This window comes from Aythya ferina, assembly GCF_964211825.1.
Source record: "Aythya ferina genome assembly, chromosome: 2".
Taxonomy (NCBI): domain Eukaryota; kingdom Metazoa; phylum Chordata; class Aves; order Anseriformes; family Anatidae; genus Aythya; species Aythya ferina.
The window spans coordinates 139,016,957-139,590,702 of NC_140297.1; the positions used below are offsets into that span (position 1 = coordinate 139,016,957).

At 44.7% G+C, this 573,746-nt stretch overlaps 10 protein-coding genes and 10 long non-coding RNA genes across 36 annotated transcripts; 7 read left to right on the top strand and 13 right to left on the bottom strand.

The window, feature by feature from the left end:
- The first annotated feature begins 1,425 nt into the window (after positions 1-1,425).
- SPAG1 (sperm associated antigen 1) lies at positions 1,426-41,808 on the top strand. Of its 2 annotated transcripts, none has more exons than XM_084510561.1 (19): positions 1,426-1,560; positions 2,541-2,682; positions 2,771-2,930; positions 6,026-6,151; positions 10,738-10,805; positions 11,941-12,059; positions 12,546-12,651; positions 13,312-13,442; positions 14,017-14,123; positions 16,503-16,665; positions 22,036-22,398; positions 22,776-22,875; positions 26,270-26,422; positions 30,571-30,746; positions 33,663-33,804; positions 34,736-34,862; positions 38,011-38,175; positions 40,105-40,482; positions 40,604-41,808. In XM_084510561.1, the coding sequence occupies exons 2-19, from the start codon at positions 2,543-2,545 to the stop codon at positions 40,730-40,732; spliced, it is 2,853 nt and encodes a 950-aa protein (XP_084366687.1). In that variant the 5' UTR covers positions 1,426-1,560; positions 2,541-2,542; the 3' UTR covers positions 40,733-41,808. The 2 variants fall into 2 exon arrangements, with proteins under 2 accessions (XP_084366687.1, XP_084366688.1); XM_084510562.1 differs by having other exon boundaries at positions 1,559-1,576.
- A 5,564-nt stretch (positions 41,809-47,372) lies between these two features.
- On the bottom strand, positions 47,373-104,328 carry RNF19A (ring finger protein 19A, RBR E3 ubiquitin protein ligase). 4 transcript variants are annotated; one of them, XM_084510565.1, is made up of 12 exons: positions 104,170-104,328; positions 101,524-101,684; positions 91,163-91,385; positions 65,602-66,365; positions 61,692-61,900; positions 59,582-59,726; positions 58,787-58,949; positions 54,897-55,011; positions 52,376-52,537; positions 51,221-51,434; positions 50,064-50,207; positions 47,373-49,677 (listed from the first exon to the last, which is right to left on the bottom strand). In XM_084510565.1, the coding sequence occupies exons 4-12, from the start codon at positions 66,195-66,197 to the stop codon at positions 48,987-48,989; spliced, it is 2,439 nt and encodes an 812-aa protein (XP_084366691.1). In that variant the 5' UTR covers positions 66,198-66,365; positions 91,163-91,385; positions 101,524-101,684; positions 104,170-104,328; the 3' UTR covers positions 47,373-48,986. The 4 variants fall into 4 exon arrangements, with proteins under 4 accessions (XP_084366691.1, XP_084366692.1, XP_084366689.1 ...); XM_084510566.1 differs by lacking the exon at positions 91,163-91,385 and having other exon boundaries at positions 101,597-101,684; XM_084510563.1 differs by lacking the exon at positions 91,163-91,385.
- Positions 104,329-107,264: 2,936 nt separating this feature from the next.
- Positions 107,265-145,464, top strand: LOC311432308. 3 transcript variants are annotated; one of them, XR_014689968.1, is made up of 7 exons: positions 107,265-107,300; positions 107,668-107,876; positions 122,572-122,677; positions 139,153-139,245; positions 140,459-140,554; positions 141,554-141,703; positions 142,839-145,464. It is a non-coding gene; the product is annotated as an uncharacterized lncRNA (long non-coding RNA). The 3 variants fall into 3 exon arrangements; XR_014689969.1 differs by lacking the exon at positions 122,572-122,677; XR_014689970.1 differs by lacking the exons at positions 107,265-107,300; positions 107,668-107,876; positions 122,572-122,677 and adding an exon at positions 137,759-138,825.
- A 15-nt stretch (positions 145,465-145,479) lies between these two features.
- LOC311432307 lies at positions 145,480-159,351 on the top strand. The gene is made up of 3 exons (XR_014689967.1): positions 145,480-147,613; positions 148,814-148,920; positions 152,739-159,351. It is a non-coding gene; the product is annotated as an uncharacterized lncRNA (long non-coding RNA).
- Positions 158,969-177,050, bottom strand: ANKRD46 (ankyrin repeat domain 46). Of its 2 annotated transcripts, XM_084510572.1 has the most exons (6): positions 176,990-177,050; positions 176,203-176,314; positions 168,050-168,193; positions 166,102-166,444; positions 164,658-164,816; positions 158,969-161,009 (listed from the first exon to the last, which is right to left on the bottom strand). In XM_084510572.1, exons 4-6 carry the CDS (start codon positions 166,410-166,412, stop codon positions 160,793-160,795), a joined length of 687 nt encoding a protein of 228 aa, XP_084366698.1. In that variant the 5' UTR covers positions 166,413-166,444; positions 168,050-168,193; positions 176,203-176,314; positions 176,990-177,050; the 3' UTR covers positions 158,969-160,792. The 2 variants fall into 2 exon arrangements, with proteins under 2 accessions (XP_084366698.1, XP_084366697.1); XM_084510571.1 differs by lacking the exon at positions 168,050-168,193 and having other exon boundaries at positions 176,207-176,314.
- LOC311432311 lies at positions 161,016-175,302 on the top strand. The gene is made up of 2 exons (XR_014689973.1): positions 161,016-162,089; positions 171,933-175,302. It is a non-coding gene; the product is annotated as an uncharacterized lncRNA (long non-coding RNA).
- Positions 177,051-177,694: 644 nt separating the features above from the next.
- SNX31 (sorting nexin 31) lies at positions 177,695-205,285 on the bottom strand. 2 transcript variants are annotated; one of them, XM_084510569.1, is made up of 14 exons: positions 205,118-205,285; positions 204,965-205,039; positions 200,327-200,441; positions 199,228-199,292; positions 191,691-191,801; positions 188,141-188,231; positions 186,475-186,562; positions 184,888-184,957; positions 184,253-184,345; positions 183,413-183,616; positions 182,812-182,892; positions 181,729-181,806; positions 180,674-180,733; positions 177,695-177,871 (listed from the first exon to the last, which is right to left on the bottom strand). In XM_084510569.1, the coding sequence occupies exons 1-14, from the start codon at positions 205,220-205,222 to the stop codon at positions 177,776-177,778; spliced, it is 1,332 nt and encodes a 443-aa protein (XP_084366695.1). In that variant the 5' UTR covers positions 205,223-205,285; the 3' UTR covers positions 177,695-177,775. The 2 variants fall into 2 exon arrangements, with proteins under 2 accessions (XP_084366695.1, XP_084366696.1); XM_084510570.1 differs by lacking the exon at positions 191,691-191,801 and having other exon boundaries at positions 205,118-205,281.
- Positions 205,286-205,361: 76 nt separating this feature from the next.
- Positions 205,362-214,144, top strand: LOC311432306 (uncharacterized protein; the record flags this gene model as incomplete). Of its 2 annotated transcripts, XM_084510573.1 has the most annotated exons (4): positions 205,362-205,398; positions 205,904-206,007; positions 211,409-211,568; positions 214,040-214,144. In XM_084510573.1, the coding sequence occupies 4 exons, from the start codon at positions 205,362-205,364 to the stop codon at positions 214,096-214,098; spliced, it is 360 nt and encodes a 119-aa protein (XP_084366699.1). In that variant the 3' UTR covers positions 214,099-214,144. The 2 variants fall into 2 exon arrangements, 1 of the variants encoding a protein (XP_084366699.1); XR_014689966.1 differs by lacking the exons at positions 211,409-211,568; positions 214,040-214,144 and adding an exon at positions 207,341-208,878 and having other exon boundaries at positions 205,396-205,554.
- PABPC1 (poly(A) binding protein cytoplasmic 1) lies at positions 211,824-227,325 on the bottom strand. Of its 2 annotated transcripts, none has more exons than XM_084510568.1 (15): positions 226,545-227,325; positions 221,695-221,888; positions 221,473-221,588; positions 219,602-219,732; positions 218,223-218,317; positions 217,117-217,254; positions 216,935-217,030; positions 216,194-216,466; positions 215,928-216,021; positions 215,642-215,752; positions 214,623-214,777; positions 214,095-214,179; positions 213,789-213,919; positions 213,393-213,488; positions 211,824-212,273 (listed from the first exon to the last, which is right to left on the bottom strand). In XM_084510568.1, exons 1-14 carry the CDS (start codon positions 226,735-226,737, stop codon positions 213,396-213,398), a joined length of 1,905 nt encoding a protein of 634 aa, XP_084366694.1. In that variant the 5' UTR covers positions 226,738-227,325; the 3' UTR covers positions 211,824-212,273; positions 213,393-213,395. The 2 variants fall into 2 exon arrangements, with proteins under 2 accessions (XP_084366694.1, XP_084366693.1); XM_084510567.1 differs by having other exon boundaries at positions 219,593-219,732.
- LOC311432310 lies at positions 223,667-226,225 on the bottom strand. The gene is made up of 2 exons (XR_014689972.1): positions 224,120-226,225; positions 223,667-223,869 (listed from the first exon to the last, which is right to left on the bottom strand). It is a non-coding gene; the product is annotated as an uncharacterized lncRNA (long non-coding RNA).
- A 14,752-nt stretch (positions 227,326-242,077) lies between the features above and the next one.
- YWHAZ (tyrosine 3-monooxygenase/tryptophan 5-monooxygenase activation protein zeta) lies at positions 242,078-266,496 on the bottom strand. The gene is made up of 6 exons (XM_084510574.1): positions 266,393-266,496; positions 264,457-264,762; positions 249,831-249,954; positions 246,511-246,674; positions 246,328-246,423; positions 242,078-243,121 (listed from the first exon to the last, which is right to left on the bottom strand). The coding sequence occupies exons 2-6, from the start codon at positions 264,748-264,750 to the stop codon at positions 243,062-243,064; spliced, it is 738 nt and encodes a 245-aa protein (XP_084366700.1). The 5' UTR covers positions 264,751-264,762; positions 266,393-266,496; the 3' UTR covers positions 242,078-243,061.
- A 266-nt stretch (positions 266,497-266,762) lies between these two features.
- On the top strand, positions 266,763-277,085 carry LOC311432313. 5 transcript variants are annotated; one of them, XR_014689975.1, is made up of 7 exons: positions 266,763-267,655; positions 268,370-268,510; positions 269,713-269,846; positions 272,238-272,265; positions 272,842-272,912; positions 273,779-276,062; positions 276,213-277,085. It is a non-coding gene; the product is annotated as an uncharacterized lncRNA (long non-coding RNA). The 5 variants fall into 5 exon arrangements; XR_014689976.1 differs by having other exon boundaries at positions 273,779-273,909; positions 274,490-277,085; XR_014689974.1 differs by having other exon boundaries at positions 273,779-277,085.
- Positions 277,086-284,040: 6,955 nt separating this feature from the next.
- LOC311432314 lies at positions 284,041-300,750 on the bottom strand. Its single transcript, XR_014689979.1, has 5 exons — positions 298,404-300,750; positions 292,389-294,343; positions 291,638-291,931; positions 291,110-291,311; positions 284,041-284,378 (listed from the first exon to the last, which is right to left on the bottom strand). It is a non-coding gene; the product is annotated as an uncharacterized lncRNA (long non-coding RNA).
- Positions 300,751-319,559: 18,809 nt separating this feature from the next.
- On the bottom strand, positions 319,560-324,193 carry ZNF706 (zinc finger protein 706). The gene is made up of 4 exons (XM_084510575.1): positions 324,018-324,193; positions 321,826-321,962; positions 320,550-320,657; positions 319,560-319,881 (listed from the first exon to the last, which is right to left on the bottom strand). Exons 1-3 carry the CDS (start codon positions 324,166-324,168, stop codon positions 320,562-320,564), a joined length of 384 nt encoding a protein of 127 aa, XP_084366701.1. The 5' UTR covers positions 324,169-324,193; the 3' UTR covers positions 319,560-319,881; positions 320,550-320,561.
- A 2,464-nt stretch (positions 324,194-326,657) lies between these two features.
- Positions 326,658-329,568, bottom strand: LOC311432317. Its single transcript, XR_014689981.1, has 2 exons — positions 328,932-329,568; positions 326,658-328,400 (listed from the first exon to the last, which is right to left on the bottom strand). It is a non-coding gene; the product is annotated as an uncharacterized lncRNA (long non-coding RNA).
- A 7,510-nt stretch (positions 329,569-337,078) lies between these two features.
- LOC311432318 lies at positions 337,079-340,870 on the bottom strand. The gene is made up of 3 exons (XR_014689982.1): positions 340,717-340,870; positions 340,190-340,611; positions 337,079-340,030 (listed from the first exon to the last, which is right to left on the bottom strand). It is a non-coding gene; the product is annotated as an uncharacterized lncRNA (long non-coding RNA).
- Positions 340,871-390,540: 49,670 nt separating this feature from the next.
- On the bottom strand, positions 390,541-395,642 carry LOC311432320. Its single transcript, XR_014689983.1, has 2 exons — positions 395,468-395,642; positions 390,541-391,680 (listed from the first exon to the last, which is right to left on the bottom strand). It is a non-coding gene; the product is annotated as an uncharacterized lncRNA (long non-coding RNA).
- GRHL2 (grainyhead like transcription factor 2) lies at positions 395,484-455,223 on the top strand. Of its 2 annotated transcripts, none has more exons than XM_084510576.1 (16): positions 395,484-395,618; positions 407,028-407,217; positions 410,114-410,181; positions 411,708-412,092; positions 415,595-415,647; positions 418,502-418,655; positions 421,062-421,173; positions 425,000-425,094; positions 433,230-433,388; positions 438,346-438,433; positions 438,520-438,659; positions 440,849-440,880; positions 442,075-442,169; positions 446,043-446,128; positions 450,837-450,901; positions 451,463-455,223. In XM_084510576.1, exons 1-16 carry the CDS (start codon positions 395,599-395,601, stop codon positions 451,575-451,577), a joined length of 1,857 nt encoding a protein of 618 aa, XP_084366702.1. In that variant the 5' UTR covers positions 395,484-395,598; the 3' UTR covers positions 451,578-455,223. The 2 variants fall into 2 exon arrangements, with proteins under 2 accessions (XP_084366702.1, XP_084366703.1); XM_084510577.1 differs by having other exon boundaries at positions 438,523-438,659.
- A 3,637-nt stretch (positions 455,224-458,860) lies between these two features.
- NCALD (neurocalcin delta) lies at positions 458,861-509,206 on the bottom strand. Of its 2 annotated transcripts, none has more exons than XM_084510578.1 (5): positions 508,832-509,206; positions 473,827-474,223; positions 468,392-468,497; positions 467,458-467,577; positions 458,861-459,986 (listed from the first exon to the last, which is right to left on the bottom strand). In XM_084510578.1, the coding sequence occupies exons 2-4, from the start codon at positions 474,202-474,204 to the stop codon at positions 467,480-467,482; spliced, it is 582 nt and encodes a 193-aa protein (XP_084366704.1). In that variant the 5' UTR covers positions 474,205-474,223; positions 508,832-509,206; the 3' UTR covers positions 458,861-459,986; positions 467,458-467,479. The 2 variants fall into 2 exon arrangements, with proteins under 2 accessions (XP_084366704.1, XP_084366705.1); XM_084510579.1 differs by having other exon boundaries at positions 508,804-509,173.
- Positions 509,207-540,084: 30,878 nt separating this feature from the next.
- Positions 540,085-552,449, bottom strand: LOC311432578. The gene is made up of 4 exons (XR_014690144.1): positions 552,145-552,449; positions 546,161-546,307; positions 545,687-545,748; positions 540,085-541,458 (listed from the first exon to the last, which is right to left on the bottom strand). It is a non-coding gene; the product is annotated as an uncharacterized lncRNA (long non-coding RNA).
- Between the last annotated feature and the right edge of the window lie 21,297 nt (positions 552,450-573,746).

Consider the following 573,746-nt stretch of genomic DNA (forward strand, 5'->3'; position numbering starts at 1 on the left):
GACTTAAATTTTAGTCATAGTATGTAGAAGTCTGTTAAATTCATTGGTATTGTATTTGGTTTTGAGTTCATCTTGTTTTCATGACTCTCGTCTAAACCTTACTTGCATCGTAACTTTATTAAATGCTCTTTGGACTCCTATGAACTGCATAAAATCTTGGTTTGAATAAATTCCCATGGGAATAAATCGAAAGACACACAAAGTTAGGTCTGAAACACAGATTTGGATTTCAAAAGAGCAAGTATCAAAGAACTTGAGAGCAAACAATTCGCGATAAATTACAAAGCATGTGTAAACAGAAATCTCCGAACTGTTTTGTGACTTGGTTGTACCCAAGAAAAGAAGGACTGTAGTTTAACGATACCCTGAGTAAGGGTCCCAAAGCTAAAATAATACTGTTCTGCTTTTCAGATGACTTTTTGTGAGTCTGTAATAAAAAGTGCTTGTTTTGTATTTATGAGCCAGAATTCTGCATCTGTTTGTTCAGAAAGTATTAATACTAAAATACCTTGAAAATAAAATACATTAATGTGTATTTTAAAATACTGCTGGATTGTGTCTGATACTAATTTACCCTACTTAAATGGTAGGGTAAATTATTATTTTGATAATAGTGCCAATGATGCCTTTAATAATGACATAACAACACGTTTAACTTTCTATCAGTGTAGTGAGATACCTTTGTCATGGAATATATGGTCATATACCGGTTCATAAATGAACTATAGTGGGTTGTTCTAGGAAATGGGATTTTTAAAAAATATTTTAGAGCTGTTTTGTTTCCTTGGCTATCTTACTGGATTGTACCTGCAAATGCAGCTGGGTCTGGGACAAGGCTAGGAAGGCAATGGTGCTGTAGATAACACAGCTTTGGAGAAACTGGCGGGGGGCTAGATCAAATTGTACACTTAGGCTAGATAGAATTGTACATGGGAAGCAAACCGGTGATGTTTTATTGAAGGCCAAATCCCCGAACTGCTGAGTTGAGTGGCTGAGGTGAATAAGCTCTCCAGAGTCAAATCACATATAAAAACGAAGAGCTTTTTAACTTATAACAAGGGACGTTTTATTTAATACGTCGTAACGCGGGGCATGTATTTTTAACAGCCACAGAGGGATTTCTCTGGTTCCCCGCTTTGCCACCTCAGGTGTGGCGCTGTGCCTCTCCGCCATAGCCCCGCTGTGCCTGCGCGGCTACACCCGGCCGGGCAGCGGCCGTGCTGGAGGCACCGCGGCACGGGGCAGGTGGGTGCCCGGGACCCTCAGGCGGCTCCGCCGAGACCCAGCGGGGCCCTGCGGGAGCCCTCGCGTGTGGGGCGGCCGCGGAGGGCGGCTCGGAGCCCGCCTCGTCCTTCCCCGTGCCCTGCGCGCCGCCCGCCGCCATCTTGTACATAGCAACGGTTGCCGGGGCCGGCCGCCATCTTGTATATAGCAACGGTTGCCACGGCCCGCCGCCATGCCGGGGGTCGGGCGCTGCCTTCAGGCAAAAAGCTCCGTCTGCAGGAGCAGGGAGCCCCCGTTCAGCCCCATCTCCTCCTTACCGCACTGCCCGGGAGCTGGGTGAGCGAGTCCGGGGGTGAGGGCTGGTTTGGTTTGGTTTGTTTTCTATACCAAAACTGTAGATTCTAGGGGCAAAATCCTGTCTTTATGCGCAGTACCTAATTACGACCGCTTATTATTTAAATGATGCTGTATTACAAACATTTCATGCTACTACAAACTAATATGTGTAATTATGCACTAATTTAAGTTAAAATTATTTTTATTAGATTTGCATCTGCACGTGGTTATCATCACATGCTGCCTGGCTGGCTACCCTCATAATACCTGTTAAAATAACATTTTTCGCGCAACGTAACATGCTCTGTGGAGCAGAGCTTGGAAATGAAGTAGAAAAAAAGTGCAATAAAGCAGTTCAAAGGTACAGAGAGACAGGAAATGTCTGCTTTGAACACCTTGCTTCATCTGTTACAGGCATACTGGAAAAGATCTGTATTAGTACGGTAATATAATCAGAGACCCAGAAAATGCAGTTAGTGAGGAAAGGCAATCAGATTAGTTTTGGCTACAGAGAAGACAAGGGCTATCACTCCTTAAGATGCAGTGAATCATCTTAATTCTGGGGAGGGGGAAAAAAAAAAAAAAAAAGAGAGAAGTCACTGCACCATCGTCTTCTTTATCCTGACCACCCTTAATTAAAATAAGTAATACTATACCACGTTTAAAGAAAAGCAGGTAATGGGGTAGGCATAAATATGGTAACTTTTCTGTAAGACTTTCTGATATGTTCTGCCGTGCAGAACCAGTAAAGTTGTGCACATTCTTCTCCCAAAATATATCTTGCATATAACCATATATTTGTCAGTAGGCCTCTGTCAATAACTGTTTGCATGATAAGGTCTTCAAATTGGAGGTTTTTACTTTTGTGACAATAGTTCTGCTTGCATAAAAAAGTAATAGCTGGGCTATTCCTTAAATTACCATTACTTTAAAAGATAACTAGATGTCCATAGATTTTTTTTTCCTCTTTTAAAATTTAGTTATGGGTGATGAATCAGTACCATATTTGCTGGACCAAGGAACCACAAAAACTTATCAAATACCTATTGGTCATCTGGACTACAAGTTCATTGAAAAATGCACAGATGTTAAACACCTGGAAAAGATTCTCAGGGTATTAAGGTATACATATTTTCTTAATTTCATTACTAATTTTATTCCCCTTCTGTAAAATTTTTCTTTTGTAACTTTATTATCTTCCATTTCAAAGGTCTGGTGAAGAGGGATGTTATCCCGACCTGACACTGTTCTGTGAAAAGCGTATTGAGCATTTAGACCCGGGGAGCAGAGCTCTCAGGAAAGACAGGCCTGCAGCTACAGCTTCTGATTTCACAGCTGAAGAATGGGAAACAATTAACGGTGAACTGATGGTACAGTATTACTCTAGTTTATAGTGGTTAGTAATGTAATCACTCTGATGTATCAATCTGGAGTGATTGTTCAGCTTCATCTTGTGCTTAAGTAGAGCATGATTATTTGATTAAATCAGGAAGTGATAGAAGAATTTTGTTTTTTTTTTTATTATTATTATTATTTAATTTATTAACGTTAATGAATTTTTAATGTCCATTATAACTCTAGAGAACTTCTTTATGTATTATTTTTCATTCAAAAAAGCACAAAATAATTGCAAACTACATTTATGAAATCCACTTTTCTCAATCTGTATATCTAAAAACAGGAGAATATTCTATACTGTTTCTATACTGTAAGAACGGAAGAGTACTTTATCCAGCTGAAAATATTGAAGAAATCTGGATGGGCATAAGCATTTTAGATTATGGTATTTTATATGAAAAACAGATTCTCTTATAGTGAAGAATGACACTAACATCTCTTACCTGTGATTAAAAAAAAAAACTAGATGTGTATATGAAGCAACTATTTTTCTGGCCTAGAAGCAAACATGCTATGAATTGAATTGTGCAGGAAAAAGTAAAGCAGCAAAATTAATTTTATGAGAAATTAAGCATAGTTGTTTATTTTTTAGTAGAGTCTATGAGAAGATATACAGATGCTTTTTGTTGCTTTCTGAATCTTTAGGGTAACTTAGAGGCAATTTTGTTTATAACATGTTCTAATCATATTATGCTATTTCTGTTTGAAATCAGTTATTTCCAGTCCTTTAAGGAAGCTTCTGCCAGTGCTTAATAACCTCTTCAGAAGAGATAGACAGGGAAGGAGGGGAAGTGGATGTTGCCCTCTGTATTAGGGAAAGGTTTGATTGTGAAGAGATGCTTCTGAGAAACAGCTATGAACAGGTTGAGAGCTTGTGGGTAAAAGTTAAGGACCACACCAGTATAAGTCACCTTTTGGTCGGGGTCTACGACAGGCCACCTGATCAAGAGGAGCCTGTGGACGAGGCATTCTTACTTCAGGTACAATAAGCATCATGGTCGCACACTCTCATCCTGATGGGGGGCTTCAACCACCCGGATGTCTGAGGGAAAAGCTACCCAGCAGGCTGTAAGCAATCCAGGAGATTCCTGGAGTGCACTGAGGATAACTTCCTGGTCCAGGTACTAGACAAACCAACCAGACAAGAAGATGAGATCCTCTGAAACACTGTTCTCAGGGACAAAGGTGTTGAACAGAGCTGGCAGCTCTTTAAGGATGTTTTCCTTAAAGCACAAGAACTCTCCATCCCCTTGTGTAAAAATGCGGGCAGGGAGGGTGGACGACTGGGATGGCTGAGCAAGGACCTGTTGGTCAAACTGAGGGACAAGAAAGGAATGCACAGGCAGTGAAAGCAGGGACACATGGCCTGGGAAAAGTATAGGGATGCAGCCCAGATGTGCAGGGATGGGATTGGGAAAGACAAAGCACAAATGGAACTGAGCTTGGCAAGGGATGCAAAGAATAACAAGAAGGGGCTCTATAGGTATGTTGGGCAAAGAAGAAAGGCCAATGAGAGCGTACCCCCTCTGATGGACAACAGATGTGGAGAAGTCTTAGGTACTCAACAACTTCTTTGCCTCAGTCTTCACTGACAGTCGGGCTTCCCATGTCCCGCGTTTCCCTGAACCCGTAGATGAGGATTGGGTACCATGCACTGTAAGCAAAGAGCAGGTTTGAGACCACCTGATGAAAAAGTCTATGGGGCCTGATGCCATGCATCCCAGGGTCCTGAAGGAACTGGCTGATGGAGTTGCCAGGCCTCTCTCCATCATATATGAAAAAGCCTGGCAGTCAGGAGAAGTCCCTGGTGACTGGAAAAGGGGAAACATCACTCTGTTTTTTAAAAAGGGTAGAAGGTGGACCCAGGAAACTACAGGCTGGTAAGCCTCACCTCTGTGCCTGGGAAAATCATGGAACAGATCCTCCTGGAAGCAACATCAAGGCACATGCAGGACAAAAAGGTGATCTGGGACAGCCCGGAGGTTCAACAAGTCTAAGTGCAAGGTGCTGCACCTGTGTTGGGGCAATTCCAGATGAGGACAGACTGGGAGAACAACTCAATCGGAGCAGCCCTGCAGAGAAAGACTTGGGCCAGCAGTGCGTGCTTGCAGCCCAGAAGGCCAACTGCATCCTGGGCTGCAGCCACAGAGGAGTGGGCAGCAGGAGGAGCAGATTGTGCCCCTCTGCTCTGCCCTGGTGAGGCCCCACTTGGAGTACCACATCCATGTCTGCAACCCCAAGCAAAAGAAGGATGTGGGGCTGTTAGAGAGGGTGCAGAGGGGTGCTGTGAAGATGACCAGAGGCCTTTCATGTGAAGAAAGAGATCCGGGGCTGTTCAGCCTGAAGAAGAAAAGGCTCCGGGGTGATCTTATTGCTGCTTTTCAGTAATTAAAGGAGGCTTATAAAAAGATGGAGAACAACTCTTTCTTGTTCAGATAATGACAGGACAAGGATGAATGGTTTTAAACTAAAAGAGAGGAAATTTAGATTAGAGGTTAGGAGGGAATTCTTCACTCAGAGAACAGTGAGGCGTTGGCACAAACTGCCCAGAGAAGCTGTGGATGCCCCATCCCTGGAGGTATTCAAGACCAGCTTGGATGAAGCCCTAAGCAGCTTGATCTAGTGGGTGGCATCCCTGCCCATGGCAGGGGAGTTGTAACAAGATGATCTTTAAGGTCCCTTCCAACCTGAGCCATTCTGTGATTCTGAATGATTAAAAGCACTTTTGCTTTTATTTTGCATATTTGGCTTTAAAATGGTTCCCCTTTCCTGACTCTAAACAACAATAAAGGTAGGTGTGGATGTAGCTCCTACTGCGTTCATCATTATCTGTGCTCAGTTTGGCAGTGTGACTTACAAAAATAACCCTTTTAACCAGAGTAAGGAACTTAAGTTTATGTTGTTTTGTTTTTTCATTTTAAGCTTGATTTTAAACTTTGTTTTTAATCTTCCTCATAATGGCTTTTCTCCATTAAGAGCAATGCATTATAATGATAATTGTTTGAGTCATTGTAGACTGTGTATCCGTTCTACTGCTTTAATGTACAGATGTATTACTTATTTTCAGAGCTGGGTGACAGAAATGCGTGAAGATGATCATAAACCACAGGTTTTGAGAACAGACATGCTGCTTGAAGGACAAGATAACTTGCCTCCTGTTCGTTGTTCCAGCAGCTGTCTTCCTGCTAATCAGGTATCTCCAGTTTTCTAAGGCTTTATTTTTACAAGTGTACGTTAGTTATGTCTTTCTAAAATCAGAAAATGTCACCTGTAAGAACTTCTATTCACTGGGCCCCTTTTAAATATTTTGTTAACCAGAAAATAAAAATCTTCAAGCAGTCTTGCAGGAGACCAATGCTTAAACAAAAGTGCTTCTTTCGTACTAGCATGCTTCTTGTAGTAAAGTTATAATTCTGATCAAGAACTCATTTCTGAAGCAAATCTCCGTAAACACCCTTGTATGTGTTTGTTTCACATGAAGTGTGGTGTTAAAGCAGATGAACTAGGTTCCTTTTGGAGGAAGCCATGCCAGGAGCTGTATTCTGCCATTCTACTGTATCTTACTATTACATATGTAATACACAATCTTATAATATCTTACTAATACTAAATACAGTGCTGCTGGAGGGATTGACAGAAACGTAGGTGTGGGAATGGGGTTTTTTTTTGAATTGTCAGATGTTACTATGAATGGTTTCAGTCTGATTCCCACTATTCCGTTTGTAATTCTGGGACACTGTCACAACAAATTCACTGAAGCATTTTTCTTTTTGGAAGTTAGAAATTTAAATTAGAACAGATCCTTATGGAGCATGTGATATTTTTTAATTGTTAAAATAACACATTCAAATTATTGGTTTGAATTCCTATGTTTTAGTAAATGCCTGATTTGTGTTCCTATATTGTCACAAACTACTTCTTACTGTCAGCCAGTATTTAAACACCAGACCAAGATAATGGAGAATGCAAGGTTATTGCCATATATAATATACAAAGAGAAACTGGCTGCTTGCACAGGTATATGCTTTGTTGGACTAAATACTGGATGGTGTCCCCAGGGCTTGGTATTGGGACCCATCCTGTTTAATATCTTTATTGATGATTTGGATGAGGGAGTTGAGTGCACCCTCAGTGAGTCTGCAGACTTACTTCAATGCTACAGGCTGGGGGAAGAGGAACTGGAAAGCTGCCCAGTGGAAAGGGACCTGGGGGTATTGGTCCATAGCTGGTTGAATATGAGCCAGCAGTGTGCTCGGGTGGTCAAGAAGGCCAACAGCATCCTGGCTTGTATCAGAAATAGTGTGGCCAGCAGGGCTAGGGCAGTGATTGTCCCTCTGTACTTGGCTCTGGTGAGGCTGCACCTCGAGTATTGTGTTCAGTTTTGGGCCCCTTGCTACAGGAAGGACATCGAGGTGCTGCAGCATGTCCAAAGGACAAGAAAGCTGGTGAAGGGTCTAGAAAGCAAGTCTTACAAGGAGCAGCTGAGGGAGCAGGGGTGGTTTAGCTTGGAGGCTCAGGGAGACCATATCGCACTCTACAATTACCTTAAAGGAGGTTATAGTGAGGTGGGTGTTGGTCTCTTCTCCCAAGCACCAGGTCATAAGACGAGGGAATGACCTCAAATTGTGCCAGGGAAGGTTCAGGTTGGATATTAGGAAAAATTTCTTCATTGAAAGAGTTGTGAAGTAGTGGAACAGACTGCCCAGGGAAACGGTTGAGTCACCATCCCTGGAGGTCTTCAAAAAAAACTTGTAAAGCTTTGTGACGTGGTTTAATGGTGGACTTGGCAGTGCTAGGTTAAAGGTTGAACTAGATGATCTTTTCCAACCTAAATGATTCAATGATTCTAAGTTTTTATTACTTTTATTCTCTATACAAGGTTTAGGTATTAGTGTTATTACCAAGGAAACATGGATACAGCTTTGTGTTATTTGTGGTATATGATTTCTTTTCCTTTTGACAGTGAAGGCTACCTCTGAAATAATTGTAACCTTTCCTGGAAGAGAAAAGAGGGGCCTGAAATTGTGTTCTAGAATTCAATCTTTTTATGTAGCAGTGCAGTTACACCACTACTAGATCAATACTGAATAAAAGGAGGCTTTTTCTATACCGCACACTAAGACATCTGTATAATGAAATTTCAAAAAAGCAGATTAATATTTTGAATCAGTTCTTATTTGTTGTTTTTGTTTGTTTTCTATTTGATAAAGCAATGGGCAAGGTGGTAATTTTTAAACATATTTTGTTAATCAATTAGGTCTGTAACTATCTTTTTCACTAGCATCATATAACTTTGTAATGTGATGTCAGGTATAAAGTTGGGATGATAAATTAATCCTCTCTGCTAGAAAGAAATCCACAAACCCTTCCATTTGATTAGAGACTGTGTGTCTGATGTGGTGCATAAAAACTCCAGGAACTTCAGTGAAGCAGAATCAATGAATAGATAGAAGAAGCTTATCAATGAATAGATAAATACTTCATGTAAAGCATCCCTTTTTTACACAATATGGAAGTTTCTTAATACCCTGGTTTTCATTTCACACTGCCTAGGATTTTGAGGTTACAACTATACTGTAGAATAAAAGAGGACTGGAGAGACAGAGTATTTCTGTTTCTAACTGTCCATATTGCTTAATCAATTTTACTGCCTCCCTTTTTCCAGGACAAAAGGAAAACATGTCCTGGAAGCGTGGGTTTAGAAATACTCAGTTCCAAAATATTGTACAGATGAGATTTCAGCAGACATAGGTTTCTTTGCCAGACACAGTGGGCTACAGTCCATGGCATACAACGCGTATTCCAAGTTCTATTTAATGAAACTGTCTGTGATGTTATCTATATAGCCCTCATTATTTTGGATGCTCCAAATTGAAAAAGAATACTGGTTAGTTGACACAGAATAATAATGTGTTAGTATGGGATCCAGAGGAGAACCAAGGCCAAATTGTTTGTCATCTGAACTAAATCCAGTCTGTACTTCGTTTTTAGATGCAGAAATAACTCACTTGGCTTCAAACACTTTGGGATCCATGCAATTTGGCAAGAAACATGACAAGGGCAGAGGGTTGTTCTTTTTTTTTTGTTTGTTTTGTTTTTGTTCTCTGCCTGTAATACCAAGTACCAATGAAAAGTTAATACAGCATGCAAATGAAGCTTTTTCATGAAAGCCTCTTGAATGAGATGCTCTGAAATATTACTGATTGAGAAATTCCTTACTCCATTGGAGCCACAATTTGGTTACAGTGGTCCCAAGAATATGAGACCTAGAATATTAAGGATTTTTGAAATTTTGAGTCAATGTTTCTGCCTTATTCCATGAAAGGATGTGTTCAAGTTTGTGTAGTTACTTTATAAATGTTCTTCTGAGAGTTTCATCTTTTTTTGTGCTCATTCAAATTAAGGGCTTCTGGTTTGAAAAGAGATTTGGTATTTTAAAAATTACAAAGTTTGTAATATACCCCAGGATACATATGCAATGATGTAATATTCCAAGAAGCCATATTTAGGAGTTGCCTCCTCCAAACATGCATTAATCACTAAATGTGTGTCATTTTGTCTAGCTTCTTGAATGACTGAGAGCATAAGTGTAATTCTCAAGTCGAATACTACAAAAGCTTATGTAACCTAACATTATGGATAGCTGTAGGTGTTTATAGGAAGGGTCACATTTACATTATGTAAATTGAGATGTTTATATTCAACTTCAGAAGTGTTTCCTTGCAACAGTGTCACCACTGGTAAAGCTAGTTTAAGAGGTTCCTGTTTGTTTCTTTGGTTCAGTTTATCACATGCTCACTTGCACTGATACAAATATTTAGGGGTTGCACTGTGGTATCTATTAAATTGTTTGTTCGAACCCAGATAATTGTAAGTGTGCAATCCTACAAGAAATTACCCTGGTCTAACTTGGTGAGAGATGGATTGCAAGGTAAGAGGAGGGCTGAACGGCCAGCGAAGAGTAAAAAAGAAATATTTTGAACTGGCTGTACAACTATGGAATACCTGTTTGGAACCACACCTTGCTGCTGAATATTGTTGAAGTAAACAAGCAGGGAGGGACATTATCGGAAACATAGTCTGATGACAGAGATGGAAGAGATGCCAGAGGTGGTGGCTATGGAAATACATCCCATATACATTAGGATAGGAGCTGGATTGTGATACAAATCAGTTAAGTCAGTTATTGGGACTGATTGTTGCAGTGTAAATTGTCTAAAACCTAGAATGAGAATAAATCGTCTTGGAAATTAGCTTGATTGGTGTGTCAAATAAGTACAGACACTATCTAGAAGAAGTCAAACCAAATTTTTATTTTAAGTTTGTTCAGAGGGCTTCAGGGGCTGTCAGAATCTGTGCATTGCATTCTCCTGGGAAGGACAAGGCTAAAATGAGGTTACTGATTCAATCTCGGTGTTAAACATCGCGTTACAAGGCTGGGGTTTTCCAAGAGTAAGTAGAGTTTGTTGCTGTATTGAAAGGGTGGTTCAAAGCAACACAAAATACTAATTAGGAAGAGCAGTCTCTTCTATCTGAAAGTTTTATCCAGCACCTCTGTGACACGTAACAGGGTAGTGGAGAGAAAGTGTGAGACTCATATTACAATGGTCCATCAAATACATAAAGATGTTCTTTAAAGCAAGATAAAATTTTCAAGACTATGCTGAAATTAGTCATGAACAGTGTTAATTAGTGCGGATATGTATTGCAGAAATAAAAAAAAGGCTGTGAATTTTCTCTTTTGAAAATTGTCTTACAGGCTGGTTGTTTCTCTTTCAGAATGAAAAATTACAAAATAAACAAAGAAGCAAGAAAAACATACCACGGGATTACAGCGAATGGGACAAGTATGTTAAGCCCTTTATTTTTTTTATTAACTCATTTATTTATTCTATAATGGAACACTACTGGGGGGGGAAGGCTGCTGTTGTTGTTTAAGTATTTTTGAGAAACATAGTAGTAACTTTTCAGGGAATTATAATAATTCAGTGAAACTTACGTTTTTCATAATAAACATTCTGTTAAACATCAAATGATGCATTGTGGTGCTGCTAACTGAAAACAAGTTACCTTGTATTTTTTTGCTCAAGTGTTGTGAAATATAACAAGTCAACAGAAAATATTTTTTTTTCCAGCATCTAAGATACAAGTCTATGGAGGTACATTTAAAAAAAAAAAAAGAATTAAAAATAGCTCAATTTATATATATATATATATTTATTTATTTATTTAAATAATGTAATGGTGGCATATTACCCTTCCCAGTTGGATGACAAATATTGACTGTGGAAGGGGCAAAATGCATTCTTCTGTTTTTTGTGCTAGTGGCTTCCCTCTAGCTCCTTAAACAATGCTGTGGAATCTGTTCTAGTGAGAATACTATTGTGAAAAGCAAAGGCTGTGTTTCATTGTCATAAACAGAAAAGTTTAGTGTAGGAATTGGTTATTACCCTATATTTTTAATAGGATTATAGCTGCAATATTTATTCAATGTAAATTCCTATACACTGTTTTCAAAAGCTGTTTCATAGTAATCTTGGAAGTGTCCTAGATTGTTTTTCAAATTTCTCTCAAATGACACTATTAATCAATTCAAAGACATTTCTTCAGTATTTCTAACAAAGGTTAATACCAGCATCTGATAGAAGTGGAATCGAACCTGAAGATACAATTCCATAAATTTCACCTGTCTTTTGTTGGAGATGGTTGAAGAGGGGAGGTAGACTCTTTTGTTTGTTTGTTTTTGAGCAGAAGGGATGAGAAAAGGAGCGGTAATATATATGCAGGAGAAATGGAAAAAATAACATGAGGAAAGGAGATAACGCTAAGCTTTATTTTTTCCTAACTAGTCATGGATAATTGAACACTGACTTTATGCCTGCTTACCTTTAGTTTAAAATGGAAATAGAAAGCATACCTTTCTACTAGTAGAGGACTTTTACTGTGCAACATTATTGTATTTGTCATTTTTATTAATTTAAGGTTTGACGTGGAAAAGGAGTGTTCTAAAATTGATGAAGAAGGTGAAGAAAATAACTCAAAATCAAGATTCTTTAATAGGCCAAGTCTACCTCTAATTGAAAAGAAAATAGATACAACTGGTAATGCCTTAGAAACATTTTTTTCTTTAACTGTAATACTGTGTTATAGAGTGTGAATCTAAATTGAAGAAGTAAATTATTGAGGTAAAATTGCCTATATTTTTTGGCACCTAGAGATTAAAAAAGTTCTTACAAGGTCAACTGAGAGTGAAGGCATATTTAAAAAAAAAATAAATCTGTTAATAAATCAGTTCAAATATTTGTTGCATTTAGGTTGAGAGAGCCAGGTAAAAATACAAAGCACACTTCCACTATTATAATTTAATGGTGGGGTAACCTCTTTCATCTTGTATTCTGAACTGTGTGCATATCAAAATAATTCAGTTTTTTATTATAGAAAATGTAATAAAAAATGTCTTTTAATAATACATGTTGTTTTAAAAGTAATTTAAATAATATGATATTCAAAGTATTTTAGCTGACAATGTTGTGATTGCATCTGTGCAAGTTATTAATTGTTGTGATGTATAATTATTTTTTTTCTAGGCATGACAAAGAAAGAGAAGATCTTTATTGCTACTCGTGAAAAAGAAAAGGGCAACGAAGCTTTTGCCAGTGGAGATTACGTGGAAGCGGTGACATATTACACTCGGTGAGTAAATACTATTGTATTCTTTTATTTTAATTATTGTTACTTGTGAACGTTATTTTTAGAGCAATAGGGATAATTAGATTATTGTCAACAGTGCAAAAAGGTTTTACAGGAGAATACTTAAAGCACTGTTGCATCCTGATACTAATTTTTATTTGTCAGGAAGAAGTGGATGAATAGTGATAGGACAATTTGCAGGTGTCACAAAGTTACTCAGATCTTTCAAAACCATTGAGATTCAAGGGCAGGTTGACAAAAATAAGAGGAGGCTCAGGGGAGACCTTATTGCTATCCACAATTATCTGAAAGGAGGTTGTGGTGTTGTGAGAGTTGGCCTCTTCTCCCAGGCACCAAGTGATAGGACAAGAGGGAATGGCCTCAAGTTGCTCCAGGGGAGGTTCAGGTTGGATATTAGGAAAAATTTCTTTGCTGAGAGTGCTTAGGCATTGGAACGGGTTGCTCAGGGAAATGGTGGAGTCATCATCCCTGAAGGTCTTTAAGGAAAGAGTAGATATGGTGCTTAGGGACGTGGTTTATTGGGCGTTATTGGTGGTAAGTGGACAGTTGGTCTAGATGATCTTAGAGGTCTTTTCCAGCCTTAATGATTCTATGATTCTACATTCAGGCTTTCTAACGATGCATCATGGTCATTTTTTTCAGGAGTATATCAGTACTACCCACTGCAGCTGCATACAATAACAAAGCTCAAGCAGAAATAAAACTTCAGGACTGGGACAGTGCTTTGCAGGATTGTGAGAAGGTGTTAGATATGGAACCTGGCAACGTAAAAGGTGAAGTTTAATATAAACGTGCCTTTATATATTAGTTTAGCAAATAAAATGGTTCATATTCATTCACGTTCTTGATTCCACTGAGCTTTAGATCAGTTCCAAGTATGAAGAAGGGGGAAATTAATGGCTATTCTTAAGCAGAAGCATGGAGCAACTCATTTTTTTTATATGATGACAATAAGTGCTCTCGTGTTTGTGCAACACGTTGTTTAGATAATGACAATACTGAAGTATTAATCACCTTACAAGCAACCTGTAAACAATGAAAGTTGCTGATTTAATCATTTCTGAAGACAAAGGCTTGAATACAGCCTGAATACAGTATTTGCATGTGAGGAGCAGACAAATTGGAAAAATATGAGGGGGTGCTTTTTATGAGTCATGATTGCTATCTCAGCAAGTGAAATTGCATCATTAAAAACAATCAAGAGAACAGTAATTAGTAATATAGAGTCATTATGAAGTAAACTCAGAATCTTAAAAAAAAAAATTTACACTTCATTATGTCTAGAAAAATAGCCTAGTTATCCACTTAATGCTTTTAAAGTGTATACAATACTCTGTTCCTTTGTAGCTCTGATGCGCCGTGCCACTGTTAACAACCAGCTGAAGAATTATGAGACTGCTATAGAGGATCTGAACAAAGTGTTGTGCATTGAACCAGAAAACGCTATAGCTAAGGTAAAGACACGTGACCCACAGATGACTAGAAGAAGGTTGTAAGCAGCTGTAGAATAAAGTGCATACCATTTATATTGTTTGATTTGAATATGAGTTCTGAGGACACGATTGATCTACTGTGCCAGTGATCAGTTTCCAAAGACCACTTAGTAGCTTGTGATGGAAATCAGGTACCTGAATGTGATCAAATATTCTATTTGCTACTGTATTGTTAGAACCTGTAGGCACTGAAGTCTTCTGTATTAAAGTAATTTAGGTGCCTAAAATTTAGCTGCTGAACGTGCTCACAGTATTAATTCATTGGTTAATCAAAGTTACTTGGAAATTTCTGTCAAAAAGATCCACTGGGATAAGAGTATTTGAAGTTTGACATGCAATTCACAAGAAAAAATCAAAGGAGATGCCAGATGGATGCCCCATCCCTGGAAGCGTTTGAGGTCAGGCTGGATGGAGCTCTGAGCAACCTGCTCTAGTGGGAGGTGTCCTCACCCATGGCTGGGATTTGAACTAGATGATCTTTAAGATCCCTCCAAGCCAAGCCATCCTATGATCCTGGGATTCTTTGAAAAACCTTGCGTACCCTCTTATGAATATGGACCCTTCTAGGTCAGTTCTGGACCTAAGAAATACGATGCTTTCTTTGAAAACTCAAGGTCAGGATGTGGTCCTTGTAGGAAAAGATTGGTTTGTATCATTTCATTGGTATTTTCTCAAGGGTGTTTTGTGGCTTAGAACCCAGTCCTTAAATTTGGACGCTACCTGTCCTGAGGATCTTCAGCACTAGGCAGTTTTGATACTAAACTGCTCTTCACCTGTTAATTAGGAGTCTATCATACTGCTACCCCCCAATTTTATAACATGTGATTCCTGGATGCTGTGCAATTGCCTCATCATGTGAATTCCATTTAGCTCTTATTGTTGGCACACTTTAAGCTGCTAGCACCTTACTGATTAGTACTTCTTTCTGTGGAATTACTTGATCCAATACTGCTATTGCTTGCACCAGAAAAGCTAGGGAGGTCCACATCAAGTCCACCACCTACTGCATTCATGCCCATTGGGGTGTTTTGCAGCTAAATTCCTGTCCAGAATAGTTCCGGAGTTCATGTCAACCAAGGAATCAACCTGCCTGCTTTTTTCTCTTTTTCTTTTCGAATGCATCTCTCTAGATTTGCCTTCTGAAAGGGCACTTTTGTTTCTTTTCACCTTTACAAGACTGATCCACTAGCTTCTGAGTCTGTACTGAGTCTGTCTCCACAAAAGTTTTTTTTTGTGGAAAAAAAACTCAGAGCTAAGCTGAGACTTCTTAGAATACCAGATATACGATACTCATTGTGAGTACACTCTTCTGGGAATCCAAATACATCAGTACGTTCGCTGAGTACAGTGCTGCTGTTGCTGAAAGCAAATGTCTGTCCTTATCCATGTCAGCTTTTTTGCCTTGGCTGAGACATCTATAGGTGACAGCGGGTTTTTTTGAGTTACTCTGCTTGAAGGATCCTCAAAACCCTCTTGAGCTACTTAAAAATACATGAAACACATGCAGAGTGAAGGTTTATATGCAGAGTCACTGATTTATTTGCTTGTCAGTAACTGGAGTTTTTCATTGTACTTTTCCACATGAATCTTTGCTTCTTCCTGTCTTTAACTTTTGCTTGTTGAAGTAAGTACTGAAATGGCACTTCCTCATACAGCACTGAATACAAAACAGAATAGAGCGTAATATTGGGTGTGTCTTACTCTGTTCTGAAAGCATGAATTGCAGGTGGAGCATTTCTTTGATTCATCCAAAAACGTTTATGGAAATGAAAGGCTGTCTGATTATCTAATTTGCAGTTCTTACACGAGGAGCAAAGCTTTTCATTATTCAACAGTGTCCTTCTGCTACACTGCTAAGAAATTGTTGTCTCTTTTGGTTCTAGTTCGATCATTTACATTAGTCCGTCAAATATCTATCAGATGCTGAGTTCTTGATAGCGTAAATTTTGATAAACTGTTTTTGGGCTTTTTCAGAGATTCTGGAAAGAGCCTGTTTGCCATGGGTCTCTTCTGACTAGACCATGCTGGATATCACAATAATACAATCTACTTCTGTTTATTTATCTATGCTTAAGCAAAGAAAGGAATGTATTTATTTGTGTGGTATCTTCTGATTAAGTTTCTAAGAGACAGAAATCGAGCGTTAATCTTGATTTACATACTGACTCTTGGAAAAGTCACGTTTATTTTCTCTTTTTTGTATTGGTAACATTTATCTGGATGATTATATATTCAGGACCTTATGTATTATTTAACAGAGTGTACTTTCTGGGTATAAATCACAATTTATATACATATAAAAAAAGGCTTCTGCTACCACTGTTTATTTCTCTATTGCAGAAAAATCTGCTAGAGATGGAAAAGAAACTGAAAGGTTTAAAACCTGTCTCTAAGACTGAAGTCAAAGGAAAAAGAATACTTATTGAAGAGATAGAGGACTCTGAAAGTAGTGAAGAAAGAGGAGAAAATGCAGAGGAATGTGGAAGAAGCAGTGGAGATAAAGGTAATGTCATGTCATTTCCTGTTTAATTTTAAGCTGAAGAAAAAATTGTTGCCTTTATTATAATCTTTATTCACAAAATTCATCTATACTTGCTTGCAAATAATTTCCCCTGTTTGAAGACTAAAAATACATAAAATCGTAGAATACCTGAGTTGGAAGGGAACCATAAGGATCATCGAGTCCAGCTCCTGGCACCACACAGGTCTACTCAAAAATTCAGACCATATGACTAAGAGCACAGTCCAAACGCTTCTTAAATTCAGACAGGCTTGGTGCTGTGACTGCATCCCTGGGGAGCCTGTTCCAGTGAATGACATCCCTCTTGGTGATGAACCTCTTCCTGATATCCAGCGTGAACCCTCCCTGTTGCAGCTTGACACTGTTCTCTTGGGTCCTATCGCTGGTCACTAAAGAGAATAGATAGTCAGCTGGCCCTCCACTCCCCCTCGTGAGGAAGCTGTAAACCGCGATGAGGTCTCCCCTCAGCCTCCTCTTTTCCAGGCTGAACAGGCCAAGTGTCCTCAGCCGCTCCTCACACATCTTCCCCTTTAGGCCCTTCACCATCTTAGTAGCCTTTCTCTGAACACTCTCCAATGGTTTCACATCCTTTTTGTACTGTGGTGCCCAGAACTGCACACAGTGCTTGAGGTGAGGCTGCGCCAGTGCAGAGTGGGACAGTCACTTCTCTCAACTGCCTAGCGATGCCATGTTTGATGCACCCCAGGATACGGTTGGCCCTCCTGACAACTGCCCAGCTCTCGAATCTGTCCAGATCTCTCTACATTCACTACTTAAAGTAGATGTGAATAGGAAGTCTAGAATCCAATTTTGTTAGACACTTTTTGAAATATTTCTAAGAAAGGTATAACAAATGCACATGGAAAAATATTGCTAAAAGTCACCTTCCTCCCTGTGTTCTGTATAATTTTATACCTTTCCTTTGATGAAGGACCCCATGAATATTCTGAGATTAGAGAACATCTTGTGTTCCTTAGATTTTCCCTTGTACAACTCTCCTTCCTTCCTACCATCATTTTTTTCTTCTGCATTTTTCCTCTTAATTGGATCAAAGGGCCTAAAACTGATCAAGTAGCACTTGATTTTTTGTTGTTGTTTTGTTGAAAACAGTTTTAAGTTTGTTTTTGTTTTGTTTTTTAATATGAGGTCATCTGCATGCACTGAAAGTATATATTAGAGATAAACAACCTGTAATTCTTGTACTGTTCACAACTCACAAGCAGTTGAAGTTCAGCTCCTGTTCCTGTATTAGTGTGTGATTAACTGCAAGACTGCTGAGATGAAACTGCTGGCTTAATCAGAATGCATGACTTCAGGAGGAAGTGGGGTAGCAGAAATTTCTGAGGCTTGCTTTTGGGTTCAGCTGCATGTCTAGACTCCAGCCTGCCATAGAACAACATCCCAGGGTTGATTTCCACCCTTTCCCCCTTTCTGTTGTTTGTTTTTTCTTAAAGTAATTTGGCCACAGACAGCTGTGGCTTTTGTGTTTTCCATGGTCTATGTAAAAGACCTTAGTTCTTTGTCTGGAAATTAAAATCAGTCTGGTTTTCCAGTAATCAAGATGTTCCACTTAATTGTGAATATTAGTCTCTAAATGTGTGATTTAGTAATGCATTGTTTGCACAAGAGTTTAGGCAAAATACATTTTTCAAAACCAGTAGGTTTCCACTAAGTCTCCTCAGCGAAAAGTCTTCTCAGCTAATACCCTGGAGGAAAGGATGGATCGTGTCCCTAACATTACATATAGGTAATGTGGGGGTTGCTTGCCATTGGGAGCATTCAGATGACTAAGTGCCTTTTAGCTCCACAGGAAGACTCCCATTCATGTGATGAAAGGTTAGGCTTTTAAACGTAGGGAAGATTGTCAACTGCGATCAGTGTAAGGTGTTCATGTGATATACGTAAGTATTTTTAAGATTTAGGAGGCAAGCATCTTCATAGATTACTGTGGGTTTTAAAGTATATCTGGAAACAAAGTAAATTCAGCTGTTAAATAAATGTAATATGCTCTGTGAACAGCAATAAGCAGACTAAGCATTGTAGTCTTCTAGTTTCACTTCCTGTGTGGTATTAAACTTACTTGATGCCACAAAAGTTGTTTACAGAGAATTATTTTGTGATTATTTTTTTATCAGTCTGTTTTCTACTTCATAGTACCAGATTCATTACCTCTGAAGATCATCTAGTCCACCCCCTCGCCAACCTAGGTCACCTGGAGCACATTGCACAGGATCACACTGAGGCAGGATTTGAATGTCTCCAAAGAAGGAGAGACTTCACAGCCTCTCTGGGCTAACTTATGCCAGTGCTCCATCACCCTCACAGTATAGAAGGGTTTTATCATAATCAGCTAGAACTTCTGTGTTTCAGTTTGTGCCAGTTGCCTCTCATCCTGTCACTGGGCACCACTGAAAAGACTCTGGCTGTATCTTCTTCACGCTCTCATCCTCTCCTCGTATGATGGATGCTCCAGACCCCTAGTCATCTTAGTATCCCTTCTCTGGACGTGCTCTAGTAGCTCCGTTTCCTTCTTGTACTGGAAGTCCCAGAGCTGGACACAATACTCCAGGTATGGCCTCACCAGGGCTGAGCAGAGGAGCAGGATCACCTCCCTTGACCTGCTGGCAATGCTCTCCCTAATGCAACCCAGGATCTCGTTGCCCTTCTTGGCCTCAAGGGCACGTGGCTGGCTCATGGACAACCTACTGTCCACCAGGACCCCCAGGTCTTTCTCCACAGAGCTGCTTTCCAGCAGCCTGTAATGGTGCACAGGGTTATTCCTCTCTAGGTGCAGGACCCTGCACTTGGCTTTGTTGAGTTTCATGAGGTTCCTCTCTGTCCAGCTTTCCAGCCTGTCCAGGTCAAAGGATGCCATCCAGAAGGACCTGGACAATTTTTATTTTTTTTTTTATGTAATGGACTGGGTTCTTATTTTCACTTCTTATTGAATTATTCCATGTGAAATAACAGATTTGATGCTACAGATAGTACTTCAACATACGTGTTAATGTCATGGCTTTTCTCAGGGAACAGTGAGTAAGGTCTTAGATTTGCATTTTGAAGTTTCTGATTTGTTTAGGAACAACACATATTGGGTAGGAGATGATTAGAGCTTTCTCCTACTCAAGTGATTAGTTGTGCTTGCTGATGTATTTTTGGCATAGCTTTATGCTCTCCTCTACCACTGAGCCTCTAATATAATGGAGATGTTCTCTGTTTCTTGATACTTAGTGGCAGCAGCTCTGTATACTCTCTCACTTGGCCTTTATGCCATATATGAATATGCATCTACCCAAATCTTAATTTGTAGTAATCTGTGACCAGACTTTTACTGTAATAGAAAGTTTCTTTGACGCTGTGGCCATGAATAAGTCACTCTCTCTGTTCTCCTTATGGTTACAAGCCTTATTGATGGGGTCTTGTAGGAGGACATTTGGCCACCTTGTTACCCATTGCCATACTTATTCTGTATTCCTTGATCCTCCTTCCAGTGTGCTTTTTCATTTTCTATTTTTAATTTTTTAGAATTGTAAATTCTGTGAAGAAGGAGCTCTCATTTATAATTGATTGGTATAATGTCTAGCACAACAGGGCCCAACCCACTGTAGCTTTTAGGCTCTATTGAAAGCTTGCAATATGAGAAATCAGATCATGTTAAAATAAACAGCATTGAAAATTAACTCTAGAATTTAATTTGTAATGAATTTCTTGAAGTTAAGAAAACCCCTCAGTTACCGTGTCAGCATTAATGTTGATCAGTAAGTCCTTTTTTCGTTCTTTACTACTGCACTGCAGCAGTCAGAGATTGGAATTATTTAAGAAATCTGTTCGTTATATATTCTGGTTTCAAAAAATTTGGGTACAAACCAAGAACTTGCAATCCAAATCAGATTTACTGGCCGTGTGTGATAGAAAAAAAAAAAGCAGAATTATTAAACATTAATCTCTGGAGATTTGGACTGTTCCAGTTGCCTTCACATATAGCTATGCCAGGGCAGTTAAAGCATTGGAACCTGACTTCATCATAGATGAATTCGTTGTGAACTGAACTTTGGGGCCAGGCTCTTCTCAGTGGTGTGCAGCTGTAGGACAAGAGGCACCAGCCAAAAACTGGAACGCAGGAGGTTCCACACGCACGTGTGTAAGAACTTCTTTACAGCGAGGGTGACAGAGCACTGGAACAGGCTGCCCTGAGAGGTTGTGGAGGCTCCTGCTCTGGAGATACTCAAGGCCCCCCAGACATCTTCCTGCTCAACCTGCTGTAGGGAACCTGCTTTTAGCAGGGGGTTGGACTTGATGAGCCCCAGATATTCCTTCCAACCCCTGTGATTCTGTGAGCTGGGAGAAGAGTGGTTAGAAAGCTGCTTGGCAGTGTGCTCAGGTGGCCAAGAAGGCCAACAGCATCCTGGCTTGTATAAGAAACAGTGTGGTCAGCAGGGCCAGGGAAGTGATCGTCCCCCTGTACTCAGCTCTGCTGAGGCTGTATCTCAAGTACTGTGTTCAGCTTTTGGCCCCTCACCATGTCCCTGTCACCAGAAGGACATGGAGGTGCTTGAGCAAGTCCAGAGAAGGGCGACGAAGCTGGTGAGGGGCCTGGAGAACAAGTCCTATGAGGAGCAGCTGAGGGAGCTGGGCTTGTTCAGCCTGGAGAAGAGGACGCTCAGGGGCGACCTTATTGCTCTCTATGGGTACCTCAAGGGAGGCTGTAGCGAGGTGGGGGTTGGCCTGTTCTCCCACGTGCCTGGTGACAGGACGAGGGGGAATGGGCTTAAGTTGCGCCAGGGGAGTTTTAGGTTAGATGTTAGGAAGAACTTCTTCACTGAAAGGGTTGTGAGGCACTGGAACAGGCTGCCCAGGGAAGTGGTGGAGTCACCATCCCTGGAAGTCTTCAAAAGACGTTTAGATGTAGAGCTTAGGGATATGGTTTAGTGGGGACTGGTTAGTGTTAGGTCAGAGGTTGGACTCGGTGATCTTGGAAATCTCTTCCAGCCTAGATGACTCTGTGCTTCTGTGCTATTTTGCTTTTCCTTGTGCCATCGTTATTTTTGTGCCATGCTTCTGAAGGAGAAATACCTCGAACATCTGAGAATTCATTTTCAGTGAAAGATGTCACCCATTCCACAAATCCGCTTCAAATATTCCTTTCAGAGTGCCCAAGATTATTGACAGCCCTTCCATTTTAACTCGGTTCCCTCATTACTAACGCGAATTAAACTTCTTTAAGTTCCCATGTGGTGGTTTTGCCCCAAATCCTCAACTTCTCTCCCCCCGCCTCCGTGAGGCGCGGCGTGAGGCGGGCGGGGCGGGGCGGGGCGGGGCGCCGCGCCTCAGCCGCCCCTTGGCTCCCCGCAGGGCGCCGGCAGGCAGCCGGCCCGGCCGCCATGGGCAGCGCGCAGAGGAAGGCGCAGGGCGCCAAGGCCGAGGGCAAGGAGCGGCGCAGGGACCCCGCCGACCCCAAGGGCACGGCCGAGGAAGGCGGGCAGAGGCCGGAGCAGCAGCAAGGTGAAGGTGAAGCCGATGGCTACTCGGATGGAGAAGGGGCGAGGGGGAGCCCCGCAGCGCGGCAGCCCCCTGGGGCGCACGGGGACGCGGCCACCTCGCTGCCGCCGGCTGCAGCGGAACTGAAGAGGGAAGGAAACGAGTTGTTCAAGGGGGGACAGTTCGCAGAAGCTGTGCTCAGGTACTCCGAAGCCATTGAACACGTCGTCGGTCTAGGTGAGTGCGACACCTTCTACTTAAAGCTTATGTAGGTGGTTTAAGGGAGCTAGAGGTGAAGTCACCGAGCCTATCCCTGGATTTTTGGCAGGAGTTACTGTGCCGTATTACTTCGTCATTGGCAGCAGGCGCCAATTCATGCAATACAAAATGTAGGAAGATGAGTGAAGTAATCTTTTAACTTCCTTGAGACAGAGATGTTTGCATTTCTTTATGTCTGAATAACTCCATATTCTCAGTGACATGATAAAGGAAAGCTCCTTACAACTTTGCATCAGCAAACTGCATCACTGCGGTACAACTTGCTCTATGCAGCTACTTTAATTCTCTAATGTTGTTTTAGAGTGGTCTTTGATTTTAATTGTAACTTCTTTTAGGGGAACAAATTCCAGATGATTTAAGTATCTTGTACTCGAACAGAGCAGCGTGTTACCTCAAAGAAGGCAACTGCAGTGACTGCATTCAGGATTGTAACAGGTAAATTGCAACCTCCTATGTAGAGCAACAACATTCCTGATGATGATTAAACACTGTAAGTGATATCTTGTTATTGCACTTGGAAGCCCTGCCTGCATGACAGATACTTTTATTTTTCATTTATGAAAACAATCACATGAAACCTAGGGAAAGAATAAGTTTTAGTTTGCTTTCTTACTGTGTGAAGGCAGTTGTTAGACTTATCATATTCACAAATATGCGTAGAAAGCTTAAAATCTTTATAATAAAAGCAGGCTTACTTCAGTAATGCTCTATGGTAACCTACATGTAAAAAATTTGTTAAACCAAGTGCTTATCATAGTGTTGGAAATTACTTTCAGGCATCTGTGTGGTGAATATATGTGTGTTCTGTGTGCTTGGTTTTTTAATATAAACTCAGCATAGTTAGAAACAGTGATTACAGTTGTTAAGGAATAGAGCTAAAATCCTTCTGCTTATAGTGGCTTTTAAGGACACAGGCGTGAAAGATCAGACACCTTCAGTAACTTCCTGACACTGCCTTCAACTAAATTACTGGTGTATTTCCAGATGTCTTTTGCTATATTTTCTTACATAGCAGTAGTAAGACTGAGGCTTAAAGGGCCAGAGGGGAGCCCAGATGGTCAGAAATCTGTTTTCTTTTTTTTATTTTATTAATATAGTCGAACCCAACTATTAAAAAAAAAAAACCTAAACTATGTATGTAACTTTATACTAACTGAATATTTGACTTACATTATAAATTCTGCCTGACAAAAGATTTCTGAAAATGTTGTCTGAGAAAATTGACTGGCAATCAGTATTTCGTTAAAGTAGATGCAGGATCATAGACAGCTTGCTGATGAGACAAGCTGGCATGCTTACGTGCCATGACATTCTTCAATTCAGGAGGTTTCTAGTATGTAAGACTTCAGCCAAAGTCATTAATACAAAGGTTTGTTGTTGTTTTTTTTTTCATTCTTAGTGATTAGAAGCTTAGTTTTCGTATTACTTCCATAGTATTCTTAATCTCATGCATGTTTTCTGGATCCGTGAGGACCCGTAATGCTTAGTGAGCACAACAGAGGTAGAAAGAATGTAGAGACTGGGAGGTAGAACTGCAAAACTTCAAATGCAGAAATTAGGCAATGTCAATTAGATTTACTCTAGACAACACAACAAAAGGGATAATCTATGAAGAGGTTACTTGATATCATCAAAGTAAAAAATGGCTTAGTGCTTACATTTGTGATACAGAAAGTATAAAAATTATTGAATGTTTATTAAGTTTTAGCTACTTAGGGCTTAGAAGTTTGTCAAAAAACCCTTTGTTGGACGTCTCTGACTCAAGACTGATTCAGGGTGCTTGTGTTTCTTGCTACAGAGAGTGAAATAGGGCTCCTATGTGCTAGATTTCTTTTCTCTGGTGTACTGGTATTGCTTGGTTCATGACTGAAGTATCATAGAATAGAATGATTTATGTTGGAAGAGACCTCGAAGATCATCTGGTCCAACCTTTAACCTAGCACTGCCAAGACCTGTATTAAACCTTGTCACTAAGCTCTCCAAGTTTTTTCAAAGACCTCCAGGGGTGGTGACTTGACCACTTCTCTGGGCAGTCTGTTCCAATGCTTCACAGTGAAGATATTTTCCCTAATATCCTACCTAAACCTCCCCTGGCACAACTTAAGGCTGTTTCCTATTGTCCTATTGCTTGGTGCTTGGGAGGAGAGACCAGTCCCACCTCGCTAGCGCCTCCTTTAAGCTAATTGTAGAGTGTATATAAGTTGTTTCTTCATAGTCTGCCATGGAAAGGGAGTTTTCCATTCCCACTGACGCTATTCTTCAAGCAGTGTCTTCAGTCCCTGAGTGTATTTGTGTGTTTGTTTTTTTTCTTCTTCCTCAGTTTTAGGAACCTGGAAATTGTGTTAATTTTTGTCTGTGTTACACAATGTGAAGCACTTTTGCAGAGGTTTTTTAACGGCCGTGATGTCATGCTGTTGTATTTTGCAAATGCATTCAGCAAAATAAGGAGAAATGGAGTGCTGGAAATGCTTGTGAAATGGAAATATTTGTTCTAGAAATCATTGTTTCTTTATTGTTAATGGAGGAGTGATGGCAAAAAAACTAAGAGCAAAAAAGGCCAACAGCATCTTGGGCCATATAAAGAGGAGTATAGCCAGTGGATTGAGGGAAGTGATTATCCCCCTGTACTCAGTCAGCATTTGATAGGTAACATCTATGATATTGTGTTGGTTTCTGGCTTTCCCAGTACAAGAAAGATACCGATCAGCTGGAGTGAGATCAGTGAAGTGGTGCTGAGGAGGCTATGGGCTCCGGAGCACTTCCCTGGAAAAACTAAGGAAACTGGGTTTGTTCAGCTTAAAGAATGGCCTCAAGAGGTCCTAGCAGCAGCCTGTGAGGAGATTGTCCAGAAGATGGAGCCTGGCTCGTTCTGGCAGGGCACTGTGGGTGGACAAGTGGCAACAGGTGAAAACAAAACCAAGAGGTTTTGACTGCATGTTAGGGGGAAAAACAAACAAACAACTTTTCCCCATGGGGACAGAGGGGCATTGTGACAGGCTGCCCAGAGAGGCTGTGCAGAAATTTCCTTGGAGGTTTTCAAGGCCTGACCGGATAAACCTGTGAGCTACTTTCTGATCTCAAAGGTGACCTTTAGCAGAAGGTTGGGCTAGGGAGCTCTGAACCTGAATTACCTCATGATTCTTTGAAATCTAATTGCCTAGACTCATCCTAATTTCAGTATTTCAGTTTCTTTTTGTCTGAATAGCAAGAAACATTGATTAATAAAAGGTAATCTTTAATCTATAAAGCCTTTGTGGGCTGCTTTGTCACTTTGCTGGAAAAGCACATGGTGTTCGGAAGTTCTGATTGCAGCGTATCGGGGACTGAGTTCACTGTTGAACAGGCACCAATCGACAAAACACAGGCACAAACCTAATAGCTGAAGACGGGGGTGCATTCACGTTTTATTAAATCCATTTTTTTACATGCATACTTCTGCATAAGGAAGAAGAACTGAAAATTGTGTAGGTAAAAGCACCATATACGTGAAATCCCCACAGATCTTTAAGATCCCTTCCAATCCAAGCCATTCTCTATGATCTAGACATGACCACATCACCAGGAAAACATTGGTTCTGCAGAAGGAAGATATGGATTTAAGCAGAGTAAGCTGTAGTAAAAACACTAACAACTACATAACTGCATCTCATTTATTAAAATTAACAGTATTAATAATAAACCACCCAAGTGTGTTTTCCAGGTTTATGTTACTGTATGACCCATCTGAAATCACAGAATTGTTCCATAGAGATGTCTATCTCATAAAATACTCTTACTGTTGTTATTTACATTATTCTGTTTCAATACCACATACTTCTGTTTTCTCCAGAGCTCTGGAGCTTCAGGCATTTTCCCTTAAGCCTCTCCTACGACGAGCAATGGCATACGAGTCCATGGAGCGGTATCGACAGGCATACGTTGATTATAAAACAGTTCTGCAAATAGACAGCAGCATACAAGCAGCAAATGATAGCGTTAATAGGTAAGTGCACTTCATACATTTTCTACACATCAGTCCAAATAGAAAAATAGAATTCAGTTTTATTTGGGGCCTACCCGCCCTCTGTTCTACATGCCTGAGACAGGGTCATCACAACTAGCATGTTCTAACTAGTGGACTGGTTATTTCATGTAGTTGTTTTCCCATTGCTTCACCATTGTCATCAGCAGTAGGTCATTTTTTATTTCAAAAAAAGTATTATTTAAAAGGCTTTCTTTTGCACTGGTTCTTCAAATTCTTTTCTTTCAGAATTTGTTTGATGCAATATAAAGTAATATTGTACGTCAGTACCTTCTTTCTTGATGTTCCTGTGCATATTAGCACTCTTCCTGTAGCAGTTGAAGATGTATGTTAAGTGGTAATCCTCTATTATGCTGCGGTTGTGCAGGCACTGAAGCAGCTTGATACATTGATTGACTGCAAAGCTTAGAGGTGTAAAAAATAAAACTGAGTCTTATTTTTGACTTGATTTCTGATGCTTCCAACATTAGCTCTTGCTGCCAAGAGAGGTGTTTCAATTTCTGAAACTATATTTTAATAGTTCACAATTGTGATAGTGTTCATAAAAATTATTCTCATTAACATATAGAAAGTACTTCTATCCCCTTTTATTTCTGACCTGGTATCTGAGTGAATTACAGTACTCTTTTTTCATTGGCTTATTTTAGCTGCAGATATTCTTTTAATATTTCTCCTGACAATGACTTGTAACTTGCTTAGTAATAAGCTTATTTCCTTCTTCTCCCTTAACAGTCTTCCTTTTCTCCCCTCTAGGCTTCCTTTTGTTTTTAGCTTCACTGCTCATTACTCTTTCCTCCCTGGCAACCCATCACCTTATTTCAGCTGCTTCTTCCTTCTCTTCTCTTCTGCTGGTAATTCATTTTTGCTTGCAAATTCTTAGTTTCTAGAGCCTAGACCTCCTGCATAATTGAACTTTTAATATGAATTATGAATAATTCAAAAGTAAGTTATAAATTAAATCGTTGACCAACATATCGATTTTAATTTCCAAAGTAACACACCTTCTTAAGATCAATTTTAACCAAAAAATTGTAGTTACTCTACTGCCTTTTTACTTAATGGGACAACCCCAAAACTGCTCCATGAATTTATTAGGAACGTCAGGTCATAACAGCATGCTTTTACTGGAGGATTTACTCAGTTTTAAGTTCCTGGAGGAAATTGGATGGTGATGTTGTAAGAAGCTGACAGATAAACTCATCTTACTACTTCTGTCTGAAGACAGGTTTACTAAATCTTGTTACAGCTTGTCTTTCTGTCCTTACCTAGCTAAGCAGGCTTTCCAGAAATCTTAGAATCCAAGGGGTTTGGTATTTCAGATAATCCTTATGTAAAAGATGAGCAGATTTTTTTTTAAGATCAGGCCTTTACCTGACCATTTTACAACCAAAAGAAAATAACAAAGAAAGGAATAACAAAGAAAGTACATATTTTTATGAAAAGGTAACTGAGGACAAATATAAACAATTATTTGAGTGTTTCTCGTGGTTAGATGATGATCAGTCTTTTATTGGTTATTCTGAGGTGACTTTTAGTTAAATTGGAAGGACTGTGTCTTTTAATAGTCTGTGCCAAGCCACAGGAAAATGCCTTTCAAGTACACTTTTAATTAGCGTCGTTTTACTAGCTCTGTAAACATCAGTGACTTTCTTTGTATTTTAATTTCCTCTTGAGTGATTGTTTTATTATTTGCTTTTCATTGTTAGAAATACACAAACTCTAATGGGGGGCAGTATGGTCATATGCATTTCCATTTACTAAATTGAAATTTCATTCCAAAATTCCCTCAACTTCTTTTATATCAGTTAGCAAATTACACTAGGCAACTTGAGAACTTTTATTAAAAGTCCTGTATGAGTATTCTAGTGTACCAGCTATGTCTTTGTGATAAATTCCAAAACTGCAAGGAGTTTGTTAGGTCAAGTTAGGGTGATGGTGTTGGGGAATGAGTATCTGTCACAGCCGTATTTGTGAGATACCTGTGCTTTGTGAAATTAGCCATGGTACACAAGTATGCATTTTGGCCATCCTAAGAAGAGCCTGCTCTATTACACTCTTACAATCAATTTCTTGTAGCATTCTTTATGTTGAGCTTGATGAATTAGATCAGGCTTTTTGTCCAACTTCTGAAAGCCATTACAATAAGTGGAGAACTGAACAGGAAGGAAGTGGGATGCTGGTTTACAGTTGAAACTTACTTTCTGTGAGAAGTACCAGAACAGAAGTAATTGGCTTTTTAACATAAAGCGTACAGTTTTGTTCTCTAATAATAATAATTAAAAAAAAAAATAAATAATGGAGTAAATCTTAGGACTGTTTAATTTATGATGGTATGCCACATTTTTCTTAACAATTGTGTTTGTACGATGGTTTAAAAACTTAAAGTTTTAGGAAAATTATAGCAAAACAGAACTTGGAGAAGCTTCTCAGTTGTTTTATAAAATACTACTTATTAATCATCCAGATAGAGGAATGCCCTGAAAGGGCATGTGCAGCTAATACATAGAAAAATAGTCTTGTTCTCTTAAAAAGAGGTGAAACAGATATATAATACTACAAAATGTGATATTCTGCATATGAAGAACTTAGTTTCAATTCAAAATGGTATGTTTCATTTTATGTAATACATAAAATCGCATGTTATATTGTTCCACAAACAGTGTTTTTAATATACATCACTGAAATACGTTGGTAATTTCTGTTTTACAATAAACGTCCACTTGGACATGGTTCTGGGCAATCTGTTCTAGTTGTCTCTGCTTGAGCAGGGGGTTGGACCAGATGACCTCCAGCGTTCCCTGCCAACTTGAACCATTTCACGAGTCTGAAGTAATATTAGAACAGATGCTGCTCCTTGTATTGGTTCTTCTCTCAGACCCAAATTGGAAATGAATTTAGTCCCAATTGCTTTGACTCTATTGCCATAATCTTACACTAAGGAACTTTTATTATTATTATTTTATAGCCATTATTCAAATACTGAAAGAACAAAATAAAGGAAGAAAACTTTATCTAGGTTATTAATACTCTTTTTATCTCATTCATGTCACATTCAAGGATACAATTTATTTTTTTGGAAGAGTATTCATGTAGTATGTTTTCAAACTTATGTTAAATGGAAACACACCTATTATGCAAATTTCAGTTTGTTGACTTCCATAATATCAATGCGACTTGCTTTACTACAGAATTGAGGATTTTTCTTTGTTAAAGCATATGTTAGACTTACCACCAGTTGAACTTAAGAGCTAAGTTAATTTTGATATCAGAAGACTTATATCATTGTTATTCTCATCACAGATTAATTTGTGTTTTTTTGATAGTCTTTTAAAACACTGCAAAAATTATAACAGAAATATTAAGTCATATATGGCTTTACTCATGTCTATTTAGGTTTTGCTCCAAAACATATCACAGCAAAGGGAAACTCCCACCTAACTGCATTTTGAATTCAACCTCTCACGTGTGGAAATAAATGCTGGTTAAAGAAAGATTGAAAAGATCAAATATATTTTTCTTTGCATTTTAAAATGGGGATGAAGAATGATCATTTGAAAAATTTCTGATTGTTGTATAAAATGCAATTTAATATATACTTTATGACCTGCACTGGTTATCTACAAAATTGTTATGTAAGAGGTAATTGTTGTATAAGAGGTTTTGCTTGACACTGGCAAATTTAGGTACTGCTTGTGTATCTGAGTGCATTGTATTTTACTTATGCTACAAATAACAACAATGAACACCTAAGAAAACTAAGCAAAAGAGATGTCTTTCCCCTATTTCTTTATTGCATGTTTCAGACAGCAGTTAGAGCTTAGATGCAAAATTAGCCATTTGCTTCAATATTTATAGATCTGGCTTATGTCAGTTTCTTGTCTCCTACATACTAGCTTAAGTATTTTAATTTTTAGTGGAAAAAAGTCAGAATCAAATAAATTAATTCAATGGAGTTGACCACTGTGACATTTTTTTTCATTAGACTTAAGGATAACTGTTCAGTTGTTTGGGGGAAAATTGGAATGTTGCATTATTTAATTTGGCTGTAGTTTATTAAAGCATTAAATAAATATATGAAAAGTCATGCTGAGAGGAGTTTTCTTTTTCAGAATAACAAAGACTTTAATTGACCAGGATGGCTCTAGTTGGAGGGAGAAACTGCCACCGATTCCAGTTGTCCCAGTTGCTGCTCAGCTACATAGGTGGGATGGAGGATGTTTTACTTCAGAGGTTAAGCCAAGCAGTACTACAGATACCAACAGAGAAGAACAGTTGCAGATGAATCGTACGTATAGCTAATACAAGTATATGTACATATAAGAAAATTTTAAATGAAAAATTAAATACAATTTAATAATGTCAAAGGAACATATTTAGAAAATATTTATCAGATAAGATGATGGTCTTTTGTATGATTAGGGTTAATGTGCTTTAAGGAACTACAGTGATGATAATTTTTTTAGTCCAGATGATTTAGTTTGTAGCAAATAATTTCTAAAGCTACATAAGATATAGCAGAAATACTCACTAGCAGTGTGTTGAGTCCTATCACAAATGGTAGTGGTTTCCATGACCTCATGCTACAGTTATAACATAGTTCCACCCCATGCTCACCCCTCCAAAACAAACAAACAAACAACCTCAGACCGACACCAGAAAACCATCCTCAGTAACATAATCCACTGCATAATCTGTAGCCATCGTTTAATTGTTCATGAAAGTATAATTCAACTCTTCAGGTAGACTGAACAGGCTACAGAATAACACTTCTGATGTTTTCTAGTACAGATTTCAACTTTGACAGTGACTGTTCAATAGTTGCCTTTCAAAACCGTTAGTTTAAGACTTTTTACACATATGCACCAAGTGCTTTATTCCTTAAGGAGACTTTGTTCCTCCTGATTTTTCCACTTTTTTTGGAGTTTCTATTTTTTTTCTACTCCAGTAATTCAAACAGTGGAACCCTTCTGATTCTGTTTTGTTGATACAGCTAAAGACTTCACAAGAAGAATCTTTAACATAATTTTTGATTCTTAGTTGACTGTTAATTGTTTCCCTTTTAAGTTTATTTCAATATAAGGCAAATTAGCACTGAAGATAATCTTCCTTTGATTAAGAGAGGGGAGCCTGCAATGAATAGCTGCATTGTTGGCCAAGTACATAGCATGTGGTTTTCTGTTAATAATCCATTATTGAAATCATGCATGTCCACAAATATTTTGCATTCATGGGCCCTACAAGTTTAAAGACTTCAACACTGTCTGAAGGATCGTCTTTAAATTTATTTGTACCTGATGTAGAACAACAAACAACTTACAAATGCATGCATTTTTGAGAATTGGACATTTTTCTCAAGAATAAAGCGTTGTTATAGAAACTTAGAATAGCATTGTGTGTGTGTGATCTATATAACAGTGCAAATTGAAGTATGGTAAACAGAAAACTTACTACAGAAAGCTGATTTTTCCCTTAAGGAATGTGAAAAATATCAATGTATAATTTAAGTTCAATTAAATTCATAACAATGTCACTTCTTAAAATTTCCAGTGACTTAAGTATTTTCATTACAGTTGTTGTCAGTGCATATCATTACTGATTTATCACTCTGTAGGATTGGGCAGTAATTGGATTTAGCATTTATTTTTGAAATACAGTAGAAAACTGATGTTTTGCACAAACGGGTTGCTATTAAACGTAAATTCTTAGGTTGAAAATTGTTTTTGTTGTAGTGATTGTACTCCAGACTTTCCCTGTTACTAAGGGTTGCAATTTGTTGGTTTTTTTATTTCATTGTATAACCAACCTATTTAATCTAAACCTTTTAACTAGTAAGGATTAAATTTACATCTATATAACCTTACGTAATGAATTTAGCTATCACTGTTTCCAGGGAGTGTGATCAGCAGGATTTTGATACAAAAAACTTGTATCAATTTATTTCAAATAGAGTGGTCTTTATTTAGGTTTTGTTTTTAGAAATGGAAGCTGTGTAACAGTTTACTGAAGGCTGACTCAAAGATCGTGGTTGCCTTCTAGGACTTGTATTAAATCAGTGAGACCTCCCAGTAATAGCTGGCACTGGAAGCGTGCCAGCAATAACATTCAGTAATTATTTAAACATTATGCGTGGCTGACATTTTTTTTTTGCAATGATTGTGTGTTTTTTGTTTTTTTTTTCTTTGTGTCCTAACAACTTCAGCTATAATTTAGTTATATTTCCTGCTTAAATCTGCTTTGCTTTCAAATTGTCATTTGTGGTTTTCCCCAAGTCCACATGTAGTTTTCTGGCATAGAAGACTGCCATATTTTATTTTTTTTTAAAGAGCTCACTGAGCTTAATTATTGGTTAAAATGGTCTTCTTTATATGTAGTGTTTAAAACCTGAAGCTTGGCAGGGGGCTCATTTTCTTTTAGCAAGGTACAGAAAATAGATTTTTCAAATATTATTTACTTGGAACTATGTTACTGATCTTTGTTTGCTCACACTTAAACATGAAACTGCTGTCAGGATTGGTTTTCCACTACAAACATAATGAAAAAATGCAGACTAACCCAGAAGCACATGTAATAAAGGATGTGAAGTTTAGAAGGAAAGAAAATTATTGAAGAGCAACACAACATTATATATTTATAACTGTTTTCAGGTTACTCTGAAAGCATCTTTTTTATAGAAATCATTAACAGACTATTATTGATGTATCACTAACCCCAACTGATGCAATTTGTTTGTCATTGTCAGTTTAACATAAAAATTATGATGGCTAAGTTGCTTGCAGAAAGAATATTAGGTGAAATGATGGTTTTTGGTATGATGGTGAAGATCTAGAAGGCTTATCCTGCTTATCAAATCTCCTCCACTGTAAATAAAGTTAGTATGTCAGTGGAGATGCATAATCCCTCTGCACCACACAGAACAGGTTGACAGGAAGAGGTAAAGGTGTGGAGCTGTCCATTTGCATTCACATGATTTTCAGCAAAATAGTTAACCTGGTGCATTGGAAGGTATATGTTGTGCCAAATGTGTGTATGTTAGTTCATGCCTTTCTTAGAGCAGCAGGGAGATCGGGAACACAAATTGTAATGTGCAGACTGGTAAAGATCCTCCAGATGCCAGGCATTTATTCTTAGTCTGGGTAGACTGCTCAGTTACCTTTAATGAACTGACCTTCTTAGGTAACACTGTGATCCTTTTGTAACATAGGTGAGAAAGCAGAGGAAGAGTTCAAGACATTAAAAAACGAAGGGAATGAATTTGTAAAGAATGGTAAATACGAAGAAGCTGTAAAGAAATACAGCGAATGCATGAAGTTAAATGACAAAGAATGTACAATCTACACTAACAGGTAAAGATTTAAAATTTAACCCCCCCCTTTGTGGGATAACAATACGCTACATTTTCTTACTGCAGATAGAGATTTCTCATCACTTCAATAGCTATTGTAAAGAAAGCTTGTTTTTTTTTTTTTTCTGCTTGATGAGTGTTTCTAAGAAAACGAATGATTTTTGGTTAAACGGCATTGCTTCCCAAGGGGAGCAAGTATTAATGTCACTGATATTTATATAAAGATTTTAAGGTATATGTAAAATAAGCTACAGTAGAAGCTATAATTAACATAGTGTATGCAGATTGTTTTTGAGAATGCTGGTATGATCTTAATTAAAAACTAATGTGCAGTAGCAGTATCTCAACCATGAAGAATAATAGTTCAGAGAATGGACATAGTGTGAAAGTAAACGTAGGAACCTGGTCACACAGCAGCATTATTTTAAAAGTTGACCTAATTCTGCAACATAATTCTTTATGCTGTAATCCTGTCGGCTTCCACGAACTAAGAAGGATTTGATTAGGCCAATACTTGAGTAGGAGACTTCCAAGTAATAACTAGGAACAGAAGGTAGTAGGGGTTATTTAATCTGGAGCACTTTTTTTTTTTTTTACCCAGAATGGCTGCATAGGATCCATACTGTATCCATTACTATACTATCATATTAACCTAAGATAGACTCTGCTTTTAAAACATGTATGTACCTGCTAAACTTCAAGCATTATTCATACATAAATTTTGACTTTTTATTACAGGAATTGGCTTTCTCTAAATCCATCAAGTGATGTCATTAACACTTAGTGGTTTTGATGTAGTCTGAAAAAAAAAAAAGAAATAGATATTAAGATTGTGTGAAATATTTTAATTAACATTATGAGTCGGATACTGTTGGCACTACAGTACACCAGAATTTACTTATATTGCAGTGTATTCTGTTTTTCTGTGTTAGAGCTCTCTGTTACTTGAAACTGTATAAATATGAAGAGGCTAAGCAAGATTGTGATCATGTTCTTCAAATAGAAGATTCTAATATTAAAGCTTTTTATAGAAGAGCACTAGCGTACAAAGGATTACAGGTGAGGAAAAAGAACATGACAGGTATTCTTAAGCACTTCTAAACTTGCTTATCCTCTTCAAAGGCAATCAGGTAGTTACAGTCAATGACTGAACACAAGCAACGTATGCAGTGCTGATAATTTATTACTTTGTAAAGCATTAGGCGTACATAAAACATACATATTTTTGGAATATAAAAATCTTCATGTTGACTTGCAGTAACTTGAGAAAAGACAAGAATACTGGAACAAATGAGCTTTGACTGGAGATTAGCTAAGCAAGTTTTGACTATGTTCTAATATACTTTCTATTCTAATATACTTCTGGGTGTCATGGTGTTTTTTTTCTGTCATGGTGTTCACTATATCTTTGCTAACGACACACAGATTCTTTTCAAGTCTGTCTTCATCTGTCCAAACTAAAATCTCAAGCTGTCTTTTGGCATCTGCTCTTATATAACTGCTTGTCAGTGTTGCACCAGGCCTTTAATTATCTTCATTCTCTTCCCTGTTCCTCCACTAAACACATTACAAACCTTTGTCAGTGAGTTCGTTTCTTACTCTGTGGGCAGTATGGGGACTGAACCTTTTCTTTTCCATCTTCATGTTGAAGTTGTCTGTGCCGTCCCTGTCTTATCACAGTTTCTTGAGTATCATTTTATCTGACCTTGATAAAACACAATCTTATATTGCTTGTATCCATCCTGAGTGTGACTGCAAATGTCATGTTACACCACTTGAACCGTCGTTTTGTCCATCACTGTTGGTTCCCCCTTCTTCACTGGGTGAGTTAACTGCTTTCTGTACTTCATAATTCCTTCATAGCAATCCTTACTCTACCTGTCAACTCTCGTATTGAACAATCAGCTTCTCATTTTTGTTGTCTCATGATTGCAGCTTTCATCATCTACTTTGTATTAAATTTTACAAGTGTCTTTTAAACAAAGATCTTAACTGCTTTCTCCTGTGTTTTCTGTAATTGGAGGTGATCACTCCAAATATCCACCAAGTTCTAACAGCGTTCTTCAAACGAATACTTAGATCAGAGCTCCCTTATGTTTGATGCCTTAACAAAAATTCATTGTCACTCAGCCTACAAATCACTTGAGAACAGTTTGTGCTTATCAGTATACCTGACTATTCACATTCTGTGTTACAACACCAAATGTAGGTCTTAGTAACCATGAGAACATTTTGATGATAAATGTGTTCCTCTGTTTCAGTAGCTACAAAATCTTTAAGGTTTCCTTTGATTAATTTTCAGAGAAGGTGAAAGTGTCTTCATTTTGTGCAAAGCCATTTTTGTAGCTGTACCAAGCTCCCAGGTATTAATCATCTGCAACCGTATGTTGTTGGAGTTAATAACAAAAATAAATAAATAGTACAAATAGAAGCAAAGACAAATAGTGAATCTGCTGGTCAAAAAAAAATTACACACGAGTGAAGAATGTCAAGAATTTGAGAAACAGTCCAGCATCTTTTTTTGTAGCATAACCCTCCCAAAAAAAAAGAAAAAATGCATTTTGGTTGGATTTAATGGCTTCATTACTTCAAGCTCAAGGGATGTGAGTGAGTGTTAATGCCAGAGGAAGCAACAAAAGTGATCTGGGGTTGACAAATGACTGTGTAACAAAAGTTATTACTAACTGGATGTGTCTGTTTTGGCAAAGATGTAACTAAGCTGGAAAGTGTTATTTGTTTATAAATATCTGGGCATTTATTTGGCAAAAAGCTGCAGTGTATTTTAATGTAGTAAATTATTTTTATAGATTTACTGAGATGTAAAGGAAGATCAGAATGGAAATCATGCTCATCTGGTAAATTAGGCATATAACATGGGATGTGGGACTGGCCTGCACCTCCTACAGCTGATAGTCAATTCTCTTGCTTTTGGTACAACCATATCAAAAGAGTTTGTTACGAAATCTGTAAGGCTGCAGTTTGAAACCCAGGAGGACTGGTTAATTTCTGACTCTTGTTCTGGAACCTCAGTTCTCTGTAGTCTTCACATCTGTAGTTCAAATGGTTTATCTTAAATAGTAGCTGGTTTTTGATGCAAGCAGTCTGTCTCCTTCGTGCTTTCATTTGCAGAGACTGAATAATTACAGCTTTCTTAACTCTTCATTTATAGTACAGCAAACTGTTTCATTTACAGCCTTACTGCAATGTCTCTGCACCTTGAATACAATTAATTGGTATTAAACAGAATATTCTGGATAGAAAAGAGAATGAGTGTCTTGTAGACTGATGCTTCAATTACAGTTAAGATGCTGAGGAAATACCTCAACTGATACATCAGAAGACTTCTTTTTAGGAGTAACATGAATGACTTATAAAACTTCATGATACTGCTCGGGAACAGAAGAAATACTGGGTCCCTCACTTGAAGCAATTGTGTTTCTGCATGTTTCATGTCCTTATTTTTGATACTCCAGTCCTCAAGGTATCTTTATTTTTTTCATGTGGTGTTTCAGCCTTCCTCAGAACTGATGCTGCTATTACCCTCATCTATCCAGAAAGTTTAATATAAAACTTCATAATACTTAATGCCAAAATTTGAAGTGAAAATAGTAAATAAATCACAAGACTGATCCTTGAGGAATTATTTGCTGATGTCATTCTGTCTCTTTATTTGTCCTTCTCTTGGTTATCCCAGAATTCATAATGTAATTTCAATCTTCTCAAGTATAACCAGAAATCTCCCATGTCAACCTGTAAGAGATTACCTATTGAAGCAATGCCCAGGAAGATTAGGCATATTTTTAACTTAAGTGACTCTCTTTTATTGTCAAAGCACGTATGCAAACTGTTGGTTGTCTAGCATTATATTAATCTTGAGGAGGTGTTCCAGCTTTAAGCAATTATGCTTAAAAGCAAAAGTCTTCAATAAGCTGTTCACTGATAAAAGGAAATGGTTTTCAGAGCATAAATTATTTCATAGTACATACTTAATAAGGAAGTCTTTAGTCAGAAAATATTCAAGTTCGTCTGTGGTTTCACTTTTTTCTTCCTTTAATGTAATTACACTGCATTTAGATTATTTTTGTCTACTTAATGTCAAGATTCTAGCACTTCTATTTCTCTTAATTGGAAAGAACAGTATGGTAATTATAATTTATATTTCTAGTGGTGTGTTTCTGGAAAAAAATATTTTCCCTTTTACTTACAGAACTATCAAGCCAGTGTTGACGATCTCAACAAAGTCCTTCTAATAGATCCAAATGTGCTTGAAGCAAAAAATGAACTAGAGCAGGTAACCCAACTGCTTCACCTTGGCAGCAGCACTGTAACTGGCAGCCTACAAAAGCAAAGGAAGAAAATAATCATACAAGAGGTACATCTCTTCATTTTTAAAAGCAAGCAGTACAGAAGCCACACATTTGAAAAAATACTGTTAAAGATTTTGTTTTGTAGTCCTTAGCTGTACCCTTTTTGAGGGTGGGGTTGTACTTTTAATGTTATTTTAAGGGCATGTTGGAAGATTCTTACATAAGATGTTTGGCATCCACTGTGTTCTTTAGTAAAGCTTGGCATGCTTTGAGGTACACTCATAACCACAGCAGAAATTTAAAAAGTACATTTAGATGGCATTAAGCTTGAGCATATGCTCCTTGTAAACAAAAACTGCTTACTTTGGAATACCTATTTTACAGAATGCAGCTGACAAATAGCAGATTTTCTTCTAAAGTCTGTGCTACTCAGGAAACCTCTGGCAAAGGTTCATTGTGAGCAGGCGTGCTGGCTGTTCTCGCCTTAGTAATATAATTACTGGTCCAAAGAATAAAATCCTGCCTTAAAGAACAATGGTATGGGTGAAACATCTGTGCAATCTTACAAAAGAAATGCACGATGTAACGTTACATCCAGGATCAAAACATTAGCTTTGTGGAGTTGTGTGTTGGATTAGGTGATGAAGGGATTTTCTCAGTCATCTGATGGTTTTGGATTGTAACTTTGCTAGTCCTTTAAGAATGTTTTTCTTTTCCCTTTTCTGTTTAAAAGATGCAAGCTGAACTCTACACAGCATGAAACTGAGACCGTAATTTGAATGTGTAATTTCACAATGGTGTTGTAACAGAAATTTTAATATGGAAACAACTTGTTTTATTGATACACTCACTTCGGATTGTCACAAATTAATGGGATTTTCACATAACTGGTGTAAGCTGGGAACAGTGTTAGTTAAGCTGTGAGTTGTGACAAACAAAGGGACTTGGAGAGTGTTCAGAGGAGGTCTGGGAAGTGAAGGCATTGTTCAGAGACCAGCTAACTGCATTACTGGCAGCGGTAATTTTTCCAGGGGTGGGGCAGGAAGCATTTATATTTGCTATCATAATTATAGCTGTCCCCTTAGAGAGCGCTCCCTGTCTTACCTACTGTAATACATGGGAATTCCGTGAAAACAGACTGCAAAGATAACTAAGGAAAATTTAATTAGAAATTGATTTATTATCATTGTTGCACTTTAATCAAGCTATAATTGTATATAAGACAGATACCTCTGTGGATACTAACGATTTATTGACGAACAGAGCAAAAGCTCTATAAGCCCAGTGCAGTGCTCTGTGGAAATGACTAAGCAGGCTCCCAGCACAGCACTGATACTGTACGAGGCAATATCTTCAGACTTCTGGAAAACCTTGGCATCAGCTAGAGAGATCCCCTGCAATGATTTGTTTTGGGTCAGTTTGTACTAATTCCATGACTCCTGACGGTTTTAAATGGATTTTAGCAAATGTAGTTGATCCCAAGGCAAACTTTCCTGCAACCGCTTCATGAAATTCAGTACAGGCTGCAAGCTCTGAAGACATTAAGTGGATATTCATGCAGTTACACCATGATGAGCTTTCTGCTTCCACAACAACTCAGAACAGCAGCCTGATGCTGCTGCCGTGTGCCTGTACTATTCTGAAGTCATGGAAGTAAGATGAAACACTGCTGTCTGGGGGCTAAACTTCAGTTCTGTCTGTGTTCTGCAACTTCACGTTTAATACATGCATACAGTCCTCCTTAGTGATCTCCTGCGGTGCCTCAGATGCCTTTCTGCAGTGAAAGGAAATGTAAAATACACACTTTTGACTAGAAGCCTGTAAAGATAAATTAGAAAGGTACCATTCTGGGAGGGGGGAAGTAGGATATAGAGAAAAACAGGAGCCTTTCTTTTACGAAAAGTAAAATGCTAACTATAATGAAGTGACATTACTATTGAATATATGCATGCAGCTTATGAAATCAATGAGTTGATGCTATTTCTTCTGTGAAGGTGACTGAATCTGATGAACAGGAGGAGAGGCAGCTTGCTACATCAGAAGATGTTGTGACTGATGATGATACTTCTAAAGAAGCGGTTCAAAAGAGCACGCTGTTGAAGACTTCTGAAAAACTGACAATTTCTGAACCATCTAATGCTTATGACTTCGGACAGGTTATAAATGTAGTGAATGCCAATAAGGATAAAGTTGCTTGTGCAGATCTTCTAACAATTACTGATCCCAAAAAATTACCAGTGCTGTTAAGTAACAAACTTGAAGTAGAGACCTTTGTGATTTTTATCCAGTCATTGGAACATTATGTACTTGGAAAAGATCCCGGTCTTGTATATCAGCATCTTTTCTACTTGAGCAAAGCAGAGAGATTTAAGGTAAGAACCTAGGTTGAATGAGTACTGAAGTTGAACAGAAACTTAGAGGAAATTTTCACATTTCAGTAGGAAACCATATAGTCATTGCTTGTGCTAATTATAAAATAATCTCTTTTCTCAGGTGGTGCTGGGCCTTCTTAGCAAAAATGAAAAAGAACAGGTTCAGCAACTGTTTGACTTGCTTGCAGAAAACCAGAATCAATACTCTTCAGAAGATCTTGAGAGCCTTAAAAAGGTTTATGAACTTTAAGAAGAACTTAAGTTAAAATTTATTTGTTGCATGGATATAGTTGATGTTTATGAAATAGCTGTATAAACACTGCAGTCTTGCACGGGTTGAAATGGGTCTTTATGTGGACTGTTTAGATCCTATTTTGTTTTGATAGTATATGCACATTTAAAACTTGCTGCTCTTTTGTAGTTGTATACACTTTTAATCTCTACAGTTTAATGCATGTCTTTACATTCAGTAACAGAGTTCAAGTTTGGCATATTGATTTTATTTAGACTTACATAAAACATATATTTTACATTTATATATAATGTGAAATATCACGATGGTACGATAGATAATGTACTTTTAGTCATCATTTTGTGGGTTGTATGTTCTTGTGATAAAGAAGTGTCTTCAAGGTAAACGGGTCAGTTAGCAAGAGCTTTGCTAAAAATGAGTTTACAAAAAGTATAAACATTTTTCAGATAAACTACTACAGACCATCTGTTTCTTCACCGTCTGATCTACACAAAACAGATTTCAATATTTTGGTGCAGTACTGCTTAGCAGCAAAGGTGAATGAATAATACATTAGCTTGTCATGGAACACTTCGAATCAAAATAGTTAATTATTAAATGAATGGATATGTTTTTTTAAATGATGAACAAACGAGTAATTTTTAGTGCACAGAGAATTATTTATTTTCTCTGTGTGTAGAAGGATTGCTGGTTTGCACAGCTTTTAGAGTGATAGTGGTGAAAAAGAGAACAAGTGGCTGCACTTAACATTAAAAAATATTTAACTACGAGTTTTGTAATCAGATTTAAAACTCCGGGTATTTCTGTTTGCAGACATACCCATAAAGCTAGAACTGCTTTGTGGACCAATGTGATTTTTGTTTAATTTCAGGCAGTACTTATGTTTTATGCATAATTTAGACAAAGCTGCATTTTTTCAAGACTAAGCTTAAAAGTTTTTCAAATACCCCAATGCCTTCTTTGCACATGTGATATAAATCTGTTGAACTCACAAGCACTGCAACAGTATCATTAGGGTTGTTGTTCTAATAATATTTATCTCAGGTGTATATTAAAGTTTTTTTTCTTGAAAAGTTCAGGTTATGGATTCTTCATTTCTGGTTCTACACTCTTCAGACTTGTAATTCTGACGTGGTTTATGAGTTTTGTCTTGAAGTAGAATACTAAGAATGTGGCTTTCAATTCCTAAAACACTGCCAGCACAACTGATGCTTCTTGTCCTTAAATGTCCTCTATTTGTGAGCTTGTCGTGTGTCCAAGAGAGCTCTCTGTGTAGGTGATCTAATCTGTGCATAACCAATTAATTGTACTTATCCAAGGAAGCACCAGGCAGTTTCTTCTTCAGCTGTAGTGGCAAAGATATTCGTGTTCACTGATTTCTATTACAATGATTTCAGTCGCTCCTGCTGTAGTTCAGTATGTCTGAGGAAACTTTGTATGCATGCAGCTTGCTGACATGGTTTGGGGTTGAGAGCATTTTGTTTCCATTCCATTTGTAGAAATGCAATACAATTTAAACTATCAGGTTTGTAGGGATTGGCGTGGAGACATAATTCTTTAATAAAATAAAATATTGCCTTCTGCAACAGAAATACAGCTTTAATATGTAGATTACCCACATTTTTCCATGAGTAACTTTTTTGTTTCTGCAGCTTTGTTTCAAGTGATTCAGCTTTGGGGCTTGCAGCTTTTGAATGAACAGAGCTGAAGGTGGTGGTAAATTACACATTTTAGGAATATTTTGTTGATCAATGCAGTATGTTCCTTGTAGTTTATTTGCCTGTCAGCATATTTTTCTCTCATAAAATCCTGCTGAAGTTTTTTTCCAGCGTTTATAGAACACTTTTTTTCTCACTAGAAACAGATTAAATTACTAAAATTACTGATTTTTAAAAGGTATATTTCAACATTTATGTTAGGGAGGGTGTTTTACTGAAGATTATTTACATAGCTAGTTGTAAGGTTCCTATAATATTGAGGAAAATTATCAGAATGCATCAGAGAAACCCTGTTAGGGGAAGGGAGGAAGAACCCAGCCTCTCTATGCAAAAAGATTTTGGTCACTGTGACCCATGAAGAGCAATGCTGGACTGTTGCCTCTATAGGTCTCACAGGAGACAGTGACCTAGCCTAGTTTTGGCTAAATTGAGGAGATATATTAGTAATGCATGGATTAGAAAAAAGTCATTTTACTGAAAGGAGCATGAAATTCAGTCAGGTAATTTTAAAATAGTTGTTTGGTAGCTGTAGTTGAGTAAAAGGTGATGTCAGAAGCCACAGCACAAAAGCTTTTGATGAAATTAAATCTTTCCCTGTGTCTTCAGAAAAAGTACTGAAGATTCAAGTACTAAGAGCTCTGGCTATCTTCTAAGATGTAATTTTGACTGAAAATTGACTGAAAGCCAAAATCACCTCTTGATAAGAAGTGTTAGATGAAGAACCACAGCAAGCGAACCCATTGCCCAGCTGGCAGGAGGGAGCCATCACCAGCTGCAGTCAGAGCTTTGTGTTTCAGGTGCAGTCAGCAAAAGATCAAATAACAAACATCCTGATCTGAATAACCAGCACCTTGCTCTGAAGCTTCCCATCCTCCAAAGTACGGAGCTGGTCGTTAGTTCAATAGACAGCGACAGGACAGGCCTCAGTAGAAAACTTAAACCCAGCACTAACTAGATATTCAGCAAGAAAGGGTTTTTGATTTCCCTTTTCAGTTTAAGGCAGGCTGTAACGTTAGCCCAGTTGGTTGCTTCTCTGTCCAAAAAGCTGATTCACTACAAGGACATCATCACTATGCTTTTTTTATTCTTCCTTCATACTGGCAAACCACGCTCCTTGCTCTTATGCATCCCATAATCCATGAGCATAAGAAAAGGGCTACTTACTCTTTGTGTCTGCCAGGCCTTGTTGAAGGGTGCAAGCTGATCTATTTAGACTTGGTTCTTAAAATACACAAACTACATATTCTGAGCAGCAGGAACAAAACTCCTTCCCCACTTGTAAATCAGGATTTATGACTTGAGTCAACAGAACTCAGAGGAACCAAAATAGCAGAGTGCTGCAGCAGCATGGGACGCGATGTGCACAGTTTTAGAAACACCAGTGCCCTTTAAAGTGCCTGATGCAAGAAAGCATAACAATACAAAACCAACAGATTGAAAATGAGCTGATGAGAATGGATTTTGTAATTGTCCGCCTCCAAAAAGAGGGGACTGTTAAACCCACACGAGGCAGGGAGGTGCAGCCCCATGGTCTAAATATTATGCATATTAAAAATGCATAATATGTACATCAATTCTCGGGAAAAACTATATATATGCATACATATATATAATATATACACACACAGAGATATATAGTTCTTAAACTATGAAATCCCTGACAACTCAGCAGTTTGGGTCTTGACTCTAAAATTTTCAAGTCTCACATACAGCTATACTGCTGCTCCTAGTAGTCAAGGGCACCTTGAGTGCCTCTGGTTTGATCTAATCAAGTGTGGCAGCTCAATTGCCAGGTTAAGTAAGCCATTTTAGCACTAAGGCCATCTGAATTCGATGGTGAGGAGGCCTAAAAGCAGCACCTCACAGAGGCTTCCTGCAGCACAGCCCCAGGGTTTGCATTCTCTTGGCAGGGGACCCTTTGCACAGCCCGAAGCAGGGACGTGGCTGTGCGCCGAACTCCAGCTCATGTTAAAAAAAAAAAAAAAAAAAAAAGGGACTACTGTGTCCTGGTCAGGACTCATCTCAGCACCTTTTCGTGACCACGGAAACATCAGCTCATTGTGCAGAAGATCATGTGCATGAAGCATCAGATCCACTAAGAACCTCTGCCATTCTGGAAATGTTTAAACTTGATTACAGCAACGTGAACGCTGTAATTACAACTTAACCAGCCCCCAGCCATGGCAGAGGTATCATGAAAAGCTGCTGCCTTAAGTATTGGTGTGCCATCGCTGCTCATCTGCAAGGAAACAAGGACAAAAACAGTTGAGCAGCTGCTCTCCTCCACTTCCCCATGCGTGTTCACCTCCCAGCTCTCTCCTGTCTTTGGCATCTTCTGATTTCTTGAGACCAGAGCGATGGAGGCAAGGATGCCCATGCCAAACACTACCAAGCTGTTATCAGAGCACGCCTACACACCCTTTCCAAGCACCTCCTCAGGAGTGTTCCTTATTTTCACCTCTTCTGTGTTCCTTATTTTCTGCTCAGTACCTTTTTCCCCCTTCCCAATATGATTTGGCTTAAATATTACTGTGTACATTTAAGAAGACAATTTCATAACATGCAACTTTTTCTTTTCTCCTACTGAGGCAACTAAAAATCAATCAATCCCCTAAACACCTAGAACAACGGAATTTTTATCCGGAAATTACTTTTAAGTTCATTAACTCCGCTTAATTTTTCAACCATCTCCTTGGTTATCCTCATAAAGCATCATTACCCATGGAAGCGATGGCGTTACTCAGTAGGCAACTATTTAAAAATTACTTCGGATTTGCACAATGAGAAATTACTGGGAGGGAAGAGACATAACGCCATAGTCAAAAAGTGTTTACCAATCAGTTAAAAAAATAAAAATAAAAATAAAAAAAAAGCTTGTCCTTTCACGCACACAATTTAGTGACACTGATTCAATGAAAGGAAACCATGTACAAGCCCAGCTGCTTTACTCCAGAAAAAAAAATAAAAATAAAAATAAATCTGCAGACTGGTCAGAAAGCTTACACAGCATTTCTTAGCTACTTAAAATTGCAGCACTATCTCAAGTACTCCCTGATATGGCAGAGGTTAAAAACAATTTCTGCGAGATTCATCATCTGTCATAGATCAGCCAAACTGTCCAGGAACCATGAGTCAGAACGGTTTGTGTTGGAAGGGACCTTAAAGATCATCCGATTCCACCCCCTGCCATGGGCAGAGACACCTCCCACCAGCCCAGGCTGCCCAAAGCCCCATCCAGCCTGGCCTTGAGCACCTCCAGGGATGGGGCATCCACAGCTTCTCTGGGCAGCCTGTGCCAGGGCCTCACCACCCTCTGGGTGAAAAATACTGAAAAACTGGGAGAGCAGGTGGCTATTTCAAGGGAATTGACTTCTCCTGTAGTTTATTTCAGTGCAAGAACAAACCCGTTGCTTAAGTGAATTTCTATTTCAGTAACTCTATAAATGAGAGGCATCTTCTCCTCGATGCACTTGCAGCACTTCCATCAATACACTGATATAGCTTTTATTTTTTTTTTAATAGATTCCAAACAATTCAATGCTGCATTAAATTTAAATTTATTAGACAGTGCTGTTTGGATTGCTTCACATATGAAATATTACCTCTGAATAACAGATGAGTCTGCACAACTGTGTTCTGCTAAAAAAAATACTTCACCTCTATTAACTACATTTTAATGTGACTATAAATTATCAAAGATGGTTTCAGAGTAACTGAAAACATCGCTATCATTTGATAAACCTTATTTACAAGAGCAAGCCATGTTTTCAATTTCCCGCACAGCAGAACAGAGGTACTCAGTGATTGCTAGGTTTAAGTTCACAGAACAAAATACATCCACCAGTTCCCTGCTGCGAGCTTTAGATTGCATTACTGTGAATTGATGTGCTCGTGTCGGTCCATAAACACACTGGACAAAGCCAGAGCAGACATCTTCAGAGCTGGAGACACCAGCGAGGACTCAGGTTAACAGCAAACGCTTTGGTTAATGCTGGACCTAATTCAACACCTTACTCTTCAGTAGCAATGTATTTTAAAAAGCAATCAGACTGGGGGAAAAATCAGTCCAAAATAAAGCACTAAAGAACGCTATCCTCCACATAAAAAGCACCTGATGCCATGGCAAAAACTGCCTTTATGCCTTGCTCCATTCCTAGGGCACGCTAGGTTTCACTCAGCCCAGTTTTTATTCTCTCCTGGAGTATCTGCTGTTGGAGACAGTATAAAAAACTCGATGCTATTTAATGATTTAGAGTTGACCCAGCCTAGTTATCTCATTATTCAGTCTGTTATCAACAGAGCTTACGCATGGCTTAGGGATCCGTGCGTCACAGCACCCCAATCAGATTTATTTATTTATTTATTTATTACTTCCTGAGCCTGTCGAAGTGCAGGTGAGAAAACAAACCTAATGAACACTTGAGCTCAACCAAGAAATACCATTTTTTAACCATAAATACCGGGCAATCTGCAGTGTTTCAGAACAAACATCTTACAGGCTGTGTGGATTGATGAACGCCCCTTTAGATAGAGGAGAAATCAGGGCTCAGTCTAGCCCAGCAATCCCACCACAGCATGTCCACTTGTACCAGATGGTGCATTTTTAAACAGAATGACTTGCTTGCCAGAGCCACATCCTCTCTGAAAAATCACTTACTGCCCGGACTGCCCTGCAGGCAGCTCAGACTGACCTTCTGTACGATGACAAGAAATGAGGCTGAAGTCTTGCACAAAAACGCAGCCATCTTCAGATCTTGTATCTCCAGGTATCAGAGCACAAACTCCAAAGCACGCCAAACAAAACGAAAACTGAAGGGAAAAGATGACAGCAGTCAGCACCTCACAGAAAAAAAAGCACCCTCTGGGAACAGAGAGATTTCTACAAAGCTCTCAGCACGCTAAACCAAGGACCACCAGAAGTCAGTATTTAGACATTTATTTCAGATATGCAGTTTACACGCATATTATTGAGCAAAACTGAATTGCAAATATACAAATACTGTAACAAGCATTATCAAATAACATAACTGGCACTAGTGTTATAAGCATATTCATGAAACTGGTGAGGGTAAGTCATGGAAGAGGACTGCAGCTCATGGCATTTTCTTTTTATCCAACCAAACTTCCAGTAGCACCATAATGGCAATACATGAAACACAAGACAGAACATCGTTAACTGTTATTCTGATATTCACAATTTCTTTTCCCATTTTTAGTGATTTACATAGCAAAAAAAAAACAAAAAAAACAAAAAAACAAAAAAAAAAAAAAAAAAAACATCAACAGTGCAGGCGCTTTGGCCAACTTCAGCTTGTGTTCAGCTGTACATCTTCCGTATGCAAAAGAAAGAAACAAACAAAAAAGCCAGCATATTTGGAACCCATCTTTGCACGTGGGCAGTCATTGCACTGCACTCTGATTCGGGGACTGCAGGAACGCACGCCTTGCAAGGAGATGTCACGTGAACGTCATTCACGAAAGCCTGAGTGAGTCTTTGGTAGGCTAATGCTTTATCATTATTATACATTTATCTACCACAGTCATTTTATTCACTAGGATTTTCTTTTGTGATTGAAGGTGGCCAAAGAGGACATTCTGGAAAACATTACAGTAAAATCCTCAAGCGACCAGGCACTTCAAACCCAGTCTTTTCCGAAGGCACCGAGAATTGATGGGGCACCATTTTTCCCCCCTCATGAAAGGTGACTGCATCTGCTTTTCTACAATGCTTATAAATCAATGGATTGTTACTCTACAGGTTTTACACGATATATAGTAGCCTTATCTGCCGCATGGTTGGTTGCATGAATAAACAAGTGACCCCACTGCTCTTCACAGGTGATGTCTCCATTCTGCCACGCATTAAGTACCAATTTCTTCTGTTTCAAAACCATATAAAATGCCGTAACCTTGCTCAAAGTGTACACGCAAACGCTTCTGACACAGGCTACATCCACCTGAAGACACGCGAGTCGTTCTACACGCATTCTAAATAGTGTGTCCAGTTATGAAACAAAATGATGCTCATGAATATTCACTGCTGAAAGGTGTTTGGACAGGTCTCTGCAAAACTTTTGCTTCCCTTAGAGTTCACACTAGAATGGTTTTAAGTCACTAATGCTCAGCTAACACCCATTTATCCCAAACCCCATATTTTTCAAGTGAACAGTGCAGGACATAGTATTCATTTTAGCATTTAACATTAACGATTACCCAATTTTTTAAATTTTTTTTTTTTTACCTAAGTACACCAAGCATATGCTTTCAAGCAAAGTCGTGGCAAAAATAAAAAAAACATGGATGTATTTGTACTGCTGTAATGCACTTGTTAAAGCCTTCGTGCCCCTTCACACAGGTCTAGGATCCATATGAAGTACTCTTCTTTATTAGACAGGTATATATAAAATACAGTTGTATCAAAACCTTGCTTCTGCTGGTCACCTGAAACTTAACGCAAGTCATCGCATTGTAATTCAACCAGCTTTCAGGCAGGGTTCGTCAGTGGTAAATACGTTTTTGCAGCACTTTTTGGCTTAAATTTCAGTCTGAATAGCAGTGCTCAACTCCGCAGCATGTTGTGAATGGTTGTTGTTGGTTTCTTTCAGCGTTTCCCCAGCACCTGGATCTCCATCCGTGGCAGAAGCGTTGCTCACGCCCTCCTCGGCGATGTAACTCAGCTGGGGAACGTCAGTGCTCGGGGCTGCGGGGACGGGCGCAGGGATCCCACTCGCCTGGGGGGAGTTTTCCAAGCGGTCGTTTTCCACCTCTGGGAGGACGCTGACCGTGGTAAAGCGCGTGTGATAGTCGCTGGAACCGTGGCTACAGGAAGTTTTCATACTCTCCATATCTGAGCAACTGAACTCAGAAAAGTGACTCGAGTGGGAATCTGCTACGGATGGAATACTATCGCTAAGAGAGGGAGAGTCAAATTCACTGGAGTTTGTGCTTTGTTGTTCCAACAGCTGGGCATCCATGTCCTCCCTTGTCTCGTTTATCTTCATGCTGCTCTTCTTTCGCAGCTTACCTTTACATTTTTTTCCTGCTGTTGTTTCTTTGGACCACTTGGTGGCACTCGATTTACTCTCTGGCACGCAGGCCGAGGAACAGCCAGCGTTACTACGACCCGCAGCACTGCCGTCGTCAACGCTGCTGCTTCCACTGTTGTGTCTGAATTTGGCTGGCTTTGATTCAATATCCACTTGTACTTCCATACTGTTGCCTTCCCTAGAACAAGAAAACCTGTCAGTATATCTGGGCATCTAAGACGAGCCAGCCAACGCAGCCAAACAAACTCCTGCTGCTTTCCAAAATACAGAGAGCAGAAGAAAGTTACAGCGATGGGACTGATTTTAGGAAAAGTGTTCGACCAAACAAACAGCCCAAACAGAAGCACACAGTCTGAAAGATCAAATGCTTTCCTGAGCTGCACTAATTGTGTGTTCCTCTTTGGAAATAACCTTGGCAAATACAAGCAATCATACATAATTCAATTTCTAACAAAAAAAAAAAATGTAGTTTCAAAGTTTTAAGTAGATCAGATGAGGCATGCTTAGAATATGCTTTAACAAGCAATGTTTATCAATCTTCTGTTCTCAGCACATTTCTCTTACCTGTCCAAAGGGATATAGGAGTTCAGAATGGATCCTGCCATCGCTTTGGTACTGGCATTATCACTAACTGTTCCCAAGCTCACTGTGCCAGATTCTCCACTCAGACTGTATCTTTCTTTCTGCACATCTGCTTGTACTTCCAGTCTTGGAGAGAAAGAAAGAATTATGTATACTGCTACTACAGTTAAAGCACCCTAGTTGAAAATTACTGTCACCTTGTAAAATTTCTCCCCCGTTCAGTAGTAAGCACAGTTTATTAGTTAAAACCCCGAAATAGATGAAATTCCCAGCTGAGCAGAACATTGCATTGTAAAAACAGCTTCTGGATGCTTTCCTCCCTGAGGTTTGCAATAACAACTTTCAGACTAATCTACAATTCTTTTGCAGATAACGTAAGGTCCTCTTAAAAAAAAATGGAGAAAACAATCAGAAACAATCAGAAGGGTACGCAAGTTCAAGACAGTTCCCATGTTTCCACAGCTGCAAATTATTACTGATGAAGTAACTGTCAGAGAACCGTGTTCTCCACTCTGCTTTATATTGCATTTTATTTATTGCAACAATTTCCTTTTTCTACGTAGCCTGCACTTCTGAGTTACTTAAACCAGGTGCTAAATACTACTCATTTTCTTAAGGAGCTAATTCCATCCTGATCCCTAAAAAGGAGTATCCTTTCCAGACACTTCCTGTCTCTGCAGCATACAGGACAGCCAAAACGTACAGTAAGAGCCCAATTAACAGAAGGCACCGAGCACCTAGGTGACAAAAGGCTGTCACCTGGGCAAGGCTGAGGTGCTCCGAAGGGACAATTTGGTATTTGATGATTTAGTGAACAAGCCAGAAGTTCTGACTTTGCCATGAGATGCACTGAGACAGCTCTCCTGTTAGAGGCCATGGTTGTGTTAAGTGTGAGGTGCCTCCTGGGCGGGGGCTGCCCTCCTGGGAAGCAGGAAAAAAATGCAGACTCTTTGAAGACGGTGATCTAGCAGGATCTTTTGGATACCAATAAGCTTGTCATAGACAAATTCTATCTCAGAGACTGTGCCTTTTAGCAGGAACCACATAAATTGAAAAAAAATATCAAGAAACCCGCTAATACAACATCCTCTGCTTACATTAAGAGCTGGATCCGATGTGTCAGGAAGGATGTCCCTTACCTGTTAAAGCAGTTAACCATTGCACTTCCTGAGAGGCTCCCTGTTATACTGGCTCCAGCCAGGGCCATGGTGCTAGCAGTTTCGCTGAGGTTGTCTCGGATGGCTCCTATTCTGTCCATGTGGCTACCGCTTGCACTCAAGCTGCCCGTCAGTCCCCCGACGCTCCCTTCACCTATACTGGGGTTGTGGCGCGCCTCTGCTACTGAAGTGGTGTCTAGACAGAAAGGAGGAAGGCTCGTTAGTCATGGAAGCACAACTTACTTGTTTCTAGGGCATGACCATGGAAACTGCCCCTGGAGTTATGCTGAGAACAAGGATTTATAAACTAAAGTAACTTGGTTAAAGAAAACTGGACCTTTCTTGGGGTTGCTATCGTGGTTATGCCTGGTATGACATAGTAAAGACACTGAAAAGTTAACCATAGGATATGAAATATGGAGTCAAACAAAACAGGGAGACCCAATGTCAAAGGGTATTGCTACACAATTAAAAAAAAGCACCAGAACAGCAGCTACAAGCATTTAGTTCTCTAATTAGGGACAAAAAGATGAAACTCAGCAAGCTTGCACAAAGCAGTATTCTGAAAAAGCAGGTTTGATTTTTGTCTTAATGCTTTTACCTACAAAATGGACATTACATGAGCCTGGCTTTGGTTCAAATGGTCAAGCAAAGCTTTAATGCATCGCTACTTTGAATTTGGATTCTGACAATTGACTTTAAAAAAAAAAAAAAAAGAAAATACGTTTCTGCTTGTTTTTAAAAAAAAGATCATTTAATCATTTTTAACATAAGATTAAGCTGTGGATGTGCTGTCCTCCATTTCTATACTTCTGAGATCTTGCTGACTATTAGAAAGGAAGTAAAATAGAAGTGGGATGCTCAGTTACCTTTCAGTCATACTAATGGAAGTGCAAGACTGGATTCTAGAAAATTAAAATTTCCTACTCTTACCTTACACTTAGTGCTGTATCAGAAGTAGGACAAAACCACAAGAAGACTGTGATTGCCTTGCTCTGTGTCCAAATGGGCAGGTGCTGCATTACAGCACAGCAGAACATGAATGCAGAGCAGCTACCCTCTGCATTCTGGGTACCTGAGGCCATCGCATACAAGTCACAAAGCCCCAGTTTACAGGAAATGAAACCTTTTTCTTACCTACAGCTGCATTTGTCCCACCAACGTTTATATCATTTTCATCGTCGAATTCTATCCTGACGCCTTTCCCGTTGCCTGCCGAAACGCCACAGCCTCCACTTCGGCAGAGGGAAATGGGAACGACTCCGTACACGTACGCCAGCATAATAGGAACACCAATACCTGCAGAGGAAAATGCCATCCTTTATTAAACACAGCTTATACTTTGCACTTACTCATACCACTGATCTCATAGTCCATGATTACTTAAGAAATTCACACCTGAAAGAAACCAGGAGGGGGCAAAATTAAGAGGCGTTGATAAATCACTAGGCTGAAATGACAGCAGAGTACTTTCAGCAGCCAGAAGAGTCCTCTCTCAGTATCCGTAGGTAGAGAAGCATAACTAATACTTCCAGTAGGTCTGGAACATCTTTTATAAACAAAATTAAAATATTTCATGTTTAAAGTTCATGCAAGTTCTATTGGATTTTGCATTCACTGGAGTCAGACAGGGCTTTGCTATTGATTTAATAGGGCTTAACGTCATTATTAGCATAGGATCTTTTATAATTTTCTGAATCACACTAATTCCATTTAAGAATTAGACAAACTTTCCTTCTGGAGGCCATGTGATAGCGGCAGTGGGGCAAGAGTAAAATAAAAAGAGCAGGTTTGAGACCACCCTGATGAAAATAAACACGTACAAGTCTATGGGGCCTGATGCCATGCATCCCAGGGTCCTGAGGGAACTGGCTGATGGAGTTGCCAGGCCTCTCTCCATCGTATTTGAGAAGTCCTGGCAGTCAGGTGAAGTCCCTGGTGGGGGTTTACCTGGACTAGCTAGGTAAGTGTGCCCATGTGAGCCTCATGAGGTTCAACAAGTCGAAGTGCAAGGTGCTGCACCTGGGTTGGGGCAACCCCAGACATGAGGACAGGCTGGGAGAAGAACCAAATCACTGAGAGCAGCCCTGTGGAGAAGGACCTGGGGGTTCTGGTGGATGAAAGGCTCAAAAAGAGCCAGCAGCGTGTGCTTGCAGCACAGAAGGCCAACTGCATCCTGGGCTGCATCAGCAGAGGAGTGGCCAGCAGGTGGAGGGAGGTGATTGTCCCCCTCTGCTCTGCCCTTGTGAGGCCCCACCTGGAGCCCTGCGTCCAGGTGTGGAGCCCCCAGCACAAGAAGGATGTGGGGCTGTTAGAGTGGGTCCAGAGGAAGGCCACAAAGATGATCAAGGAGCTGGAGCACCTCTCCTATAAAGAAAGGCTGACAGAGCTCTGGGGATGTTCAGCCTGGAGAAGAAAAGGCTCCAGGGAGATCTCAGTGCAGCTTTTCAGTACTTACGAGGACTTATTTAAAAAAAAAAAAAAAAAAAAAAAAAAAAAAAAAAGGAAAACAACTTTTTGTGTGGACAGATAATGACAGGACAAGGGGGAATGGTTTTAAACTAAAAGAGGGAATTCTTCAGTCAGAGGGTGGAGAGGCACTGGCACACGTTTCCCAGAGAAGCTGTGGATGCCCCATCCTTGGAGGTGTTCAAGACCAGCTTGGGTGAGGCCCTGAGCAACCTGATCTAGTGGGTGGCATCCCTGCCCATGGCAGGGGAGTGGAACTAGATGATCTTTAAGGTCCCTTCCAACCTGAGCCATTCCATGATTCTACGATCCTAAAAAGCTCCACAAAATAAACCCAACTTCTTTCCCTAAAAAGCCAAGTTTTATCTCTACTGAAGAATAAGGAATAAGCTTGAAATCGTGAGGCAAAGCAGACCTATAAAAATATCTGAGACAGGGAGCCCCACTGCCTGTTTAGCAGGAATCTGATGCCACAGCGACATGAAAATTCAATGCAACGTTGAAAGTCACCACAGACACTACGTTGGCTAGTGTATCTGCATTTGCATGGTGGCTCCCCATTGAACAAGTGATTTAAAACCCCAGCTTCACAGCCAATTTAGACCACCATTTACTAGAAATCAGCCTTTCTTCCCAAGGCCACTCATTTCTCTAAGCATTGTTTCTAGCACAAGGGGGAACACTGCATACACAAGGGCACGATGAAGCAGACCGGGGTCTCAAAATCAGGGTTTGTGTACAGTGATCTTGGAGCTACGTGGTGAGAAGATGAATATGCCATAATATAGAGCCAGGTCTTCCTCAAATGCCATCCTCCACATCCGTATGAAAAAAACATGGTAAAATTCAAATCGATTCTCATTGCACAGCAAGAGGTTTATCAACCACTGTGATGCTAAATCTAACAGGCTACTTTTCTTCTGTGTTGAGAAAAGCTTGATATGAAATTATTCAAATATGAACAGACTCCACAACAGGTGTTTTTTTGGTCAATCATTTAAGAAAAAGCTTTAAATATGTCAGTTTTATGAATACGTATGTATAACCTCAGACACTTCATGGATTTTCTACCTTGGTTTCTTCACCTGCAAAAGAAAGCTATCAGGCTTATCTGGGCTTTACTCACAAGTGTTTATACAACTCTGGTTGCAAGGTGCTACCAATATACAAAGCAGTAATATTTGCTTACCTACAGTTACTGCAGCTACAACTGGAGAAACAATGACAGATAGGGTTACACCACCTGCTATGGCCAAATTTCGCTTGTGCTTGGAAATGTCTTTGCCTTCGTATCGATTGTGAATCTTGAGAGAAGAAAAGAAGGGGAGAAGGGGTTTTTAGAGTATTATAATAATAATACATTGTTGCAACAACAGAACTGGCATGGTTGGGAACCTGTATCCCCCTCTCTTCCATACAGACCATGTTCTATGTTGTGATTTATTTCTTAGCCTATCTCAAAGAACAAGAAAATTCATACTTGTCTTAATTTTATGCAGCTGTCTTAAAAGTCCTCCAATGCAGCAACTAAACATTTACTTTCAGCCTCAAGCTAAGAGAGCTAAAACACTGAACAGCTTTTTTTGTTTATTTGTTGAATCATGACTCTACCTTACGTGGTTGGGAAAAGTCAACAATTTTCTGGATCAAAGAACTGCCGCCCCTGAGCCAACTGACCCTTCTTATTCCCTGTCACCTTTCCCTTGAACAACACAGAGTGAAATTTTCACAGATCAGATCTGTGGGAACACAGCTTGAAAGAACATCACGAAAATCTTGTAGTAAGGCAGCCTTCACCAAACATAACCTGGAGGGAAGAGCAGCAAGGACTCCATTGCTCTGGCACCTTCTCATGATGAGCTGTTGAGGTAGGGAATATTTTAGCAGAGCTGAGTCTTAGCAGTGCTATTATTTACTGTAGGACCTGCTAACCAAAACCCTTCCTGATGGTTCAAGTCTTCCCTTCTGAAGTGTGACCATCTCAAATTTACCTGCAGCAAATGTATCTGCAACCACACAAATCTGAAAGGCCTTCAAAGATCACTTTTACAGAGATTTCCTACTTTTTTTTTATTTTATTCAGCCCTCTAGAAACATGGCTTTTTAGCCATGTGTACTTCATTTGTCAACATTCTTGGTTAAGAGGTAATTAATTACAGAAGAACAACAGGTCACTATCTTAATGGCTGTCCTGAGGGCTACGTTAATCCTCAGTACATCTAAGGAAGAACACAGAAAAACAGTAAGAGGATAATCACAGTATTTTTGTACTGATATGCTACTGCAAGAAGAATGACAATGTAAGTTGAACTGGAAGTTTTATTACACGTGCTCTCTGTAATTTCCATTTGAGGTTTGGTAGGGTAGTTCTCATTCTAGAATAAAGTAAGAATTTGTTCAGGGAAGGCAGGCAAGGAAAAAGAGAAGACACTGCATTTCTATACAATGAGAAAGCGTGTGCTTGCTCTGAGAGAACAGCACGGAATGAATGGGGGGGGCACTCAAGTGTGGAACAAACCTGGAAAGCCTGCAGGTACAGATTAAAAGGAAAAATTGAACATGAAGACTCCCACAGTATGAGTGTGTAGGAATTAGAAGATCAGGTTTTATGGGTCTCTGTGAGAAGTTCAGCAGGATCAGCTCAGGCACTGAATTTTATTGGTATGGGCAACTTTAACTACCCAAAACAAAAGAAATATGAAAAAACCACCAATGGATTCTGGATTCCTTAAACACAAAGCAACAAAAAGGAACGGAAGGGATGGTTACAGAGGGGAAACTGATTAAAAACACGAAGACAGAGCGTTAATAATGACAATAACAGAATTCTGAATTCTCAGGAAAGAAGGAATACCTAAACAAGAACACCAGGCCAAAGAATGGATTTCTATCACAGCAGAAAACTGGTACATTACCAGATATTTATCTATGAAAACGAGTGAGAATAACGAGTGCTTCCTTAAGGAAACTATAGAAATACAAGCACGAACTCTCCCAGTGCAGAAGAAAATGTTGCAAAGGAACAAAGTAGACTCCTTTACTGAAGGAACAGCAGCGTTAAAAAAAAAAAAAAAGGAAAGTAGGTCAGATTACTTTCAACAAGTACAAAGGAACAGCATGAGGGTGTCAAGACAAAGTCAGAAAGGTTAAAACTGAGGAAATAAAAGAGCAAGGGCCAAAGCTAACAAGAAATTATTCTCAAAGTACACTGCTAGTAAGAGGAAGACCAAAATAGATCCCTTTGCTATTTAACAAAAACGAAGAGCTAGCAGACTAAATTGGAGGCCTTTTTTTTTTTTTCCCCTTCAGATGTCACCGAAGATTACCTGTGAGACAGGTGATTGGTGACAAGGAGTAAGATCTGTAGGAAAACAGCACATTAGAGCATACTTGCATGAGCTGCTCTGAAAAACATCTTATCAGGCCCAATTTCAAAGCCACTTATAATAGTTTTAGAAATTTATTATTCAGAAATGTTTGAGGAAAAGAAAAGGAAAACAAAAATGTTAAACTGCAGTGATGATCTTTAAAAAGGTGCAAAACAAGTACCCAAGGGCGTTAAAAACCAATGAACTGAACTTCAGTTTCCTGAAAACCAGCAACTTATAGACAAAGCAAAAGCAGAAAATAAAGAGGCCATGTTGATATGCCTAATAGAATACAAATCAGTTTTGTTTTCCTCAGCAAGAGGATGACTGGCCTTGAGGACAGGGCGAAGCAGATGCCACACACAGACTTGCAAATTTTAAAGTTTTCTTTCATGATGCTTTTTATAATGGGCCAGACTGAAAAAAAAACAAAAACAAAAAAAAAAACAGCCTGGAGAAAAGAACTATTAACTTCATGTAAAGCTGACAGAAAAATGTCTGATTTGTCATTAAGCTGTGGGTTTTTTGTTTTTAACTCCCCAAATTGAAACTCTTTCTCATGTTCTTCCTAACAAGAGATGTGCTCTGAATCCAAGAGTATTTTCATCATTTTCATTAACTTGAAGGATGGAAGGAGGGAAGCATTCCTATTGTCCTCTTTCAGGACTATACCAACCTATCAGGGTTACAAGACTGCCAGAAATCAGACTGGTCTTGAGAAATTGAAAAAATGCACTGAAACAGTTGGATGCAACACAATGGGAATAGGTGCGTGTCCCTTGGGAGGAGAACAATTGCTTGAAGTACCAGTACTGTGAAAAAGGGCACAGGTTTTAGAACACAGGAACTCAGAATAGCACCTTGCTGAGAAAGAGTCAACAGGTATTTGTATGAAGAGGGTCACCCTTTTGTTTAACTGAGCAGAAATAAAGCCCAGCTTCACTGCTGTACTCTGAGTGGACAACACCAAAGTAGGTGTGATGGCTAAGGTAAGGTACTGAACTACTTTTTTTGCCTCCAATCTGTACCAGCAAGTGCTCTAGTTGCACAGCACGAGCTGCAGAAGGCAAAGGAAGGGACTGGCAGAATGAAGAACTGCCCACTGTAGGTGATCAGGGTCAAGACCATCTAAGAAATTTGAAGGAATGTAAGTCCACGGGACCCGATGAGATGCATCTGCAGGTCCTAAGGGAACTGGCAGGTGTAGTTGCTAAGCCACTACCCATCGTGTTTGAGAAGTCATGGCAGTCTGGTGAAGTTCCCACTGACTGGAAGAAGGAAACCTAACCCCCATTTTTAAAAAGGGAAAAAGGAAAACCTGGGGAACTCCAGGCCAGTCTCACTTCTGTGCCTGGCCAGATCATATGGAGCAGATCCTCCTGGAAACTCTGCTAAGGCACATGGAAGACAAGATAAGTGACTGCTGACAGACTTTTTTCTACTTTTGCCTTCATTCTCTCTAAATATTGTTCAGTTCTAGTGAACACAATAGAAACCAGAGACTAAATACAGCAATTTTGAAAAGCATACAAGAACTCCCATGGCAAAACACAAAAATCCTTTTTCAGCATCTTTTTCTACCTGTTTTTAAGACTAACTACATCCCTAAAAACACCTTCTCCTGTGCAACTGACATCAACCTTTTCTTAAATAATTTGTCCTTCCCCAAAAAAAGGCTGGTGAAGACAACCAGCTGAACATAGCATTTTACCTTCCGTCCCACATACACGGGAATTCCGATAATCATAGCAGGAATAGCAATGCCAGCTATTAATGCAATTCCTACAGGAGCTCCAACAAGTGTCCCGAGTTGCCACAGTATTTTCTTCTTACGGCTCCATGGTTTCTTTCCCCAAAATGTGCAACCTGAGGGGCTAAGAGAAAAGTAGGAAAACTGTAAAGAAATTGCAAGTAAACTGACATAACTACACAGTCCTAAACTTTACAAAAGTTTAAGTTACAAAATTACCAAGTTTAAGGTTATTATTTTATAATAAAATAATTTTATAATAAAATTATTAAGTTTAAGTTACAAAATCATTGTTCTTAGGTTAAACTTACAGACACCAAATTATTAGCTATTTCTTCAGATTTCTAGCAGTGGCTTTAGAGAACATTTTGAAATGTAGAGAAGCACACTGCGTATTACCACGTGCTGATCTGTGGTTCACAGGTAACACAATATAATCAGAGTTCTTGTGTTACTTTATGTAAACACGGTTCAGCAGTATTAAGATGTCAGTAAAAACAGTGGTTATGTCTATCTAAAACACTTCATTTGTTGTACAAAGTACACATTGCATGCATGAAAAATATTTTATAATGAAACAACAATGTAATTTAAGTACTTGCATTGAAAACCAACTTAATTCTCAGACATAGATGCTTCAACTTTGATTCTCTACTCCAACAGGAAGAAAGTCAGACTTATAACACTCAGGAATCTACTTCTACGTACTTTAAAAAATAAGTTACCAACCATACAGATCTTTTTTCGTGGATGTACCTTAAATAGTGTAAATCTGAGATCTCTTTCATACACAGCCAGCAGAACTCACAGCCACAGACAGCACAAGTCATATGATTGCAGCTTCCATCATTCATTTTTATTATATAAGCAGCACAGCGTGGGCATGGCTTTATGTCATCAGCTGTTTAAAAACGAATATTAAGATTGCATCAGTTCTTTAGGCACACAGATTTAATCAAAATATAGACAGGTATTTGGGAAAGTTGACTGAACCATCATCTGAAAAATGGAAAAAGTTTATTATAAGTTTTCTTTACAAATCGTGATTTAGCAATTACTTCTCTGATAGCTTTTTGTAAACCCATGGACGAAGTGATACTGATCAAAACAAGGTGTATTAGATCACATTTGAGTAACTGAATAGTTAATCCACACACTGTTCAAGGATTTTTCTAAGCTTAATGCAATTTATATTGGAGTCAGACATTAAACTTGTATGTTAATACAGGACTGACAGCACACTCTCTCTAAATATTATTTATTTATTTTAACATTTCATGCTGTTATGAATATTTTCCTTGAATACTGTCTCCCCGTCTACACTTCTTTGGCATCACCACTCTCTTCTTGATTTCTCTTCACCGAAGAGAAATACTTATTGCCTAGGAAAAAAAAAAACCGTTGTAGAAATAAAAAAATTCCAGAGGCTCTCCTTGTTCCTAAGACAAATATTTAAAAATTGTAGCCAAGCAGCTAGCTCGATCACTAGCAAACAAGGGGGCATTGCGCAACAGTGAAATACTTGTGTGCTGACACCGTAACAGTTGTGATCTTCGTTCCTTTACATCACTGGTTAGCATGAGCACTCTGAGCCGAGCTATTTATACGCAGCAGCTGAAGTTAACTTGCAGCACCTCGTGCAGAAGTTCCGGTCTCCTACCTTTGTGCTACTGGTGGGGATAAAAGGAAAAGAGGGATGGAGCTTATACCTGGTGTAAGGAACATCCAAAGAGGTGAGGAACTGGCAGAAATCAACTCTACTAACTCCAGTGCAGCTGGAAGGATGCACTAGCTATTCCCAGATGGGAAGAGACACAACTAAACTGAGAGTGGATGTGGCACAGCTACTGGTGTTCAAGCTAGCAGGGACTGAAAAGGGAAAGGAAAGGAGATGGCACACTAATTTATTTCAAGTTTAGTGTTCAAATGAATTTTAAAATAGAGCAAGATGCCAATTTAAGGCAAAACGGTGTGCCTTGTTTAAAACAAGCCAGCACAAACAACAAATTAAAGACTCCCAAGGCTAAGGCTGGATCAGAGAATGACAGCTCTAACGACGTTCAAGTTGCAAGAGGCTCCTTCCCCAAAATATGTACTTGGTTGGTCAGCCAGACAAAAGCTGCCAAATAGATCAGAGTGTGTTGAAACGTGAAGCCAAATCTCATCCACAGCAAACTGGACTCTCACTCTGCAACATACTGCTCTAAAGAGCTTATCTCTCCCTCACCCCCCTTTTTTTCCCTCTAAGTTATGAAGAAGTCAAAATTTTCAGAAGCTGGAATTGCTTTGTTTCTGATAGCCAAGAAAAATGAGCGTTTTATTGAAAAACAGAAAGTAGGTAACTCCCTGTGAACAGGGAGTAGCCTTCTCACAAGAAAAAAAAACAAACAAATATAGATGTCAAACAGCAGAGCTGGCCTCAGCCTAACAGTCTCTTCTGGAAGCAGAAAAATAGCGTTGTGGGGTTTTATTTTAACAGCATTTATTAGTAGTAGCCTTGTGGAATTTCACCTACAGCATAGAAAATGCATGTTGCCAGAGGGCAAGGGATGGAGCTCATGGAGTCAGCCTGTCAGAGGCAGAGAATGCTTTGCACCAAGCTCCTTAGAGCTCCCATTTTTCAGCTACAAAGAATTTAAAATGCTGACGTGCCTCTAAGGTCAAAGTCTGGTGCTCTGGTCACAGAGCCCTTCAAATATTAACATCAAAAATTTGAATCCAAACCTAAAATGGTAGATTTTATGTTTCTGAAACACGAAGGAGGTAGTAGCTACCAAGCTACCATTCAGCTCTTTCCTTTTCCACGTTTATTGTGCAAACGTAGCAGGAAGGTGTTTTACAGGCCCAGTATCCTGACCATAAATACCTGCCGCTCCAGATTCCTGGCTGTAGCTGATAGACGAGGAACGAATTGTTCTCAGGCGCAGACTTTGAGCTCTCTCCTGGCGAGCGGCATCGCAGGTCTGGTTCGGGTGCCAAATCTGCTTACAGTGATAGCAGAACTCAGTCCCGCAGCCTTCTCGTCCGCATGTAAGTTTGGGACAGCTGGCGCATCCAAACGCGATCACGGCATATCTTGAATTATCAAGGGGGGCACAAGAGAAAATTTTGTTAATAAAATAAAGTTTTAGTTATAGACTAAAGCTAAAAAGAGCTACCAGAGCAGGTGAAGCAGCTACGAAGGCAGCAGGGATCAGGAGGTGACATTGTGTGGCCAGCACAAATTCTTTACCACCTTCATCTTCCATGTTAAAATATCAAAACAGAGAAATTATAACGTAAGGATTCGGCTTGCTAAATTAACTTCAATTCCTACCCACTGTTTTATTTTCAATTATTTTATGCAATAGCTTTATTTTAAATAGGTAACATTACTATGCCAACTGCTACGAACACTTAAAGCATGAATGCAGCTTTATTCATACGAACAGCCTCCCTGTACAGACTTCAGCAGATCTGTAAGTACAGCAGGGCTGAAGTTTGGGGCTGTTCAAATGAAAGTAGCTTTATTTTAAGGGTATATTGTTAATTTTCAACATACGTCGCCCCATTTATAGTAGCTGCATGAAATTCACGTAAAATATTCAGTAATGATGCTAAAATATTTCCACACAGATGTTTAGCTGAAACTTAGCTATTTTAATGTTAGAGTTGATGGATCTGAAGCTCCGTAAAGCTAATGTGGTATCATTTTGTTAATGTTTTAAACCAGCACGTTGGAGGTTGCTCCTCTTTAAGAGTTGTGCAAAACGAGCAGGAGTTTTCAACCTTTCAGTTCCAGATGACGTAGCTACACCCAATTACACCTGCTTGCCTGTTTTCAAACAATTTCCTTCCCGAGCAAAAACTCGTTTCGGCAACTGCTGGAATCTTTGATACGGTTGCCAAGTTAATCAGCTCAATTTGCCTCACTTAGAGCGACCGAAGAGCTAATTACCCTGCATGTACACAAAGTGGCTCCGGTCCAAACACTTCCTCAGCACAAAGGGACACATCCACGATTCCTTCGTGTTGTATCAAAGCAGCTCAGGCTCCGGCTGCCGAGTGAAGTCTCAATTTGTTTGCTGCCTCCCACAGCTAACAGGGGATGGGCATGGCCCTGAAATCACTCCCTGGGGCGGACTGATGTATTGGCAGACCTCCGGAAGTAAGCTTTTAGACCAAGGCAAGTGTTTGGTCAAACTGAACAAGATTACAGGTGTAGCCTCAACGCTCTGCATTGATTTTAGGCTGTGTGAATGCTCAAAGTTCTTGTTAGGCTGAGAGAAGGGACAAATAACTGAACTCAGGGTAACAGTGAGTTAAAAAAAAAAAAAAGGACAACTCATTGCAGAAATGATGTATGGTGGGAGCAGAACAGGAACAAAAAATGCGCACTCTTTTCCCCGATCTACGTTTTGCTTGACAGAGATAAAAATCTGAGAACTGCAGCTCTCTTCTAATAATGTCAGCAATAAAATCCCAGCGCAAAAACCCCTAAATAATTCAGGCAGAATAGAGGACGGACCACTTTCGGAATACTGATTCATCAAGGCTTATAAAAACGACATTTGACAACTCAAAATGTTGAAACCAAATCCTTGTAAAATTTGTCTAGAAGAAAGTCCAAGTGGTTTCCTCATCCCCAACTATTTGCCAATGTCCCCTACCAAGCTATTGCAGATAGGCTGCAGCTGGTCCAGAGATTTTTACCTAATCTAGCCTAATTTACCTTATTTTACCCTAATCTAGCTTCCATCCTTTCCCTCCCCACAGCCAGTATCGTGCCAGATGTTTCATCAGTGCACTGTCATATGGCATCCAATCGGTTTGTTCTCTTACCTCCATGGGCAGTAAATGATCCCTACTGAAATGCTCAACTTTAGCAAAGGATGCTACCTCATCCCCTGCACCTCTCCTGCTTTGGGATTAATCACAAATTTAGTAAACGCAAGCCACCCGGCTTCTTCAGGAGAATTTCTATGCATCCTAAACTCAGGTGAGCTACAACCTGCCAGTAATACACACCAAAAACTGATCAGAAAAGAGAGAAGCCCTCAATTTTCACTGGATATTGTGCAAGCCAAGTACAGCTGCCAAAGCCATTAGCAAAGTGTGGCTCCTGTTGCACCCCATCACTGGCAAAGCAGCCGTCTGCTGAAGTCTGTGCCTGCTGTATGGGGCACGGGGTCTTCAAACAACCTTTGCTAGCATAAACTACTCTCTTCTGCTCAAGTACTGTGTGCTTTTTCCACAAAACTTAGTGGATTAAAGTGGGTCTATGCACTAAAACCTGAATCCCACGTCAAGCATTTCCCTGCCGTGAGGGTTTCCAAAAGTACAGATAAGGATGAGAAAATTGAGGTGCACCAAAAAAAAAGTACAAATTGTCCATTAAACAAACCTGTGCCTTTCTTTTCCAGCACTTAGACTGAATCACTGCAACCTCGTTTAACAGAAAACGTGGCCACGTTCTCAGATACTCCTACACACCTTGAATAACATCAGTTTGTTCAAGAACACCAAAATTCAGGGAATCCCAAGCAAAGAGACCAAAGGCTTATCCAACAATGCTTTCCATGGATTGCTTTCACTAGTAGTGAAGCTCTGATTTCATCCACGTGACTTTGTTACAAACTCATGCAACCAATCCTTCTCCCAAGTCGTTCTTCCTCCTCTGCTCGAATAACACCACAGCAGTGCCATCCTTTTCGGACCAGAGGACCCAAGAAGCTGTCACCTTACCAGTCCCTTCTTTTGATCCACATTAGCAAATTATATTTCATTTAAAGTATGAAAGAAGAATTGTATTTCATCTAAAATGTTTCTTAATACACTGTTTAAATTTGAAAGCCTCTTAAATATTAAATATTCTGATAGTAATGTTCGGGTTGCTTAATCTACCTAATTGCCTGTTCTATTTAACTCGTACTCTTCAAACATTCCTCCTTTTTATCTCTCCTTACTGTTCATCTGTACCCAAAAATAGAGATATTCTCCAAGAGTTTTTACCGTGCGCTGCACATCTGGATTGCAGTCATGGCTACAACCTTTAGGCATTGTAGTAATGCAAAGTAAAACCCCTAAAAAAGCAGCTTGCTGAAAAAAATGGCATTATGAGCCACCAACGGGAGAAAAGCGTGATGAGCCGCGCTGTAGTATTCAGCCTACTCATGTCAGAGTGATTTCAGAGCTGTTTAAATATTAAAGCAACGTTAAAACACTACGTTCTTCAGATAATAAGCAGGAACAAACTGATTATTATCTTACATCAGAACTCTGTTGACAGGCAACCAGTGGTGTGTCAACCAGCCAGAAGATATCTGAAACTGGAGAGGGCTTTTTATAAGAAGAAAATCTTCAATCATATTTCATTGTTAAAAAAAAAAAAAAAAAAAAAAAAAAGAGAGAAGTCCATGAAAAGTCCAAATAAATGGACTAAGCTAAAAGTACAGTAAACTAATTTTCATTTTATTTCTTGCTTTAACAGTGCAACATTTGAAGCTTTTCCCTGCAGTAGATACTTAGCAACCACCTAGCAATAAATTTCATTAATTTACTGACATTCTCTCTGTGCAGAGTAAGAAAATCCTACTTGAAGAAAAATGAGGTGGAAAGGTTTTTGTGTTTGCTTTTAATGAGAATTCTCTTTGCTACCCACTCGTACAACACAGAACAAAATACTGAAGCATTCAAAATACTGAAGTAAAGTGATTAACTTCTCGAAACACGCAGTGCTAGGCACGTTATCTGTTTATGCTGTCACTCCTTTTGCAGATATGGAGAAGAAAACCTACCCGCAATCTGGAGCTGGGCACCACCTACAATCGGGATCCGCAACAAGCCATCGCCTAAGCATGAACTCCTCGTATTTTTCCATCAGGATGTCGTCATTTAGTATCAAACGGATATCGTGAGGGTTAAATCGTTCTGAGCACTCTGGGCAGCTAATATTAACTCTACTCTCAGAGATTTCTATCCGGAGATACTGCCGCAAGCAATCCACACAGGATCTATGGTGACAAGTCATGATCTCTGGGAACCTGTCCTTGGAGTGCCGCAGAAGGCACAAGGGGCATTCCATGAAGTCTCCGCTTGGTTTGCTGCTAGAGGTTGTTCCATTATCGGAAGAGGTACACGTGGAGAAAATAGAGTTCTTGTCCGTACACATTTCTGAATGAATGCTTTCGATGCTCGCAATTCCATCGACGCCCCCATTTAAATCCCTAGACTTGCGTTTTGTGTCTTTTTTCCTCCGAAAAAGAGAGCCCAAGGAGATTCTTCTTTTCTTTGGTGCCTTTTTAACCGACGGCAAACTCACAGAAGAAGCAGAAGACTGGAGGTCCCGATCAGAGCCCATTTGCCGATGTAAACTCATGTCTAGATCACTCATCAAAAATGGGTTAAATTTCACGTAGAATCCTACTCATTTTTAAGGATTAAAATAAGAGAGCCAGAGGACACATGCTTAAGTCATATTATTATGTAATCCAGTTTGAGAGTCTTCACACAGAAAATTCACACGTATCTTTGCCTGCAGCCAATTCTTCACAGGAATTCCCTGCATTAGGAGAAAAGAAGAAAAAATAGATTAGAATCACATCCATCACTTCAGGTACTGAAACACCACAGCGCTCTAATGACCTGTTATTCCTATTACTACCATCTTCTTCTCATCCTTTTAACCCAATATTTCTTTGTCTGCTTTTTTCTATCCATTACATCCTTCTCATCTTAACAAGTCCGAAACTGCCCCGGGGGCAAGGAACGTCTTCGTTGTGCTTAAGTGGCGCTGAGAACGGCGACCTCTCCCCCTGCTCCCTACGGATGTGTGCACAGGAACCACCGTAACCCAAGGTGACAAGTAAATGTATAACCAGCTCTTACACACAACACCCTCACAAGCTGAGAGCATTGGAAACTTTTGTTTCCTCTACGGTTTCCACACGTGATCAGATCATGGCCCAAACCTATGGGGTTATTTAAAAGGAACTAAGGAGTTCTCTGTGTGTTTTGAATTCCTTTAGACAACCAGCAGAAATCAAGTCACAGTGGCTAAACAACTCAGAGTATTCTCATATCCTAAGGGTTTGTAAAGCAGTAAACAGATGCATATTTTTATACGTAAAGCACCTGAATATTTCAGAAAGCAGAGCTGGAGAGCGAGTGACAGGCAACACTGCTTTGCCATTCCATCTCCGTACTGCAATCCAAGCAAAGACTAGAGTGAAGATGATGACATTTGAATTTTTCATGACATTTAAAGAAGTAAAGAGCAAAAACATCAACCAAAAAACAGATTCCCATCGCATACTAAGGCTGAATTATTCTCTTTAAGGCAGAGGGGTTCCCTGTTGCTTCAATGAGTGGCTCAAAGGAGAAAGGAAGCTGTTCTCCCATTCTCCTCTGACAGAGATCGCTACAAGCAGCACACCATCTCCAACCAAAAGCACCAGGTTGCCCCAAACACACAAATATTCCCATTTTTTGCCAGCTTAATTGTACAAGAGGAATTCGTAGTCAACCACTTCTGTAACAGAAGACATTTCTCATGAGACATCAGTGAAAACACCACCACAACCACCACCATCTCCTGGTTTTGTTTAAAAGACGTCTTATGTTTCATGTCAATAGGTTTTTTTTTTTGTTTTTTTTTTTTTTTTTTAAGGAAAAATTAAAAAGACACTATATTCTGTTTTTTCCAAGTGTTGAATTATTACTTTTTTTTTTTTTTTTCTTTTAAATGATGGAAAATCTTACCTCTGTGGAACACCATGCGAAAAGTCTTATTCCCAGGGTTTGTCTAAAATAAAAGCCAATTTCAGGAACATATTCTTCCCTGCTGAGGGAACACTCTCAGCCTCAAACCTAGCCAAGCAGAATCCCAGAGTGGCTGAGGCTGGCAGAGAAATCTGGAGGCCAGATTTTCACCCGGTGCCACCTGTGCCCAGGCAGGGACACCCAGAGCAGGGTGCCCAGCACCACGTCCAGGCGGCTGCTGAAGGGCTCCAAGGAGGAGACCCCACAGCCTCTCGGGGAGGCTCCCTCCCAGAGGGAACATCTTGGATGCTTCACCTGCTTCTGTTCCCCCACAACACAATGCAGTGGTTTTACTGCCACTGTTTCTCTTTCAGTGAGGTAAAACATTCCCTTATCTTTAAAAAATAAAATCAAATAAAATAAATTGCTCAATGATGCCAGAAGTGAATGTTCTTCTGTCTAGGATCTCGACATTGAATCATAAATATTGCTTGCAGTTGGTAGATAGTGTCTGAAATATACTACAGAAACAAATCCTATAGCCTCCAGCTGATTATAAATTCAGTTTGTAGGTCTAGAAGTGCAAGAATAACCTTAAAAGCATAATCAGAACTACATACTTCGTACTATTTGCATATTCACACAGATACTACCAGACTAGTGGAAAGCACCAGTCTTCTTCAGCCAGGAGAATCCACGAAGGAAGAGAAGTCAAAACATTTATTTCAAGTGTAAAGGTGTTTTTTTGTTTTAAATAAAACTAAATACGTGTAAAAAAAAGAGGAAGTAAACACAGAAACGCAGCCAGATCTATGACTATAAGCCTCCTCCTCCCTCTCTCTGGAGAGGAAAGAATGTGTATTACAACATTTCTGCCAGCTCCAGCAGATGCATGAAATCAAGAAATGGAAGCTGTGGTGATGATGAATCAGGCTTTTTTTTTTTTTTTTTTTTTGTTAATAAACAAAGATTCTCCCATGCTCTTCTCCAGAAGCAGACGGCTAGGTCCTATAGCTCTCTGCGTAACGCAGTCTAAGAAGCAGCCTCTCAGAAAGAGCAGGCTGTCTTGAAATAACTGGCAGCTTCGCGAAGTCCTGACTGAATTTCCATCGTTTTCTTTAAAAGAGCAATCATCAATTACCCTCCCTAGATTTAAGTGCACGATGCTGGTTTTAAAAGCCATTCCCTTCCTTATATAGCAATTCTGGATTGCCGTTTCACTGACGTTCAAAGATGACTTTGCTGAGAAGCCTTGGCGGATGATTTATGACAGACAGAAAGGAAGACAAACCTTATAATGCTAATTCCGAGCAGAGCCGTAGGGAACCACAAAAGCCTGACGAGCGCCGTGTGGAGCCCTGGCCGATTCTCCTCCCGTTGCCCAACCCAACGCAGCATCTGCATGCTCGTGCTGCCAGGAGAAGGGAAGGAGATTTCCTTCTGTACAGGGGGAGAACACAATGCCTGCATTATCCCAGAAACAATGAGCCCACACGAAGGAGACACGCTGCGCGAGAAGTGAAGTGGTGAAATCAAAGGGCTTGAAAGGAGCTGCGGTACACGGTGATGAGCATCAATGGTCTGAGTTTGAGCTGCCTTTATTCCACGCTCTGCACCACTCCTCCAGCCCAGCACAACCTCTGTCAACATACAGAAGCGACTAATGCAGGCAGCAGGGAAGGGATTAAAAAAAAAAAAAAAGCCACACACACAGCATCATTCCTAAAAATATAAGTTCACCGCTGTCCTCAACATTTCCTCAAAAGCACTTACAGACTACAGAAAAAAAAAACTTGGTTTTGGCTTCCTGCCATGCCTAAAACCCTACCACAAATCAGGATTCCTGCAGTTCCTCGCATTCTCCTCATGCCACAGACTACCACAAGACACAAGTCACCACAGCACAAAACACCTTATAATTTGAACTTTTCCAAAAGCACAAATGACATTTATAGACGTAGCTCCCAAAGCCCAGCACGTAATTGCTCCCTGTTCCTTCGGGAATGTCTCCTAAACAGTTTGATGGAAAAATCTAACATCACTTACATCCAGTTCATTCCCTTTTGTAATTCATTTTTATCACATTCCCTTAAGTAAATGCTATTGCCGACCACATAAAGCAGTGGCAGGGAAAGTAAATAAGGCTTTGGAAATCTTGGAAAGGGAAAAGTTTTCAACTTCGCGATAACAGGAAAATATCTTCTGGTATGGCTTTTTATAACATAACGTTACGATCTCACCAATTTCAAAATTTTTTAAGAAATGCTCTAGGACAGCCAAGTACAACCCTACCGGTTTTGCAAGAAAGAAGCAATGAAGTACTACTCCCATAAGCTGATTTCTACAGAAAACAAATGTGCTCGTGTTCCTAACTGTCCTTCCAACACAGAGGCACGAACGTAGCACATTGCCTGCTCTTGCACCACACATGCACTCACAGGAGCAATAAATACAAGATTCTCAGCTACCAGTACAAGTAGTTTCACACACCTTTGCAAAATGAGGGCAGGCTTAAATATTCACGTATGCAAAAAGAAAAAACAGCGTAAATGTAGATGCAACCACATCCTCACACTAGAACCCTTAATAGTCCCTTATGTCATTGATGCTTAAATTGCAAATTTTGACTTTTCCTGTTGCAAATGATCACCCTTTCATCACAGGCATTTGTTCCTCCCGGCAACTTAGTCAAGCGTCAACTCTGCATTGCTATACTGAAAGCAATTTCTTGATTAAAACTGATTAATAACAGCTCCCTTTGACACCTGTAATTCTAAACACCTATGCTCTGTAGTTGTTTTGTGAGATGCGCTACTTCAACTTGAAGACAGCTGTAGCAAAAAAGCCCAGAGCTTGAAATTCATCCACTGACAATGCATCTGCAGATCTGAAATCCACTTCTGCCTCCCCCTTCCAATGAGGATTTCCTGTTGTGATCATACAGTAGCCTGGAATTTCTACTTCATGATGTTCTTTATGCACAGATAACCATCTATAGGAGGCATCACAAAGGCATGCTGTTTTGTTTACTCCATAACGTAAGAACTGTAAAAATAAAATGGGATGATATAAAACATGCAAAAGCTTAAGATACTAAATTAAATGCCAATGAACAGGAATTTTAAACAACAATCACGTTTATGGCTCCAATAGGCATTCTTTAAGCGTCACTTTGTTCCATAACAGTCTTTAAATTGGGGAAAAAAGCTCTTTTGTCTGAGGATTTCTAAAGAATATACCTCTACTGCCTTTAAACTTGGTTCACCCAGAAGTCTGGTATCATGAAGAGTTAAAACAATGAAGAACAGTTCATTGTGTTTCCCCTCAAAAACTGCATTTAAAAATAGCAACATATTCACCATTTAATATTTACAAGACTAAAGGCATATTTAGGGGATCAGCCACCCTTGTCCTTATGGGTGACTTCCACACAGCTGACACAAACAGAGCCAGGAGATTCCTAAAACACCTTGATGATAACTTCTTAGTACAGGTACTAAGGGAAAGGCACCCTCCTGGTACCTTTGTTCCTTCTCAACAGAGAGGACCTCATGGGTGAAGTGGGGATCAGTGGGCATCTTGGCCCTAGTGACACAAAGAGTTTTAAGTCTTTGGTGGTAGGGGGAAAACTGCCACCAAAATTTCAACCCTGGATATGAGGAGAGCAGACTTCAGGCTGCTAGGGGAAATAGTTGGTAGAGCCCCCTGAAAAGCTGCTTTTAAAGACACTGGGGTCCATCAGTGCTGGTCACTTCTAAAGTACCACTTCTTAAGAGCACAGGAGAAGGCAATTCCAAAACGTCAAAGCACACAGGGCAGAAGGCCAACTTGGCTGAGCAGGGATTTTATTCTAGAGATTAGGTGGAAGAAGAAAAGTATATGGCCACTGGAAGCAAGGTTGGGTGACACTGGAGGACTACAGAGATGCTGTTTGCCACTGCAGAGAGAAAATTTGTATGGCAATTTGATGATTGTAGTAACGATGAACTCCCAGCCAACCCCAAGCTTGTGCAGGATTTGCTGCTCCAAGTGGCTGATAATTTATGGGCCTGATGGGACTCAACCCAGGGTACTGAAGGAGCTGGCTGATGTCATCATGAGACCTCTCTAAATTACTTTTCAATGGTCTTGGGAATCTGGAGAGGTCCCATCTGACTGGAAGCTGGCAAACACTGTTCCAATTTTCAAGAAGGAAAACCCTGGTAATTACAGGCCTGTCAGTCTCACTTCAGTGCCTGATAAAATTATGGAGAAGATTATTCTGGGAGTTAATGAGAAACACCTGAAGACAATGCAGTCATTGGTCACAGCTAACATGGGTTCACAAGGGGAAAAGTCCTGTTTAACAAACTTAATTTCCTTTTACAACCAGGTCACCCTCTTAGCTGACCGAGGGAAGCCAGTTGATGCAGCCTTTTAGGATTTCAGCAAAGCTTTCAATACTGCTTCCCACAGTATTCTTCTGGACAAAATGTCCAGCACACAGCTACATAAATACATAATATGACGAGTGAACAATTGGCTGATGGGTTGGGCTCAAAGGGTTATAGTAAACAGGGTTACATCGTCCTGGCAGCCAGTCACCATTCTACAGGGCTCCTTTTCACAGCCAGTTCTCTTTAATGTTTTCATGAATTACTTGGATATAGGACTTAAAGGTACACTAAGTTTGTAGATAACACTAAACTGGGAGGAGCTGCTGACTCCCTTGAAGGCAGAGAGACCTTGCAGAGAGATCTTAACAAATTAGAGAGCTGGGCAATCACCAGCAATATGAAATTTAATAAGAGCAAGTGCCAGATTCCACACCTGGGACAGGACAACCCTGGTTTTATGTACAGACCAGGGGATGAGAGGCTGAAAAACAGCCCCACGGAAAGGGATCTGGGGGTTCTGGTCCCAGCAAGGTGCACATGAGCCAGCAGCGTGCCCTGGCAGCCCACAGGGCCGACCCCACCCTGGGATGCCTCAGGGCCAGCACCGCCAGCCGGGAGAGGGAAGGGATTGTCCTGCTCTGCTCTTTGTTTTGGGCACCACAGTATAAGAAAGATATAAAACTGTTAGGGAGTGTCCAAAGGAGGGCTACAGAGATGGTGAAGGGTCTAGAGGGGAAGATGTATGAGGAGCAGCTGAGGTCCCTTGGTGTGCTCAGCCCCGAGCAGAGCAGGCTGAGGGGAGGCCTCATGGCGGCCTGCAGCTCCCTCACGAGGGGAGCGGAGGGGCAGGCGCTGAGCTCTGCTCTCTGGGGACAGCGACAGGACCCGAGGGAACGGCATGGAGCTGGGACAAGGGAGGGTCAGGCTGGGGGTTAGGGAAAGGATCTGCACAAAATGGGTGATCCGGCACTGGAACAGGCTCCTCAGGGAAGTGGTCACAGCACCGAGCCTGATGGAGTTCAAGAAGCAGTTGGACAATGCCCTCACACACAGGGTCTGATTTTGGGGTGGTCCTGTGTGGAGCCGGGAGATGGACACAGCGATCCTTATGGATCTTTCAACTCAGGATATTCTGTGATTCTACGAAATGCAGTTCGTGCATTTTTTTCATGCCTTCTATCTTTAATTTCCAATAAAAGGTGCACGTAATCCAAATAATATGATCTCTTTACACTAAAAAATTATAAAATTATTAACTTCTATTGAGTATCAGAAGCTTTCTCAAGCCTTGAAGAAGTACCCAGACCTTAAGAAACTTATGTTTATCATTCACAGTGATTCATTACAGTGTGCCAGGATGCAAAAACGTGAAGTCAAAGTGACCTAAATAATTGATTCACCTCAAACTGAGCTGTGTAAAACTACTTTAAGTATATACTAAGGTCAACTGTACTTCACTATGGCTTTCTACTTTTTAAAAAAGAGGGCACCAGTATGGTAGCTTACATTTTCCAAAACTGATCTAAGCAAAAAGTCGTTCTTATCTCTCAGACACTTGTGCAAGATACCTTTACGTTCGCATCCTAGGTCATTCTAACAGCCGCCACATACATGAATGCCTCACTTCAAGCATGCAGACCACTGGTACTCAAGTTACCAGAGTGTCCTATTACTAGCAGATCTTTTTCAAAGTGCAAATTACTTCTTCATTTGGTTAATTAGGCTCTCACTTCTCTGTATCTATGATGGACTTACTGATTGATGCACAGAAGCCATTATTTCAGAAACAGGACTCCCATATCCACATTTCAATGACAAATTCACCAAAACCTTTAGGAATGTCATGACAGGTCTTAAACTTTACCTATCAACTTTAAAGAAACAGAAGGACATTTCCAGTGAAATAATTTCACTTTTAACTTTTGTGTGTTCAAACAACTGGGAATTGAGCTGCACCAAACATTCACTAATTTCACACTGGAGTTTGCAGTAGACTCAATAGAGGTGCTGACATGATCACAAAAATGCCCGTATCGGCACAAAACCGATAAGCACAACAGAGTAGGGGCCTTATCCCAACACTGAAAGGTAGTCACAGCCTCTAGGAAGAACCAGCTTGACATGAGTAGGGCATTAAATCACTGACAAGTGAGAAAAAAAGGGATCTCCCAGGAGCAAAAGGATTTGTGGGATTCATCATACGGGATGAATTTCTGTAACAGCAGTTTTGAAGTCTTTTAATAATTAGGATTGGTTTAGAAATAAGTAATACTTTGTTAGAATTAAACAAAAGAATATTTGAGATACCAAAAGCTGAAAAAAATTTAGCAAGAGTCCCTGACCATGTGCAGCCTCTTTTTTCAGCTGAGAATCCAGACTAAAGCAAAAAGACAACTGCAATTTATCTGTAAAACATCTGTCAACATTAAAGAGAAATATTATGGTTTCTCTAATCAACTTTATGCCTACATTATTACTCCATATTCCAAGTGACGTTAGAAAAAAATTTGGTTTTCACAGCTTCAATTACGTACAAGGATTTAAGAAGAAGAACATTTGTTAAGGCAGAGATATTTTAATCCCTTAAAAGTCTAGGGGCTGCAAGGTTATGTCCCAGTTTGTTCTACTGAACTGCATTTTTCCTTGCAGTCCTCTTGTCAATTATCTGGAAATGTTATTTTCACTTACCGAACAAAACCATAATTGTTTGTAAGACAATGAAGCAAGCAGACAGACTATGGACCCGCTTGGGCTCAGAGCCTAAGACAGTCAGACTGACCGGCCATTAAAATCAAAAGATTGACAGTATTTAAAATATACAGAACCCTGCAGAGTAAACAACGCAGAAATGCCAGAAGTTAACTGATATACAATGTTCTGCTTCAAAATCTGCAATGGTATTTAGCACGACTAACCAATCCTGACAGCTAGAAAAATCTTCATCAGCTTATAAAAAAACAGTTATGCTTCTTCCTTAGAAATTTATGCGCAATACATCCTGTATCATGTGTCCATGACAGCTGCTATTGGGAAAGGAAGTCCTGCAAGCTGCTCAACTCATTCTGAAAGTCGCTGAGTGACTGCCTGCCAGCTCCAGCAAAACTGTTCCCCTTGCTCTTACAGAGCTGCAGGCTCTTATTTACAAGCACTCTCATGTACCTCCCAGCTCAGCTTAGTTGTGTGGTTTTTTTTTCTCCTTTTTTTCCTTTTTTTTTTTTTTTTTGGGACACACACACAAAGTCCTTTCAAATTCCAAAGGCACACTCCATCATCAAACACAAGCAGCTTAGGAGAGAAACCTCTATTCCTCTACAATTCAGATGTCCAGTAAAAGCTTTCCTCTGCACAGACATAGATTACGAGCGAGGCCAGCCACGGTAAACTGGAGGTTGACTGATATTCTTGTAAGGGCCCACACTGTATGCCCGCATTTTGCTGACAAACGGCAAATGGGCAACAATTCCTGAAACTCTAAAAACATTCATTTTCCAAACCAGCAGCATTAAATCTGGATACAGCGAGCGCAATGGTTGACCAAAACTAACAACTCAGTGGAGACAGACTTGTTCCTAGTCATAAATCTCCCAGCCTACATCTGTTGCAAACGAGACGAACAGGATCAATTTTCCCTTATCTAACTGAGCAGAGCCAGTCTTGGTTTAACCATGCATTCTCTCGCTGTACAAGAAAAAAAAAATGCTTATTCTAGGCACTGTGCAAACAAATGTACACCAAATTCTGCCAACACAAACCAGTCTTGGAAACCCTGGGAAGAAAAAAAAAAGGAAGAAAAACAAAACACCAGAACTATTTTTCCTTTAACCATTAAAAGCTTCACGTTGCCAGAGTTTTTTCTTGCAGAAGTGATGGCAATGTTTTCTTCTTGCAGCAGTATCAAAATAATCCCAAAGCACGTTTTCTTTGCTTAAAGCAAAATCTCAAAGCAGGATTTTTTCAGATCTGCATTTCCTTTAGTCAAGAGCAAGCATTTCTTACTTTTTTTTTTTTTTTTTTTTTTGCTCTTTAAAACAACTATTGGATGATGCCTTGGCATTTATTTCAGCTGCAATTTAATCTGAACTATACATTGCAAAATAACTGAATAAACACATACACAGGTGAAATAATGCCAGAAGGTTTTGTTTCCTGCAAGTGGCAGCAATACTGCAAGGGGAAAACATTGCAACACTTCTGAACACTTAGATCATTCCTTCAGGAAAAGCTGCTCCAAAATGAAAATAACCAAGACTTTCATAAATTTCAAGAATATGCAGATGTAATTTCAGGCCTGTAATCATGCCTGATCAAACAGTAATGGCTACACAATGAGTTCTGAGCAGCTTTTGTTTCCAAACAAGCTGCATAATTTACCCTACTATAAAAACAAAGCAAATAAAACGTACCACAATGTAAGATTGGACAAATATTGCAGCAGCGGGATATGAAACCGACAGCAGGAGTGCCAGAGACAGCACAGAGACTCTGAATAGCAGCACACCATGCTGTAGGGGCAGAAGTCTGGGGTAAAAAGAATACATAGGAGCTAACAGATCTCAGCTCCTGGCTCCTAGGAAGCTTGAAATTTAAGAGCTAGGAGTTTGTCTTGCACTGAGGCAAGATATTACTGACCAGCTGACTGTCAGCATCTTCCAGCTCCCTTCCAGTTTTCCTCTGGCATAACTAACCTCTATTTTCAGGGTGGGGAAGAAAAAGAAAAAAGCACACTGTTCTTGAAATATGTCTCAAAGAGTGCTGGAAACTATTCACGTATTAGTTTCTAATTCTCTGGTGCTATTTTTTCAGTTGTATTCAAAATATATGTATCCATTTTAATACAATTTGTGAAGTACTCAAAACTAACTTGAAAAGGGAGCGAGTAAATACAGGTTTTGACTTCTCTCAGTGAGAGTGAGTCAGGTTGCATTACCTTAGCCGGGCACGGGAGAGATGCTTGGTCACGGTTCCTGGAAGCCACCGTTTGACAACCCACAGCAGCCTCCCTACAGACGCTGCAAACTGAGAGTGCATCTCGGGCCTGGCAGCTTACCTATAACATGTCCAATCCCACTGCCACCTGGGCTATGAATGCGTTCTGCCAACATACAAACATTAGCTACAAAGTTCTGCATGGCTGAGTTTTTATTCGATGATTTTCCTCATTAAACTGGTGCAATTTTAAGGACAGAGCAAGATGAAAACAGAACGAACGAGCGAAAGAAAGAGACAAAAACAAAGACGGGGAAAGGTCTAGCCAGGGAAACAAAAATACGCCCTCCTGCCAGGAACACTGCCTCTAGCTTCCAGACAGGAAACGCTCGCTGCCTCCAGAAAAACCATTGGCGTCAGGAAACGGCAGAAGTACCACGGAACTTATCTCACGGCCCAACCTGCTGCAGAAAGAAATGGGAACAGTAAAAAAAAAAAAAAAAAAAAAAAAAAAAAAAAAGGCAACAAAGACATCAGATAGCCGTAAAGCACTCAATCTTCGCTTACCAATACACGAGGTGTGAAGTTTGATCTTCCTGATGCTTCTTTGGGGGCAAAGAGCAAGTGGAAAGGATTCTTCCAGCCCCATTGAGATTCAATAAATTAGAAAAGGCTGGGCTGAAGAGATAGAGCCCAGTCAGCATTGACAGGGCAAGAGAAGGGGAATGATCTAGCAGCCTTTACAGACAGATTCCACCAGCAGTATAAATGGTGTAAACGCTAGTTAAAAAGCACAAAAGGAGAAAATGCTGAATGTATGCCATTAAAAATACATCCGATGCTGTACCTATGCTGGAAATATATGCCAACAGGGGGAAGTTCCTCTGCCAGCAGTGTTTCACCACCTACAACATCATCCACTACGCCAAAAAATACGCTGTGTCAGCATGCAGCAGGGTTCAGCTTGGTTGATGCGACTTTTTCCAAGCATTTTTCACTGACAGCAACGCAGCGTAACAACACTAACTCACAACACAAACTCATACCCACATGCAAGCCCACACATTCCTTCTAGCAGCTCTTTAACTACGCTTTCTTGGACATTACATTTTTCTTCACCCAGCATCATCTCTAAGAGCTTTCTCTACACATTTATGGCAACATCCATCAGTTAGAGCACTCCGTGCAACGCTCACACATTATCCATTTCAAGCAGTTACAAGAGGGGGAAAAAAAGCAAAGCGAGCATAACAATTCCTAGAAAAGCTCCTGTGCTTATTTTCTCCATTACTGAAAACAGCTTCGACACTTTCTCATTATGACTTCCAAGCAAAGGGGGGTTATTTCAGGTTCTGAGGTAAAACCATACTTTGTGGTTTTTAAGCAGTAACACTGGGACATGCCTTCAACGACATCCTTTTTAGTAAACCTTAAAAAACAAAGAAAAAGTCAAATTTAAAAGCTTGCTAAGATCACAGAAACATCAGATCTGGTAAACTGAATTAGCACAGAAGACACTGCCTCAGGCCAAGACTACTTGTTAACCTGAACTTGAGATAAAGTCCTCAGATGTCAGGATGAATTTTTCTTTAAAAAGCAGAGTGAACAGTTTGTAGAAGCTACAAAAGCTTCTTGTTTATTTTTTAAATCGGCTGCAATCCCCCGGCTTGACTTTGAGCTCTGTCACAGTGACACCCACGGTTCTGCTCTGATCGCCTTAAATAGGGCTCTCCTGAACTGTTCGCATCCAAATAAATCTCGGATGAAACAAGCCTCTTAAATTCACTCCAACACACACAGGCTTTCACGTTTATTTCCAAGTAAAATATACTTGTTTCATCAGCAAAAGCAGAAGTCAATCCTCCGCTCATCTTTAAAAACACAGTACCGCTTTCTCTGGCAGATCCCAAGTTCACACAGCACCTTTAGCTCTCCGCTTCCTTTCTACTGCAAGCTAATCACTGGGAATTTCAAATTGCAGAATATGATCTTTTACTTTTTTTGCTTAAACAAACCTTGTATTAACATTGGAAAAAAAAAATCCTTGAGTGATTGTTGTTTCTGAAAAATATCTTCACTCCAAACACCAGCAAAGAACTGCTACTGCAGAGCTAAAAGCAATATCCTGCAAGCCACGCACGTCAAGCACAAACATTTAGAAAACAATCTGAAACGTCTGGAATACGTACATGTAGCTTGTCAGGTGCATTTTCTACCCAGAGAAGACAGCGTTCGCGATGGTTTCTTTCCCCTGCTAACCCTGCTGCGATCCCAACAAGGCATCACCCCCGACGAAGGAGGGGAGCGAACGCGCGCAAGGCAGCCCTCGCCCTGGCACTGCTGACGTCAGCTTTCCTTGCCTGCAGATGCTTTGGAAGCAGTTGCAGAGCACAACGGGGACTTCTCCCAACTCAGAGCTGCCTTCCCGACTCGGAAGATGAATGCAGAGCAGCAGGAAGAGGGGGAGGACGGATTTGGTTTTGCAGCTGGAGACGACGGCTCCATCAGGCACGCTCCCCACGCGGCCGGCTACAGGCTTCAGGTGAATTCTCTGCAGCAGCCAGAACCAGGAGGAGAACAAAGCAGTGGCAGCAAGAGCTGAAGAAGCTGACAGAGTGAAGCTTGCTGCCATGTCCCCATCCTCCCAGCGGCTCGGCAGGGAAGCAGCACGAGCCCCCCAGCCGCCTACCTCGCCCCTGCAGCCACGCAGCCTGACCCAGACGGAAGGAGGGCAGACGGCGGGGCATTTGTCTTCTTTCCCATCTTCAAAAACAAAGCAGATGCCTCAAGGAGGAAAAGAGTCATTTGAATTATTCTAAAAGCAGGAAACAGAGCCAAAGCTAACAGTTTGAAGGCACTGCGGATCACTTAAGACTCAGGGATTTCTCAAACAGCCGGCAGAGGCTGACCCCATGACAGTGGCAGAATACCTCACACGGGCTGCTTGGGGAACAGACAGCAATACTAAAAAGTCCTCAGAAATTAACCCCAAAGCATCCTCTATGCACTCAGCATTTTACAGCTTGCAGGGGTTCCCCTGTGCTGCAGCCCCACAGCAGTGACACCTCGCATTCCCACTCTAAAGCTGGGCGCTCGCTCCGAACAAGCACGAAGGCAGGTTCACAAACCTGACAGCGGCTGTGCCAGACCCCCGGAGCTGAGCTGCACGTGGAAGTGCCCTCTGTAAGGATGCTGAGAGCTATCCTAACACATTACTCCCAGCTAGACACGGGTGTTAATAACAAACTTCCACTTCTGTCAGTGCTTCTGGTTCATGTGGCACCACACGTCAGGTAGAAGGACCCTAACAAAAGGCTGCAGGAGCTGAAACAGATTTAAAACAGGAATTTTACAAACCTGCATGCAAACACTCAAGGATAACGCCATTCAGCTTCCACAGCTCCTGCCAACACGCCTTGGTTCTTGGAAAAGGGAAAAAAAAAAAAAAAAAAAGCAGCTCCTGGGAGAGAAACGAGTGTCTAACAAAGAAACCAGACAAACCAGAGAGGATGCGGGCATTCAAATGAAAACCAAAGCTGAAGAGCTTCGAGTTTCGGATTCACAAAGGGCCATGTCTCCTTCCAGATAAACCGTCAACTTTATCAAACATTACCCAGTTATCTGGAGTTCACCTAAAGTTCCAGCTCAGTGGACTGTGATCTGGACAAACCTGTGTTTGCGTTTGCCATCTCCCAGCAAGCCCGGATCAATGCAATGCACTCAGACACAATGCCAGGAGCTCTCAGCAAACTCTGGCAGCTATCACAACAAGAGCCCTTCCCCTCAGCTCTAAGGATTACTGCGCAGGTAGAAAACCTCGCCTCTAATCCCAACTCAGCCCTTTCCAGGGGCTGTTGAAACAAATTCAACAAATGCAGCGTGGGGCTGTGCTGGAGGATGGGAGGGTGGCGAAACAGCCAGCATAAACAACCTACAAAAATTAACTCAAATTTCAAGAATGGAGCATTACCATCAGCTCAGTTCTTCATACAGTGCAGAACTGCTGCCTACAGTGAAGGCAAAGCACATCTGTGCAAGAGATTCATTTTTTCCCAAGTCTACTTGGTACCACAGGACGCAGCTTCCACGGAATAAGTAAGTATCCTCGACGGCTGGTCCGCATGCAGTTGGAAATGTACTTCTCTAACCTTGGTAGGCTGCAATACGCATGTGGTTTCCTTGCAGCAGCTAGCATGAGACAAAAATGAATCATGTGCTCTAACAGCGCCAATACTGAGAGTAACGCGGCCCCGATCGCTGTTGCTGAAAAATGAAAGCTGCCTGTAAAAACTCCAGCTGCACATCTGGTTCCATCGTACAGAGAAAGGAGCAACTTCACCCTGCACTGACTCTGAAATTCTGCAGCTTCACCTGGAAAAAACAGGCAAATAAGATGTTGAAAAAGTTCTAACGCTCTAAAAGCGAGGCGTTTTAATCAGACCGTCTTAACTCAGGCTGTTACAATACACATTTTTATGGTTTAATACCTATTTAGAAGCTCCAGATCTGCTGACTGAAAGCATTCCAATGCCAGAGAGACAAACGATTCCTCCCTCTTTACAACTGCACACAGCTATGGGAGCACTCTGCCGCAAACTTTCCGCCAGTATTCCAGATGAATCCTCCTTGGAAGAGCCGAGCTGCAGTTATCCAGCAGAAGACCACCTCGTAGCTATCACCGCTGCATGACTGAGAGCAGAGCGATGGAATTCAGGCGTGCAGAAAGGCCAAGGCACATTCAAAAGGCTTTTACATCAAAGCCGGTGGAGAATATGAATAATAAACACCAATAAACTGGAATAATGATCTGCCAGCCCAGCTCGGATATCAGGCACGACGCTGTCCGAGAAGGAATTGTTCTGCCTCGCATCACAAGACTTTCATTATTTACTTACACCAGGCAAGCTTTAACTCAAAGCGAAACGTACACAGAGCGAAGCCTTTTTACATAACTGGTCAGGCTGACATTGTTCCGTACGAGGGAGATAAGAGCTACGTTCAGAAAGACAGCACTTTGCTTAAATTTAAATTTTCACCTAACTGGAGTAGTTTGTAGCTGCCCACACTTCCCCCTTAGAGCTCGCAGCCGCTCCGGCTGCATTTGTGGCTTTTCAATGGAACAGAAAAGTGTCTGTGCCCGTAAAAAAAACGGCAAGTTATTAGACTTTAATTAGAGCTTTCACTGCCCGGGTACAATCCCTCTCCTTTCCGTTTCATGCCCGAACGTCCACTCACGTACTCACCGCCGGAACCACAATCCTAGAGAGCTCTGCTGCTGAGACAGGGACGGGAGAGGAGGAGAAGACAGACGGAAGAAATGTGAAATGGGTGGAGTGAAAGATAAGCTAACAGAGAAGTCGTAAGTCTGCACAACCAGCACATTGATGCAATACTGTTTGCTCGCCCATTTCAGCTCACCAGCGATCCTGCAGCACACAAATGACAGGGCGGGGAAGAAACCTGGCAAGTTGCTCTCGGGTCAGCAAGAAGAAAGTGTAGAAGTTTTCAGAAGATGCCTTTTTTTCCATTAGGTACTCTCTCTGCCTGGTCTGAAATAATTGTCTAAGTGACATCTTCTGCTTCCTCCTTAAGTTTGGCTTGATAACGAAGAAGAAAATTAGCATACAAGTTTGGATTGAGTCCATTTTCCAGCAGTGCCAACAGCTTTTCTAATCCATTTACATTTCCTTAAAACATCAAGATTAGACCAGCAAGATGCACCAAGAAGGCAGAGCTGCCATGTCTTCTGCTAGCAACTAGAGCAGCAAAACTTTTCTATTAAATAAGGGAGATTTTTTGGAATAAATTATTTCCCATGAGGTGTTTAACCACATATTAGAGCCCCGTGCAGCCGTGCCATACGGGGCAGCACAGCAAGGCTGCCACAACCACATCACAAAATACGAGAGGATCTTACTGTTCGTCTGCCCTTCCCCAAAAAGCCCTCACTCATATTACCTGCTCCTGGCACATCACCATCAAATACCGTTTGGATGCAGTTTAGTGCTCCAGCAGCCATGTCCCAGATCCTGGGGACAAGGGCACCAAGCGAGGGAGGAGGATCCTAAAGGATCCTAAAGGCTGGGTCCGGCTTCTGACCTGCGGGGAGGATCACGCCCATACTGATCTTTCTGGAGCTGGCCTCATTCCACAGTGCCTATTCTCAGTTCCTTACTAGATGAGGCCCCATACCTTATTTATCCTACATTTTTTGGTTTACAACAACATTATACAACATAATGTTAAATAAATACCATACAAGCCTAAGATTTTTATTTTTTAAACAAGACTAATGGCTTCAAAGCCATTAACAAATCCATCTTTGGAGGACTCCTGTGAAGTCGTCATAGTAATTCTGCAATGGAAAATTATTTCTCCTAATTTACAGGATGGGAAACAGACACTAAGGCCAAGTCTGTCCCCTACAATAAGCTGACACAGGCTGCAAAGTTGTGAGGCTGTTTTGTGTCTTTATAGGCTTGTATAGGCTCAAAGCTTCTGTTAAGCACTGACAGTGCTGGCTACTTCTAAATCAACCCCTTAACATCTGGAGAAGGGCACAAAGGAGAAGAAGCACCCAACAAGTCCCTAATAAGGGCCTTGCCCAACACCACGCACACAACTCTACGAACGAGGCCACCACAGACCTCTCACTCCAGCATTTCCTAACCTAAGCTTACACCGCAGCACTCTCCAAAATATGTAGCTGGTTTCTATCATGATTTAAGCACTAACAATACTTTTTCCTCTGGTTCGGGCATAAATACATTCTTTTATATGAATTTTATGCCGTTCAGTAATGTGCAGACACCACGAGAGAAGACTTAGCTAGCATTAACTAGAATTAGTTTCTCTTTGAGACTTCCATCCCCACATCACATTTGATTAACGTTCACCGATGGGTTTCTAAAGAGGAAAACAAACCTGTAAGAACGCCTTCCCCTCAGACAGACTGAGGAAGTAGGGACCATGGAGAAGAAAACACAAGGAACCATGAGATAAATCCACGCTCCTGCTGCAGCAGACACAGGGTTTAAGGGGTTAGATGTGAAATACACAGAAACGTAGGTGCCACAGCAACCAGTCTTTAAAGCAAATGCTCTGAACAGTTTTCTAAAAAGCTGCCATCATTTGCAAGCTCTCACAGGCACCCAACAGAGATGGAGCAAGGCTTCTGGTTAAGAAAGCGCCAGCCACCTCTGCTCCAGAACAGACACCACAGCTCCATCAGGGCAGCTGCAAGGGATTAGATTCGTAATCACGAAGAAACCTTCCCTCTGTGTTCTCAGAGACAATGATTGGGTGGGGTTTTATGTTCGTTTTCATGTTTTGTGGCTCAACCTGGATATAAGTTTCAGATCATTTATATTTTGAATGAAATTGAATCAAAAGCCTGCCTTTACGGTGTCAAGTATTAAAGGATCTTAATCATAGCAGATGCTGATAGTCCCAAATATTGGGACATATACCCCTATAAAAATGAATTCCTTGTTGCTTACTTCACGCCAGCAGCCTCAATCAATTTGGAAGGCCTACCAAGGCCACTCCGAGCATCACACACGTGTGAGCGTGGCTATCCCCGGGCAGTTTAAATTCTAAAAATAAAGCACGGAGAGAAAAGGAAGCCTCGCTCTTGTTCCACAGATAGGGGGCTGAGGCAGACAGATACCGGGACTTGCCAAGCTCTCACACTGTCTATGGGGCAGGGGAGAACGTGACTTATCTCGCAGCCAGCTGGGGATCACATGAACCATCAGCCTCCTGCATCGGAGCCACCCAGCGCTAAGCATGAAGCCACAGAAACTTCACGATGTGCACTCAGCTGCCTGTAACTCTGGGCGTGTAGCACAGCGGTCTGGCCTCTCATCACCATGGCTATCTTCAACAACATTTATAAATCCCGTTGCCCTTTGGAGCAGAAATAAGGCATGTTTTTTTCCTTCCTCATACTTAGCCACACTGCCTCTCTCAACTATCCACAGTAGAAAGATTGTTTCTCCTTTTTTTTAATCAACTGCTAATTTTGCAGTATAACCTCTTCCATGTGATTGACATCACTGAAGAAAGAGCCCTGAAGTTTTTCTCTGCCCAGCAGATGATGTGGTCCATGCTGGTGGCCTGGAGGCATTTTGTGCCATTCAGGAGCACGCCTTCCCCATCCTTCAGGGATCCACACATCTAGAAAGGCAAATACTTGATGAAAAAGGGCAAAGCACTTAATGAAATTTCCGCTAACATCATCATACAGTGTAACAGAAAAAGGTGGATACTTCTAGATGAAATTACCTATAGCTAAGAACCTAATAAAACCTTACCAACACATAGAAATGCTCAACTGGAAGAAGAATTCACAAGCTTGAAGGCCTTCCTTTTGCTTCCCCAAAGAGAAGCATTCTTCAACCCAGAAATAAGAACATGTACAAGAAGACCACGCCTGCTATGCTATCAAACTAATTCTGAAATACAAGTTTGAAAAGGATTTAAATACTAGACGACTGTAATCCCAAATTTAATTTAAAAGGCCATTTAAACAATTACTTTATTTGATTACGTTTTCTAAAAGAAGCTGCAAACTTCCATCTGCCTCCTAATTCATAAATTCGTGAATTACAGGATGAGCTACAACATCATGAGAAATACCCTGCTGGAAGCGTTTATCTTTTCCAGGCATTTGCTTGAGAGAAATGGGATTTAGCTCTTGTGGAAGACATACTCTTTGGCTACCCCTTTAACATAAAAATTGCATTTAACAGAATCCATCTTTTATTCAAGCATTATTAATCTGATGAAAATGTGCCAACACCTTACAATTTTAATACATTTCAGGGTATCAGTAACCATGACAAAAGGTACACTGTTGGTTGAACATCCACCTGCATTCCTGCCCTCAGACTTGCCAGGGACACAAGCAGTTACCCTGAGCTCACATGGACAGGATCCTGCCTCCAGCGCACACAGGAAGGGCTCCACGGTGGAGATGAAAGGTGCAAGAAGTTTCCCACCGGGCCCATGTCCTAAATGTGAACTCTCATCAGGCTACTTTCAAATCCAAAACTCAGGCTTATCTCCCTGCCAGTAGGTTCTAGCATTTTCCATCATTACCTTGGTATATTGTTATCCGTTTAAATATCAAATCTCTCTCTTTGCTGCGAATCCTCAGCAAGTTCTATGGTAACGAGCTCAACAGTCTCATGAAACCTGGCTTAAAAAGAGATCACTCCTTTAAAACCAGGCCTTAATTTGCGTCTGATTTTACCGAGCATCTCCTTGCTCTCGTGTGAGAGAAGAGGAGGAGTTACAGACTCACAGAATCACAGAATTTCTAGGTTGGAAGAGACCTCAAGATCATCGAGTCCAACCTCTGACCTAACGCTAACAGTCCCCACTAAACCATATCCCTAAGCTCTACATCTAAACGTCTTTTGAAGACTTCCAGGGATGGTGACTCCACCACTTCCCTGGGCAGCCTGTTCCAGTGCCTAACAACCCTTTCAGTGAAGAAGTTCTTCCTAACATCTAACCTAAAACTCCCCTGGCTCAACTTAAACCCACTCCCCCTCGTCCTGTCACCAGGCACATGGGAGAACAGGCCAACCCCCACCTCGCTACAGCCTCCCTTGAGGTACCCATAGAGAGCGATAAGGTCGCCCCTGAGCCTCCTCTTCTCCAGGCTGAACAAGCCCAGCTCCCTCAGCCGCTCCTCGTAGGACTTGTTCTCCAGGCCCCTCACCAGCTTGGTCGCCCTTCTCTGGACTTGATCGAGCACCTCCATGTCCTTCTCGTAGTGAGGGGTCCAAAACTGAACACAGTACTCGAGGTGCGGCCTCACCAGAGCCGAGTACAGGGGGACGATCACCTCCCTAGCCCTGCTGGTCACACTGTTCCTGATACAAGCCAGGATGCCGTTGGCCTTCTTGGCCACCTGAGCACACTGCTGGCTCATATTCAGCCGACTAGCCACCATCACTCCCAGGTCCTTCTCTGCCTGGCAGCTCTCCAACCATTCCTCTCCCAGCCTGTAGCTCTGCTTGGGGTTATTGCGCCCCAGGTGCAGGACCCGGCACTTGGCCTTGTTGAACTTCATGCAGTTGACCTCAGCCCATCTGTGCAGCCTATCCAGATCCTCCTGCAGAGCTTTCCTACCCTCAAGCAGATCGACACACGCACCTAACTTGGTGTCATCTGCGAACTTACTGAGGGTGCACTCGATGCCCTCGTCCAGATCATCGATGAAGATATTAAAGAGGACCGGCCCCAGCACCGAGCCCTGGGGGACGCCACTAGTGACTGGCCTCCAACTGGACTTGGCTCCATTCACCACGACTCTTTGGGCCCTACCCTAACTTTGAGTTCTACCCTACCTTCATCTTTCCCCTGCCTGAGCAGGGTCACCACCTCCATTGCATCCAGATCCTTGGCGCAGCCGGGGAAGGAAACGCACGAGCAGGGAGTGAGGAAGACCTGCACCAACCTTTGCACCAGTTACAGCTAGGCACAGCCACTTGTGATAGAGTAAGTTACACATTTTCTCGATTTACAAACAAACAGTTGAAGGATACTTGTTTCTGCTTTTGTCAGTACATTAGCAGAAAAACAGGAAATGAATCAGACTGAAATAATAAACCTTGAGAAGAAATGCCATGAAATTTTTCGGTCTTGCATCTTTTTTTTTTTTTTCTCTTTAAAGTGACAGCAGCATATTGATCTGTACCACATCATGATTTCAATAGATAATATCAAACCTATACAGAGTTCAGTTAAAGAAAATAAATTAGGGTCGTTTCCTTTGCTATGGTGTATGACAGGTATTTTCCACAGTTTCAGGTGCTTTGCATTTTCAGGTGGACAGTGGATAAATGGAATTCAAGTGATCCACATCTAAGTGCACTGACTGATAAAACATTAGCCAAGATAAGAAAAAATGGTGTGCTGCCAAATAAACATCAGTGCCAAAGTACAGCGAACCCTCGGTTTCTTTCCAGCTTAGCCACACAGTAGGCTGATTTCTGGCTTCATTTGGAACAACTCTAGGCCTCTGTTTTATAGATACGCCATTGATACTGCATTTACACTCCACTAAAACTTCCTCCATTATTAAATATGCAGTCAGCTTTCCCTCGGTTAGAATCTCACCATTGTGCAACAGATTAAAACATTAAGAACCAGCTATTTAGGGAGTTACTGCTCTTAAAGCCTTCATATTCGTTTAATGTATTGGATTTAAATGAATTATTGCAACAAAAAGATGTTCGAGGTGTTCTTCCCCGCATCACGAGAGTAAACTTGATTAATCTGATGATACAGCAGTATCTAGGATCAAATCTAGTTATCAAACTGTTTTATTTAGTCAAAGAACATTTTACTTACTGCTACAAACGCTGTAAAGACAGCACCATCAAGGGATGCAAGCAGATTTTGATCCTCCCAAGGCAAACTGTTCTGTTTAAACTATAAAGCCACATCTGTACAGTGCAAAACAGAATTAAGACAAGTGTTGCAAAAGCAGAAGAAGTAGGAGATAATTTTGCCTGGAGAACTATTTATTACTGGCAATGCACCTGAAGGAAACCAACAGCTGAACTCTCAGGCATCAGCTGCCTTCTCAGGAGCTTCAATTAAAAAGGGGGCAGACTGCGTAATTGACGAGATAAATATTACTCCTTCTGTAATTAGAGTAATAATTGGAATATTAATTCTAATATTACTGTCTTCTGTAATTAGTTCCAAGGAAAACATGGCTTTTCACTTTTGCACAGGCAAAATGAGAAGTTTTTACTCTTGTTCCTTCCATGATTTCAATGTATGCAAGATTTCTTCTGGCAATTTTTTTTCTCACCGCCCTAAGCCTAAAAGGAAGCCAGCAGCTCCCAAACATCTTCTGGATGCTCTCTCTTACACGTGCAAGCCCCATTCCTATGGTTGCTTTTATTCCATGCTGTAATGACTATCCCCAGTAACTTCATTTCACAATTTATTTTTCTTAGGTAACGCCTGTATCTAATCCAGCTGCTCATTTCTGTTTCCAAACCACTAACCTGAATAGAGCAGCTTTGAAAATGACTAAACAAAATATTCAGGAATTAACGTAAGTGCCTTCAATGAACTTTAAGTGATAAATTACAATGACAACAACTGCGACAAAAGTTAACTTCAAGTTCTGAAATCACTTTTCCATGCAAGTGCAAAATCCTTTCAGCCTTGAGGGCCGTTTCTTCCCATTTCCCCATCTCTTGAACAAGAGCAGCAAAAATCAAGGAGATAACAAAAAAAAAAAAAAAAAAACAAACAGAGATGTTAAATGTTTTCTTAAAATGTCCTTCCACAAAATAAAAAAAATAAAATAAAATGATAGTCAAAAGCCAGACATTTTGACAGCTAACTGCATATACAGAGGAAGAACAGAGCCAGGCGAGAAGCCCAGCTAGATACCAGAGCAATCACTTGAATTTCAACTTCGGACTAAAGTACTTTTCTCCCCCAGTAATCATAACTAGTTGTCAAGGAAAAAAATGAACAAAATTGTCCTGACCAGGTATGGCTTTTGTCTTATTTATAAGACTTACAGCAATCTGACATTGTATTTTTTTCCTTCTTTTGTTGAAGCATTATTAAGCCTGTGGTAATATCCCCTCGGAGCACACTGGATACGTTTCAGTTGAAATTAATACTTCTTTTAGCAATTTAATCTCAGGCTGCAAGGTCTTTGCTGGCCACGTGCAGGGCTCAGAGATGAACCAAGCCCAATGCAGAACTTCTCTCTGCATGAGTGGATGGAGCAGATTCCTTTGGGTTTGTTTTAAAGGTGGAGGGGGAAATTGTCTTCTTGTCAAGCACCAGAGATTGGCTACACGAAGGAGCTGGGATACAGCAGAAGTATCCTGGTAGTCTGATTATTATTAATTATGAAGATTTACATGGCCAGCACACATTGCCCAGGTAAGCACAGGCATACCAGTCACCACACTTGGCTCAGAGGTGAATTCCCTTTGTTTTCCTTTACACCATGGGGTGAAGCAACTCCCTGCTATTTCCATATTCCCCTCTGATTACACATAACATGTAGAATAGCCCAAACTTTTTTTAAAAATCCAAGTAATTGAATTAAAGAAAAATATTTTAATAGCATCCCAATTGTTCAAAAGAATTGCTTTTAGCCTAAATCTGTTTTTTCCTCATTATTTTAAATGCCTCAGAAACATCTCAGTTAGCTATAAAGTACAGTTTGTTATCATAACTGGCAAGAAGTAAAGTTTTTATAAACCGATGCTTTGGTGCCAGATGCTCCAACAATTTAAAGTGTGGGCCTTTTCTGAAGAGGAGTATTTGCACACACAAATGTTTCTGTGAGGAATGCAAGCTCGCTCAGATCTAGCACAAGGTTGTTAACAACGTTCAACTAAATATATAACCTTGCAGTTACAGCTTTATGCCATATAAAGACATATTATTTCAGTTTTGTAACAGATTTTTTTTTTCTTTAAAAAAAATCCTGCCCCAAATACCAGATTTATAATACAGGATGCAAAGCAATCCTTTACTATGATGCAAGCACACTAACCTATTTGTAAACAAGCTCATGAAGAAAAGCTTCCTTCAGAAAAAGGCATTAAAGTGCCTTTATTGAAGTTGTGCTGTGTCCTCATTAAAGCAAGAGGAAGCCAGATCATCTACAGAGCTAGAGAGAGCATTTTGTACGTGAAACATAGCCCTTCTATTCATATGTAATTCATACCAGGTCTGGCTTGCCAAGAAGAATAAAATATATTGCTAATCATGAACTTGGAAAACATTTCTCTGAAGCGAACAAAAAACCGCTCTGAAGCACTGCTGAACTGGTAGAAATCTTAGAAATTGTGTTCTTTCCAGCAGGTTGGTGTAAGTGTTATATCGCATTAGAAGAGCACGCTCTTACAAATCTGGTAACAGACCAAAGCCAAAAAAATAAATAAATAAAACCCAAGCTTTTAAAAATGTTAAACATACACTTATAAACACCGCAAAAATATACATACTCCAGGTGAGAAGTAGTCCTTACAGGCTGGATTTGCTAAAGAAATGAACTAATGAAATCCTAAAACAGATTGAGGAGCATTGAGTATTTTAGCAATACGAGTAATGGAAACAAATGGGTGTCCAATACTTAAACTTTTGATCTGTGTGTATACAGAAGCTTATTTGAAGATTTGCTATCTGCACACATCCTAATTAAGCAGCCTCCACCAGTAAAATCTGTTATGTTTTAATTATATTCCTTAAATAACATCCTGGTCAAGAAGAGCACGAGAACAGATGTTACCTGGTCTATTTTTGGGACACTCCAGGTAAGCAGTCATTGAAGAAGAAAAGACGCTGTCCTACAGCATTACTGCAGAAATATTTAGCTGTAGACTCTTCCCAACAAGAGCCCATCTTCAAAGAGAACTTATCTTTTTACATCACCATAATAAAGATATGCAGCAGATGAGAATAAATCCAATCTTTTCCAGCACTCATTTAGACATCCCACACTACTTCTTTTCCTGCAAAAGACCCAAGATGAAAATCCCTGTAGACATGGGTAGAAAAAAAATACCAAGGTAAGGTATGTTTGGTTTTTATTCATTTAAGAAAGGAAAGTGAAGTTATTTCGCTTTTGAAGGAAGTTCTTTGAAGTCGGGAGCTTCACTGTTTATTTGAAACCATTTATTTCCTCCTGCAGTTCCAAAGAAAATAGTTACGCAAATACATTAGAGGAAGCAGGTGTATAATCTCATTTAAAAGCTATTTAAATCTGTTACAAAGGAACCTTATTTCAGCACAGGAGATCTTTCAAACATTTCCTTAAGTTACTTGCTAGGATGTAGAATTGAATACTTGCCTTACTACTTTACAAAAGGAAAGCAGCCATAGAGTATTCCACAGAACTAGCAAGCCCTGCTCTGTGACCCAGAACGGGAACTACAATGGCCAAATTGCCAGGAAAACGCCAGCGTCACCTCAGGTTGCGGATATACGAAGACAATTCTGAATATCACAATTCAATGGTAAAGTACCTAGAGACACGACAGTTAAAAAATCAATCAAACTTTACGCAAGGCTGCAGTAATTCAACAGAACTCTGGCTGATACTACGCCATTTGTTTTCATTGTTCCCTCAGTTTTGGTTCAGATTTAATTGTTTTCTTCTAAGTCAGTTACTTCAGGTTACAGTAATATCTGGAGTTATTAAAGACTAATTAAGAGCTGTGTAACTTTAAGAAAGGTATTTCTGCAGCAGGAAAAAAATACTTGAACAAAAAACTCTACTAACGTGCAGAGTTCAGCAGCTTGCAGATTTTTATATTTTAACAGGATTTCCTCCAAAAATTAAGTTTCTTTTAATAGAAGTTCCTCCAACAACTCAGTGTGTACAGACACAGGGCTGACAAGTGCTACAGGACTAGAGATGGGAAGTTTCTTCCATGCACTTTAATATATTGTGTCCTAAAGGGATCCACCTCTTCCTAGGTCCCTAGAAAGATGCTCTGGCATAGAGAGGCTGTAACCTCAGAAAGCTTCACCATATCATTCGTGACTCCTACAGACGAAGCCCCTACTGAAGTAGCTTAAAAACTGAATTAGGACAGGTAGTTGTCCACTCTGTCTCTGCTGTGCGTTAACCCAGCCCACAGCAGATACCCAGAACACTAAAGACACCTCGCCCCCTTCAGAGCAAAGCTCAATGTTCTGTATAAACTGCCTAAAAGACAGCTTTAAACTAAATTCCCAGATCTGAGCCAAAGCAGGGGTATGCATTTCATCATATTGATGGCCATAAGTAAGTAAATTCCAAGAGGAGGACAGCAATAAATAGGAGGTGGCAACAGGTTTAACATTTTAAACCACTGAGGCTGTTTGCTAAATTAATAGCGTCCTTATGACCAGCACCTAAGCTTCTAAATTATCAAGCTATGCTATTTTTTGGGATTAACTCCCCCTAATCAACAGTTTCTTAGACCTTACGTGGCAGGCCAGACGCGAGCAGCACATAAAAAAAGAGTAGAGCAGTCCTACATACACAGCAGCAGGCTTAAAGCAAGGATGGATATAGCACCTCCTGGTTAAACAGCAGATGTTCTGGGGGAGGAGAATGTAAGCAGACAGTCAGATTAAGGCAAAATGGAAAAATATAACTATGCTATTGAAAACACAAACCAAAGTAATACGCAGTTGAACGCATTGTGCCTCGCCTCGTTTTTACGGTTTAGTATGTCATTTATCTCAAAAAATGATGATTTCTTGTTAAAATAAAGGGCAGTTAGTCTATTATGACATCTGCCTGACATCTCCCATTGTTACATCCCATTTCCAAATCTGCTTGGAGTCTTCTCAAGCAAAATGGGCTGAAAAGTTACACACCAAGATCTTCAGTGGTTGTTTAACCAAGCTGCTTATGCCAACTCAAAAAATCCAAGACTGATGAAGAAAGTCATCCTAGGAATGAAAATAAATCCAAAACTTGAAGTATTTCCTCTGGAAAGGTTTAGCACCAGCTTGCTTTGAGACTGGGACGTGAATTCTGACCTGCGTATCTAGGACATACATTTTATCAGCCCTGTAGCAATGTCAATATTGTCATTCTTACAAGTTTTTGGGAACCAGAGAGGAATGCAGAATTTCCAACAAACAGCGTGTGTTTTGGCTGCAAAAAGATCTGTCCTGAACTTGATCCAGGCTTGAACCAGGCAGGATCTTCCTTTCATTTCCAGGTGCCCAATATATAAGCCAAAGTATCCCAAAATAAAGCTAAGAGGTTGCCTTACCCTTTCCAAGATCACACTACAAAGTAATGGCACTGCAAGACCCTATAACCGAATTTGGAGGGGACAGGATTAAATTTGTGAAAAAGGGAAGAAAAAGAGTAGATGAAAGCAAGAGTGGATGTAGTCCAAGCTTCCCTCGTCAGTCCTGAGGACTGAGAACCTGATTTAAGATTAGCCTTGCTTCGAGCAGGGGCTGGACTGGATGCGCTCCAAAGCTCCCTCTCAACCCAAATCAAGCTTGGACTTGGACACAGGGCTTGGGTGACGGAATATAAATGTCATCAGAGCCTGCTGCAGAAAAATAAAAGAAAAATGGGAATCACAGAGTGAGGAGTTGTTCAGAGGAGTAATCTGGGAACTTGTAGCACAAGTAATTGAGACAATGCATCTCCTGAAAAAAAACAGCGAGGCAGGGGAACTGACTGATCACAAACACTAGAGGAAAATGAGCTAACAAGGACAGGGCCCTGATAACAGAGACCCTACAAAGAGCAGCAGAACTGGGAGAGCTGACAGGGAGCGCTGCCAACCAGCAGGAAAGAAAGACATCAAATTAGGTATTGAAAGGGTATGAATTTAAATTGGCTAAGAATCGTCTTAACAAAGATCATAACTGACTAAGTAAGAATAGGATTTGGATACAACACTTAAGCAGGTAGAAAGCAAAAGGTACACTGCTGGTGACAAGAAAAAAAAGCAGCAGCAGAGGAGGCTTGTGCTGTCAAAGCATGCCTTCCTCCACAGCTTGTCCTCCAGAGCCTGAAGAGATCCATAAAACCCTCGGCATAAGCACATGGATCATACTGTCTCGGGCTGATCCCTGTAAAGCATGACAGAGTATTATTAGACACCACAAGCTCAAATAGCAGAGGTTTGCCTAGCGAGTAGGTTCCAAACCTGCTGGTAGGATTGCAATTATTATTTTTAACAGCTGGGAAACAGCACACAAACTGCACGAGAAATAATAGCAGGGATTAAATCCGCTTGCTCGGTGCAGTTTGGAAATGAATTATGAGGGCTTAAACGCGTGGCTTTTACCTCTTTCGTCCCTGTAGAAGAATCTTTGCCAGATTCATTATTGCCAGGTCACTATTCCATATTTTGTTTGTCCTTACTGACTGATCATGCCTCTTATCTTACAAAAAAGAGAAGAATACTGAATATAATGCTGCACTGCAAAAAGGAACTGATTTCCTGTTAGGGCACTGCAGCCCACCAATATGTTAATATTGCTGAAATAGTAAAATACCATATTCACCCCTCTGAAGCAGCATGGGTTTCCCTGTTAACAGATATGATATTAAAGCAGATGATTAAGGGTGGAACTGGGTGCCTGATCTGAGATATCCTAGAACGCAATTCCTTTCAGACTGTTAAACATCAAATTCTGTGTCCAAAGATCTCTGCAGTATCGAGGGGGCACACATGCAAAAAAAATCCACAAGAAATACCACTAAACATTGACCTATGAGAAAACAGATCACATCAACTGTAAAGTAGGGAAAGGATGGGATATAATATGCACAGCCAGTATTCACATGCCTTAACCGGGGAAGATGAAAATAATTTCAATCTTCTGGTTTATTCGCGTTACATCTCCCAACTCAAGGAAAACAACTGCCCAGGAGATGAGGTTTACTGCTTGCCCAACCTAGACTGACTATCCAGCAGACAGAAAGTGTCTCTGGGGGGAAAAGAGAAACCAAAAAGCCACAGCATAACTGAGAACTACAATTTAATACGGGTAGGCACAGAAGTTGATCAAGCTATGGCTGCTTCTTCAACCTTAGTTCTGGTATTTCTCAACTTTGGAGAATTCGCCCTGAAACCTTAACATGGCAAACTACATGCAATGGGCAGAACTGATTTCACTTTGCTGACATGTGCAATCCTTTACCATTACTAAAAGAGGGCAAAGAGGAGCAATCAAATCACTGCAGAAGCCGTACCCACCTGTTTCTAGTATTTCTAGTGCACTCATAATCATGGTTTCTGAGCAATGAAGTTAAACTACCTCATCCTGAAGGCACTCTCCCTGTCTTCATCACCCCAAAAATACTGGGTTTTTGCATTCTACACACTATTAAAAGCTGAGCCATCCTGCACCCACTAAATACACTATTTTGCAGAACACCCATTGAAGAACTTAAAACTACATTAGGAATATACATTTAGACAATACTTAAGGTTTTATTTCATCACCAAATATTCCAAAACCACTCACATACTGGTTACTACCTTGTCTGCAGTAATACTGTAGAACCAAGGCACACACTTCTGCAAGTTCAACTTTAAAGGTGCGTAGTTCTAAATTCAAAGGAGCTATTTATTTTATTTATTTATTTTTTACAGAGTGCTTGGAACCTATGTCACTTAAAAAAAAAAAAAAAAAGAGATAAAAGCATCAATCTACTTTCCATAAACTGTTGCATTTTTGTTCGCTATATTGCCAACTGGAAGCTCCCTCCTTTTCAAGTTCTGATTTGTCCCTCTTGTGAATGATTTCTAGCACAATAAAGCCAGTCATTCTCTGCCTGCTCCTACTGCAGTGCGTTTTCCTGGAGTTCAGAACAGCAATCATATCAAAATACATGTTCCCTGTTATTTACTTTCAACCACCAGAGGTGAACAAAAGCACATTTACATTAGGTTAAAGAGGATCTGCTCCACAAACACAGCATATTGTGGCTTCGTATTAATTGTGCACGTATCATTTTCAGTATTATGGCTTTGAAAAGACACAGTGCAAATATTCCCAGTTTGATAATTTCCAAGTCGCAGTTTCAATCTGAATTATTTATTACCCTTAAAAAAAAGAAAGGTAATATTGAGATAATATTGATACCTTTGAGATAACAAAAAGGATATGGATTAATTACACTGCCCTAAAAAAATAGATCACGCCTTAGAAACAAAACAGAGGGAAAAGCTACAACGAAAAGAAAACTGTGTCACTGCTCATGCTTCACCCAAACAACACTTCTTAGTCTAGATCTAGCCACAAGATTATGTTGATTAGGGCAGAGTGTAGGAGGTGGGAAGAAACCATTTTCACTGCTTACTGTTTGAGAGTCGCAATACTGCTGGGCAGGACTTCACCGGGTGCTTTTATTTCTTAAACTGTGCCCCCAGTAAGCAACACCTCCTCGTGAAGCTTCAATTCAACAGCAAGAGATAAGGTTATGATGTGCCAGATAAACTTAGCTACTAACTACATTAACACTGAAAACAGGGGAGCTTGTTCTTCCTTTTCCAAACATGCAGGCAGCATGTAATCCCAATCATCTGAATTCTTGCAAGGCAGGATCCTTCTCTTTGTTTATCCTTGTTCTCTTTTCTTTAGTTAGTTAATCCATTGCCTAATTTATCATGGAATCATCTTTAATTGTTAATAATGGAAAGACTCGGGACTCCTCTGCTGGGCTTACACAGCTCTCTTCTATTCTTACCCTAGCTGAATTTCTGCCTGGTGTCAGGTCACAGAAGGCAAAGCCTACTTTTCTGCAACTACCCACCACAGACAAAGTCCAAACAAAAGTGTACGGCCACTTAAAGGGGAAAAAAACACAGCAAACAGGAACGGGAAGAATGAAAGGGGAAAAGTAATTATTCAGGTAGAAACTGAAGGAGGAAAATACTTTTGATTACTAGACACAAAAACAAACTCCAAATGGAGGTGGTTTAAAACTATGGTGTTGCAAAATTAAGAGAACAGAGTAAGCATGATATCTTTGCAGATTTTTTTCTCTATGCTGTCCCACACAGACCACAGAATCTTACATAGCAGGAAAGCAATAGTCTGGCTTCACAGGCTACAAGCACTGAAGATCCCCTTGCTTAAAAAGGACCTCGAAGTTTGATACCTCCATCTCTGACCCTGAGTAAAAGGGCTCCTGGTCTCCCGAGATGTATTTTTAGCAGCATCATAGAAAAGCAAAGCTTGACACCTTTCTTTGAAGATACAGAATGAAATCAAACCAAACTATTAGATACAGCTTTACAGGTAAAATGAAACTGAAAAGGAAACTGCTTTTCTTGTGAAACTGCAGCAAGGTCTTCAATTCAGCAAAAAGAGTTTAAGTTTAAGACTTTAATCTGTTTATTTTTTTGACTTAAAATAGAAGAATGTAAAGTAAGAACACCATAAGGATGTACAACAAATCTTTGTGAGAAAAATTGTTTTTCTAGTAACACAGCCTAAGAAGAAGCCCTTAACCTTGACTACGCTTCATTTGGAAGACATTTCTTTGCATAAATCACCTTATTAGATTGCCCGCCATGGAAACTTGAAAGGTAGGCCCAAATTAAGATACTTCCCAACCGCTGCCCAGATGGAAAAGTTTCTCAGTAGGCTTCACTCCAACTCCCTTGCTAGTTGGGTGGTCTCACTACAGCCATTACTTATTCCCATCTGATTGTTCTTCCACTATTCAGTGTTTGAGGGACAGCTGGAAGCTCACAACATAAAGGATTTTGATGTGTAGGAGAAAACACAAGAAGTATGCTGCAGCCACCACCCTCTGTCAGCATCTTCACTTCATACACAGCCCCCTTACAGATTTTCACTTAATACTTCAACAAAACATTTACTGTCAAGGTACAATTAAATCTCAAGATGAGAAAAAGCTGCAGCACGGAATCTGGACTGAGCATATGGCGCCAATTTCCAGGTCATGAGAAGCCCAAAGCAATGGCATAAAAGCAGTCATCAGCTATCTAACCCAGACTAGAATAAAAGCCTTTTACTTCCTAAAAAAAATATATATATATATATATAAAAATATTACTTCCTGAGACTGATTTCTGAACGATGATACTGCAGAAATTCTGCCAAAATATCCCTCCCCTTGACCAGTTTCGCTGAAATATCCAGTCAGTTCTGCGTACTATGTGCTTCCAGCAAAGGAAATGGCCAGCTGACACATTCAGGCATATCATCACCAAGTCTTTTCCTCTGGAACACAGCCACTATGGTGCCAAGACTCTTACTTGCCCCTAAGAGCAGACAGCTAACAAACTGAATTTATGTATATGAACACATTTATATATGTATGTATAGACACACACGTATAAATACGTATAAAATGAAAACAAGGTGCAGCAGCACTGATGCTGTGATGCCCTCATGCCAAAAATGCCAGCCAGGTAGCACCAGAAAGCCCCCATGGCTCAGGCAGGATCTTCAGTCTCACCTCAGCCTCCACCACGCAGCAGATCCCTGAGGTGCAGGACCACAGAGCACTCCCTACAAACCCTTTCTGGAAAACATGCGAGGTAAATCTGTCTCAGCAGAAGCCTCTCTCCAAACAGTATAACTGGAACTCCTACAGATTAAGCGTGTTCAGATAAAAATAGAGCTTGATTAACTTGACGTGGCTTGCACAGTTTGATTTTCTGTGAGAAACCCGAACGTTAAGCGACAAACTTAAAATTGATATTTTTGTTTACTGAGAATATGCAGCATCGATGAATCTCAATGAGAACAAAGCAACGTAATTCTTATGGCAGACAGCGTGTCCAGAGCCATTCCTCTTGCTGAAGCAGCTCTTTATTCAATAAATGGAAAAACTGAAGGGGACAGCCAGGGGCTCCAATTTAGAATAAGAGCTCTAATCTGCCTTATGGGAGCAGCTACAGGACCTATGGAAAAATGTTTGTTTAACAGTAATTTATCTCAACTATAAATGGAAACAGAACTGACATAGTTCCACAACGACAGTTTGTGTTGAACAATAACAGGATACTTGCATTAGCAGAGCGGTGCTTCACTTAGGAAGCACACACACAAAAAAAAAAGAAAAACAAGTGACTATACCAAATTAAACTGGTACAAACATTTCTTTCAGCAAGATACCTTTCAAATGCCTTCACAGAATCATACAACAGCTTGGGTTGGAAGGGACCTTAAAGATCATCTAATTCCAGCCCCCTGCCATGGGCAGGGACACCTCCCACCAGCCCAGGCTGCCCAAAGCCCCATCCAGCCTGGCCTTGAGCACCTCCAGGGGTGGGGCAGCCACAGCTTCTCTGGGCAGCCTGTGCCAGGGCCTCACCACCCTCACAGTGAAGAATTTATTCCTAATACATAACTTAAATCTGCTTTATTCCTACCATTCCCCCTTGTCCTATCCCTACACCCCTGACACAGAGTCCCTCCCCAGCTGTCCTGCAGCCCCCTTTAGGCACTGGCAGGCCGCTGTAAGCTCTGCCCGGGGCCTTCTCTTCTCCAGGCCAAACACCCCCAGCTCCCTCAGCCTGTCTGCTGGAGAGGGGCTCCAGTGGTGCTCTACCACCTTGCTGAAGACATCATTAGAAGATATGCTGGCCTCTAAAGAAAGGAAGTTTTAATGCCTGAGGAAATACCTGTGTATATGTAACTTTTTTTTTTTTTTTTTTAAAGCTCATTTCATTAGATCTCTTTGCTTGGTTTCTTTAGGTTAAAGCAACCCTTAGGTCAGCTTTCCAGTCTGGTGTAATATACCTAAAAGTGCAAGGAACCTGCTAGAAACTCATCCTTCAGAAAAAAAATATTCTTCTCTAGCTATGCTCACCTCGTAAAGGCAATTGTGGCTGCAGTGCTTAGACTACCTGTTCAGCAAGATGCTAGGAGTCATCCAGCAGATGGCTGACTTCAATCCACAGGTTAAGAGTGGAAAGCCTATTGTAATTCTTCCACTGCAAGAGAGTAATATAAGGACTCCTACTTTTTTTTCATTCTGTGGATAAACCTCCAGGTAGGGTTAAATCTTCTTGTAGAAGAACTTCCACAAAAGTCAAGCAGAACAGAGTCAAAAGCCTTCCTTGCTTGTCTTAACGAGGAAAGAGCGAGTGATACCACAAATGACATCTCACTGCTCAGCTGTGGGGCTTTCTTCTTCTCTCAACTCCATCTTTCAAGAATTCAAACTAATGTAAGTCATACATACAATAAAAACCATGTTGTTAAGGCCTGTAATATCCAGTCCCACATAACATTTACAGTTCTTTTTAGATATCACTGCCATGTTTTGGATCCTTGAGTCAGTACACTGAGCCCACTGCACAAAGGGAAGCGAGCCACACATGCCAGGGAAGGCCCAGCAATCAAAACCAAGGTGAAACAGCTCTGCAGTGCCTGAAAACTGCCAGAAACATACATGAAACAACCAGAGATCACTGAAGGAAGAAGACTAAGCCTTCTTAGGACTCAGATGATGAAAGTCTCTTCCACTGATCTTATCAACTAAAGAAAATATCTTTACGAGGAAGCCTCGGATAAGAAGGTGAGAGTCAGTTTCTCAGAAGTTTGGAATGAATCTGTCAATTGATAAGTATCAGCAGTAGACCTGAGACCAAATAAGTTAGAAAACACTGAAAATAAATAAGAGTGACTGAAAGAATCTTCTGAAATAACCTTTTAATGAAAAGGTACGAGGAAGAGACTGAAATTCTGCTCTGAACAGAATGAAAACACATGGAAGTCTGGTTGGGGCTGGATTCCTTAGTTCAAGCTGAAGTCATTTATTTGGAGTTTTCTTTCTTCCTGAGGTAGAGCACAGAATATCTGAAATCTAACCTATCTACAACACAAAAAAGTTTCAGTTTTCTTTAAGATTATTTCACCAAAGATAAACTACTATGAATCAACTGACATTAGGGTAGATCATGGATAAAACTTCCACTTCAAAGAATCGAAAATGAAAGGAAGTCCCCTCTTTTGAAATCTCAGGAACATTTAAAAAAAAAACAAAAACAATTTCCTAGGAACTGACAGAGCCTCCTTCACATTCACGGGAAAAGAAAAAACAAAAAAACAAAACAAAAAGTACATTGCTGAAATCAAAGGCCAACACTATTAAAAACAACCGTTTCTCTAAGGCTCAACGTAACATTTTACCTTCTTGGTAGAAGTCTACGTCCAGGTGCAATTCAGACGCATCTAGCAACTTTAGATCCAACACCATTCTCACCGTATCTTGAAGCCGAGTTACGTGCACCACTTCTTTCAGCTACACTTCTTCCATCAGTTAATGCAGAGGTGACAACGGAAACTTAGGTCTAAGACAAATGCAAAAAGAGAGAGAGAAAAAAAAAGTGACATTAACTTTCTTGTGGATAAGCCAGTGTTAAAATGACTATTTTTATTAGTCCTTCCTAGAGCATTTGCTGACCCTACGAATCCGACTGACTCACAACTCAGCTACATGCCAGAAATCACACTAAGAAATGGAAAACCTACAACACGTATCCATCAATTTGTTCCAGTCAGGTATTAAAGTTTCTCCCACTAAGCTGGTATGCAGCGTTTAGGTACAATTCAGAAAACAAATCACAAAGCTAATTACGGATGTCTGACCATGGGCCAGAGTAAACTGACCCCATAATAGAGACCACAAGCTTGGCCACAAGCCATCAGACTGTGGCACAGCACAGCGTAGCTGCAGTTCAGAGTTCAAAGACCTTTCTTAGCACTTCCAGGATTCAGAAGTCCTTTGAAAAGATTCAGGCATCCCACTGGAAAGAAAGAAAAGGTATCCTTGTGAAGAATCTTTTTAATGAGACCGCGTGAAGATCAAAAAAGCCCAAGTAAACAGGGGAAAAAATAAAAAAGGGAAGGTTAGGAAGAATCACCTACCCACCTGACAAACTGAGAGCCTCAAGTTTTTGCCACGTTAAATAGTAAAATGCAGTTAATGAATAATTTAAAGAAGAGAAAAAGTTTGCCCATTTTCCATCAGAAGGCTCTGCCCAACTGACAAAAGAATTCAAGGATTTGTGCTCTTTCACAAGTTGAAAATATCCACACAAAACAAGTTGTCCCAACATGTATATTAATACTAACTTGGAATCCCAGGTCTAAGGGAGCTTTAATGATTCATTTACTAAGGCAGAGACAAGGATTTGTACACACTATGAAGGTAAACAAATACATCCATCAAGTGCCTTCCTTCCTCCTGAGCCTCAACAAGCGTAATTAAACACAATCTGATGACGGCTCTATGCAAGAACAGCATCGTTTGGCTGCTGGAACTAAGGGGAAGTGGATGGAAGAAAACCGCATATACACATTTCAATTCCCCCTCGTAGAAATTTATGATCTGATGTCCTCAAACTCAAAACGAGCTGACGGCGTGGAGACAAGAGGCAGAATTCAGCACCTGTAAAACGCTGAATTTCATAAAGCACTGCTGAAACTCTGGCACGGTTCAAAAAGCATGCATATGGGAGAGAGGTTTCCTGTAAACCTTTTAGTGAGCTGACCTGAAGAGCAGCATTATTGCCATTACGCCCAAAACTTTCATTTTCATTTTCTGGTCCAAACGGGTCTGGGCTCACGTGCAATTAAAACGAAGCGGTTTTGCAGCTTTCGGAAAGTTTCCAAGTGCAAGCAGAGCAACGTTTACAAGGGAAGTGATGCTAAAACTTCAGAAAGCAGTAAGTGCTGTTACACAACCAGTGCTTCTACGTAGGCAAGTGAATTCCCTGAAGCCGGCAGCTCCCCGTGCTCTGGACGTTGAACCGAAAGCCTCCTTTTTCCACCCAGCAACCCCACCACAGCATTTCAGCAGATAGGGGAATGCAGCCCTTGAGCTGACAAAAAACGAAACTCTTTTTCAACAGAAAAAAAAAAAAAAAAGTTTGGAAAAAAAAAAAAAAAAAACAGCTTTGAAGTAAAAATTACGAAAGCTGGTATTTGGAAGTGAGTTTCTGAGGCTGTTCTGCAGAAGTGAACGCTGCAAGCTCCATTTCCCAACCTGCCCTTTGCCTTTTCGAAAAAAAAATAAATAATAAAAAAAACCACTGCTGTCCTCGATGACAACCGAGATAAAGCCCTAATCGCTTCCAACGCCAGCTCCGGTATTTTATTTTTATTTTTTTGACTAGAACCGGGATTTGCTGTGCTCCTCGCAGGGAAACCCAGGCACGTTTCCAGCGAGCCTCCCCCGGGGGCAGGGAGGCCCCTTCCCCTGCTCTGTGCCCCCCTCCCCTCAGCCTTCCCGCTCACTGTGGGGCACCAGGAGCCCCCCCACACCCTCCTGCAGCCCTTCCCAGGCTCGTTCCCCATTTTTCCCCGTTTTTCGCCGTTTTTCCCCCATCCTCCCGCAGCACGCCGCGCTGCCGCAGGGGGACGGGGGCCAGGAAAGCGCCCCCGCCGCCACCTCCCGCCCCCTCCCCGCACCTCCAGGGGGGCTGAACCGAGGTCCTGACACCCCCAACCCCCCCCATCTTCCTCCTCCTCCTCCTCTTCCTCCTCCTCGGGGCGGGACAGGCCCCTCGCCCCGCCCGGGGGGGAGACAATGGGCGCGATGACTTCACCCTCCAGCAATGCGAGGGGCAGCGCCCCCCTCTTCCAACCCTCCCCGGACCCCCCCGGACCCCCCCAGACCCCTCTCCTCCTCCCAGAGGCGGCTCCGCTCCACCTCCCCCCCCCTTCCCTCATCGCCCCCCTCCGCCACGCTCAGGGCGGCGGCTGCCAGCCCCCGGCGGAGAACCGGGGGCGGAGGGGGGGGGGGGGGGGGGGCGCTTCCCCGCCGCCGTGTACCTGCGGGGCGGCGGCAGAAGAAGCCGGCCCGGCGCAGGGAGCCTCTCCCCGGGTCCGTGTCTCTGTGTGTGAGGGAGAGGAGGCGAGAGGAGAGAACGGGGCGGCGCTGCCGGGGCCGGCGCTGCCGGGGCCGGCCCTGCCCGCTGAGGGGAGGCGGCGCCGGGGCCGTCGGTTTCCGCGACGCGCTGAGCTCACGCGTATGGCGGCGGCGGCGCCGCCTCGGGGCGGGTCCCGCTCGCCACACAGTAGCCGCCCGCCTCTCGCTGGGGTGTTTATTCTCCCCCCCCTCTCCCTGCCATGCCTTTATTTAATAAATTATTATTTAACGCCGTGGGGATTTGGTACTCCGTAATGGGTGAAGGTGGCCGGGGAAGAGCGAGGTGTTGAGGCGTTGCGGTGGGGTCCGGCTGCTGAGGGGTGTGGGAATGAGCAAGCAGAGGTTTCGTGCCGTGGTGTGGCACTGAATCATAGGATCATTGGGGTTGGAAGAGACCTCCAAGATCACCTGGTCCAACCATCATGCTGCCACCAATGTCACCACTGAACCATCTCCCCAAGCACCACATCCAACCTCTCCTTGAGCACCCCCAGGGACGGTGACTCCACCACCTCCCTGGGCAACCCGTCCCAGTGCCTGGCTGCTCCTTCTGACAGAAATGTCTCCTCATTTCCAGCCTGAACCTCCCCTGGTACAACTTCAGGCCATTCCCTCTAGTCCTATCACTAGTTATCTGTGAGAAGAGGCTGACCCCCAGCTCCCCCCACCTTCCTTTCAGGCAGTTGCAGAGAGCAATGAGGTCTCCCCTGAGCCTCCTCTTCCCCAGACCAAACACCCCCAGCTCCCTCAGCCGCTCCTCACAGGCCTTGTGCTCCAGGCCCTTCACCAGATTCATAGCTCTGCTCTGGACATGCTCCAGGGCCTCGATGTCCTTCTTGTAATGAGGGGCCCAAAACTGAACACAGTACCTGAGGTGTGGCATCAGCAGAGCAGAGGGGAATGATCACCTCCCTGGTCCTGCTGGCTACGCTATTCCTGATACAAGCCAGGATGCCGCTGGCCTTCTTGGCCACCTGGGCACACTGCCACCCCATGATCAGGCCACTGGAAAGATAACCCGCCCCAAAATTTTGTCCAGGAGCCCCCCGGCTTTGATTGCATCACCCTGTTCTCCCTTTGCACAACTGCAGTCAGCCTCTGGCTTCAGGGTGCCAGGGCGAGAATAATCATAGATAATTATTATTATAAGGGTGCTTGCTGTGCTCGTCTGCCCCTCTCCTGGGTTCCTTTCTCCTCTTGCTGCTGACCTTCCCAACTTTTCTCACAGGACTCCCTATCTGCAATAATACCGTAGCTGTCTTTTTTGTTGACCTCCGTTTTGTTGACCTCCGCTTCAGGGCCAACTCCAAATCACTCTCCTCTGGCATGCTGTAAGAATTATTTGCATACGTAGTTATTACAGTGGTCTTAAATCTTGTGGCTTTTGTTTTCTCCAGTTAATCATTCATACTTTCTAATGTCAACTCTGATTTCTCCAGAACTGGAGTTTATCCCCTGGTCATAGATGAACAGTGGTGCTTCCATTATGCTGGTTTGAAACCTAAAAGCTTAACTCTGGAAATAGTTACCGATTATCCAACCTGCATTTAATGTGCAAATATTGTAAAATGAATAAAATGTGCCATGCTTTTCCTGTGGAATTCGCTGTGTGTGGTCTGCTAAAGGGTTGCACATATACTTAGCTTCATTTGTGTGCGTAGATCTATTTAAGTCAGGAGGACTGCTTCCAGCATGGATTAAAATTAAGTGTGGATACGAGTCTTTCCATGGTGAGATACTTAATCTGAAATAACAGAATAGGCAAGTACAACAAACGTGGAGGCCAAGTGGAAAATGAGGGTAACAGCAATAAAATTATGCTGGAATTTTGCTGTGTTGTGCACAAACAATGGCAGTTTCTTCTTTGCTTGTGAAAGCCAGTAGCAAGGTGAGTTACTTGGGCTCTGCTATTGCAAACACGTACATGTTGTTAAAGGCTTGTCACTAGTGCCACTGTGTTAGCTGGACAAGATAAGCAGAAAAATGTTATTTATAATTTTGCTGGGTAAAGTCTTGGACGCTTTTTATGTATTACATTTGGTACAGAGAAATGAAGTAGAGAAGTGACGTCCATAAAATGAGGGGAAAAAAAGGAAAGACAAGATGAATGAGGGGTAGAAAATGAGGGGAATCGACAGCATACAGAATAGTATGATAAGGCAAATTTTGACTGGGACAGGAACAGCAAACCATTTTACCAACTCAAATGTGCAATTGTCAATCACACTAAAAGGAAAAACAGCAACAACAAAAGCAAAGTAATGCAGTAATGTATTGGTTTCTAAATGTCCAGAGGGATTCAGCAATTCAGTAAAAATATTCTGAGGTCTCTTGGCTAATGCTGGAAAACAGGAGGGGAGCAGAGTCCAGGCCTTTTAAAATTCTGCACTGGGAGATAGAGTGGTCATTGTGGCGGTCAGATGGTTTCTCCTTGAAGCCGATGAGGGACAAAACAGAAACCTCCAGCCAGCTGCCCTCCTGAGAGCTATGCAGCAGAAAGCCTGCAGCTAAGTAGGTGCTTTTTGACAGAAGCATTCAAAATAGTCAATTAGCAAAATACAGAAAGCACAGGGAGCAAAGAGAATCTTTTCTGCACAAGCAATACACCCAAAAAACGACAGAGGTTTGTTTTGATTTATAGGGAGGATATATTTATGTGTTTGCTTGCTTGCTTCTTATTATTATAGAACAGGATGACAAAGAGGTACTACGGAAAAGTAGGGGCTGCCCAGATCTTTTAACAAAGAGGAAATACCTCATGCGCAGTGCATTTTGTAAAGTATACAAAATTTATGAAAACAAACACGACTGTCTTTCCAAATCACTTTCTGGAGAACATCTAGGATTGAAACATTCTGTCTAGATAGCTGGGTATTTAATACAGCTGCTGGCAGAAAAGTACAAAGTAGTATGTCAGAAGACAAAAATACTGCCCTCCAAACAAAGCAGCTGGTACGTCCTAAAAAGATATAAGCACACACAGCACACTGTCAAATGTGGAAGGGCAGAAATCATATCAGCATGCACAGAGGAGGTGAGTGGCCAGAACTGAGAAAAAAAAAGTGTTTTTTTTCCTTGGTGGTAGGGAATGGAGAATGGGTGTGACATGGATAACCTGTTAATGTAGTATATTCTCATAATCTATGCTAGTATGGACTGCTGATCTCAGCATAGTTTCATATCTCACCTGAAAGGGTACTGTATCCTGGGCCAGAACTTCAAGTGTTTATGTTCAGTTCTTTTAACTTATATTGGAAGAGTATCAAACATGATGGCTAAATGTTTCCATCCGTCTGATCCCACATCTGACTCTCTCTGAAATCTTTTAGTGAATATTCCAACATCTTAAACATAAAATCTCCAAAGCCAATCTTTTTTTTTTTTTTTCTTTTTTTTTGTAGGTAAGTTTATATTTCGTACAGCCTCTGCCATCATCTGGTTTCCAGTTCATTGTTTTGGGGGAGAAAGAGACATCTTCAGCCTTTCCTCTTCTGACAAACACATTTGTGTCTCTGATCTTTCATCGTGTTTGAAGACCCCCCCCTGTTTGAGGATCCACTACTTTTCTACATTTACCAGCTAATCTCTCTTGCCAAAAGTGTTCTTTCTGGTGAGTTTATTTTTAGCACCTCTCATTTTACCAATCTGTCTTGCTGTGTTGCCCCACAAATGGCTGTATTTGCACAAAAAGCATGGCAGAAGATTGATGTGGCAGCAGGAGCAAGCGTCATGGGAAACGCAGAGAATTTAGATCAATTTTGCCACTGGAGCAAATTTAGTGTAGAAACGTACTCTGACTTGCACCTGAAGAAGAAAGGACAAAAGCCTTTGAAAAAGTAAAATATCTGCCAAATTCATTGATAGCAAAATATATCTTTAGACCAGGCATGAAAAAAATATGCAGTACTAATAAATGTCAATATATAACTGATAAATATATCCTATATTAGTATGGCCAAGATACAAAGTGCACAGGAACTGGAATAGGTGTTGAATTCTGTCCGTTTTCTGTCGACTCTGAAAAATCTTTTGCCATTGTATTGAGTGGAACAGATAAAAAATATATACAACAGGAGAAATCCAAATTAGGATTTTCTCAAAAGGTATAATTAACCTGAAGATAAAATGAAAGGATATTTAAATACAGGAATACTATAATAAGAAGCACATTTAAAATGCCTAGGAGAACGGATTAGTATCAGATAGAACAAGATGAGGTAGATGCTCTCACTGATCCAAGCTACAAAGTGGCAAGATACCAGTAAATAATGTGCAGGCAGAGAATTTCCAAATTCTCAGCATGTCATAAAACATTAAAGATGAAGGCTTCCATAGCCATTTCAAACATCTCATATATCATGCAGTTACATCATCTGCTCAAATCAGTTACTGTAGTAGTCAATAAAGATAAAAAAAGGGTAGAAAATTTAAGATACCTTGGACTACAGGCCGCAGAACATGCCTGCCCCAAGAAAGAAAATCTCTTTAAAAGAATTAAGTACGTTAATTTCCAGCCCTTATGAAATTGAAAAAGAAGACTGTATTTTCCCAGGTCTTGATGCCGCATTGTCTGCTCTTCTACTGACTTCAGCAAGCTCTGCCTGAGTAACGGGCACAAGCTGGAGCCGTGTAAACAGAGAACTCAATTGAAGGAGGAAGCCCTTGATTTTTAAAGTTTCCCATCAGTAAATTTAATTATTGTCACATTTTGGGGGCACTTTATGCTTCTCTGATATAGTAACACTGACAACTGGTCATACAAACTTTTTTTTCATGGCACAACAGATTTGATTTAATCGACGCTGAAGAGACTAGACAAGTAGTTAACAAACAGTTGTGCTAGCCATGTGACAACTGAATTCGGGTGACAGGTTGTGTTTTATGCCAACTTCTGGGAACTCTTGGTGTCACAGTGTACATGGGGAAAGAAGTTAATCATCCAGTCCATCTCTCTGCACATACCAGATGTCTCTGCAAGGCACTTTCTATGATATTTAGAGAAAATTCCCATTAATTATTATTTTTTTCCCAGTACTGAAATCCCGTGGTGTATGAAATGTGCAGTGTTTGCTTGACATAAAATACTGGAAACAACATTATGTAAGGTATACCACATAGCAGGGAGCCATATTCTTCTGTGTACTAATGCCAGCTGGTAAATTATGATCGTAAGCAGGATGTAAGGTGGAAAGTGGAAATTACTCTTTGTTACCCTGCCAAAAAAAAAAAAAATCCAGAAATTCTAAAATACCACATATTTTCTAATTCTAAAATCTTAGAAATCCTTATATCATCCCAGTTCCTCCACAATCTGGGAGTCATTTTTAGAAAAGCACATTTGTTGCAGCATAACAAAGCCACCGTTAACATTTTTCAGTGTAGGTAAAATTATGTACTTGAGCTTTTTTTGTTCCTTTTTCTGTTTCAAAATTCCCTTTTTTTTAAAAGAAATCTTTTTATAATGCACTGATTCTCCTCGTTATTTAGAACCATGCTTCCCCCTAAAAAGACCTGAAATAGAACGATTCAGAGAAATCAGTGTGCCAAAAAGTTGTTCCTAGATACAGCTCAGATATCACTCAACTTGCAAGGCTCCAAAAGTCTGCAAAAGCATCATTAATTAGCTTAAAATTTTGTGAGCACCTAAAACTCCACCTCTGGACATAATGGTTAAGCTCTGGTGACTTCTGGAAGTCAGGTACCTATGGGTGAGGAGTGGCAAGGGGCTCATGTGATAACTACGTACTTTCTTGGAGCTAGCCCTTTTTAAAGGTCAGCTGCTATCATTCCCTGTATCACTGGGTAGCTTTAATTTGTTAAAAAAGAAAAAGAAAAAGAAAAAAAAATCCAGCACGAGTAATATTGTGAAAAGTAGCAGACTATCGTTTCTATTGCTCAATTCTGTTTCCATTCTAGTCCTCTGGGCTTTCCTCCTCTGTTACTTAGAACAGACTGAAACTTCTGTTTTTCTGGGTTGAGAAGTTATGTGCTTAGTCTCTGCCCAAAGGTGAAATTGTTTCTGGAAAGCTTGAGTAAGACTGTTTTTGCTGTTTCAAGTATGAGGACAGTGGGATAGGGGGAAAGAATTGTATAAAGGGAAAAGTGCTTGAGGTTTTTTTTAAATAGCTTTTTCATCAGCAACACTAGATGTGAAAAGATTAAAGTCATGGCAGAAATAACCCTGCTTAGGAAAGCTTTTTTTTTTTTTTTCATTTCTATTTGGTCTCAAATCAGCTAGAGGGCCCTTCAAGCAGCATGTACAGTCCATCCTCGGCAGAGCCAGAGATTATTTAGGTTTGCCCTTCCGAGTGGAGTTAATGTCTGTTCAGAATTAGCTGTCCTCAGAGTTACAAACAGAGCACCCATATTTTCACGGTGACACTTTAATTGCACCCCAAAGTCCTAGCCCACTAGTTGCCCTGTTGCTGCAGATCCCTTGACAGGGGGATCTGCATTTTTCATCATGTCTGATTTTTCATCTGGACATGAACCCCACGTCCGACAAAGACAGCGAGGGAGGTGTCCTCCTCAGCTGGACATGCAGTGTACAGCATGACGCTCCTGGGTCCCGGGGGGGCTGAAATGGGGTCTTAGGCCGTGAGTAGGGAGGGAGGACTGGGGAGGTCAGAGCTGTGGGTGCTCTCAGCGTCCTGACACATTGTCATGGAGAGACTCCACATGGCTTTCACCATCCCTGATACCAGGATATCAGAGCTCAGTGTGTGCTGCCAGGTGGAAAGGGACAGAGACAGGGGTTGTTGAGGAGTGGTTGCCTTGACCATCAGTATGTGTTACGATGACTATGGCTCTGAGAGCTGAGGCAAGCAGCAGCAGGACACGGGACCTCTGTACAGGGAGACCTTTCCAGAACTGCGTCAGCCCTCCTGGCCTCACCAGGGCAGACTCATTCTCACTCGGTGTGGGGAGGTGCATGCAGCTACACCAGGTTTTCCAGCAATTCCCACTCTCAATAAGACATCCTGCAGGCCCAGCTACTGCCTGAGGGCCGGGGACATGTGTAGGGCACTCTGAGGGAGTCTGGGCCTTCCCAGTGTCCGGGGATGAGTTCTGCTTGCCAGGCAGAGCTGCTCTCCTCTGTGTGCTCAGGCCACCACCAGGGTGGCAGTTTCACCACGAGCATTGCACTTGTGGCTGTGCTTGCCACCTTGCCAAGGCCTCCGGCGAGTTTGCCGTTCTTCAGCAGTTCCCATGACTTCAGGTCCCTTTTGGGACAGTCATTGCACAGAGGGATGGCAGCGGCTGCAATGCTGTGAAATTACCCAGGAACGGTACATAGCTACATCTTTGACAGAGAGCTCTAGTTTTGATTCATGGTGGGCATCATACCAGGACGTGCCTCGTTTGGCCATGATGGAGCATGACTGGAAGATGGTCTCAAATGTCCCTTCCATGTTCACGGAAAGTATCTGAAGCAGCCAAAGGTCTTCAGGCTACTCAACACCCTGACCAGGCTACAGAGAAGGGGAAATATCCGTGAAGATCAATCAAGTTACAGGTATCTTCAGGATCCATGCTGCACTAGAGCCCTCTAGGACATCATGGCAGAGGAGTGGCAATACAGCTACCTCCAGCAGTATTACCACCAGCTGCAGATCTACCTTTGGTGAGAATATGCTTTCATAGCTGTGCAAGAAAGGAAGCTGAGCTGGCAGATAGTCCATGAGACTTCAAAATTAGTCCCTGTGAGCTCCAGGCCTGCAGAGAGTTGAAGGGAGGATGTCCCTCAGGCTTCTTCCTTCTAGTCTGTGAACCCAGAGGGCTTGTGAGGGGTGAGAACAGCACAGGACTGTTATGGAGTCCTTTCTTTCAGTTCGCTTGAAGAGCAACTTCAAGGGTAAATGGGAATTTTCAATAGCTTTTTCAACCTATTAGTATTGTTTGGGAATTTGAAGTACTTCTGCCTGCTTGCTAGCTCCTCCCTGCACTCTTGAAGCCTTTGGCAGCTCAGTTTCTTGCCTGCATAGGGATGAACAGCCCCGTCTGCCTTTACTCAGTGAAACAACACATAGGTTGTGGGCCTGTGAAAGGCAAGAAGTGAATCCCACTGGGTTCACTGGGAAGGTCTGGATGTTTTATGTCATGCTGTCCATTAGCTCTTTAACTACATTGTTGGCCAAACATTCCTGTGAATTCCTCAGATTGGCTGCAGACCATGGTATCCGGCAGAGGATCAGCTGCGCGTGGTTGAGAATGGGCAGTGTCTGTGCATAAAGCTTTCCGTAGCAGGGCCAGCTACGGGATAATCCCCTGGAGCACATCTAGCAGAGTCTTGTCCAGTACCGTGCTCAAAACCACAGGACTAGAAAACATATTGCACAGTTTATTCACAGGGGAGTTTACATGCACTTGTATTGATGACAAAGCGAGGAAAATGCTGTTTTGTGTCTTCACAGAATCACAGAATTTCTAGGTTGGAAGAGACCTCAAGATCATCGAGTCCAACCTCTGACCTAACACTAGCAGTCCTCCACTAAACCATATCCCTAAGCTCTACATCTAAACGTCTTTTAAAGACCTCCAGGGATGGTGACTCCACCACTTCCCTGGGCAGCCTGTTCCAATGTATAACAACCCTTTTGGTAAAGAAGTTCTTCCTAACATCTAACCTAAAACTCCCCTGGCTCAACTTAAGCCCATTCCCCTTCGTCCTGTCACCAGGCACGTGGGAGAACAGACCAACCCCCACCTTGCTACAGCCTCCTTTAAGGTACCCGTAGAGAGCGATAAGGTCGCCCCTGAGCCTCCTCTTCTCCAGGCTGAACAAGCCCAGCTCCCTCAGCCGCTCCTCATAGGACTTGTTCTCCAGGCCCCTCACCAGCTTCGTCACCCTTCTCTGGACTCGCTCGAGCACCTCCATGTCCTTCTTCTTCCCCTCTGTCGTGCTGCAGATGGGGTGATGCAGCTCTTGGGTGGAGTGCCTGTTTTGCCCGTCCTCAGAAGGAAAACTGAATTGATTTGATGTGAAATATATTTAACATATGCTTTAGGCCACGGTTGTTAATTTCTACAGCCAGGTGTCTTGAGTTACCTTCTTACTTTCTTTCATGCTGGAATTTGCCTACTGTCCCAAAGTCATCAAGGCAGGAATGAGTGGATTTGGCTCCTCTGAGGACGGTGCCTGCAGAAAGTGCAGCGTGTGTTGGTGTTGCTTCCTTTTTTTTCCCTCTTGGCTTGTCTTCACAGGGTTTCTTTTCCCCTGATTCCTTTCTATTTTTGCATTAGATCAGGCGGACACATGACACCTAAGACTTCACTCGCTCTGCACCCTCCCCTCTGCCCCCCCCCCCCACTCAATTCTGACCAAGATATACAGACAGAGATTTCCTCTCACCCAAGGGTAATGACTCACAAAGTCTGGGTGATTAGAAGGAAGGGTTAGAGTTTCACCTGCTTTTTGGGAGATCACTTTCTCCCTCGGATACCATTCCTAATCCTGTGCTCGCTGCAGATGCAGTCTACCACGAGACCTGCAGAAGTGAGTCCTCTCTGGAGACTGCGGTGCTACTCATCCCTTTCTGGAAGCTGTTTCTGCACCACATTTATCCCTACAGGGTTGGAAATGACACTTAGCACTGAAACCTGTTCAATGTTTTGTTGTGTTTCTTTTCCTTTTTTTTTTTTTTTCCAAGTTTCGATAAAGTTTGACCACAGAAATAGCCCAGGTTTCTATCTGAGGCCCCAGAAGGGCAGTCACACTGCTCAGTAAGTAGGCTGGGACACTGTTGTGAGGTTTATCTATAACGCATAGTATGTAGATGCGTCTGGGCTAGCTCTACATGAGTTCAGCTGGCTGTGCAACCACAGAGCACAGGGAAGGACAACAGCTCGCCATCCTCCCAGGCTGAGAAATGCTCTGTGCTGTCGCAGCATGAATGTGCACGGGAACACAACTGGTTGTGATCTTGAGATTCTTAGCTTCAATAGGGAGTGTTGAGTAAGCAGAAAGCAAAGATTATTCTGGTCATCCACAGGTCTCTGCTCCTGTGGATGTCTCCTTGCGGTGGCAAGGAGTGTATGTTGTGAGCTTCAGGTCGCCCCTATTTAGCTGTCAGATCTGGGACCTGCAATACAGGGTCTGGTGTTCTTGGTGACTGACTTCAGAATTACACCCAGATACTGAGGGTATCTGCCTGGATAAGAGGTTGGGATCAATAAAGAGGCTGGATAAGTTTATGATCAATAACATACTCTCATAACTACAAGGATGAGGACAAGAAGCAGATGATGCAATGTGCTAACCACAGCCCAGGGAAGAGTTTACACTTCCACAAGTGCGTTCAGGCTTCATCGTAGAGCAATTCCCCTGCAGCCTCTGACGTTGCCCGTTGCTAGAGACAGGGCTCGGTGGGGTAATTACCTCAGTCATGACAGGTACTCCGGTGCCATCAGCTGAAATCCTTTTCATGGCTTGACAGCAGAGATCTCATGACACACTCCCGCTTCTGATTCCCTACCTGCCTCGTGACAACTGTATTGCTTGGTTACACGAACAAAACAACATCGCTGCCTAACAGGGTGACAAAATGACAATAAACTTATTTTTACGAATTCTTTGAGCTCTTCCCCATCTGTCATTTGCTTTCTATATTTTTATGTTTCTCCTTTTTGCAGGATTTTACACTTATGAGGACTGAATCTTTGCATTCCCTGCAATTCCCCACTGCTCTGATGCGATCACTTCGCAGTTTGCAGTTTCCTTCTGTGTTAGGATGCGGTGTCACCACTGGCATTTTACTAGGTTAACATTTACACGGGTGAAATGCCTCCCAGCCCCCAAGGCAAGTTTGAAGTAGTCGTCAAAGGTATGGCGGGATGTTTTGCTGACAAAAACAAAGGAAAAAGGAAAAAGTCTAGGAAATTTCCGGCTCACAAACTGAGTTCCTACCATCTAGTAATAGGAATGCATGGAGAATTATTTTTTATTTATTTTTATTTTTTTTACATACCACAGTGAGACAAAACACCTGGGGCCTGAGCACCTGGAGTTAGGATATGAAAGATGTCCCGTACTGCTCTGAAGAACGGAGACGCTGAAAACACTTCATATTTTGACACTGAAGTCATAGGTTAATGTAAATATTTTATCATATAGCCAATACGTGACATTTTCTCGTGGCATACTGTAGCCCCATGTCAACTGGTTGTCACTGAAGAAGTTGTACGAGTCCCTTTCTGCCTGTGTCTGTCTTTCAGTGCAGAGAAAGCACAGATTATGAGCTTAGACTCATGCATATGATTTGAACAGCTAAGGTTAGGTAACGTGAGCAGATTAGTCAAATATCAGAATTAGTTAAAATATCAGAAAATACATCAAATGCTCTTTCCTTTCTTCCTCCACAGCGTTACTAAAACCTAGACGGTGATTCCTGAAGAATTATTTGGTATAATAAATGCTCATACTTAAAAGCAAAGTGCTATAATTAGTCAGTGATGATAGCTTACATCATAGTTTAATTTGCAAATAAACTCTTATCCTATTTCTAAGATCCTTAAGCCAAATTTTCCGCAGCTGGAGGATTTTGTCAGCCAGAGCACAACAGCCAACTGGAGGGATGCACTGCACTGATGGCTCTTTGCAAGGATTTTTATTTTTATTTTTTTCTATGCAGAGATGTGACCTGGCCAGCTTGTTAGCTTTATTCCTCTTTATTGCACATGAAACCTTGATGAAGTGTTTGTGTGGTACCAGAGCTACGTGAGGGATGCTGCAGCCAAGCAAAAGGCATTGAGAGTGCCCCAGGTGGGATTAAAGCATGTCAGGACTAAATAACGAGGAGAAGGAGCAAATAGAGGATCACAGGAGCTATAAGGCTTACCGAGTGAGCGAGGGCTCCCCAAAAGGCCACTTGTGCCTCCTGCTTGGAGGCAGGGAGGGTCTGGGATTTGTGTGGGGTGCCAGTGGGGTGGGCACCCAGACCCCACAGCTCGTAGCCTCGCAGCACCAGGCCCATGGTGTCCTGCTTGCTTTTTGTCTTACTGCGAAGCAAACTGCAGGATGCATAAATAGCAGTGCTGAATATAGACTGCAGGAGGTTATTTTAGCACAGCACGAAGACGTGATGCCAGTAAACCTGTAATTTGAATATATATTTTTGTTGCGAGGCCTGGTGTTCTGTTTCACACGTGCACCCGCACGCATAACAGGAGCAGTGAGGCTGTCGGCGCTGGCCATCTCGGAGGTACTGCAGGAGTCCGAAGGTGACAAAACACTGCCTTCGGCTGAGAAATTAATTCAAGCAAGATGCTTGGAGAAAACAGATTTGTATCTCTAGAAAAAGGGAAATTGAGGGCAAGTGGCACTTCACTAATGTATGCACTGTTTTGGAGAAACCAGAAGTCCTGAAGCCACAAATGGAGTTGAGCTGAAACCAGTTGAGCAATTCAACTTGTTGAGCTAGCGCAATTGTGAGAAGAATAATCCATAATATGCAATATGATGTTTCTAGAAGCTGAAATTGGCACTAAAAGGATGTCAGGGACTCCTATACTGGCTACCAGTGAACTATTGGCAATAATTCACGTATGCAGTGAAGTAGCAGGGCAACAAGAAAAGCCACAGGTGGCATTTTGGACAGGACTTAGTCAAGTCCCTGGCCACTGTTCCCATTGCTAAAGAAAAGCACCTAAATGCACACTCTGAGCGTTTTCAGTTTCAGGGTTCCTTCATCACAGTTGCCCAAGGATCTCGTCACACCATAATGCACCAGGAAGCAATTTGAGGGTGCTGAAGGCATTTCCTTTGGCAAACACATGGAGCTATCCCAAGGGGCTCGGCCAGAGTCTGCCGGAGCACAGCACGGCCGTGCCCCCCAGATCTCTGCAGCTCGGCCATTCCCCAGTGTCTCCTCCAGTCTTGACGAGACTGACAAGAAATTTAATGAGGTTATTTCCCCTTGGTGTTCTGCAGGTTCTCCCTGTCCCTTCTTGTTTCTCACATGAACGATCATGCTTGCTAACATTTTAGCCAAAAGGCCAAGACTTTGGTACAGCTTTGGAAATACTGCCTGCACGGCATGCAATCTTTCAGTTGCCTATTTATTTATTTTTTCTCCTGCCTTTAGGTCATTACTAGAACAATTAAAAAAAAAAACACGACTTAACCCATATAATACTCGACTAAATATCCTTCCTGGCACAACTAAACACAGTGTCTCAGTGTCAGCGTGCAGAGAACGAGACCAACTCTTTTCCATCTGTCTCGAAATTTCCAACTGTGATCTATGGAGAGCTGCCTGGTGGTCCCCACAGACTTGCCCGATCACATGCTGCTGGCTCCTCATCTTTTCCAGCTGCTAGCTTCTAATAAAAGCAGGGGAAAACGGTGTTCCACAGAAATAATGAGCGTGCCTGCCCCAGGGGTATTGTGTGAATGTGTGCTGGAGAAGAGATGATCTCCACCAGCCTGAAAGGGGGGAGACAGAGTCTGCAATGCTCCCCCTTCGTTAAACTGTGATACACCATATGAAAATAGAAAAAAAATTGGACAACTGAGTGGCCTTTTAAGTCCTAGTTTGATTAACCACTTGAGGGCCATTCTTTACCCTCATCTTGCTCCTTTTGGTTGCAATACACCGTTAGACAACATGTTTCTTTCAAATCCAGGTTCCTGGAAACTACACAGAGCGTACGATCCTCAGGTCCCGTGGCAGGGCCATTTCTCTGCCAACGCAGGACTGTTTAATACCGTAGTAGTCTTAATCTAATTACTTGTCCAGTCTCGTTTAAAAATTTCCCAGTCAATACAGAATTCAAATGAAACTGTAGGCTGTGTGAATAAGCCTGGCCAAATGGGATTTTATTTTTTTTCTCTGCCTAAAGACCAGGTTTGGCCTCTAAAGAACAGTCTGCGTAGTAATGAGTGTTTGGCTCCCTTGGAAATTGCAATTGTATGGAAATGTCACAAGCGTACATGCATCTTTATTTAAAGAACTGTGATTTTTTATTTCTTTTTTTTTGCTCTGGCTTGCTTAAAACCACATGACTGAGGTATTTTACAGCACAGCTGTTGCAGATGACTTCGCAATAACCTCCCTTACAATCAAAGGGAGGCATGGAAAGCAACAGATCTCCAGATAAGAGAAAAAGCAGTTGTAGCTGCGCTTAGGCTTGTCACTTGCCTTTTTTTTTTTCTTTTTTTTTTTTTTTCCAGCAGAATGTGTGGGTCAAATCCTGCCCTCGCTCCCGTGGGACCACGCTGAGGGCTGCAGAGTCGAGGCACTCAGCCTGGCTCCATATGCAGCCCATCGAGGAGCTGACCTGGGGTCCAGCCCCCTGCCTCCCTTCTCGCCCACACATGCCATCTGCTGTGGCCACTGCTGGGGAAATCAGCTGGCCAGGGGGAGATGCTGGCCTCAGCTCGCATGGACAACTCCTGCAGCCCCTGTCAGGGCTGCTCAGTCAGTGCTCGGGACCAAATCCAAGGTCCTGTTAAAAATTCTCCCTTTCCTGTTTTGTGCTTTCCTCTCTAGAATAAATCCCAATCCTGGCATGTCCCTAGGACCACAAGAGATTTATTTTAGCTAAGCAGAGAAGAGGGAATCAAGTACCTACTGCTGATGAGCAAATAGCTTTTTATTCCAAAAGCAAACACAATGTGAAAAAGTATCCTTCAGACGGAGGATTGCAGCAACATATCAGTGAATGTTCACACTCAGCACGGCACTTACTGCTACCCTTTCGACAATTATCACCTCCTGGCGTAGCTGCAGTGCTGGTACGGAGCTGGATCTCCCGTGGCAGTGGGATACGTGCACCGCAGAATCCCCAGCATCATCCCAGGTGGCCCCATAGATCCACTCGCCCCAAAGCACAAGCCCCAGTTCTCTCTGATTTTGGGCACTGGATGATTGTGATGCTAACCTGAATGCTCACTGACAGCATGGGAAGGTCCTATAAAAGGATGCCAGTCCGGGACACTTGGGGCACCCTGCTGCAGTTATAGTTCCTCCTTGTGAAGGACTGCGTAAAGGCAGGGAACTTTTGGGGAAGGAAATGAGAGCAGCAAGGTGGGCGGCCAGGCAGAGATGCTGGGATCAGACAGCGAGAGGCAACATGGGGAAAACGCAGTCAAAACTGCTGGGTTTGACTTCTGGCATGTTGCACTCTTCCTCCAAAACATCTCGGTGTGGTGGCAGCGACCAGCGCACCGCTCTGTGTCTTGTGCCACCATTCGGATCTCCCAACGCTGTTACTTCAGGGGAGCAGTACCTAAATGCTCAATATTCAGGTCGTGTTTTGAAAGGCTCTTTTAATTCCCCATTCATCAACACCGGAGGTTTTACAGGTTTGGAAATGGCCGAGCGCCGTGCAATAACTTGCAGACACACGTAATGGGTTTTTACAGGAGGTAATAGAAAATGCTCAGACTACCGTAATGGAAGTTATACAACACGCACAGACACACAAAAAAAAGGGACGAAGAAAACCTATTTACTTTTAAAGGCCTGTTGGTAGCTAACATAAGATCAAAATGTTTTTAAAAACGGTAGATTTTTACCAGGCAAAATCTAATGAGGCTGATTTTTAAACAACTTAGCACAATTACATTGATTGCAAGAGTAATTTGAGTAATTACACGTGGAAATGACCATAATTAGCCAGAAACAAGCAAGAACCTTACAAATGTTCACACATACAAGATTTTCTTCATCTTTCCATGTCATGTTCAATGCTTATTACGAGCTCCTTTGAGCCAAAGAAAAGGTGCAGATCAAAGAATTTGTACTGTGTTCATAAATGATGTGTAATAATCCAGATCCCTAAAAAACCCCAAACTTTTGAGACAGTTCTGAACTGTTACACATGACCTTCAAGATCTTTTGGGGAAGACTGGACAGCCTTTGTTACAGCAGCAGTGGCCGGTGGCGCAAGGAGCGGCCTTTCGGCATGCAGATGTAGAGGGGGAGGAATTATGCATTTTGTATTGAAGTCCTGCCTGGCGTCGTGTCAAAAAGTTAATTTCAATATGGTAAGAAGAACAAAGAACAATTTTAGGAAGGGTTTGATATTTTATTCATATTTAGATTAGGTCCAGAGAGATGATGAGAATGTTAATTGGTCTCTCTGAAGAGACAGCCGCTCTCGCCACCAGGACAAATCAGCTCAAGCAACTGGGTCTTTTTTTCTTCACTTTTCTTTTGTCTCTTTTAATCTTTTCTATGCAAAGCTAAAGAGAAACTGAAGAAAACCAGGCCAAATGGCAAGAAAATGAGCACAGGAACAGAAGAGACTTTAACAGCAGTCAGCTGATGACGGGAATTGTGGATAGCAAGGACAATAGTCAAAGTCGGTCCTGTTTTTCTGGGTAGGAACGAGCCAGCTAGGACCTCTCATATTTTTTATGATCTGTTATAATTGTTGCTATCATTATAGATCTCTAAAGAGAGCGGAAAGTAGCTGATGGGAGTTTATGGTAACTTTAGAGACAAAATGGTGACCCTACAGAAACTTTCCCTATTGAAAAGCCACATTTGGTGGTTGTAAGCATCTTCTTTGTTTGAACAAGTGGTCCTGGTGATAAAGGCTTCCCAGCAAAATGCTCAAAATAACAGTTCGAAGTGACTATCACTACAAAACTCAACAAACCACCAGCAGAGTTGTGTTTTTGGCAAAACTCACCCTTGTGTTGATAGATGCAGTGAACTTCCTCTGTAAAATTCATCCGTAGCCCAGCTGGACGTGGTTCTTAAAATAAACACAGCGAAGTAGACCAGCTTTAAAGCTCTGACCAAGAGGTGGTAAAAGCAGGGGGACTGTGCTGCTGCCCTGTTGTTCAGCTCTGACAGACTATCTCCCAGATTAATATCAATTTTCCAATACTCAGTGTTATTTCAGTTGGCTACAGTGCTCTCATTTCCTGGTGTTGTTCCATCTGTGTTATCATTTCGTATCTCTTTTGACTGCTTTTTCCACTCAGCTCTCTTGCTTCCTTAGCACTGTTACTGCATCTGACGCAGGAATATGGTAGGTGTTCCTTCTGGTTTTGCTGGGACCCGAAGCCCAGCTCCATCCCAACACATCTGGCAGCCTAAGGAAGAGCAGCCTTGTCATAACCAAATGTGAAATGCATCCTTCTGTTGTGATAGCACGGGACAAACCAACCCCATGTGATTCGGGTGAGTAGTAGCAATATCTGCTGTTGTAGCTTCTCATCTTGAGGTAAAGAAATCATGGGCAAGGAGAAAGAGAGACTATTTAGCAAGCCTTCCTCCCACAGACAACACCGACCTGTTCTGTCCTTTCCTACCCTATCCTGCTTCTTTTGCTGTAGTTAACACTGCAGTTCCTGAAGAAGCAGAAAATGCAGCACTGTTGCTAGCGAGGTAGAGTAAATGCCCTAGGATGATCCACAGACCAGCATAAATTTGGGCTAAATCTGGTTTTGGCTTTTGCTGTCAGAGGCATGAGTGCAACTAAATTTTTCCACTTGGGAAGGATATACCTGATGAGCATTGTCTGTCAATTGATATCACCTAAATGTACGGACTATAACAATCTAATTTAAGTTTTAAAAAGTTAACTTAAAAGACATTGCTTGATTTGCCATTTCAGGGAGCGAGTGGATCAGAGCTTCAGCTGGCCCATGACCGTGTTACTCCATGGAAGAGCTGTTATGGCACATACCAAGGGGCTGGCTGTGGCACTGTGATTGCTTTTGGCCCATCTGTACTCACTTTGAAGTGCGTCAGCTCATGAGGTAAACACACGGCATGCCCCATGACAGACTTGGGAAGCAGCAATGCCTGCCAGAGAGATGCTCCCGTATTGCTCGGTTTCACGTGGAGGTGTTGAGGGCTCTTTTTGCTTGGGTTGCATGACATGTATATATATTTTTTCTTTTGTTAAAGTGTCACTGAGACTGGCCTGTCTGTTTAAAAGTCAGCCCTTCTGCAGGCTACAGTGATTGCTTGCACTGCTTGCGTTAGCAAACTTCCATAACCTGGAGAGGTTCAACTGCAGTTAGCTGCAGTGGGGTAAAACTAATTACTTTTGTATATTCCTGTGCTGTAAGCGCAGGGTGCAGCTATTGTGCTGTAATATTAGATTAAACGGAGTACATTATTAGCTTTATCAATGATTCATTACAATCTTAATGCCAACTGAAAGGACACAGAGTACCCATTTACCAGGGTGCCTCTAGCAAACACTGCAGCACGCACAGGTGCTTTTTTGGAAGTGCCTTTTTGGAGGGATATAAAATACTACAGGCTTCCTGGGTTGAGTACACGTGTTTCAAGTAGATCACATCAGAAAGAAGAAAAATATACTTGTGTGTTTAACTTCAGGCTGAAGGCGGGGTGCTCTGATGGTGTGACCGGTCCGCATGGTCCACGCAGCCTGAGAGCGAGACCATTTCCCTGCCTTGTCATACCGATGGGCAAGCGTGCTCAGGTGAGCCCTGTGTAGGCTGCAGCAGCTGAAAGCAGTTCTGAAATAAGGCTGAACATTAAAAAAAAAAGGATCTGCTGAGGTCTCTCAGAAGCTGTGGCATCTGACTGATTGCTTCCCCTCGGCCATTCCTTCCCTGCCTTCCCCCGGCCTTTTGGAAGGAGCTGTCTCCTCGATTCATCGCCCCATCAGTTTCCTCCCCTGAAAAGTCATTCCTCTTCCACACATCCCTTCGCTGCAGGTCCTGGAGGAAGGGTGGGAACTTGGAGTGCTATTAATATGTAGAGAAATGCTAACTAATACCAGCTAGGTCAAAGAGAAGAGGGGATTTTTTCTCTTCCTTTCTCTGTCAGATCAGTATCAGGAGGGGTATTCCAGAGGGCAGATTTCATCTCCTAACGATACAAGACACAGCTTCAGGGCTTCCCAGTCTCTTTGAAAGCCTAGACATCGGGCTTGTGGTATGCACACTTGTCAACAACTGTATATTCACCCCCGTGGGCTCGAATCATATCTTACTACACCCCAGTTTGTCACCGGTATAACCACTGATTTCAGTTAAATTATTCTTTATGTACGCTGCTGAGTATGAAGAAAGGCAGGTTTGCTAAGTACAGCAGATCACACAAAACCAGTCGTTTTCTTCAAGGGAGGTTACAGCATTAGTCACCACCAAAGGCACGTCGATTTGTTAGTCTGTACACAGCACAAGCAGGCTTTCGAGACGGCAAAAGAATGTTTGTGTGGGTTTCCCGGGTCCTTTGGCTCCATTGCAAAGCTGGGTTTTGGTGAGGCTGGTTTTAAAATAGGTAATTGTCTGCTCCAAAAACGAGTCAATAAAATCCCAGAAACAAATCACACTGGAGGTTAGAAGCAAGGGTTGCTGCGTGCAAGGCTGAGAAGGAAAATACGTGAGTCCCAGGAATAGCCCCCAGCTGTTTACAGGGCATCTCTGGTAGGACCTGAAGGACGGAAGTAATGCCATGTGTCTCAGTACGTACGTGTAATAAATGTTACTCACTGATAGCAATTTGATTGTGCCTTAAAGATCTCAAAGTCCTTCTAAGAAAATAAAAGTTATTTGTAACAAAAAATTACATATCTGGGGTCTTTGGGACCCTGGCTGGGGTGCTCTGACCCAGGACCAGGGGATTCAGTAAACCACGAGCGAAAAAACTAAATTTTTAACTGCAGATAGGTTTCGCTTCACTGGAGAGGAATCTGCAATTCTACTGGAAAACATTTAGGGTTTAATGACTCAAAAATAACCGAAAACTACTGACTATGGCTTTTGCCATTTGCAGATGAGAGCAAATGACTTCATATAAACGAGAAATCTAAGTAATCAGGGTTAGATATTTAGCCTAAATAAGCAGAATCCCAGAGTGGCTGAGGCCGGCAGGGCCCTCTGGAGCCAGCCGGTGCCACCCGTGCCCAAGCAGGGACACCCAGAGCAGGGTGCCCAGCACCACGTCCAGGCGGCTGCTGAAGGGCTCCAAGGAGGAGACCCCACAGCCTCTGGGCAGCCTGTGCCAGGGCTCCGTCACCCTCAAGGTAAAAGGTGTTTCCTGATGTTAAAACTTATGCACTGAGTCTTAATTTTCATTTAACAAAAAAAAAAAAAAAAAAAAAGGTTTTGCTCTCCCTTCTTCAAAATGCAGGTAAAATGGAAGTTTCTAAAGAAAAATAATCAAAATGAATAAAAAAAAAAATCACTTCTTCAAAGCATTTTCAGACAAATCTAATTAGAAGGGTAATTTCCTAGAAGCTTTCAGCAAATTTGCCCATTCCTTCCACTTATATTTTTGCAATATCTCTGCATTCCACCTTATGTGTGGAGCATCTCCCCGAAGAAATCTGGAGGGCCTTGGCTTTGATATGCCTCTCACAGCTCGCTGGTGCTATGACGCCAGCAGGAAAAGCAGCCACCGTATGTTAGCTAGGCTACGAGGCAGCTGGGGAAAGGCAGTGCCTCCATAAATACTCATATATATCTAATTCTGTATATATCTATGGATGTTTGTAGTTTAGATCCCGAGTTTTTAAATCAGTAGATGTGTAACATGTAGGTATATGTGAATGCATTTGGTGTGTGTGTGTGCACAGACACACTTACACAACCATACGCCTTTAAGCTTGTTTTATTTCTCCTCCATCCTTTTCCTTCTCTGTTAGACTCCTTGGGTTGTAAGCCTGCTGGATCAGATGCTGTGCCTGTGCTGCACTGCCTCGGTACATCTTGTCTTGAGGGGAAAACGAGGGTATTCCTGTACTATAAATACTAGCTTATAACCCAAAATCTCTGTTCAAAGAACAGGAAGGCTGCAAGGTCAAGCAGCCAAAGATAGGAAGTATCAGGATTTGGAAGTCCTGTACCATTTTAATTCAGCCTCCTCTGCATAATGATAATTGCCTGATGATGTATTTTGCTTTTTCCCTAGTCATTGCCTCGCTCACTGTATGAAATGCGTAGTACTAACCTACAGAGCAACGAGGCTGGATTGGCTTTCCCCTGACAGTCCCACATGTGAGTTTACATCCTATTTAACGTGTGCCATTGAAACTCCACCATAGAGGAGAAACATTTTTTTTTCTCACTGCTTTATTATCAGTAGTGCTCATCTCTGTCACCTGGGAGAGCCTCATGAGTTTCTGTTCATAACATCCTCTCTTTGGTGAGAGGGATGCCCATCGCTGATGGCAGACCGAGCTAGATTAAGGTAAAGTAGATTTAATCTGGTAAAACAGAGATAGATTAAGGGGAAAAGATCAAAAACTGGAGGTTTGCAGTTTGAGATACACCTCGTTTCTCACAACATCCATTACCAAACAGTATCATACTTTCAAAACTCAAAGACTTCAGTCTGGCGCTCAGCCCTCCTGATACAGGAGGCCAGGGAGAACCAAGACAGACCTTAAGCCCCAGAGCACAGCCCCGGGATGCTGAGTAGTGGGGTCCCAGATGTGCGTCTGTTGTTACGTTACATCTAAGACACCCAAGAGGCAGAAGAGGGCTCTCTGAGCTCTCTCTGTCCCGTGGCATCAGTCCCATAGGTCCTGTGGTAAGAAGCCTTGATCCTGCACTGCTCTGGCCCCGTGCACGTCGTAGGATCCACAAATGGAGTTTGGGAATAAATTAAATATGAAAATGAATAATGTACTTCGTGCATCACTCCGGGGGCGACCTAGCTGGAAACCACATTTAATTTCATGCTCCTCGTAAATGTTTAATTTTAGTTGCAGTGCAGGGTTTTAAACCAAAAACGCCGGGTTACGTCACAGGAGCTGTGGTGGAGGCCTCAAGGTTTGGGCTCTGCTGGTCCTTGGGGAGGGAGCAAGGGTGTCATGGGCTGAGGGACCTGTGAGCGGCCTCGTGAGGGTCATCCACATGGACACCGACCCTGCTGTGCAGGTTGGAGGTGCTGTCATTACATTTCAGAGTCAGTCTCGGGTGTATTTCTGCGGGGCTGTCTCTTCCTGTCAAGATTCTTGTGCCTTGCCCAGGCTCTTGCAGGCTCGCGCCCATTTGCACTGAGAAAAAAAAAAATAAATTGAGCAAGTTGGATGGATTTCTCTAAAAGAAGAGGTGGATTTTTGGAGCATGATTTGTTAGCACTGCAGGAAGCATGGCTTTAAGAAATTTGTCACCAGGTGCACACAGCAAACAGAGAGCGCCCTGCTGAGCCCAGAAACAGGGCTCTCTTTGCTAAAGCAGAGGAGTGTTTGAGGGAGGCAGTTTTCCTACACACATAGTTTCACTCATATGCTGAATCTCATGATAGGCATCTGCACTAGGGGTAGTTCCCTTACCAACTAGCAACAAAACCCCTGGTGTTTTAAGGAGAGTGGGAGTGGACCGAAGAATCTCTGAAATTCTAATTCCAGGTACAAAGGACTTCTATAGCTTACCACCAATTAGAAATTCAGCCTGAAAATTAAAATATAATCAAGAAAACAATAGAAGGTAAACAAGCGTCTTGAAATTGGATTTATTCTATACTTACAGAGGGCTTCGCTTGATTTTTCTCTGAATCAGAGTAAATAGCTCCTGATACGAGAATTATCTAACTCCATAGCTACTGCAGTAAGTCATTGCACGCATTTTTTTCTACCAAGTCTGGAAAGGAATTGGAAATCTGTTATCCGGGCTTCACAAACAAGCCAGCAGCATGACATTTAGCCACCTGGTTCTCCAATTTGTGTGCGTTGAATCAGTGGCGTGGACCACTGTGAATTAATGGCTATGGCCTTTTGTGTACTCTAGCTGGCTACAGCTGTTGGAGACACTTAAATATCCCAACAACTACAGCGTTGTTTGCTGACACGTTCTGAGCGCCCTGCTTGGCGTTTGGTTGTCCTGTTAGCGTCCACTGCTCCGTTTCACTTGGAGGCAGCCAGAGATTTGGTTAAGGACCTATCCAGGTGTTGTGGAAGTAATCAGGGGGCAATTCTAGCACCATCTAAAAGCCAGGCTGTTTGTTCTTCTGTGCACGTGGGCTGCTTATCGCGAACACGTGGAAAAATCCACAGATGCGGTTGCTCCAGAATGTGGCTTTGTGTCAGGGCAAGAAAAATGTCTTTTTCATCCGATTCACTTGCACTAGGTGAAAGCATGTTTGTTCTAGAGAAGAAAGGCAGAAAGATAAAAGAGAGGCTTGGATTAAAATGGAGGCTTTGTTGGCATAAGAGATTAACCTAAACATCTGCTGTTGAAGGCTGGTAACCTGCTTCCCTGCCATGACCAGCAAGTCAGCATTGATTTATACCTCTGTGGGGCAAAGCCGTGTGTAAATTGCAGCTACACGCATTTGTGCCAGCGTTGTGTGGCAGTACGACTCTGCTGACAGCTTAGCAGAAGCACTGATGGCTGCAAAGCACTTGCTTTCACCTCTGCTTTTTCCTCAGCTCAGCCAAGGCGGTGGCACTGGCAAAGGTCCCGGGGCGCAGGAGTGCTGGGGAGGAGGAGAGCATTGGTACAGGCTGAGATTGGGGTGAAGTGGCCTGAAGCATCGTGTGGGGCCACTTTCTCAGAAGCCTAAGCAAGAAAGCATGGGGCAGGAAAGGAAGAGCTCCTCTTTGTGCCTCGCTTTCTTCCAGCAACCTGCTCTTTACCCCTGCTGCATCACCCCACAGCTCTGCTGACAAGCGCTTTGGGGTGGCTGAAGGAGCACTGCAAAACCTGTCCTGCCCTTCATCTTGGTCTCTTTGATAGAGAAGTGCAGTGCTCTGTGCCCAGCCTTTCCCTTCCTCCTCCACCTCAGCCTCCAGCCTTTCCTTGTGCAAACATGTGCAGAGCTGGAAACTGTAATCTGAGTGACAGGAGCCGTATGGTCGCTCCTGGGTGACCCGGAACATGTACACCACAGCAGCTGATGATAATAAGGAGTGGGGAAGCAGTGGACCTTACGGTTGTCCTTGTAATCCTGCAAGTGGTCTGTGCACGAGGATTTCCTCTCCGTGCTCTATCCCTGGTCTGCTGCACAATGGCAAAGAGCTAAACTCTTCAACAATGCCTCCCACCACCGCTCGGAGACGATTTAGCCAGACAGATGTCCAGGCTGAAAATCAGGATAGCAGGGAAAGTGATGCAGCACATTAATTCAATGAAATCACAGGAGTGTCTGGAAGCCATCCGAAACCCATTTGCATGTTATAAAAGGACGACTTTCCTGAAGGTATTCCAAGCTTCCCCGGAGTGCTGAAAGCAAAGTTTTCTGCACCAGCACACAGTCTTGACACAGACTGCTGTGCAGTGCAAATGTCTTCATTCTGGCTTGGCTCTGTTGCCTCCTTTTAATATATTCTCCATTTATCCAACTGGTTTAGCAGTCTCCTCCCCATGACCTATCACATCGCTGTTATCTTCTTATTAATCACATCTGACATTCAATTGGCATGTTTTGACAACCTTATCAGCGAGATTTGTGTTCTCATTTGACCTCAGCCTGTAAGGGAGGGGAGAAAAGGAGTCCTTGAACAAGCCCCAGCCCTACTGATAAATACTGAACGGGAGAGACATCTTTATGACCTCTTGCCACGTCCCGTAAGAAATTATGGGGGAGGCTGTTATAAGGTGTCTGACTAGCGCTGGGTGCCACAGGACTCCCTGCTTTCACTGGGCGCAACAGGCACTGGCAGAACACACACAGAGCAGTGCCTAAGAGCTACTTGCCTGTTTTAATGCAAGGAATCACATTCCTGTTCTTTTCCCTGCTCTATCTCCAGCCTGCTGATAGGGTCTAGAAATGTACCTGCTGTCAACACCAGCCACCACTTCAGGAACAACATGCAATTATGGCACTTTCAGAGCTCCTCACAAGCAGTGTGGGCAGCAGGAATGATGAAATCTACTGGAGAGAAAATTTTGCCTAAAACAGCATGAATAAGGCCATGGTGTAGAGAACACTGAGCAGGGTCCAGACCTTCAAGGGGTCCAGAAGAGATGACAGAGAAAAGAGAGTTTGTAGATGTTATAGAGTGGTCTGCTACCTTAGGTTTCTAAAGGGATTCACAACAACATTGGACATTTTTTGTTTCAAAAAATTGAAACAAAATGTGAAAGGTCTAAAGATTAACGGAGAGTAACCCACTATGAGACTGAGACATCCTCATATTCATATTTCCTAGACTGTAAACTCCTCAGGACAGAGAATCCCCCTCTGTCCCATGTTTTGTAAAACGAGGCACATTTTTTGGTGATAGATGCCTGCTTAGGGAAAACAGGAAAGCTGGTCTCGAAGCATTTAGTCAGGCCAGGCTTCTACACAGCTTTCACAAGTGTTTTTCAATTTCAGAAAAAAAAAAAATATTGAGAAAGACCCTCAGGATGTAGCCCATGAATTGTAATTCTCACAGCACAGATGGATCTTGAGGTAATTCAAACTAAAATCCTGTCAGAAAGGTCTCTCCTTCTGCTTGTGTTCCTGTTGGAGCTACAGACATTAAGACTGTAATGTTTATAGCTGCCATGTGATTGCTACTTGCTGCACAGGAAGCAATTATGGATGAGGCCTGAGCTGCCTGGCCTCATGGCTGTCTTTTCGGGTCTCGTTAAGCACCTGTGGACAATTGGATGGATGGAATGTGCTAACCAACATGTTCCCTGCACCAGGCTTGTCCTACTGCTGACATCAGTCACATCGAAGTGCTAGGGCAAATCAGGTGAGTCAGATAAAGGTCTCAAGTGTGGGATTGTCTCAAAGTAGTGAACACAAAAGCAGGTCTGTACCTCACTCCTTCATAGGAGAACTTGGGAAAGGAAGGGTGAAATAGAAGAATCTTTCCTCTGACCATTCTTTGGAAGGCTGCTTTGCAAGGGAGACTCCTGGAAAGCTCATCTAAATCACTATGAAGACACTAGAGATGTGTGACCTGGCAGAATTGTCCAGGTACCCCTGTGGGGAAAGCAGGCTGAAGTATCCACGATGGGATGTAGCTTAAAAATTCACAGAGGATCTTCTCTTTGGTCTTGGGCACGCTGTACCTCTCTTTCTCAAGCCTATGGTCAATTTGCCAGGTTCACAGTCTTGGTTATACAGATCTAACACGTGGTGCCTACCCCAAGCTGGTTATCCCTTACCTTCTGTTAAACTTTCCTGAAGGAGGTTCCCCCCCTTTTTTTTTTCCCTTCCTTTGATGACACATTTTCTAAACCACAAAGCTGCTTTGATCTGGACAATGTCAATGCAGTCATGCTGGGCTGTGGGTTTTCTCTTTAAAACCTGAGGTGACTATGCACACAGGCAGCTATGCTTCCCTGGTGGCCACTGCTCAGAGGTCCTCCAAGTGGGCCTGGTGCTTTCTTACTGCTCTTTCTTACTTGTCCTTGAGGCCTGGCTGCCTTGGACGGTGATAGCATACTTGACTCAAAGCTTTCCATGTATGCAGAATTGCCTGCCACGAGACTTGCACCACTGACTGCCTCCTCACAGTCTTCCTCTGCAGCTAGGCTGACACATGGAGCTTTTGCAGATTTCGCTTCTATTTCATGACCCCTGTGTATCAGACACATTTGGACAGACCAATCCGTGATTCATTCATAGGTTGCCTCTGACTTCAGGTTCACGGCAGGAGAAAGGCTAGTTTCATCTTGTATGCGACGATCCTACGTGTGTCAGAGCAGCTATACTCAGAGGTCTGTTTACTTAAAAGGAGAATTTGGTTTCAGCTGACCTGGGGTTAGTCATACTGCTGACTGAAGGGCTGCTGCTTTGGGTTTTGATTGCCGTTTTTGTCGCAGAGGTTGTGTGTTAGCTTCCTGCTGATGACTGGATGCGGTCCTGGAATATTGTTTTGCTGATAATCAGGAGCAACAGAGAGCCCAGACCATCCTGCCTGAGCGTCTGCCTGGGAAGGCCATTCCAGCCATCCAGCAAGGACTTTGAAGCAGCTGAGTAAAGACAGCACAAATAACCTGTTCCAGGCTGCCTGTGGGATATCATAGCAGGAGCCAAAGTGGATTTCAGGCACAGAAAGCAGAGCTTTTAATGGTTTTGTCCTTGACCTTGCTGGGAAGGAGGGAAAGTGCCCAGCTGCCCCTGGCTGCCTGATGCTTTGCGGGAGCATAATTGGTGGTGTCCATCCACTTCCCCATGAGCCAGCACCCATGTAAAAGCCACCAGCCACCACCAAGCAGCCTACGTGACAGCAGGCCTGGGTCTCCTGGTGGCAGGAGGCTGCCACAGGGTGTGGTGTGCATCAGCACCTCCTTTGTGGGCACATCAGAGTCCTCTGTGCTTATTAGAGGTCTCCGTGCCAGCTCCCTGCCTTGGTCGGTGGCCAAGAAACGTGCAAGACCTTTAGCACAGGCCATCATGTGTCAAAGGACACTACTACCAAGGACTTGAGCAGAGCATGACGTTGCCTCATGTGTTGCTAATCCCGCAGGATTTTCCACCTGTGCTTCTCCGCTCTTCACCTGCTCTTTCCCTTTGTTTCGGCACAATGTAGAGGCAACGAAAGCGAGTTTTCCTTCTCTCACCCGCTGGATGCCTGCTCACAGTCCAAAACCTCTCCCCCTTCTCTCTCTCTCTTTTATTTTCCTGATGTTTAAGGTTTCCAAGCTCAGTTGCTCGCCCACCTCCTCCTCCTCACTGCCTTCATCTCGCAGCCAAGGGGCAGAGCTCCACCACCTCAGGTGCGAGCTGTGCCAAAGGCTCAGTGTCCCGTCAGGTACAGCAGATATTGCTGTCATTTCTGCCCAGCTCCTCTGCCAGTAATAAGGGCGTACATAATGCATGAGCTGGTGCTAGATGAGGATCAAATATGCACAGCTGTTGAGTTATTATGTGGTGCCGTGCTTTCAGGTGGGTGAAAAGAGCCACTTTGCAGCTACTTAGGATTTTTGTATTCTCTTCCCAGGAACCTCCATTTGAATCTGCTCACAAGATAGCATCTTAATTAGTCACAGTCCTTCATGGCAGTTCCTGCCTTGCTGGCCTTTGTTGGTTAAACAGCTGAGGGCTTCCTGGGCCAGGGGCAGAGCAAAGCCAGCGGGAGGTGGGTGATAACAGCCGTGGAGATTTCTCACTGCGGGAGGGCAAGCAAAAAAGGCTTCAGGTAAAAGGGGAGGATTTTTCCCTTCACTTTGTCTCTCCCTTCGCTCGGAAATACCTGCATAACACAGCCTAAAACATCTCCCCCCCCCTTGAGGCCTATGGTTATCCCCCTCGTTTAAGTGCGGAGGGAGGACAGTTCCTCGGAGGCGGGATGGCGGCGCTGAGGGGACGCAGCCGCCATTTTCCCCTCCAGGCCATTTGGGCTGTGCTTCATGTGCAAGTTGTCAAATTTTGTCAAATGGCAGGCACAACATGAAGCAAATCACCTCCAAAGCTCCATCCAAATTGTCACTTTAGTGCACTTTTGTGTTCAGCTGTTACAGGGAGGCTTTTAAAAATCCTTTTTTGTCTTTGTTGGTGTCGCTGTTCGAGACGCACCAAAAGGCTGGCGACCTGCCTTCCTCCTCTCGCTCCACACACCGGTCTGTCTCCAGCACAATTGGCACACACAGCTCAAAGACTTCAGATTCTGAGACTGGGCATCATGAACAAAACTCTATGCCCAGGAAGGGCTGGAAAACACTGAGCTCGGGCTGGGAAGGCTTTGCTTTGCTTTGCAAATCAACTCAGCAGGGCTGGCTCAACCTGAAGGCAGGCATGTGCTTAAGTGGAGGGCGCTGTCAGGAAATTTCCATCCTTCCCAGGCTGGAAACTCAACAGGTAGTCGGACAGAATGCCAAAGGCTCAGAGACCATGGAGACGCCAAGTTCCCAGACTCTTTAGAGAGAGCAGATATGGCAGATTTTCCTCTGCATCCCTGAGGGGACCCCTCTGTTACACCACCCCGGCATCAAGAAGTATTACCTAGATCCTATTTACCTGTGAAAATCCCTTTTTTAACTTTGCTGAGAAAAACAAAGGTCTGTCCAGCCTCCTGCAGTTAGGTCCCATTTAGTGGCATACTTCCTTTGACAGAAGGATTTTTAAAGGTGTTTAAAAGCATTAAATATCCCACACTCAGACAGCTTTCCAGAGTGATGTGCACCTGATTATTGCATTGAGAGTATTTGGAAATGCCAGCTGGGATTCCTTCCAGGTTTCCTCTGCTGTGCTGTGGAGTTATACTGTGCCATAATCCTTCCCATCCACACCCACAGACGTGGCCACATCCATCCCATGCTTACTGACGTACAGAATGAATAGCTATGAGTTTTATTGACATTTTTCTACAGGGTGCAACTCATAACAAAGAGATGTCCAGACATCCGATTTAGTTGCAAATTTACCACCGTCACACAGACCCTAGACCTGCAATTACGAAATGTACTGCCATAACAAATACCAAATTTCTCCAGTATGGATACTAAGAACAAGTATTCCTTTGTCATTTTAAATGGATCTTCCTTTTCTGTTAGAGCATTTTTTGAGCCCAAAGCAATAGAACTAGTCAGTAGCAAAACATTTGGATGGGAAACTGGGAATGAAGAAGAGGACAAAGGGAGGAGGCTTTTAATTTCATTTAATGAGGTCTACAAATACTTGCAGTGTCAGAAGATGAAGCAACATCATCTACATCTGGAGGAGAAAAGGAAATGGTTGTAGTTCCATTTTCAAATCCTAAAGCTTATGAAGTGACAAATGGTGTTTATCCTATCCGGAAAAAATGTTATTCTTAATTGTAATACTGTCACTGCTGCCAGTGCTCACAGCTTCAGTGTATGTCTCTTTTGTCTCTTGACAAATGGTGTCTTTTCAAGCCCTGATTTGATTATATAGGAATCTCAACAATGCTTTTTTTTTTTTTTTTTTTTTTCTTTTCCCTAAGTTTGAAAGTACATACTGGAGCAGAACCTGAAGGTTGAAAAAGTGGAAGACCAAGAATTCACTACATATTGGCTTTTTAAAATCTCATATTTTAAAGAAAGTGTGATCATTTATTGTTTCTCTTTGCCCAGTTAATAATACCACGCTCTGAAACAGGAAGGTACAATATACATGGACACAAACATACCTGTCGCTTCATTTGTCACCAGTTTCTTTCTGCAAAGAATATCACTTGGTTTTGCACTTATCATATTAGTGTGTGCAATCCTTGAATTTTTCATGTATCTGCCGGACCATTACATATACACAAGGTATAGGAATATGTAAGTGTGCTTTTGTTTGTTCATCTAGTTACATTTCCAGACTAGCCTGGGAAAATATGGGCCGTGATACCCCAAAGAGCTTTCATGCCATAAGATTACGAGGAGAAACTTCATAAGAGACATCTAATAACGTTTTTAAAAAAGCTGAAAGAAACTAAAAACAAACCAATAACAACAAAAATTATATCTTGTCAGACACTATGCTTTCATATCAAGATACAGAAAAACTAGAAATGAAGAGAGTTTCCAGGAGATATTTTTCCAATATTAAAGATTGATGGGAACATCCAGGTGAATCCAGTGCTTAGGTGGAAGCAGTTAGGGCAGGTATATTGTCGTGTATATTGTCACTAGACATCAGAGAGCACTAAAGTGAGCAGCTGCCCATCTCCCTAGTGTACTGAAGATGCTGGGCACTCAGTCACGTCCACAGCAGCAGTGCTTAGGTACAGAGGTTTTCCTTTTCAGAAGCAAGCGGACAGTGCATGAGCAGGAGCAGACCTTTCTGTCCCTGGGACAGCTGCAGCCAGCTTTGTCCTGCCACGGCTGGCTTGAGGGAAAGCTGTTGTAGGATGCAGGAGTGTCTGACTGTGGGGTTTTTGCTTGAAATAGACCTCGGTCCAGTCTGCATAAACACTTTAATGCTTAACCGCATAAAGGAGTTGTCAAAACAATGGTTTAACACGCTGGAATTGGAGTATTTCTTGTAAACATTAGGCTGACTTTGTTCCTTTGCATGTGGAGGAGCCTTGCCACGGAGGAATGCAGGGCTCATGGTCAAACTCTGGGAAAATAAGGGCAGGCAGCGAGGGGTATGCTATGGGAGCAGGTTAACACCACCTGAGCCCCTGCTAGGTGGGGTTAAGGGGGCTGACGGGTGTCTGCGGGTGCTGAGGTGTATCTGGGGGCTCCTCTGCGGGAATACAAAAACCCGTGGGATACTTTTGACAGGTTGACTGCATTTTCTGCCCTTTGTTTCCTCCCTGCTGGGCTGGGAACTATTGCTTGGTTTGAGGATGGATGGGACACCCCATGCCCTGCTTAAACAGCCATGCGCTGTGTAGGGGATGGGGCAGCCAGCTCCCTGCTGGGATTTCAGAAAAAGGCTTGGAGGTGGCTGTGCTTGACCAGCAGCTGCTCACTGTGAACTAGGTGAGGCCTCAGCCTTACAGCTACCACCAGAGCACAAGGGGTGTGGGACGCTGATGTGTGGGATTCAGACATCCAGTGGCGTTGGCAGACCCTCAGTGCACACCAAAAATACCGAGACCAGCCAGGTATCCCCTGTCAAGTCACCTAGCTCTTGTTAGCCCTCTTCCCTGCCAGTGCTGGCAAGTGTAGAAGTGTGTGGGGTCACCCAGGGCCTGTCCTGCAAGGGACGTTGTGCAAGGCATGGCCCCACTGCATGAGGCACCATGTTCCCATCAGCAGGGATTTTTCCCCACACATTTGGGATATCAGCGTGGAAGAAGCAGCAGTTTCGTACAAATCAGGTTTCCTTCACTTTTACACCAGAATAGCAAAGCAAAAGCTCCCAAGAAGCTCCTGTTCCCACAAGAGCTCTGTAGTTCAGCACAAAGCACACCCACCCTTCTCTCTGGCCTCTCTCTTTGGGATGACTCACGCAGATCTCTGCCTGCAGTCGCCTTCGATCCCTGCAGTGAGTCTGCTGTGATTCAGCCATTCTCGTTTTGAACTCCCTGAGAGCATTCAGTCAATCCCAGCTTACCAAGCTCAGAAACTAATGAAAATAACATCATGCAGTTTCCAGAGATGCTTGATACGCTTGATCCTCAGCCACCTCTCTGCTCTGAGCCGTGGTGCAGCTCCTCTGCAGGAACACCATTAACTCTCACGCTTGGTGGGACAGCAGGCGTGGGGCTGTCTGCCACTGTCTCCAGCGAATAGTTCACAGTCCAGCCGTGTGTGTTTTACCACATGCTGGGATGAAATAGGGGACAAAAACCTGAATACGACCTTGAAACGTGTGCTTGCAGCCCAGAAAGCCAGCCGTAGCCTGGGCTGCACCAAAAGCAGCGTGGGCAGCAGGGCAAGGGAGGTGATTGTCCCCCTCTGCTCTGCTCTCGTGAGACCCCACCTGGAGCCCTGCGTTCAGCTCTGGGGCCCCCAGCACAAGGAGGACATGGACAGGTTGGAGAGAGTCCAGAGGAGGCCACAAAGATGACCAAGGGGCTGGAGCCCCTCTCCTGTGCAGACAGGCTGAGGGAGCTGGGGGTGTTCGGCCTGGAGAAGAGAAGGCCCCGGGCAGAGCTTACAGCGGCCTGCCAGTGCCTAAAGGGGGCTGCAGGAAAGCTGGGGAGGGACTCTGTGTCAGGGGGTGTAGGGATAGGACAAGGGGAATGGCTTTAAACTAAAAGAAAGTAGATCTAGGTTACATATTAGGAATAAATTCTTTACTGTGAGGGTGGTGAGGCCCTGGCACAGGCTGCCCAGAGAAGCTGTGGATGCCCCATCCCTGGAGGTGCTCAAGGCCAGGCTGGATGGGGCTTTGGGCAACCTGGGCTGGTGAAAGACAGTGGGGTTGGAACTAGATGGTCCTAAAGGTCCCTTCCGCCCCAAACCATTCCATGGTTCTTTGATACTATGAAAATACATGACATGGTACCTACTTGTAGAAATAGTTGGGAATATGATTTTAGTAGTCAGATGGCGTGGGGCTGTCACAGTTGGCCCAGAGAATCGTGGCTTTGCACCAAAGCAGGGTGCTCTGTCTGAAGCAGGAAGCTACAAAATTAGGAAAGATAAAGGCTCAGCATTTCCAAAGATGCTCCGTGTGCGGAGCAGGTGTGGCAGAAAGTCCTCTGCTTAGACCTGGAAATTTGAGAGAGGGCCATGTCTAGGGGCTCAGGGACAAGTTTGAGTGGAGAAATGATACAAAGGAGATCCTGAGAAGGGCAATGGACTAAGGAATGACCAGGGAAATGTCTCTATAGATCAGCTGGCAGAAAAGGCCTGGTTCTTTGCAGCAAGCAACAAAACCAGAAACTTGAACAAGGCAATAAGCTGCTGTAAATGGGAAATGAAGGAAAAGGGAAAAAAAAAAACAACCACAGCAACACCACCGGCTTCTGTCGATTAGGAAGTTCCCCCGGGTTTAGCAAAAGGTTGGAGAAAATAGGGGATGAGGAAAGACTTGTTGTGGGGAAGCCTGCCAACTGAGCCGTGATGTTATGGTAAAAATCCTGTGCGGGGGCTTGCGCAAGTATCGGGAGGCAGTTTTAAAAATTCCAGGGAAAAGGGAAACCAAAGCAGCAAGATCCAGCGAAATCTCTCTTCTGTCTGCCTGTGTTAGCAGTAAGCTAACTCGAGTCACAAACGAAGGCTGTTTGTGTGCAGGATTCAGCAGGCTACCTTTTAATTTCCAGGGAGAGGCTTTCCAGCGCACATCTGTGAACCATCTCCGAAGCCCTACAGTGAAAACAGGAAAGATGAATGATGACACTAACCAGTGAAACAAAACAAAAGGCAAAAATACCCAAAGACGACCAAAAAAAAAAGCCCCGTTTGGAAGGAAACTCAACACAAAGGTTTCCCCCAACCTCCTTGTTGTTGTTTTTTCTCCTTAATACACTACGAAGAGCACAAAGGGCATACGTAGGATTTCTTTCCCTTTGGGACCCGACTGCAAACCACATAATGGCAAAAGACGCTCAAATAAGTTGGCCAGGAGGCTGGAGCAAATGCCTGGCCCTAATGGAAATGCCTCAGCCCTGTTGCTGATCCCAGGACCTCTGTTTCTTCTCAAGGAAAGCTCCAGCTCTCCAGCACACCCAGGGAACTGCTGCTTTAGATTGTACCAGCCTTTCCTTTCCACTTTCGAATTACAAAGGACACTTTCTGTGGTCCGTAGTGGTTTAGGATCCTCACAGCCTAAGGAAGCTTTCTGAAAATCCAAATCCAGTCTGTTCAACTTATCTCCATCCTTGTTACCGCCCTCAAGGAGCTGTGGCAGACTGATGAGGCAGGATTGCCCCTTGTGGATGTGGAGGTGACTCTTTTTCCTTTGTCCATGTGTCCTTACGGCTCTGCTGCCACCGGGGGGATGGAAATCAGGCTCACCAGCCTGGTGCCTGGTCCTGCTTCCTCTGTTTGCTATACAAAGAGCTATTTGCTATCAGTGTTTGCAAGGCTCAACACACCTTTTTTAATTCCTTTATAAAGGATTTATAAACTTTACCCAATATTTTAATACAGTATATATATATTTTTAAACAACATCTAGGTTGCCTTTTCCCTCTTGCTTTGTGGACTGCCCCTTCTAAGTTACCTATTTACTTATTTTAAATATCTCATGTTGATAAGACCATTGTGAAACTCCATATCCACGTGCGGGATTCACTTGGGGCGTTCTCTCCCATTGCAACACCGACCTAACGGTGCTGTGGTCCTTATCACAGATCTGCTGGCCCATTAACGCCTCCTGAGGTGGGTTCCCTGCACCGCTCCAGACCAAATGCGGGATAGCAGCTTTCTGTGGCTTCTGTGGGTAGGTTTGTGTTGGTGTCGGTGTTTGTTTTTGAAGAAGCAGTCATAAAATCATAGAATCACAGAATGGTTTGGGTTGGAAGGGACCTTAAAGATCATCCGATTCCACCCCCTGCCATGGGCAGGGACACCTCCCCCCAGCCCAGGCTGCCCAAAGCCCCATCCAGCCTGGCCTTGAGCACCTCCAGGGATGGGGCATCCACAGCTTCTCTGGGCAGCCTGTGCCAGGGCCTCACAGCCTCTCTGGTGAACTCTACCAGTGTTGGATCACCCTCGCATTAAGACTTTTTTTTTTCCTAATATTTAAATGGACTTTCCTGTATTTCAGATTGTGCCCATTGCCTCTCATCCTTTCACTAAATATCACTGAGAAGAATTTGGCTCTGGCTTCTTTCCCTTGGCTTGCTCAGGAGGCGTTCAGGTAAGGGATGGTTTTATAGATGCTAACTGCGGTGATGGAGTTTTTGGAGAGCTCAGCACAGCCTGATAGGTTTTTAATTCATGACAGTCCTGTTCCTTGTAAGAAACCCCTCTATTTAGCATAAATAAGACTGCGTTTGAACTAGTGTGCCCAGTCTGGGCTCCTAGTAAAAGAAAGACACTGACAAATTGGAGAGAGAGCAGAAGAAGGTCACCAAGATGGTCAAAGTGCTGCAGCACATGAGGCACAAGGAAGGGATGAGAGAACTGGGTTTGTTTAAGCCTGGAGAAGACTGAGGGAGCATCTTTTCTCCATCTACACCTACCCAATAGGGCTTTATGTGGTTGCTGCAAAAGGACAGTAGACGTGGTTACAAGTTGCAAGAGAAATTCCGTGTGGACGTAAGTAAAAGATCCAAGCAGGACATTTAATAGTGGCTCAGGTTGCCCACAAATCAGCTGGAGTTACTAAAAACCCAGCTGATCCAGGCCCTGAGAACATGAGGTAACTTTGAAATTAGTCATGCTTTGAGCAGTTCTTCCTCCACCCCTAGCTTCTGGCGTACCTTTCCCTGGAAGCTCACCCGTAACTCGTGGCAAGGTAATTGCCTTCTCTGGGCATCAGCATTTGTGAACGCCTCGTTTCATGACCGGCCAGTGCACAGAACACCTTTAATGATGCAGCTCTCTGCTAATTGAACGAGTTTGGGATCTCCTGGTGCCTTGCAGCATCTGGAAACAAAGCAGAGTGCCCTTCAGGGCAAGAGTATGTCCAGGACGAATAACTCCTCCACTACAAGGCAGGATGGAAAAGACTCCAGAACAAGCACCAAGACCTTGCTCCTTCGCAGGCGAGCTAATCCCTGCTTTTCCATCCTTTCATGTAATCCGCCCACCACAGAAAGTTGCTAACAAGGACTTGGAAAGTAAAATGTGCATTAAATGAATGGGCTTGGCAGAAGGAACATCTGTTTGTGAGTAACTTCTTGTTCCCTACATATGATAATGGTTATGGATTAGCGTACAGAGTGCTGAACTTGTTTACAACGCCTCGGAACTGTATGTTTTGAATCATTAATAAGGAATGTTTTTAAATGCAGGATTTCTCATCAATATGAGCGTTGCTGATTTTTTTTTTCCCCTCCCTAAATAGGTGCAATTCAGTTTGCAAATTAGATATCAGCCAGCTTTACATAATGTCGCTCTTTCCACAGCCAGAGAGATCAACGTTTTTATCATCATCACAGCCTGTTCTGGTTAACATGTTAATATTCGGGACAGCCAACAGGTGAAAGCAGAACCATTTTAAGGTGAGCTCTCAAAGACATTCCAGGTTTAATCCGACACGATCCCGAAGGGAGTCGGGAATGTTTGCTGGGAGGGGGTGGGTCTGTTTGCTTAAAACAATCCTGGGGAACAAAGGAATGAAATGAGATTATCAATAGCTCAGAAAATATGGATTTACACTTCTTTCTCCTTGCATTTTACCGTACTCTTCAGGCAGGCCAAACCTTTCTACTGTGGGGTTTTGCCTTTTAAAGAACTAAAGAGAACTTTTTTAGTGAAGCATGCCTGTGTAAATCCCGGCTAATCACTGCACTGACTTCAGCTCTGGCCAGCATTAAAGGCAGATTTGCAGCGGCGCGGATTTGCTGCGCTCCCTGCATGCTGCACATGGCATTTGCTCGTTTCCTTCTGTCAGCTCCGCGCGGCGTTGGCCCTGCCTTTGGGCTCGTTTTCTCTCGCTTGTAATGTGAGCCCCCCAAACGCAGCCACTCCTGCGTGTGGCTGGGAGGTCTGCATTCCAGCTCCCCGTTGGAAACCCGTCAGAGCTGGGAGCGAGAATAGTCCATGACATATTCCAGTCGGAATGCCTGTTTTAAAGAGCCTTTGGACACGCTCCAAACACAGCAAGTGCGGGACGGGGGAATCTGATTTCACCCCTAATGCAAGAAATATTCATGTGAAAACTTCCCTTCCACAGAGGAGATTGCAACAGCAGTTAAAAGGCGTAATTAGCTTTTTTTCTGCTGCTATCTGATTTTGATAAAGACACGCAGAACACCACACCCACCTCTAACCACGTTCACGCCCTGCCAGGGCTCGGCTAACCTGGAGGGAGCTGGTGGTGTGGGGCTGTGTGGCAGAGAAGATACTCGGAAAGGCTTGGGGATAGCCGGGCAGGTTTGTCAGACAAGACAAAACAAGACAAGGCAAGGAAAAAAATAAAAAAAAAAATCCACATGGCTGTGTTTTGGATTTCTTTTTGTTACTTTCCCCACTTGCAGACCTGGTGTGCATGACCCTAGCTGAGATCCCTGAGGAGGAGAGCCCCGGACAGCTGCCCGCCGGGACGGCCTCTCCAAAACAAGCCTTCGGCCACCTTCCCACGAGAGGACGTTGCTCACCAAGCAACCACCCCATCTCTACCTTCAGTTCTCAAGGAAGACCTACAGGAAGTAAGCCTGGGGGATAATATTCACCTCTGCTGGCTACTGAAGTTCAGCAGCTCAGCGGAGATGTTTGTCATCCTGCAACGTTTCACATTTCATTCACTTTCTAATCCCTCTCTGATGACCTCAGGTGCTCCCTACCTGGTGCTGTCCCCACCGAGGACATCGCCTCTCTCCTTGCACCACCCTCTGTGGTCCACAGGCATCCTTAGATTTCTTTTAAAGTGATTTTTATTAAAAGTAAGGTGAATCCAAAGCAATTGCTCCCCAGCTCGCTGTAGCGAGGTGGGGGTTGGCCTGTTCTGCTGTAGCGAGGTGGGGGTTGGCCTGTTCTCCCACGTGCCTGGTGACAGGACGAGGGGGAATGGGTTTAAGTTGAGCCAGGGGAGTTTTAGGCTAGATGTTAGGAAGAACTTCTTCACTGAAAGGGTTGTGAGGCACTGGAACAGGCTGCCCAGGGAAGTGGTGGAGTCACCATCCTTGGAAGTCTTCAAAAGACGTTTAGATGTAGAGCTTAGGGATATGGTTTAGTGGAGGGCTGTTAGCGTTAGGTTGGAGGTTGGACTCGATGACCTTGAGGTCTCTTCCAACCTAGAAAATTCTGTGTGATCTGTTGCTTCTACATTTGCTGCTTCTGTCTCAGACCTGTAAAAAACCTGTTTGGCCAGAGATTTACATGCAGCTTGTGAGTCTAATGAGAAATGAGAGCTGCAGTCCTCTCCTTGCCTGTGTCCTTAGAGCTATTACCACATAAATGAGTGGTTGGACATCGCCACTTCCCATCATTACAGAAGGGCTCAGGCTCCCTTCTGGAACCAAGCAACTCGCAACAAAGGCAGAGCGATTCCAGGGCTATCTCTGGTGGTTTGTGCGAATCGAAAAGACACGCAGACACAGCAGAGAGAGAGGAGATAGCAAGGAAGGACAGACAAACAGAGAGCTCTTCACAGCAGGAAAAATCCCCCCCCCCTCCTCCACCCTAGTGCAGACTTTTGGCTGAAAGATAATGCCTTTGTTCCCAGCTCCAAGATGCTGTCACTCCTATTTCATTTCTTCTGCTCTAAAAGAAACAGACTTCTCGCATACTTGGGAAATGAAAGGGATTGCATTAAAAACCTGTTTATTGTTATTTTTTTCGTAGCAGAAACTGCCTGCGGGGTCCCTCCCTTTGGCCAACACTTTGACAGAAAGCAGTAACAGTCCTGTGAACCAGGCTGATGTGTTACATGCAGCCTGCTCAGCCGTTATCCACCCAAGGGAAGGAGGAACAAGTTGCACTGGGTGGATGCTGGGGCGTTTGAGGAGAGGCTGTCAATATTGGAACTGAGCAGATGGTCGAGTTTCGGTGAGTTTGCAGATCAACGCCTCCAGGCACCTTCAAAGGGTGTCCCTATAGGTCAGAGCCTGCTTTGGTTATAAGCCTGAGAGGGCCTCTTGCAAAGATTAGATCTTGTCTAGGGGTATTTGCACAGTAAGAAAAATTGCAAACTGAAAGATAAAAACATTCCAGCCCGTCTTCCAAAAGCAGGGCTGCGTATCAAAACGTTACACGCTATCCATGAAGAACATTTTTAAAAGCTCAAGAAGATTTCCACGCAACAGCTCGAGAAGAATAGCCCATCCAGATGGACCTCAAGTTGTCCTGCATGTGTAACTACCCACAGGTACAAAACACAAAATAATAAGGCTGTTTTGCAGAAGACTGGGAGTTTGAAAGTTGAACACTTTGAGTACGACCATCTCTTCCAAGGCTGACTGCTCAATAATCTAGACGTGTGAGTAAGAAATTCAAATGTCTTCAGCTCTGCCTCACTGCAAGGCGTTGGCTTGTTCTCAGGTGAAGACCCCAGCGTTAGAGACGTGAAATTGGGCCACAGGAGAGAATAACTGCACTTAAACCAAGCCCGATGACAGCCGTCGCAGCGGCAGAGCTGGCTGTGCAAACGTTGGGTACTTTGTCTCTCTTGCTGGAGCTGCAGGCAGGTCTAAGTGTTGTTGTGGGACTTCCCGTGTCATCGCCACGGGTTTATCAGAAATGCTGCTCTTATCTCCGTGAGATAAAACCATTTATTAAGGCCTACAGTGTAATGACTAGCACCCCACAAACTGTGTAGGACCTCTCGTGTGCGATTCCTTTTGAAGCCTAATGATTTATTAAGAGGAAACGCCGAGGCTGGGGGGACGGAAAGCTGTGACTGAGCCAAGGAGACCCCTTTGTCTGCGTCCAGGCAGAGGCAGGAGCAGGCTCCTTCAGAGGCTGTGCACCTGGAATGCAAACACAGATAAGAGCAGCTCCAAAACCCGGTGAAGAATGGCAGCCTGCTGCTCGCCAGCACCACACGACCAGGACGGGCCAGTGGTGAACTCCAGGAGCCAAAAAGGCTTTCCTGTACACGGAGAGCATCTTAAAGGCTCCCTCTCATGGTCTGAGAGCTCGCAGGCTTTGCTAGAGCGATTTCCAAACTTCCCTTGCTTGGTTTGAGTACAGTGGCCCTGTTCAGGGAAGCAGTGCTGTTTTTTATTTCTGGAGCACTTTCTGAGGAAAGATGTTTTTAGCAGCCTGGCAGGGACATCCTCCCCTCTCTGCACCGAGAGGATGCCCTGGGGGCACTGATGGCTGGGGACAGGGCATGAGAAACCAGAGAGGGCAGTGGGATCCAGAGAGCACAGCAGGGATCCAGGCAGGGATCTCGAGCAGTGGGATTGTTACTGAGGACCTCCAGGAAGGCTTTTGTTCCCTTGGTTGAAGGCAGCTGTGCAGCAGGGTGTGTTTTTAACCCTGTGTTACTCCTAACCCTTTCTCTGTGGGTTTTGGTGGGGTTACATGGCTGCTCTGCCCTGTAACTCCACGGAGAGTAACAAAGGGCAGTGAAGAAATGCAATGGAGTCCCCAGGAGGGGCTGTAAGGAGCCACATCCTGAGAATTTGCAAGGTGGTTGTGGGAAGCCAAGTGCTCTGAGGCTCTCTGGAAACTCCCAAATGCCCCTGTGATGGCAAGGGGCAGCTTCAAGCCTTCTTGGGCCTCCCCCAAATGCCAACCAGCTAAAGTCAGCCCATTTCTCCTTCCAGTGGCGTTTTAACACCGGAGATTTTGTAGAAGGCACTTTGTCAGCTCTGTGCTAGATCTTCTTTCTGCAGCTGGTCACTAGAGAAAGCGATGGTTCCAACCCTCCGACCCACCCAGCATAACCTCTCTGGCATTCACCAAGCAATTTGGGAACTAGATGAAAAGTCTTAGCAATGTTCAAGACAACGTAGCCTAACAGTGAAAGCTAACACACAGCAGGGTGGCGTGGCTCTGGCTGTTCCACATCCTCTCCCTAAATACTCTGCAATTACTTGCAGCATAAGAATCCCTTTTCCCCTTGGTTCCCGTTTTGCTGTCACTGTTACTCGCAGCACAGCTGTGCCCACACCTGGATGTCTGGTGGCACGGGTTGCTCTCTGGCAGCAGTGGCCAAAACCTGCTGGGGCTGCTCACGACTGCAAGGAAAGATTAAAATGGGAAGATAAAATGTTAAATTCTCAGCTGAACGCAGTCTGGATTCAAATGAAGGAGAGGCAGTAAGAATGACAAGGGCCATTTTTTTTTTTAACCCATGTTCATCTCTTCAGACTTGGCTGACAGGGTGATGTCCTTGGCACCTTTATGCAGCTGAGAGCATTTTTTTAGCTGTAACTGGCAAAAGGGGTGGTGAAGAACCAGCCAACAAGGATTTCATGAGATACTTCAGACAGATTTACACCCCTTTGCACTCTTTGAATGATACAAATGTGTCTCTCCTGCCACACATTAAAACACCGCAGTCACAAGATGGACCACATGAGCTGAAAGCCTGAACTCTTCTTGCTTTTTAATGTGGGAAGTCACTGGTCAGCTCAAGGGCAATCATTACTGCATGAGACACAAAAGCTGATCTCCCTAGGGATGCATTTCACATTTCAGAGGTGTTAATCTCAAGATACCGCTCAGCTTCCAGCCTCAGTAACTCGCTGTGTCTTCACAACTTCCTTCTCTTTCAGAAATTCAGCAGCTGCAATTTGAGTGAGATTTTTCTTTTTGTTCTAAATGTGCTGTGTGGTTCCACACCGTGGGGACCACGTAGACCTGGTCAGACAATTCCAACTACGTTATTTTCCCCACAAAAAATGTCTCATTTTCCCTTTTTGGAGATACTTGTCTCCTGATAAATATACACTGTGCCAGGAAAAGTGGAGGGAGGTCAGCACCTTCTGGTCTGAAGATCAGGCCCCTCTTAGATGAAAGAATTCCAAGTTCAGGTTCAATTAATGGTTGATCACCAGACAAGCAGCTCATCTTTTCTCACGTCCTTTTAGAAAAAACAAAACCCAAACCAGACAAAACCCAGAAAGGCCTCGGTGTTGACCTACGAGAAGAATGCAAAAACTCTAAAATCTCAACTGTTTTCATGGGATGGCACGAAAAGCATTTATTTTAGGTCCCTCTCAATCAGCTGGTTTCATGTGAGAAGCGACAGCTTCCAGTGGGGCTGAGCCTCCCCCTAGCACCCCTTCCCCTTAGGATCGGGGTCTTTTCTTTCCCAACTGATCCATTCCTAGCAGAGCCGGACAGAGGGAGGGCGATGGAAAAATTGCACTCAAAGAGAGAATGCTTTTTGCAAAGAAACTGAGGAAAACTTACTGAGAAGGCTCCGCTGAGCTTAGTGACAGCTTTCCAACAACCCAACTCGGGGAACTACTTGAGGTCTGAGGAGGCAGGAAAAGGCCACAGCAAACAAGTTCACAGAAGAGCTATTTTGAGCCAAAAGAAGTCTGTATCTTCCCACACAGCAACTGCAAGTGTCAAAGCAACTGAGTAGCCTGCTAAGTTGCTTTGGCTATCTGAATGAAGACGGGCGTTATCTGAAGAAGGGAAGTTTGAGGAAAAATAGCAGGAAACACTGCCTAGAAAGCCTTCTTTTTTTTTTTTTTGAATAGCTCAATTGTAAAGCAACATGGCAACAGGGGGAGAACCAACCCTACTGGACAGACGCTAGACACAGCGCCCGAGGCGTTACTAGAATGCACTCGGGGATGATGGGGATGTGGCTGGTCATAAAAGCCCACACAGAATGAAAGCTTTGTAAAATACGGCTTTGCAGTATGCACCAGGGGGTGTATCTTAGGGTGGGAAAGAGTTCCTTGCTTTTGCCATTGGGACAGAAAGACCTGAGAGGGTCATGGCATACTGTGTGGTGACAACCCTCAGAGCAAACCTTGTACTTGAGGGCTGCATAGTGCAAGTGATGGCTGTTATTTAATACTATTGCTAACATTTTGGTGATGTTTTAAAAATATAAGCCAAAAATGAAGGGCATGCTTTGGAAGAAATCCCCAAGTTGGTTGTAAGTTAATGCCACAAACAGGCCGAAGTAACTTTTGGGGCAGAAAATGAAAATTGTCCATACAGCACAGTGCTGCATGTGCATGCTTTTAGAAGAATGAGGAATACTGAGGTCAGCTTTGTTGTCTGAGCTTTTCATTCTGTGTAGCATGAGGAGCGTCATGTCTCGTTAGGCCCAGTGCTCTCTACAGCAAATACCTTGCTGCCTTCTGCAAACTGTGGCTTGGGCACCTGGTGTCAGCTGGTATCTCTCCGGAAACAATTCACTTCCTGGTGCACCTCCTATCAAAGACACACAACGTTTATCACTGTTATTATTACCGAGCTTGGCCATCACCAATCTCATCTCTAGCGTCCTGCGGGGATTAACACTCGGGGATGTCTGAACGACACAAACTGGTCCAGCTCGTAGCTGGGGATCGCTGAGCTGCAGGTGATTTAACTTTGAGAAATGGTGAATCAGACACGTTACAGTGCTGGGAAGACGTTGTACAAAGGAAAGAACCAGGAGAACACAGAGAAGTGTGGAGTCACTGCTTTCAGTTAAACAGGTATTTAAATCCGGAGTAACCCCATCAACGCCGAGTCTGTTCGCTTCCTGTTTGCCTAATCTGACTTTGACAGAATTGGCCCAATTTTCCATGCTTTACTTCCTTTTTCCTGGCTTCCTTTCTCAGCACACACCAGCCAGGTTTAGTCTACTCACGTCCATGTTTACATCCTTTCTGTATCTGACTCGTATTTCTCTCGAACATACAGTCATGCACGTGAACACCACCTCCTCACAAAATCTTGTTTTCACACACCCCGCTGTCTCGGTGTTACAAAGCTCCCTTCATACCTGTTACATCTTTGTTTTCACAGTAACTATAAAGATCCCCGAAAAAGGGGGATGGGAAAAGTTCTTAAAGAAAAAAAAAGGTCAAACCTCAAGCTCTCTTGCCACTAGCTAGAATGGGAGCCATTTCCTCTCAAGAACCCAGTACTTGCAAGGCCTCTGGAAGACTGTTGTGATGATAATCTCATGCACATCAGCCTTTCTGAAACTACTCTGTGATTTACAGAGTCTGCGCTGGCCTTTGTGCTCGGTGGAGAAAAGATACCTGGCAGATAAATTAAGCAAACAGCTCAGAATTTATGTTTTCCCTGTTTAATACACATGAAGTACACTTTCAGGATAAGATCATTTTCTCACAGAAGGGCCTTCAGAGTAATATAAATGATCAATGAGCACAGAAAGTAGAGACAAAGTCACTGAAAACTCATGAGGCAGGGTGCCATTAGAGTGGGGTGAGGGAATTACAGAACTGAATTTTTATTTTATTTTTCAAAGAATCTGAATTCATTGTTCCCAGTGAGGCAGTTATTAATCCTTCCCTGAATTGTACGGCCTTCTACTTCATGTAAATACAGAAGGATGCATCTGGTCTAGTTCATTTAGACTTTCTGCTTTCTGCTCTGCGGAGATGGCTGACCCACCCTCCCAGCCCTAAGGAGAGCTGGCTGTACCTTCATTTGCTTTCCAACACACTACTCTGAAGAATTTTCCTCCTTCCAGGACTTGGTCCTCAAACCAGCCCATTATTAAACCTCCTGGACACCTTAATTTTTGCAATACAAAGGAAACACATGCAGTGTTTAAAGCTAAAGGTGTTGCACGCAGAGCATTTTAATCAATATTTAATTTAGCCATCCTCACCAAGCAGCCAAGCTCCATGCATTAAGAATGATTTTGCACTTTTTTTTTGCAGGCAGTTTTTAGGAACGCAAGCACTGCTGCTGAATTCCAGCACATCAGTACCTGTGCCTGCAAGGGCTGAGGGAACAGGCTGTAGACCTGCACCGTGCACTTGTTATGGTAATTTTTCTTAAAATTGCTTAGAAAAGAATAGAGATTATTAAACTTTAGATTCATCCCTTCCAAAACCTAAATTTATTTTGCAGTTGCAGAGCTGAGTGACCTAAACTGAAAGAGCTTCTGGAATGGCTCAGTCTGTTCATCACTATAGTTCAACCAAAGCAGTGTCTCTATCATCTAGGCTTGCAAAAGCAGGCAATTACCTCATTTTAGAACTGGCTCATTAAAAATAATAATAAAAAAAAATCAAACCCAGCAACCTAGTCTTGGCAGAGCGCAGGAGTTGGTCTTTGACACGGGCTGTGCAGCTGGGTGGCTCAGATAAAAATCTGCCGGAGCTTGTGATCTGTGACTGCACAGAAATTTGTTGGTTTACAGCTTGTACAAAGTCCTGGAAGAGAATTTGGTGATTAAAAAAAAAAATGTTAATCTTGTCTTTAGAAGAGGAATCTACACTTTTAATGGGTTTTAAGAAGCTATAGTCTGCCACGGACAGGATTTAAGCAATGTAAGGTTACCAATCTCTTCCCCATTCAGAGTAACTGTCATTCAGGATTCCCGGCCTTTTGTGTTTCTATCATTAATTACACCCAGATATTTATATTCATGGAAGAGGAAAGACAAAACCCCCTGAATAAGTTACTTGTTCTGAGTTAGCTGCCCAGCTAAAGCATGGAAATCTCTCCGATGAACTAATGAGCAGCTCATATCCCAAAATATTTTTCTGGACTGTGGATCGCTGGAGAATTGCCCGCAATTCATGCAGCTGGAAAGGGAAAGGAATGGGTTTGTTTATTGAACAGCACTGTCAATCTGTGCCGGATATCTGGGTGCACCATGGGCCTCGTGACGATGAGGAGTGGCAATTTCAGAGCCCAAAGCTGGAGTCATGTCAAAGCTTCAGTGGAGGTACTCTGGATTTACGGCGGGGAAAGTGAGGTTGGAATCTGGACAACTAATAAGGGGCCGGTAAGTCCTCTTCTCAGCCTTCTTCTCCTCCCAAGAAAGACAATGAAGCTAATTAAAAAGGATACTGGCCTGAAAGCAAAGTGAAGTGGCTGTTGCAGACAGTTACCATCGCACACAGCGTTCTCATAAAGAACAGGGAGTTTCCACCTGGGAAATTCCCTCAAACTCTATGTTTATCCTCATGAAAGACGAGCAGGCGGCCAAGTAAGGGAATGCAAAGGACTCAACTGCTCTAAATGAAGATGAGCCTTTGATTGGAGAGAGAAAAATTTCTCTATTTTTAAATTTAACAATCAAGAAGTGACATCACTGAGTGGTCCATGGGGCCAGTGGAGGCTAAGACATAAACACCCGACGAGAGATGTCCAGGTTGTTCACACTTGACCTTTCCCCAAGCCAGTGCAATAAAATCTGTGGTAAAGGACATTTTATGAAGCACAACACAAAAGAAAACAGAAACAACAAAGCTTACGCAGGAGCTCCAAGCCTGGCTGCTTACAGCTCTTGTAGCTCTGAGAACACTCTTCAGCCTGCTTCCATGCGAGACTCGTCTCTGATGTTGCATGAAAAGCTCCACCAAAATCAAGGCAATCTCCCTAACAATCACAGCATGTTTGCTTTTAGAGGGAAGGAATGTTCTTTTAGCTAGCATAAATTTCTTAGTCAGACATCCCGAATCATAAATATTAATAATTTTACCACCACACACAGAGGACTTGTCCAGCCAAAATAAAGCCTCATCAAGCACGACCTGCCATCAGGACCTTGTGTTCCCTTTTCTCTTTTGTGTTCCCTTTACTCTTCCTCCCTCTTGTTTTGGGAGTTGTTTCTTGATTGCTTTTGCTCCCCCTGCCTCCTGAATTTCCCCGATCTCTTCTTTCTGGATAACCACAAACTATTTCCCTCCTCCATGGCTGTGAGGATGTTTGGCACCAACCCGTATTGCACAGGACCTGGTGCAGGCAAGGGCCAGGTGAGAACTGAACGAGACCTTTGAGACACGATCCTGGGTGAGTGCCTGGACCGGCAATCCAGGGAGCAGAATAAGTAAGACTTGGAAATGCTGCAGTAAAGAAAGAAGCCCCCTTTTAAAAGTTAATCATCACCCTGGGGAGATTTGAATAGCTGTGGGATCGGAGCACTCTGAGCAAAGTAACTCCACAGCTCGTCCAAGACATGGCTGGAGAGCTCTCCCCTAGCTTCATGCACACACAGGTGCAACATCTGGCCTGACTTCTGCGACTGGGTGCTGGATTTAGGACCTGGCCATCAAGCGCTGTCGTTAAATGATGTGCTAGGGGTAGTGAAATGTCACTGAAGACTTTCCAAAGCTCTGAGGCTGTAGCTCTTACATCCTGTTGCTGCCAGACTTGTTTCCAGAATGAAAACTGATTCCCTGCTCAGCAGGGAAATGTGAGAGCCCCTACATCCACCAGAAAGAAGAAAGGGAAGTGCCGTGGTCATAATCCTTCCTACTCTGCTGACTCTGAAGCCAAGCCAGAGGCACTGACCTCAAGAATGTGTTTCTTAAAAACGTCAGGAAACTCCAGACACCTGGCTCGGCTTCTGTATTTTTGTCTTCTTCCATTTCCATTACATCTTGATGAAAACAGGGAGGTCTTCAGTACTTCACCACGATAACGAATCTCAATCATCTCTGGGCATCAGCTGCTCTTGCCCACAGCCACTGAACCCAATGGGACTTCATGCACGGGTGCAGGAGTCTCAGCTGGTGAGTGATGACAGATCAAAGCTTTTGTCTGCAATTCATGCGTGCCTGAGGGTGCCGAGGAAATAACAGGAAGCAACAATTAGGTTAATAAATGACATATCAAGGAATATACATGCCTTTGTCATTAGATTACGCGTAGCACATATTGGGTGCAATTAACACAATTCACGTAAAAAAGCCTGCAAGCGACCAGTTTCGGAGCTTTACACGTATTAATGACAACATCACTCAAAGATTTATAAGTTATGCTGATTTTATTGGTGGGGAAGGAGAGGTTAAGCAGGTTTTCTAAGGCCACACAGCAAGCAATTGCTTGGCTTTATAACTCCCCAATCTGCCTCCTGCTCCATCCAGCAGGCCATGCTGACTTACTGCGGAACGCATATTTCCAGCAAACTCTTCAGGGACAAGAGGAATCTAAGGAACAAAAGGTACAGATAAAGAAACAAACGTTTTCTGCCATTCAAAAACCGCGAGCCATCATCCGTTTAAGTTGTCACACTCACCAGCAGGTTAGCTAGGAGTTAGTCAGGAGTGCAAGAATAACACAAGGGAGATTTTGCTGACAGTGCTTCGAGCAAAACTGCAAGTCAGACATAACAGCTTTATGCCGTGAGATTGCCAGAAGAAAGAAAATGGAATATATCTGCGATTTCAAAGGAAGTTTATTGAGATTTATCGCAAGATAGCTTTAATATTCATAGAATCCAGGACTGTTCTCTTCCATAGAGATCCTGGCAACCACAAGACTGTAAGAAATCAGCAGTGATGCTGCTATCCCACCTTCTGGGAGACTATTTCTACGCTACTCTGCTATGTTACATATGGCTGCTCCTCAGTTTTGGAGCAATTTGTATGTACAAATCATCAATTTAAATGTTAACTTCTCCTAAGGTGACATATTTTCAGTAACCTGAGAAAATTAAATGGAACAACTGACCCCCAGTTTCAAAGACCTTTCGAGTCAGACAGTAACCAAGATGAGCGTGAAATAAAGTGCTGAGTACGTGACAATACTATAACCAGACTGCCTGGCATCCGGCTTTGTAGTGGGAATAGAGTTCATTTCCATTCTGTAAGGGGTTTCCAGCCATAAAAAGTCCGTTTCCTTTTCTAGGTGAAGAGAAGAGAGCTGTCCCACCTGACACAATGCTCTGCACAACCAGAATGGGATTGCAGAGGCCCTAACACACAGAGATTAAGCTGCGAACAGCCCGCTCCACATCCCCTCCCCTGGCTGTATCCAATTCACGCTTGCATAACTGAAGTCATGGAATAAATCCCGACCTGGGATTGCTGGCAGATTCTAATTTAAGTACTGACAACAATCCTTCTTGTGCATCGGGAGAGGCTGAGATTCAAGCGACAAAAAAGTATCAGCAAGCAAAAAAACAGAAAGCAGGGAATAAAGAATTGAACGGCCTTACTTGAACTTGGCTTTGGGTAAAGTCAAGCAGCTGAAAAAGCACCCAATCCAATACCCAAATATAAAAAATAGATGCAGAAATCACATATTCTGATGCTTAATTTAGAACCTGACATTCTAAACTTACTCCGTGCGTCAAGTCAGAACCAGACACTGCTTGTGCTACACAGCAGCATTGCAGAAATGCAGACTTCCAAGCCCCAGTACAAATAAACATCTTAAATGATGTTACAAATAATGTTCCCAATAAAAATCTTATCAGTTTTAGTCAAGAGGAAAAGCTCCAGCTCTGCATATGCTTCTTGTTACAAAACTGGGAATGTTTTTCTCATTTCAAGAGCTCTGGTAAAATGACACTTAGATATCTGTGTCTGGAAGAATGAAAACGAAAACATTTTCCCCGAAACTGTTCTTCTTGCCTGGAGTATGTCCACGTCTGCCCAGTTTTCCTCAGAAATATCTGCAGTTTCTAAGGAAGTTGCTAATCTCTCTCTCCGATTCTTTCCCCTTACTTTTTTTGATCCATTACTTTCAGCATTCTGCCTTCACGTGCCACAAAGCTGCATCGAACCTCAGATCCTGAGTTAGTAAACTTTTGGAGAATGCTTCTTAAATAGAACAGAACATCTCGAGTTGAAAGGAACAAGGATTACTGAGTACAACTCCCGGCTCCACACAAGATGACCTAAAAATTAAAGTAAATATCTAAGAGCACTGTCCAATGCTTCTAACTCTCATGGGCTTGGTGCTGTGACCACTACCCCGGGGAGCTTGTTCCAGTGTCCACACGACTTAGTTTGGTTTAGTGAAGGTACCAAAAGAATCAAATATATCACCAGAGAAAGGAAGTAAAACTGAAACCGAGGCTCATACAGCAAGGTTAGCTTCTTGCGGCATTATTACAGGAAAGTGTAAGTGAAAAACACGAGTGCTAGTGCCAGCTGTGAACTGGAGCTGACCGATAACCCGCTCTTCAAAATGGGAAATCTTCCCCGCCACAGCACAGACAAATGGGGACACCTGGTAGAGTAGCATGGTTCCAGTAGGATGGAAGAGAGTACCATAAGCAATGGGCACGGCGAGATGTTTTGGGGAGGAAATGTGTTTTACGAACAGAATTCCTGGCAAAAAAAAAGAAATGGGGTCATCTCCAGCCTCGGTGAAACACCACAGAAGCATGGAGTGGAGGGCAGGAGATGAAACAACGGGGAGGAGCAGAATTGGGAAGAATGCTGGGGGAGTGGGAGTAACTTTCTGGTAGGGCTGGCTGGCACAGCTCCTGAGCCAGGACCCTGGGGTCAGATGCGTGCTAGCACTAGTGCAGGGGCAGGAGAGCACACCAGGAACAAAGCTGGAGGTGGCTGGGTGTAGGCGAGAAACAAAGTCTGTGGCCTCGTACCTTGACTTGAGCTAAGCCTTAAATCTGACTAGTTGCTAGATTGCTTTTCTGGCTTAAAAATACATGTAAAGGATGGGCCTAACTTATTCCTAACTGTTCTCTTGAAGCACAGCTTGCTGCCTGGAGGAAGAAAAGAGCTTTCTAAACTTTTTACCTTTGAATTTCAAAACATACATAAAGGCCAAGATCTTCTACAAAGATACTGTCCTTCCGGCAGAGTGACTCCAAACGCTATTCCCAGGATCCTGGAAAGCCCAAAAATGTAAGGAATAGACACCCCTCCAGCATTATTGCCAGATCTCCTTTTAAACTTCAGGCTGTCTGCTCCACCCGCAGAGGTATTCTGGAGGACCAGTTAAACCCAACACCAACAGATCCCCAACCATTCTTGCATTTCACGTAAAATCTGGACAAGCAAACCGAGTCCTTAGCTAAACAAATTGTACCATACCAGCAAGAGTTGATCACTTTGTAAATCAGACAGCATAACTCTAAAAAAAAACAAGGAGAACTGACTCATGTTGTGAAACTGAAGGATTCACTTACTGTCAAACTAATGGAGCTTGGTCAGTGAAGCACCACTTTGTGAGGCAGGTAACAGGATCTACACTTCCCAAAACTGTATGTGGGGACCAAGAAAATAGGTTAGGAAGTCAGTGCAATGAATAAAAAGCAAGCTGATGTTTGATTAAACAGCAATCTGATGAAAGATGACAAAAACCAGAATTCCTTAAATTAGACTTATTCCAAGCTGATCTCACTGGAGGCCTCGCTCGCTGATCTGAAACCTCATTTTGGCACAGGAGCGCACAGAGCATGGACACACACATGCTCATTATCTGAGTACATTTGCAGGCTATAATTCTAGCAAACATTAGATTAAATAAAAGTTCCTTGAACTTTGAAACAAAGAAAAAAGCCCGGACTTCTACTGTAATTAAAAATTTTTGGAAACAGCCTTCAGTTCAAGCCCCACGTTAGCCACTGGTGTTCATCAGCTGCCACAAGGCCTCGAACCAGCACCATAAATGGGAAAACCTCCAGTTCTGTAACAAAACGTCTGGCAGGACGGAGTAGTCCCCACGCAGGCTGACGTGATTTTTAGTAAGATACTTCATTTTTATTTGTGCTCCCTACAGAAGCTGTTCTTGACGGCTTAGACCTATGGGTGTCTCCAGACCTCAGTGTCTCTACCAAACAGGCAAGGCCAGCACTCAGCCTGCAAGGAGACAACGATATGGGGAAGAGCACACAGCACTTCACACGGCCTCCCAGAAGCCAGCTATCTTTATTATTTAGTTCTGTTTCAATGCGTATGCTTCATTAAGCCGCTACAGCTGCCTTCATGCCTGTTTAAGCATTTTTAGCAACCTTTAGGCATTACTGCCTTCACACCGTGCCACTTTCAACGAGAAAACTTACCTGCCAGAGGTTATAATGTTACCTGAAAAAGTCCTCTTACTAGGGAAGGTGGCTTAATGAGAATTTCACCTTCTGCAGGTCATAACAAATTTACTACGATTTTCTTCTTGCTTTGCATTAAGAGAATGTTATCTATTCTTGTTTTTTTTTTTCTTTGCAATGGAAAATGAGATATTTTTACATGTACTTGATCCTTCATCAGCATTTCTGCCTTCTGATATTTAGATAATCATAATTTAACAGAGCAGAAATAGTGTTTTACAAGGAGCTTCTGCCCACAGTTGGTTAAACGGCTGATAACCTATGTGCAGAAGGATTCTTCTATAAGAGGAACCAGCACGGCTTCCCCGCGAGCAGCTGTTAATGCAGGCACACATTCAAACATGCAGTTGTCTGAAATAGCAGCGCTGCAGACACTGAAAGTCAAGAAGGGCCAGCTCGGGTTGCAGGACTATGAAACGGGGCAATCACAAGCCGGTGAAATCCTTCTCCCTGCTAAGAGGCTATTGCTGCTCCCTCCTTGCACTTCTTACAGGCACTGGGATTGGCTCCTAAGCCGTGATTCATAACGGCATCACCCTGCTCTGCCTCCCCTGCTGCTGTCCTGGCTCATTGCATTTCCCTCCTATTTTCTGCAAACCATGCCACACAACAAATTCTGCTCCAAACGTCTCCTCATTTTTACCCAGCAGGTAGCTTAAAATCGCAAACTGAAAGAACACGGCACTGGCAGACACAGGAGTGACGTGCTCACACTTTGATTTCAGCAGAAATTCTGATTTTTCCTTTTCAGTTCTGGCAATTTCCAATAGATTTCCGATACCCTTGGCACTAATGAAGAACAATAATTGTCTCATCACAGCCATTAGGTAATAATGGTTGTTTAATGCTTAGCTTAGTGGTTTACAAACTCTGAATACCTACAGTAGAGATTTTTCAGGGTTCTGCACACAAACTGCCTCAGCTGCAACATCAGAGCACCAGCTCTGCTTTGCGTAAGAGCACAGACTGCACCAGGTAATCTCACTGTCAATCTGAGACTTTGAGTTTTCATCTCGGATTTCACTGGCAGCATGACCCTGGGAACACTTCGCTCAGCAACAAACAGTAAAGAACTACCAATAAATTGCATTTGTTTCCCACTAATGTATATTTTAAGTGTCTGTCTTTGAAGTTTTTTTCATCTCTGCACAAAAGATGCCAGGAAGCACTAATTCAGCTGAAATACTCTAATACTTTTAAGACAATGCATGTATCATACCACCTGCAAGTGTTTGTACAGAATTATCTCTCCTGTCACCATAAACAATTTTTATAATATTAAGAGTTTTGAGATTTATGATGATTCAAGAGTATTTTGGCACTTACCATGTTTACAGAGAACTCGGGGTTATTATAATGTGCAGTGCTTGAATTCTTCTAGACAGTCCCAACGTAAGGAATAAGAAATGCAGTAACAACTGGCAACGATTTCTGCAAGATTATGGATCGCTTACTGAATTTCACGAAGTGTTTCCCAAGTAACCAATTAACAAAGATTAATGTTGAAATGGAAGAAAACAGAACGACGGAAAAGCTTTCTAACGTAAGAATTCTCAGATAATTTAAGACTTATTTTAATCACCAATTCAAATGCGAATCAAGTGACAATTTAACAAAGAGCTGGCTTCAGAAACAGGAACAATGTCAGAAACAACTGGCTTCAGAAATTACCTTGTGTGTCAGCTGAGGAAGAAATCAGTTCTGTTAAAAGGCAACTTTGGGTATCATGAGGCAATTGCATCTAAGCAGATCCAATCACAGCCTTTAAGATGCTTTATTTCCAGGTTAAGGTTAAAGTGCATGTTAATTTTAAGTATCTGCTAGACTTGGAAATTCTGAATATAAGAGACAGTATTACACAACAACGTTACTGAATTTCTGAGCAAATTACTTAATTTGCATTTCTCTGACATCTTATGACCAGAAATATTCTGGTTAGAAAAAGAGCTACCTAGCTAACGAGCCCCTCTACAATACACTGGTGAGTTGATCGTTTCTCCTTACTCAAGAAATGAAAACCAGGCTGAGAGATTAGCTGACCAACGCAAAACTCAATCTCCAGATCAGCTGCAGACCCAGGAACTTCGTAGGTCTTCTGTTTCGATACTTCAAAATGAAACCACGTTCCTCCTCTGAGCTTTTTGTGCTGATACACCTCATAGTGCCAGAGCATGTCTACTATGAAATACTGTGCAGTAGTCATACTGCTTCCACTTTGCACTCCAGTTGACTTTATCTTGCTCACCAACTTGTCTTGCAACACTGTAAAAAAATCACTTAATCACTCCGTGATTGATTTTTTTTTTCTTACTTCCTTCTGCTGTTTTAGTGTGAGAACACCCTGAGCGAAGAAACTGTTTTGTATCTGGAAAGTGCCCACCAAAACGGGCTTCCTTGATCGAGGTATCTGGATATAATAATAAACAATAAAGGAAATCTTACTGACCTGCAGACAATCTAAACTGATTCCTGTCGTTATGCAGAAACTGTGAAACTCCCTATGACAACTTCAGGAGGAAGTAAGTTAAGGTCCTCTTTCTGGTCCTGTGAGAAAGACAGATTGCATTCCTTGAAACCTAGTGTACAGGATTCATTCTTTACTATCAACCTGTGAAAAGGAAGCTGTTATAGACATATTAAAAGGTATGGCTGTCCTTTTTTTTCAGTAACAGAGGTATATACAGAACAAAATTCTCTTTTAGCCAGATGTTTATCACATCGGTATTTCAGAGTAGCAGTCATTACCATCAAGATTGCTTTTCTTGGTTTTATTTCGCACCCTCCCTCATAGGTAGTCTTAAATCTCAAGGGGCCTTTAGATGATATGTTCGATACTTGAAATCTTAGATGAGAGATAGAGTGGTGCAAAAACAACACTGAAAATAAAGCAGGCAAATCTGAAGAAACTGTGCTCTAAAACCTCATTCAGGCCAATAGTGTGCTTCCATTTCTCTGGGGCAGAACCTCCCTGCTTCTGAAATGCTTATTATCAGTGCAAACCATCAAAAAATCCTCAGTAAAATAGGATTACAACGTAATGTAATGATAAACCAAAACATATTTACTACATGTATTTATTTCTGGCATTCACCCATACTGAGAATACAATTACAAATTACACAGAGAATACATATTGAAAGACAGCAATTATTCAGGATACAGAGCATCATAAACAGAAGTGTACTTATCCAGAAAAGTAACTGTATTTTAGATATGAGTTTTTATTTCTGTTCACAAACATATGTACAATAATTGAAATATTCAGAAGAAGAGTAGGCTCTGTTTTGTTGTTGTTTATTTTAAGAGGCTTCCCAGCTGCTAGGGAAGTATTGTTTCATTAATGTCTCGCTAAAGAAATGAGATCAAGAATTATTCAGATGCAATTTAGAATGGGGCCCACGTTAGTGAAGCCCCTGTCACACAGCAAAGCAGACAACAATCCTCTTCACTCAAACCCATGCACAAGAAAGAAAAACGTACATGGTAGCAGAACAGAGAGATGTAATTAATTCTAGCAAAACTGATTGCAATTATAACTTTATAAATGTTTGATGCTATTTAGCAACAATTTTGGAGTGGTTAGGTTAAAAAAAAAAATCATTAGTTTTGCAGAATTCAAATCCAGGGGGATTTTCAATGCAATAGCAACTAAGGGAGTTAGATAGCTAATCAGCCTGGAAGGAGAGAATCTGCTTTCTTTGAAAAACCTGCAACTACTGTGTATTACCATCCATCCTAGCCTTCATGAAAGAGTGTTTCATGTCCCTAGGTTACTTATAAACACAGGATTTCACAGCTTAAGTACAGAATGGGATAGGATCTCATTTCATATAATATTCCTAAATATAAACGTTTTAAATATTTTTATTCTGCATACTCAAAGTACTTTATAAACGTGTAAGTGATGTCTGAAAACAACTGAAATAGAAAGTAATTCTAGAAAGGAATTCCAGTCAATCAGGTCCTTTCCACAAATGTGAAAATGATTCAATTTTATGGTGCAATGTGGTCCTTGTGGAGGAAAAAGGGTTATCCTTCATGACACATTTCACAAATACAGTGGTCTTACAGAATTAGTATATACAGAGCAGAACACCAACATCACTTTGTATCCACCCTTACAAATAAAGGTTTGCTTAGTAATATTCCAGCAAAAAGGCAAAATTTTCACCCTAGAGGCTGAAACAATTTTACTTCCAAAGCACTACAACCAGCTTTGTTCTACTAAAATTACTTCAGACAGATATTAACAACATCAATTTAATCTGGGGAAGAAACACTACGCTAACCTAATAAATAAAGGAGTGAGCTATACATTAAAGATGTAATAAGGTTTGAACTATTTCTCATTCTTTTTCTTATAAACGAGCAGATATGGAACTAGGGGAAGCGCTGAAAGAACTACAAACACAGGGCTTATTACTGTCTATATATCAGAATGCATTATTATTTTATTCCGATTTCTAGGGGACCTTTAAGAGCATTTTTCTTTCAACTCCAGCACACCCAAGATTACGCAAGAAGAGATTTACCTCTCTTCATACGGATTACAAATCAAACTTGGTTCTGTGCTAGGTTACATTTTTCATGCTCCGGAATTTAATATGCATTATGAAAGACCCTTTCTAATTGTAGTATTTTATCAACAGAGAGGATTACCTCTACATCTTGCTTGCAAGTTAAGTCAGAGGTAGGTTAGGAATGCTTTCGAATTTAGTGTTTTACTTGAAATGAATTAATTCCTCTTCCAAAGGGGTTAATGCTAAGTATAAAAGGAAAACCGTATGCACAGCTGCCACTGCCTGCACCGAGAGAAAGACTCCGAGATGTTCAAAATGAGACGACAACGGGGAAAAGAGCAGTGCGCTCCTTTTCATTTGCTTCAGTGCACCAGTTCAGGCTGATTTTCTACAAAAGGAAGCACCCCGCTAACGTAGTATGCTATTCCAAGAGACAGCAGGGCAATGACAATGATCAGGAGCAGCACCCTCCAGAAGCCCAGGTCTTCCACGAACTCTTGCCATGTCGTGCGGAAACTGGAAAGAACTCCTTCCCCTTGCTGTAGGTTTGGATTAAGGAGGGAATGGCTTTCCATCGCACTACAAAGGATTAAAGTTAAAAATACATCAGAGCAAAAGAATTCACCTTTAAGTATGACAGTAATCCTACTCAGAGCAACTGAAACACTCTAAATTAAAAACTAAACCCACCTGCAGATTTACCACATTGCCTCGGCTAAATCAAGACAAAAGCAGATCAGGAAAAGGCTCCTAACTCTAAACTGAAGTTAATTGAAAGGATGGTTTATTAACTGGCGTAAGGAGAGTGCTACTTGTATCTGTACAACTGCTCTGAGCTTGCAGCCTTGCCACCTAGGAGCCTTCAGAAGTCAGTCAGCGGAACTCCTGCTCAGCACGGCTTTGTAAAATTTAATGGAGCGTGAGCTAAAACCTCAAGGGGCACAGCTCTCGTTAATAAAAACAAATTGCAATTTAAAAGTAAACTCTGCCGAACAAAATGGAAACTACGACCGGTATAATTTAGATCCTGAACTACGTGGAGATCTTTATTGCTCTCCTGCATTTCTTTGTTAGAGGCCTCTTCTCTAGCTTAAAAATAGAGAAAACAATCCATTTACATAAAAAAATCAGAAACTTTCTGATTGTTGAGCTAAATCAGCATCGCTGTAGTTTTTCTGCCCCATGGCACTCAGCAGCTGCTCTGCTGCCTTAGCATGCCACTCTCAATCCTTCAGGCCCCTTAAATTGTCAGACTTTTTTTTTTATATTAAATTTTATATAAATTAGGGAGTGAAACTCTCACTTTCAAGTGAGAAAAATTAGAATGATAGATTGACCATGAAGCACCGTTAGAAAAAAAAATGCAAGTTGCCTCAAACACTGCGTGGCTCCTTCTATCCTCCTCTCTATCTCGCTGGTTTCACGAGGGGTTTATAGTAGGAAACTATCCCTCTGTTGGTGTATGAGAGACCTCAGTAAGAACAGGAAAGCGTTCTCATCACTTGATTTCAGTTATGCAGATTTTTAGCCATCTGCACAGCCCCACTACTTCTCGCTTGAGTGAGACTGCACACACCAGTGTTTACAGGATCATGCTCTGACAAGCACAGAGAGGAAATGGTGAAACTGCCTGCACACCCGGTGATGTCAAAGCAGAAGGTAAGCAGAAAAGAAAAACATTTTCCCCCCCTTCTAATTGCTTTCAGTTACCAGATTCCTAGGCATCTCCTCCAGCAATATGAGAAGAAAACATTGCAGGGAAAACCAATTTGCAAATCAAAACTAGTTGCATAAATGCTATTGGTTTTGGTGACAATTGACAAATGAGTTAGCAGAAAAAGGTCTCAGTTATGAATCTCTCTTTTAAGCTTGCACCACAGAAAAATGTCATGCCACGTCTTTTTTCTTCTTAAGAAGCATGGGCATAGATGAGTAATTAGCCTGAACTCCCCTAGCTTACTGAAGTATTGCAGCATCATGGGCAGAAAATTTCAGAAATTGCCTGTTAAACAGCTTGCCTTTTTTGCTTTTAAAATATTTACTTTGCTCTAAAGCTATTTTAGCTTGTCCATAGCTGCAGGACTTAGTCATCTTCCTTGCACATTCTGATTTCCCAAGCAAAACAAAGGGTTCAACAGAAGACAGCCACTGGTGAAAACAGCACTACTCACTCATTAAGCACTAACTAGTTAATACGTAACCACAGAAAGGTTAAATAAAGGTGCAATGTGATTTAAGTGAAAAGGTCACATGCTTGCTCATTAAATAGAAAAGGGTTGAGAGAAAACGCTTTGGTATTTTGTATAGCAGCCCAATTAAAAGCAATGATATTCAAGATATTTTCCTTATGACAAATTACATCTCCTTGAGAAATGGTGCCGCAGGGATGCGTCCTACAGAAGAGCTTGTGCCACGTAGTGCAGGTTGCTGCTCCTGTTCCCAACACAACGTGGAAATTCACCTTTGGCTGCACTTGTGGGCACGCTGGGCTGTGCAGAGGGACAGGTCACCTCTGCTGGGCCACAGGGGGAGAGCTCTGCCTCCTGGCAGAGAAAAGAAATCCCATTTGGGAACCTACTTTGGGCCCCTGCTTCCAGATCTGCAGCAACCGTGTGAGATAAGAAGCAGAAAGCTTAAATCAGACACCGCTCTTCAAAAGGAAAGCTGACGGTTTTCAGGAAGAGTATTTATTTTCTATGGGGTCATATACAATCCAAAGATTGGGGAGAGAGGTCAGAAGTCATTCATCTTAACGAAATTTAGCTAAAACGTGGAAGAAAAAAAAAATACAAAGGGGGAGGAGTGAAACTGTGGAGGTCTGAAAAGACAACTGCTCCAAAGGCATTATTTATTTACAGAGCAAACAGCCACAAGCTCACTTGCTTGTGCTGCTGTAGGCATCTGTTGTTTGTTATGCTAAATATAATATATTTCAGACATTTTAAACATGTTCACAAACAAGCTGGGTAGCGCACTGTTTATATGTCTGTGTGCCTCTCCCCAAGGAGCATTGCTGACTTCCTTGCCAAGCTAAACAATGTAACATTTATGAAGGTCAAATAACAGAAAGGAAGCTCCCTTCATTAAAGGGACACTATCAAAAAGGGTCATTTTCATGGGGCTGAGCTTCAGTCCGTGTGTATTGGGGTGGCAGCCCGTCTGACAAAGAGCTTTCAGCAAAATTTAGGAAGTTAGAAAGAATCTGCAGAACATCCAATACTTCACATAAACAGACTTTGGACACTATTAAGTTTTGTGTTTCAGGGCTCAAAGCAATCTCTCTGACGAGCGGGGTGACCTGATGAGTGGGAAAGATCTTCCACTCTGCTCTCAGGGAGTATTTTGCATGATTTCTGTAAATTTGTTGGTTTCAACTCTTCTGTTTGCTCCACTTAGATAACAACCCCGTCCAGATAGCTTTATTTTCCCCTGCAGTGAAGGCTACGCACGTTTTGACGCAAATGGAACAAACCCAATGAGACAGAACTCCGTGTTTTTTCTGATATAAAACCCCAGTGGTTGTAATTCATCACCATTACCAGACAGTATTAAAAACCATAAATTTAAATAAATTCAGCATGAGAGCAAGTATTCAAAACAACGTTGCTATCTTCTTTCAGATATATGAAAAAAGCAGTACTGGAGAGTACTGCTGCATGTTTAAGCTCAGTCCCACGTTCTGTCGTGTTCATCAGCAATTCAAGGGTTTTTGTGAGAGAATCAGTCTCTCTGAAACTAGCAAGTCTCATCCAAATCACAGAATGGGTTAGGTGGGAAGGGACCTTAAAATCCACCTGGTTCCACCCCCCTGCCATGGGCAGGGACACCTCGCACCAGACCATCTTACCGAAAGCATGTTAGGCCAGTGTGTGATACTGGCATTTCACATTTCACCCCATTTTCCCTTTGGCTTCATGATAAATGGCAGAATATAATATATTTGTGTCTGTAACAGAAAATGAGTTAATTTAAAAAAAAAAAATCCACCATAAAATGAGAATTTCGATTAGAAAAAGTCCTTTATTTCCCCTTACATTTGACCTATCTAAAGAGATTTTGCTAGATTCTAAGATTTGATCTGATAATACCAGGACAAATTTGGTATTACCTGTTCTCAGGAACAAGCAAGCAAGCTGAATCATAAAAATTTCAGAGCAATAAGCACATTAGTAAAAATATATTATACACATACATCATTTCCAATAATTCTCTTTGTTTTGTAAATACCTTTCACTTTCAGCAGTCTGCATCGTTTCCAGCTTTGAGTGAGCTCCTCTGTTGAATCCCTTCACCTCTTGCTCCTCTAAAGATTCCAGCAGTCTAATTACATCTTTATTTACACCCCTTCGTTTTGCAAGGACAAGCGGTGTTGCACCTTGGTGATTGCTAAAGTAATGCCACGAATGGGCACGAGAAGAAAAGAAAATCTTAAAACACGAATTTTGTAGCAAGATCACATAACACAAAGTGTAAAATTCACTACCCAGAACTATTTTCTGTCATTTCCATCTATAAAAGTGATACCATAATTGACTATAGAAGAGTATTGGTATATTTAGGTTTGAAATAGCACAACTCCTTTTCCTCCAAATAAAAGCAAAATTCCTAGTACTCTAATTTAATTGCAAACCCTGGGTATTGTAACAAAAAGCATGGATTTATGGCAATGCTGGAGATTAAGCTTGATTTCAAGAAGGAATTGTGCAATCTGTTTCTTCATAGCTCCTTTTTCCATGTGGGTATGAGGACATGAGGCAAAAATGAAATAAAATACAGATGGTCCCTCTGCTTCTTTTAAATACTGACTAGGACCAGAGCTGCATTCAGACTAGGGATTTTCACCAGAGTTGCTCGAAGCAAGAAAAAAAAAACAAACAAAACACAACCCATGAAGAATCTGGTCTGCCAATAACTAGCTGAAAGCACTAATGAGGGACAAGTGAAAAGGGAACAGATAAAAAAAAAAAAACTCAAAGGTTCTGAAGTTTCACAAACTTTTTTGCATGCCCTGTAAATATGCAGAAAGTTCCACAAACAAAATAATTCAGTTAGTGCAGTGAAACAGCTCGCTGTTTTGTAGCTGGAGAGCTTGCATCTGAGCACCGGCATCCGCCAGCTGCTGGAAGCCAGAAGGCAAGAAAATACAATATTTAAAAAGAACAATATTTAAAAGGAGGGTTGAGTCACACATTTTGAGGGTTTGAAACCACTGAAAGGAAGCATTGTCACCAGGGGGTATGGGAATGAACTGGTACACATCCACTGTATTTTCTTTGTCGTATACAGTGCAACAGTTGAAACAATAGAACTGCGGCGGAGAAAATTCTTTTCAAGCAGTCGATGCGATTTTCTTCTTTGGTGCCAACCACCCACACCTGGCTGTCTGGCCAAACCAGGATAGCAATGTCATCACTGAGTCAGAATTAGACACAGCAGCCCACACCAGCAGCTGCTATTTTTATTTGCTTCGCTTGGCCAGCAGGAATGGCCTCTCATTGTTTGCCTGCCTTTTTATTTTGTGTCTTCATTAAGTGATATCTTCCAAAAAAATTGAATTGCACTGCATAGAGCATCGCAGCCACAGCAGTTTTGTACACAGTGCTTTGGGAACAGAACACATATTATAAAATATATGCTGTTTAAAAAAAAAAAGAAGAGAAAAGCGACTTACCAAATATCAATTTTAAGTCCATTAGAAACCAGGAACTGGATGGTGTCCACGTGCCCACACAGGTGCAGGGCTGTGTTACCCTGATAATCGGTGGCTAGCAGGTCAGCCCCGAATTTGTGCAGGAGTTGACAGATGTCTACGTTTCCTCTGGCTGCAGCAAGGTGAAGGCCAGTCCGGCCCCGGCTGTCACGAATATTTGGGTCAAACCCACTCTCCAGCAGGCGTTTGGAATAGTTAAAATCTCCATCGATGCAAGCCTGCAGCAGCGGCACGTTTGTCTGGGATGAGTCGTTGACGAAAACGTAGGACATGGTTCTGATTCTCTCTGGAGCAGATAACAAACCTGCAAGAACAAGCGGGGAAAGTGTCGGGGAAGCCAGGCAAATAAATACATTTTAAAATTTAAAAATTCATTTGGAAGATTTCTCAGGTTTCTGAACAAGAACGCAAACTCGTTTTTGAACTGACTGAAATCTTCCTGTCCTACACATTAATTTCACGTGCTGCACTGCTGTCTGGTAATATGGGAAGAGCTCCTTTTACTCATCCTCCCACCTCTGGAAACAGTAGCACAGACTTATTACAGAGAAGTGATAAGATCACTACCACAAATGCAAGCCAGGTGAGTAACTTTCACCTAGGAAGAGATGGCAGGTGGTAGAATTGATATTAAAAGTATAAAACACTGGAGATATGAACTGAAAGAAGGGAGACGAACCAGCTTTCAAAAACCCCACCACAGAGAAGCACAAATGCAGTTTCTCTGGATTAATATTACATAAAAGATTAATTCCTTTTCTGTATCAGGAAGATGGATGTCATTTCAGAATGGATTTATTGACATTTTATGAAACATGACTTAGGTTTTGCAGAACACTATTTTAAGGATGATTCAAATAACGAGGGTATGACGACGCTGTGGATTTATGGGACACAGAAAAGATGACTTGAAAACAGTAAGGAAAACAAAAAGGAATGACTATGCAAGAGGATGGGAACATCGTGCACGAGGCAACAGTAAGAAAAAATGAAAACATCTAGGAGGCTGGGCAGCAAAGCTTCACGTTGCCTCTAAGAAAAAAAAAAAAAAAAATCACATATAAGCTAGTGAAAACCCTTCAAAGGAATCTCCATAAAGCCACCACACAGTTCAAGTGACAGGAAGGAAGAGCAATTTTACTAGATAACCTTTGAGCAGAAGATGAAATTTCGCATGAAAAACGATTTCCCACTTGACCAAGGCTGGCATTTTGGGTGAAGGGTGCAGCTGTGTTCTGGCTAGCAGTACGAGCCTCTTACAAGGCCGCTATATGCAGATTTACATTTTCTCATCTATATAAGGTCTCCTTCTACACCAGTGCACTCATTCAGCTACGAGAACGGAAACATGGCCAGCAGCCAGAGAATTCAATTTAAAACCTCTCTTTTATTTTCTTTTACAGTTTATAAAGCCTGGATTTTACAGCTCTTCCCCCACGTGTTAGATCAAACTCAAGATCAGAGCACCTACAGGAGTCATTTCACGTTTATACAACTGGCCTGATTAACAGCTTTGGGACTGGCAGGGGTTAATAATTTATATTTAAACTTTAATAGCTTGTATTTCCTATCTGGACAAACTCTGCTCCATGTATCAGCGCTGCCCAGTTTCCCTGTGCAGGAATGCACAACTTTTTTTTTCCTGTCTTGGACACAGAAGAGATGGGAATTAACTTCTACGTCCTGGTATCTGTATAAGGAATGATTTTAGACAGAGCACATTCCCCTAGGCTCTAAGGGTGTTTTTGAGCATGCGGTGGTGTATCGCTGGCCCAAGCACCCTTTCCCACAACCATCTCCAATACCAAAAGTTCACCAGCACAGCATAAAACGTTTCATGCAAGGAGAGTGTTATTTCAGACACACACAGATTTCTTACAATCCTGCAGAGAAAGAAGGGCCAACATACCTGTATCTTCAACGAGTATGTTACAAAACCTTGGCTGTTGCAAAGCTAGGCTTCCCACTTGGCAGCAATTTCAATTTTCTCGCCCACTTTCTACCCAAATCATAAATGACATGAGAGTGCTTCTTCAACTCCGATAGTCCACTCCTTGTTGAGGAAAAAATCAGGCCCAATTTTTGTATGATGTGACTGACACCTTTACATTCTGCAGTTAATCTCCCCTAAAGCAGCAAAACCATAAATAACTTCGAAACCTCCGACGCTCGAGCACAGTAACAGCATAAAGCCCTCCTTGTACTTGATAAAAAAGACCACGGCTTGCTTATGAAGTGGTATTTGAGTGCTTAATCCTGCTTAATAAAAAAAAAAAAAAAGGCCTAGCATAAATCAACAGCAGAATATTAGCCTGGAAGCAAAGCATGCTATTTGAGAAACTTGACGGGATGCTCTGGTAAATGTAAACTTCGGTTTATGTTTTCGTACCAGATGTGTGGGCCTGGTAAAGCCCTGCAGAATTTCCTGTCACTTCTCATACAAGGGTGACGAAACAGCAGCTAACGGCAGCAGAACAAACCTCCACCACCTTGTCTTCTCAGGAGAGGAAGCAGGAAGATTAGCAGGTATCATGAGGTTTAACTGAAAATATTTCCAATTTGGAATTTATCATCACCGAAATGTTCTAGAATTCATCACTGAAGTGCACAAGACTAAAACAAAACCTTAGTAAAGAATTATAAAGCAATAACAAATCCTCCTTCCTAATGCTTGAAGGCTGTGGACTAAACAAACGCATTCACAAGGAATCGGTTCCATCTGGGTCGATTCAGCTTTGTGATTAAAAAAGGTTTTTGCACACACACGATTCTGTTTTACACATGGCTGCCTAATACATGCCAGATAGGAACTGCACACGAAGATGAACTGCACCGTCTTTAAAATGCCAGTCCCCAAATAAATGTAGTCCTGCCTCAAATGTAATCTGATTTTGCAAAATTTCCTAACAAGGCTCAGAAAAAAAATTACAACAGTCGACTTAATTAGAAATTTCTGAATGAGCAAACTGATTACATTTAAATCCCCAGTATGAATAAAAACGTTCTTATTGCAATGAATACCTAATTAAGTGTATTTAGAAAAAAAAATCCAAAGCATTCCATCCGTTCTCTTCACATTGCTTCTGAAGGTGAGGCAGAAAGAAGCCTGCATGGCCCCAGGAGCTGGTGCACCTCCCATCAGGCACTAATGTCACGAAGGGCCTCAAATTACTCGGTAAGGAGACACTAAAGCATCGCAAAAGGAGTGTCCTGAATAGCCCTACAAATTACTGCTGCTGGAGTTCAATTAATTTGGCTCAGTAAAGGACTGCTCCTAAAACTGCAGTGCTATCTTCTGAGAACCTATCTTTTACATTGCACACTTAGGAAAAAAAAGTTTCACTGTTAATAACTTGTCACTGTGACAGCAAGTTAGCTTCAAGAAAAAATTCAAGTATGTTCTCCCAAGCAAGAGGAATTTCTGTTCGGAAAGTGTAATATAAGAATACATTTTCCCTTAATTTACCCAAAATGGATGTTGCCCAAGCACCGTATAATTTTATTAATGATTTTAGACATTTTGCAGTAAGCCAGTTCTTCAGTGATACATGCTGTTTGGTACAGCCTGAGAAAACCAAACTGTTCTGTTTTCAACAGGAATGCTTGTATTAAGTGATAATAATCCACTTTTATCTATTAGAAGTCAGCTGTCTACCCCCTAGAGCTGTGGTACACACATTGTCTAACGTGCTCAAACCTGTGGAAGCCAAAGCCAGGAGTCATCTTGAAGAATTCAAAACCTAGAGCGAGATGTGAGTTTTGTTACTGCTTAAGCTACCCCTCAATTTGCACTAACCGTGCATGGTTTTATTTTACACTGAATGCGTGGTTTTGCCTCTGCCTTCTCACCAAGTTCAACAGTCGCCAAAGAGCTCCTGGAAAAGGAGCCAGATTGCTTATGAGACAGATTCACTAATGGTACTGGAGTCTCTCCACCACAGAAATATTGGTGGGCTTGGTGAGCTGCAGTTCCTCACACAGGCACTGCTCCATGATTTACCAGCTCTGCAAAACGACAGAATTTCCAAGAACGTTCAGAAAAACTGACGCGAGGGTCGCTGTTCTTAATTAACGCCTCGGATCGATGGCACACCATCAGATCACACAACAGCTGAGACTTCCCCATATTGGGAGACACGTTGACATCTAGAACCCAAACATCAGCCAGATTTCCTCCAGAGGAACTGCCACCAACAATAAATGGAAACCTAAAACAAAATCAGGGACCAAACCCACCTCCCCCAGCAAAACACAGCACGCAACCTGCACTGCCAGCTCCCTGATGGCAGGCAGCTTCCTCTTTTTGTAATACATTACAAAGTGGCAGTGGCTCGCTGAGCTCTTCCTCTTGTTTTTATATGAATGAGAAAGGGCCCAGCTCGACTGCTTTGCTTCAACTGTCAGCCCCTACTCTCTGAGGGCAGTTTCCCCTCAAATAGAACAGTAACCTTAAAAATTACAGAAACTGTTTTTGGGGATACATGGTAATGTTTTTTAAAAGACGTAATTTAATTGTAACAACAACAAAACTGACTACCTTGCTGAGTATCCTCTGAACTGCTCATGTATCCTGGTGAACTGTAAGCTCAACAATATTGTTCTGACTCCTTTTCTGGGTAGGCTGGGGGAGAAAATCCTTGCTAAGCTTTCGTGCACACCTGTTTTACATGGAGGCTAAGACACAAGTCACTTAACTGAATAAATGTAAAAAAACATAAAAAGTAAAATAGTAAAAAAAATCATTTGATCAATCACCATCATTTTTTAGGAAAGGCCACCACTATCTACACAGAGCTCCACCAACAGCTCTGTATCTTCTCCTAAAAATCTTCAGCTGTTCAGTCCAAGTGGGTTAGAGTTTTATTTCTCCACTAACAGGGATCTGCTGCAAAAAGCAGCAGAGCAGATCAGTACAGCATGATGTGACATTTTCCCTTCTTTGGTTATTTTTTCAGTAGTTCCTACACTTCAGGTATCACAGCAGGCTCTTAAGACCTACCTCTCCTTTTTCTCTTTCTAGCCAGGGCACGTGGAGATGCAAGAGAAGAATGGAAAAAATTACAGAATTATCACTTTTGTACGGATCAGTAGATAATGGCATTAAAACCCGAGAACTTTGCTCGTCATTGTACAGTACGTCAACATTAAGAGATAAAAAATAAACAGGAGCTCAATTGCCAATTCAGGGCTGTAAAACGCCTCCCCCGATAACACAGAACAGTCATTGTGTATCGATGCACACGGAATAAGGGAGCGATAGGGAAGAGCTCGTTCTTTCCAAATACCTTTATCGACAAGCAGATTCACAGATGTCTTTTCCTTTCTGGACTCAACTGGCAGTTCAATTGCATTACACGTCTCAGTGCACTCCTATCAAATGCACAGTTAAGTATTTCTGAACCTTGCTCATTTTTTTCTTTTTATCTTCTGTGGAAGAACTATTCGGGTGGAAAGGAAATTCATAGTAGTTAGAAAGAGATGTGCTATAACTCTAACACCCCACAACCACCTCAGGTGAATCAATAAAGCAACTTCAGTATTTCCTTGATCCTCGTGGTCGGTGTGGATACACCTGCTTTTATAGGAAGTCACTGAATCCCTCACATTGGTCATAATTATCAACTTCTCCAAAAACCTTTATCCAAATCCCTTCTTTGGTTCTGCTGGGAACGTGGGGTGCTAATGTAGGTCAATCAAGAAAATCTTAAAATTCATCGCAGTTTTTTCTTAATTTCTTTAAACAAACTAGAGAGAATTTGTTCCACTCACACCGAAGTTTAAATTTGTTGCAGATCTTGAAAGAGTCTTCTGGAACAGAAAGCAGCTCTGAGTGAGCACCAAGACACCGTTAACAAGTGGACTGACTAGCTGCAAGCTGCAGATGTGCGAGCACCACTTTTATCTAGAAGAATACTGCCACCGTGTGGACCGACAGATTCCTCTTCGACTGAAGTAAACGAGATGGTAACTCTAGACCCACGCAGACTAGTTTTTCTAGATTTTATGGCGTTTTCTGATCACCTGAGAAGGAAAAACAGAATCACAGAGAAGTTGAGGCTGGCAGGGACCTCTGGAGGCCACCTGGTCAGTCCCTCTGCGCAACAAGGGACACCCAGAGCTGCTTGCCCAGGACCAAGTCCAGGTGGCTTCTGAAGAGAGAGACATTGAAGAGAAATGATGGAAGGCCTGAAAACTTGATAAAAATTAATTCTGAAATCCAAACTGTTGTTCCTGTGTCACACAGACAGCAAATCTTTGTTTAGCACTGATCTTATATTACCGAAATGAGGACTTCAGTATAAATCTTGATTTCTGAAGATATTTTTTTTTCCTGCATTTATGCCTGTTCCATGAAGAAGAAAAAAGTCCTTACAGAGACACACGATAACTCGTGTTAAAATGGCAGGTTTGACAAGTTCACTAAAATGGGAAACCTCCCGCCTCCAGCAGGAATTGCCAGAAGCCACAGCTTAATCAGCTTTATTCCAGCAACAAAGCAAATTGACAATCGAGAAGCTGCCACTAAACCACTTATTACTATATAGTCTATATTCTCTTATTTTATTTCTTATAAAATAAAATTATTTTATTTATCCTGTGTGTATTAGCAATATGTAACCTTGGAGGACATGACCTTTGTAACGCACACATCATCAAATCCATCTGAATGGCTAGTGAACAGAAGCAGGTCACGTTAAAGAGCAGAAGTCTCCTAACTTTGTACATCATTTATATATAACAGATTATTGGAATCTCCTTCTAAAATACTCTGTTGTGCTGCTTGTTCACTACAGCTTATACTTTTGTATCAACAACTAATACCAGTGACAAGCCAAGTTGCTGTCAGATACGTAACTCTTGCTATAACTCTGGATACAGATATTTCTGTTTCGAATTTTCATGTTCACAGTAAATAAAAAAAACAGTTCATCAAAGCTAAATTGTTAACTGATATATTTGTTTGTTCCACATATTCTACATCTCCATCAATGCAGTATGATTTTTTACTATGTACTTTCTGAGATGGGGGACAGAGGCTGTGGAACTGCACACAGTCTTTGAGGTTAATCTGAACCACAGATTAACACAATCACACAAAAAGATTTTTTTTGTTTTTATATTTTTCCCAATAACAGTTACTATTTGATTTACCTTTCTGTATGCATTATCTATGGGTACATCTTAATGGAACCATTTGCCATAATTACAAAACATTGCTCGTTACTGAAAGCCCACAATTTCACAGAGGGCTCAGGAATCTTTTTACCCTACCTATTTGAATCGCTCTGCATACCTTCACTGGATTTCCTGTGCATTGTCTGATATTGTCTGCTTACTGAGTTTTACAGGGTCAATCTGCAGTTTTTCACAGCTGACCTTATCTACTGCTCCTGTCATCAGCAAACACTATCACCTTGTTGCTCACTGCCTTTTCTACGCCAAGTTTAGAACCCAGAACAGAACCCCGCAGAACTAAACCCCTTCCACTGAAAAGACTGATCCTAAGTTCATAAAAATGCCCACTCAGCACTCTGATTTCAACAGCGGCAACCACAGAAGCCTCTTGGGAAGAGGCTTCTCCAAGAAGCTTTTTCTTGAGTGGCAGCTGCCACTTTGGTCTTGAGTTCAGCAACACGTAAACACAGTTCAGATTATTCTACTCAAGCCATCACCTTACCTTTATGCACACTGAAGCTCATGTGTCCCCCTTTTGCCCCCTTCCTTGCTTTGGGCATTTATTTTTGCCTCTTTTTAAATTTTCAACACAACCATTTCTGCACATAAAGAGACTTTTTTTTTTTGTGCTCTAAGTGACTACTGTCCTTAAAAGTTTCTGATAATTTTTTTAATGCTTCCTGAAAACCCCAGTAACATATAAAGCCCATCACCTGCATCTACAACACTCCTCAGTACTCCACAGCAGAAGCTGACTAGCCTTAAACAGATCAAACCTCTAAAAATGTGTCTGCTCTCAGGCAAAACCATCCCCTAACAAATGAGGGCACAGCAGGGATGGGTATACACCTCTCTCTGCACTTCTCTGGTGAAGAAGACAGACAAACATTCTAGACCACCCATGGGAAAACAAGAAACCAGAAGCCTTTCCTGAAGCCTGTGGCTGCCCTTTATCCCCACGCATTATGCTGATCTGATGCTGTAAGAGGTCTTGAGCACGCTGGGGAATATGATACCATCAACGCACATTAAAACATTTATTCCTTTATGTTGTAAAATTCTAGTGATGTAGCTGTGTTAACTGGATGGGAGAAATGTGTTGAGCTGGTGTTTCCACAGCTCTGTTCCACTTAAGATTCCGGTTTTAATTATACAGCTACGCTACTTTTCCAAGCGGCATTTCTGTCTTTTACTCTGCCGATAATATTTCAAATGACTAAGCCCTACAGTACACATATGGCTTCTATAAGGTACTGCATGAGATCAGAGTAAAACTTGTTCCCCACCTACTTAGAAAACATTACCTTTAAATGGTAAAACAAATGAAAACCTACCTGAAACGCTTAGTGAGCATCATCGTTAAACAGTAAAGCAAACCTGAGCATTTCAGCATTTGTGATATTTGACATAAATGGCAGCAGAATGTCAGTAAATGACAAATAATTACCAACAACTGCAGTTTGGTTGCACTCAAGGCATGCTTGTCAGCTGGTCACCTACACTGATGGCACACTATGAATGGTCTCACACAAAGCTGACTGCATCTGGGATCCTGTATTTCATAAAAAGTGTATAGAGAAACACCCTCTGAAATACTTTATGTCCACATGAACTGACACATCTGGCAGCGGAGCGCAAATGAGACCATGGGGGAGACAACCAACAGCTGGAATGCAGCAGCCAGCTTAAGGCATCACTTGGAATCCCTCTCTCTTGCTGATGAGGCAACTCTAAAATGTACGATACCAAAACCTGCTGAGAGAAAACCTATTGCTCCTCGGGAAGGAAGACAGCAGATGCAGACACCATGCTTCAGGCTTTGACTCATCCCAGCTTACTCTCCGATACCATCCTCAGAACTCAAAAAGAGGGCAATCGGCCCGTGTCATTTTCTGACTGTCACCAATTCTACTAGACAGAATGCAAACATTAGCAGAAATATTTCTTCTAAAAATCACATTTAACAAGTTCCTGTTAGTAAAATACTTTACAAACAAAACAAAGAAGAAAAACAGACCTAATGCCTACAGATAACACTAAGCTTAGCCCCCTCCTGCAGCAAGCAAAGCCAATTACTTTTACAAACCAGTCACTTTCCAGCTAAAATACTTGTTGGGTTCTTGCTCCTCCTTGATCTTTGGGAAGGATGCTCCTGAATATCAGTGCTCCGATAGCTAGAAATACTCACATATTATTCATCGTACAATCTATGTTAAATTATTCACGTATCAACACCATTCTTAAGCTCAATTTATTCCCTTTACCACGTTTACCTTGATGTTTCAACAGAAAGCAAAAAAGGCCTCTGTTCTGCAAAGATAAAGAGGCCAAATATTTCTTTCAATATAGACTCTTTATTTTCCTGCCTGCCTTAGGCTTATCTTTACCTGTTCCACTTCACCTGTTCACGTGAAAACATTTAGCAGTGTATGAAACATTCTAGCATTTTGTTCGCAGATAACAGTACCTTCTTTTTCCCCTTCACCACAGGTCTACATTCGCTTTTTTCCACAATCACATATTTTGAAACTACCCAATACATATTTTGGATTTGTGTTGCTTTAAAATGATAAGAATTTCTCTGTAAATTGTGTTTGCAACTGCAAAACCTTGTCCTTTAAATTACTGCATTTTATTTAAGTTATTATTATGCTTATTTCATCCTCTAGTCCCTAAGATCATCCATTTTTTCCTGTATAGCAGTTACCCTCTTCTATATTGCCAGTGCCTCCCAGCTTGTTCATCACTACCAAATTTAGGTTTTAATTGTTACATCAACGTCTTTATTAAGTATTTAACAAGACTAATCTCAAGATGGATCTTCAAATAACTAATTTTATAATCTCCTTTTATACCCAGACTCGATGGTTTTCTTCTCAATGTTACTCACCACGAGTTGTCTCTAGTTAGTTCCTCATCCTCTCTTTAATTCTGGAGTTATCCCTATCTTTTCAGCACAATTTCCTGTGTAGCTGCTGATCAAAAACTTTACTGCTGTCTAGAAAACAAACAAACAAAGACAACTACTTAATTTCCCTTAAAAAAAAAAAAAAAAAAAGTAATTACTTCATTGAAGGCAATCTGAGGCCGGCTAACAAAAAACACTTCTGGCAGAAATATGTTACCTTTTGATTTAATTTATCATAGGATCATTGGGGTTGGAAGAGACCTCCAAGATCATCTGGTCCAACCATCCCCCTACTAACACTGTCACCACTGAACCATGTCCCCAAGCACCACGTCCAACCTCTCCTTGAGCACCCCCAGGGACGGTGACTCCACCACCTCCCTGGGCACCTCGTCCCAGTGCCTGACTGCTCCTTCTGACAGAAATGTCTCCTCATTTCCAGCCTGAACCTCCCCTGGCACAACCTGAGGCCATTCCCTCTAGTCCTGTCACTGGTTACCTGTGAGAAGAGCCCGACCCCAGCTCCCCACCCCTTCCCTTCAGGTACCTGCAGGGAGCAGCGAGCTCTCCCCTCACACCCCCGGCTCCCTCACACCGCCCCTCCATTCCCCTGCCATCCCAGGGTCCCCTCCCCACCGCCCGGCGCCCACCCGGGCGGATCCCTCCCCGGACAGACCGACGGACACCGCCGGTCCCCCTCCAGCCCCCTGACCGACGGACACGGCCCCTTTCCCCCCCCAGGCCCCACCGCAGCCCCCTCGCTACCTGCCCTGCCGGCCGCCGGCCGCTCCTGGGCACGCAGCGGGGGCGGCGGAGGGGGCGCGGGCGGCCCCTGCCGGCCGGAGGCCGTCGCCGGGGCTGCGGCGGGAAATGGCGGCCGTGACGGGGCGGCCGGGGGGAGGCACCATGACTGCCTTCATCACGGTGCCTCAAGGCCACTCAGGCCTGTCACCAGGCGCGTGGGAGAACAGAGCAACCCCACCTCGCTACAGCCTCCTTTAATGTACCCATAAAGAGCGATAAGGTCGCCCCTGAGCCTCCTTTTCTCCAGGCTGAACAAGCCCAGCTCCCTCAGCCGCTCCTCGTAGGACTTGTTCTCCAGGCCCCTCACCAGCTTCGTCGCCCTTCTCTGCACCCGCTCAAGCACCTCGATGTCCTTCTTGTAGCGAGGGGCCCAAAACTGAACACAGTACCACTGCTCACAGAAACAAACCAATACAGTTAATACTTTTTCCTCCTCTACTATCTTAACGTTTTCTAGTAATTTTCTAATTAACAACTCCTTCCCTTTCTTCCCCACAGTCTGTCTGGAAAAAAAAAAGATAAATCAAAAAAAAAAAAAAAAAAAAAAAAAAAAAAAAAAGCACGTATGCAAAGATGTCTCCAGAGTGACAACACCCATCTAACTGTAAAGAATATTTCACTAGAGTTAAAAATTCTATAGAAAAGACAAAGAATGACACTGAAGACTTTTTCCATATTATTCAAGCTCTCAGCAATGGGTTTATTATACCCAGATATTTCATTTGAAAGAGTATTTAGAATAAGTTGTTACAGGTCCTCTTCTCTTATTTTCTCAAATACACAGTCCTCTTCGTTCGGCCTAACCAAAAATCTTTTCCTTGATATAAAACTCGAATGGACGACCTGCAGCAAAACAAATAAACAGTTAAAAGAATGTATGCGTTTCAGTAATTAGAGATAACTATGAACATTAGCTAGAAAAGCTGATATGATAATATCTGGGTACAATGAATGATCTCTATGTTGGTATTTTGGAGTGAACAGAATTTTTCTGCTGGAATAAGGCACAAGAACAGCTCTTAAGGTTTATTGCAATGTGGTGCAGATTGAAGGGCAGGCCCAAAAGTTCTAATATCAGTGTTATTTGGCATTAGTGTCCACTGGGACATTTGTGCAGGTACTTTCACTGTCTACTGGACCTTGTAAATTAGATAGACTACTGTTATCACATTCTTAACTTTAACCATAACACCTGCATAAGTGACACCTACACAAATTAAAAGTTTAGACAGGCAATCTGAATAGATGCATCATGTTCCATCCTCCTCAAAGCTGTCACTGAACTAAATTTTCAATTAAGAATTCCCTACATTTCCTACCATGAACCATCTCAAGCTTCCTACCACCACACCATCCTGCTTTTATAAGGTGCAAACAGGCTATCTATATCCTTACACTGCAGGTAACTGCAGTTTACTGTTGTACTAGGAGAATTTCTGACACAGATTTTTCTCTTCTGCCTCTTGCAACAAGGTACCTTGATATATGTGTAAAATAAATGTCCCTGAAGCACCCTGCTGAGAGTGTCTATCACAAAGCTATGGCAACTATGTTGTAATGAGTCCAGAGAATCTATGAAAATATGGGTTTGGTTTCCAAATGCTTTAAAGTTGATTACTTCATACCTCTCTTTTTCAAGACTTTCCGAAGACATAACAGTAAAGTTGCCTAGATATAGGCACATTCCATAGCACATCCTCACTATCTGTGAAGTCTGCCTGTTTCATGCTAGTTGAATCATTTTGATCTCGATTCAATGGATTGTTCTTAATTTTCCTGTTAAATCTTACAGCTGCACTAGATTATCTATTTGAACAAGAATTTACAGACTCTCACACTGATCTAGTAGCAACAGCATACTGCTATGGGATCGCAAAGAAAACCAAAGTTAATTTTTTTTTCCCATGAGTCAGCAGAAAATATTTGGCATGTTTTCACAGTCTTTGGAGAGCATTCAGTTAAACTTTCAGTCACCTCTGAGGAAAGATTTGTAAGACTCTTGGGAATACTAATGGGAAAATTATAAAGACACAACTCAAATGTTGTTATTTTTTTCCCAAATGAGAATGTACATAGATACAATTTTAATACATTTTCCAAGAACACTGTACAGACAGAGAGGAATAGGAAAGGGAAGCCCTAAGAACCTTAATATTGTGATCATGGAGAAGTTAACTAAGTATGGTTTAAGATTTTATATTAATTGTCTAATAGAACAACTTAGTTTGTTTAGACTTAACTGGTTTAAACTTACTGTATAAAACACTGCGTTAAACAGGGATAGCATGGCATGCTATGCCTCACCATACCTCGACTTTAACAAACAATTCATTCTCATTATCAGCTGTAATTTTCTTAATTTGCCAAGTTTCATGTCAATAGCTAGACACTACACAGGCAAGAGGGCCAATTAGCTCAGTGGCTTTACTTTGCCCTTTCCAAGACTACTCTCCTCACAAAAAAATTCAGCTGGAGCATTCACAGCCACCTTGCTCCAAAAGCTAGCAATCAAGGAGCTATTTTAAAATATGCCCAAGTCAGAACAACTGCCTCAAACCCAGAGAGCTGTGCAATTTAGTCGCTGCTTCACCTGCAGCATCTGAAATTGTACCAGTGAGGCCACTGAAGCACACCCTTCAGTCTTTCTCAGAGGTACAGCAAGTCTGCTCAGCAGACGTTGTCTCCCTTATTATCATTTGCAGCTTATTTATGAATAGAGGGCCACACCTAACCTAGAATCTAGTCTCCAGCAGTGAGTACAGAGCACTTCAGAGAAAAGGGCAAGAAAACCCACCACACAAGTTAGTTGATTTGCTTATCAAAGAGTTGTTGGTGATCAGCTTTGTGAAGTTAATGTACTTTTTCTAAATATATATCAACTTTTTTTTTTTAATGATTGTTTTTCCTGAATGCAGATTATTATGTTTTGTTTTGTTTTTCTGCTAGAATTAATTCCTCCTTGGCTAATTATACACTAGAAGAGACATCTATTTTCCATTTACTTTACATTATTCCCTTTCCATTTATTATTGTTTAATACTCAACAAATGACTTAGAAAAAAAATCAACTTTTTTTTTTTTTAAAGCCATTTAGATATTCAGAAACTATTAGCTACGAATATTGATTACAGCCAATGCAACTTGGAATTACATCTTTCATGTGACAGGAACGTACACACATAGATATGTAACATAAATTTTGCAAAAAAACAAAACAAAAACAAAAAAAAACCCTCCCAAATTAATGGAAAAAATGAATGCATAGGCAATTCCAGTGCTGAATCCAAGCACAGGGCCACAGGGCTGTAAACTGCAACAGCTGCACGTGGGTATACACACCTGATCTGTCCATACATTATGTCTTTCTGCAAACTGCAAATGTTTCTGAATGAGGCATTTGCAAAAATAAATAAATAAATAAAATGAACCAAATTGTCACTAAATCCATCAAAGATAGTTTTTTTTTATTCAGATGTTTCCTCCAAAATTCAGATTTAGCTCCTTTTCCCACCCAAAGACTTTACCATTAAATTAATTACAAGTCTCCCTGTCCATAAAAAAAATATATATAAAAAAAATCAGGCTAAATACCATTAGTTAGCAAGACACACTGCATTTACACTTTGGAAACAATTTCTCACTAACCTGTTTCTGTTGAATGCTGGATTTCTTACTGTTTTTCATGGATTCAAGCATTTCAGTCTCCTAAATAGATTAAGAAGTTCCACTTTTAGGATAAGTTTAAATGCTCCCCAAGCACCCAAAATACGTTGAGTAAATCAGCATTCAGTTTAACCCAGTGGAAACAGTGTAGGAAATGATCTGGCATATTTACCCTTTTCTCATAATTCTGTTCATAATCAAGGCTACCCAAGTATAATCAGCAGCTGAAGATTTTAATTATGAAGACGAACATTCATTATTTACTGAACCTCCAGTACAAATAATCTTAGAATGCAATAAATCATTTTTTTTCCAAAATTGATTGGTGTTTTCTTCAACTTCATTTGTGGTTAAAAGCTATGAAAAAACATGTTCATTACCTCACTGCTCACTAATCAGCATGGTTCTAGAAGATCAGTTTTCTTTCCTTTGTTTTCTCATAAGTTTTCAGAAAGCAAACATTAAAAGTCTTTAGGTGTCACAAGGTTAAAAAAGGCATTATTAACGCTAGAGATTTAATAAAATATCTAAATATGTTTTCACGCTTAAGGCCTACACAAAAGACAGAAGAGGTATTTTAGCTAGAAATCGTGCTTCTATTTTATTAACAGAGATACTTTTTTGGTTTAAAATAAAGCGTGTGAATGTCAGATCTCAAATTGGTCTAACATTGCAACAGATGGAGCAAGCAAATGAAGTGGTGAAGAAGTGAAACCCAGATATGGATAGAACAGGGTAGAGCAGAACATTAAAAAAATACCATAAATGTCTTTTATTGTATGCAGTAAGAATGAAAGTCAAAGAATGCAAAGCAGACTATTAAAACTGCAGTGACAAACCACCTTTAACATTCAGAGCAAATATTATTTTCAGTAAAACAGTGCAGAGATGTAGAGTCAAGTAATTCTGTACTGAAATGCTGGAACATGTAAGACCCTTTTCATCAATGGGACTTAGCACATTTAAAAGAATGATAGCAGTAGCAGTTTTGTTTAATTTAAATACAAATTCAGGCACCCACACACACACACGCTCACCATTTCTGGGACTTTGTTGGTTTCTTTTATCATCTGCTCTGATATCATTTTCTTCAAGCAGCTGCTGAGCAGAAAGGCCTGAAGAGGATAAACAGGAGAACATTTCAGTTTCTTCTGTTAAAAGATGTACTTGACTTACATTCCTCTTCCACCAGGAAATTATCATCCCTAACTGGAGAATGGTTACTTTCCTAATTCAGTTAGTTTTACTCTGCACTCAACATCCTTTCAGTGCACTATACGAGCTGCAGTTGGTTAAAGTCCAGCCTCAGCATAACTTTCAAGGCACTGTTCAGAGAGCAGAATAAGAGTTTCTGTGACTGGTTCTGTGAAGCAGGTTGTTTTCTCTAGCTGCCCGTGGTTGCTACCTTAAAGGCTGCCAGATCGCACCAAATCCTAAGCAAGTTTAATCAAATGTGGAGCATCAGCATCAAGAACACTTCAACAAATGAAGCAAGCTGGAGTTTACAGGCACTCAGCCCTATTTAAAAATCAAAGCTTTGGTGATTATACCAGATGGCTTTACCAATGGTTTGTAGACTAGATCATAGAGTCGCATCTTGCACAGCTAATATGACCTGACCTCTACGTGCTCATCCCACATAACATCAGGGAGGAATGGCACTCTATAAAATCCTAATTAAAGATTATTTATATGTAAAGAAACCACTATGATGTCACATATTCACACCCTCTATTAACCTGTGTTATTATGGCATATTTGAACAACAGGATTTATTGCGGAAGATGAGAGCTTTTGGCTTTAGGTGGGTCTGACTAACTAATGATTTTTGGATACTTACTGAGTTCAGTAGGTAAATAGCACCTCTGTGCTCCATCCAAGCCTTGCTGCTGAGTGCTAGACAACATTTCTCTCACCATGGAAAATATTTATATAAAATTTCTTCCCCATATAATAGAAAATCAAATGCTTTGCCTCAGATAACTCTGTACCAAGGCTAACCCTGCTTAAAAACATAGCTGCTGCACTTGTGTAGAAATGGACTAATCACTCCTGAAGATCCTCATGGCTTTAAGATTAGATTTTACTCTGATCCTTTCCTAAAAGGAAAGAGAACTCACCTGCTTTGTGTACAAAATTATCCACTCCCATGTGCCCGAATCATTGTACTCAAATCTGAACTCCAGAGTGTCTTCTTCACCCTGAAAAAACATTGAACAGGAGAAACAGCATGAAGGTGTTCAGCCTTACATCAGAACTAGTCAATCAGGTTCATTTTATTCAGTATATAAATAAAATGGCTGAAGATCCATACCAGAACAATTCTTCTGGTGGGGGGAAGCAAGTGGGAGGGAGGGAGGAAGGGGAAGCCTTTGCAAGTGTAAAGTTGGTTAGAACAGTTCTTCTGCTCCCACACAAAATGCTCTGCCAGCTCCCCCTTCAATGAGAATGGAGAAGGGTAGGAAAAGCACGAACAGAATGCCAGGGAAAGAAGACAACAGAGTAAGGCTAGATGGTTTTCAATTATTATTTATATATAAGTATATTTACTGCTGCGAAGATTGCCAAGGGAGTTTGTTCTAGGATAGGTTTGGAGAGGAATATGGACAGATGGGAGTGATTTAAAACAGAATCCCCCTCCCCAGACTCGCCATTGCCTGATAGCCTTAGTTTTCACACAGAAAAAGTAAATTTAGATACAAACTCAGCTTAAGTACTTACAAGGAAAGTGACCTGCCAGCTTCTCAACCTGTTGATTTTAAAGCTGACCTCTTTGGTTTGGTTAGTGGGTAATTTTATGCAACAATTTATCTCGTTATTTCCAGCATAGATTTCAGCCGAGCAGCCTACTTCTGGATAGTCACAAATGCAAGGATCAAGCCGTATGTATCCATAGAACTGCACTTCTCGAATCTTCTCCAGGAACTGCACCAGAAAGACAGAACTAAAATTATTTGCTGTAGAGGCACGTGAAATCTAGTGATTTGAAAAGAAGTGGGCTATGAAGCATATCATTTAGATTCCTAATCCTCTTTCTCCTGGGTGGACACAGATTTACCATAACATTTCCATGCTGGACTCAGAGAGTAGAATTCATAGTTCTGACTTAGCAACTCCCCCCACTCCACCGAGTATGAGTAGCTGTGCCTTTGGAATGCTTCTCAGCCATGCTGAGGGGAAGAAGTAAAACTAACCAGCAGGAAATACTGTGAACAGCTATCCCAGTAATCTTAATTTCCATTTCATTTCCTAAAATTATGCCGAACTTTAGTATCTCATCAGGAAGACTAGGATTCATGGTCAAGATTCCTACTAGCCCTTGGAATCCAAGTCATTCTTTTGGGATATTTTAAAATGCTTCCAGAGATAGGAACCTGCTTTTCTATTTGATAACTCAATATCTGGCCAGGAGACCTGGGTCTCTAGCTCAAACCAGTCCATAAAACCATGCTGTATTTTCAGAGTCGTAGCCTCTGACATCACTCCTTTGAAATCCATTCCTTAGATCTGTTTATATTGTTTATAAAATACCTTATTACCTTTTAAAAAATATCATTTTACCTTTGCTTTGTTTCTACATTTTTGTAGAAATTCAAGCTCTTGCATCTGTCCTTCTGTTGGTTTAATCCAATTCCTCTTAACTTCCTGGATTGCCTTAAAACATTTTTTTTTTAAATAGCAAAAATAGTCAGCAAAAATGTATTCAAAAATGTATTTCCTTTCACACACACAAGAAAAGACACACCAAAACACCTTCCCCCCCCAAAAAAAAAATAAAAAAAAAAATAAAAAAAGCATCAAGTTTACACTACACTGTTTTATATTTCTGATAGTTCTCAAAGCTAGTACAACTCAACACACCTACAGCTGAGAATTCAAGTCATATAATGGAAGACTGCCTATACACAGAGACTCAAAAATAAAGTGGACAGATCCCTACGTGTCTTTCTGTGCAATACTTTTCCCATGCAAAAAAAAGAGATGAGATAGTGCCTCAAGTACATGAGTCTGATAACAAAGATCAATAGCTATACCCATCACTTAGAAAAGCGTAGCAAGGTAATGTAGACCAGAAACCATTTAAAAACATACCTGATATTAATGTAATTATACCAGACATTTCAGGAACTTGTATAAAGGAAGAAAATAATTTGAAGAAGTTAGCTTTTAAAATTCAGAAGAGCTTTCAGTTTTACCTGCATATATAGCAAATTCATTGAAGCTTTACAATCTGTCAGCAGCGTATCAAGAGAAGGATCCATATACCTTTTCCATGCCAAGGGGGGGAAAAAAGTGAAATAAAATATGAAGTTAAGTTTCTTAATATAAACCTTTGATTTTTCAGCTAAAAATAATAATGGGATCACAACCCAGCAAGCTACCATTATCCACCAGATTATAAAATAAAAAAAAAAAGTCCTGGTTTTGAAGCGTTACTTCATTCATTCTTTATACGTTGTCATAAAATGGAAATGACGTTTAGTTTGGATATCCAACCTTTCCACTTTGATTTTAGTGGTACCAAACCTAACAATTACAACTTAAAACTAAAACTTTCCTCCTCCTTTTCTCCCTTTGCTCACACAGCCCATGCCTTACCTACATAAAAGTTGGTAAGGTTCCCATAGCATCTACCACCACTGGTAGTTTAAATATGTGCAATTTATAAGTGCACATATAGGGAAACAGAGAAAGCTTTGTAGAGGCCAAGCTCTAGCCTAGTAGATTTAAACCAGACAAGTTATAAGCATCAAAAACCAGATTTCTGCATAGCTTCAAGCCAAGCAACCTTGCTCACTGCCACCAAAAGACATGGTTTTCTTCCACCCCTGCTCCCAACCACACTCCTTGCTCTAAGCATTCACCTGCTGCAGACAATTCAATTCACTAACCCTGCTATTAGCATTTTTCTTTTTCACTGCGTGGAGAAGTAGACCAGACCACAAGCACCCCAATGAGCCATTAGACTGGTTCAGCTAAATTGCTTTGCTGCACCTTCAGGGCACTGTTTGACAAGCAGGACTTTGGCACCAGTCTCCCTGTCCCCAGGGTTTATCCTCACCCACAAGCCAGCACAGCTGTTTGCTGCACAGCAAGCGACGCTGTAGGTCTGACCCAGGCTGAAATATAAGCCAGCAAAAACAAACAAACAAACAACAAAAACAAAAACAAAAGTGTCCAGCAACTTGTTCTTAGCCTCAGTTAGTTCCCCAGTTGTCTGCCCACACGATTCTATCAGCACAACTGAGCTAAGTTGTGAGCAAATGAAGGGGGAAGAGTGCTCTGCTGCTCACAGGCCGCTTACCAAAATAAATACTGAAGCTATTGCTCCACATATTTTGTGTATTAGCATGTAGAAGTGAGCATGTTAGATAACAAGCAATCTATCTCTGCCCAAACTGAGTTGTGGCTTGCAACTCTAAACTCAGAGCTCTCTTTTATATTGTTTTTTTTTGTGTATATCCATTTGTGGTCACTGCATTATGCAGGTAGAAGAATTAGGAGTGGAGCAGCCACAAAACACCTCTCATCTATATTCCAAAAGTGAGAGAGTAAAGATCTTGCTGCAGCAAAAGATGGTTCAGGAATACTGCAGTGATAAAATTAAAAATATGCAGAGACATAGGAAGCAGTCAATCCCAATTACAAACCGGCCTCAGAATACAACACGTTGCTGAGACTTAAAGACTTTGTAAATAAGTTATTCAAAGGATTTCTTCCTTTGATGCTGTTTATAGCAGTTGCCACATATCTTGCTAGTTTCTCTTAAGCTTCTTGCTCACCACTTCCTGATCCCAAGCTTACAGTCCAACTCCTTCATGCTCTGAAGACTCACATAAGGAAGTTCAAAATCTGCCACTTTCTTCACCACTGGGAAAAGAAAAGGAAAAACAAAAAGAAGAGAAAAATATTTGGTGAAATCTAGTGAAATACCCCAGCTATTCTCACATTTCAGTTAGTGCTGATTAGCAGTGCTTTTGGAGAAGCACCTCACAAGCACAAATTCTGGGTTGAAATAAAGTGAGAGGTTAGTTATCCAAGTCTAAACTCATGTAGCTTTGTTACTTGCAGAGTATCTATGCTCCCTCAGATTATACTCTTACAGAATATCCTTCTCTCTGAACAAAGCTAAGCAGGATAGATGCTTCTGCATTTAAAATGTGTAGATGCAAGCTTCCAAGACTGGTATCTTTCTTTAATGGAAGACCAGAGAACAGCGCTTTAGCAAATGTAAAGGAAGAAAAGCATGCAGCTTTTCAGGGGTCACTGCTTTCCTGTAAATGCCACAATTCAGCAGAACATCTCAACGTGATTTTTAGCGTGTGAGCTTCGGTATTTCTTGGCAGTGGACTCTGGGTTACTTTTGGACTTAATGCGATTGTGAAAACGCATAAAAATGTAATCAATTAAAAATCTTTTCTGTTCTCCTGGGTATCTAATTATATCACAATACAAGGAAAAAAGAAATCCATCTGTGGCTGCACTAGAACAGCATGTAAAATGTGTTATATCTGGACACATTTGAGACTGTGACAGTCAGGGATTCTGTGCACTCAGCAAGTCGTTTCACAGGCTGAGAGAACAGGGGAACACGGGGGTGATAAATAAGATAGACAGACAATAAGCTGCCTACCCCACTGAGTAAGCCTGAGTTTACTACTGGACCTTTGCCTTGAAAAGGTTTAAAAGAGCATCAACATATTTATGCCAATGAGAAGACTGAAAAATCTGAGACTTGTCAAGGTCACTCAGAGGGGCTGCAATGCCCAGCTTCACTCCAGTCAACAGCAGAGACAGGGTTCACATCCCTGGTTTGGCCCCAGCCTTTCCAAATCCCAGGCCTGAACCCAGCCCCATCCACGTGGAGAAAAGGACATCAGCAGACCAATGAGAACATAAAAGACCCTTCACATTTTATGACTATAAAGAGACTCACAGCTCAGATTTACAGCTTGCTCAGTACTATCACATTTAAGCTTAGTTAAGAAATGAAGCACGTCAAGGTATAAAGGAAAGCAAGCCACAGGCATTGTTTATAAATATAACAAAAGAGTTTCCTGTCCTATTGTTAAACTCAGCATGTGATCTGTGAATTACAAGTGGTTTATGTAGGTATAGCATCTGATTCAATGCCTACCCAGAAGATACACCTAGTAGTTCCCATGTGGTAAAGTTGCTACATGTCTTGTAAACAGCAAGGGGCATGATAGTCACATGTGAAAGTCCCCTGCACCACACCTCTCTGCTGCCATGCTTTGTTCCCCACTACTGCTCCTTCCCAGAAAGCAGCAGCTGAGCCATCCAGGGAATGAGCCCGAGGGGGTTTGTCAGACAGGATGGGACTTTCTGCGTAAAGAGGCTCATGCAGGCTATTCAGAGGCTCCAGGATCAGTCACTGCAGCCAACAAAAAAATCGAAGGGCTCAGTTGAGCACTCTCAGCAGCTTACCAGACAGGGCTCCATCATCACGATCTTGAATGAAAAAGAAGCTGAAGTATTTTATTAATTCTCTTGCTATCCCCATCTTGCATGATGTAACCTTTAAAAACAAAAAAGACAGAACATTAGCAATCCACTGGCATGAATAACAAAGAGATGTTCAATCCCTATCAACGTAACTTAATTTTTAAACTTTTTCCTTATGTTCCATGTGGGAAAGAACCCTTCCCACATTGCAATATTCACATATGTGAGGAGTTTCATGAGTTTCAAAGTAATGTAAAAATGCAGTAAAACTGAAAATGTTTTATACTCTGACATACATTTAAGTGTACTCCAATGCAAGACATCTGCCATGTTACTCCCAGATCTTTACTATCAAATCCTCAAATCTCCTTGTACAGTAATCGCTGTGTTCTCTGAGCCAATAACATTATTCAAGAACATCACAGATAAGTATTTCTAAACAATTTGTGTATTTTCCAAGCTGTGGAGTTGCACTACAGTTGTAGTATTGCACTTCTAGGAAATATCTATGAGCCTTGCCCCCTTCACTGAAAGCAACAGGCATGCTTGTAGGTTTCTACACTTCTGTGCAAAGGCTTCTGTCAAGAGTAGACTTGAGCTCTGCTGACCTTTCATTATCGGCAGTGCATAAGAAGGAAAAATCTTACCCAGCCTGACATTTGGACATGTAATAGCTATATAACTTGATGTGGCCCCTCCACATCTTTTTTGAAAAAGGACAGAAGTGACACCAATGAAGAAAACCAGAAGTGATCTGCAGAACCAGCTGCACAATGGGATAACAGGGACAGAAAAGTCAGGCAGAGGTGAGCACAGTAAAAGCTGGATCAGACTGGGGCAGTCGTCTTGTTTTGCTTTAGGTCCTGAAAAAGCATCAAAGCATTAGTTAAAGCAGCCATAACCTCAAAGAGCAGAGTGCTATTACAGTGTTCCCAAGTTCTGCAGTATCCATAATCTTCTGAGCTCACTCAGGAAAGTGGTGTGAGAACAGCAAGAAAACTCTCCACCCCAGAGAACATTCCTCTCCTAGCTCATCTGGCAGATTGTGCAACTCGATAGGGGAGTCAGACATTGTTCAGAGAAGCTGGACTTCCTTTTGTCTGAACAGGAGGTGGAGGTACTGGTTTTCAGACTTCTTCCAGAAGGTGCCAATCCTGAAACATTGCCAGCTCCGTGTCACACTGAAAGCATTGTAAATTCACTTATCTCTGCAGTTCAGAAGGGGTTTTCCCCCAGGTGTAGCAGCTGGTTTGGAAAGTAGACATGTTTTTGTCCATGGAAAAGACAGACAAACTAAATATAGAAGAATTGTTCCAAGTTAAAATTAAGAAACACATATTTGAGGTTTTCCTTATCCTTGTTAATATTGGGGCTGTTACCGGAGAGGGCAGCAGAGCGTACAATGCGTTTGCCTCACACTCATCACCAGAATGTGAAGAAACTTCCAGAAGTTCAAACACAAGTACGAAGAAGTGAACAATCAGCAGCACCATCTTTCATTCTGTCTGCCTCTGTGCTAAAAAGTCCCCCCAAATTACTTGAAATTGGCCACAAAGCTTCAACATATGACCCCTGAGTTGTATAATTCTAACTGAACCGGATGGCATTTCCCAGGAACGTCAGGCAGACCAGATTCAGTGGGATTATTAATTACTTCATTTCTTGGATCGAGGCAGAGTCTGGTATTTGTTGGTCCAAACATGAGGATGCTGGGGAGCAACAGCTGTAAAATCAACTTCCACCACAAAAGGACAGTGAACGCAGAATCTCCAGTGAGGAAACCTAAATCCTTCCTAAAAGCCCTGTCTTGTCTTTAAGACCACCAGAGAAGAAATGGTGTCTGCAATAAATCAAATGTCATCATTTCTGTAAAATTCTACACAAATATTAAGCCTCTATGAATGCAGTACACAACGCAATGTACAATGGCACTGTCTGGCTTTGCAGTTACTTTGATCCACTGCAAAACTAACGAGGTAGTCAAGCCTAAATCATTAGCGTTTTTAAAGCATACTGGCAAATCCTTTCCTTACTCAAGGTCCTTATGCAAATTTCCTACCTGAAATATCTCCTTACTTCTTCCACCCTATTAGCACCAACTTCCCTCTTCCCCAATCAAAATTCCAATCTCCTTACTGCCTCCGACACATTTTGCCTTCAGCATCTCCCACCTCAGCCTCCGCAAGTCTCCTCTTGCAGGGTCTAAGGCCGGCTCTGACACTTCCCATCCCCTGGAAGAACCGGTCCCAGCATTGCCCTGGGAGATGCAAACCCCATGGCAGGAGGAATCCGGCTGCCTTCACACAGCTATGGATTACCCTACATTATCCAGCTCACCAGAACCGTGCGTGGGTGACAGGCTGATACATAGCAGCTTGGCGGAGGGCAGCAATTATTGCTGTTACCGTTAGGGAATGGGAGGAACTGAGGATGAGGCTTCAACCTTGCCCATGCACACACACACATATTTACAACGTGGAGAGCCACTGCTCCTCCTCTCCATGCATGGGGAGGGAACCCCAGCAGAAATTTTCAAGCACAAGCCAGCCAGTTGTGTCAACAATATTCAGTTGCTTCACAATTTGACTAGCAATTGTTTACTATATGGGTCACAACAGCTGTTACTGACATCCCAGAGCCACACTGCTAGAAGCATGCCAATAGTGCAGAGGAAGTCGCACAGTTTCACAAGTAAACGTCAGGGGGTGCAGAACAAGTAAAGGAGAAGCATGCAGAACAGCCAAGACTTTCTGGTTGCACGGTAACCTTTCACAACAGCATGCTACTTAAGACTTCAGCCAAGACTAGGACATCACTTTTTACTAGAGTTCAAGCTCTCTCACCTGAACTCTGCCAACATCAGAGAATCATTAAGGTTGGAAAAGACCTTCAAGATCACCTGGTCCAACCATCACCCTACCACCAATGCAGTGGTGGCCTCAGCAAGGCTCTGTGATGGAGTGGCCCATGCGTGGCCAAAGGCAGCTGTGTTGGGAGTAGCCTGGAAGATGCTCTCACGTGGAAGGAGGAGGAGGGCTAGGGGGGCTGTGGGCCCCTTTTCTGGGGCTGGCTTACACACTACTATTTTGAACCATCATAGAATCATTAAGGTTGGAAGAGACCTCCAAGATCATCTAGTCCAACCATCGCCCTACTACCAATATCACCCATTAAATCACATCCCAGAGCACCAGGTCCAACCTTTCCTTGAACACCCCGTGTCCCCCCAAAGCAAAAATAAAAATTATTTGCTGATTCTATCATCAGTGAAGGAAGCTTGAACACGACAGCCAAATGCCACAGGAGGAGAGGGAACATAACATTAGGGAGATATATTTATGAACAAGCTTAAGAACCAATGCTCATCTGCAAAATCAGGAACACCCCCGGCACAACAGAACCCTCAAAACCCACAGAATATATTATTATATGTTCTCAGATAGGGAGTTTTACTCTTTCTTGACAGAAATGATCTCCATTTTTGCCCACTTCTCACAAATGGAAAATTTCCATGATTCTAGAAACCCATTACCTGTAATATTCTTTCTGCAGTGTCCGATGTCTGGATATCAAGAGTAACATTACTGCCATCAGCAAGGTAAATGTCCAGAAAGGCTCTCTGGGTTTGGATCTTAAATGTGGCCTGTTAGGTAGAAACAGAACGTTGTTTTATTGCTTCCCATATCGGTAGAGTCCTTCTGAAGACGCTGAAGCTCCATTTCTCTATTTAGTCCAGCAAAATTAGCGATTAAAGTCACTGTTTACTAAACAATAAGTTACTGAAATTACTGCTAGAGCTTGCAGATGACAAACAATCATGAAGAATAGCCAGTGGGAAGATATAGCAGAATCCAGGGAGGGTCATTTTGGTGTTAAGCTGAGCATGGGTTACTTCATGTCAGTGTCTGTAGGAACAATATAGTCACTATCCTAGGAAGGAGAGAGACTAAGAAGGGGAGGTGGATAAACAGCTGCATGTGAATATTCAAAGCCGCAATCTTGCCAAAAGGAAAAATGCAGCCCTATACCTACAGATAGGAAAATCTGAAGTGAGATTAACGAGGCTGTGGTATCCTAATACAACAGAACCACTGTCACTGGAAAACTGTGCAGTACCAGAGCCCAGGGTTCAAGAACACCACAAATGGGGAGGGGATGTGAAGAAGAAACCTAGAAGCACTATGAGGCCTGTTTTCTCATGACCTAAATAAGTGACCTCAGAGGTCTTTCTTATGTCTAAATGTAAGAAGTGTGATCTCGAATCTGGAAAACCAACACACAGAAGCCAGATTCATTGGCTGTCAGCAGATGGTAGACAGTTGGACTGGAAGTAAGGCACGTATTTCTAACGGTGAGGTAGCACATGGGAATGATGTGTTCTCCACTCTCTAGATGGCTTTCCACAGCTCAAACTCAGAAAACCCCATGCCATGCTGTGCATGAGAGCTCAGACTTACTTGTTGCAAGAGGAGGGACACTAGTTTGAGAATTCCCTTGGGGATGCGTCTGGATGAGGTGGCAGAAACTCATTGCTGCAGCTCCTTTTCCTGTTGACTGCGCTGGATCAGAGGACAACAATGGCCCTTCGAGCATTTTTATTAAGTAGGGAGAAATACTTCCCTTGAGATTCAAAGTGGAGGAAAATACTGTAATCGCACATACTGCATGCAACATTAAATTTTATTTTCTCATATCCACCTCCGCTAGCTGATGGAGGATACCGAAAACTCCCTGGGAGCTATTAGGTGTCAAATACCCTTGGTATCTTGCTGCAGGCTTCATAGTGCCTGTACATAGGAGCCTCTCCTGACCCCGACATATCAGCAGGAGCTAGTGGCAGGACTGACATTTATGCTGTGTACTCCATTATCCACTCCCCTTTGGGTACCCTGGAGAATGTGCAGTCAACTCACTTCACAGATTCATCACTATTTTTGGGTCAGAAATACCATGTTCTTCAGTTACCTTGAAATAACTCTTAAGTAAGCCAAATGCAAACAAAAGTTACCGTGAAATAACTCTTAAATAAGATCAAATGCAAATAAAATGTATTGTCTTCCAGAACATCTATTAAGAATATGTGAGCAAAAGTTTGTAAAAAGATATACGTCAAGGGGAAGAAAAAAGTCTTGCAAAAATACAGATCATTCTTATTTAAACAGACTTTCCACAGATTTTTCTGACAGCCAGCATCTCGCCCAGCTGCATATCCAGCTGTTTGCATGCATGCATTAAAAAACAAGAGAACTTCTGAGGGCATTAGCCAATGCCCTATCGGAAGTCTTTCTGAGTAAATCCACTCAGATTTACTCTTTATTCCCAAACTAATTTCCTTCTTATCCAGGAAACAGGTCTGGTCATTCCTCTTAATTAAAAGAAGCAGTACTTGGCTTTTGTGGAGATATAATAGTCTTTGTGGAGATATAATAGTCTGCCACTCAGAAAGGGAGTCACACCTTGCACCACCCTGTTTGCCACCTCACTACTCCATGGTGATACAGGACAGGAGAAAAGCATGATCCAAACTTTCTGTTGCTTCCAAATAGTTTGAGTTCTTTAAGGACACCATGCAGCATATTGGTAAGCAGATTAATTTGAGGTTCTATAATAAATGACTTATTAAAGAAAATCTCAATTCCATCCAGAATGGTCTCATTAGGGATTTCTGCTTAATACTTAGGCAAGTGGTTTCCACAGTCTTCGTTTAAAACTGCTTTAATTTCTCATATTCGACTGCACACTGAACTACAGGCACAGTTTCATTTCATGGTCTAGGGGACAAATCCCCCACTTCCTTATCTCTGACTTTTGATAACATTCTGTTACCATGTCTATGGCACAGAAAATCAGAAGTAAGAATTATCTTAAACTATTGGGTTTAGGGATTTTTCCCCCCTTTAGCACATGCTTTTACCCCAGAAGGCAAAATTGCCCATGCCAGAAGTGCTATGCATTGTTCGGTGTTATAAATATTTGTGCTTAGCCCCTTATCAGTAAAGTATTGTTAAGACTGAAAAATTACTTACATAAAAACAAAAGGAGGAAACAGTGCAGTTTGTAAGGCAGAAGACGGTATGAAATCAAGAAAGACAAATACAGACACGTCCCTAAAACGACATAAAAGAATCCAGAATAAGTTTAAAACACATGTGAAGGGAAGAGTGCTTATCAGCATTAGTGGCGATCCATTTAGGGAGTGCACGTGGCAGTTACAACCACTTCCAAAATGATCCGAAAAATACTTTTGAAAGAAGTTTGCAGCAGTGAATCAGAAAGGTTCAGGTCTTCTCCCCAAATGCTGTTTTAGTTTTAGAAAAAGCATCAGCTGTCACTTCCATCTGCTTACATCAGGCTCCAACATCTAAGAAAAATTATTGTGTTTTGGCAGCTGTACATGTCCAGTAGTATTCTCCACATTTCCTATGCTTTTGGTCCTGAAATTCAGGAAACTTGCCACGTAATGAGAATTGCACACTTGCATTCCTAAATACTGCTTATTCGAATCTTCTCCTACTGCTGTCATTATTACCTGTGATAAAATCTCCTGAGACACCTGAACTGCTGCCTGCTCCCCACTTGCCTACCCCAGGAGGCTGAAGCACAGCTCCATCATTAATGTAACACAAGATCATGCAAGGGTGCTCAGGGATTTGGGATTTTCTCTGGGGTTTGGTTTTGATGGAAAGAAGAGTTTTGAAAAAAAAAAAAAAAAAAAAAAGCCTATTATATAGTTTCCCCGCAGGAAACAAAACCAAAAAAAAAAACAACTTTCCTCCTAGTTTACTCCCCAGAAAATAAAGTTAAATGATTCTCTTTTAACAGAAGTCAGCACTAAGCCGAACCCTCTTCAAGGTCTCAAGGGCTTTGCTCTCAGCTAAGAAGCATGGTCCATAGAAGGAGAAAGGGCATGAATGAAGGCTCTTAAGCACAACATCTTTGTAAATTGTAAAGAACAGCAGGATAGGGGACTGAATTGAATCTTAACATTGAAGCAAAAATAAATTGGACATCTTTGAACTGAAGTTCTTCAGAACTTTCTATGCTAGAGTCTTCCCACCACAGCATGCAGCAAAAGCTGGAAAGTACAGGGACTTCCCGCATGAAATTCAGATTTGGGGCCAGCTGCGCTTTTGAAATGGAAGTTCATAAGAAGCCCAGCCTGATTTGATAAGGAAAAACATTTTTAGAGCAGTACTGAGATTGAAGGTACTCAGCCTGACTTCTATTTGTACGCATATAAATCCAAATATATTTGTGAACTACTGAGAGTGAGTACAGAGAAATATGTTACACGTATTCCTCCACCGCCTGCACAAACAGTGAGCGTTGCAATTGCTCAAGGAAACAGCAGCTGCCTGGTCAGAGGCAGGGGCTCTGCCTAAGAAAACTCAGTCTGTGATCAGAACAGGTTTGACTCCTGGTAACTGCAGATTTCTGGGTTACATTTTACCTACATTCCCAACAGCACGCACACCACATCTCCCTCAAGTATTTAATCCCTGGCCTCGTGCTTGCTCCCAGGAAGGAGAACTGCCTCACGTCCTTTGATAAAGGACCACGTAGGAACACTGCTTTGCCTGTTATCAGGCTGTATTTGCTCAAGTACTCAGAAACTTTCCACCTGTGTTTTTGGCAGCACCTGAATACTTTTGTTCATGCTGAAGGCTGCTGCTTACCAGCAGCACAGGCTGGAAGAGGTGATCACCAGCTCCAAACCAAGGGAAGAGGTCTCAATGTTTTTCAGATGCACAATGACTGGCTGCACTCCCAGCCACATCCCGAATATATCGCATTAATCCACGGATGTCCAACACGGAGATAGATCGTGCTCTCGGATGACATTCAGGGATATAGATGGCCTGCACTAAAACTGACAGGGATGTACACACCTGCTCATACTTTCTCCTGATGAAAAAAGAGAAGGAAGCAGCACAGCCGCAAGGGTCTCACCTTGTTAACGTTAATGACTTCTTGCAAGAACTGTGCCTTTTGTCATTAGGGCTGGAGGCAGCGGGGTGCGTGCTGAATCCGTCTTCCTGGCTTGGTCATTGTCCAAGTTTGCAGAGCCAGGACGAGGAGAGGTGAAGGGTGCCACATTATGAGTCTGGTTATTCAACTGGACTACACAGTGGTGCTGGTTAATCTTTCGGTGATGCTTGCTTTAAGCAAAACATCCATTTATGCAAAGCTGCTTTCACGAGCACCAGGAGCCCCATGGTGCCCTGAGGGTTCCCCCTGGGAGATGAGGCTGCTGGCGAGACAGCCAGAACATGCCTGCTACCAGGAGCACGCTGTGACAACCTATGCAACAGGTGCTGAGCAAAAACAAGGGCCTAGAAGGCAGGGTTGAACTTGTCTCTGCTAGAAAAGTTTGCCCTGCTAGACATGGCCAGGGGAATGCAGCAGGTTGGCACGCAGTCCCCATGCAGCACTCCCACCCTGCAGTGCTGGTCTTGGCACACCCTTCACAACCCCATTCTGAAGTAAAACACAGGGCAAAAACCAAAAAGGCCTCAAGTTCAGCTTGATTTTTCTTTTTTCTCTTTGCATCTTCTATTTTAATCAGTGACTAAATATACGTACAACAAACAGCTTCAGCTAGAGGCTGAAACACTGCTAAGACGAGCCAAGAAAATGAAGCTTCTGCAAGCACTAACAGACTGAGAGGACAGCTCTAATGAAATAGAGAAGTGAAGGTGAAAAAAAGTCAGCAGTATGCTAGACTAGATCTTGCCGAAAAATCAATCTTCTTATTCTATTTAAACCGAAGCCTCGCATTATAAAAGCAGCAGTGTTTTTCCTTGCTCAATAAATAGCTGCGGGGACAGAGAAGTCACGGACCAAGTCCCACTCCTCATCACCTGCAGCGGGGTCTCTCTGCCACTTCTCCCACATCAGCTGGCAGGCTGATCGTAAAAGTCTGAATTAATTGCATTAACTTGCTCCAGGTAGAGCCAGAGCCAGCCCACGTCACTGATGGAAAGGCAGCCTGTTGTTTCATCACGTTCCTGATGTTTTATTGAATCATTGATTAATCATCCCTCTTGCAGCATAACAAACAGAGCGGGTTTGAGGGGACTGCCTAGTTTTAGCACTCGGTAGCAGCAGCACAAACTCTCACTGTGTTCACTCCTGAGGAATGCGTAGGGCACTAAGCGCTGCCTACACATCTTCAACAGCAGAGAAAGCACAGCACAGAGGTGCTTTCAAGACAAACTTCACTCCGTGTCTTTCAAAACTGTTACAGAAACTTTGTCACTCTGCCATAAAACATTTCACAAGTCCCTTAATAGACCGGTAGCTACGGGAACACGCACAACGAAGCCAGCCTGTTGAATGAGATTCCTTAATAGCCAAAATGAACACTTATTCAAACGTCTGCTGCACCAATTAAAGGCACTGCGCGCAGCTAATGACAGTGGATGCGCTCACGTCTTTCGCAAAGTTATTGGATCCTTTGATCTCTCTTAGCAGTTTGTTCTTTGCCATAATGAAAGAACACAAAGCGCTGCTGCTATTTGTATTATGAAGCGGTAATTTGTGTAAGCACGACAATTATAAGGTGAAATTGTAAACTGACAAAGCTGGAGAACCACTGTCCTTGCCAAGCAGGAAGCTCAGACGTTGTGTACGAAAATCCATTGTACTGTGCAACAGAAATTTGGGTTAATTTTACGTCTCGAGAATGCACTGACCTGGCACTAACTTTTAAGGTATAATTCAGCGCCTACCTTGAAATCTGCTAAAATAACCGACTGCTTTTGGCAGCACAACCACCACTTGCCTTAATAAGCATGCACATAACTGTACGTCAAGTAAGTCCTGCACACGGCCTGATCAAGAGTCGCCTCCCCTCACCAGAAGTGCCTGCAGTAGAGAAAGAAACCTGGACGTAGAGCATCATTTGTGCAGGTGTGTTAACAGAAATCCACAACAAAAAAAGCCATGACAAAAAAAAACTTCTTTAGACACTGCAAATGTGCACTTTCAAAACTTACTTCTTACCAGAACTTTGTTAGGAAGAAGTCAATTGGCATTGGTTGAGGGAAAATTGCAGGCATTCCTGACGGATCTAACTTTCTGTAGCAGGCCTGTTATCGGGCTAATCAAGACTAATTAAGACTCAACGGTAATGGCTTGGAGTTATCTTTCGGGCTGTAACAGGCACTGGATCAGAACTGAAGGGAGTGCTTCTCATGAAAGAAATTCTTAATGGGAAAGGGGCTTTTCATCCACTGTCCTGAGCACTTTGGTGCATCTGAATTTAAGAGACTGTAAACAAACTGCATCTTTTTATTTACAGAGTATATAGGGAAAATCTTTATAGAATTTGTTAAAAATGCTTCTTCACATTTGCAGAGCCAGGTGAACACACCTAAAAGTCCTTAAGCAATCATGACTGACTTCTGATTTCACATTTACAAGAGCGAGCATTACAGCAGAGAGTACATATGCTCGTAAAATTTGATGGTTATTCTCTCTTCTCCCCTCCTCCTACGCTTGTCCTCCAGCTCTCCATCCCTGCCAGAGAATCATACATGTCAGGGGCCAAATTAAAGCAGATTTCAAAAGCCATCCAGGCTGCAGCAACCCGAATACACGCCAGACTGTGCCCATCACTACAGTCACAAGATAAGAGAACCTGACATTTCCACAGCAGTCATCAATATACTTATCAGTACAAAGTACTGACACAACCAAAAAGCATTTACAGTTGCAAAATCCAAGAGAGGATGTAATCCCTCTATTGAGCTCTCACAAAGGCTCTTCTGGGAACTGTTTAGAGGCAAAAAAAGATCCATCAGATACGCCACAGGACATAACAAAGCAAACAGCTCTTTCCATGTGAGAAGCAAGTTTGTACATGGACAAAACAATAGCAATGCTACTATTATTGCCACCTAGGCTTCAGAGAGAGCACTGTCACCAGAACTCGTGGCTTTACAGGACCGATATGCTAAGAACACATGGAAAGGAAGCTAGCAAAGGAAGCCTTGAACTCAGGAGGTAGGATAACATTTCAACTCTTTCATCTAACAAATTATTAGACTGAAAAGCTCAAAACTTACCAGCTGTAGCTTCCGGAAAAAGTTTATGAAGACTTCACTCTTGGTAATGTTTGCATCCAAAGTAACTGGAAAACAAGAGTTAGAGGAGAAAAAGAGGACAAACTTAGCCAAAAGAGAATCAACATGGCCATTGTCTGAAAAAAATTAGATGTATATGACACGACTGCTGATTAAACTTTATCCATCCTTTGGTTTCTGCACAGCTGTCTTTGCTAGCCTGTTGTTAAATCCCTGTGCAGCCATGAACAGTGCAAGAGATGCATGGTGCTGTTCTCCCGAAGAGAGAGAACAGCAGTCAAGTCCTTGGCCACAACTCCATTGTCATTTATGGTCAGTAACTCTAAAAGGCACCATTGAATACAAAACAGAGGGAGACAGAGAGAGAATCACTTCTTCACTGAGTAAGGGTTTAAAGACTAATACTGAGCTTGCTTTGAAAGTCTTGACACAGAGTATTCGATGCCAGAGGCTATAAAACCACTTTAAACTCATCCCCTGCCACACACCCTTTTTGGGGGGAGTAGTCAAAATGTATATATATATTTTTTTATTTTTATTTTATTTTTTTTTTTAAATCTCTTGGCCTCTGTGAAACTCAGGAGATAATTCCAGTGATCCTGCAGGCCTGGTTTATAACTCAAACTCAATCTCAGGTGTAGGGAGCTATCTACAAACTCTATCTTGTTGTAATTATCATGTCTGCTTGGCAGCCCTTGAAGGGAAGAGGTTTACTCAGAGCCCAGTTCCACATTACACTCCCACCAGTCCAAGGGCCTCTCTTCTCTTTTGCCTTTCCCTTTTTCCTCCCAGGCACAAGTTCTCACACCTGACCCTGTGCCAGCTGTGTGTGAAGCTGCACCTTTGTATTTTGTGAAAGCTGAAGAAGAAATTAAGAGGAAAAACATAATATGCTGCTGTTTTGGAGCTGGTGAACCAACAAACAGGACCAGGCTGCAACACTCAGCCCCTGTCTTTTAGGCATGTCCCTGCTCAGCTCAGTGTAGGAGGTAAAGCACCCTGTGGACACATTTGTGGACACATCCTCAGAGGTCTAAGCCCCGTGTGTGGCAGCTGATCAGGTTGTTACATGCAGGCTTACCGTTCTGAAGGTACTGCTCCAGCTGAGACCGTCTCTCATCTGCCATCGACTGGGTCATTGCCAGGTAAAACTTTGGAGGGAAAGCAGGCACAGCACTCCCAAAAACCTGCCTCAGCTGCAAAACAGCCAAAGGAGAACTCTCCATCAGTGAAGAAGTGTTCATAGCTTCCAAGAAGCTTTTGATGCTCTGTTGTTTTGACAGGGGTTGATGCCAAGCTAGTGCAGGTACCTGCTCAGCACCTCCCCAGTGGCCCTCAGGGCCCATGGCAAGGGCAAAATGGGGACCTTTGCCTGAGCAGACAACTGAAGACAAGCCCAAGAGAGTGATGGATGTCTCATTTTTAGCCTTACCACTTCCTTCGGAGCTCCTGCTTGAAGTCAGAAAAGTAGCATTGTATGAACCTTATCGGCTAGGTCTGCTACACCTCATTGGCAAACACAATAAGGTTGCCGAGGTCTTCTGCAATAAGTCCATATGGGACTTATATAATAAGTCCATATAATAAGTCCATATGGGATTTCTTTAACCTATCACAGAACTACAGGTTAAAAACTCCATTAAAAAAAAAAAAAAAAGAAAAAAAAGTTGGTGACTTCTGCTACCTCAGAGGCTTTTATTATTTTGCTAGTGAGCAGTATCTTTCACCAGATCACATAATATTGTCAATGAAACAGGTAGTCTTTCAGAAACACAAACTATTTGAAAGATCAATTTTTCCTCCAGCTATATTAGCTGGCTAATAAGAGTATAATATCTGTACAAACCTACCTCATTTATAAGCAGACCTGAAAGGACTGCAAAACCACAATTACAGTATTGCAATTGGCAGCAAGTTCACATCAAGCATGCTTTTATTTATTTATTTATTGTATTTTCAAGCTAAATGATGCTAAACTGCTGGATGTTGAGTTTCACTCTGATAGTACCATCAAACCTCTAATATTTTGTTTAGGCAAATTACCTCAAGACACAAAGATGCTCTGCTTACTTTCCCAATATGCACATTACTAAACACAACAAGAATCAGTTAGCCTGTCTGGAAACCTTCCTTCGCCTAAATCAAAACCATCTGGCATCCGATCAGTAAGCTGACACTCCTATAGCATGCGGAGACATTACTACTAATTAAGTTTTCAGCACCAGTATTCAGCTCAGCGGTCAGTGTCACTAAATCCTGCGAGCTGGCTTCTTCCTCCGGGCCCAGATGCCCAAGTCTTTCACATGACTCCAGCAGCTGAAGCTTGGAAAAGAAAAAAAATGTTTGCTCGTGAAAAATTAGCAATACCTTCTCCCACTTCGCAGATAGAAAGAGGAGTCAGGCATACCCTCACAGTGCCACTTTCCCTACACTGGCAACACGTTGCTGTTTGAGTTTGTGATTACTAGATAGGCCTGAATTGCTCCAAGTTACACAGCACAAAAGAGTTAGATAGCACTACATGCTTTGGCTTTATGGGAAGCTAACAGTAATAGCTGCTATAGGGTGCTTTTCATCTTCAGAGTCCTTCACATATGTGATCTTCACCCAGGAGGGAAAAATATTATCTCTGTTCTACAGGCAGGCAAAGTGAGGAGACAGAGCAAGAAATTTGCCAGAAGCTGGAGCCACAGTCACTACCAGGAGGTCCCCTCTCCTCCCTCTGCGTGCAGGCCATGCCTCACCTGCAAAGCTGCACTGTCTGTTATCACCCGTCTGCACAAGCCAAGACTCTGACCTACTTTTTTTTTTTTAATAAAAAAAAAAAAATAATAAAATTCATCTCAGTGCTGGCTGCCTGGCAAATTTGTTGAAATACAGTTGTGAGTTGTGTGTCCTCAGGATCAGGGCTACAGAGAAGAGAAGCTTCTCCCTGCCAATTAGACCTTTTCATATGGCAAGGAGCTACAGAAACATGCCCCTGAATTCTAAAGTTTGCACAGACCCAACAGCCCAGGCTACATTTCACATGCAAGCCATCACCAACATAGAATCACAGGATCATTAAGGTTGGAAGAGACCTCCAAGATCACCTGGCCCAACCATCACCCTACCACCAGTGTCACCACTGAGCCGTGTCCCCAAGCACCACGTCCAACCTCTCCTTGAGCACCCCCAGGGACGGTGACTCCACCACCTCCCTGGGCAACCTGTCCCAGTGCCTGGCTGCTCTTTCTGAGCAGAAATGTCTCCTCATTTCCAACCTAAACCTCCCCTGGCACAACTTGGGGCAGAGAACATCACACCTGGTGGTTCCAGGCACCAACAGCCTGCATATTGCTGCCCTGCCAGAGTCAGATCCTCCTCCCCCAAATCTGCTTCCCACCATTCTTCCTTAAGGCTCTGGGTTTATTTCTCCAACCTAAAACCACCCAACACAAGACACGCGTTTCAGCCCCATGCCAGCTCCCCACCACAGGGTAAGAGCCAGGGCCAGGAAAGCCCACAGGACCACAACAAGCAGCTTGATTTTTGCTGTGCTGGGAGCCCAGGTAGGATGCTCCAGCCTAGTAGAGGAGGTATTTGTTCTTCCTTCACAACTTCCACATCAAAGAACCAGAGAGAGTAGCTTCCCTAAGTACGACATCTTTACTCCCCTTTTTGGAAAGATTATCTTTTAAAGATGTGCTATAGTTGGTGCTGTTTCTTTTTCATCTTTCTGCAATAAATTATTCCCTCCTCAGCAGGAGGCATCATCAGCTTTAAAGTGTAATTGAATTAATCACCTCTTACTTGGTCTAATCCCATCAGCTTGCTTTTGGGACAGGTTCTGCCCATGGTGTACAGATGAGTCCTTTCACCCAGGACCACGCTCCATCATCTGTGTGCTGATGCCCAAGCCAGACAGAGCTCCAGAAACAAAACTGCTAACCCAGGAAAACAGCAACACTGACTGTAAAGCTGTCACAGATGGATTATGTACAGAGCGAGCAGGGCTCTGGGCATTGCCTTCTCAATTATCTGATTAAATATAAAAAATAAAAAAATACACACTGTTCTAAGATTAAAAATGCTTAAAACATGTCTCAACCAAAGGTATACATGAAGATATTTAGAAGCTGTCAAGCTCTCAAAGGGACTTAGTGTCAGGTGTGCCCGATGCTGCCACTCCTGCTGAAGTCACTGGCAGAGAGCAGCTGCACAGGTCCTGGCTTAGCAAAAGCAAACAGGAGGGAAGGCTGCCTAACAGGTATGGCATTTGTCCTGGCACAGGGAGCCTGGCCCTCCTGTTTTCCTTCCTACTGCTAGCATATAACACCTAAGAGTTCAGACGGAATAGGGAACAACCCTGGGTTTCCCATACCCAAATGCCTGAGCTTTTAGGATATAGTTCCTGTTGTTCACACCTCCCTGTACGCCACTCACCTCAGGCACTGTGCTTAGGGCTGCAAATCCCCTCTGGTAATAAGGCACCTCACCTTGGGGGAAGGAAATGTGGCCCAGACTCTGCATAGCTGCACCTCCCCGTTGAGCAGTGCATCCAGGGCCTCACATGCCCTGTTATGCTGTACTACCAATTCCTCAACAATTGCTCCCTTCAGGCAGTCCTTCTGTAGAGAGCAACTACCCTGGGAGGCAGCAAGGAACAGGGTTTGGTAATGCCAAATACACACCCACAATATATAAAGGGATAGAAGGGAGGCAAAGGCACAGAAAGAGAAAAGGGACAGGTAAGGCACAGCATCAGGAAAAAAGAAATACATAGGTTTCTGATTTTGTACATCCAACAGAGGCCAGAGACAAACCCTTCAGAGAAGCGTTCAAGAAATATTATCAGGTATAATCATAAAGAAATCTGTCCACAAGAAAAGCTGATTTGTGTCCTGCATCCATCACAGAATTGAGGCTTTGTGTCCACTATGTGTGATCTGGTCAGGCAGCTGAATTACCCTGTCCTGGAGCTTAAGAAGTCCTGTATGCATGTATTGTTCTACCTTAACAAAGTATTTCAATTAAAATAAGGAGAAAAGGACATAAGAACTATAAACAAGCAACCTGACATAACTACAGGGAGGACAATTAAGGGACAGAAGTGCACTGCCAAGCTCCAAGACCAAGTGTGGCAGCTACCAACAGCAGGCTTGAACAAATTAAAAATAAAAGCTTGCTAATGAGTTGTAAAGTCCTTCATGAAGGTAATCGGTCAGTTACAGGGGACACAGAGAAGGGGAAGATTTTGCTGAAAGCATTAATGAAGCTCAAACCTTGAGCAAGAAGTGGTAAACCTTAAAGAAAAAAAAAAAAAAGAAAAAAGCTGGAGCGGGAGGCATCGCACTTGGAGGATTTTGCCAAGGGCTGGCAAAGGCTAGAGGGATCGGGTTAGCACGGGGATGTGCTCGATGTCATGTGCTCTTTGCTCCTCCTAACAATGCCAGAGGGAAAATGGAGGGGAAAGGGACTGAGGCCAAAGGGAGAAGAAACAAAACACCAGCACAGACATCATCACGTGGACTCCCCTGGAAATAACCCATGGGATCGTGCAGCATCCCCTGCTGCTCCTGGGGCTGCCCTTACACAGGACAGGGCCACCTCCAAGGGGTGTGTGGGAGCACTTTGGGTGGAAAGATCCCACCTTTGGGATTTCCCCAGCCATTTTTCTCAGTGGGAGCGGTGTCTGGGGAAGGAGGCTGAGGGGAAAAGGCTGAATCCCAGCCCTCACCTGCTCGTCCCAGCGGCGCAGCTGGCGGTACCGAGCCTTGCCGAGCAGGAAGCCCTCCAGGAACAGGGAGTAGAGCTGCAAGCACAGAGCTGTCAGAGCCATGACCGAGCCCCCCACCACCCATCCACGCACCCACCCTGACCCCAAGCCCACCACATAGCGGCCCCCATGCCCCTCCTGCAGCTCCTCAGCAGCGGGGATGCTGAAGTGCAGCTTCATGGCCGGGGCAGGCCCTGGCTCGGCTTCAGGAGGGAGCATGAGCTGAGGAGCAGGGCTGGTGCCACCCAGCAGGGCCTTGGGAGAGCCAGGGGTGAAGCTGGGGTGAAATTAAAGGTTAACGAGCGTGGATAATGAGCGTGGGGCAGTGCTCACCGGGAGAGCTGCGCCCACGCCCGTCATGGGGCCTGGAAACCTGAGGCCAAAGGCGTCACAGGGTGAGAAGCAGGCTCAGCTCTGCCCTGGGACGTTTTGTCTATCGCTAATTATATTAGGGATAAAGGCAAGCTTCACTCGCCCTATTTCCTAACTCCTCTTCTGCGAATTTCTGGTACTACTGAGGAAAAGGCACCGTCACAGCCAGGACTTTGTGCGTGAGTGGAAGCGCTCATTGCCTTACGCAAGCAGCGCTCCTGGAGACACAGAACGAGTTAATCAACACGGTGGTAACGCAGCTGAAACCCTGCTCCTGCTAATTGGCACACAGTGCTTTGGTTTCACCAAAAAGCTCTCTGCAAGAGGGAAAAAAATATGTTTTGGAAAGGCTATGATTCATCTGATGACCCGAGGAAAACCCCTTCCCAGTGGAACAAGTTTTTGTACATGTTTTTCATGAAGTAGAACGCACTGTGGAAATTGTAGGAAAAATGGAGAAGAGTAAGGCAAACAGCATTGTGTAACATGTTTGATAACTCGATTTGTTTTTCTCCTTCACCTGTGCAGCCAAATCTAACCAGTCTGACAGCTTCGGGAGCACCCACACAACGCCCTCTGACAGAGCCAGCCTCGTGGATCCCAGTGTCACAGCCGCCCCGTTGGACCTGGAGGTGAGGCACCTGCACCCTGAGGATTTCAGGCAGAGTTTTCCTTCCCCTCCCTGCATGCATCCTCATTCACATCCCAAATCACTCTGGAAATCCATAGCTCTACCTAGGAGGTAAGGTAGCTGTGTAAGGAGTTGGATGGGAGGATGTAAGGTGTAGGCAGACAGAGGAAAGATTTATGCACCAGGCCATAGGCTGGTGTTTTCCCCTTCTGCTTCTTAGAATGCTAGGTCAGTGATCTCTTCCCATCTGCATGAGTTTGGTCCCTCTCTGGAAAACAACAGGAGAGGAAACCAACTACGGTGGCAAATCTCTCTAACAGAGGCAAGAGCCAGGATGAAGCAAGCTTCTCCTTACAGGTGTGACAACACAATGTGTTCAGGCCCACTTTTGATATTGACTTCAGATTTAACCTAGACTGTGTGTAATCCTTATCAATGCAACGTGACACCACCAGCTAACCTGCCCAGGACATCTCTTTTGTTTTCTGAGTGTTCAGGCATGACATGGAGCACTTTAAACTATGCTCAGAGCTATCAAAAAGTGTGTATCCCTGGGCAGCTAGAGCCAGCTGGACTGTGACTTGATTAGGGATGTTTCTTTAGCAGGTTACCTGGGGAGCAGGAGACTATTTGGCACAGATACACTGCTCTTAGTACATAATGTGCAACAGGCCCATTAGGCTGGCCAAGCTTATCACTTCCTTTTTTTTCCTTAATAATTACATTCAATCCCAATTCAATAAGTGACAAATCTAAGAAATGTTTCAAATTATTTTATTTTTGGAAAATATTCTTTCCTTTGTTGTTGCCTAGCTCCTTGAAAGGGTGCTTTGACTGTACATGTACCTTGTGTTCTTAGTGTAGCCAAGAACATTTGTTTCAAAATTGTATTCACTGCTGCATCCTAAGGACTTGTAGCCCTGCCAGCTGCATTTTCATTTGGGTACAACTCACATCTGTCATTATCAGCCACATCCTACAGAAGGTAAGATGGACTAAAAGCTTTCCTTCATGTAGTTGTAGCACACGGACTCATTCCCAAGTGATGGTGGTCATGCTGCTGGTGTGCTGAAGCCTCTGCCTGCCTTGTTGAGGAATTGTATGTTTTTTTCGTGATTTTTTTTTTTTAATGTGTTCCTCCTTGTCATATCAAATGAGGAAAAAACTAAAAACTGTGAGGAAGGGAGGCAGTGAGAAACAGGGCTCAGAAGAGACAGGATCCCAGAAAATTGCCAGCCAGTGAGAGTAACATGTAGAAGGATTTCCTCAGTCTTGATGTGAAAATGGAGAGGTCCTGTATCTAGACCAACTCCCTTTGCTATCTTCTTTTTAAGTCAGCATGAACTTTGAGACTCCAGCAAAGACCTGAAGCAATTTCAGCAACTCCGGTGGAAAGATCGCTCACAGAAACGGAGCTTCCTGCTTAATCCCAAGTAGCATGGTTGGAACTGCTGGTGATGGAGAGCCTTGCCCCAGGCCTTCAACAGCTCAGTGAATCGTGGCCCTAAGGACAGAACTCTCTGCAGGCTCCCTTTAATGCATCAGTTTGGACAATAACTCTGCAATACACCACCCTCCTCACCCCACAAATTATCCAAGTTACTCAAAGCAGAAACATGTCTATTAGATGTAGAATTCAGAAAGCCCTTTTGATAGGAATCCTAGTCCAAAACACTAAGTGACCATCTTTCCATGTTATGTTGCCCACAGCAATGATTAACAATGCTGCTGAGAAGGATGTGCATAGAAGTAGAAGGACTGAAGATCTCACTTGTTTAGTTTTTCAAGAGCAAGCCCATAACCAATGCAATCAGGCAGCTCTAACACTGCCTGACACAGGAACATCTTGATTTCCACCACTTTGTCCTCTTAGGAGGACGTGTATCCCAGCACCCAATGAAATCCAAATTTCCTGGCCTTCTCCAGAGCAGCAAAGACAGTGTGTGCAATCCAAATCGCCTCTGTACCAAACCTTGGATTTAGCTGCACACAAAGACACGGCCTGCTTGGGAGGGCTGAGGCTGAATACAGCATTCATTCACTCAAATCACCATTCATTTCAAGAGCAGGCTTTTGGCCGCTGCTAAATTCTGAAGTGTTTGCTGTGGGCAGAGAATGGAAGAGGGAGAAGGAGCGAAGGAATGAAATACCAGAGGGTTCAGCAAAATCAGCTTAGGGCTGAGCAGTTGCAGGGCTGCGGAGCATCAGCATAAGCCTCTGAGACATGCTAGGAGGGAATGTGTGGCAGAAGGACGTGACTGCCTATTAGACTGCCTTTAACCCAAGGGAACAACAATGTTCTACCTCTGCCGAGTAAATTGACTTGTCTGTGGGGTGAATTGTTTAAATTTAACAGCAGTACTCCAATGAAACAGTGATAGGGACGCTAACAAAACATAGCTCACTATCTCTAAGACCAAAAAAAATGTAGATCAAATAGAAGACATCGATTAAATGTCTGTGATATACAGTGAGGAGTTGCCATGTAGAGTGGGATGAAAAACCTAACAGACACAGGGTTTCATTTCCTTAAGTCTTCATAACCTCAGCAGAATTGCCTCACTATTTCCTTCTGTTACAGAAACTACCTCGTATTTCAGGCTGGTACAGATGCTGGTGCTTGACACACCCACAGAAGACTGACGCAAAACTGAAGGAACTCCTCTTTTCCTCCTTTTTCCATTTCCCCACATGCACAAGGTTAAATAACTTGCACTTTCTTACAAACTACAAGAAATACTTTGGTTTTACTCCTGCAGACTCACTGAAATCACATTACCTCTTATCTGGGGAAACGAACTGAGGTGGGCTCTTAGCTTTCCTGCTAGGGCCCTTAAACTGCAAATAGTTTGGTCTCCAGGTCCACCTTTAACATCACGCAATTTTTCAACACTTCTATTATGGTGTTAAGGATTTTTGATTTTTCAAACTATCTCCAAAACTTTAATGGTTTTTATAGTTGATATCACATAAAGTTGTGCATTCAACCTCTTATCATATACGCACCTTGTTTGAACTGCTTCCCTTTGTGGGATTTCCCATCCAATTTCAAAAATTCTGAATTGCAGTCCCACACTGCAGCAAGACTGGAAACTAAAGGGTTACCCCATCTGCCTCCATCAGGACAGGAGTGAACATCAGAATTGTACAAGCTTACCTTAACACTCCTTTAGTGAAGTGGGAGGTAAAGGATCCATTTATGCCAGACCACCTCTCTGTGCTATGTTTATTTCTCAGATTCACTTAGCAGGAAAAAGAAATCCATTCTGAAGTTCTCTGAACTAGTGGAAAAATAAAGTCTAACTTTTCGATTTATTTTTTTCGGGGTGTGGGGTCCGGATGCACACAATGACATCAGAAAGCACGCTGTAGGGCTTTGAGATTACAGCAATAGGTCCAGAAAACACCTGCCTCCCTCCTCCTCCCCCATAAAGCGCAGCCTTCAGATAGCATTCTGCAATGAACTCACTATAACCCCTCCTGTGACTCTGCAGAAATCATATCCTAGGAACACAATCACTGGAACCCCGTGGGCTGCAGTGTTTAAGGACCATGCTTCTCCCCGAGTAGATCTTTTTAAAACAAAGATGCCAACTTTGCTACTTCCTTTCTCTCCCTGCTTTATCGCTTCTGCAGAACTGATAAAGGACACAACTGGGTAGAAAACGCCTCTCATTCTGCAAGTTCACAGAAACTACAGCCTTAAAGGTAGGGGAAAGAAAGCGGGCAGCAGCTGTAGGGTGACCCATCTGCAGACAGACAGCTTCAACTACCAGTTAACTTACACAGTGAAAAGTTTAGCAAAAGCTTTTGTTAGTCCCTCCCTAGGTGGCTGATCACAAAATCAACTTCTTGCAAAACTCTTGACCTCAGTAAGGTCCTATATCAGGTTAAAGGCAGCTCAAACTAGTATTTTTCTTCAGTTTCGCCATATTTGGTTACTTACTTGAACATTTTTGGTGTACAACACACAGGCTGAACTGTAGGTCCCATCAGGCCAAATGATCATAGAATAACTGAATCATTTGGGTTTGGAATCAGGTTGGGAAAGGTCTCTAAGATCTGGTCTAACCTTTAACCTAGCACTGCAGGTCCACCATTAAAACATGTGACAAAGCCCTAGAAGTTTTCTGAAGTCTTCCAGGGATGGTGACAACCACTTCCCTGGGCAGCCTGTTCCAATACTTCACAACCCTTTCAGTGAAGAAATTTCTCCTGACATCTACCCCAAACCTCCCCTGGCACAACTCGAGGCCATTTCCTCTTATCACCTGGTGCTTTGGAGAAGATACCAGCCCCCACCTCACTACAGCCTCCTTTAAGGTAATTGTAGAGTACAATAAGGTCTCACCTGAGCCTCCTTTTCTCCAAGCTAAACGACCCTGGCTCCCTCAACAGCTCCTCATTGTACTCGCTTTCTAGACCCTTCACCAACTTATGTGACCTCTGGACACGCTCGAGCACCTCAATGTCCTTCCTGTAGTGAGGGGCCCAAAACTGAACACAGTATTTGAGGTGTGGTCTCACCAGAGCTGACCACAGGGGGACGATCACTGCTCTACCCCTGCTGGCCACACTATTTCTGATACAAGCCAGGATGCTGTTGGCCTTCGTGGCCACCTGAGCACACTGCTGGCTCATATTTGGCTGTTATCGACCCCCAGCTCCCTTTCCAGCAGGCAGCTTTCCAACAGCTGCTCCCCCCATAGCACTGCATGGGGTCGCTGTGCCCCAGGTGCAGGATCTGGCTCTCAGCCTTGCTGGACCTCACACGGTTGGCCTCAGCCCACTGATCCAGAGCCCTCCTACCCTCAAGCAGATCAACACCTGCCCAATTTGGTATCATCTGCAAACTTGCTGAGGGCGCACTCAATGCCCTCATCCAGGTGATGGTACAGATATTGAAGAGAACTGGCTCCAGTGCTGAGTCCTGGGGGATACAATCAGCAACTGGCCTCCACCTGGAGACCCCTTTCTTTCTTTGCTATTATACAGCAGATCAGATTGAGACCAATATAAAGCCCCCCTTTCCATTCACTGTTTAAAATTATAAGGATGAGCCAAGAAGATAACCTTTTACAAGAAACATCAGATTCAAATTTTGTGTAGGCTCACTGTACCAAAAGTTAATGAAAAGATCTTTTGCTAGCTGTTGAAGTTGCCTTTGGCGAAGGATTTGTCCACCATATTCAAAAAAACCCACAAAAAACAAAATGCAGCAAAGCTAAAATTAACCAGTAGCCTTTCGCTTGTGTTAAGGAACACATTAGCAATTTCAAGGCAGGATTAAGCAGTTCTATCCACAGGACTTTTATGGTGTTTATCTTTTGGTTAATATGCACTTAATACATTGCCACTCGAACCTTGTTGTTCTAGGAAGCCTTGTGTTTGTACCTTCACAGGAACGTAATCTTACAACACCATTGCAGACAATCCTTGTTCATTCACCTGTATCCACACTGCTCTGCCTCCACCTCAGCCACAGTGACGTTATTGCCATGATCAGGGTTAATTCCAAAGAAACAGCAGGAAACCTGTATGAGGAGTCTTTCTTCCACCAAGGTACAGTATTTTAAATGGCTACTTCTGTTTATACACTGACATAGCCCAGACATCATGCTATGAAGGATTTTAAACCCAGATGTGGATCTAGCTGCTCTTTTTGTTTAAAGCCTAAGTTTTTATTACCAGTAACAGGTGGCTAAATGGAGGCTAATCTGCCAAACTGCTAAAACATACTCAAGGTGGATTCTAACTTGGTATTCTGAAACACTACCTTATCAGAAGGACACCGTACAAAAAACTATGACAAGTAAATCAGTGTTTAAGGAATTTTTATTAAACCAAGAATTTTATAATCCAAATTACGTTTCTTTGCTCAGCTATCAATTCTCACTGTCAACTAAAACAGTGGTGATACTCTGAGCTTTTCCACAGTAAAGAATTACAAAATTAAAGAAAGGAATGCTTTAAATTTTTTTTTTTTTTTACTGTGCTGAAAATTCTTTTTCCCCCGGGTTTATAAAACATTAATTTGTATTTTTTATTTTACTATTTTTTTTTAATTTTAAATCAATAAGTAATCTAGGACTAGCACTTGTTTTACTAGCCCCGGCATTGCTCTGTACATAAGCTTCGAAGTTTCCTTTCCTTTTTTTATTTATTTTATATTTTGCAATGTTTTTCTCAATATTTAATAGTTTTTCCATGTTTAGATTTTTTTTTCTTCGGTGAAGCGAAGTTCTAGATTGTAGTTCCCGGATCTTTCTGTAAACAAAAACAATGCTGTTAGGTATTCAACTCAAAGCAGCACCTTGCTTTCTGCAGCTGTAAGCTTGATAATACTTTGTACTTTCACAGTATTGATCATGCCAGAGTTCGTTACAAGCAGGGTATCATAGAGGCAGATAACCCACTTTTTAGAGATATTTAAGTTCCTCAAGGCTGCAATCATTTGCAAGGTAGAACGAAGTCTGGAACTAAACAGAACTCTGCACAGCCCAGCCTTGGACAAGGGCTGGGCACGAGACTTTGTTACTGTAACCTGATTGCAGAACAGAGACCTCTACTCTAAGGTCAGCTCAAACAATTAGAGCATTTTCAAATTCCAATTACTAAAGCATCATGGAACACAAGACGTAATGTTCTCTAAGTTTGGGCAGCTTAGTTTAGGCTAGACAACCGTTCAACACTTTTTAATCTCCAGTGTGAAAGTGTCACAAGCAAAAAAGAAAGGAAAAAAGCAGCATGACTCATTCTGCCTCCAAAAGACTATTTCCTGCCTGCAAGGAGACCAAGAAAGATGAAGATTTTAAGTGATCAAATTTAAAAGCAGGCCTTTTCAGCTGATAAGTGTGAGAAGTTCACATACAGGCAAAACCCAACTGAAAGGAATGGGGAATAGACACCTACATTATCCCCAACTCCACATTTTTCCACTTTTGAAATGGTAAATGTGGTACCTTTTGCCTCTTTCCATCATGCAAAATTAAGATATTAACCACTCAGAAAATGTAATCAGGATAATATTTTAACTGCCATTAAGGAAGATGTAAGGAACAGTAGGGCTTAGTATCATTTAAGCTTACTTCCCCCAAAATTTGCAAAAGTTCCTCTTGAGCAATATGAACAGCAACATTTGACAGAACTTCTCCCTTTTGCAGGCATGCCCAAAAGCAATACCAGCTAAATATGCTGTTCAAAACAATGCTTTAATTCCAGTTAAATATGCACGATGAAGTATAAAAATATCCTACCACCATGACCACAGCTCCTACTTTCTGCGGCTCCAAATGATACTGAGCCTGGAAACACTGCTTGTAAGGCCATGGACTAGGGACTGTTGCCCTACTCACCCTATAAAGCTGCATTCCTCAGAAAACTTACTTATTAAACACTTGGAACCCCAGTGGGGTTATTAACTGCCTTTTGAGCAGCCTCTTTAGCTTGGTGGGCTTGTAGTACGGCTACAGCTTCATCAACCTGGGAAGTAAAAAAAAAAAATAATAAATAATTAAGAGGGAAGCTTAATTATTTTTAAGTTTATGAAGTGGTTTAAATTATACATGCAAGCAATACCTGTATCATTAACAATAAATGGATAACATTAGTTCCAGTTCATGCTAACGTAAGTCTCTGCCACCCACCAGAACAGAATATTCTAACTTGTCACCCCAGGCCAATGTTGCATTGCCACTACTCCACCATGCCAGCACAAACACCCATTCAATCAGAGTAGATTTAATTGCTTACGAAATTAGCAGGAGGCAAAGGCTCACCCACCTTCGAACGAAGAGATTCAGGAGACTCGAGCATGTGAAGGAGTTCAGAGTTGTCAATCTCCAACAGCATACCAGTGATCTTACCCGCCAGAGTAGGGTGCATGCTTTGAATGAGAGGAAATAGACGTTCACCTAGAAAAAAGTTATCAGGAGTCACAGATCTCATCTGATGACCACAACTTAAGATTCAAGGGAAGAGGGCAACAACTTCCTTCTTGTTCTACTCCTAAAACCATTTATTCTGCATTTCAGAGTACTCTGAGTGTTCCTCCACCACAAGGCATCAGGAGAGAGACCATGTACATACCTAACATCTGCTTTTGTTCTTGCGGTGGGGCAGAAGCCAACATGGAAGCAGTCAATGGTTCCTGACCTTGCACATGGACAGCAGGCTGCAAAATTAATATTACACCATTTCAAAATTAAATTCTATTTTATAATTACACCCAGCTTCAAATATCTGTTACACAACTCAGCATAAGCAATGCCTACACTGTCAGAAACCTGAAAAAAATGACTCTCAAGTCAATTTAATCAAGTAGTGTTGGTTAGGGCTGAGTGATGCTGGAGATTAGCATCAAGCACTCCACTGGGGAGCAAACACAGAACACTCAGGCTAAGCTATCAGGCAAGGCATCAAGAAAATATGAAGTAACACAGGATCCCATCCCAGGTGAACTTGAAATACACTTAAAGCCCCAAGGCTGAAAACTGGTGCCATAATGCAGAGCCTCAATTCTACAATAACAAAGGAAACTCTTAATCATAAGCATCCCTGCCTTTCATCTGAAAAAAAGGAACAGCAAAAGCATGACCAGTTCCTAAAATTACGTACCTGCTGCATAGCAACCTGTGGCTGTGTGTTAAGATGCTGCTGAGGATTGCGGACACCTGCAGCATATTTGTATTGTGGTACTGTGCGTACAGCAGGAGTAGCTGCAGTAGCTGCTGCTGCAGGACGTGGACCCATTGTTTGTGTTGATGTATTAGCTGAAAAGACAACAATTCTGCTTATGAACAGTCCCATTTTTAATTTAGCATACACTGTATAAAAGTTGAAATAACCAAAACCAAATACATAATTTAAGTATTGCATTACAGATTCATCTCAGTCGTATTATCACATCACTGGTCCCATCTGAACATTCAAATCTAGAAATCTACTGGTTGTTACTCTCCAGTCACCTTACTTTTTTTTTTAAAAAACAAAACAAAACAAAACAAACATGTTTTAGAAAGATGTATGAGAAAACAATTCACTTTTGGTTGAGTATTGATGTAGTTTCATCCCAACCTCAAAGGCCATGATTTCCTGAGTGTACACACTGTCTCAACACTCATCTAAAAAAAAGATACTCTTGAAGTGGATAGCTAAAAACCACCAGCTAATATGTTCTCAGTTAAGACTCCATTACAATCAATTCTGGTTCATTCAGTGATGTGTAGATTCTGCACAATAGCAGCTCACAGTATTCTATTACAAATAGTTAAAAGCTAAATTGGATCATCTCAGTGTTCTTCCATGCAACTTATTAAATTGCCACATTGATATTTAGAAATGGTAGAAGCTCTCATACAACACTATGAAAACGGACAATAACGGAAGAACTGTTCAGTGCTAGAGACAGGACTACATCCGGAGTCTGATTTTCATTCTTTGATGGGACAATATTTTAAGAAGCTAGTAAAAGGTGATTATTGGCTTGCCAATTTAGAGCCAGAAAAGGAGAGAAGCAGTACCACATGTGACACTGATCCGATGCTTGAGAGATTCTGAACCAGCAAAATCAAAAAAAAAAAAAAAAAAAAAGAGGTTTTATATTTTAAGTGTAAGTTTTTATAACTGAAACTCACCAACACGCTGCGTTGACATGACTCGTGGAACTTGTGAAGAAGCCGGTCTCATGGTACTAAATGGTGGTCTGGGCGCTGCTGGGCGGATAGCACCAGGCATGTTTTGGAATGCTGTTTTAGGAAAGGTATCTCACATTACACACTGAAACACTGCATGGTGAGGAGAGCGTAGAAGGAATATGATAACATGGCAAAGACTGTAATACCATGAAAATGTCTGTAAAATTTCAAAGGTAAAGGCTATCGAGTTTACCACAATCACTGGAGAAGGAAACAAGTGACTTACGATGAGGTCTGGCACCCTGAGCAGTCCAGCGAGGACTAGGTCTAGCAAGTTGAGCAAGTTGATTAGCAGGATAGTATGCAGCACGGTTCTGAGTCTGTCAAATGCAAAAACATGTACTTTTGTTATCCTCTGAGGGCATACTGAACAGTCAATCCCCTTTTCTGCTATGCTGAAGTTATGGATACATTTTAATTGTTTTATTTACTCTTCAATCTAAACAAATTTGCTACATGGTACAAAATATTGTTACTCATCTCTATACATACCTGTGGGATAGCTGCCATGAAGTAACCTGAAGGAGGTGCTGGCTGGTAGGGGTTGATTACAGGATTAGGTACTGCTCTTACACTTGCCATTCTCTGCATATACTGGTTGGTGAGGTGAGCCTGGCGCTCTTCTTTACGCTGCGCTAGAGCTACATATAATGGTTTAGTAGCCACAATTCTACCATTCATCTCTGTGACAGCTTTGGTGGCTTCTTCTGGTGATGAAAAGCAAACAAACCCAAATCCTTTGCTGCGCCCACCTTCCATCATGACCTGCCAAGTACAAAGCACAGTTTTTAAACAAGAGAATTTTATGTCTTTCCCTACTCAACTTGCACAAATCTCCTTTTTCAGCTTACTATACATGTGACACCACAGGTTTGCTTTACTGAATGCATTTATGAAAAAAAAAGGAGTATCACTGCTGAATGAGTTAATTCTTTAGTGAATACAGATTAAAATCTCAGTGAAGTAACACTGAGCATACCATTGCAATGAGAAGATGCTATTTTTCTCAAACTCATGCAGTAATACACAGTTTAAGTCAAGGAAGGACAATAACATGATGCATTTAATCTGAGATGTACAAAAATCAGGAAAGCAGAAGCCCATGTATATATAACAGTAGCACTGATAGGTAATTGGGTCACATTTCTGTGAGTCAAGGAAACAAATTGCTCTTACTTAGTGATCATCATTCACCAACAAAAGGAGGAGTGCAATCTACAAACTTAACAGTACCTTTGCACTAGTGATTGTACCAAATGGGGAGAATTCTTTTCGAAGGCGTTCATCATCAATGCCATCATCAAGATTTTTCACGTAAAGGTTTACACCCTAAAAGAAAAGTAAAGTTATTTTAAAAAGCAAATGACTTGCTTAAATCTAAAAATAAAGGTAGTCTTCTTGAATTAAAAGCAAACCTGGTATCTGGTGATCCTGTCCTGCTTCATTTGCTCAAATTTACGCTTCAGCTCCGTCTGTCTTTCCACTTTTTTCTGAGCCCGGCCAACATAGATTTGTTTCCCATTGAGCTCCTTCCCATTCATCTCATCTACAGCCTTCATTAACGAACAAGAGGTTAGTAGTGGCTTATATTTCAGTGTTTTTCAGCCATAAGAAAAAGTAATTCAAATACAAAAATCACATTTACTGAGGTATTGGTATTCTAAGTTACTTGAAACACACTATGTGTGATCCTGACTCCTGTGAGAGAAGCAACTCATTGATGAATGAATGCAAGGCTGAGAAAAATGTACATTTAAGACAGGATTTGTTCCAGCTTTTTGCTCATGTGCTCACATTACTGAGAAATCACAGAAATGCCTTTTGAAAAGCAAACTTCATTTATTGCCCCTGATCTGCTCTGTGCTGCTTTTTTCTCCTGATGCTATGTCCTTCCTGCCACAGCAAACTGACACATCAAAGCAACAGCTGCCAACGAATTAAATTATACAGCACACTGGCATGTTACAGACATACACACAAATTAATGGGACCCTTGTTCCACAGTTACTTTTCAAGGTAAAAGCAAAATCACAAGGCTATTTTCTTACAGCTATGCCAAACGTACTCCATAAAACTAATAGCCTTCCTGCTGACTTAGCAGTCCTGAAGTTCAAAACCTCCATCCTTTCTGCTTTGCAGTTGCACAAATGCTTTGTGCAACCAAATTGGATCCAATGATTCATCTGGGTTTTGCAGGGATGTAATAATTTACTATGCTTGCGTGTTGCCCAGCATGAAGGAATCCAAATCTCATCAAAACCTTCAAGCCCAGCTACAACAGAGCCTTTTTCTCAGTATCTTAATTTAACAGGCTCTTCAAATCAACTGACATTTCCTCAAAGGAAAGCATTTTAAGTGATATCAACTATGTTCAGTCCCTTAGGAAGAAGATCCCTGCTTTTGCAGTGTTTTTGACCAATTAAAAGCCCTTAATGAACTCACAAGATTCCAAAGCATTCAATGAAACTTATTATTTGAGTCTCAGGTTACAGAATTCCTAACATGAAGTACAAAAGCTTACTTTTTGGGCATCTTCATGTCTTTCAAAACTAACGAAGCCGAAGCCTTTGGATTTTCCACTCTCATCAGTCATAACTTTCACACTTAAGGCAGGACCTAAAAGGAGAATGTAATACTTTATGTGGTGTATACAGAGCATATTCTCTTCACATCTTCAACACTGTTTAGAAGTTTTAATATTTAGTTTCTTCATTTATACTACAAAAGACTCTTGCACCAATGATAGTATCTAGTAAACAGCATCCATTAATATAAAATTGCTGATTTGCCCTTAGGCTGAACTACAGCTTTTATGGCCGATGTCTGCCACGCTGAATTTCTTTACTGTATTTTCAGCCAAAATGGAGTACAAATTTAACTTCAAAGTGAAGTAATTTTAATGGGGAAAACCCATGATGTTTAAGAAGTGTTGGTGCTTTTGTCCTTTGAAACAGGTATTGAAAGGTGGAGAGGAGAGCCTTCTATTAGCTATGGGCTTCACACCTCTTGTCCTGGTGAAAGGATCCCAGCTCAGCTGTTTCAAACCTTTGAAAAGCTGTGGTTCAGACTCAATTGTCAGAGACATGAGCTAAATTTGCTACCATTTCATCCACAAACACAATAGTGGAAAGGAATTTCCTGTGAATGCTGCTATACTGTTGCAATAGGGTATCTTACATACAAGGCTCTGCCTTGGTTTGCGCAATATCCACTGGAGAAGAGCAAAGCATAGGAAAAAAATATAATATAGAAAGCCACGAGGCTGAGGACAACAGATACAGCCTATAAACCAGTGTAAGATCTAACTGGATAAAGGAACTTTGCCACTTCCTAACTTGGTGACACATCACATATAGACATGCTTACCATAACTCTGCCCTGAGCATAAATGAGGGTCAAGACAGAACCAAATAGCTTGCCAATGGCAAAGTTCCTCATAATTTCAGAGTAAGGAAGCCACCACAATGTAACCAAGTAATGAAAACAGATACCTTGAATAAAGCTAAGTCTGCAAGGTGAAAAAGCTACAGGAAACTTTTTTGTCATGCTTCCTGTACAGAACTTGCAACATCAATCTGTACTAGAATAGAAAACGCTTCCATTTACAGCTTAAAGAGTTTGCAAAACCCATCAAAAAGACTAGACACTGTTTTCAAATTATCAAACAATTCTGATAGGAGGATTATATACTCTATTATGGCCATTTAAAATTCTTTAGCGGATATAATTACAGTTTCAAATTCACACTGATACAAACAAATACTAAGTTTTCCATACTTTTAAAATAAAAAGTTCAGCCAGCGATCTGATTCCTCCTATTATAAAGCACCATACAGCTGTAAGAGCTGAAGTTCACTGGTGTTTATATAAACTCAAAGCGTAAGACATTACCAAACTTGCCAAAGAGTTCCTTAAGTCTCTCATCATCCATGTCTTCTCCAAAATTCTTGATGTAAACATTGGTGAATTCCTTTGCTCTGGCTCCAAGCTCTGCCTCGCGTTCCTTACGGGATTTAAACCTTCCAACGAATCTAGTTTCATGAGAACAGAATAGAATAAAGTAAATTGTAGCACCTTGACAGGCTTGCTTTAATCATCTGGCATACTTTATTCTTTATCAGTCTCATTATTCATTACAGGCATGAAATTCTTCAAGTAAAATATTCAAAATAAAACTGTAAGAAAAACAATTTTACTATCCTTTTCTGTATCAGTGCGCTTATCACAACTACAAGCATAAGAACAATTCCAAACTACTGGCAATATTGTTTGCTCTTCTGCAGCCCTTGACATCAGGAGACACACAGGCAATGGGAAAGAGTACTAAGTAAACTGAAATTCTAGTTACCAGCATAATCTGTCATACAAAAAACTTGGCAACCATTCTGCACCCTAGCTTTTAAGCAAGGGCTATTTAACCAACTTTCTGCATGCCCTTAGACACCTTTCCAGCCTGTATCAAAGCAAACCCTTATTTTTCCCCCACCTCTCTCAGTAGGCATGGAGAAATAAATAGTGCAGCTTGCTCTGTAGTCAAATATCATTGCAAGTTGGCTGGGAACACTAAAGGTCAGCTCACACTGGCAGAGAAGGAACAGAGGCTGAACAGAACACCCTACAATCCAAGGAACTCCTCTAGTACAGAAGTTATGAGAGTACAAGAGGCACAGATTTCTGGTTACAGGCTTTTATTCTCTAATCATCACCTGAACTTCATAGTTCCAAACCTAACCAATTCAATAATGCAGCATACAGTAGCTCAACAGTTTCTTCAATACTGACAACTTCACCAGGTTTGTAATAACCAAGGATAAGAACAATATTGTTCAGCAGATTTTGACAGTGAGCAGAATATTTTAATTCACTTGCTTTTATGATGCGTTTTATTAAACAAAGTTTATGTAAGTAATGTGGTTTATGCCTGTATGCTGGCATTTTTACTGATTTAAAAAGGTTATATAAAGAGCAAACTGAGTGAAAACATACACAGTGTGCCAGCCAAGCACAGAACAAGAGGGAAAACTAAAGTTTCAAAAGATATGTTCTCCCTGCACATGGCTTGATCCACCCATTAAAAATAATCCAAGAGGGTAAGCTGATGCCAATTTGTTACCCTTTTTTTCCAAAGCCACTGAAGTATTTACAGAGCTATTCTTCTGCAACTACACCAAACACCATAATGATCCCTTAAGCACAGCTGTAGGCACACTCACTCCTCCCAGCCCAGCCTAGGTATCACTATACAATTGCCAAAAGATTATTTTTTTTTCCTATAGTAGAGAACAAGTATTTTTTAATCCATTGTGTTCATATGTTTTCTTTGCTACTCCTGCTCCCCAGGTATGTCTATTAACAGACATGAAGAACATTCAGCATAATCAGACCACTACTCAAGATTTAGTAGCTTCAGCACTCTTAAGATTCACTCAGAAAATGGCAACATTCCCATCACACAACTTTAGTAAGAGTTGTGCTTTACCTCAGACCAGTAAAACCAGAAAAGAGAAGTTCCCAAACTCTCATTACAGCACCGACTTTTAAGACAACTTTTTTCTTTCCTGAAGTGCATTAGCAGAGTTTTCCGAACATATTCTGCCTTTAGAGTAGGTAGGTAACACAGTTTGTAGTATTCCTAGCACAAAAATTCTAAGTCATTTTAGATGAGAAATGTTTAGAACAACCTGTCTCTTCTAGGTAAGCTCTAAAAGCCCACGTCTACTTTAAAGAGAGTTTCAGTCTGTTGATCTACAGCTCCGTATTTATGTACTTACACTTTGCGGTCATTAAGCAGCATACCATTCATTTTTTCAATAGCTCTTTCTGCAGCTTCTTGTGTCTCAAAATGTACGAATCCATAACCCTTGGATCCATTTTCGTCACATACCACCTATTAAAGAAAATCTTTGCTGTAACAGCCATGGAATGTTTCCCGCATGTATTTCCCCCCCCACCAAATGCCAAACCGGTAAATGCACCCAAAATTTTGCACTAACCTTACAAGAAAGGATGTTTCCAAAAGCAGAAAATGTGTCATACAACGCTTTGTTATCAATTGATTTGTCCAAGTTTTTGATGAAGATGTTTCCTACACCGCTTTTGCGTAGAGATGGATCGCGCTGAGACCACATGATGCGCACTGGTTTGCCTTTAATGACATCAAAGTTCATGGTATCCAAAGCTCGTTCAGCTGGAAAAAAACATCACGGAGTTAGTAGGAAACACTAAAGTTGCTTTAGGAAGTGCAAAACCAGCGTTTTGAGTACAGTTCTTCAAATAATTTTAGCTTAGTCTAGTATCATCACCACCAAGATGCAAATCCAAACTTCCAATGCAAATAACCCCCCCCTCTTCTCTGCAAGTAAAAACCAGCGAAAACTCCTCAGCAAAAGCTGTGCTGAAGAAACAGGAAGGAGCACGGGTGAGATGAATAAGCAGTAGAAACCCCAGTAGTCCCAGTGATTGTACCCCACCATGAAAAAATGGCACCCAGACAGGAAAAAGTCTATCAACTGACAGCAGTTATGACCCCATTCCCCAGGAGGAAAGGTTTTAACGTTTGGAGAAAGAGCAGCTGGCCATAGTGTATCAAAAAATGCTTCAGGGGTACAACTTGTGCCCACACTAGTCCTTCTGCAAATATTTACATACCAACTCCTAAGACAGCAGCAGCCCTAAACTGACAGAACTGCCTTGCAACTGAGCCAGGTGCAGTTCAAGCAGCTTTTCGACGCAACACTTTAGTGACAAAAAGAAAGATCTGTGATGGGCTTCTAGGCCGGGCACAGTTCAAAGAGAAGTAAAAATAGTGCTTTACTTTAAAAATCTCCCATAATATATATTTAAAGCTCATGATGAAATACACAGGTCAAAGGAGCAAGTATTAAAACAGCAAAAGGAACTAATGCAAGGTTTTGTGACTCCAGAGGAGCAGTTTTTCCAGTAGAGCTCCATAGCTGACTTTTCAAAGCCTGAATTTAAGACCTCAGTGTATTTAGACAGGGAAGTGTCAAGACGTCCTCAGTTTTCATGTCTCTTCAAAGCAACAAGATGTGCCTATGATGTTTTAAGTCAACAATACATTTAAGCAAGAAAGAGAGACAGCTCTAAATTATGGCAGACACCATCTCCTGCACTAGCTCCTTTCCAGTTTTGCTCCTGCCTGTCTGGAAGAACCCTGAAAATAGCCCCAATAAATACCTGAGGTCACAGCCATCGGTACCGATGCGACATGAACATGACTGAAATCATTCAGTGTTAGTTTAAAACCAGTAACCACCTGGCTTATTTGTCTTTCTCAGGAGAAGGACCGAAGGCCAACCACGTTGCCAAACTCAACCAAAATCCTTTTTTTTTTTTATTCTCCTTTTAGTGCTGCTCATGTATTTGGCTATGCTGCTGGATATTATGGCCAAAGAAAATGTGCAGTTGGCCTCCGTTCAGCTAATACACCACGGCATCTCCTTTAGTGCCGTGTTTTTAGATCACAAATGGATTTGAAGGCAGACATCTGTAGAGGTTAACTAGACAGACAGGTAAAAGTCATTTGCTTGTGAAAAATAATCTACAGAAACTACTGCTACAGTCACACAACAGCCAACAACCGATTCAGAGCTGAAGCCACAGAAATACAAGCACTGCCAATCTTTTGTGAAAGTTCACAAAGCTCTCACAAACTTCGGTATAAATCAAGCAGGAGAGAAGGAGCCAGCTTTGGTTACTGGTAATTAGAAACAAGGAGTACTAGAACAGCAAATTACTAAAAAAAAAAAAACCTGCTGGCCAAACAGAACAAGTTGTGGATATCAGGCTTGCTGTGGTAGAAACATCGAACACTTTGGGATTGCCCTGGAAGTCATTACAATTATTACTGCCAGCGCCAGCAGAAGTGCCAGTAATAAACACTTTGTGATTTCCAGCAGTAGCAACAGGGCCTGCTTTTACTCGAAAAGAGGCTTTCCTAATTCGTGCTAATTGCTTCTAGAATAATCCTGAAACTCCTCAGGAATGTGTGCTCATGGCCTTGCTTCCCAAACGTCTGATCCGAAGCGATTGCTGGTGGCTGATTCCACACCAGCCTTTGCAAACTGAATTAGCAGTGAGCACAAATCGTAGGCCGATACAATTTCTCCATGAGGACGAGGACAGCAGGGAAACCCTCCTCGTCTTTTCTGTGGAGTGGAAGTGCAAGAAATAGGAAGATTTCAGCTTCATATGCACCAAAGTCATACCACAATATACTTTAACAGATGACTAGAATACCTTACATACTTCACTAGGCATAAGCTGCTACTCAGAAAAAATTGGAAGCAGTAAAATTGGCTTTTATCACACTACAGCTTGCCACAGGAACCCTTGGACTAGTTTGCAGGGGGACAATTCAATCCAGTAGTTAACTTGTTACCCAGAGGACACACCTACCCAGGCTACCCTTTTGCTGATTCTGCTGGAGCTTTTATTGAATGAGTCACCAGTTCCCATTTTAGTCACGAGCAACTGGCCGCTCAACTTTCGCAGCAACTTCAGAATCGCACAGAACGCACACCGGGTGCTAAACCTCCACTGGGATAGCTACGAGATAATAAAGCCCTGGAAACAGAGCCACTGACAAAAAAAACAACTGATGGGAAAAGTGCAGTTTCCGATTACTCAAGGATAAGCCCAGTTCAGTGATTAAACAAGATTGCTGGGGCTTTACTCCGGACAGTGACTCAAATTCAGAGAAGTCACAGCTGTGAAATGTGAGCATACCTCATGAGTGTGTCACCCAGCCTAATTACTTTTCGGAAGAGCTTTGAGATCCCTGGTTTACAGGCAGCTGGTAATGTCAAGCACACCTTCAAAGACCTTTTCAAAAGCCCAGCTAGTTGTTACTGGCTGTTTAATGAGCGTAGTCTGAGATGTAGGTAAGAATTAGACTAAACCAAGGAAAGGCAGCCAGCTTGGAATTAAAAAGCAACCAACATGACTACAGGAATAACCATTCATCCTCAGAGCTGCTAGTGCAAGGTTCCAGAAAATGCTTCGAGGCTTCAGGAAAGTGCGATCTGTCAAAAAAGATCAGCAAACACTTTCTAGGTATTTGCCAAGAACATCAAATTCTTGCAGAAGTACAGTCACACGGTCGCATCGATGTGTTTTGTGCTTCCCGTGAGGTGCCCGTGCCTGTCTGATACAGAGGAGAAATGCTTGTAGCCGAACCGGACTGGGTGTCAAACACGGACACCTCCACCCCCCACGTCAGAAAAATACTTACAGGTTTGGAGTAATGGCATTTTCCTAAGAGGCACATTCTCAAACCCTGAATGCAAATGCTGCTGGGGTGAAGCAGCTCTATTTATCCCCCCCCCATTTGGCAAATTACTAAACTAAGTCACAAAGTGTAGGGTTGACGAGGCTGTTTAGGTAACCACAAAGGCGAGGCCGACCCTCGCGGAGTTGTCATTACTAGGGAGGAAAAGCATTTGAATCACCCTCAGCTTCTGCCTTGCCATTCTCATATCACAGTGCTGAACTGTGCTGACCACTTATTTTGCTTTTTAAGAGTAAACCGTATGGCAGTTTTTTTTTATCAACTGAAAGAATGTTAAGGCAAGCAGTTAAACTCTCTCCTCCTCAACGCTGTCTGAATAAATTAAAAGCTCTCTGAAGCGAGAGGGCTGATAACAAGTGAAATGTCTTATTAAAGAGACGAGACAGTAACTTTTACTACTCGGACACAGATAACGCTGGGGCACCAGAAGCCCGATCTGATATGGTTACATGCAAAAGCCAACTCTGAAAGCCAGTTAATCTAATTGCCTGAAAAGTTGGTAATTCAAATCTCTTTCACATGCTCGAAAATAAACCCATTCTAATGGAAAGCTGTTTACTTAACTGTACTTGAAATCAAATATGATCTAGCTGCCCAATTTTTTTTTTCCTTTTAACTGGTTTCCACGGAACTTAAAATCGGTTGGATTCGGTTCTTTTACCGAAATCCCCTCTGGAGGAGCGAGCCGGCTGGCCGAGCTTCGCAGAGACTTGGTGAGCGCTACACAGGAAGTTTCTCTGCTGATGTAACTTTGGAGAAATGGCAGCATTGCGCGTAAAACAAGTTTCAGAGAAAAAAGGCAACTTCGTCAGCGAGCCGTCAGGGTGTAGCGGGAAGACAACCAGAGCAGGACATGGCAGAGAGCAGCCAGAGGAGGCCCGTGTAACCCCCCCCCCTTCCCTACACGTGATGAATCTGCCCCAGCGCTTCGGCCTGGAGCGGACGGTGGGTGCGTGGAGTCCCCGACGATCTCGGGCCATCCTATTTCCTCCTGGTGCCTGTGAATCACGCTCACACACACACACCCAGCCCCTCACCACTTCTCACAGGGTGCTGATGACCACCGCGCTGCCTCCCAGCCAGCCTCCCCCCCCCTTTGGCCACAGCAACCCGAGTCACAGCTGCCCCCACGCCTCCACCCCAGGAGCCACCGAGCCGGGGGAACGTCCCCAGAGCTCTTTTTACCCTTTTTTTTTTGCTTTTTTCCACCAATTCCTTCCCTCCCCCCCGCTTCGCGGAAGCGCCTCCCCCCCCCCCTCTTAACCGCCACGAGGCAGGCCGCATGTCAGCCCTGTGGGTGCGCGTCCCCCCCCCCCAAAAAAAACATTTTTATTTTAATTTTTTATTTTTTTTTTCCCTCCCCACCTCTTCCAACCGGCCTCCGGCCCCACCCCGCGCCGCCGGAAAATGGATGCGGCGGCCGGGGCCGGCGGGAGGGGGCAAAATGGCTCCCCCGCACCCCCCCCCCCCCGAAAAAAGAAAGATGTGTAAAAATGGCTAAAAAATATATGTATTTGTGAAATCCGGGCTTACCGTCGGCCGGCTGCTGGAAGTTGACGTAGGCGTAGCCGAGCGAGCGGCGGGTGATCATGTCCCTGCAGACGCGGATGGAGAGGATGGGCCCGGCGGGGCTGAACTTCTCGTAGAGCATGGCCTCGGTCACATCGGGGTGCAGGTCCCCCACGTAGAGGGACGCCATGGGGTAGCTGGGGGCGCTGGGGTTCATCCTGCCGCCGTCTCCCGGCGCGGGGAGGGCTGGGGGGCAGCAGGCGGAGGCGCTGGCGACGCGAGGAGGCCGCGGCGGGCCCGGCGCTGCCTCAGGAGGCGGCGGGGGTCGGGGTCGGGGCCGAGGCGGCGGCGGCGGCGCTCAACGGCTGCGGGGCGCGGGCTCGCTCCGTGGCTCCTCGGGGCGGCGGCGGCGGCTCCGGGCTGAGGCGGTGGCGGTGGCTGTGGGGGGAGCTGCGCTGAGCTTCGCTTCGCTTCACCGGGCTTTATTTTTTTTTTTTATATATCAAAAACCGGCCGGTTGCAAGGAGGAAGGACGGGTTATTATTTTTTTTTTAAGTATTTTTTTTTTAGCGATTTTTTTTAAGGATTTTTCTAAATTTTTTTTTAAAGTATTTTTTTAAAGGATTTTTTAAAATCTTTTTTTCAAGGATCTTATTTTTTTTAGGATTTTTAAATTTTTAAATTTTTTTTTTTTTTTTTTTTTTTTTAGTAATAAAGGGGGTGCGGCGGCGGGGCCGGCGTGTCCCGGTGTCCGGAGCACACGCACTGCGCACGCAGCACCGACGGCGGCCGGGGGACAAGGGGGAGGCCGCCGCCCCGGCCGCGCTCTATATATACCCGCCCCGCCCCCCCCCGCCGACGCCGCACGCCACGCACCGACGGCGCGCGCCGCGCATGCGCCGCCGCGCTGAGGCGGAGGGAGCGGGGCGGGTACTGCGCCTGCGCCGCCGGCCCGCGCGGGAGGGCGCGTGCGCCGCGCGGCGTCAGCGGGGGGCGGTGGGAGGGGGGCCGGCGCGGCGCGCAGCGCGCATGCGCCGGGCTGGGGAGCACATGTGCGAGGCTGGGAGGGGGGTGGGGGGTGGAGGGGCGCATGCGCCGTGAAGGAGGGGAGGGGCTTTGAGGCGGCGCGCCGGCCGGGAAAAGGGAAGGGCCGCGCGCATGCGCAGAGGGGGGCTGGTTCCGGCGCCTCGCGCGGAGGGGTGGTGTGACGTAGGTGGGGGCGGGGCTTGGTAACGGCCGCGGAGGCCCCTCAGGGTGGGGGGGGAGGGGCGGCGCCTCAGGGCGCTGTGGGGGGGGCGGCGGGGTTGGGGGGGCTCCCGAAATAAAGTTATAACTGCGTGGATTTGGGTCCCTGGCTCTTTCTTACTTCTCTGTCATTATCACTCGAGCGTTTTCTTACACATTTCTTCTCCCCCAGCCGTGTTCTTGCCCCATCGTGTCAGTTGGCGCCCTTGGTGCTCCTGGGTGAGAGCGAGAAAGTGCCCAGAGCACAGCCGGGCACTGCTTCTCCCTGGCGCCACTTAAAACAAGCAAACAAACAAAAAACAAACAAAAAAAAAAAAAAACAACAGCAGGATGAGTTTTGATCAGCAAAGGTGCACTGTTCTCTGATCTGGCTCTTAGATTTCTAACAACATACAGCTTCAGAGTTTTCTGTCACCAATGCTCTCAGGGAAGTAAAGATGTGCTCTTACCCTTAGCTGGATATCCACCAAAGTTCAAATTATAACTTAAAACCTCTGGAGCTTGCTCATTAAACATTTCTAGCATTTATCCCTTCAGCAAAATAATGGGCTTCTTGGGTCTTGTCCTCGTGGGTTATGCTCCTTTTGCTTGGAGCAAGGATGTAACCACTAATAAAAAAATTGCTGTCTGCTTCCTCTGTTTCCCCATACTGTCATAAAGTGTTAAGCTGGCAGTTTGGCTGTTCTTTAGATGAAGAAAAAGATTCATTGTAGGAGGTAGGTGTAGTTAGCTGGTGGTGCCCAAAACAATTTTCCTGTCCTCCACCTCCAGCAAATACATTAAACTTACTTTTCGAGATGTGGCCTAAGTGCTTTTAGGCAAGCAGAAAGGATGGTTTTGTGGCCCAGGCACAAGATTCAAATTAAGCTTTAGATTCTGTTGGCAGAAATTGCTGGCAAATCCTCCCAGTCACTTAGGATTCAACCTCATGGAAAACTTGGGAGCTCGTAATGCTGATGGCCCCCCACAACTGCAGCCCAGAGCCCCAGGTGAGAGCCGGGGTCAGAAGGGGACCCTGGCAGGAGATCCCTGGATGGCACCACCCGATGTATTCACCTGGCTCTCTCCAGGACCCATTTTAGCTCTGCTTCTCTGAAGTCCCGTGTGATGGCGGGTGCCAGTTGCTGCTGCACGTTTGTCTCATCAGCTGGGCTTACTTCCCAGCCCCAGCGTACGCCCTGCCACCGCAGGTATTAAACACGCATAGCTGAGCCTAGAGCTGGCCTCCTTGTCAGAAACAGCTTCTTTTTTTTGGAAACCACAGGCTTGGGATGTAGCTGGAAGACATAATTCAGCGTTTCCTTTGTCAGCTTCAGAGAATCTAAGCCAAAGAGGAATTGAATGAGGAGTAATAATTTAATTATACATCTTTGAAGTATTTCACAATCCAGATAAAAATACTTGATGGGCACGTTGGCTCCTTTTGGCGGAGTATTACTAGAAAATAGAAAAATGAGCAATGTTTACACAGTATTTTTCACTAAGGGCAATTGATTAATATTTTAAATTACCCGGAAACGTGTTTTCTAAACAAAAGTGTTCTACCAAAGCTGCTAAAGACCCTTTGTAACTTAAAGCTCTAGGCAGATACAAGATTTTAATTTTTGTGTCAACGGTACTATGATTTGTGAATGCAATTATTTCTGATTCTAGGCTATCATGGAAGTGGGGAAGTTATTGAAATGTGCTCAGACTTCAACAAATTTCCTCTCTGTTGCCGAGGAATTATGACTTTTTGAAATATGATGGATTGGCTAAACTGTTGGAAATCATGCAAATCAGGTTTTGTAGGTAGCCACGGGAAGCATTTTTAAATTGTATCCGAAAACTGCTAATATTGAAGATCGATACTTTTCCAAATGAACACAGCTGATGCTTGATTTAGAAAAGAAAGTTTTATTGTCCAGAATAAGCGTGCTGTGTTGCCGAGTTCAGGAACTGCAGGATCTCTTCCACATCTCCGCTTTTTCCTTCTCAGCTTAGCTGCAGTACAGTGCCATATACTAAAAGTGCATTGTGAAAGCTAAAACCTTGATGATCTGTGTCAAAGAGATAAGGAGGAACATGTACCTTTTGAAGGGGAGTGCCGGCTTCTTTAAACTGAGTGCCTCACTGATAATGCTGTTTGCTTTTGGGAGCCTACTTAGACCCGATATGCTTTTCGGTGCTGGGTAACCTTCTGAGCAGAGCCAATCCCAAATTCTGAGTATTTTCTTTAATAGAAAATAAAAATAATACAAGACCTCACAGCTGGGCATTTTGGAGCTTCTTGGGTGTGAGCAAAACCAGTTTTGCGTTTTTATTTTAGGGGCCATTTAATAAACACTCTTCACAAATGAAGAACTGTGTGTCCATTTCCTTCACTGAGCTGGTGTAGGGGAAGTCATTTTCGCAATGAGCAGCAGGGAAAGAAGTGTCATTCTCAGGCAGTCATGATGGGGGGAAGGCCACAGTTAATTACTTTATATTGTGCCTGAAGCAAACAAAACAGCAGGTTTGTGTGCTGGGATTGTTTTCTCCAGTGCAAAGTGCAGCTGAGAGCATGGGAAGGTGCTGAGCTGGGTATGGTCAGGAATAGTGCTGCGTGTTTCCCCTCGTGTCTCGTTAGGAGTGTGCTCTGTCTCTGTGCCCTTTTCTAGTTAAAATCAGAATTGCTTAACTGTTGGGCACGTTCCCTTCATCAGATGCTACAGCATCTCTTCACCTAGAAACAAACACCTAGATTCTGACAGATTGTTAAAAGTATGGAATTGTAGGAAAAAAAAAATAGGAAGAAAGTTCTGTTAGTGCCCTAGTCCGTTCGCTCCCCCAGTAAGGACACTGTGTCACCTCTGACCAAGATTTCATAGGCATTTTCGTAGATATCCTCATAGATATCCTCATAGATATCCTCAGTGATATCCAAGGCAGACAGTTCAGGGGCTTTATTCTCCTTAACTTGAAAATGATTTTCCTAAGTTCCCATTCTTGCAGTTCCTTCTCACTCTATTCCCAGTGGCAGTGCAGTCATGTTTTTTTTTTTTTTTGCCTTTCAACTACTTTTCCCCTGACAAAGCCACGTCTCTCTTGCAGGGCCCGTGGTGGAAGTTGTTCATGCTGGCCTTGCAGAGCTAGATCAGGAAGTGGGTCAGGCTGGAACGAGTTCTGGCGTTGGCAGATAATGTTTTTCAGATGGGCATTGCTGAATTAGCACAGTAGTGACTTTGTGGCAGCATGTGCCAGTCTGTCTCTCCCTGTTCCAGAGCAAGCTGCAGTAGCTTGGCCATGTGCACGTCGTGTGGATGAGGGGATCCCATTTCTTATTCCATGGGGGCTGCTTTTCCCTAAACTTTTCTCACAGATCTCAGTCCAAGGCTCATCAATGTAGTCCTGCAGCTTTGAATCACCAGCCTGGCACCTTCCAACCCGCTGCCAAAACCCTGCTGGCTCCGAAATGTCCGCCTGCAGATCTCCAGCACAGCCCCTAACTAACGATCTCAGCCCGGTCGGTGGGACAAAGAGAAGTGCAAGGCCGGCCTGAAGATGAAGTACAAAGAGGAAAAAAAAAAAAAAAAAAAAGGAAAAATGAAACTGTATCCAGATTCAGACCTGGGTGACACTGAGCCGGGGAGAGGGCACTCTCCCACACATTTACAGCAGGACTTGGGCACAGGAGCCGAGGTCTGAGGTAGGAGGCCTGCATCCAGCGAGTGCCCTGAGGCAAGCATATAGTCCCCAAAGTCTCCCGGATCAAAAGTCTCTCAGTCTGAGGGAAGCTGGTGGAAGCTGGACCCTGTTCCCTTTCTACATCAATGTTACCACAGCAGAGTTTTTCTCTCAGTTCAGAGGGATCACACTGGCAATGAATAACTGCCTTAAAATAAAGCTCTTCCCCGTCGGAGGTGGGAAGTAGGCCGCTGCTGCTGTTATGTATAACTTCAGGTGCATTTTGTGGTGTCTGTAACTTACAGTGCAATTTGTGTTACGCAGCATGGCCAAACCTGGTGTTTCTGGAGACAAGTGGCCCTGCCCGGCCATCCTTTAGAGGGCACTGAGTGACCATTTGTGGTTCCACCAGCACTGGAATGTACCCAGGTGGCTTGCTGCCACCAAGAGAAGGACTATTCCTCTTTCCTGCTTTCTCTTGTCCTTGCTGCTTTCTCCCCTTCTTCAGGCCATGCAGTCCCGACCGCTTCCCTTTTAAGGGTTTTGGTTTTGTTTTTGCAATGAGTACATTTGGATGTTTTAGTGACCTAAATCTGCTCACAGAGCCAGTGCTGACACCGGATAAGCAGCAGGGTGCACAGCCCAGGGACAAAAGGAGGCTGCTCTGTACGATGCCAACTTCAGGTGCTCAGGTACTCCAGAGGAGTTGAGTGTGAGTCTCTGGAGACACGCACTTCCATTTGGATAGGGAGAAGTGTGGCACACTGGCAGATTCCCAAGGGATCTGCAGTAAACAGTGAGCACAGAGATCCAAAACCATCTCCTGTATCGTGTTAGCGAAGCACAAGGCCTGAGGGTGCTGATGTTAGCCTGGCTGAGCGGGGAGGACTCAGCCTCCTGGGAGTGAAAGGGAGGATAACAACAACCTCTGTGCCTGCAAACACCGCCGCTGCAGCCGCATCGCTCGCCTTCAAAACCAGCTTTAATTGTTTGGCATGAATGCAACTCGCTCCCCATCTTTACAGGGCCTAGCTTAGCTGCTCAGACTGAGCACAGGTGATGTCTCCAGGCACGAGTGTCCCAGCACAGGCTGACCCACGGGACCTTCTGCTGGCCTTATTTTCTGCCCAATTCTACGTGCTTGCCCCACCTTCACCTCTATGTGGCAGACACAGCCTCCTGCCACTGAAGGCAAGCAGGGGCTTCTCTCGGCAGCACCATTCCTGGAGAGCTGACCAGAGCGTTCATTCCAGCCGTGTGATGCCGTTTACAGGCTAGCCCAGGAGCTTTATAGCTAATTAACACTCCCTGCAGTCCCAGGGGCTTTACCACGGCAGTATGCTCTCGCAGGAGGCGCGTGGCCTAACTGGTGCTTAGGATTCGAAGCCTTAGGAGGGTGGCAGAGCACCTTGCACAACCCCCAGATCAAATGTTAACCTCCCCAGCACACGAGCTCCCGTTTCGGCAGGGTGACGTGGGCTCTGCGGGCTGAGGCCCTGAGGCAGCCGCCTCACTGGATTTCCCCCGCCGCTGACAGAAACCACCGCTTCCTTCCCCCACAACGTGCTCTGGCCACCTCCCCATGACACTGCCCCCCTGTCCCCATACCCTGGGACACGTGGGGACACGCTGGTCACTTTATTTTTAATTACGAGGTAGCGCTTGATTTCAGAGGGCAAAAATAACCCTGTCATTACCTTGTGAGACTACTCAGTGATTAGCAGGCTTGTGGTGCCACCCACGGGCTGCCCCGGGGTACCTGGCCTGCACGGGGCCCCTGGCACAGACCAAGAAGGTCCCAGCAGGAGGCTGGGAGCAGCCCTGAGCTGGTCCTGAGCCCCCTTATGGGGTCTGGGGTGCTTCCTGCAGAGCAGCACTGTGTTTTGGGGGGCCTTCCCCACCTCCATGCACACCTGAATCTTGGTGAAAAGTGTTCAACGCATCCCAAACCGTGTGGTTTTGAGACACTACCAGACAAATTCAGGTGATCCCACAATCTCTTTTTCAGTGGTTTAGGTTCTCGCTAGCACCCAACAGGCACTCTGGATTTAATTTCCCATAGGAAAATGGGGGGAGTTCAGTGCGTGTCTGCTTTGCTGCAGCTCTGCCACTGCTCCAAGGCACCAAGGCCCGGTAAATTATCGCAGATAAACACTGGCTGAGAACTTTCTAAAGAGCTTCTCTGAAATAACGAGGCTCCCCTGGGCCTCCTCTTCTCCAGGCTGAGCAGTCCCAGCTCTCTCAGCCTCTCCTCACAGGAGGGGTGCTCCAGGCCCTCCATCATCCTCATGGCCCTCTGCTGGACTCTCTCTGGTATGCCCATGTCCCTCTTGTTTCCCCAGGACAGACACAAGACTCGAGATGTGTCCCTAGCAGTGCTGAGCAGAGGGAAGGATCACCTCCCTCCACCTGCTGGCGATACTTTGCCTAAACCAAGGCTCTTCACCGAAGGACTTATTCAGATGCAAAACGAGTTAATTTTTTTTTTTTTTTTTTTTTTAAATCTTACTGCACGTGTACCTTGGCAGCCGCTGGCAGTGCCACAGGGTTTGGGGTGTCCTAAGAGAAAACACCTCAGGGCAATGGAAAGGGATTTAACTCCCTGCTCTCCCTGTCCCCATCCCCTCTCCTTGAAGCGAGGTGGCAGGATGCTGGAGTGAAGAACACTGAAAAGTGCTGTGCTCGGTGTTTATGATCTAAATGTGGCCTGATAAAACCTACTGGCATCTCCCTAGGAAACTCTCTTGGCTTGTCTCTTCAGCTCACATGCTGCTGAACCCATAACTGTGTGGCACATGGTAAGAGACCCCCTCAGCACGTTGTTTATCATCAAATAACAACACAGCACGAGGATGAGATAAATTCTTCAATGAAAGCACCTTTCACGTAGCTTCTTTTCAGATGCTGAAAAACTCACGAGCGTTTTTAGGCTCGGTAACTATTTCAATCTGGCACCAGAGCAGCCAGGGCTGGCCTGAGCCCGGTGTCACTTCAATTTCACACAGGAGTGGCTCGGTGATGGCTCGGTGGGCTCAGGTCCCCTGCAGCACCCCGCTGACCCCACGATGGAGAGGCCAAGCCCCGTGGTGGTCACGAGGCTGGTCCCTGGGGCTGGCACTGGTGTTTGTGTGGCATGGGTTTACCTACCCAAAAGGCAAGCGTAGAAGTGAGAGAACCCTGGAGGGTTTTGCAGGAGCTGCCAGCTGCGAAGTTGCATACGGTTTTAGTGTAAGGAGTTTGAGTCTGACACAGTTGGAAGTCTCAGCACATTCCAAAGGAAAGAAAGGGCATAATTAACGAGGATTTAATATCACAAAAGCCAATATTACAGCCCGTTCCGTGGGGTTAACAGCTAAAAGAAAAATGTATCATTAGAGTGGAACCGACATTTTAATCAAGAAAAGGTCATCTGGCTTATTCCTCCTGGATATCTTGTTTCCTCTTGCAAGATATTTAATTGATTCTTTAATTTGTCCCAGGAACCTTGTTAGGGAGCGTGATGGAGTTTTTGCTCAGTACGCTGTAAGTGCCATGAAGCCTGCTTCAATTTGGCTTGCATCACCTCAAAAGTATTTTCTCTAAGGTCTAAATTACATTTGGAAGTTCCTTGTTTGAACAGTGTTTTAATCAAATATTTCAATCGAAAGATCTCTTACGCTTTGGGGGATGAAGAAGCATTTGGGCTTCCTGATCATCGCTCCAAGAAAATGAAATGACCGTGTTGAGCTGTGAAAATGACGGGACATCCGTGTACCAGACTGCAGGGAGGAGGTCTCAGGGCTTTGGGAGGAGATTTCTGGGCTTTGGGAGGAGATCTCGTGGCTTTGACCCTGTTTGTTCAGTGTTTCAGGGAAGCGAATCGCAGGTGGGGATGCTTCCCTTAGAGCACGGCTGTGTTCAGCAAGAGTTGCTCAGCGTGCATATTGCCCCAGCATGGCTTGGAGATCAGGTACAGCACAGACACTGAGCTCTTCGACGTCTCTGGGGAAGGAGATCCCTCTTTATTTTGCAACAAAATACCCTGTGTACAGTATTACCCCCTAAAAAGTGAACAGACAATTTGGGAATTGGCTATCCTGATCCATCCATTTGATAAGGAAAAGGAAAAAAAAATCTTGACATCCTGAGACAGAAAACCCAGATTTATTATTATTATTATTATTATTATTATTATTATTTGTCTGAATAAAGTTTATTCTTTAGAAAACGTCTTGGCTGAAACCAGCACAGCAACTTCTTTTTCCTTCTTCTTGTTTTTGAATCTCAAGGTATTACCGGGATACAGAAGGAGCTGACTCAAAACTCACTGGGGATCTTCTGACGTACAAGGCGCAGTCTGATGAGGCTGCACTCACGTTATAGACTTCCTAACTATGATCATTAGGAAACACCAGCCCCCCACGCACATATTTTGTGTTTTCTGCCACCAACAAATGCTCCCACAGGCATAAATTTTAGCCTTTCACTTTAATTTCAGTTTGTATTGCTATCTAAACCCATTTTGACTGCAAGGCATCTTGGATCCATCCTTTACATTTCCTTGGCTTTGGAACATGAATTACCACCAACATATTAACAAAGGACTTCACTTTGGAGATTTTTTTCTGTCGTTACTTACGTTCATCCCTCCACAAGATGACTCCCCACTGCATCCCGACTATCAGAGCTGTTTCTTTTCCCTCCTTGAGAATTCATCAATCCTTTCACTCTCCCCTGGCCATCCCACACCTCTCTCCCCAGTGCATCTGGGATCCCTGAGGACCCCCGTAGGCAGTCTGTCTCTGGGCTCGAGACAGACACGCACTGCGACTGGAAACGCCAAGTCTGATTCCCATTTTACTTTCCAAGCATGCTCAAAATCTCGGGCCTTGTTTATGTCGCAGACTCGAGAGCAGGGAAGAATTCTTTCCTGTGTGTGTTACATCCTTGTTGCAGGCACTGAAGCAGAACCCTCCTTTGCTGACCGACCCCTGAGGATAATCGGTTTGAGTTGTGCAGTAATGGACAAGGAGGGACTCCTGAACCTATGCCGACATGCCCCAGCGCTCATCAGGCACAGGCAGGTTTTTTTAGTCAAGAAAAATCAAAATCAATTAGGCACTTCCTTTAAAACCCTCGTCTGTGCAGCCTTCTGTATCCTCACTCGGACGATGATGTCCTTTCACAGGTTCCCTTATGACCTCTATTAGGGCCTGAGTTTCCAATGGGGCTAGCAGTAAAACCAAAACCAAATTTTAACCAAAATCTCATCACAGTTTTGTAGGTAACATAGTCCTGATGTATGTTTTATGCAGCAATTCTTAATTTATCCCCCCTTCCCCAAAGAGACAAGTCTAGCTGCTTCCCTCTGAAGGTCACATTTCATCATTTAATGAACACGATGCCCTTTTGAACAACTCCAGCCCATTATCCTAGGTTGCATTCTTTCCAAAAATTCTCATTGAAGTCCACGTGTGGACAGTTTGTGAACACTTCTCAGCCCTACAGAATGGGAAATGCACAACTCTGATCGTCCTCACCAAAGTGCTGGGCTGGCTGGCTGGGTAGCTGGGTGGTGTAATCCTCTGCATGGTCAGCTTCTTGCTGCCTCACTTCCCTACCTCAGCGCCTCTTCTTACTTCCTTTTGTTGCAGTCTTCTTATTAGAATTTTCTTTGTTCACCTCGCCGATGTATCAGTTTGCATTCCTTGGAAAACAATTCTTGATATTGCAGAAATATAAGGAGCTAGAGACACACAGTACTTTTTCCTGAAACTGTTTTTTAATACGATAAATCAATCTTTCTACCACTGTCCTTTAAAAATGTGCTCATGGGCACATGGGAGGACGAGAACATGGGAGGAAAACGGTCTGGATTTGCTCTGAAATGCTTTCAATCTTCTAGTCTGGGCGAAATCTCAGCGACAAGCACTAACCTCAAAGGGTTCTCCAGCTCCTTTTGGCACTGGGAGTCGAAGTTAACCATGCTGATGCTAAATAGCTTAGCATTAACAGCAGAACAGCTCAGCTAACCTGTCCCAGAAGGTTAAACGACAATGAGCCTCTTAAAAATCGCTCAGAGCAATGGGCAGGCAGAGTATTCCGTGGCACTAGGCTGGGGATCAGCCCTCCTCCCTGCTGCGTGTGGCTCAGCAGAAAGCCTCAGTCCGGATCAGAACATTTCCAAACGTTACCTCTGCATGCAAAGAAATAATTCAGTGAAATTATGTTTGACTATCCATGTCAAAATTATGTTTGATTATGTTTGAAATTATGTTTGAAATTATGTTTGATTATCCATGAATGAGGATATTTTACCACGATAAGAATTTATATTTGAATAATTCTTTCCTCTTTAAGCGTCTTGCAGTCCCCAGCAGCCTGGGACTCGGCTCTGCACTTTTACACACATTGACAGTGTTACAGCTCCCCTGGGGTCGCAGCACGCTGGCCGCTCTGCCTGGAATGCTCTGTGATGGGAGTTAAGGCTACGAAACTTCAATTTCATGTAGGTGGCCCTCTAATCGACAGCTACAGTTGCACTGAGAACAAATGCTTCCAATACAGGGCTTTACTCACCGCAGCTATGTGGATTCCTGATGAGCTGCTCCAGCTTTCAGAGCCCTACCTCACAGCTTACGCCAGGGAGCAGGGTTAGAAGCAAGCAGAAGATCAGGGAGGAAACAGACAGGAAGGCAAGAAAATGCCTCCCACCACAACCAGTGTTCCCTGCCAGGCCAGAAGGGGTTGGTCAACACGGATCACCTACCAAGGTGCTTCAGGGAAGCACATCTCTTGTAAGAAAGAAGACAGAAAACACCTACTGTAAGAAAGAAACAAGGCAAAGAAAGAAAAAATGTAGACTCTGGTTAAAAATACACATTTTTTTTTAAACGTTTTCCAAGCTGTTTTAAGGACACACCTGGGAGAGCCTCTTGCCCCAGGCACGTACTCCAGGGCACGAGGTATTTAAAGTCCTGTCCTTGGAAACTATTATTTTTTGGTCCTCTTCCTCCAGGTCAGGAATGACAAAGCAATGGGTCTGCAATGCAGCCTGCCAGATCCACAGCTAGGAGCTCGGTTTGGGGCCCAGCTTCCTTGTTTCAGCTTCCTTGGGAGGCCACCTTCCATCTCTGCAACCTGGCGACATCTGGAGGATTTGCCAGGAGAGCTTAACTACCCACCTGAGCGGAACAATCTGAAATTGCCCTTTTCTCTCTTTTTTTTTTTTTTTTTTAAAAAAAAAAAAAAAAAAAAAAAAAAAGCCATACAAGTGACTTGACTCTACCCTGTAGCTGCTAGAGCCACTCCTGAGTGACTTCTCTGTCATTCACCTGTCAAAAGCAGAGCTTGGGGATGCTGGGGCACTGTGTAAAGGCCACAGAACCCAGCTTCATTTTCTGGCTTCCCATTGTCGTTGTCTTTTGTCACGAATGTTTCTGAATTTCTTAAAAAGCAGATAGCTTTCATAGCAATTAGCACTTGGCAGGCTTAAAATTATTCTTTTTTTGTGTGTGTTTTGTTTTGTTATTTCAGGCTAGGCTATGAGAGGATAGGAAAAGAATCCTGAAGGCAAATAACTTGGTTCCATTAAAGCAGAATAAAAAACGAATCAAACCTTTACTGTACAGTAATTGTGCAGGGTATTACTCACCACAACCAGCAGCTCCTCCTCCTCCAGCTGACAGGTAATGCTAATTACTCTCAGGGTGGGGTGGGCAGAAATTATGCTCAATTATAGGCACGAGATTAATGCACGGCCTTTGAATAGGGCTCAAAGGCTACACCTGTTTGGAAAAAGTTCTCGCTTTCAACAGGCTCCTTACGTGAATTTTGAGGCACTTCATCACGTCACTTTTTTAGAGAGAAACTCTAGTTTTTTTCTTTGAAAGGGTACCTTGAGTAAATGTTTTCAGAAATCTGGGACTTTGGATCTTCCAACAACTTTTACTGCATCGTTAAAGAAAGTAAAGTGACTTACCCCCAAAAAAATAATCTTAGGAGCTGAGAATAGAAGCTAAATCTCGATTTCCAGTATTTTCTTATCCACAGCGCCATCCTTGCCTCCTCCTCCGTTCAGGATCTGGAAATTTCAGCCTGCCAGGATCTTGCTCGCGTGTAAATTACTGGAAATAAGGAAGCAAACCCGGTCACACGCTGCCAGCCACGCGGAGCTCTTACCAGCAGAAGACGCAGCTGATTTAGCTACCTGCCATCCGAAAGGGCCAGGAGCAAGAGGCACGATGAGTAACAGCTAGGTGCGCTGCCTGGGCCATCAGAGATTGCTTCTGCGGTATCTTAACTTCCATCTCTTCTCCTCAGGTAAAGCTTCTGCGTGTCCGTGTTATCATCCTAGAAGTCCTTCCCTTCAGAAACAGGCTACAGGTGGCTGCGTGGCTGTCCTCTGTGCAACAGGCGGTTCTGTATGAACAGCTCCAACCTCCGGTGTTGTTTTACCTCTTCCACCCGCACTGGCTTGCAAGCACCTCTATACAGCTCCCGAATAAAGAGCTTGCAATGTTTTAAACGTGTGCAGCGCTAGCACTGCACTAAAGGCTTGAGGAATTCATGCTCTAAGCCTTTTCTGCTCAACAAAGACTATTTCAGAACAAGATACACACTGGGTTTGAGGCAGTGCCCCATGGTAGGAAGGTCTTCAGCTTCCAAACTAAAAGTATGTGAGAATATACTTGCCCTAAGAGGAGGCTGCTCGTTCACACAAAATTATTTTCATGATCAAAGACTGTGGATCCCTCTCTAGTGGGGTAATGGAGAAAATGAACGCTCGGGGTGAACCTTTTGTGATACCGAAGATCAGCTCAGATACTATAAGAAAAGGTTTTCTAAAAACCAAACAAAACCCCAATGACCTCCCATGTGAAGACATCTTCTTATTTAGCGATTAAAGGCACAAGAGTGAAACATTTTTTATGCTATATTCCATCGGTCCCTAACTGTGTGGGTTTTAATTTTCAGTATTACCTTGATTTCCCCAGATAGATGGAATAACATTACAGAACCCTATTAACTCAGAGCTGGATAAAGATTTAAGGAAAAAGATTTAAAGAAAAAAAAAAGCAGCAACTTCAACTCAAGTAATATTTTATACCTTAAAGTTAAATGTTTAGAGTATAATTAGTTTACCATAAAACTTGGTAAATGGGTTTAGTAAGGGAAGCAAGCAACATCTTCACTAAAGACTTCCCAAGAAACAAAACCCACATTTGCTGCGGTTCTTCCTTTCTAAAAGTGGATCCAACATCCCCAAAGGAATTTTGAGTCGTGGTGAACTTTTTAGTTGTGGTCTGCCAACTTGCCTTGCTCCCAGACTGGAATGCAGCCCTTTGTTTTGTCAGTGTACTTGATTACTGCTTTTTCCTTTTGACAAGTGCTTTCACATATTAAAGAAGCCATTGTTACTTTTTTTTCAGTGGTAATTGAGGAATATACTAATTTCACCCCTAGAAAACCTCATTAACCTTCACCCCCTGTATTCTTCCCTCCTTCCTGCTCTTCATGAGATTCTAATTTTTATTACCTATTATAACGGACAGATTATTAATTTACCATTGTGGGAATGGTTATTAGTGCCCCCAACTACCTTTTTAAAGCTTGAAATTATCCTACCCACCTTTTCCACCAATATAAATATTTAAGATCTGGGAGACGAAGCTCAGCTGTTTCTAGAAACAGAGCATCACATTCTGAATGTAATCATGTCTTAAATCCTCCCCCCCTAAAAAAAAAAAAAAAAAAAGAAAAAGGAAAAGCCTGTACAGAATTTCTAAAAAGTCAGACCTGTTACCTCGCTCAAGTCCAACCACACATGCAAAAGGATAAGGCAATGGAGATCACTTTCAGTGACTCGGTTTATCTTATTCTAGGTAAAAAGATTAAGCTGGCAACACTAAAATAACTTTCCACCCAAATAAAAGGTATCTAAAACTAGAAAATACTCATAACTGTGCTTACACATGCAGCTTGACCAAGAAAAAGACCACTCATGCTCCCTTTTATTAAATTTTTCTGTTGTAAAATATTTCTGCAATCAATATAAAGGTCAATTATTTTCCAATAATCTCAGCTCCTGGCAGAGATGTGACATGGCTTGAAAAGTAGTTTCTACTTCCCTGTTTTTTTTTTTTCCCCAGTTTCTAACTAAATATCCCCAAATGCCAGAGCTATTCTGTAAATACTGTCAGTTTAGACCTCAGCAGGAACAAAGAAAGGAAGAGTATCATTATTCCACAGAGTCTCTTTAAACTGAGTTTTAATATCTGAAACGCCTGAATCCTATGGAAGCTCCTGCTCTGCTCTCCTTTGAAGAGCTCAGAAAAGGAAGCTGTGGGCTTTCAGAGACTAGACTCGTTGCAGGGGTCGGCTCTTTAAGAGCTTCTTATGCATTTTGCCATAAATCTGGGGACCATATGTTTTATTAAAGCATCTCCAGAGTACCAGCAGAAGTCAGAAAGCTCTAGCCACCTAGAAGTTGTAAATTAATTAGTGCAATCTAAAAATCTGATATGAAGCACCCAATCTTGGCTTCCATGAAATTAGCTACATGCTTGAGTGTGTATTATTAAGACTCTCCTTAATAAAAAGGCTCCCAAATTGACTTCACGTCTAACACTGCTGTTATCCTAGGTGTGGAAAGAGATCACATGAAATCTACAAAGGTAGTTGAAAAGTCCATTCATAAAACTTTTATTCCACTTACATCAACTTAATACACATGTTCTGAACAGTTATGCTTGGATTGTTCATGAAAATTTCATAAGACATTAAACAAAGCTAGCCATCATCTCAAGTTATTTCCCTGTTAACTATTTTTACAGCACATGCATGTTAGGCAAGTATCAAAAAAAATCACAAAAGCAAAAAACCTAAAAAAGTTAAATACATGGGTTTTTGTTTTACTGCTGTGCTCGATATACAGTGTCATTATGGATATCAAGCAATTCATTTTTACTGCATCTTTACTTGTACATTTGTTCTTAGGTTGCTTAAACCATTTAAATACAAATAAAATGTGTAGCAAAAATAATGAAAGCAACAGCAGGTAACTTTACAAATAATGGAATGTGAACCGTTTCTCTGTCCTTCTCTAGAGAAAGCTGACTGGGTTTTCAAACTGCCTTAAGGAACACTTCAGCTGCAATCAGAGATGTACACTTGATTGGTATATTCCACAGGTTTCACATGTTTGCTTGACACGCAAGACCTGTGGGGCATCGCTTTGTTCACAGCCATGTGTGCTCCAGCTCGAGTACGCATGCTAACTACACCTGTGGCTGCAACCAATTATCCCTTTTTTCCACCGCAACAGACCAATATGCAAGCAGTCGTCTTTGCTTGACATAGAAAGCTGTTTTAACACTGGCCTTGTGGGAAGCCACAATGTACCAAAAGTACTATGCCAAACATGTAAAACTTGTATAAAAATTTCACAACCCTATATTGGCCACCTCAGATGAAAACAGATAAATTCCCCAAATGTTAACTGGCTCTATTCCCCTAATATTAAACAAAACCACATGGGAAATATAGAAATCCAAATAGAAGTAACATAAACCTGTCAAATCGTAAACAAAAACTATTCGTGGGACAGCATGGATGACAAATGGTCTACTGTGTAAATTTCAGAATGAGGCAGACGGAAGTTGGAAGGCTGGTTAATTCTCCCCTCCTTCTCCTGCTTCGGCTTCATCTCCTTGGGTATCCGATGTCCACAACTGGTTGGGGGAAAAATGGAGTAAAACAGGTAAGATAGTCGTATTTACAACCAACAATCGATGATTATTTGAGAAGCCCAGTTTCTAATAATATTGTGGGAGGCCATACTAAGCACCACAGGGGGATAAAAAGCACGTTTAATATATTTCTCTTTGCAGGAAAGCAGAAGTAAACGGCTATTGCTTCCACCCAAAACAAAATATAAAGCTAGTGCTAGGTGACCCAACCCTACGCTGCTTTTAATGAGGAAGTTCGTGAACAGTCAAAACCAAGACCTCGTATTCACAAGGCTCACCAGAACACGACTACAAGCAGGCCAGACTCACACCTACAGAACAGATGCTTGAGAACAAGGAACTAACAACACTTGGCTTCATGTGGATTGGTACTTTCTCCTCAAGCGAGCTTTATGCATCTTTCTGAAGGAAAAGCTTCAGTAAAGGTGTCTTTCCACAGCCAGTGGCAGAGCGAATGCTGCCTTTTCTTCAGAATAGGCATCTAAAGTTTTTTTTTAAACCAAGATATTTCATTAAAATTGTTATCCCTTGGCTCTATTCGGTTAATGGATCCAAAATTTGCTTAAGGGTAGGCACAGAGCTTCTAAACTTAGAGGGCAGTGGAAGGAGGGAAGAAAAGTCAGGCTAAGCGTGCTGTATGCACCAAATCCTATTTTCAGCTCCATAAAATCACATTAAGGAGCCATGTATCAAGATTAAGTACCACTAAAGCAACTAAGCACCAGTTCCAGGGCAACACCCAGGGCAAAGAAGTTATTTTGTGAACCCAGCCTTTCGCTACACTGACTGCTTCCAAACTACTCCCAGCCCAATATGATTTGTTATCTCTCACCATGGACTTAGAGCAGCCTTAACTGAATCCTTCATGCTCTATGGCATTAGGTGGTAAAACCTGAGAACAACTTAATTCTTTGTCCACCCACATTTTAGCATTGCTTTGGGATCTACCAATAATTGTAGGTCCTACAATAAATAAATAAATAAATAAATTCAACACCAGAACATTTCACCCTATCCAGAAATACAAAACAGGCTTCAACCATGTCCTTACTCTCAAGACACGTCTGCACTAAACATTCCTTGCTGAAGACATTAAGCAACAAGTTAATATACCGGAGACGACAACATACCAGTCTGTTTCCAGCCCCTGTACTACATTCAAATCCATTATTCTCAATTTCAGTGCTACTCCATGCATTTATAAGGAACAGTCAGTAAGAAGAGCTTTTAATCGGAACTTTATTGGGTGCTTCTACCCTAAATCCTCACCCCTAGAATATCTAGGGTAATGTACATACCTTTATTCACTCAATAAAAAAGAGCCTGGATGATATAAAAAGGATTACCAATTGAAAGCAGAGTTTAAATAATCTGTTGGGGGACCTTTACGGGAAAGGAAATGGGGAAAAATTCCACGCCCCCCACCTCCCAGCCCCGTAAAACAAGTTTTGACCTGCTATATTATATTAAACAGTCCTCTGAACACTTCTCTACCTTCAAATCCCCCCTGAGAATGAACACAGTCTCTTCTTCAGCCAGACGAGACAAAGAATCATCAGCTGAGGAAACTGCTACTGCATAAAATTGATCAGCATGCTGAATCCCTGTTAAACCTGTTAAAAGCCTACATCCAAAAGAGTGTGAGAGACTTGCATAACTAGCAGAACTTTTCACATTTATGATTTTAATTGCAGTCTTTATCAGTCACACATATATCAGAAGTTACTTCCCACCTCAAGAAGTTGTGGAAAAAACACAGAATCATTGTGAGAGCAATACTCACACGGGTCACACTAAATATTTAAGGCAAGACACATCCATCCATTCAGGGACATGGAGTCTTGCAGCTATCTACAATTTTCTCCCTTATAATGGAAACCTTACATCAACTATCAGGGCCCTTCTATCATAATAGAAGCAGCAGGGTATCTCAGTCCAACTTTTGCTCTTGCATGAAGCAAGCTGCTTTCCAACTGCTGTGACAAGCTTTACATTATTTTCACTGGAAAGCCAGCAATTAAAGTCAGCTTCTATTTTCTGTTTCGACAGATCTCTCATTCAGAGGACAGCTCTTGAGCAATCTCACCCAAGGGACAGCACGCGTGCACACGCACTGAAAGCGAGGCCAATCCTGTATCTGTCTCCGTTACACAAGTTGGGAAATCTCTGCCGTTTGTTTTGTAAGCAACAGCTGGAATCATCACATGTAATTTTCCAGTAGTATTAAATTGTTATTCTCATGGAAAAGGTCCCACGAAATAGGCAAATAACGTGTTAGAAACAGAAATAGAAGGTGTGGCAGCTCCAACTTTATGCAACTGTACGACTTTAGTTGTAGTTATGTTAAAAGAAGTCCAGCTATTTTGCTGTCTCCAATTCCAGATGAACATATGAACAAGGGGTTACGTCTGGCAACAAGAGAGGTGCTTCTTATTTTCCTGCTCTTGCTTCCAGTTCTCCCTTTCCCTCACAAGATGACCGTGAACTGTGTCATTAATTACAGTAATGCATGCTTGCTTACACTTACTATTTTTATCTTTGCCAGTTTTAAAGTTCAAAATAGGTTAAAAACCACACACACACGATGAAGATCATGATTACAGCAGAGTCCAAGTCAAAAGGAATTAATATGGCTGTTTTATGACTTCCCCAGAAATACCCTGGCTAGCACTGATTCCAATTTCAGCTTTACCAAAATTAAAACCAACGCCCTCCTCCCTCACCCCCCCCGCAGGTCCTTAAATGGATGTGCTGGCTTTGGGTTTGCATATAGGGTCTGCTCCTTCCACATGCAAATACACAGAGCAAGCTATGTGAGATTTGATGGAAGTTTTGAGGTGGCAAATGTGACTGTATTCTCTAAGGCTGTTACAATAAAAGAGAGCACCGTCAGTGGTCACAGTCCCCATACCACATCACTTAAACATGCTAAATTACTTGGATTAACAAAACAAAAACGTGGTCAATCTGTCTTTTGCTAGAAAAATGTGTTATGTTACTTCGCCTGGAGACACAAGAGATTAGGCAGGAGAAAAAGATGTAGCTCAGAAATATCACGTAAGCTTGCCTGTAAGTAAATAACAGCTAAGAATAACAATAAATAGAAGTTAAGAATGAAGAGGGCAACTCTAATTGTTGTAAAGACCAACCCCACTACCAATAAATACATAAGATTTAACGATACTCACTGTCAAGTTGTCTCTCAGTAACTGCATTATTAGTGTGCTGTCTTTGTATGACTCTTCACTTAATGTATCAAGTTCAGCAATTGCTTCATCAAAAGCCTACAGTTCAAAAACAAACTTCATTAGACACGTGACAAAAGGTTACATAAATAATAAAAGTGGGATTTTCCACCCCCACAGACCTACCGTTTTTGCAAGGGAACAGGCTTTCTCCGGGGAATTGAGAATCTCATAATAAAACACGGAGAAGTTTAGAGCCAGACCTAATCTGATGGGATGTGTTGGCTGCATCTCCTTTTTACTGATTTCAAAAGCCTCTTGATACGCCTGTTGTGATTGCTCCACTATCCCTTTAGGGAAAAAAACCACACACACAAAAACACAACAAGTAAATAATTCAAATAGCGTATTCAGAAATACAATGAGGACTGTGTTCATGGTTGCATCAACAAAGTATGTTAAGAGCCAACGCTCGTGAATAAGCACTTAAGTTGTTTTATAAAGATATTACTAAATCATATTTTTAAATGGGTAAAAAACCAGGAAGTTGCCACTAAATCATAGGTTAGAGCATCTCGCTGTCACATCGTGACTATCTGCAAATACAATCAAATGCTTACAGCACTTTTACAGTGCTTGATAAATATAAAACTCACTGCCTAAATGAAAAAGGTACAAAGTTGAAGGTTCAACTACACGCAGGTTTGATGTAATACCACAATTCCTGTAAGTACTGCAGAGATCCACATTTTAGTCCCAAAAAGCCCTGATTACCTTTGTCTATCTTGCTGGATCTTTTCTGTTACAGTCATCTGTGAATTCCCACTCAGTTACAGGAAAAAAGTAGGAAATAAATGGAACTCTACAGTGTTTACTAAGATGGAACCGTTCCAGACACCATTCTCACTGAGCACACTTGAGCTTATGAGCAGCCCGTGCCTGCACGAGTCAGAGGTCATGGTCCAACACCATTTACAAGCTGGACTATGCCCTTGATGACTGCAGGAGGTAAAGTGTAAGACACTGAGAACAAAGTCACCATTGTTACCCCCCACTCTCAAAGATGGTTAATAGCAGCTGAGAAAAAAGGTGTGCAGGAAGGAATTCAATTCAGATGCAAAAGGATTCACATCCTAACGTTTCTAGATCATGCCAGAAATGCATCCAGCGTGATCTCTGCAGGAGTGCCAGTCACATAGCCAAACAGGAAGAAAGCAATCTTAAGGTTAAGGACTCAAAAATATCAGTATTCATGTCAGAGCACTCAAAATCTGAGAATAATTGAACACCAATATCCAGGATGCCTATGTAATCTGAGTTGGTTCAGCTTTGAATGAATTCCCCCAAATTAAAGCATTATGTTGTCCTCTTCAGCGTGGAAGAGAAAGGACACTCACTGCACAATTATTCAGGGCTCTGTCCCCTCTTCACTTACTACCAATAATGGAGTGCTTCAGAAGTCAGACAACCACCACACCACCTTGAAAATCACCAGAAGTTAGCTCATTATGGTTGAGAAGAACTGGTTTTACAAGAAGTTAAATTTAGAAGTAGTGGGATGTGTTTTACTCCTTCCGTAATGGAAAAGAGCTAGAAAATGGTGCTGTTTATGAAAGCCAGAACAAGTACCTTGAAAAATAAACACCTTCTAGACATGAAGGTGCTTCATTTTAAACATTTTTTCTTTAAGATAAATAACTTCAAAAAAGTAATTTTTTTTCCTTATTTGACAAGAGTTATCTTTTGAGCATGGATTCATGGAACTGCAAGCAGAATTAGATATATATTCTATTTGTTTAAAAATCAGTCATCCAGCATAAAAAGGCTGCAAGATTTTCAGCCCTGTTCTGCTCAGACAGATAGTATTGCACAACCCCAAAGTTCAAGGCTAAAACAGCAGGGTAAGGTTACCTGCTTGACACTCCTGTCCACTGAACAGCTCAAAGAAACCCCTGTCAATACAATAACTTATGAAAACAGAAATCCAGTTTCTAGAATTGGGAGCTTTATCCTGATATTGTATTATTCTGCAAAAGGCTGAAAGAATCCTGTTCAGCTGAACAGCCATTATTTCCTAAAAACCACTTATCAGCTGCTCTTCTTCAATGTTACCCATCACAGCATGCAGGAAAAGCCTGCAAGATGAAACACCTACAAAAAAGATCTTCAGTTTAGGAGCCATAGCAACTAGAAGCCAGGGTGCTTTCAATTCGTTTTCTTTATTTGGTAAGTCAAAACCCACTAAAAACTGCTCAGGCAGGAGATCGGGTTGATTAAAAATGAACTTTAAAACCACATTAAGCAGAGATTTTAACAGTCTGATTTTATAGCCTGCAACTTAATCCTCACCATGAGCAGAACATCATACCTTCCAGGTCTGTAAATGAGAGATTACTAAATGGAACACGGTTCCTTCAGGGCTGTGACAGTACAGACCACTGGTTACAGTTCTGCAGTCACTAAGGATGGGTCAGTTTGCATGCGGTAAGCATCAGAAGTCAAATCAAGCCCTATTTAAGTTTCAGTAACTTTATTCAATTCCCCATTATCCAGCATACTGGGGAAACTGGGCTACCACAAGTAACGTGGATAAAACAGATACGCGGCAAAGCAACAGCAGTCCACGCATCTGGATTGTCCGCACGCTCCCAAATATCCCATACTTCCACAGACTGAGTAACAGATTAAACTGAGTCTGCAAGGAAACAGCTCAGGGCTGGCAGAACTTGTAGACTGGGCTCTGTTCTTCTGAGCACTGGTCGCAGCCCTAAACTGGCTCCAGGAAATGATTTAGGACTGCTCGCAAGCTCCACCTAACGTAACATATCCTCTTGAATTGAAGGTGGCTGCACAGAGTTAACTTGTTGTAATGCTACAATATATTAGGTGGCTTAACTGCTGTAGTTAAGTACCTTATTTTAACTTTACTAACCACACTTAGGTGAAGGCAACTTACCTGCAATTAGGACAAGCTGCTTAAGTGGAGATATAAGCAAGTTTAGGAAATTAAAAACCATTTGGAGATTAAACTATCATGGCTATCGAACAAGCTCACCTAACAGCACCATTTAGTTCATTAATCCCATTCTTCTCCAGGTGTACTGCAGTCTTTGATCACTGAACCTATGCAGATATGCTGTAAGAATGCAGAACTAGCATGAAAAGGACTTCAAAAAGCTAGATTGACTGACTCCCTGTGAAGATGCAAAAACAATACTCAGACAGCCAGGAAAGAGATGCACAAACTCATATTTCAGTGATAAGGTGCCCATGTACACAAAGTGGAGTTGATTTCCAGACTTAGTGACTGAACATCCATTCCCTGCCTCAAATTTTAATAACTCATTTGAAAGCCAGCGACCTATGACTTTTCTTTAGGAAACAGGAGGCTTATTACTAAAGAAATTTACAGCCCAAACAGAAGTATTCCACGACTACAGTGGTGTCAGTGTTCACCAAAAGCAACCCAACGTGACAACAGGCAGTGACAAGCTGCCATACAATACCTTTCTTGTCATCTCCAGCAGCAACCTCGGCCAAGTAACGGTAGTAGTCGCCTTTCATTTTCAAATAGAAAACTTTGCTTTCTGCTTGCGAAGCATTAGGGATCAAGAACTTTTCCAACAGAGACTGAAACAGAAACAAAGAACACAGTGTTGTGAACATGTGTGCTCATACAGCTTGTTGAAGCAACAGCTCAGTTACACCACCATCTATCTCACAGTCAAGAGAGTTTGATTTTTTTGCCTGTTTTCTTCACGTCTTACATAGCGTTGTCAGTTAAGGTGAACGTGTCCTGGATCACAATTCTAGGCACTAAAAAGGAATGCTCCATGGGGAGAACAGAAAAAGAGGCTGTGTTAGGTTCGCAGATGAATCTTTAAGAACCACAGGAAGGGTTTCTGTAGGCCTTGACAAAACTAAGGTAATCCAAAGAGTCTGGGCACAGCCACAGCATACACAATGGAAGAAAGTCTGGATCCACAGGTGATAAGTGATAAAAGGATTCAAAACATCAGCTGCCAAATCAGAGACCCAAATATCTTACATAAACGGGCACCAGGAACTAGGGCAGGCTAATGAGGCTTTTTTTAAGTTATGATTAACTAGAACTCAACACCGGAATCACCAAAAGAAACTGCAAGGTGAACCTGGATCCTTGAATTTCTCAACAGCTGAGCAGCACCGAGGAGGATCAGCTATTTGTGTGCTGCCCTAACAGGTCTTCCCATCCCTTCCCAAGCAAAGGGGAGCTCTCTGAAGTCACCCCACCAAATCCTCCCCGTAGGCTGCCAGTTAAGACCAGGTTTTTCTAGATTATTCTAGCTGCTTATTAAATTAACATAGCAAGTTCCCAGCTGAGGCAGTCATGTAATTTAGTAAGAATTCTATTATGATGAAAAGAAAGAAAAAAAGTCACTAGCTCCAACACATTTAGTCAAATTAAGGTACAAGCCTGTCAAACTTCTTGATAGTGAGTGCTCAAAGTCAGACTTTGAAAGAAAAGCCAGTTATTTAAAAGCCAGGAAAAAAAAAAAGTGCAGAAGTGCTCTTGAATACTGAAAATGCAATCAGAAGCTGTTACATAAACTTTGCTATGGCTACATAGCAAACAATTTTTTTTAAAAGAGGTCTCAGTATGAATTTTTGGGCGTCGCTTTTCACTTGAAATTAGAAGAATGACATTTCAGTTTTGCTTCACTGTTTTTAGCTCATCTTTCCAGAGCCACGGCTGCCTTACAGTGCTTTCCTCTAGACCTGCAGTTTTACTGAGTGTCTTACATGATGAGCTCTTGGGACAGGCTTAACTGGACTACAGTAAGCTGGGACCAGTGTGCTGCAACCCAACACAGGCACCTGTGGGCAGTAAACCAGTGGACAGAAGCAACAGAGAACTTTGTCATTGACAGAAAGAGCAGGAGAGAGCAAGACCATGCTGCCCCAGCACGGCTGGCACGAAGCAGAAGGCGGTCAGGTCTGTGGGCCACACACTTTGGCTCTGTCACTACTCATACATTCTGCTCTCAGCATCACACAGCTCCAGGATTCGCAGCTCTGGCGTTCTTCATCAGTGCCAAGCAGCTCTGACTCCAATGACAAGTGAAGGTTCCTCCTTGCTGCTGAGAAGGAGGCTCGTTAGGCTGTCTCTGCAGGGCTGCAATTAAGCCAGGCGTGTCAGTCTGCACCCACCCTCTGGCACCACGGGGAGCTGCCCTCCTTCTGTGCCCTCCATTAAGCGGCCAGACCAAAATATTTGCAGCAATTCCAGAACGAGAAGTTATTCGTCACCTCTATAGGAAGCTGACTGAGAAGTACAGCTCTGCTCACTCCCACAGCAGCAGCTGAACCCCCAGACCTGAACTTCACTTTGGTCCCAAAGGAGGTCAAGTTGTTGGCCAACATCTAACTGAAGGGGTCGATTGCACCAGCAGACACGGAGGAGGGAAGACTACCAATTAATGAAGTCTTCATAATTGGATAGAACCTAACAGGGCAACAGCAGCTTGGACAGTGGGTAAACAGTGAAATGAAAAGGGTTCTGAACCCAAGCTGACTTGGGAAGACAGAGGAACCAAGAAAATCCCACTGAATAGCTATTCCTACAGCATAACCTATACAACGAGTCTCCAACAACGTGGGTAGCTCGCTCCTGTTGGGGTGAAAGTCTTCTCTCCAACCACCACGCATCTCTGGGAGAATTTTATTTATGCTGAATACTTCATAAACGGTAACAGCAAGACCTGAGAGCCAGTCTGTAAGATTACTGAAAGGAGGAGCTCTCTCCCCTCTCCAGAAATCTATCAACAGTCCTACCGATGCTTCAACTGCTCTGTTCTAGTGTATCAACTGCTAAAGGAGAAAGAAGGTAGGTAGATGGCAGCGGGTGGTTATCAGCGTAGTGCTCATCACCACATGGGGCACTGAAGTGCTAGAAACTAGTCCAGGACAGGACCAACATGCTAACCCCTAATTAAGAAGTTCGTTAGGTAAGCCACAGCACTGCAATGCACGCAGTGTCCTGACAATGGAAGGATGTCCCATATAGCAATGTATTATACAGATGCTATGTACCCTTGCTAAGTTGTCCTGCTTATTCAAGATATCCTAGCTATCATGTAAATATCATGTAAAAATCTGCCTATTTTTGATTTTTTTTTTTTTTAATATATAAAAGTATTATATATAATATATATTGAAGTATGCACTAACTACACCTCCATGGGCAGTTAATTACAGTGCTGGAATGAGAATCCTGTAGAAACAACGTATCTCCCCAATCCACCCCTCTTCTACTCCCCCAGCTGTAATTGCCAGAGCTTTTAATTTGCCAGCAAGAGCCTTTAGCTGCTGTGAAACAAACCATGGCATTGTAGTCAAGCAGACAGGGATGCAGCAGCATCTCAGAGTGCTGTACAGCAGAAACCTGTAACAGCTTGTGCAAGTGCTTCAAATACTTCTCATAGCAGAGTCACAAGCAGCCTTTCCAAAGAGATTTTCAACTGAAACTCACTTTTTTGGGGTCCGTTTTTAAACATGCATGGATTAAGTTTGAATATCAGCTCTTACAAATACACTGGCAATGAAAAGCTCGGGCTCAACATGTCACAGCTGGCAGCAATCGCAGTCCAGACAACACGTCCGTCCTCTGGTCTGGTAGAGAAAGTGCATTCAGCCCCGAGAGATGCCAGCTATGCTGACGCATACCACAGATAAGCAATCTCACAAATTTGGTACATTCCCCCACCCCCAGCAAGTATGCCGCAGAGAAAGTCTTTGTCTCGAAGGATGTAACAGGCTGCATCAGCACAAATTTATTATTCGACCAGCGAGCTTTGGTTCTGGCTTGCATTAAAATAAAAACTAAATGAGAAAGATTTATTCTGTTCCTTTTTAATTATGTTCTTTAGCCAGAGCAGGACGCATTCAACAGATGGCAATGCTAACCACAGGCACAAGGCGTTTTGGATGAAAGGCCCCAAGGACACGTTCCTGTGGTTTTGCAAGATAGTCTTAAAGGTGAGCACTAGACTCAGGAGGAGCATGAAGGAAGCATCACAGCAGTAACTCAGTCAAAAAACCAACAAAAACAAATCCTCTACAAGAAGCCTGCCTTCTTCTACAAGCATACAGGCTTAAATTTGTCACGTTGTGGTGAGAACTTCAGTTGAAGACAGGAAGCCAACCCAAGACGACTTGAATAGCCTTTTCCTTTCACAAGAAGCCTCAAAATGCCTTTCTTTTGAAAGTACTTGCTTACATCTTTGGCAAATGACTTGTGCAGGCCAGAAGACCATTCCCAAATCCACCATAAGAGCGTTGAAATCCATGCCTCAGTTTTGCTCCATTGCTTGTAGCCCTGCATGCGTTTCCTTTTAATATGGGCTCAGTTTCAGTACGTGTGGTCTGGAATCTTTAGATAATTCCTAAAGCGCTTGAGGACTGCAGCAACAGCTCAGTTTTCTATTCAAGATATTCCTCTCCTGACAAACAGGTCATAAGAATAAAGTCACCTGATTCCACAGCAATATAATTGTAAATGAGCAGGTAATATATAAAAATGTTTAAATACCAGCAATTAGCTACTAGTAAGATAAATAGTTGAGTAAAAACCTTTTGAAATATCAAAGGGGGAGAAAAATCTCCTGCACAAAAGGACCGAGCTTAAGAGAGGCAAAACCTGAGAGGAACACGCTGAAAAATAGTAGCTAATTTAAACGCTATCAGTTCTGCTCAGAGCTAACGTGGCAGGCCTTTTGTTTTCAAGCAGTGTCGAAGCCATCTGACACAGCTGTGCCATTACTGCTGCTTTTGGGGAGAACTTACACAGGAGAATTTGCTGAATTTTAATACCACAAATTGATGATGAGTGAACATGGCATAGGGCTGAAGAACATATGGAAGGGCTTTCTCTTTTTATAAATCCGCCCAGAAGGCATGAAAGAAACAGCGTGTCTTCTTTAAGCTCAGCCTGAAAACCTATTTCTTTGCCATTTCTTATTAAGGGACAGTGGCCTAATTTCATGATGTAGGCAGCGTGCCATCACCTTTCTTCAGGAGCACAACACGAGCGCTGTGTTTTCTACGAGAACACAGGGGTGATTGCCCTGGAAGACAGGGCTGTTCTGTCCAACCCACCCACAACAATGCCCCAAAGAGGCTTCCGTTAGAAAAACATACAAAAAACCAAGAAAATACCATGCTTCCGTTGGCCTCCATCGATGCCTAGGGACTTCCTGAGCCAGATGTGGTTTCTAAGTGTGGTAACCTTCAGCAGGCTGCTTGGCCACGTTCTACACACTCGTCCAAGCTCCCTTTAAATCAACATTACCTTAAGAGCCACAGTGCTGTGTGTCAAGGAAGTTGCAGATATGTGACTACAAGGAATTGTTACTCTTGCCTTAAACTGCTTAAATTAAAAAAAAGCTTTTAAAAGCATCGGTGCTCAAGTCTGCCTTTCTTTCAGAAGGCCACCAGATAGCTTCAGATCATTTGAAGAGTTCACAGTTTCCAAATTAGAACCAAAAGCTCACGCTGCACTTTGACACCATCCAGGCAGCTCTTTATTTGTGGTCTATGAAGGAAGGTGAGGAGTGGAAGAGGGAGAGATGTGGAGGATGTTAGGAAGGCAGCATCGAGCTGAAGCCCTGTGGTTGAACAAGCATGAAATTGCAGTCAACTGAAGACCCCTGAATCTCCTGAATTAGCTTTTGGGGTGTATTTGGGATGTACTAATACAATTACCAAGTGCAAACCAGAGAGTACCCAGCTCCTCTCGTGTTCCAGAGCTCCCAGGGTAACAACCTCATTTCTACAGGTGTGGAAATACTTTACAGATGTAAAGCATCAGGTGCAGCCAGGCGAACATTTATCACATCGATTCTGATCAGGTACACACATGGCAGGAAGAACTACACACACTTAGTCCCACGCAGAGCCAACTAACCGGAGTAGTAACTGCAGAACATCCTGGTTGAACTACTCCCTACCTCTATTTTGATGCCAAAATTAAAGTCAGTCACATGTGTTGGGTAAGTTCACTAATTTTTTGTAGGACCAGTAGGTATCATGTTTGGTTTTCTGTGCGTGTGTGTTCTGTGTCAGCACCCAAGCCAGGCAAGTCACACAGGCTACGAAATGCTACCTACAAGCAGCCACCCCGCACAGATCTGTGTGCCCACTACAAAGGGTTCAACCGAGCCATCTGTGGCCAGCACAAGTTTTATTTCCAGACATCTATCTGAATTGCTGGAGGAAAATGGCAAATTTTGATTTTTAAGGGGATTTACAACTGCTGCCTCGTTGGTGACCTCCTGCTCTCTTGGGAAACAGAAAACCAACATGAAGGACGGTTCTGCTGCCAGCCTTCTCTGGCCAACAGCAAAGTCTCTTGTTTAAACTCAGCTTGAGATTTCTACCTACTCATTTCCCCAGCAGAACAGGCATACAAGAAGATCTGTCAAATACCACTGGCTGGTAAAACAGCTGCCGAAGAAGGAGAGAAGCCTGCTGCCTGCCCTCAGTACCAGTTATCCCCTCCTCCCATCAAAGTGGCTGCCCACACAGGCAGCAGCAGGTTGAAAAACGCGAGGCGAGGGAAGACAAGGTGAGAATAATGAACCTGAGCAGGGGAGGAATGCAGGATTTGGGACACGGGGAAGAGCAGGACTCCTGGAGCTTACCTAGGACTGGTAAGGACAGGAAAAATGTACATGGTTACAGCAAAGCAGCTGCTAATCTGGTGAAGATCTGGAAGGGGGAAAATGAAGGAGACAGTCCTGAGTAATAAGAGGGTAACTGACAGGGCTAGAAGACTGCTGGAGAAAAGGGAATCCTGTAGAGCAGGCGAGGAATGGCAAGAACTTTTAGCTTATGCAAAAGATGCTGTTAAAGATGGTCTAAATATATTTCTGTAGGAAAGAGAACAAAAGCAGTGTCACATGTGGGCAATCAGAGGAAGACACGAGAGAACTAAGTAGGACACCCAGAAAAAAATCACCCTCGTGCTCACACATATGCTGGGACGTGGCACTTCAGAGGGTGTTCAGAGGGAAGATCTGGCTCTTACAGCCACACAACCCCCAGTATGAGAAGAAAAGCAGGGGGACAAGGCAGTGGGGAGCGAGATCTTCCATACCACGCTTCCACAGGTGGATCCGTAGCTCTCCTTGCAGACCTGTTCCTTCCACCTCTCTGCTCTCCAGCGAGTGTTGGTGGCACAGGGAACAGGTACACTAAATATCAGGATATATTCTTGGAGAAAATTCACACAAAAGGCAGCAGCTAATAAGCCACTTTAATCCTAATTATTTTTCTCATTTTTCTTTTGTTGAGGCATTGCTATAGGCATTAATACACAAAAACAGCCTTTGCTGGGAACCAAGGCCAATATGCAACATTTCCCTGCTTTTTGGCATCACCTCAAGTTTATTTCTGGACTGTTGTGGACTCGCAACAAAATAGCACGGTGCCAAGAGATCATTATTCCCTAAAACAAACAAACAAAGAAAAAAAAAACAGAATACCTTCTGAGAAGCTTGTAATAATACAAAATTGAAACCAATTGGGTTGGATGAGAATTTCTGCTGGACAGGTAGGGCTACATGACAAGCTGTCCTGGCTGCACTCCAAACCAGAGCAGTTCTAGCCCTCTTGAGCTTTTCCAGTTTTCCTTTCTGAAGAGATACTATTAAGCCCCCCAGAAACATGATGTAACACTTCTTATCCTTGAGAAGAAACAAAAGACCAAGTTATCCCTAGCAATTTAGCAATCTCTGAGCAGATCTGCAATGTGAAGCGCACCACGTTACACAACGTGTCTATTAGCAGTTCATTACAGCACGGGATGCTAATATTAGCAAAAATGGCATTTTAGAGATGTAAACCCACTCTGCACTAGGAGGAGCTGATTGATTACAGCCTGAGTAGCTTAGATTCCTGTTGTTAAATATTTTGTTACCTGTATAACCACAAAGGGTACTAACAACCAGGAAAAAAAAACCTGCTCAATTATTTGATTTGGATTAAATCTCATCAAAAAATAATTTACTTTTTATCTTTGTCTCAACAGCAGCATGACTTATTATTACTCTTCATTAGATGGGGCCCAGCCACTCTTCTGTCCGATTTCAAGAAAAAATAAGCAGCTATGCAAGAGCTGGCATTCAGTAAAAAACAAGTTCAATAGGTAATCGTCTTAACGTTTTTCTATCATATTTAACAGCACAAAGCTTTCTCCCAAACTATTTCAAAATGGTAGCCAGCTACTGCCTGACGAGATGATCACATTCAGGTTAACAGCCAGGAGCTGCTTTGTCTACCTACAGGAAAAAAAAAAAAAAAAAAAAAACTAAAAAAAGACAAGAGTTTGAGAACTGGTTTCAAAAAAGTATTTCTGTCAGACGCATGGTAACAAGACAGAAGTTTCCAGATAAAACCAGAGATAGCTTGGCATCTGCTTATTACAGATGAGCAGAGATAATGCACCAACTCTGTGCATGTTTTAGATGTTGTATTTCTGCCACTCACATCTTCCTCAGGCCCAGCAGCAGCAGGCAGCTTCCCATAGCAGTGTTTCTGCTGGCAGCCTCCTGAGTATCAGTGAAATGAGCACACCTAGCAGCTAAAGAGTTCCAAGTGCTTGCGTCAAGTTCTTGCTTCTTCAACAGCAAGGAATAAGGGGGAGAACATTTGTTATAAGTGCCTAAAATTGAACAACTTGTTTTTATTTTGCTGCTTGAAACTGTGTATCACTTCCAAGGACATAAGGCAGGCAAACACTCAAGGTTGCTCTCAAATAAGAAAGTTACCTGGATGCTCCTGAGCAGCACAAATTCTATGTACAGTTCTTAATTCATTTTTTAATCGAAGTCAATTATTAAGCATTAATGTGACCTTAAATTAGTACAGCAGACCACTGCTTATAGTAAAGATCTGCTGTACAAATTCGAGAAGGCACAGATACCTGCATATATATACATGAAGCCGTGTGTGTAGAACGGGTAACTGCATATTTAAACACTTGTTTGCATTTGTGCAGAACACCACGACCAACTTTGTGATAAATGGGTGCTCCGAAAACATCAACATTGTTAATATTAGCAAGAATTCCATCTGTAAGTGCTGTCTCACCTTTACTCTTGCAGCCCAACCATCAGTAAATTACTTACAGATGCTGGAATCAGAAAAGTCCTCTCAAAAATGATCTGAAATTTCATGCATTTGCAAAGAATTACATGAACAATGTAGAAAAAAGGATTAATTTTGCACACCTGATAACTAATAATTGAAATTATCAAAGTAATAATATTTGAACTTGTCCATGTTTTAATTCTGTGATTCAAAAGCTTTTCACCACATTATTATTATTATTATTTTTTTTAAAAAAAGGAAATTGCTCAAGTTTAGGCAGTGCTTTCGCCACTGCAGGAAAACAAGGACAAAAACAAACACCTGAAGGGGCGTAGCTACAACTAGGGAAGTGATTAAAGGATTAGCAAAGTGAAATCACAAGGTTGATACAAGTAGTCTCAGCCTCCTCCCTTAAAGGTATTTGAACAACTATCCCAGCTGAAACTTCACTGAAAAAGCTAGACTTGGAGAGTAATTAAAAGGTTTAATTATAACCATCCTGGGAAGGCATAAACCCTGGCTGTTTTCTCCTCTGCAATAAACAAAAATTTATTCAAATGAATGATTTTTGAACTGACATATTTCATACACATCCACTAGCATGTTACCTGTTACCATCTTTCAGCACACAGGAGATGATAACCAGAGTTTTTTTGTCCAGGTTTGGGCTCCACAGCCCAACATATGGACATCCTAAAACGAGCCTGGGGAGGCCACCAGCATAATTATGGGGCAGGAGCACATGAAATGTGAGGCAAGGCTGAGAGCTGGGCTTGCTCAGCCTGGAGATAAGGGATCTTACTGCTTGTTACAGCTGACTAGAGAAGATGGAGCCAGACTATTCCAGAAGGACTACAGGGAAAGAAAGAGACACAGCAAAAGAGCTGGAGCATAAGTAGTTCTAACTGCATAGAAAGAGAAAAAAAATATATATATTTTATGGTTACACTTTCAGTGTAACAAGTATTACAAGAGGCTGTCCAGAGAGGCTGCACAATCTCCATCCTTGGAGATGTTCTAAATTTGACTGGACAAGACCCTGACTGATGTGATCAAGCAGCACCTGTTTTTGAGTGAAGTTGAACTAAAAGGCCTGCCTTCAAACCTCAATAATTACTCAACCAAAGCAGCTTAAAATGACACGGAACAAGTTTTTCAAGACAAAGACTTGGTGCACGCAACTCCTAGATTTCAAAGTTAACCATCCTCCTTCAAAGAGCTGCTTTCTGCAGACAGAAGTTTCTACCACCTCTTCCTTTTTTTTTTTTTCCTTCCTAAAAACATCTGATAAAGGGCACAGGTCTTAAAGGCAGAAAAAAGCGGAGTCAGAAATAAAAGATGAAGTCTGAAGGAATCAGAAAACTAAACATGGAAATGTTCAGCCAGAATATGTTTTTTTTTTTTTTTTTTTTTTGTTAGCATCTATACTATGAAAATATCTGAAGGCTGTACAGGATGATCAGCCACTGTGGCTCAAACAATCCACTTGTCTGCTCAATTATACCACTCTATAGGTCAGCTGTGTCCTGACACACTGAGCTTTACAAACACCCCACATGTACACACAGCTTCTTACGGGGGGCAGGTTAAGTTTCCTGATCCTATCGCTTAGGAGCTAGCGCACAAACAGGTTTTATAGATGTTGAAATAGTAACCTATTAGGTGTTTGCAGGCATCCAGAAAACAGTCGCAGAGGAATTTGTGAGTAGGACAGCAAGAGGCATTAATTCTGTGCTATGTTCTCTAAGAAGCCATTTAGATGCATTCTGAAGGGAATTACACTCAGCCCCCAGTGAACTGCAGCCCCACAACAGGTTACTAAACCTTTCAAACCTTCCCTGTTCACAATAGCCACTGTTATGGATGTTTTACTTTTTATAGAATGCAAAGAAATCCAGCTAGGTACACAAAGAGCACCATTTTATGCTTTTGAGCATCAAGTCAGGAAGAAATAAAACCTGGAAAAGCCAGCAAGCAATTCATCTTGTTCTTGAACAGCACCTTTATCCTTAACCTTTTCTGGCAGGGAGGGGAACGCGGCGCAGCACCTCTGTGCAACAGCAGCTCTCGAGGGCTGAATGGGAGCCAGGGCTTCAGGAAGCACTCTACACCTCAAGAGGAACAACCCAAAGGGAACAGAAGGAGGGAAGCAGAGCGCTTGTGCACTGCAGGGGAAGATTCTTTTAAGGTATAGCTGTGGGAGAATCTGGGGGAGAGAGGGCAGGTCACCCAGAAGACTGGGCATGGGGCAAATATAAGAAAATCACAAGGTGTTTTAGAAAAAATGCAAGGGACCGTGCTTCCATATGTGCCAGCATAGAGAGCAGACAGTAACTCTGCCTAGTAAGCTGCAGAAAGCTTGTCATGCTTCCAATTATTAGTCAAATTATTAAATTATCAGACTGCCTGAAAGCTAGCAGTAGTTTAGAGCTCCAGAGAACACATGAGCAGTAAGAAATATCAGATGCTAGCTGTGCAAAGACCTCTCCACATGTTCTTCTCTGTATTTCAGAATCCGTATTAGCTGGAAAATTCATCTTACTACATGTTTAATGGGACCTACTTCAGCTACAGTTCTGTTTCCCTTTAACTGAAAAAGGTTTTCTGAAGAAAATCCACACCTGTTCAAGTAACATCCATTTTTATTATGGAAACGACAAATAAAAGGTTATTATACTGCTATTTCAGACAGACCCTCCTTCTGCCCCAGAAAGTGAAACGGGATGTGAAGCACACACTTAGCTAACATGAGGAAAAGTACTTAAAAGCTTAATTTCCTGTATCAATATGAAATTTCTGAGGCTGGAAATTTTCTATAATACGTACATTTAGGATGCTTGAATATGGCAACACACTATCCATCCACGTCTTCCCCCCAAATTATATTATTCTTAAAGGGTTTGGAAAATCAGTCTTCACTGTTACAGTGCACATAGCTTGTAGTATGCATCACGTGTCACAATTACTTGCAGTTTACTGGTAGCTACCAAAGGAACCAAAAATCAGGGTTGATTATAATATGCCTGAATGTATCCGGACATATCTGAGAGAATTGGTGCTGGAACAAGAGATTTTGGGTCTCTCTCCACGCAGCAGCACGCCGAGGCTGCAGCAAGCAAAAGGATGAGTTCACCTGCTTAGAGCTGTACGAGTACTCGGTGGAAAGGTGAAGGAAGGGAAGATAAAGAGATGGGGAGGATGTAGATGCTGGCTTCTCTCTAGCGAGGTCAGTGCAAAGAAGAAAAACATCTGGATCTGCCCCACGTCACTGCTCATGTTGTTATCTCTCGATCACCAGCAGTTAGGAAGCAAGCAAAGCCCAGCATTGCTCTTATTCAGCCTGTAAATTAGCAGGGGAGCTGAGAACAGACCCCACTCGCAGTTTGGCACACTCCACACCTACTGGCTGTTCCTTCCAGCCGCTACTAATTTGATTCCAACAAGTGAGGGAAGAGAGCGAGAAGCTTCAGAGGAGCCGGCTTTGGCTACATTTCGCTTCAACACTCCCTTAATTTCCTCCCTTCAACACAGAAGTTAAGACTCCGGTCACAGCTGAGCGTGGAAGTGACGTAACACTCTGGGGCATTAAATGTTACTTAAGAGCCCAGTAGGCAACTGAAGACAACAGCTCAAATGGATTCACAGTCTTGATAAAAGATACAAACAAGTTGCCTTTTTTGTTTTTTAAGCCAAAATGGATAAGCTTCATGCCTGAGAACTCTGAAAATTTAACACTTTGGGCCCTGTTAAAGGCATTTTTCATACCAATCAAGGTTTGGTAAGCATTATTTTTCATTTCTGTGAGCAGTTCCAGGCTGTGCAAAAATTACAGAGGATCTAAGAAAAAAATCCTAGTTCTACCTTTGCACGTGGCATTGTGCAGACTCCTGTTCATAAAAAAAGAAAATTATGTTATTAGACCTTTTTCCTCTGGTAAAGCAAAGTGGATTTCAAGTAAAGCAATGGAATCAGTCATGTCACTAGGTGAGGAAGAATGTATGTGAACAAAGAATCAAAAATACATTTTAAGACACAAATCTAATCCTTCACTGTAATTATCAATGTCAAATTCGGTGTGTGCCACTTGAAAGCATTTTTAAATCTCGTCTCTTCAATACAAGAAGATTTTATTTTCCTTTTTAATCCCAAATCTCAAAAGTAGTTTTATTGCTGTTAATCACTGTCTAAGGCATTGTTCCATCTGGACAATACTTTTTCCTCAATCTATTAACAAAAACCAGACTGGCAACACTGAAAACGAGCGAGACATTAGCTGCCTAGAAGTAGTAACATGTCAGAGGATAATAATTTTTTGAATAATTTACGTATCTCTCATTAAGCACAGCAAAGAGAAGTTCAAGCCTATTTTGAGAATCAAAAGATTTAACAAGATTCCCCACCCATGTTTCCCCCTCCCTGATTCATTAGTTGCTGCAGCAGCCTCAAAAACTTTTTTTTTTGTTTTAGTTCTTGTATTTAGCATGCACAATAAAAGCAGGCTAGTTTTGCCTCAATCTGGTTTCCATTATCAGAATGAAACTTAATTGCAAACACTTTGTTAACTTCTACTAAAAAGGGGTTTCTAAGCCCAACGGCTTAATTAAAATTAATCCTTAAACCCACATGCAGTTTACAAAAAAGAACTTCAGATCGCTCTGAACTGAAAGCATCCACCCCCGAGGACTTTCCCCGTTAATAAAATCAGTTAATAATAATAATAAAAAAGAAATCACAAAATTAGAACGTCAGATTCGGATCCTTATTTTCCTGGCTTAAACTGATGAGCTGCCACTTAACGCACGGAACAGCAAGGCAGCTTTTTCCGATCACAACCTTGGCTTTTCCATTTTCACAGTGGAAGCTGAAGAGCCATCCCCGCACAGAGCAACAAAGCGCATGAAACTGGGTGTGTTACAATAACCGTGGAAGCCAGCCTGAGCTGGGAGCCAAGGCTCCGAGCTCTCCATGCCGACTTTTACACACCCTTGGAGAACCAGTCTGCTAGCAGCCATCACCGCCCATGCCGTTTCGCTCTCCGACACGGCGAGCCAGGTTTGTGCGACCCGGTGGCATTAATTTTAGTTTGGCAGCAGGTCTGGGAGCACACGCTTCGCTACAGACCGCTCGTGTGGCATGCTGTCACCGCCACGGATGTGATCCCCTGTCACACACAGGGTGACACACCAGCAGGGCCCACGGTCCAGGGTGAAATTCTTCAGCTGACAGCAACATCTGCCCTGGGTGGAGGCACGACAGGACGGCCACTGCTCGTGTGCTCGCTGAAGCATTACCAGCATATGCAGTTAAAAAAAAAAACGAGACAACGTGGAATAAGCATTTGGAGGAGGTTCAGGTTTTCCAAACCAGCCTCCTAATGGCAAATACAACGTTCCCTGGTAGGTACGTGCCCACTGTGACACAACTGCGAGTCCCAGAAAATGCCGAACTTGAACCCCTTTGCAGTTTGCTTCTAAAAATCTGAAGTTTGAGGAGGTATCACAGCGTCCCCACTGCCTCTTCCTGCAGTGAGTTTTCTGCATGGCTGAGTCATAACTAACATTACATCATCTTACCCAGGGAGGGGCACAATTTCCGTCGAGTAAGAACTACCTCTTACAACTAGTGCAGCGCCTTAAAGTTACAGGAATCAAAGCCATCCAGGACATGAGTACTGCAGGGGGGCGGGCTGGAGGAGAGGGCTCCAAACCAAGCCTGTATCTACTTCAGCCTCAGAGAAATATTAGATATAAAGTAACAGGTATGAAAAGCTACCGTAAGGTTTCAACACGTCTCCAAACACATTAGCATTGATAACTATGTTAATTTGTACATAAATAATCAATATATTAGAGGGAAAGAAGAGCAAGACAAATATTAAATCCCATCCTTCAGAAATGCCACAGCTTTAATGAAAGAACAGATAGAAGCAGCCTTACAAGACCCAGCACCATTTACCCTGCAAACGGTAAGTAAAAATGGATCAACAGTTTCATTATTTCTCACCAGCACATCATTGCAGATGTCTCTTAGCTCAGTCTCAATTTTCTCTCTGTATTCTCGAGCCATCTGCTGTTTTTTCTCAGCGCCTTCCGTCTTTTGTTCAATACTTGAGACGACTCTCCAAGATGACCTACGGGCTCCTACAACATTTTTATAGGCAACGGAGAGAAGGTTCCTCTCTTCGTTGGACAACTCAGCTCCTTGCTCAGTCACAGACTTCATGCAACTTGCCATGTCATCATATCTTTCAGCCTGCTCAGCCAGTTTGGCCTTCTGCACCAGCTCATTTTTATCCATGCTGATATGTTTCTAAAGAGGAAAAATAGTGAGGCATTATTCAGACACCGATTTCATGAAAAGAGATGTTTTAGCTTCACATGCAGAGCCGCCATCCTCTAATTAGCCTGGAATTGTGCAAGGTATAGCTGAAATCTAGACTGCGAGGCGTGCAAGTGCTCAGACACAGGGATTGAAAACTCACAGTCATTGATTCCTCCTAAAAAGCTGTTAACTTGGAGAAGTGATTACTCCAAAAAATGCAAACAAAAGCATCCAAAGGTGAACTGGAAGCAAATCCTTCCTATCTTATGCAAATACACGATCCCAGTTCTTTGCCACTCTCTCATAAGAGCGCATCCAACCTGCAGCATCAACTGCATCTAATCGTGAATACAACAGAACTGACAAAGGAAGCAGCCAGCAGTGCTTTTTTCCCCCACAAAAAAACAGACAAAATAAAGGTTAAGATGAACAGCACCACACAACGCTGTGCCTTAACAAAAATCTTATGGTTATGTGCAGAGAGAACTGGCAGATGGATCTGCAAATCCGATCCCACGTTGGATGCTGCAAAGTCAGAACCTAAAGCACCTAGATATTGAGCAGCCACGCTAATTTCAGCCATGCTAACCTCCTCTCCTGAAAGGCGGGATGCTAGACCTTCTGACCCCTCAGCCTGAGAGGTTTTTTGGAGACAAAAGGAAATTTTAGGGTTTAGTAAGGTATCGCTTCAGCATCTGTATTTCAGATGGCAGGAGGTGGTGGCGATGCTTCACGACCTGCACCCCGGGAGGGCTCCTCCAACCCAGCTCTGCTGCACGGGGATAACCACTACCTTTATTTTTTTTTGCTCCACAGTTCAGAACCATCCTTCCTCACCGCCAACCTTTCACACACCTCGGCTGGCTCCTTCCCGAAGCCCTGGTGGCCCGCTGGGCTCTACAAAACCCCTTTATCCACCCTGCTGCGGCGCACACCCCGCTCAAAGCCGGCTCCATCCGACCCATTTCGCTTCCCCAGGGTGCCAACAACAAAAATAAAAAACCCTGCGGGGCTCAGCCCAGGCAATAGAGGGCTGGGGGGGGGCACAACCCCTAGCGGGGAGCCCGGCGGCGGCTGCGGGAGCCATTTTACAGGCGGCTCCGGCCTGGGGGGGGGGTGTGGGGGGAGGCGGTGCCGCCCTCCTCAGGCTGTTATATGGGGGGGGGGGGCACAAGGAGGAGAAGGGGAGGAGGAGGAGGATGGGGGGGGGGGGGGCTCCGCGAGATGGCGGCCGGGGGCGGCCCCTCAGGATGGCCGCGGGGGCACCGAGCGCCTCGCCTCGCCTCGCCTTTGTCATGGCGGCTCGGCGCCGCAGCCCTGCCCACTGCGGGGCGCCTCCAGCCCCGAGGAGAAGAAGGAGGAGGAGGAGGAGGAGGAAGAAGCAGAGGGGGCGCCCCCCCCCTCACACACAACCCCCCCCCCCCCCCCCCCGCCTCAGCGTGAGGCGGGGAGCGGCCGTTAACGGATGCGGAGGGGGGGGGGGGACCCCCGTGGCCGGCCCCACCCGCCCCCTAAGGGCCCGCCGGGCTCCCCCCCACCCCGCTCAGCCCCGGAGGGGGCTCGGCAGGCTGCGAGGAGGGCGGTGGGCGCCGGGCCGGGCGCGGCGGGGCCCCGTTACCTGCGGGAGGCGGCGGCGGTGTGTCGGGGCGGGCGGCCGGCGCGGACTGTGCGGGGCTCGCGGCGCTGCAGCCTCTCCTCCCCTCCCCTCCCCAAGCTCGGCAGCCGCGCACGGGCGGCTCGGCCAATCAGCGCGCCGCCCCGCCGCCCGGCCCGTGACGTCAAGCGTCGCCATGGCAACGGGCAAGGCGCGGGCACGAGCCCCGCGCCCTTCCCAGGGCGGAGGCCCCGGCGGCGGGGGCGCGCGGCCGTTCCCCCCCCCCCCCTCCGCCCACCTCCCGATCTCCGCCGCCCTTTTGTGTTCCCCCCCCCCTTATGTAAAAAAAAAAAAACAACACAAATTTGTCACAAAAAGCACAGCACCCCTCATTTCTGCTCCCTCGTGGTGGTGGGGTGGGGGGGGGGTGCACAAAATGGCTCCCCCGTGGGGAGCTGCTGTGGGGGCTCCCCGAGCACCCCCGGTTCCCTCACAGGGAGCCCCGGGAGTGCTGAGGGGGTCCCGGGAGAGACCCCCGTGGGTGGGGTGCCTGGGGAAAGGGTCTGAGGGTCCTGAGGAGGTGCTGGGAAGGAGTGGGAGGCGTGTGGGAATGCTAAATATTGGGAACGCTTTTTGTGCGTGAAATAAAATAAAAATAAAATAAGATGTTGAAGCCTGCATCCACTTGGCTGCCTCGTTCTCTGCCTCAGCATGCTGCGTCCTGAGCTTGCTTCTGGGCTTTGGGATGAGCAGGATCGGAAATAAAACCCCGCTCCTGGCTGGGGCATCCCATGAGAAGCCGCTGAGGTGGTGCCTCGCCGGCCTGAGCGAGGCAGCGGCTGCAGGATGCTGAGGCTTGGGGTCTGCTGTCGGTGGAAGCTGGAGAAAGCGCCCCAATGTGTCCGCTGCCCATGGCCGGTGACAGCAGAGGGGCCGGGGAGGTTTTCTCCTCAGGCTTTGTACCGCAAGCTGGCGGTGTCACGGAGCAGGAGCACCTCCGCTGGGAGAGGGAGATTCCCTCTCGTGGACTCGCTCCAGGCGCTCGTATTTATGGAGATTGCAGCCAGCACTCCACCCTGTTCCTTTTTCCATGCGGGATCCAACAGAAAAACCTCGCGCGGCGGTCACGTGGCGGGTTCCTGTATCTCAGCGGTGGAGCAGCGGCTGGAAAACAAGCCGCAGCAGTGCTCCGAGCTGCTCCTGCTCGCCTCACGCACGCTTGCTGGGCAAATCCTTCAAAACAGCTCGTGCAGAAATAGCCAAAGCACGGGACGGAGGGGTATTTGTGTGGGTAGAGCCGTAAAAATCTCTTGGTAGGGCAGCGTGTGGGAAGAGCATAGGAAGGCTGAGGTACTCGCTTCTCGGAAAGCAGGAGGAAGTTGGGAGTGTGCTTGTGCTCTTGGCAAGTCACTGGTCAGGGCTAGGCTGGGACGGGACCGGAGAAAACAGCGTGAGCAGGTTCTCCTGCGAGCTCGCCGCCTCCCGTGTTGTGCCTCGCAGCCTTTCCCGCACGTCTCTGTCTTTTCCAGGCGCTTCTGGGGGAGCTGCTTGGCACACTCCTCGCCTTCCCTTCTCCCTGCCTTGGCAAAGGGGACGGAGACTGGGAGCGTGATGAAGTGGCCAGAATGGGGATTTTATTTCCAAATCTTCCAACCAACTGTCCCGTGTTTTGACTGAATATCAGGAAGACTCTATTTCAAGCTCCGCATGACAAAATTGGTTTCCTAAGAACAGGGCTTTGTTTCATCTACCTTTAAAATTGTATCACAAAAAGAACTGCTCCATTTTCAGCAGTGACATTTTACCTGTACTACTGGCTTATGGCTCTGTTACCACCCTTGCTCACGGCCTAAGATGTGTGTTGAGGTTTGTCATAACGTGCCTTTTCCTCCTTGTTTTCTCCAGCAGCTACTGATATCCTAGACATTGATTTAACACTGAGGAATATATATATATATATATATATATTACTTTTTTTTTTTTCTTTCTTAACATTTCTAGTGCCTTCCATAAGAATTTCACTCGCTTGCCCGTGGAATATTGCTGGGATGCCTGAGGAAGGAGCCAAGGACAGCAGAGCATGGAGGCTGGTGGACAACGCTGGGTCAAGCAAAGCTGGCCAGGCTTGGCTAGCTGTGTCAGGTGAGAAGATCTCTGCTGCTTAATTTAAACCTGATGAAGAACATAACCTTCCTTTTTTATTTCCCCAGTGACACCTTGTTGCAGGAGGCAGATACAGAGGAGTTTGTTTATTGTGACAAGCAGGGTAAGGCTCAGGTTCATAATGGATTCCAACACACAATGCTTCTTCATCTTATCTGTTTTTTATTTTTTTATCATTATTTTCCACTTTAGGAAGCTATAGGAGGAGAGCTCGAGAGCTGTACTTGAACACAGATGGTATGATGGCACAGCATTTGCTGCAACTTGCTTCAAGTTATGTTACAGAGTTCATTTTTAACATAAGCTTTAAACCTTTATTTTGTAGAAAAGTCTCATTGAAATGGCAGCTACCCAAATATAGACTATACATTTTCAGAGGTATTTGAATGTTTTGTGGTAACGTGGTGAAAAATGAACTGATACGAGAAAATAGAATAATCCTTACAGCCTTACAAGTGCACAAAAATCCATGCTGGAGTGTGTGTGTCAGCTGAAGCACAGGTATGCATCGTATCACTTCTTGGTACCTCCAGGAAACACAGGGCAATGGCTTGCGAAGTAGGCTGCAATACAGTAGGTAGTGTTAATAGGTTTGTGGAAGGAAAACATCAGCCTTTCCATTCACTTCTTTCCATTATTTCTGTTTTTGGAGTGAATGGAACGTCTCCTGCAGCAGCCCTAATTGCCACTAACCATAGTTTTTGTTTGCTAGCAGCCCCATATGTCAATAGACTCTGCACTCGTTCTCCTTTAAGTAAGCTATTTTTGCCAAACACCATTTCCACTTCTCTGGATTTTACAAACGCTGCCATTTGAAACAGATCCAAGGAATTAGACATTACTCACCTTTGCATATGCCGTCTCCTGAACAGATACTCTCCTGCTGTCTTCTATTCTTACATTTCCTGCACTTTTCCCCCAGCGTGGAATGTTATATTTTGTCTTGCTTGCTGCAGTTTTGACCAAGGAGCTCGGCCTCTTAAAAAGATAGGCTTTAAGCAGTTTCCCTTTCCTTCAAATGCATTTTCTGTGCTGCTTTCCACACGGCTTTTTGTTCGATGACTTGCACTTTCACTATCTCAGACTGTCAGGCATACTTGTCAACAGCTAGGAGCAAAAATTCATTTGTGGAGTTAGACACATTAGCATATAAAAGTATATCTATGTGTGTTTATTTACAGCGCTTCTCACTTCACTTGCTTCTTGAGAGAGGAAGAAACGGAGTGGGAAAAAAATGAAAACGGCCCCAGATGTCTTTTATTCTCCCTCGAGCACAGCATTTAGTTCTTTCTACTTCCCTCTCATCGTTTCTCCTGTAAGTGCTAGTTATTCTCCCCTGTGCTTAACCATACCCGACTGAAAGTGGACGGGTGGTTAAAGGAAGGTTATCCGCTTGCTGGAAGAGGACAGCAGGAATTTTGGGGGAGGTTATCCTCACACAGCCTAGGGAAAGCAGTCCAGGAAGTCAGTAGGAATAGCTCTTAAAGGTCGGTGAATGCTGTCCGGAACTGGGAGGCAGAGCGTTGCTCGATCCTGGAGCTAACCAGGAGGCGGCTGCTGCTGCTGCTAGAAAATGGACATGTTCTGATTGCCTTATTTTTTCCTGGGAACAGGAAAATGAGGAAAGGCAGCCTAGCAAAGGGCATTTCTCAGGAGACCAGGAGATGATTCGGCAAATCTATGGCCTATGTGGGGAGAAAGAAGAGATGGCAGCTCTGTCCTGTGGTGTCCAGCCATCAGGAGCCACTTTTCTGAAAGCTGCTTGCTCAAAACCCTAGCTGTTGTGAATTTGTTTCACACTTTTCTGCACCAATTCTCAGGTTATTATGTTGTATATAGGACTATGGATCCTTACATAGTCTTTTTGAGCTTCTGTAGGGCTTTGAGCTGCTTGCCCCCACTTAGCAAAAGCAAGATCTTCAGAGTATCACCACCTTTCTGGAGTAAAACTTTCATCAAAATTTAAAGGAATCCATCATAGCTGCCTTCAAGTCTTTCCTTGGCCACAACCTGTGATTTAAAAGTCAAACTTCAAGCTTTGCTGATAGCATTAGTGGATGAGATATTTCCTCTCTTGTGTAGTCTGATTGAGGTCTTGAGTCAGCTAACACACTTTGTTCTCAGGACATTCTTGTAGATTGATCAAGCAGAGACTTTACTGAAGGAAGGATGCATTTTAGACTTTGCATTTTGTTCCTTTTTTTTTTTTTTCTTTTCTTTTCTTTTCTTTTTTTTTTTTTTCCCCCAGTGGTCTAACATGAGTCAGATTCTGACTCCGTGTCAGGTGCCAGTGATAAAAAATATAAATTGTGGATAGGGCTGCTATTTTCTGCCACTGAATGGAAAGCAGTTGGAGCTGCTGGGTCTTAAATGCCCTTTCCCTCCATTTCCCTAGAGATTTGCTGAGAACCTTCTCCAAACTCCTCACCTTTCCATCCATAGTCCATTTTTATTAAAAATGGCACATCTAGCTGAAGAATCAGAGCAAGTCCTGCTTCAGTAAGCAGGTACACAGGAGTTAAATTCTCATGTTATTTTGGATATGGACTGGTTTAAATGCATATATTAGGGAGTTAGTGCCTGGTTGCAAGTGTCCTGAAGGATGATTCCTGAGATTCTGCTGTCAGGAAAATGCAAACATCATTTTCACAAAAATAAAATGTAGATTTTTTTTTAACATTAGTAAACATTTTGTCACAAAAGTGATGTGTATCCAAGAAGGATGTCAGAACACCACCAAATAAATGGCATAGAGCAGGTAGATTATGAGTTAGCACGTTCCTTGGTTCTGAAAATAAAAGTGATGTGAAATGGCAACTTCCTTCACAGAACTTGTCGCCAAATGACAAAGATAAATTGACGCTGCTCTTTACTTCCTACTGACCTTTCTGAGAAAGGAAGCTAAATGCAGTTCTTCCTTGTTTAGAAAAAGTTCCAGCAAGGTATGAAAGCCCGCAAGTTTGCACAGAGGTCACTAGAAGCTGAATTTAATCTAAAAAACTTTTATTTCTGACATTTAGTGTATGACATGGCAGAGAACACCAGAATGTATTTAAAGGGCTGCAACGAATTTCAGTACCAAGTTAGCTGCGAGTTAGTTTGAGAGGTTGGGATGTTGTGTATAAAATGTAGCTCCATGGATGGATCTTATTTGATTCCTTTCCTTTTAGTGTTCGAATGCATGTGCGACATTTGAGCACCTACATATTGAGGAGAAAATGAGCAAATTCTTGAACTGCTGAAAGCTCATTTTCAGAGCAGGCAACTTGCCACGGCTTTGGGTGTATTTACTTTCCCATGGAAAATTCATCCTATTTCTGTGTTGTACCTGATTTGATTTTGCAAAATTAAATGCAAACTGAAAAGCTATGCGGAAGAATAAAGTTCAGCACTTGAATAAGATTGATTAATCAGACTATTTTGAGAAGCAGCTAAGGAGCATTTTAGGGATGCTGCTGCAGTTATCAGAACTGTGAAGAAATCAAATGAAATATCCCCAACCATCAGCACAAGGAGACTTAACGTGAGTGTTTAAAGACACTTGGCTAGACAGAGGCCTGCGAGTGGAATATATATGGTTTATGTCTTGTGATTTTATTATATTCTCATTCTTAACCGATTGCCCAAATGCTGAGTTATTTGTGTCTTCCAAAGACGTATTGAATGAGTGGATCAGATATGTTTTCTTCTCAATTTCTCCCTACAGGAGACAAGATGGATGAGGCCACTGTCAGGTGAGATCACTGGCTGAACCCGGGTCCTCTGGGGCTGAAAGTATGAGTTGGAGTGAAGTTAATACCGTGCTGATAAAATCACCATGCATTGGTCTTATCCTGGTACTCTACATAGCCCTAAATTACACCCTGAATTACTAAATCCTGAGTAATTTGGTTGGTCTATAGCTGAAAGCAGTTCTTTTCTTTTTGCAAACAATAGCCACGGGGATTTGGGAACTTGGAACTCTCCTTAGCTTGTGTTCATTTCCTTTATGTGTAACTGTTCTTGAGCGAGCGAGATAATACATAAAAAGTGTTACCAGAAGAGACAGGATGTCTTGAAGCAGACTTGAGACTAACATCATTCTATTATACTTACTTTGATTTATTTTTGGACTTATTTTTTATTTATTTGAGCTTACGAGCTAATGTTATTTTAACGTTGATTGTCAGGAAAAAGGTTCTGTAATGTCTTGTTTCATATCTGTTCTGTCACTAAATTTCAGGCCTCCTTGCCTTGTATGCATTTATTCTGAATTAATTTGTCTGATATTTTTTAAACGATAAATTATTTACTGTGTTTACATTCTTTAGAAATATACAACGGCTGCTACAGTTGAAGGCATCAGAAGAAATGCTAAGGTGTGCTCGCAGTTCGTATACATGTAAGTTGCCAGTTTCATATAGCCTGAGGACTTCTAAAGGGCCTCAAAAACGAAGTAGCATAGCTAGTGTATAATAGATGAGAACTCTCACTAAAAACATGATCAGCAGGTAATTTGTTGAACCTATATTTTTAAAAGGAAATCCAAGGAATTACTAATACAGTGAATTGTGTATTTGTTTATCATTATTCTTTAAAATGGAATGATGCAGTAACTCAAAGATCATTTTCTGAGGTGGTCTTAGCAACCACAATTTCTAGAGTAGAAAAGTCCATCTCCATAAACTCTCACTGTTACCTGAATGGTTAAATAGAAGTATGGATAAAGGAGAATTTACTAAAATATTTTATTAAGATTTTTCATAAACCTTTGGTGAAACTAGCAAGCTACTAAGGAAATTCAAAATGTAGTTTTACAAGGGAAACTTGGGCCCTGAAATAAGTATTTAAGCAAATTCATTCAAGTTACAGGCATTAACAGCATTTTTAACCCCGACGGTTTGCTTAGTGCTGTGGGAACTTGCATTTTCCACTGGTAAAATCTCTTCGTTCCCTTGTTTTTGCTGCCGAGCATGTGCAAAACCATCTTGACAGCTCCAGGCTGCTAAGCCCCAAAGAAATACACAAAATAAGCATTTTCTTGCAAGTTTCCTCTCAACTGCCTGTCAACTTCGGTTTTGCATCCCAGCAACCAATTTCCACTCATTTTGTTTTATACTGACTACATTTATCACAATTTATTTTATATTCTTGATAGGATATTGAAAGAGGCTCTCAGGGCCACAGATTGCTGCTGAAATGTTAGACAACATTTGGCACGAACAGGATCAGAAATTAAAAGCTGTGTTTTTTTTTTTTTTTTTTTAGCCTGGTTGCCTTTGAAACGAAGTTTATAGGATTGTGTTGTTTATCTCTCTGTACATTCAGCAATTCCCCTTAAAAAACTTCGGGACCCAATTTCAACCGAATTTGAAAGATGAAATCTCAAGATAAATAAGGTTTGTGAGAAACTGCAGCTGTACAGAGGACAAGGAGCATAATTAAATGCCTGCACGGTGGAGAAGGCAGGTGGAAGCCAGCCTTTTATAGCAGTTGAGAGCAGCCAGCCAGCCAGAGTGTGCTCAAAGATTTTGATTGAGCATAGCATATGCCCTACATGGAGGGTGGGTTTTGAAAGATAACCTGAGGTTATTAGGGCAAAGGAGATTTTAGGAGACAACACAAGACTGTGAAAACAATCAGTCAAAGCCCACTTCACTTGTTTTATTTCTTGCAGAGCAACTCGACTCTCTTGTCCTGCCTCTTCTTCCTTCTTTCCACCCTGAACACCTGCTTTCCTCCCAGAATTTTGGGAGTCTGTTACTATCTTTGCATTCCCCCTGCTCTCCTGGCTCAGTATCAGTCCATGTAACTTAACAGGCGTACAAATTTTGTCTGATTTAGTAATGAGGTCTCAGAGGTACCCTGCTGGGAGCCAGTTACTGGCTCTTTCTTCATCCAAAAACTTCAGCCAGGCTGTTAGGATGTGGAGAAACCGGAGAAACAAATTACTTGCCTCCTTTTTGTCTTTTCTCTCAGGTTCTACCTCAGGATGGGTACCTTATCTAGAAGAGGAAGTTTTTCTAGATCTTCTCCGGTCAGTTGTCTGCACAGGATGACCCAACCATGCTGTGTCAAAACAAAGAACAGCTACGCACATAGCACTGTGCTGTGATAAAAGCTGCTCTTCTGCACAGTGTCCCAGCTTGTGAAACCTGTCTGGTTTTGCATAATAGATAAGCCTCAGGAAGTATAAAAGTAGTGGGAGTGCTTGCAGTGTGGCCAAGTTACAGTTTTACAGTCGTTTAAAGGTCAGCAGCAAATCGACATCTACACCCAGTCCTGCAGGATAAGGTTTTGTAGGGACAAAGCTCTCAGGCAAATACCTGCATCATTTGCCTATGGCCATACAGAAAATCCCAGGCTGAAGAAGGGACCGAGATCCCACCCTGTTGCTTGCAGGCCATGGCCAGAGTTACCAAGCCAATCTTTCTCATCATTTACCTAGCACAGACTTTGAAACCTAAGCCTTGAGGAGAAATTTTTGAGGAAAAAACTCCAGACCTGAGGTCTCACAGGGCAGCTACTCTTTTTCCTCCCTAATTTCTGGATTCTCTCTCTCTCTCTCTCTCTTTCTTTTAATTTATTTATTACTTGAAAATGAGTTTTGTATGAGAAGAAAGTTAAACTGCTGAAGGAGACTAACAAGTTTATGGATGCGATTATCTCCCAAATAGTTAATGTCTCACTTCTCAGTTAAACATTTATTTTTTCAAACTTGTTTTCAGCCATTCTAATGGGCTTCTGGCTAGGTTAATTAGGAGTGCAACTAGGCTGAAAACAAATGATCTCTGTGATAGGATAGGCAGCATGCAGGCAGCAATAACAGCAGTACACGAACTTCTGAATGCTGTGAATGCCTCTGGACTTCACCAACAGGTGTGTTGATCAGCTCTCGTTCTTCTCTCACTAGAAAAATATCACCGTAGCTGGTTACAGCTCATGCCTGCAAGTGCAAAAAGCTGCATAGAGACAACAGTGTACAAGGAAGACTTGTTAGGCCATGGATTGAGGTCCTTACCAATGCCAAATAAAAACTCAAAATCAGAGGTTGGGTGCTCTTCTAAGGAAAATTTGGATTTTTTTGCCAATGTGCAATGATAGTTGGAGGGATGAGATTTGGTGGAAAAAATCTAAACCCCCAAAACTTAGTGTAAAAAATGTTCCACCTGCTGTGAAGACAAACATCAAGGAGGTTAATAAGAGAAGCCTGAAGCATTTCTATGTTCAGAATTTGGCTGAATGAAGAGAAGCAGTAAAAAGCACAACTACAGGTGAAAGCCACAGATGGTCTTAAAGAATGGGAAGATCTGTGCTGCATCCTGCAACTGCTGGAAAGGAGAGGCACACAGGGGGATTAACAAGCAGATCACAAGACAAGGTGGAGATTTGGAAGAGCTATGGCTGATGGTCAGGCAAGAGGATCTTGAAGCATCATGGAGCACGCTTAAATCCACAAGTCAGTGCCGTGTGTGCTACAGCTACTCAGCACCAAACAAGGAGCTCTCCAGACCACTTATTTTCTCCATCTCCATCTGTATCTCTACAGATAGTAAGTAGGTGATGAAGCAAACCTGGTTAAGGGTTTGCTTTCTGCTGGAAGTTTCAAGCTATTGTGCACGTGTCCTTGATGTGCAATCCCAGGCCTGCCCCTGAACCAGGCAGGGATGACTCAGGGAAGGCTTTTCCTTCCGATTCTCAGGTAGAAGCCAGGCTGCCATACCCTTACCTCAGCTGTCAACTGAGAAGCCTTTACTGGCACTTGTGCAGCGTGCCACTCCCAGGGAGATTTGGGAGTTTGTTCTGCAGTGCCTGGCACCACTCCTACATTCACAGAGCAATTCACATCTCCAGCATATCACCTCTCCACCTAGGTAAGACACAGCAGCTCAAGGGGGACGTTCAGAGAGCTCTGCCAGGCTTTCCTCTGGATTTTCACAGCACTGAAGCACCCCTTGTCTATGCCATGCCAAAAAATCCCCCCTCCCCATCATGATCTTCCTCCCACAGAGCAGCCTTGCCGGTGATTTTGGCCTGCTCCTCCCTTCCCCAGCACTCCCCAGCGAGCTTCTTGCTCTGACAAATTCTCCCCTGGCAACAATAGCTGCCGCCGGGTCCCTCCCAGTCTGTGGTCATGGCTACTGGGGTGTGAAGCGCTCTGCCCACCTGAGTCAGAAATGCTCAGCAGCTCTGCTGACAGCACTAACAAAGAGCCAGGCAGCAGAGGAATGGTGCTCAGCCCTCAGGACCAGCCCGGATGTAAGGATTGCTGGCCCAAACGCTGCGATTTCTCAAATTATTATTGCTATTTTTCATTTCTAGCAGCCCTGCAAACCAGTTATGAATTTATGAATCCATCCCACACGTTATTTTCGAACTACCTTGTCTTCAGAGAAAAAAAAATACCAAAATAAAAACGTTTCTCCACCTAAAAAAATGAGCCAGCGTTATGTCTGGGGAGTCGAAAAGAATCCCCAAATTAGGCTACAAGCAGATGCTGTGTATTGTTTTGATTGCAGTTGTTCTAACTGACTATGTTTGCAGATCTGTAAATGTTCAAAGGGATTTAAAAATATAGAAGGCACTTTTTTTTTTTTTTTTTTCCTTCCAGAGCCTTAAAATTTAAATTCTATCTCCATGCTCGCTAGAAATCTTTTTTTTCTTTTTTTTTTTTTTTTTTTTTCCCTGCTTGTTTTTTACCGAGCTTCCTACGGAAGATCCCCTTTTTCTTTGCTTTTCGAAGGGAGAGCCTTCAATTCATCTCGGAAACGTTTTCAGAGCAGGCTGAAACAGAAGCTGCAGAAGCTCGGGAGAAGCTCAGGGCTGGTGGGTGCTCATTCTGCAGCCCACCCATTTCGCCTCTGCTCGAGGCATTTTGCCTGGATCGAGTGCCTGTGCTCCTCCAGCACTGCCCCTGCAGCATCTTCCTTTGGGCACACGTTCCTCAAAGTCAAGTGAGCAGCCTCGCACCTTTAGCTGGCTGCAGTGCTGATCCTCCTCCGAAAGGTAACTGAGCTTATTTATTTCACCCAGCAGCGATCACTGGATGAGGCACAGCAGCAGAACCAGGGCTCCTGGCTCTCCGTTGCAGCCCTGCCCAGCAGCTCAGGATCAATGCTCTGCTGTCCATTTTGGCACAAATATGACATTTCAGCAGGAGCTAAAGGTTTCCTGGTAGCAAGAGCGTTCCCTGAAGCAATGGGTTTATCTTCTTTAGGATGGATTGAATTGAATCTGGGTCCCCCCTGTCCCGGGTGAATGCTCTTTCCACTGGGATAAGGTGATGGGGAAGAGAAGATAGGAAACTTCGTTCACAGTCAGTGGCAAAAAATAGCACTGATCTTGGGGCTGAAAAGCCAGCGTGGGATCGACCCTTTTTGTCTCGTGCTTCCTGCAGCCTGCAGACGGGTGTGGATCCGCAGGGCTGAAGTGGGATCTGCTAGATCTAATTACCCCCTAATTATAATACATTAAACAATTAAAATAATGGAGATCGGGTGCAATCAGATCTCAAAACAAAGCGATTTAGCACGATGAGATGTTGAAAACTGTGCAGATGCTGCTGCTAATCCTGGAGGAGGTCCAACACAAACAATCCAATACCCAGCCAGCTGGGAAGACAGCGAGCTCGAGGTAATATCAGGTTCCCAGCATAAAGCGTGAGGGGGTAGGTGGATTTTCCCCCTCCGTTATCCAGCTATATGTTTAGACAAGAGCAAAATACTGTATATTTCAAAACGTGTGTATGTGTGCAGGTGAATGATGGAAATGTATGGGCTTCGAGGGGGCAGGGAACTCGCCGCTTTAAATGCTCAGTGCATTATACACGTAGCTGTATTTTATTTTTGATTTTAAGAGTTACGTGGTTAGTAATTTACTGTAACTTTAGCCCTGAAGAAGCTGGCTTTGGCGGACAACTCCGGGAGCAGAAGGTGTTCTTTGTCCATAAAACAGGTACGGCACTTCGGGAGATGAGAGGGGACCGTGGGCCCCACGCTCATTCCTCTCCTGGCCTCTCCAGGGACCTCATCACCACTTTTTAACAGCAGCAATGCATTTATGACACTTTGTCATTTGTGAGAAAAGCCGTGTTGTTTGTGTGAAGCCAGGCTTCCCCCCAAAAAAATCCTAAATTGGTGGAGCTGGGTACAAAGCCCCGGGGAGGGAGCGCTGCAAAATGCCCTGGAGCTGTTGGTTGGAGGCAGAGCGTGGGGAAGGGCGATGTGTGACAACTGCTGATGGAACAGCAGGTGAATGTGACCAAAGGCCTGGCCTGCAGTTCACAGGTAGAAGGACTTTACCAGAAAAAAAATAAAAATAAAAAAGGAATTCTCTTAAAAAAGCCAAAGAACAAAGACATCCGAGGCTTCCTCTGGGAAATAAGGATGAGCAATCCAAACTGTGGGTTTTCTTTGTATAATCGAACCCTGCATTCCTGGAGGGATCTTTTTATTTGGTTCTTTGCTCGCTCTGGTTTCTCTCGACAATGTACACAAGCTGCAGCACAGAAGAGAGAGAGGCAGAGAGAGATAACAGGGTACTGAGAGAATTTAATTAATAAGTCCTTGTGGGGCTGCGGGTGACTGTGGAGAGGATGGAGGACGATGAGCAAAAAAAGGTCCTCTTAATGTCTGGATGTATTGAACATTTCATTGAAGGAAAGCCAAAGAGGCACCAAAAGGAGTTGATAGCTTTTGGAAAACAACTCACAAAGAGCATTAGGCAATGCGCTCTCTTTTCTCTTTCAATTTTGCTGTAGCAAAACTTAGTGCTGCACCACTTTCAAGGAGGAGAATTTGGGCCAAGGATTTAGCAACAGACGTCTGAAGAGCGCAGAAAAAGCAAGGGATCAGGGAAAGAGGATAAAAGACTCTCTCTTTTACAGCCACCACCTTCTTTTACAGTTCTTCAGGAGACGCAAGTGAAGTCCTGCACGGGTGGGTGCCCCACACACTGAGACACAAATGCTGGAGCCTCTGCTCCACAGCAGGCAGCGGATGGACAGGAGCAAGGCTGCTTAACTCCAGGCTGACCCAGGAATGACAAATTTTTGGCATACTGGGCTTGACCTCTCCCTTCTGGCCTGTCAGCTGTTGTTTCCCAGTGCCCTTGGACGGGCTGGATTTGCTCTTGCTGATGCCCTTTGTGTAGTTCCCTCCCCGGGTACGCGTGTTGAAGCCAGGCTTTTAGGTCTTTGGGTGGGTCTTGAAATTGCCAATTAAAACCCCACATCTCGGCTGTTATGAGAAGCTTTGCTGAGGTCCAGAAGTTGCTGGAAGCCTGATACATGCCACAATTTACTGGCTGTGAATTATGTAGATACTCATATTTTTAATTTCCTTTCATTTAGTTGTGTGTGCAGGACCTCTGTCACGACCAGCGGGGAACTCTCCTGGGTACAAAGAGGCAATTCAGCATCTGTGCCAACCCTGGCTTGTAAAAGCCTGGCAGCCCTTGACAAACAAAGCCTAGAAATGTTGCTATTAAAAGCATTTATTGAATAAATCCATATGTGACAAAATGATAGCTGCAAAAAGCAGTGGAATTGTTTTTTTAATGGATAAATCTTATTTGAAAGGTAAAGCAGAGCTGCAAAAGCTCTGGGAACAGTCACCTGAGGATAGAGCTTTGAGCAACGTGGGAAAAATTAGACCCACTATGAACAATATAGAAGATAATAGATTTCAGAACATGCCTGCTTTGAGTGGGAGCTTTTATGTAAAGAGAAGAGAGGATAAGCCTGGTTTTAACTTCTGTATTTGAAGGATCTTGCAGAGATAAGAGAACAAATCCTTGTTCCCACCAGCAGCAGCTGGAAAGAAGAGGACCCCGGCTCTTCTTCAGGAGGGACGGAGGAGGGCTGCTGACCCAAGAGGGGGCTCTGTTGGGTTCCCCCCCGTCCCCACAGCAAAGCACCAGCCCTTTGCTCTGTGTGCAGCCTTTATGCTTGAGGGAGGCAGGGTGCTGAGCTCAGGTGGCTGAGATCTCCCTAGAGGGTGGAGCAGAGGAGCAGCGATTGTGTAAAGGCTGCTGTAACAACCGGAGAGCAGCTCTGCTGGAAATCCAGAAATTGTCATGGGAGAGGATCCTATTTCTGTGCCTCTCTGCTTAGAGCCTCTTTGCTTTGGCCTCGCTTGGCGATCAGAACTTGCTCTAGATACCAAAATAAAGAAAAAAAGAATGACATTTGTTGAAAAGAGGCATCTGGGCTGTATTTAGCCTTAAAAATAAACCAAGAGCAGCTATCTGCATTGATTGTCTCGTGGGATGCTGGAGATGATCTGTCATGATGGGCTTTCGGCAGGTGATAGCTGGGGGTGGCTGTTTTCATCGGAGGGGTGGAGAGCCCTTCGCTGGAACTGGCAGAGGCAGATGCAGTGACCTACAGGTGCAAAATAACCTCTCTGGGAGCGAGCAGTCTCCAGCGAGGACAGGCTGCCCCTCTGACGGCTGCTGACATACATGAATGCAGCATGGAAATGCTCAAACTCAGTCAGGAATTTCCTGGCACACGTTATGTCCACACTGGGGAAATGTTTCACATCACTTCGGGGATGGCTGAGCTTGTCCGGTCTCTTCAAAGAGATTGTTGGAGAAAGTATGAAAACAGCATATCAGGATTATAGAGGTTTCCTGGGGGGTCAGATAGAAATGAAAGGGAGGGCAGAAAAATTGTTATGGAACAATTAAAACAAATAACATCAGAAAACATAACAGCGGAACCGATCCTGCAGAAGTCCTGGATGAACATCACAAGCAAACCTGGATTGAAGAAGATATTTGGGAAGCAATGAGTTCAATCTTGTGAGGAACAGATTTTTAAAATCAGACATAGGAAAACAGTCAGAAGTGCCTACTATGTTTGGAATATTACACATGCAGGTGCGAGTGCCCGATTTAGAAATGAGCCTCTGACACTCCTGCGAGGAGCAAATGGGTGTTTGTGTGCACCTATTGCTGCAAGTCAGCCTTATCACCCAAGAATGTCCTGCTTTTGGAAATGTCAATATTGTCTGAAAAAATAATTGTCCTCTCCTCAGTTTCCCAGTCTGGGAGGACTAATGTTGGTGAAATTGTAGGCCTTTTATTTCATGATAGATCTATGCTGGCTTTTCTCTAATAGCAGTTTCCCCTTCTATCGCTTCCCGAAGTGGCTGTGGCAGAGCCGTGGTATATCATCAAAGAATGTCAGGTGCTTACTGCTCACAAACCACCTTCTTATTAGAAAACATCTTGGTGAAAAGGAGCCATTTTCCCACAATTGAGGCTATATAGGCTTTCAGAGATGTCTGAGACCCTTAATTTCTACCTTACTCTTCCAAAAAAGAGATGTGTAAAAGAAAAAAAAACAACCAACAGTTCAATGCCTTACACAGGGCAGAGCAGCTAGAAAACAGAGAATGGAAACACAATGCATTTAATTAAATGTGATTTAATTGAATTAATTGAATTTAATTCATGTGTTCAACCCCCCCTTGTGTTAAAACAAGTCAGGGTACCACTGCCATGCTCCAGTCCCAAACCACAGCAGCTGCCATCCCGTGTCAGTAACTCCCCTCTCTGCTGTCTCACTTTTTTCCCTGCTTTACCCACAGATTCCCCTGTTCTGGGGATGAACACCATGGGATCCCACCACTGGGAAGAAGAAGATGTCTCCTTTAGCCAAGCCAGGCAGGCCAACAAGCAGCTGCAGAAACATTTGTGGGTCCTGCCATGGCAGGAGCTGGCGGAGGCGTGCTGATAGCCCGGCAGCAGTTGCTGTGTGGGGTGAAGGGAGGGCCCCAGGGCCCCATCCCGCACCAGTACTTCTGTCTTCACCCTTCCTATCTCTGCGGCAGAGGCAGCAGCAAGCAACAAGCCCGGTTTTCCGTCGCAGTGCTGCCCTTCCTTCCCCTTTCCTGTGGCAGGAGCAACCCAGCCCCGGCCCCTCGTCCCCAAGACAGCAATACTCAGTGCTGCCAGGCCTCCTGAGGAGCCCCAAGGTGGCTCTGCCCCTGTCTCTCTTCTGAGTTTTGAGAGAAAAGTCAGATGTTTCTGCGGAATTAGGATGCCAGGCTTGCAATCAGGCTTCGCACACGTGGAAGATCCTCCTGGTTAAGGCAAAGTCGCTGAAATTGGAGTGCTCGGCCCAGCTGGGCCTGCAGGGATTTCAAGGCACACGTCCTCCATGAACCAGTGTCCAGCCACCAAAGCGTGCTGCCACCAGCCAGGCCTCCTCACCACATGAGCTGCTGAGGAGCTGCTGCCTCGTCCTCACTGCCCTTTGCTCAGGAAACTGCCGTTTTCTGGGGGAATTTTGGCAGGCTGCTCTGGCCTTGAACCTGCATTACAAATTAGGGAAAACACCGGAGTCCTGTGCCTTTGCAATCACTTTGAGCCTTGTGGTGCTGTTTCTCCCAACAATTCCGATTTGTGTGCTGTGATCATGTTCCCCCAGACACTCAAAGCGGAATATCTGGGCAATTATAAGCTGAATTTGTGGTTCAGCTTGTGCCCTCCTCCTGTGAGCTGAGCCCTGAGCTCCTGTGACCGGGCAGTGCCATTTATACATGATATAAATGATATACATAAAGCCCGGGATGCGGCTTTATGGCCAGCACAGAGAGATGGATGCAGGGCTCCTCCAGACACGACTCCAGCACTCGGTCTGAGCTCCAGATCCTTCCTTCAATATCCTTGCAAGCCACAAAAGGCTTTTAACAGCGAAGGCTGAGCTTGAATCTCCCATTCCAAAGTCCTGCGTGGATCTCAAAGGCACAGAGGTCCTCAGTAGCCACTGGGATCCCTGAACATCCCATGGGGTGGAGCAAAGACCTTTGTCACCTTGGTTCAGTCTTGCTCTGGGGCAGTGACTGCTGGCAGAGGGGGCAAAAAATGCCAACAGCCACCACAAAATCACCCGGCACTGTCTGGCAGAGACCTCAATGTGACCCAGAAGACACACTCCTGGCAGAGCCAATCTCTTTTCAACCACAGAGCCATCCTTCCTTCCCCATGTCTCTGTGTCACATGCTCCAATCGTGGCGGTATTTCTCCAACACAATGAAATAAACCCATGTAATAGAATTGTTATTTTTTTTCCTAGCTCTTGAGTTTATCTATCCAAAACATTTTTAGGAGCTGGATAGCAGAGCAGAATGCCAGTCTCAAAATCGTAACTTTTAAAGTCGGGTGAAAAATTAAAACAAATTAAAAATAGATATTAAATTTGAGAGAGGCTGAAAAAGTTCTGCTGGAACTTGGAGGAGTTTCAAATGTTATTTTTAACCATAGACATTTAGCTCTTATGGGAAACAAAACTTAGAAGGACAGATATAATTAGGTCAGATATTGAGAAACTTATTATGCTTTGCTACAGATGATCCCAGGAGAATGTAACTTAAGCCCTTTTTTTTGTATTAAGATTCAATCATGGTTCTTCACTTTTTTTATGTGGAGTGCTGTTCAAAGAATAAAATAAAGTAGGATAGAAATATGCTTTGTATTCCTAACTGTTTCAGCATGTGAAGCAATGAACGTTTGACAAGAAATCCGAGGACAGAAGGCAAGATTTTTATTTCATTTTGTACCAAAATACATAACATTATGCTAGCATCTGTGCCTGGTTTTGTTCCCTGCGTAGATACAATTGATACACGGCTGATACTGCTATCTCCTGGGATGATCTGATGCGTGGCACCTCCAAAGCACCGCTGTGCAGATATCGGCTACGCCTTGCAGCGTGATTGCAACACAGGCATCGTTCAAACGACAAGTGGGGAAACTGAGGCAAGGAGCCTGATGATCAACACCAAGCCTGTTTCACAGCTGCAGTCAGGACTCAGGAGCTTCTGCCTTCTGCTCCCGTTGCTTCTGCAGAGGCATCCACCTTCACAAAAGAAATATACATTTCATACAGAACCGGAGGAGAAAAGCCTCTTTCAAAAGAAGAAATGAGCCAGTAGGTGGCTGATAGAGGGTACTGCTAACACATGGATCTGTCATTACTCATAGCATTTATCGTGTCTGTTACTGAGGCACACTGTTCTTTAAAGTAGGTGTCTAATTTGAGGGATACTGGTTTTCTCAGCAGCTACAGCGATCTGGGGGGGAAGTCTTGGTAAGCTGCCTGAAGTGAGATATCGCACATCATTCATTGTAAAATGTGCTCAGAGGGAAGTGGAAGTGGACTGGAGTCATGGTAGGCAGGCCCTGAATACCACGTTTTCCTGGCAGAGCGCCAGTGGCTCAGGAGTAGGAAAAATAATCAATATTCTCACTGACATGGATTTGTCGGCACCTCTTCTGGAACCCACAGCCAAGTCAGACACCCCATATACAAGCAGAAGAGCCTTTTGGCTAGGTAGCTTCCATTTCTCAAAGATGGTTTAACTCTATCAGCAACAGGTCTCTGCTAGTATAAAATGTTTGTCCAGCCAGCAGGGAATTTGTGTGTATGGCTATTAGCACAAATTCTGTAGTTTGGATTCTCAACTACCATCAAAATGCATTTTTTTACAATGTCTGGATCTGGAGTTTGGGTCAGACCCTTCATTACAGGTGAATGAAAGCAAAGGAGTCTCTTTCTAGACCATGTCCAGGCCAGGAGTAGTGAGAAGCCACTTTTGAATCCATCTTGAACCTGAGGTGAAGATTAGCAAGATGAACATAATTTTCCAAGGTAAGTAAGAATCTCATGTGTGGCCTGTAAGAAATCTTCATCGAGACAAAGTGGTAGAAGGTGACTGACTCCTGTACTGCACTGTAAAGCATACATTTGTGGCAACATAAGAGTTTCATCCATCCCACTGTTGCCAATATTCAGGACTTTATTTGCTTTCTACACTTGTAAACAGTAGAGATTACAGACATAGTTTCCTTGTCTGCCACAGGAGGTATTAAGGTTGATGAGCTGTTCCTAATTATTGCTAATGACTACAAGGTAGTGATATTGCTCTTCACCTTCAAGGTAGTAAGTGGCATCAAGCTATGTCAATAATTTCCCAGAATAAACATTGTATTCTTACTTTCCAATGTAAATTGAACTCTTATTGATGCAATAGACTGTAACTGTTTCTTCAGGCTGTGGAAAACTTCCAGTAAGCAATAAAAGCCTCGGCCATGTAATTCTGTTGGGTGCTAGTTCCTCCCAGTGCTTTGCTTGCTGAGCTTACAATAGAGCCATACAAAAGAAACAAATTCCCTGTCTGCAACATATGAACTGTACAGCAAGCATCGTTTTTTTTTTTTTCCCCTTCCCAAGCAGAGCTGGCTTGATCTCTCTAAAATATACCACCTCCTACATGCCACCACAGAACCTCACTGCCCTTAGAAATTCACGTCTGCTGAGTTATATCTCAAAGCCCTGAAGTCACCTTTCCAAGACTGCCTGTTAGGGATAACACTTTTGCTGGTGTCCAAACTGACATAAATTAAGACTTGTTGAGATTAACATGGAGAATACATGTATTTTCCTATGCTGAGTAACTCTGTAGGCACACTTCTACAAGAGCTCTTTCTTTCCAGCTATTTCTCTTCTCTCAGACATCTGTCAAGTCTATCCCAAGCCTTGTCAACCTGCTCGTATTGCTTGGTACAGTTCTGCCAAGAGACTGAATTCCTTTACTCAAGGTACATTGGCTAAGGAAGGTATCATTGTTGTTTTTATTTATTTATTTATTTAATTTTATTTTGGCTGAGGCAGCTGGTCTAACTTTTCTCAGTCTAAAAACCTATCCCAGCAAAATCACTTTTTTTTTTGCTTCTATACCGACTCAACTTTTTCCAGCATACAAACACCATTTGTATGTGTAACACCACATGCAAATGACTGGTGTAGCAATAACAGCTCTCTCCTGACACAATGGCTGAGCTCTGAATTTGACATTTGAGTGTTCCCTGCTGTAGGCAATAGTGGCTCTGTCTCCAGAGTAGTGGCAGGGGAGCAGACTATGCAGAAAGCAAACTCTGCCGTAGGTTTTCAGGATGCTCAGCTAAAAGATGTTATCAGGAGAACATGGAGCTTCATCCTCCGGTTTTGACAGGTAAAATTGTCTTCCTTTTGATCCTTGAAACATCATATTTCTCTGTTAGTATTCAAGGCAAGCAGTAGGATAGCTACTCGCCTTTTCTATTTTTCAGAGAAAAGCAAAACCAAATTCTTCCTGGTTTGATACAAGAGAGACACTGTCTACTTGAAATAGAGCCAGCTTTTGAAAATGAGTTAAAAGTCATCTCCTTGCCAATTTTTGTGGGTGTTCATCCTGCCTGGGTAGCAAGAAAATTCCTGCAGGGAATGAATGTCAGAGCAAGCAGGTAATGAAGAGCTAAACCCCTGTGAAATTTCTTTCTTCCTTCCTGTGAGGAGGAGGAGGAGAGGGGAAGGCAGATGGTAACTCTTCACTGGAGCACTGTGCGTATGTCTGTTTTTGAAGCTTTACCTCTACTGAATTGATGCGTTTGACTAAAAAATTATATTTTTCCTGCAGAAAACAGGAGTAAGACATCAGCATATTCAATGGCTGCGTTCCTGTGAGCTGGGGGAAAGTACTTAGGAAAGCAGGGAGAGGAGAGAGTAGGAGCTGCTTGCTGCAGAGAGCACTCCCAGCAAGAAGAACATATCAGGACAACTGCCAGCACACTGAGTGAAAGGTGTTGGGGAGTGTTTGTTTTTCAGATTTACTAAATTGATGTGATTTATTGTGCTTTTCTTTCATCCCCCTCCAAGATGTTACATCTGTTTGAATACATTTTTTACTTTATTGCTCATTATTGGAGATATTTCACTCAGTGAGGCCCAAGTAATATAATGCAATTTCCCAGATTTCACCACGGAAGCTCAAAATGATGTTTAAGTGCTTCTCTGCAAAGGCCCTCTAAAAATTGAACCCAAGCCCTGCTTCATTAGTCAGTTTGTGGCAGAACAGCAGGAAAGCCTGTCTCAACTTGAATTTTATGTCTATATTAAATATATATATATATTTTCACAATAAAGCAATAACCTAGGCCTACATCTTCTCAGAAAAACAGAACGTGTCAAAAACGTTGTTAAAGCAGTATTTGTTCATTAGCCTCTGATCACATTTTAAGGAAGACAAAGCAGTACATCCTTTTAAATGCAAGGGGAATATTTCCTAAATTTCCTATTTCCTAAATTTGGGGGCATAAAATTTGTCTACTTGAGCCAACTGGGGAGTCTGAAGTCCATCATGCTGTGGGTGCCAGGGTGAGGGGGTGAGGATGATAAAAACCTATTTAAATCTACAATGAATGCACTGGATTGTATTAGTTTCACCTTTCTGAAAATACTGCATTCCAACACATTCAAAATGAAACCTTAGCTTTTTTTCACATCAAAAACCCCTTTCCTTTCAAGTTTTTCCTACATTTAATTTAGCGAAAGTCATTTTATCTCCCCAAGTAGAGCACAGTGCCTTCTGTCTTTGTGCCCAGGTCCCACATTTTGTTTCTTTACTGAATTTCCATTTCAGCAGGAGCAGTAAAAAAAAAGCTCTCAGTCCAGAGCAGCCGCAGACCTCATGGATCTTTATTCATCAGGTGAATGCCAAAAGTCAGTAATTTGTGAAGTTGGGCAAAACTGAGGGTTTTCACCCACACTGGCCTGGAAACATCACTGCCCTCACAGGGACACCCCCAGGAATGGAGAGCGTGCTATCAGGGGAGGGCTTGGGGAGCCCTAATTAGCACCTCAGGAGGGTGCTGATTAATTGGGTTAATTGGCAACCTGAGCTGTGAAGTACAATGCCAGGCTGGACGAGTGAGGCCTGGTGGGGTACAGTGGCCTCTGACTGCCATTGTGGTCTCCTCAGCTGCCAGAAGCTTCCCCCAGTCCTGAGGTGGGGAGGAGAGGGCCCTGCGGCCATCTTAGGGCAGCGTGAGGGGCTGGCATGGCCATGTTCCTCCTCCTTTCACTTGTCTCCTGAGGTATTACCAGTGTTGCCCTCTCCCTGTGGAAGCACGTGGAGTTTCCTAGCAATTTCTGGGCAGGAGGCAACTGGGGAAAAGCACAGCGCTAAAGGAGCAAATGGCAGCAGCAAATCCAAATGATGGTGGCCACCCGCCCGTACAACATCCATCACGTTACTGTGGGGAGGCTGGCTTTCCTCCAGACGGTCAAACTGCCACCAGTATTTTCCAAAAAGATCCAGTGCCCACTGCTGCAAACGGTGTATGTGGCACTGGAAAAAGGCAGGGAGACAATGACAGTGAGGTGGGGTTTGTATCAGCGCCGCTGCCCAGCCCATGCCCTGCAGCAGACAGCAGAGAGGGATGGGGGGAAGGAGTGAAAACAGCTATGTTTTTGGTGCAAGATCCAGGGAGGAACGAAATAGTTTGAAGTTGCCTTGTTTTTTTTTTTTCTCCTTTTTTGTCTCATCCTATTCTGAACCAAGGACAGGAAGCAAAGGAGTCCTGGAAACGTTTCATTGCTTTGGTTTTATGAAATCAGGAAAATAAGAAGTATTTAATTAATTCTGATTAGTCTGAAATAGTTTACTTCTGCTTTTGTGTCTATTATTCTCCATGAAAGTCCTCAAAATCCTTGCCTGTTTCTTTCTGTTGGACGTAGCTAAAGACGCAGGGCAGTCCCAATGAATCGGCATGCAGCTACCTTGACCCTTGGCTTCTGCTGAGATCTCAGCAACACGCAGCAGTTGTGGAATGCCTATCCTGCTTTACATTCAGCCCCTAGCTTATTCTGGAATAACTTTCATGTGTAGACAAGCCAGGACAAGGCTGCAGTGCTAACTACGCCGTCTTTCTGTCTTCAGAAATTCTCCCATGGGAAGGGAATACTTTATTTCCTCTTTAAAGCAGTGATTTGTCCCAGTATCTTCCACAGCTGCACAAAAAGGGGGAGACTAGACACCAGGATTTGTCTGAAGTGAGATGGGCTGGATCTCGAATAAGCAACTCAAACTCCCTTTAAGTTAATGTCTCAGCTACCATTTTAAGATGGATCCAAACCAGAACACCGAATGCAACTCCTCTAATGCCAGGGAAATTCAAATCCAGGTCCAACTTAGAAACCTAGGAATGAGAGGTGAGGTAATATGACACTTCCCTTGGGATGGCTGTGCAAAAGAATGCAGGAAGAAGGGAAAATTAACCCTGTCTGCATGCAAAGCAAGCCACGTCCCTCCTGCTCTCCAGTCCTGGGGGAAGACTCTGCTTGTTCAAGATTTGAGCATTACTCCTACCCCCCAGACAAGAAAGGGCATGATACAGTTCTAATGACTGGGATCTAGGGGAATGTGGAGTTCATGACGAATATTGCAGACTTAGCAATACTGATTTTGGTGGTGTGGAGGCGTCATAAAATTAAAAAAAAATAAATAAGATTTTAGAAACATTTGCTTTGATTTGATGCAAGAAAGATAGTTAGCAAATAAGCTGCACCTGATACTTATTACATTTTTACAGGTGAGCCTCACCTACCCTTGAATATTTATTCAGCTGTATAGCACTGGATTCAGAGTGAATGTCATATGATTGTGTGCAGTGAATAAAGATGACCCTAGAAATCAGTACCACAAGCACTTGCTGTACTGTCCCTTTTATCATGGTTTCACAGCATTTACACTATGATAAAAAAAATGGCAAAGTGATTTTGAAGGCAGATACATCAGTATAGCAGCCTCACTCAAAGCTTCTATTAGAATAATTTTTGGAGAGGGAAGAGAGAAATTTTGAAGGAGATGGAATCTGAAAAAGAGCCTGGGGCAATGGCTGATTTCCACTTCAGCAGACATCAGGGATGGGCAAGGGAATCTCAGCTGTGGTACCATCTGAAGGGTGACACTTTCAGTTGAGTAGCACCGAAGTGCCATGCATCATCAGCCAACGTTTTGTTCAATATTTATACAGAGCCAACACCTGTAATTTCCTGGTCTAGAAGCTACGGGAATACCAGCTAATGCAAGGAAGCAGTATCTACTAATGCAAACAAACTCACTACAGATATACTTATTTGTCTGTCAGTGTTGTGCTTGCTGATAAAATGCAGATATTTCGTCCTGAGTTTGTAGATGTACTTAGTCAAAGATGAAGAATCGAAAAAGATCAGGTGTGAAGGACTTATGACATTAAAAACAGGACTTGCATATTGCAGACGATAATCCAGTATGGAAGGTTTGAAACATACGGTGACTTTACTTACTCCTACCTTTTGGATCACAGACTATTGAAGTTAGCTGGAAAAAAAAAACAACAAGGCAATACACAGCCAAAACCATGGAGCTGCATATGGTTTTGACTCAAAACTGTACAAAAAGGCAGACTTTCAGTGGTGTTGGAGTCAAAACCGTAATTCCCTCCTTCCATTTTGAGTTTTCTCATTCCCCTGGGGAAGGATGCCCATCAGGAAACTCAGCCCTGCTGTAGCCAGGTTGGCCTTGGTTTGTCGTGAAGGGCTGCGGGGCAGTCAGGGAGCTCAGCTGAGGCTTGGTGCTGGAACAGTGAAGCCCACAGCCGAGCTCCGGAGAGGTCCCAGGTAGTTCTATTTAGAAGCTACAGCTTCCACCAAATTAGTTATGGCCCCCTGCGGGCTTAGATCTAGGCCAGTTTTAAAACGATCGCAGCCCATTATATTTAAATACTCACCCGCAGCTTGCATGGTAGCAGTGCAGCGTCTAAACCAGGTCGATGACTAATCAAGGGCAGTTTGTGCTAAAAAGGAGGAAAGAAACTGTGGCACATGCGTGACTTCGAGACGGGGCCCAGTGTCACACGCTCTGCCAACGTGGGGCTCTGCAGCACCGGGGTCAGCCTCCTCCCAGGCTGGTCTCAGGCATTATCTGGGTTCCTGTTGAAGGGAAATCTGATGTTTTCACCCAGATTTGAGTACTGAAAGGATATGGTGTCACAGCTATCTGATTGTAGGATGAAGGGCGCTGTTCGCATCATATTAAGGATGATACTTTCTCATGCGCACTGGTATAAAGCTACACCCACAAGTGTCTCACATATAATTGTCTCCACATGTAAGTGCCCTCTCAAGCCTCTGCGTGAAATTGCCCTGATCTCTGAAGATTCAACGGGATTAATTTCACCCTACTTCGGTGCTTACCGTGTCTCTTGCCTCAGTTAGTCCGCTGTGCTCCCTCTGTAGTCAGAGAGAAGCAGTTTTACCTGATCTCCTGGAGGCATCTGCACGAGGACAAGACGAATCAGGTTCTGGAAGTGCTGATTTTTCTCAGGTGACTACAGAGGCACCCAGCACTTTGCTTCGGAGCTGCTGTCCCCACACCCCGGCCTCCCGCTCCCCGTGTTACTGCCGGGTCTCTGCCTCCCTGCCTGCCCATAGTTTCCACAGGAAGCGTGTGTGGGTGGCAGATGTGATCAGCCCCACAGGATAATCCTGGCTGACACACAGCACTGCGACCAGAGATCCCATCTGGAGGTGGAGTAAGCTGCAAGGTGTATCTGTGGGAAGGGAAGAGGCTCAGGTGCTTGTCACGGCGATCCAAGAGACCAGAAACCCAACGAACCTGAATGTTTTTAGCCATAAACGCAGCACAGGAACCATCCAAGCCTCCAGTATATGTTGCTATGATTCCCCCCTGTTTTTACAGGCTTTCATTTTTACTTTGGCTTAGCTCTTTGGCGAGGGAGGTGTCTCCTTCCTCTTTCTCTCCAGGCCTTTTGAGCTCCGTACCTTCTGCACCCCGTGCAGCTGCAGAACGTCGCCTCTCGAGGTCCTCCCGCAGCCCCAGCCCTGTTAGGGTGGCAGCCGGCCATCCCACCCCGTGCTTGCTTAACCCACCCTGTGCCACACCAGCCTTTTGCTGGAAGACCCCTGCTCCAAGAGGCAGGGAAGGCCAGGGCATGGGGAAGCTGGCTTAGCACCCCAAACCCATCCTGGGACTGCCTACAAACAGACCTGGCGATGAGCCTGGCCTCCCGTGAGCTCCCAGGGAGAAATACCACGACGAGCAACTGCAAAACACGAAGAGAAGAGGCTGAAAGGAAGCAGCTGAGCTTCGCAGATGATCTGAAGCAGAATCTAGTGGGTGTTTCTCTCCTTTCGGTTCCCTCTGAAAACCCTGGCTGGCAGCGGTAAGATCACATGGGTGCACAAGCCAGATATTGCACAACCTCCTTCCCCACCGCTGAAGAGGCGGCGTGGTTGTTTTTTAATATACACTGCCCCCTCTGGCTTCCCTCTCCGCTGCTTCTCTGCTGCCAGGTGCCAAGCTCCTGCAGGAATTAGGAGGGAAGAGGACAGCAGCGAAGCTTTACAGATCACGTCAGCCAGGCCATGCCATGTCCTCGGGCAACGCGGGAGAAAATGGAGAAGGTGCTGGTTGGAAAATCTGCCAAAATCTGTCACTTCTGAGGCACGGGAGGCACAGGAACATTTTTCAGCCTCAAAGTGCAGTCGTCATCCCTGCAGCCGGCAGGGTTCACGTAATTTGACGTCCATTTATTTTTGTTTCTTTCGCGGTTTTGCTTAGCAATGTTATTAGCATTTACACAATCTCCAGCAGCCTCGGATACGAGCACCTCATGACAACGAGCAGGGGACAGGATTTGTGCCGCCGCGGCTGCTGCATTTCTCTCGGAGACAGGTGTTCTCGGGGATGGCTGAGAGAAAGTGGGCTTTTGGTGGGGAAAACTATCTTTATAGCAGATAGGTCTAAGAATAGACCGACTCCTTGGCGTGGACCCATCTCTCAGAGACATCCAGATGGGAATCCTGAGTCCAGTGAGTCAGACCGTCTGTGCAAGATGAGGGGGCAGAGGGCTCCTTCTCTGCAGATCTTGCTGGATAAGCAGGATTTAGGGAGCGTTTTCACCCCCGTGAAAGCTCCCCGTGACCCTGCAGGGTTTTGGGGCACCCGTGCAGAAGGTTATGGCTGTGGGCAAGACCATTTTCGTGTGTTTTCCCCAAAAATACAGCCACCAGCACATCCCTCGCTGGCTGTGCACCGGGAAAGCTCTCCCAAGAAGGCAGAAAGGGAAATTTGATGGCACTGTTCCAGAAGAGGAAACGAGGCAGAGATACGCTCAAAGTATCTGAGGAAAAGGGCTTGTCCTCCTGTGGGTTCAGAGAGGATTTTTCTCAAAGGAGAGAAAGGAGAAGGCGGTCCAACCAGGCTGGATTTGTCCCCGTCGTGAGATCCCCCGTTGCCTCCCCTCGCTGGTGGGCAAAGGACAGTATTTCTAAAGCAAAAATGGGCAAAGAACAAAGTGGTGGCAGGACTTTTTGAAGCTATTTGATATATTTTCACACATAGCAGGCACATAACCCTTATTTGATTGGGTATGCCAGAAATGAACTTTCTCTTGAATGTATGGCCTTTCAGAGCTGGCACAGAAAAGCTGGCCAGATAAACACAGCGTTGGTTTTGGTATTCTTTAGAAGTGGCTTTGAAGCTGTAAGGATCACTGCTGTTGGATTGAGTGATGTCAGGAATCATCCCTCAGGAAGGAACTGGGTCATTCAGAAATGCCAGCCAAAAGCAAGGTCTTTTCAAGGTGGTATTTGTACGAGTGAATGGAGAAATCTTCGCTCTCGAACCTGTATGCTCACAGGTGAGAGAGATATCTGCTGACATATATTTTATGTATATCTTTTATATGGATTCACCCCTTTCCTTATCATTTCTACGATAAGGAAAAATAGTGTCTTTGTGCAACATTTACTTTTCATTATTTGGCAGGGAATGCTCTAAAATAAATTTTCCTGAAGCAAAGCCATCACAAGAAGGGTTGTTCTTGTTTCTTCTCTCATTTGCTGAGGTGGAGAGCAGCAGTGGTCCTCCATCCATCCCTCTGAGATGGCCGTGTACCGTGCGGTGAGGGATCATGGTTATTTGTGAAGTGTTTCCAGTGCTCAGAGAGAAAAGAGATATGACAGGATAAAGTATTAATTCTATCGCATCTTGATGTTATCCCTATAAATCCCAGAGACAAATAACACCAGTTTTAGCAAATCACTCCCTATCTATTCAGGATGGCATTTCAGGCTTTGGTAGAGCAGTAAATTAACACTGCATCCTGGATGACTGGCTGAAGAGCTCTGAGCATCTCCTGAGCTTCCGTGCTCACGGATTTTAAACTTTCAGTATTCCAGGATGCTGACAGGCACTGTTTTCCCAAAAGACATGCTTCTGTCAAGTCATCTGTATAACTCAGTGCAGCATCATGAAACAAACGCACCTCTTCTGCATTTGTAACACTTTTCCTCTTGCTGACTCTGTTCAGGATGACTAAGGTCCTGGTCTCTAATACCCAGAGAAATTAGTGGAAGTGAGGCATGTATCTGCTTTGTTGTTTTTAATCTTCCTTAATTTTCATGTAGACCCACAGGGATCAGCTTCTTGTATGGGAGGGGATGACTGTGCGAGTGTCAGAGAGCTGTTACACAGGGAATAAAACTGGCAAATTGTGTAAGGGTGAACGGAGTGAAACTCCTGGCAGGTATCACTTCCACAGGAGAAGTAAACCAGGGAAATGTCTGAGCACGCAGTGAAACCAGACGCAGATGCTCCCTTTTTCAGATTTTCCCCTAACCTTTGTAGCTTGCCTGTAGCATGTTAAGGACAAGCTCTTAGGCATGAGCACAGTGTTGGACCTCTTCAAATGCCACCTGAAAGTGCTGTGGATACAGGGGGCAGCCGATGGAACATGTTCAGATGTTTCCAGAGGCTCTCACAGCCCTTAGAGGCTAGCCAGAAATTTTCATCAGCTAAAGCCCTAATTGCACGTACTCTAAGCCATAGCAGAAGCATCGATTCATTGAATGGTTTGGGTTGGAAAGCACCTTAAAAACCATCCACTTCCAACCCCCAAAGGCAGAGTAAAGCTGTGCCTGCTCCGGGCTGACACTTCTGTTCAGTTTATGCTGTGAATTATGCCTAGACAAAAAATGTATTAAGAAGCTAAGTGGAACTTGACAAACCATCAAGATATGTTTTATAGGGAGAAAATGTACAAAATGAGTAATATTTATGCATAGTTAAAGCATATTTGCCAAATGCTGGTGAAATGGGAAATATTAATTAATACTTTTTTTTTTTTTTTACAGCAGAAAATTAATTGAAATTATTCAGAGTCCAATCCTGCTCTCCTCGTGCTGTGACTAATCTAAGCGAGATGAATAGGCTACTTGTAGAACAAGAAACTGCTCAGCATGACTAACTTAGGAGGAATCAAGCCCTCGCTGAGCATTATTAACCAGGTTTGAAGCACGGTGCTCATTTTGTGTTCTCCCACTGAACGTCAGGCAGTTTTCTCCGCTCCTTTAGCTTTCCAAGATGCCCAGGAAGGTGGCCTTTCAAACCGTGCCAACAAAACAAGCTTGCCATGAGAGGTGCAAATGGTATTCTTGCAGGTGTCAAACAGCTACGCCACGTGCAAGGAGTGAAGTCACTCCTTGTAGCACCCTCAGTGTCAAAATGCTGCTTCCCGGAGCCAGCTGAAGGCAGATGATGTAAAGGCACAGCTCAGGACCTTCCCTTGCATTTCTCAGGGCACTCGTTTCTGCAGCCATCTGCTGCGCAGAGCCGATGCTCTCCGTGGTGTTCATTATGAGACATGGTTTTAAAGCATTTAACATAACCACAGCCTGACAGACAGGAAGATGTTTATCCCCTTAGGGAAGGGATCAACAAAAGTGCATCTGGAAGCAAAGCAACGCGTTTGGATCCTGTCCTTGTGGCCTGGCTCCATAAAAGAGGAAGCCAATCTTTCTTCTTTGCCTTCAGGAGGACTTTACACTTCTGATCCAGAAATGTGTTAGCAGAGATCAGAGAGAGGAGGTGGCATCCCAGATGGCCCACTGGCAGATCCTTGGATTTCCCCAGAAGGGGACCCTAATGCTCTTGCTGAGTCCTGTTTTTTGTTTTCTGTGTCCCGTGTGGGCAGCTCAGCTGGTCTGAAGGCAGAAAGGAGACATCTGCCCGACAGCAGCGCTGGCACACTGAGGAACTGGTGCATGTTCCAGATAGCTACTATTTTTCTCTTTGCACCTGACCTAAGGCAAGGACTTTTCCCTTGGTTCTAATATCAGGAGAAAAAAATAAAAAATAAATCCTGAAGTTATGGCTACCTATTAAGCTATTCTAATTTATTTAGTGTTGGTCTTTACATAATCAGGTCTTATACAGGACTACAGGCTTTCTGATTATCCCCTGCTCAACACACATGAAAGGCAGGCTTGTAATTCATGCTACGATGCAGGATGCTGTGAGCAGCAGTGGAGAGGACCACCCCGAGGCTGAGTCACGCCACCTACACCAGACACCTCGCCCAGGAGGCTGTGAGTCAGCCGTGAGAGCGCCCATCTCCCTGCGGATGGCAGGGACAGGGACGGCTGGCACACGGCAGCTGCCCAGATTTTCGGTGGCTGGGCTTAGGTGAACTCTGCCCCGGCTCCCTGCCGTCAGAAATGGGGCATTCTGCCTTGAAACCCCAGTGTTCACAAGTTATGGACACATCTGAACCCCTTTGCTTTGCTCAGCCTACTTGAGTTTGGTGCTGGAAAGCTGCTCTACCTCTTTGAGAGCTGGCTCTGGGAGCATTTGTCAAACTGAGAGCATTTACAGGAGACTCCTGCTCTGTAATGGGGCCTCATAAGTCCCTTCGAAACTGCTGATATCTACTGGGAAGAGGGACGGCGGCCTTCTTGCAGGGGTCACAGGGCTTTCTTCATCTTGGCTCCCACCACCAAACCCACCATTTTGGCTTCCCACCAAAGCCAGCATCACTCCCGCTGGTCCTTATGGACTCAGGGGGTTCATTTATGTCTCTGCAGTGCGTGCCAGGTGCTGATTTTTCCTTTCAACAAGCATTTCCTTTCATTTATCTACATTGCATCTCCCGTGCCTTGTATTGCCCTTCAGCTCCCTTCAGGTTCTTGAAAGCTCTTTGCTCCTATGGTCACAGCTTGACTTCATTACTGCCCTATAGCTCAGAAGGGCTCGTGCACAACATTGTGCCTTTTGGACAAACTGTCACCAGCCAGAGGCTTGCGTGGCTTTGTGCTGATGCCGTGCTCTGAAGCCTCTTACGGAGGCTTATTTTCTTGTTAAGTAGCCCTTCTCAACCTGGACACGCTCTCCTATTGACTTAAAGGTCATGTTTAACCTCCAAAATCCCCGTCCAGAACTCTGCGGGCTGCAACGTGAATTTTTGAGCAGAGAAGGATCGAGTCTGGGGAAAAAACTGCAAGGAATGATGCTGCAGAGAAATATCCTACCATCTCCTAAACACCCTGCCTGAGCTCTTGGCTTCTCTTGTGGCTACAGAATGCTACCTAAGCCATACAGCCCATGTTGCAGTTTCCCTTTGGAACAAATTATAACTTTTTTAGCTAAACATTTATGGTTTAAGCATCATTTTTTATTTAGGAATAGAAAACAGCGCAGTTAACATTCTGAGCTGTTTGCACTCGTTTTAAATAACTTGTTTTGGTGATGGATGGCTTATGTTTGATTGTTAGACTGGTTTGCACTGAACTGTAATCCAGTAATCAGATGGTTCATTGCTGCAGTTCCGTGCAAGAATTAATTGGGACACCAGGTGCTTGCCTTGTACACCTTAGGTAGAAGTTCCTGAGAACAAGATGCTTCTGTGTGATTGTTGTTCTAGCCTGAAACTGTGTTAAATTCATTAGATTGGAAACCGAGTGGCATGGAGAACATTTGAGAGGGTGAGAAGATTATTGGCCTCTGGGCTGCTAGGCTGTTGTGAGCTTTGAGGATATTTCCCCTTTTTCTCTTCTGTTTTAAAGTGAGTGTGAAACATCTGCGAAGCCTTTTCTACAACGTGCCAGGAGTTTTTAGACAACTCCTTCACATATCAACCCTTATTGTGTCCTATCCATTATTTCCCGTAACCCTTTCTTTGTACAGCCCAACAATTGAATACTAATTACACGAGGGCAAGCTACCTGATTCATCACCAAGCCTTTCATTTTCTGACAAGGTTAGCCATGGCCGGCGTATTTTCCAATAACCTCTTCATTCCTAATATCCTGTTCAAGGTATTCATGCAGCTTCCAGTGCCCATCAAATCCGGAGCGATAAAAAATAACCAGAAATCATGCTAGTATCTGTCACTCGCTATTCTTCTGTTTTACAAGCTTGTCATCCAGTTAGGGAACATAAGATACACTGTGTGACTAGTCCAATACCACTAACAGACAGCAACTTGTCAAAATGAACATTTGCAGACAACCCACAGCATAAAAATGTTTTTTTTCTTTTTTTTTTTTTTTTTTTTTTTTTTTTTTTTTTTCTGAAGCATTTGAGAACACTTACAAACAACAATCACATTCAGGAAAGCCTGAGAGTAGCATCCAACCCAACAAAGTCTAAACTTGTGTTTTGGACTCAGTGAGCACTACTCCTTATTCCAAGTGTGCTGTGTGCCTGCTCGTGTGCAGCACTAACCACGTGGCTTCTTCACCCAGCAGCGAAATGAATTAAAACGCCAAGTAACGGGGCTTATATTGTGTATTTTATTTTCTGTGGCTCTCCAGCTCTGCAGAATCTGGAGTGACACCTACGTAGGTACACGGGGCACGTGATGAAGCAGCCTCAGGCACCAAGGCCATCCATCAGACTCTCTGCACCCCCACAACTCAACACCCTGTGAGGAAAGGGCTCTGGCCTCTGGCTGGTCCTGAACGATGCCTGGGGAGCTTTCTCACGCTGCAGTGGAAGTCTGTGGGGAATTTTGTGGGTTTCCACAGGTGCTGTCCCCAGATATTAGCCTGCAGGGTGACCAGCTGCCTGAGGTGGCTGTGCTGAGGCTCTGGGTGGATGCTGCAGGCAAGCAGCGGGGTCAGGGCTCTGTGCTCCGGGATTTCTGCCTGGTTATGGGATCGCAGGGAAGAATTGCCCTGGAAGATGCCACAAGGGAAAAAGATGCCCAGGAGAACAAGCCAATTTCTAAAAACAACCGAGGGCTGAGGAATGAACAGTCCTGTTAGGCACCCAGAACAGGGATTTCAGGAGAAGGCCTATGTGCCTCAGCAAGGAGATTTTCAGTGAAACTAACTGCCAAAAAGGAGGCGAATAATAAGAGGAAACAAGGACAGGGAGCAAATGAAGAGTATAAAAGCACTGCTTGGGGATTTGGGAACAAAATCAGGAAGGCCAAAGCCCCCTTGGTGGTAAAACTAGCAAGAGACCTGAAGGGTTCGAAGGAGTATGCTAGTAATGTAGAAAAGTTCAGGTAAAAAATAGTGGTTTTGTGTTTTTGTGTTTTGTTTTGTATGAAAGAGGTGAATAACCTGGGTGAATAACCCAGGGGGCACACCAGGGGACCGGAGGGACTTTGCTGCATCCTCTCAGGGCAGCAAGCCCTCCTGGAGCGTGTGGGCACGATCCATAATTCCTGCCAGAAAGAGTGATGTTCGTCAGAGAGGTGAGCGAGGTGGGGATTTTAGGTGGGCTCCAACTGGATGGGCTGGATCCAGCTGCCAGGCACCGCCAGAGCAAATGTGCTGAGCTCCACCGAGGTGGTTCGATGGGCAGGATTAGCCCTTCTGCAGAGCTGTCCTTTACTGCATCGGGAACACCCTGGGATAGCGTTAATGCAGGGTTTAGATGCTGTAATTTGAAAGCTACGAGGAAATCTCCTTCATTCTGAACACAAGAGGTGTCATTTTCTCTACTTGTGGAGCCTTACAACCATTCCCTAAAGGAAGATTTCCCTTTCCCCATTTGACTAAAGCAGTGCAATAAGCAAGACGGCACAGCATGGGCAGGGAAATGGCACATGTGCTTTCATCTCACTGGGCATAAATCAGAAGTGTAAGCCCAGCTCTTTGCCTGAGACCTTGGCACTGGTGGTTGTTCTCCATCAGGATTTGCCATGCAAGGAAACCTCATGGCTTTGTGGTGATTTTTATTTCCAGTTGAGCAAAGACAAGCAAGTCCAGGCTGGCAGGGCTTCCCTATTCTACCTCATTCAGCTGAGTGGTCCCTGGAGGAGATGACCTCGCATGAGGTCTGTGCCATGTGGAAATGGCAATTCAAGTTTTATAATATATAAATATATATACATTTTTTTTTCCCCAGGAAGAACCTGTGTCCTTACAATAATATTCCTGGGATGTTAGGGGCAGGCAGAATAACACAGGGGCTTGGGATATTTATTGTTTTACCACCACAGAGCACTGAAAACTTTAAAACTACTTGTGACTCCACCTGAAGAGTCGATTAAATGGAGGAATTTATAGCTTGCTGTGAAGGTATCCTGCCTTTAGGAGCCTTTTTTTTTTTCTTTTTTTTTTTTTTTTTTTTCTTTCTTTCTTCTTCTGCTTTTTTTTTTTTTTTTTTTTTTCTCTTTTTTTTTCTTTTTCCTTGTAACAAAAACAACCCCTGCTATGCAAAGACCAGAATTACTCATCCCATGCTGATGGATTGCCGTACCCATTGTGCTCTATTCTGAGCAGTCACACTTTTCAGCTGGTACCTGGAAAGAACAGCAGCTCTTCGGAGGCTGCCTGGGATGGTTAGAAAATACCTGCCTGGGTGAGTCACCGGGGAGCAGAGGGGGAGAAGGAAGCCTGAAAGCATTTACTTTTGCAGAACTGTTGCATGCGAAGAAGGATATTCAAAGAAAATGAGCGTGGAGTTGCTGTGTCCAGCCTGTAATTTAGCAAGAAAAGCATTTAATTTATTATTATTATTTTCTTTAATAAAACAAAGAAGAAATCTTCACTTCTCAGTTGGAACATTGTTGAAATATTCAGCATGGCCACACCAGTCATAAAAGCTTCCCCACCCTTTTTTTCCTTATAAGCCTTGACTTTAGCCTCCTGTTTTGCAGCTATCAGAGGACACGTTGGCAAACCCAATGGGACAACATCGGATTGAAGAGGGAATTAACCCCAAGAGAGTTGTCAAGCTGTGGTTAACACCCCAGGGGCTCAGGTTAGTTTGCCTGGAGGTCAACCCTGAGTGTCCTGTCCAGCTCTCCCTTGCTGCACACACTGGAAAAAGGGGAAGAAGTCTCCTAGATTGGCTGTGCTGCCTCAAAACCACCTCCTCTGAATTATGTAGTGATTCCTGCTGGAGACACTCGTGGCCCTCTAATACCCAGAGTGGTAATTTTTGCACTCAGTAGCTGTTTAACACAAGTAGCTGGGAGGCCGTGGCATTAACCACCAGCAGTAATTAGCCATCTCCCTTTAATGGCCCTGCGTCCTCACACACAGAGCCCCAGACGAGCTGGATGGTGGCCAGTGGCAAGCAAAAGCAATCTCCTGGCAGTGACGGTCCCGAAAAGAGCGAAACTAAATAAGAAAATTGCAGCCTGCAGACTTATGCGGGTCTCTCAAGACTGGGTGTGAGCTTCCTACAATCTGGCCTCGCTGGGCATTGGCAAGATTAATTCCTGGGGCATCTGGCTCAGTAGCCAGGGTTGTGTAACAAAACAGAGCCGTGTGGGCCATGGGATTTCCTTGGGATTTCCACTGGGGAGGGCACCGAATGGCACTGGGGGAGCAGGAGAGATTGCACTGGACCAGTAAGGACGAGAAGAGCAGGCTTGTAGGGTTGTAGGAGCCCTGGGAGCTGGGGCACGGAGCCTTTTCTTCAGGGCAGTGCTGCTGAGGAGCTGGGTGGCCAAGCAAATACCCCAGGTACCCAACTCCACACCTCAGTTTCCCCATAAATAGAAAAAAAAAAAACCTCAAAATATTGCCCAGTGCTCAAGACATGGGGCCATACCAGGCTGTTTTTACTTATGCTGGAGCAAGTCAGCCGCTTTCTGTGCAAGTCCTTCCGACTTGAGCTGTGTAGGAGTCGAGAAAATTGCCCCCTGACTTTTTCCCGTAGAGCCTGCAGCAAGATGAGCTATATTTAATCTGTGATCTCGCACAGGCTGCCTCACGCAGCCATGCGAATCGGATCCAGTTTGGATTAAGGTCCAGCGCCTGGTGTGGGCCAGCAGGTTCTCTGTACCAAGACATCTAGGGTTTTGAGTGTAGCAAGGGCTCTACCTTGCTACAGCCTGCTTTTTTAATATCTTTAGGAAAACTTTCATTTTAAATTGGCGTATTTGCTTGTTTTTTAAAGTGGCAGTGACTTATGCAATCAAAGTCAAGCAGGGAAGGGAAGGGAAGGGAAGGGAAGGGAAGGGAAGGGAAGGGAAGGGAAGGGAAGGGAAGGGAAGGGAAGGGAAGGGAAGGGAAGGGAAGGGAAGGGAAGGGAAGGGAAGGGAAGGGAAGGGAAGGGAAGGGAAGGGAAGGGAAGGGAAGGGAAGGGAAGGGAAGGGAAGGGAAGGGAAGGGAAGGGAAGGGAAGGGAAGGGAAGGGAAGGGAAGGGAAGGACCCCAGGTCCTGAAGGGTGCCCATCAGTCCACAGCAAGGTTTCGACAGGCCCCAAAGAAACAAGGCTTAGAGTTCAAACATCCTCATTAGTTGCTTGATTGGGAAAATGCTATTTATGAGTGCTGTTTACAAGACTGATGCCTGTGAGTATTGCCACTACTCAAATAGTAATTAATTAATTGCAATGTGCGGCAGCTCTGGGACAACTTTGCTGGATGAGGTCTGCGAGGCTGATTAATGCCTTCTCCAAGTCAGTAGCAGCAGCAACCAGGGAGAGTTTTGAGAGTCAAAGCTGGTCTGGAAGGCCACCAGATCTTCCAGCCCGCACCTACTGCACATCCTCATCATATTTTCAAGCCTGTCAGAAGGTCTCCGTCTGAATTTTAGACAAAGCTGCAGCCCCCAGCCAACAGCCAGGGAGGTTTTATTATGGATGGGTCCTTGGTGGGGTTCCTGCAACAAGCTGAGCCAAGCAAGCAGCACGCGAGTTTGCACATTTGAGAGACAAACCAGCCGAAGAGGAATGATCCAAATCCAACCCAACACCATCTGCCACGCAAGACACTGTAGCTGTATACAAAGCCTCATTAGCACCTGATGAGAGGGAGGCTGGGCCCACAAATACATGTATATTTGCAACACAAGGCACGTGCCATGCTTCAGCATGGCATCCCTCATCCCCTTGGCAGCTCTGCTGGGGCAGAAACCTGTTGGGAAGCTGGGGGCCAGGTGTGGCCTCTTCTGGGGGTTGCACCACATCCAAACATCCCCAGGGAAGAGCCTGGCAAGCCTCGTGGTCCATGGCCTAGGGCAGATGAGGGTGAAGCCCAGCTCGGCTGAATTTCTGCTCCATCAGCCCAAGGGGGGAGAGCTGAAACCAGCAGAACTGTGAGGAATCCCAAAGTATTATTATTATTACTTATTGCTTTATTTTTTAACTGAACACTTGTGTTTCCATGCTGTCTCCCATGGAGATGGAGGCGCTGGCTGCACCACGAGGTGCAGAGAGATGGCACCGGGGGGCAGGCAGAGGCGGTGTGGGAGCGGCAGGGATGGAAAGCACGGCTTCAGAGCAGAAACGATCCAGAGATCAAAAAAAGTAATTAAACGGAGAGAGGCAGAATTAAAGGGTCACGTCAGGGCTGCCATGTGGTAGCTGCATGAAAGCTGTCATGCAAGTGCAGCTGGGGATAGGAATGAGGAATTGACACGGGCTATTGCCCTGCGAGCTCTGTTTCTTTCGAGTGCACCCTCAGCAAGTTTGCCAATGACACCAAGCTGGGTGGTGTGGTCAACAGGCAGGAGGGAAGGGATGGCAGCCAGAGGGACCTGGGCAGTCCTGAGAGCTGGGTCTGTGTGAGCCTCTGAGGTTCAACAAGGCCGAGTGTGAGGTCCTGCATCTGGACCAGGGCAATCCCAAGCACAAATACAGGCTGGGTGGAGAATGGGTTGAGAGCAGCCCTGAGGAGATGACCTGGGGGTGGTGGTTGGTGAAAAGCTTGACATGAGCTGGCAATGTGTGCTTGCAGCCCAGAAAGCCAGCTATATCCTGGGCTGCACCAAAAGCAGCATGGCCAGCAGGGCGAGGGAGGTGCTGGGGCCCCCAGCACAAGGGCATGGAGCTGTTGGAGCGAATACAGAGGAGGGCCATGAGGATGCTCAGGGGGCTGGAGCCCCTCTCCTGCGCAGACAGGCTGAGGGAGCTGGGGGTGTTTGGCCTGGAGGAGAGAAGGCCCCGGGCAGAGCTTACAGCGGCCTGCCAGTGCCTAAAGGGGGCTGCAGGACAGCTGGGGAGGGACTCTGTGTCAGGGGGTGTAGGGATAGGGCAAGGGGGAATGGCTTTAAGCTAATAGAAAGTGAATTTAGGATAGATATTTGGAAGAAATTCTTCACTGTGAGGGTGGTGAGGCCCTGGCACAGGCTGCCCAGAGAAGCTGTGGCTGCCCCATACCTGCAGGTGCTCAAGGCCAGGCTGGATGGGGCTTTGGGCAACCTGGGCTGGTGGGAGGTGTCCCTGCCCATGGCAGGGGGATGGCAGGGAGGTGGAACTGGATGGGCTTTAAGGTCCCTTCCCACCTGAGCTGTTGTATGGTTCGATGATAATTACAGCCTGGAAACACTGCGGCAGGCAGACTCTTATCCTCTGCCTCCTTTCATAATCACAGCACTTGCACTTCTAAAACGATTCAGTTGATTTAGCATTTCGGATTCAATTTCAGGCACACAAGGGGATGCATCAGCCTGGATTATTTCCTGCCAGACAACCCTGCCCCGACCAACACCAGAGAAGCCCGTGGAGGTGTGCGGCAGCCCTGGAGAAGGAGTTTCTATGGTGACATTTGCAGCAAGCAAGCGTGTGTGTGGCTTCTCCTGGTGCTCCGGCAAGGGGATGAATTTCAAGGAGTCCCAGCTCCAGCGGGAGCCTCCTCGCTCGGCAGCTGTAACACAAATCCACGTGTGCATCCCCTTTGTGCATACAGCCAAAGCCAAGGAGAGCCACAACGCCCCGCGTGGAAGCACAGCAGTGGTTTCATGCCTCGTTCTGCGAGGTTTTCAACCCTTTCTTCCCTGGGATGGCTCAGCAAGTAGGAAAATGAGGAGGTGATGCTCTGCTGGTTTTTAAAGTCATTTTTTGCATGCTTTGTTGTACCTCAGTGGAGCTTGCTCGGTCTCCTCATGTTGGCAGGTTTCCAGCAAATGCCTGTGGCACTTTTCACAGAGGCAGGCACGTGAGCTCCGGTACCCCAGCCAAGCGTTACTTGGGTAATTACAAGGAGCTGCGTGTAGCTGAATCATTTTTCCTGTTGAGGCTTCTCTCGCCGTTCCGGCTCCGTGGAGCCCTCTCCTTTCTTCCCCTTTCACAGTTTTGCACCGCTCTGGGCTGCTCCGAGGCTGCTCCTGCTGCAGGAAGCGCTGCATGGCACCGCAGGCTCAGGCTGACCCCAGGACTTATAAAAAATTTGATATGCCTTATCATTATCAGGGGCTCTGTGTTGTTTGTTTGTTTTTTTTTTTTGGGGGGGGGGTACTCAGCAGATTTTGGGCACTACTCCCTGCTCTCCCCACCAGTCACTACCTAAAACCCAGGACTTGTGCTCCCAGGTGTTTAACCTCTACATCAGGGAGGTGGTGAAGCAGAGGGATGCCCCTGTGGGGGAACTCGGGGTTAATAAGTGAGTTTTTGTTAGGCGGAGCTGTCAGCATGGCCCTTTGGGGTTCCCCACATTTTGGGATGGCAGCAGAGCTTGTTGCCTTGGTAACACACTTGCTTAGGGAAGAGCATCCAGAGAAATCCCATTAGGATGGAGGGAGCCCTTTCAGGGAGGGCCACCACAGAACCTCAGCCCGATTTTTCCCCCTCTAATGCATACAAAAACCCGAGCCAGGAGTCACCAGGAGCACACCACAGCAAGCAGAGCTCACACAGGGTCAGGAGCCTCCACAGCCAGCCTGGGGAGTGTGGATGCCAGCCCAAATGGTGTCAATGACTCCAAAATGTTGCCGTGCTCCCAGGGCACCCGTCTGCAGAGCCGTGCTGCTGGGTGCCGGGCCCGTTTCCTTCATGTGCCGGTTTTCCACATCCCATAATGGGACCTTGCAAAATGGGAGGGCGGTGGAAGGAGGGAAGGCAGGGTGGGAAAGCCCTGCCTGGATCAACGCGTGGTTGCTGGCAGCATCCCGTGTTTGCTGTGCCCCAAGGGTTTGGCCGTGTGCTTTACAAGGTAGGTGAGGTCCTCAATGATTTTCAGAAGGAAGAGGAGAAGGGATCTGGGCACGTGTTAATTAAGGGGGATTTCCTGTGCACCTGAGGCACAGAGAGAAAGGGAAATAGGCAGGACTGTGCAGGAGAGGGATGGGGGTGGCTTGGGGAGCATCCCTGGCATGGGATCTGTGGGAGGGAGAGAGGAAAAACTGGGCTTGGACAGCTTATGGGCAAAAAGGCAAAGCCTGCCCAGAGGGAATGGGGTGATGAGGGTTTACTCAGCAGAGGAGGGAGCTGGAGAAGAAGGAAGCGCAGGAAAGGATGCCAAAATGCCTGACTGCAGTGCCGTGACATGCTCTTCATCACCCTCATTAATCATTAACTGGAGCACACCAGCCACGTGGGCCCACAACTATGGGGCTGTCAGCCTGGGAAGTACGGGCCAGTGCAGAGTCCCACCTCCGAGCATCTCACAACCCTCTGTAACTTCCTCGTTTGATTGTTAAAGCACTTGGGCAAACAGTGGCTCACAGCTGTTGGCCAAACCTGATTATTTTGCTGTGGAGTGATACACAAGGAGCTATCACAAAACAACAATAGCCTTTTGCTGGAAAAATTGTTTTATGCCTGAGGATTATTGCTAGTGATCCATTATCCAAGGCTCCGCAGAAGGAGAGGCTTCCAATTTCCCTGACACAACCATCCTGATCTCTAAAACAGTTAAAATGGGTAACAGCCATCAGGCTCTCCATTTTGGGTTTAAATCCCCTGTGGACATGAGCTTGGAGCAGGCATTAACCACGATGGGAGCCAGCAGGGGCTGCTGCACGGGGGGGCATCGTGGGCACGTGGCTGAGCCCCCCAGTGAGGGAAGATGCCCCAAGAGCTGTCTCCGTGCCTTCCCTCTCCATGGGGTTTCGTATCATAGTATCATAGAATCGTAGAAGGTTGGAAGAGACCTCCAAGATCACCCGGTCCAACCATCCCCCTACTAACACTGTCACCCACTGAGCCATGTCCCCAAGCACCACGTCCAACCTCTCCTTGAGCACCCCCAGGGACGGTGACTCCACCACCTCCCTGGGCACCCCGTCCCAGTGCCTGGCTGCTCTTTCTGAGAAGAAATCTCTCCTCATTTCCAACCTGAACCTCCCCTGGCGCAACTTGAGGCCATTCCCTCTAGTCCTATCACTGGTTACCTGTGAGAAGAGGCTGACCCCCAGCTCCCCACACCTTCCTTTCAGGCAGTTGCAGAGAGCAATGAGGTCTCCCCTGAGCCTCCTCTTCCCCAGACCAAACACCCCCAGCTCCCTCAGCCGCTCCTCACAGGCCTTGTGCTCCATGCCCTTCACCAGCTTCATAGCCCTGCTCTGGACATGCTCCAGGGCCTTGATGTCCTTCTTGTAGTGAATGGCCCAAAGCTGAACACAATACTTGAGGTGCGGCCTCTACCGCCCCAATTCTCCCTGCTGTTTTGTCCCCTCTCCACTTTCTTTGTCCTGTCTCAGCCATTCCTTCAGCTAAACTGGCCTCAGGCTCCTCAAGCTTCAGGTTGAGGACCTCCAAGGTTTCCTGAGGATGAGCTTGGAGGTCTGAGCAGCAGGCAGCACTGTCCTGAGGGTGGTTCAAGCACATGCCAACAACCAAGAGCTTTCTGGAGTCACCTGCTCTGGGTTTCAGCCCACGGTTTGGGTTGCAGTGCTGCAATATCCCCGTGCTTCTCTTCAACAGCAGTTCCGCTGGCACAGAAGCTTCGGAGAAGCTTCAGCCAGGAAGCTGAGGAGGATTAAAAAGGCATTTAAAAACACCTTTAGGAAGAGATATGATATTTAAAAATTAATCAGTTAATCGTGTTTTTAAACCACCGTTTATCTGCATATAGAAGAAGACCAGGGGGTTGGGTTCTGCCTTAGAAATATTCAGACTGCAAGAGCAGGACTGCCCTCACTAACATTAGCTTTCTACAAGCCAAGTCTTTTCTAAACTAATTGCCAAAATCCATGCAGGGCCAGAGCCCCGTGAGGAGATGTTTCCTCCACCCCTAAGCCCACCTTGACCCCACTCCCCCCCCCCGAGCCACCTCGAGGAGGCCAAAGGACATCAGTAAAGTCCTCAGGGAGCACCCAGCACTTGTGTGGTGGTGGAAACCCCAACCCCATCTGTATTTTAGCATAGGAATTGCAGCACATTGGAAATTAGGCGCTCGAGACCAAGGAAATGGCAAGGTGCTGACCCCGATTAGCAGCTCTTCGTTCATTACCAAGCCTTAATTTAATGACTGGAAGTGAAAAGATGGCTTACGCTCCCTGTGGCAACCTTCAGCACTAACACAAGCTTCTGGCTCGACTCCGGAGACAGAAAAAACACCAGGTACAATAAGATTATAAACAGACACAAAAAACAGCAGGTACAATAAAATTACAAAGATTGTCTGGAGAAACAGCCCAGTAACAAATAGGAAGGAGCTGCTTGGAAGAAGCTAGACAAGAACATTACGAATTCATTTTAACTGCAGCAATCGCTACCAAACAGCTGGGAGGATGGTAGAAGCGCAGGGTTATTACACTGTGCAAAATTTGAGGTAATTTCTTCCTGAAATTTGCTTTTTTTCCCCTCACTTTATCGAATTCACCGGGTAAGGTCTTTCTAGAACTCCTTGTGCACAAGTAACAAGCCACCCCCAGGGCAGGCGGAGCAGCAGATCCAAGCCACGTGAAATCAGCCCCTGGTGGACACAAAACCAAGAAGACGCTGGCAGGAGGCTGTGGGGAAGGCTGAGGAGGACGTGGCCATGGTGGATGGTGGAGGCCAGGGCCCTGTGCCACCACGGGATGCACTCACACAGCCTGGGGCCTTGCAGGCCGCAGGTCGGGGCTATGGATGTGTGATCACAGCTCTTGTCTGCCTGGGTCAATGTTTGGTTCCTGAATGAGTTAATTAAAAGAAACACAGAAGTTATCTTCCAACCGTGGGTCCGTGGATGTTTAGAGAGGAGAAGGATGCTGCTCTGAAACTGAGTGGATTTTGCAGCTTGTGATTAATTCTCCCGGGCATGTGGGAGCCGGGCGGAACAATTACAGCTGCGAGCAGTTTGATCCTCTTTGCCACGAGGAGAAAATGGAAGGGCTGCAGAAGGAGACAGCATTATATCCCAAATCTCCTTATTTCGTAGGGGAACAAAATGTACTTTTATGCCCGTGCAGTTCGCAGCGCAGAGCCGAAGCTTTCTTCCTCTTACCCCAGGGTGCTTTCATTTGTGCTGCCTGCCCATTCCCTGCCACTCAAAGGCTATACATTATTAATGTACAGCCTAAACGCTGCTCTCACTCATCCCTTTGCTCTCAAAAGCGCCGCTTACATGAAGAGGACAAGGAGGATTTGGCCCAAAGATTTTAATCGTGTCACTCTGGTGAATTGGTTTAACGCAGGTTTAAATGGGAAGCTTTTTGTTCTGATTTTTTTGTGGGTGTTTTAATTACTGAACCGGTTATTGTTGGGCTAATTTAAATCAGCATGGAAGGGAAATACCCTGGTAGCTTCCTGAAGGAGTAGCCCTGTAGCTCTGCTTGAAATGGCAAGAAACTGGCACTGTAAATAAAGCTTTATAAATGGAGATTATGAACAGCTTGTCATTTTTTTTTTAAAGGGAAAGTATCCGTGCAGGAAGAGATGCCACCTGCAGAGGAAGCTTGACATTTGGGGCTAATCCTGCTCCAGCTGAAGCTGACTCAGCTCCTGGGCTGTGTTTTTGACTGCTCGTGGCCCTGTTTCAAAACTGAATGACCCCGATGGACAGAAGCCAAGGGCCAGAGCCAGCCAGCGCTGCTCCTCGGATTTGTTGGGCACTCGTGCTGGGTATGTGGCCTCTCTCGTAGGGATTTGATAGCGCCTGTCCTCATTTTGCACCATGCCAAGGAGGAGGGAAGGCGAGTTGGGGATTAATTTCCCTTCATGCCAGACTTGCTTTTTTTTTTCCAGACAGAAGGACATTAACTGAAAATTAAATGAGGTGAAGCCCAAGGAAGGAAGAAGGAGGAACAAACAGGTTGGGCAGGAGATGCTGGAAACCCAGTAAGGCAGAGCTTCGGGATGTTAGCAGCCCGAGGTTCACCTGGGGTAAAGCATGAGGTTGACCTTGACCTGAGCATTAATTATGTTAGATAGATAGTGGTGGAAAACACCGAAGTGTTTTAAAGAGCTGTGTGGCTTCTCATTTTGGAAGGGGCGATGCTCACTACCGTGGTGGTTTGAAGCATGGGGACAGTGGGTCAGGGCTGCTCTGAGCCCTCCTGGCTGGGGCATGCCCAGTAGGCATGTCTTGTAGGGGAAAAACATACCAATGTGAACTAAGGAAAAGGACTTTATGGCTGTGTGTACTTGGGAAGTGCCAAAGGAGGGGTGTGGAGCAGGAGCCAGCTACACCATGGGATGCTGCAAAGGTGGTGGCTGAGCACAGCTGGATGGGGATGTGCAAGAAAATCATGAGAACAGTGACCAGGGGGACAGCAGCGGCAGCCTGGCAGCTGCTGGTGACTCGTGGGATGCATCCTAAGCAAAGAAGAGCTTCGTGGAGGGGTCTGAAGGAAGGCAGTGAGGTCTTGGGCAGTGCAAAGAGGAGGCTAATAGAAGAAAGCAACGGATCAGGAGAACAAACTTCTGGGCAGCTGTCTGGGTAGCAATGCTCTAAGTTATCAGCAGGGCCAGGGAGTACACGTGAAGGCTTTATGCAAGAGGCAGGTACATTTTCTTTCAGTTGGATGGAGTGACAGCTTTTGGCTAGGCATTCACATGCAAATGGCAGAGGGGGGCTGCGATTTATTCCACAGCAAAGAGGCAGATTGAGGAGCTATTGGGAGCAAAAATGGTAGCTGAATCATGGTTTTGAAGAAGAAGGGCTTGTCCAGCTCTCCGAGAAAGCTGGCTGGAGACAGGGATGAGGAAGAGTCCGCCAGGAGAATGGGGAGACTAGAAAATGGTAGCCAGTGGAAGACAAAATTAATACCAATAATAACGCTGTTTTGGAAATAGCTTCCTGAATTAAAAGATGGATTGTTACTAAACAATATGAATTCACAGATTGGGAAAGATTCTTAAAGCAGGCCTTAATTTATTTATTTTATTATTATTTTATTAGCAGAAACAAGAGATGCCTACCTAAAAAAAAAAAAAAAAAAAAAAAAGTGATGTCTAACACCACAAAATCCGGTAACTAAAAGATTTAACCAAGGGTAACCATTGGGGTTGTTTGTTTAATGTCTTTGCATATGTCCTAATCCACCAAATTAAAAGTTAAATTCTACACACTAATTCTAGTCTGCTCGTGCTCGCTCTCCAGGGGGACATTACCAGCGTTGCATGTTGTAAGGAGCTGGACGACTAACCTTCAGCTAGAATAACATTTCAGTATTTTGTCGTAATCGGATTTAGCAATCAAGCCAAGAAGCTCTTGGTAGAGCTTGAAACTGCTGGAGAACCAGAGTCATTTGTAAAGAAATTCTGGGACGCGGCGCTCTTTGGGTTCATCGCTGGCCTTTATTTTTTGGTGGCATTTTTCGATGCTCCCATTCGGCTGTTCTAGCCTGCTCTTGAGCAGTGACTGCTTCATTGGGCTTTCCTGTCCATTTCCTCCCTTGGAGCTCCCTGGAAATGGAAGGACTTCCTTTCTCTCCCTGCCAGCTCGACGGCACATGGCCTGCTGGAGTCAAATTCTGGTCAAAATCAGCTCGTAAACATCCCCGCTGACAATGAAGTCCCAGCATCAGCTTTGTTTAAATTTCCGTCCAGTTTTTCCCCTTCCTGAGACACCAGCTCTAAGCAAGCCTGCTCAAGAGTATGCGGGGAGATGAGTGTCCGGGTAAGTGTCAGCGCAGCACATGGCGTAGGCACAGCCACAACGAGGAGGCATGGAAGGGGAAAAAAGCTCACTCGAGGAGTTAGCACATTAGTGAGATGGATGGTGCATCAGTAATTGCAAAGTATCTGCCACCGGTGCCATATAAAGCACAATCTCCTCCAGACATTGTCAGTTTATTGCCTTTAAATGGACTTTGACCATCATTAACAATCAATCAATTGAGAGCCAGCTTCCAGTGTTCACAAGCAAACACTTCCTGAAAGCAAATGCAGAGTAAATTGTTCTTGCAGCCTTTTGCTGGGATCTAACCTCTTCCTCTCCTCCTTTCCTCACTATCAAGGAAAAGCTGTTATTTCTTTGCTGATCTTGTAAAGAAAGACAGGCTCCCTGGGAAGCTGTCTGAGCTTAATGCATGCTCCCGAGGAGCTCAAAATACATCACAGGGACACTCAGGATGGGATTTGGCCCCCTGTGACCGTGGTTCATGTGCTGTGGTGAGGAGGGAGGACTCCTCTCCTGTCTCTCACACTCCCACCAAGCTCACCCTGCCTCCCTGCTCTGGGGTTTGGCAGCCTCCCCGGGGCTGACCCCTCTCCTGGCCAGCAGGAGCTGGTGGGATCATTTTCTGTCAGAGTGCTGGCTTGGCTCGTCCTGTGGAGGTGCCCAAAAACACCTAGTGTTTAGGATTGCCCTTAAAACACCCCCTTTCTGCTGTATTTGGCTGTGTTCAGCCAGGGAGGGTTAAAATTCCTGCTCTAGGGGAAGCTCGGCACGACTCCAGTGTGACTGCACGAGCCTCCCTTCCAGGGGACAGCACGTCTACAGATGCCAGCTTGCTCCTGCCCCTTCGCAGCGATGAAAGGTGAAGTCAGGCCACCACCAGCTAAAAATAGATGGTGCAATCAAGCCAGTGTTAGCTTCACGCTGGACAGTTTCATTGTTACATGATTGCACTCCTATGCCTTCACTGCCCCAGCTGGGATAAAGGGGGTGACACGGAGATGTTCGGGTCCTGAGAAAAGGCCCGGAGCCTCCCAGCGAGTGGGACAATTAATTTCCCAAGTGTCCAGGACAGCGGTTTCCAAATCTCTGTCTATGGGGCACCAGCATCTGTGAGATCCATGCAGAGTCACGCTGCCCACACAGCCTTTGCAATTAAAAGGCTTATGATAAAACAGCAGGGCAGGGCTGAAGAAATGTTGAGGATTGAGTGACTGCAGCTCAGAAACATCCGATGACTTTATGAACTGCAGTTTGTGAAGTCTGCCTTACCTTGCATTCAGTATTGTGTGGGATTTTTAGGCTAGAGCATCTCCTGCATGCCCGGTAATCGCAGCTTCTTTTTGGTGCAGAGGGCAGAGGAACTGGACTCGATTCATAGATTGAGTCACAGAGGTGCTCAAACTAGCAGATTTCTGCCCAAACACATGAATATTCACCAAATGACAAAACTAATTTCCTGTCAGGTGATGTAGAATGAAATTATTACTTGAGAAAAACAGAGGCATGCTCCGTCCGTGTAGAAGGCAGTCTAAAAGCTGAGAAGTTTTCCTCATTAGTTAGTGGCACAGTTATGACCCAAACAGCATCACTTTCTTTCCGATGCATAGCAGCAAATTCTTTGAATGATTTACTGCAGCAGCAAGAAGCAGCTGTGTGCTATTTCTCAACATGGCCCTGAATAAACAGTATTGCTTAGATCTCTGGAGAAATGCTGTCTTTTAGCATTGATTTGGTAAGAGCTAACCGCAGCGGCAGACGCTCTTTAGAAAATGTATCTAAGACGAGTTGAGCATTTTCCGTAAATCATGATCTAAACATGTTCTAAACAAACAAACAAAATAAACGAGCAAGTGGGATCTAGTCACAAATGTAAATTATTTTTCCCTGTGGTCCTGCATGAAGGAGCTCCACTGCACAGGCAGCTGTTCTGGTCAGCTCTCATAGCACACGAGATCTGAATCACAGCCCCCTCAAAACCAAAAAGTGCCATTGTGTTGAGTGTTGCTGCAACAGAAAGTCAGTAACGACTGTTAGAAGACTCCTAACGCCAGCACAGCACACACAAACATTTTAGACTTTTTTTTTTTGAGATGATATTTCTTCCATTATTCTTTCATTTGAAAGTAAATGTTTCTTGCCCTTCAAAAGATGCACGGTATTTCAAAAGAAAGCAATCGTTTTATTGCAAAATACGCAGGAACCACTAAAAGAAAACACATTGACCAAAAGAGAGATAAAATTATCATCAAGCAGTGGCTACTGGAACTTGAAGGCACATCAGGAAGAAGGAGCTGAAAATGAAGGGCCACCCTGTTGGCCTGGGAGCACGAGGTGTAACTGATGTACATTTGTTTTCCAGGTGTACTTTCATCTTGCGATGCACCATTATAGTACACCAAGAAGGCTTGGGTATTGCCCCAATACTACTAAACAGAAGGTAAAGAACATAAATAGGATGAACTGATGACGGTCTGGATGGCACAAGCCTCCACGTGAAAACGAAGGACAGGGAGCAACCATTAAAGCTTAGGAACAATTCTGAAAAGCGCGGAAGAGAAGATCAGAGTGATGTCTGGTGAGAAGTCGTTCAGCCATTTACTCTAATTAGCAGTGTGCAGGTTTAGGCAGAGCCTAGCAGCTACTGCACATTGAGATTTATGGGGTCAGCCCAGTCTGCTGCATCTCTCCCCCGCTGCCGTACTCCTGCTGGCGTGCAGCCACGGCTGATGTGAGGCTGGGCAAACACCGAGCACAGCTCAGACTTTAATGAGAAAGTTCACAGCTCTGACTCGTTCGGGACCCTGAGCTTATCAGAGCGAAGTATAAATAGCCTCTGATATCTTTGCAGTGAGCAAAGGGTGCAAAAAGCCACCACCACCACCACCACATCAGCCTAAATTGAATTGCCTGAGCCCACCCCGGGGCGCTGAGCTCAGAGCGAGGCCTTGTCTGCACGCTGCCTCTCGGACACCAGCTCGGCCCAGGCTGTCCCCATGACACTAAAAAAAGTGTCTTTAAAGACCCGTGTGTTTTAATTTCTGTGGATTCTGGCAGGCAGGTGACTGGTTTTTAGGTGGCTCTAAAGCGGGCAAGGTAACAGCTTCACTGGCAGGGTGGAAAAAAAGAAAACAGCCAAGGGTATAAGAGAGAGATACAAAGAGTCTATAAATATCTATAAAAAGATGAAGTTAAGCTGAGGTACATTACTAGTCAGGGAAGGAAATCAAATGAAAGAGGTTTACCAGTAAGTAACAAAGAGCACTTTTGACTCAAGTCCACACACTCCAAGAAGTTAACAACTAAATAAAGCACGACACGAAGTGGAAAGAGTAACCTGAAAGTATTTAGAGGATTTAGGTGGTAGTTCTAGCCTGTGCTGATATAACTAATGTATGCCAGTCCCTGAATGTGCCTGTTCCAACTACTCTGTGGTAGCCTCTGCCAGCGCTTCGGGTCACATTTTGGACAATATGTAAGTGAAGAACACAGCCACGCTGGAGATGATACAGAGAAGAGCACAGGCAATCAACAGACTTTGAAATCGTGACCTATGAAGAGTGACTGAATTACCTGGGTTTACTTAACAGAGAAGCCCACAAAGAGGACATGATGGCAGTGTTCAGCTGAGGGCACTGCTCATCATATCTGTTGTCAGTAGGAACAATAAGTAATGGACTTAACTTGCAGGGATGGACTGTTGCTGTGATAACCCTCCAGCTGTGAGGTTCAGCAGTGGGACGTGCTGCTTACAAGGTCAGGGGATGCCCTTGGTTGGAAGCTTTTATGGAAAAGAGAAAGAAATGTGATAGTCTTGGCAGATCTGACCCAATCTCCGAGCAAGGAGACGGCCTGGGTAGCTTTTGGAGACCTCCCTCAGCCCTTCCATCTCCTGCATTTACCACTGTTTTGTGTAACACCTCTCTTTGAAAGCTACCACAATAACACTGCTCCCTCAGGGACTCTCAAGTGTACCTACATGAAAAAACGTAAGACGGTAAACAATGCACTGAAGTTTTCCAAAGAGTTTCCAAAACACTGATAGCAAAATTCCACAGACAGAGCAGACCTTCACGCCTTTCCCCTGCCTGGACCGCAGCAACAGCTCTGGTGGTGCTGCACAATGTGGAAAATCACGGACTGGACGCACGTCCAAACCTGAGGCTGGGGGCTGAATTCAAAATCCGCTGTAAAAACCTGTCAGGTTCTAACTAAATAAACTGAAAGCCCCAAAATGCAGTAGAGTGAGCAGGCAGGAACACACGCTGACCTTTACACTGTTTATGAGTGCTGTAGGACGAATGGACCTCACCGGCCAGAGCTCGGGAGACCACCCTTGTAGCAAAGCCAGATACTCCCCGACTCGATGCTGTGGCAATGGGAAACGAGGCAGACCTCGAGCCTCTCTGATGACAAAAGAAATTCCACTCGTTAGCTCATTTTATCGGGACAGGGCAAGGGCTCAATACAGCTTACAGAAATGCTACAAATTCCTTCAGTGCCATGCGGTTTGCAAACAGCCCCTGGTCATTAGCTTCACTTGAGCTGAAGTGTTTGCAGCTTTGGAACAAATAACCCAGAGGGACAGTCTCCGGGGACATTTCGAGAGCGCTGCATAAAGCCAACTATTTCCTTACGGCTACATTGCAACCGCCTCCCACGTCCACTGCAGATTTTTTCATGGCTTTTTTGGTAGCCAGAACCCAGAATCTCTCAGAAAGAGGCTAGAACCGAGCTCCTGCACCTCTGCTTTACCCCAGTGAGCCCGGGCGACGCAGCTCCTCGAGCTGTTCGTAGCGATTACTCAGCGCTCCCTGGGATGACCTCATCTAACTACACGTGCTCACTTACTTTCTGGGAATTAAGTAGGATTTTTTGCAAAACATTCTGAGCCTCGCTTAAAATTGGATTTTAGATACTTCCAGAAGAGACGTGGGCTTTTAAAAACCCCAAATCCCTTCCTAACGTTGTTCCACAAGCACCCATACCCATACAGACGACACAAGAACGCTTTACCTAAATGCTGTCCCTACACAAAGGTGACTCTTAAGAGGACATGGGAAACTTTAATTTACAGTTGGATGGCTTCAAGCTCCAGGACTGTCCACAGCTAGGAAATTCATTTCCTAAGTGCAGCGATGCTTGTTTATAAAAGCAGGCAGGAATTAGGCCATTTTACATTTTATTTTTTTTTATTTTTTATTTTTTAATTCTCTTTAATCAGCCTTTAATCTGACCTTCCAGGCACAAGGAATATCGCAGATATCCTACATGAGAACTATTCCCCCATTTCATGTAGCATTCCCACTACACTCACGAAGCCCTTATAACAAGTCAGTGACCGCTTTCATTTGCTCCTGTATTTTGAGACTGCAGCTACTGCACCCAGGGGTCTTACTGCACTGAGGGTCACCCTTGCCTCCTACAAACACCAGTTCATAGGGTATTCTCAAATTGGGCATCACACAGTTTGGGAAACACAGTCCTAACTTCACCATCCCGCTAGCGATGCAGCTTTCCAGCTCTTCAGCGCTCATAAAGAGAGATTGTTTTAAGAAACAAAATCTTTTTATTTAATGCTACACAATCTGGATCGAAGGAACAGATACTTCACCTCAAGACCAAGCCATACGGATACATCCCAGAACATTTTCCAAAGTAAAACCAGGTTACCAAACAGCAGTCAGGGCAGGAAGCATCTTTATCCATTTGCACTCGGCATTATTTTAGACAAACTACAGCATCAGAACAGTTAAGCACGCCTCCCCCGTACAGCACAAAGGTTGAGAGCGGATTTCTTGCCTCGTGGGAGCCAGTTGGTCAGGATGTAGTCACTGATAACATCAAAGAAAAAAAATAAATGCAGGGTTACATTCTGATGTCAGGTGTACAAGTGCAGTAGTGGGTTACTCGCGGAGGAGAACAACATCACCTATAAAAGTTAAGTGGCACACAGGTTACCCCGGAGTGACTCCAGTACAGAGAAACTTCATGTCAAAGGAGGTATTTACACAGGTACTGTCACAGCAGAGGGGACGGGAAGCTAGGCTCACAGAAGTAGTTCATTAAAGAGCAAATGAGGGGACGAGGACAAAGGCTTCGACTTTATATAATAAAATACCAAGTGCATTCTTTGAAGTGAATGAGTCTTTGAGGCTACGGTCCTAGACTTCAGGAAGCCATCTGAGGGTCACAGGTACAGTCCTGCTGCGCAGCAACATCACCTGGACCACCACCATTTTTATTTTTACATCCTTTTTTAACTACAGTAAGCCACAGCAGTTGTAGCATTGCTTCTTACTGGGAGCTCCCAAGGAAAGCTCTGAGTAAGCCCCCTCCACGTCCCAAAGACAGGGTTTTTGTACAGCAGACCCTGTTTTTTCCCTACTTCTGCACCATGCATCTGGGATTAGAGCTGAGCCCAGAACGTTTAAAGGCTAATCATGGTTAGCTTCTCAAGTGTTTTTGGCCAGAGTTGTTATCCAGCTTTTTCTTGTCACTGCAACTTTTAATCGCATGCAATTTCTTAAGCTAGCCATAGTTTCAGTTGCTTTGGCTCCCTTCCAACAGGCTTATTTTAAGCTGGTCATGAAGAGGGGTTATTAGTGGCTGGCTATTTTATGTATTTCCTGAAGAGCTGCTACTGCCATAACCAGATGCATTTAGAGGGGGAAACACATGCTCGAGTATCTTCAAAACTCCTTCTCAAATCAAATTTTCAACTCAGAGCTGCTTCTAACTACTATCTGCGAGCACTTTTCAAGCCAGCATCCCCAGAAGCACTAAATCCTATCACCTCCCAGCTTCCTCAGGCACCTACCAAGGATCACAAGCCTACCCAGAGTCTCTCCAGTGGAGGACAAGAACCCCCTTTGAAATGGCTCGTGGTACAGACTCCAACACACAGGGCAGAAGCGTAGAAGGAAGTCTCCCGATTCTCATGCAGCTTCTAGGAGCTGGCCGTGCCTCTTGAGCCTGTAACTTGAACGCTAGCGACCGAGCTCAAGCAGGCAGCACATCGAGCAGGGAATCCGAGCAGCTTCCCTCTTCACTTCAGATTAATCTACTGTAATGTACATTACTGTCAGTGGAACGATACTGCTCGTGTTTTGGCAGGACGGGGAAAATTCCACTCTGTCTTTTATTATTTTTATAAGGCAGACAATGCAGGAAGTTGAAACAGAACTTCTACAGGCGTTTAATCTGTGATATTGTAAAATCAAAGTACTACTTTATTAAATGAGTTATTTTACACAATATGAACATCAATATAATTACAATTGTAAAAAATTCTTTTTTTTTTTTTTTATAACAAGTATGGACTGATTTTTCAGGATTTCCAAAGAGGGCACAACTGTACATTTACACAGAATTGTCTTTGCATGAAGCCCAAGAGGGAACAGCATAAAAATATGAACGTTTCTGTAGCCCCTTCATTTTTGCTGATCAACAGTTTTAGAAAAGCAGCTGCAGGTTTGTTATGTAAGGTCTGACAGTAGAAGAGTCAATAGGTGCCATGACTTCACCTACAAAAAACAAGAACAACTCCGTTAAGCTGAACTATTGCACGATGCTGTTTACCTTTGAGCGGATTAAATGCCATAATACCGTTTTTTGCCTCATTTCAGCCTTTAATTATAACCACTTTTAGTTAGAGCCTCACAACTGGCCGTTGGGGAATCTCTTCTAGAGTTAACGCAGAGGTTACATTTTGTATTTGAATGCAGAAAAATCTGCATTCACTTGCATAGCTTCAGGAACAAAGAAGGCTGAATTGTTGGAAATATTCTAAACAATTCTTCTTTCATAACATGTTTTGTAGCCCACAGATCCCATTTATTATAAATACTTTGTTCAAAGCAAAAAGTGCAAGAGCTAATGTTTCAAAGCAGTAAGTAATGAACAAAGTATTCCTACAACTCTAAGGATGACCATTTCAAATAACATCAATACCTTTCAAAACATCCTCTGGACACAGTGAAATGCCACAACCACTTCAGCTGTGTAAGTATTAGCTTTCTTCTTGATCTAACAATTCAGAATTTAAAATTTAATTTACAGTTATATTTCTTTATATTAAAGAAAATGAAGCAATTTGTAAGCCCCAGCTGGTGGACGTAAAGAACCCAACAAACAAAAAAACTGGTTCGTAATATACCTTCTCAAATAATGATTTAAAAATTAAGGTAATGACCTGTAGACAACTTTATGCCTGAACATCAGCCAGCTCTGGAGGAAGTGGAGTCTTAGGATGCTTGCTTTCAAAGTGCTGTTTGAAGGTCTTGGGATCCGGCATTTGTGTCTGATTGAAGAGAGACATTTAACTTTACGCACAGTACAACAGGTAGATGATACTACAAAACCTATTCACCCCCTAGTTGTTGTTGTTTTTTTTGTTTTGTTTTGTTTTTCTTTGTGAAGCAAAACATCTTTTCAGTGACACTGTCTACAGACAAAGGAACCATTAATTTATCTACAGATTAAGAGAGAATATTTAATCTCAGGTTTTCTGAGAGGTACTTAACTACTAGTATCTTCACCAGCAGTTATTATTCTTACTAGCAATCTGCCTGCAAATCGTGTGTTTCATACGCTAGTTTGGTGAAAAACCCAGCTCCTTATTTCCAACACCTAAGAGGTGAGCATTCATCTTTTTCCAGATCAGATCTTTATGAAAGCTATTCACCGTTTATCAAGAGGCCAGAGTTGTGTTGCACAGTCCGACCCTCTACTTGGCACAAACAATCTCAGACTATTGCCACAACATATCTGGGCAGTTGTTGCTTGGAAAGTAATGGCTGCTACAGTCCCATTCCACAAAAAGAGAAGCTGGCTACAAGTACTTAAGTGAGCAGCCTTTAATTTGGAACCTTGATTAAGACATTCAAAAGTGACAAATCTGTTCTAAAATTGACCATTTAAGTGAAAATGGCAAGTTCATACTTCAGCTCCAACACTGGAACACTCCAGAAGAACACCCAGAAGGAAAGTCCCATCTGAACAGCGCTCAGATTTCTGTTCTCTCATCAAGCCTTCTACCCTAACAGCAGTTCCTGTATATTGAACTTGCACTAAAGCTTTTGGCAGCATCCAATACCACCTTTTCCTCTGCACATTGTCATCAATGACCAGGGATGTTAGGGCAAGCCAATTCCATCACAAAGAAATGATCTTTTGACCCAGAGGTTAATCAGGAAGTATTTACAGCATACTGTAAGTGCACACAGCCCTTACAATTTAGGGAGAGAACTACCCGAAACCACTACGTGACCTCTCAATTTCTCCTATCTCAGTTATCAATACAGCTGAGTGATCTGTAAGCAAGTAACAGAACAGATACAAATGCTCACAGTAACAAACTAGACAGCCACTTAAAGGTACTTTAGTTTATGCTATATAATCTAAAAGTTCTGCTCTCGGCCTGGAGACAGACCTGCCCACAATACTGCTTTGCCTTCAGTATCTCTTACCCTACAGACAGTGCAGGTATATATCAAGGCAGCCTTGGCTGCAGCCTTCTGATCATGTCCTTGTTTCTTTTTTTGCTCAGCTTGCTTTTTGGCATTTTTCTGCTGCGACTGAATCTTCTGCTGTCCACGAGCCATATCTACAAACAAAAAGAAGACATTTAGTCTACAAGTGTGAGAAACTACCGCTGCTAGCCGACCCAGAAGCTGTAACTACAAACGTAAGCAGTCATGGGCTGTCCATGCACTCTGGCCTACGACTCCTGTAATTCATACACAACAAACATCTGTTCAGGCTCTTTACTTTGTGAAGATCCTCTGGTCTTCCTATCTAAGAAGATGCAACAGTTTTTTAGTCCATACTAAAGTTTCTGCCTCTGAAAAGCTTCCAGGTTTCATTTTGAAAAATGTCTTCAATACATGGAGACTCAGCCTTTATTTCTGGAGCTTGGAACAGGTTTGAAGAAACGGAACTCAGAAACATTCCCCAAGCTGCATCACGGTCTTCTGGTGTACCTGCTGTGATCTGCTTTGGAATCAGGAATGGTAAGAATGATGTGTCATCCCTCTTTATCCAAGGCTGTTTTTAGGGGTGGCCACCCTTCTCGATCTCCAGCTGATTTTACATGCATGCATACACATTTCTTGGAAAGACATACACAAAGCTGTGTCCGTCAGAAGCCACTATTCGACACAGCCCAGGAGCACCAAGGAAGCAAACACTACAGCCACCTGCCATCAGGAGGTCCACCACAAACAGAAACGAGCTACGAAAGCCACATTTGATGGAGCAGCAAAGCAGCATGTTCCACACCAGGAAGGCTCCACCTGCGTGCAGCCCACCAGGACACTCAGCTTGGCCTGTACCAAGCTGGATCAGGGCGCACGACCACAGCAGGGATCAGACCGTGGTTACACAAGCCAGCAACCCACTTCCAGCTATTATCTTCCTCACAGTCCCTGGCGTCCCACGCATAATCCAGTTGCGTGGCTCTCACAGCGACGCGAGGCTTACTGCACAAGCACAGGAGAGCTCCTGGAGTCCACTGTCTTGAGGACACCCTGTCCAAACACAGGCCGAGCTCCATCAACACACAAAAAGCCCTCACTGCCATTAGAGAAGCGACGCTTCCCTGAAACACCCCTCCATCTGGGCATCCACCAGAACCACAGGGATTTCCAGACGCGGAGCATCAGAGCGCCCAGCACCACACAGGAGGCCAGCCCTGACCCGAAGCAGCTGGCAGGCAGCTCTCCGGCCACGCTCCCATTTTTTCAGGGTGGATCACGCCACCACACAGCCCCGGGCAGCGGCATCAGGCTACGTTTTCAGCGCGCCCTCCTCCTTCATCATCCGTTTCTGTAAGAGTCCAAGCACTTCCAGAGAGATTATTTGTACGGCTAACAAATTGTCTGAAGGCAAAAAAACACCGATTGTACCACCATGAATGCAGTGATGTGACATTCAACAGGGCGTTAAACTGAGCCCAGCAGCCTGTGTCACTGCCAGCAGCTCCTAGACACCCCGAAACACCCCAGCCAGGGCCTCTTGCCGCTTATGGGCATCACGGCTCAGCACGAACCCCATTAAAAAATAAGATATAAGGTGCTGCCAGCTGCTTTGCGCACGCTATAAAGAGCCACAGGGTGTATTTCAGTTCCATTTTCTCGCGATCGGAGCGATCTTTTCAGAGCCAGGGGCTGCTGAGGGGCATTTTCGTGCAGGATTTTTGGCGTTTTTGTGTTCCAGCCCCTGGCAGGGAGCTGCTGAGGGCCACGCCGCCCAGCCCAGTCACGCTGACCTTGGGTGCAGCGGGCGGGCGGTGCTGCCGGGCAGGCCCCGCAGCAGCACACACAGCCGGGAACATCTGCTGAGGAGCCATCGGCCTCCGCACGACGCCTGCGAGCCGAAAACCGAGCGCTTAAACGCCACAAATCGCACCGACAGGGCTGAAAACGCAGAGAACGAGGCCTCGAGGAGGGGATAATTAAGACTAGTGGGGTTAATAGGACACGAGGAGAGGAATAAAACGCCCCCAAAGTTTGTTTATGGGCAGAAAAGGAGGCACAGCGCCCGCCGCCGCCCCGCACCCGCACCCGCACCCGCGGAGGCCGCGGAGCCCGGGCAGGGCCCGGCGAGGCCGCCCCGAGCCCCCGCTGCCCGCCCGGCCCCGGCCCCGGCCCCTGCCCCTCACCCGGCCTGGGAGCTGCGGCCTCAGGGCGGCCCCGGCGAGCGGCAGGAGAAGGCTCCGCGCGGCCCCGCTGCAGCCGCCGCCGCCTGCCCGCGAGGAGGAGGAGGAGGAGGAAGGAGGAGGAAGGAGGAGGAGGAGGCCGGGCACGGCGCATGCACGGCTCCGCCCCGCGCCCGCCGGCAAATGGCGGCGCCACCGCCGTTACATAACGAGGGGGGGCCGCGGGGGAGATGGCTGCTGAGGGTTGTGGCATCGTTAGGGTGGAAAAGCCCTCAGAGAACACCAGTCCCAGCCATCACCCCACCACCAGTGTCACCACTGAACCGTGTCCCCAAGCACCACGTCCAACCTCTCCTTGAGCACCCCCAGGGACGGTGACTCCACCACCTCCCTGGGCACCCCGTCCCAACACCTCACTGCTCCTTCTGACAGAAATGTCTCCTCATTTCCAACCTAAACCTCCCCTGGCACAGCTTGAGGCCATTCCCTCTTGTCCCGTCACCTGTGAGAAGAGTTCAGCTCCCAGTGAGGGGAGCAGGCCTGGTAAAGGATCAGTTTTGGGACAGATGTCCTCACATATCCCAGAGGAATATGAGCACCTTCCTCGCTCACATACCCACACAGAAAAGGGGAAAGGGAGCAGGCTGACAGCCCACCGCTCTTTGATCAATTGCTGTATTTTTGAAATAAACCTGGGGTCCCCAAACATTCCTGCATCTGGGGCAAAACAGCAAACACAAACACGCTTACCCTCACTAATTACTAGGTGTTGGCGTTTTACAGGTCAGGCTAGATGACTCTTACGTTCCCTTCCCATCCGAGAGAGAAGAAAAGCTACAAAAAAAAAGTCCTCAAAACAACAATGGTGCCATTGTTACGAGTCATGCCCGTAGCGTGACAGCAGCGACAGGGCAGCTGCGTAGCAAATTTGGAGACTTAAGTCACTGCAAGTAGGTCTGGCTGTGACTACAACTAACACAGTCAAGCTATAAGCATCTGATTTAAATATATATACATACACACACACATATATATACATGTATATATAATGTCTTTTCCCAACATTCCCATTTTCAATAATTTCTTCCACATTAAAGTGACAGTGCTGAAAACGCACGTACTTGAGCAATGACATCCACGGTCCACACCGCATTCAGATAGTCGTGTCAGTGGGTTTTGAACCTTATGGAAAGCACAACTCTAAAAAACCCTGAAAGTGCACGTATGTGGGGTTGTGGGGTTGCAGGGTGAGGTGGCCAGTTTGGGTTTGGTGTTTGGAACAGGTGGCTTTCAGAATGAGGTTTTGCATTGATCAGAAAGAAGGTTGTGAAGTGAAAAAATAGCTTCTCTCCTGGCTGATGCTGTTCTGGGAAGGCTGCTGACCTCAGCAGTGTTACCAGAGCCTGCTTTCAAGGGTCGTGTCCCGATAGGGAGTCACTGCCACGCACCGGGCTGGATGAGAATTTCGAATGAAGCAGATTTCTTGACTGCACATCGAGCTCTGGCTTGTCTCTGAACCTTCTCCTGCTGCTGGCAGAACAGAGATCTTGCAGGACAGAGGACCACGGTCACCCCTCCGGCTGCTTTGTCTACAGCTGCTTGTGCTGTAGCCCCCGGTCACAGCTTCGGGTCCTATATTGCCCAAATCATTTTGCAACTGAGACACTTCCAAAGAGACTGTTAGGAAACAGAACCAACTGTGAAAAAAGAAAACGAGTCCCCATAGCTGACATTTCTATTATGAAGCTAAAAAAAAAAAAAAAATTTCCCTTTTGCTCTAAATGATTTTTCAGAATTTATTCGCCGGGTGAAAGCGATTTATCACACCGAAGGGGATATTTACATGCACACGTATGTGCAGGCTAGCAGAAAGGTGCAGGGTGGGTACAGTGAGCTGGTGGAGGCGAAGCCGGGCTGTGTGCTGGATGTTTTGCATAGCTCTGTCAAAACGAGGCAGTTAATTGCAGTTTATCTGGCTGACGGACTTCCTGTGCTTTGTGTTGCTCCCATATGAGGTAAAGCAAGCCAGAGTATATGAATGAAAGCAAAAATAGAAGTTAAAATGAAGAATACAATAAGGCTTTAGATTGAGATGTCATATTTTCAAAATACTAGAAATACATTGTATTTTTTTGTCTTCTTGTTTATTTATTTATTTATTTATTTATTTTCAAACAACTCTCGAGCACCACTGATGTTACCAAGTATTCTGCGTTAAAATAGAGTAAAAAAAATCAATAATACCTCTCAGTAGTTAAGGGTAGACCAAGTGTAAGGAGCTTGCCAGCATGTCCAAGCCAAGCCATACAGAAATGTTTCAGAGGCTGGAATTCACTGCAACCTGTAGGGACATCATACGCATAGAAAATAGCTCCAAATGGTATTGTTATGGCACTGTAGCTCTTGTGGAGCCCCTAAGTGCAGTCTATATTAAAAAAAAAAAAAAAAAAAAAAAAAAAGAGAGAGAGAGAAAGAGAGGGATCTTTTCATGACACAATTTATCAGAAATAAGGTTTTAATTCAAGGCCAAATATCAAGGTGGTGAACAACAGGTTGAAAAGGACTGAGTGCTAAGGGCAGTAGTCACTTACAGGATGATGGTAAGAGCTATATAGGGTAGGAGTATAAGAAATTCCACATCTATTAGTACAGTCTTATTTTATTTACAGATACAAACAATGGGAAGAATGATGTATGGCAAGATTATTTGTTAATTATAATTTTTAACAGTCCTGGCTGTTAGTTACTCTCATGCTTATTTCCCATCTCGTTGAACTCTAGGACCCCATCATTTCCTGGGCACGCACAGGGGTGCGATTTCTGTCACGAGGCCAAAATCCCCGTCCTGCTCAGCAGCAGCTGGCTGGCACTCGGCTCTCGCTGCAAGTCAGCTTGGGCTATCTCCCTTCAGAGCGATGGGTGTCATTAAACCCACGTCGAGCGCTGCAGTGCTGCGGTGCAGGGCAGGTTGGCTCCCAGCAGAACAGGTGGGGCTGCATCTCCCTTCTGAATCAGCTCCTGCGGGCGCCTGCCAGGTCCTCCCACTGCCGTTCCTCGCCACGTCTTCCTCCTGCTTTTTTTCTGGCGTGCTCGCTCTCGATCTGGTGCCACAACCATCAGACGTCACCTCGTCAGCCAAATGCTGGCTGGCGGCCGCAGGCTGCCCTTTGCTACCCACGTGTGGGATGTGTACATGCTGGCATTGTGTGCGTGGCTATCAAGATATTTTATTTGGTGCCCCACCACGGCACGTCTGCACGTCTTCACGAGTGAAAGGGGACGTGCCCCAGGCCTGCGAGTGATAGAGATCACACTGCATTTTGTGGATGCAGAGCAACGCCGACAGGAACACAACCAGAAGAGATTGGCTCTGCAGCAAAAGGGTGCAAAGCTTAGACTTTGAAGCCAAGATCCTTTGGAAGGGTGTTCAAAGCTGGTGCAATGGTCGGTCAGGGACAATGCTGCTGAATTTCAGGGGCAGGGTGACACCGTTGTAGGCAGAGCATCAGACAGGATGGAATCCTCCCCTGTTAGTATTGCCATAAACCATCGTGTACTAGCACTTACCATAGCTGGGGGGCCTGGCAGTGGCATTTTGCTCACTTACCCTTCCTTTGCCTTATGGACTTTTACTTCCTCCCTCCTCTGTGTGTTAATATATCATTTTTTTCCCTGTAAAAGCATTTTTCACAGCCACTGCTTCAGCTTTCATATGTCCAGTTCGTGCCTGGGTGACAAAATAATCGACTCCTGTCCCCCTTTTGCCCCTTGTTTGCTACTTTTCCACAGCCGGGATGTTGGCATCTCACAGGCTTGTCCAACATTGCTGTCATGGCACACACCAAAAAGAGTGAGATCTTAAACCAGATGCTTGTTTTTCGTGTTCACTAGATTTTTAGCTCTGCTCTTGCATGAGATGCTACCAAATCACAATACATACCTACTGCAGAAAGAAACGTTTTGAGGCATGTGAGGGTATGCATCTAGTGCACAGCATGCTGATCCACAAGTCGCTTCAGTGAACGCTCCTTTTTGTTGGAAGGAGGAAAAAATGTCCACAGGAGGATGTGACACAGAGCTGCCTACATCCTCTGAGAGACAAAAAAAAGAGAGGGCTTGAGGAAAAGGCTCGTGCAGATTGACAGAGAGGGAGGCAGTCAGAAGCTGGGAGATTCAGGTGCCGAGAGGTTGGCAAGGCACATGAGAGAGCAGGGAAAAGCTTGCCCTGTGGCCTGGAAGCATTTTGCAGTCTCTCCTCTTTGAAATTCACGTTTTTGGATGTGGCTCCTGCTAAAAACAGGGCGCAAATGCCTTTCTCAGCATGTCACAACTTTCGGACCAACCCACATAGGCGAACTGGAGACCTTGAGAACATATGCTTCCGTCCTATGTAAACAGCCAAAAATAGATTTCAGCTTTGCACAGCATTACATACAGTTTCTATTTTTAAATGCACACAAATTAATCTCATGCATTCATTCCTTTTTTTTTGCACGTGCCCTCCATTCATGCTTTTGAGTCTGATATGTGCTGAAGTCCCCGCCTTATCTTGAAAACCAATTTATCTGCAGATTTTGAGTGAAGAATACCAAGATTTCACTCCTGCTCTGAGGATATATTTAAATATGTGTATGAGGAATGAGAAAAATCCTTGCACCATGCCACGTGCATATTAAAACATGTGCAGCAATTGTAATTAGAACCTCTTACAAGCATGCCAGCCTTGTTCACAACTTGTCTCTAGCCTCGAGGAGGGCAATACGTCCCTCTGTCTGTGCTCTGGAGTGGTTGCACATCCCAGAGAGGCCTCTACATCGAGGCTTAAAACATCTGCCGGCTCTGCTTGCTTCCTTCTGCAGCCCATCTGCAAGGCTCCACCCTTGTACCAGCGAATATTTCGGTAGCTGCTTACTGTACCTTGCAGAAGTGGTGCTTTTCTTCCACAGCCAGCCCCTCCATCTGTCTTTCAGTCATCCACGTGCAGATTTCGTTGCCGTTCTGGGACTGCTAAGCCATTTGAAGCCCTTTCTGCTGGCCAAATAGCATGTGAAATGGTGCTGGCGGGGAAGCAGAGGCCAAGGACACATCCCAGAATGACACATCCTACGATGAGCACACAGGAATGGGCTCTGCAGCTGCTGACCATGCCCCGTGGAAGGAAAGCAGCCTTGGGCATCCAAAAGCACCGCACACGTTGCTGGTGCTCCCAGGTCTGCAGCGCTGGCTCAGCCTCAGCAGTCTGCTGCTTCAGGAAGAGATCAGCGAGGAACATCTGCTCGATTGCAGCTCTTTCCTCTTCTGGTGCCCTGTTACCCTCACGCTGAAACCCCCGTGGGACTTAAAGGCAGGAATCCAAAGAGCCTGCTACAAACACAGGCAAAGGGCTGCTCTTTCGCTTTGTACTTTAGCCTGGCTCCTGCTTAGGAACTGCACGAGAAAACCAAGGAGGATGAATTATGCTTCTGTGAAAACCCTCAGCGCACACCTCCAGTCAGGCAAGACACAATAACATTTCGAGGACAGTCCCGGAGCTGAAAAGAGCTGGTTATGGGGTAGCACTAGGTGCAGACTTTGCATATTAGTATTTACAAGGCGAGAACAATTTCAGGCTCTCAATTAGGGCCTGATCCTGTCCTTGCTCAGAGATAGGAGCTCAACACCTGCTTGCTGCACTCTCCCTGTCCCCAGGCCAAGCGTGCAGCCCCTGCCATCCTTCACGTAAATCTTCCTCCTCCCACGTCTCCCGTGTGCCCTTCTCCAAGCCAGCTGTCCCGGCTTCTTGCTGACACCCTCCCATGCCTGGCAGCCCCAGTAACAAATAACTCCAGCTGCACAAAGCTCACACCAAGGGCTGCCGGCACAGCCCAAGCCCTCGCACCCTTCAGCTGCTCCCTATTTTAAAACGTGCACCTTTGAGCATGATAAATTTAGATGGGAAGTAATCCCCCAGGCCTCTTGCTTCTGTGTTCTTCTCTGACACCATGAAGAGGTCTTTCATGTGAGAAATCTTTTCATCACATATAGAAGATCATTAGCAAATCCTGGTTTTTAGGTTCTTTGATAACCCAAAGAACCTGAGCTAACATTGAGCAGGGCTTTGCTGAGAGCAGGTACCAACAAAGGCTGGCACCAAGGCTGGCCTCCCATTTACAATTATTTTTTGTGATTCCACGCAGTCAGATCCCAGGCTGTTCCCATGGCTCCCATCAGTTGTTTTAAGCAGGATAATTGAATTTTCCTCTTGGCTTTCTGACTGTGCTGTGGACATGGGGTCCTTGGGTGATGGGCACTGCAGATTCGCCCTGCCCCAGAGGTCCATGTCTCTGGTGTCCAGCAGTTCTGGCGGAGACACTGACTGATTTATGGGGTGTCCAGAAGTTCTGGAGATCTTCACAAATTCCTTCTTCGGTTGCCCACGTAGGCACAGTTCCCACAGAGAAACACCAAAGGCTGTTCCCAGTACTGCTCCAGCAGATCTTGAAGCAGCTGTGTGTGGAGAGCAGGCTGGTGGAAGGCCTCGAGCTGATGTAGCTGCTCTGAAGCTCAAATCCCTTTTTTCTCAGCTCTAACCCCAAACCCTGCACAGGCACAGAGCCTCACGCTCCTCACAGGCGCTGCAGCTCTTAACACCGTTAATTAGGCCTGGAAAACGACCTTTGTGCTCGGCGTGGCTGGAGGGCCCGCAGCTCTCCCGGCTCGGCTCGGGGCAAACAGGGGTGATAAGGGTGAGAATCCGTGGCTGTGCTGGCTCAGCACTGGAGGTGGCTTTCCACCACACCCGGCTGTAAAGCAGGTGGAAATGTTTGTCTTGGGAAATAGGAGGAGGTGGAAGGAGCCACCCTCGTGCTTAGCTCAGCTCAGGGCAGAGAAAAGGCTTTGGTCGAGTCAGTGCTTTGTGAATTTGGGGAGGATTTCGTGACAGCCCTGAGGAATCAGAGAAGGGCTGTTCCACTGCCCTGTGACAGAAAGGCCGCAGCAGCGATATCCAGCACGGCACCTGTAATCCTCCAAAAGCATCCCATAAAAGACACCTGATATTCTTCAAAGGAAGGGCTGAAACCAGGTTGGGCAAGGCTGGTGTGCGTGAACAAGTTCCAGCCTGTCACGAAAACCTTCACTGGAGGCACAGCAGAGCCTGGAGAAGCCAAACCCAGCCCCTTTGGGGTCGCTGCTCTCAGATAAAGCCTCCACCTCTGCCTTTCCAGCACCGGCTTTGGATGGGGCTAGCGGTGACTGAAGCGTGGCCTTGGCCAGCCCCAGCCTGGCTAAGGACAGACAGCGTCACGGAGCCCCCACCAGCAGACACAGAGGAGCTCGGCTGAGCTCAGGGCTCCGCTTCAGCCTCAGATCTCGCCGGGCTTCAAATTCTTTCCATTAGCTTTATCTTAACCTTTCTGTTCCACACACAACGATATCAGAGCTGCTTAGGCTCCACTGGCACGGCTCCTGTGCTCGCTTTTGTATTTTGTTGGCAGCAGCAGACTGGCCGAGGTAAATTTGGGCTCACTGGCTGATTTCAGGCAAAACCTGCAGGAGCAGTTAACCATCAGGGGCAGCCGTCCAGGCACAGGGCAATCTCCCCCTGGCCTGGAGGTTGTGCCGAGGCTGCTCACAGACACCAACCAGAGAGTCCACATGGAAGAGGCACTGTGTCCCTCCCACCCACGTTTGGTGGGAATCTGTGTCTTGTTGGATGCCAGAGGATCCAGCTATAAATCCACGGGGAAACCAGGCTTTCCTGCCTCTGCTGCTCAACTTCTTTTTAACATTTTGTGGTAAGGGGGTTTCTTTTTCTTTGTTTTATAACCCAGAGTGCCAAATCGCAAGAAACTCCCAGGTGCCGATGAACTTCCAGTCATCCTTTTGCTTGGCAAAATCCGCATTAGCCCAAAACTGCAGCCTGAGAGAAACAACCGAGGAGATGCCTGTCATCAGCAAATGATAGCAACTGTTAATTATGCAGTGGTGCTATAAATGTGCCGTGCTGCGTGGTGATAAAAAAGCACCACTCGGAAAGACTCACGGCTTCCAAAAGGCAGAGCAAACCGAGGCGCTACCGAGCGAGCACGAGAGCAGCCACGTTTCCCAGCGGTGGGGTCCCGATGCTTGTGCTGGAGCTGCAAGAAGCACCGCCAGTGTGTGAGGAGGTGGCAGATATATGGGATTGTTTGACTTGATATATGGGATTGTTTGCCTTGAGACTCAGTTATGCCAGCAAGCAGCCCCCCAGGGTTTGCCCCCCAGCTTGTGGGGGATGCTGAAGAGGGAAGCCCTCACTGTACGGTGGGATTTCCCCAGAAGCCTCACTGGGACCCAGTGAAGGTTCTCTGGAGCTGGAGGGGCTGCTTGCTGGTTCCTGAATAAATAATGTATTGCTTTCCTTCAGGGCATTAATATGCATTAGGCAGAAGAGCTGAACAAGCTCATTTTTTTAACCGATCCCCACCAGATTTATGACAGCTCAGAAAGCATGAGGGCATGGCAGGGAGCTGCTTTGTCGAAGCGCCCATCTGTACGGCAACAGAGCTGCCCGTGGGCATCTTCTCGGCATGCATCACTTCACCAGGAGACCTAAAATAATTCCTGGCCAATGCTGTTATTTGCTTGACCTTCCTGAAATATGTGGTGGCATGGGCTGCCCGGCCAACACACGCAGGGAAAGAGCCCATGAGAGCAGGAAACGTGATGCATGGCCATTGCCGGGCAGGTCCCGGCGCTTCCCAGAGAAGCTCCCCTCCCTGCGTCAGGGCTGGCGCAACCAGGGGCACCTCTCGCAGCGGTGACGACATCTGGAGTGATTGAAGCTGTTGTAAGAGATGATTAGGGATGCCTCTCTCATCGCTGGTTTCGTTGTTTATTTCTTTTCTTGTCTGGATGAATTTGGTGCATGCGAAGCCTGCAAAAAGAGTGTGGCTGTCTTATTCCAGGAAACCAAGCAGAGGCTGGTACCCAAAGGCTTGTGGCCACTGACCCTTTACTCCAAGGTAAAGGGCTCACGAATTATCCCAGCTCCCCCTCTTTCTTCTTTTAAAGATAATCTTCCCTCTCAGCCCAAAGCAGAAACACAAAATGAACAGCGCAAGCACTGCTGGAGGAAAATATGCCAGCTCCCCTCTCACAGTGCCCACAGGCTGGGAGCTCAGCCCCAAATCCCCACTGGACCTCAGCCCCAGCACCTTCCTGAGAAGGAAGATTTTTGTTTCCCTTCGCATTAAAGGTGTAGGGTTTTGCACCAGCTATCATTCTGGACTACACGACCAATACATTATGTCAAAATAAATGTTAGAAATGAAATTTCACAACGTTTCATTATGCATTTTCTCTGGATTTGCCTGCACAAAGTTCTCCCATACTGAAGTACGAGGTTTGGGTATTTTTTTTTTTCTGTCTGAATAACTGCAATGTGGCGCTGGCTGAGGAAGGACACTCACCTCTTAAATGTGGTGAGACTGCATGAGGCGTGCAGCTACATTTAGGAACGTTTTCTCTTGCCCACAGTAATATTTATGTATATTTGATGGGTCGTAACTGCTCCATTAACTTCAGAGGATGTCGGAAAGAGCCTTGAATGAGAGCCCTGGTGTTTTGATTATTATATGATCGTTTGTGTTTATCTACTTATGGGCCATGCTGAAAACATTGGTCTGGCCTCATTATTCAGAGCAACTTCTTGGTGAAGAAATTGTTAAAATCTTGAAATGCATTAGACATATGTGCAGCGTGCAAGAGCTGAGGGCTCCATCCTTCCCTCACACACAGCTGCCGATTTCCAAGGACCGGAGCTTTCTAGGGCGGTAATTAAGCTTTAAATGGAGAGATCAAATGTAAAATAAAGATCTCATTAGCCTTGACGGAGCACAGGCTTTCTCCACGGCAGAAGGGCAAGCGAGTGTGGAGGGTGGGATAAGAGGAAATGGGTCTGATGCGTGCTGACCCACGTGTGTCTGTGTGAGGCAGGGGAAGAGAGTTTTCCTAAGGGCACGGCAGGGTTAAGCTGGGCGTTTAGGTCTGAAATTGCTCCAGTAACGTTCCTATGCAAATGCAAGCTGGAGCCTTGAAAATAAAAAAATAAAATAATAAAAAAAAAAGAGCCACGGTGCCAAGTGACTGCAACAAGACAGGGCAAGAGCTAGCGAGCGTGAGGCTGGCCCCAGCGCTCCCTTTTGACAAGATAATAACAGCTGAAGGGACGTAGGCTGGCTCCTTAAGACGAGTATAACTCGTCCTTAGCAGCGTGGAGCAACGCAACCGCAGCTTGCACCAGCTTTGTGGGCGTCGTGGTGTGACGAGACAGAGAGAAACATTTGTCCAGTGGAAATCCATGGAAATGGGCTTGCACTCTGTGAGATGTTTTGCTCTCCCTGGTGGTGGTGAAGCCACTGCTGGGTGTCCTGGGCTCCGGGGGCTGATCTGGGCTCGGGGAGAGCCGTGCTTGGGAGGGCAGTGCCACGTTGCTGTGCCCCAGCCTGTCTCACTCTACTTACCACATTTCTTGGTGGCTCCCCAGCTGGGGACAGAGCCTGCAAGCCACCTGCTGCAGGAGGGACTTGCTTTCCTTTGAGGCCGGCAGGCGTCTGCTTTCAGAAAATCGTTCTGCTCCCACTTGGGAATAAAGGAATCCCCCCAGTGACTTTTCTGTAGTTTTGTGTCTTCCTTCGTCGGATGGAGCTGGGTCAGCCAGGAGCTTCAATGAAACAGGCACGAGGCAGGTGCAGGCAGTCCATCACCACCAGCAAGTGCCAAGGAAATCATCACCAGCAGCTTCATCCCTGCCCGTCCTGGTGCTGGCAGCGCCGCAGCCAGGCGTGATGGATGTTGCTCCCTGCTGGTAAAGCTGGGGAAGGCCCAGCAGGAGGGCAGCAGGATCGTTTTGCGCCTGCTTCTGGCCTCCTGGTGCGGCATTTTGGCAGCTCTGGGCAGCACCCCACATCCTCGCTCCGATGGCAATGGGGGAAGTGGAGTGAGAGAGTGAAACGCCTGGCTGGAAAGCAGCCCCTGCTAACAAGGTGACTTTTCATTTAGACCCCAAATGCTTGGAGCCTTTGGGAAAACTGCTGCAATTTGCACTCACTGTGTGCCAGAGGAATCCCACTGCCTTCGGAGGAGGCATCTGGGTAGCAGAGAGCTGCTTTCTTCTCAGGCAGCCCTTCCCTTCCAGCATCTCCTCACAGATCCTGGCTGAGTTACTATGGCAATCAGAGCACATCGGGGGCATTTACACTGAACTCGCTGTCACCAGGGCCACAGGGGAGGAAAACCAGCAGGCCAGGCTGCTTAACTCCTGAGTTAAGTGTCAAGGGAAGCAAGGAAAGGGCTGGAAGCAGCTGGAAAGGACCGGAGGCCCTGCGCCTTCCTCCAGGTCCTGCTCTGCAGCCCCGAGCTCTGCCACCCTCCAGCTCCACGCTGCCCCAGCCAGGCTATTTTTATCGCTGGGACCGCAGTTTTTTACTTACTAATCTTATCCTGCGGTGCTGATTACTCCTGATTACGATGGAATTTAAACTTCCTTAATGGCTGTGTGCTGCACGGCATAAATCAGAGGATGGCGTCGGCAGCCGGAGCTGGGGAACGGGGCACGGCTTGGGCTGCTGCAAGGGAGCCGCGTGTCGTGCCGGGAGCAGGCACTGCCAGCTCGTGTGAAAGAAGCTGTAAGAGCCTACACGGCTTTATTCTTCCTTTTTACTTGACTGAACAGTCAGTCAGGAAGAGTTTTTAAGTCACCATCGCAAATAGCCAGAAGAGGGAAACCCAAGCAGCTGTCAGGACGGATTTTCCTGGAAAGCTGCGCACAAACCGCTGCCCGTATTTACATTGTTCAAGCACATTTTTCTAGCTCTGAAGGATTCACTAGGGCATATGATGTACTATTTCCAATCGGATGAGCTAATTTTTCAGTAAATCGTTCTGCTTTGCCATAATCCATCTTTTTTATTTTATTTTTTCTTGTATCTGTTGGAATTATTTAATCTATCTCTGCCAAAAGTTAAGCTGCATTGGTTAATTGAGAGAGGAGAGGAGAGGGAGAGGAGAGGGAGAGGAGAGGGAGAGGAGAGGGAGAGGAGAGGGAGAGGAGAGGGAGAGGAGAGGGAGAGGAGAGGGAGAGGAGAGGGAGAGGAGAGGGAGAGGAGAGGAGAGAGTGTGTCAGTCCTGCCTTGGACAAACTATCATTTATCCTCCAATACCTCCACATCGTGCTCTTTAATGTGTAGTTAGGAGAAAGAATCGCCACGGTCCTAGGGACTGCATTTGCATTTAAATGAATTTTTAAACATTTTCCTGTTTAACCTTCCTGATGGAACAGATGTATCTGCCTCTGGAAAAAAAGGAGAAGAAAAAAAAAAAGGAAAAACAATAAATAATATATCCACTGAGCGCTTCACCTTGGGAAAGGGCTTATTTTCCACATCAGTCTGTTCACCAGAAAAATATCGTCATGTACCTACCAGTTCACAGCCCAGGTAGCACCACAAGAGCAACCCCAGGGGTGATTTAGTAGCACGGAGCTGCTGGCATTGTCAGTGGCACAACCATGTGGGCATTTTCTCAGCACATCACTTGTCTTAGGGACAAGCCACGATGGCTTTCTACACGTGCTGCATTTACTCCGTTCCCCTGTCGTTGCAGAAGGCCAAGATGGGAAAACGAGGCCTGTGTCGATGCACAGCACAGCCACAAATTCGAGGAATGCTTCCCAGGCAAGTTAAAGCAAATTAGTAATTACCGTGAGTGACAGGTGCTCTGCAGCCACCACGGAGCAGCCTTGATGAATACTGAAAATCTCCGAGCAGAGGAGTTGCAGCTCTGGCTGTCAGCACGGCTATAATTAGGCAGCGCTAAGCGAAATGGCTTCTGCTCAGATGTTCTCCCTCGAGGATCCGCAGATCTGGACGGTCTTAGGAAGGAGGGAGATTAAAAAGGGCTGCTTTTGAGCCGTGGGGCCTGCGGCTGCCAGCCGAAATGGGAACCAAATGTGGTGGGCACAGGGCTTGGGCAAGAGCGGGGCGGCTCTGCCTCTCAGCCCAGGGTGTCAGGCTTTGCATTCCCCTCGTGCCTTATTTTCCAGGGCCTCCGAGCACCTCCCAAGCACTCGAGTTATGCCTCTCAAGCAGCCAGGAGTATTAATCACTTGAAGGATGAGTTAATAATCTCGGAGTTGTTGAGACACGCTGAAGGACAAGCTGATAAATTTTCATTGCACGGTGGGGAAGCGCTCCTCGGGCGGGGAGAGCAGGTCGATGACAAGCACAGAAGTCTCCGGGGAAGCAGATGAAGAGGCAGAAGTTTTCTGTGCGAGCAGGAACAGTCACTTCTAAATAAATAAGAAAAAAAACTCCTGTGGAAAAGTCAAGCAGTGTTAAAAGAGATCCAGATCTCCCTGCTTGAGGATCAATCTTTGTATAAAAGCTAATTGTTGTAGTATAATTTCTCCAGCAAGGTTTTCTTCAGCATCGTGCCTCTGATTTTTTTTTTTTACAGTTTAGAGAAAATAAACACCCATGGAGCATTCGTGGACAGAAATAGCTCCCCAGTTATCAGTGAGCTCTTGGGTGTTTTTCACGCTGGATATCTCAGCCCCGACCTTGTTCTTCACGTGCAGTGTATCGGGAAGGGGCTCACCTTTGAGGACACCACAGCGGCCTGTGAGGAACGGGGCTGTGACCACAGCAGTGACAGCAGCAGCAGCAGCTGTGATGGATATTAAGGTGCCACTGCTGCAATCAGCCCTGTCTGTGGTGTCGAACTCAGCCCAAAAGAGCAGGGCTGAGCTTCCCCCAGTGCTTTCACGGGCAAAGCCGGTGCCACCCACGCGGGCTCGGGAGAGAAAGAAGCGCAGGGGTGACGCCAACACAGTTTGGGACAATGAAGGAGGGGGAGAGGCTTCGTTTTGGAGTGGGAAGTGGGAGCACAGCTCCCGGATGAGTCAGTGAGGAAGAGCCCCCGCAGAGGAGTCTCACACCTCAGAGCTGCTCGCTGCTGCCTCTCGGCTCCTGTCCTACTTTCCAGGGAAGCCGCAAAGTTCACTGCATTCTCGTAATGCCCCCAACAGCAATTCCGAGCAACCTGCACCGTCACGGCACTCCTTCAGCTCCACAAAGAGGAATCCGAAGGTGACAGACAGCGCTGCTCACCGGCGCTCCTCCTTGCGTGAGTAAGAGCTCAGCGAGGCAGGGAGGGAGCTTCTGTGAATCACACGGGAGTGTAACATCGTCTTTTATGTATCTGTGCAGAAAATGATGAGGCAGAGAGGATGAAGAAGCACTCTGGGAACTCCACTCCACATCAGTTGTGCGTTACCTGATTTATTCTGAGGTAATCACTGCCTAAAATGAAGAAACCTGGCCGCTTTTCCCAAAGCCCTGTGTGTAGCCCTCTGTTCCTGACCAACAGAAAGGACTTCGTGTCAAGTGTACACTGGCCTCCCCTGACTGCAGAAAAACCTGCCTCATTCAGGAATTTCATCACCTTGCACAGCGTCCTGGAACAACCAATGCTGGCAGGCACCTCTGGACATCATTTCGAGTTCCCTGCTCTGCTGGGTTTTGGGCATCTCCAAGGATTGAGGCTCCAGAACCTCGCTGGGCAACCTGCGCCAGTGCTCTGCCACCCTCACATTAAAATGCTTTTCCTGAAGTGGAATTTCCTTTATTTGAGTCTGTTCTCATGCCTCGTCCTTTCACTGGGTGGCACTGAGAAGAGTCTGGCTCCGTCCTCTTTATCTTCCTTATCTTTCCAAATCCGTGACATTCCCTGTAGCAGCAGAGAGGATCAACTGGATTGTATTGCTGGAAGGGCACAGACCTCGCTTCCCAGTCTGTGGAAACCACTTTGAATTCACGACTAATTTGTTTGCATTTGGTTTTTATCAAACATCAGGCACCACCTGTACCACAGAAATCGAGATCTTTCAAAGCTCCCGTAAAGAGCTCAACTGCAGCTCTTTAATGCAGATCTTTAACGTGCTTCTTTTCTTCCCTACGCTTAATTTGCACTCGCAAATTCCCATCTGAGGATGCTGTAGAAGTGCCAGCCCAGCACCAAGTAGCTCTCACACGCTGGAGCTGGCCTGTAACGAGGTGGGGCTGATTCCTAATGACAGCCACAAGCTGGCACGTTTGCAGCCAGTCAAGAAGCATCACTCACTTACTCGGCTCCCAACACGGGCGTATTGGTAAAGCACCTCCTGGCTGTTAGGGTACGGGAGAATCTAAAACGGCTTGAAGTGGAAAAGGAAGCTCTCCCTTACATTTATGTTCTTGCAGACAAAAACTGCTTTCTGGAGCAAAGGTCCCCCAAACTGCACGCTGGGGATTTCTGGGAATACATCACTGTTCTGTTTAGCAAGATCTCTTCTGATGTGTACATTATCCACTGGCCTTTTTCATCACAGTCGCGATATGATCAGCTACAACCCTCAGTCCCTTCCCTCTGCAGTCCTCTCGGACCTGTGGGTGGCTCTTTCTCTCTTCTTACGCACTTACGGGTGGCTTTTTCTCTCTTCTTAGGCAGTCTTCTTACAGTCAGGATGGCTCTGACATAGCTTTAGCTGACCAAGTGTGTTTCAGAGCTACCTCGAGGTACAGAAGAAAGACACCTCCCACAGGTAACCGCTTCAGAGCACTGTCTGAGGTGGTAACATTGAGCAGCCTTCCAGAAGCGCCCCGCTCTCTGCATTACTGATTAAGATGCCTTGATATCTGCTTGGTTTTGATGTTTGATACCAAAACGGCTCTTACCTCGTACACATCTTGCATTCTGCCCTAGACAACACTACCTTATCTTATCTTCACCAGCACCATGCAGCACATCATCCTGCACTCCTCGTCCATGTTGCCAACACTTCGAAACTTCATTAGCACGTGCCACGATAAAAAGTGAAAATCTTTAATAGGATCAGGCCCAAAATCTCGAGGAGTTCCAGTATTAATTTCCTTCCCACTCAATAATCCTTTGTTGACGTTGCCTTGTGCTGGCTCCATACCCGCTCTGTCTGTCCAGCCCTAAGGCTATCCTGCACCCTGCAAGGCTGGTATGATTAAAAGGAATCAAATCAACCTGATTTAAGAAATTATCTCACCAATCTGGTGTCCAGGTAGATGAGTTATGCCTGGAAAACCAACAAGAGATACCAGGCGAATTTGCCATAATCATTTTATCTTACCTCGTTTTCTACTTACCTTCAGGTCTTAATTATTCTTTTCTTCAGAACTTGTTCTAAAGATTGCCTATGATTGCAGGAAGACTGATGAGCCTTTGACTGCCAAGATAATCTTTGTCTTTTTAATAAGCATGAGTACGGTGCCTCCTGTTCTGCTGTCAGACAGGAGCAGTGCTAGCTTAAGGGATTTTTAAGCTCTCTGTTCCTGGGATGGCGGTTTTACGCGCCAGTTCTTCAACACTCTTGATAGAGATGATTTTGTTTCTTCTCTCAGCCTGAGCACACCAAATGCTGTGAGTTTCTCTCCCACTTCACTTACAGTTCCTCCTGTGTCTCCATCTTTTTTCCAGCCTAGCTTTCTTTTCCAGCGTAGCAGGAGTGGGAAAAGAAGTCTTTTCTGCCTTGGGGTTGTGTGAACATGCAAGTTATTGCAGATTCCCTCTGAGAAGAGAAAGGTGATCATGAGATCGCGTTACATGCAAGGCCACCTTTCGCTACCCACTGTTTCATTCACCTTCCACCATAACATTTTACAAATATACAGACCTCTCTTATTGATGGGCTTTGGAGGAGAGCTGAGGAGTCCTGACAATTTGAGGCTGGAGATGGTACATTAAACTCCAGGGGAGCTCCTGGCAAAGTACCTGAAGAAGCACTTACGTCAGGGAATAAAGGTAAAACTGTTCAATTAAAGCCTTTGGCTTAGGCAGAGGCTTAGGCAGAGGCCTCTTCTTTTCCTTAGGTGCAGATTTTATGTCAGGCAAGGCAGCAGCCCATGGGTAATTCATCTGTTGCTAATCTGGTGGAAAAATTACATCAGCTGGCTAACTTTTCTAAGGATTAATGTGATTCTAATTCATACCCTAGCTTTATTGACCTTTGGCTGCGTAAAGTCCAGGTGAGCCTGCTGGAGTTTGCAGCTCCCCGTCTCCTTGCTTTACAGCCCACAGAAAGGCTTTTTGCACCCATACGTAACAGAAATCAAGGATGGTTTTGTAAAGTCTCACTAAAAATCATTCTAGTTTCTACCCCAGAATTTTTGCATGTGGGAGAGAAACAGGCATGTGTTTATTTTAATATAAGGAGGATCACATGGCTCTCGCTGATGGAATAAAAATATTATTTAATCAGGGAGTATAATTGTACACTGGTTTTGCGCGTTTGTAAACTACCTAATGGAGATGTTTTAGCATGTCTTTATGGACTATGAGTGAAGGTAGTGTTTTGGTAAAGCTAATCTTTTGCAACCCTACAGTAGTAATATTAAATAAATACAATAGCCATGGCTTAAAGATGCATATGCAAATTGTATAATTTCTCAAAATTATTAAAGAGTATATTTGCAGAGAGGAAAAAAAAAGTCTGATATCTGTCATGCAGTCCTTGTGATTTTTTAAAAGGATGAGCTAAGGAAAAGTTCAGGTCTAGGCACCAGGAAATGTTGAAGTCCTGCAGAAGGTAGTGGGAGGCGTTCTGGATCTGAAGCCCTTGCAGGAATGACTCCGTCATGCTTGCACTGTTTATTGAAAGCCATTTCAGTGAACTCTGTAGCTGGATGATTGATTCTCCGCTCTTGTTCAGAGGGAGGATTTTTTAATCATGTTAACTGAGCAGCAGGAAGGTGCACTTGGATATATGCTGAACAATAAACATTTTACAGTGGGATATTGAATTTTCTACCAACTTGGCATCTCCCCCAGGCTTCCTGCCAGGACCGGAGCACACTGTTGAAACTGGAAAGTTTGGCAGTTCGGAGAAATCTGCGTTTTATGCTGGTTTCCAAATGGACTCAAGCCGGTTAACAGCATGCAGGAGTTATAATCAGGGCAGCTTACACCTGGAGCGCAGTGTTTGTCTTGGATGTCTTTTTGGCAGGGCCCACATGTCAAACGCGGAGAAAGGGAGATGTGGAGCAGGCCATTCACACGAAACAGGAGAAATTCACAAAGGCAGGGCTAGCTGAGCGCTGTGAAATACCTGCGTGCTCATTTCCAACGGGAGTGGCGTAAATCCCAGGGCAGTAAAGGAGAATGCACTGCACAGCAATGCCTGACACTGGAGCATCAGTCATTCATTGATTCATTTTGTAAAAAGAAGAGGAACAAGTTGTTTATTTCGCCAGAACGTACAACCTGTCGGTCTCAGAGATGCAGAAAGCTGACACGAGATGTGCTGGCATGCAGGAAAAGCTACAGCTGATTAGAAACTATAATCCTGGGGGTTCAAGAAAATAGCAGCACAAAATCAGCACAAACTGCCAGTCAAATCCTTGCAGGCCTTCCTTTCTGTAAGCTTTGGCTGACACATGAGCATTGCTGGACCTCATTGCAGACAGCAAGCGGAGGAGAAAGCCTCGCTCTGCTTGAACAGCTGACCCGTGGGACCTCCCGGAGCAGCAGATTCTCCTGCAAGCCTTATTTCCTAGCCAATTTCAGGCTACAGTGCAATGGTCTCCCCACCAGACACTCCCAGAGAGATTTCTCCTGCTGTTGAATAGACAAGATGTGAACTCCTGGGAGTTCTCTTCACAGCATGTTACCGATTCGGTATGAGAACTCCATGGTAACTTGATTATACGGACTTGTTTTTGAAAGGAAACGGGTCAATTAGCAGCATTTTCTCAGTCATTACTTTGTTCTAGATACAGGATTAGTAAAATCTCATGCCCCATGAAGTGTATTTGGATTGCCTTCTTGTGGCCAACACTCTGTTCTTGAACCCCAAGCAGTGCTTTCATGTGCATCATGTTTGTACGTAAAGGAAAACCTGCAGCTCACTAAGAACTTGGGTTTTGGGGCTGTCTCTCCAGGCTGGAAGCAGAGCTGTGTTCAAAGGAAAATCGCTCCCAGAAGCCAAACCTACACAAGCAAATGTTTCCACTGTCTGCTACGTCTTCCCTCCACCCTGCTGGCCCTCACAGAGGACCCACTCCAGAGGTTTTCCAGAGCCTTGCTATCGCTTTCAGTTTGCCCATTTCTAGCTTCACGCTAACTGAAAACTCCCTTCTTCTTATCCTCACAAGGCAGCCTCCCAAAATACACAGCTTATTCACTTCCCAAACCTGTAAGATTTCCAGCAACAAAAAGCAGCTCATTTTCGTTGCCTTGGTATTCCCCCCGCATACATTGAAACAAACCAGAGAATTTGGGAGCCGCCATTTTCCTGACCTTCCAGATAAGCTGCTTGCCTGCCAGAGACACAGTAATCCTGTTGGATACCCATGCATCTCCAGGCAACTCCAAAACTGCAGCAGAAATACCTAGGGAAACAAAATATATATATAAGTTTAGTTGAAAGTCCTCAAAACTAATGGCTCAAGGAGTAAGGAAAAATGGATGCAACAGCTACAGTCTCCTTGCTTCTTGAACGTGTCTGGGTGTAGGAAAGCAGTGTGCTGTCAACTATAACCTGAATACTTGCTAGCCCCAGAGAATTGCTCACTGCGCAGACAGAAATCGTGTGATGAGGATACAAATGCAGCGAGCCTGAGAAGAGGAGGGCTGGAAGCGAGGGCCTGCGGCTGCAGGAGCAGCTCTGGCAGAAGTGAGCCGAGCCCCCCAGCAGGTGGTGGTCTCTGACAGCTTCAGCTGCTGCAGCTCCAGCAGGAGCAGGCTCTGCTACCGAGACAGGGAAATCCCTGCAGGTGCCCCATTTATTTCTCGGTGGAGAAGAAGCAGGATGGGTTGCCCCACGTTTCTAAGACTTCCACTGCTGTGTGCTTGTGGTGGGTGAGATTTGACTTCCTTGATAGAAGTCAAGTGTCCTGGAGGACAAAACACAGATGTCTCATCATGCCCAGCTATTGAAAGGCAGGACTGTGGTCTGGCTGTGTGCAGAGTTCCTGGTACTCAGTCACCAAACAATACGAAGCTGTAGGGCTCCCTGGCTCAGTCACTCTGGTTTCACTTTGCTCCAGCACTGACCTTTATACGCCCAGGACTTCTGTCCTCATGATACAGAGTGTACCACAGGGACACCAACCACCCAAGCTTGTACAGGATGCACAGTCTGGCACATTACAAAGTTTCCAACATGGACTGGATTTTTTGCACAGGGTTGAGCACTGTTTCCTTCCAACTGACTGTCCATAAGCATATTTGTAATGTGGAGTATTGGCTTCACGGTATTGATGCGAGGGAGTAAGTGTAATGCAGCAGGACACAAAAAGCTTACGGCAGAGGGGCAGAAGGGACTCTGGAACAGCACAGCACAAAGCCTAAACATTCCTGCTATTATCACAAAAGTCACGACGCTGCTAATAGTTCTGCTGACCCACTCCTGGGGCTGGACCTTTGCCCTGGGAGCTGCAGGATTAGCAGAATACAGTTCAGGCTGCAAAATCCAAATCCATCCCAAATCAGAAACTGCTAAAATGAAGGCTGACAGCAAAACAATCTCCTGTAGGTGACATAGCTATGCTGCAAAGCCAGGAACAAAAGCCAGTTGTCCAAGCTAGCATGACCCAAGATGCTGCCTTTCTGCCTCTCCTGGCCTTTCACAGCATGCTGCTACGAGTACTGCAGCCTCCTCCTTCACAAAACTCCCCACCCAACCTCCACACCCAAACAAAAGCTGCAGATATATATACGGATTTTAATGCACATGTACAAGAGGTGGTGGAATGATGGTTGCACAGTCATCTTCTGTGTTCTGAAGTGGTTTATTTGGCTTTGTGACCTTAAATTCTGTGGCTGTTTAACTGGTGAGGTTTTCAAAGAGCAAATGGAAAAGAAACCTACTACATGGCCTCATATCTACATCTGTATGGGTCACGAAAGGGTCTGGATCATCTACTTGATGATACCCAGCTCTTTGCTTTAGCAGAGCATTTAACTGTTCTGAGACATTGGCACTGAGTTGCCACGCTCTCTGAGAGCCATCACTAAGGGGAGTTATGATGTCTCTGTCCGATGTTCAACAACACAGCGTCCCATGGCAGTCAGAAGTAGCTCCTCAATCCCTGGCGGTCCTATGCTGGAATCTAATGCATCTTCAAGGAGTTTAGCTGCCAAGTTCTTAAGAGTCCCTTCTGAGAACATTAGCTTTTAAAACAGATTTTAATGTTTTAATAGCTTGGGGTACAGTTACATCCCTGGCTCCATGCTAAACTCATGCCTCGGTGGGTGGAGGCACTCCAGTTTGCACAAATTTGTGTGTGCTTGTTTGTGCAAAATGACTATATGTGATTTGCATGTGGGCAAGAACAAGTGTTTTATCACTGGTCCCAGCTGAGCTATTTTTAGGATTTTTTTTTTCAAGATGAAATTCAACCTGAGGCAGGGAAATGATATGCGAAATCTCAAAGAAACGAAGTTTGGCACACGCAGGGAAATGGGGTGGAGCAGCACCCTCCGCTACACCCTGACAAGCTCTGAAGTAACACCAGAAACCTGAAACCAACGGAGAAAGTTTTTCATCTTTCTTCATGAAATTTATTGTTTCCTGAATAGTTTTGAAAATTTCCCTCATATATATATATATATATATATATATATATATAAAATGTATAAAAAAAAAATGTATATATATATATATATATATATATATATATATATATATACATTTTTTTTTTTCGGTTCAAGCTCCTTACTAAGATACCAATTCCTGTAAAAACCACCAAAAACCATTGGTCTGTCCCCTCTGAAGGACACCCACCATGCAGCTCTCACAGCCCGCCCTGAAGCGGGTGGCACACCTATGTTCACCAAAGCGAAGCACTTTTGTGCCCTTTATCTTCGCGTTTTCCCTCACTCCATTGCCCCAGCTGCCTTTTCTGCCTGCCTGTGCTCAGCCCCTGTTCACCCTAAGCCGCAGCTCCTCGCCAGCTCGGTTATTTTCCCTAATTTACTTCAGCCCCCCCTGCAGGGCCGGGGGCCGGGTGCCGGCGGGAGGCCGCGGGGGCCATTTTGCCGGCGGCGGGGCTGGCGCGGCGCTGGCAGCCGCGAGATGGCGGCCGTGCGCTGCCGGCCGCGGGCTGGCTCTGGCCTCATGGCGGTGGGCAGCGTGTCTCCGACCTGTGCTGTCCTTTATGTTCCTGATCCTTTATGTGCACGGCCCACGGTGTCCCACACAGAGCTGGAAGCATTGATACTTTATGTTTCTCCCTTGCCTGCAGCAAGCCACTTTCCTCCTCCTCAGTCTTCCCCCTCACACCTTATGTCCTTACTTCAGAAAATCAGAAGCAGCAATCACCCATGCCGCTAAGTGCAGCTGGCCATGGTGTGTTGCTGAAACCCATCCTGAGGAAGGTGTGTGGGAGCTGCTCCTTTTGGGATGCCTTCCCCAGCACGGGAGCGAGCCAGCCACCCCAGACCACCCCCTTCTGCTGCTTGCAACAGTTTGACTATTAAATGCAAGTGATATAGTTTAATCTTCATGCTTTGTGAAGGCAGTGGGACTTGAACCACTTCTCTCCTTCTTCAGTGAAAATACAAGATACATTTTTCTTTCCCATGATATTTAAAAGGATAAAAATTGTGTTGTTTTTAGCTTGCATACCTACCTACCTACATTGTCTCCTGCTCATGCCTCTAGTGAACCACGCTGCTACCCTCACCTTTCTGGCACTTCTCTGAATAAGATAATCACGCTGTGATAAATTAGTAGGGGTTTGTTCATTGTCCTTGAGAATTTAAAGAATCTACTGAGGAGATAAGGTTTCACAACTCACGGCATTGTAACATGGGGACAAAGCAAGACATCCTGTTTTGCCCCCACCTGAACACAAGCACAACGCATGATCACCGGAGGAAGAACAACGACCCCCAACAACAGACTGCGCAATCTCAGGACAGGTCTCAACAAGTCGACAGGTCTCGACAGGTCTCGACAAGTCTTGACAAGCCGGAACTTCAATGCTATAAAACAGCGACACTGGAAAGGGGAAGTTGCGTGCTGTTGCGGAGCGGAGACTCCCCAGCCGCCCAGCGCTGTTTTGCTTGTGTCTGCTTACTTGATTAATAAAATAATTACAATAGACCTGTAAATTGTGTGGTCTAATTTATAACAATTTGGTGCCGTGACTCGGATGAAGGCAAATCTGATTGAAAGACCTTCGGAGGGGGCGCCCCGCTGATTTCAGCGGCCTTCGCTAGGACTACTTTCAATCAAACCCTTCACCGACGAACCCAAAATTAGACACAAGCAAATAAAACCGGTAAACCCCAGGCAACCTTTGTGCACGAAGCCCGAACGAAGACCCACGGGGTGGGTAAGTATAGGCCGGTGTTCCGTTCGGTTGGGGTTGGGTATCCCGGAGCACGACATTTGAGACGTCCAAGTGCGGACGAAGCGAGTGCGGACCCCTCGGTAGTGCGGTTCCCACCTCCCGCGAGGGACTGGGCCACGAAAAGGGGGAAGCGTTGTGTGTGTGTGTGTGAAGGTGCTCCGGAAGATGGGACAGAAGAAAAGTAAGCCTTCTGGCCCCATGAGGGAGGGATCCAATGCTGTAGGGATACCCTCTGTTCCTTCTGATAGTCCGTTAGGACAAATGATTAAGAATTGGGATGATTCCCCTTCTAGGCGGGGAAAGAGTAAAGTTAAAATGATTTATTATTGTATAGAAGTGTGGGGCAACAAGCCCATCAAAGGGGACAGCGTTTTCTGGCCCCCGTTCGGCTCCTTTGAGGATTGGGTATGCCAAGCCCTCAATATTTATGTTAACTCTAAGGAGCCCTTTAGTTTGGAAGAAAGTGAATATGCGCACCTCTGGATAAATTCAGATACGAGGACGCATCTATATCCTCTAAAAGAAAAAGGAGGGCGGGATAAAAAGAGAAAGGATTTAGAAGTCCCAACACCGCCCCCGCCCTATATTCCACTGCCCGCACCAACGGCTCCCGTCCTTAATGGACTCCCCGAATTAGCTAATCCAGGAGAATCGGAATCGGATCATGAAACACAGGGGCCGGTAACCAGAAGCAGGGCAAGAAATCAGAAATCTGCTTTAAGGGAGGGATTATATCCTCTACGAGAAATAGCGATGGGGGGACCCCAGCCAGGAATGGAATATGTGGCCATCCCCATTAACTCCGGGGATGTCCGAGATTTTAAGAAAAGGACAGGAGGACGGTAAGCAAGCTTTAATGGCAACTGGCATAGTGTTTGCAGCTGCTGAGGAATAATTCTAACTGGAATAATAACTGCACATTGTATATTGTATATATAAAAGCCCGGGCATTTTTGTTAAAGTATTCTTTTATTCATATGTTAATATGTAAATATGTAAATATAAGAACTGCCATAGAGGTGTATGTCTAAGGGAACAAAATTTGCCCAGGCATATTATCGGCTCATCAGGTTTAAATGTCCTCAGTGTAATTGTCAACAGGCAGTTAATTTACAGTGGTTTGATTTTATTTGTGTATCTATATATTGTGGATTTTGGAGGGATTGGGATTGACTAGTAAAGAGCTTCTAGGAAAACAGTGGAATATTAACCACTGTAGATTACAATAGGAAATGTTCAAAGCAAAGAAACCTCGAGGAAAAGCCCCCTAGGGTGTATACTAACACATTGGAGGGATATAGTGGGGTGAGAGTGTACAGAAAGTAAAAGAACTCTTATCAAATATTGTAATCAATGGTGGCCACTTTATAAACTAGAGGATGGAACGGAGTGGCCCCTAAATGGAACTATTAATTATAACACCATATTACAGTTAATGTTTTTTTTTGTGGAAAGAAGGAAAATGGGATGAAATATGGTATATTGATTGATATGTTGTTTCAGTATCTTGGAGGGAAAAGGTATGGAATTAAGTTGGACTCTGACTGAGCCTTTGGTGTTGGTATTAGAAAAGTACGGGCTTGAGAAAGATAAAGGAAGTGTTAAAAGGGTTGCTGAAGGTGTTAAAGGTGTGGCATGTAGTATTTAACAGAGCTGTTTGAAATTGAATGAGCAGGGAAAGGTGATGTAGGCATTATCTAAGTAACAGTCTAGAAGTTTTGGTATATTTGCATATTTGCTGTGATGTTTGTTCAGTTTCCCAAGCATCGGGGAGGGGGGGAACAGCCTGCTCCACCAGGGGCCTCTCCAGCAGCCGCAGGGGGGCTTCAGCTCCAGCGCCTGGAGCGCCTCCTCCCCCTCCTTCTGCACTGACTTTGGTGTCTGCGGGGGGGTTTCTCGCTCTCCCAACTGCTGTTGAGCAGCAGGGTTTTGTTCGTTTGTTTGTCTGTTTGTTTTCGTGGATGTGCTCTCACAGAGGCACGGACTGTGTTGCTCATGGCTTGGCTCTGGGCAGCAGTGGGCCCCTTTGGGGCCAGATGAAATTGTCCCTTACCTACCACGGGGAGGTTTCTGGGTTTTTCTCCCGGGGGCTGCCACTGCAGTTTCCCACTCCCCCCCCCCCTCCCTCCCCCACCCCCCCCCGAACCTTGCCAGCAAACCCAATACACTGGGGCAGCTAAATCATTACTGACTTGTAAAGCTTCAGGGATTAAATTAACTAATGAAACCCTAAATGTGATGGGGGTAGAAGGTACTGGGATAACAGTGCCACTTTTGGGGAATACTAAGCTGAGACCAGGGGATAAAATGATCACTGGGCAATTATTGTATGTATCCAAGGCGGAAACTAACTTGTTGGGAAGGGATTTGATGATTAAATTGGGCATTCAACTAGTAAATTGTTAGACTGGAATAACAGTGTTATTAATGGAGTGCTCTCAGGCCCTGAGAGCAAACGTATATTCACCTCTGACTGGAAAGACTCTGAAATGGGGGTGGAAGCAACAATATAGGTGGACAATTTTACCTCAGGGGTTTACAGGGCCACCTATCTATTTGGGTAAATTCTAAAAAAGGTTTTGGAGCAATTACAACCTCCCAAGGAGGTATTAATGTTACAAATATGTGGATCATTTTAAGGAGAATCGATACTCCCCAATGGGAGAGAAATGCTGAATAAAGTGATAATGAGGCAAATATTAACTGTTTTACATCAGAAGAGTCATTGGGAGGTGCAAGCAATGTGTGATGTTGTTCTAAGAAAGCATGTCTGTGTAGAAATATATACTTTAGGGAAGCACACATGCAGAGGATGTACTATATGTCAAAAGGTAAATAAAAAAGGTCTTCTGTAACCTATCTAGAGGGGGACGGGAGCCAGGGCTTTGACCTTTCCAAAGTATACAGGTAGACTTTACTGAGTTACTTGTTTGTCCTAATTGACCATGTGACTGAATGAGTGTAAAGTTTTACTGCAAGGATTAAAGCAGGCCTTAGAGATTGAGTGGGATTTTCACAGCCCCTGGCACCCCTCCTCTTCTGGAAAGGTAGAGCGAATGAATGGTGAAATTAAGAAACAACTAACAAAACTTATGCTGGAAATTAAGGCTTCTTGGGTAAAATGCTTACCCCTTGCACTGTTAAACATATGGATGCAGCCCAGAACTGATGTAGGAATTTCTCCTTTTGAAATGCTATATGGTATGCCCTATGACTTGGAATTGCCACTTGATCACCCTCAATTCTAATTAAGACTTTGAAAGAGACTCTTTTTAACACCACGATGGGGAAGGCCCCTATGTTGTTTTGCTTACTACAGAAACAGCCGTTTGGACTACGGAGAAAGGATGGACACATGCCAGCCGTGTTAAAGGACCCATCTGTGACGAGAAGTGGGAGATCGCTCCAGGAAACAAAGACCTGGAGCTCACATTGTGACAAACTCAATAGGTACCGTGGGTTAAGGTAAAGGCTCTCCCCTGAAGAACACTACTGCTGCCGAGAAGAACTAAAACCCTCGTAGTTGGCTGCAACCCAACTGACGAGTGAGGCAGAGGAGTGAATAAGTGGGGAAAGAAATGGGCCTCAGCCATTCCTATCGGTATTTGGGGGTTCTCGCACTGATTTCATCCTGCATAGTGACTCAACACCACTCCCACCAACCTTTTAAATGGACTTTAAGTTGATTCGAAGATCAACAGGTTATTGCAACCCAGATAACATCGGGGGGGGGCCAAGCTTTACTTCTACACTATGTCAGCTGATCTCGAGGCCCCGATGCTGGGAATATATGGGATTTTATTTCTGCCCAAGTTCTAACCCGGGAAAGGGGTACTGTAAATGCCTGAACGTGTATTATTGTGCATACCGGGGGTGTGAAACCAATTTTACAGACTGGACACTTGGGGCTGGTTGGGATAAATTCTTACAAGTGGAATATGGGCTGCAAGGTTGTAACCAATAATTGGATCCTTGTTACAGGTGGCGAGGGCATGGTATAGGGTATACAGGAACCTTCCACGGAAATAAAGAAATATGCAAGGTTCTATATATAAATATAACAAACTTGGATGATACTAGCTGGGTACTAGGAAAAATGTCAGATTTTACGAACACGGAACAGATAGGGGAGGACTCATACTAATAAAGAAGGAAAAACCTGAGACTTCCAAGGTAGTCAGGCCTAATAAAGAGTTAATAGGGGAAGTTTTGGTTGTCCAGACTGTAAAGATACCTGGGACTGCCCAACCTACTACAGTGTTTTCTAATAAGTTGACAGAGTTCTCCTTTCCCACACTGCTTCCAAGCATTGTGAAAAAAGAAAGGGGTTGTACCCGAGGAGATAACTGAAGGGTACTGGCTATGTGTAAGTGTTAAGCCCCCATATTCAAATTCTTCCAAGTGCAGTTGGGGTCAGGAAATCGGGATAACTCTGACTCAAGTTACGGGAAAAGGTAGATGTATCGGCACAGTTCCAAGAGATAAAAATGATCTATGCCATGCCACTGAAAAAATGGACCAAACACACAAATGGTTAATTCCTGCAAATAATACTAGGTGGGTATGTTCATTGTTGGGAGTCACTCCTTGCCTATCTTTAAAATTGTTTAGCATATCTCATGATTTTTGTGTACAGGTGGTCATTATACCAAGGATTCTATACCACACTGAAGAGTATATGTATACCTATCACACAGTGGCTGAATACCATCTGGTAAAGAGGGAGCCTATTACAGCTGTCACCTTAGCCACTTTAATGGCCCTTGGGGCTGCAGGTGCAGGAACTGGAATTGCTTCCCTGATAAAACAAAGCCAGGAATTTACTTCTCTACGCATCGCCGTAGATGAGGATCTGGCCCGTATAGAGCAATCAATAACAGCTCTGGAAAAATCGGTTAGGTCATTATCCGAAGTGGTACTCCAAAACCGTAGAGGGTTGGATTTGATTTTCTTACAACAAGGAGGACTGTGTGCAGCCCTACGTGAAGAATGTTGTGTATATGCAGATCATACTGGGGTGGTAAGAGATACAATGACTAAATTGAGGGAAGGATTAGAAAAACGCAAAAAGGAAAATGAAGCTCGTCAGAATTGGTATGAATCCTGGTTTAATTACTCACCTTGGCTTACTACCCTGCTATCAACCATAGCGGGGCCCTTGTTGTTATTAATATTAGCACTGACTTTTGGACCATGTATATTCAATCGAGTAATCGCGATTGTGAAAAGCCGATTAGAGGCAGCTCATCTTATGCTCGTGCGTGCTGAGTATGAATTTCTTGAGCAGGAGAAGGAAGACACAGAAACTTTAATGCTCAGCAAGCAAATATTGCAAAAATTCAATGAACAAAATACGTTTGAAAAAGAAAAAGGAGGGATTGTGATAAATTAGTAGGGGTTTGTTCATTGTCCTTGAGAATTTAAAGAATCTACTGAGGAGATAAGGTTTCACAACTCACGGCATTGTAACATGGGGACAAAGCAAGACATCCTGTTTTGCCCCCACCTGAACACAAGCACAACGCATGATCACCGGAGGAAGAACAACGACCCCCAACAACAGACTGCGCAATCTCAGGACAGGTCTCAACAAGTCGACAGGTCTCGACAGGTCTCGACAAGTCTTGACAAGCCGGAACTTCAATGCTATAAAACAGCGACACTGGAAAGGGGAAGTTGCGTGCTGTTGCGGAGCGGAGACTCCCCAGCCGCCCAGCGCTGTTTTGCTTGTGTCTGCTTACTTGATTAATAAAATAATTACAATAGACCTGTAAATTGTGTGGTCTAATTTATAACAACGCTACTCCAACGTACTACCACTCACTCTTCTTGCTCTGTGCATAAATTACTTTTCCGTAATTGCCTTTCTTGACTCATAGCTTGAGCCTGCAGGTGCTGAATCTCTTGTGAATGGTACCAAGTGGCATCATTCCTGCTCGCGTTATTTCAGGCCTGAAATAAGCCTTTGGCTGGATGCAGGGTTAAAAACAGAACAAAATAGGCCTTGAATAGTGTGAAGCAGGAGTTATTCTGCTTTGAAGGGCTGGTATCATATACTGTAGGGAGGAGCTAGTGCCAACTGGCCATGAGTTTTATGAACCTGTGCAGTGGTTTAGCTATGAAAAGAGCTGAGTCGGGTGTAGATTCAAGCTCTGTCAGTCAAAAGCAATGCTACTGCAGAAGTGAAGAAGGTGTGTCTGGAGTCCTGTGAAGATCTGAGACAGATGTAACCAAACATGTAGCAAAATTTCAGAATATTTCTGCTTTTCTGAAAAGTACAGTTGTCTGTAAAAGCTGTAGAACAGTTGCAGCATTGGGAATACTCTGAGCAGAAGAAAGGTTTGGAGCTGAACAGTTCACAATAGTCTTCAGGAGCACTTGGTCAAAAGAATACTTTTTAAAATGTAGCCTACTAGCTAATAATCCATCTAATTTAATAATTACTGAATGCAATGAAGCATCTAAGCATCTGAGCATCTGCTTTTTTTTTTTTTTTTTTTTTTAAGAGCTGCTGTTTTGTAAGGTAGTTTACTTCTATATTGCCATCAAAAGAGAGAGAGAGAAAATGAAGTATGTTCTGCTACTGCAAGCCCATCAGTGCATCAGTGCATGAACATCTTTTCTCATGCACTTGGAGAGAGCAGGAAATTAGAAATCTTGCCCCTGTGGGACCCATTGCTATTTTCCCTTTTCTGTTTTTTTGTTGGCACACATTACCTGTAGGTGTGAGCTTGAGCTTCCTGTAGGATGTTTCCTGGCAGCTGTTTGGTTACTCTGTACTCTGAGGTGTGAAAGACACCTATACTTACACGTACTTTCCAATAGTCTTGTAGTCACTGTGGCTATGTGTCCACAAGGTTTATAACGGTAGTTGCATCCTTAAGTCACAAAGCACTTTAAAATGGGAAATGATGCATTATCCCCATTTTAGGTGCATTGGCTGCGTTTATACTAGTCAACAAAACATGCCCAGGCCCTCAGCTGGCATGGAGCAGCCTGTGTTCATGTGTTTCCCTCCAAAGCAGAGTGGCTGCTGTCTACATGTCTATGGGGAACGGCCTGGGGTTGTGCTAACTCCTCCGCAATGCTGCCAGTTGGCTTCAGCGAAACCAATGCCAAGGATTATGTCAACAGTTTATAAAGGATTGAATTCCAATGCCCTGGAACATCCCCTGGCAGGGGTTCATTTATACTACAGACATAGCCAGAGAAAGTGCTTTTGTGCTTTTCCCAAGGTCGCACAGTATGCTCTGAGCCTTAATCTTGGGAGATTCTCTGAGAGATGCAGTTCCTTAGGACACAGTACACTAAATATCCCACAGAGCTTGTGGATGTGCCTGGGCTTTAACATATAGGTGCTGGTGCTGTCCCTTCCCTTCACATAGATAGAATTTTTAAATATAGTTTCCTCGGTCTTTTCCCAGTCTGGGAACACACAGCAAGCAAAATAAACTCTTAGGACTGAAAGCAGCTGAATTATACCAGGGCTAAATTTGCGTTGTTATATGAATCACCTTTAGAAAAAGGGATTTGCTGAACTGTCCTGGGGCAATGGATAACAGCTAAGCTCCAAGGCTTAAAACTAGGCATGAAACACACAATTTGAAGCACAGTGGAAGAATTATAATATTTGTCTTCCCATGTTTAGCTTGGGTTCATTTAAAATTCCATTTAATTCCGTTTAATTCCATTTCTAATTCCTATTCCAATAAACCAAGACACTTTATTGCTATTGTGACATAAGGCTTTTGGGTATCTGTTTTACAAGCAACTTTCAGTGAGAGTCAGAGTGCTTGAAACTGGATTTTGGTGAAATGTAGCTGCCTTAGATCCAGAAAGCAACCCCAAATACCTTCTCTTCTGCACAGCCAAAATCTGAAGTACCTACATTGCCTATAAAATGAAGGGAATGCACTGAGAAAGTAGGCACATGTAAACTCCCTCACAGTCTAGACTTCCAGCATAAAAAGCCCTAAAATCCACCAGCTTTCACCCTCTTTTTACCCGTATGACTAGCTTTGAGCTCACCACCAGGCACTGCGGCTGCTGCCATGAGAAAGTGACCTGTAATGGTGACACATCTTCTTGCCACTGGAAATGAGCTCGATGGTTGGCATTCTCCTGTAGCATTGGGAAGCACCTGGATCCAACGCTCTGCTCAGCCCGAGGGCATTCAAACCCACGGTTCTCATTAGCATTTATATTCTCTAACCACCAAGACTGGGGCTGTCAAGAGGAGAGCTGGGCTTAGACAGGAAGGCAGGAAGAGAGAAAGCCCGAGGGTATGTGTGGGTGGGTGGAGGAAAGCCTGGATTATGATCACGCTGAGGAGGAGGAATTGCGAGGTGGTCTCCCATTTTGGGGGCGAGTCCTCCAGTCACTAAATTATGAGATAAAAGGGGGATGGTTATCTCTGCCTTTTCCTTTGGCTGCTCAGGTGAAAGTAGTACTCAGCTCAGTAAAACATCTCCCTTCGAAGGCTGTTTGAACTTCAGGAGGGTGAAGAAGTACGGGAAAGAGAGGGTTTGGAGCTCAGGCTGCACCTTGTGGCCCTTGCTCAGAGCACAGGAGCACTGCATCACCTGTGGGGACACCCCACCCCACCTGCTGACCCTGCCAGCAGCCTGACCACCTAATTCTGAGGCTGTCAGTCACTGTAATGGCTGTGGGCATTACAGTCCCCACATTTTAGGGGATGTATTTTCCTGTGATGGATGCTCAAAGGTGGCTTCTCGAGGTGGTCCCATGCCCACGCCCTGCCATGCAGACTTCTCATGAAGGCCATGGTACAGAGCCAGGGCCTCTCCAGAAACATTAATACCACACAGCAGGGACAAGAGCCTAGCTCTCTAGTTGTGCCCTGAAGCTTTCTATGATCTGATATGGTAATATTCATTATATGTCTATAATAGCAAGAGGGGAGTATGCTGCCTTCCACAGTGATGGTCCAGCCGAGATCTTCAGCTTCCAACGGAGCCCTTGGAGAACAGAAAGCCCTTGTCTGCTCTGATATTAATAATTTTAATTAAACTTGTAGACTTCACATAATTGCTGGAAAAAAAAAATAATGAATGTCTTTGGACATGATGTTGTTTTCTGGCTTTATTTGCCTTCCTCTTCTGCACACAAGTGTGTACATGCCCACATGAACACCCAGATGCAGGGCCTCGGTAGGCTGCACCTCACCAGCTGTGTCAGCCTTTGGGCTGAAGGACAACAATCCCACTGAAATATCTACCAAGCCCTTACAGCAGTGATGGACAAACAATGCTTTATCCCCGTGGCTGCTCCAAAAAAAAAAAAAAAAAAAATCTTTTGGTTGTGACTTGTTCCCTTGTATATATTGGGACAATGCCCAAGTCCATGCATGCTCTACCCCAATTTAAGTTACAAGGAGGCTCCACCAGAAACGACAGATAATATCATCTTCTTGAGAACTTGTCGGGTGTTATTTCCCATTCAGGTCTGTGGATGTGTTTACGTGTTTGGTAGCGCTGCAAGTTGGTTGATTTATTACGGTTATTGTGGTATGCATCCTTTTAATTGGGTGTTAAAAGGCAAACAAGATTAGATTAAGCCAGAGGTTATTGGAGGGTGATTTGCTGAACTTAAAGTAAATTAATAAGTGTATGGCTGGTGATTCTAATGGCAAGAACTTTTTTTGTCACTGTTTCTTTGTTATCAATGCAGATTCTGTTTTTCTGCCGTAGGTGTGCTGTAGGATGGTCAGAACGCTTGGTTTGGTGTCTCTGTGTTGGCTTAGGCGTGCAAACTGTATCTGAGCCTAAGGGAAAAAAGTCGGTAGAGCAAATGAAAAGTGACAATTACTTTCTTTTGTACAGGAACACTCTCCCTGGAGGACTCTTTGCATTCGGTTTCACGGGCTTTGCTTGGAGAAATGATCTTTCACAAATCTCAGCCTTACTCTTCAGACTAGTTCATGCCTGATATCAGCTGAACCCAAGCAATCCTTTGCCCTGATCACACAGGATAACTTCCACTTCTTTGAGGCTTCCAGAGCATCACTGATGCCAGCAGGCAGAGGCTGCACTTCTCTTGTTTACACACGTACAAATGTGCTGCTAGTGCCTCCCTGTCTTTGCAGTTTCATCTCTTTGCTATTCCCCAGCTCGATCTCACTCTAACATCAGTAGGATCACTTTCAAAAGCTGCTCTGCACTTACAGGGGTTCAAATTCCCTCTGATTTTTGTGGACAAAATTGCCTGGTTATTAAAAAAAAAAAAAAATGCCTTCTGGGAATATTCACAGTCTGTGGGCTCTGAAGGTGTGGAATAGGTCTACAGTGTGAGTACAGCTAATCCTGCTGCAGGGGAGATGATGGACTGGCTGGTTTCCTGAGGCTCCTGTTACCTCTTTCTTCTATGGCCCTTTGGTCAGACAGAAAAGCATGTCTAGGTAAAAAACAAACAAACAAATAAAAACCACCGTTATGTTCTTTACATTATGCCAGTCAGACGGAAGGATTCCAGTTCATCCAGCAAAGTGTAGGAGAAGAAGTATCGCAGGTGCAATTTGCAGCAACCACAGATGAGATTTTCAATCGGCTCCTGGCCTAGCTGGTTCAATTAATGAATTCTGCCAATTTATATCAGCTGAGAATCTGGTCTCTGAGGTTTTCATCTGCATTAAGTTCTCAGGGCTGGGATACATTTTGGGAAGGGCATGTTCTGTACTCAAGTAATGATAGCAGCCCAGTGATGGGCCTCAGTCCACAGCCATGTTTTCTTCTCCAGAGGCTTTGTTTTCCACATGCTAGATTCCATTTTTCTATATTTTTAACTTAAGACACCTTTTTGTTTGTTTGTTTTTCCTTGACACCAAATCCTACATGTATGTTGGGAGAAATTCCTATTATTGTGGTCATCACTGAGATGAAGGCCATAGATTGGGGTCTGGCATCCAGGGTGGCCAACACAAGGCACCAGCCTTCCTGGACGGTACAGAGCTGAGTAAGATCTGGCCATAAAATGGTTTCTTATACTAGAAGTCAGCTTGACAGCCTGCCTGGGAGCCAAGAAAGCCAGATGTGGTTGGATTGGAAGTTTGGATGCTCCACATCATGTTTTCCATCCTTTTTCAGCCTACCCGAGCTGACATACATAAATATGAGTTTTATGAGAACTTTATTCTCATGCTCTTTTCTCTTTGCAAGGTCATTCCCAGCATATTAACTAGCTCTTAGTCTCTGAAATGCCAAGCTGTGAAAATGTTGAGAAGAACAGGACTGTCCCTTGCTACTGTACACGGTATCCGCTGGGGCAAGATCTTAACAATCTGGCATCCAGGAGCCACAGTTTTATGGAATGACTGCACCCTGATTGCCAAGGGACCAGAACAAATTGAAATGAACTGAGGGAGCTTTCAAGATATTTGAGATAAATCTTCATGGAGATGAGTGCATTTTTATGTCCTTTTCCTAAAAGTCATAGGCAAAATGTCAACAGTCGTGGGACTGTTTGTTCAGCCGTTTTGTTTGAAAGCTGGTAAACTGAGATGTATTTCAGTGCCGTTGTTTAAAGATAAATGTTGTTAAAGAAACCCAGAGCCAATTGGTTTATTATGAGCTCTCCTAGTGTTTTTGTCCTGTCTCCTTTGAAGTCTGCATGTTCTGCCTCGTTATTGTTTGACATTATCTGAAGAGAACACCATGAGTGATGCATTGGCTTTACTTAACGAAGTGCAACAGAGAAACCAGCATTTGGGCAAAATAACTTTTATATTTCTTTACTGCTTGGCTGTGAGGGAGACGCTACATTAATTTCACAGCAAGGAAGGAAAATGTTCTCTTCTCAACATGTTTTAGATGGTCTAAATAAAAGGTTTATGGATTATACAATATCAGAAGTGCTCAAAGATTGTGTTCTTTTTTTTTGGTGCTACTTGTAAAATTCAAGCTCATAAAAAGATGTGTTCTTTTAATTTGCTTTTGTTATTGTTGAAATTCACCCAGTGTTAGAGGGTTTGCGCTAATAGGGAGTCCAGCCAGATAAATGCATGTGGAGCTGTTTTGAAGGGCTAACCAGTCTTAAATTACCCGTGCTGTTCCACCGTGTGCCCCGGGGGAAGGTCATTGCGATCTGCACAGTGTGCAGCAGCTTGAGACAAAGAAATATAGAACGTATTATAGAACTGAAAGGATGTGCTATCACCCTTCCCAAGGGGCCGTTTTGTGGCAGTTTTGCAGTTTTGCTGCCTCCCTCACAGTTTCAGAGGGGGCAAATTGGGTGCGGAGCAACAGGACCCGAAGGTTTGGGTGAAGATCTGAGTCTTCAGCTCACCAAAATCCTTACTACAGGACACCAAGGCCTGCTCCCCACTGGCTTGGCAGCTCGAGCATCACACGTGCCCACCAGCCCAAGGGGCAGAGCGAGGATTCGTGCTGCACGGGTGCTGTGCTGCTGTGCGGAGCTGGCCACGTGCTGGCTCCGCTCCTTGTCTGCTGTTCATCTGCCGGCGTGCCCTAATCAATAGGCACCATCCTTGCTCGTAGCACTGACAAGTCGGTGCAGAGCCTGCTCGCTCACTGCTTGCCATGCTCTTGCTTGGCACGGGGTTTGCACAGCAACTTTCCCACGCTGTCTCCTTCCAAACGCCGCCCGTGGAAAGCAAACGGGATCCATGGGGCCCTGCCCTCGCCAGGACCGGCCTCTCTGCAACGGGGATCTGCTGCGAGGGCTGTAAGGGAGACACGGCTCCGGAGGAGGGCTCGGGTGGAGGAGATAAACGCTTCTTCTGCAGTGATATCTCCTCTGGGACGGCGGCCAAGCAGTGCCGAGGAAGTTGTTAATTTTATTCTGTGCACCTAATGGAGAGCTCTCCCGCCTAGGAGTTCGTGTCCTCCGAGCCCAGATAGAGAACGGCTTATGGAGGATGAGGAGAGATAATCCTTCTAATTGTCTTTTAATAATTGCTAGCGTTTCATCTCTATCTCAGATATTTGACTGAGCCCTCGGGGCTCCGAGTTTCAAGAGGCAACAGGTTCTGTCAGGAAGGATGCGCAGTCCCTGCTCCATGGGAGAGCTCCATGGGAGAGCTCGGGATTTGCCTCCTTGCTTTGTGCCTGCTGCTCTAGGCTGCCTGCTCCTGCTCCAGCGGCTGCAGCATCACAGGCACACGGTGAAGTACCCAAAAACTGAGCCCCAGCTCCTCTTTTTTTTTCCCCTCCCGCTCACGCATCAGGCAGGGGGATCAGCTGGACCTAAAGACCCTGCTGAAGGAAAGAGCCAGGAGATAACTGCAGAGGTGGATAGAGGAGGTAGATAATGCCAAATTAACCCAGTGCCTTTCTTTTATAAGGTAACCAACCTTGCCAACAAGGCAGATGCCGTCATTCTTCACCAAGAGGTTGAAATAAAGACCGAAAAGTGAAGATGTATAAGAAATGGGAATTTTGAAGTGAGGAAAACACCGACAAACAGGAAGATCGTGACGGATTACGATGGAATGAGAACAAATGTGCCAGAAGCAATTACTGGTGGAATTCCTCCGGATCTGGACTCAGAGTGGATCTTATTTAATGCTTCGCTCCCAGCTGTGGCACAGGACGTCAGGAGGAGCCGGTGGCAGTAATTGGTGACACAGTGCTGGGTATGGGCAGTAATGGGGCGCGTGAGATGCTGCCCACAGAAAGCTTGTTGGCCTGAGCAAAGAGCAGTGGTAGGTAAAAGAAACGAGGTAGTAGGGACTACTTGATCTGAGAACCAGTAAGTTCTGCCACGAGCTAGGTGCTCCTCAGCTAGAAATAGAGGCAGAAACCCAAGAAACGAGGCAGAAACCCTAGCCAGGCACAGCAAGAAGACACTGCCTTCTGCCAATTCCTTCTCCAACGCTTGGGGATGGGGCTTTGGGCTCTGAGCTGGCTGGTGCAAGGGGGGAGATGTTCAGTTCCTGGGCACTGTCTGCTACCAAAAAGTCTGTTTCCCGTGGGGAGAAGACGTCTGGCTGTCCAGGAGTGTGCTGCTGTGGATCTTCCTGCAATACCCCAGTCACCGGGTCGCAAGGAGGAAATGATGCATCTCCTCCTTTAAAGTCACTGAGGGAGCTGCGTGGCCACTGATTCATAAATCCTACCCAGTCTTCAGGCAGTGCTGTTTCCTGGTGACATACACACGTGTACCTGCAGGACTGAGAAGGGCCCAGCACTCACTGGGATGCCATACCGGCAGCAAAATGGGCAGTGAAGAAATAGAAAGAACGTGCCCTGTATCTTTCCATACCAGCACTTGCACATGTTCACAGTGGTGCTTCTAAAGCCCCATTTTGGCCAGTGTACACATGTGCACATGTGTATATGTATGTATAGATATCCAAAATGTGGGGAGGGGAAGGGGGAGTGGGGAAGTAGATGTCTAATTTCAAATACAGATACACAAATTTTACATGCCTGTGTTACAGGACATTATAGTTTCAAGGATAATCTTCTGGAGACATCACTGTGAAGTTATTTTTTTTAGTTAAATTGTGGACATCAGTGCAATTTGGGTTGGGTTGGAAGGGACCTTAAAGCCCACCCAGTCCCAGCCCCCTGCCATGGGCAGGGACACCTCACCCCAGCCCAGGTTGCCCAAAGCCCCATCCAGCCTGGCCTTGAGCACCGCCAGGGATGGGGCATCCACAGCTTCTCTGGGCAGCCTGTGCCAGGGCCTCACCACCCTCACAGTGAAGAATTTCTTCCTAATGTCTTATCTAAATCTATCCTCTTTTAGTTTAAGACCATTTCCCCTTTTTCTGTCATCTGCCTGAGTAAAGAGTCCCTTTCCATCCTTTCTATAAGTCCCTTTTAAGTATCAGAAGGCTGCAATAAGGTCTCCCTGGAGCCTTCCCGGCTCTCTCAGCCCTAAAACTCACGGCAGGAGGCAGAAAAACTAAAGCCTATAGCAGAGGATGGTTTCGATCCATCGACCTCTGGGTTATGGGCCCAGCACGCTTCCGCTGCGCCACTCTGCTCACTGCCAGCATTTTATAGTTGATGCAGGAAAGTGATGGAAATCAGCACCCAGGAGGAGCTGCTGTGACAGGGGAAATCCTGCCTGCTGCAAAACTAAGCGTGTCTGGGGTTTCTTCTCAAAGTGTGTACACAGCTTGGAAAAACAGAGCTGCAGTGATTGAACTGGGGGAGATGGGAATGAGAAGGACCTTCACGGGGTGGGTTATTCCACCCTGGCAGACCCGGGCTTTCCCCAGAATTGCAGTCAGATTGCAGCCACTCCTGTGTTTCCCTGGAGACTTTTGCTGGTCACAGACCTGCCGGTTCATCCTTGGAAGCTTTTGATGAGAAGGTCACGATGGGTACCCTCTTCTGCATTCCTAACAGAGCTGCCACCCTGGAAGGTCTGCTGTGAAGTTAGCATCGTGGACACAAGGACACAAAATAAACTCGTGTATTAGATTTGAACTGTTTGCTTACGTATTTTCAGTCCTGCTTCCAATACAGATAGGCCTTGTCTTGGTCACTACACCATTTTGTGAGAAAAGTCTAATACTATATCTGGTTAAGTTACCCCTTGTCAAATAGCCAGGTTTTAATTTGAAATGTTTTACCCCAGATATTGGCTTTCATATGACTTAGTGAAAAAAATGTTAAACGGAATTATTCAACTATTAAAAAGGAAAAAAAAATAGAGTAAACTGCATGTTTGCTGTCTCCGGGGAAGTGTTGGAAACACCAGAGTTAGGTATTGGTGGGAAGGAGAGAGAAGAAAGCGGAGAAGTTGCATTTCCATAAATCACATTAAAAAAATCTGCCCACGTTTTATCAAATTTTGGAAAAAAAAAATAGGGTAAACTAACATTTTCCCCCTCCTACTGTCTTTATTGGCAATGCTTGAACTTTTTTTGGCCGACAATATGAAACAGGGGTAAGTAGAAAAGCACATTAAACAGCCCGGGGCAGCGCAGAAACATTTCGGCCCTGAGAGGCAGACGTGTGCGGGGCTGAGCGAGAGCCGTGCTGGGGGAAACGTGGAGCGTTTCAACTGAAATGCAGAAAGATGCCAGGTAAAGAATGAAAAATCACGATGAGAGACACTTTATCACTAAAACTCTTCTGGTGGGGTAATAACTGTACAAGGCAGTAGTGCACATCTTAGGCCTTTATCCTTAGATGTGCACTTACATTGTCCTGGGGAACTTTGTCCTGTTGATAACTTAAATCCCCTGTTTCTTCCAGCACACATTAAAACCCCTTTCCCCAGAAGCTCAGTGGAATAAATGCCCATATATCTCCTTTCTCTGCTGCTGGAGGTCCTCAGGCTGCCTCCACACAACTCCTATGCAGACTGCGGAGAATATTTACAAGCTGTCTCTCTCACACGTGTCTTGGTGCATGAACAGCTCTCGTTTTATTTATTGTAGGAGGTTTCTATTTTGGGAGCTATTTAAGTTGGGGCCAATAGGCTTTGAGGTAGCTCAAGCTACATCGTAGGCTTAATGCTATGGACAGTTTTGAAGTGTAACAGGTGATATGACAATGCAAAATGACTTTGAACTTTTCACTCTCAAAGACTAAAAGGAACTGAGGGCCTCAAGCAGCAGTATTTGACAACTACTAGATCAAAAATGTCCATTTAAGTAGTACCCTGCCTCTCACACTAAGCAGGGCCACACACTTCAGAGCTGACTGTGGGAAAAAATTGACCATACAAGTAATTTCTTGGCACCCCAATAAGCAAGCGGGGGTCTTGAACTACTGCACCTATGAGTGTGTTTACTAGGATGAGTGTTCCAGTATGTAAGACATTCAACTTGTGTTCAGGAGACACAATATTTTTTTTCTGTACCACAGATTTCCAAAAAGCCCTAGGCAATTCAATTTTCCCATCTTCCAGTTTCCCAGCTGTAAAATTCCTTGTCTTGGTAGGTCACTGAGGCATATTTGGATACCATCATGATGGTGCCCCCGTAACATGCAGAAAGTTATTGGGATGCCAAGAGGAAATGCCATCACACTATGCCCCCTCATAGGATGTGGTGTGATGGGCAGGAGCACCAGGGCTGTGTGCTGATTGTGTCTGCAGACAGCAATTTCTTGGACTTATAGATCCATCAAAGTGGGCTTAGGCGACGTACACTCCTATGCATACACACGCTTCAACTAAAACTCCCAGAGATTAGGTGGAAAATTATTTTTCTATACCCAGTGGAGTCTGTGCCTCTTGACAGAAGCCAGCAGTTATTGCCTCTGAGCATGGCTGCTGTGATACGATCTCCTCCCACAGGAACTCCGTGCAGACTCGCACATGCTTTACACAGGACACCGAGTCGGTGTCAGACGTAATGATTTATGGTCACTGTTCAGCCAGCCTGAACCCCTTGAGCGGATGGGTGACCTTGAGTTACTGGAGTTTGGACTCTCTTGCCAATTCCTTGAACTGTCCCCCAGATAAAGTTTATTGTGAGTGTCTGTCTTGCCCAATCCGAAGGCAGAAAAATGTGTTTAGCTAACTAGCTGCGAGATATCCTCTGCATTTTTTTCATTGCTCGACTGAAGCAAAATATGACCTTAAAAGCATCAGTAAATAATGCAGCTTTCATGTAAACACATCAGATACACATCTGTGATTTCTTTGTTCTTTACTGATAATAGAGAAGTTGTAGCAGGGAGGCATGTGCATACCTTCCACTGTGTGGGCTCCTTTCCACCCCTTCAACAGTGGCCCTTACTGACCAAGAAGTCTTTCAGGGAGCTTCCTGTGAAGAAAGGAGATAGGCCAAGGGGGTCTGGAGGAGCTGGGTGCTCTTCTTGGTTTTACCAGAAATTTATCCTCCCTAAAAGCAGTCATTCCTACCCAGGGATGCTGAGAGATGCTTCCTCCACAGAGATTTTGGGTGGGGAGCCTGGAAATCTTGTCTTCCTTTTATGTGTTGTTGTGTGGACTGCCAGCCTGCTCTGAACTTGCCCTGCACATCCTCACAGCCCTGCTTTGGGATTTGGCAGGGTGGGGAACATGTAGCTCAAATCTTCTGCAGCAGGCTCCTGAAGGAAAAATGTCTGGGAACATCAATCCACTGCTAAAGAGCTGGTGTGTGATCATGGACCCATAATATGGCCTAGATGAAAGGAAAAATGCCAACGGGTTGCCTTCCTCAGTAAAAATACATCATCAAAATTTGAAATAATAAGTAAACACTTTAGTGCAACAACTCACTAAGTATTTCAGTTTTACATATTTCAGAGAACTGCTTAGCACACACTGTTCTGGCTATAAACTACAGATGAGCCAAAACTAGGATCATTCACCTTTCGTCTTCAGCTGAAAGCTCTGTCATCTGTGCTGTTTCAAAACCAGCAAATAAGTTTGGACAGAGATCTGTGAAATTAAAAATAGGTCTCAGTTTATGAGGACCTGCCACAGACAGAGTGATGTAATTTGATTCATTGATGAGATTTATCTGGATTTAGAGCAAGTAAGAAACATATACTTTGAAAATGAGTAGACATGCTTGGTGTTTGGGATTTGCCTTAATCTGAAGGGATGTGCTCGGTCTCAGCAGGACTGCTGGAGGAATAAGCAATGAGAGAAGGGGAGGAGCAATGATATCTCAGTGATATCACATGAGGAAACAGGCCCCCAAGCCAAAGGCAACCTTGCACTAACAGAAGCTGTAATAAGTGCAAAATTCATCACTAGCTATGTCCTGGTCCTCAGGTAATCACTGTGTATTGAACGAAGCAGGAGAAATGTGATTTTCTGCAGGATGATCCCAAATGCGATAGTAATGGTGGAATATTAGCCAAAGGCTCTGCGTCCTTGGTAAGCGGGGTGGGGTAGGAGCAGGGATTAGGCAAGAATCCTAAACTGGCACTTCATATACGTCTTAATTTTTGCCCTAGAACTAAATATTGGATCCAAGAGGGCTTCAGCTGTTGATAAACCAGAGGCTGCGTCCCACCAAAGCTCGGGCTTTCAGGCAGCCCGTACTGCGGGGACGGACAGCGGGCGGCCTTCACTACGTGACCGTAGGGCCTGTCCTTGTGGTGCCACCACACGGGTGCATAACCACGGCGATCCTGACCCCTGATCTTCAGAGCTGCCCCGACTGCTTGGTGTTCTGGCCTTGTTTTGTGACCCTGCAGGGTGTTTGGGCTTAATTTTGTGACCCTGCAGCCGACACCGCGTGCTGTGGGGCGGTGTAACAAGCACGCCGGCTGTGGAGAGCGCGTCCACGAATGCGAAACTCAAACAACCTCTTGACCCACGATCCACCCAGGGTTCAATCCACTCCGCTCCATCAGATAGAAACCGCTGGCAGCTATGCAAATAGTCCATCCTGCCTGTCTTGTTGGCCTTCCCTCCGCCTGGCCTAATTAGTGTGGTGAGTAAATAGAGGAATGAGGTCAAACACAGGGCTGCATTTGCCTTGAAATGGCTCCAGAGGGGCCGCTCGATGCCGTGGTGCCCAAAGAGCTGCTGTGGGAGGGCAACCACAACACCAGGCCATCCAGAGGCTGGGTGAGCAGGAGCGGGGTGGGAGAGCTGTCAGCCCCTGGAACTGAGGGTTAAAGTGAATAAAATACCATCTTTATCCACCGATCTGTATAACAATCAGTATTTCCCCTTGTTCGGGCTCTGGACTTGTGCTCACACATTCCTCTGCTTCAGATGCATTTCCAGGGCAAATTACAGCAGCATCTGACATGGCAGGGGTTTTTAGCACTGTGCTGGGCGCCAGGTATTTTTTTTTTTTAAGTCAAGACAGTCTGCTAGGGAGGCAGGCAAGCCCAGTCAAGTTGTCGCATACTCTCTCTGTGGTATGAAGCCAAACTGTGAAGTTTTCCAAGTATTTTAATGAGTGTGTTTCAGACTTTTTTATTAACTTTTAATGCCTTTTACTCCTGGCAGTTCTAACTGCTACGCTACAGGAAAGGCCGTGCCTCCCTCCAGTGCCGTTCCGGATAAATAGGCCTTAACCACAAATTAACACGTATATCTTGTACTGCTTCTGCAGCTACAGGCTCCATGGTCTGTCTGAGAGTTGCTGTTTGTAGTTTTGCTCTGTAAAGCCCCAGCTGGGTGAGGATCCAGCAGAAAGAGCTTCTTCCTAGGTGCCTGGGCACTGGGGACAGCTTGGGGAGAAATGCAGGGATGGCAGCATCGTTTGCAGGGCTGGCATGAAGGGGTTTTGGGGGAAGGAAGCACCCTTGGGGAATGGAGCTGGGTGGCATGATGGGGAGGGAAAGGGGAGAGGAGAAGCTCAGAGCATGGGAGAGGAGCACTGAGGCTTTGTCCTGCCCTGAGCCTTTTGCACAGGGACCACCTGCTTCGGTCCTGGTGGCCCAACCTCTTGCTTTGCAGTTGAAATTAAAGGCTAAGGAGTGCTTCCAGCAAAACAAAACTGTGGGAGGAGCACACACAGAGACCTGCGTTGGCAGCTGGGCCTCCCCATGGCCCTGGGGATCATGAGGGGTGGCTGCAGCGCAGGCAGGGCTGAGCCTCCATGAGGGGCTGGCAAGCAGGGACGTGGGCCAAGTGCTGGTGCTCTGGCAGGGAGCAATGGAGCCGCTCCTCAGCAGAGCTCTCACCATCACTGGTGGTTTTCCACAGCCCAGGGAGGAGGGCTGAGGTGGGCAGAGCATGGCCTTTCCCCCAAGGCGTTGTTGTAGTCCCAGCCCCGAGAGTGATGGTGGAAGTGCTGCATCCCCGGGGCTCTGCACTGTTTCTAAATAAATCTCTTTTCCTTTCTTTGCCAGCTTGCTTCTGGATTAAGAGGTGGGAGGGAGGATTCAGCAGTCTTGAAGGTGGATGATGTCCATAAAACGTTGACTTGCTCCTTCCAGAAGCCTCTTTCCAGATCCCCTTTGGCAGCAAACTTCAAAATCGGGATTGGCATCTGTATTTCTCTATAAAAGAGCCTGTTCCAACCCAGGCCTTTGATCACTCCCTTTTTACCTAGAAAGCAATAAGGATATAACACCTACCTCCTCAGCATGCCCCCCAGCCAGACCTCTCGACATTATTTCAACACGTTCTTCTGACAGAGACAGGCCAGGCTGGAACCACACGCATCCTGTGAGGCTCCTGTTATTTTGCCAGATGTAGAATCATAGAATCATAGAATATCCTGAGTTGGAAGGGACCCTTAAGGATCATCAAGTCCAACTCTTTGACACCGCACAGGTCTACCCAAAAGTTCAGACCATGTGCCTAAGTTCACAGTCCAATCTCTTCTTAAATTCAGACAGGCTCGGTGCAGTGACCACTTCCCTGGGGAGCCTGTTCCAGTGTGCAACCACCCTCTCTGTGAAGAACCCCCTCCTGACGTCCAGCCTAAATTTCCCCTGCCTCAGCTTAACCCCGTTCCCGCGGGTCCTGTCACTAGTGTTAATGGAGAAAAGGTCTCCTGCCTCTCGACACCCCCTTACGAGGAAGTTGTAGACTGCGATGAGGTCTCCCCTCAGCCTCCTCTTCTCCAGGCTGAACAGGCCCAGTGACCTCAGCCGTTCCTCGTACGTCTTCCCCTCCAGGCCTTTCACCATCCTCGTAGCCCTCCTCTGGACACTTTCCAACAGTTTCATGTCCTTTTTATACTGTGGTGCCCAGAACTGCACACAGTACTCGAGGTGAGGCCGCACCAGCGCAGAGTAGAGCGGGACAATCACCTCCCTTGACCTACTAGCGATGCCGTTCTTGATGCACCCCAGGATACGATTGGCCCTCCTGGCTGCCAGGGCACACTGCTGGCTCATATTCAACTTGCTGTCTACCACGACCCCCAGATCCCTCTCTTCTAGGCTGCTCTCCAGCGTCTCATCGCCCAGTCTGTACATGCAGCCAGGGTTTCCCCGTCCCAGGTGCAGGACCCGGCACTTGCTCTTATTGAACTTCATGCGGTTGGTGATCGCCCAGCTCTCCAACCTATCCAGATCCCTCTGCAAGGCCTTTACGCCCTCATTTGAGTCCACAACTCCTCCAAGTTTGGTGTCATCAGCAAACTTGCTCAAAATACCCTCTATTCCTACATCCAGATCATTTATAAAAATATTGAAAAGTACCGTCCCTAAAATGGAGCCTTGAGGGACCCCACTGGTGACCGCCCGCCAGCCTGACGCAGCTCCATTTACCATAACCCTTTGGGCCCTGCCCGTTAGCCAATTGCTCACCCATCGTATGATGTTTTTATTTAGCTGTATGGTGGACATTTTGTCCAGTAGGATCCTATGGGAAACCGTGTCAAAAGCCTTGCTGAAGTCCAAAAAAATCACATCAGCTGGTTTCCCTTGGTCCACCATACGGGTGATCTTATCATAAAAGGAAATCAGGTTAGTTAGGCAGGACCTACCCTTCACAAACCCATGTTGGCTGGGACCAATGACTGCTTTGTCCCCCAGGTGCGCCTCAATAAGTCCAATGTAGGAGATTTCAATCAATGTAGGAGATTTCCAATCATGAAAAATATGGACACACACAAGTGGAGCTGACAGACCATCTCTTCATTGTCTTCTGTTGGCTTGGCGCTGATATTCTGTGCCTGGCTTCTCTCTGCAGGATGCCTCAGGTTTAGGTAAGAAACCTGGCTGCAGTGAAGCAAAAAGCCACACAACAAAGCTGCTTTCTCAATTACACAGTGTATAGAAGGTAATTCTGGATTTTTACAGCGAAGTTCTCCCATTTGGCTGTATGCTGTGGTACAGATAAAATAATGCAAATCCTGCAGATGTAATTAGCAGTATGAAGTTGTGCCTATCTGCTACAAACCTTATACACACTGGAGGACAAATAAGCCAGACTGGCATGAGACACCCTTTTCCTGCAATCGCTTTATCTGCATAGGGTTTATACCCAAGGAAATCACCTGCTTACCTGAGATTGTTGTACAGACATCAAGCCCATGAGTCTGATTTAAGAACTTCTTTTTATGATAATCCAGTCCATGCACTGCTGGGACCGACAAAATGTTCCTGTGGTTTCTCACAACAGCAGTGCAAATGTTGGCATGCCACTTCCCTCTTTGTGGGAAGCATTCCTGCCTGATGTTAGCACCTAAAGTAACCCTTGCCCTACGCATCCTGCTTTGCAGAGTCTCTTGGCAGCAGGGCTGGCCACTTGTGGTGTGTCCCTACGGGGATAGCTGGCTTATGCCAGGAACCGACTGCATTTCAGAAACCTGCTCCTCTGCAGTGCCTGCCCAGAGATGCTGGACTTGCTTTGGGTTCAGACCAGCAGGACTGAAAGACAGCAAGGCCCACTGCAGTTTCAGTCTCTTAGTAGGTATGCCTTAGATATAAAGTCTTCTCTTGGTACTCTGTTCACAACAAACACCAAACAAAATGGGCAAAATGTTCTGCAAAATGTTTGCTCTGCGTTTTCTGCTAGAGTGGCACAAAAATGAGACACAATGAGCACAGACTGAAATAAAGGAAATTTTGTCTGCAAATGAAAAAAAAAAAATTACTGCATTTCTCTTGAAATGTCAGTCCTTCTTCCTGGATAGTCAATCCATGAGAGATGATGTAGGTGTACACCTAAGTATGGGCATCATCACGATTTCCTGTACTCACCAACTTACTTGCATGCAAAACTCCCGGTAGTTCCTCATACTGGAAATTGTTCAACCCAGCTCCGTAAACATTGCACTTATGCCACTGAAGCTGTCTGCAGTTCCTCACCTCTGACTTCAGGGCTTGAGGTGGAGCATTTTTATGGGTTCTCTCATTTCCTGCCCCATGTCCCAGTACCTCCGTGCTACAGTGACAAAGCTTGGAGTGCTCCAAGCCCTGTGTGACATGCTGCTGCTGGGCCACTGCATTATTTTATGGAGTGCTGAACTCTGAACACTCTCAGCTGCAGTGGTAACGTGAAATCCCCTGCAGACTCCTCAGCCACCCTGGGGCTCCTGAGATGGCAGCTTTGGGTCTTGTCTCCCACTGCAGCTCCTCCTGGTGTTCCTACAGCGGTGAAGTGCCCACGGATTTACTGGGCTCATCTCCAGGCTGCTACCCACTGAGGCAACAGCATCATTAGCAGGACATGCAAATGAGGTCACTCTGCTCTCTGTTTCATAAGATGCCGTGTCTAATGAAATGGACGGAATTACAACATTTACATTAAGTTTTTTTTCCCCTCTGGTTAGCTACTTTTGAAATGTGAGCACAGGCAGGAGTTACAAAGCATTACAGCAGTACCAGGAGTATGACTTGCAGCACTTTATTTTAAGGGAGCTAAAACTACAGAGAATAACCATTACACAGAGCATAGGAAATAAAACAGTAGAAATTAAAGATATAACAACTTTGTGTCATTTCTTGAGTACTGATCCTGGTGGGGGGAGCTGAGACCAAAATGCCGAAACAATATCACCTAGCTTAATATTTTACTAAATTAAAATGTTTTTAAAAAAATGTATCCTAGGCTTTCATTTCTAGGTTGCCCTTGTCTTTATTTGTATATATTTATGTGACCAGAATCTTCTGAATTTATTTTCATTAGTTAATCAATCACACCTATTTAATTCAAACAGTGCAAACTCCTTGCTTCATTTTCTTTAATGATACTGCAGCTGCACGACTCTTGCAATCCCTGTTGTGCCAACCCGCCGGTCATCCAGGCAAAGACCATGCAAATTTGTTTCCACATTTAACTAAATCCAACGAGCAGAGCCAGGGTAATGGTTTTCCACGTGACATAGGGCTGGATGTGTTTGTCTTTGTAATAGCAGATGCCTTGTTGTGATGTTTAATGTAACTTAAAACTGCTTTACAAAACTCCCGTGATGACACTCGGGTTTGCCATGTAACCTGTCCAGCGACTGGAGAAGCCTCAGGGCTGGAGGTTTGGGCAACCTGGGCTGGTGGGAGGTGTCCCTGCCCACGGCAGGGGGCTGGGACTGGGTGGGCTTTAAGGTCCATTCCCACCCAAACCATTCCTTGATCCTATGAGATTCTGTGTTTGAAACTGCAAGGACAATCGTGACAAATATGTCTCGGTGTGTTTTTCCTCTTCCTGTGTAGGTCATTTGGTTTCCAGTCAGATACCTCTCCCAGTTTCTCTTTTTAAAACTAATTTTCAAGGCGGACATTGTTTCAGAAATTCCTGCCGTGTGCTCTGTTGTGCCCTGCCAGCAGCAGGCTCCATGAATTCAGGCAAATTAGGGAGGGTGCCTGGGAAGGCCGTGCTCTTCTGTGCATTTATCCAAACTGATCTTTTAGAGAGCTTTTAGACTTTCCTGCAAAGGATTTCAAGCTGACTAGATGCAGCCTTGACTTGCCCTCAGGCTGCTTTCCCTCAGCAATTGCTTTTTGTTATGTTCTCCATCCTAAGAGATTTCTCTTGAACTTCTGAAGAGGTTTGCTAAAGCGTCTCTAATTTCTTTTCCCATTTCCTTCAGCATGCCTGCATGTGGTCTTTCGTTTTTACTGCTTTTATGGATCCCAAGCTATATATTAACTATTCTTGATCTTATCTCCCGGTTTCTTAATTCTTCATCATCTGCGCTCAGTAATCAGATAATCGGTTAAAAAAATATCTGTTCTCCTGCAGCCGGAGATGCAACGTGTTAATATTTTCTTTGCCCTTATCATTTCTCTCTGATTACTCTTTAACATCTTTATGAAAGAAAATGCCTTCTCTGTCCTCCTCCTTCCTTTTTTTTCCCCCACTTTCTTTTTCAGATGACCCAGGCCGATCTAAATTTAGTGAAGTACATCAGCGAGTGTGTTCAGCTGTGACTCAAGCACCTTATTGCTCCACTGCCTTCTAAAGGTGAAGCGCCTCAGCAGGCGCTGCTTGCACAAGTTCCCCGTGCTTGCACCCTTGAGTGAAGCCAGCAACAGCTAAACACGAACCAGACACAGAGGCTGGGCTCTAGAAGTGATTTTGGCTCAGACCCTAGCCCTGTTGCACAGTAAGGAGCTTTTTGATTCATTCTTAAGAAAAATAATGTCCCTTTGTGTTTCTGTTGCTGTTTTTTTTTTGTTGTTGTTTGTTTTGTTATTTTTTTTGCAATGCTCACTTGCTCAAGCTGTTGCTTGATCCACACCTCAGCTCTCAGCTGCCGACGGTTGCTAGACCCTGCAATTAGAGCTTGGCTGAGGGAAAACCCCGAAGTGTTTGGCCCTGTTTCTCAACGGGCTGTGTTGAGATCAGCTCCTGGTTCAGCCCAGCGCACACAGCTGGGACACTTGCTGCTCTGGCAGGGAGCACCGGGGCTTTTTAACTCCCGCAGAAAGAGGATGGACACATTTTAATGAGATTTGCATGATCATTTCCTGGCCTATCTTGGTCTCGGGTCTTGGAGACCTATCAGGTGCTGACAGTGACTGGTCCTTTCCCCCCCCGGACTAAAATGGATTGGACTAACATCCAATCTAAACCTCCCCGGGTGCAACTTGAGACTGTTTCCTTGTGTCTTATCCAGAGTCTGACGCCTTGATGCATCCTCCTTTCAGGTAGCTGTAGAGAGCAACGAGGTCTACCTTCAGCCTCCTCCAAACTAAACAACCAGAGTTTCCCCAGCTGCTCCTCCGAAGTCTTGTTTTCTAAAAGAGAAAAGGTTTATGCAGACATGCACGAGTGTGTGCCCATGTACGTGGCTGTGTGTGCCTGGAAGCCGCTGGCTGCCTCCTTCAGATGCCACACTTATCATCAATTCCCCATTCATTTCACAAAAACAAGGGAGCAGAGAGAGGAAAGAGATGCAATAAATTCCCAAACTATGGGAAAAGCGGCCACAGGAGCTTGTCATTTATCACCCACCAGAGGAGCATACATGGGGCAGTGGTTTTCAAATGTCCTTGCCACAAAAAAAAAAAAAAAAAAAGCCTCCAGCTGGCACGTATTTATTCCTGGAAGCCAATTCAGCCCTCAACAACACAAACCCCATAGGAGATCAGGTTTTCTGTCTGCTTGGGGCTGCTTTTAGGTTTGTAAGCTGGCTGGGTTTTGGTTGTGGTGGATTTTCCCAGGGAAGGGACATGTCTGGTGCCACCTGCAGCGGCCGTGTGAGAGGTGCTCAAGGGGAAGGTGCTACAACCCAGTGCTCCTCACAGGCTGAGGCACGGCAGCACCCGTCCCTCATCTCCTCTTGGACATCTTGGCTGAACCTCTCCATCCGCGCTGGCTCACAAGCCTCGTGGAGAAGTTTGTGAGAGGAGCACTGGAGAAGGCAGCGGTATGAAATACACGCTTAAAATACAGCAAAGCTGTAAAAGTGATGGAGCTCACGTTGGGAACAAGGGGAATAGAGGCTCCTGGAGCGAAGGCAGGGGCAGATGTGGGCGAGCCAGCTGGAAAAAAGATCTAGCTGATCTTGATTATTCACACAAGCATCACTCACGAATTCGCACGTTCAGCACGGCTGAAGAGTACTGCGGCTGAAGAGGAGGCCGTGTGTACAGCGTCCACATTACTCAGCCCTGGCTATTTGATGGATCACGGCTGATAACCGGCCGCAGAGCCATGACCCGAAGCCCGGGCATGTTGCTGCTGGGGCCACTCATCCCTCAGCTGCTGGGAAGGCGAGCGCTGGACAATAAAAGCCGTGAGGGAAGACGCGGGGTCCTGGCTTCACGATGAGGTGGCGCTGCCACAGCAGGAGCTCCAAGGGCAAGGATGGTGCGGGCAGAGAGACTAAAACCTGGGAAAGAGCCGAGAGGAGCTTTTTATAACGTCTCACGAGGCAGATTTTATTGCTCTGTGGGAGATAAGGCTCGGGCCCTGCGTCTGGGCGTCACGGCCTCGTCACTCCCACGTCACGGGGCCGGCAGCTGGATGGAGCTGGGATGTTGGCTCCTTCCACAGTGGTGGGAGAAGCCTGTGATGAGTGTTTTTGCTCGGTTGACAGCAGCTCAGCTCAGATCTTCACCACCCTTTTACCTTGAGCTGTTTACTCATCCTGAAGCGTTGCGCTAACGCAGCCCGCTGCCAAAACCCGGCTCCTCCTCCCCTTCCCAGTGAGGAGAAAAACCTTCCAGCCCTTGGTCTCACCCTGACGTTCCCCCAAAACAATGAATCTGTTCACAACTGCCTCTTCCATGCTCCTGAATGTGGTGTTGGGGCTGTGAGGGGACGGGGCTGGGCCACAGGGCTCCAGCACAGGCTCCAGGAGAGGGATATGGGGCTGGGAGCCAGCCCCAAGCAGAGCCAGAAGGCCAGCTGAAGGGGCCATGGGGCCAGATCCCGGCCTTTCTGCAGCTCAAGGACCTGATGTGAGAGCCCCCTGGGGCGGCACCGGTTGTGCAATGGCCCCGCAGAGCAATCCCTGACCACAGATATGTTGGAGCCAGCACAGGAGCTTGATTTACACTGCCCGTGGATCCGACCCAGCTTACTCAACAAGCTCTGAAATACGCAGTCGCTGCGCTGACGGTAATAAAAGTGACAAGTACCAATGTCTTTCACAGGGAAAGATTAAACGAGGCTGGTGATGGATTTTACAGCTTTCAAATTGCTTCTGTGCACTCGTAAAGAAGTGCCAGGTATAACATTAATTGTTTAGGGCTTTTTTGTTGTTGTTTTACACCATCATAAAATTGCAACTTGCTACGTAGAAGTCCTTTCCTCCGGGGTGCCCTGGTGTTCGGGCTGGGCTCCTGGGGGAAAGGGAAGACAGGCTGGAAAGATTTAGCTCCAAATTATTTACAAAACCTGTCTGAAAAGAGCCAACATTTTACTAAGGGTGTCTGAATCACGAGAAAATGAATTAAAACCTAATGGGGCTTTTTTCACACTGAAATAAAAACATCCTTTAAAAATCTAGCCTATGATTTGGGGGGAAAAAAAAATAAATAAATATTTTGGAAGTGTCCTTTGTAGCTTATTTTCTCTCTCAGCGGGACATTTATTGGAAAGGGGAAAGGTAAATTTCTCTTTGACTCCCTGCTTCATTCTGCCTTTCACAGAGTGCATTTATGAAGACCACGAGGCTTTTAATGGGATATTAGGGACAGATGCAGCTGAGATAGGGTAGGATGTTCATTTGTTTATGGGTCCTGAGGCGTGACTTACACAGCAGCACCAGAGGAAGGGGAGGAGTGGACTACGGAGATGTTAACCAGCACCAGCTTCAGAGTCGAAAGCAAACCTGATAATCCTGTACTGCGTGCTGTGTGGGTGCCTGGCGACAGGGGATGCTCCTGGTGCGCTGCCTGGAGCTCCTCCTCACATAACTGTCCTCTGCAGCCCGTCTGGCTGCAGGCGTTGGAGGTGGTGTGTGGCAGAGGAGGCTCGGGAGGATTTCCAGGACAAGGTTCTGTGAAGAACCACAGATTTTCCTCCTCAGAGTATTTGCCATCTCCTGAGAAAGCCAACCTGTGCAAACCACTCGTCCTCAAATACCAGAGGCCCTGGGCAAGTGTCCTCCTTCAAGAGAGCGTAGTGAGAAACTCCAAGGCCAGATTAAACATCTCCCCAAGGAGGACCTCAAACACCACCTCTACCTGTGCTGCCCAGAGGGCCGGCCGTGCCCCGTGTAGTTTCAGATGCAGTTGCACACACAGAGCGAGATTTTATTTCAGTGTCTGCCACGACTTCGTTTAGCCATTGAAGGAAACAGGCTGGGACACGTCGGGTGTCTGCTCAGGCTTTGTAGGAGGCTTTCATCCTGTGCTGCTCAAATAAGAAAAGCCATGAGATCACTGCTTGCTACACACTTGACGTGATTTCCCAAGGCTTGCCTCTCTGGTAAGTACTCTGGTAATTTGGGTAGTGTTGACAGAAGTGCTGAATATTACCCAAAGCACTTAGTGATTTCTTTTTTTTTTTTTTTTTTTTTTTTTTTTTTTCCTGCTGGCTCCAATAGAAAAGCAGCAAGAAGTTCACCCCTCCTTCCCGACAGGGACACCGCTATGCTGCTGATGGCTCACTACAACCCACCTTAATGTCCCGAGAGCCTTCCTTCACTCCACGCTGCCCTATTGCTCCTCTCCCAGCTCTAAGGATGGGCTGGGACAGGGAAAAACAAACTTCTGGATGCGGTCACGTAGCTCTGGCTGCCAGCTCCAGCTGAGTTGTGCTGAACTCTGCTGTTTCTTCAGCCATCACAGCTTCGGTAGTTCTTGGGTCAGCTCCAATTTGCATCTTTTAGGTTAATATTTTTGAGTCTTTTGGGTTAAATTTTTTGAGTCTTATATTTGAAGCATAGCCTTAGGTTGTATTTCAATATGATATTCCAAGAGTGGAGTGGTGAGATTGTCTAAAAAACACACAGACAAATTATTTTTTCCTTTGTGACAAGGCTGAAGGGAGCCTTTTCATTAGCAAATCTGTACTTCTGAGACTCTGTAGCTTGCTCTCAAAGACAGTCCTGTATTCAGCTTCCCTGTACATCTTTTTATGTAGGGAATGATTGTAATTGTCCTCTCTTTATAAAGTCAGAAGCTGAACTAATGGGAGGAAAATGACTTGGCCCATTGTTTTATGAGAACAACAAAGTCTCAAAGATGGGAGGAAGTTTCTTTTTTCCTCATAGCTCCCATCCAGCGCTGTTTGCCAAAAAGAGTACCGGGGACAGTGCTAATCCCCAAAACCTTCACTTTACCCTGGCAAGGAAGCACCAGCAGCTGTCCCCAGCAGCACTGCTCTTACCAAGACGTAGGCACATTTCACAGTGAGGTGGGTCTCGCTGGCTTCTGTTCGACGAGGTGTGATGCTAACGAGCACACACGTGCCTTCGAAGGACCCAGGGACCTGCTGCTTTAAAAGGAAGCTCAGGCTGAGGTGAGGCCGAGGAGCTCCTGAGTGCGTCTGTCCTGGGATTTTGTTTAAATTAAGTCATCGCGGAAGTTGGCAAAAAGCAGCCACAGGGGGTGGAGTTGCATAAGAACCTATCTGTGTGTTTGCCTGGGTGTGGGGACTCGTGTTTGCTCTTTATTCCTCCGGATTGAAAAGATTTCATAAATTATGCATGTCACCTGAAGTCACCGATCCTTTACAATCTCCGTTCCTCCACCACAACATATTCCTCGGGAAGGCGTTACTCCCTCGTGTTGATCTTTCCCCAGCCTGAAGGAGAGTCTGTGCTTCAGTGCCTATCCAGGGGATGCTTCTCATCCTTCATAACCCTTGTTAACCCTGGCAGGGGAGGAATCCACCGAGCTGTGGTTTATTTTCCACAAAGCCCTGCCATCAATAGCTGGGCTGCAGGCAAGCAACGCACGGGTTGCTTTGTCCCAGTCGGTCTTGGCTGAGCCAAGTTCTGTGTGTCAGGACTGAATCACTGGTGTTTTGTTAAATGTAGATAGCTTCTTTTAATTTTTTTTGTTTGTTTGTTTCTCTTTTTCTACTACAACTGCAAGTACTTAATTAAGACTATGCGAGCGTCACCCTATTCAATGAAGTAGCACAATTAATGCTGCAGGAGATCCAGTATGGTACTCCCAGTGCCCTGAAGTCTTGATAACTCTAAAGTTAGGAGTTGCCAACACAGAAGTTGCCCCAGCAAGTGGTCTGGAAGGGCTCACGAGCCCCATGGGGGCTCCCCATGGAGCTGCACCCCCAAACCTCCACCACGCTCCTTGCCCTGCTCATCATGGGGACCTCTCCCTGTAACTCGCTTCTCACCTGCTAGGATGCCATCCTTTGTGTACCACCCAGAATATGTTAAAGCTAGTTTGCTCCCTATTGTCCTTGTGCTAACACTGCCCTTCAATTTCAATTGTTCTGTTTGCTTCCTGCTGGTTACCTCCTGGAGGAACAGCTCCTCACAGCCTCTCCTCTCTGTGCACCTCCTCTGGCAGCAGAAGCCTTTTTGCAGCAGTACAGAAGTTCTACTTCTCTAGTTTCTGGTTGTCCCACCCAAAATGTCTAGTTCTGCCATCTGAAACTGCATTCGTGGTCTAGCTTACATCTGGGAAGTGTCATCCTGCAGAGACACCGCTCCTGGGGACGTAATTCCCTTCGGTAATGTTGGGATCTCTGGGCAATCGGGCTCCAGAAGAAGGTAGGAAACAGAGTTCATGCCCACAAATATGAGGAGAGAATTGGACAAAGTATTGCATTTTTTATCTATTCTTACTGTCACATGCAGCAGAAACATTCTGGCTAACAATTTCTGAATCTGCAAGCCTCAGACTGATAAATATTTTTACAAATTTCTAAACAGGTGAAGTCTGGAGAAGGACAGCTCAACCCTAGGTGTATGGTGTGAAGAGTTTTGTGTGTCCTTACCCAGGTAGTAGCGGGTGACGTGTGGCAGTCAGACCTATGATTGTATGAAGCCACCTGCTCTATTTGGCCACCCAGGAAAGCTCCTGGAGCTACTGGGAGCACCGAACTGCTGGCAGCGTGCTGGGAGGAGGGAGAGGCCCCTACGTGCCCCGTTCAGCTGCTCTACCCTGGGCAGAGCGCGAAGGACTGCAAAAACCAGCAACAGCCACTGCGTACTCGGTTAGGAGCCATGGGAGGGACCTCGCTGTGTTTGGTGACTTGGTACTATGGTGACAAAAGCTCCACAAACACTTCACAGAGCCGGGTCACGCGTTCGCTGCTCCTCCTGACGCAGTGCGGTGCTGCTGGTGAGTGACCTGTGGCAGCGAATTCCTTCAACAGAGCCTTCATCGTCTACTCTGGAGCCCCCAAATTTACCCCGAAGTAGTGCCAGCCTCCTGTGCAGAACCCGAATAGCAGGTGGAGTCATCCTGCTTTGTAATTCGCAGTGGGTCGGTCACTGTAGCTTCGTTCACTGGTGGCACGATGCCCCTTCAGAACACCGTGTGCTCCCAAAGGCACATTTACTCTGTGCTGCAGCAGGAAGGTGCCTCCCGAACCGTCCCTTCCATAGCTTCATCCCTTCAGCATCCATTAGAAAAGCACTCGGTACACCGGCTATACCCCCAGCCTTTCCAAATTCCTCGTATCGCGTTTGTTCCTGAGTCACCTCTCATTGACGCCACTCGGAGTGTTTACAGCGGCTCTGGCGGCCGCACTGATAGAGCAGAAAGCAGCAGCAACCGAATGGGAAGATTAAATCCCTTCTGCTCACGGAAAGCGTTTACGAAAGCGAAGGGTGAGGGAAAACTCTCCCTGGCAGTGCTTTTCACTCCTCTTCTGCCATGACGAGGCGGCGTGATCGCCACCATGAAGATCATGATGAACGTGTGGCTCCTGCCTGCGGCCGGGCCGAAGCAATGCCAGGAATGTAAGAAGCAGAGAGCAGGGTTACACCGCTGGTGTGACTGGTCTGCAGAGCCCCAGGGCTCCAAGACTGCACGCAGGTCCTGCCCTATCTGATGGGGAGGTGATGGGAAAGCTTAAGAGCCTGGAACAACACTGGGCTGTCTGGTCGGGGGAAGAGGAGGCCGAGAGGCCACCTCACTGCCCTCTGCAGCCTCCTGAGGAGGGGAGCTTCAGACTGGACATCAGGAGGAGTTTTCTGAGGTCCCTGCAGCTTCTCCATCCAGCCCCACCACCGGGGTGGTGGCAAGGGCAAGGGAATTGGCCTTAGGACAGCAGTGTTGGTCCACAGAGCACAGATGTCTGCATGGGGGCTGCTTGGAGCCTGCTTGGAGCTGATGAGGAGCAGTACAGACCTTGCTGTAGTGTCAGCCACTCATCAGGCTTAATGAGCACGTATTAGGCCATATACTGCTGAGCAAAGAGACTCCCTCTTAATGAAGATGAGGGTAAATAACAGCGTACAAATAGGGTCTGATGGCTCAAAGCAATGCTGAGTCCTTTAAGATCAAGGAAAATGGTCTCTAATTATGCTTGGACTTCTTCTTCCTCAAATGACATCAATCAGAATCAAGTCATTTCAGCCAGGGAAGACATTTATAAATAATAATAATAATAAAACACGTTATTTTTATTAAAAATAAAAATAAAATACTTTGTAATTTTAGTGAAATAAGGTTACAGTGAATGACAGTGTGTGTGATATGAATAAATAGAGATTTATGAATAAATAGAGATTTACAATGACATATGTGTACATAACTAGCAGTACTCATCATCCGTCTCTCATGGTTAAGATTCTAAGTCTACAGGAGAGCAGGAAAGAGGATGTGGCTTCTCCAGTCACACAATAGCTTGCTTGTCAAGTGTGAAACGTGTAAGTTTGCACAAATGCAAAAGCCTGTTCACAAACGGGAACAAAATACGAAAAGAATCAGCAAATGATTTTGTTCCTAAGACAGAGGGGTTACCTGCTGTGAGGAAGAAATATCAAAGATTTTAAAAACACCTGCAAAGTCTCTGGAGACAGGCTGTTTTTCACAAAGTGCTTTAATTCGATAAACTCATCAGCGCCTGGATTCACGCTAAGGGCAGAGCTGAGGGCGGAGCACATACACTGTTTAAGTGTTTCTAAGCCCACTGATGTATGTGGGCTTATGGGGACATTTTATGTTTATACCACGCCTGGTGAGCTTCTCAGGTCTGCTATGAGCCATTGCACCTCTGCTGCTGGGGAGCAGCGCATGAAACCCCTGCAGACTGATCCTTCAGCAGTGCCTGAGCCATGCTGGCCACTTGTTAGTGTAACTTTTAGACAGACACGCGTTTCTCCTCAAATCAACTCTACTCCATCTCATCTTTTCCCTCCTTTTTTTTCCCTCCTCAACATTCTTGTTTTTTGAGAAAGAATCAAAACTTTCCTCTCAGTGGAAAAAAAAATAAAATAAAAAGGGGGCAGCTGCTTCTCTCAGCCTTTCCCTCGGCTTGTCTTCTCTCCCGCTGTTTACTTTACTTCTTTACCTTGCAAACAGCTCACCGTCTTTGAGCCCGGGCTAAGCCCAGCTCTTTTGTGCCCTGCAGTCATTGCTGCATCTTTAGGGGAAAGCTGATTCCCAGGAATGCTGTGCATGCACATACCTATCTGGGCGCTGCACCCACACCTGCCCACCCGCTAACCCAGCGCCTGCTGGCCCTTGCAGCTGCATTCCAGCCAGCAGAGCTATTGCTCGCTAATTGTTACCTGTCAAGCGGGTAAACGAAGCTCTTGGGCCAAGTCCAGACAGGTATAGATTTCCACAAAACCCTACACCCGCAAACCTTTCACCTCTTTGCAGCCCCACCGACGGTTTTCGCCAGGACTGATCTGGCATTTTCAACGGATGGGGAAAAAAAATGAAAAAAGTGGTGTGTTTGGCTATTATTTGTTGTGACGAAGCTTTCCTGTGCGTGTTGGTACCTGCAGGAGAGTAGAGGATTACCAAAAAGGGGAGACAGCAGCAGGCATACCAATAAACACGGCGCTGCAAATGTCTCCAAAATCACACGATCCCAAATCGGTGTGGGGACGGCGAGGGATGAATCTGTAAAAAGTCCAGAGGCTGGAAAAATCAGCGTGCAAAGTAGCCCGGGGCCGTGTGGGAGGGCTGGAACCTGGCGTTTCCTGCTCCTTTCGCCCAGTTCAGACTTGCTCTGTGGAGCGTGGCAGGAGCAGCTCGCGTAGCGGGAGGCTCTCAGCACACAGGCAGAGGCAGCAGCCTGTTGCTGTCGCCCCAGCAAGCCTGTGAGGACGGCAGGATTTCAATTTATCAGTTTTCCTGAGGAAAAAAAGGCTCAGACCAGGCTAATTTCACAGAACAGCCTTTCCCCTTGCAGAAGCACTCGCAGAGAGGCAGCCTGCTCGTATGGTAACATCTGAAATATTTCTTATAATTCCACATCAAAATGTAGAAATAAGTGAATTCTGCCACTTCTTCTTCAGTACCACGATTCGGTCTCACCACCGCTCACCCCGTGTCACGATGAGTCCCCCAGCTGTCACAGACACCCTAAAAAACAAAGAGGGGAGAGGGAATGGCACAAACCAGTTGGTGTTGGTACTACCAGAAGCATGAGCTCCCCAGCACGATGGTAATCTCTCTCCACAAGGGCTGTGGGCAGCCTCCATGGTGAGCCTGGTCCTGACCCACCTCTCACCTCAGCTTCACCCCAGCTAAACCAGACTTCTGTGGATCTGCCAGGAGTCACCTCAGACTACGGGTGAGTTTTATTTCGGAAGTGACCCAGTGAAAGCAGTTGTTAGACCACTGGAAAATTAAATGGGCTTTGTTTACAATTCCCATTTAAATATATATTTTTTAATTCAACAGAAACTTTGGACTGAGGTTTGCCCCCCCCCCCCCCTTTTTTTTTAACAAGCTAATGCTTTAAACTTATATTTATATATAAATATAAATATTTTAGCTGACCTGAGAACAGATGTACTTGCACAACTTAGTCCAGCACCGTCTCTAAATGGTGAGGGATTCGCTCAGAAGGGATCCTGGCACTTAAGCAACCAGGTTTCATGGGGCTGAGCACAGCTTCGGGCTCCTGCAGACCCAGTGTGTCAGGCACAGATTCCTACAGGAATCAGAAACTCTTGTGCACTTTCTTCTCTATAGTTCCTTCCTTCTTTTTCTTCTCTCTGCTGCAAAGAAAGCAGTGTACGATATAGGATATCCTGCAAGGTGATGAAAGAAGCAGCGGTCTCCAGCAGGTCGCCAGGCCTTCCCAGACCCGCCTGGTGAGGACTGTGAGTGGCAGGTGGTGGGAGAGCTCACTAAGTTTCTTTGTAGGAGGAACAAACACAAAAGAGAAGTCCCTGCCCTGGGGGAGAATCCTTTTAAGAATCCCCCCAAATGCTCCTCAAACAAATGGAGGTCCCTTTGCGAGCTCCAATCAGCTGATTGATTTGGGATTCCCCCATCTTTTCAGCTCACAGTGAGATTAAACAGAGGTTTTACCTCCTCCTAGCTCCTTGCCAGGCTCCAGCCTGGAGTATCCTTCAGCCTGCAGTGCTGTCACCAAATTCCCACTCTGCATCAGTCACATTGACCAGCTTCCACTCGGTATTTCAGTACTACTGTCCAGTAGCACCTGAAACCTCCAAAGAGGACCTCCTCTTTGTATTCAGCTCTTACTGGGGATACCATGGGCGACTCAGCTTTCTCTCAGCAGCTGGAGAAGAGGGTTACTTGTCTGGAGGGTTGAGGAAATCAGACTCCAAGTGACTGCCCAAAAAGCTGACTCCACAACCCACCACCAGGACACTACACTGTCCATGAGCACGGGCTCCTTATTTTATCCCACTTCTGGCTCCAGCTTGTGCAAAACTGCATTACTCAGAGAGCTGGTAACGTGGAAAGAAAGCTTTCAAGCTTCTCTGATGATCACAAGTGAAACTTGCTGGTATTGCTGCTTGATGCCTTTGCGAGGTTTAATATTGTTAATTTAATTGAGAGGGTGTGTAACAGTTTAAAGCTGTGTTTGCACTTGTTTCAGGTTTGAAAAACCAAATGTGGGGACACGAAGAAGACAGGTAACTCTGCAAAGTTACAAAACAGCCTTCTGAAATGAAAATATAAATGAGGGATTCCCACGTATGGACGGAAAACAACTGAGCAAAATAGATGTGCTCCCAATTAAACAAGCCCTGATTAGTTCAGTGGTGTCAGTGATGCACCGACGACACCAGTTCCTACCATTTTGCATACCTCTGTTTTCCAGATGCCAAGCTCTTGGATTCATATAACAAGAAGGTATTATATAAAAAATCTCTGATTCTCATACCAGTGAAAAGCTTGAGAAAGAAATACTGGGGCACTGACAAATGAAATATTTTTTAAATGTCATGGTTCTACAACACGATGCAAGGAAGGGGCTGCCGCTGCCTGTGTGCATTCACTTCGGAGTCTGGAGCAGGGTGTGAGGCTCAGGGCCTGTGGAGATCGTTCTGTCATCTGCTGCAAACCTGACATGAAAGAGGCAGAAAGTAAGATAACAAGGTCTGTGCACTTGTTAAAAAGGAAAAAAGGAGCTCAGGTGCCAAATGCCTGTATGCTTGCTGTGGCTCAGGGCGCAGCGAATGCTTCTGTGCATGTTAGGAGAGCCTGCTATGGTGCTGACACTGTTATCTTTCCATCAGCACACTGCCTGCTGCCCACAGCCCTGGCTTTAATGCTTGTATCAAGGGCAGGAATTGACTGCATGGACCAAGGTGCTGGGTGTGAGACAGCTGGGAGGCGTGCACGCCAGCTCCTAGCCACTAATTAGCCACTAATCCCGTGCACCAAGGTTCCCACACACCATGAAGGCTTCCTTTGGTGACTTTTCAATTAGCATCATAACACCCCGAGCTTTGTGTATATTTATCTTTTCTTCCAATTGTCAGGGCCAGCCAACATAAATTAAACCAATTTAGGAGTATCTGCCCGTCTATTATTTGGCAGCTATTAGCCTAAATTGACATAATCCTCTTCCCAGCTGAGAGTCAGTCACATTTCATGTTAACCTGGGTTTGACTTTACTGGTGTTCTTCCACGGAAAATGCAAGAATCAGGCAGGCAGTGCTACAAAAGTGGAATTCAGTTTTGCAGATCTAGGGGAAACCTGTGAGAAACTCCTGTGCTGGTGTGTGATGTCTAGCAGGAGGAGACTGCAGGGATAGGGGGGCAAGGCCAGCACCTCCATCTCAGGCTGGATGGGGGCTGTACACAGCAAATCTTGGGGGAATTTTAAGGGAAGAGCAGGGATGTGGCATGGGGAGAAGAGCCTGCAAAGAAATCCTCGTGTTTGACTCCTCTCCTAGAAGTGGAGACCAGGGCCAGGGCACCTGCTGCAACCCTTGGTGCTGTGCAGGCTGCAGGATCCACCCGCAGGCCCGTGGGGCCTGATCCACAGCTCCCCCAAAATAAAGAGGTGCTCAGGGGACTCCGTCTGCCACACAATCAGACCTGAAACAAGCAGTATAGTGCTCTGAGGGAGAAATTCATGCTAGGGGCTTAGAGAGAGCTGAAGTCAGAGGAGGCGACAGACCCACTGGGTATACGACCAGTCAGGGAAGCGCAGGCCAAGCAGTTCCTGGACGCAAAGGCCACGACCATGCATTTATGTACCCCAAAATCCCTTTCCTGCACACCGCCACCATTCACATGTGTTGGGTGATGGAATTTTAACTGCTGTTTTGTCGCATGGAGGACATCCTCCACCTCCCAGCCCACCAACCAAGGGCCACTGCTGGTGCAGTTCCCTGCATTTACGGGCAATCTCTGAGCAGAGGCACTTCAAAGCGCTCTCCCCAGGCCCCAAAGGCTCTCTCCATTATAGTGCGATCGGCTGTTTACACTGGGGTAATTGATGTCTGTATAATTGGCCTTGTTTACACTGAAGATTTTCAGATATCCTTCGACGCCCTTCCCCTCTCCCTGGAAGCTCTGGCACCCAGAAGGAGCAGCGCAGAGGGGAAATCCCCCCTGCCTGCCCCACAGCTTGCCAGGCTGGGTTCAGAGGGCCAAAACATCTCGTTTAACCCCAGGCACCCGCTGTCTGCAGCTAACAGAATCTGAGCACTGGCCAGCTGTGAAATCACTTCCAAAGGGTGATGCAGTGCAAAGGACAACTCAAAATGACTGACTTTTTTCATAGTACTGTCTGAAAACCATGCAAAACTCCCTCCATATGCACATTTCTCGAAGGAAAGTTGGCCATTTCACCCGTGGCTTAGAAAACACCTTCTTGACCAGACAGCTGCTCTCTCAATAGACTTCCATGAGAAGGTTCCTTCAGGAGGTTCCCTGGCACTACCGTGGTGCTGATGCTGTGAGGTTGTCCTGCACTTGCAGGCATCCACCACCACTCCGGCAGCTGGAGGAGGCTGAGAGGCTCACGAAACAGATGCTGCAGAGCTGCTGGTGATGCCATCTCTGTGAAGCCAAGAGACATCATGTGAGGCAGCCACGTGTGAGACTCCAGGAGAAGAACTGGGCCGGGCAAATGCTCTAATTAATTCCCCTTGCTTACACCTGGAAGGCTTTCATTCATCTCAAACACAAAAGACTGCTTCTCATGCACTTTCTCAATTGTTTTAACTCAACACTAAAGCCGACTTACTGCCAAAAGAGGTGGGCCTGCCCTACAGCCCCCATCCCCTTCCCCGTGTCGTGTCCAGCACTCCCACAGTTTGGCAACGGAGTTTGATGGGGCCAAACCAGCCTGAGAACTAGTTCTACTAAAACCAGAGACAAAACACTTTTCTGGAAGAGGAAAGAGCAAGGCTGCTGCTGTGACACAAGAGGGCAGAAATGCATGACCTAGAGTAAGGAGGGAAAGCTCTTTTGGGCAGCCACGTATTCTTCCAGTGGGCTGAGCCAAGCCACGGTGACTCAAATGCTTTTATCTGTTAGGACCCTCACAAAAATGCGCTTTGTTCAACTTCACTGCAAGATGAAGGGTTGAAGTATGCTGTTATCAAGCCGTTCTCACACCTCACCTCTTACAGACAAGGTCCCAGGAGAGCCAGGGTGACGGGATGTCCTGCGAGAGGCTGCTTTTCCCCAGGTTGCTGCCTGCTCTTTGCGGTGACCTTGGGGCTATCAGGGAAATCCCCAGCAGGGGATTACTTCCTGCTGCACCGCGCTGCGGTGCCAAGCTCTGTGCTCACCACCTGCACTTCATACGGGAGACAAATAATACTGAGAAAGATTTTATCACGAGTTATAAAACCCTGGTGAGGATGGACTCCACTCGAGGTGTTCCAAGGCGAGAGCTGCCCTTGAAGCCAGCTACGACGCTGCATCATCAGGTGTCGTGCGTAAATACCGATGCCAGCTTGGAGTTATCAGTGCAATATTTAACTACAGCCTGCGCTGCACAGGAGCTAAACCAAGCGGCTCTGATAAGACGAGACGAAGGGTTTGAAATCCTACATTTCAAACACGGCTTGTCTGTTTTGTGACCACAATTCATTCGGAATTGTTCTCCCCCCTTAAACTCTACTTTCATCTCTGCGGGTGATTTAAGCTAAAACAGGGCAAGGCTAGACCACTAAAGGCATCTTGCACTTGGGCACTGCCTCGGAGCCCACGGAGGGCTGCGGTGAGGTGGCAGGTTTAATGAGAAGTTAGTCATGATGGTGTTTCAGGGGCTAAAAATCCATAAGGCACTCAACTTTCTGGCACTAGTTTGTCAAAACATGCAACGCCTGCCTGTAGAGTTTAAAAATAAATGTATGCTGTACTGGGGAACTCACTGGTTTCAGTGGGAACGCAGGAGTACTTTCCAGGAGTCGGGCTGCAGCATTCAGCATACTGCTTCTGGCAGCAACTGGAGATCTGGGCAAGGGGTAATAAATTCCTGGCTCTGCGGAGATTCCCCACATAACCTTTGGCAAGTCAGTTGCTGAAAAACCTCACGCATAAAACGGAGAGGTGCTGCACCTACCTCCCTGCGTCTGCACCTCCTCCGAAAGCCCCACAGGTTGGGAACTGGCTCTGGCAGCGGGTACCTGGGCGGTGAGAGCTTGAGCAACTGCGTGAGAGCAAAATAGTCTTTGCTCGGGGCTAGGGGCCGGCAGGGTGTCAGTTTGGCTTCCCTCTCCTCCAGGTTTCCTGAGCTTTTGTGTCCTCCTGCACCTCCTTCGCTCTGGAATGACACAGCCCAGCTCTATGATTTCGCCTCCCACCCCAGGCAGCTTAACTGTGGTGTTAATTAGGAGTGATTTATACCCCCACTGATGGTAAAAGAGGGTTTATCTCCCCCCCCCTGAGAAGTCCTAGCTCTCAGAGCAAAGTTTACAGTGAAATAAAGAGCAACACACATATCTCACCCCCACCCTACCCTGCAGGGCTATTGCTCATGTGTGGGAGCTGGAGAAAAAAAGCAGTAGAGAAATGTCAATGTAAATGTGCCTGCTTTCCCCCTCACACCCAAACACCCCGTATAAACAAACAGCCGTGGCCAGGCGCTCTGTTTTCTCGTCAAATAGAGGCAAGCAAATACTCAGCATCCCTGTGGCTGGAGCCACGTAAAACCTCTTTGCAGCCGAATACTTTCACTTTGCTTAGGAAGGAGCTGAGGTTTCCATCGGCTTGGGATAAGGGAAAAGAGAGAAAAACGCCAAGAAAACCCACAGATGTTGTAAATTGCTGGGCCTGGCTGTGGCAGGGCTGTCACCACCTGTCCCGGGCTGTCAGCGACGTCCTCCCAGCGGCAGGGGAAGAGCAAAAATCTCCTTTCGCAGCAGAGAGCGAGCAGAGATAAAGCGGGCTTGTAGGCGCACGCAGGGCATGTGCATTGTATAAACACGGCCTGGCTGCGATGCGAGCCCGATAGCGCGGGCTGAGGCCGCGGTTGCAGGGGAGATAGATATGGGGTCTTCCCCAAATCCTGGACTAAACGGTCCTGAAGCTCCTGAGCACTGAGGAGCCAAGCCTGGGCTAAAGGGAAGGCCAAGGGTTATGTCAGCAAGCTCTGATCCTACGTTGCCCCAAAAGGCTGATGGAGTGGTGTTGTATACGGCCTTTATATTTATGAACAGGGTCGGCTGGGGTGCTTTCTTCTGAAGCACTCCTCCGTTTCAGAAGGGAACAGCCACAAATACTAGAGCGAGACGCCGCTACACCTGCCTGCAAAGGCACTAAGCGGGGCTGACAAAGCTTAAAGAGAAGCGCAGAGACACCCGGTCTCCTGACCTTTCCTCAGAACAAATCTCTTGGCTCCGACACTGGTTCCTTTTGTGCCACCAGACAATTCCCTTTATCCTCTGCCCTTCAAGTAGAATAACATTTGCCTGCTCCTGAGGGCAGCCACAAGGATAACTCAGCAACTGCCCGGGGGCTATCGGCCCCACCTCCTCCTCAGCAAGCCCTGAAAGCAGCTTTTTTCCATTCGCCCTGATTCCTTCAGTGCCGTGCCCTTTGATTACAGCACTGACTTATTTGGGGGGAAGAAAACGCGTCGATTTTAAGTGAATCCAAAGCTTTGTTTTGAATTTACTCCAGTTCCCGAGTGTGGGAAAAGTAAACCATCAGCTGTTTATGTGCCATCCCTCCCCGTGTGCCTGCTGGAACACTCGCACCTATTTTAAGACAGTGTCAGAGCAAAAAAGAGACTTCATCTCTTTCAGAATGCTGCTGCTTGCGGTGTGCTGTCAGACCTGCGGAGCGCCTGCATGTTTTTTAAGCTCCCAGCTGATGCAGAGACACACGGAGCTCCCAGGGAAGTGATCAACATGTGAAAACCTATTTCAGATTCCTTTCGAGTGATGCTGGGTAAATGATGATTCAAGAGCTGACTGACGAGAGCTGGGAGCGGGAGCCTCAGTGGCCAAGGCGTTCTCTGCCGTTCCCAGTCCCCAGTGAGAGCCCTGCCCCAGCCCACTGCAGACCGTAACACTAATTTTGGGGAAAAAAATGTTGGTTTAGAAACCACTACTACTAAGGACTAAAAACAAAAACAACAAAAAACACCACAAACAAGTGTCCTGTTAATTAAACAAAAGGATATGTAGGTATTAAAACAATTTGCTTCTGAAATTCCGTTCACAACCTAAGCGAACTAGCATCATCTCACCCCTATTACAAAATAGCTGAATTTAAGGATTCAAGCTCAAAATGTGCCCATGGATTTGCAGATTTGTTGTATGATGATGCAAAGGTGCTGTTGCTTAACAGGGGATGCTGGACAAACCCTCAGAGAGACGCACTCTTAATACAGAGATCAGGTTATTTAGGTTCTGCCCCACAGTGACATCACACAACCTTAATTTCAGTTTAATTAAGATATTTCCAGAGTCCCGGATCCCACAACACATTAAGTTGTCTTTCAGGGATGCTTTCTCACTCTTTTTCACACTACAGTTTTTCACTAAAAGCAAAATTACAGTCATTAGGTGACCTAACTGTATTTTCCCCTTGTTTCAAAAGGCTGGGGTGAATCACTAAAAAAATACTATCAGAGAGATCAAAGCATCTGCAGAGAAGTTATCCGTGTGTACTAAACTCCACTGAATCAATTCCAAAACTGTGAGTAATCTTTACGAAATGGATTTGGTGCTTTAACATCTATTAATCAAGTGTGAACCTAATATTCCGATCTGTTGTCAGATTTAGCTGCCTTCTAGGCTGTCTCAGTCCCCAAAGGACTGCCAGGCCCTGAGCTATTTGCATCACTAAAAGTGACTTCTCCTCTTTTAAGTTGAAACCACATCGCCTCAGATCGGAGCTGCTGATATAATGGATATTCACGTTACAGCTCCGACATCTTTCAGAATCATAAACCCTATACTCGTAGAGAGCAAACCCCAAAATAAATAACCCCCATCCTTTTTTCTTACGGGTTTCCACCTTGCTTTGAGGGCTCTGAAAGAAATGCAAATTGGCGTTTCAAATAGAAAGCGCCACAAAAAAAAAGAGCTCCACGCCCTGCCTCGTAGCCAGGAAATGCTTGATATTCCACGGTCCTCTCTGCTGCTGCCTTACGAGATGTGGAGGGAGGCATGGGGAAGCTGCAGCTTGCTCCAGGGATCCCAGCTGACCTGCGTGGGGAGCACAACCGGCAGTTTCCTGGCAGCAGGTACTCGCCATGAATCACAGTATCCCGATAGTGATTTCATAGTTTTCCTGTGAAACATTAAAAGCAAAGTGTTATTAGCATCTTGGTTACTAGAAGTGCTTTCCTAAAAGCTAATAGTGCAACATAATTCATTATTAGAGCATAGTAACGATCCATTTGGGATCCTGGAGGGCTCAATTCTATTTATTTGATGTACGTGAGGCTTCACTGAAGTCAGCCAAAGATCAAGGTCTGTGCATATCTCATCAAACATAAGTTCAGACAGAAGATGACTACAAAGGAAGGGCTATGGCAAAGACTAACAGCAAACGGATCGCAGAATTCGTAGGTAGGTGGTTGTCTTTGAACTTACTGTGCCAGAGTGCATTTTGTAACAACAGCCATCAGCGACACAGAAATATAGAAATAAAAATAGGTGGTAATCCTTGCCTACTCGAAACCTGTGTTTCCAAACATCTCAGCTCTCCCCGAACACTGTTTTGACATAAATACCTCCCTAACGTCTTCCATCGCAGAGACTTTTAATAGTTTTCTGAAGGAGATTTCAGTTGCTTCGTGCAATTAGTAAGCCTAGTTAAGCCTTATTTGTACACTCCGTTTCCTTTGCCCAGCGCTGGCAAGTCCAAACAACGTTGATGCTATGGAGCAAATAACGTAAACACGAGCTAAAGCTCTAGACAGCTGGATTCTACACCAAATCCTTAGAACAACGCCACAAAAAACCTAGCAGCTGCTGTGCAAAGCAGCAAACAGCACGAAAAACAGCAATCTGCTATTTTAGGTTGTCCCTGGACACCCCAAAGACAGGTCCTGGATGTTCAATAATGCATCGCACGACCGTTTTATTTTTGCTCTATGAAGCCTTTCTTCTATGGGAAGAAGCAAGACTGGTCTGGCCAGAAATAACATTAGATGATTTTTTCAGTGACTAACAGATTAGTTTATAATAATCTTGTAACTCGTGAAGAATGAGCATGGGGCTGGATTAGGCAGGACTTGTTTGACCTGCTCGGCTAGAGGTGGACTCCGGCGCTCACAATTGGATTCTGGTCTGCAGGCTGAAGCACAAGGCTCGCCCAGAAAATGATGAGCCCAACGCCTGCAACCTGGTTAAAAGAATTTCCAGGGTCTGTTTTTCCATCCTAGCAAGCCCCAGCTGAATAACAGTTGTCATCCCCAGCAACCTCAGCCGTGCGTTCCCTGCTGCATGTTCCCCTTCTGTGCCTACCCCTGACCTTGGACCGCTTCTGCAGGTTTTGAGCAGCAGAGCTCAGCCTCCTGGCGACCTCGTCCTACGAGATCTTCTCCTGAGGGAGGGCTGCTAAAGACGGCTTTGTAGCTGACCCAGTACTGGAACAACAAACTCCATTTCAGTTTGAGCTGCAGTCTGGGTTTGGTCCAAGACTGCAGATAGCATCGAATGCCGTTTTCTTTCCTGCAGAATCACACATCAGCAGCATTTCTACCTGGGGAGGTTGGCATTCCCAAAAGTGCTCATCACTGACCTTCCCCCCAATTTTTGCTATACATTTCTTACAGGAAAAAAAAATAAATCCACTTCCAAAAAAAAATATTAAAAAAGAGAAAGTGGATACCTGAGTTGGGCTTAATCCTATTGACAGTGCTCAAATAGGCAACCTTTCCAGGCTTCTTTCAGCATAACAAATATTTGTGAAAGAAATGCTATCGTTTCTGCATTTAGCAGGGAGGTTTCATTATCTTAAACTCTTCCAGCATTCCCCCTACTTCTCCAGAACAACATGCAGTATCTCACAGTGCCTGAGAGGCTCAACTTGTTTCAAGACTACAGAGTAATTTTGTATTCAGAACGACTGCTTTATTTGTAATGAATAAGTTACTCTGTTTCTCTTGTTTTATGAAGCCTCACGGCTTCCCCAGAACGCGTTACACAAAGCAATTTATGCAAACGTTGTTATAAATAACGGCCTACAGAATGAAAAGTTTAAAACCAGTATTTGCTATTCAAAATTCAGGCCACATTAGCAACTTTTGATTGGAGCCGCAGATTGCATGATAATGTTTCTTTCCGGTGACTGATGAACGGAGGAAGAGAAAGGCTAACTAATACCTTGTGCTCAATCAAAGCGTCATTAATCTAGCTGAAGTATTTCTCTAATTCTGCTTAGTTAGAAATACGATGGAAATCTTCACAGAGCTACGCTTAAGCTGACTTAAACTGGTATCTCCTGAACTGGCTTAATTTGGTTATTTACTGTGAATACAGATAAGGCCGGAGATACAGTAACAGTTATTTGTGCCTGGTTGTGATCCTGTAACATCAAAGACTTCAGAGAGTCAAGCTTGACTTCAGCTGCAGGTGAAAGACGAGGATCAGACCCTAGGATGCAATACTACATGGTTAGAGACACATGCAGAAGTGTAGATTTTGTTATATAGATATTTATTGCTATGAATAGCCCTTCTAGTACATTCCCATCAGGTGAAATCGAAGGTAGAAAACCCTTCTCCTAGGACAGTGTAAATTCAGTGGCTTTGAAACATTCAGCAAGTTGACTTTGTTGCAAATATATTGGTGTATGTTCTCTATACATGGCAGAGACAAAGTTGGATGCTTAGGATAGGAGGGTGTCTCAAAGAACAAACGGGGTTAAGTGTGGTAGCAGGAAAAATGAGTAGGGTCCTGAGCAAGAAAAATGAGTAGGGTCCCGACCTTCCCCCAGTGGAGGAATGGGGACTGAGGGCAGGCAAAGCAGATGGAAGTCTCTCTGCTACCTTTCTGCTCCCTTTTCTCAAAGTAACCCCTTGGGTTTGAGGTCCTCATCCTCTCCTTTCCCCAGTGGGTCAATGCTGCTGCCCGCACAGCCTGGTCCTAGGGCAGCACCGAACTCTCCAGGCAAGGTGCCCAGGAGGGTGGGTGACTGTCAGTTTGACGGCTGGGTCCTCTCCAAACACTTCTCTGCCGTGCAGAACACCTCCTTCTGGCTTTCCTCGTCTCTCCAGGCTGACTTTCCTCTTCTGTGCAGGCTGCCAAGGCAGCCCCCTCAAGCCCCTCATCCCTCAGATCCTCACAGCACCCCTCCCCTTCCCACCACACCACACCCTCCGCACTCCCACACCCCCAACACCCAACCCAGCCGGCCCCACCCTTAACTCCACATCCAAAAAACAAAAGAAAACAGAAAACCAAATAAACAAAAACCCAACACCGAGCCGTCCCCCGACAACGACAGCAGCGGCGGCGGGGAGGCGCTGCGAGCCCCAGCACCGCGTGAGGCGGCAGCGGCTGCCTCGTGAGGGAGCCTCGACAGCCGCTTCGCGCCTCTAAGAGCTTCTAACAGCCTCCAACGGTTTTTAACGGCTTTTAACGGCTTCTAACGGCTCCCAGCGGCCGCCCTCCCGCCGCCATCTTCCCTCCCTCCCTCTCCCCTCAGCGGCTGCCCGGCGGCGCGCGCTACCTGGCGCGCGGCGGCGGCGGCACCTTTACCTGGGCGCGCCTCCGCCAATGGCAGCGCACCTGCCCGGCCGCCCCGCCCAATCAGCTCGCGGCTCGGCTCCGCTCCCCCCCCCCCCCCCCAGGCCCCGCGCGCCTTTACCCCCCGCAGCCCCGGCGCCGCTCGGCCCAAGTCACCTGCGCGCGCCCGGCCCGGCCGCTCGCCACCTGCGCGGGCGGGGGGGGGGGGGGGGGGCGGGCGGTGGAGGTGGAAGGGGGGGGGGGGCTGCGCTTTCTTGCTCTCTCCAGCGGTCCTGCCTCGGTTGGCAGCCGGGCCAAGCTAGGTTAAGGAAGGGGAGGGGGGGGGGGAGCTACAAGTAAGCTGTTAAAAAAAAAAAAAAAAAAAAAGAAAGCAGAATTACCTGTAGCTCTGGTTCTGCCGTCCCGCTGCTTCTCACACCGCCGCACACGCCTTTACCTGCACAGACCTGAAAGTCCAGTTCCACCGGGGGAGACCGAGGAAAAAAGGGGGAGCGAGTTCATTGGATCAAACATGTCACAAGAGACGGACAAGTAAGTGATGGCAGCAGGCACGCTGCGCCCCGCCGCCCGCCCCGTGCCCTCCTGCCCCGCCGCAGCCACGGGCCGGCAGCGAGCCGCGGCCGGATCCCCCCCCCCCCCTCACCAGAAGGGGGTCCTCGGGGCTTTATTCCTTTATTTTTATTTTTAAAATAGTTTTTGGGCTTCCCCACCGGCCGCCTCCAGCTGCCCCGGGCCGCCCCGACGGCGTGGGGAAGGCCCCGCGGCCCTGCTTCGCTGCCACCTTCCTCCTCCTCCTCCTCATCCTCCTCATCCTCCTTCTCCTCATCCTCTTCTTCTCCTCCTTCCTCCCGTCGGGGCTCCCAAAAAATTCTCCGGGGCAGCACACGGGCAGCCGCCTCCTTCCCCCGGCCGCCCTCGGGCTCACGCAGCGCTCGGTGGGGCAAATCTCCACATTCACCTTTTTTTCCTTTTTATTTATTTTTTATTTTATTTTTTATTATTATTTTTTCACTCCCTGGGGGTGCGTGGGGGAGAAGGCAGCGTGCAGGGAGCCCCCCGAGCAGCCTGGCAGCATGCGCAGGGCCGCGGCCGCCAGGGCCATTTTGGGTGCCCGGGCTGCGGGGCGAGGAAGATGGAGGGCGGGCGGGCGGCGGGGGGGAGCGGGATCCGCGCCGGGTCCGCAGCCGGCTCCCCTCAGCTTCCCCCGGGGCTTTTGTGGAGAAAAAGGTGGAGAGGAGGACTCTGCCCGCGATGGGGACCCCGGAGAAGGGCTGCGAGGCTTGGTGGCGAGGCGGCTGTCAGCAAGAAAGGGAGAAAACGGCAGGGTTGGGTGCCGCGATAGGGGCGCTCCGTCAGGATCCTCCGCCAAAGGGTGGGGAGTCTTTCTGAGGAGAAAGATTTTTTGTAATAAAACCATTCCTCCTGGCCTTCCCAAACCTCGTCCGACGGTGGTAGCTGAATGTGGAAATGGTAGGGTTGTGGTAGGAGCCGGGCTCCCAGCCCTCGCTTTGTGCCCGTCTTTGTGGCAGTGGGATCAGGAGCCAGTGCCACGGGGGGCCCGGTGAGCGCCAGCCCTGAAATGAAGGGGATTGTGGCAGGAGCTGAGCTCCCAGCCCTCGCCTTGTCCCCATCTCTGTGGGAATGGGCACCAGGGCCTCGGGAGGCCCCGATCAGCGCCATCTAAGCGCCATCGGGCCGTGATTTAAGTGCGAGGAAGGGAATGAGGAGAGAGCCCCGAGGGATGCTGGCGAGGCGGGGAGGAGCAGAAAGAGCAGTGACTGAGCTGGGAGGGGAGCCAGGTTAACTCTGACGGACCCGAGGGGCAAGCAGCCCATCCAGAAGCTACGCCAGGAGGAGAAAAGGGGCCCACCAGGTGCTCCCCGGCCAGCCATGGCTCAGAAGGGCACTCCAAGCACAGCTCCAAGGAGCGAGAGGGGAATTGGAGGGGGAAGGGAGCAACTTTGTGCCACGGCCAGCTTCGAAGTAGAAAAATAATGGACTTGGAAACCTATCTTCTACCTAAGACTATAGGAACTTGGGCAAAAGTGCTTCCCCTCCGGGTTTGGGATGCTGCTAAGCCACGGGACTCATCCTTCCTTTCACCCTATGGCGTAGGGGTTAGCTGCAGGGACCGAGGCATTTGTCCCTTTGTCCCTGCTCTGTGCGGTGCTGCTGCTGTTACCACCGAGGGAGAGCACGCAGTACCCTCGAGCAGTAGTAATTCCCCTGCTGCAGGTACGCCCGGGATCTGCTGCTGGTCGGAGGTGTTGAGAAAATCCAGAGGGGGTAGGTAAGGGTTTGAAAAGGAAGTCAAAAGTAAATCCCCTGGGCTCTGTATACACAAGTGTAACGTGAGAAGACAAATACGTTTGTTTTCAGAAAAGATGGAATGAGAAGTTAGACTAGGGGGTTGCATGGGAAGGCTTTTTCTTTTTTTTAAGGCTCTAATTATATCCAATGAAAACCTAATCCGGGGAGTACAAAGTTATTCTCCCCCCACGTGGTCTTCCTTTTACTTAAAAACAAACCTTCCCTACAGGCAGGACTGGGTAGGGAGGCTCGTTATTTCGAGGTCAGTTAATTTGTCAGTGTCATTGGATGTGTTTTTGAGGGACTTGTGCTGGTGAATGCTGATGCAGACAAGTAAGCAGCAGGGGGGGTGCTGGAAGCACGGAGGGGCTGCTTTGGGTGCCACCTGCGCCATCACCTTTAAGCCTGGAGGGTGGTCGGGAGGTGAAAATGCTAAAGATCAGCTCCTTTGCTTCTTATGCTAAGTGAGGAGCTTGGAAGGGGAGATTATCCCTAAGACACCCTGCATATCTCCCCGTCTTTGCCTTTAGTTTTCGTGCTTCAGCCGGGTCTTGCCTGCTTTCTTCCCTGAGCTCCTATCGGCCAGAAGAGATAAGACATGATTTCACATGCATTTTTCAGAGGTGGTACCGACCTCAGCGGGCCGTGGCCACTTGTTCCTGCCTCCCTGCCACCCCCTCGGTTGTGTCAATAGAGCTGTTTGTGCCTCGGGAGAGCTGGGCAAGAGGAGTGTGGGGCCGAGCGTAGCCTGGTTATTTTTGGCACCCACTTTTCCTCAGTCTGGCTTCATCACGCCATCCAAAGATGTAGGCTGGAAAGTTGCTCTTACCGTAATTTTTAGAAATAATTTATCACCACACAACTGCAGATTCATGGCTAGTGAAGCTAAGGAGTGACCTCAATACCTGAGAGTCTTAACGAGGCGTTAGAGGCCAGCCCCGTGGCCTGTGGGACGTGACACAACTGTCCCCACGCTCCCACTGTTGTGTCAGCCCCGAGTCCCACACGGGCTGGGGCTGAAGTTGTGTGAGGAAGCTCAGCTCGGCCGGGCAGGCTCCAACCACCTCCGTACGCACGAGAGCGGCTGAGGACACCGGGCAGACGGGGCCAGGGCATGCTGAGGCTGACCACATGAAGGAGGGCACCCGGCACGTCCGTGTGGGTAAATCAGTGAGGGGAGAGCAAGCCGGGATGTGGGAATGGGTTCAGGCCTGCTCCCGTGTGTCAGCGGAGGCACGTTCCCATCCAGCTTGCCCGTGGCTGAAGTCCATCGTGGGCTCTTCACAGGGTAATTTGGCCCCGATTTTGTATTTCTTCCTGAATTTGTACATGTAGTTGCTGCCTTCATAACATTTAGCTCAAGCATCCTGTGCTCTAACAGCAAAGGGCATTTATGGTTTACAGTGCGAGTCTGTGAATTATCCTTAATTCTTTCTTTGAGAGCCAAACCTGTTCCCACCAACTGATGGGCAACAGCAATTAGGTTGCAGACTGCTCCCCTATTTATTTATTTTTTTCACTTCTGAGGGTCTGGATAGACAATCCATTGAGTTTTCCAGTGTTACACATCCAGGAATGAGTGGAGAAATGGGAATTGGAGGTGTTCAGTGCTTGCGCTTTCCAGGCGTCAAACTTGCTCCAGAAAAAATGTCCGCGTTCCCCCGAAAATGCCCATCTCTGTACAAGGAAGGTGGAAAGTCGGCTTGCAGAACCTCCCAGAACTTGCAACAGTAATTTAGCTGAGCGGAGTAAGGGTATGAAATGGTTACAGCGGGGTGGCTCTAGTGGTGAGACCAGAAGATCAAAGCAGAAGAGGAGGGAGGGTTTTTTCCCAGGTCACTTACCTGCTTGAGGTGATCACATAACCTCCTCCTCCTGAAGGAACAGCAGAGACATCCTGCGTGTTTTGCAGGGACACGTGAAGGGGAAGTGATACTATTACACTGACACTTCTTGTCAAAAAGTTTCACAAATATTAATCCAGCACAGACCATGATAGTTACCACAAGTAATTTCTTCTGTGATTATGTCGCAGCCCATTAAGTTGCCTTTTTTTTTTTTTTTTTTTTTTTTGTACACACACACACACAAAATAGCATTTTTAAATGCTGATTAGGAATTCATCATGGGATGAATCTTCATTAGCTTTCTAATCAGTGATTGGGACAGTAGCAGCTAATTGAAAGAAAAGGACTAATTAGTTCAGATGCCCTGGTATGTGGGGACACGGTTCTGTTCTTTAATAGCACTAACTTTGTGAAGAAGAGAGCTGCTGCTTATGAAATATTTAACCAACGAAACCATATTAAGTGCATGTGAAGTGAGAAGAAGTCAAATATTGCAACATAGCTGTAAGTTAAAAACGTCTTCAACCTTGAGGGTTACACATATCCCTGGATTTGTTGATTTTCCTAATAGTTTGAGGTAGTGGCATCTTGAATATTCCTACATTTTAGTTCTGTAAAGTATGCTTTTGCTTTTATGCTCTTTTTTCTTTGGTGTTCTGGGTAATCTCGACTCCCAGGATTGCTCGGTCCTGGAATACATGCTCCCCTTCTGCCCATGTAAAACATTTCTGTATGCTGAAAACCCAGCCATCTGCTATTAGTGCAGCACCGATTGCATTCCCATTAACCCACGCGGAGTAATGAATGAGCCAGGGCTGCAGGGTCAGCGGGCAGGTTAACCTGCGGCAGGCCGAGGAAGCTTTGTCATGACCTGTTTTTAATTTTAAAGCCTCCTGCTGCTGCTTCAAGGCAGCTGAAACAACTTTGGGCGCTGTGTGTGCTGGAAGTACGCTTCTGAGCAAACCAGAGCATGGCCTGATCTGAAGCTGCTCAGCTACTGCTAGTTTAGATCAACTCCGTTAGCTGTAGGGGCGTGAGCTCCAGAGAGTCCTTGTTTTTTTTTGAGGAGATGTCGCTGTTTCTTCTACCAATATGCTGAAACCTACTTTTTTTTTTTTTTTTTTGAGGTTGCTCTCTGCTTGGCTTTAAAAAAAAAAAAAAAAAGGCAACAGTCTTAGGGCAGTAATAAAAATGATTGTGTGGTAGAAATGATATTGAAGGAAGTCAAACAAAACAGTCTGAAATCACAGATCCAAAGCCTGTCTGGAGATGAGTAATTGCCTGCTTGTGAGAGTCCTCAGTAGGCATTTACTAGCCTTTGTTACAGAGCTCTTTTTTCTTTGTACCTCCACTTTGACATGCTTAATAATATTTTTGTCAATGTTAATGAATCACCGATTTATTTTAATCTTGTTAATCACTATTCCATGGTTAAGTTATTTTGGGTCTGAGTAAAAACAAATAAAACTTGGAGTACACATGTAATTGTTGAACTAGTCTGTTTTGCCATTCTGTTTGTGCTCTCAATGTATTTTACTTCCTCTCGGAGTGTTTTGGAAAGGTAGAATAATTTCTTTTAATCATTTAACATGTTTGATCTTGTTTGGAGTTGTCTTGCACTCAAAAAGAATAATTGCCCCAAAGTTGCGAGAGTCCCAAACCTGCATTCATTAGCAGGCAAAATTACTCGGCCTGTTTAATGGGATTTTTTTGCTTGGTATGGGCAGCTGGCTGGGCCAGAGGACATTGTATCTTCTGCTTTCCTGGTGGTCTAAGTGCTTTGATTTTTTTTTTTTCCTTCACTCCCAAGTCATTTGTGTATTTATATGCCCACTGGATTGGGCTAAGTGCATTTTGGAGGAATTCATGCTTCTGGGGAAGATGTGATTGTCAGCTATGAAAGATAAAGACACCAAGATGCACGGGCCATAATTTTCCTGGTCATTAAGCATTCACGTTCCTTTGGAGTCTTAACAGAACACAACTCTCTGATTGAAACAAAAATGTTGCTGACTTCTTAATTATAACTTTGGCAATAAAACCTGAGGAGTCAAAAAAAATTTTTAAACTAAATAAAACTTGCAGTGAGACAATGGTGTATTTTTTTTTTTTTTTATAACTTCATGTCTAGGAAGAGCAGTACGCTGAGGGTAGTAAATTGGGGCTAACCTTTGGATCTCACTTTCCAGCACTAGGAGAAGTAGGGCTAGGATTTACACTTCTTTCTGTAACGAGCACAAACAGGAATTTATGGTCTGTGATCTAAAGTTTAACTTGTAAAGCTTCCATGGGCTCTGTCCTTTAGCTGCTTTTTAAATGGTACTTCAATCTGTGCCCGTGGATTGATGGGTATGTACATCAGTTGTAAGACAGATTGTACGAACATCTGTCGTAAATCTGCTTTATAGCGGCCTCATAGCTGCCCCCAGAGTTGTGCAAGTGTCAACTAAGCTTACAGAGGGCTCTAGAGCTATTGAAACACTTAGCAGTGACTGATCACGCTCTGCCCTCCTTAGCTGTGTCACAACTGAAGTAGGAGCCTTCTCCAGCACTTGGCTGTGGCTGGAGCATGTTCCTGTCCCTTTTGTCATAGCCAACGAAACACAGGCGCTGTTGGGGTTGTCCTTTCATTGCACGGGAGGAAAGCTGAGCAGGCAGGTCTCCTTCCCGAGGCACCCCGGGTCACAGCATCCTGCAGCCAGGTCTCTGAGCCGGACATCTAAGGGATGGGAAACCCAGGCTGCAAGCAGAGTCCCTTTGGCTAATGTCTCGTAGAACTTGTGTTTCTCCCAGGCTTTCTAGATTGGAGACAGTTGCCCTGTGCACTTTCTTATCAGCCAACAAAAAGTGAGTTTCTGATAAATATCCCGTGGCCTTGACGGGCTGGGCTGGGAGCCAGCACGACGTGAGTCTGTCTTGCCCTTTCCAGTTACTTGCTTGGCGCTAACGTGTGTGTGCCTTGTAACAGTTGTGTGGACCAAAGCCTCGTGTCTCTGCTCCTGAAACAACCATTTGAAGAGGGTGCTGCACATGTGTGCCTGCTGCTCTGGTCTTGAAGGAGTAAGAACCTTCTCCAGGCTCAGGGCTGGGCCAAAACGGGCCAACTGGGCTTCCTCCCAGTCCCTTACTGCCCTGCATGCTGTGCCTGGTGAGCTCCTGCCCAGCACCTCGCCTGCACAGGGAGGGGATGAAGAAGCCTGTAGAGACATGCAATGGAGCACTTCAATTCTTAATTTATTATTATTTTTCTTTGCATTCATTCTTTTAACAAATTTTAATGTCCTAACAAGCACTCAGACCCCAGGAAATGCCTGGGCTGGGTGCGCAGCTTGGCAAGTATGCTTTGTGTTTTGGTGGTGAATTTCCTGGGCCAGGCAAAAGTTGGGGGTGCGCAGGACTAGACTTTGTTCCCACAAACACCAGCTGGAACGGCACGTGATGCTGAGCGTATGGTAAAGGAGAGTGGGGTGACTGCACAGTTCCTCCAGGCATATTGTGTCTGGGTCCCTCCATGCACTCAGGTTAAAGGTATTTTTGTCTCCACACCCACAGCACTTCTTGCACCAGCAGTTCGTAGTGGGAAGGGAGAGAGGGATACATCAAACCTGATTTATTCCAGCCAGGATCAATGGGATTCCTATTTTTGGGTCTTTCAGGATATTCCATGGTTTGTGTTGAATCAGTGGGTTGTACCCTCTGCAACACAGCTGCATCTGCATACTTTGAATTCGGTGGCAAATTAAAGAGGCTGCATGAACTTATCAAATCCAGTGGAAATCTCACGAGCGCCTCAATGGGCAGAGAGACTCGAAGGCAGGAAATCTTTTCTCGATGAAAAGCAAACTCTGATCCCAAAGCTTCCTTCTTTCACCACTTTTCGTGAATGCCTTAATGGACATTTATGGCTCTGTGCAAGTTGGTTCACAAATTGCATCAAGTTGCGTGAGAATTTGTCCCCAGTAGGATTTTGTAGCCCCAAGTGCTGGCTGGTGAAAGTTCATTATCTCAGATCTGAAGGACTCGAAAGGCCGGCCCTTTCCATTCACTTCATGTATTGACATTAAGATGGTTGAGTCCTGCCCAACCCGTGTTGCTTTACTACAGGAACTAAAATGAAACAGTGAGTACAGTTGTGGACGTCTCTATTTATACACTACATTTGTAGTATCTGGTTTTATAAAGTTGAGAAATAGTTTTTCTTAAAGTAATTTTAACAGCAGCGGTTTGCCAGATGCAGAGATCACCGGTATCAATCTGGAAATTGTAGATTCTCCTCTTAGGAGCAAAGCACACAAATTTTTGTTTTATACCAGCAAGGCTGGTATAAACAAGAAAATCTCTACTAAATAGTTCGGGGGAAAAAAGATTTTGTAAAATAAAAGCCATGCAAAATCTGGTCTTGATACAAACACTCAGGTGTCAGGGAAATGTAGCCCCTAAGCTAGACCATACCTCAGAAAATGCCTTCATCCTTACACACCTATAAACTAAAACACGTAACCACCTACTACTGTTTAACGTAAAACAAGAGAAAAATATTTGGCATTCATTAGGGGCTCATCGGATAGCTTGAAAGGAAGCCTGCAGCTTTTCCCTGCCGAGTATCCCCACTTGTTAAGCTGTCTCTACGCCGTGCAGCAGTGGCGTGATCTCGGCGTGTGTAGGCATGCCTCTCCTGGCTTTGAAGGTTAGTGCACGTCCCAAATGCGGCGAGGAGGAGGAGGAGGAGGAAGATGAGGACGAGCAGTGGGTTAGCCCCATCAGCAGCGGGCACAGTCGGGGCTGGGCTTGTTCTCCACCGCCTGGCTTGTGCTGAAGCCTTGGGCTCTTTCAGAAGATGCACCTGAGGCTAGATGCCGGCCTTGCTATCCCCGTTGAAGAAGATATTAAAAAATGTAAAATATTCATCTCCTTAGCTTAGGGGGGCTTGATCTTTGAGGAGCCCCTGCCCCTCTGTCACATTTCCCTGATGTTGAGGATCAGGAAGAGGAGAGGGGACGCGTGTGCCCACAGCGGCCTCGGTTCCCAAGGGCCACCCTCTGTCCCACCCAAACGACCTTAATTAATAGAGGAGTTTTCTGAAAGCCAGCACGGTTGTTTTGGCTGACTGCTTTGGGTATAATCTTTGAAATGATTGACTATGTTAAATCATGATAATTAGGCCTGACCATTAACCTCCCACAGAGCTGATTACAGGGCTGGGGAGGGGGGGGGAAGAGGAAGTTTTTTATTTTTCTTAGTGCTATTGTTTCGGGCTGTTTGCAGAGTAAACACAACGAGTGTGGCGGTTGATTATGCTGCAGACCGTCTCTGGCCAGAGGAGATTATTGAAGTTTTAAACGTGAAAACCGGGGTTTTAGCGCAAGCACGCTCTGAGGAGATGCTGGGGAGGCTCTGGGCCTGTGACCCTGTGGCTGCCCGGCCATCCCTGCTGTTCACTCGCGGCCTGGTTGTGCTGGAACAGGGTCTTCTTTACCTTAACACTTCCCAACACCATCACACATGACACCTCTGAGGGCCAGCACTACTTTTTTATCACTTTCGGACTGCCTTTGCTGTTAGGGCAGGCCGGGCGGGCTCCTCCCCTCCAGCGTTTCTTCAGACAGCACGGCTGCTGAGGTGTTTTTAAAGGGCACCTCTCAATCTGCCTGTAGCCCTCATAAATCAGTTAGGACTCTAACTAACTAACTCTAATTAACTCTAACTCTAACTAACACGAGAGCGTGGCCTAACAAAGGACGGCTCTCGACGGTGAGCTAAGATCACTTCAGGAAGGCAAGGAGTTTCGTGTGCCTCACCAGACAGCTGCCTGCCCCGAAACGCCGGCGGCGTGGCTGAAGGGGAGCTTTGTTGAGGAAAGGAGAATCCCTGCATGGAAAATGAGCTCCGAGCCAGAGAGGATTGGCTCTTCCAGGACGGGAACAGGCCCTCAGCCACCCCTGGCACAAACAATGGGGCCGCCGCAGATCTGATTTGAGTCGCTAACAATAAACTATTGAAAAGGAAAGCAGGCCTAGCAGTGCTGTCTTTCCCCCGGTTCCTAATTTGTGCTTCAGCTTTTGTTTGTTCTAACAAACCTGCGACGACACAGATGTGAATACAAGGAGGGCAGAAATCTTTGGAAGAGGTAGCAAAAGGCCAGGCAGAAAGGAAGGCCCTCAGGAAAGGAGGGAAACTTCTGAAAACCCAAGTGTTTTAGATGAAAGGAAGACGTAACCCGAACTGAAATTGTTGGGTGTATTTTGTGAAGCTATGAAATGCCCTCTTCCCCCCCAGAGTTCACAAAACTGTACTCCTTGTTCCACGTAGATGATTTTGTTTTTCATTAAATAAAGAAACCTGTAAACAGTGCCCTTGTACCGAAGAGATGCTAATCTCAGCCACCCCCTCCTCTTCCTCAAAGGCCAGAGAAAACATTTGGCTTCAGCATGAAGTCCGTGTGCTGTGGGCTGGATCCTACAGACGTTCCCATCCCGTGGCTGAGAGGACGTGCCCGGTCCGAGCTGTGGATTCAGCAGGGCCCGTATCGAGCAGGCACCTTGGCTGTGTGGTTTTTGGATGACAATTCCTTGCAACAGCCCAATTTTGTTGTGCTAGCCCTGTAGGATGGGAGAACATAAAGAGGAGACTGAGAAACAGACGATTTATATGTGGAAAATAGCACAAAATATCTTCCAAAAGTCACGGGGAATAGCGTGGCTAGTCTCACCAGTGAAGGCAGCGTGTTCAGTCGCTCCGTAGTCGTTGCAGCTTTGGGATTTGTGCAGTGTAATGTGTTAAAAGTTTCATCAGGATCCGTGTAACCTGAGCCATAAACCTTGGCAGTGTTCTTGCAACGTGCAGTGAGCACACCTCTCTCCAACTATTTCCCTGCCTACTCTGTTTTCCTGCTATCTTGTGTAATAGGAATGCTACTTCTTCTTTTTTCCCCTAGCTCTTTTATCCCTGCGATTATTAAACATTTTACCAAAGCAGGTACCACTATCTTGATCAATGTTTCCGTGATACTGGAAATTTCAGCCCCATCTGTGGCAAAGTAATCTCCCATGATATCCACTGGCACTGGGCAGTTTGTACCACTCCTGGGCTGGAGGAAACCGCTCCACTGCAAATCCCACCTCCTAATGGGCTTGTGTATATTTGCCATGGCTCTGTAACTACATGTGGTCAGTGATAAAGTGGGAACCGAGCCCAAATATGTTAACTTCTTGTGTTCCATGCGCTGGACCCATTGCTCATATCTTTTCTATTCACAGGCTGTCTGATGTTGCTGACAAATTGCATTCCAAAAGCAGAGAATAGCTCAATTATAGGATGTACCCAGTTATTAAATACAGAACTGGACTCAGTTTAGGTGAACACTAGAGTACCATTGCATAAATTTCATTTTTTTTTTCCATTCATGTCTTTTTACTGTAAATGATCTTAGATAAATGCATTTTTCCCCAATCAAGTGTACATCTGGCAGAAATATTGGTGCAAAGTTGCTCTTGTATTGTTGCTTCCTTTTTTTTTTTTTTACAAATAATTTAAAAATATTTTAATAGATCTAACTGTATTAGTAAAAAACCATTTGAATTATAAGAAGATCTACACACATAATTTTTTGGTTAAGTTCTGAAGATGTCTAATACTGATAAATATGTCACAAAGTTTATTACAGAGATGCTTGATGTAATCATATGACTTTCATTTAGCTATGTGATGTTCTTTAACATGCCTTGTGAATTACAAATAAAATAATCCCTGCTGGATCACAATTTTATTCTTCCTGTCTATGCAGTAACAAGCGACTTGTGGCCTTAGTGCCAAATGACACTTCATTCAACACCAGACGAGCGTACACCAGCGAGGATGAAGCCTGGAAGTCGTACTTGGAGAACCCCCTAACAGCAGCTACCAAGGCTATGATGAGCATAAATGGTGATGAGGACAGTGCTGCTGCTCTTGGCCTGTTGTATGACTATTATAAAGTAGGTAACTCCGTTGTTATTCCACCCTGCTGCACTGGCAGGGGCCCAATCTTGACAGGCATCCAAAGAGCCATTTTTCAAAGACAGGAGTCACTACGTCTTGTTTTCTCTCTGCTACTTGCATCGAGCATCCTTTCTGTTTTAGGAAGCCTATCTGCATCTGTTTTCATGTATTTAGTTCTGGAAGGAAAAAAAAAACAAAAAACAAAAACAAAATCAAAATTGTCATATCAGTGCAAGCATTATTTCTTTTTCAGCATTGTATTCTTCCTCTTACCTGGGAAGAACCATGGATGAATAAGCCCCCTTTTTATTTGTGCTTCTTTACTTCCAATATTCCTTAATAAGTGGAAAACGGGAGACCTTGTCCATCTGTAGGTTTGTCTGCATTTTGCTTCATTCCACATGTGTTTCAGTTTGTTCTTTGGCTGCAGTATCTCTCATCTGACAGTTTCCCATGTTATTTTTATTTGTCCAATGATTGCAGCAGGCTGTGTACAAACTCACAGTGAGGTCTAGCCCTTGCACTGGAAGTTTGCAGTGTAATCAAAAGGTGGAGGACAGAAATGGAGCTGGACACAGATCTAATTCAATTTACAGGGGAGCCGTTGACAAACAATTTCAGTTTGTATCTGGTTTTATGCCCAGGGCTTTGCCTACCATTTTGATACCGCATTTCTTTTTCATATATTTCATAGCTGAAACAGGGCTTCTGCTGAAATTGGATGAGAGCCCTACAGGGCGCAGAAATTTCACTCTGAAACCTAGGCTCACCTCTTTGTGCTCTGGAAACAGAATCTGTGTTGCCTAGCAAACACTAAAATATGAAATTGTTCATTTTACTTAAACTACCTCAGTGCTCCTGAAGCCACCTCAGCTTGAAGTGGACAGATGATCTTTGAAAGGCAGTAGAACAATGCCAGCTCCCCTCTTAATTCATAAGGAGGTGGAAATGGAAGTTAAAAATGAAAAACCTCTGCTGCTGGCATTTATTACTATAAATGCTTTTAGAGAATGGGCTTCTCTTCCTAGTCTCTGCTACAATCATTAAATGTGTGTTGAGGAAAAAGGGTATTATTGCAAGATGCCATATACCAACCTTATGATTAAATAATGCTTTATTTCTCTACTGATAATATTTCAAGAGATGTTCCATTCTTTTGTGTGTTGCTGTCAGTAGAGGACTTTTCCCAGTGAGAATGAGGAGAGATCCTATTCTCTGCTTCGCAGACTTACCACAATGCTGGAGTCTGAAGTTAATTTCATAAAATTCGGGATGTGTATGACCATCTGGAGTGTTGGCTTCTGTCTTAGCAATACCCTGGTATCTAGCAGTTCATTAATCTGCTGGATTTTTTTATAAAAACAGAGAACAGCCCATTCCCTTCCCATAACTGTGTTCCAATAAACATATCTGTTCCTCATTCCAGGCAGTTGCAAGAGACTTGGGGGTTCAGATGGAATAAACTGTGTTAATCTCAAAGCCCTTTCCAGCATTCAATAATTACTTCTGTCAAAGTGGGAGAAAAGGATTATTCTCGATGCTTTCAAAGAGGAAGTTAAAACCTAATTTCAGCTCTGTGCTGTACCGTGGAAGTGCAGAGGAGGACTTCCAGTGCACAAGGCTCCCTTGAATTGTCCTTGTTTATCATATGGCTCACTTGTTCTGATGTGCCTGGTAATGGTGGTTTTTTGAAGGGCTTTTTCCAGTCAATAGGAATTAGCTGAATATAACTCCTTTTTTTCCTTCTCCTTTTTCTTGTACTGATATTTACCTAAACACAGACCTTCCTTCAGGGATAAAAATGTGATATTAACATGGGAATCAACGTGTGTGAGCTGTGGCTTGGATCCCACTTCTAAAATACATGAAAGAGCTTTGTTAACCAGCAGGACACTTAATAGGGAGAGAGGATGTCCCTAAGAGCAGGAAAGTCTCTGGTTAGCACTCTTGGACTCTGCTGCTATCTTGCAGCTATAGCTGATGTTAACCTTGGCTACTGTAGTGCACTGTATTGTTTTTCTCTCTAAATTTATGTTTTCCTGATGTTTTTGTGAAGTATTTAGAGATAAGAAGCAAGACTTAAGCCTGTTCTTGGGTCTATTCTTGCTCTTTAATCTGAGTTAGCTGCTGTGATGGAGTGGGTATACCTTCTCTTGTCAAAAACAGTAGAAGTGTTAGTTCCAAATTTACTGCTTCAGCAAGAAAAGAAAAACACAGTCATGGCAGCAGCTTTGTCCTTGGTGATTTCATTTCTATGCTGGTGTCAGGAATCCAGTATGTGGGAAGGCAAATCTGTAAGTCACTTTTGGTGTCGATTTTGAGGCTATTGGGGTCAGATTTGACTTCATTTTTACATCTTGTGGCTGCCAGTGCACTCAGCAAAGCAGAAGTCAGTGTCCTCTGATGACATACCAGGGTGCCCCGACCTCTCCCCGTGCTAGTGAAGAAAAGGATCTGCAAACGTCCCCTGGTAGGAGTTCTGTATCCTCCCGACTGCTCTCTAACAGGAGGGCTGTGCAGCTGGCTCTTGGGGTCGAACTGAAAACCCTGCTTCCTCTGGGCTAAAAGGGTCTCCACGCAGTGCTCACCAAAGGTTCATGTCTTCATCCCCACCGTTTGTTATCCAGTGAAAGGTGTGCATGTCTGAGCGTCAGACACGCCAAAGAGAGCTTTGCTCCAAATTTGTGTGCCCAAAAACTAGGAAAAAGCACAACCTCTGCGTTTTTCCCTTTGAAAATTCTCTTCCTGTTCACGATCAGTCTCCCAGAGAAACACAGCTCCTGGCGTTTGTGAATTAGACAAAACTGATCGATTTACATTTTTCTAGCAGTCTGAAGTTGCAAATACCTGCCAGTTGCATTTACCTGACCCCATGCCTGATGTTGTTCTCAGGTTCCCAGAGATAAAAGGCTGTTGTCTGTTAACAAAGTGAATGATAATCAAGAAGACCAAGATAAAAGGTACGGTATTACTCCAACTCATACACCCAGGTACTAACAGTAGTGATCGGTTGGGAACTGAAGAAGCTATGAGAGCCTGAGGGTTTATGGTTTTCTTCCAAAAGATAAAAGAATGAAGAGCGTTTGGGGAAGCAAAGTTTGCTCCCTTTTCATTTATTAAAAAATAGAATGGGATTATTAAACATGCAATTTGAAAAGTAGCAGAAAGTTTCATGGTTTCTGTTTTGTTTTGTTCTTTTGCTGCTGCTGAGATCAGTAAAACCAGATTATATTGATAGTTGGCTATTGACTGCTTTTCTTTCTTTCTTTTTTTGTAGGGCAAAGTCTAAGTAACTTGGACTCAGTAGCCTAATTTATATAGTTTAATTTAACATAACTTTATGTCCACCCATATGCAAATAACTGTTAAAATTACTCCATTGGAAAGCTTTTGTTACTGATCTCAGATTTCAGCCCCTCTCAGTAGTCTACAAGTTACTCGTTGAGTCAGAGGAAGCAGATTCCTGCCTTCATTAAGGCTTGTGCACCAGGGAAAGCCTGTAGTTACAGAGAAAGAACAAAGTTCTTGCATTTAGGAAGCTATCTCCATGAAAAATCCTAGCTGAGAGGAGCTGCATGAGGTTTATTTCAATGTAGCTAATTCAGGACTGCCCTCTGGGGTGTTTACTGGCTGTGTTGTGACAAAGTTTAAATAGGTAGTAGGTAGAAAGTCACTGTTTCAGAGCAGGACACCAGAGTGTTTTGAGGGACAGCTTTACACCTGCCAACTCCAAACAAATTCCCAAATCGAGTGTGATCGACAAAGCTGGCTGTCGGTGGGGAGCCGAGCGAGAGGAACCCTGGTGTCAGAACAGACCTCCTGGGCTGAAGACAAAGCAGAAGCCTACAGAAAGGTTTATAGGTTAACAATCTAATGTCAGCGCAGCTGCTGTGAACAATCTGATTGTTTTCTACAGCAGCCACAGGTAGAGACGTGGGAATGCTGCTGGGGGTTGCCTTGCAGCCACGATCTCGTTACTGATCTACCCTGATACCACGGGATTCCTGAGCCTGTTCTTGCAGAGGGGCATTGGTAACAGGCTCACACCAGCAGTAGCGGCCCGTCAGCAGCCTGACAGCATGTGTCAGCACACGAATTTTGCTGTTCCTCCTACTTCACATCCAAATTATTTACTGTTAGTGATTCATGCCTTGTGTTGCTCTCCATGCTTACTTTGTGCCCAAAGGTTGTTGCACTGGTGGATTGACTTTGCATCCAAATTATAAGCCAAGACAAAAATAACCCCAGATGTGCAGAATTTTATCGTAACAAGTCCTCCCAATTGTCTTTCCCAAGATGTTAAAGAGTTTGGGACCTCTCTGCTTGCCTGGCAACGTCGTGTGCCTGGTGTTTGTTAATGTACTACTTGTTATGGGGTTGAAAGTGCACACATCTCCTTCCCTGCCATCTCAGACCATTCAGCTATCTGAGGAGGAGATTTACTTTATTGGGACAGTCCATAATGTTTTTTGGTTTTGTCTCCCAGAAATTGTCTCAACACCACGGAAGCTCAGAGCAATTTGAGCGGGGGAGAGAACCGCGTGCAAGTCCTGAAGACGGTGCCCGTTAACCTGTCCTTGAACCAAGATCCGCTGGAGTCATCCAAAAGGGAATACAACACAAACGTGTCTGGCAGCTCGACGCCAATCACGGGGACTGGAGTGACTGTGGTAAAAGCAGAGGAGTTCACCCCTGTTTTTATGACCCCACAAGCACACTATGCAAGAGGAGAAAATGAGGAGCACCGAGGGGTTATCTTCGAGCCATACGAAGTGTCCAACATTGCTCCCCACACAAATTATCTCAAAGATGACCAGCGCAGTACTCCTGACAGTACCTACAGTGACACCTTCAAAGACGGAGGAACAGAAGTAAGTTTTTCATCTCCAATTAGCATCTCAGAACTCAATAAAAAGCTGTAAACAAGATAAGGAGATTTGAGCTTGTAAACAAGATAAGGAGATTTGAGCTGTCCACAAGAACCATTAGAAAAACAGTAATGCTATTTTCAACAAACTCATCTCGTCATGATCCTGTCTGTGCTCTCGTTATAGGGGGACACCATGAGGTGTTTCAGAAAACATTTTTAAAGTTGTTTATTCCAAACTCGGACGGTAACAGTGATCTTTTGTCTTCAGGGATATTGAAGCAAGTAGAGGATAGTTGCCATTCTGAAAGATCTGTTGTCCATTAACTAGATCTGCCTTCAGACCTATTCAGAGCAGTAAGAAACAGCAGCCATTTGTAACTGGGAAATTCCTGATGTTCTCCTCAAAGTGCAAATGAGCAGTGCCAGTCTGTGCTGCTGGATAAACCTAATTTATTCAGGAGCTGTCTGTTGCACCAGGCACTGCTCTGCAACACATGCAAGCGAGCTAAACTAGTAGAATGAATTGGCTGGAGGGGAATGGAGAAGTTAACAGGCAGGGAAAGAAGTACCTCTGGCTGCTTTTGCCTGCAGCAAAATAATGCATACAAGTCAGAACTGTAGAAAGGTAAAAATTATTTAAGGCTGACAGTGCCTCTGCAAGTAATTAGACATCTTAGGTGGTAAAGCTCTCCTCGGATTTTCTCCTCCTCCTCTGTGAAATTGTACAAGTAACAAACAAAAGCACAAGACAAGCCACATTAAGGGTAGGTGGCTCTTACTGAATGTATGAGAAATTTGGTGTGTTTTTGTATGCCTACGGTAGAAAAGTAAGTTGTCCCCACACAAGCATTGTAGATCAAGCCGTCTGAAAGTGAAATCCATTTTAAGATCTAGAAACATTTCTAGGTCAACTAAATGAATAATTAATGAGGGAATTCCAGCTTGCCATTGCAAAATCAGGAAAATCAAACCTGGGATTAGAAACACAGTTGTGCATCAGCAAATCACGGTATTTCAGCTATTTTTCTTTGTTACTGGTCAATGACTTTTTATGGAAGTCTGCTGATAACGTGCACACAGCTTTCCCTGCGGAGCTGCAGCTGAGCAGGTCCACCACCATGCTGGTTCCTGAGGGGACCTGCTGCTGGAAGCTACCCACACAGACAGTCTGTGCTGCTCACAGTGCTGTGTCTAAAGTGCAAAGTTGTTCAGCCTGGTGGGTAAAATGGGAACTTACATCTGTTTTCTGTCCTTGCATCCCAAACTCTGTTTATATGGCATCTGTCATTTTAAATTTATTTAAAAAAATCTTTTAAAATTACTGTTAATCTTTTAAAACAGAGTATGATACTTGCCACCTAGGCTTTCTCTGCAGCCTGTGGAGAAATAGGCAGCTCAAACCTAAGAGCAAAAGTGGGGGGAATGAATTTTCAGGTGGCATTCTCTCCTCTGTGTCTTCACCTCACCTCTGTACAGGCAAATGAGCTTTAACTAGGTCCCCATCTGTAGCTGCTTGAAATATAGGTGAGCTTAGTACTGCTGCTAGCAGCCTCCCAGCCCAAAATGTTCACATATATGTGACCCAGGGGAGCAGGGGGAGCTTTCCCACCTTGCTGCAGAAACACTTCGCCTGTCCCTTCATTTGTTCTCAACCACTGCATTTCTAAATACTGCAGTATTTAGAAATAAGAAGTATTTTAGAATACTTTTACTTAGAAAAAAAAGTATTCCTAAATACTGTAGTGTTTGAAATAGTCTTAAGATGTTTACTGAGTGACTCAGTTCTGTTATACTGAAGGAGCGCCGAGTTTTTATAGATCCCTGTGGTAGTGGATGCCTTGGTTGATGTGTGTTGTGTGCTTTCGGTACAATTTTAGGAATGTAAACATACCTTTCTCATCTCTTTTGTTTTCTTATTTAGCTGTGATTAATTTATGAGTCCTTTATAATGTAGGACAAAATTTTCAAGGATAGGTAAGTAAATTGAATGTTGGAAGGGACCTTAATGATCATCTAATTCCAACCCCCCTGCCATGGGCAGGAACACCTCCCACGAGACCCCATCAGAGGTTAGATTTCTTACAGTATTTAGCTTATATATTCTGATGTGCATTAATCTGTGACTTCTAATCTTCAGGAAATCCTCCTAACTGGTACACATTGCCTTTGCACTTCACTAGTATCTTACGGGGTATTTATTGTGGCACAGTTACACACAAGGTGGAATTAAAAATTGTTTAAAGATGACCTGACTTGAGGCTTCTGGAAATGAAACAGCTTTTTATTGATGAGTGGTGATCACAAAATAAATCCTGGAGATTAAATGTAATGATCCATCAGGGAATGAGAATCGCTAAAAATGTGTTTCAGGCAAAAGGCAAGCAAAGAAGAAAATGCAAGGCTTGTGTAATAGAGTACAAATGGGCTTGTATGCAGAGGCAGGCAGGCTAAAAATCCTTGCAATAAGACTTCATTTTTGAGAAATTCACCTCTTGATATAATTTTTGATAGCTTCGATAGGTGTGTTTTCACCTTGTGAAGAGCGACTCTTGGTCTCTTTCATCTAGTAAAGTGTGCATTTCACTCCAACAGAATGGTATATTGAAGGTGAAATACTTTCACACACTCCCAGAGTGGCTGAGGCTGGCAGGGCCCTCTGGAGCCAGCCGGTGCCACCCGTGCCCAAGCAGGGACACCCAGAGCAGGGTGCCCAGCACCACGTCCAGGCGGCTGCTGAAGGGCTCCAAGGAGGAGACCCCACAGCCTCTGGGCAGCCTGTGCCAGGGCTCCGTCACCCGCACAGCACAGAAGGGCTCCTGGTGCTCAGGGGGAGCCTCCTGGGGGCCAGGTTGTGCCCAAGGCCTCCTGTCCTGGCACTGGGCACCACTGCACACAGCCTGGATCTGTCAGAGATGTACAGACAGTGATGAGATCCCCTGGGCCTCCTCTTCTCCAGGCTGAGCAGTCCCAGCTCTCCTCAGGGTGCTTCAGACCCTTGATCAAAGTCTTAGCCAGCATCACCACACTTACTCAAAACAGGCATATGGTAAGTTTTATCAACATTTCACTATAGGCCTTAAGGACCTCTGTCCACACACATAATTTTAAATAAGGCAAAACAAAACAAAATAGCTGGGAAATCAGTAGGAAAACTTGGATTTCTTTAGAAAGTCTGCTTGTCTTTGAGATGGGATGTGCATTTACAGGCTTGCTTTAGAATAGGCTAATATGCAGGCAGGGAGTACAACAATGCACAAGGTGTGTTTCAGCTACATTCCTGGAGCTCTTAGGTTATGAAAAACTAAAAGCTTGGTATAAATGAACTATCTCTATCAATTCCAGCATAAAGACCATGGACACTCCACCTCAATTTTTAGGGCTTTTAGTTTTAAATGGCTGATGGTTTCTTCTGAAGCGTCCTTAAACAAGCACAATTTTGCTCTTATTGGTCTTTTAATTCTGTTTGCATCAAACTATACATAATTGCTGTTTTCATTTTTCAGAAGTATCGCAGTGTGTCAGTGGGGGCTGAGGAATATATTTACGAACAAACAAGGTATGGCATAAACTTTGAAATGTTTTGGCTGGCATCACATAAGAATGTATCTAGGAGGGGCTCCCACCCTCCCTCTTGTCACCCCGAGGCACCTGCAGGCCTCACTTGACACTGACCAGCACGGCTCTCCCCTTATCCTCCTCTGTGTGTTACCTTTCAAATCTGATGGGTTTGTATCTTCATCTATTATGTTTTCCCAGCACTGTTTTGGGTTGTAACTCCTCTTGAGTTATGTGAGATTAAAGCTGTTAAGAGAAGCCCCCCCAGGTAACAGGGCAGAGCTCTGACAGCTGTGTCAGGGAAGATCTTTCCCATCTCTCAGGACAGCAGGATGCACAGCCCAAACGTTCAGGATGGCTGAACTGGCTCCACTAACCTTATGAAATTTGGCTTTATGAAATTTGGCTTTATGAAATATGGCTTTATGAAATATGGCTTTATGTTTTTCCTTCCAGCTTTCCTAGGTACTCCTTGTAGGCTTTCTGGGAAACCCTCTGTCTTTTTATACCGCTTTTTGACATTCTTCATGTTTACCTACAAAATAATACAAGTAAAACATTTCTTACAAATCATGCAAAAAAAAGAAAAAAAAAAAGATTTCAAGGATTTTTGAAAAAAAATTAGAAACTGAAATTCGAAAGGATTATTATCCTCTCTGCTAAGCACAGAAAAATGAATGCACAGAATGGGCAAAGAAAGCATAGTCATTTAACTGCTGAAGATTGCTATCAGTAAAATTTATAAGCTAATGCTTAGTTTTAATCTTGTGAATAGTTCTGTTTATATCTGAGAGATGACTCTCATTTTAGAAACACGAACATGCCTGCATTTTTTTTTTCCTGGAGTAGCCATATGATTGCTTCTGGAGTGGAGGTTTCTAACAGCCTGGTCTTTTTTTTCTGAGCAATATTAAAAGAGTCATTAAGGTCTTTAATAAAAAGTGCTCACTTACACTGGATATTTAAAAAATTGGATTTTGAAGCAATGGTTCTCAGACATTAAGTCTTTTGTGCTGTGACCCAGGTCCACTTTAGAAGGTAACCTCCAAATCTACGCTAAGAAAAGCAAAATATGTCTTTCCTGGGAATTGTGTGGAAGTGGTAAGTGCTCGGAAATGAAAGGTTTGGATTGAAAAAGAGCAAGTGGTGAATGTGAAAGTAATTGAAGACCTGATACAAGATTCCTTAACTACATGGGGCTTTAGTACCTGTGGTGAGATTCAGAATAGCATTATAATCAGTGACTGAAGCATTATAATGAGTGACTGAACTAAGTTTTAAGGCTAATAGCGGTCCTCCTGTGTACTCCGATTGCCAGCTGGGAACAAGAAGGAACTTCCCAAGTGGTACCACACGGAGACAGCAAAACTGGCCAGGTGCAGCATGTCTGGGCTTTACGTTCTGTGAAGTCTTTCTGAAACACACACATTTCCATTTATAAGCTAGATTAAGCTTTTAGAAGCTCGTAGAAATTGCCTTCATTTTTGGTTAATGGTAAACTGTCTGAATTTTCTTCCTTTGGACAGAAAGAGTGGACCAGAGCATTTTTACTTCCACCCTCTCTTCATGGATATTTAAAAAATATTATTATTATGCATGCTTAATAATAATTATTAAGTGCTTCCCCTCCGCTGGATAGTTAAAAATGTTTTCTCTTTCCCTTTTTTCCATATTGCTGTGGCAGTGTTATGATGATCCAAAGTATTTGTTTGAACTGGAAAGTTAAGGTTGCACTTATTTTAGAGCAACGTATTCATTTTTTTGGTTCTTCTCCAGCACCATTTAAATACTGTGCTGAATTGGGACCTCTGTGAAAATGCTTCCCCCGTGTCCTTAGTTTGTGGGGACATCCTGCAAGTGCCTTGTTGAGTTAAAAAAGAATTGATCAGGAATGTGGCCAAATGCAGTTTGAAGACAAGATTTATTCTGCAGGGTTAACATTATTTTCCATTTAAGAGAATGTGAGGAGCTGCGGGCACGGTTTTTATTGGATTATTATTCAAGCCCATCACTGGAGGAGGCGGCTGGAAGAGGCTCTGTGGGAACTGTGTTCAGCTAGCAGTTCACTTGTTAATAGGGCTTTAAACTTTTCATAGCTCATGTTCTGCTCCTAAAGATGAAAAGATCTCCTGTGAGGGAGGGTCTTCTCTACAATCTCACTTCGGGCACAAGGGCAAGCCCTCCCTTTTCTCTAATTCTTATATTTTTTCCAGGGGAGGTTGCTTAATTGCAGAACCCAACTAAATCTGACTGTTTTCTTCTGGTTAATTTGGAGAAGACATGTAAAAACCTTGATAGCATGTTGTCTGCAAGGAAATTAACTTTCTGTCCCTCCTGTTTGTGTTGCTTCTCTGCCCTGTGCTGAGAGCAGCAGCTGCACTTTCTGTTCTCCATGTGCATCTTTTGCAGCAAGTTTTGTTCTGTTCTTCCTGAGCTGTTTTTTTTCTGTGGCACTACTAAGTTTAAATGTCTGTGGAGGCAGATGATTTCCCTGTAATACTGTAAATTATGCCGTGTTCCTTCCTAGCACGTGGCACTTGCTGTGGGGTGCACAGCCTTGTTCTTTGTGATGCTTCTTTCCAGAGTAAGTAAAGCTGTGGCCTATGATCCAAGAGACTCACAGTCCAGATAGTTTTGTGCTCAATCTCCAGATCTAATGAACTTGAAAAAAGGAAAATTGTATTTTTCTGTGCTTGCGTGTCCTTTTCCTGGAAATTTATTTATTTTGTTATTTGCTTCCTATGCCTTAACGCCATGTGTACCTACCGTACGCAACATGCAATGAATGGAAACAAAGAGAAAAAGAGAAAGTGATGTGGATATTCTTGCCATTTCTTTCCCTGTCTTTTCAACAGCACTTTTCAGTACACGCTAGAAGCTACCAAATCCCTGCGCCAAAAGCAAGGGGAGGGGCCCATGACCTATTTAAACAAAGGACAGTTCTACGCCATTACCCTGAGCGAGACGGGTGACAACAAATGCTTCCGGCATCCCATCAGCAAAGTCAGGGTATAGTCCAACTTCTTTCCTTGATGGGAACGGAGCTCTTCAGATAAATGTAGTTGTGGTTGGTTGGTTTTTTATTTTTATTTATTTTTTTTTTCTTGTGGGAGAGGACGGAAAAAGGTTATGCTTATGCCTGGTGTAAAGGTGGGAGAGTGATGTTGCTGGTGGCCTCGAGTATGCTGGGGTTAATCAATGAGTTATAAGTTAATCGATTACATATGTATCTGCCTTAGTTTATGGTTTAACAGAATAATGATCGCACAGATACCGCTCTCAACATCGATGAACTTATCATTGCCCTGATAAAAATAAAATAAAATAGGAAAACTGCTACATCTGCTCTGCAAGTCCATCTCGTGCACTTCAGCAGGTGCTCTCCAGAGCATTTCAGATAAAATGTGAAGAACTGCACACCATCCTTTGTGACAGCAATTTTAAAACTCTGTAAGTGTGAGATTTCACTTGATATTCACCTGGTATACCAAAATGGATGATTTGCATCTTGGATTCTGAAAATAGAGCTGGAGCTGGGTGCTCAGCAACATCTGCCTGGCGAGCAGGCCTCCTGATTTCCCTGGTAATGTTTTGAAGTAAGCAAATCCTAATCCCCATAACCTTGGACTGAACAATGAGCCTCAGAGTCGCTGCCCTGCCAAGTTCACCCTGAAGCTGAAAGGGCTGCATATGTATGAGGTTGCAAAAGTGTTTCCATCCAAAGAAATGAAGTCCCTTCAAAATGGTGTGACTCTAGTCGCACAATCCAATGAAAAGCAATGTCAGTGAAGCAGACGACAACCTAACTGCTTCTGTCATAAGTTTGGAGATGCTCTTCTTAAAGAGAAGCAATGATTTGTAAACCTGAACAGGGGTTCATTTTTGTCCTGGTTTCTGAAGAACACGAGGTTGATGACGGAGTTTCATTTTGGCTGAAGCTGATGTAAGACCTCCCTACTGGTGAAAAGTCTCTGCACCCAACAGCCACCCTTTGTAGTGCCAGCTCTAGTACAGCTGGAAAAGAATCGGGAGCTCACTGATCTGGATGAAAACCAATCCTCACAAGTGATTCACTGCATAGCCACATGAGTTTTGAAGCCGTGGCAGATGAAGAGATGGAAACTGTAAAGCAGAGATGAGACCGTTTCTTCCAGTGGATGTATGGTTTAAAGAAGATCATGAAATCCCACACAACTTTCACGATTGTGTTGTGTTTGCCAGGCGCCCACCCAAGCAAGCGATGAATTTACTGCCAATTCCATTCAGACCTGACAGAGGGGCAAGAGGTTTTGAAGGTATCAACCCTCTACAAGTTCCACATAAGTGGTTCCTAGAGGAAAAAGACCCAAATGAATGCTGCCCTTGATGGAAAAGCTACAGTCTGAGCTGCCAGTCCTGCTGAGTGTATGAGCTGAGCAGCTAGCACACACCTGCTGGCCAGCCAGCGTGCATGTCAATTCTGATCTAGTTCCTTGCTTATCAAATAATTTGTTGGTATTTTTTAAGAACCTGGTGACTCAGGGCTAAAGGAAGAATGGAAGCAAAAGAAGATGTTCACAAGTTAATTTTTTTGTCCTCCACGATTTCTTTTCTTTGCAGGTTACCTAGCATTTTTTTTATCGTTTTGTATTTTTTTTTTTAAATTTTGCTTGACTACAGCAGGGGGCTTCTGTGAAAAAGCCTCCATTACTCATGTGAAGTTTTGCATAAAATTTCAATCTGTTTCCTTTGAAACACGCGGTTTAAATGAGGGGAATCCAGAACTTAAACTGAAAAGCTCAGTAAATGTTCACACTGAATTTATCATTGAATGCATGCATGCAAGAGCCCTCTTCCTAAGGGTATTTGGACTACACGCTAAAGCTGTATATTCATGGAAGAAGATAAAGAAAAGCATCAACATTGCCACCACTCATTAATTATGCTCAAATACTTCTATTTTATGGAATAAAAATGGTGTGAGTTTTTGGCTTTTGCAGCAAGTTACTTATTACATTTTTTGTCAGGACCTGTTATTATTCATGTAACCCACACAAATTGGGTTCTTCTCTTAACTCCCCAAAGCACGAAGATGCCCCATGAGACTTCCCTCTGAAGTTCTTGTTCCTCCCTGGCATTGTCACCACTAACCCATGCATGAAAACCCATGGCTGACCTGCTCTTTGAAAATGTCCTGCCTTTACCCAGGAAGCCAGAGCTTCATAACAACACCACCATTGCTCTAAAACTGCATTTCTCCTAGGAAATATTCCAGTCTTGGGCTGGAATAAAAAACAACAATCTTTTACAATCCAAGTGCTGTGGGAGGGCAGTGAGTGGATCAGCATTAGAAGCATATGGGAGAGTTTAACTTTTGTGGTTTTTGCCTATTAATTACCTACTAACTAATGCACCTTCTGCTGTTGATTTTCTTAGAGCGTGGTCATGGTTGTTTTTAGTGAGGATAAAAACAGAGACGAGCAGCTGAAATACTGGAAATACTGGCACTCTCGGCAACACACAGCAAAGCAGAGGGTCCTTGACATTGGTACGTATGAGAAGACGTTTTGGAGAAGATGGCAGAGTGTGTGGAAAGTCCTGGTACCTTGCAGAAGGATGCAGTGGGATGCATTGGCAATGTGTGCATGGCTTGTATGTGTGTGTTGTATATATGGTCTATGAAGCAGACCATGCAGAAGGAATGGTCCAAAGTAGTCGCAAAGAAAATCTTCTACTTGCATGTGTATTTGTTAGTGTTCCCTCTTCTGCTGCTGGGAAATCAATGTCTGTGCCTCCTCAGCAGTGTCTGTTTCCTTTTGTTTCTCAAAGGTTGATCCATTCTTTGACCACGTATCAGTTCTGTTAGCTAGTCAGGAGGCTTTCCAGCCCAGGAAGATGTGAGTGTTTTGGGGCTGTGTCGCTGCAAGAGCCCCAGTGTTGTGTAAGCCCATCCTGAGAGCTGAGATGCCATCACGATGGTGACAGCAAATGAGCTCCCTGGACTCCCACACCTCCCGTTTTTTGAGTCTTGTCGGGTTTCAGAGAGAAACAAGGGAGAAACCCCGAGCCCCGGTGTGCTATCCTGAGGGACCTGCTCACTGCCATCCCACCTGAGGTATTTACAAGCCCATTTCAGTCCCAGCCGCCCTATCTGCATGCTTGGGAGATTGGAGCAGAGGGAGAACATGTCCCTGCTGCCAAGGAGCCTGCAGTCGAAGCCTGTGGGAGTGTCTAGACATCAAGCACTTCTCCCCTCCCACGGGCAGTTTACACAGCAGCCATCTGCAGCCGATCCCAGTCAGACCAAAGCAGACAAAGTCTATCTTGTTTTCACCGCCTGAGGGAACCAAACCATTGAATGGTAGGAATGAGAGGGGGTGGTGGTAGTGGTGGGATCAGGCTGACTCCTGATAGCACCCAGGAGAGCACTGCAGGAATTTAGGGGTGACAACACCAGCACTGGGAAGCAGTCCCAAAGTGGCCCCAGCCCGAATGACTCCTCTCATGACACATTAAAAGAGTGAAAGTGTCATGTCAGGGCTGTTTTTGAAGGCTGTTTTGAAGGCTTTCTAGTCCCTGCAAGCTTGCAGTACTCATGCCTCCGAAGGTGTGTGCTGGGGAGCTCCTTGCATGGCAGTGCCAACACGCTCACCGTGTGATTCGATGAAGATTTCCCTTTAGGTTAAGAATTCAGCCCAAGACGCTTGACGAGCTCCTGTGAAGGACTGGATGTCCACACCCCCTGTAGTTAGCAGGGAGAATTGGCTGTCCATGAGTGAGACAGCAAATGCCAGGATGCTCCCTGGGGAGTGTTTAAGCAGGCTGTGGGAGAGGCTTGCTAAGTGCGGGGGTGTGTATCAGACCTGCCCCATCTTCAGGGGGCAATATCTGCTGGTAGTTCTTTGGGATCTCACCCCCGCTATCAACATATAGAGGGTTAAGTATGTATTAGGTTCCTTTAAAACTATCTGTGAATAGCCTTTTTGGCTTTTTGCTGCTATAGATTTTTGTGAAGAAGGAGGCACTTTGATTGTTTTTACCAGCAGAAATGAGAAATATTGCTGACACCCTGCTGTGTTGTGATACTGGGTCACTAGCTTTTTATTTTAATAAGATCGAATAAAGAATACAATATTGGATTATGTCAAATATTGATTTTTCAGGATCAGTACCATAAATTGACAAATACTGGAGCAGCTTCAAACGTGAACATAGAGAGTGTGTGCTTTAGATTGGTTAACTGTGCTCCAGAGTTTTACCCCTGCATTTTCTAGGAAAGTTTGTATTATTTATGTGCTCAATAAAAATCCTACTACAATGGTATGTAATGCAAGAAAGTGATTAGCACCTAATGTTGAAATTTGTCATCGTTTAATATGGAGCTTACCCAACAAACTAGGAAATATTTCCCGTAGAGCTGTTTTCTTGCATACCAAAGAACCCCAAGTTTCTATTTCTGGTAACTCACAGCAGCAGACGAGGAACAATAACAGTCCTGCTAACAACTTCCAAATATCCTTGGATGTAAACGCTTTTTTAATCTACAAAGGATCTCTCTTTAATTATGCGTAAATCAAGGGGAATGGAAAGGAATTCTGCTTTCCAGCAGCACGTCACATACAGAATCCAGGAGATTTGTGTATGGCAATTAAGGAAGCGGGGGCATGTCTTGGGGGAAGGGAATGGGAAGGTCGGTGGGATGCTGGGATCTGACAGCCTTTTATGAGAAGAAAACACGTGTCTTTACAAGACATCTTGTTCATGTCTTTCCAAAGTGCACCTACACAGCACGCCCATATGCAGCAGTCAGTTACACGAGGCACTTTCTGGTGAATCATAAATTTAAGGGGTGGGTGGATGTGTGCACATGCATATTAAACCACTTCTGTGTCTTCTAATTCCTCTCATTTGCATTCCCACACTGAATTTAGAGAGTGAAGCCAATGACTTCAGTTAGAGAGGGGATCTGAGTTCATGGTGGGAATGGAAAGCCCGCCAGCAAACACCATGGTCAGCTGCTGCATCACCTTAAAGTGCCTCTGGATTCCTACCATAGCCCAAATCACTCAGGTAGACCAGGAACACAGCTTCACTTGCTCAGTGAAATGCCAGCATCCCTGTGCTTCAGATGAGAGAAAATGTACTAGCTGCACATCTCTCGTGCTAAAGCATTCTTCTTGCAGGAGTGTTTTTGTTGAAAGTGCTTTTAATGCACTTATTGCCAACAAATTACTTTTAGAGACCAAGAGGTTATTTTCAGAAAGGCAAAGGAAATGCATATCAAAACCATTCGGTTCTCTCGTTTGTAGAATACAAAAACATCCTCTTTCTATAGCTGAATACAACGCTAAGAATCAGCATATTTCTGAAGCGCAGATTTGGGCAAAAGTTGAAATGACAGAGATTGCTGCATCATCTAACCTCAGTCCTTTGGCACCGAGTCCAGTTGCAGCCCTCAAGGGATGCTAAGGAGATACATAGGGCCTAGAGAAAGCTGCTGCATTTTCTTGAAGAATCTGGAAGTTCCTTTAATCAAGCAGCTATTACTTCCTTATAAAGGGGGTGTTTCTCTTAATCTGCCATCAAAGAGAACAAAGTGTGTTAAACTGGCTGGTAAAGGGAGTGCAAAAGTGGGCCTGCCTTGCTTTTCGATTAGAAAGAGCCACAAATCATCTTCCTTACATGTTTTTCTCCCCTTTTCTCCTCTTAATGTTTGTTGTTGTTGTTTTTAATGCTTTCATCGTCTTTGAAATTCAAACTTCCACCCTCTTGCTTTTGATTCCTTCTGTAATTTTAATTATTTGGTAACACCACATCAACTGTACATGAGAAGTACGTGAGAAGAGAGTGCTGATTTTGTATTCAATTTAACAATTGTTTACATTTTTGTTATCTCTTTTACTCTCGGATACACTTTGGAGAAAGGATCTCTGTGTTTTAATTATTTTATTAAATAGAGATCCAGCCCCCAGTGCAGTAATTCTGAAGAAAGTTTGAAACTGTTGGGCAAGAAATGTACCCTACTGATTATTTCCTCCACTGATAACTGTTAGCCTGCTAGAAAGCTTCTTTAGCTTTACCAAAATGTCATTTATTTATGTCAAGCCTTCAAGATTTTTTAAAAATGTTTAAAAGGCTTTTAGTTAATTTTCCAATTTTGGCCATTTTTTGGCCAAACTAATGAACCCACTCTTTTCCAGTGCAGTCACAGTGATTCCTTTTTTGAAAGCAAGCAGTATTTTGCAAGAACATTAGCTAGGAAAGTATTAGACATGAACTCAAGTTGCAGTATAGGTACCTCTTTGCAGTTAAGCTTACTAATAACTTCAGTAGTTCAAAACTTCATGAGATTTGTTTTTTGTTGTTTCTTACAGCTGATTACAAGGAGAGTTTTAACACCATTGGGAACATCGAAGAAATCGCGTTCAACGCTGTGTCCTTTACTTGGGATGTCAATGAGGAGGCGAAGGTGAGGAAAAGCCATGCAGATGGTATCACTTTATAAGTACCATCCTCAGTCACTGTTCCACTTCTCTCCTATTAAACAAATAATATGAAGGGTAGTTGGAGGTGAGGGATCTCTGTCTCCTCAAATCCATGGTGCTTCTCTGACACCAGGGATTCTGGCCATCCAGAAAAGCTCTGGTATGTCAGAGCTGTCAGGATGATGTCGTGGCCATGTCTGTGTCACTGTCAAATAATGGTAGATGTGGTTCTGAGGAAAACCTGTGGGGCTTTCAGAGCAGAGTTTCTTACTAGTGAGAAAAATTAGAAGTTATTTTTCCTACTTGTTAACTCAGTGTCAACTGCAAGGCACATTTTCCCATTCTCTAAATTAGCATCTTCCTTTCTGCACTTTTAACATCTCCATATTTTGTAATACTCATCTCAATATTCTGTAAGCTGGGCTGTCTTTCCTTGTGTTTGTGCCATTTTTTCCTATAGTGTTACACAGACTGTCCTTGCAAGGGGAAATGAGCTTATTTTTGAGAACTGATGCATTTTAAAAAATTTTATTTTTAAATGGTCAGATACCCTCAGACATGGGGTTTTACATTCAGGGCTGTGACTGCTGTAGTGAAGTTATAAACCAGGACATCAGAGCACCTTAAGAAGTGCCTTATAGATAAAGGCATCAAAAGAGTAGCAGTGTTTTAGCTGCATGGACCCAGTGCAGGAGAAATGAAAAGCTGCAGGTAATTATGAGAACAAGTTTGCCTCCAGAAAGCAAACAGAAATTAGGCGGTGTAAAATGAGTGGGGCTAATGCAGGACTTTCAGGGGCTTAGAAATAACAAACAGCCAACACTGTCCAGCAGAACAAACTCCTCGTACTGTTGTCATGTTGAATACAAAATGCCCAACATTCAAGGATATCTCAAATATGGATATCCCCTACTCTGTGATTCCGTTTCAAAATACAGCAGTGTGTTGTCCCCTGCAGTCACAACAGATGACCATTGCATGCACGTGGTCATTATGCACATTAAGTGGATGTGGCAGTTCATTTGGCATCTCCAACATGATGGACTTTCACGAGGGCCTTCACAGAAGCACTAAGGAAACAGTTTGCACTATGACCACCAGAAATACAGCATAGGAAGATTTTAAAACAATGACTTATTGTTGCTGGAATTAAAAAAAAAAAAAAGTCAGGGGTGAAATTTAAGAGAGTCACTTGTATTTCTGCAGGAAGCAGTGATTAAAATGTATGTTGGCTTATGCTTATTTATTTTGGGGGGTTGTTATCAGGTATCTGATCTTTTAGGACTGTGAACTGAGAATGTATTGATAAAAATAAGAGGATTCATAACATTATTTGGTATTGGGCTATCAAGCATAGATCAGGTTGTACTGGTAAGCTTGTCACCCTGCTGAAGACTCCCCCACCACACACACACACGTGTACACGTACACACATGCTTGTTCTTGTTGGAGGCTTTAATAAAATAACCAGTTGCACACAGTGTGGGGATTCCCATAGGATCCCCCTGCGGTGTTTGAAAGCTGTGGACTCGGAGTCACGTCACCGAAGGCAGCTTTTTCTCCAGCAATTACCTCATCCGGGAGAGATGAAGATTTTCCAGCCCTAATTACAGACTCTCCTTTCTTAAGCATTTTGAGCAACGATCTTTAAACTGGCCCCATTGTTTCTGCTCAGTGTTGTTTTCCCTTTTCACCACAATTTCAAGATTAAAACTAACCTCACAGGCACAAAGACCTTTCTCATCCGAGTCAGACAAAAGCGGCACAGAGCAGTTCTTGCCAGGGCCTCTGAGACTTTATGTGATGAAGCGCTCTATTGGCCCGGGAAGAAATTAAAAAAAACAAAAACAACAAAAAACCAACAGACCAGACCTTGGAACTGCACAGGGGAGCGATCTTTAAAAATCAAAGAGGAGAACCAGAGCTCACCTAACCAAATATCCCCGTCTCTCTCGGGAGACTAAATCCTGCATCCAGGAAGACTTATCTCCAGCATCGGATTTCTCACTTGCATGCTCCACCTGGAGGGCACTTGATTCGAATCCAGATTTTTTTCTCCTCCCACACTCGAGCCGAGCCATTCCTTCCTCCTGGGAGCCCTGCAGGATGGGGGTACGACAGCCCGAGCGCGACACCCAGAAGCCACCCGTTAGCAGTCGTTCTGCTGAAGTTTCCTAAGGCACCATCCCAGTTGGATCTCGTGTGAAGGAAATGAGTGTTCAAAGTCTACAGACAGAGGTGTCTCTGTCGCCTCGGGACCATGGGGGGAACCGGGGTGTTGCCTCCAGCTCCTTGTGCCCTCGTCTTCTGAAAGGAGCTGGAAGGAAAGAGGAGATCTTGTACAGCGCTGGTTGAACTGTGCAATAATACCTCCTTTGCTGTTTGGGGACTAGGGGAAACAGCACACAAGTCACTTTATTTCCTCAGGTGTACCAGAAGTTGGTGACAACAGTTCCCTTTGTCTTCCAGGAGAGCAGAGTTGGGCCCTTTTGGGGGAGCGGAGACCTTTCTGTAGGATGACACGTTCATCTGGTGGGGCTCTGACCTATAGGTTACCCTGGGGCTTATGGTTCAGATCTGGGGTACTGGGAAAGGAAGGGTCTACAGCCACATCAAACTCGTGAGACAAAAACACCGAGCAGTAAGGAAGCAGTGGTAGGAAGTGCAGAACACTTCTTGTATGGTCCATCTTCAATTCACTCCCCTATTTACTTCTATATATAAATACGCAGCATTTATGGGCACGGTGATTTGTTGGTTCCCTTTGGTTGAACCCGAATACCACGTTTGGTATTTTTAAAAGAATTCTTTAAAGTAAGGTGAGGAAACAAATAACAATTAACAAGAACTGGCTGACTTTTCAACCATCTTTTTAAAGTCTTTTTATGATACGCTAAATGGAAGCTGGTTGCCTTGCTGCTGCCCTACTGAAGATTTTGCTGCAGTATCTGGCTGCCTGACAAAGTTTTAGTGGAGGCTTTTGAATAGAGAGCTTCTTTTTTTTGATAGACATACCTCTGCCTGCTTATTGCTGGCAGAATTGAGTTTGCAAGGAAGGTAATTAAGAAGCAAAATAACTCCTGGTGAAATGAGGATATTTTTGTAATAAATCATAGCACCTCTTTGAGATATGCCTTCTCTATGATTAATACTTTGCTAATTTGAAATGGGTAGGATGATGTAACCTTTGAAACAAGGTTACAAGGAAACAAGGTTTATTTGTCTGTTTTTTATGGGCAGTGCTTTTCAGCCTTAATTCTGAGTTGTGACTTCAGTGAACCATTCGGTGAAGAAAACTGTCACCTTGAAGCAGACCAAAATACCTATCAGTGATAGCAAGAAATGACTGATTTCTGCAAAGCCATGCAACTTGGACATGCAGCAAAGAGGCACGTTGGCAGATAAGCTATTCATGTGGGTGCTGGCACATGGTTTTTGGTGTGTACAGTAGTTGTGTGCCGTGCAGTTGTTGTGTATACTTGCGTGCAATCATTGTCCTACTATATTTAACTGAAATGTAGATCTTTAATCCAAAGCACGCTGAAGCCCCTGGGAACCTTTCCAGTTATTTAATGAGTTTTGGCATTGAGCATGCAGTAATAAGCTGTGTTTTCAATGAGTGAGTGATTTGCAGGATTAGGTTCTTAGACATCGTGGGCCAAAGCGAGCTGTGATTCCAGTGGGCACAGTTGTAAAATGAAGCTGATAAAACAGCACAGTCTCTAGCAGTGATTTGAATTGTGACAATCCGTATTTCTTTAACGTTGGTTAGGGATATGTAGGATGAGTTTTGAACAGTACAAGCGTTATTTTGTTCTTAATTATTCATTTCCTTCTTTAGTTGCATCAAATTTCATTTCATTAGGGAGGAAATTAATATTTTCTCTACTCTCAAAATTTAAAGGTTGGAGGAAAAGCACTTTATTTTGGGGAATTAGTGCCAGCAATTATGTAGTATTATACTTGGCAGCTGCCTTAATAAGCCGTATCTGTGTGTATACGTGCATATATGTCTTTTATATATATAGATATGCACACGTGCAAACATCTCTATATATTAGAGAAGAGTTAAGCAGTGATAGCAAATAATGGTGAAATTTCAGGGTATACAAATGGTTCAGTAAGTATGCATCTGGGATTCAAGGCAAATGGCATTTTTATGTAGTTGCTGGGGTGTGGTGTGGGTTGAGGAAGCTTCAAAAGAGTAATGTAAACATTTGCTAGAGACATTTGTATTGAAATAAAACAAAGGTCTTACCTTTGTATGGGATTTATAAGGTAACGGCTGGCAGGAGAAACTATAAAGCCACACTTTTTGTGCATGGGAGGAATGATGGGATTGAGATGAGTTATTAAAGAGACAAGTCATTTAACTCTTTGTTGCTACAGGCTGGAGGGACGAACCCTTTTAAAACAGGGCTATTAGGATTTTGGAAAGCCCGGTCACCCAAGCACAGTTTCTGTGTATTGCCAGCATTCAGTAGAAAAATTGCCTTAAGTTTCTGATTCTAACACACTCTTCCCTCCCTTTTGCCCATGGCTCTCTCCGAGTCGATGGGAGCCAGAAATGTAAATAGTAATAAAAGGCTTACATTAGAGGTTTCATAACTGGAGACCTTTAAAGTGCATAAGCTGAGAGACCGCAGCAGGAGTCGTGCTGGCTGGATTCAGTGATAAAAGGGGAAATGCATTTCGGAGCCTTGCTCTCTCTTTAGGCAGGTTACTGTGTTTCTGTCTTGTACCTCGCTAATTATGCTGCCGTGTTTAACAAACAGGCAGCAATTCACATAATAACAGCTACACCGTGGAGGAGCGCCTTCCCCGAAAGAGAGGGTGCTTCCTCCAGACGTGCTCCGTAACAACCAGAAGCGTTGTCCTTATCTTAGGCCACTGCTGAAACTTTCTCAGGCACTGAATGTTTCTCCAAATGAGTTTTTCTTTGCCAGTGGCATGCCCGAGCTAGAGACTGGATGGGTGGAGCTCTGTCATTAATTGCTCTAATCTGAGATATGCTGACATTGTAAAAAAAAGACATCGTTGTAATGACAACCCCGACTTGTTCCTGATAGCAAAACGGTGCTGAAATCCAGTTTGTGCAGGAAAAAAAAAAAAAAGAAATGTTTGTAAATGAATTCAGGTACAGCCGTAGTCACAACCATTAAAATAGTTCTAAGTCAAGTGTAGACGGGGCCCTGGGGAAAAAAAAAACAAACAACACAGTGATTTCTACTCCTGCTACTGTCAGTTTTACTTAACTCTTACGTTTTCTAGCCACGTAGCCCTGCTGTACAAGAGGCCAGAGGAAGAAGGCTCTTAATCCTGTGTGTCTTCCCAGCAAGGCCAGGTGGGATTTGTGTTTCCTCAGGTCCCGTGAGGCTGCTTTGCTGCCTGTGGCACCGAGGGCCTGCACACAGGGAGGGAGGGTGGTGTAGGCTGTGCAGGGCAGGCAGCGGGCATAGTGGCTGCTTCTGGGCAGGGCAGGGCCATAGACACGTGTCCCCTGGGTCCCCGGTGCAAATCTTGAGCAAAAAACCTTAAAGGCAACTCAAGTAACACAAGTCATGCCCTCATCTCCTTCCCTCTGCGCCCTGCCCTCCCCCTCCTTCTCCAAATCCAGTCAGCGCTGTGCTTCGAAGGAGGGCTAGTAGAAGGTAGCGGAGGGGGAAAATTCTTCCCCACAAAAATGATTTGTATTAATTTGAATCCATCCGTCTCTCCGTGAGGCACAAATATGACAGGCAAGATCGTACACTTCAGACGCATGAATCTACAGTCATTGCTCCTCAGAGAGATCCTGATGTATCGCGGTGTCAGGACGAGGATATTGAGTCTCACAGCATCAATCTATTATTCATGCTGAGTAATCTGTTATTACTGTACGGGGACTCCTGAAACCAGAAAGTCTGCCTTCCCCAGTCACTCCTACTGTGCTCCGTGTGTCTGGAGGCAGTGGAAGAGCTGAAACACGGAGGATGTGGTCGGAGAAGGTGGGACAAAGTCTTTTTATTAAACTTCTTAAGTTAAAAACAGACTGCTGGGGCGATGCAGAGCCTAGCCATCCCCTCTCATGTTTTAACATACAGTTGGAAAATCCCTGTGCAGAAGGATGGGCTAAGGTACAGCGAGCCCGGGTTGCTTTGTGCCAGGCCTCATTCCACCGCTCTGTGTTCACACACACTTGAAAGCACTGCGCTGACACCGTGAAGGAGTCTTGAGGCGAACAAAAACCCAGGCCATCATATTTCAAAGGCATGTGCACCCCGATCCATGCTTACCTTTGGATCCAGAGGAGACCGAGTTGTAATTTGAAACAGAAATAGCACTATCGGTTTCAAAATCAGAGTTTCACCTAGGGCCCTTCCCCGCCTTCCTCCTCTCCCTGCAGTTAAAGTTCAACCATTTCATTTGTAAATGCAGCTCTGCGATACAATCAGGAGCAGAAATGCGGAGGTGCCATTAGCTCGGTCAGGCAAACAAGCTGCTCTGGCTCCATCGTTAAAAAAAAAAAACCCTGACTGCAAAGTAACTTCTGCCATTAGGGTAAAGTATCCCCCTACCAGCCGCACCGCAGACCTTTATTCCCAGCTCGCCTTTCTCTGAGGGGTGTTTGCGCTCTATTCACTTGTGTTGGGTTTTAGCCCTGTGTGTGGATTGAGGGGGAGGGCTTTTTTCATTCCTGAATCTTCCCAGATCCCAGGGGCCCGAGGGTCTCAGATCTGCCCCGTGAGATGTGCATCAGCGAGGTGTGCATCGGCCGTGTTTGGGAGTCCCTGCAGAGCTCAGCCTTACTGTGCTCATCCTGCCGCAGCAGGGCTCAGGCAATACACATGGGTGTTTTTTTATGTCCTTTTTCTTAGTTCACAGTGCTTGTTTTATTTCTGTGTGAGTTTTGTTTTCTAAACCAAGGAAAAGTGAAAAGTAGACGCAGCTTAATACACAACTGGCAAAAAGTCCTATGTAAAACACGTATCCTCGCTGCGAAAAGCAACTGCATTTTTAGTACAGCATCATCTCATCTTTCACAAACACTGTCCTGACTGAAAAGATCCTAGTGATAATTCAGATCAAGGTAACAGCTTTCTTTGCACCCAAATGAACTTGGTGGCAAGAGACCCTTCTGCCAGGTGCTGTAGGAACACGTCCTCGTCCCATAGTATGGATGGTGGGTAGAAAACAGGAGGTGACTACTGATTTTCTACAGGCATTAGTGTGTGTAGAAGGAAAGCATGAGACAGGTTTCTGAAGAAAAGATGAGCAGGGGTTGCCAGGAACTGAGGGCGTGGTAACGGTGGGCAGAAGCTTTAGAAATATTTGAGAAATTTCTTCCCTGTTTGACAGGTAGGGTGAGACGCACTTTGGAAAATGAAGAGAGACAGGGAAGGACCCTTAGAGTGATGGTCAGGGATGTCTGTTGATAGGTTGGAGGATGAAGTGCTGCTGATGACAGTGCAAAGAGAATTTGTGAAAAAAGGGGTAAGACTTTTGCTTGGCCGCACTGAATTTGAGTAATGAGATGTCAGAAGAACAAGCCAGACCAAAAGATGGCTGGAAAGGACAACGCAAGGTTATCTGGCTATGTCTGTGTTAACAAACAGCACAAACGTACGGAGCAGGTTTGTAGGGTGGAACAAGTCAGGGCTAAAGACCTTACATCCACGTGAGACACGTTTTGGAGGTTTTATCTGAGATTATCTTCAGTCAGTTCCCACGGCCTGAGCAACTGTTAGCAGCTGGAGCATGTGAGGTGTGCTCCTGGGACACATCTGCTCTGACTCCGCCAGAAAGAATCCAGCTTATGTGTTCTGGCTCTGTGGTGTGAGCCAAAGCCTGGTAAGTTGGGATAATCAGGTGATTCACCTCAAATGCGATCTCCTGATCTGAACTAAAGCATTGATACACACCTTAAAAGGCTGGCCTTCTTCCCAGCATGGAAGCATCTTTGCTGGACTTAGGAGAGAAGTGGAGAATAAATGTGTGAGTTGTCAGAATGGAGATAACTGGCTGAATTAAAATATTTTGGGGAGACATCTGCTTTTATTTCCCTGTTTGTTGTCATGTGTTTCCCGAAGTTTAATAGTTGTTTGCACCACATTTTTAAAGTCATCTCTCTGTCACATAGATTTTCATCACCGTGAATTGCTTAAGCACAGACTTCTCCTCGCAAAAAGGAGTGAAGGGGCTTCCTTTGATGATCCAGATAGATACGTACAGCTACAACAACCGCAGCAATAAACCCATCCACCGAGCCTACTGCCAGATCAAGGTTTTTTGTGATAAGGTAAGTGGAAAGCACGATTATCAGGGACAGAGGAGACACCTTGTTTGACAGTTTATTATTATTGCTGTATTTAGACCTAATGACTTTTTCCTCAAAGAATTTATAAGTTGCACAGTAGAATTTGATCCAGCTGTATTATAAACCTGGCAGGTTATCACGCAATTATTTTACTGCTTTGCAGCCTCTTTGGCCCTTATTCCTTGGCTTGTGAGCAACGTAGTTGGACTGTGTAAGGACAGCATGGTGTAGCTCATGGTACAGGAACATCAAAATAGTCACAGAATGCACGAAGGTAAAGATCTCTGCTTGGAAAGTTAACCATAGGTTCATGCAAGTGCCAGTCTGATGGTTTTATCCCTTCTGTCTCTAACAGCCAGGATAGGTAACACACAAACTTTGTGGAGAGGTCTCTGATGGCAAAAGGCACCTTTCCTTAAAAGCCTGCTAATCTGTCTTTTACTATACACTAGAAAACAAAACAAAACAAAACATGTCCCAATGATACAGCTTAATGGTTTCTTTTCTGTTTGATTACAGTTATTTTGGGAGCGTCAGTAAAACTTAGGTGTTGCTGGGGCTTTCTTATTGAAAGGCAACTGCAAAAATATGTTAAGCATTCCCATTTTGTGATTCAGTAACTTTTGATTTTTGCTCACTACTTCTTTTGCATAATTTTCTTACTTGCAATGGTTTTCCTCACTCCTTTGTGGGAATCAGTAAGATTGGGCTGTAATTTTCATCATCAAAGCATAGAGCCTGCTTTAATGAGTCCGACAATGTCATGGGCAGCTGTATAGATCACCAGGTAGAAACAGTTGCTCAGAAATGTTCTCTCTGTGATGATTCTTAGATGCGTAGCATCACCGTGCTTCATTTGTGTTTAACACCTGGCAACCAATGGACTTTATCCCTGCTGGGAAAGATCTTCCAGGGGAAGGTTGGTGCCTGGATTCTAGTCAAGGTTCAGGGATTCAGGAGCCTGCATCTATTTAAGTGACTTGAAAATTTATCTAAATTAGTCTTCCCATCTTACCGATGGGAACAGAAAGGCAAAAGGCCATGCCCCAGGCAAGACGCAGCATTAACTTTTTAATGGAAAGGGCAAGAGTTCAACTGTTCCTGGTCTCTGTGCTGTTGCTCCTTCCCCTTTTTCAGTCAGTTCCCTTGTTGCTGTCTTGACAACAAGATCTTGAGGGCTAATCAGTCAGTTGTATTACTGGAGCAAAAACTTTGAAAGTAATGAATGGAAATGTATGCACCAAGGTCTTCTTGCAGTCAAAGTGCTACGCTTTTAATTGTAACTTTGAATGTCAAATATTTAGAGATTTGAGGCTACAGGTGGATGTTAAAAGCTCCATAAATATCAAAGTAACAAGTCATTTTCATCTACCTGTTTTTGAAAAGCAATTAGAAAAATTTGAATTATTAAAAGAGAAAAAAAAAGGAAGGAAATTCAGAACACAAACTCATCAAGGGTGACCTGTAGCCACAACTGGTGGAGATTTTGAATAATACATGTTCATTGCATCTGTTGGCTTAATTGGTACTTCAAACATCCAGACGAGGAAGCAGGAAATGAATGCTAAGACTTTTAATCAAAACTGTCTCAAAGTAGAAGAGATCACAGGGGTAGTTAAAGCGTTCTGCATATCAAAACTATATTGAGAGCGGGAACTGGAGGGCTCCAGGGTATTGATAATGGGATATGTGTCTGTGTAATAGAAACGTATACATGCGTGCACACACACACAGCTTTTTAACTTAATGCAGGGCTGAAGATGAATTAAAGGAATGAAAATGAATGAAAAGTATCTAGGTCAATTCACCGACAATTGGTGCTCATTGGCACTTGGAGAGGCTGAGGCCTGATTCAGCCCTCACTTGGTGCTGGTGTATGTGTACTGACGTCACTTACTCCCTGTGCTTTTGTAAGTAAATAAAAGATTGGAGAATCAAAGCTCAATTACCAGCTCAGCATGGCAGTTGTGCTTCTGTCTGCACAGGAGCCGTGCAGAAACCGTCCCCACATTGCACTCGGCAGGAGGTAGGTGGTGGGGCTGGATGTGGTCATCTTCTCCAAGACACCAAAATAACTCCTGGCCCCGGTTGATGTGGTGCTGCTAATGGAGGGTCCCGGGCTCTGTTTCTTCTCCAAGACTGTTCCTCGCCCTCTAGTGACAATGACAGGATTTACTGCCTGTTTGCTAAAGGCGGTGAAGCCAAGACAGTTTTTGCCCAGCTCTTTGTCATGATTAATTAAAAAAAAAGAAAAGTATTACGGGGCCATTTTAAAAAGCAGCGAACATATAATCATTTTATACATTTTAGAAGGATGAATTGCATCGTTAAGCCCCCATCTGACAACCATAAAGAGAAGCTGATGAGAAAACTGCCTAATTTATTACAATTATCTGGGTTAGGGGAACTACACAGTAAATTCCTCCCACCTAAGTGCTGAAATGTATCTGAGTTTGAAACGTGGAAGAGAAAATGTTTCTGTTCCTGTTAGTGTTCTTACAAATGGTCTGTCTGCAGCCATGGTGCCTCTTTAGGACCAGTAGATGTGTTTATACATTAACCTAGTTAATTCACAGGTAAACGTGGCTAGTTTTTAAGAAAACCATTTGCTGATAAATTACGTCCTTTAGCTGAAACACAGCACACACGTTGTGGAAGGAGAATCTCTGAAGAAATAAAGCTGCATTTAGCTAAGGGGCACATACTACGTATATCTTAGTAATTACTTGAGCACTTACTGAATTTTAGTATTCTATTACATATAAACTAGGGAGCAACACAGACTCGGATCCAACGTGTGCTTTATGTAACATAAATGTATGGAGATAAGGGCTGCGAAGGTTGTAATCGTTTGTTTGCTCCCCATTCATTCTCCAGTCTTTTGTCCATGTTTATTTTCCTGTAGACAGTCTTCCAAGCAGCTGTTAGAGTGCACATCTTGTTTTCTCAGTGCCAATTCTCTCTGCCCTTGCTATCTTTTTGTCATGTGCAGATCTCTGATGCTACATTATGATAAGGGAATATAATTTTTATTCTTTAAGGAGGTTGTCAGGGAAACTTGCCACCAGGCCTATTTATATTTATGTACTGCGAGATGCTTTAGCCACCGTGTGTGAAGGAACTGGGAATTCAGAGACATTCTGATTTTCTCTGTGCGATTAGCCTTGCTAAAAAGAAGCAGAAGCATTTGTCTGGCCAAATACCATAATATTGTTCCAAAATAAAATAAATCAATCCTGTTTTCCTTGCTCCGAAGTACACGTTGTTCTGAGTACATGCAGTGCCTGCCATCTTGTCTCCAGTTTGGACAGCGGTAGAGTAACTGGATTGTTAGAAGGCACAGTGCAATTCTAGTTACCTGTAAGTCTGCAGCTACAGAGGGAAGGAGGATGAAGTCTGTGGGCCTGTCTTACCCCACGGGGAACACTTTGGCCTTCATCTAGAAGGAGGTGCACACGTGAGCTTCGTAGTGGTGATGGGGGTGTTATGATGGCTTCATCTCCAGCCTGCTTTAAATTGTTGGTGTTCTCAGGGCTTGGGTGCCGTGGCTCAAGTGGGTGCAGACAGAGCTGTCAAGCTTCCTTGGGGGCGTAGTTACAGAGACCATCAAAGAAAATCTTTGCAGTCAGAGCTGTGAAACCAAAAGGCACAGGGCTGTGGTCAGCCTTCCTCAGGACACGGGCAGGAGGACGTGTTCTTCCCTTTGTCAAAGAACAGGAACCCTCAAAAACAATATTGATAAGGGCACAGCTCTGAATCTCTTGGAGCTGATGAAACGCCTGTGGCTGAGGTCTGTGAGCACTGGCTGGAGCCTGGATCTGAAGGCAATGTTTCTGTTAGATACCCTCATATTTTTTAAAAGGTGTCTCTTACTCCACCTCTTCCAGCCTCTGGAAAGCCATTGATAGATCACAGCCGGGAGCAAATCTTTTCTTGCCTTCTTTTCAAGCTTTGTTCATTGGCTGTGGTGTGAATTTTTCCTTCCTGAGTGAATATTTTTGGCTCCCCCCCTCTCCCCTCCCTCCACTTTCTTTTAGAGAAACTTCTAATTTTAATTTGCAAAAGATCTCTAATTTTGCATGCTGACTGTCTGGGAGCATATGGATCTTTAATACACTTCACAAGATGACTGTATTCATATTTATAAAGTAAATTAGGAGTACTTCAAAGGAGGTGTTGCTGCTTTTTATGTCAATAACAACTTTTATTTTCTAAACTTATTGAGAGTGTATTTACATAACAGAAGCCTGCAACTTCCCAGGAGTTCCTAGGGCCTAATAGGGTAGTGCTGCCCTGCCTTCCAGTTTCTGCAGGGCTTTTTTTCCCTGTTTGAAATGCCTGTATGTTTCTGTACGAGCCTTTGCACTGCAAACAAGCTGTTGGAGTAGAGTTCTTCCACTGGCACACCTCAAAGGCCTTTACAAAGCTATCCTGCCCCTACACAAGGTGGGTGGTTGAGAGTTTAGGGAAGAGCTTCACATAGACGTGATCTAAGAGGACAGCAATCCTGGAGGTGCTTTACGTCAGTACGCACACGAAGTATTTGGGCTGAGCCCTCCGTTGTGCTGGGTTCAGGATGCCCTGTGTGCCTGCTGTGACAGCAACAGGCCAGCCCTAGACCACACAGTACTCAAACCATCGGTCCCATCTCCTCCAAGCCAGCTGCAGTGCTGCACACGAGTTTATTCCTCTTGCTGGCACGAGCCCTGGGGGCTGCTGGGTGTGCCAGCACAAGTTTGGGAGACAGATGCTTGATATGGAGCTGGCTGGCCTTGCACATTCCCCAACAACCTGGTGGAATTCAGCTGTGATGGGATAACCGGCCTCTGTTTTGGCATTTCTGATGTGCCTGTAGCTGGAGTTTCAGCTACATTGCAGGGGATGGTGCTCGCGGTGATTCCTCTTAGGCTAATGTCCGTGGTTGTCTTTTTTCCATCAGGGAGCAGAAAGGAAAATCCGAGATGAAGAGAGGAAGCAGAACAGGAAGAAAGGCAAAGGCCAGGCCTCCCAAAGCTCATGTAATAACTGTGAGTAAGACGGGCCTCCCTGGTTTGGACTAAGTCACACCTAACGTGTCCCCTCTCATAACCACACTGCTTTGTGATCCTCCTAGCAGCTGAGGGGAAGCTGAGTGCAGTCCCTCTGCAAAAGAAGAGTGATATCACCTTCTTCAAAACAATGACTGACCTGGATTCCCAGCCAGTTCTCTTCATACCAGATGTTCATTTTGGAAACCTACAAAGAACTGGACAGGTAGGAAATGATAATGAGGTGAGCAGGTGCCCACCTGCTGTCCAGCTGCACATGCTCCGAGGCAGGTTTTACAAAAACAAAGCACTGTTACTGGTGGCTGCTTGTTTCACCTCTCATTTTTGGTAAATGCAGTTCTTGGTGAGTCACTTAGCAAAGGACTTGCAAGAGACAAATGCCTTTCTTATATCTGGGTGCAAAAAGAGGGAGTTTATACTTCATTAGTAACTATTTTGTGTTTGTTGTGGTTTTGTCATTCTTTTGCTAGTAAGAAAGAGTGGAACAAGCAGTCAGGAATTTTGAAATAGGTTGATTTGTGACTTGAGTCTTAGTTGTGTGGGGTTTTATTTTGAATGTGCTACATGGCTTGATGAGATGAAGTGCCACCTTGTGGTAAAAGAGATCTCCCTCGTTGTGATGGCTGAAAACAAAGACCAAGCTCCTCCTATAAAGGAGTCAAAGAGTAGGCTTCCAAATTCCACTGCCCATTTTCTGCAGGCACTACCTAGAGACCTGCTAATTCTTTAGAAGAAAACATTTGCACTCTACAGCACAGTATAGGAAGGAAAAATCTATCACACTAATGCTAACGTTCAGTGTTGGCTTAGTGTTGAAGTCATGGAATCATTATCCCCAGTAAGTATGAGGAAGTCTCTGCTGACCTGACTTTTTAAAGACCTGCTTTATTGCATGGTGGTAAATTGCAAAGCTGAACTATAGGGTCAGCTCCGACAATTTCTTGAATATGAGCCTGTTATTTATTAGCCTCTCAGGGACTGCAATGAGACCTTTCTGCGTGCGTTTATAAAGACGAATTGTTGATGATGAAATTTTACATGCATCTTGCTGCAAAATATTAAAGTAACGAAGATTAAATTACACCGAGTTGGAATCGTCATTTATTTTCAAGCCGGGAGGATTGTGGTGGAGCAAAACACAAAGAGTGCAGACATTGCAATCACAGCTGTCACTGCCTTACTCTCCCAAATTGGAAAGACGCCCCCTCACATATCAGTGCTGGGTACCTTCTGTCCTCATGGCTTTCAAATCAGAATGAGGATTCGTCTCAAAACAGGAGAAGGTGGAAGCATTCCTCAGTACATGTAACCCTGTAAATAATTTTCTAAATTAACTGGGAGATACCCCAGTTTTGCTAGCTCTTAGGCAACGTTCAGCCCTCTCTTTTACTGCTGCCCAGGTTGCAGTAGCAGCATTCTTGCTATCCTGAACTTTTAAAAATTGTGGTGTGTATCAATTGATGTAAGAATGGTTTATTATGACAGTGTTTTGTAGCCGCTTTCAGCTCCCGGACTTGAAATCAATTTCAGATAATGCAGAATTCAACTTCACACACACCTCTGAGCTAGATTCATTGTAATGTTCAGAACTCAGGGCTCCCAGTGCCAGCCAGATGTGTGCTGCATCTTGCCAGAGCGAGCACTGGGAACCTGTCTGGGGTTTCTCTCTCTGCCCCAGCAGGCTCCAGTGCAGTGCCTTCACCCCAAGCATGCTCAGCAGCTGAAGCCCTGGTGTGCTTGTTGGTTTGGAACCGCAGCGCAGGCATCTCGTAAAGGAATTTGGCTGCCTGTTGTGTAAAGCCTTTGGCAGTGGACTGTGATTTTATACCTCTGCTGCTGCCGTTAGCCACATTTCCTGCTGTTGTAAGCCTGCTCCCGGCGAATGGGAGCTAAACTGATTTACACGAAGCAATGATCTGGGCTTCTGCTCCTGCCTGCAGCCTGTGCAAGAAATATCATCTGTACCATTAGCAATTGCTTTTCCATTAGGCCCGTGGTTTAATATTGGTCCTGATTGTGTAATTAGATTTTCAGACAGTATTAAATACCTACAAAACTCTTGCGAGTGTTGTGGCTTAAATTGCATTAAGGATAATTTAGGTAGGAGTGATCTGATTTAGAGAATTGTAAAATAATTGGAAAATGATGCAAAACAGAGGAGACGACAATGCCTGTCAAAATGTTTTGATGTATTTCCACCAGATGATATCCAACAGCGGTTTTGCCAAGCTGCACTTTCTCCAGATCCAAATTAGAAGTAGAGATGTTTGTGTTTTATAGAAGGATTTTTAACAGATTAAAAACTGCAAACCACTTCTCTTTTCTCCCATTTGAAGTTATTCTGTTAAGCAGGTGTCTGAGTTTGGGGAATAATTTCTTTTTCTTTCATTTTAGGTTTACTATAACACAGATGATGAGAGAGAAGGGTAAGACATTTGTTATTTCACAATTTTTTGTGGTTAGCAGTTCAAACTCATAGAATTTATCTGATTTCAGGCATAAAGACCTGAAATCAGATAAAACTGGTCCCCTCTCTCTCCTTTCCCTTATGTTCTCCCATCCCTAATGGTAGGTGAATAATATGTGGAACTGGTAGTGGGAAGGTTTATTTTATGGTATCTTTCTTTTCCTTTCTGTGAACTGACTTCTTTTTATACTATTTTTTTCTTCCATTTCCAAGTAAAATGGTTTGAAGAGCCATAAGGTTCAACGTAGGTTCAGGACAATATATTTGATAATAAAGTGTATTTTATAAAAGCATTCTCAAATCATCTTAAAAAAAACGAATAATGAAGCATGGAAATTTGTCCTGCTGTTTCACAGCACACATGTGTATGTGACAAAAATATGAAATGCAGAGAAAATGCCCCAGTACCTTAGGAGATAAAGAGAGAATGGGAGTTCTTGGGAAGAGGGGAAGGCTGGAAATGGGAGCACCCGCTGTCTGGCTTCGGAGGCACTGGAGAATTGCAGAAAGTCCCTAAAATAGTTAAGAGATGTCACAAAATATGGGCTTTAGAGTCAGCCAATATTAATTGTGATGTGTGCAACCTCTATACTTTTGTAAGGTACTTGAATCCCAAGTGAACACCCACAAACTGAGCTCATGAATGCCAGCAGAAGGTGGCCTGCGGTAGGCGGTGGCTGAGCACCAACAGCTAACAGTGACTTCAAAATATGAGACTTTTTGAAACTCGCTGGGTTGTGTGGCCTTGGATTTTGGAAATGTGGTCAGTGTTTCCTGAGGCTGTCTCTGACCCAAAAGAGGAGGTGAACCAATGTGTAAAGACGGCTCCACCTCCTTTCTTAGTTGCTTCTTTCCCCTGACTTCCCATGCCTAAATATTTAAGCAGTTAAGAGCCTTTGGTGTTTTTTCAAATAGCATGCAACATCGGAGTATATTTTCCTGTCACCTGTCCCAGCCAGTCAGTCCAGGCAACTTGAGAGGCTCGGAGAATTCAGATAAGCATCAAAAGCTAAATCTGTGCAGTTTCTGCAGTTACTTGAGTAGCTAGTGGAGTTTTTGCCAGAGAACAAAGTGAGGCCTAACTGCTGCTGTTGTCCCTTCTCTGTTGGGAACGGTTTTATCCGTGACGTGGTCCCTGTTGTGTGTTTTCTAGTGGCAGTGTCCTGGTCAAGAGGATGTTCCGGCCCGTGGAGGAGGAGTTTGGTCCATCCCCTCTGAAACAAATGAAAGAAGAAGGCCTGAAAAGAGGTAACAGTTGTTCTAGTTGGTTGCTACTAATGCTCTGCGACTTCTGCCCTCAAGCAGAGAACTTGTTTGGCTCAGACCAAGGCAGTTGTTTGATGCTAGTGCAAATATGGGGCAGATGGGAGAAGATACCATCACACCTGCCAGTGTACAAGGAGGCATTTTAGCGAATGCTAGTAATGCTAAAAATGCTAGAATGCTGAAAAGCAGAAAATAAACACGAGAAAGAACTGGGGACTGTCTCAAGAAGGGATTAGGACACAAGTGTGTATAAAATGCAAAAAAGCTCGAAAGTTTCTTGGTGCTTGGCCAAGCTACATAGTTCATAAATGTTCTAGTAGCGAGTCTGTGGTTGTTTATTTTTAACTTTTGCTCCTCTTTTCTGTTCTGGCTGGGATCACAAACAAATATGCAAGATGCACTGGGTCAAATACAGAGACATTACACAGGCAAGCTCATGCTTGTACTCACTGCAGAGTTGAGATTAGCCTGAATAAAACCTCAGAACTTTCCTACCCAATTAGAAAATTAACGCATGGAGAGATATCCTGCAGCTGACCCAGCTGAATTGTTTGTTTCCTTTAACTGCTTTTTATTGTCTTTAGAGAGTACTGCCACAGTCACATTTTGTATGTGCTGCAAGAGAAGTCCAGCTCCTGTTTTCCAGTTCAGTGCAGGTTAACTTGAGTAACATTCAAGCAGTGGTTAACTTGAGTAACATTCAAGCAGTGGTTTAGGCAGAGCTGTCAAATTCACGTGAAGGTAACGATGAGCATGTGGTGGCTTTGTCCACAAAATATGCTTTGTGTACAGTCACAGTGCAGAGCTATATACGTGATAAAACACCACACTGCCACGGTTGGGCACTGGAGAATATTTGCCGTTCCTTCAGTCTCCCAGGTTCTGTCACATAAGCTTATTGGAGAACCCAGGGGTTGAACCGAGCTATGAAACTCAAACTCACACATGTTTTGAGGGTCACCCATTAGTTTATGAGACAACAAGGCAGCAATGTGTAGAAGTGAGCTCAGCTGTTCTTATCTATAGCACTTGTAAGACTCATTTGAGCTTGTTAGGAACACTTTCCATAATCCTAAATTTTCTCTGTTGGTGCAGATGGTGTGCTTGAAGCAGGGGAAGCATACAAGACTACAGGATGGAGATTGGTATCTCTGTAGAATGAATGTAAACATATTCTTCCTTTAATTAAGTCTCCAATTAGTAATGTGAGGTCAGCACTGACCACAGGATCGTATCTGTTTGACTCAAGGCCTTGACCAAATTCACATTATCAATGTGAGCTCCATCAAGCAGAAGGGGACAGCCACAAGGGCTGCATAAAGATCTGTCTTTTGCTGCAGTTTCACCTGGGTTTCCCAGCTGGAAGCCTGGAGACTTTCCTGCAGGGAGATATTGATTTGCTTTGATTATTCCTGTCCTTTACTGTGGTTAGTTGTTTTAATATCATCCAGGAATTTCAACCATTTCGAGGGGAAGATTTGAAAGAAAAAAAATGTTTTTCAACTGGTGACAAAACTATGCTAAATAATTAAATCCAGGAGAGGCACGGAGCTGGAGAAGCTGGAGGATGCTCTCTTCCTGCTCAGTGTTTCTCGCAACTTGGGCTGTGCTGGCTGGAGGCCAAGCCTCTTCCAGCGTAGCCTTTGCTCTGGTGAACTTCCTGCCATCAGGAGCCCTACATCTGGGGTTGTGCTGCTGGAGCGCAGCTCCATTCGAACCTACCCACTTGACAATTCTGTCTTTGCCACAGGAGTCACCGGGTATTAAAATCTTCTGCTGTTTTTCCCAGGCTTAGCTGTAACAGATTTTTTTCTGCCAGATTTATTTGGTACATCAGCATCAATAACTTGAGAGCAGGTATAGGTGGGGCTGTAATATTTGAGAAAGAGCAGGTCTGATATGAGGAAATATGCATAGCAGGCAACATAATCCCAAGGTGGCTCATTATCAGGGCAACACAGGTAAGTAGCACCCAGTGAGGGGTCCAAGCCCAGCCAAAGAGCTGAAGTTTCACCTCTGGCTGCTGGAGCTAATTGTAATATTCTCCAGTGGAAACAGAAGTATTAGGGGAAGAATAATCTCCCTTCACAAGAACAGGGATCCAAAAGGCTTTGCAAACCACCAGTCAAACAGGGTTCATATTCTCACACAGGTAGCTGCATCTTTTTGAATTTGTCTTTCATCTCCTTGGCCTCTAAGGGAGGTACAAGTGCCCAACCATGTGAAGTATGTTAATCTGCACCAGCTGTGCTGCGTGGCTAGTCACTTGGCTGGGCTCGTGGCCCTTTTCTGTGTTCTCACTAACAGTTTTTAAGTCATTTTACCTCTCAGACTTCAGGGGGAGTTTCCTATTAATTATAAATCCAACAGCCCTGTTGCAAGTCAGGGAGATTGCCAGTCCTGCAGTTTTCAGCCTGAACAAAACAGTATTTTGCTCTAGTTTTTGTCTCTTCAGAGAGTTAGGTTAAACTATTCTCAAGAATTTTGGATTCATAAGAACTTGAGTTTTGTGAACCATCCCCGTGGAGCACAGAATTCACCCGGTGGCTCTGGTAGCTGAAGAATTTGTGCCTGGGCAATCTGTGAAAAGTCCAAATGTAGTAAAAGAAAGCTTGGTCACAGCTACCAGCCCTGCTTTCCTTGGGCTTGAGGTTCTCCCTGCTGTTGTGCCAGCACAAAGGTCTGTGGGCTGCCTTAGCACCTGCAGCATGGACCTGGTTAGTCTGAAGGACTCAGAAAACAGGGTTATTTTTGCATTTGCATCTGCTCTTTGAGATAGTTCACCTGCAGGAGGGTTCTCAGGGACAGGCCAGAATAACAGGGCACAAGGTGGTCAGTCCTTCTGAATTAAAGGTACAAAAATCCCACCATTGACCCCGATGCCTGGTTTTGTAGACCAAGACACGAGACTGATCTGGGCAGCCAAGTTTTAAACCTTTTTTCAGCCATTTGAAAACACGGGCAAAGAAGCTACAGTTCAGTGCAAATGGGCCTGCTGCAGTCTTAAACTGAGAACTAGCTTCCAAACAATTGCTTCTTTAAGAAAAATGCCATCTACAAGTCACCTCCTGTGAAATTAAATCACCCAATGAAGATCTCCTTTGGACTCCAAGGGTGATGAGTTTCAAAATTACCTTTTCCCATCGTGGCACCAGTGCAGTCTGTCACGCAGACATATCTAAGAGTAGACGTGTACCTAACATACAATACTGCCAGTTGAAAAGGCAGCTTATTCAGGAAAAATCACTTTCACATCAGCTTATTTAACCTGCTATTTTACCTGAGTAATGTGAAATTCCACCTAAACCACTTCTCCAGTATTCACGTTTATTCACTTTGCGTGTGTCTGCTTTGCTTTTGCCATATAATCTCTCTTGGATTACCATTTCCTATCCTTTTTGTTGCCTTTTGTCTCAGAAGTTTAGCTACAACTAACTCTTTTTGTACCTGCCTGCTTTGCTCTTGCCATGTAATTTTGCCTTTTCTGAATGTCTTTCCCAGTCTTTGGGATGCAGCCTGGAGAGGTGCAAGCCAAGACCCAGGTATAGAGCCCCAGCTATATATATTTTTTTTTCCTGGAGCTTCTCCTATTTAAGTACATGAAGGTTTAAATTCCTGAAGATATAGATTTCTCACATTACATTAAATCAACTGCATTTTCTTTGTGTACTTTCAAAGCAACCACAGTGTGTCTTCCATCACTGCTGATATGAGATATTTTTTTAAAGTGAAAACCAGCTTCAGCACTTCGTTTTATCTGTCATGGATTAATATTTGTTTTTCTACTCTTTGTGGGGTGTTTCATCTGTTCGATTGACTGGACCTGCTCCAAGCTTGACTTTTTTTCTCTTTCAGTGCTTTTGTATGTGAGGAAGGAGACGGATGAGGTGTTTGATGCTTTGATGCTGAAATCACCCACAGTAAAGGGGCTAATGGAAGCGGTAAGTATCCAATGTCCTCACGTTGTTTATCCTCTTTGGTAAGAAAATCTTGAGACTTGAAACGTGTTGCTGAGATATAATATAGAGACGAAGTTACTCTCAAATATATTTAAAGCATTTCATAAGGGCTTTCTGGAGCACACCTCCAAAATGTTGGCATGTTCTGAATTGAGTGCTGTCAGCGGGTTGCTGAGATAAAATAGACTCGCAGAGCTGACTTACTGGAGACCTGACCCTTGAGGAATGGCAGTAATTAACCAGTGCTGAGGAAGCAGTGAGATGAAGGACCCGCTTTCTGAAACACTTCTTTCTGAACCGATGGTTCAGAGCCTGTCGAATCTTTTCCTGCAGTGCTCACTGGTGTGTTCACAGCCAGCTTTTAAAGAAGAGGCCCGAGGATGCAGTGCTTCCATGTGAATTTCATATGGCTTTTGTGCAGTTGCTTTTTCAGCGTACAGTTCGTGAGGCAGTGCAGACGGCTCATTCATACCTCCCGTCTCAAATGCTTTCTCCAGCCCTCACTCCAGAGTGACCTACTCAGGCCTGCCTCTTTTCTGCTTCTTTGACTTGAGTGTTTGTTATCTGTAACTGTATTTTCACATTTATTCCTACTCATATGAGGTGATGGCTCGTAGATGTGTGAAATTTGGTGAGTGAAGAGTGAAGAAGCCAACATGTGTCTCATTGCTTAGGTGGGGGGGACTCGCATGAAACTGACCTGTAGGACACTGAGCTGATTTCCAGCCTTGGCCACATGTAGGAAAGAAGATGGGAATGGGTGAAAGTGTCCCTAGAGAGCTCAGCTGGGTGCTAGAAGTATATGTAGCCATGCTCTCATAAAATTATCAGTGTCTTGTTGTATGTATCAAACACTTAGCATGCAGCAAAGAGCTATTTGGCCAGAAGCAGAAAGTAAAGCTAGCTGTGACTGCAGGCCAGTTGTTAGGCAGAACACTTCTGTACAATAAAAGCTAGGCTTCACTTGAAGAGGCTGCAATCTGATTCATGATAAACATAATTTTATTTTGGCTTTGTGTGAAAAGTCAGTTATTATCCTTCCATAACCCTTCAAGCTAACATTCATATTTTATTTTCAGTGTTCAGTGCCTCTCCATGCCTGTTCTCCAGCTACTGCGTAACATAAAAACAAAGCTGGTCCAGAACTTTTCTGCATAGCTCCTTCAGCACAGGTTTCTGCATACCTCTCTCAGCACAGCTGCTGACTCAGTGGCATGTTTTCAGCATCAGAGAAATCTGATCTGTTGTAAAATGTCCCAGATCACTGAAAGGAACACAGTCAGGAAATTTTAATTCTCTTTGGTAGGATATAATGGGTAAGTAAATGCCAAAAAGCTGTCAAACTGCATACTTTTAAATACTCTCTCTGCAGTCTTTACAGCAAATAATATAATTTGGAAATTGCACGCATCCTAAATGCTCACTTCTAAACTCAGTATAAAGATCCTAGAAACCAAGGCTCTGAATTTTATAGATCCCCAGTTCCGAAAGGCAACACCAATGATCCTGATTTATGCCCTCCTTCTCTATTTGCATATTAAACATATTTTTCATTGGCTTGTTTATCACTATTCCTGGTCTGTATCTTTCTTCTAGCTTTCCATGGTTAATGACACTGTTTTCTCAGGTACTATGTTTATTTTATTGTCTCATATACTCGCTTTCCAAATGAACAATCAGATTCCTTCTTTTATTAGATTTATACATGTCTGCGTGTCCTTCCAACCAAGGTAGGGCAATGTACCAGACCACTCCACAGAAATAAGTCAGCAGAGATGTTTTTATACATGCTTCGACCGGCCTTTACTGTCTTCCTGACTCCAGCAGAGAAAGCATTTCTGGTGGCTTGTGCAATCGGATGTGTGCTACAGACAGGCTTGCCATGGCAAGGGGGTGCAGTGCCACTCTGAGCTCAGGCATCCTAAGGGAAGCAGAGAATTCTCTACTCAGGGAACTGGAAAATGGAGATGATGAAGGAAAATACTCTAAATAAAGATATCTTTCATTACTGTATTATATCATGCTTGGGATCAGGTGAGAAATCCTGTTTTGCATGGAGGCTGGCCAGCAGCATTTTTCCCCCTGAGCTGGCATCAAAGCTGTTTCAGAAGAGGGTGTTAAGTGAGATGCCCTAGCAGATGCCAGCTGTCTGCTTTCTCAGATTCTGCAGCAGGACTTAGCACATTTGCACTGGAGACTCGTTTTCTGAGCCTTGTAAGTAGGAGGCTCTCCCATATCCCCACTCGGAGCCTCACTTCAGCAGCTCGCCATTTAGTATAATTGGTTGAATCCTTAGGGGTTCCTGAGAAATGTGCTTATTCAGTCAGCTGGAAGTCTTTCCCAAAGCTCACTAATCCCTCCATGTTATATAAACCCCACACCTGTCACAGGCAGTGTGACAGGCAGGGCTTTCTCAGCTCTACCTCCCAGAGCTTGTGTAGGAAGTGGTGTCCCAGAGTCCCAAACCACTCTGAGCAACATTTGGTGTGGGTGAGTGTTAGGTATCCCAAATATCTTAGGGAAGTTTTGTGCTGGAATGTGCGGAACGCTGTGTATTAGCTGCTGTTAAACCTCCTTGGCACAGGGCTCTTTCTCCGTGCTTGTTTATTTGCATGGAGTCAGCAAAAAGTGTCTTCAGCCCTCATCTTTACAGGATCGCTAGGCTTCAGAGTTAACACCCCAGAGAAGGAGCTGCAGCATTTCCTCACATTAACACAGTAGTTGTGATGTTTTCAGCAGTTTCAGGCTGCAGTTTTCCTGGTACTATTACAAAGGATTTTCTTCCACAGCCTGATGAAATGGAGCCATTTTTATTACTGCTGTACACGAAAGCTTAAAATTAGGTGTACAACAAAGCCACAGACACAAAAGTCCAGTACCAGTTTGCACACCTAATATCATTCTACTCAGACTTCGGTAAGCAAAGCTAGAAGGTAAGAAAGGAAAGGAAAACATGGAAGTTTCTATGGAAACTTCTCAAAGACAGACAAGATTTGCTGAATACTCTAACACCTGCCTGCCCCAGAGGAGTCACTGGCAGCTGCCCTCCGTGGGCAGCACAGGACGAGGCACTGAAGGAAAGGAGATTTTGTGTCCTACGCAGGGACAAGGCAAGTCTGGTCACCCTTATTCTACCTTGTTTGGAGGAAAACCTTGAATTTTGGAGCACGTTATTGGAACCTCCTTGTCAGATGCATTTCCACACCATGCACAGAGCTCCTTAGCTCTCTGGATGGAAGCCATGCCTGAGGTTCAACCTGTGGCTGTTTGAATCTGTCCTTGGTGCTGAGTTTTATCCATCATTTGCTTTTCATTTTCTGTTTCATCGTGACTGCTTTAATTTACTTTTCTAAAATACGGCTTCTTCTCAACAGAAGTCTGAGCACTTTGAGCACAAACAGAAAGAAAGGATTTAACAGTGACCGAAGTTTGGCAGTCTTTAAGGATTTTAAATTGTGTATTCCACTTCTCTAATGCAGAAGATAAGAGTCAGCTACTTAGCTGCAACCTCATTTCACTTGGGAAGAGCAGGAAGTTTACTTTGTTTAGCAGTAGATTACCACAGCACATTAATCACTGACAAAAAGAAATAATCTTTTTTTCTATAATTATTTTGCCTCTTGGGAAAATCTTCTTCAAAAGTATGAGTGGTGAGACCTGCTCCCTCAAAAAAGAGTCATAATTTGGAAAGGAAACTTGTCTCAGACGGAGGGCTCAGGGACATGAGCTCCATGAACACACCATGGGGTTGTTGCAGAATGGACATCCAAAGAAGTCACTCAACACCCTGCTGCAAAGCAGTACCAAAGCAATCCAGCAAAGTGTTTGTTGGTGCTGGTAGTTTGTCAGCTAAGTTCTCCCTTCAAAATTTTTTCTCTATTTTCTGCTTTATCACTTGAGTGGAAGTCAAGGGATTGATTTTAGAAGTCCTTTACCTTGTTAACAGACTTGTCAGAGGCATCTCGTCTTGTTACCTGTATATTCAGACGTCAGCCAAATATTGTCATCTTTTTTCTACCCAGTAACTAAACTGAATCAACTGCCCATAAATACAGAAGCTTCCTAATTCTGTGTGTAGCATGCTTGTAGCCCTCTCGTAGGGAAAGGTACCTTGAAGATACTTTTCAGACAAAAGAAGTACCATGAAGGATCCTGTTAGTTTAACAGATGAAGGATCCTGTTAGCTCAACAGACTTTGAAATGCCATTGGGAAATAGAAATGTTTTTGTTGAACCATCAATCCATCGGGTCCTGTTGTGTTGGTACTCATCTTTCTTCTACCCGGGGTAAGGATCCTTTGCTTTCGTGAGTCTAAAAAATCAGAACAAGAAGAGGCAGAAAGGATGCTGATCAGATTGAAATTCCTGGGTAGAATCCAAACCTGGGAATAGTGTTGACTCCTCAAGTGGAGCAGTAGGAGATGCTGAAGCAGTTTTGATGACTCACACCTAGGAAAATTACAGTCTCCGAGTTTCTGGATGGAAAGGTAGTATTTTTTTAATCAAGACTTTTAGGATTATTCCTCCCCAAATCGTCCTTAAATGAATAGTGTGATAGTGAGAGACCTTTCTGTATAGCTATCCTGTTGAAGTTTGCAGAGATAGTGTTTTAATGCCTTATGTACAGAGAGAGGTGATGACATCCTATTCCTCATTAGTCTTTAATGATGTTTCTTTTGTTCTGATTTCAGATCTCTGAGAAATACGGGCTCCCAGTCGAAAAGATTGCAAAACTTTATAAGAAGAGCAAAAAGGGGTAAGTAAACCAACACTAGCTAGGAACTATGGCAGGAGCCTTTAGAAGTATTCAGGGATCCAAGCCATACTTGGGGCATCATTATGCTGGACGGTATAAACACTTCTAGGATACACGCCCACAACCCTAAAATCTTACTGTTTATGGAGACTGCAAGGGGTGTCAGAGGTAGGAAAATCCAGGCTGTGTCTGACCAGAATTCAGGCTGCGCTTGCTGCAGGGGTTTCAGACGAGTAAATTTAGTCATGAGCATCACAGCTGTGGTTTTAGAATAGCTAGGCTGCTGCTCCTTATCGTAAATCTGAATCTCTCCATTTTAACTTCCTTATGTCTTTACCTCGTGACTACTTCCACAAGTGGCAGCCTGTAATCCAAAGGCTGTAAGGGGCTGTGGGGCAGGTCTCAGAGCTGATTCTCACTCTTGTCCCTGTACTGGCGTGTGCTGCAGTCTCTTCCTGCATCACTGTCAGGTTAGCTAAGTGCATGCGTGTGGTGGAGGGCATGGCTTTCCCTTTTGCTCTTCTGGTATGTGAAAATACTGATTTTTGCCTTTGTCACCAGTATCCTGGTAAACATGGATGACAACATTATTGAGCACTACTCCAATGAGGACACGTTCATCCTGCACATGGAGAGCATGCTTGAAGGCTTCAAGATCACGCTGACTGAGATCTAGCCTCAGGCAGAGCCCTTTTGTAAGGAACCACAGCATTTCATTCTCCTTGGAAAGCAGAAGATTCCCCAGGAACTTGACAGACATTGATCAGAGAAACTGTTACAAGACTGGTTTGCAAACATTGTCCATTCTGCACGCCCACTGCATATAGGCTTGGGTTTGTCAAGCGCAAGGCCACTCGTTAACCTGGTCCCTTATTTATTGTTCCCCATTCTCCAGTGTACGAGCAGTTACCAGCCCCCAGATCTGTTACCAGGTGATCCACTGCAAATGTGAAATGCAGCGTCTTCATCCACGCTTTAATGTGGATAAACTCATTCTAAAACACGTTAAGGAACCGTGCTGGTCCAGTTTCAGAAAACTGGGATAAATCGCTTTAACAGAGCTCACTCCACCATTGCTAAAATAAAAAAAAGGGTTAAGTGCTAAAGATGGGGAAAGTGGCTGACAAGAGTTCACTTGCTCAGACTGATCCGTATCTCTCTCTAGTGTATAGTCTTGCCAAATACCTCTGGTAGTTCTCAGCACGTAGCAATGAGGACTTGTAAGTAAGGCATTCAGCTACAAATGTCACTTGTAAGTAAATGGTAAAGAAACCATTTTAACCTTGTATATAATGTTTATAATATTCAATAATATATTTTAACTACTGTATGTGGGCACGTTTACTGCCACTATGTTTTTGTATGTATTGGGCTTAGGGTTTAACAGAATCTTTCCTAGAAGATTAGATGTCTGCGATCTGTTAAGGAGTGTGTGCTGAGAAGTTGATGGCTGTGTCTGCGTTCAAGCACTCCACCCTTGCCCACCCAGTTTGATACTGAAATGTTGGAGCAAACGGCGCTGCAGTGTTTGGAGTGCTCTGGCACAGCGGGGCCCACGTCAGGTGCCCAGGTCCTGGTTGTAGGTAATTGAGGGCCCCATCCAGCTGTCACGAAATCCTAGAGGTACCCGTCTGTCTGCTGCCTGGCGTGCCTGGAGGTGCAGGAGGGACTTCTGCTTGTTCTGCTGGTGGAGTGGGGGCTTTAAAAACGGGCCCATCTCAAACCTGTGGAGGGAAAGGTGCTTTCCCCAGCAGCCTGCTCCTTAAAGCATTCCTCTAGACTGTAAGAAACAGGACTCCAAACTCTTCTTCTTAAGGGAATTTGCTCTTGTATCTCCATTGAATAATGCCATTTTGATTCCTAGGACAGCTGGATGAGGTAGAAACCTGGGCTTTTTATGGGAACTGGAACAATTTTGCCGGTGGAGACCAAGAGTGGCCACAGCTGAGGTGTGGAGATAGATCTCTCTCACAAAGGCTGGATCTGAGCCCAGACAGCTACAAGGTCATGCCATCGAATTCCACCTCTGTCTCAGGAATTGTGTGAGAGAGAAAGGCTGCAGGCTGATCACATCAGAAAAGGGATCCAAGGCCTGAATGTCCCCAGCGCATCCAAACCTGGCACCTGTCTCCCTCCTTTCCAGCTCCTTTGACTGTCTCAGACAGCTCCTCACACAGCACACGGTCCTGGGGGTTTCAGTGGCGAGCAGTTCATTCCCCATGCACTGTACGAGGACCCCATGAGACAGACAGAAACATGGGGCCTTTCCTATATGTAGTCTTGGTTTCCTTACTTTTTTCCTTCTAAAATCTGTTTTTCATTTAGGCACAGTATTTTCGTTTCTCATTAGCTGGTTAATGATGTAAAGAAACACCGCCTGGTTTAACAGAGCTCCTTCTCTAGTGTTTGAGTGCTGTGGAGCTATTTACATCCAAGCAAAGGACTTGGAATAGCTGACCAGCCTCATTTGGTCACATTTTTGCATGAATTGTCCTGCAAGCTCTTGCACGGTTTCATAACATCATTTGCAATAACATCTTATTAAAATCTGTTCTTCAAATAGAAATGTCAGGCACCTCTAAAAGGTTCTGTGGGACCAGAACCTGTGGAGGCTCCAGGCTGTTCGTGTCAGAGCTAGCATAACCACACTCCAGGTATATCTGCAAAACAAAGTCTCTGTTCTCTGTGTCTGTCTTCCTCTCACCTTCTCTGTTCATTTGCTTTGTGCTTTTCTTCCTTATCGTGCTGAGCTGTGCACTAATTCCATTGTATTTTTCCAAATACATGCTCAGCAAAGATGCTCTCGCTACCTCGCCTAAGAGCAGACATCCTGGGAATACAAGGGATTTAGGGAGATTTGATTTGTTTCTGCTTGCCTCGGGCTCAGATAAAAAGTCTTCGCTGACAGCCCAGATAGCTTTCTTCCCAAAGAAAAATAGGGCAGTTTTAGCAGGCGTGTAGGTATGTAGGTATTTGAGCCCTGATTCTGCCCCTAACAAAGCTGCCATCCAAAAAGTCTCACTTACAGGCAATCTGGGCTGGGTCGTGGTGTGCTGCGTTACGAGAGCTTGGGGTTCACAGAGCAGGGCAGGGCTGTCCTGGCAGCACCAGCACGCAGGTTAATATTTCGCTCTTGTTTTACACAGGGGTGGATCTTTCTTTTGTAAGCTGAGCTAGGACCTGCTGGGTGCTGCAGCATCTTGCACTGAGGAACAGTGAAGGATCAGCAAGAGCTGCAATGCTCCAGGAAATACTGGGGCTTAAGGAGCTGAGCTGCCTTTCCAATGCCATTTTAGGAGCTTTAGGTCAGGCACTGTCCAGGGAAGGAAAGTTGTTTCCAAGACTAACTGAAAGCTTTTCTAAATATATCTGTAAGTGTACAAATTGCTGGTCAGTAGCAAGAGAGCTGATCCTCCTGCCTTTATTTTCATCTCACAGTCTCGGTGAAGGTAGCAGGGCTGAGGAAGAAGAGTAAGACTTACCCTGATAGTAAGAGTATTTTAAATCAGCTACTAGATGCATCATGAGCACCAAAGACATTACAAAGAGCACACCACCCAGCACCCAGTTGGCTGTAGCTACAGCATCAGCTGCTGGAGGAGCACTGAACCCCAGGTGCTGGTCACAGCAAGCTACAAGCTCTCGGGGTTCACCACCTCTGAGGGCTTGTTGGTCAAAGTCAGGATGCCGAGGCGATGGGGAAGGGCCAGTATTAGTAACGCAAACTTCTGAAGCAGGGGCCCTGCTTTGTGCCCTGCTTGATTCAAAGGTCACGAGGAGTACAAAGTTCTTACATATGTATTGTTTAAATGTACATGTTGCTTTTGTTTCATGACAAAGATTGATTAGCACTGTATCTTCTAATTATGAGTTAAATGGAAGCAAGATTTGGCTGTGGTTCAGCAGGGGACAGAAGTATCTGTGTCCTCCTTTTGTCTCTTTGTGGCACTGCAATGTTTTTTTTTTTTTTTTTTTTTTCAAAGGAACAAAACTCTCACTTCCTTTCCTTCTTCAAGACAGCAGTCTTGAACCTTAGCTAGTGTAACCTCAAGGGTGGCTTGCTGCTCAGCTCATTTTCCATATGAAGAGTGAGAGCCGTGTTGTGTCTGCACATGTGTTAGTTTTGAAAGACGCTGACGGAGAGATGCAAAAGGCAGAGCAGGCTTCTAAGCTTTAACTTCTGTTCCTACCACAGATTCGGCACTATGACTGTCCATTTGATGGTTTATTATGCAAACCCAAACCTCAGCCTTAAGTTGCCTTCTACACAGTCAGGTGCTTACATGCTTATATCCCCAAAATAAAGTGCATCTTTTCAGCGACGCTTTGTTGGTGTATGATGATATGCTCATCAAGATATTCCGGAGGGTTTTTATCACTGAACATTAAGAAAGAAAGAAAAGAAAATAGCTTCTCTCTTTATCTCTCTCTCTCTCTTTTTTATTTGTTCTCTCTGAGTGTCTTCTCTCATGAAGTCTTTGGTCAATGGAATTCAGAGATCAAGTGTCTTTCTTGTCTATTTTCCTCTTTCAGTCTACGGATGGTTTAAATGTAAATGAATTCAACAATTAGTAAACGCTGAACTCTCCAGCTGTCAGAGTTGCTGCATATTGATCGATGCGGGACTGGAAAGGAGTGTTTTATGGCTTTCAAATGTAAAGCTTACAAAATGTTTTATATGCTCTTCCATTTCCTATGAATTGAGACAAGATACAAACAAGAGTGTTTGTGCCAAAGGTTGTGACAAGCCCTCTCTGGCAAAAAAAAATATGAAACTTTATGTATAAATAGTGTGCTTTTATATTAAGAAAATAGCTCATGTAACTTAATAGTGTTGCAACTGGGAGAGGGGTTTGATAAACTGTAAATACAGTTATTTTATTTTTTGTACATTTTTAAGAAGGACAAAAATAAATATTCCTATGTATGAGATAATATTTCTGTTGCTCTGGTGTGTGTTACTGCAAAATGGGGATTGAGTTCCTATTTCTGAGCCCAGAAAACTTTCCAAAAAGAAGAAAAAGGGAATTCATGCTACCAAGAAAAGAAAGACAGTAACTGAAAAAAATAATCACCAAAACGTTTTTTTTTTTTGTGATTTTTTTTTCTGTAAATGTAAATATATTTACAGCTTTTACATTTTAGGTGATGCCTACTGGTGACAAAAGTGGCCTCTGTGTGTGGTGTAGGAGCAGTGATGTGGCAGTGGTCCAGGGGTCCTTAGGACCCAGAAGCGAGCAGCGTCTGGCAAAGGCAGAAATTTGGGCTGATTTTAGTCCCAGCAGAATATGGAACAGATAGGTGAATGTTGGTTTTCCATCAGCAAAAACAATGTGAGTTTATTAATCATCCTGTCTCTCTGTCCCTCCCTTTCTTTACCCCAGATTGTCAATCCATAGCAAAGGCTTGGCTGAGGTATCCTAACATAGAAAACATAATTTAGTGGCTGTCTGATGAATAGGAAGGGGGAAGAAAACTAATCTGTTTACACTTACTAACGTTTCAGTCTTCCCTAAGCTCACACATTTCTTTCTCCCTCACCACTTTTCCACCAAATGTTTAATTAGCATTGTGAAGCAGTCCAGCCTCAGAGGGAAGAACTGGAAAAACGTTTGGGCAGGAGGATTGTCATGTTCATCGGAGTTATTCAACTGCAAAACCTCTCAAGTGGAGGAGGAAACTCAGGTTGATCTCATATGTTGCTGAGCAAGTGTGTGAGAGAGAGTGAGGATCTCTCTCTTGTCTTGATCCACCAAATCTGTTTCTTTAGACAAAATAACTAGGAAAAGAGCTGAACTGAGAGGATTTAAGGTGGATCCTTCCTCCCTGGAAGGCTACAACAAGTGTAGAAAAAGCACTTGAGCGTGCCCATGGTTGACATCAGAGCACCCATGGTTGGCATCAAGGTGCAACCAGACAAGATACAGGCACCTGCTTCCTCCGATGGCCGGTCTTTGCGGCCTGTATTCATGCCACCAAGCTGAAGTACCTTCATCACAAGCCCGGTTCTGCTTAGGAAGCTAGACTACAGCCAGGGAAGGGAGACACAGAGGACATCTAACTGGAGGCAAAGGAGAAGGGCTGCCTTTCTCCTGGTGGAGCACGATGCCAGCCTGCGCATCTCTGAGGCTGGCATCACCTCAGTGAATGGTGTGGGGCCAGGCTTGGATGGGCATGGCCTGGTGGGGCTTTTTTCCATCGTCAGGCAGCCGGGGAGCACTTCCCCAAGTGTCCTGATCTCCTGACGCGTTGGGAACCCAATGGAAACACAAGGGCACCGTGGATGAGATCCTCACCCCCCACCTGCACCCACCAGGCCCTATAAGCCCTAAGCTCTGAATATACCAGGCAGTGCCTCTTGCAGTCAAACACTTTTGTTGACTATTTTGTTCCTCACCATTTGACTTTGTCTTTTGAAACAAGAGCCCAGGAGGTGAGAACACGCAAGCTGGGGACGCGGTGGTGGGGCTGCCCTTTGTGCTGTGGGGTGGGGAAGTTCAGGGCCGATACCCTCCTGCCGAGGGCAAGTCTCACATGGGATGAGCTGCCGTGTGAAAGCCAACCCCTGACTTCTCCTTTCTTCCTTGAGGCAAGGAAATGTCCAGGCAATGACAGAAGAAGTAAATTCACCTGAAATGCTTGGCCAGTGGAGAGTTGGCACCAAGAGCCAAGGTCTCCCACCCATCCCCATCCCCAGCAGAGCAAAACTCATCCACCTGTGTCCAGCTCAAAGAGCCTTCCCACAGCCACCACAGGTTTAAAACCAGAGCTGTCTCTGCCTGCTTGGTGTTTTCTGAGTGTTTTGAAAAGCATTTGTCATCTGTTTGTTCATCATACAGCAGGGCAGCGAGGAACTCATCACTCCGCAGCTTGGAGAGCCTGCCTGCCTAAACAAGAGCAAAAGAGGGATTTTTTTTCCAGACACACCACGAAGTGCAGAAACCCATCCCCTCCCATGGCTCCTCTGGTCCCCAGCACAGCTCCTGCTCCCCTCCAGCCCCCTGCAGCTCCACTTGAGCTCCAGCAGAAACGAAAATGTGCACAGGACTGTATTTTTTAGATATGACACACTGCGTGGGGCTCTTCAGAGTAATCGCATTTCCTGGGTGCTGTCTGCGATAGGCATTCAATGATGTTTTATCGGAAGTTGTTTTACTGAGTGGCTCTTGGAAAGCGAACGCTGCAGAAGCCGAGTGCTTAGAAGTGCTCTGCCTGCGGAGGCTGTGGAGAAGCGAGAAGTGTTTTTAAGTGGATGGGAGCTGCTGCACCTTCAGCCTTTCCAAAGGTTGGCGTGATTCTGGTGCAACTGAATGAGAGTCAGCACTTCGGCTCGCCAGGTCTTTAGGAAAAGCTGACCCTCACCTAGGAGAGGGCAACCAAACACCCCTCCTGGAGGGTTTGACTGAATCTTTGGGGGACTCAGCAGGCAGAGCTGGGTTTTTCAGCATGTTCCCAAGTTATCAGCTCTGTGAGTTCTCAGCCTCCTAGATAGGGCCAGGTTCAGGGCTCATAAGCAGTGTCTCGGGGCCCTGAGGTGGTGAGACGGGCAGTCCTGGGGTGTGACATGTGCCACAAATAGGCTGGGTTTTATCACTCTCAGCAGGAATCAGGCACTGGGCTCAGTTACCTTCCAATGGGCTTTAAACTACTTTTAGCATCCTGGTGCTAATCCCGTCTCCAAATGTAACCCAGGTAAAAATTTGAAGAGCTTAATGGAGATGCATGGGGCTGCAATAGGAGCAGGAGACAGCCCCCTATGGAGCCTGTGGTCCTGCCCACTGCAACGTGCCAATGCAGCGCCGATGCACGGCTTAAATCCTTGCTAAGCCCTCGAAATTGGCTTAGCTGGGCACAGCCCGGTGGCTGTCCCCTTACCCCCTGCCATCAGCGGGCTGGGGGCTGTGGCTGCGGGCTGGAGAAAGCTCAGGGTGTGAGGAGTAACAGCACGTGCTACGAAACTGGCTGCAGCAGGATATTTATTAGTAGGAAAGAACATTTAGGGGGGTTCAGTAGGGGGATTCGTGTGAACCTTCGGTATCCACCATACATTGGTTTTCATCAAGATTGTTCAAGGTTACATATTTATATAAGAAAACAAAATAATTCATATTTAGGTGCAATCAGTAATTCCAGTATGAAAAAGCACCATGTCACAAAACAGTTTACAATACAAAATTCTTCAAAATCTAACATTTAAAAACAATATTTGTTCAACAGTAATAACAATACAGTAAAAAAATTCTTATTTCCCTTCAAACAATACTGCTTATATATTTTGGCACTGAAAAAGAAACTATCACAAATGCGCCTTTTTAACCACACGATGCTGTTTTGTGAGTGTCTATAGAACAAGGAAAAACATGCTTTTGAAGTCAGTCATTTTGTCAGGTGCAGGCTGAAGTGCTTTCTCCTTTAAAAAGGAAAAATATATATATATTTATATGAAAAAAATTAAATTGGTAAGCTGCAGCATGTCTTGCCTTTTGGCCCAGGATGGGAGAAGCATCTCTCTCAGAGTCTGTTGAGGCGGCCCTGCCTGAAGGGCTGGGTGCAAGCCCCTCTGCCCCCACCACGCCTGACCAGAAATGCAGATCTGAGCCCCCCAGATGCCCCAAATTTGGATGGACCCCAAATTCTTACTACATTAAACACCCCAATAGGATTCTAACCCCATACTTGCAGCTCAGGCTAATACTTCCTTCTTGGATAATGTGTCATTATGTTTCAATTTTAGTTAATTTTTTTTCAAGTCACTTGTGCAAAGTGTCTTAAAACGTGAACCCAGTACATTTGTCCCACTAGAGCCAGAAATGGCAAATAAAGCAGAGGGTCTCACATCAGCCCGGCTGCAGCCTGCGGTGGTGGGGCTGGCCAAAGTGTGTGATCTGGATGCTTGAGTCTGAGAGAGAGAGCACGACAGAAGAACAGACTTTTGGGGGAAGAATGAGCTCAGAACTGACCCCTATGGAAATGAGAAGGCGGGCACTACACTCCATGTCGAACAACGGCGCCTGTGTGCAGCTACGACGGCCCTTGGAAAGGCTGATCCTAGTGAACATGCAGTCCTTGGTGCTAGCTCTAAAAGCTGAACAAGAACAAAACAAAAAAAAATAAATTGTTTTAAATAGTTTTTACATCTTACATCAAAGATGCCACTACGAGAACACAATAGTATCACACGTTAATTAGTACAGTCTTCAAAATGCAAACCGACGCTGGTAAGACTTCCATACATTCTGCATATCATATGTACAGAAGAGAAGAGCTTCTCGAGAGGAGAGGACAGTCAGAGAGAGAGAATTTCCTTTTTTTTTTTTTTTCTTTTTTTTCTTTTTTTCTGAGTTGCATAATACAAATACATTATCAGCATAAGAAAACTTGACTCCAACACCAAAAATTCGAGGAAGGTCCTAGCTGGGAGCTCATAGCGTGCTGCTGAGGGGCACAAAACACAGACACAGCCCTCCGCCAGGCTCTGTCCCCTCTCGTGAGCTGGTCGTCTGCTCTCCTTGTGCAGGGTGGGTTTCGCACGTCACTGCGGGTACGTGTTCCTACAGCACGCAGCGGCACAGAGACAGATCCCGAGAGCTGCCCGCGGCCTTTCTGAAGGCAAAACCCCTCTGGAAGTCCTCTCGGGCGGGTGCTGCCTGGTGAGAACTGGCCGGAGACTCAGAATATCACCACAGGAGATCACAACAGAAGTGGGGAGAAAAATTAACACATCACAATAGCTACAGGCAAGCACACGTGGGACACTAACAATTCGAGACAGCCGTAAGAAAATTATGCAGACCAAATTCGTGTAATTCGTAGTTGTCCCTCTCCTTTCCGAGTTGCAAAAAGTCTTTCTTAGGATATGTAGGTTTGCTTACCAAGCATTCGTCTAGAGAGGTATCTCCTTTTGCCAAGACACAGAATATGCTGAACGCCGTGCTGCTGCATTTAGTCTGCCCGTGGTAGCTTATTGAAAATTAGGTTTGGTTCCTCTACTTTACGCTGCGACGCAGAGACAGCCTGGGAGCAGTGGTGAGAAAGCTCTCTGTGGTCATGGACTTCATAGGGAATGGGGCACATGGATCCCTTCAGCTTTCGGCCGTGGGTTATTTCAATTTGTTAGCCTCCACAGCACCAGAAACATTTGCCCAAATTCACACAAACACACCTATAACTAGTTAATTCTGCACGTATTCTGTCACCGACTAGGGCATATTTGTAAATCAAAGGTATGAAGTGCTTCTGTCAGAAGATGCTCGTAAAGGTCACCTCGGGTTCAAGAGCAAATTAGCACTGAATACACAGATATAAACTACAGGACTGCGTGGATGGAAATGAAGAGAGCAAGTGGAAGAAGTAAGGGTATTGAAATGCAACTCCGTCTTCTTGCAGGAAATATGCAGACAGAAATAATCCCTAACCTGCTTAAGCACTTCATTTTTCCTAGGCACAGCAAGCCCACCTCGCTCGTAATTGCTCTGGCAGATCTGCTCTTGGGTTCACTGAGACTTCTCCTAGCATGTGAGCTACACGACATGCAGGGCTGAATCTGGGAGGATCTAAAACAAATAAATCAAGAACACAACTAAACCATGAGTGAGGAAATGAAACAGAAAATGCCACAGAAACATGATCCTGTAGGGCATTCAAATGGCTAACACAGCACAATGTCTTTAGTAAGCTTCCTCCGATCTTTATCAAATTGAAACTCTGTTTTTTTGGTTGTTGTGGTGGTTTTGTTTTCTTTTGTTTTCTTTCAGATACTAATAAAAAACTAGTTGGTTGCCCTGGAAATGGGAATAAGCTACTGACAGGAAATGAAAAGGTGCTGGTGGCAAGGAGCTCCGGGTTCTCTCCCAATTAATCTCCCCTCCGAGTGCAGCCAATTAACGGCACAAACTGTGATTAGAATTTAAGAAGATTTCCTCAGGTGGGTCTACTAATCGCCACCATCCTGTTCAGGGGAGGGAACCCGAGGCCAGCCCTGAGGAGAGAACCAGAGGTCGCACCCTTGACGTGTGCCTTTGACAGGCGGCAGGAAGAGTTTGTGCCCGACATCACTCCACTCTGCCACAATTACCTCTCGGACCACAGCACCAGGATGCTCCAGGCAGCATCAGGCTGAATAGGAAGATGCTGTTCCTGCCTGGAAGAAATCAGGTCTCCATGGGATAAGCCGCAGGAGCGGAGAGCAGTCACCGGTTGGGTTCAGACTGCGGCGCGTCAGCAAACACACACACACGATAATGGAGACCACATTGTTCCAGGGGTTCAGCACGTTCCTGAAATGTTTAACGCTGCCACTGCTGAAAACAGTAAATAAATAGTGGGGCTGGCAAGGTACACGCTGGAGGGCCGAGGGCTGGGAAGCAAATCAGAAGCTGTTCCACCTACGTGCATCCAGCCTGGCTCCTCCAGATGTCACAGGCCTGGGGTTTTTATTTGTTCACAGGGAGAGGGTGGGGATGGCAGCTAAAAGAGGGGAGGGAAGCCTTGGGGAGCCCAGCACCCTGAGCCCTGGGAAGGGGAGAACGCCTTTGGGATCAGATCAGGGCAAGAGGGGAAGATCTGAGACATCTCTCAGCTGCGGAGCGAGCAAACACAGCGGAGAGGGTGGCCACAGCATGCTTCAGATGAACATCTTTGTGGCCAGACCCCAAACCCCAGTTTTAGCATGTGGTGACCCAGGGCAACACAGCCCCACAGGTCCCACGGGCTGGAAGGATGAAAAGGAGCTGCTCTGTAACTGCTAACGGGGAGCTTCGCCGCGGGGATCCAGACCCTGGTCTGAAGGCAGCAATGTGCCTCGCTGTTTTTCATTCTTCTTGTCCTTTCACTCCATTCGCCACAACCCAAGCTCTTTCTTGCCTTGCTCATTGTGCATTAGCCAGCATTTTACAGGTGATATCTTAATCCCAGCTATACATAATAAAATAAGGTGACCTGTGGGAGCCATGAGGAAATCCAATCTGTGCATTCCTGGCCTTTCTGGCTGTTTCTGGTTAAGGTATGGAGAACATATCTGAAAAGCTTTTTCCCTCATCCTGTGAAAATCCCCATCCCTGAAACAACGATTAGCTCACGTGGACATCTGAAACCAACAGCAGCAAAAGCCAGCCTGGAGCAAGGGATGCTGCTGAGACCCTCAGAGCAGCCAGAGGTGGTTTCTGCAAGGGATGAAGATGCTCATCATGCTTTGCCCACAGCTACACTTGGAGCCGAACCAGCAGCTCCCCGGGGAGCATATGGCATTTCCCAACTGGGGCACGGTGAGCAGCTCTGCAAGGGGGAGCAGAGCTGCTTCTGCAGCTGCACATTCGTGCTAAAGGTATTTTAAAGAGCTTTTTGCCAGCAATGCTCTGCCTGGATGTGCAGAGCAGAGCTACCCAGTTAGGAGATACCATTTCTGTGCTAGTCTTACATTGTTCTGTGGGCCTGGCACGTCGCTGCCTCGTGTCTTATCTGCCTGGTGCACGAATCAAAAACTCCTCTTGGAGCCCTGCTCAGCTGCCTGCTGCTTGCCAAACTCCTCCATGTCTCTGAGCATGGCTCTGCCCGTGGTACCAGGGAAACCAACTTCCCCCACTTCCAGGCTCCTACGTGAGATCACATCCAGCATGACAGAGCAATGAACACATCTGAATATTTGTGCAAAAGACAGATAAAATGTCCTTCTCCACTGGTCTCACACCAGAGACCCCCTGGACACATGAAACCGAGAGAGAACCATGAGAAGGACAAAAAGAGGAGCTGGTGTGCCGGGTGTTCAGGACAGGTCTCGTCCAGCCCTCCTCAGCTCGTTTTGCTTTGTGTCCCTGCACCAGGCCACAAAAACAAACCATTTTGGAGAAAGCCTCCTTTACCCTGCTATGATTCTGCATCTTCATGGGTGTTGCTAAAAGAAAAAAAAAAAAAGACACTTTTATAACAGTGGGGACAGCTGCGCTCACTGCGGTGCAGGGGGCTCCCTCCCACTGCTGCGTGTCCCCAGGGACCTGTCACTTGTCACTGTGTCCCCCCGCTCACATGTACCGGGCATCATACGGCCACGGCCACGTTCTCATCTCGGCTTATGCTGCGGATTAGGGCTCAGCAGCAGCTACCACAGCTCACCCAGTTTCCATGAGTCAGCCGAGCCCGGGTTCAGCTCATGGGGACAGATATTAATCTTGGGGACCTGGGGATGTGTGAGCTTGTCTTGTGCCCCTGGGCGCTGCTGCTGCACGCAGACCACTTCCAGCCACAGAATTTGCATACTTCTGGCTCCGTGTTTTAAGCAGCAGTGTCCTGAAAAGGCGGAGGTCATGCTTTCTAGCAGAGAACAACAAAGGACAAAATGCCACAGCAATAAGGTAAAAATCCTAAAAGCTGCTAGGAGGAACAGCACAGCCCCATTATCTCAGGAACACTCCCTGCTGTGAACTCGCAGGGTTCCGAATCACGTTGAAACATAGATCTTTTTTCATCCCCTCTCAAGCCATAAGAGCTCACAACACACATACGCTGTTCTTACAAGGGTTGTGCTCCTCTTTCCCTTCCCAAAGCACTGCCAAACAAAGACGGCAAAGAGCACCAGCCACAGACATCACTTGGCATCTTCTGGCCCAGAATTTCGCAAGCTATGTGGATCCGGTCTGCGTGCTGGATGTGCTCATTAATTCGTCTGGATAATAACTGAGTGAAGGTTACTTTTCCCACCAGCAAGTACTATTAGAGGATGTATCTGTGAAATTGAGAGGTGACATGCAAGAGCATGTGCTGTCTGCCAGCCTTCCTGTACGGAAATATTTCTAATTGATCTCTTCAAAGTGCCTAACTTGCTGCGTAATTTTATACCGGAGAGGTCAGTCATTTTGTTTTCAGAAGGTGTATGCAATGACTGCAAATGCTAACGGTAGCAAAGCAGAAAAACACAATCCAGCATTCAATGCTTCAGTTCTGCTGCTCTGAGGTCTGCAGATGCTCCCATAACTAGCCCAGCTAGGGCTCACTTTCAAAGCACACGCAGAGGCAGAGGCAGAAAAGGATAGTTAATAATTTAAAACAACACCAGTCGTCAGCGGTAGGCAGGTAAAAGAGTAACCTGTGTTCACTCTGTAAATGTTTATACAACACTTTTATCTGCAGCTATGTCCTCTGCAGCTGGGGGCTAGCTCTTATTCTTCCAGATCTCATGAGCTGTGGAAAGAATTACATCTCCGCTGGCCTGGGGTCATGTCGCAGGTTGTGTTTTCCAATGTGTGTCGGACAGCATTAACACGTGAAACCCTGAAACTACCGAGCAAAAACAAGCTAAAGTTAGGTGCTGGGCCAGAAATGCCTTGTAAAACTAAACAGAGATGGAATGCAGATGCTTAAATAAAAGGCGACGTCTTAAAAGTCTTAGTCACGTGCAAAAAGTCTCAGTCACAACAGCAAAAGGAAGATGGGACCAGAGGAAGCCTTCACATCCATCCCCAATAAGTGCCATAAGTGCCAGCTTTTATAGGTCTTGGCTCTACAGGAGGGCAGGCACAGGCTCTCCTTGGCAGGTCCGAGCTGTGCACAGGATGCCTGCTGGAGGTTAGGGAGAAATAGTGGACAGACTGGAAAAATCAGTGCAAAATTTGCCGGCGATGCTTGTAAGAGCTGAGAGCATGAAGTATTGCGAGCTGTTCGCGTCTGTGCTCGGGCCTCTCCTGCTTTCTCACTCTCCCCCACACACCTCTGCTCAGGATTTTAATTAATTTCACAGGAATAAATCATCAGTTGGCTTTCTGTGATCATTTGAGACAAAAGTGTGCGCCTGAAGATTTTTATTATGTGCAATTAGCCACTCGTGATCGTTTTAGTACAACTGATTAACAATGTTATTTTTAATTTATTTTTATTTTATTTTAATAGGCTTTGCATATCAAACCTGGCAAAGCAAATGGTAATGAGAAATTAAGTCTAGGGATCTTTTTTTTCTCTCTTAATTATCGTACACGCTAGCTAGTGTTCAACAAAAAAATTATTCACACTCGGCTCCTTTTTCATGACTTCTAATTAGTACTTAGTTAATCATCATCTGCGAAGCAGACTTATTTCACTCCTGTTTATTTTAAATTAAGGCTACCGGGGGATTAGCATCTACAAGGCCACTTGACAAACCGCCAGCCTCGCCTGCCAGGCACAGGTCGTCCTGCCGAGCCCACTGCCCGCCCGGACACCTCGCCAGGGGGATCACTGAGCAGCCTGCAGCTAACGACAGATTAATGCCAATTTAGCCAGCGTAATGCCTCCTGCCACCAAAAGCCTTTCTGTCGCCGCAGCACTCGTACAGGTACCGAGCAATCCCACGCCTGCACCCCAGCTTTGGACGCAGCGCCTCTGGCCAAAAGGACGGAGGTTTTTGGGTTTTTGCAGCGGCAAATTTCAAAAGTCCTGCGTCTAGGCGAAAAGATAAACATTCAACATTTCTCTGGGAGCTGATCTTTTTTTTTTTTTCCTTTTAATTTTTATATATATAAATATACCGTAAAGCGTACCATTTCCTTGTTTCAGTACAGACTTTTGAGCTTTACTAAAATAAAGGAAATATAAATGCTACAACGTTATGCTTAAAACAAGGTTTGATGACGGCCTTCCCCCTTGGAGCAGGCCCAGAAATTGCGTCAGCTACGTGGAGAGAGACAAAAACACCCCCAAAACTTCGTACTGCACAAGAGCATTCAAAAGAGCTGGTTTGCCTCAGTTTTAGCTGCTTACAGGTGTGCATCATTTCCTTGGCTCAATGCCCAGTCTCCTTCGTAGAAACTATTTTATTACTAACCTGAAAACTTCACATTCAACACGTGTCTCCCTTAAATTCATCATCAATACCCAGTTTTTCAACATCCGTGCCTGCTTTTGCTGACCCCAAATGGCAAGAGGTATCATCAGTTGTGGATTTGGGGATCAGGACGGCAAACTGCTGGATTTTCAGATAAAGCCGTGTGAAACCAACCACTGTAAACCAAGTAAAAGCTGTTGATTTTTTCCTTTTCTTTTCTTGAAAATGTTCACAGCATTGAAACAAGGAGGTGTAGGAGCAGGGGTGCGGATGGTGCAGCCCTCACCGGTTGCGTACGATCGTCATCCTCTCTCTGAGCTTCACTGGTGCCTCCTGGACAGGAGAGGAGGTCCCAGGCGAGTCCTGCCCCACCACAACCCTTTTGCTTCAATCTCTGCTACACTTTCAGGTCCTCTGGGTGAATGCTCTGCTACTAAAGCAGCAACCTCAGACCTATCGGTATGTCTTGCTGCCAAGGGTTTTGTTGTTGGTTTTCTCTTTCTCAACGCGTACTTTCCAAAACAGACACATTAAAAACGAAAAAAAAAAATAAAAAAATCTTTAAAATGATAACACCACAATATCTGTTTAAAACAGTACTGCCCGTGCTCTGGACACATTGTTAAGAGCAATTCAGCATTCGTATAATTAATCCACGACAAAAGAAGCTATAAGATGCCACAAAAGAAGGCATAATTGGCCATACAGAGGCAACACTACCATGAATGTTGTTTGGCAAGGGGGAAAAAAAAAAAAAAAAAGCAGATACATAATTCATCCAAAGACTGGGTTCAGAACTGCCCGGCACTGCTGGGGTCGCACTGCAGGAGTCGGACTATTGACGGGTCGCTCTTGGCGCCTCGGATGAACTCTTCCAGAGAGAGCTTTCCTGGAAAAGAGACACGTCGGCTTAGCGCGGTGGGTCTGCACAGCTGCTGAGCCTGCAGGCACGTGTGGTGGAAGGAAACTGGCAGGGGGTAAGGAAAATCCCTGGGGGTGCAATGGCAGACAGAGGGGCCCTTCCTCGGGGTGCTGGTTTGGAGGAAGGATGGCTTGGGGTTGGTGGCCACAGGGCAGCACTTTCTGTGGGTGCCAGAAGGTGCTGTGGTTCCTGCTCCCTTTCCTTAAGGAAAAGAAAAAGGTGTGGTGTCCCAAAATCATCCTACAGAGAGGTAGGGATGAGCTAAGGCGAAATGTACAAGCCCTGGTTATGGCTGAGGTGGGACCCTGGATAGACCTCCTTTCAAAGAAGAGGCCACAGACACATTGATTTTTCCCATGGTTCAACAATTTCCTGAGGTTTTATGGGGATAAGAGTTATTTTGGCAGAAGTTCGGGGTGGTTTTTCTTGTTTGCCTTCAACAACAACCCTTCCAGGTGGGAGCAGACAACACAGGCACGGGCTTTTAAAAACCTAAAATCCAGGCAAATCCATACCCTGCTCCTCAGTGGAAAATATTGGGTGTTTACTAAGAGAAAACCATCTCCCACTGCGAAGTTAATGAACCGACAGGAAAAGAAATAGAATTTGAGAGGAAAACAAAAAAACAGGCTGTGGGTTCCTGAGCGGTGTTTCTGAGTACTGCACCCCTCTGAGCCCTGCCGGGTGGCGAGGAGGGACCACGGGCACCGTGGCTTGGCCCAGGGGGCCGGAGGAGGAGCGGTGAGTCCGAGGGGACACCCGGCACCTGGAGGGAGCCTACCGTCACGGTTGGTGTCCATCTGACGGAAGATCTTCTCTGTCCTCTTCTCCGGTGTTGACTCATCCTCCGGCATCTTCATGACAGAAGAAACCATCTTATAGATTGCCTGTGTGATACGAGAGCGGCAAAGAGCTGGTAAGAAACACGTTATCTCAGTGTGTTAGGGGTATGGTTATCTCCTGGTGACCACAAGAGGCAGAAAATCTCCCCAGAGCATCGTCTGGGATCTGCTCTGCAGACGCTGAGGGGAGTGGGTGGCAGCAGTACATGCAGCTGCCCTCTTCAGTGGGACACTCGTTTAGAAAATAATGTGTTGCCTTATTTAGTCACAGCTGAACACAATCTGGGCTTGTACTGAGCTTACATTTTCCATTATGAAAACAGTCTTTGGATGAATTTATCACTTGAACTGCACTTAGGCACCAGCAGCTCCCGGGACGTGGGGAGCAGAAGGACCACCGAGGTCTCGTCCCATGTTGAAGCTCACCTCAGTTTCAGCCACCTGGGCTCCATCCTCACCTCTCCTGTCCTTCTCCCCACCCTGTGTGCACCCATCTGCCTTCTCCCTGCTCGGCTGGCACCCTGCCCGTGAGAGCAGTGACTCATCCCTGCCTTTGCCAAGGCTCACAGATAAAGAAGGCTTGACCAACAACGAGGTGGCCTTCTCCTTGTGTGCCTCCACAGCTAAAAAAGCACCATTCATAATTCGTTCCACAGGGAGCAGATGTCCTGGTCCTGCACAGCACGGCTGTCACTCATCCTCACTCTTTGCACAGACAAATCCATTAGTCCTGCACGATCCCAGCTGCCCTAAAAGAGAGGTAACTTTAACTTTAAAACATAAAAGAGCGATGACCACTTCTTTGCTTCGCCTTGCCCTGGAGGCTGGGTCCTCCTGCAGGATCCAGATGGCTCACTGTGGCTCCCCCTCCCCACTTTCCACCCATGAAAGCACTCTGCCTGGCACACCACAGTCTTTTGGCCCAGGGACAGCCCCAGGACCATGACAGCTTGGGCTCACCAGCTGGAGGACGCTGCTGAGCAGCACGGACACTTTACACACAGCCATTGCCTCGGCCATCCCACTGCCTTCTCCTCTGTCAGCAGAGCCAGCTCACCTTTCAGTCTGCCTGGCGTTTAAATAACATCAAGCATGACACCCCGAGAAAGGCATTTGTCTGTTTAATGAAATATTTATCACTTAGGCTCAGTGCAGCCGAGCATCTGCTCCCTCAGTTTTGTCACCAAGGCTGAGGCCACAGATTCCCTGGTCTTCCCTCTGCTGAGTCTGTAACTCTGGTGGTAGACCCTAGTGGGAGAATATTTCAGCATGGACAATGGCTGGATGAATGGGAACATGGTGGGTACCCTTTTAATCATCATTATTTTGAGTTGCAGTGCGGGGATGCCCAAAGGCTCCCAAGGGATTTAGGGTGCCAGAGTAAGAGCCTCAGTAGATGCTGTCCATACAGTCTTGATCATCTGATGGCCAGGAGGACAGAAGAAGAGATGAAGAAGCAGGCAAATGAACACTGGGGGCAGGGGAAGAGAAAAAAAGGAGATGGCAAGCAGTGATAAGTTGTACCCGCCTCGTCCTGATCAGCATGCAAGGCTCACGGGGATCCGAGCAGCGAGGAGGCTCATAAACCTGCCACTGTGTAAGCATCTTAAGCTGTCTGGCTTTTGTCTGGGGGAGGAAGAGAGGTGGAGGGGTCATTGCCTCCCTCGGGGCGAGAGGATGGCAGAGTCTCTATTGAAAGTGTGGGAGGAATGCCCCGGCCCCGCAGCGCAGCCGTGTTTACTCTGATCAAAGCAACCATAGTAAGAATATGCAGATTTTAAGGACAAAAATAAATAAATAAATAAATAAAGCTCTTCAAGATGACTTCATCCTACAGGGTCCTTTTCACAGAGGCATGTGAAGCGAATAACAGATGAGATATTCTAGGAAAGCCAGATGGGAATAACATAGTGAGCGTTCCTTTCATGCTGAAAATGGTTACTCTGGACAAATTCTTCTGCCCTTACTCAGAAGCTCAGTGGGAAGTTTTCCCAAAATGAAAAACAGCTCAAACTGATTCAGGATCTTGGGATTTGCCCCGTGTTAATTCAGTGCAGCTACACAGGGCTCTTGATTGTGGGTTTGAAAGGGTGAGCTCTGAAGGAAGCTGGTTCCTTGCAGTGGTCCCATGGAGCCGGGCTGTGCTCACCTTGGGCTGTGTAACCTGGGACCGAAAGGCAGCTGGGGCTCTGCTCCACATGGAGCAAAGGCCTTGGCCTCACCATGCTGGGGTGGAAAGCCAGTGGGGGCATTAAGCAACCTGAAAAAAAAAATTGCTTTCCTCTCAGCCCAAATGGGATTTTTGATGCTGCCTCTGCGGAGAGCCGTATCAGCTTCTGCTTCTTCCCATAGCAGCTTCTGTTTCTTCCTGTCTTACAAATAAGCTAGCCCAGCAAGTGAAATGGATGTCCTCTTGTTCCTATTAAAATAAAAGTGTTACTCTCATCTCTTGGCTAAGTGCTCTTAAGGTGCCTTATGATTCCACGGTGTGAAAAAATGTGCCCCTAGAACAAGCTCCCGTCTTTTATTTGAAGGCTTGTTTCAAGAGACTCTTGCCAAGTATGTCCCACTTCATCCAGGGGAGCAAACACAAACCTTCTAGCCAGCTATTTTTTGAGTGGTCTGGGCTATTTAGATTATGGGTAAACATCTGAGAGATGTGAAAAGCATTTCTAGAGCAGGAGGACCTGCGGCAAGGCCTGCCTATGAAACCCCTTCCCACAGTACTTGCAGATGTGCTGTGCATGGTAGTAGCGCCACAATGGCTTCACGAAGCTGTTCTGGACCATTCATAGTGACATAGGTGGCACAAAGCAAGGAAATTCAAGTAGCCATCAGCATAACAGGGAAAATGGCTGCAGAGAAATGGCTGTAAAAGCACAAGGAAAAGCAGACTGAGAAAGAAGAGAAGGGTGGCTCACTTCTCTTCCCCATTATTTCAGGTGCAGTAAATTCTGGGCACCCTGGAAGTGTAATGGGGATGGCATTTTTTGAAGTGAATCTATGACTTTTAGACTGATTGCATTTCTTTTAGCATCCATTTTGATGTATTGTCGCATGCAAGAATCCAGATGAAAACAGTAAATCCTGCTATATCAACATGCAAATGTATGCTAGATAAGGGACTTGTAATAGGTTCCTCTGAGACATGTATCAGAGATATTAGAGTTCTGTTTTTCACTATCAGTGGCTTAGGGTACCCAGGAAGACATCTGATGCAGAATCCTGTCTTTCCATATTAAAGAATAATCATCTTTTGTTAATGAAAGTGATAGTTGCTAGCTGCTTTCTCGTAAGTCTGATCACCGTGTATCAAAGGTATCTTGATAAAGCACAAAAGGTGCTCCTTTACGTGTTTCATTTATCAGCTGAAGGTGCTTCCAGAGACCGTGCAGCAAATCCTACCCAACAGGGAGGAGCTGGGGCTGGCCCATGCAATTCGGGAACATCAGCATGACCGTGAAAACTGGAAGAAGAGATCAGGGTGAGATCTACAAATCAACTGCCTCATGAAAGGGGTAGCTTTCCTGACTGTTCATGTACAGAAATGTCTAATGAAAGACTGGCCCCCAGGAGGCTTTAGGTTGGAGGTACAGGTGGACAAAACATCACCCTGCACGTACCCTTCTGCTGCAGCTTCGTTTCTTGATGGCAGCATGGTTGTGAAAGACAACAATACAACTTGGTACCAACGTGAGGATGAAGGAGAGCAAGCATTTCAGCCTCTAAACATCCTAGTGAGCAGATCCGTGGGAAATGGGAAAAGCTGCCAGTTCTGCTGGCCCTAGCTTGGATCGCTGCAGAGATCCCAGCCACTGATGTTCTCATTAAATTTGACTCAAACACATTTGTGGGCTTGTCCTTTGTGTTTGTAAACCTTCTGATCTTGGGGGTTTATGCTGCCGTCGAGCACTCAGGCCTTCCCGAAATACTTGTCAGCAGGAAGTGGTCCTGCAGTCTTTGAGGCGCCTTCTCCTGAGGAACAGACACTTGCTTGGGCTGGGCTCCCCTGTCTTTGCTTTGTGCTTTTTGTTGGTTCTTTGGGGATTCTCTTTGTGTTTTATGGTTGGTTGTTTGGTTTGTCTTTTTTTTTTTTTTTTCATAAGGAGAAATACAGCCAGGAAAACAATAACTGGCAGCCTGTTTACCCTGCCTGGGGGAGTGGAAGATTTGTAAGGAACAGAGCATCTTCTAATGCAAATATTCCATGGAGTCTGCCGTGACACTCAGACAGGGAGGTGTCTGCAGCTCAGCGCAGTCCTGCTTCTTAACCCAGATACAAGAATGCAAAATAAAGCCTGAAAGAGAGCTCAACAACCCTACATTTGCAGCAGAGACATGTATCTGCTCTTACCAAAGCAGAGTGAGTGCTGGTGTTTGTTACTGTTTGGAGGACACAGAAGTGCCCTGACAAAAAGACAAGGGCACCATGCATTAAACTGATTCCATACAGGCAGCTTGCCATCATGGACTGTAATTTGTATGCATTCCTTTCACTTCATGTCCAGCACAAATATAAATCTGAATAATACAGTGCATAGCTAGCATGGCAACCCCCCCATGAAATAAAAAATCTTGATAACCGGCTTTTTTTTTTTTTTTTCTTTTTTCTTGTATGGTGCTGCCTTTCACAGACTCAAGCTGTGTAAATACACTACTGTACCAAAAATGTTTTAAAGCTTTCAGTAGAGTGATGTGCCTCGAGGCTGAAAACATGTTAGAGGAAGACAAAATGAGGTGGGACTCCTACTAACAGCACAAGGAAATGCATCCAAAGAAGCTGCGAAGGGAATCATCATCTATCCAGATAAGGTTTATCTATACTGGCAAGTTAATATGAAGATAGCTAGCATGGCATTAAGTATGCAGACATTGCTGGAGTTAGACAGGCAGATATGTTTTAAAATATGTGAGCTGGTTTTTAATAGTAAAGTGGTTTCAAAGTAAATTTCTTGTAGAGGGAGCCTGCCTTCCTTAAAAGTAGAAAACCTGGTTAATCTAAGATACTTGGTTCAACTGTAATTAACTGTAATTCCTTGACAGTGATTTCCCAGAGGACAGAACCACATTGATCATCATGCTAGCTGCTGTGCTTCAGCCCAGCAGAGCTCCTGGAGGAGAGCACGTTGCAGCACGTTGCTCAGAAAAAAAAAACCTACACTGGATATCAAATGCAATAGTATGGATTGCTACAAAACCCCCAAATTTCCTTATGCCAAAGGAAATAACATTTTATATTCGAGCACTAGACAGATAAACTAGAACATAACCTCCCAGATGCTGCCAGAGCTTTCCACTCAGTTCTCATTGTGGCATCTCTCCGTGCTTTGTCTGGAACGAGGGAGGCGAAGGGGTGCCTCTGAGCAGCACGTACCTGCACGATTTCCAGCATCTCCGACTTGCTGATGTAGCCGTTCCCGTCGAGGTCGTACATGCTGAATGCCCACTTCAACTTCTGCTCCAGTTTGCCTCTCGACGTTACGCTCAAGGCTATGATGAATTCTCTGAAATCTATTGTTCCATCTCCGTTGGCGTCAAAAGTGCGGAATACATGTTCCGCAAACTTAGAAGCGTCCCCATAAGGGAAAAAGTTCCCATATATTTTTTTAAACTCTTCCATAGATAAGTGTCCACTTGGACAGTCTCTCAAGAAGCCTTTGTACCACTCCTGGATCTCGTGTTCTGTAAAGTCTGTACTTTCTAGCAAATCTTGCATGACTTCAGGGCGTAGCTTGCTGTTTTGCTTTCCCATATTGGTGTCAAAATATTACCTGCAGAGGAAAAACAACTTCATTTAAATTATAGTAATTAATAATGTTTGTAAATATTAATAACAATTAGCTTGGAGGCAGTAGAAGGACTGTGTGTTGGAGTTTTCTGATGATAGTTCACACTTGGGAAGCAACCAAAACTTTGGGATATGTACCCTACTACAAGAATAATCTGAAAAAACTAGCAAGACTAACTTAACGTTATTTACATTACCTTTTCACAGTCTGGAGAACTGTAATTATGTTGAATTTATCCCACTTTCCTTTTTACATCACAAAGTAAGCAGTAGGCTGTGTGCTGCGGCACAGCCTCCAGCCAGGGCACCCAAATAACTCAGGGACCTCACCCGAAGAAGCTAACATATTTTATAACCCTGGTTGAAACCAGGTTGCTGCAGAAGATTACATTTGCTTGGTCCTGCTTCAAAATGGGATCAGAGTGCATCTGCAGCATGCATTGAAACCAGGAACTCCACTTCTAGTCACATCTTTATAGCCAGAGTCAATCAGAGCAACCCATAAATTGCCTCTTCTGTTTGGCAGGGACCAATTCTCATTTCAATTCAAATGCAGATTAAATCTGGCAAGATTTTATCAATGGTGGATTCCCCCACCCCAAACTAAAAATGTTTTGTTTTGTTTTGTTTTGTTTTGTTTTGTTTTGTTTTTAATTCTCCTTGTAGCTATAAATTGGAGCTATAACTGAGCAATAGTGAGCTGGGTGGTCATGGCTTTTAGAAAAAAAAATACCCAGACAACAAAACTGGAAATTCATTTCACTTAACAATTAAGAAATATTCTTGGAAGCAGCTTTTATCTCCGCTGTTTCAGTTAAATCACCCTAGCTCTGTTTTATTTAAGGCAAGTTGCTACATATCGCATTGTGCAGCAGATTTGCTAACGATTGATGCCCTTTGGGTTTTAGGTTTAGGGGTGTGAGTGCATTGGCTCCAAAAGCCCGCATCATCAGTTTTACTGGAAGCTTAGCATTATACCTGAGTTGTGGGAAGCTGTGCTTTATCGACAGAAACCTTCCTGAGAATTTATCATGGGAATGACAGTCACCACTAAAATCTGATGTATGGACAACTTCAGCAGAATTGCAAAATAATTTATACAAGACTCCCACGCTGTTGTCAGAACAGAGTCTTCAAGTTGCAGAGATGGATTTATGAATTATATCTAGTGTGGCAAATGAACATCCAGTAAAATGTTCTTTCTAGATCATGGTAATACTTTAAATAGAGAAAAAAATAAAAAAAAATGAGGAAGAAATTGAGGCTCCCTCTGACTGGTGAGAAGCTGAACTTCTCACAAGGTGAATTTGAACCCCCCCAGGAATAAGAAGACTGCCTTAAAATCTCCTGTGTTCTTGAACCACAACAACCCAAAAGCTGTATTGCTCAAAGGTAAAATGGGGGGATCCATCCTAGATCTGGCCGTGCTTCACAGGATCCATGGCTGGCTGGTAGCCAGATGTCTCATCTGAACTGCTGCCCTGATGGAGATGAAGATCCCCTGCCCACAGGGAGGATGACAGGGTTGAGAGGGGGAGCTTCTGCATCTCATGGACATTTCAGGACCCTGGATGATTACCTTAATCCAAATGATGTCTTTTCCCCCCATAGCATCTCTAAAACACTCAGAAAGTGGAAGATACAACCTCAAAGGTATTTTTTTCTGCTGCCTTTCCTCCTGACGAAAGCCTAGTGTGCGGTTTATAAGTCATCCAAGCTCTTAATACCCTGAAAATGGCAAAAATGTCCCTGTTTTATAGGCCCTTTCCAACAGCTGCCGAGGCAGCTGAGGGTTGCGTTGCCTTCAGCTGGCATTGGATGAGGTCCACAATAAACAAGCCGGGGGTGAGCTGAGCGAATGGACCACATGAGAAGGGTTTAGGCTAAGAGGAACGGCAGGAGCAGGCTCTGCCAGCAGGACACTAAAGCACCTGGGCAAAGTGAAGTGGTGAGGCTTGGTTTCAAGCGGCACCAGTTTAACAAAAAGCAAGGAGCACAGTCCCCAGAGCTTTTAGCAGCTCCCCACACCCACGGCCTGCCACTGCTCCATAGCCCCGGGGCTTTTCAGAGGGTGAGAGGAGGAAGGGAAGGTCTCTGAATCATGCACAAGCCAGCTGCAGTAGGAGGGAGCTGGCATTAGCAATATAATCCCTCGCCTCCTTTTAATACCTCAAACATCAGAAAATGCAAAACTCAGCCTGTGCACTTCCACAGTCTTACAAAAAACAAAATCGTGGGGTAGCATGAAGTCTCTGGCCTTCATGGGGCAGCCAAAGGTGATGTGCTTCAGTCCAAAAAATGGTGCATTTATAGCTGCACATGGCTGCAGGTGCAACATATTTTTACCAAGTAATAAAAAAACAAAACAAACAAACAAAACAAAACAAAAAAAAAAAAAAACAAAAAACAAACAAACAAACAAACAAAAAAAAAAACAAAGAATAACAGAACAGCTTTTGTTCTTTGCCTTTTGTTGGTAACAGCAAAACATCAGAACGAGAAAAATCTGTTTTCCAGGCACAAAGGGAGAACCAATCGTACGTGGCTTGCAGAAAGGGGATGAGAGTCATAGCCACCGTGATTCCAGGCAACACAGTCAAAAGCTGTGGTATTATTCCTGAGTACACTTGTGCTGAATATGTATCATGGTCTTTGTCCTCCAAATTGCTCATTATTAATAGCCGGTGATCTAGGAACAATAACGATGGGATTTATTGTGCCCATTCTATCAACAACAGACCAAAATGCTTTTGCAGTCCAAGTACAGAAAATCCTTGAGGACACTTGAAGATCCTTATAATCACTTCATACGCTGCTGCCTGCCTCTTCAGGACAGATTGGATTATGGACAGAGTACAGTGAGCTAAGAGTCTTTCAGTTAGCAACGGCAGCAATAAATACAAAGGATGAAATAAAATTGGATCTTATCTCAGGCCTTTTTTCCACAATTTATCACCTCTTGTAGATCTTTCAGAATTATAATAAATTGATAGACATTATAATAGAGCAAATAAGTAGTGAATGGCAATGACTATTGCAAAGTAAAACATTGACAATTCTGAAAAATAATGGCTGGAGGTATACAAAACAAAGAGAAATTATTTTTTAATGATTAAGTTTAATTACATTTCTGCACCAGTTTCTTCCTGTAATACAATGGTGCTGGACATAATGTACGTGAATGGCTTCTTCTGTGGGTCAACATGACATACAAAAATATTAATGTCTTATTTCTGAGGAAAATATTGTTTGGTAAAAGAAGGTGTTGTTGATGCCTTTATGGCTTGAAGAGTCCATACCATTTTCAGCCAAGAGAAGATAGAAGATGGTAAAGGGAAGTGTCACTGCTGTGTGGTTGCCATGGGAAGAATCTGTTTGCTGGTTATTGTAGGAAATGTCATAGGGGATGCTCCATAAATCAAATATTTAGAGCTAGATCTAATCAGGCCTAAGTGTGGAGTTTTGCAGATGGGACTGAAGGCAGAGCTTGTTGGCAGAGAGCACGCCGTAGCAATTCTATGAGAATAAATAAATGAAACAGTGACCGGCTCCTGCTGGGCTACCTTTCCCTGGGGCGCAGACGGGACAGCAGCACTGCTCCAGCCTTCTCCTCAGGCAGAGAGACCTGGTGGAGTGGAAGGCAACCAGCCTTCTCCTGCACCATGTCCCCAGACAGCGTGTGCAGTTATCACCTTTATCTGAAACCTCACGATAAAGCAACCGTATCGCCTGTCCCCTGGGGACCTGCCTGCTGACACCATGGCAGCCCAGGACACGCAGCTAATCCATCACCATCATGTATGTGAATACAATGGAAGCATCTGAACATATTTCTTTAAAATAAATAAATATATATATTTCTGTCTGTAACATAAGCAACTGCTAGCAACACATTTCTAACAACGGCTGTGGTGTGGGATGCACGAAGGGTATTGTATATTCAAATGCTTACAAGATCTGTTGCCCTTTTACCTTGACACCCATCATATAAAGACATTCTTTTATTTTATTTTTTTCTCCCCAGTTCCTGGAGGAACTGCTGAGAAAAAGTACAATGAAAAAAAAGAGCACTTGTCCACCAACTTGTCCAGGGAGAAGTGTTGCTCTGAAAATGGAAAATGTATAATGTTGGGCAGGTTGTAGCTAGCTTGTTGAAAGCATTTGAAAGATGTAAAGAACCAGTGGAGACATAAGTCCTGCCCAATATATTTCCAATGGGGACAACGAGACAAATCACACCATAGACTTGTCTGTAGAGACAATCTCTGTCAAAATGAAGGCAGACCACTACCAGCAGCATGGCTCTGCAATGTTACAGACAGCAGGGACGAACCATCTCTTTGTTTGTCTTCGGAAGCTGCCACTTCTTGGTTTATTATACACACAGTCTGATCTGTTTCCAAGAAAAAATCCACTTACGGGACGATGCTGTCTTTACGTTTCTAACACCTAATTTGAGAACTTCCTTTGGAATAGCGGTGGTGGTATTTCGCTCTCTGCCAGGCAGCCGAAGCAGCTCCTGCCAGCAGCTGGAACGAGCTGAGAGCTGAGTGGGATAAAAGCATCACTCTGCAACAGCTTTCATGCCCTACCCACTGACAGTCATCTCCTGCCACTGCATGCCAGCCTCCACAGCACAGCGTGTGGGGATCCAAAAGCTCATTTCCCTGGCCTTCTCCTTCTGCAGCTCCAGAGACACCCGTGGCTGCTCCTCATCAGTGCCCTAACACACAGGGAAGGAGTGCCTGGTCACAGAAATCAGGGCCCCTGAGAGTACTTTCTAGTAGAAAAGCTAGGTTTCCTTCTTAAGGTTGGTTATTTCTTTAGGCTGTAATGCTGCTAACCACTGTACAAACTGCAGTGAGACAGTTTAAAGCAGCAGCTACCTAAAATTACACATTTTCTTCGTATCTTTGCGTACTGCTTCCCATGGCAGGAATGCTGATGTTGGTGTGGGCTGATAACCCATGTGGGCCCAACAGTAGGTGGGCAAGGCATGGATTTTCATTGTGGGTCGTCCAGGGGAGGTGGTGTGTCCAGTGACCTCTGCAGGCCCCAGGCCCAGGAGGCCGTGGACATACACTGAGCTCCTTGGAGCTCCTGATGCTCATGGGATGTCATGGTTTTGGTCAGAGCATCGGGCAGAACAACTTCTCCAGTTGCTCAGCTCCCTGCCTTGTCAGGAGGTTTTTCTTCTCAGCTCTACAGAAACCTGCAGGCTCTTGGAAGCAGCCACCTTGCTTCCTTCTGGCCATTTCTAGTTAGTTTTCAGAAGTTCATTTGAGTAACCAGCATGGTGGTGCTTGCCAGGGAAGGCTTTTATTTAATTTTTTTAAAGCAGCAGCCCAGAACATATTTTTGAAAGGAAACCAAACATTAAAAAATCACACAGGGACTTAGAAAAACACATGCAGAGTAAAATTTTCAGCCTAGCCACCCTCAGTTTTTCTGATTTTATTGGCAAATGCCAAAAAAAAAGAAAAAGGATAAAATTCACCAGCAAGATTCATTTAAAAAATCTGACATTCTCTTATGAATATTCAGAAGGAAGAACAGTAAACAGCTTTGCAGTGCAGTGTAACAAGTGCACAATGCCTGAAACATACTCTACAGAGTAAAACTTTGTGCTTCTCCAGCCGCCTCAGAGGGGAGCCTTCCCCTGAAGAAAGTGCCCCTAATTTCCCCTTTGACTTGTTCCTTGCTTTCCTGGTACAGTGCCCGGGAGAAATGAAGGATAAGAAGTAAAAGCAAAACCTTTATAGCTTCGTGCTTGAAACGGGGTGGGCTGCCCAAGGAGGAGCAGCTGCACGGGGTTCATGCGTTTTGAACTTGGAGGCGCTTACGGGTATTGAACATCAAAAGCCCAGGCTCTTATCCCTGCAGATTTACCCTGGCAGAGAAATGCTACAGCTGCTCCAAGTTGTCTCCCGTTTCTCTTTATCATAATTCCTTTGTGCATTTTAGCAGTGAGAGCTGGAATAGGAGTGGAGGAGAGAAAAAGGAACAGAAAGGCACTGCCCAGCCAATAAATGCTGATGCATTACTACCAAGGTCTTCAGCATCAGTGGTAGATGTTAGCTAACTGCCCAAAACTCATCATGGTACTCTCGGCAATGTTCATGGGTTAGGCTGGAATCATTTTGTGACCAGCAAGCAATGCTGTGGACCTGAGCATTCACCGGGTTGATGCCCTTATGCCTCCTTCAACTGCAGCATCTTCAGCCTGCAGAGCCTCTGGAGAAGGTCTCTGCTTCCAGGCTGTTTCCTGCAAGGCTGAGTGTGTGCTACAGGAAAATATGACTAGGCACGAGTATTCCTGGTATTGGAGTCAGGGGAAAAGACCACGTTATGCAGATTTGCACAGAGTAGCATATTGTGCATTAATTACTCTTGTATTTGCAGTCAGTCACTCTTTCCATTTAAAGCCCTGCATTCAGGACTTCACAGAGCTCGCCTGTGAAACCATGCTAATTGAAACTTGGTGTACATCTACCCCATGGGCCCTGTCTGCTCCATCTCCGCCCACCAGATTTTGGTTGCTGGGGGACATTCATCAGGCCTGCTCTTCAGCTACCGGCAGTCAGTGACTTGCTGCTGCACAGCGAGCACGGTCATAGCACACGGGATGGGGTCACTCCCCTTGGCACAAAATCTCCACCAGCTCAAGAGCAGCTCAACGAGAGCTCTTTAGGAAAGTTTTCTCCTTAATTAAGGTATAGCCTCTGTCTTCACACAGGTGCAGACAGGCAGTGAAGGCTGTGAGGAGAGGGACTACTGGAACTACACGTAAAGCAATCAATCTTCCCAAACCCTACAGTGGCCCTCCAAGGTGTAAACAGTGGGCTTCGGCACTCCGCTTCCCTGTGAACGTGGTGGGAGTCTGGCCCTCCAGACTTGCTCAGTGCCTGGGCTTTGTCCAAAATACGTTGGAAAGTGAGGAGGGACCCATCACTCTATGAGCAGTGTGAAAAATAATGCAGTAAGTGCTAGTTAGTCATCCCCCCGGGCCGCCCAGCACAGGCTTCACCCACCCAGAACAGCTTGAAAGTAATGTTTTCTCTGCTTAGTGAGAAATAAGGAGATAAGATAGCAGAAAGCAGGCAAAAGGTGAAGAACTCGCACACATTTTAAGCCCTCTTCCCAAGATCCCAAAGGGTCTCACCATTTCATTTCTCCCTCATTCTTTAAGAACTCACTACAACAAAAACAACAAGGTGCACATGATTTTTTTTTGGTTAATTGTTACTATTTTATAGAGAGTTGAGGAAGAACAGTTTGCCATAGGTCTTGTAGAACAACAATAACAACAACCCCAAAACATTTTTTTTTTTCCATTCATCCTACGTAGAACCATCTAAGGTCTTTAAAATGATTAACTCTTTGTCTTGGCAGACTTGAGATGAGTCTTTTGTGAATTAGATACACATTCATATATATTTGATTTTTCAAACTGTACAGACAGAGCATTTTTATAGAAGTATGTTTAATTTTGCCTAATATTTTAAGATAAAGGATAGCAGAGACTTTGCTACTGCAGTACATGAGGACATCCATCCTTACAAGGATGCTTTTCCAGCTTTTGCTGCATTCAACTGTCTCATTAAGCACAGCATTTATAAACACTGGTGTTGAACTAGCTGCAGGGGAGCTGACAAAATCTCTCAGCCCATTCCAGCTGGGGGTGACTTTATCTAGCAGCATTCGTTCAAAAGGAGACCCTATATCAAGATCCAAATGGCCAACATTTTCTACAATGATTTTGTCTTCTGAGACCAGCTCAGGAGCATGAAGTGTCTTTGTTTAATGATCCCTTTCAGGACCATGTTTTCTAAAATGCTTGAGGTCACATTGTTCAACTGCTCAGCACCCACAATTTAATTCAGGCTTCTCAAAAGAAACTCATCTTCCGTTTGGGCACCTGCATAATAGGCAGCTTCTCAAATTCTCCAGGATTTTATCCCAGAAAATCACACCATTTATTTTGGTACCTAACAAGGGCCTGAGTGCTTTAGAAAAGCCAACCTTCCTACATGTCTGCCTCACCGTAATTTGTCTTTATCCTGATACTCACAGCTCAAGCTATGTCAAACACAGTTTATTCTCCTCTCTTCTAAAGTGCTTCTCTCCATTGTGTAAGGCACTCATGGGTAGTAACATAATCCTCCCCAATGCACCCAAGCAGACCAGTCATCGGATTCATCTAGCAGCAACTTTATCAGGTTTCTAATCTGTCCTACATCTTGTTCAGTCCCTTTATGTAACCATATATGCAATACCTTGGTGGAAGGTAGTGGAAACTAAAGCAGAAAGCTACTGTTGCACAAAGTAACATGAGAAGCTGATGTGAATTCATGATCTTGATTTTTTTTTTAATCTTTGTAAATAAATAGCATGTGACTCCCAAAGAGTGACATTTGTGCTTACTCTACCCTTAAAAAAATTGCTAACAGATGGTCTTCTATCCCACAGCAGAGACTTGGTGTTGACAGATAAAATGAAAGCATGATATTGAAAAAAACTGAGCCATTAACTGGCAAACTAGATATTCATAAAGATGTTCCTGTGATGGGAAAAGGAATGATGGTGGAGGTTTCCACCTGGAGAGCAACCATGAGTTTTTGTTCCATAGTGAAGAAATTTAGTGGAACTTTCTCAGGGAAAGTCAGCAACAGGAGAATGGGAGTAGGAGGTTTTGGCAGTCAGGACCAGAATCTTAAGAGATGGAAACAAGATGCTCCAAGTTAATGTTGAAGTTTACAAGTTCATGAATATGAAAGTCCATGCCAGGGATGACTTGTCCAGCACCTAGTGCTGTCAAGTGTTCCTGAACTCAACAGACTTAAGTAAGAGATGACATTTATAACTAAAGGAATTTTGTAGGAATTGTAATAATTTTCGAGAACAGTTTTCAAATAAAATTTTTTAACTGCAGAGAAAACATTATTTTTTTTTTCATTGTGCATGTCTTTTCTAAGAATTTTTATATCCCTTTATTAACAGGATGATCCTCTGAGCAGCACTGGGGGAACATTTTTTCCAGTAGAACCCATTTACATCAAATAATGCAGCTTAGTTGAAATCTAAATGTTTAATGGAAATGTGTCACATTCAGGAAAATAAATTCTGGAAAAATGTCAGAATTAATCATTTCATTTATCAACTTTACATTTCCTTTTAACAAAGTGTAAAGTTTCAATGTGACTTTATCTTATTATTAATTTTTTGACACTCATTTTAGATGTTAATTTTACTATTACAATGGTTTTGACATTATTGAGAAAACAATTTATTACCAGTGCAATGAAATAACTCAGTGTTTCCAAATCATTTTTAACTTCCAATCCACCGGGAAATTTTGATGTTTTGTTCTGATTTGTAGTGAAAATAAATATAAATGTCAAAGTTTCCTGTGGAATGGGAATTTCAGATTCTAACCAGCTCTAATCAACAACAAAGCCATCTGCTTTGTATTAATGACTTAGGGCAGTATGTAGCTCTGCAGAACAGGGTGATATTCTGCTGCTCAGCATAGCTCATGGAAGTCAATGACATATGGTGAGTTTCTAGCTCCTAGTTGTCTAGGGGAGTTTTAGGCTAGCCACTTTTATTCTCCATTCTGCATTGCCAAATTCAAGGAATTCATCATTCAAACCCAAGATTTTCCTGTGAATGTCTGAGAAAATATCCTCCCAGTGACATATGGCACAGCCTACAGCCCCTGCATCTGAAGGGATCTTGTTTAAACAGCTAGAATGTTTTCCAAACTGCAGTACAGCAAACTATCTTCATTTTGCAATGGTTTTTATTCAAAAATTTAAATAAAATATTTGCTCTGTGATTATTTCCTATTTTTTTGAACATTACTAGGAAGAAAAATCTGTGTTTCGTAACTTCATTCAGATGAGTCATAATTTGAATTCTGTTTGAGAAGTCACATTGGCATGATGGACTTCAGCATCAACAAAATAAAGTAATATTTTTATTATTGTTTAAGGCAATGTCTGTTATTTTCCCCCAAAACTCTTCTCTGTTTTCCTAGATATATTCTTCATTCTGCAGATAAGGTATAGAAAAAAAAAAAACAACAACAACAACAACAACAACAAAAATAAACCAACCACACAATGCTACTCCAGCAACCCAACCTAGTTGCTAAGTTCAGCCACAACCCCAGTTCATGAATTTTGCTATGTCCTCTGAAAAGTTCCCTGTCAACAAGAATGTAACTAGCTTTGCTGATGATTGTGTCTCTTTTTTTTTTTTTTTTCCCCAATAATATGATGATAATTCAAGTCATATGATGACTTGAATTGTCTTGACTTATATCATCAATAATATGATGATAATTCAAGGGGGATGTGGAATCTACTCAACCTGACCAGAATTAAAACCCCACCAGGAGTGAAGCATGGAGTATGTCCTTCACAGCCATCTCAGCATAAAGAAAACTGCCCGAGGTGTGAGGCCTCTGCTGCTCTTGCTGTCCATTTTTAGAGAAGCTCAGTGTCCATTTTTAGAAGGTAGTTAACATAACCTGTCCTTGAGAGAGGAGGACACTTCACTTAGATGCACTTAGATGCAGTTTGTCCTCTTCAGACACCTCATTCATTACACAAGCAATGGAAAGAGAGATGAGGTGAAGTTAGGTGGAGCTGGGCTTGTCTTTGTGGTATCTGGTTCTCCCCACTCCATCGGGCACGTGGTGGGTGACGTGGGATGGCTGGATCATGGGGCATTCAACTGGAGCTTAAATGCCCCAAAAACGGGGAGCCAGTGCTTTCTCTGGCACCTCCGAGCACCAGTTGTGTCCTAACTTTTTGGGAAACTTATCTTGGGTATGATATCTAACGGTGCTAGAAGAAGACTTTGATTTGTGTTCATTTTGAAAGTCAGAATGACATCCAGCCCTGACAGGATGCCGTGAAAAACACAGACGCATGTCATACCCGACTGCTGCTTCGTGCAAAACAGTGCAGTGCCTGATTTTAGAAATTACTCAACGGGAATGAATTTGGGAGCTTGAACAACATGGTGGAGGTTGGTAAGCAAACTCCCTTAAGAGGCATAGGAAAACATTTTACAAACGAAGCACAAAAATAATTTACTGCACTTCTGTGTCTCTCTCTCTCACACACATATGGGCACATGCTGGTATAATCTGAATTTTCTTACTCTCTTTGTTAATAGGCAAAACCCTGGTGGTTCTCCATATTAAGTTTAGGTAGTGGCTGCTCATATAAGCAGTATTGCTTTATAAAAGAAACCTTGTAATGACATCTATTGAATAGTCACAGTACAGATAATAATCATTTCCATCTAGTAAAACAAAAATAATTTTGTTTGCATGAAGTCAAGAAAAATATTTATATGTTCATAGCCTTGCACAAACTGCAGGGAGGAACATTGTATAAAAACTAGAACTGCATCTAGACTGAAAAATCTGAATTATATGTTTGAATACTTCCTGCTATCACTAACAATAATTTTTCATAAATCCAACTAAGATGAACTCCTCCGCAAATTAATGGGTTAACAGCATTTCTGCCTTCATTATTAACATCCTCGGAGGAAGTAAACAAAGTTCATCAGATAACTGTTTTCAAACAAATGAACCATTTTTTTTTCTCATGTGAACAACAATTTGCATTATTATTGAAAAATAGAAGTGGCAAAATGAGAGAGCTTCTTTCTGAAGTTTAACTCCAGGAAAAGCAGATTTTATCCAACATGAAATAAACTGTCGCTTCCTAGTGACTGTAAGTAAATAAAAATTCTGTTCCTATTGCGTTTTTAGGCCTGTTTGGTTTTGTCTCTCCGCTGTTCTCAAGATGTCAGCTGCTCTGAGATTTCATTTTGCAATTCTCTGTACTTGTAAGTGACTTTCAGCACCTCTACCCATTTTTCACTTTCTGAGAGTTGTGTTTATTTACTGTATAAAGCTCTGTTCTTTCTTTGATATTTAATTTCTTTTTCTCTTATCTCTTACTTTTCTCTGATATTTCCTAGCTCCTTAGAATAAAACCCATTATTCTCACATTTTCTATTATCTTTGAAAACGTCCATGTCATATCATTTCTTTTCACTTTTTCTCTATTTCCTATGTTTTTCTATTCCAACTAGAAATATTTCTGGGTATTCATGATTCCCACAATGTGCAGTGTTTGGAAACAGTATCCTAAAAATGAAGTATGTTGTGACCAAAGCAGCAGGGTTTGGAAACTATGGAAGGAGGTTAACTATAGCACAACCTCTGTGTGTCTCTCTCTGATGAAATTATCCAAAAGAAGTAGGTAGGGAAGTCCTATTCTGATTCCCTGCAAACTATTACCACTTCATCTACCATAATTTCATCTTGTTGCTTTTGTCTTAATGGTAGAGTACCAGTACTGCTACCACTAGGAGCATTTTCTGAAATCTTTACAGTGTCATCACAAACATTTGATTAGAAATTCACATATTGGTGATCTGATTTCTTTTCCTGGGAAACAATAATTTTCAGACACTGAAAGAAGTGGTAGCAAGCATGAGAGACACTAATTCTAATATTTTTTTTTATATATATTTTTTTGCCTGTAACTAGTGGAGGATATATTAGTTACATGATGATCAGTAATTCAGACCCATTCAGAGATGTATGCATTTATGCTATCATAATCTCACCAATAGAGATCTCATTCTCTTGCCCTATTGATTCCAGATTCTTTTCTTGCTGTGTACTCCCAAAAATCTTCTTTCTAACCTTGACTTCTGGCATTCTCAGTATCATGCCCTATAAAAGTAAAGACCTCTTACTGGAAACATCTCCCCCTTGTTGTTTGCTACAGATAGTTTTTAAAATGTCCTTATAATGTCCTTGTCTTTAGCTGACAATTCTGTCCTACACATCATCTTCACCAATAATTTCTATCCCGACCCCACTCCCCGAACACTCCATATTTCCACTCATTTCAGGCATCTAGCATTTCCTAATTATCTCTCCTGCTACCAATGTTATGAAAATCCTTGAAGCTCCACTGCTTAGAAAGAGCACAAACGCTGAAGAATCAGTCCACTGTTTGTAAAGTGCCATATAAAATCACCATACAAATTACTTGTTCAATAATTAAAGCACATCCTGTTCCACCAAACATGTCTCATATCTTAATGTTCTAATGACTTCACTGGAAAGTCACTTAAATCAGTGAGCAAGGCAGGGATCCTCCTGTGAATTGACAAAGGAATCCTCCCAGAAAGATTAAGAAATGGATAGCTATGCAAATAGATATAAAACTTCTGATTCTCCACTTGCTTTTCTTTATTAAATGAAGGATGTTCCCTGTGAGACTTACAGCTTTTTAATGAACGATCTAGGAAAATGAGACATTCATGAAGAAACAGTATATATTTCATGCAAGGTGCTCTGAAATCTGTCACTTTGTTAAATTTAAATAGGGATGTTTTCACATTAGTCTCCACAGAATGATAAAACAGTCACTTATCAACAGTTTACCACCCAGCACTTGGTAAGATTCATTTGATCTCAATCTAAATGAAAGATGTAACTATCATCATATCAGGAACACAGTTCAAACCCACACATTGTTCATTCATTTGTGATCAGATGGGAACTGGTTTCAGTGAGCTCATAATGAATGATTTGTGAAACCTTTTATCACCATAGCTTGTCGTTCCTCTGATTTTTAAAAGGTTGGCAGTAAAGTTGGCTTTGGAGTTAGTTTCCAAGCACAAAAAAAAAAAAAAAAAAAAAAAAAAAGGTGGAGAGGGGGGAGAAAAGAAACCCCCCACATGACAACTTTGGAAAAAAGCCAGAATTTTCTTGGAAGTTTCCTCGATGAGGGAGTAGGAGTGAGATAGAGCAATATCCTTGATTTTGGCAGCAAACCTTTCTTCTGGCAACTTCATTAAACAGCTATTACCACTTTATGACTTATCAGCAAAGAGTTGGCATTTCTGAGCGTGACTGATGGTCCTCCCTCTGCTAACAAAATTAGAAACATCAATAATTCTTAGATTAATTGCTCAGAAAATTTCCAAGAGGCAAACATTTCCTTATTTTTAGACCCTTGTTTTCTGCTGTAGTCAAAGCAGTCGAGGCCAAAGTTCAACTACATGCACTTCACTTAAAGGATGGGATCCCTTTACTCTGAGATTTATATGTGCACAGAAACTTGTGCATCAATGGGTGGAGGGCATTACATGGTGATCCCTCTATTCCCAGTCCCTGAATAAATTCTGCCTTATCTTACATAGTCCTGGAAGCAGTCTTCTTGCTCACATATCTAAATTTCCTTCCAAAGGAGCATGGGGCATGGGCATGTTAGGGCCTCTGACAAGGGGCAAGGAATGTGAGTATTTGGAAAAGGATCTGTGACCCTTGATGCTGGCTCAGCCATAAAGAACAAATGTCTTTCCAAACAAGTTTCATGTACACTTCTATGGTCACTGCTTAGACTTGCATTTGGAAATCCAACAGTGGGTCTGATTTCTGGCTGGAAGCCTGTTTGGAACTCCTGGAAGCAATCATCACATCTGGAGAGGGGTATTACTAAAGGGGTTAACCTCAGTGGAACAGCTACAGGCAGTTAGCACCTGGAAAGCAGCAGATTAGCAAAAGTGTGAGAGGGCCACAAGCTGTGTCACAGTCTGAATTAGACACTTTGGGATTACAGATTTTACATAGGTATTATGCGAAGGATCAGGACAGCAAGGCCAGAATTAGACTGGATAGTTTACAAAAAAACATTTTCCCAATCATGATTATATATCTCTGTACTTCTCAGCTGCCCATGTGAGTTTGTTCTGACTTGCAGACCTTATGTGGTCTCATCTTGGGGAGGGTCTCTGTCAGGGAGCATAGTGACAGGACAAAGGGGGATGGCTTTAAATTAAAAGAGGGGAGATTTAGATTAGATAAAAGGAAGAGATTCTTTACAATGAGGGTGGTGAGGCCCTGGCACAGGCTGCCCAGAGAAGCTGTGGATGCCCCATCCCTGGAGGTGCTCAAGGCCAGGCTGGATGGGGCCTTGGGCAGCCTGGGCTGGTGGGAGGTGTCCCTGCCCATGGCAGGGGGATGGAATGAAAAGTCCTTTAAGGTCCCTTCCAACCCAAAGCTTTCTATGATCCTATGATCTTCTTCATTTTAGAGGAGGCAGAAGATACACCAGAAGATAGGCACAATATATAGGGACAGATGTGTGTGGAACCCACTGAATTTTGAAGATTTTGGGGTTCTGGCAAGACCTGATTTCACTTAATTATTTCTTGGCACAATTGACTTCAGCTGATGAACTGGGCAAGGCTGGAGGAGATTGGCAAACAAATGGGAGACTGTGGGGAATATATATTTCAAGGTGTGACCTCATTCTACCACAGACTATACTTCTTTAATGATTTATCCATATATATTCAACCTGTAACACTCACAAGCGTACGTGAAAAGTGCATTCTACTTTTTTACTGGTACAGAAATTAATCTAATAAAAACATTATATCCTTTACAACTCTCTTATACTCTTAGACCTTCATGGTTAGGGCAGATATTTCCACGCACACTTGTGTTCACTTGTCTAATTCTTGACTGGTGACAGTAAAGTATAGCAGGAAGAAATGAAGGTGGCAGCTCCTGAAAAGGTCTAAACACAGACATCCCACAGCTAAGCAGATGCTCAGTTTTGCCAACACATTGTCAACTAAAAGATTCAAGTTACAACCCTATACACATCTGCAGGGCAGTTTTTTCCTTTTACCCTAAGGCAGAAGGCTGTCAGGGCTGGGCTGCCTAAGCCAAGCATGTAAAAATGACTGGAGCACGTACCTCCAAATGCTCTCTGCACAGGGCAGCACATGAAGCCTTACACTGAGCAGAGTATGGGCTGGAATCACCGGCACGGACATCTGGTATTTTGCAGATTTCATCTATAAGCCAGTTTTATTATTCGTTAAATAAATATCAGCACTTTTAAGCACAGGTTTAAAGTGGGTCCAAATAAACAAGGATGCTCAGGAAAGATTAGGTAACTCAGGGTTATTATTAAATTATTTTTTTCTTGAGAATGTGAGTGAGAAACTTAAAGAAAGTAGCATCTGTATATAGTAGCTGAACTGAAGAAAAGATGAAAGAAGCTACATTTTAGAGACTAAAATCCTACATTCAACAGTGTTTGATATCGTGTCCTAGTAAGGATGATTCTGACTCATTTCTGAGCCATTTTCTATATAATATGATGAATTAACTACATACTAATGATCAATGAGGTGAAAGAATAATTATTTAATTTTGTATAACCTTACTGTATTACATATATACACACTACACACAAAACACAGACTGTTTTTTCCAATACTGCTGCCAAACTTCACACCCAAATTTAAGCAAAGCAAGTAAATGATGTACAAAGGGTCAAAAATTTTATCACTGAACTCAGCAATATGTTGCTTCCTAAAACAATGCAACACATTAACTAAAACAAAAAGAATTATTCTGTTGATTTTTCTGCTGCACAAGTCTGTCTCAGTGGATTACCACTCCTTTCTCCATTGAATGGCTGCTCGGGAAATCACTTCTTCATCTAGGATTTCTCCATCTCTTATGTTTTCTAAACCCACTCATTTACAAAGCTAGCTGATAACAAAAACAAAGTTAATTAATGTTAGACTGGAAAGCATCTGGAATATCTTATTCACAGCAGAAAATCAGGTTCCTTGATGAGATCATCTTCCAGAAACACACCGAGACCCTACTTAAAGATGCATGGAAATCACCACAGAACAAGAATGTTTGGATACACCTGCTTTCCAGGAATGATGCACAGGTTGAATTGCCTGAAACAGGAATCTCCCCAGGTATTTCTTGATGTTCACAGACCCATACCTGAGTAAATGGGTAAAGCTGAACTTACAGGACAGTAATAAGTCTTTTTGTACACTCACACATATACATGCTCCAGCTATTTCGGGAGGAGAGCCGTGGTGCAATGCAGGGGAGGTTCCATTGATTTGCAAACAAAGGCTCTCGCTGTGTTTAAGGAAGAGCTGAATAATAGGCTCAGGGATGCACACTTTTTGAATCAAGTAAATTCCTCCTCTCCAAAGTGATCTTATTCACAAAGAGATCTCACTGTAGAATTTCTGCAACAATTTTCCACAGCATGTCACAAAAATGAAGAATAAAGGAAAGCCAGATCTCACCGTATTAATGTATATGCTCTGATTATACAAATATAGATGCAAGCTAAAAGGTATGAGAAATGAAAGCACAGATCACTCAAATTTTAATTTTTCCAGGTGTTTGACTTTGAAAATTCACCATTATATTTTAATATAATATGCATGTGTGTATACGTACATACAGTATATATAAATATGTCTGTGTATGACATTGCATTCAATAATATGGAAACCTGCATGCTCTGCCAGAAGAGGACAAAACAAGGGACCTAGAGGCCTCCCTATAAGGTCTTTGCTGGGTAAGTTAAAACAAGCCAGAGAAGGGAGCGGGCTGCAGGAGTGGGTTGCCAAACAGAACGACAAGTGCTTTGAGGAGAGAACTGAACGGCTCCTCCACATCTAGCAATGGGATTTGATAGGATAGATCTGAGTTCAGCCATCAAAGCTGCTTTGCACAGAACTGACTGCACCTTCACATGCCCTTGGAGCTGCAGGTCTGCCGAGCTGCTGCAGAGAGAGATGTGGTCAGGCATGCGTGGAGTGCGAAGCAGATGCTGGAAGCTGGGTGCGTGCCTCTCTTCCATGACAGCAAATTAAAAATTAAGTAAAGGATTGCCTAAAAATGTTCTGCCCACTCAATGGACCCTTTCTTGGTTCCCTGCTTTCTCCAGGGATGTTACGTTTCTGGTTTATATAAGCAATATTATTTCTGTCCTATATTAATTCAGCCAAGTTTGGTAGCATGGCATTAATTTTTGGCACAATTTTTTAGGGTAAGTCTGTCACAAAGTACTATTCATGTAGAAAAAATCAGTTCCCAAGGCCCAGAGCCCATGCCTTCTGTGAGATGGGCTCACTGCCACTGGGGGAATGACACTGCCTCTGAAAAACAGGTGAACTGATAAAGTGCAGGAAAATGAGAGTTTTGGGTAGTGCACTGTAGGCATGAAATGAGAGGGGACACATTTAATTACACACTGTGTAGACAAAAGCAGCTTTTACAGCAGGAAAATGGATTGCAACGTAGCAGAATAATTGTGTGGCCAAAAATAAACAGAAAAACATGCCATTTAGCCTTTGCATGGTGTGAGCAGCCTGCTCCCCGGGCAGCTGCTCACTGCCCACCCAGAAGCAGCGGTGCCGTGGGGATGCTGCAAGCACCACATCGCAGCAGAGACTGTGAGAAGCTGCTGTATGCCAACCACACCTCTCTCAGTGTTGGATTTTCCATAAATATTGACCCTGACCCAAACCTTTTACTTTAGCTTCTTCTTTTCCATCTGGGGTTTCAGTGAGAATCCCATGCTGGATCTCCCTCCATAGGCTGCTCTCTAATTTGGAGGAAAAGTTGGGATTGTCCTTTGCCCTTTTTTTACAAAAGCTTTAAATCAGTACCAGTTACATGGAAGGGTTTGATAAAAGGTTTTGTGTGATCAGAAGGAAAGAGAAGAGCAGAGGAATTCAGCCCTATATTTGGGTTTCTCTATCCAGAGATATCTGATAAAGAGATCTTCTGTACTGTGACACACATGATAACTTTATCTAAATAAACAGGAATATATGAAGAACAGCCTGTTTGAGACCAAGCAAAATTTTTTCCCTAGGAAAACTGATAAACAATACTTTTTATTTTATTTTTTTTTATTTTTTTCTTCTACTGAAGACTTTTCATATGTCAGCTGTACTTTGGCGAATGGAGTAAGACCATAATTAAACATCTGCTCTTTCACTCCTATTAATGACTGTAGAATAGCCAGAATATTCTGAAGGTTGTGGCCATGGTAACAGACACTAGTTTAGAAAAAAGGAAATATCTGCAGTTATAATTCAACATAAAGATTGCTCATCTCCTTCCCAGAGCTGGAAGTTTGCAATCAGAGCCTTGATGAGGGCTCTGGTCCCTCTGCTATGATTTCTTCATATGTATGTGGCACATTTATTGCAAGAAACTACCATTTATAAGAGCATGGTGTGGCTAAAGTATCAATCTCATTTTTATTTGAAGGAAGAAAAACTGCTGTTTTTGGGCAATGGATGGGAGCAATTGCTGGTAAATGCTTTTGTAGAAAATGACAAAGCACTATGGTGAAAGAGGGCCTGATTTTCCCTAACTGTACTTGTTTGGGTTCCTTAGGTCAGTGAAGCAGTAGCTGCTTACACCAGAGTGAATCCCAGTGTCTGAAAGCACTGTTCCTGGAGGATCCTGAAGATCTGAGCCTGGAGATCTCCTTGGGCTGATCGAGGAAGAACTGACAGAACTGATGAACCACCCCTGCCCTTAACAAACCTGTTCACTGCCCAGATACCTCCAGTGTCTCCTATTATGCTCTCCTGCCTGGGGAATGTGGGTCGAATGCCTTGCATCTCCACCTGGCATCCCACCACACACTGTTTCTACCTAACTGCCTGATATCTGCTATGGTTCATAAAGAAATTGCTCCTCTTTGAAAACCACACACCGTGAAATGTCTAGAAGGGCTGAAAATAAACAGACAAAGGAAGGTGTGGGGAGCTGGTCCTGGTGAACCCAGCTAAAAACACCAACTTGTAATTTTGGAGGCTTCCTGAAAACCTGGTCTGAGGCTCACACCTAGAACTGGTGTGAACCCCAAGTAAGTAGGTAGTAACAGCTTTCTGTACGGGTAATAGCCAGGGACAGGATGGGAGTGCCCAAAAATGTTATATTTTTTGTGTGATTTGCTTTTGAACTGCATTGTGCTGTAAGCACTCATGCAGCACAAACAGAACTAATATGTTTGGATTTAAGTCATATAGAAGTGATATGTATTTGCTCCTGGTGTGTTTCATGATAACAAGGTTCCACAATCAGCTAGCTATAGATGCTTTTTGTACATGTTTTGCAGCATCATACATTTAGGCCTTCGTAAAGGAAGACAACATAACCAACACAATAATTTCTTTTTGACCTGATTGATTAAAGCTCCCAATTAACATTCAAATAAGACATACAGAGCACATTGTGAATCTGGAATGTAAATATTACCTTTCAAAATATGAAGAAAATTAAATATGAGGCAAAGTTCGGTACAGCTTGCAAACTTTCCTAGCATGGCCAAGATCAATAAAGCTACTGCCACCAACATTACATGGACTTCATGCCTGTGGTTTTCAACAACGCCATCCTTGTAGCATGGCCAGATGAAGAATTTAATTCAGTTAAGTTACATAAGAAACTCCACCCTGCTAACAACACCAGGCAGCTTGATCATGGGTGAAAATCGGTGGCCCATTAAGATGAGATGTTTTTTGGGGGGGGACACTTGATGGCCTCCTTGCACAGCTGCCCCGTGCACACACAGCCACCCCTTTCCCGGTGGATCCATTCCCATCTTTCAGGCTGCAGAGATGGACAAGGCCACAGGTTCCTCTGCTGAGGTCTGAGCTGTCATTGGGCTTGTAGTGCTCAGCTCTTGAGGTTTCCTTATCAGCTGCAAAATGTCTCCCAGAATTGCTGCCACAGGAGGCCTGTGGATATTGAGCAATCCCTGGCCACCATCCGACCTTGTGCCATGCTTTACCTCAAAGCACGTACAAAGGTCTTCAAGCCCAGAGAGGTGTCTGCCCAGGACCACCATGTCACAGGCTGTGAGGCCCTGGCACGTGCCCAGAGCAGGGCTGGGGTTGTTTAGTCTGGAGAGGAGGAGGCTCAGGGGAGACCTTAGTGCTCTCTATAGATACCTGAAAGAAAGGAGTGGGGAGCTGGGGGTCGGCCTCTTCTCACAGGTAACCAGTGATAGGACTAGAGGGAATGGCCTCAAGTTGTGCCAGGGGAGGTTCAGGTTGGAAATGAGGAGAGATTTCTTCTCAGAAAGAGCAGTCAGGCACTGGGACGGGTTGCCCAGGGAGGTGGTGGAGTCACCGTCCCTGGGGGTGCTCAAGGAGAGGTTGGACGTGGTGCTTGGGGACATGGTTCAGTGGATGACATTGGTGGCAGGGGGGTGGCTGGACCAGGTGATCTTGGGGTCTTTTCAACCTTAATGACTCTCTGAATCTATGCTGTCTCCCTCTTGTTCCTGATCCCACTTCTTGCTGCAGTGGCCCACAGCAATGAGCATCTCCTGTGCCGCCAGTGCTCAGAGCACCCCAGTTTCCAGACCAGTAAGAGACCCAGGGCAGGGGGATGCAGGCCTCCTGTTTTGTACGGCCTTTCACGTGTGCTGCTGAGAGCGATGGCAGATGCTCGTGCCCAGAGGGACAGGAGTTTTAGTGCTGCTCTATTTACTTCCCTGCAAGATTTGCTTTCAGAGGAAGAGGTCAGAGGCAGGGAGCCGCTACCTGAGGGAGGGCTTTCTTGTCTGCTCCTCCAAAGTGCTGGAAATCTAATGGAGTGGAGTGCACCATGAAGCCTCACTTCACTGGAGCTTTTATCTTTCAAAATTAGGTTAGCAAATTTATTGCTACAGTAGCTTAATCTCAGAGTGCATTATCTGTACACATGATGGACTGGAATATGAACTAATTCTGTCAATAAAGTGACTGCTTGAATCTTGATTGCCAGATACAAGGAATTCAGTCTTTCCTTTGAGATGCTAAGTAGCTGCAGGCTGCTACGGTCCCCTCCCCTTGCTTTTGGTTCAGATGCTTCCTACATACAATTTTTCTTGAGAGGAGAGGAGAGGAGAGGAGAGGAGAGGAGAGGAGAGGAGAGGAGAGGAGAGGAGAGGAGAGGAGAGGAGAGGAGAGGAGAGGAGAGGAGAGGAGAGGAGAGGAGAGGAGAGGAGAGGAGAGGAGAGGAGAGGAGAGGAGAGGAGAGGAGAGGAGAGGAGAGGAGAGGAGAGGAGAGGAGAGGAGAGGAGAGGAGAGGAGAGGAGAGGAGAGGAGAGGAGAGGAGAGGAGAGGAGAGGAGAGGAGAGGAGAGGAGAGGAGAGGAGAGGAGAGGAGAGGAGAGGAGAGGAGAGGAGAGGAGAGGAGAGGAGAGGAGAGGAGAGGAGAGGAGAGGAGAGGAGAGGAGAGGAGAGGAGAGGAGAGGAGAGGAGAGGAGAGGAGAGGAGAGATTTGTCTCCAGGCTCTTGACTGTGCACTGCAGCTCAGGAGGTGTCCATTTTAGTATCAAGCTCTCCACATTACTTATCTACAAAAGGCAGGGGGAATCCCGCTCCAGATTCAGAAACCCGAATGTAGCTGTCTCCATGCAAGCTGTGGAAGGCCAGTCGATGCCACTGCTGGAGTCTGGAGGATGGCTGAGCAAACCCCACATTCATTGCCTGATTTCAGGCAGAAGCAGAAATATCGGAGGCTGGTTTCACACGGCCTCCGTTTGCTCGACATCCAGTGTCAAATTAAATTATATCATTTGTTGTCGTGGAGCTCCTTCGATTTCGCAAAAAGAGCTGGAAAATGCAGCTTCATGCCAATTAAAGCCTTTTCTGCCTGATTGCTCTGTTCAGCAGGCAAATCCTCAAATCAATCGTTCTTCAGGCTGTACCAGGACAACTGCCCACCAAGAGAGTTAAATGAAGTCTGGAGTGTCATGGGGGTTTCTGGTCCTTGGTTTTAGATCAGCTTAGATTTGGGCAAAGGGGGAAGAATTGTCAGCCATCCCTCCACGTGCAAAGGTGATAGCTTGCTCTTAGGGTCAGAGTATGCTCTAATGTTAATAATAATAATAAAAAATATACCACTCAGGGAACAGCCTTAACTAAAGACTGAATTATTTTTTCTGAATTTTATTTTATTTTATTTTATTTTATTTTATTTTATTTTATTTTATTTTATTTTATTTTATTTTATTATTATTTTTTAAGGGAGAATCATTCAGTTCTCATTTGAACAGCACATTCAGAACTTGGTGATAACATAGACACCCGAAACCTGAACTGTTCAAAGGAAGGAGGGCAAGAACTAATTTCTCAGTCATCAAAAGGGCAGCCAAAGATTCAATAATCTCTCCTCTCTTGTTTGAGCCTAAAAGAGATGGAGCTCTGTTCTCTGGTTTGCGGGTTGTCACCAAGTTCTCCAAAAGTCTCTAAAGCCTTTGGCACAAAGAAGAAAGGAAGACAGTCAGATCTTTGTGGGGAAGTGCCGGGAGATGCTGGGGGAGAATCTCACAGTCTTAATTGAAGAACTAGCAGGAATGTTGTTTTAGGACTACGGGATATTTATAGTCTCACCCATTTTGAATGTAAAGGGTACAAACATCAGTTTTGCTATTCCTCTGCAGGCCAAGATCTGAGCAACACAGGCCAGAGCACAAAAGAATTTTCACCCCATTCCAAATTCCTATAAAAAAATGTACTAAGCCTGAATAATGAGTTTAGTCATTTGAATCATGAATTTGGCTTTATAAGCCGCTGGGAGACTGAAGCAGAGCAAAACATGTCTGCTAACACCCCGACTTGAGCACCACAATTGGCAAGTCCTGCTGAAGAGGGATCTCAGAGCAAAGTTGTAGAAATGTGAGAGGTTAGAACTGAAGTTTCTTGGCAGAACGGACCTTATATGGAAACCTCACAGAAAGTCCTCTGCACTGGCTCACAAACCAGCACATAAGCTCGCGTTTCTAATAGATATATAAATGGATATACGCAGAGGTTAATTCAAAACCACTTAGGGAAAATCAAAGTAAATTGTCCCCTGCTGGGGGACGTGCCAGACAGAATCTGACAGATGTTTCCTCTTCCAGGGTAATGGGTTGAATTGAAAGGGGAAATCTCAGGTGGAAGATGGTTACAATGGAGCTCTTCAGAGAGGAGCCTCCCGATGGATCTCGTTGAGCATTTTTATTAATAACCATGACGCATAATCTCAGAGCAGTGCCTTTGCTGATGACACCAAGGCAGGAGGCACCATTAGGTGGAGAGACAGGCTATCACTCAAGAAAAATGGGGTAATTTTAACACCGGAATAGTGCAAATTAGAAAGCGCAATTTCTGAGGGACCACCAGGAAGAATTCACACTTTTAACTAGAAATGATGTAATGGGAGGAAGACCTGAGGTTCTTATGCAGCCAGCAGGGAACTATAAAGCACCAGAGTGATCAGACCCAAAGGAGGCAAATGCCACTTCCTAACGAACCTGCTGGGATCGATCTGGTGAGCCCAGGGAGTGGAAGCATCACTGCCATTGATGAAAACACAGCGGGGTGTACAAGGGTTTGGTGATACCAGGACTCACCTGGACCTCTGTAGTGCATGGAGAGGGAATTGGCATGCCCTGGAAAGGGAGCCAGGCCCACGGGGGATGAGAGAAGGGCTGCTAGGCTAAATAAGGGAATGGAAAGCCTGCACTCTCCGAGGAGACCAGAAGCACTCGGCTGTTTAGCCTAGCTAAAGAAAGGCCAAGAGGGGATATGGTTGTAATCTATAAATACATCAGAGGGGGTAAATACTAGGGAAGGAGAAAAGCTATTTAAACTGAAGGACAATGCTGGCACAGGAACAAATGGGTATAAACTAGCCATGAATAAAGTTTGGCTGGGAATGAGAAGCAAATCTCCAACCACTGGAGTAGCGAAGTCTGTGGAACAGCCTTCTCCTAAGATCACAAGACAAAAGGCCTAGCTCATGTGAAAACAGAGCCTGAAAAATGCATGACTTGGGCTTACATAGCATCATTACCTGCACCAGGCTGGATGCCTCAGGAGGTCCCCTCCTGCCTGTCTTCCTCTGGAAGAGAAATGGTATCTTAAAAGGTGAGTGTGCTTCTCATGTGAGGGAGCATAAAGGGTGTCCAAGAGGAGATCCAAAGGCAGAAAAATGTTTACAATACCCCTGCCCATCCCTGCAGTGTGCAATCTCCCCCACAGCACTTCACATAAAGTGGTGCAGCAGGAATCTGAGTGCAGGGCTATGCGAGCAGGTAACTGAGAGCCAGGGTGCAGCAGACAGGTCAAGAGGAGCTGTGTCAATTCAGCATTAGGGAGCATTACAAGCAGCAATACAGTTATCACAATAAATTAATTGAAATTACGGTCTAGAAGTAGCCTCAATAAAACTCACAGCTAGCTGGGTTTAACCTTGGGGTCAAGAGGCTGTACAGAATGTGCTGTCCAAATCTGTGAAATAATAAGCTTTTGGTTTTCTTGGAAAGGGGACCACGTGCCCAGTTTCCATTCAGTATTGATGGGGCAGATGGCAACTGTATTTTTTAAGTCAGTTCAGGTTTTCTACAAAGCTTTTCTTTCTCAATGTGATCCCTTCCTCTCCTATAGGCAACACAATAACACAGCTTTTTCATCTAAGATCTCTGATGGCCCTACTAGGATTGTGGTGCCTGCATTGCAGTGTTGACTGAAGCAATGCACAGGAAAGGATTTTCTACAGCACCTCTGTGGCTTTTTGTATCAGCTGGTCCTGTGATCCTGGACCACTTGAGGTCAGGTTTTGAAGATCCCAAGGAGCTGATCAGTTCCTGGGGCTGCACCCACAGGGACTCTCAAGGGGACCAGGCACAGGATGGACACTCCTCAGATGCTGTACGACTCTACTGGGGCTCAGAGGCTGTTGGCTCGTACAACTCCCCACCTCACCCACCATGAGAGACGGCCTCTCTGCCTATCACCCATCACCTGGCCACACGGGGCTGCTCGTCTCTCACAGCCACAGTTTGCTCAGCTGCGTGCTCTGCATCCCTGCTCTGCCCCAGCACCACATCACCTCTGCATCTTCTTCACAACCCCCTATTGCTCCACAGGCCAAAAATGTCCCTCAGCTATTCACATCTGGGAACTACTTCCTAGGTAGTTATAGTAATTAAACAGCAATTAGCAGCATGACAAGGACGTCAGCAAAATGACATGATGTTCACAGTTCGATGTGTCTTCTCTTGATGTTTCAAGTTATTATAAATGACAGATTTAGGGAGAGCTGCCACTGCGGTAAGTAGCACGGATCCTTGGGGTGCTGCAGGGTACAGGAGGTGTTCCGCTCTGCTTTTTAGCTACAGGGTGCTTCTGTGCACAAAGACAAGAAGTTAACCTGCATGCAATTTGCCAGCTGCCTGCCCAACAGGGAGGAACAGAGCTGGAGGATGCCACCTTGGACTGGGTGTTATCTTTTTCTCTCTGTGAAACTGTCTGCCCAAGCTGACAATAAATAAAAGCAGTAAGCAATAAAGCACAAAACAGTGGTGAATGACACCTAAGTACTTCGCTTTGTAAGATGAACCCTGGCCCTGCACGTGCTGCGTGGGGCTGCAGAGGGAGAGGAGCTCTGCTGTGCCCTGCTCTCTGCAGGGCAAGGGAAACCAGTTGGAGAGGACACAGGCAGACCTCACCAGTTTCCTCAGGGCAGGAAAAAATATCTGAGAATAGATACCACGATACCTAACAAATTAATCTGACACCGGTTTCTCTCGGAGGACGTGTAACGTCGTTAAGCACTGTTCCCATCAGAAGCCCCAAACCTAATTAGTTTATGTAACTGCATTAGGTGGAGAGGGTGCATGGTGCTGCTAGTCGCTTAGTGGGAGCGTGGCGTGGATCTTCCTTTTGCCCACTTACAATTAAAGTGATCTTTGTATATTAGATTTGGCGGCTCATAATGAAATACAACGAAGATTCCTGGAGCAAATCGCGTTTTTGTCAATATGGGTAGACAATTTTAAGGAGTCTTTTATTGATTGGAGGAGGAGCGGTCTCAGAAATAATGTGCTCAAATGGATGTGAGAAAGCATCCAGCTCGCAGCAGCCCTGCAGGTGAAGGCACATCCCACAGCAGCCAGTTCCCATCGGTGCCAGGAGCCTGAAGACAGAGGCTCAAAACTGGTGGAGAGGGGATTTCAGACATGACTTGGGGAGAAAAGCCTGTCACCATATTGTCCGTGTGGACAAATTTAGCATGCTGTGAAATCTCAATCGAAACTACCCACCAGCAGGTTCAGACGAGCAGCTTGGATCAGTGAGGAGTAGTGAGGGGGGACGCGGACAACGCCAATCCACAGTGGGAAGATCGAGGCAGAAAGCAGAAGATGGCCCAGAACAATGAAGGCAAAGACTGCCGGAGCACTCAGACACTTGAATGGGCTTTTATTAGCAGATGAAACGACTGTGCTTTGAAACAGGAGCACATTCTGGTTAAGAAATGAACAAAGTCAAGGAAGTTTTTTCTTTTTTTTTCTTTTTTTTTTTTCTTTCCTTTTTTTTTTTTTTCTGATGACGCCTGGAAGAAAAGCTTGTTTTCAGTTTTCTTTCAGAAAGAAATGTTTCCCATTGTTGAGCTGTTGTTCAGAAAGACATTTCAGCTGTACTACAAAGAGCAGCTGTGTGGCTGTGCACGCACGGCAGGCTGCGCCGGGCACGTCTTTAATTACACCTCCCCTTCCGTGAGTTCACCGGGAGACAACTGCTCAGGGCTAATAAGGATTAAAAAACACTCAGTGACTCTGAAAAATGTCTTAATGCTTGTCTTCCTAAATCCCCTGCATTATTTGGGGCAATATGAGCACCACAATTTCTGTTTGGAAGTGGAAGGGAAAACTTTGCAGTTTCACGTGGGCACGCTCACGTTTTGGGGTCCTGCTTTGGCAAATGGCACAGCCCAAAATACAGCCCAGCAATGTTTGGCTTTGATGTAAAGCTGGAAATAATATCAAAGGGTGCTACTACGGGACAGCTCCCATGAAAGGGCCTGACAAGACATCACGGTCATGGTCCCGTGTGCCTGACTGGGACTTGCCTGAGGTTACAGGTGGGTCGGTGGGGGGGTTTGGATGAGGACCCCAGCCTGACAAGTCCCAGTACTGGGTGGCACAGCCCACCTCACAATGCTCCAAGGCCAAAAATGCAACTGTAGGATACAAAAAAATAGCATCACTGGGGGAAAACACCACCCAGACATTGTCTTTGCTTTCTGTCTCTTCCAACATTCAGGTTTTACGACAAGAGCACCCAGACATCTCTCGGCCAGGGCAAGCTATGAAATGCTTCAAAGCAGGATGGAGGTGATGCTGGGGGAAATTTTGGGAGCTGCAGGGCAGTTAAGCGGCACACAGGGCTCACTGCAGGCAAGGTGGGGTTTAAAACCCAGATATTAGGTACAGTAGGGCATTGGAAACATGGGTCGTGCTGATCTCTGAGAGGGTTAATACAGATGATAACAATTTACTCTTTCTGGAGGAATTGAAGAGCAGGAGGGGTGTAGTACGGGATATCCACATCTGCAATTTTCACGTCTTTAAAATAAATGCATTGTGAACTGAAAATGCTTTAAAACTGAACCAGGTGGGATGCTCTGTGTGAGAGGCTCGAGCTGCCAGCCTGGGGGTTTTGCCCTTGCGGTCTGGGCTCCTGCTGGTAGCAGCCAAAGCTCCCCGCTCCCTCAGCACCAGGTTTCAGGAACACTGCTTTTCTATTTTTAAGGGCTTTTCCAAGAATTTCCACCTCATTACACCTGACGGCATACACCACATCACCTGCAATTACAAAGCAAATGCATCTGGGAGCATTCCCCAGCACAGGGGCTGGCTGACAGGGAAATCCGCTCTTCCTTGCTGATGAACACCCTCACCTTCCTGAATGCCAGGACCCGAGGGAAGCAAGTTATTACCTCGTAGGAAAGAGGAGTTGGAAGGGGATTGGGATCTAGGCTCTAAATCATGTGGGATGTGCTCTGCCAGCACCTCTGGCTCTGTGCTGGACATGCTGAGGCTCTGAGGGGTGAGCCCTCTGTGGGCTCAGCCTTTACCAGCACCGAGCATGGAAGGCTTGGGTGATTCATCCCCCAAACCACAGAGACAGCTGAGGTGTGTGAATTTAGCAGCAGCATCTGTCCAAGCAGCGGGTGGCTGCTCTGGGCACAGCCACCCCGGTGCCTGCTGACTTTTGCCATGACTCTGGGGCAGCTCCTGAAGCTTGCCCTGAGGAGCACCGCTGAGGGATGTCACAAAAAGGCTGACACGATTGCTTTAGGTGCTGGGAATCACCACCTGCCCTGCAGTGTCCCACAGGCATCCCGTTGCAGCTCAGTATTTGCTCGTGCAGACACACGAGAGCCTGCAGCTGTCCGGCCCCGGCCGCAGGTCCCCTCCTCTCCCAGCCCCAGCCATTCCTCTGGTTAAAAAAATTGTTATTTCGGGCGAGAAATGGATAAGGGGAGCAGCACTGGAAAAGCACAGGGAATTCAGCAAACAAAAGAAAAGCTGCTATTTCGGAAAAGACCTCGAACTGGGAACTGTGGTTTGGTTTAACCCCTTCTCTGCCACCCTGCACTGAACGCCGTCTATGAGCACGGGTGGAGCTGAGCGCAGGGAAAGGATTTTAGTGCGGGTTCCCAGTGTGGGAGCAAGGCCACAGCGAGCTCATAGCTAAGGCACAGTGAAATATCAGCAAAAATACACTTTTGAATTAAACATTGAATTAATTGAAGTGGGAAAGGGGTGGTGGAGCCGCTGTTGTGGTGCTGCTGGCGGAGGAGCAGCTCAGGTCTGAGCTCCTGCTTTCAGCTCCTCATTTCTCAATTCTCAAAGAAGAGCTAAATTCGTTTTGGGAAGAAAACTCTGAACGCATGAAAAACCTGTGCACTAAATCTCCCATTCCAGGGGAAGTAGGAGAAAATAAAAGGCTGTTTTGTTCAGGAGATCGGTTCCTCTTTCCACCACCTCTGACATTCCCGAGTCCCAGGGCTTCTGCTTTCACATGGCTCCGCTTCTCTTCTCCTATTTTAGAGGTGGCGAGCAAGACCTCCTTTGCAGGAGTCCCTCAGCTCCTTCAGCGAGCCTTTACAGCAGAGGTAACAGCATGTGGATGGGATTTCTGCAGCAGTGCCTGCGCTCCTGAATCACCAAATGGTCCCACACAGGCTTCTGAATGCTGTGGGGTCTAACAGCACGTGCTGTCTGACGCTACTTGAAGCTCAGATTGGGGATTTTGATCAAAGAAACCATCCAACACAGCAAGGAAGAGCTCAAATTCTGATCCTGCAATCCATTTTAAGCAGTAAAATCAGAGAAAGCGAAGAGTCCCACGTCGAATCAGTGTTCAAGCACCATGGTTAGACTGGAAGATGCATCCTTGGTGCTGCAAGTCTGCACTCTCCCTATTCACGTGAGCCTGTGAAACAACTCCGCAGAAATGCAGGCTGCTTTAGTAGGGTCAGAGCGATTCTATCTGAAAAACCCCACACAAGACAAACAGCCCTGAATAGGACATTGACGGGCAGGTCCAGAGGACAACAGGCAGTGTTTCTGCTGAGATATAATTGCTCTAATTGGACCTGGGCTGGCTAAAATGGTAAAGTTAGAGAGGGCTGTGCAATCAGGCTGCCATTCTGCACAAAAGAATAGTGTTGTGATAGGAAGCATGCAGCAGTTGGGGGAATAATCAGCAGCTTTGTGCTCGCCTCCCCCTGGCATCTGGGGTTTGCCGCGAGGAGCGTTTGCGCAGCGGGAGCAGAGCTCTCTGATGGAGCTACAAGTGCTCAGGGCAGGATGGCTGCAGCCTCCCCGGCTGAAATTGGGCACTTAGACGGACTGCATCCCTTGTGCTTTGGTAATCTGGGACCGTCAGCAAGGAGAGGAGCTGGCCGTGATGCTTTCCCCGTCCCTCCTGCCACAGGGCAGTTCAGGAAGAGCAAATCTGCCTTATTTCATCCTTCCTCACAAAACTGCCTTCCCAGGTTGTGCTGGTGCTGTGATGCTGGTGCTTCGCACCCAAAATGCAAGCGATGGGGCAACGCCTGCCCCTGCAGCACGGCCGGGTGGGTTGGGTGCAGAAGGTGGCCCTTGGCACGGGAAAAGGGGCCACGGGGACCCTCCTTAGCAGGACCCTGAAGGACAGCTGGGGAGAGGGAACCACTAAACAAGCCTCACACTCAGCTTCTGCCTCCTCTCAGCTGTGCTTTGTGCATCACGAGCTCTGCTCCGCATGCTGCCTCGTCCGATGTCCCAGCAAGGTGGTGGGAAGAACTTGCCAGGGATGGTGCTCTCCCTCGGAGCGTGTGTTTCCAGGAAAATAGGAAGGGGGTTCTCGGCATGAGCCCAATTACAAGGAGGTTGCGCTTGTTTCCAGCTAAGATATCTATGATAAGCCAGAGATCATCATCAGCATTAGAATAAGAGCTTAAGGATTGACATCAGTGAGATTTATGCAGCTAAAACTTTGTACAACGCTGCGAACGGGAGCAGCAAAACACCTTGAATTAATGAAAGGGGAGAAACAGAGCTAAGCCAAACCCCAACGAGAGGGAGCATTGCTGAGAATTTCAGGCTTTGGGCAAATTCCAAGCAGCATTTCAGCCCCAAGTGCAAGCTTCGTGGCTTTTCTGGGCGTAAAACAGATCCTTACATTATCTTCGTGTCATTTTGTGGCTGCAAGCAGTTCGGCAGCTATCAGCGCAGCCAGACCGAAATTCAGCAGAACAGGATCTGAGCACTTCAGCTCTTAATGATTAGAAGTTTCTGTGGAAATGAATCTTACAAAAAAAAAAAAAAAAAAAAAAAAGAAAAAAAAAAGAAGTTCATTAGAAAGTCAACAGCGTGTTGAGGCCGCACGGTGGTCACAGGACGGAGAGGAACTTTGCAGCTCCACGCTTTGCACCTTCAGGAGCTCAGCATTTGGCGGAGCCCTAGGAAGGGCAGCTTCTTCTTCGCGGCGCTCCCGCTGGGAAATACCGCGTTCAGCAATTCCTGAATTACAGTTTCTAATTATATTTCCGTACTGTAATGCTGTCTGAAATGCAGATTTGATGACAGAATAATTCGATCCATGTAAAATAATTACGAAATTACTGTTTCTCCAACCCCAGCTCATCCTCCCTGCCATTTAAGAAGACAAATTTAACAGCAGCGAGAGCGCAGCCAAAACAGAGTCTATTTTTCAAGCTGCTATCTGACTGGAGCTGTCTGCGTAGACGTTGGCTCGCCAGGGAAAGTTATTTCCAAGAGATGGCCACCAACACGTCCCAGAGCGAGGATTCCTGCGCTTGAGCTCGGGACCAGCCATGGGGTCAACTTCTATCCTGCATTCGGAGCACCACACGCCTGGCATCTGGGTTTAATTGCGACAGCGACTGCTGATTGCAGCGCCAGCCCTCTGCTGCCGCTCAGCCATCATTTAAACCAGTTGTTGCTCGAGTCGAGGCGGGACATTAAATTAGCACAACGTAATGGTTCTGAGCAGGGTGGAAACCAACTTCTGCAGCGCGTCATTTAAGAGCCTGAAACTCAATACAGCTACAGCAGTTCCCGCTGTTTGACAATTCTCCCCACAGGGGGGATTTTATTCCCCCCCAAAACACCGCCTTGAGTAGCATCTGGGGCCTGTAAGATGACAGCAGAAACCTCCTTGGTCTGAGAAATGCGAGAAGGAGTCAGTGATCTGTGTTGCAAGTGGTGTTTTTTTTTTTTTTTTTTTTTTTTTTTTTTAAGGTTTTATTATGCTCCTAGCCTAAATTTAGATTGTCATTGCCCATCAACTCAACCAGATCAAGGTAGAGCACACCGAGGGCCTGAGCGTGTTGTTATTACTGGGCTGGAGGCATCAGCAGCTTGAGCCTGTTTTTAATTTCCCCGGCTGCATCCAGTTGTGAGCAGTGACTCGAGGAGCTCTCAGCCTGGTTTTCAGGCAAGGTCCCCCCTAGGTGAAGTGCTCCAACACCGGGGCTGAGCGCTCTGCTTCCTTGGAAATCCACACGCTACCACGGTAAAACCCAAGCGTTTGGTCAAAGAGATTGGTACAGAGCTGACCAACGAAACCAGAGCACAAAATCAGCAGAAAGAAGTGCACGGACCCAAAGCCACTCTCACTTCCCTTCCTGTGCCGTCCCCACGCATTGCAGCCTCCAGCACCTGTGAGCTGCCTCGCTGGCCATCACAGCCACCCTGTCCCCGGGCTCCTAGGGGACAGTGGGGTGCCCAGAGCCCCCCAGAGGGGATGGAGCCAGGCAGGACACATTCTCTGGATGTTTTTGGGGTGCCTGCGGGCTGGCAGGGGGCACAGACCGTGACCATGGTGAAATAAGGGCAGCCCGGAGGGAAGGAGAGCACGGGATGCTGTCAGCTGCACCTACGAGGAGCGAGTGGGGATTTCTCATGCATTGATGCATTGGCATCAGGCGAAGAATTTAATAAACGCGATTCAAAACATTTCAGTCTCCAAAACATTGATCATTCGGACACACGAGTTATGTTGGAAAGAGCAGATAATGCCAAGTGAGACAGTTCAGGGGTTTGAGCTGCATTTATCCTTGCGGGTCTGCTAGGAATGCCAAACCCAGAGCACTAAGCCATAACTTTCCTTGCAGAAGTGCCTTAAGTTTTAATCTCCGCCTTGGCTCCCTTTCTGAATCCCTTATTTCTGCTGCACTTAGTGACATCAGGATAATTCTTACACTTTTTTCCCTTTTTCATCTTTTATTGCACCGTATTTTAAATTGGCAGCTCCGTAGTCATTTTGGAGTGGCAGCTGCCTTTAGCAAATCATTACCATTATCAATAAACCCTTTGAACTTTGGGAGGAAGGGAACAGGAGTATTTAATTAGCACAGATAAGAACGGTCTAACGTACTTTTCCAGGAAATAACGCACACGAGGCTTCGTCGGCAGCCTGTTCTCAAGGCGAGCACGGAGATGGTCACACGCAGACAAACTCCGTCTGCGGCACTCAACTTCAGCAACCCTGCAATCTCCTGCTCCAGAGCAGCCTCCTCTGAGCCACTGTAACAGACAGCCGAGCTCCCTTTTTATAAGAAAACACCCAAACAGCATTTCGTTCTTCAATCGCCATGGTGCTGCTCAGCCTGCGGCTCCTTTTTTAGCTCTGCTAACCACGCTGCACCCCCAGCAGAATAAATACGGACGGGAAAGCCGTGCTTGGGAGAGAAAGGGTCAAAACGCCGAAGCCGCTGGTTCTCCTGGCATACTGCGGGTGGCTTTTCAGGAAGCTCCCCATCCGTCCCTCCCGCCAGGACAGGCAGCACGAGCCGTGTCCGTGAACAAAGCTGGTTTACGGCCGCCAACTCGGGGAGCTGCTCCCAGCAGCATCTGTCGCGGGCTTTCCGCTGCCTGCACACGCTGGGGACAAAACCGCCCGGATTGGGCAGCATTAAAAAAAAATTACCCAAGTTCCAGCAGAGGTACAGGGCTGGGTAGATGCTCAGAGCAGCAACATAGCCAAGCAATATTTCTTTGGACCCCCGGATGGGTTAGCCTGGGATTACTCGCGTTCATCTATATTCCTAGGGTGTCACACGAGAACAATATCATTTTATTCCGCTTTCACGGATCATTAATCTAAATTTAACTCTGCTCAGCCGTCTGCACGCAGAATTAGCAACTGGAAGCTGCTTTGCATTTATCTGATAGTGCCGGGCTTGTTCATCAAGGCAAACTTCCAGCCAAAACAAACAAGTGAAAGAAATACCGGTCACGATAAACTGCTTTTTATCCCCCTTTCTTTTTTTTTTTTTTTTTAAAGGACAAATAAAAGGAGGAGGGGGAAATACCTGAGGAGAACATAAAGCAAAGGGTTACCTCACACTGCAGAAATGCAAGTTTTTAATAGTCCATGCTCTGGCAGCCCCTGAGAAACAGCAGCAGCGGCGGCGGCGGCGGCGGGGATAAATCCAGCATCCACTAGGTTCTCACAAGGCTTTGGCTGCGCGGCCGAAACCACAGGCTCTGCCTCCAGCTGACGTCAAAGTGGCTGTCACATGGCCAGATGAAAGCCAAGAGAGCATTGGTTGTCGTGGCAACCCCAGCACTGCTCCGAAATTATTTCAATAGGTCATCTGTCACACGGGGCGCGCATCCCAACCAGCACGGGCGGCCCGAGCACCCGGGGCTCCCGCGGCTCGGCCGGCCGGGGCTCGGCCCCGTACTGCACCGATGGGGAACGTGTCCCCGCTAGAAAATGCACCTCCCTCTTCCTCTTCCTCCTGCATCCCCACATGCAGCAGAAAAAAAAAAAGAAAAAAAAATAAAACAAGCCACAAAAGTTTTCTGCCTGGTGCACCCACGCGATGGGGCATCCGCATACGGGGTGCCTCGGTTATGTGCGGCCACCGGGACATCCCGAGACATGGACAAAGCAGCTCCCAGCTCCACCTGGCCCCAGACACCCCCCAACCCTCACCTAGCCCCCAAATAACTGGAAAATGCTTTGAGAATACGTGGGCTGCCTGGAAGGACGGACAGGCAGAGTGAAACGCGGTGCGCATCTTTCCGCCGCCTCGCGGCTCGTACCTCTCCTCAGAGCGAAGAGGGCACAGGGAGTGGTGGCAATACATCAAGGCAGCCCCAGCTGCCTCAAAACCCTGCCTTAAAAAAGAAAATATTCACGGTTCGCTGCAAAGCCTGTGACAGTTTAGCAGAACAAGGATAATGTGATGGGTTTTTAAAAGCCCGGCGTATGCTACATGTGTTGCATATAACCACATGTGTTAATCCACCACAGAGGGCTGAAGCTGCGTGTCAACACCGACCAATAAAGCCGTCCCATAACAACACACAGATATATTTCTCCGTTTAATGGCAATGTTTGTAAAACGCAACAGAAAGTTTGGGATCTCAGTTTAGAAAGAGATCACTCAGGCACTGCATGGTGCGCTACTGCCAAAACTGCTGCTGGGGCAGAGATGTGTGCACATGGGGGGGAATTTAAAGGCTTTAACTCCTTTAAAAGTCCTTTTTGCAAAAGCAGATGCTATAAACCTCTGCATTTTATAAGGTGTTTTGCTCAGGCTGGGGGAAGGCACCACCCAGAGATGAAAGCAGCAGAATTCATCCCTTGAAGGCCCCAAAATCCAGCTGAACGTGGCAGAAAAGTGGCTATCCCCTGACTTAGCTTCACTTTTCCGTGATAAATCCCCCAGTGCAAAATCTGTCTCTTTTGTAGTGTCAGTCAGCCAAGTGAGCAGAAAGCAGCGAGATGCTGGCACTGGTTAAAAAAAACACATAAGAAGATATTTAAGGGCTGAAGCCCTCGAAGGAGCAAATGTGTCTCATCCACCTGGGCCCGTGCTTCTCACCCTGGTGCAGGAGATGTGTCCGTCCTGCATCCTGGACCTTCCCTCCCTCACCTTCAGCACGAAGGACAGGCTGCTGGAGCCTCAACGAGCACAGTAATGAGTGCCATGATCACAGCACACACATCGCTATCTATAATCTGTATCTGTATCTATATCTGTGTCTGTATCTATCTAAAACACCCCGAGCAGGCTCGCTTCCAGACATATGCAATAACTTACGCTCGGTTACAGCACTGCAGAGTGGGACCGGGTCCAGCTCTTCATCCTGCTCTTGTTCTGGCTCTGCAGAGCTAACAATAGATAACATTTGTTTGCCCATAAACCGGAATACACACAGCGAGCAGAAATACTATCTGGCTTGGTCTTTGAACCCACAGAAGGCTCAATCTGCCCCAGTATCAGCCAGCAAGGCAACCTTGCCCCCAGAAAGGATCCCCATCACTTTGGCAGCTGGGAATCCACTTGACTTTTCTCTTCCACAAATGATGCTCAGAAAAGTGCTTTGTGCTGCAATCTTCCCTCCCAATATCCATGACATCTACTGCTTTTTAAAATAGAAGGGGGGAAAAAAGAAGAAGCAAGTAGATGCGATTTTAATGTACTCCATTAAAAAAAAAAAAAAAAGCCAATGTGTTTTGCTGGTGACTGCAGTTTGCAGTTTGAGAGAGGGGTAATGTTTCCATTGGCATCAGAAGTACAGATAAAAAAGAGACGGAAACAGGGCTCAGCAAAATGTTGCCGTGTTGACTTCTGCGCTTGTAGAAAAAAACGGGTGGAAAAAACAACCCGCAGGAAAAGACATTTTAGTTGTCATGCAGCTGACACGGCATCGCAGGCAAAGGGGGTGCTGAGAGCAAAACAATGAGCACAAGCGGCTCGGCCCACCCCATTCACCGAAGGTGGCCCAGAGAAAGAATTATTGTTCAGGCCAAATCAGGTGGAAGATGGTTTCCCAGGAATGCAGCACTGTAAGAAAACCCTGTGCTCTCCGTGTATGTGCCTCGGATCTTCAGTGGGGCTATTCCTGCTCCCAGGGGCTGAGCAATTCCCTGTCCAAGAGCAGCAGCCCTGGGCTCCCCTGCAGCAGCCTGCAGCAGTTTTGGGGACTTCCCAACCTTGCAGTGGGAGATGCCACCAGGCTGGAGATGTGCATGGGCTGCAAGCATCCCTTCCCCTACAAACACCTCGGAGGTGTGATGCTCAGGGCTCCTGGTGCACCACAAGACATCCTTGGTCACAGCCAGGGGAGCGAGAGGAGCTGAAGTGGCCTCTGGGCAGCAGCAGGGGCAGGGATCCCACCTGGTGGGCACTGAAGCACTGGGAGACAAGTTCAAAAACATGAGAGAGCGGATGAAAACCAAAATACTCCTAGCTGGAAAAACTCCCCATCATCTAGTAATTGCCGTCAGCGCCTCCTAAGGGACCAGCCAGAAGACTGACTCTGCTGCCGAATGCAGATGCTTCCCACTAACTGATGTGTTTGAGCTGTGTGCACTTGCTTTTTTTTTTTTTTTTTTTTTTCATTTTTTCATTTTCTTTTCTTTCTTTTTTTTTTTTTCTTTTTCTCATTTGAGGGCCAAATTGAAAGAAACCAAGGAAAAGCCATTTGGATCGAAGAAGAACGCATTACTTGGCAACTTGCTGGGGGGAAAAAAAATCGCTTTGGATCAAAGAAGGCATTTTGAACATTTTTAAAACAAGCAAGGCTATTTGGAGACAAAGGTCTCTGTTTGCAGTGGGGCTTCAGCAAAGAGCTCTGTGGGCAGGGTGCCTCCTGGGATGCACGGCCCCTCTGCTCTCAGCCCCACTGCTCACCCTGCTCCCGTTTCCATGTTTTAATCTAACCTGGCTCATTTGGACTGAATTTGCTGATTGCTTCCAATACCCCAAAGCAGCACTTTCTGGAGAATAATTGATGTGCCTTTTTTTTTTTTTTTTCTCTTCCCTAGTGTCCAAGTAATATTTCAGGTAGTGAATTACCCCCTGAGCCCTCTTGCCAGGATCTCCGTGGTCTCACAATAACATTTCTAATTGTCTGGCTCTTTCGCGTCTCCTCCTTGCTGTGTGGAAGTCACATCTGAGCAGCAGAGACATTAAGATCCTGACCCAAAGTCATCCAAGCACATGGATAACCTTACGCCGGCCGGGATGTTACACGTGGGCTTAAGTATTTGCTGGATGAGAGCCCAAGTGCCTGACAGCCTGGTGGAAACCAACCGTGCACACAGCGATAGCGGGTGCAGATAAACAAAAGAAACAAGATAGAAATATCCTTTTGCTCCCAAATTAATCTTTCTCCAGCAGGGAGAAAGGAACAGAAATCTGTAACAGGAATTCAGTCATCTGTGTTTCTGTCCCACCTATGTTGAAAAGGAACATTTCCTACTTCAAAAAAAAAAAAAAAAAAAAAAAATCTTTGCAACATTTATCACACTTGGCAAATTTCAAATGTTTTTGCTCTTTTCTCATTTTTCTTTTCCTGTGCTTCCACTCCCTCATTTTTCTCCACTTTTTCTTACCCCTTTCCTTGAGCTGCTGCCATCCACTCCTGTGTAGCTTATCTTATCTAAGGAGCTGCTGGTGTTTAATTTGTAATAACTAACTGCCAGCCTGCACCCTCACATGGAAGCACTATATCACACTCTTGCTAAATATACCAGCATATAAATGGCCTGATTTATTAAAAAGAAGAAAAAAAAATAATTTCAGAGCGTTTTTTCATGCCATCTCACTGCCTGCACTCAGAAGTCCCAGTGCCACCTTATCCATTGAAGGCACCACCACCCTGGCACACCTCCCATTGCCCTAAGGCCCCAAAAAGCAGATAAGTTGGCACTGCAGACCCCTTTTCCCACATACAGGATGATGATGTCTTGTAGCCCAGTCCCAGGAGCCCTGTTGGTGCCTGTTTGTTCATCCCTGCACACCAGCAGTGGGAAGAGCCCACCCCTGCTGACCACCCACCCAGGGCTGCGCACACGTCAGGCTGTTTGTGTTAGACCATCACCAGGCAGCAGGGTCCTGGGAAATGTGAAAAACAGGCAAATTGAGAAGATTCTGTGGAAGCAGCATTATCTGACCACAGGGGAAAAATCCATCTTGGTCGGCTTTGGACACAAGGAACAGCTGGTTATGCCTGGTTTCCCTGCCAGTCCTCATCAGGACACCTCTGTGCGCCTTCCCTCCAGACCACCTTGTGCCTCCTGGCAGCTAGCTGGGTGTCCTCTAAATAGCCAGGCTTTGCCATGCCCTTGACTCCTTGTTAGTGTACAAGCAGGGTTCAGAGCACTTTGAAGATGTGAGCTCTGAAGAAAGCCCTGGAGTTTCTCTCGGAAGGGGAACGGGCTGTTCCTGCACACGCTGCAGTCACACAGCACTTCTGGCAGGCGTTTCTGCAACTTCGTCCTCCACAGATAATACGGGAAGGCTTCCTGGTGTCAGTAGCTGCTGAAGAGATAGCAGTGAAAGCATTTTTGGCATATGTTTTCTGGCTTGCACCGGTTGTCTTTGCCTGTTCCTTGATAGCATGCACTTTTCCCCTTTCTCCCTTTGATACCCAAAACGTAAATGATGATAAACTTGTGATAAACGTCCTCAGGACAGAAGGAGGAGCTGGAGAGGGCATCGTTATGGGGTGTGGAGGAACCCTGCTCCTTCAGCATCACCTCTGCCACAGCAGATCAGGATGACCCAGCGGTGCCCAAGCACCAACCCCAGCAGCAGTGATGAGCTGCATCCCCTGGACAATCCACATTTTCGCCTTTTCCTGCACTCCTGGCTGTCTCTGCAGTCCCCAGATCCAGCATTTCTGGTGCATGGGTGCATGCCCCTGACCTTGTTGTGAGACAGGATGGACATGTGGATGCTGGTTGGTCTCATACCTGCAGTGCAAGCCTGAAATGCTCATGCAAATATAGATGTAGGGGTTGTCCTCATACCACAGGCTCTGCAGACGTGGCACCGCTTGATGCTGTGAGGGGAGGTGGGTGTAGAGGAACAGCCATGACCACCAGCTGTGTGTCCTAGCTGTGCTCTGAACCGTGTGATGCTTTACGTGAACCTGAACATAGACAGGCTCGGGCAAGTCAACAGGAGTCCTTCTGTTGGCTTCAGTTTACTCTGGGGGCACATAGACAGGGTATTTTGCAGACATGGTTTGAACTGACTGAAAACCACCTGAGCATGGTCTACATGGTAAAAAAAAAAAACATGAGCACAGAGAAAACGAAGCTAAGAAGGTAAGGTTGCTGTAGAGCACGAGTGAGACAGAGACAACAAAGTCCCTGCCAAAAACATGTAGAAATACCCCAAGAATAAAGGAAAGCAAGCTAGGAAGAGCCAAATTCTGCAAGATCCAGTTAACTTTTTTTTTTTTTTTTTTTTTTTTTTTTTTAATATCTTCTGCGTTTATTGCTCTCCTTGGTCTTCTAGGAACTCAAACCTATCATACTTGACCCCCCGGTGAGAGGCCTCGCCACACGAAGCACCTTTCTGTCCTCGCTGGGCTGATGCTGCCCAGCCACTGCAGATGTCCCCGGCCTCTCCCCTCCGCGAGTGACACCCGAGGCTGTTTTCCCACATTATCTCTGAGCGCGATAATGCAAGTCACTCAGCTGTGCTAAATCCCAGCAACCAGACGCAGCAAAACAAAACAAACTGGAGCAAACTCGAAGCCGGCACCGCGAGGCAAAGGGAAAGGCCTCGGCAGGCCAGATGACCAGCCCCAGGCCTCCGCGGCCCCCGTGGCCCATGCTTGCCTTGGCAGCATGGGCAAGAGCAGCATTTTCCAGCTGGTGTACCCATTAAATCTTCTTATTTATTTATGTGTTTCCTTAATTTTGTTTTTAGAAGGGCAGCTACTAGAAGATGCACGCAGAAGACTGATTGTTTATTAATGGTGAATCTGATAAACGGCTTAGGCCTCAAAGTGGGGCATGAGCAAATGGCAATTTTGAAACAGGTCGAGTAACATCTCACCCCAAAACAGTGTTAGCTTTGCAAAGAAAATTCACCTCAGTATCCAGCCGAGTGAGATTAGTATGAGGAGGAAAAGAAGGGCAGTTATTATGCAGTGTCCAAATTCAAGATAGCCTTGCTATGGTCCCCAAACTAATGTCATCCTTCATCTCCACTTGCAGTGAAAACGGAGGACAGTGAACAGAAGGACAAAGGCAGGGTAGCTAATTTGGCCAAGAATACAGAGATTAAAATTGCCAAACCTGAAATGGAATAAAATTTGAAGGGTTTTAATGTGCCTGAATCAGAGGGCTGGATGATCTCTAAGAATGACATAATAATGGAGGAGCTGGCGAAGGTTGGACGTGGTGCTCAGGGACATGGTTTAGCTGGTGATATTGTTGGTAAGGGGATTGTTGGACCAGGTGATCTTGGAAGGCTTTCCAACCCTAAGGATTCTGTGATTCTCTGAAATAAAGTGGTAAGTCTGGCAGCATGTATTTTTAACAACTGTTTCTACTGCAGGGTGCTTCAGGCTGTCTGTAATAAAAGGACTGTAAGTAATACAAATACGGGGGCACTTTATAAGGTCTACGTAGCATGCAAAGCATAAACCAAATTTTTAAGGGAAGAACAAGCACAGAGGAAAAAAATCCAAGCCCATACCTTTACCAAACAGATGTGTCCAACTAAGCCACTAGCTATTTCTGATAGAAACTTACTTCTTTGATGCTAAAAGTTCTTTCTTTCAAAAGAACTTTATTAGTTGAAGGGCAGGAGATTTACCTACATGCTGCTAAACCACCCAGCATGTCATCATATGGGATATTACTAATTAAAACAGAGATGACACAAATTAATGCAAGCTTATGAATGAGGAGGAACTGGCTGGTGAGCAACAACTTGCTGAGCCCTGACGGGGCTGGGAGGCAGACCGCAGCAAAGCTCCTCAAGTACCAAGCTTGAGAGTGATTTTATTTAATGTGGCACATTGTGCTGGTGAAACCTGGTGACGATGACATTGCTAACATGTCAGAGAGGAAGAGCTGGACGGACAAGCAAACTCCAGCTAGGAAGAGATGGAAATACCTGGGGAACGGGGAGCCCACCTGGCTTCTCAGCACTGTTCCCTTCAGCTCCAATCAGAGTGGCTGAGCCAAAAATTGTTTTGCAAAGAGGCATAAGGGTATGGAGCAGTGGCCCTTACTGATTCCAATTACATCCTGTCTGTCCCCCAGGTATTTCCCTGAGGACACAAAGGGAGGTGATGACGCATCTCCCCATGCATCCTACTGCTGGGCTGATACTCAAGCCTCGAAACTTTCCCTTTCAAGATAAGTGAAGTATTTGGCAAAGGGCATTGATTCCTTGAAACTACAGTCCACTATGATGGGGAGAAACAGCTCGAGTATTTGACTTCTCTTAACTGCCTGCAGTGTTTTCTCTCTTGAGTTGTTTTACTGAAAGGTACTTCTGTCCTGGAAAAAAAAAAAAAAAAAAAGCAGGAGAATTCATTCCTAAAAGGCGAAAGGAGCAAGTTCCACTAGGCTGGTAATTAGTCACCATTTTAAAATGTTGTCACGCAACGTTTCATAACTAGGCAATGCAAAAACAAAAACAGTATAAAAGGAGCCTGGATTCCTCTCCTGGAAATTCTGTGTTAGAGAATAAGTTGGATGAGGGAGGTTTTCACATTGCCAAGGGGCAAATTTTATTGGATTTCAAGGTCTTTGGTGAATTAGCAACAATGAACATAAAGCAGTAAAACTGAGGGTACACAGTAAACTGCATCTACAGAAGACAGTCAGTGCCACCCTGACACTGACAGGCAAGGACCAGATGGAGGGAGCTGATCAAAAGAAGGGGGGAAAGTAAAAAAAAAAAAAAAAAAGGAAAAAAAAGTCATTCTCTCACTTCATGTTCATTACCTTTGATTTTGAAAACAGCCAGGAAAGCAGACAAGCCATTAGAAATGCATTGCTAAAATGAAAATAATGCAACAGTGAAAGCTCTTAGGACCAGCAGAAGCTGTGATTCCCATTACTTGTTAAAATAAATCCATTTTGCTATGAAAGGGGACAAGGAAATGGGGGTAAAAAAAAAAAAAAAAAAAAAGTCCTACATGGCCAAAACAAACTCATTATTATCTGATTATCGAAGAAGTGTTATTTGGAGCTGGTGATTAAGTATTGCTAATAAATTGGATCTGCCTACATGGTGTTGCTCTAGCCATCTGCTTAGTGTAGCAGGAGTCCCACATTACAATTTTCCAAAACAGCAGTAATCTTCACTTTAAATATGTTGTTCCAAGAACCAAGAGTGAAACCTGGTTTCCTCCAGAGCCACAACATGTGGCCCCTGTGTTCCCCACTGCAGTGACTCCAGACCTGCTCTGTGTACACGACGACTTTTGCATGTTGAAGACGATATTCGCCTGGTTTGCTCCCTTCTATGTAGTGACCATTAATAACAGCCCATTAATAACAGCCCATTAATAACAGCGCTGGAGCTGGGACGGGCTCTGCTGGGGTGCACAACCCACTGCATGTCCCTGGGCTGTCCTCCAGCACAAGCTGTACTCCCAGGCAATAGCTCCAGCCTCTCTCGGGCACTGAGGAGTGTTTCCTCAATGTTTGTGTTTCCTGGAGCACTCTTCAAAGGCAAGCCCCAGGGTTTCAGGTGGTTTTGATGCCACCAAGAAGAGTTTGAGCCACTTGCATGAACTGGTAGTTCACTCTCCTCCGAAAGAAACAAGAGGCAATGCAAATGGGAAGGCTGGTTGCCGTTTTTGCTGCTCTCCAGGCAGATGGACTTCCTCCGTTTTGTGGCTTTCACCTCCAGCTCAACTCTCTTTTCTCAGGGGTTTTTGCTGCTTAAAGGTCTCTCAGGCAATGCCTGTGGGTAGGTTGCATGAGGTGTCAGGTGCTGCTCCATGCTCTTAGTCTTGAAGTTAAGGCTTAGCAGTTCCCTCTATTTTCTCTCCAAATAGTGGGCGGCCCAGTGAAATTGGGTCAGAACAAAGGCAACAGACCTGCAGACCTGCTGAGGTCTTGGATGTGGTCCCCAGCCTGGTGCTCTGCTCAGTATGAAGCAGGGTGGTTATTTTCAGCAGTGGTACTGCCAGAGACCCTGTTGCAGAAACATAAAATAATGTGAGGTGTCTCCCACCCCCTGCCAGCTCCTTGAGCACACGAAGTTATCTCCTTCCTCATTAGCTTTTCCTGCTCAATGAAGCAAATCCAGATGTAATCAATAACGGGATGAAAGACTGTGGGATGGGAACATGGCAACTCCTGTATCTGGAGGGATTAATGCTGGTACCCAAAGCCACAAGTAACCCTGAGAGATCTTCTCAAGAACCCTGAGGAAAACGTTGCTCCATCTAAATACTGCTTACATTTGCAGTGGTTCAGGCCGTAGAGCTACGGCTGCAAGTCAGATTCTGATTTGAGTAAGTGAATTATATCATAGGTTACCAGTAACATCTCGGGGATATTTATGAGAGGTTTCTTTATATAGACAGTGTTTATGGCCATCCTTGAAACATTTGGAAACAATTTGTTTTTCTTCCATGCACACACTCACTACTTAGCTCACCATAGCCAGAGACAGATTTTGGACAAAGAAGGGTGAAACCGTATCCAGATTCCTATTTTTAAAGGTGATTTAGCCTAACTCCACTGCACTGACATACTTAACCAATTTAAGAGGCTGTGTCTCGCCTCCAATGTGTATGCAAGACAAACACACGTGCTCGTGCCATACGTCCTATAGCAGGGGTAACCCCAGTTAATGTGCTCAGTTAATTCAGGTGCTGACCCCACAGTCTGAAAGCCCCGAGGACAGCAGCTCAGGAGAGCTGTCCCAGCTGGAGGTGGCTGCTGGAGGACGTCACCGTGGAGCATGGGGAGGTGGGCGGCACGAGCCTTTACGAAGGTTTTCCAGCCGCTGCTGGCTGCTCTGCTCTGCAGCCGTACGTCTGCTTATTTTATGTCATTTTGCTGTCAGGGAACAGTTCCCATCTGGAGCAGTGGTGAGAAGCCCTCCTGATTAGAATTTGGGAAAACGAGTTGCAATGAGGGACGTGGTGCCAGGGCCCAAGTGAGATGAGGCAGGGTTCCTGCTGAGCCACGTCCCTCTTATGCAAGGAGACAGGGATGCAAACAGGTCCACACATCGGGATAAGGTGCATAAGAGCAGCTTAAAAAATCTTGCAAGGGTCAGTGCTGTTGCACTGTAATGCCTAATCCAGCAGCCCCTGAAGCCAGCGTCAGCCTTTCCACTGACATGAAAAGTTGTTGGATAAGGGCCTGAGTGACTAACAATGTTTGAAATACAGGCGTGGGGCATATTTGCAAGGATGTTAAAAAACAAACACATACAAAACAAAATAAAACAAAACATTCAATCTTTCTTCAGTAATTAACTTCAAGATCTCTCTATTGTCATCAAGTGTTTTGCAAACACGCCAAATCTGAAAACAGAGAATAAAAACTGCCCCATTTCTGAGTCAAAAAAGTGCATCTGAACACAGGTGGGGCTTGCAGAGAAAGGAGAGCAAGTGTTTCTGCAAAGTAAATTCATATTAAAAAAACAAACAAGTGATGTGAACACAGCAGAAGCTGAACAAAGTCAGAAAACTTTGTAATGAGAAATCTTATTTAAATCCTCATTTTTGCATCCCTTTAGCTTGGAACCAGCATAACTCAGTCTTTTCCCAGTCTCCAAGTCTTAGACCTCTCCAGTAATGGTCTGAAACAGGCTTTAACTATATTAACTTGAAATATATTTAAAGGTACGCTTAATGACAGACCCTAAAGCCCTAAAGGGGACATCCCCGAATCACTGAGTTGAGGTGCTAGGTGTCCAGGGGGGCGGGGGTGAGTTGTCCTCCCCATGGACACCTGTGTGGAGCAGCAAGGAGGTGGCAGGGATAGCAAGGGCAAAGACAAGGGCTCCTGCAGGGGTTATGGGGACGCTGGCTTGTCCACCTGGCAAGGGGGTACCTGCTTGAGCAGGGCACCATGGCACCAAGTGAAGGATCCACTAGGAAACAGTTATTTTTATAAACAGTGCATTTTCATTAAAAAAAATAAAAAAAATAATAATAAAAGAAAAACTGAGAATATGTCCACGTTTTTATCAGGTCTTCATGACTGAGCAGGCATCACATCTTTTGTATTCAAGAGCCCTCACTGCTTTTCTCTGTGCAGTCTGAAAAGCAGCTGGGGAGCACTTTAAGGCTCTCTGACTTGCACTGTGAGCACTCCTGAAACATCAGGCTACCAGCGGGATCTTCACTGGGCAGCAGAGACCTCTGAAACCTTCACAAAAAAATTGAGAGGACTATAATGCTGTGTGAACCTGCATGAACACATCAAGAATAAATGCTCTCTCTCTCATTTCTGAACTTCCGTGTAGTTTTCAAATCCTGACCTTGCCACTCTCAGATTTCCTGGCTGTTGGCTTCCTGTACTCATTTCATTTATCTAAGCGGACAAGGATGGGAGGCAGATGAATGCAAATGTACTCCTGATTTTTTTTTCATGAGCTCTGTGGCAAGATTAAACAAAGAATTTTAATGCGCCGGTCAACGATCAGGCAGGCTCTCACAAATATCAAATTATAAGGATTTCCATGATCTAAGAGTATTTAAAGATTAAGTGGGCATAAAATATAAAGATTATATAAAATAAAAATGAAATATACAAATTATATTTAACATATTTTATATATATATAATTCAGATTAATATACAATTAAAACTATATATAACCCCCATTTCCCCTGCCCACTTAGTTGGAGATGCTCTGAGGGCTACAGGGCTGAAGTCTTCCACAGTGAAGAGCCCATGCCATTGTCCTAATGGTGCCAGACCGGGGCAGGCCAAGAAAGGTTTTCAGGACCTCAGCTGTGGGTGCAGGTGCCCTCTGCTCAGCTAGGGACTACCTGAGGTGCCTAATTATTTCTGTGGGTTCGGACATTGGCTTTTGTAAATGGACTTCTCAGCCTTAGAGGGTGTAAGGATATGAAATGCCAGTGAGGTAAGGACTGAGGTTGCTTGCTGCATGGTTCAAGGCTTCAGGGAGAATCCACTAAACCCCAGTTTGTCACTCCTGTGTGTCACTACAACCCACAAAACCACACACCTGTGGATTAGGAGGTGACTCTCAAGGGGCAGCCCATGTCCCCTGCCACCATCGGTGTGAGGGGCTGTGGGCTCTGCACAGACCCGGGGTCTGGGACATGGCCCTGTCTGGCCAAAGGAGGCTGTCAGAAGAAAGTTCTCCCTCTCTCTTTTTTAGTAACAGCCTATGTTATAAAGGAAGAAGACAAATAATGTGTACTTTGCTGGCTTGAGTGGCATTAAATACACATGCAAACTGCCTTTGTAGGACAGACGTGCATTCAGTCAGATGACTTCTTGGTGGCATGTTGCCCATGTAACACATGTACCCGTGTGACTGCGTAAGAACACAGAACAAGAAATGTCTGTTTTTTACATTATCACACCTCAAGATCCACCTGTGCAATCCGTACAGGTGTCTGTTGGGATTCCCATAAGGGGTTTTATTGTATATTCCTCTGCTGTGGTGCAAACCTCGCAAGGCCCTTCCCGAGCTTCCTCCACGGCTCTCTTCTGGAGAGGCCTACAATGCCCTCAAGTGACCGGCTGCATTTCCCGTCTTTATAGCCCTGGTGAAACTGATAGAGACAGCTGTAAAAGGGCAAAGGATGGTGGCACTGAGTCAGAGAGGGCCCACATGTAGGGGAAGAGGCCACAAACACACCAATTTCTCCTCAGACAAGCCTGGCAGCCGCCAGCTGAATGGTGGTGCTGCCAGCAACAGGCAGAAGTGGCCCAGAAGAGGAAGCTGGCTCACCTGCTGGCAGACTCTAAATGAATATTATTTCCCCTTTCCTATAAACGTTACCTGTGGTTTTTGGTGGAACAGATGATGTAAACGAGAGAGTGGCTGACTCCTGGTACATCCTCATTCTGCTTTTTTACGTCAGGAAGGGTGCAACCTGGTGTGCAATGTCTCTGAAGAAATAGCTAAGACCCCAAAGCCTGGGCATGGAAACACCATTTGCCTGCCTGTCCAACACCTCAGCGTGGGGCTGAAGAAGAATTGCAGTGGGATCTGTGCTGGTGCAGCTCCACCATGAAGGGCTGCTCCTGCGGCCACCATGAGAGGGTGACTGTGGGCCAGGAGAGGAGGAAGGGGCTTCTGCAGGGCTAGGATTGAGATGCCTTAAATGTGAGGGACATAACAGCTGTCCTTTGGCATGCAGGGTGGTGGGGACTGCACTTTGAGAGACTTCTGCCATTCTTTGGCTGAAAACACTTTGCAGTGTGAACGTGCTTTGTCCCAGCTGCCCGAGGGAGGGCTGGGGGCTGGCTGATGGGGACCTGGGAGCGAGGGGACCCCCCACTTGTCCCAGCTGGGATGTGTGTGGTGTGTGTGTGGGGAGGAATGCGAGGTCCCGGCAAAGCAAACATCTCCATATGTGTGTGTGTCGCATAAAAACAGACGTGTAAACAGAGCCCTTTCCAAAATAAACACCTGCAAAATAAACATCGAACGGCAACGTATTAAACAAAAATAATCACCGAGATATAGGGGAATGTCACGGCAGCCAGCCACCAGCCCACAGCTGCCACTAAAGCCGAAATGCTCATCTTCCCTCCTCCTGGGTGTCCTGCCAACAAATCCGCCTCCCACAGAAGCTGGGAAAGACACACAGAGAGAAGGGGTGAGACGTCCCCATGGCAGAGGGTCTATCGTGAAGGCACAGAGAGAGGGACCCATTGCAGTGAGGAGCGGGATCTCATGTCAGAAAGGTCCATCTCCACTCCTGCAGCAGTTAACAAAACCTGGGACACTTCACCCCAGAAACTAGCAGGTGTCCCCCTGCCCTGCTGGGGCTGTTGTGGGGATGGGAATTGGGATGGAGATGGGGATGAGGATGAGGATAGGGATGGGGATGGGGATGGGGATGGGGATGGGGATGGGGATAGGGATGGCGATGGCGATGGCGATGGCGATGGGGATGGGGATGGCGATGGGGATGGGGTTGCTCCTCCTCTCTGGGATGCTCTGAGTGTGAGCACACAGCAAAGCAGGGGCATCGATGGGCCCCGGGCAGCAGCCCAGCTCTGCCGAGGCTGACACACTCGACATTATAATTTTTTTCTCCTCCAGCACAATGCTGACCTTATTCTGCAGACATTGCCACAGCAATGATCCAAACCAGATCCCTTCCTTCCTCTCTTTCAAGACTTTTTTCCATCGTGCATTTTCTGCCATGCTGGGGATGGAAAGAGTCTGCCCTCTCTGAGGACACACAGCTGCGTGCAGCCTCCTCCATCCATCCTTTACAATGCCAAGTCCCAATACCCATCCAGAGACCTGGCTCAGCCTCCTCATCCTCCTCCATCCCTCCCCGCTCTTTCAGAGAAAAAAACATGGGGTGAGAAATCCTCTGCCCAGTCCTTGACCTGTATTCAAAATGCATCATAAATGATGTTCTGCAGTGATTGAGAGCAGTCCTGCAGAGAACTTGGGGACATTGGTGGATCAAAAATGGACATGAGCTGGCAGTGTGCACTTGCAGCCCAGAAAACCAACCATATCCTGGGCTGCACCAAAAACAGCGTGGCCAGCAGGGCGAGGGAGGTGATTGTCCCCCTCTGCTCTGCTCTCGTGAGACCCCACCTGGAGCCCTGCGTTCAGCTCTGGGGGCCCCAGCACAAGAAGGACATGAACCTATTAAAACCAGTCCAGAGGAACCAGAGGAAGGCCATGAAGATGCTGAGAGAGCTGGAGCACCTCTCCTCCACTGAGAGGCTGAGAGCTGGGGGTTGGAAAGAGATGGTCTTTATGGTTAAGCCTGTTGGAGGTTGCAATAAGCGGAGCACCAAAAGCAACTGAGTTTTCTGCTTCCCACAAAATCACCTGAGAACAAAGCACCAAAACTCCTTTTTTTTTTTTTTTTTTTTTTTTCTTTTTTTTTCTTTTTTTTTCTTTTTCTGTGGGGTAAACCACAGGCTGCAGCAGACAGCTGATAAAGAGGCTGTTCTGTATTATGGTTTATATTGTAAATCTCACATCTTGGGCAAAGTCTGTGCAAATGCTTGTGAGATTAGCCACAGATACCAGGACTAGGGACTCTGCCTGCAGTGGCTTTCAGAAAGCTGCGCTCTCCCTATCCTGTATCTGCTGTATGTCTAGTGGACTGACTGCTTTAAAAAGAAGCTTTGCAGGAGATGCTATTATAAAAGGAAGAATTTACTTTATCATCACAGAAATACATATTATATCTCAGTATTTCCTAACCACTAAAGTATTTCTGGTTTATGGTTAGGCGCTCGCACAGTAAATCAATATGCAAGAAGTTTCCTTTTCATGGCAACCTCTTCAGCTCCATATACATCTGGCACGCAAAGCGCAAGGGCCTGCCAACCTGCTTCTTCTTTGCATATCTTCTGGCTATTTCACAGCAGTAACTCATGTTAATGAGGTTGTACATTTGCTCATTCCCTTAAAAAGTAACACACAGCTCTCTCAGATTGCCCCCTCATCCCTGCAGATGCTGGAAAGTCCAGCCACAGAATGAAGGAGCTCGTACCAAGGGTTTGGCCACCCCTGCAGATGTGTGTCTTGATGGTTTGCCTTCCTCTATGCATTGGGAAAGAAGAAAACTTCTGCTCTTAACAGAAAATAAACAAATACACACCAAGAAACAGCATAATAACAACACAGATGGGGTCTGTGCTTGCTCTCCATAGTAAGACAAGGAGTGTCACTCTCTTGCTAAAGTGTGTCATGGCAGAGCCTCTCCTACAATCACTTCACATGGGGATACTTTAAAATAAAGCCTACAAGCAGCGAGTACAGCCTGCCAGGAGAAGTCACCGCTCACAGAACGGCACGCTGCACCTCTTCACGTCTGAGCTCAAAGCTGGTCTTTAAAGAGAATTGCTTAGCAGCTCTTCTGTGCTATGAAAAAATACCACATTAAAATTCAGCCACAGCTAATACTTAAAATCCCCCGTTTCATTCGTTTAACTCCTTGTGGTGTGGGTTGTTGTGGTAGAATCACTGCCAAAATTTGCTCTAAATTAAGCTAACTCATATGCTGGAAACATCCCTATATGACTGAACTAGGTGAGGTTGATACAGCTTTATTTGCTACTATCAGGTTCTCATGGCTTCCGATTAATTTGGTAGATCAAACACGAGTTCCCTCAGCTGGTTCATCTCCTGTCAGCTTGCAGAAACCAAATCTTTGCGTACCTGCAAGTAAACGCCAAACTGTGCTTGCTGCCCCAGCCAGATGGAGTTACTGGCGTTAACATGGTTGAATAAACTTCACGTAATTAAAATGAACATTTTGACCAGTCTGCATTGCGTACTGCAGGTGCAATGCTCAATTTATTATGTAAAATTATTCAATTTAATTAAGGTCAGTAAGTGCAATACAAAGGTAACTTTAACTTCCCTGCAATGAAGCAAGAATGATTTTCCCTTTCTGGAGCAATCAGTATCTCACTGCATTAAGAGAAGAAAAATCTCAAGCACGTTTAATGAGAGGTGCTCAGCTGGGCACTCCATGCCCATGACACTGGAGCATGCCAGAGCTGCACAGGACTCCCACAGCTCCAGGCATTTGTGTGCAAAAAGCAACTTTTTTCTCATTCTTTACTAAACTGAGTTTCAAAAAACGCAGACTGCACTCCTCATGCTCCTTGTCACAAGCCAAGTTCCTCTAGTAAAGGAGGATTTGATTTACAGGCTGGCTTTCCTACTATCATCCATTACAGAAATCTTTCTTCCAAAGCATCTGGGAATTGTCACTGTTGGAGACAGGTTCTGAGTGAAAAATATTGAGGCTGAACCCACCTGGCAATTCCTGTGTTCCTAACAGTTTGTGTCTGTCCTAAACGTGTACAAACTGTGCGTTATCTATAAATAATGGACAGAGGAAAAAGGCTTTGGGAGGGACCTAAATCCAGCATCTTTCATGTCTGTGGCTTTCTGCTGCAGTTTCACTACTGTTCCAATGGCGAGTTTCTGTTTTTCATTTCCTTGGGGTTTTTGAACAGTAGTATCATATAATATGTCATCTGTTTACTGGAATGGGAACTGAATGTAAATATTGAGAAATCTGATAAACAATACTGTAAATTCTGAGCTTAGCAAGTAGGCATATGAAAGCACACCCCGAACAGCTTTTCTCTACTCCTCAGGAAAGGCTGGAATTCACCCTCAGAAATCATAACACTTGTACCTGGGCTTAATTCAGGCCACAAGGGTGAGGAGAGGAGAAAGCTTCTGTGGCTGAATGGATGACTTAAATATTCTGTTAAGGCACTGCGATGTGACATAGAAAAGAACTTGCAGAAGAGCCTGAAACTGTTTGGATTCTTGTGGTGCCCTTTGGCCTGATGTGTTTGGGCTGTCTGAGAGTGTGTGTGACCCTAATGGGGTGGAAATGTCAGCGCCAGCTTCTGGATAAACCTTCTCTTGGGCTTCCTTCTTGCTGGAAAGAAAGCATAAAGGGGTCTAAGCACACAGGGGCAGTAGGGAGGCTCTGGGGTTTGAGCGCAACCCCACAAGGGGTGTTTGGCTGTCACACCACCACAACACAGGTGACAACCTGAGCACCCACTGCCTCGCATTGCTGATCACTAGGACAACCCGTGCCATGAGGAAGTCTTGTTTTACTGATGGCCTAGGTATTGGAGTGGTTGTAAACACGTTAAAGAGCATTGGCACTGAACACAAGACAGCTCTGCCTTTTTACTTGACAGGAGACAAGCCAGAATCTCTTTTGTAAACAGGGAAATCAGTGTGAGACCTCCTTCATCCATTTAAACCAGGGCTGAAATGCCAACAGAAAACCCCAGAGCATGGTGTTAGCCTTCACTGCCCACAGACAGGCAGCAGTCTGAGCTGTCGGAGGGTCTGCACTCGAGCTCCCATCGCTGCTTACAGGGAAGCACTGGCTCCCCGACAAAAATGCTCAGCACTTCCTTGGTCAGCAGGCTGGGGGGAGCGCTGCCTGCTCTCCTCATAGCAGAGCTGCTCCAAGCCCCCCAGCATCCTCACGGCCCTCTGTTGGACCCTGCAGTGTGTCCATGTCCCTCTTGTTCTGGGGGGGTCAGAACTGGACACAGTGCTCCAGGTGCAGCCCCATGAGTGCTGAGCAGAGGCTCACCCGGCTGTAAGCAAAGGCAGAAAGCCCCCTTTTTCCTTTCTCCCAGCCTTTCAGCCCCCCGATGCCATGCTGCCCACATCAGGTCACATAATTCTTGCTGAAATCAGAGCAACTTTGACCACCCAGATTCACAGCCTGAGCGCTGCCTTACCTTAACCCTTCTGATCTCTCTTTTGGCCTGACCCAGGGAAACCATCTGAAAGCTGAACTACAAATAGAGTTACACCGGCTGGACCACGGCAGAGGGCAACCTGCAGAGCCAGAAGCAATTAAAAACGTGGCTCAGGATTTTTCATCGTTATCAGAAAAGCTAAAATTCACATTCAGTGAGATGTCATCGTAGTTCTGACACTATTCTGTTGAGCTGGCATTAATTACAGTTCTAGCAACACATTTTATGTTCCCGAACAATGACAAATGCACTAAGGAAATTAACTGAAATACCGAAAACAAAATAAAAGCTGAAAATTTTCCTGGTTTTCAGCTTTCGATAGCGGAGCGTGATGCTTTCATGAGCTACGCTGTTTATGCAAATCCAAAGCCAGTTGTAGGCTAAAGGAATTAATCAGAATGCAAAGCAGCGTAATTCTGTCCTAATTCTAGGAGAAAGTATCAAGCGTGTGTTTAAATGCTGTTCTCCAGCCGTTCATCGCCCCCATCAGCCATCCCCTCACAACAAGGGGCACGACGAGCTGCCGCTCACCCCTGCACCCAGATGCTGCACGTCCTGGGTAGCCCCAGCTGCTTGTGCACGTGAAAAGCTGTAAAGGAAAGAGAATTAAATTATGCACATTAATGCTGCTGGTGTCTGGGGAAGGGATTTTGGGGAAATGGGGCAGCAAGAAGCAGCTCTGCCCTCCACTCTTGGCACTTCAAACCCCTGACCCAGCTACAAAGTTCTCCCATTCCTGCCCCTGGATGGGTTTTGCCTCCCGGGGGAGCGATCTGCTGTGGGGTCCCCACGACCACCCCAGTGCCCTCGTCCCACAGGCACCCCTCTCTCACCTGCCCTGGGCACAGAAATCAGCGTTTCTGCAGCTCCAGGGGACTCACAGTGCTGTTGAGGGCTGCCTTGAGGCTTGGGTGGACCAAGACTGCAGATTGCCCAGAGCCGCAGCCGGTGCCTTCACGCTCTCCCGGCTGATTTGCTATGCTTCAGAAATGCTCTCAGCTTTTGAAACCGAGCTTTTGATAATGACCAAAAAAAACGTGAGATGTTTGTTCAAGGTTTCCTTTGCCTTTACTGAGCAAGGCTGAATGCCTTTGAAGAATAATGGAAAGGATCAGATCATGCTTTGCCTAAAAAGTTGTTTTTAATTGGCTTTTTCAGCCCAGTGAAGGGCTGGGGAGTTTATTTTCCGCATTGTCTGGAGGCGCTGATTTCGCCAATATATTTAGTGATGGGAGATAAAATTACAAATGTTTGCTCTGGAATAGTAAACACCGTCCTTAATGGCCACAGAACTATTTTTTTTCTGCTTCCTTTAAAGCCAGGATTGATTTTATTAAATATATCATATTCAGAGCATTTATAGATTGTCAAAAGGACGTTACATTTCTTACTCAGCTAAACTAGAGCCTTGTGCTGTATAAAAAGAGGTCTGACCCATATTGATTACAAAAAAGGAGGAAAGGAGGAAAGATTTATGGAAGAGATGAATGGGCTTTTTGTTGCTGTGTGTCTGGCAAATAGAGGAGTTGGACTATTCCCTTCCTACTGCACTTAGTGGGCTCAGCAGGTGGGTTCGTGCTCCCAAATCAGTATGTTTAGAGGCTAATAGCTTTATTATCCCATCTGTGTGTGCCAAAACTTGTCCCAACAGCCGTCCATGGTATAACGCCACTCCGAAAGCTTCCCCAAAGCCAGGGCAACATAAATAAAGGTGGAGAACAAAGACTTTTAGGATGCAAAGGTCTAACTCAGCCTTCTGTAGCCATCCATAAGAGGGAGCTCAACCTCATGGGAGCTCATCCCATCAGGATGTCTCTGAGCATGGCTCCCGAGTCCCCCAACCCCTGCAGCACCCAGGTGGGTATCAGCCACCACAGCTACAGCAAGGCTGGAGACGCGGGTGAAGTGACCATCAGTCTGGCATCCTGAACAGGAACCGACAAATAAAACTGATTTAGCAGAAAGAGTAAACAAGTGAAAGTCACCGGTTCCTCCAGGAAGGCTTTAATGTGCACCGGGAAGTCCGAGGGAAAGGTCACGTCTCTCCCCAGATCGTTTCTGTGACCTTATCAGCAGGCTCTTGACAAGGAAGAAAGCAGGCTGATACCCTGAGGCAGCACCCAGGCTCTGGGCAAGGAGCACGATCCTCATGGCATGAGGATCCTCATGCTACGTGCTCCCAAGGGGCTCTTCCAACACCTACATTTTCCCCATGTACACATAGAAGATAAAGAGATACAGAAAAAGAATGAAAAAGAAAGATAAAGATGCATCTGTGATGCTTGCTTTGCAGAGATGCTTGGTGCTGCTCTGCGGAAACCCCTGGAGAAGTTCCCCTCAAGTGAATCTTCATGGCCTGTGGCCATCACACCAGGGTGTAACCATCTCTGTGACCCTGCAGCCTTTAGCACCAGTGCAGGAAGGATCAGGCCGGGCTGAGACAGAGGTAACAGAAACAGCTTGGCAGAGAGAGCAGCCGGGAGGCTCAAGAGAAGGCTTAGGTTAATGAAGACATTGCTATTTAAAGGCGGCGGTGAAGACAATCCCTGGCAGGGGATTTATTTGAGCCGGGTCAAGCTAAGATTGGGGCGAGCGACCCGGCCACTTTCAGGCACACCAGGTACTTTGCTTTTTCCCCTGACACCCAACAGGATGCACCAAGGTGACCGCCGTTAGCTCCAGCCACCAACACGTTGTCACCTCCCTCACCTACCGCCCCCGGCGCCTTCTTGCTTGAGGAACCTTGAGCTGAACACCTCCTGCAAACTTTAATGCATGTGGTTAAAATAAAAGTTCCCTGGATGTGATGCCTGTGGGCACCCCAGGCACGGGTCCACCTTTGGGGGTAGGCGGCCAAGCCAGGACCTGTGTCACCACTGACTCTCCTGGGGGCAGCACAGCCCTCACATCCTGGGAGATGGCTCTGCAGGTTTGGTATGTAGCCCAAATTTTACGGGGAACCTGGCTCTGTTACCTTGCCAGGGTGTTTTCTGCACACATCTGGGAAGAGAAGCAGCAGCTGTCTCCATGACATTGTTCAGAGCTACCTCTGCGAGCTCGTCTGATGGATTGAAGGTAGGGCTATAACTGAGCAAGCACTTCAGAACTGGGCTGGGAGTGTTTATTTAATTAATAGGAAAAATGAGTTCAAAAGAAACACGCTTCCTTCATTCTGTATGCTAGCCCAACCTCAGACTTAGCAACTTTCTGGTGGATGTGGTCATTTATCTCGGACACTAATGCTCTGCCTTAATGAAGAATCTAACGTTGATAGCATTAATATGCTAATTACCTGGTAATGAAACTTTAAAAGGCAAAACCATAAAAGCACTATAAGGGTCAGGTCAAGCTCCAGACTATACAGAGATTTGAATCTGCAGTCAGGCTTTACATGCCAAGAGGAAAAAAAAAAGTTAATAGTGATTAGGAAAATTTATTTCCTGCTTGGAGGCAGCAGCCAGCCGGGGGCAGGGATCATTTTAAAATCTGTTAAGTCTTTGCTGTGTCTCCCCAGGAGCTGTGTAAGCCTCTCTCTGCCTGGCGTCTCTGCAGGAAGATCACCTTGGAGCAAGGTTTAAGGAGGTGCTGGGGAAGGGACTGCTCTCTCCTGCCTGCCCTCGGGTAGGTGGGCAGGGGGCTGGCACCTGGGGGGGCCTTTCTCCTGTCCCATAACAGCTGAACCCACTCCACATCCCATGTGAAAGCAAAACTCCCAAAACAGCCTCACCAGAGCAGCTTGGACTTGGGTGGTTCTTGCCCAGACTTACTTTGTAAAGCAGAGTACTATAAAATCTATAAAAATCCATAAAATACTTCATAGGGTATAAAAGTTCACCCACTAAACCCAGGTGGGATTGCCAACCCCTTTCAAGGGATTAAAACACCACATGTCCCAGGAGCCAAGACACAAACAGGGGCTAATTACCAGTGTTTAGATGGGCTGGTGGGTGGATTTATCCTGAGGGACAGGAGAAAGGGGCTTCTGCAGCCCCCATGTCCTCGTGGTGCCTAGCGGCATGGGTACAGCCCACAAGCCCACGTCCTGTGGTGTTTTCTGGCTGCTCAGGGTGGGATCAGGCCCCTTTTCTCTGTAGATCACATCTGGAAATGCCTCTATAATCTCATAACCCTGCAACGCTGTCACAAGGGGAGCCCAAGGAAAGCTGAATTATTTTATTTTTGTTTGATCTGAGTTACTAGGACACTGGGGAATAGCTGCGAGACTTGATAGCCGTGAAGGTGGTGATATTCCAGGCTCTTAAACTTAAACTCAGAAACTTAAATCTAAGGTGTGTGTGTGGGGGTGGGGGTGGGGGTGGGGGGAAGAAACCCAAAGGAAAGTGAGCTGTTAGCAGAGGTTGGGGAGAGGCAGGGAGTTCAGCAATGGTTTTGTTGTTACAAGTACCCTGTAAAGACACTTCTCCACTCGTGTGGGAAATCACGAGCCTGCCTGAAGAGAGAAAGGGTTTGCTACAGCACCAGCCACCCTGGTGGCCTGGCTGGATGTCCAGAAGACATTATGAACCCCATACAGCTCTACTTTACAAACCCGATTCCCACCTCTGCCCACAGAAGGGCTCCACAAACACCAACATCCAGCCACGCTAGGCTGGGCCTACCCACTGCTCCCACACAACGGGCCGGGCAGGTGCTGGAGCAGCATTTCCACACAGAGCCGAGCTGAGCAGCTGCCTCAGAGGAGTAGGAAGGAGTAGGAAGGAGTGTGGGTGGGCACTGAGGTGCAGCCACCATCCAGTGACACAGCTAGGAATAAGGAGAGCCCTCCCTTCTGGCTTCCCCTGCCGTGTCCTGGGTCTCCAGGCCTCCTCTGTCACCTCAATGGTAGCATAAATTAGGCAGCAGCAGCATAAATAAGCGTATTTATGCTCATCCTCGTGGTTTCTCAGCTGTTCATGAGCTTGGCTGGGTTCTGTCTTCCACCGAGGCACCAGATCTCTGCCAAAAGTCTGGGTTAGGTGGTGAGGGCCAGGCCCAGAGAAGGACTTTGGTACTGAATTCACTTAGGGCACTCCTCCTCCTCCTCCTAGCCCTGCCAGCATCAGCACCACATCACAGCCTCACAGGGTGGGTGTAAATCACAGGTCTAGGGGGAAAACCTCCCTCCCAGCCCCAGGGATGGTGAAGAAGAGCATGGGTATTTCCTCCTCTGTGCAGGGGCAGGGAATCCACGGGCACCCGTTCCTCTCTCCCCAGCAGTCTATATTTGGAGACAACTGATGCGATGTTAAAAATAAAACGTGCTTCAAAAGGCAGCTTTAAGCTATAGAAAGCAATTTTCACATCGGTATGAGATTGTGTTCTCTTTCCTTTGTGTGTCAATTCCCCAAAAAGTAGAACACAAGCCTGTAATTTATGTAGCAATATACTCAGAGTTCACACGGCTGTCTGCACCAAGGGATGCCCAAAAATTCAGGACCCGCTTCTACTGGCTTCGTCCTGGAAAGGCTGATTCATTCTAGGAACAAATCTCTGTTGTAAGACAAACCCCTGCAAAACCTGCCGTGTGGCTGATTTCCTGCAGCCACGGGACGTGTGTTGGCCAGGGCAGCAAAGGGATTCCACCGTGAGAGAGGAGCACAAGCAAAACCACTGAGCATGTATATCAAAATATATTGATATTTTGACACAAACCATACATCCTGCCTTGCTGCAACAAGCTCTATTGTCTCCAGAAACATTCCTTTAAAAGGGGAAACTTATATTTCTGAGTTATATTTTTAGAATGTCAAATGAATCTCTTCTGAAATAATCGGTACTGTCTGCTGGATGAAAAAGGGAGGGTGATTTTTAGAGATACGCAGTCCCACACCAAAACTAAAGCCAGACCTGGTATCTCAGCAGTCTCAATGATGTAATTCTAACATCATCAACATAGGGATTACTGTGAATAAAAGCCAGAATAAAGCAGAAATACTCAAGTTATTTTGAAAATGAAACCTTGCTAATTTCTTTTCTTTAAGTTCTCCTTCTATCTACTTTTTGTTCTGAATTTTGAAGAGGCTGGAGGATGCAGAAGGAACCGGCTTCAAGGATACAGTTTCAGAGGCATCAAGATTTCACCAGCATGGGTTTTTAAACTAAGTGCAACTTTGTCAGAGTATAAGACCAGTCAAACTGGGACAGAGCAGATGTCCCTTACAGTTCCAGGGCCACCACGCAGTCTCCAAAGTAACCAGAGGATAAGAGTGAAAAGCTCAGTCACTGAGCTGCAGATCCTACAAGAAAACCATCCAGATCCCAGTCCTTTAGTACTTCCAGGATAAGCATCTCACCTGACACAAATTCCTTTCTAGACATAGGGCTCAAGGTAGATTTTATATGATAGCAAACCCTTACACCCCACTCCTGCCATCTGATCCCAACCCACCCCAGCTGCATTGCCAGGCAGTGCAGGATAAACAGGGCTGTGCTCACAGTTGGGACTAATCAAGGTAATTAAGGAATTTACATGATTATCGTGCCCTTTACTAACCATGTTTTTTTTCTCCTCCACGTGGAATATTCCAGGAGTGCTGCAGGATGCTCTGGGCAGATAATGCCAGAGCTGAGGTGCTCAGCTTATGGCCGAGGCTTAAACCTCAGGGCTGCTTAAATCTCAGGACTCCCTTTCCCACTGCCTGCCCAACCTACCTGGAGCTGATATATCTGGAGCAGTAGGCAGCCAAAATCCTAGCTGAAGGTTTCAGAGCCAAAGGATGCTGTGCTGCCTCGCAGCCTGCTGCTGAAGGATGGAGGGAGGCGGCCAGGGAGTTTTCAAAATGTGCCAGGAGGGATGTGTTTGTGAGGGTTTGTGCTTTAGGCACTGAGGTTCATGTGCTCCAACATTTGCCTTTAAATATAAACCAAGGTAGATAATGGGAAGCCACTCAAATTCATGGTCAGCACAACAGGGAGCACTTCATCCCCTCCACAGCCTGGCTGCTTTGCTGTCCTAAGTTAATTACAAGTGTTGAAGAGAAAGAGTTTGCTCAAAAAGGTTTCAGCAATGACAAAGCAGCATTTTGGATGCCTGTGAGGAGCTCCTTCCAGCACAGGCAGTGAAAGGGAACATGTGAGCGATGGTGGGAGAGGAGGTAGGAGGCGATCCTGGGGCAGGCACTGGTGTTTTGACAGCAGATGAGGGATGATGTCCAGGACGGGAATTGTATGTCACTGTAAGAGAGGAGGGAAACTGACAGTGGGGTGGATGGAGAGAATCGGTGTGTTCAGAACAGAGCCAGGAAAACAGCCTTCAGAGCACGATCTGGGCGGGGATTGGTAGGGCAGTGACCCTGCCATAATTGAGACGTTTGGAAAGCTGGGAAGTAATTTCAGGAGAGAACAGACAGACAGAAACATGCAGAAGTTGCAATGTTGTGGACATCACCTGGCTGGGAGGACCTGCAGAAGATGCTGACCATGTAAGTGCAAGGATGAAGGTGCTCAATAACTAAGAAATGTGTAGCTTAGAGGGAACACCAAGATCTCTGCTTTAGGCATCCTGAATTTGTGTTTGTGGTGAGAGGAGAGACACCACTATTAGAGGATGCAGATCTGAAGCAGGGGCGTAGATCCACACATCATTAGCCAAAGGAAAAGCTTCTCATTGTCACATTCCTACAGATGTCACTTAGCACTGGTCCCTGAGTGTCTGCATTTCCATCTCATGGGGAAAAGGGCTCTTTCAACACCAGCCTCACCCTGGCAGACAGGCAGCCAGCCTCCTCCACACACCCAGATGCACAGTCCTGAGGGAGGCAGCCTGCATCAGTCATATGTCAGGAGCAAGGACACAACCACTTCTGTCATTTCCAGGGCCCCTTCTCTAAGCAGTACAGACAAAGCCTCTGAAACTGGGGAGAGAAAAGCACAAGGAGCCAAATTCAGGCATTGCATAGCCATCAGCAGGCAGAAAGTTGCTTTTCCAAGGAGATGAAGGCTCTGTTGCACCTCCAAGGAGAAAAAAAAATATGGAAATGAGAGTTGGATTTGACTATATGGTCAACTCAGAAGATGCTGATATGGGAAAGCCCTGTTGCCTCCATTCCTATACAAGAATAAGGGAGAGACAAAATGCTGAGAGCCCACCAAAAATACATCTTTTCTGCACTCTTCTCACTTCCCATCTGGATGGCAGCTGCATTTGTCTCTAGACTAGGCTGTGGCCTCATTTGGATTCACAAAACGTGCAACAATTTGTGCATGCATTATTCATTGGGGTGACAGGAAGGTAACTGCCCCCGTGTACAACAAATAAACGAGGAGCCACTTCTGGGCACCTCCCAGCCACGCTCCCAGATGTTGTCTCACTAGGTAATGAAGCAACCCCTGGTAACACAGTCTGATGTGCCAGGAACTGTGGTCCCTGTGTATGCCCCAATTTCCAAAAACAGGTGAGGGAGCACGGGAGATTCAACAAATGAACCCCACCAGGCTCATTCAGACAGCTGCACAGGGAGAGGACTTGGGGAAGGGACTAAAAAAAAGGGGTAAAATGGGCCAGAGCAGAGCAGAAGTCCCTTTGCCGGAGGCTCAGAGGGTGCAGGATGCACCCAGCAGACCCGGTGGATGTAAACTGCCTGCAGAGGCAAAGTGAGGACACGGCCCTGGACAGCTCGCTGCTTTTACAGAGAAACTCTCTGGAACTGGTAACAGGAACCACCTGCTCTCGAGAGAGACGAGGAATTATTGCTCTGCTCTGTATTAGCCGTCCTCGCGTATACAAACATTTAAGTGCTCTCCTAGACGAACAGACCTGCCTCCCTCCCGTGTAATTGTCGGGACTATTTTGGTTTCAGAGGAGGCAGATGAAATGTGCTAGAGCACGGCTACATCTGGAGCACAAACAGCTTTAGTCACGGCTGCAATGGCTTGTCTCAGCCTCGAAGTGCACAGCCCCAGCCCCTCGGGTTTTCATCTCCATCCAGCCACGGAGCAGCAGGCGAGCACTGGGAACCCCAGGGATGTGCAGCCTGCTCCTCTTCCCAGGCTTGTTAGGCTGAAAACCTTGAGTGCCTGGTGTGGCAGGCACGGCTCCTTCAGAGAAACAACTTCAGCACTTCGGTCCCACTTGTGAAAAGCCAAATGCGGGCTGCCCTCTTCTCAGAAAAGCTCCCCAGAAAGGCAGAGCAGCATATGACCCAGAATAGTTAAGCTGCTAAGCAGAAATTCCTAAACTGCCCCTTAAAATCTGGGCTGTGAGAGCGATCCTTCAAAATCAGGCATCCTGCGCTGTGTTTTCCTAGCTGCTGTCTGTCATCCTGATACGCTACAACTTGTATTTACTATGAGGTTTATGCGATCATCCTAGAAAAACATCCATTTATAGGATAACATGGAATGATAAAAAAAAAAAAAAAAAAAAAAAAAGAAAAAGAAAAAAGAAAAATCATTACAAAGAGTCATTTTTTAAGTGCTCCCATGCACAGTCCAATATTTTATCCTCAAGTCTCTTGGTCTGGCACAGGAATTCAGAGAAATGTGTTGGAGGCATCGTGGAGCCACCATAACTGGGGCTGGAGGAATGCTGTTGCTCAGTCGAAACCCCCCTTGCATAATTTCAGACGCCTAACTCAGCTCAGACACTCACAAGTTACTCCCCTCTTCAAAGCAATCACACTTTTTATCAGTCTTCACCACGTCTGCGCAATTATCTGCATTTTGAAGAATCAGCTAGGTGTCATAATATACTTTTCAGCTATTTATACATATTCATGAGGCTCCTCCTGGAGGACCACAATTAGGCTGGAGCTGTATTTTGCTCTGCAGCTGACATCCAATCTCTCTGACAGGTTGCCCAAGTGGAGCTGATGCTATTAACACTGCCCAAAATTCTCATTATGAGATGCCACAGTGAGATGCTCAGACACATGGCAGCTCCTGTCCCTTCGGGCTGCAGATTCCTTTCCGGCTGGTACTGACTATTTTTTTAAATTTTATTTTCTGGAGGGAATAAAAAAAAATACAGAAACCACCAAGCTGCTCTTGCTGTTTTCACAGAAACATGATTATGGAAAAGCTGCTCTTTCCAGCATTAAAAGTCCTGGTAGTTTTTTTTCCTGTAAGGCTCTCATCCCTCCTGCCCTTCTGGCTGGATGTATGACCCAGCTGGAGGTGCTGATACCAACCCCATCAGCTCTGGGCTGCCTGCCACCCGTGCAGAACTGCAAATCTGGCTTGAAAAGCCACCACACTTGCACATCCTTAGGAAAAGCTCCAAGGCCTCAAGAGCTGAAGCTTTCCCAGGAGCCTGGGCGCACCCTCAGCACGCTGCTGCCCATCCCGGCCAGGCGTGGGTGCCTGTGACTGTCTGGGAGCACAAAATGGCAGTCAAAATGCTTATTTTAAAGAAAAGCTTTCTGAGAACCCAGCGCCATTCCTTCATGCTTAGCGTATCAACACCCAGCTACAGTCTGGCTGCCTTTGATTACTGTGTAGTTATTTGATAAATTAACAGGAACATCTGGGTCACGTTAACTCCTCCCCGGGTTTGTGCTTTCTGCTGATGAGAGGAGGGATCGTATCGCTCCCTCCCTGATCACACCAGGTTTTATTTCTCAGTCTCCCTGCCCTCCTCTGAATGACCTCCACGCTTTGCAGCTCCACCTGACGCAGTGCTGCGTGTCCACTTTGTTACCGGGCTCTTTACCTCCTTTCCCCCCAGCTTATCCACCAAAATGTCAGACCTCCTCCTGCAACGCCTCTCCCTCAGCCCCCTGCTCATCTTTTTGATGGTTTAGAGCCTGTTTACATTTCCCACATACTGAACATCTCGCCAGGGGTCACAGCTTTCCTTAAGCAACCGTAGGAAAAATCCAATTCATCACGCCAGTGGCAATCAAAAATTCTGGTCAGGTGAAAGGTAATTACTCGTTTTCATCAGGCAAGCTGCTGCCCTGCACCGGGATTTATTAACCAGCCGGCATATCTGATCTGGGGATGGAAACAAAATGCCACCAGGTGTCAAAGGGGAGGAAGAGGAGATTTACCCAGCTGTCACCACCTCCTGAGCCTCTTTCCCTGCTCAGCCTTTCTCAACTGTTTTAAGGCACGTGGCCCCTCAGGGCAGTGGGAGATGCAGTCTGTTTTTGTGGCAGGATGAACATTTTTGCAAATTTGGTGTCTCTTTTCTGGCCTCTGAAATGGGTGGGTGCCCCTGGCAGGGTGGAAGCCACCCGTGCAGGCATCCCAGAGGGGTGGCAGGAGCCCAACCTCCTCGTTGCAGCACAGGGAACTTTGTGTGCAAGGCAAATGGGACCCCCTATCCATCGTGTTTGGGGAATTAGGAAAAAGAAACATCAAGGAAAAAAGAAGTCTGAGCATAAAACTGGCCATTTAGGTCAGTATTTTACCTCGGGTGAAGGGTTGGCCCTCCCTCCCTTCCCCCCACTTAAAAGGGCTAAATCTGGCCCCAGATAAATATTCATATTTTCTCCTCTACCAGCAATGTTCCCGAGGCTCACGCTGTGCATTTTATTATCTGAAGCTGTTAGCCTTAGCGTGGTTCATAACCATAACTAGGCTAATGGAGCATGTAGCTAAAATAGTTATTGCTCCCTCTTGGAAACTAAAAGGCCATTTCAGAAGTTTAAACAGCTTTGGATTTATCAGGGAAGTCTTCCCTGAGCTCTTCCCCTTTGCCAGGATTATTCCACCCAAAAAAATCCTCTTACTGTTTCCCCTGGAGAGGACTTGCGCTGGATTTTTGTTTCTCCTGGAGGGGTGTCCCCCGGGCAGGCAGGGACCAGTAAAAATATTTAAGACAACTGTCACACCTAGGGGAAAAAAAAAATCAGAGTGTTTAAAATCAACAACCAAAACTCAAACTGACTCCTGAGCAAAATGGGGGCCCTCTTGGAGGCTCGGATATTCAGCCAACCAACCACCACCTCGCCCAAGTGGCAGTGAGGACATTTGGATTCCTTTATCCTATTTTGTTTGTGCTGTTATGATTTAATGACCCAGTGAAATTCATTTATCCGAAACCTTTGGTTATCATGGATTCACAGAGCGATTTTCTTCATTAGAAATGAAAACCATCAGCTGGTCAAACAACAGGGGAGATTAAGAGGGTACGTGACCAAAAATTGAAGCACAGAAAATGTCGGTAGCAGCAGCCTTCCTACCTGATGCCATCAGAAACCTGGGTATTAAGATTTCTTTAGTAGCTCAGTGGACTAATTGCATGACAGCACATGCATTATTCATATTACTGGGGACAAAATGAGAATTAAAAAAAAAAAAAAAGGATAAATGCATTTCCTTTCCAAAGTAAAATGAGCAATTACTCAAGGGACCAGGTGAATTACCAGAGCTTTGAAAAAAAGGTAAAATATAGTTGTCTAGGAGGGAGGCAGAAAAATCAAACAGGCTGAAGTATTCATCAGGTAGATTAATTTGTGTGAAGCCGAGGTGCCCCAACAGCAGACAAAGTACCTTGCAGACCGTGTGGATGTTTATTTAGCACCAGGGGGGCTGGCAAGGCAAGAAATGTCTTTGTTCTTTCCCACCTTGCATGCAGCCACAGTGTTTGCAACAGGGTAAAGGAAAAATCTCCTCGTGCTGATGATATCTCTCTGGGCAGCTGGCTCTTCTCTGGGAGGGGACGGCTCTTGGGTGAGAGAAGCCTTTCATATCAGATTCAAACTGAGGTGTGATCCTCAGCCTCAGCCCTGCAGAGCAGCCCTGACCAGTGCACATCCTTGAAGCGAGACTACGCCCTGAGAACAAAGCCGTGGTCTTTGCAAGCACAAGTGTGACCCTACTATTTGTGTTCCTCCAGCAGTCTCCGTGTCCTCTCGTGCCCTCTTTTCCAACCACAGACAGCTTGGTGACAAGAGGCATTGAACCTTAGGCTCGGATGGTTCCTGGTGGTGCCGAACACAACCCCAGCGAGGCTGGGGAACCTCCGCCCCAAGCCGGGGAGCCCACAGCTTCCTTTCACACACGTTGTGGCTGTGTTATTTGTATCCTGCCTTCTGCGTTACTACGGGAGGCTGCTGCGGTGGGCAGCGCGCGTACCGCCAGGGGAGCTCGAAATCTGGTCTGATACTCAGACAAGGCCAACGTCTGCAGTTAGAAAATGGGAGGAAGGAAAGGTTCAACTTTCCCATCACACTGATTTCCCAAGGGCATCACAAGCTGGGCTAACTTTCTCCTAAATTTTTGGCTTCTCCACTCTGCTGCTTTCAGCCTGCAGCACAAGCTCTGGGCTTTAGATAAATAGGAGGAAACAAGCCACAGGCAAAGGAGCAGAGGGAAAGGCCCAGCAGTACTAACAAATTGCACACTTCCTTGCCCAGAAGGCATTCCAAGCCATTTTTACATGCCTATTCACACCTCAACATTTTTTCTGTCCCCAGCCTCTCCCCTCCTCTCCTGGGCATTTATTTCTGTAGAAAAGGCTGACAGATTTTAAAGGAAGAGTTACTTGGCTCAGACACTAATAGATGCTGCATGGGGAAGGGCACTGATCTCTGCTGAGTCAAAACAAAACACTTCTGGCATCTGTTACGTAGCACCCAAAATTGGCCATAAATGAAGCACAGTATCACAGACAACTCAGGAGTTTACCAGAGTCACAAAACCAAAATATTGAATGGATCTGCTGCTTGTGCAAGAGCTGAGCCCAAAACCCAGGTCCACCCAACTGAGGAGCGGTGCAAGGAGCTGCTCTGAGACAGCAGAAACCCAGTGGTGTTGGGATCCGTTCGCTGCCACACATTGCTTGGAGTAACTCAGCTTCCATCCCAGCCTCGAAGCGAACGAGAGACTTACTTCTGCAAGGAAAAAATTCAAAAGGCTCTAAATGTCATTGAAATTCATCTTTGAACACCACCCACATAGCTTTGATATTTTTTTATATATAATTCTTAAAGTAAGAGCCACAACAAACTGTAAGGTAAATTTACATTTTCTGAGGCCTCTTCCCCCATGCCTTGTAGCATTGTGGGCACTTTACCGATGTGTTATTTGCTTCAAAATGTGCTTCAAATGTCCCCCAGATGTATCATCCCCCAGACATACCCCTGAACTCCACAAAACCCTAAGTTTTGCAATTAAAAACCATCCCTAACTATTTTAACTGGACAGTCTGGGTGAGAAAAACCTGGGCTGGTCACAGCTGGCCTTTGGCTTAAGCCCTTGGGCCCAGCCCTCTGCTTCTCTGCAAACACAGCAGCTGCTTTCACCAGAGTAAGATAAATGGGCTCAACTCCTTCCTCAAAGAGCATAGCACGGATTTAAAAGTCCATAATTCTAAGAGAAAGGAAATAAAAAGGTATCAGGCTGCCAGCACAGCACAGAACTGAATTTCGCTTTGTCTGGACACAATACAGGATTCGCATGCAAGGCCCGAGGAGGACACAAAGGGCCCTGCCGAGCTCTGCACGCTCATGGCAGGGATGTCTCTGAGCCCACAGACACACCGCATGTGCTGCTGGGCTGGAGAAATCCTAGGGACAGCCATGGCTCGGTAAGCACCATTGGGCTGAAGGATAATCCAGGAGAGAGGGAGGCAAGCGGAGTTGCAGACAAAGGCCGGCACCACCACGCATCACACAGCGCAGAGCAAGCTGCGAGGAGCTCCGGCCAGCTGCCGAGGGCAAGCCTCAGACAAAAGATGAATTGAGCCCTAAATAATAGCTCTTGGTCGGGAGCAGGATCCCTGCGCCTCAAAGAGTAACTCGTTTGGGGCTGTCAGCCCTCTGACAAGCACCAAATGCCAGTGACTCTCAGGCATACAGGAGGCCAGCAGAACTGGCTCACCTTCTGGAGGATAAACAGGCACTTATATAGCTCAGTTTAAAAAGTAAATGCTCAAAAAGTATCTGAGGTGGGCACTGGGCACCTGGGTATACATTCTGGTGACCTGACAAGAGCAGAGCTGAAAGCTGAACAAAGTTTCTCCACCCTCTGTGTGGTCCCTGTCAGGTTTGTATTTGCTGAGGCACAGTGAAGCACCTGGGGAAGGCCATACAACACCTTCTCCCTACCTAAAGCAGGCCCCACATTCAAAGTCCACTAACTCACAGCCTGCAAGATTATAAATAATAGTTTTTGTTTGGTTCGTTGTTTTTTTTCACTACCTTGGAGATGTCATACCAAGACACAGGGCAAGTGTGACACATTCAGAATGGAGGCCCCAACAACACAGCTGTTTCTCAAGTGCCTCAAATTACCATATGAGATTCTTACATACCCATGTGGCCTCACACCTTCCCTTCCCATACACCTTTGTCCACATGGACAAGCAGTTGGAAGCAGGGTATGCAGGGGCCAAGGGCTGCACTGTCCCCCACCACACGGCACACTCATGCCCTAATGCTGCAGGGTACCATATCAGATGGAAATCCTGGTGATGGTGGGGACAACCGCCCAGAGACCAGCTGTTGGATGACTAGATGTGATATGCAGGGTACTGGTCCTGAGATACTATGTGTGGACCACTGGAAGAGAATAGTTCTATAAATGAGACACCACCAAAGGAGTTTCAAAAGCTTCAGAGGAGAAAATCTGCTTTCCTTGAGACCTACAGCAAACCAAACCCAGAGGTGCAGAGCCCAGGGTGTAGATCTGGAGTGGAGAGTTGCAGCAGTATGGGAGCTTGGCATGTCCTAGTGGCCAGCAGTCCATGGCCACTGGGTGGAAACCAGGTCCCATGAGCTGTGTTTGTTGTTACAGAAAGGGCTGTAGATCCCTGGGACTCCTGAGGGTAGTGATGAGTTCATATGAAAGGGCTTTCACTGCCATATGGAGACAATGTACAAAACACGTATTCCTATTCTTCATCATCCACACAGTTACCTAAGTTTCTGAGGAGCAAAATAATTTTCTTGGTCAACCACAGGGCTTTAGGGATCACAGAATCACAAGAAGCTCACACAAATCAATGCAGACTCATCCACAAAGTTACAAGGGCCTTTGAGAACTACTCCTGCCTTTCCTCATAGTTTACTAAGGTCCAAATAAGATTTTCCAATTGAAAGTATTTCCAGCTGAAAGTATTTTTTGCACAACTGGAGGCCAATTTGCTTATGGTCTGGGCTTCAGAACTCGGGATTAAGGCTTTCAGGTGGGAAAGGATATGGAAAATATAGAACAGGGATGGATACAGGGTCTCTTCAGGTTCAAAACTACTTACAATTCTTGCACAACTGACAGGGCACTAGTTCTCCAGAAGAATAAACTATGCTTAATAAAGAATAAACCATGCTTAAAGCCACAAGGAGAGGCACACACTGACTTTTTGCCACAAAAGCCCTGTGGGATGGAGTACCCCATCAAGGTGAACCAGAAGGCATCAAAACTGCTTGATCTGTCTATGGTGTTTGCCTGCCACAGGACAAGACAAGGATAAACTCTGAGGACCTTGGTGATATAGCTTGTGTTTCCCTTAAGCCAGTAAACAGCTGCTGTCCAAATACGAGTTGCAGAACTAAAGATTTAACCCACTTTGAACTCATCTCAGTCCTGGGATTGACTGGACAGAGTAAATCTTCACCAACTCCACGCGAGACATTCCTCTTTATGCTACTACGAATAACTTTCTGTAACATCTCCTACTCAAATCCCACACATGGGTGGTGGCACGCAGAGGGTGAGCATGGGGGTAACCTGTGAAACCAATTTTGCTTATGTTTGTAACCTTTTGTGCCTTTCCATGCCATTTACTTCCCGTGAATTTGCAAGCTCTTCCATCGTTCCCCAGCCTACGTGTCAGTGTCTGCAATGTTGCAGCCCCTCACTCCCCCAGACCCTTTTTCTCCAGCAAATGTTCTCAAAAGCTTGGGATTTCCATTTTGCTGGGGGCCCACTGTGTTTGCACTTCTCAGGTGCTTCACAGGTTTATGGCAGGTTTCTGGGAACCTTAAGTGTAGAACAAATTTGAGAGCTAAAGGTCACCAGCAGTGGAGAGCACTTCAAAGTCGATCCATGCAACCCATGCCTTCGCTCTACTTGCTTTTGGTGTGTGTCTAATGCAAAAGGATGACCTTATATGAAACTCCTCAACTAATCTTCTGCAAGTGTAGTTGCTTTTTAACTCAGTCTGGGATCTACAAGATAAAGCTTTTGCATCTTGCATCAGCAGTTTTAGTGCTAAAAAAAACCCTTTAGAAATACGGTTTTCTCAGTTGTACAGTTCTCAGATGATTTTGATGAAACTTACTAAAATTATTCAGCATGAGCTTAATGCCAAGAAAACCTACTAAGATAAAGTACAGATTTCAAGTGTATTACCTTGTTCTTTTAAAAAATTCACCAGAGAGTGAAAATCCATGATCTTAAATTTTTTTTTTAGCCAAACTGTCCAAACGTTGGAGCAGCAGGATTCTCTGAATCTTGGGATGTGTTTTCCTGGTATAATCTTGGAAAGACTGAGACTAGAGCTACAAATGGGGAGGGTATAGCCATATTAAAATGAGAGCCCAAAGCCTTTGCAGTGCCTTGTCCATAAATCTGAGTCACAGTAAGTAACCTCTGATGGTGCTAGCTTTGAAGTACTGTTTTGCTAAAAAAAAAATAAATAAATAAAAATGCCTCTTCCCATGATAGTTATTCAGCTTTCAAGAAAAAGGGGGGGGGGGGGGGGGGGGAACAGAAAAAAAAAAAAAAAAAAAAAAGTAAAAATAAAATACCAGGAAGCACGTAGGTGTTGCTCACAAAATGCAAGGATAAATCTAATAACTTTTGGAATTTCTATGGAAATAAATTTTAATGCAAGTTTTCAACACAGGAAGTGTGGCTTCAGCTCACATGAAAAGAACGTGCACAAAATGCATTTCAAAGGTGCTCATGCAGCTACAGAGCAACCAGCTGCAGCCATCCACCATGCAGCTGCTAGTCCGGGGGCACTTATCTACTGGTGTGCAGGGTTGATTGGTTGTTACTTGCAGCTTGAATAGTGGTTTTTGCACTTATGATCACAGTCTCTGCACATATTTCCGTGAGTGGACCTTAGGTTTTCATTTCTGAAATCACCTTTCTCTAAAAAAAAACACAGGGTACCTGCAAGCAGGGAGCTGAGGCTTCAAATTCAGAGTTGGTTCATCTTGCTGCTGCTGTGAAACCTGATGCAAAAAAATATTTGAAGTGATATTGAATCCCCTGAAGTCAAACACCTTTCATTTTCAGCAGTTTAAAAACAAGACATTTATATTTCACTATGTGATACAGATGGCTTGGATGCTTTTCTCCTCAGCTGGAATGGCCCAAACAGTTGATTGTAATGACCATCATTTTAAAATACAGTATTATACAGCTCCCTCGGTACAAACGATGATTTTATATAGAGGTTGATGCTTTCTCCAATATTATGACCATGTTTAATTCAAATGTATTTGGAACACAGCAGGCAAATGTGCTACTTCAAGATTGAACTCCTACTGCAGAAGAACAAGATAAGAAATTCAGCTTATCTTTCAATTAAAGCAGACTGAAAAGAGCAGTCAGTATATGAGCATTAAAATGTATGAACCTCACCAGCATTGCTGAAGTGGAAAGCTGTTTTCTGTTGACGGGGCGCTGCTGGGTGGGGGTGTTTGTGAAGTGACGCCAGGAAACCTCCCGTGGTGGTGGGAACGCGTTTGGTCTCGCCTCTTCCACCAGCACTGCTCTGGAGCAGCCACCCTGACACGAGAAGGCAGTGTGGTGGGTGGTGAGCTACCATCATGCCTGCCAGTGGCTGTGCTGCCCTTTTTTCCTATGCACCCTGCATGGTACCGTCCCTCTGCTCACATCCAGCAGGCTGTGAGCTCCCGAAGGCAGGGGACTTCTGCCCTATAATTGCCATGTGTCACCTTCATCCCATCCCTTAATTCCCAGCTTTCCACTAAAACAGTTAAATTTGCTCTGAGCTGAAACTAAACTTTTAGTTGCTTTAGAAATGATGTTTTGTGATTTTTATTTTTTTTTATTTTTTTCTTTCTTTTTTTTTTTTCCAGTTTATCAGTAATTCTTGGAACTGAGTTTAAAAATAAAATTAAAATAAAATAAGATATGATAAAATAGATAAGATAAAATATAAAATGATTGAGTCTTGTGGTGAAGTGGCAGGAGCTAAGGAGAGGATTCTCCTAGGTCTTGCCAAAGGCTGCTCTGAAGCTCTGGACTGAACACACCGAAAGAAGCCAAATGATGTTTTATAGAATAGGCAAATCATCAGGAGACAGGACGAATAACCTTCAGAAGCACAACTTCGCCAAAGAAATGGTAAAAAGGGTCATTATTTTGAAGAGTGGAGTATAAAAGATAACTTCTTGGAGGTCTGTTTCTATTGCATCAGTGGCAGCAAGCTAAGTATAGCTGCGGAGATGGCTGCTGTACTCGGGCCCATCAGATTGGCAGTGGAAACCCTGCGCAGCCTCCCTTCCATCCTTTTAGAGCCGTTGTTTACAGTGAATAAAATACATAATTAGGCAAGCAGTTGGCAAAAGCCATGATTTATCATATTAAGCAATTAAGCAGCACTGGACTGATTTGGCTGCAGCTCTGAAAAAATCTGCATAATGAAACAGTGCCACTTGACATTAAAGACGAACTTTCCTCAGGTCTAATTTCAGCCACCATTCATGGAGAGACCAAATTTCTGTGACTGACTGGCTGAGTGGGGAGCTTGGGCCGTGCAGAAGCAGACCTTTTCTGTCTGCCTCTGCAAATTGCTGTAGCTGCAGCAGGGCCGTGCCAGCCGGGCGTCAGCACCTTGGCACTGAGGAGCACCATTAGCAAGAGCAAAGCAGGGCCCCAGCCTGCTTGTTCACCTCCTGTAAAACCACCACACCACCACAGGAGGGGAACATCAATGTCACAGAGTGACAGAGTGGCTGAGGCCGGCAGGGCCCTCTGGAGCCACCCGGTGCCACCCGTGCCCAAGCAGGGACACCCAGAGCAGGGTGCCCAGCACCACGTCCAGGCGGCTGCTGAAGGGCTCCAAGGAGGAGACCCCACAGCCTCTGGGCAGCCTGTGCCAGGGCTCCGTCACCCGCACAGCACAGAAGGGCTCCTGGTGCTCAGGGGGAGCCTCCTGGGGGCCAGGTTGTGCCCAGGGCCTCCTGTCCTGGCACTGGGCACCACTGCACACAGCCTGGCTCCGGCCTTCCTGCTCCCTCCCCTCAGGGATGTACAGACAGTGATGAGATCCCCTGGGCCTCCTCTTCTCCAGGCTGAGCAGTCCCAGCTCGCAGCCTCCCCTCACAGGAGGGGTGCTCCAGGCCCTCCATCATCCTCATGGCCTTCTGCTGGACTCTCTCCATTATGTCCATGTCTCTCTTGTCCTGGGGAGCCCAGAACCAGACCCAGTACTCCAACCTCACCAACACTGAGCAGAGGAGAAGGATCACTTCCCTTCACCTGTTGGTGATAGGTGCCCACCAGGACTCCCGGGTCCATTTCTGCAGAGCTGTTTCCCAGCTGGGAGGCCCCCAGCCTGTGCTGGCACATGGGATTTTTCCTGCCCAGGTGCAGGGCTCTGTCCTTCTCCTTGTTGAGCTTCACAAGGTTCCTGTCAGCCCACTTTTCCAGCCTGTTGAGGTCCATCTAGATGGCAGCATGACACTGATATATCAGCCACTCCTCCCAGTTCTGTGTCATCAGCTTTACTGGTACCACACCAGGGTTGTGTCTGCTGCTGAGCAGTGCTGGCACCACAATGGGACTCCCTCCAACCCCCCCAGAGCCAGCAGGCTGGGGTGGGCAGGAGATGGGGACAGGACATCACCAGGGCAGCTGACCTAAACCAACCAAAGGGATATTCCATAGCATACGGTGTCACACTCAGCAATGAAAGCTGCAAAAAGGGATGGAGAGGGGATAGACGGGCTCTCGTTGTGAAAACGTCTGTCATCCATAGCAATGGCTACGTATTGAGACCCTGCTTCAAGGATGTGGTCAAGCATTGCTCATTGGTGGGAAGTAGGGAGTAATTAAATTATCTATTTTTTGCTTAATAATACTAATTTTCCCTTAATAAATATTTTTTCCTTTAATTAAATTATCCATATCTCAACCCGTGAGATGTTTTTCTTTCCTTTTCTTCTTCCCCTCCTCTTCTGAGGAGGTGGAGTGAGAGAGTTTTTGTGGTGGAGTTCAGCTGCCTAGCAAGGTAAAACCACTGCAAGCAGCCACCCCAAAACTGCAGAGCCATCTGCTCTCTCTGAGCCCCAGTATGCAGCCTTCATGTTTACCCACAGAGGCAAGATGGATCCCACCCTAAATTGAGCCCAAAACCATCTTCTCTTAATTTAGGGAAAGAAACAAGCACCAGCTAAGATGATGGAGCAGCCACACCGTCATAGTAATGCATTTGTTGTTTGCTTTTTATCTTTGTTCCATTAGTGAGCACAGGCATTTAACTCTAATGGAGTCATTTTACCTCTCTCCATGTTTTCAGAGCAGAAAGGAAGAAATCAAAGCAAAAACAAAGTTTCATGCCCGTCACGCACACATGTAGAGTGCTGCCAACAATTTTTCTTTTTAAAGATCCCAGCTTTGATGTCTGACGTTTTCTCTAGTTAAAAGATGATGCGACTTTCTTCTCATTTATGCTGTTTAATTCCAGCCAGTTTAGATAACTGAAGCGTTTCGTTTAGTTTTGCTTTCTGCTTCCCCATGCTAACACAACAGTGCTTTGTTTGTCGTCTCCAGCATTGCAAGCAAAATGTTCAGATAAACTGTTCATGCCTGGAATTGTTAAATGTTTGAGAAGCCGTCTGTACAAGGCAGAGCTTGAAAGCCTTTATAAAAATAAAAGTTATCATTAGTTTAATCAATAACTAGCTCAATTTTTAAAACTTAAAGTTTATGTCAAGGGTCTGACTTGAGATGCCACAGTGGGTGCTGAATTACTGGAACTGGATCATCATTTTGGCAAGCAGGTTTCACGGGAGTGCTTTGTATCAGGTTCAACCCCACAATCACTCTTCACATCCCTTGGTCATTATTCCTCAGATGAAACACCGAGGAGATGGAGAATCCCCTGTGTTTTGCCTGCAGCAGGTACACACTGTCAATACTGCTATTATAGCTACCTACACAGCCAGAAAGGATTTTTTTTTTTGTGCTGTCAGCGATCTGCACATCAAAACATGCTCAGAGCAGAAGTGAGAGCTAATGAGCTGCCTCCTTTGTGCAATTTTATCAGAGATCAACAGATACGGGTGTATGAAAGGCCCCTGTGTAACTAAAGGCAGCAATGGAAAATTTCTGATTACATGAAATATCAGAAAAGGAGATGCTTTTTTTTTTTTAAAAGCAACACTTCTCCTGTGGTGGTTTATTTCTTCCAGCTGTTTCAGGGTTCTGAGGCAAAACATCTTGCTGCTTAGCCAATGTAAACGCCTTATTTTTATCTCAGTTTTTATGTTTTTTGTTTTTTGTTTTTTTTTTTTTTTTTCCCCAGCAATTAAGCAATAAAGTTAGGAGTAGTTAGAGGGAAGTTCTTTAAATGAATAAGAGGAAGGCCAGGTCAGGAAAACACCTAGCTGCTATCGTATTTGCCTTCAGCCTCCTTCTCAAAGCTCACCTTACTTCAATGCTTTCAAAATACACCATGCCTAGTTATTGATATACCTAAAGTAAACTTGTTATTTGTCCTTCCTGCTCTTTTTTTCCCTTGTCACCACTATTTGCAGGTTACATGCAGCTCTGCTGCCCAACATGCCAGGCCTTTGATCAACAGGCTGGCTCTCAGGGCAGAAATGCCATTGGGGATGGACATGCAGGAGGGATTAATTGCCCCTGGGACTGCCTGACCTGTGTTTTAAATTACTTCTTGCACTGTTTTGTTTCTCTGTTCATCTGAGTATTCCCACATGTTCCTTTCCTTGGGTTCTCAAGGAGACGAGGAAAGGAGGGACAGGCAGTGAGGGGATGCTCTGGGGCTTGCTGTTCACCCAGTGATTCTGGATGCTTGGCAGCATTCAGCAGAGAAAACAGACCCCAGGCTCCAGCCTGTGCTCCCCTTGCACCTACTGAGCTAGGGAGGAAGGGGGAGAAAGCCTGGGAAAGGAGAAACTTGTCCCACTGGGCCTCAGCTTTAAACTTGGAACTCGTTGTGATCCTGGTTGTGATCACTCATTGTGATCACTCGTTGTGATCAATGGTTAAAAGTGGCTTCCTTTAAGAAGAAGGAAATAATGATTCTGCAATATTTGTATAGCTCTGAGAATACCCAAAGGCTCTCCCCAAAACAAAGCCGATGTTGTCCTGCTAAAAATGCTGATTTATAGCCTCAGAGATGGCGTCACCAAGACAGAAGCACTCAGACCTCCCCGAGTGCCCTTATTGCAGGAAATCAGAGCCGAGGCTGAACCTGAGAAGAAGCAGTCACATTTGCACTGCTTGACCACACAAGACTTAAAAATCATCTCCACTTTGGAAAGATATGGCCTGATTTTGTTCCTTCTGCCTCACAGATCAACTCCTCCTCAGAGCAGCTCTGCAAGCTGTTTGAAGAGCACCATCTTCTTCTAGCTATGAGAAACCCTGTCTTCCACGCGTCTCGTCACAGCAGGCAAATCTGCTGCCTGAGCTGCGAGACTAAATAAAAGCTCCGGGCTGGTGCCACTGGAGGGACGTTCAGTTTACAGCACAGATGCTTTGCTGCCACGGCTTTCTGAGGCAGCTTCTGGGGCGTAAGATGCACCAAGAGGAATTTTTCCACTGGCAGAGATGCCCAGAGGGCAAACACGAAGCCTTCGGACGCCCCGACACCTCAACTGGATCTAGGACCGAGTCAACACGGTGCTGTACATGTCCCTAAGGGAGCTCAATTCTGCCATGCCCTGAGCAGATGCACTCTGCAGACAAAACCACAGCAAGCACCAGGCCAGGGGACGAGGCCATCCCTGGTCCAGGCCTGTCCCTGCCTATTCTCCCTCTCAGCTCCTCTACACACCAGCTCCAGCCCCATTTTTTTGTCTCACATCACCCTTCCTCCTCATCCACTCCTCGGGGGCAGGCAATCCCTTCCACTGAAGCTACACAAGTTTTCTGCCTGCCTGCTTCCCTCCCACCCCACTGTGTGCTGGGGCTGTGTTGTAGAGACACTCTTTGGGAAAACCCTCACCTGAATATGTGCAGGAATCCTACACTCACAGGAGTTCCCTGCTGTAGCATCACCATCATCAAGAGTTAATTTTGACAGCTGTATTTTTAAGGAGGAAACCTCAGTGCCCTGTGTCTTTCTTGCAGGAATAAAGGTGTGTGTGTCCCTTATTTCAGTTCTCTGTCATGCTCCTCGTTCTTTTGCAGCTTTTGGCTCTGTCCTTCACATGTGCTAGCACTTATCCCTGCTGTTACACCCAAGCTAACAACTTTGCTGTTCAGGCTGAGCTTTTGTGGGTGCAAGCAGTAAAGCAGGATGCACTGGTAAATGCACTTCTTAAATGAGCCTTCTTAGCAACTTGCTTAAAAACAGTAAATCAGACGTGCAGCGAACTAGTTAATTAACACTTTAAACACATTGTTACCTCCATCTGGCCCAGGGATTAGCCAACATGTGGGGTCTTGCCAGGTTGTTTCCACTACAACACAACTGGTGACGAGCGAAGCAGTTCCTTGGCGCAATGGTGTTTATTTCTCCCACAAACCATACACAAAGTCTTGTTTCCCCGAACACGGAGAGCAAACAAACAGGAGCAGGTTCCTCGCTCGGCAGCCCAAGTCTTCCTATCCCGGGGAGCATCGTGCCCAGGAGCCGTCTCCTGGCTCGACTCCCAGCTTGCTCCCGGGTCTCTTACCCCGGCCTTCCAGTGGCTCCATAACAAATACATTCCTCTGCAAAGTTAGCGGGTTATTTTTAAACACACAGCTGTAATCCATCCACCGCCCAGCCCCGCGCTCACCAGGGCCTCTGGGGAAGCCCTCCTCCCACACGGCCTGGCTTCTGCTCAAGCCTCCCAGCCACGGCCAGGTGCCGCGCCGTAATTACGCGGAGGTGCGTTAATTGCAGCTACCACTTAGTTGGCGTGAATGCCCAACTGCCTTTCGCTTTGGCTGCTGCCAGAGCACGAGGTCAGGAATGTTTGTTACAGCAATAATTAATGCTTTGCAACGTAAAATACGGCGCAGGTGGGAGGCGGCAGGGTGGATGGGGCACCAGCCATTGCGACACCTTGGGATGGATCCTGTCCTTCAGCCAGGAGCAAAGGCAGCTCAGGCTTTCTCAGCTTACTGCCCAAGCATATATTCCTGTATTATATTGCTGTATTTACACCATGCTCAGCCCTGTGCTTGCTTCTCTTACACCTCTTTAGGCCCCCCGCAACCACCTGCAGGGGTGTGGGAGCTGGGCAGCCTGGGCCGGAGCTCCGTGGATCCAGGCCCTGGGGAAGACAGGGCTGTTAGGAGATGGGGAAGGCTTTGGTCCCAGTCAGGTCAGTAAGGAAAAGTTGTGGCACTATAGCCATGCCCATGGCTGCTGCAGGTCTCACGTTGAAGGGGAAGGTGTGCAGGGGCTGAAGCACCTCTTCATCAGCACCGTGGAGGGAAGCACTCAAGGCACTGACCTGTCTGCTCACCACAGCTCTAATATCTGAGCTGGGCTGAGGCTACCAAAGAAAATTCAGCCCCACACAGGTAAAAAACAAAGCTGCTAAAGGCTGCTCTTCCACAGTCCATTGCCACAGGAGCCCATGGCTTCTATTTTAAGCTTTCCTTCAGAAGGAAATCCTCATGACTAGCAGAGAGGCTCATAAAATGGGCACCACCCCATCTACAGGCCAAGTGCCAGCTTCTTCCCAAGGGGCTGCTCAGTGGATTACTCATGAAGAGAGAGTCCCAGCTCCAAAACATCCACAGCCTTGATGGACCAGCAGCAGAAGCAGCTGCAGGCCCTGCTGTGCTCACTGCCACCCCGCTCCCCTTAGCCCCAGCTGCACTCGTGCAGGCTGTCGGTACATTTTTATAGGGCTTCAGATTTGTTACAGAGCAGAAAATGGTTTTCAGGGAAAAGCAAACACACCATGTACTTTCTCACTGATTAAACCCGACTAGCTGAGGCAGGTCAGCCAAGGTATAATGGTATGATGAAAACAAGGCAAAACATTTTAAAGTGGAAGTGATTGGACAAAGAGGAGTGAATACCTTCTACAATGAAGAAAAAAAAAAAAAGTACTAAAACAAAATAAAGGTGCAAATGATGCTGTGGCACTTTAAAAAATGTTTTCTCATGTACAAGTAGAAAAATAATGAAACATAACACTGTACTTCAGAGATATAAAAGGAAGTGAATTTATGAAGATGGAGCAGAAGTGGCGATATTACAGTACTGATCCACAAGCAACTGCTGTGCAGCAGAGCACCCAGACCTAAGAGAGGGACACATAATCTAAAATGTCAGCAGTCAGACAGCTGAACCCTTCTCCATAGCAAAGACTGTTACAAGGAAATTGCTAAAAACAACCAAACAGCACGTTTCAATAGTAAACATGCACACTTGGAGGCCCAAATGCCCCAGACATGCACGTGGGACTATAACTTGGCCTGGTGCTTTGGAGGCACAGAGAGCAGGAGCTGTGGCTCTCCATGAGGAACCTGGCAATTAAAAAGCCACCATAAGAAAAGGCAATCCCAGACAGAGTTTCTACAGGGAAAACTTAAGAACATTAGCTTTAATATCAATTGTTTATTACATGGCATTCTTCAAGATATGGTTCTGGCTGTAGCCCAGCAGGTTAAAGCGATTACTGTAGGGTGATTCAGCCACCAAACTCACTTAGCTCCAATGCTGCCCATGCAGAGCTTTCTTTTAAACATTTAGTCTTCAGTTTCTCAACAACATTTGCACCAATAATAGAATAAGTGCTGGCTTGCTACAGGAAAACACAGGGAAAATGCTATTTCTGTGCAGCTCCTGCATCGTCCTCCGCCAGAATGGACAAATGAGCCCAGCTCTTCCATCCATGCGGGTGATGCTGGGAGGAGAGGGAACAAAAGAGAAATTTGTCGTGATGTCTCCAGTACCAGCACCCACACCTCTGAGGTGCAATCCAAGGCCTGCAGACCCACAGCATGGGTTCGGAGGGAGCTGATTCAACCCAGCCATCTCCAGCAACAGACCACCCCCTCGAGCTCCAGCGCAGAGCAGTGGCAAAGATAAAATCAATTTTTTGATTAAAAATGAAAGCAAGAGCATTCAGAGCACAGATCCTCCTGCACCTCCTTTCCTCACTGCTAATGCTTAGAGAATGATGAGGAAAACCCGAGAGTCATTATTTATCATCCTCCTTTCCCATGTTGGGGGTCATTTGTCCATTTTGTTCTCCACCAGAATTTTTAGGTGCATTGAATCATCTCTCATTCCTGAAGTAGTTTTGGCACAGATGCTCTGCCTCCTACCTCCGAGTCCATCACGTGGCTCTGCGACCACAACCACTGCAGGCAAATAAAACTCCACAAAATCTCTGTGGAGTGGCATTTGGAAGCTTTTAAGGAACAGCAGTGCCTGCGGCAGAGCAGCCCACCCCACTGCCGATGACAGATGGAGGTGGAATAAGCTCTCTTGGTCTCTTTTTAGAGAACACATGCTGCACCAGCAGCAACCCGACCAGATCCCTAGCACCTCACCCAGTTTCTGCCCTGCTCCTGTCTGGAGATCTGCTGCTGAAGAAACAGCCCACCAGCCAGGACACACACACAGGTGTCCTGCTGAGACCCATTTGCTGCCCTCTTTGCACTCAGGCTCGTTTCACGTAGTGGTCAGCTCATGCTTTCATGCTGTCTTGCCCTGTGAAACTACTGGTCGAAGGTTGAAAGGTTTCTCACCTCTCTGATGTGTGAAAGTCTTGAAAACAAAGACAAGGGAAGGAACCGAGCCCATGCAGCACAGGCATGCTCATGCAGAAAAGAAAGTGGCTTTTTTTCTTCTCCTTTTCAATCAAAACTGGCGTTACTCTCAACAATAACAGAAGAAATTTCAGGCAGAAATTGGATTTGTTAAAATTTACCAGCATCTCTGGGTGCATCCTTTCATACATACTAATGGCTAATCCTCCTTGCAGCCCTAATATACTCTTGGTGTTTGCGGTATCTGGTGGCAACACTCTGCAGGCTACTTCTCTGCTGGTTGAGTAACGTGTCTCTGTTATGAACCTAGAGACTGTCACTCTCCCTGAATATCTTCTCGGATTCTCATACGAGGTGAAGAGAACCTTCTTCATACCGACATATAGCGTGTACATATATTATATGTGTTTACTACATATTTATTACACGCATAGGTACAGAAATTGTTGTATCATTTTCTTTCTTACTGTTCATTGTCAGAGAAAAGCCTGGCAGTGCCCTAAGTTCTCTTATTTTCACCCCTTTCCAGGCGGGCTGAGCACGGCCAGGCAGGTGTAACGTGCTGGGAGGTGGCTGCCCACATCCCTCGTGTGCTTTCCTGCAGGCGTGCAGCTTGCCTTTCTGCAGCAGAGCAGCTCATCCTGAGCCACGCAGAGCCATGCCCAGGGACTCCTCCTGCCAGGCACCCCTCTCCCCAGCACTACCTATAATTCAGGCTTAGAAGTGGGTGCAAGTATCTCACATTTATTCCCTAAATAGGGCACGCAGGGTTCGCTCGCCCTTCCCTCGGCTCGGCGGTGCAGCACTTGGGTGCATTTACTGACAGCTAAAAATAGGCAGCCCATGCCTCGGCTTCCTCTTCTGAGTCACCAGCAGCTCTCTGACCAATCCACGCTTGCTCAGCAGATGTTTGGGCTCCGCTTCAGAAGGTGCGGGGAGCCTGGCTCCGGGAATTGGCAGGCTTGCAGACCTTCCCCATCGCCTTACAAGGCTCCTCGGGGAAGGACGTGCGATAGTCACGATAACGGGATGCTGCCCATCAGGGGGATGCCCATCAGGGGGATGCCCATCAGGGGGATGTCCCGCTGGGTTTGCACTACCTTCAAGGCAGGTGGAAGCAGCTCTGCTGCTCGGCAGGGTGTCCCCACAGCCTGCAGGGCAGGAAGCTGGGGGAAAGCTGGGGCTCCTCTGGCTGGGAGCACACACAGTGGTGTCCTCGCTCAGCCCCAGGGCTCCCGCTGGAGGGAACCCAGCTTCTGCATGGAGCAGCTGTGAGGAAACACAGCGAGCAGGGACCTCCAGCGCTGCACAGGGCTTTGTCCCAGCGCTGTGGGAAGGCAGAGCCAGAAACGTGCCTGCAATCCCACTGCCCCTGCTGCGGGCTCCGGCACAGCCCGGGGGCCGGCACCCGGCTGCACTGTCACCATGTCCACACGGCGTGTCTAGCAACCCTCAATTAAGCTAACAGCTAATTATATTCCTCTAACGAGACAGCATGCTTTACTGGCTGGAAGAGAGGATGGGGAGACAACACTTCTGGCTTCCTTTTCAGGATCAGCCAAAATGAGTCATTGTCCCAGCTTTCTCTCAGCTTGAGAATGATTATTTATGTATTGTTTATTTAAAGTTTGTTCACTTTTTTTTTTTTTAATTAAAAGAGGATAAGTATAATTTCACTGAAAATAAAAATAAATCTGTTTTTAAATATTCCAGTCTGGATGCAGTTTGCTTAACAGCAAGAATGTGGGTGAGGGGATATCAGAAACAATATTGGTATTGGGAAACTGTTCCTAGCTGGTTTCGCTATTCTGTTCAAAAAATCAGTAAACCAGCGGTTGTTATTTTTGGACCGGGTTTATTTAGAAAAGGCCTGAGTGCAGCAAATCAAAACCCGGGCTTTTGCATGCTGTGGCTTTGCTGGTTTGAAGCAGCTCCCTTCGACCGCAGCTCTCTCAGGCTGACGTCTGCATCCATAGACGAGCGGTGCAGATGTGGCAGGAGTGGCACGCCTGGCATGGAGGCACCTCACCTGGGGGGCCTGAGCGGCTGGGATGAACTAACAAGATTCAGAGTCACCTTACAGAGTCACAGAGTGACAGTGGCTGAGGCCGGCAGAGCCCCCTGGAGCCACCCCGTGCCACGCGTGCTCTGTGGGGTATGATTGTGGCTGGGACACAGCTACGTGTCTCACATGCAAAGTCCCAGGTGAGGTGGGACTCTGAAGACTTTTTCCCAGGAGCTGGAGCAGGGGGTCCAGCCATGGACCCATCCCAGCTGTGCAGGAGCTCTGCTAGCCCAGCCCCAGCCCCAGCACTTCACTTCGGCCTCTCCCCTGCCCAGCAGAGAGAAGCAGAAGTGGAGAACTTGCAGGATTTCAGAAGGAAATCTAGTTTCCCTCAAGTCTCCCGATCCTCACTTCTGGCTCTCTGCTCACCTTCCACACAGTACACTTTCCTAATTTCCTATCTGCACCAGGAGCAGCCGTGGCAGGAGGTTCAAATAATTGTTTTCACAAGACCCGCTTTCCGCAGAGCCTTTTGAAGGTCAGGCTGATTATTTCCTCTGGAGCGAGCAGAGCGCCATGTAATTATTGCAAATGTCACCTGGTGAAAAATCACTTCTAGTCAATCACCTTGGCCCGGGGACAACTGCTGCAGCCCTCTGCTACTGCAGCAAGCCAAACAGGAGTGACAGGGCTCACATCTCTGCCGTCAGGACTCGGGTACTCCTCCAAGCACGGCAAGGTGGTGAAGCAACACTCCCAAGAGGCATGGGGCAAGCAGGGTTTGCACACCAAGAAATGGGACCTGTCCCAGCAGGCACCTTGGCTTAATTCTTTTGTTGTAGAACTCTGGGTCTATTTAATCAAAATTTGTGATGCTTACACTTTGAGGTGAGTTGTTTCTCGTTTAGGTAATGCTTGAAGAAGATGTGTTTGGCTTTTTTTGAAAGGGAAATAAAGCAAAGATGATTCCGTGACATCAACTGCATTGAATGTATTAATAAACTGGGGAAACCCAAGCATGTCAGGAAGAAAAAATCATTAAAAATCTGGTTATCTGTTCCAAGCATTGTGTCATAAGCGATCAAAGTTGATATGAAAATAAATTTTATAGGAAACGAGCACTCACCAAACCATAGTGATGAGCAGCAATACAAACACCTCAGCGGGAAAATAGCCCGGTTACAAGGGAAACTGTCTGGATGTGACTGGTAGGCAGTGCTAGCCCCCTATTTATCAGAGGGCCCAGGAGACCTTTCACACATACATACACAACCATCAGACATGCATCGGAGCTGAACTGCATTGCAGAAATACATGGAGCAAATTTACCTGCTTATTTATTTGCCTGTCTTCTTGGAAATACTGGCAAACGTTAAAAGTACATGTTGAATTGGAGAGAAAAATATTAGTGGCATCTCAAGTTACCTTTGAGGGTTTCACAGGGATGAACAGAGAAAAGAGCAATGCCTTTGTGCCGTTCCCTTCAACTAACTGCATACACCCCAAAAAAAAGCTCGCTGACATAATTCAACTGCACCATGTTGGCCAAGGCAATAGAGGCTTCTCCAGTTTTTCTCCCTGTATTAGCAGCTGCCACCCAAGGAACAACAACAAAGCTCTCTCTTGTCAGTGCCTGGAGTGAAGCTGACACAAGGAAGTATTCTTCTGCAGCAGCACTAAAGGAAAATTAATGCATTTGATTAATTACATTTAATTAATTAATGGATTTCCTCTCTCTAAGTCTACTTAGAGTAGTTCAGTGTTTCAGTGTTCAGCAGGCATTCGGATAATGCCCTCAATAATGTACTTTAATTTTGGGCTAGACCTGAAGTGGTCAGGCAGGTGGGCTTGATGAATTTGTAGGTCCCTTCCAACTGAAGGGACTATTCTATTCTACTCTATTCTATTCTATTCTATTCTATTCTATTCTATTCTATTCTATTCTATTCTATTCTATTCTATTCTATTCTATTCTATTCTATTCTATTCTATTCTATTCTATTCTATTCTATTCAACTCTACTCCACTCCACCCTACTCTACCCTACTCTACCCTACTCTACCCTACCCTACCCTACTCTACCCCACTCTACTCCACCCTACCCTACTCTACTCTACTCCACTCCACTCCACTCCACTCCACTCCACCCTACCCTACTCTACTCTACTCCACTCTACTCAGATGTCCCCCTCCCACTCTCCTACCAAACATCTTCCCCAGAGAGAGCTGCTGTAGGGCAGCAGCGTGGGGGTGCTGGAGAGTCACAGCCAGGCTATTTTCAGGTGAGAGGAAGCCAGGGAGCTGACTCTCCTCAGATCCAAGACACTGCCTCCATCCCCACACTCCGCACCTTCAACTCTGCCACACACTGAATGGTTTGAAAGAATGAGAACTTAACAGGGCCCTTGAGGATTTCAACATTCAACTGAAAAATATTTGGCAAGTCTGGAACCAACAACATCACTCTCTTAATGTATTCCAAAGCTCTTGTGAGACACATCTTTAGCCCAAATATCTTATTTTTAGAGCAGCATCCAGTACTTGATCACGCTAACCTCTACTCTATTTACAATTTCTGCTTAAAAAGGAAGACTACTGCTTCATCTCATTTGTTTCTTTCAAGACACAGCTCTTGCAAAATCAGCTTCTGACACCCTTCTTCCTGCTGGATCAAGGCTGCTGTGCAGGATAAATTGCCCAAAACAAAACAATGTCTAACTGATGTTGCATGTTTTCAAATAAATATCTCAAGAACAGCTAAACAAGTTTAAAGTGTTTGCTTTTGAGTGTTTTTATTAACAATTTGATCACCATGTAACTAAAGAAGTATTCTAAGGTCACAGACACGTAGAGCCTCCAGAGAGGTACATCACTCTGGCAGATGTAATAAATCTCATTTCAGTGTTTCAGAGCTCAATGATAGCTTAAAATGGCCAGAAGCTGGTTACCAGTTGCTATTGCACTCATTAGTCTCTTCTCTCCTTAAAAAGACAGACCTAAAGATATCACCTGTCAGGAAATCTGATTTTCATCCCAGCCTTTGCCTGGCCTCCTTACATACATCCTTCCTTCAGTGTGGATTTTTTTATGTGTCATTTTTGGTCTGCAGGATTTCATTCCTCCAGCTGCAAATTCTCACTGTCACCCACAAATCAGACAGTCCGCTGATTGTCTAAATTACGCCCACAATTATTTCCTATTTAATTTTATTTAAAAAAAATAATAAATAAAAGTATGTGTATTTTTGAGAGTAGCATCTGTCCCCAAGTATTTCAGGTTTGCTTTTTAAAGCTGAATCTTTTGCTCTGAGATGACAGGCACAATAACTTCACCCAGCCAGCAACCAGTTCTCCGATTATATGCTTTCGATTTCTCCTCACAGAGGAGCGATCAGCCTGTAAGATGGAAATGGAAGGTAAGCACTGCAAGCAGCTGAAAGAGCAACACAAAATAAAAGATCAGCTGCCCCTCTTGAGCATCACACTGTGGGTTACACGCTCTTTATGCTGAGAATACGCAAATGGTTCCTCTCCCCACCTTGTTCCTTGGTCACCCCCAGGTTGTTCACTCTACAAACGTAAGTGTTGGGATGCAAAATCCCACCTTGGGATGCAAAACTCCCACAGGACTTGTCTCCCACACCTTTTTAAGACCTTGAGACCTCAACCAATCACATAGCCAATGCTTTGGCTGCCTGTGCCCAATCCTAGGGTGCATAAACCCACACTGGGGTGCAGCCACAGCTCAGCTGTGGCCCTTCCCAGAGCTAGGGGTGACTCCTGCTCGTTGTGAGGAAGAGCAGGACAGAAAAAAAAGCCCTGGGGAAGCAGGGGCAGCCACCAGGTTTATTGCTGATCTCTGCTTTGCACCTCTCAAACCCTTTTCATCATTCTGAAAATGTGGTGGTGATAGAAACCTCCTCCAGCCCCGGGCAGACACCGCTAATAGCACTGCTGGGCTGAGAACAGTGCCCTGAGACACAAAAGTGAAACAACTGAGAAAGTGATTAAAAGAAAAGGTTGCTACGATGACTTCAATTCCAGAGTAAGAGCTGCGTGACGCTCAGCCAGCCCGGGAATGGCACCACCACTACACAGAAGCTAAATTGCATTTGAAAGGGATTTCAGTTCTGGCGATCAGCGCTGCTATTAAATTGAAGTCAAGGCATTTAGGAGCTTCTTCCTTTCAGAACTGGTCTGGAATTTCATCTGTGCCAGCGAGTTATTCTACGGGAGGAGAAACCAGTTAGAGAAGCATAAGCAACTCAACAAAAAATTAATCATTTTTCATAAATATAACCTAATCCTATTTCCCCCTAAATATATCCTTCCCAGCAGAACCCCTTCCTACCTGCATCTTCCCATACAGGGGAAGGAGTCAGCAGCACACTCAGCCCGAGGCAGACAGCTGGTATGCCAAATTTTGGGCTAAACTGTTCAAAACTGGAAAAGTCAAAAGAAACAGAAGTTGAGTGGCTTTACTGGCAAGTGCTAGGCAGCTTCAGCATCACACAGCAGCACCAGCCGTGGTGCTCTCTGCTTTGGGATGTGAAGTCGGGGGTCAGGCGAGCATCGAGGTGTGTTTCTGTACAGCTGCAGAGATCATTGGCATAATGGTGCCAGTTTTGCACTAGGATTGAGGTAGATTACTCTTGTTTTGTGGTGTACATGAAGCTGGATCTAAAAGAAAGGATAAAATTAGAAGATTTTATCCTGCTTACTTTCTGGCAAGGTGTTTTGGATCTTACTAAAGCTTCTGAACATAAATCTGAGGCTTTGGGTTCCCTGGGTCACTGCTCTACCCACTGAACCCGCAGCATTTAACTCCATCTCTTTCCCCAGGAGGCTCAGCAGCCAACAGCCCAAGGAAGAGCAACAACCCCCAGGTGGGAGAGGTGCCCACCTCCCCAGTGGGGGCTCTGCTGGGTCAGCACGGACATCCTGGGGTGAAGGGAGAGGTTTTCAGGGGGTCAGATCACACTGCATCACCGAGGCGCCAGGATTAAGCCGTGCCAGGATTAAGACAGTGCAGAATCTGCCCAAAAGCACCTGATGTGCCAAGTGCTTCCAGCTGATCAGGGGCCGTCCTGCTGGTGACAGCAGTGCAAGTCCCCGTTTGATCCAAGCGGGTGCCAGTTCTGCAGCAGTCACGTAGATTTAGGTCAGACGCAAGGCCCGGCTGATTTTACTGACAGCCGCTGCTAAGTCAGCTCCAGCACTCAGATCTCAGCCTCTGCCAGCCATCCCTGCGGCAAGATCACAGGCTGTAGCCACCCTGCTATGCTCAGGCAGGAGGGAAACCCCAAAATCCCAAAATCCCAACCTGGCCAGGGCTCCCAGCACCCACAGCAGGGTGCTGGGTTTCCCCCCAGCCCCAAGCCCTTCCCTGGGGACCGACCGTCCTGCTCCGCAGCGAGGCTCCTCAGAAGCCCACGAGATGTTGGATGTCCCACAGGCTCCAAGGGAGGGAAGCACCCTTCTTCTACAAATGCTCATTTCAAGGAAGAAAAATACGTTTCTGGGTCATGTGGGTCTTGCAAGCCTGAGTTTGCATAGCTAAAACGCTTTCAGTTTTAATAACCCTTCGGACTACGATTGAGTTTAACTCCCTGCAGCACAGACACGCCAGCCATCACCTGGGGGTTTCAGATCTGTTAAGCCCCATCCTCTGGAATTAGATTACTGCCCCCCAAAAAAAGGTCAAGAATCCTCCTGGCAGATGGTTTCACGAGAGGAAATGTAAACAAATTCTGCAGTCCATTACGAAGCAAGACCAGCATCCAGGCACTGCCAGTGGTTCACTCCCTACGTAAAAAGTAGCGGGCTGATATTATCTGCAAAGGAAGTCAAATGAGCTGATACAAATTGAAGCTTTTTAAAGAAACAGGAAGCTCAGCATCGTATCTACACTCACAGTCTAGACTAAGCCCAATCTTTTAACCATTTGTGATTCTAGCAGTAAAACCCACGAGAATTATGAGTTGCTATATACTTAAACAAATGACAGAAGTCCTAATACAGGGAAATAATGGTCTTATGGACAAGAACACCCGGATATCAAAACCAAACCCAGCTTCTCCACTGACTTTTCACCATGGACCAGGCTAGAGATTTTCTGTACATCATATCCATGTTCTGGAGCTCAGATAAGGGCACGGACCATGCCTGCCAGCCTATTAGAAGGAATGTTTGACTCAGGGAAGAGAGCAGAAGGTTGGGGCATGAAAGAGGGAGATATAACTCCCAAAATGTTTGTGTGACCTTGAATGAAATATGCTTATTTCCTCTTCTTTCTGGCCAGGCTCTCCTCAGCCTGCAGGGAACTGCCTGGCTCTTGCAACGGGCTTTGCACAGTATGGTCCAGTGGTCTGTCACTCCCCATTTATGATAACAGTTATCAAATAGCTATTACATCAGTTATTCAGATCAAAAACCCCACCCTGCCGTACTCTGAGCACCCCAAGCTGGGTTTCACAGGAAGCGAGAGAGCTCAGCGCCCTGCACCACGGCTCCCTGGCAGGAGGAAACGCTCGCGACCACGCCTGCCTCGCACCAAGCAGTGAAAGCAGAGAAAGCTCTACCAACCCCTCGGTACACGTTTCTACTTTCCCCAGGGTCTGGGGCACTGTGGGCTGGAGGAGAGGCTCACCCTGAGCCTTCTGCACAAAGCCAAACTGTTGGCGCAGCCCGTGCCTACCTCCTTGCAGAGCTGGTGGGTACTGCAGCATGCTGAGCCACTGTGCTGAGCAAACACCCTGATTTTCATGTGGCATGTGACAGGAGGCCCTGGGCACAACCTGGCCCCCAGGAGGCTCCCCCTGAGCACCAGGAGCCCTTCTGTGCTGTGCGGGTGACGGAGCCCTGGCACAGGCTGCCCAGAGGCTGTGGGGTCTCCTCCTTGGAGCCCTTCAGCAGCCGCCTGGACGTGGTGCTGGGCACCCTGCTCTGGGTGTCCCTGCTTGGGCACGGGTGGCACCGGGTGGCTCCAGAGGGCCCTGCCAGCCTCAGCCACTGTCACTCTGTGATGTGTATCAGCAGGGCTCCTTGCCTTCACCTCCTGCCCAAGACTTTCTCACAGGAGGCAGCTGTTCCAGCTGTGCGGGGCCAGCCACAGTGATGCAGCCCCAGAGGGCCCTGCCACCCCGAGCAAGCATCACTGGTCCTGCACAGCCCCTTGCACCAAAAACCTGCCGGAGAAAACCCTCCACCGAGCATTAAGCTCTTCCCCTTCAAAAAGAGAAACACCTCTTCTACCCCTCCAGCCAGGACTGTGCCAATGTGCTGTCAGCTGCTATTTGTCATTGCATGCGCTGAGAAAGGTGCATGTGGGTATAAAAGCAGCACAACGACCTAGATGGAAAATGGCTTAGTGAAACACAAGCTTTAGTCCATCGTGGGGGCATTTGCTTTTTTTTTTTTTTTTTTTTTTTTTTAAACACTGGAGTTCACCTTTACCACTTGGCTGCAATATCCATACCTCCTTTCCCCCACTAAATTAATCCCCATTTCAGCAAGTATTTGCACAACCAGCAGTGTATCTGACACTTATCGACAGCTGATTATTTATGGGCTTTTTGAAAGCTATTGGCCATGTGTAGTTCCAGGTCCTGTGAAAGGAACTGCAAATATTTGGGGCTGGGATGTCATAGGTTTGTTTCTCCACTGCTCTCATTCCTCCTTTCCCCTCACATCCTGTTTTAGCAAAGCCAGTACAACTTTGTGCAACAGCATCCTTCAGAAGCCAAGTTGAAATCTGTGTCAGACCACTAAAACACAGTTGCATGGGATTCACAAAGTCTTTCCATACCCACATTTTACTCAAACTGGAGGAATCATCAGACCAACTCTTCTTTTCAAATGCTATTTGAAGGCTCAGCAAGAAAAGCTTTTTTGGAACTGTGAAGACTTCGACTAACTTGCACCATTCCTCTAAATGTATTAGAATTCAGTGCACATAACTGAGCTAAGAAGATAATATTGCATCTCTATGGCAACTGCAATGAGCAGCATATTGACCATCTCTGCAGACATAGGGAATTGCATTAGTTTGCATTGTGATGGTTTCTACTTCGAGCATGCCTTGTACTGAGACTTCCTTAGGATTAAAAAAAAATAATAATATAAGAGCTGTGAATCACCAACCTTCCAGCCAAAATGTTTGATGCTGTAAGTGTTTGTTTTTCCTCCTGCCTTTCACAAAAGCACTGTAGCTCCATTCATAGCATCAACATTTCTCTGCACAACTCCCAAGGAAAACACGAAGATGCAATATACATTTTTGATGATAGTGCAAGAATAAGGCCAACTGCTTCTCTTCCCCTTTCATTTTTGACCACTTACACTGTCCATGACTCCTTAGCTGTTATGAAGCTGAACCAGCACATCAGATCTTCCTATCTTCATCAGGATTTAGTCCAATGATGAGGAAAGTACGAATTTCAAAAAGGAGATGAGTTTGGTATAGAATGAAAAACACAGAGGGCACTGTAAAGAAAAAGGTTTGCAGAGCAGCAGTGAGGCACAAAGATCGGGTGGGGAGAAATGAGGTTGCCCTGCCTAGAGGAAGGCAGCACACACAAAGGAGAGCAAAAGGCAGAGAGCAAAACCCTTGGAAAGAAAGATACCAGTCACAGAGCAATGGAAATCCATCTCAGAAGTCCATTAAATGCTTTTCAGGAGTTTCACAGCGGGCTAGCAGCAAAGAAGTGCTTACTGATTCAGTAATCATAATGCCTTTCGGTGCTGTTGGGTCTCCTTGGCCAGACACAGCCACATCGCGCTCACTCAGCCTCTTGGGGAAATTGCAGCTCTGGCAAAGGCAGCGCAATTTTCTCCCACTCTTTGCACACTCACCTCAATAAAGCTGCAAGCTTTAGGGCACAAGCTGCCTGCCGAGCAACAGAAGCTAGAAAGTCTCGTTCTCAGTTAGCAGATTATTCCATTTCTCATTATTTTGTGTTTTCCTCCATTTCTCAGAGGTATATCGGCCCAGGAGAGATGGTAGGAATAGAAAGACTGAGCTGTGTGCATGGTGTATTCCCTCATCTTTCCTTTTCCTACACGCAAAAATTCAGTGGCTTTGGGACAAATTGAAAATGAGTTATGCTACAGAATGCTGCCCCGCAAAATTAAGAGACAAAGAGCAGCAAAATGCATTTTTAGTGATGAAGTAAAGACAGTGACCATGTTAAAAATAAAACCATTTGGCAAAGATGAAAAATTGGTAAAACTCAGTGCAATTATGTGCCTTCAGATTAGGGCCAGGGCTACAGCCTGTGCTACTGCACAGGCAGGGAGGCTTTGGGAAGAGGAAGGAGAGGGCTGGATGCTCCCCAGGAGCTGGGGTGCAGTGAGCAGATGTCTTTGGAGAGAGGATGGGGGCACAGGGTGCCAGCAAGTGTGTAAGTGCTGGGGGAGAGGAGGGACTGAAACAACAACAGGACAACATGCCTGAAAATCTATACTTTTGGCAGTGTAGGCAGGTGGGCAGCTCAAATTCAGCTCCCACACAAGTGAGCAATCCCTGCTGCTTTGGGGTGAATGCAGCTGTAAGAGAGAGCTGTGCCGCAGGGCTGCATAGGCAGAGACCTGGCTGCACGAGAGCAAGTCCCTGCCAAAAGTCAGAGGCAGTCAAAATCAACTTGTGGAGCCCAGTAACAGGAGCACGGGACCCCCAGGAAAACCCAGGCCACACATAGGTGGGTGAGAAATGCCTGAAGTACAGGAGAAACTCGGGGGTATCAGAAAGTCAAGCAGAAGAAAGGGAAGACCTGGGAATACACCTCGGAGAGAAAACCAAGCCAAGAAGCTCTCCTGCTGAGAACTGTCAGCAGCCAAAGCAGGACCTGGAGCACTAAAACCAGCCTCTGCTTCATTCCTACTCCCTCTGGAAATAAAACAGCCTGTGCGTACACTCTGTGTAAGTCACAAAGCCTACATCAAAAGCCTGAATCCATCTTTTTAATTGCCTGAGAGAGAAGAGCCCAACTAACTGCTAACTTCAGCAGCCAAAGCAAACATTAAGCTATTTTCCTCTTCCTTAATGCATCTACACAACCTTTCTCTGCACCCTTTTGGGCAAGCCAGAGTAAGGTTTTTGCTGCTGCTACAACTTAAGTGAAAAGTTAGCAATTTATCCTGTTATAAAAATGAATGATCTCTTTGGGAAGAGCAGGGTGGGACGCTAAGAGCAAGCTCTAGCAGCCACCCCAAGGCCTGGTGTGCTCTGCCCCATGCCTCGAGGGCTTTCCCTCCAGCTCCCATGCCCTACAAGATGCTCTGTGTCCCATGGAGGCCACCAGCCTCTCCTGTGTGTTTTGTACACTGAATTGTAGCAGCATGAAAGAGATTTGATGAAAATCATCCCATTTAATACAGCATTTGAAAGTGGTAGAACAGCTTCCTGCAGTGGTCCAGGCCATTATATGAGCAAAGCAGTGGAAACTGAAAGCTCCTTACTCTAATCCTTTCTTCCAAAGCTGATCTCTCAGGCCTCAGGCAGGTCAGGAGGCCCTGACACAGGGCACTACTTAAATATGTCCTTTCACCACCTGCGTAGCCCACGAAAGCCTCGGTTTCTCCAGACACACTCTGATGTAACGCTAATAAGGTTAATTATGTATTGGTGATAGGATGATGGTTGGACTAGATGATCTTGTAGGTCCTCTCCAACCTTGTGTTTCTATGATTCTATGATTATCTCACGTGTTTTGGGCAAAACTTCTTGAGCAATGTGAGAGCTGGTGCACAATAATGCCAAAATGTTTGAACATTTTCCTTTCCTTTACCAAATTATGGGTGGAGGGAAAGAGCAGGGACAGAGAGAATGTGCACAGCAAGAAGAGTGTACATGGCCATTCGTTTCCATGTCCTTTGCTGAGCAGGTGGAAAACCCCAAATACCCACCAGATATGCCCATCAGAAGTGGAAAGATGAGATGTGGCATGTCTCTGCTTTACAACTTAAATTATTTCACACCAATCGGCCCTAGGTGACCCAGGGTGAAGGTGTTTCATGTGTGATTTAATCACGTCCAGCCCCTCAACACCAGGGAGACACCAGCACTCCTCACCGGAAAGCTCACCACAAGCTGCAGCTTCATGAGACCATTAAACACGTGGGCAAAATTTATGACAAGAAGGCATTTCACATCATTAACAGGCAGAGGAAATGTCACCAGCTCCTCACCTACCCGGAAACCTGTCATGAAGAGTCTCCTCCATGTCCTGATTTAATGGAAGGCGTTCCCATGTGTACCAGGGGATTCCTCCCTCCTGCCCACCGCAGGACAGCTGGCTCACAGGGAAGCAGAGGGTGGCATTTCCAGCCTCACCACAGCTGCAGAGAAGCCGTTCGAGTCAGTTTTCATGCAGGAGCTGCTTGCTGTTTATCACCCTGCGAGGAACTGCTGCTGTCTGTTGCCCTGAGCTACGACAAAAGGCCGATGAGAATTAAATTAACATCAAAAGAAGCAGAGCCCAGCCATATAAGCCTTCATCAAAGAAGCAAAGCAGACGTGTAATCGTGTGCTCAGAAGGAGTTCGGTTTCTGCTCGCTCACAGCAGCCCTGGATCAGGCACTCTCTGCTCCTGCAGCCCAGAAGCAACCAGCGCCGGAGGTTTCTTACCTAGCCCCCCCCCCCCCTCATTCCCATATTTCAAAAAAATAAGCAGTACAAGCCTTTCAGCATCTGTGCCATCATTTAAGGCTTGCCTTCCCCTTGTCTCCTTATCAGCGGGAATAATTAGCTTGAACACCAAAAGGCCCTCGGTGGGAATAAAGGGACAGCCCCACATCTCTCAGCACACAGCAGCAGCTCAGCAGCTTGCGTGAATTCCCCGTGTGATGTGGGCTTCTACACAGCATCTGGCCCTGCTGTGTTTTTCTCCCCAAACAAATAGCAAGGAATATATGGTTTTGTTGATCATTTTCTAGTATGGATTTGATTGGGATTGGGGAACATTTTTTTTTATGAACTGTGTGTTCCGCATCTGTGCTCCGTGCATTAAAGGGAAAATTCAATCAGTGCGGTGTAATTGTTTTATTTACACCAGTTTAACCAGAAAATAAATGGCTACAATAATCTTCTTCTGAGTAAGAAATTATGCAGTTCACACCAGGAGTGTAATCAGCGGTGAAAAAAGTAATATTTCCCTGGCAAAGCTGGAAATTCATGAATGCTTCTGTGACGGGCCAGAAACCAGACAACAAAACTACCTCAAGCTACTCCACATGACAAAATAATGTTTTATTCATCCTCCCCTTTGTCTTTTCCCTTCAAACAAGAGCTGCCCAGGTGATTAACTTGCACCTGCAAACCCGGCCCCAGAAGGAGCAGGTCCTTCCCTCCAGCTCAGGCAGAACCTGGAGGCCTCGGGGATGCACACCTGCTCCTACACAGGGCTTGAGGCAGCAAAAGCACCAAAGGAGCTCCTCAAGAGCAGACCCAAACGTCAGCTGTACCTCCTACGGATGTAATTGATGAGAGATGGGTTCAGGTGGACACCACCTAATGATGTTTCTCCTAATTAATGTGCTCTGAAGGAAGTGAGCCCTGCCGGACCCAGCAGTGCCCAGCTGCCACCCCGTCCCTGCACCACCCCTGGGAGGAGGGCAGAGGATGATGAACTCGCTTCGTAAATTAGCCCTCAAAGCAGCTTCAGAGCAGGTTACTCACCAGGACCTGTGGTTCTTCAAGAACTTTGCCCGAACCTCTCAGAAAAGCAGCCCTGAGGAGGACCCATGGCATTGTGCACTCCGAGCTGTGTCTGTCAGCACTCGTCTTGTCCTCGGATGTCCCAAATCCTCCCATTCTGCTCCCCTTTCTGACATGAGCCCTCAGCAGCCCCTCGGGGTGCTCCCAGCTCCTGCTCGGGGACATCTTCCCTGTGCATCTGTGCCTGGTGCTGTGCTGCCTCTTGTCTCCGCCTCGTTGGCCTCTTTCTTTCACGAGCACCCAGCCCTGCACCCAAACAGCAAGGCTGCCTCTGTACCCCATGCTCCTCAGCTTCTCACAGTCACTCAGCAGACTCCAAACCCTACAAAAGCCTCCAGGTAGACCCTTGAGCTTCAACAACATTTATCACAGCCCACGGTGTGCAGAGACCCCCCCAAGCCACTCGTGGCAGAGCTGCAAGGACAGGTGGCCCTGGGGGTTTGGTGTCACCCCCGAATCAACAGCAGCTGCCCCAGTGTCACTGCTGGGGCTCCAGCAGGAGGTGAGCAGCACCCAAAAGAGGAGCACCATGCCAGGTGGGCTCGCATCAGATTCCTGCGTCTCCCAGTGCCGTTCCCTAGAAAGACAGATGGCTCTGTGCTAATTTCAGCTTCCAGATAACGAGAGCTCCTAACGAGCGGCAGGAGGAGTCAATACAAGCCAGTCGATGGGACCTCCGGAGGGCTGTAAAGCCAATTCAGCAATGTTCTGACCTTGGTAACCTGCCGTCCCTGAGGTGGGATGGGCTGAACCCACTGCTGAAGTGGCCTTGGACGTTTCCTTCATGCAGCAGAAAACCGTGCTGCAGAACAGAGGTGTGCATGCATTGCCAGTGCCTCGACGGCTATAAAAAGGCTTCCATCTGCTTGGTTAAAATAAGGTTGTTTACTCAAAATGCCTGTGAAGCAGAGACGAGGAGCAGTGCAAAATGCACTAGAAAAGGGACTGCCACTATTTATAACATCTCTGTGTGGAGATAAGGAGGATGACAAATGCTGGTGACTGCACCAGAACCTAGGACAGGTGTGAATATGCTTTTGCCCTCTGTGTCAGCACAACCTGCAGTGTCATCCCGGCCAGCAGGGTCTGGCTTGTTGGAAGTGAAAATAATGAACTGGCCAGTGCCAAAGACAGCAGCCCCAGCACGGCCCCGTGAAGCCCCAGCACAGCACAGCCCAGCAGCTCCGAACCACTCCCCAGCTCAGCAGCAGCTCCCCACATCCTCAAAGAGGCTCTGAAATGCTGTGACTGCCTGGGCAGACCAGAGGGGCACAAAGCCCAAAGCAGCAGCTCTGTCCAGCCAAAGTCCTCGTGAAGGACCCTGCAGGGTCAGCAAAAGGTGTCAAAAACACCTCCACGGCCTCCTCCCAGCTGTGTCGGATGTGTAGGAACTTACTGGGGTTTTCGTACCCATATGTCTGGACATCACAAAGTCCTTTTAAAGCTGCCCCTTGGCCATGCTGCAATTAATGACCCTATCAGTGAAAAGGGAAAGCAATACATCCAGAAAAACCCTTGATGGATCTGCATTGCTCCTGGGCAGGAGGCAACACCACAGCACATGCCACAAGGTGCAGGATCGCCAGATTTGCCAAGCCAGCAACCTGCCCTTGGCAAAGGTTTTTGTGCAGGCTCCAGGAAAGTATCCGGGATGAAAATGCCTGCAACGCCTTCTGAAGTGTCTTTGCTGCCTCACTCCTACATTTGCCATGCTGCATGTTCAACTTGTTGTTTGCTTGGGCAAAATAAATTAATCGGCAGAGCTGCAAAGAAAAGTTTGCTAATTGGAAGATAAATACTCTCCAGAGAAACCTCCTCCGGGAAAGAGCTGACAAAATAGTAAATAGCAGGATAGGAGTAACACAGCACTGGAAGGAGAAATGTAACAAAAACACTACCAGTGTTTAACAAACACAGTCATACCCAAACATTACACCAACCTCACATTCAGAAGTCATCGTTTTTTCATTTATTTAAGAAAAAATGTGTAAGCACTCTATTCCTGCCTACAGGGAAGCAAGCTCAATTCCGCCCTAATTTTAGCAGATGAGCACAATGCATGTCACGTTTCAGATCTACAACAGTTAGAAAAAATGGAAGACTGAATTGGTGGCAACTCCAAAAAGTGAAGGGCTCACTGCAAGGTCACTTCTTCCACCTCCTCTCCCTGATGAGCCTCCGACTGGGAATGCCCCATCTTGGCTTCATTTTTTTCCCAGACACTGCTGCTTTCATTTTTAATCCTCAAATCCCTTTAGCAGGGTTTTGCACACAGCTCATTAGTTAGCAGACAGGCTCACACAGATGAAAGATATTGTTCAATATTTTGCTGACTTAGCATTACTTTCCACGGTCGGTGGGGCTAAGCCTGGAGCTTCGCCCCGCTCCCTGCTTTCTACAACAGCAGACGAGAACGCCACTGCTTTCCTGCAGCAGTTACTGCTCCGAAGCAAGCAGGGGACCCCTTTGGAAACAAAACACTTTCTTTTTGCCATGGGTATGCCACAATTCCTTGCAAGGCTTCCACCAGCACATACCTGGCCGAGGACCCTTGGTGAGACAGAAACCGGAGAGTGGGTTCAGCTCATAGTCGAGAAGGAAGGTTTTAAGCCCTGTGTGAAATAACATGTGACAGGCATCCAACACACCGCATTTTTCACCAGTCAGCTAAAAGGGAGATGAACTAGAAAAGGGTTCTCCGCCAAGTTTTGAGTTCCCAGCACCTGCTATAGAACCAGAGGAGTCCTTTCTCCCCACCAGCATTTCTTTCACCGTGGCTACACGATGTTCTTACACCTCAGACAGAGCACCCACTCCTGGCACAGGAGCAAATGTGCAAACAAAATAAAAATCAATCAATAAATAAAAAGACTGGACGAGGAAATGGGAGTGACCCACTAGACTAATGGCTGATCACAGCATCTAAAGCTCGCAGAGTCCAACAGAGGTAAAACCTCTGGGCTCGGCAGCGCTTGCCAGTGCACACGATTGAAGTCATGCAGGATGTGGTCGCCTTCCCTTGTTCTTGGTTGCAGGGTGTTACAACAAATGAGAATTTATTACTGCTAAAACAAAGATGCTCAATGAAGCAGATAAGGCTGAAGATTGTGATGTTAATTATAGACATGTAAACACTTCTGGCTGCGGTATCCTTCATTTCTCCTCCTGCCTGCACAGACCTGCATAAACCCGTACACATTTTTATGTACGCTCATGGTTAGCATGTATTACTTGTATTACTCTGGGTATTACTTGAAACTTAGAAACAAACTGTGTGACTGAAAGGCACCAAGTCAGCAAGTCTACATCCCTGTACTGCAGTTCACATTGCTACAGGATCCTTGCAAAAACCCTTGTTGCATCTGAGAACAACCTAGGCTGCTTGCTCTGATAATTACTACATTCTCTCTAAGTTATAAGCTACTTTATTCATGGCATTTATTTATGGTCTTGTTTGACTACAGGATTAAAGCAGCCCCTGGTACCCCAGATCCATTTTCAAAGGGTTTGGTGCACCCACACTGATCTTCCTACTGAAGATCTCAGAGATGCTTATTCGATTTCTAG

What these genes read in the sequence shown, in the direction of transcription:
- YWHAZ (XM_084510574.1), bottom strand. Translation starts at nt 264,750, where the DNA reads ATGGATAAAAATGAGCTGGTGCAGAAGGCCAAACTGGCTGAGCAGGCT. An exon ending in TGCTGGAGATGACAAGAAAG is followed by an intron (nt 246,675 to 249,830) that starts GTATTGTATGGC and finishes TTTTCCCTAAAG; the next exon opens with GGATAGTGGAGCAATCACAA. An exon ending in CCTGTTCCCTTGCAAAAACG is followed by an intron (nt 246,424 to 246,510) that starts GTAGGTCTGTGG and finishes TTTGAACTGTAG; the next exon opens with GCTTTTGATGAAGCAATTGC.
- RNF19A (XM_084510566.1), bottom strand. Translation starts at nt 66,197, where the DNA reads ATGAGTGATCTAGACATGAGTTTACATCGGCAAATGGGCTCTGATCGG. An exon ending in TCAGATTTACACTATTTAAG is followed by an intron (nt 58,950 to 59,581) that starts GTACATCCACGA and finishes CTTTTCTCTTAG; the next exon opens with CCCCTCAGGTTGCACATTTT. An exon ending in TCCTATATCCCTTTGGACAG is followed by an intron (nt 49,678 to 50,063) that starts GTAAGAGAAATG and finishes TTCTTGTTCTAG; the next exon opens with GGAAGGCAACAGTATGGAAG.
- GRHL2 (XM_084510576.1), top strand. Translation starts at nt 395,599, where the DNA reads ATGTCACAAGAGACGGACAA. An exon ending in TGTTGTATGACTATTATAAA is followed by an intron (nt 407,218 to 410,113) that starts GTAGGTAACTCC and finishes TGTTGTTCTCAG; the next exon opens with GTTCCCAGAGATAAAAGGCT. An exon ending in GCAGAGGGTCCTTGACATTG is followed by an intron (nt 421,174 to 424,999) that starts GTACGTATGAGA and finishes TGTTTCTTACAG; the next exon opens with CTGATTACAAGGAGAGTTTT.
- ANKRD46 (XM_084510571.1), bottom strand. Translation starts at nt 166,412, where the DNA reads ATGTCCTACGTTTTCGTCAACGACTCATCCCAGACAAACGTGCCGCTG. An exon ending in GGACTTAAAATTGATATTTG is followed by an intron (nt 164,817 to 166,101) that starts GTAAGTCGCTTT and finishes GCATTACTTTAG; the next exon opens with CAATCACCAAGGTGCAACAC. An exon ending in CAGACTGCTGAAAGTGAAAG is followed by an intron (nt 161,010 to 164,657) that starts GTATTTACAAAA and finishes AATCCTTTGTAG; the next exon opens with TGCGATGGAAAGCCATTCCC.
- ZNF706 (XM_084510575.1), bottom strand. Translation starts at nt 324,168, where the DNA reads ATGCGCCGTGCCCGGCCTCCTCCTCCTCCTTCCTCCTCCTTCCTCCTC. An exon ending in GGCCGCAGCTCCCAGGCCGG is followed by an intron (nt 321,963 to 324,017) that starts GTGAGGGGCAGG and finishes TTTTGTTTGTAG; the next exon opens with ATATGGCTCGTGGACAGCAG. An exon ending in ATACCTGCACTGTCTGTAGG is followed by an intron (nt 320,658 to 321,825) that starts GTAAGAGATACT and finishes CTCTTCAATCAG; the next exon opens with ACACAAATGCCGGATCCCAA.
- NCALD (XM_084510578.1), bottom strand. Translation starts at nt 474,204, where the DNA reads ATGGGAAAGCAAAACAGCAAGCTACGCCCTGAAGTCATGCAAGATTTG. An exon ending in AGATGCTGGAAATCGTGCAG is followed by an intron (nt 468,498 to 473,826) that starts GTACGTGCTGCT and finishes CGTATCACACAG; the next exon opens with GCAATCTATAAGATGGTTTC. An exon ending in GATGGACACCAACCGTGACG is followed by an intron (nt 467,578 to 468,391) that starts GTAGGCTCCCTC and finishes TCTCTTTTCCAG; the next exon opens with GAAAGCTCTCTCTGGAAGAG.
- SPAG1 (XM_084510561.1), top strand. Translation starts at nt 2,543, where the DNA reads ATGGGTGATGAATCAGTACCATATTTGCTGGACCAAGGAACCACAAAA. An exon ending in TGAACACGTCGTCGGTCTAG is followed by an intron (nt 22,399 to 22,775) that starts GTGAGTGCGACA and finishes AACTTCTTTTAG; the next exon opens with GGGAACAAATTCCAGATGAT. An exon ending in AGAAAATAATCATACAAGAG is followed by an intron (nt 38,176 to 40,104) that starts GTACATCTCTTC and finishes TCTTCTGTGAAG; the next exon opens with GTGACTGAATCTGATGAACA.
- PABPC1 (XM_084510567.1), bottom strand. Translation starts at nt 226,737, where the DNA reads ATGAACCCCAGCGCCCCCAGCTACCCCATGGCGTCCCTCTACGTGGGG. An exon ending in ACAGGATCACCAGATACCAG is followed by an intron (nt 217,031 to 217,116) that starts GTTTGCTTTTAA and finishes CTTTTCTTTTAG; the next exon opens with GGTGTAAACCTTTACGTGAA. An exon ending in CTGAATCTCTTCGTTCGAAG is followed by an intron (nt 213,489 to 213,788) that starts GTGGGTGAGCCT and finishes TTTACTTCCCAG; the next exon opens with GTTGATGAAGCTGTAGCCGT.
- SNX31 (XM_084510569.1), bottom strand. Translation starts at nt 205,222, where the DNA reads ATGCTCCCTCCTGAAGCCGAGCCAGGGCCTGCCCCGGCCATGAAGCTG. An exon ending in GCTGGCAGGTCACTTTCCTT is followed by an intron (nt 182,893 to 183,412) that starts GTAAGTACTTAA and finishes ATGTTTTTTCAG; the next exon opens with GGTGAAGAAGACACTCTGGA. An exon ending in CCAACAAAGTCCCAGAAATG is followed by an intron (nt 180,734 to 181,728) that starts GTGAGCGTGTGT and finishes TAATCTATTTAG; the next exon opens with GAGACTGAAATGCTTGAATC.